Source organism: Bactrocera neohumeralis, chromosome 2 (assembly GCF_024586455.1).
Source record: "Bactrocera neohumeralis isolate Rockhampton chromosome 2, APGP_CSIRO_Bneo_wtdbg2-racon-allhic-juicebox.fasta_v2, whole genome shotgun sequence".
Taxonomy (NCBI): domain Eukaryota; kingdom Metazoa; phylum Arthropoda; class Insecta; order Diptera; family Tephritidae; genus Bactrocera; species Bactrocera neohumeralis.
In genome coordinates this window covers 55,119,501-55,696,216 of record NC_065919.1, presented here as the reverse complement: position 1 = coordinate 55,696,216, position 576,716 = coordinate 55,119,501, and the positions used below count along the sequence as shown (strand labels likewise).

The following is a 576,716-nucleotide window of genomic DNA, read 5'->3' as shown; positions in this document are numbered from 1 at the left end:
AAAGTATTGTTTGAGTGATTAACTATTGACCAGTGTTAATAGTACTAACTTAATACGAATGACGAATATAATTACATTAGGTACTTTTATGGCTAGAGAAACGTGTGAACGAACTTCTAAATTTAGCATCAATTCAAATTACGTCAAATTAAAAGCGCTTACTATACTAAAATATAGATATAGTAAGAGAATTCACTAAGTGGCCGGTTCATTTGTTAAAAAGTCTACAGAAGATCGGAGATAATTGTGTTCAGTATATAGGTCAACTGTCAGTTTCAAAAATTTTTCTTGATACTAAAGTTTTCTATTATACAAATATGTAAGCTGTTGTTATTTCAATATAGCAAATTGGCGTGGCTATATTTCGTTTATAACAGTATTTAAATTGTGGCAATGAAGCAATTGCTACTAATCAACACGGGCATATTAGGTCTACTGAGTTATTCCGCATCGAAATCGAGTATAATGCGGAAAGAATTTTCGATTTCTTTCATACATTATGTATTTTGGTCTGGGAATGAATTGCATCAATTGATCTCATTTCACTGGTACTTTTTGCTGAAATCTTTTTCATGATATTTGTTGCAGTTACTGGTGAACAACCAAGGCTTTGAATGCCTTTCAGTCCTTCAACTGATGTATATATACATAGTATACCGAAGATCTTCTTTTAGCGTGCGCTTGATTGAAGGAACTACTCCCAATCCAAAAATTTTGTGGGTGTGTTTTTGTCAACTTCGTCGACAATTTTATTTTCAATCGATTTCAACGTAATTTTTTCGAACGAAACGTATTCAATGATTAGTTCCATTCACCCCTTATATAATATTCGAACGAATCTACTTGCAGAGATGCAGTAATAAATTTAATAGTTTTTTCTGTCATTTATTTAGTTTAAGACACAACAGTGAAAGATAAGGCGTGCTCTTTAACCGATTTTTTTATTACTGAATACGAGACTAACTAAAATTGTGGCGAATGAGAATACTGTAATATTTTAAGTTGTTAAAGTAAATATGGCCCTTATAACTATAGCTAAACCGGATATAATATCGATGTTCGAATCAATAACCATTGGCCAAATTTTCCTTAGTTGTAGATATCTAAATTGCTTTTGGCAGTAGAAATACTGGAAGAAGTAATCTAAATTATCAAGCTAAGGGGTAACAGATGAATATTTAATAGAAATTGGGAACTGTGAGTAGATTCGTTCAGCATTCTTTCTTTTAACTCCACTTTTCTTTAACTGTCTAATCCCACTAAGAACTACGATGTAACAAATGGGGTTCTTACAGAAAAATCGTGGCTGCTGCTTGATAATAAAGTTTGATGCAAAAGTTATTCCCTGGATTTTATATTCGCATCATTCGTTTACTTAACTACATGCTTTTCGAGCAAAAGAAAGTGGTTTTTAAAGGAGTGCGCTCTTACAAACAAATTAAAGAGTTAAGAGGTTTACCAAACGAGGCATGCTTGAAACCAACTCATATGACACTGCTATTGCTGAAATTCTGAGATGATGGAAAGCCTAACTCAACAAACTATGTCTCAGAATCGAATTCATGCAAAATACATGAGTTCATTACTATCCGTTTACATAACTGATAAGTTTCCTTCCGGAAAAAAACTTTCGAACAAAAGAGTGTCAACAAGTTCAATGTTTCCCCCACCTTTCACCTCAGCCCAAATAGCCATATTAATTAAGCCATAAATTCCACACACACAAAACAAAAAACTAATAACAGCAATTCAGTAAAAGTCAAATAAAAATAGCACAAAGCCGTGCGAAGGTGAGAAACCACAAGCCGCAAACCGCAAGCCGCAAATAACAATTAAATTTGATTGAAACATAAATTTTTGTGAATTTTCACATGAATTCGTTGATTAACATAGAAATTTATGTGAAAAGGAAATGTTGCAGCTCTTAGGCATACGCAAAAGTCAATGCAAATCAAGTGTACATAGCTTTCTTTGCATAAAAGTACACATACAAGCGCACACAAAACCGCAAGAAGGCAAAAAGATTATAATAAAACTTGACTTACCACAAAACTACTTTGACTGACTGCGAGTTGTGCCAATAAAAGTGAACGAATCACAAGAAAACAACAACAACAAAAACTAACAAATACAACAAAAGCAATTAGTGCGACAAAAAGCCGTAAGCAAATAAAGGAAGGCGAAAAGTCAAGCCAACAAGCCAGCCAGTGGTAGCGCGCCAAGGCGTATGAGTAACCGCCGCTGGCATGTGGAAAAAAGCAAGCGAGTGCGTGCAACAAAAACAGTAACATTAACGGTGAGTTGAATGCGAAATGTGCACATGTCACGTGATGCTTGTCATGCACGCATACAACAACAACAACAATTGCGCATAAATGCGTGACTTGCTGCGATGCGAGGTGGCACAAGCGAGGGGGTGCGCCGCGTGTGAGTTTACCGATGCGCGCATTGGAAGAGGCGTTGAAGCGCAATCTTAGCTATAACTCGGCGCAATGCAAGGCGTTTCATAACTCTCCATTTCGACACTTTTTCGGCAACTGCTTTCATGACTGCGCGGCGCACTAAAGCGGCACTAGCTCTTAATTTCACTTATTAGTGCGCTCGCTGGTCGCAGCTGTCACTTGTGTGTGTGCTGGAGACTTGACATTTGTTGACTGACTGTTGTCGCCATCAGCCGTCGCTCGTTTATCACTCATCACTTTGTCGTCATCTCACCCCGCACACACTCGTTCAGCTCCAATTGTGTCTTCAATGGTTTCGGTGCCCGCTCAAGTGGTGGTTTCTCTGACGTTGTAATAAAGAAGGTCTTGGTGTGTTTGTGGTGACAATGGCTTCCCTGTTTTATTGCTTTGTTTATTCTATTTTCGGTTTTTATTTCGGCTAACGGCAAGCATTCAAATGCAACAGTCTAGTCGTTTTGTGCCGTTACAAAATATTCACTTTCGCGTTTATTTCACTCGTGTTAATGACTTATGTTTTATGGCTTTGTTAGTTGTTGTAATTAGCGGTAATTTCTTATAATTGAAATAACTGTTATTTTTGGCTCGCTTTATTGTTTATGGGCGCGTTGTTATGACTTATGCGTTATTGTTTTTGTTGTTGTTGCAAATACATTATGTACTTTCAGGTGCCGCCATTTGTTGGGTGTGACAAGGCCAACTCAATTAAGGCATCGATGGCTAATACATAGTATAGGGAGTGGCTGAGTTGAAGGATGTCAGAGTTTTCCGTCACTCAATTAATTTGAAACATTTCGTCATAAAGTTCTCTGAATGAAATGTTTTCTTTTTTGTCGGTAAACTTATGTATTTTGTACCAAGAATTCATTGAAGCGATTCTTCACATTTCTCTACAGAATAATGTAGCATACACTCATGGGTCAGTAGTAGAATGGTTTTTGTTTACTATTGTAAGCTCATTAATTCTCCCGTTTTTCTACACGCCCTAGTATATTTAAATTCTTTAACCCTAATACTAAAATACTGTCCCACCGCCAAAGTTTCCTTAAATAACTGAACCATAATTTTCATATATCTCTCCAATAGGCGGTTGCTCGAGTTTATGTCTCTTCTAACTTGTGAGAGTCCTGAATCTGCCAACTCCATACATTGAATCTTTAATTATATCATCCGCGTACTCGTCGAATACTATTAGAGCAAAAATCCTTTATTCCTCAACAAACTATCGGCCTCTAAAGACTAAAATTAGCCAGCATTGCCTATCGATTTTGAGATGCTGACAAAAAAAAAAAGGACTTTCCATTAATACTTCCATAATGCGTTCCGATACCTTTTCTGGTATGTTTTTCTAGACGCGTGGTTTTCAAAGAGGCAATGCTTTTTTCGGAGTTAGTTTCTTTCACATTTGTTACTTGATTTAGGCACATCCACTTTACGGAAGATTTTTGCTGAAGATCATGTTTCGTGAACTTACAAACACTTACACTTCATACAACTAACGAAATAATCCATTTATTGAAGAAAACCATTGGGGATCGTATTACCTCGCTTCATGGATCGATACGATTTTCGCCTTGGAAGAGAATATTCTGCACGTTATTGCTGACTGACCACTTACGCGGTTACTGCCGAGTCGTTCCTCCTTTTCACAGTATCGCTGACATACGGTTGCAAAACGTGGTTGAAAATTGGACCTCTCTCTATCTTTCTCTATCTACTGAAAACTATGTTTAGAGGAGCTTACGTTCATATTCGGAATGGGCAATATAAATTCATTAATAACTTACCAAACAGCTCACTTCCTACCTGGACTGGATATATTCCTATCCTTCAAATAATGTTAAGTGAGTCTGCCGACCGTTCCGTTTCGATTTCGTGTACTCGTTCAATGGGAACGGTTATGTCAGATCTCGCAAAAATTTTTCATTCAACGAATTATGTTTGGTTAAGTTAAGAGGCTGAATACTCGTGAGATCACGAATAATCCCACATGGACTGCAAGAGACGCTTGTCCATTGCGATGCCCCTAACTCCTCCACCTATGGATCAAAACGGCTGTCGCATATTTACAAAATGCCTAGAGCCTGACAAAAATTTATTGAGACAGCTAATATTAATTTCAGCCAATTTGCTGGTTTAGTAAGAAGTATGGCACCCGAGATGCTTCAAACATGGTCTGGAAAAAGCTGACAGTTGGGTAAAAAGTGCCTATAAGTCTTCACCACATCTTTCTAACAAGGTGCGCACTCAAAAATCGAATCTTCAGCCTCACAGTCTCCAGTTAGGACTCCTATCATTGCAGCAATGTCAGCCTTGCTTGGAACTAGCAGCTAAGTCGACATTTGAGTTCCACTCTACTCCAGAAAGCTTATGCACACCCACAAGTTTTAGTTACTGATTAACGTTTGTTTTCATCCTGATGAAATTCGGGTACTGGTGCCTTTTCTTGCAAGCTCATCGGCTCTACACTTTCCGACGGTTCACAATTTTGGCTGTGACCGGACACCCAATTTAGTTTAATATGGAAGTTGATGCTGCTACTAGGTCATGCACTCTTTGACTAGTTTTGAGCTCACTATCAGCGATCTCAAGATCGCAAAGCAGCCCTGTATTGGTATGGATGCTTACCTCCCAAGGTGAACCCGCACTACGGAGAAGTACATCCTGAGGGCGACCATTTCTGCATCAAAGACACTGCAGTGGTCTGGCAGTCTGAAACAAGAGCTGATTAAGAGCTCCAGACCGAATCAAATGATTATTTCAATCAAATATTGGAGAAGAAAATTTGAGCAGTGGAAATAACCCCAGCGTAAATTTGCTTCGGAAGGATCAGGACATCGAAACGGGTCTAGTGGTAATGGAATAATCAAAAGTTCTCCGTCAGCGAACGAAAAAAAGACACTTTAAAGTCTGTTATTCAGAATTATATGTAAATAAAATGTTAATTCATCGTATACCATTGAGTCAAGAGCTGTAATGATAATTTTAAATCAACAACAACTAAATTCGTGGTAACAAAACCTAGCGGCTCTACTTGTATACATATTTTATGTCCTCGAAAAAACGTAGGTCAATTAGAATTATGAAGAATATTGAATATTAAGAATGAAATTTAAAGCCTTCCTGGTCTTAGTTTAATTCAATCGCAAAGCAATTAATTATTTCTAATCCTGCTCTTAACTCTCTTTGACAACAATTTCACAAAAACCGTTATATTCTCTTGCATTTAATTGAAAGTTCCATAATAAGCATTAATTGATACAATTACACCGCACACTGCGTCTTCTCTTTGGCGATTATCGTCGGCTAATTCATCTCTAAACAACCGGTATTCGCTTCGCTTTCGAAATAAGCCGCAAGCGCAGTTATTTAAAAAGTATAATTGCAAACTATCAGAGCACTAATGCAAACTTCGGCGTGGCAATCAATTATGCGGCATTTGACAAGTTGTCAACAGTGTGGCTTACGGCACTCAATCGATTTGCCAGCGCACTGACAATATGAACTTTTCTATTCAATTAATTACGAACAGAAACAGTTGACAAGCACCGCTAATCTAGCAAACAGTCGTTGACTATTAATTGGTGTATTAATGGGCAAGCAAATTAAACGCTTAAACGCCGATCGAATCAATAATGCGAAACAACAACTGGAATTAGTTTTTTCTTTTTCAATTAATTATAAAGCAATTGTAAAAGCGCTTAGAAATGGAGCGCAGCGTTGGTTCAAGGGCTTGAAAGCTTTTGAAAACTTAAGTTTGTTTTATGGAGACGAATGAGAAGATTTTTATTTTTAGATTAAAGCAACAAATTGTATAAAATTGGAGAGAACATTTAATTTCGTTGTCGAAAGGTGAGGCCTCAGCGGTTGAGTGGAGTTTGTAGAATTGTGTTCTCTCGCTTTGAGTTTCTACTACCAAATTTGCTAACCGAAAATACATATCTCTTTTTCCCTCCAGAAAGTAATATTTTATTAGTATGCGAAATATCGTTTTATCTATTATTTTTTCATAACAACGAAAGTTTTTTCACTCAAAATTATAAAATTCTCAATAATGAACAAACAGCGCCTTTTAGAGGTCAGGGCTTAATCCAAGTAGCGCCATCTATGAGTCAGGCCGGGGACTATCCAATTTGACATTTGATTTCTCCCAAATATTACACTCTCTATTCGTCTTTCAATCCTACTATCCTTTCAACTATATACATCTATACGTACCATTCGTTCAAGTTTATCTATAACCAGTATGAAAGATTATGATTCTTATAAACATAGAAACGCCAAGTATAGAACAATACTACAAAAAACCAGTATAATGTAACAGTTGTTGCGCTCATTCCACAAATTTCATACCTCATCAACTCATCCATATAACAGTAAAATCCCTGCTTGTCATCTAACAAGCTAATCTATCGCTATCAACCTAATTTATTCTCCCATTACACTCCATCTGCCGTTCAACACATTGAATGATGTCCTGCAGCTTTTGTTATACCGATAATGTTCTCATTCTTCATCAAATCTTCAGCGCTTGTCTGCTGCATGACATTGCTGCTGGCAAGATATTCGTCACTTATTTACTGCTACTTTCGCAACTTCAGCTCAACTTTTTCACTCTTTTATATTCCTAAGAGCTTTAAGCCACTCAAAGTTGGTTTAATTCCCACGAATGCTATGACGAACTGTGCGACAACTGATGAGCGGCAATGAAATGCCACTATTTGAAGGGTAGTTGTTGTAGAAGTTGAGGGCAGTATAGTAACTCACTGGTGGAAAGTAATTTAGGGTTATTCATATACTTGGTTTTATGTTGTTTTATCTGACAAAAGTCGAGGTTGAGCAAATTAAACTGAACATTTTCGTGAGTGCGAAATGCTTGGTCTGTTAGCTACTGACAACGAAGACAGCTCTTAGACTGAGAGGATCGTCCCTATTAGTCGCCTGTACATCCAATGGGGCATTCTATGATACTTAGTAAGTTTCCGTTTCTATTTACTACCACGAGTTTTCGGAAGCCTATGGAACTGAACTTAAATACATCGCGAATATTGCCGACCCTCCCAGAGAAGAGCGGGACAGGACGAAGTGAACAAGCACACAGAGATAAGTATCTATGCGGAGGGGTCTCAAGTATATTCTAGTGGGAGGTGGTGCCTTTTCAGAAAATTAGAGTTCGCATCAATTACAAAGAGCCTTCTCGTTCTGGAAAAGAGTGTGCTCACAACAAATAATATATTTATGAATGCAGATAGCCAAGCGGCTTTAAAATCAGTAAAGCCTCTTTCGGTTTTGTCAAAGATAGTGAAATAATGCTTTGATCTCTTAGTGGTTCTAACAACTTATTTCACTATAAACCAGCAATGGGTTCCAAGACATAGTGTGACCACTGGTAACTAAGAAGCAGATGAGCTAGCCAGAGCAGACACAACGCTACAATAATACTCCGAAAAGATGATTACGGCCTACTTGAAGACGTTTAATCGACAAAAATGTTATAGATATAGCTGAGTCTCGGTGGAGTAAATCTCTGACTTGCTCAACAACCAGATAAACGTGGCGTGAATGGAATATGGGCCGCACATGCCGACTATTAAAATTCAAAAGGAGTGACATAAGAATTCTGTTAGAAGTGCTAACAATTCACTGTTTAATTGACTTCAGAAGCTATGCGGAGGAGAAGGAGATAAGATAAATAACAACAATCGCATCTATAAATTGAGCTTTTCTTGATGACGGCTTGGTGCTTGTACAGCTAAAGCTTTTGGTTCTTATGAATTTTTCTGTTTCAGAAAGTAGTCAATAGAGTGAGGAGTTTTTACTCCCGGTGCTACCACAATGGGCTTCCAAAAGGACTATGGGTCCGCCACTCGAAGTGTAACCAATAAAAAAAAAACATACATTCAGTTTGGAAAATTATTTTTATTTCTTTTTAAGTACAAAGTGTGTGAAAATAATCATAAATTCAGGACCAATTCACTTTTGCTCTATATGCCACCTTTTGCCTTAACTATGGCTTTGGGGCGGTCAAAAAACGATTCGCAAGCTGCCCGAATGTGACTTGCAGGTATTTTGGCTCACTCACGGACAATGGCTTTCCTCAGCATTTCGAGACTGGTGTATTTTTTACTTCGGACCTTGCTCTCCAAAATGCATCTGGTGAATCCGAGAGACATTGTGTGGTCGTAATGATGTTCGGAAAGTTGTTTTTCAGCCATTCTTGGTTCACTCGCGCTTTGTGAGACGATGCTGAGTCTTGTTGAAACGTCCATGTCCAACGTTTGCGACCGAAATGTTTGTTTGCCCACGGCTTCAAAGCAGCCTCCAGAAGACTTTCCCGATAATATGTCGCATTTACTTTGACGCCAGGCTCGATGAAAACAATTGGAGAGCGCCCATCTGCGGTGACAGCGGCCCAAACCATTATTTGTGGCGGGTGCTGCCTCTTGGTGGCCAACCGATGACTTAAATTCTCGTAGGAACGGTCGGTCAAGTAAACCTTATCGTTTTGAGAGTTTACGAATTGCTCAATTGGAACAATTTTTTCGTCAGAAAACACATGTTCGGAACTCGACCGCCGGCCAAGTCTTACTTGTTGCTGCTTCGGTGTGAGATCATGGGCCTTTTGGAACTTGTAAGGCTTGACCTTAAGCTCATTTTGTCAATATGTGTCGGATGCTGCGGTCGGATATTTTCAGTTCTTTAGCCATTTCATCCACTTCGTCGTGGATATCGCTAAAGTCGCTTCTTCACTTTCCGAACCTACTCACGTGACGCTGCAGTCTTTTGATGACCACCTCTATGGCGTTTAGCGAAGCTACCAGTATCATTGTAACGTGTGATGGTACGATAAACAAAAACTTTATTCACATTAAGGTGTTTGAGCTCACGAACAATTGCTGGCTGTGATTTTCCAACTAAATATAAAGCAATCACACTATTACGTTTGAATTCCATCGCTGATCACTTTTTTTGCGTTCACTTTTGGCAAAACGGTTTTGCACACTTGTGAACAATACCCTGATCTGTGATTCAGCAAATTTATAAACAGTTGTGTCCAGTGCGACAGCAGCGCGAATTTTCTGAACTTGGTTACACTTCGAGTTCCGGAAATAATGAAGGTTCTCAACTGAGCTCACTATGTTTAAAATATATTCTAAAGGATGTAATTTATTCTGCTCTATGTTTCAACTCTATTCATTATTCTGCTTCTCCACTCTATTCATTATTCAAGACCTTTCCTGCGATCTGGTTTGTCAAAATTGTACTAGTCTGCTAAAGCCCTAAACCAGCCGGAAACTTGAGAAATAAAATCTAGTGAAGTTCTTAGATACATCTGCTTTGTAGAAATTGTAACAAATATAGAAAACATTTGGCTAAAGCCTTGATCGACAAATGTCTGTTCAGCTGTTTAGAAATATTGTGCAAGCTATGTAGTTTAAAAACTCGAAAATGCACAAGTGAAACGAAAACAGTATTTTAGTATATTTAGGTTCGTTTAGGTTATACTGGTCGGCTATCACGCCATACTTAGAAAAGAGAGTGGAAGATTAATGTGAGATGAAGTATTCGTCATTTAGGACGTCAACGCTTATTGAGAACCTAAAGAGCGACTTGCTATACAAGTATAATCGTGATACTTAATTTAGTCCCTTAAACTGCGAAGCTTCTAGATATTTAAGCCGACTTGAAAATACTACGGCATATAAATATAGGAAGTAGATAAGGGTCTATTTAATGCCTGGTTCCCTGCACTTTATGTAGGTATCGTAGTTACTTTTGCTCATACGGCGCGTAGGTTGTAACCTATCATTAGACCAACAGCCTTCCTGCATTCCTTTCGAGACCGTGTGAGTAAAAAGCATGCCCTTTTTTCTTTCAAAGCTCATGCAAGTGACCTTGGCGATCCTGCTTGTGCTTAGGCCATTAAAATTTTGCCTTGATTTGTCTGTCAGCTCTTTCAGAAATTTCCTTGTACACTGTTTTTAGTGACTTCCGTATTTTAAGTTCTAGTTAGGTAGCCAGATGGATGGCACTTTTGGAAATCTCATTCGCTATTTAATTTCCCGGTATTCCTTCGTGGCTTGGAACCCAGTGTATATGAAGGCGCTTTCCGACAGTAGGGGCTGTCATTCGTTGTGTTGTCTCCTGCGTTGTTGGCTATCTCAGCCGTTTTTCCATTAGCCAATTTAGATCCTTCTGAATGAATCACAATATTTGGTATATCAAATATATTTAAAAGATGTATATTTTACCCATCTCAGTGCCTTATTTCATATTTCAATAGGTTATACCCTGACTTACTTACAAATTATAAAATCAATATCTCAAATAGTTTTGGGTCTCAGCATCCATCAGTGTATCTTTAAATGCGTTTTTCTTAAAACAACCTTTTTCAAATTTGCTTGAGTGATTACGCGGAGGCAATGATCCGATCACTTATTTAGTACTGCATAATGACTAACTAACTTTTTGAACTGATTAAAGAATGAATTTTGGCTAACCGAAAACGAACAAGATTTTATATAAAATTGAATTGGATTTGTTTTGAGTATAGGTCAATATTTTCCAGTGTTTGTTTAGGTTTGATTTACTGCGACAGTGAAGGACCTTTTTTAGCGCCGTCGGAGATCGCATATAACTTGAAAAATATTTAATTTCTTTCTATAGAACTTTTACTATTACACTTCAAAATTTTGAATAATTGATAAAGTTTTTGTTTTTGATTCCCAAAAATAAACTCTCACACTAGATATGCGCCTTAACTCGCAGACTATTGGACAGAAATAAATTACTCTTTGGTGCCTAGTTATCAACCATTCTTAACTTTTGGCGAAATTTCCAAAACTCAGCAATGCGGGAGTAACCTTACTGACAAATTATTTTGACAAACAAATATCCAAGTATGTATCCTTGTGATCTGTCCGTGTTAGTCCAAGGCAGCTTCAAATAACTGCGAGGTATGCTGTGCACATTGTGTCAGTAACTGCGAAATATTGATACATCTGTCGGAAATATTGTGAAGGGTTTGTGATGAGTTGAATGCTCTAAGCATTTCGACACACGCACACAGATGCAAGTATATAAATATGTAAGGTATTTATATAGAGTGCGGGTATGCGCTTGAGGCACGCAGCGAATTTCGACAGTTAATTATTTGCTAGTTACTCTAGTTTAATCACTCATAAATTACGTGAAAAGTAGCGCATTGAAGTGCTCTCCAAGTGCTGCGTCCACTTCAGGTTGTTAAGTAACATAAAGTTGAGTGGCAAGTTTTCAAGTGTCCCATATATACATACTTGTATATTATATATAAAGGCGGAGAAACACACATACCTGAAGATGGACGAAGAATGCTGACAGCATATTTGATATACATATATGTATGTGTATATAGTTTCACGTAAATATAACTGAGTATTTACTAGTTCAAATCCAACTTTAGAACATTTAATAATATGCGGCAATGAATTGTTATGTTGCATGATTATTTCCTTTTATTCTCCGTTAATTGTGGTCCTGTTGTATTTACTTCCAATAATAAATATACATATATAAATATATATTATTTTACACATACTTATGGTATGTGTTATATACATATATGCATGTGTTTATTATTGCTTTTGCTGCCTTAACCACACTGCTTTTGAATATTTAATTAGCACGCTGGGGCATGTGGCACGTGGCATGTACTGTTGTACGGCAAATAGAAATTTAATCTCCTTTCTATTAATAGCAAAATTTAAATTTGCACGTTTATATTTTGGAGTGAAAATTTCCAAATATTTTCGATAAGTAATATATCAGAGTTTTGCAGGCCAATTTGGATTATTGTTGAAGTGTCTGCTGGTGTTTTTAGTAAACTAGAAAAATGTTATATTTTATTATTACTACAGTTAAAGATTTGGTATCAAATTTTCTTCCTGAACATTTCTTTAAATATATTTTGAATATCGGATAATAATTTAATTAAACTAATAATTCTGTTAGAGCATTATTTTAGAAAGAATTTAGCAGAATTGCTTACATGTAAGTTTTACTTCCGGTTATTCACTGATTACCAATATTAATATTTCCGTTTTTTATTAATCGGTAAATAGTAGTTGTTAATATCGGTCAGAAAAATCTGCCTCTTGTGAATATTGCATTACTTGAACTTTGAAGCAAGAATTTGATGTCGAGTGCCGGCGACAATGTTAATGAGAAGGTTAGTTCATAGAGTTGATTTTCGCACCAATGGAAATGCTCCTCTGTGATCCCATAACTACGACTAGATAGAACCACGAGACTGCTTTAGATGGACGAAGCCTTTTTAGCTTATATCAATCTTAACTACTTCGCCAGATTTGCCGAAGGTATGTCTGCTGAGATATTTCAACTATGGTCTAGCAAAAACTGGACAGTTTAAAAGTAAGTGCCCAGATGATTTCACCTCGCTTACCTCCACACAACTTTGTCAATTTTCATCCGACTAGACCCTCACGGCATGTGATCATATTGGAGAGTGGCCAGCCGGGACACCTACCATAGCGGCGTGCTGAACCTTGCTTGGAGTGAGTAATTCAAAATACGTCTGGCGTTAAACTCTGAGCCGAAAGAACTGGGTTAGTGGGTATTTGCAGAATTTTTCTTAGAAGTTTTTTTTATGGAAATTTATTAAATTTTATCTTAAAAATTGCAGGAAAAGTATATCCGCCCCAATATTCCAAGAATTTGTCGAAACATTAAAGTTCGGAAGCCTTTTGCGTAAAAAGTTTTCACAACCGCGAAATTATGTTATTCTCATATGGAAGCAATTTAAAGGACTCTGTTAAACGAAATCAGGACTGAAAATTTTAATATGCGTTATTTTTGTTGATGGTAGGGAAATAATGAGTTATCTTCTGAGTTTAAAATATTTAGATTAAAATAATAATTATAAGAAGTAGTCCAATTCCCTTAAGGGGTTATACCAGTGCAACGCATGAAAAATTATGAAAAATTAGGCGATTTTCGTGATTTTCTTTTAAAGTAAGTGCGCTATTGAATATTTGAAACTTCCTTGAACGTAATAAGGCATATTTTCAGCTTTATTTGGAGATTATTTTTTTTACAAAAATGTTGAAAAATAACGAAGTTATGGGCTGTCTTCGGAGGTGGCAAAAAAAAGTGCCCCAACTGCTGACATGATTCCGGTCGAATGAGTAGCTGAAACAAAATAGTTTAAATGTTTATTAAACTTAAAAATATTTCTTATACAATGCCCTACAATCTTTGAAAAACATCAAATATTAACAAAATGGCGTAATTTGAAAAAAGGTCGTTTTTTTATGTAAACAATGGTCGTTTTTTAATGCCAAATTGACAATTTTCATCAGCCAGATTAAATTCTAAACCACTTATAATTGAGCAGTTTGAGATCTAAATTTTCTGGAAACATTTTTCGTAAAGTCAACCAACATCGATATTATTTTGAAACCCTAAATCCCATAAATATATAAATTATAATGGAAAAATTCTAAAAGGCATTCCAAAGTAAACAGGACTATCTGCTCTGCTATCTTTATCGATTGCTCGGTGAGAATTTTATGACTTTTCATAGATTGGAAGTGAAGTTAATGCGTTTTAAGTGTCAGTATGTTTGAATTATCGGTACGAAATTGAGCCCCGAACAAAGAGCCGACATTAAATTTTGTTTTAAAATTGTTAAAACTTTTGTCTAAACATTTCAATTAATGAAACAAGTTTATGTCGATGACTGCTTATGCATGAGTGGTTTCAACATTTTCAAAGTGGTCGTGAGGACATAAATGACGATTAACATGTGGGCCAATCAAAATCCGTGATCACTGGAAATTCCATCGAAACTGTGTGTGAATTCATCAAAAATCAGCCGAAATCATCATTGAAATTCATGGAAATGGAATTGAACATCTGTAAAACATCAATTTATCACATTTTGACCGAACATTTGGGTCTACGAAAGGTGTGTACACGGTTTGTTCCGTACAATTTGACCGACGACCAAAAATTGCACAGAATCCAACATTCGATTCGACGCTTGTGACCAATTATTTGACCAAAAATCACATTTTAACCATGATATGGCAACGTGCGACTTTTTCCTTCCTTCTTCCTTTTCGGAAAAATGCATTTGCCCATGAAAGGAAAGCGTTATGCAGGCGTAGAGGCCGCTGAGATCATAAAGAGAAACCAGCAAACATATCATCTAAAATCATCACTGCTTGCAGGCTTTGCTTCGTTTTATTGCTTTTCTGCGTATATACTTGTAGTAAGTCAACCAAAAAGGAACGAAACACGTTGTAAAACGTTTAAAAAATCTAAGCTGTGTCAGCACAAGTTTTGTTGCGTCGAGTGCGCAATAAAAATAAACACCTCGAAGTGTATAATAGAGACTAAACGCGACGTAAATACGCAGCATTGTAAAGTCGTTAAGTCACATACGAAGTCGAGGCAGCGGCAATAAAGTTACAAGGATGTGTGTGAAAGCAGGAGGAGAAATATGGCTGGCGTCTGACATGATGGTGTTGAAGTGAAAAATAGAGCGAAGGACATTGGCAGCAACACCAATACATACATATACTCGTACTATATATGTACATACAAATAAGGTTTTGAAAAAAGAAAACAGATATTTATCAAGTTGACAATATCAATCCATTTGAAAGTGAGAAATAGTATTGGCGTCGTTTACTCGAGCATCCGCTATTACTCGTCAATTTACGCACAAGTCTGCGTAATTTACGCTTTGGAGCGAAGTGTAAAAATATTTTCAAAACAAGAGAAAGACTTCATACGGTCATTAACCTTGTTAGTATAGAGTTTTTATGTTAATGGAAATTTGTTTTCGAAATCACGCTATTTCGAATCATAAAGTGAAATTACTTATTCTTAACGTAGCCTATCGAGAAATAGGTCAAACCACGAATACGCCGCTTTGAAAATAGCTTGAAAAACAGCAAAGACTTTGAGTCAGAATTTACTTCCTCTCGGCGCTATATTTCAATTCTTTTACTTAGAGCAAAACGAAGGTTTTATAAATCTTTCTCAGAATATTCCTTTGATATAAGTATATTTTCTTTCAATCTCTGTTTTGAACATCGAGCTGACCTTCTTATAGCTGTTAATGGTTAAAGTCAAGAAAAAATTTATAAATTTTCGTGATTGAGATAGAAAGCTGAGGTCTACTCAATTTTTAATAGCGTGCTTTAACCTTCGGAACAATACGTTAATTCGAACTTCATATTGAGAAGGATGACTTTATATCATCATCTTCTTTTGCTGCTACAGCTTCTTCTGAGCTTTGGCCTGCTACACATGTGACCTTTAGACATCTGGGTCATTTGTCTTTATGTCTTCTTTGAGTTCATTAATTCCTCATGATCGCGGTCTTCTCCTTTCTTTAGTGATGATTGCAGTGGCCTCACCAATTTCCTGACGGCTTGCTAACTACTACACTGTAGGTTAATCTCTCTTATTTATTGATGAATAAAATTAATCTATATAAGAGTTCCAAAATATTTCTAACGACTTCTTTTTGCTTGATTTGAATAGCTTAGTCATCATCTTTGCCATTTCTTAAAGGTAAGTCGTCTCTTTACTGCATAAGTAAGTCTGCTCAATGATCTGATCTGATCTCCTAAATATCAACCGAATTTCAGGAAACTCTCGTGTTTGGGTTTATTATCACGGTTTGTATTTAAACTGTCTCAAAAAGATATGTGGGTGATGCGAAGCCGCTGGAGAAGAGGTGCAGTTGTTTTTTCAGGACCGAAGCTGGGGGAGGTGTTCGGTTGGGAACATTCCATTAACTCTTGCTTTAGGCTACTAGACCACTATAGTGTATTTCAAGCGGAGGTGGCTGCCATCAAGGTAGCTGTAGTTGTACTCCGTAGTGAACCTTTCTTCATAGAGCTGTGCATTTCCTACGACAATATAAATTTTGATCTTCTTGAGAGTTCGCTCATGATTCCTAAAGCAGTGTCTGATTTCTTTTTCAGTAGCGTTACTTTGTTATGCGACTTGTAGGAGTACCTGCTCACTGCAAAATCGCCAGAAGCCGGAAAGCCGATGAGCTTTCTAGAGGGATTATCATAGTCGTAATTTCATTGAATAGGAAAGGTGTTGGTACTCCGTGGTCCTCTTGCTTTGGAACTGTGGTTGTCCGGTAAGCTCGAAAAGCATTATTTAACATCCGTCCTTTGCCTACTTGCTCTTTGAAAAGTTAATCTGCCGACTTAACGTATCTGTGCTAGGCTTCGCCGATCACTAAGGGTCTGGCGTTCCATTTCTAAGGGTTTTGCGACATAAAGAATCAGCGTTCAAAGCTGTCCAAGTGGGATCCGGCGTTACCTTTAGTTTGGTAACCTATCTGGGAATATCTTACTTTGAAAGGTGGTGTATATTTCTGCTTCGGAATTCGTCAAAATTTTTCAGTCCTTCTTTGGTACTATTTAAGTATTTCATTGTGGAATCATAAATTTTCTTCTTTCAATACACAACAAATTTCAGACACCCTTTCAATTTCTTCCAATAATAATATTATGTCTTTAAAATGCATTGTCTTCTCACAAGTGCCGCTCTCGTCTGCCGGTCTCTTATTTTTATGAAAACATTTGCCTTGATTTCGAGCACTTCCTCGACATATTTGAATTTACATTGCACTATTTGCCCACTTTGTTCATAGATCGACGCATACAGTGTCTTCACAAACATGCCGCCCTTGCCATGGATATTGTTTACTATCACAGCAGTCGTCTCAGCAGCAGGATGCTTTCGTCGTTTCCTTATTTTTCCAGGCAGTTTGCTTTCTTTTCGCACAAATGTTGTCTTTGCGATTTTTTGCTGTCTTCATATAAGTTGTCTTTCTCGTTTTTTTTCCTTTTGCACTAACTCAAGCATTTGTGTAAAACAATAGCTGCTACTACTACTCGTACTTCTACTACCACCACTACAAACACATGCCCGTTTCCGCTGTTTTATTTGTTGTAGCTATTTGCACTAGTGCTGGGTGTGTTTGTGTTGTTTTTCCATTGAATTTCCTTATTGTTTTCTTAGTTGGCTGCGAAAACAAAAGTTCAAACTCTGGCAGCATTTTATGCTCACACAGTCGCTGTCTAAATGTTTTTGCAAATGTGAATGTGTGCGTGTGTTTGCAGAAAGTTTAAAACGATGTTATTTTCATTTTATTTATCTGTGCGTGGCTGCAGTGCCAGTGGGCGTGGGCAAGCAATGCGAGGTTAGTTCAGCGCTCCCACTCAAATTTCAAATACATATGTGTACACATGTGTGTGCGCGCTGTGTAAATGAAGTGGCACGTGAAGTGCAACAATGATATTTCCCGCTATGAATGGAGAAGCGAGTTGCCGTGCATCTGCACTCTAAATAAATTTTATTAATTCCGCTAGTTTTTTACTTTTCTACTCATTCCATCTTAATTTTCATTTGATTTGAAAAAATACACGGCGCGTAGAACGAGAGTCACAGCAAAAACATATATTTTTTATACAATAAAAATACGCTACATCAACATTAGAGCTTATTATGATGTTTATGCAATTAAATTGCATTAATTTCGTTTGCTAATAAATCCATTTAAAATGCATTATAAAAATAATTAGAAGTATTTCAGCATCGGTGGCAAAGAAATTATTAAAATTTTATATAAATAACTGTGAATAACTGAAATATTAACTAGTAAGGACGAGCTGAGTTCGCGAGGGAAAAGAAGATAATGCTATACATGGGACTTTGGGTAATTTGTTGATCAATTTCGCATATTATGGCAATAAACTAAATTATATTTCACATATTGACCGATTGCTCTATATAGTATAGTATACGATATAAAGCCAGTCGGAAGTTTCACACTCATATATTAGGTTAATGGGACTGGGAGTAGTACTGACCCGATTTTATTCAATTTCGACTCCACTATACATTATTACCAAGAACCAATTCTCTGTCGCAGGTTGAGCGATATGAATGGTATAAAAAAACTGGAAGTTTTATTAGGTATAAGAGGGACAGCACTGTCATTTCTAAATTAAAATAAATACAAGTAAGGAAGAGCTAAGTACGGGTGCAACCGAACATTGTATACTCTTGCAACATGCAAAAATGAAAGCCGCGAAAATATTTTAAGGTGTAAAACCAAACATATAGAGAAAAGTCACCCGGAAGTTCGAAAATCTTCATATTAGGTATAGGGCTGAGGGACTAACGAAGTATGTTCTAGATTGAACCCAGTATTGGTTCAATCGAACAGACATACCATTATAACAGACAGATTATTTTTACCATTATAGTAATTTAAGTTATATATATCACACACTGACCGACATTTTCGATCAAAAGTCAACTATAGGTAGGGGAGTCCAAATATTAGAACGAATGAGGTGTAATTTAAAGCTGTGCTATATGGGAAGTAGGCGTGATTATTGTCCGATTTCGCTACTTTTTACAAGGTGACATCGAAATATGAAAGAAATACAATATACCAAATTTTGTTGAAATCATTCAGTCGGATCTCGAGATATGGGATTTCATCTAAAGGTTAGCGGTGCCACGCCCGTTATCCAATTTTCGCACCGGCTCTCATAAAGCTCTCCCATACTATCTCGGTGGTAAAATTTAATGTCTTTGTTGTATTTACTTATTGATTTATCGCGTTTTTAATAGTTTTTAACAGTACCGTTATATGTGGAGCGAACGGGGTTGTTAACCGATTTCGTCCATTTTCGCAATATTGCTAGAAGTTCTTATAATATTGGTGCTGAGCGAATTTGTTTGTTGTAGTTTACGTGGTTTAGGAGACATATACATTAAACTTATTAGAGGGCAAGGCCATGCCCACTTTTTAAAAAAATGTCTCCCGAAGGTGGCCCTGGCTACTGCGATACCCTGTGCCAAATATGAGTTTTACATCTTAATTTAGGGCTTAGTTATGGCACTTTATATATATGTTATCGGTTAATGGCGATTTGTGGGCGTGGCAGTGGTCCAATACGCCAATCTACGAACTCGAACTTTTTTGAACTAAGGAACCTGCATTCATTAAGATATCTTAATTTTTACTCAAGTCACAACTTGCACGGATAGACGGACGGACCGGCAGACAGACAGTCAATCGGATTTCAACTTTTCTCTTCACGCGCGTAGTTCTAGTTTTATTTGTCGCATCGGGTCATGCTATACCTTTTTGGAAACGCGCTAACACGTGTTTGATAGATTGTCGTTTCTTTTAAGTCGTTCGTGAGTTATAGCGTCGCAAACATGGAGCAAAATAAAGAGAAAATACGGCATATTTTACAGTACTACAACGGTAAAGGCAAAAATGTATCTCAAGCCGCCAATAAAATTTGTGCAGTTTATGGACCCGATACAGTTTCCATTTCCACCGCACAACGATGGTTTCAATGTTTTCGTTCTGGTGTAGAGGTGGTCGGAGATGCACCACGCTCCGGAAGGCCTGTCGTCGAAAATTGCGATAAAATCACTGAATTGGTCGAAAGAGACCAGCATAGTAGCAGCCTTAGCATCGGTGAAGAGCTGGGCATGAGTCATCAAAAATTCATTTCAATTCAATAAAAAAAAAATTCAATAAAAATACCGCAAGACTTTTTTGACAACCCATTATAACCTTATATCTATCTCGATTAGTTTGAGGTGATACGTACAAACGTTAGGTGAACAAAACTATTATACTCTTTAGCAACTGGTTGCAAGAATATAGAAACCTACTTACCAAGGCTTTATGTGATCACGCCGTATTTCATCGAGTTTTGAACAAGAAAAATGTTGTTCACAACATTACGTTATCTAGACTAACGAGCCTATGTTCTCCTTGTTTAATGCAGAAGAAGCGACCTGATAAATATTATATGATTTTATGATATCATAATGCTGTTTAGATAAATTCGGTTTCAATTTTGAAAGCACTCCTTTGTGACAAACTTTGTCGAACGTTTTTACAACATGGAAATCACAATAGAACAGATATTTTTTCCAAAGGCTTTTTTAATAATTTGTGTAATTCTGTGGATTTCTTTAATTGTAGAATTGTTAGCTCGAAACCCAAATTGATAAGCTGGAAATTTATAAAATGATCTCTTCTTAAATTAACCACATATTCACTTTATTTGTTTTCATCGAGGCAGATGTCAGCTCGCAGACAGTTATTGATTAATTTGAATAAATAGAATAGCCAGGCTAACAGTATGCCGAACTGTGCGGATGATTACTGGTGGTGAAAAGTAATCGGTCGGGTCGAATCGCCGTGAGCCGTCGCAAATACTTGCCAAGACAGGATTGGAGGTCAGGAAAGTTACGTTGCTTTTTTCTTATGATTGGCAGGGCTGATCTTCTATGAGCTACACCTCTACGACCAAACTGTACTCTAAGCATTTAGACCATCGGAACGAGGCAATCCATCACAAGCGGCCAGCTTTGACCAATAGGAGAAGTATTGTCTTCCATGAAGACAATCCTGGGCTACATACATCTATAGTGACACGCTAAAAGCTCCGGGAGCTTGTTTTGCAGCCGCATTATAGTCTGAACCATACGCCAAGTAATTAATCACTATTCCTGTAATGGGAAATGATTTTTAAGCTGGAAAATTTGTCTCAATAAAAACAAGCGGGGACATACTGTCCAAAGTTAGTCATAAGGCAGCCTTTTATGTTGTCGGACCACTGCATTTTATTTCAAGCTGAGTTCTTTGCTATAATATATATAAAGTGTCGTGGGAAGCAGGGCAACAGGGGAAAGTGTTGTCAGAAGAAACTAACTTCACTTTTACTGAGTGCCAGATCATAAACACATCGAGGGAAATGAAATACTGGACGAGATTGCCGAGAATGGTGCACGGCTAACACCCGAAAACGTGATCAACATTGGGAAGTCCATACATGTCTATATGACGACCTGGACCGAAATCCTGTGTGCAAAACTGGAAAAGCCCATATGAAAACATTACATCGGAAGTACTCAAAGCTCCCATTGGAGCTTGATAGATGAGACTGTTGGAATATGATCGGAATACTAACTAGTCACTGTCTAGTGGCGATACACGTCCGCGCGTTGGGCTTTACAGATCATCTCAAGTGCATCGCAAAGAACCACAACTGCTCTATGCCTGACTCATTGGCCTATCAGATTAACCTAACCTTAGCTATATAAATGCAATCAGAATACAGGCTAAAAATATCAAATATTTTGCGTTCTTCAATTCAACCGTTAATGTGTTTCTTTGATATATTACAAAGTTCATTTGAGTCACACCCTCTCCAATAAACGCCCAGTATCTCATCCTCACTTCTGCCTGTCATTCGATTTCATTACTTTGCTATACACAATCCTTGTAGTGTCCTTGTACAACCACACCACGCCACGCAAAAATTTCATACTTTGACAGATATGCATAATACTTTCAAAAGGTTGTATCATGCCACTGAGGCAAGTCCAATTTGTTCCAACATTCATATATGTAACTATATAGTATACCAAATGGGTTTATTGCGAAATGAGTGAGTAAACTGAAGAGGAGGCTCAGAGTGGACTGACAGAGAAACACCGTTATGGCTGATCGCCACCATTCGATTGATGTGGCAATTTAACAACAAATACAGATACGGTGGCAGGGAGTGTTGCAAGCGGCCGCGGCACTTGTAGCACACTTTCGCTTATTGGCTCTGCTCGGCTGGCGATGGGGTGCATAGCATTTTCGCTTGCCTCAAGGCCATGCCTACAACGGGTAACGACTGTTACGCTGTAACTGGAAAATGTAACACAAATACAAAAATACAAAAACAATAATAAATTCATGACAAAATGGAAAATACTGAGAAAGCTAAAGTAAAGAACAACAGTAGGCTGCGAATGATTAAAAACAAGACGAATTTATGTGGAGCAAATAGTTCAAAGAAATTGCGAAAAACAGTAAGGAACACGAAGACAGACATGCACACGCACACACAAATACATACGTACATACATATATATGTTGGTACAAGCAATGAAAGCAAACGAAGAAGAAATTGTACTGAAGACATCAAAGGCCGATTGGATGAAGGCCATTTGAAGGTAAACAACAATCGATGTGCGCATTTATACGCTTTTATATGTATGTGCTGTATATGTATGTGTCTGTGTTTTCCACTGTTGTGTAAATAGAATGCAGCGAACACAATACAAATGTAAACAGCTCGGAAATGTAAACAAACTGATCGATAGTGTCAATACGAAGTGAAATAAAATATACGAAAGATATTTGCAACAACAAAAAAGTTAAGTAAACATACACTGCTCATGGTAAGTTAATAATATTAAATGTGAAACATCATTTAGTGGCTTAAATCAGTCGAAAGTAAGCGTAATTTGGACAAGTTTAATTTAATTTTAGGTTATATTCTAACTTATTTGCCAAACCTTGTAGTAGCGACGAGGAACTTGCTAAACAGATTCATCCTCTCAATAAACGACTGCGTGTGGAGTGATTTAAGGGGTCAGTAGGGTAATCTTTTTTAATTTTTTCGCATTTTCTGTTCCCTTATACCATTAGAATTAATGTAGAAGCCCACTATACCATTGGAAGGTTTCGAAAAAGGCCCAAAAATAGTAATACCGCTCGACGTTCGGAGCGCTCGGAGTGCACACCTCAAATTTTAAACGCGTTTTTCTCAAAACACACTTTTTTAAACTGGCGTACATGATTCCGGGCGAACTACTCAACCGATTTGCTTAATTTTTTTTTAATGTTCAAAAAACGCCTCGCTATCGTCCCTACTACATAGATTCTTAATTTTAGCAATGTTATTTATTCACAATGTTATGACAAAATTTATGTAAAAAAAACTTGAGAAAAAATTATAAAAAAAAAACGTTAATTAGTTTTTTATTTATCAACAATTTTTTCATGATTCTGGTAGGGACGATAAACATTCACGTACTTTTTAAGAAAAAAATAGGGTTTTGTGTTTCAGATAATCCAAACATGAGAAATCGTGTCCGCCAGTGAAAAACGCATTCCATTCACCCAGCCATTTCTTCGAGAGATGTCATCAAAAAATTCCGAAAAAATTTATTTATACACTCCACGATATACCTCATGATATGTGAAAAAAGTTCTATTGTAGAATAAAAATTTCTATGAAAAAAATGTCAAAAAACAGGCCAGATTACCCTACTGACCCCTTAATCCACTCTTCGTAAAGCGATAAGTTTACGAATTATTCCAATTTCGTTAAGCAGAATCACAACAGCTAATTATCAACAATCCACTTTATTTGAAGACAAAGTTGGATAATATTCGACCGAATACATAGTCCAGTACGGAGTAAAGAAAATATGGCAGCCGTAGTTGAGAATATACACGAAGGTTTTGTAGAGCTCAGGCTTTATAGGGAGCAAGTCAGTGAGTGCTGATGAAAGCCTGCGACAGTCTAAGAGAATCAAGAGAGCAGTTGAAACACTCGGAGAACTTGTAAGGGCCAGTGGGATGAAGATAGAGCTAGAGAGAGTAAAAGATAGTCGAGAAGAGCAGCTGTAGAGACGTTTAAGAGTGTTGAAAAGATTATAAGGATATTAGAAGGAAATTTGATTCAGAAAATTATATATTCGCTGCTCAGACTTATCCGCTTTGGCAGACAAAAAGAGTATACGAAGAATCGAAACACTATAACCATCAGTAGTAAAGGCGGAAATATAATGGAAATCTATGAAAACTCAGACACTTGCGACAAAGTAAAAATAAGATTTGATCGTTAGTGGTCTTCTTACTTCCTTGAAGTGTCGGTTTAGTACTATCGACACAAACTCCGATTACAAAGTGAGCGTTTTTTTTGTTACGACAATAAAGTGAATTGTGGCAGACAAAAAGTTATTCTGTAAACATTTTCAGTGTATACTATATATATACAGTATGAGATGTACTACCGGAACAAAGCACCGACAAAGCTGTTTGCTGGCTTTTAGGCAAACTTCCGGATTGTTACCAAAGCTTCCGTTAAAGTTTCGTTCTTTTGTAGCCAAAATAATGTAGATTATTTTTTAATCAAAATTGAGACCAATGACTTCCATTTAAGCTGTAGAGCTTTATTCGAAAAGATGTCTTTATATTCACTGAATATGTTCTTATAAACTCTACCGAACCGAACCAGCTAAGATCTAGCTGTTACGTCTGGTAACAATCAGAAAACGATTAAATTCCTTAGCGAGTCACAACATTGTCATATGGCATATTAAAGGTACGATTAATTTTTTTGTCCGAAAACATTGACCGTTCTGCACCGAGCTCATACTTCTCTTTGGCTAATATACCATTAATAACTCGGAGCTTCGACCTCTCGTTTTAAATTCTTGCCCCTTTTGCGGTTTTCAACCCGACTTGGTCGAATTGAAGTTAAGGCAATTCAACTTCAGATCAACCAAACTCTTTTTCGGTATGGCGAACTTTAACTAAGTTCAGTCGAAGTATGATTGGCGTTGCCAACCTAAGAAAGGGAATTTTGACAGATAGTGAAACAGCTAAAATTTTGTAAACGACATATTTAAACAATTGAATTCAGTTGTCGCTCGCGAAAAAGTGAATAAACATTAAAATAAATAAAAAATGGATATAAGTTTTGATTTATATTACAATGACGAAAATATTGGAGGCAAAATTGATGTGCTACGTATACGAAAAAAGCCTTGTGATCACTCGAATCCATTGGAGCTTCCAAATGCAAAGTAAGCCATAGTTTTTTCACAATTGAGTGGCTTTTTAATAATATTTGTTGCAGATTCATAAGTTATTTTCGATTAAATAACGTGTGCGAGGAACGGCCATACCTCCTATACATATTAAAATTATGCGCCACTCTTCATTTCCTTGCTGACGGTGGTTATTAAAAATGCAGTGGAAATGATTTTAACTTTGGGTTGGCGCAACCTACGATATCTTTAGTAATTAAAGAGGTTCTAAATATTATTGAACAACGTACATATTTGTGCTCAATGGATTAAAATTCAAATGACTGAGGAGAAGCAAAACGCTTCAAAAGTTTCATTTTATTCAAATCGTGCTTTCCCGGGGAGTAGTAGACGGGACTCATGTTCGCATAATTTCAACAAGAAAAGAAGCAACATCTTTATCTTAACAGAAAGGGCTACTACAGTTTAAACGTGATGATTGTATGTATAAAATCTGAATTATATTAGAAACAAAATGGTATAATTTCTTAAAATTTTTAGCTTTGTGATTATAAAATGTCTATTCGGTATGTGAATGCTAGGCATGCAGGCGCAAATCATGACTCTTTTGTTTTCAATGTTAGCGATTTGAAAGTGCATTTACAGAACAACATACAGAATAACACTTGGATCTTGGGTAAGACTTTATCGTATTTATTGCTAAATAAGTGGAGTAATGTAATTTCTTAGGCGACGCTGGCTATCCTCTGCACAAATTTTTAATGACGCCTTATCGCTTGGCGGAAGCTTCTTCACCTGAAGCACGCTACAATACAGTACACTCAAAGGGCTGGAAGATTGTAGAGCGGACAATTGGTGTACTCAAGAGTAGATTTCGATGTCTTTTATTTGTACGAGGTTTACATTACACTCCTGAAAGGGCTACGCAAATTGTGAATGCTTGTTGCGCATTGCACAATATTTGCCAACACTTTCAAGTGGAATCTCCGGAAGAAATACCATCTACTTCAAATACTACAATGACCAATGATGTTTTGGACATAGAAAGAGAAGAAGAGGATACGGCTCGAATAATTCGCAATAATATGTATTATGACTTTCCTCTAAATAATTAAAATATTAAATTTCATTTATTCTTTCTAATGTGCTATTTATTCAGGCATATATTTAAATTTTATTTCAATAAATTCATTAAAAAACAATATCACTTCATTTTTTAAAGTAAATTTAAACTATGGTACAAAAATATAAAATATCACTTCATTCCAGAATAATTAAAAATAAAATACAAAAGAATATTACTTCGTGTGTTAATTAACCAAAAAAAATTAAAATCTTTGCGAAGATTTTAATTTAGCAATTTTGAGGCGCTGCACCTCAATTTTAAGTGCATGGAGTTCATGCGCCTCGTTTGCTTTCCTTTCGTATATCTCCATTTTCCTTCAATGCTTAAATGCTGGCCCACTTGGTGCAACTGCTTCCCTTAATTGAATAATCTGGGCTACGCTCTCTTCCACTGGGCTCAGCGACTGCTCTTGCGAAGGTCCACCACCAGCCGCAAGGTCCTTGTTGGCAAGATTTTTCTTTAGATTTGCCTTATAGTGAACCCACACCTAATAAAAAAATTTTATTTTTAGTTAATATTTTAAATGTCATAACCATAACTTACTCGTCCCCATTCGTAGGCAGTTCTGCTTGGTGGCCCTAAACAATTTAACTGCAGTGCCACACTCTCCCACAATTCTTTGTTATTTTGAATTTATTGCTTCCAAATTGTGGCTTTCCTCTTCCTACTTCTGGAAACTTCTCCATTAACTTAATTGTAACTTTATTTTTTCAAAAAGTTTATAAAAAATATTAATTAAAATTAATTTAACATTAATTAAAATAGTTATTTTACCCGTTCCACTTTTCTTTAATATTTTTTTGTATTTCACTGCACGAATGTTGCTTAATAGCAGTTGAAGTTTATTTATATACTAGTCAACCCCACTTGTACAGAGTTAAAAACCGCAATACCAAAAAAAGTTGAAGTTCCATCATACTTCAACTGCAATTTTTTTTTTGACAGATTGAGTTGATGTCGGCAATACCGAATTTTTAAACTTCGACTAAAAAGCAGTTGGGTTGAAAACCGCAATAGGGGCATCTCTTAAGGGCAGTATAGTAACGATAATATCAGTAAAGTAAGTATGTGGGTCCTTCTGATAAAATGGGGTCGGAATTCGTTATGAAAGTCATAGAAAAGTGAATTATTGAAATACTTTTCTATAAGGCATTCGAAATTTCTGCTTTCTGAAATAAACCAAAAGAGAGAGAGAGAGGCATCAAAATATTTCATCGCTATGATTAATTTTATTTTATTTATTTTTTGCTCTTTGTATTTCTTGGAGCGAAAGTAGCTTTTTAATATACTTGTTCTCATACAATATTGCTTTGGGACATGACAGACTCTAAACTCAACTTCATGTTTATTTTGCAACCCAACAATTGCTACGCCACTTCGCCCTCCCCAAAAACTAAATAAAGACTATATTAGGTGAATAAGAGCAACGGACATTGTTTAATGTCTGCGTTTCGCTTGGTCGGCTGCTTTCTCAAATAATTTTATTTGCCGCACCGTAGGCTATTAAATTTAGAAGCGCTAAGTACTTCAGCGGGTTGATTCCATGGCAAAAATAAGCTTTTTGAAAAATAATATTAATGGCAACTGTATAAATTGTGACAATGTTAGATAAGAAATTGAACAACTTAAAAAATTGAGAAAAACTAAAGACTTGTTCGCATTAATAATGACATGAAAAGAAATAAATATATCTTGATAATTTTTAAAAAAAAAAACGCATAAAATTGCAAAATCTCATCGGTTCTTTATTTGAAACGTTAGATTGGTTCATGACATTTACTTTTTGAAGATAATTTCATTTAAATGTTGACCGCGGCTGCGTCTAGGTGGTCCATTCGGAATAATTTTGGGCAACTTTTTCGAGCATTTGCCGGAATAGCCCGAATTTCTTCGGAAATGTTGTCTTCCAAAGCTGGAATAGTTGCTGGCTTATTTCTGTAGACTTTAGACTTGACGTAGCCCCACAAAAAATAGTCTAAAGGCGTTAAATCGCATGATCTTGGTGGCCAACTGCCCATGCATCCCGAAAAATGCACTGTTTGGTGTGGTTTGTACGCTGGTGGAATCATTGGACTGTATTTTTTCAAAGATGCTGTTGGACGCAACGTTACGGTGAATGGCGATCGCTATCGTTCGATGCTAACAAACTTTTTGTTGCCAAAAATGGAAGAACTGAACTTGGTTGACATGTGGTTTCAACAAGATGGCGCTACATGCCACACAGCTCGCGATTCTATGGCCATTTTGAGGGAAAACTTCGGAGAACAATTCATCTCAAGAAATGGACCCGTAAGTTGGCCACCAAGATCATGCGATTTAACGCCTTTAGACTATTTTTTGTGGGGCTACGTCAAGTCTAAAGTCTACAGAAATAAGCCAGCAACTATTCCAGCTTTGGAAGACAACATTTCCGAAGAAATTCGGGCTATTCCGGCCGAAATGCGGAAAAAGTTGCCCAAAATTGGACTTTCCGAATGGACCACTAAGACGCAGCCGCGGTCAACATTTAAATGAAATTATCTTCAAAAAGTAAATGTCATGAACCAATCTAACGTTTCAAATAAAGAACCGATGAGATTTTGCAAATTTTATGCGTTTTTTTTAAAAAAAAAGTTATCAAGCTCTTAAAAAATCACCCGATATATCAATATTTCGACTATTGTAGGCAGCTAGCCCTAGCCGATGAATTCCTGAAGGAAAGAATTATAGTTCGAACTCTCTAGTTATAATTTATTGATGCGAAACTTCTTCTGATTTTCTGCACTAGTGTATAACGGCTGTGTAAACTGACGTTGAGCAATACCAAAAGCTCCACCAGGATCAGGAAGAAGTTCTCCGAGCGCCGTACTATACCAAACGAGGTTTCAGACAAGGCAAGCCGGGCGGAAAAACAAGTTTGAAGATGAGGAACTAGAAGCATTCGATGAAATTGTTTGATTGTTGACAAATGGTATAAGAAGAGCTCGTAAAACCTTTTGATGTTACTTAAGCAATGCTTTCAAAACGTTTTAGAGTAACTGAATGTATCCATAAGTTTAGAGATTAGGTGTCGTATGAATTGCCATGTTGGTAAACGATCTTGCACATCACAGATGGTTCTAAAACTGGGTGAAATTTTTAATGGGGAACGCAATCTACATACAACTAATCAAATTAAAGCAAACGAGTGCCGAAAAACGATACGAAAAAAATATTTTTCCATCAAGAAAACGCTCTTTCTCATGTTGCAAGACCAGTCAAAAACTATTTAGACAAAAATGCCTGAGAAATTGCGCTCCACCCACCTTATAGCCAAGACCTTGCCGTTCCGACTACTTACTAATACTGTCGAAGTTAACTTGTATATTAAAAGTGGGCATGATTAACCCGATTCCATTCATTCCCGCGATATATAGCCTGAGATGACAGAAGACTATAATTTTCCAGAGTGCAGATTGTGTGCTAACTCAAATTTTTCTAAACTTAATTGACACTTCCAACTAAGATACCCTGTAAGGGGTCAAGATATAAAAATTTTAACTGCATTTCGAACATTTCGATATATATTGTACAAATAACCCTACACTTACCTCCAACAGTTTAGGGTATAAAAAATAACCGTTAGGTCTACATAATCGTAAGAGTATAAAAGATTTGGGAAAAACAAAAATTTCGCTAATATATAATAATGTGTAGAAGAATATACCTATACAGGTATTTTAAAGAACTGAAAATTCTCTCAAGTTTTAAAAATATGTTCTCGCTCTATGCCTCTCACTATTTCTTTTCTATAATAGAAGAAAATCTACGAATTCTTTAAATTGTATGCGTAAATATAGCAATTCTTTAAGTTTAAGTCCTATCACTAAAACTGTTTTTGTTGTTTGTGACAGCTCTTGACCATTACAGGCAGCTAAAGTCGCTCAACTTAACAAAAGACAAAGTTCACTTCAGATAGATTTAAATTTTTCAATTTTTTTTCGAGAAAAGTCAAAAAATATTTAAAGGCAAAATGTGTATGTGAGTGTGCATGCGTGGAAGGGAATTCTTTGCATGTGCACTTTAGATTCTATTGTATGCGCTGTATATGTGTATGTTATCATATGCATACATTTACATTAGAAACGCTGCTTAGTCCCTCAAATCACTGAACTGGTTGAGTGACTGCAGTCAAAGAGCACTGAGTGGCATTCCAAATGCAATTTACTTAGTTTTCAGGCGAATTTCCAGTTTTTTAGTTAGCATGTTGCAAGCTTATTATGTAGCATACAAGCACACGTGACTAAATATTCTACATTAGGATGGTACTTACAGAACTCTAAAGATAAATAATTTTTGGTTTTAGGAATAAATTGTTAAATAAATAGTTGCAGAGGTTATTCGTAGATTTATATTCCGATTGTTGGCAGTTAGGGTGTACCACAAAATTCAGTTAAAAAGTTTTCACTATTGGCATCAACGTTTATTTACTGTTTTTTCAGTTGTTATGTAATAATCTACGAGTATGGCTTGGAAGAATAAGACTGATATATATTTTTACTTTATTATTCTGCATTAAGGAGGCACTTAAAAATTCTGAAGATGGTTAATTTTTGGAATTATGAAATTAATTGATAAACAATTATTTGAAGATGTTATTAAAAAGTTTTATTACGATTGTGAGTGGTTAGAGTGCAACAGACTGGGTAAAAATTAAGGCAAACAATTTTCCTTGTACGAATTAAGGTTTTTTTCTAAAGTTTTTAACTACTAATGATATTTTAGGAGTATTGGTAGAAAAAATAATAATTAAAAATATATATATTATTTTATTAGGGCGGTTCGAAATTTTTACAAAAATTTATCCTCAATCGATATCAAAATAGGAAATGAAAATTTAAAAAAATTGTATATACACAAATTTGCTCGCTACTTTTAAGAACCACCCTTATGTAAGCACTACTAAACTATATTCAAACATCCAAATATGCTCAGCATAGTAGCAAATAACTGTATATAGGAATAGTTGTGCGTGCTGCAATGGAACTACGCAAATTTGGAAAGGAATAAAATTAAAACAAAAAAAAAAAACCAAAAAGGCAAACGAAATATCAACAGCAACGAAATGCAATAGGAATAAAATTCAGAAAAGAAGTCTAGTCTATTATTCACTGACCAATGTCCATTCAGAAATGCAACTGACTAGCATGCACATGTGCGTATATATGTATGTGTATGCGAACTGTTTATGCATACGCTTTGTCTGTGCCTGAGTGTGTGTGTGTGCGTGTGTCAGTGTGTGCGACGGAAGCGTCTTTCACATGCATGTGCGGCATTGCAGTGGCGATTTTGTTGCAAAAGCAAACGACTTCCGCTAACCTACTCGTAACTACGAGCACACATGCCGCATGCCATACGCTACATATTGCATTGTATTTGTGTACACCGCTCGATATTGCTTTGAGCCCAATTGCATTATTGCAACTGTAAAAGTCGGCACACAAAAGCTTCGCTACATCTGATGTCCAACTGCCATTTTTGCACTCCCCTCTTGCTCGGCATATTTCTAATTTCAGCTCTGCTCCGGCGTCATTTTTATGCATGCGACGTGCTGCATTCACAATGCCGCTGGTGCACGAACACATTCGTGTGGCCGAAAACATGCCTCAATTGCTACGAGTTATTACTAATATTCGTGTTTTTTTCCTCCGACTTCTCACTCATTTTTACCAATTTATCGGCAACAGCCGGCATGGTAAGCCATCTAACGGTTTTTTGTGGCTTTATTGCTTTTCTTTCCGTTAGAACGTTACGCAAATGTGTGCGTAATTTCAAGAGGATGTGCATTTAAAGTTAAATTGTAGTAGAAAAGCCAGCTTTAACGGAATTTTTTTTTAAATATTCAACTGTCTTATCTGGTTTAAGAATGCTTACTATCATGATGTTTTGCTGCATTGAGAAGGACCTGCAAGCCGATTCCATACATCTCCGAGAAGAGAAACACATTAGATAAAACCTTTTTTGATGTTTGATGTTTTTGACTTTCAGATAGCCCTAACCGCACCTGTATAATTTTCACAGCTGTCGGATTATTAGATTATAAATTATATAATTCTCAGTGAAGCAACTTTTGCTATCATGAAAAAAATTGATAAAAAGGAATTTCGCGAGCTGATAAAATATTGCCTTTTGAATCAAAAAAATACAGTTGAAGCAAAAATTTGGCTTGATAACGAGCTTCCGGACACCGTCCAAAGAAAATCAACCAACAAAGACTAGTACGCTAAGTTTAGACGTGGTAAATTGAGCACCGAAAACAGTGAATGCAATGGACGCCCAAAAGAGGTTGTTACCGAGGAAAGCATGAAAAAAGTCCATAAAATGATTTTGGATGACCCTAAACTGAAGTAGTTCAAGATAGTAGATACTCAACTAAATTTGTACCTCAAATAATTCACCAATGTTTGGGTATGAAAAAGAGCTGTACAAAGTGAATTCCTCGCGAGCTCACTTTTGACCAAAAATCACGACTAGTTGATGACTCGGAAAGTGCTTGGAGATGCTAAAGAGTGATACACAGGAGTTTTTGCGACAGTAGTGAAAATGAATGAAACATGGCTTCACCATTTTACTCTGAAGACAGTCATCCGAGTGGACTCTACACGATGAACCCGCTCCAAAGCGTGGAAAAACGTAACAACAAACGACAGGCAAGGTTATGTCGCCTGTATTTTGGGATGCGCATAGAACTGGAAAAAGAAAAGACCATCAGAAGCGACTATAACAAAGCTTTATTGGGCGTATGAAGAACGAAATCACCGAAGAACAACTGCATTTGAAGAAAAAGAAGGTGCTGTTTCACCATGATAATGCATAGTATCAAAAGTCAGTGAAAATTGTGACGAAAATCCATGAATTGGGCTTCAAATTGCTTCCAAATTTTATAGACCTAAACCTCAGCAACAATTTTTTGTTTCAGATTTCAAAATGATGCTCGTTGGGAAGAAATTTTCGTCGAATAAAGAGTATGATCGCCCAAACTGAGACCTACAGTTATTTTGAAGCAAAGGACAAATCGTACTACAAAAATGGTATCGAAAAGTTGGGCGCTATAGTCAGTGTATGACCCTTTGGGAAATATGGTGAACAAGAAAAACCTTTTGCAAAAAACTGGGTTTTACTATGATAGGCCGGGGACTTTTCAAATGAACTGTTAAACTCCGTTTGCTTTTCACAAATCTTACTTAATACACTAAAAGGAAGAAAAATGTTGGAACTCATCAAATATTGTTAAGCTTGCAGACATATAGACTGGCAAATATAGGTCAAAGAAAGTAAATATTCTTTAGATAAGGGTGTACTAAAACGAAAATGCTGGTCAGGCCAGGATTAACGGTCAGGAAGGCTTTGCTATGTGTTTTGTAAAGTTGGCAGAAAATTATATAATGGTGCAGCCACACTCTTAACTTTGATCTGCACTATCAACAGCTGGTGAGTTCAAAAGAAGCAACCGCATACAAGTGGCTAACTTCGGCCAATAGGAGGGGAATTGTGTTCCATCAGTCCAAAGCCAGGTCACACACATGGACAGCGACACGCCAGAAGCGCCATTAGCTTGGTTGGCAGGTTATTATACATGCAACTTATAGTCCGGACTGGACACCGAATGATTACTTCTTGTTCCTGTTCCGGTCAAGAGAATTTTGTGGAAATCGACTGTCTCAGTTTTTTTGACAATAGGGACGAGGGATTCTATAAATATGGCATTATGAAATAAGACTCGAAATGCCAACAAATTATCGAACAAAACGATGTATATTAATCGAAAACCAAAACATTTAAACTATGCTACATAAAACGTCCGTTTTAATGCAATAATAACGGATGTCTTTTTACTACTGTGATCAAATTGAAAGGTGAATTTTGTTCATTTCATTTCCTTCAAAGTAATCCCCTCCCGCTGCAATACACTTATGCTAACGAATTTTCCAATCATCATAGCCTTTTTCAAAATGGTGTCTCCGGTGTGGTCATGTGAATTTGCTGAATATCCGAGATGGACAGAATGACAGCAATTCAATTTCAAATTTTGTCGATTGTGTCGAAGTCAGCACTGATGCACAATTTGAACAAAAGCGGACTCAAAGTCTTTGAAATACAACTTTTAGCATCACCTGTCCAATCAAGAGGCTCCGAACTCAATTAGAAAACAATCTGAAAAGAACAGTAATTGAAATGAGGTAGGTTGGTTCCTAATTGGAATATTGCAAGTGTACAACCGCTATATCTGCGGTAATGATTGCGCATCTTCAAGGATAAAAGTATATTTCCCTGGATAGCTAAAAGAGTGGAACCTAGACTCATTTAATTCTGAAGCTAGCAAAGTGAATATGAAAGTATTGATTTGAAGCTATCTCGCCATCTTTCAGACATCGACGTTAGTTAAAAACATTTCTATCGTTACCATGGGTAAATTGGAAAATCTCAGGTCGGAACTTTTATTTCTAGTTTACCAGATCTCTTGTGAGTAATTTTTGGTCAGAAATACTTTCCGACTTCGAAGTAATGTGATTGCCAACTCCTGTGACGTTCATCTACTATTATCTTGAAATTGATGAGTCCTTCCAATATTTTCGAGTTATAAGATAAACTATTTGAAGTTGATGTTGCTTCTTCTACATCTTCATCATATCTCTGACTACTAAATCGGAGATATATTTGCATAAATTGAAAATTAAATTATAGTTTGTATTCTCTTGTGGAAGCTGTTATGTCAATATGTCGATAGACCAGGTAGTGAGTGTCATTTTAAACTTTCGTTAAAGCTTTAAGTTAGTCTGCTAGTACCGTCCAAGGAAAATTGTATGAAAAGTTTTGTGCTTGAAATACCTATCAATTGTTGTAAGTAAGTATTGTCTAGTAATAATCCTGCATCTTAATGAAGAATACTATACAGAATAAGAAAATACTGGAAGAAGAAAATTAAGAGTACGATATAATGATACTAAAGAGGAGAATCTATAAAGTTTGCGCGTAGGTATTCAAAGAGCTTAAAATAACTCCTAAAACTCTCGACTGCCAACAGACTTTGAAGTTCGAACCACAGTCTTAATGTACATTTATCTCGAACGAAAATTGAGGAATTTAGGTGAGATGCCAATATTTGCTTAATTTTGCATAAAAAGTGGATCGGGCAATTGAAAAACCAGTCAAGTTTAATTTGGCGGTTATGTAATAATACTTTTCTATAGTGCCTTGCTAGAAAATACGGATTTCAACACAAGCAGCTGGATTCGAAGCAATCCAGATAAAGAACGAGTTGAAACCCGAAAGGTATTATCTCAATAACGTTAGTAATCTTCCACAAACAATCCTCAATAGCAATAAGGGGCGGAGGTGATAAAATTTGTCAGGTCAGGGTTAAAATTCTTAAATACGCAAGCCAAAGCCAAACAGTTTATTCATAGCAAAGTCCATTTCGTAATAAACGAGCGGCCATTTCTCATGAAGAAGAACGAAAAAAGGGAAACCCTAAACGTTTTAACAAACTTATATGCGCATGTGTGTGTAAGCGCAAGCGGCAGATAAATGTGCACTTTTGCAGTAATGCATAGCTCACAATTTCATATGCAATTCCATTTTCGATAGTTGCAAACATGCGCGTTGTTGTTGCTGTCTTTTATGTGTTTCTCTACTTTGAGACCACTGTCGTTTACGAAAAAGTTACCAAAGCACGTTTCACGTGGAATTAACAAAACTTTATGGAATTTTACTTAGCAGCAGTGCATGGCAAAGTTTCGGTGCATGAAATTTGGCACAAAGCAACAACAACAACACCGACGACGACGAGAACGCCGTTGAAGACGAACACGAAGATAACAAATATCGAAGACTGCACTGAACTTGAAAGACATGACGGCCACAGAGGCATTTTGTGTGCAAGTGACTGCTTTGGACACGCCCTGAAGTGCGCGGGTGGCATGAAGAGGCCGCATGCAGACACATGCAAGTATGTGTGTGTGTGTGCTTAGTACACTTGGTAGTTTGGTCGTTTGCCATCGGCGTGGTCTTCAATTTCGTTCACTTCAGCTGTTGCCTCCATTTAAAAAGACTCACGGTTTGTTTCTGTGCATGTGTGTGCTCATTTGTGCTTGAGGGTCGGAGCACTCGTACTTTTGCTGAATTTGCATAGTTAAATGCACGCACGTAAGTGCTCTCCTGGGGTATTAGACCTTTGCACTGTCATGCGAGGCTACCTCTTTTGGCAATGGCAGTCCATGGCGGATACGCAACTTTTCATTAATTTGCCTGTGTGGGGATGTGCGAGTGTATAATATATTGTAAGATGTGTACTTTGGTGATGTTCGAATAATTTCATTATTTTTTTAAGAATTTTGTTATATAATTATTAAAGTGGATTTTTTGTTGTTTTTCGACTCTCCTACAATCTAGTGTGAAATCAATTGAAAGTCCCCAGCCTAACATAGTAGAACACATTTTTGTGGAGAAATTTGTATTTATTTTTATTCAACACAGTTTCCTTCAAGGTGATACACTGATTATAACCCATCCATAATAGAAACGCCGACTGTTGCTTTTTTTCAACCTTTGGAGCGTGTTAATAGTGTGCAGTCCACTCGATTGACTCTAAAGTCATTTGCACGAATAAGGATGGAGCCGTGTTTCATTTATTGTCAAATATCGTCGCAAAAACTCGGGCTTACTACTCTTGAACTTTTCCAAACACTCCACCAAATCATCACTATTCGTTGTTCTTGGTCAAAAATAAGTTCGCACGCATCCACTTTGCCCAGAGCTTTCTCATACTCAGATATTCGTGAATATTATAATTTATATTTATATTTATACGTCACCCAAAATTATTTTGTAGACTATTTTTCTCCTTCAAAGAAGGAATGATACGAGGATTTGACTCACCCCAATAGAATCCCAGAATAATCCGGTATGAAGGAACTAAATATTGTTATTCACTATATTCTGTCTTATCCAATGGCGTAACATTTTTTTTAACTGATCAAAAACTGAATTTTGACAGGCCAAAACTTTCGAAATTTTGGGTAAATACCACTTTTTAAAAGTCGCCTGTAAAGTAAAGTTTTTTGATATTTTGTCAATCATAAGTCGTCTCACTGGCAAAGTTTTCTTGTGTAGAACTTTCACTTTCAGCAGTGCAGAACTAATTTTTAGTGCCGTGTGAAATCGCGAGTATCTCGAAAAATATTTATGTGCCCCTTATTCAAGCAGAATTGAACTTTTTGGTGTGATCATTTTTTAACCTAAATATTAATATGATTGTAATCAATAGTAAAGGGTGTCTAACGAAACTTCATCAAAGCCCATATTATGCAGACCAATACAAACAACATTTGTGATAAAATATAATCTCTAATAGAAACGCCTTTACGACACAGTGATGTTGAAGTATGTTTAGAAGGCCAGATCGCGTGCTTCAAAGTTTCTGTGCGTTGGTTTTTTGCATGTTGAATTCCTTCATCCCTTCGAAATCATTTGATTAATTGTACTGCTTTTTGAGAAAGTTTCCACTCTTTTAAAGTATGCTCTTTTGTTGTTATTTCAATGCAGAACCTTTTCAGAAAATTTTCCGAACTACATACATACTATATATACATGATTGGTCTGCTCAAAACAAGAAGGCTTAAATTTTCATTTGAAAGAAATCATAACGAAAACCAAGCAAAATAAAAAATTATTCATTCCCGTAACTTAACCAAAATACTGTAAAAATTACCAAGAGGAAGTATAATAAAGCTACTTCGAATATGAAGGCAAATGCCATGTCTGCTGAGGTTTACTGCGCAGACTTGTTCCGTAAGAAACTGGCAGCGAATTCAGCTCTTAGGCTCAGGGAATCCTCCCTATCAGTTGTTTATTGTAAAGAGTATTCTAAAAAATTTAATAAGTTTTCCTACACAACATCACGAATTTTTGAACTTCTATAGAATTAAACCTTAACTAGGTCTTCAGTATGGCCTTCCCATCTCAATAAGAGTTGAACAGTTATAATCATTCATACAGTTGGATCTAAAATATATAATCTAGGGGGAGGTGCTCTCTTTTTAGCAAAATTAGATGCGAAATTCGCCTTCCGACTACCAGACTACTGCAGTCTCTGCTAAATGCAGATTACCGAAAAGTTTTCTTGTTCTGAATGTGCTCAAACTGATTTAGCAGATGCAATATCCTCTCTCTCACGATAAACCTGCAATCGGTTTCAGGACATAGTGATATTCTTAGTTAATGTGAAGCAGAGGAACTAGCCAATGCAGTCACAATCCTTTAATTAGACCCCGATGAAGAGGGAATATATGTGACTCCAACTAATTGTGGATATTCAATCGATAAAAATGTTATAGATATAGCTGAGTCTTGTCGAAGACAATCTCTGACTTTGCTTGATGAGCAGAAAATTTTTGGGATAATATTTTTCTGACAATTGTATGTCAGTATATCCAAAATGGGTAGAATCAGGTCAATACTTTCCCTTAGCTCCTATGTACCTACACCAACGATTTTCCAACTATGAGGTGACTTTATACCGCATGTATCGGCCAACATGTGAGTTATCTCAAAGCAAATGAGAAAGCATGTTTTACTCATAACAGAAACTTAAGGGGTTATATACCTTTTTTAATTTCAAAAAATCAAAATTTTTTTGCTTTGTCTTAAATACTCCTTGAGAACATTTTCTCAAATTTTCATAGAGATTCGAGCAGTAGAAAAAACGTTACAGCTCTACGTCGCGTCCTAAGCCCAAACTAGAAACTTTAAACGCGAATATTTTTTGAAAAATGACTTTGCGGTGACATGGATTGACGGAAAACTACGGAACCGATTTTCTTCAAAATTTTTTTCACGCACAAACTTTTTTTTCACCGAAATGAATTTTTTAGTGAAATTTCAAGTGACCAAAAAGTTAATTTTTTGCATAAAACGTTCCCGTGTGCACAAAAAAAAAAAAATCATAAAACGAAAAATTAATTATATGAAATCGGGTCGATACTACCCTAACTTCCACGTATGACCTTATATCGAATAAGTCGGACAATGTATGATTTTTATTTAGTTTTTTTAACTATATTTATTAATATTAGACATTTTGAGTATCATGACAGTTCAGTAGACAAACCGAAAAATTAAAATCATCAGGCAAAATGTCTGCCAGAAATGGTTCCAGTGAGTAATATGAATCTACTACACTCTAAGCAATACTCTTTATGATAGCTTCAATAAGTTTAATGTGGCTTCTCGCTCTTTAAAGCACGTCAGTTTTATATCTCCCACTCTTTGTTGCCTAACACTAGTGAGAGGAACCTTTAAGCGAATAGATTTGTGCCACTTTACTCAGCGATAAGCTTCCTCATCCCTGGTTCTTCATTTGAAGAAATTATAGGCTCCATTTCGTACAATTAAGGAATTTATAAGCAGCTTTCTTGCTAGATAACTATCTTAGGAAAATAGCTGATGCAACAGATATTAGTAAAAACTGGTTTAATATTGATTGAAAACTGGCGTGGAACCCTGGACCGGAATAACCAATGAGTTGTATACATTCAACCACTGCAGCTGGACAGCCACTGGTAATTACCTTGAAAAATATAAATTATTTCTATTTACTTCACTTTAATTTAAATTCGAATTTAATTTTCACGTCTCTCCCGCACTAAACTTATTATGCTCACTGCTTTCGCTGTTGCACTCCAATGGCGCTCGCTCTTTTTCGAGTGTTTTAATTTTCATTTCAATTGCTTTCACACCGACTTCTTTCTGGCAATTTGTTGCATTACTTTAGCACTACGCTTTTCTACTTTCATTTGCGTTTTAATATTTTCAGCTTGCTTATTGTTGTTGTTAATACTGTTGTCGTTGTTGTTTTGGTAGTAGTTACGAAAGTTTCTTGGGTGTCGGAGCGCAGTTTATTTATGGTCGATTCGTTCGCATGCAAAATACGAAATGGCAAGGCGAAGGGCGCCTTTCAAGAATCTGAAAAGCGAAAAGCGTCTGATATGGCGAGCAAAATTCGGCGCTTTAGCGGGTGCCGACGAATAGAGAGTGCTTGCATTTTATGTGCAACAAATTTAATGTTTATAAATTTAAAAGGAAAGTTGCGCAGAGCGCTGATTGCAGTGTGAATATTTTTAAAGACCTGACAGCTATTGTTGTTGCATTGAATTTAAATTATTTGGCTAGATTTTAAATAAAATGCAGTTGAATATTGACTCTGTGAATGCAAATCTATTTTAATTGAAATTCTCGAGCGATTATCGCCTATTTGCGGCGGTTATAAATATTTGCACGAATTGTTATTGTTGCGGCTTTTCGTTTAGCAATAAAAATATTTTTAAAATGCCATTCAATTAACCGTTGTTTTCGTTGATCCCGACAAAACACGAAATCCGCGACCCAACTCAAAGCAAAAAATGCAAAAAAATTGTATTTATAGACCACAAAAATCCATGTATAAACAAAACACATACATACATACACACACAGACAGCTTACCACCACCACAGGCTGGTTAAAACTGTCAGTTGTTATCCTTTATCCATTTAGGCTCAGCTACGGAAATTTGCTTGCAAGCCGCCGTTGTATCAACAGCATAAATTATGCTAATCTATTAGGTTCAAAAAGGGAAAAGAGAATTTATAAAACAAAACAAAAACAACAAATCAACCGTCAAAGTATTGGCAGAAAACACACAAAGTGGCAACAAGAATCCGAAAATGCAAAAGTCAAAAAGCGGCAAGCGAAAAGCAAGTCTAACAACCAGTTAGTGGAAATATTGTAAGGCTGATATGACCAACAAAGTAACGGCTAGAGTCTTCTATGCACCACAAAATCGATAATGGAGGCAAATTTGAATATGCTTACGCCTTTCGTGTTAGCCTTGTCGACGGGTCTACAATTTTTCCGAAGCGTTGCATCCGCTATTGGGTGAAAAACTCTGTGTGTAAGGTTAGGAGTGTATACGTTGACGTTAACGAAACTCTTTTGCATTTAGATATCCTCCTTCATACTCCACAAAATGAAATTTGATACTGCTACCTTTGGTTACGCATACGCCATGTGTTACTTGAGGTATACACAAGTACAGTGGCGCTCATATGAAGACTGCCATCAGCTAAAGTTAGGGTATTCCAACTTGCACTTTTTTATAATATACTCAGTAGCTAAATATTTGTTGAACCAGTTCCACAGTGCTCTATGAAATTCAATGGAATTTAAAGTTGGATTTTTCCATTTTATAGGATAAATATCATAAAATTTAATGTACACAGGAAGAACCACCGAAAAAGGTTATCTGGTCTTGAGGGAGATTTTTCTGTATTGGGCATGACAAGCGGGTCTGTGGTTGAATCCGGAGAAAACAGATGTGCTTGTGTTCACTAGAAAATACAAAATCCTCCAATGGAGGTTCCCTTCGATAAATGGCACACCACACTTTATCAAGGGGCGCAGCAAGTAATCACCTTCGAGTAGTCTCAGATGTCAAACTGCTGTGGTAGCACAATGTGGAAGAAAAAGTAAGAAAGGCTAGCAATGTCTTATAAGCATGTAAGTAGATTCTTAGCGCTGGGGTTTTCCCTCTCTCATGCACTAATTTTATTGTACCATACAGGATCTGCGAAATTGAGCTTCTTATCAAACATGACACCAAGGTACATCAGTTTTGCGTTGTAACGTTGTATCCGTCGACGTTTAAGGTGATCGTTTCTATTTTTTTTCTACTTGTGATAAGCACCGCTTCGGTCTTTTTTCTGTCTAGCTGCAGCTTAGCTTCCGTGAGCCAATCTTTAATTTTTGCTGTGACCGCATTGCAGAGATTTTGAATTTGGGAAAGTTTTTTCGCGCATATCCAATTAATTGGGCCTCTTTTGACAGCTGTGGACGTACCACCCTATGGCATAGTACATTCCATAGTAGTGGGCAATTTTCTCCTATTGGAAAAGCCACCGAGCTAGTCTCTAATGCATCAGTTGGCAACTCTTGATTCGACATCAATCAATGCAGTAAATTCGTATCGCATTTCGGCCAGATGTGTCTTGGGAAGCAAAGCTGCAGTGGAAAGTGTCAGCAGAAACGAGTGACTTCACTGATGATAATATTTCCAAGATTGTTGTACGACTGTCATCCGATAACAAGATCGATTGGGTAAACCCAAGTCTGTAAGACGTTCTGGACAAGAACAAGGCAAGCAAGGTTAAATGATCTTTCAGGATGCAAAACTATAAAAGTCACGTTCATAGGGTAGCTCAAAAATCAAAAAAATACCTGCTCATGTCGTTAGTCGTAAAATCTATTAAAATTCACGTCAAGCGCTGGCTTGCTTGCTTATGTGTGCTTCACAAGCCTAATACACCAAAAAATTTATTATTCAAATAGATGAAATATATACGCAGGTTTCAAAGGACTTCTCAAAATTTTTTTGTTGACAAATGTGGCGGCTTTCCAAAAATAAAAGTCGTTTTTACTAAAAAAAATTACACCTAAAATTGGAAAAAAATATATTTTTTATCAAAAACTTTATTCCTTTTATCATTGCCTGACAAATATATGACCGAATGTCATGAAAAATTTCAAGTTGTTGGTGTATAGCCCTTTTGGAGAAATTTTCCTCACCGACTCCGAAAACAGCGCTTCGAAAAAACATTTTTAAAAGTTTGGCCACTGAAATTTAACAAAATATCTTACTTATATCTGAAAATTTTCCGGATCAATTTCTGGCGAAAATTTTCAAATATTTGTATATGCAATATAACGGGTTTTCGAAATTCACAAATGAATGTAACCCCTATGAGTAGCATCGACAAAAATGTGAAGACAAAACAAACTAACATTTAATGACCACCCTAATGGTAGGTTGCTCTAAATATTGTTGACCACTAAAAATTGCGTCTTCAAAACTGTGAAGTTAAGCAGAGATTTTCCTCTAAATAAATTTGAATTCTTAAATTTCGCACAATTTCTATGTCCTTACTCTTCAAAATTGCTGTCGCTTATAAGTTACAATAGAAATAACGGACCGCCAACGCCGCCGCATGTGCAATAAATTATGCAAATACAAGTGTTTGAAAAATACAAAACCCATTAGGTTAAAAGGAGTTGAGCATACAAGGAGACGACCTTTCTAATAGCTGACGCCGCCAATCATATATCATGACCGAAATTTATATAGTCATTAGTTTGAATGAAACCCTCGAAACAAATAAAAGCGCCGATTGGCTAAAGTAACGGTAGGGCGCTTTTATAATATTTTTTGTTTGAATAAAAATATGTAAGCCGCCGACTCGCTCCAACTAAGACGCCGAGAGCTTGCTTTTGTTTCAGTAAAGCATATGTTAGGGACATAAACACACACACATGGACATACTCATACTGTCACAAACACACATGCATTGCCTTGCCATAGTTTTATGTTTTACGCATTTCGTGGCGCTCTTTCCGCCAATAAAATTGCCTACGACTCTGTTGATCTTCACTTGGAATCGCATAAACAACAACACAACAAAACAAGAATAACCACACCAAAACAACAACAACAATAAACTATAATGTATGCAGGCAATTTTTAAGCGCCATTCAATGTGTGTTTTTATATGCCAGCCGTTTTCCCCCAATTTATTTACGCCATTTGGACCGTTTTTTATTGGCATATTTCGCATATTTTCGCAAGCAAATTGTATTGTGTTAAATGTTGACGCAATTAGGGTGATTTGTTTTGTTATCTGTGTTTTTGTCCGAGCGTGGAAGGATTTGCGTGCGAAAGCTGGGGTTAGTGATTTAATGGCTTTTCTGCTTTAAATAAATGCTCACGTTAGCTTTACGTGTGTACGTGTGTGTATAAGTGTGTGAGAAATAAATTATAAAATGAAAATAACGAAAATTTAAATAAAGTTTTTTTAAATTTGCCTACTTAAATCTTTATGCTCACGTTATGCATACAAGTATATGTAATATTATTGCAAAGGCTGCCAAATAATTTAGCAAAATTAATATTATTGAAAGTATTGGAATCATTATGGCCAGGTTAACTAAACAAACAGTGGAAAAATATTTTAGTTTTAAATCTAAGTTAATGAAAACAAGAAAATATGGCATCATCGGCTATATCCCCAAACTTATTTTGTCTACTGCCCACTTTGAGAATAAATATTTTTTTAGCGCCCCCATTTTTTCACCTATTTAAAAACCACTATAACTTCAAATTAAATTAATTAATTATTGTGACCTATATATGTATATTAACGGAGAATTCTAAACGAAACTTTTACTATAACCTGCAACTTGAAACCTGAGCGCAGTAGGTAACATACAACGGCGCTAAGTTCAATAAGAATGATTATTGAAACGCAACTTTATAGTATTAAAACAGAGAATATTTTATTAAAAATAAAACTAAAATAATTGATCCTTATATAAAAACTAATGTGAAGGATGAATCTGATGCTGTTTAATAAGTTTGTTAATCTCAGGTTCCAATTTACTCAAGAACAGTCGCAAGTCACCACGTTCGGTAACAAGCAAACGATTTCTATTTTTAGTAAGCAGTGTTGTCACAGCACTAAATCCACGTTCACACAAATATGACGATGGGAATGCTATCAAGAATCGTTGAACGATTGACCACAATCCAGGGTACAATTGCGGGATCGGTTTTTGTAGCCAAAATTCTTGGTAACCATTTTTGAACTTGATTTTTATTTCCTCGTTTGTTGCCAATTCTATAAGTTCTTCTTCCAGCTGAGGTCACATTGCTGTGTTGACATTTGAAAACGGATCCAACACCCAGTCTGGTATTTCCACGTTCAAAATGTCCTGGTATCGTTCGGTGAAGTCAATGTGGAGGTTTTCCAAATGTTGGCAGTAGGCAAACAATTCGTCGTTACTGCGTGATACTGAAAAATTTGGAAAATTGTGAAACTCACGTCTGCCCAGATTCTTTTTGTGTAGAAGCAGTTTGGCTGCGAAAGCAGCAACGACGTTTTTTGTTTAAATTAAATTTAGTGTATCGCCTTGCAGTTGGTGATTCATGTCGTTGAACAATTTATACAGGTCTGTCATGTAAGCTATATCATTCTTTGATGTTATGAGCTTGTCTTGCAATTCTGTATCTTTATTTTCCAAGAACTCTATAACAGAGTCAAACAGGTTGTAGAATCGAGTCAGACAATTGCCTCTTGATAGCCAAAGAACTTCAGTATGAAACAACAAACGATTGAAATCCTTGTCATTAGTAACACAAAGCTGATGAAATAATCTATCATTCAGAGAGCTGTTGCGGATTTTATTGACTGCTTTGATGACATATTGCAGTGATTGAAATACAGTAGTTTTTCACTTAAGTTTCTAGCAACTAAATGTTGTCTATGAATAACGCAATGTACACCAAGGACATCTGGAATTTTATTTCTTAAGTACGCTATGAAGCCTTAATGGCACCCTGTCATAGCCGGAGCGCCATCCGTAGCAACTGAAATAATATTTTTCAAAGGAATCTCTTTCTCATCGCAAGACTTTTCCAATATATTGAATATGGTTTCGCCTCTTGTATCAGTCTTTAAATTTCTAGCAAATAATAGTTCTTCACATATTTTCTCATCTTTAATAAAACTCACGTAACACCACAACAATGCTTCATTAGTTGGTAAAGTGGACTCATCGAACTGAATTGAAAATTGACTTGACCTCAGGTGATCGCACAATGATTCTTCAATGTTTTCAGCCATTTCATCAATTCGGTTTTTCACAGAATTATTACTCAAAGGAATTTTTCGGATAATATCTGCGGCCGGTTTATGAAGCACAGTAGTTATTACTTCATTTATTGCTAGCAATATTAACTTCTTCTTCGATGTTATTGTGGTTTGCCTTTTTGAGCAATTAACAAAGAGATATTGTACGAAGCTCGAAGTCCGTCGTCATCTTGCTTAGCAGCCGCCGAAAATAGTTTTCCTACTGAGTATTATGATTCTTCTCTAGGTCTTGAAAATATGCGACATTCTTGTCTTTCTTATCTGGATGCATTTTATTCAAATGATCTTGCAGTCTTGAAGGCTTCATTGCTTCATTCGAAAATGTTTTTAGACATAGAAGACACAAAGGCGACGATGGGTTCGTGGGATTTTCAATGAATCCGAAATAATGTATTCCGCACAGTATTGCCGTCTCTTCTTTTTTACTTCCGACATTGTTTTGCTTTGAGAAATACGTTCAACTTCGCGAGTAGTGTAAAGGAGGCGAAAGTAGTGCTCATCTATTACGCGCAAAACAGCAAATGAATGTAAAATAAATATTACATTGTTTATATAGGAATGTTTAAACAGCACGCACCGTCAGGAATAAAACAAACATGCATAAACTCGTTTATCTCATTTGACGCTCAATCGTACACAACAAGTCCGAATAAGTATTCAATGAACCAGCCGATTGATACAGGAATGCACAATTTGAGTTATTTAACAAAAACTTGTTAAAACATGATAGATATCTACGAGTACTAATAACTATTAAAATGCGAAAGTGTTAAATAGGACAGATATATGAACTACGCGGAGAGAAATATAGAACCGAGTTTGAGCAATCTTTTAATTCATATTAGTTGATGTTCACAAGTTGTTGTTGAGAGTTGAGAGCTCATGCAGTCGTTGTCTAAGAGGCCTCCTAGCTAAATAAAATTACAAATCACCCTCCAGGCCTCTACAAAACGCCCCCATTTTCTTTCTGGGTCTCTTACCGCCCCCCTTGACACCTGCAGAGCCCACAAGGGGGCGTTATCGCCCACTTTGGGAAAGACTGGGTTATATCGAAGCTAATGAGTGACTCAAGTAGAGATCCTCCTTTCTAACAGATCACGAGTCAGTCGTGTCAACCTGTCATGTCATTTTTGTTAAGTATTGTTTGGTATTTCATCATGGAAGGACCTACAGCTGAACAACATTTACAAATCCTACAACTTTATCACGAAAATTCATGTTCCGTAAGTAATGTGTTTCGCGCGATTGGCTCAACTTATGGTCAACATAATCGGCCTGCTGAGCGTACTATTCGCACCACCATCACTCATCTTGAGACTCAGCATTCATTATTGGAAAATATTTCACCGAATGGACCGCGATCAGCACGCAGTGATGGAAATATAACAGCCGTGGCTGACAGTGTACACGAAGACCGTGGAGAGTCGATTCGGTACCGTTCGCAGCAACTCGGATCGCCGTAGGAAACAACTTTTTATATGGAAATATTAAATTGAAAGGGTACAAAATACAGCCTGTGCCAAATACAGCCGGGGCTCTGGAAAAGTTCCAAGAAGATTCGACGTTTTCGAGTCAAATTTTCTTCTGCGATGAGACCTACTTCTGGCCAAATGGGTATGTAAACAGCAAACTTGCCACATTTGGAACCTGAAGAGATTCCAGTACAGCCATTTTGACAAGAAAAAACAATGGTTTGTTGTGGTTTATAGAACGGTGGAATTATCTACCCATATTTCTTCAAAAATAATGCCGGTGAGAACGTTACCGTCAATGGCGACCGTTAGTGCGACATGATATCCGACTATTCGGTGCCTGAGCTCGGTGACATTTGGTTTCAGCATGCTGGCACCACTTCCTACACAACGGATCAATCAATGGATTTATTGAGTGATTATTTCACTCCAGGATGAAGTGATATAACACAGTTAGTCTTTTTTCTGTGGGGATATATGTACTCGTATAAAGTCTAAAGTCTATGCGGACCATTCCGCATCGATTCATGCATTGAAGCTAAACATCACGCTTGTCAATCGCCAGTTAACAGTCGAAATGCTCGAACGAGTCATCGAAAATTGGACTCAACGGATCGACAATCCGCGAAAATTATTTGAAATAGATAATTTTCAAAAAACAAAATATATTTGAAATTTTTATGTTTTTCCTTTAAAAAAGTGGGTAACCTCGAAATGGATCACTCTCTATTATTACCCATTTCATAAAGAAATTATTTGTGACAAGAGCTTGATTCCGATTGTTTAGTTTGTAACCCAGCTATATATTATAGTCAACCGATCAGAATAATTTCTTCGGAAATTGCATCACTGCTTTAGGCTTAATTTCTTGAAGATATATCGTCAAATAAATCAGTTTTCCAAAAAGAACTTGATTTGGATCGTTCAGTGGGTATGAGAGCGATGTATATGCTATTATCATCCCATCTGGACAATTTCTTCAATTTTTGCACAGTGTGTTTTGGATAATAGTTCCACCCAAATTTCGTGAAGATATCTTGTTAAATGAAACAGTTTTTGACACAAGGATTTTGATCGTTTATTTTGTATCTGAAAAATTTCCTCAGATATTGATTGTTGCTTTGAACAGTAATTGATGCCAAATTTGATGCAGATATGTATCTTGTCAAATAAAAAAGATTTCTTTCTTTTGCGTGCTCACTTTGAATGAGAGCTATATTCTATAGCAGTCCGATATCGGTGCTTCCAAAACATGAGCATTTGGAGCAGTGTTTGGAGATGAACCCGCTCCAAACACGTGGAAAAACTCAATAGTCGTTATGGCGTTCGTAATTTGGGATGCGTTTAGAATAATTTTTATCGATTACCTGGAGAGAGGAAGAAGAGTCAACTGTGACTATAACACAGCTTTATTGGACTGTTTGAAAAACGAAATCGCCGAAAACCCCCGCATTTGAAGAAAACGAAAGTGTTGTATCACCAAGCCAATTCATCGTGCCACAAGTCAGTGAAAATTATGGCAAACATCCATGAATTGGGCTTCGAATAGCTTCTACATCTACCGTATGCTCTAAATCGGACCCCTAGCGACTATTTCCTGTCCTCACTTCTCAAAGGGATACTCGCTGGGATGAAATTTTCGTCGAGTGAAGAGGTTTTCACCGAAACTGAACTGAACTGCCTAGTTTGAAACAGCGGACAAGTCATTCACAAAAATCGTTTCGAAAAAAAATTTGGGTTGCTATGGTAGGTCGGGAAATTGTTAGTTGTTTTGATATATGACATCCCAGTTTTACTGCATAACTAAAAAGTGCCTTTATGGAACATTTTCGTACCTATACCTATAATGAGGCGTTTCAAATAAAATTGAACCGTCAAACGATAGATTAAGCCGTAGTATCGACTCTCGCATCAAAACTAACGTAGAATCGGCAATTAAGGTGAAACCAAAATTTCTGAATATAGACTATCGCTCCCTTATATATGACTCTGGGTCAGAATGAACACACAGCCGCACAAAATTTGGTTGTTAACCAGCCATTGACCCTTGAATTCGAAAGGTAGTCGATATTTTTAGTGATGCAAGAAGTATCGTAAGCATTACTTTTCAACATGATATTTAAAGTGAAATTTTCCAGAAAACACTCCAAAATAAGCTTTCACAAACATCTTAAAGCCTCATTCGCAATAAATATTTATAAACATTGGCGGGTCAAGGCTAAGCAGCGATCACTGTATAATTAGGTCACATAGCTCGAATCAATAGCCTGGACGCAGCTTCGAAACATAATATGAAATGATACCAGCAATCTGATACAGATATTTTAGTTGAGATACTTCTCTTAGCTTATTGTATTTGTTATGGATTGAGCTAAGGGAACAAAAAAAGTATACATATCATAGAAATCTTTATCCAGGAGCAGAGCTTAAATTTTAAACAAAACGATTTATACAGATATAAGTTCTAGTTGCTTTGATCCCAAGTTTTAAATTAATCAGCTGAGTATAAAGAACCAACAAATATTAACAGAGAGTTCCGGAGGGGCATACAATATTTTTAGATGGAATTAAGGACTCAGAAGCCAACAGCTTATGTTGTTTATAAATAGCAATTGAATGTTATTCTAACTAATAAGATAATCAGAAAGTCCAAATTACTTTAAAACGGCTCAACTCTGCCTTCAGTTTACACTATTTTTCACAGATAAAATCTGGAAGTCATCTCTTTCTCTGCTTTGTAAACTAATTTTTATAATCAATAATCTATAAAATTCTCTACTCTTCTCTTTGCCTTTTATGGTGTTTAAATTCTTCCAATAAGTGCATTCTAAACTTTCAATACTTTCAACAGTTCTCTTTTTCGACAATCTCTAGTTTGCTCGGCCATCTTCAAAGTTATTGCAGCGTAAAATTGAATTAATTTCCATCAAACTTTGCGATTCATTTAAATGTGCACAAAATTATAATTGTAAAAGTTTCAGCTCATTTTCGCACGCACTCGGGCATAGTTTGACACTTTTGCATAGAGAATTCGGTGGTCGTTGCCACCGAAGTGCCTTCGGCATATTGGCCATTAATACAATATACTTATTTGCTTAAAAGTATTCGCTGGCTTTTAATTAGCTCATTATTCAGTTGGCCGTGGGTGATCCTATCTTTCACCAACTTTCGCACAATTCATTTTCATTATTTCCATTATTCATATAAGCAATGTACGCCATTCTTCCTTTGTACTCCGCACTGAATTAATTATAAACTTTTATATAAGTCTTGTTTGTTGTTTGTCGCTCTAAATCTCTAAATGGATGGCTAAAATTTGATATCAATATAAATTTGGTTGGTCGATTGTGTTTTTGTTTAAAGTAATGGAGTTTTGATTTAAAATGTGATTTTTAGGAAGTGCAAGCTGTGAAAGCAATAAGTTCATAGTTGTTTTGTTAAATTTTACCTAACAAAAACCAAGATTTTTTAGGTTAGAATATAATTCGTTTTTTTTCAAATCTTCGAGTATTTCTTCAATGGTCTGAGTTTCCAAAATATGAAATTTAACACCAAGAACTTTCTAATTTTATGCCTGAAAAATTCTTGTTCCTTCTAGATTGGTCCCTTGGTGGCAGGGAGTTAGAGATGGCTAATATGGTCAAATATCCGGATCTCACGCTGGATTCCACACTTCAGTATTGTGGATCTGACAATAGTCAAAGCTACAAAAGGTCTCAAGGTGAGCAATGTGTAATAGCCTTCTTGGGATACCCTAGGACTGCAAGCCAAGGATTATCAAGTGGATCTGCGCATTGAGTGCAATGCTTACGTGCCCGACTGCTGCATTAGAAATCATGCTGGAGCTCACATCGCTTGACCTAGCAATCAATCAAACAGCTAAACATACAATGCTTGAAATGAAAACATAACAGTTTAGCAGAGGGAAGGTAATCTCGTCTGACTGGAATTACGGTACGCATTACGAACTGACCGGTTATCAAATTAAGTGGTACACCGACGGCTCGAAAAAGTCAGAAGGAGTTGGTATAGGCGTCGCAGGTTCGCGTACTACACTTTCCATATCTATGGAATGTTTTCCGAGAATCTTCCAAGCAAAAGTATTTGCAAAAAGTCCAACGCAACTATCGCAGTGAAAGTATCCTCATACTCAGCAATAGCCAAGCGATACTTAAAGCGATCGCAGCTTTGAGATAAAATCAATACTGCTGCAGGTGTGCCTAGAACAACTGAATACCCAATCAGGTCGCAGCTAAGTGTAACTAACACAGGTGCCAGGCCACGGGGGTATAGCAGAAAATAAACTGTCTGACGAGCTTGTCCGCTCTGTAGCTGCTAATGTTATGGTGTTATGTAATGCCATAAAAGAGCTGAAAAAAGCTGAAAAGTAACAACCCCAAGGCATCTCACTACTTGTCTCATTTTACACTGGACAATGCAAGCTCAAGAAGAACCCATTTATTATGGATTATAGCCTCTTATGCAAACTGACTACGACATGGTGCCGGAAACAGCAATCTGCAATTGCAGGAAGAGCAGAGGTCGACACTGTTCAGAAAGATAGCGAATGGCACTCCAAAAACGAGCCGAAAAAAACAAGTCAAAGTCTACAAAACACAAGGTGATGCTAATCGGTTTCTTTAATTACTATGGTGTGGTTCTTCATGAATTTGTTTCAATTGAAAAATTATTGCAATGTTTGTATTGGCTCAGAAAGGGCACATTTATAAGGAGATAATAAAGAAGTTTATTAAAATAAGTGAAACAATTTTATTCATGAGACCGGATTAAATTTGAGTGGATGGTATGTCAGCGTAAAACCAGACCAGGAAAACTACAAAGTTTATTAGATGGCATTTCTGGAAGAATTTACTTATCTCTGGTCACTTCAGTGGTAGTCTTTTTAAAGTCATTTCAAGTTTTCAGCATCTATATTTAAAAGCTAACAAAAAAAGTCGGCCTAACTAATATCGCTTTTTGATCGAGTATTACTTTTTGATATTGTCCATCAATTTTTCCAGCGACGAATCTGATATCAATGTTGTAAACTCGATACTGAGAGTTTACTATTCTTCTTCTTTTATTACTATTAAGTTTTATATCAAAAAGCTTCCTAATTTGGTTGACTCGGAGAATACACAGAACCATTCTAGATGTTGTCAAATCTGGGCAGCTATACCAATCAGAAGATTTGGTCCTGCCAACAAAGGTCCTTTGCACAAATTTTCTTAAACAACTTGATGTGGACATATGGTGTCTAAAGCTTGGCTTTGTGTATTTTTATCTTTCGTTGCCACAATGTTTCTTATACTCAAAAAGAAACCTTCTTAATCGATTAGATTATTGCTGTAGGTGTTATCTAAACCCTCTTAGGTGTTGTAATCTAGAGTGTGGACCAGAAAATAAGCAGTTTGGACTGAATCAGACTATAAGAAAAGGGATTTTGGAATTGTTATTTTAAACCGGCTAGTGCCACTAAGGGACTAATTTACTCAATTCAAGGGCTGGTAATTTGACAATCTACCTGAACCTCTTTTTATAATTTCAGAATCCAAACTAGTATAGTTTATAGAGTTTAACGTTGGAAGACGAGATGATTTACGTGTGTCGTAAGGTTCGTGGCTGTCTTAATCATTAGTCTTTCTATAGCTCCCAAAATTCAAAGCTATGAGAGAGGCCGAAATGCGTGAGTAATAAGGGCTTGACAAGCTGTTCAACAGGGGTAACGCTCGAAAATTCTACGAAAATATACGGCGACTAACAGAACGTTGAAGACCGGAGCATACTCTTGTAGAACCACTAAAGGCGATTTAGTGACTGATGCCCAGAGCATACTGAGTGAACATTTCTCCAATTTGATGAATGACAGTGAAAGCGCAACACCGGCAATTGGTGAAACCAATCGATGACGATGGAGCAGAAGTTCTAATAGTAACTACCCGCCTAAAGAACAACAAGGTGGCAGAGGACGACGGATTGCCGACTGAGCTATTCAAATACGGCGGCGAAGAACTGATAAGGAGCATGAATCAGCTTCTTTGTAAAATATGTGCGGACTAAAACATGGCCTTTTAATTTAAGTGTGTTCTGCTCAATCCACAAAAAGGATCCAGACTGCAAAATCTGAGCCAACTACCGTAGGCTAAGCCTTCTCAACATCGCATATTAAACCTTGTATAAACTGACGTTGGGCAATACCAAAAGCTCTGTCATGGTCGGAAAGGACCTCTTCGGGCCGTTCGATACTAAACGATCTTTCAGACAAGGCTACCTTTCGTGCGACTTCTTCAATATACTCTGGCGTACGCGATGACATCGATATCATTGGCCATAACTGCTTTCTCCAGGTTGGACAAAAAAGCGAAGCAAATGGGTTTGTTAGTGAACGACGAAATATCTTCTGTCATCAAACAAAGAGTAATCACATTCGCGACTCGACTGTTGACAGTCATACCTTCGAATTCGTACAGTATTTTGCCTATCTTGGAACCAGCTATAACATCATCAACAAGGTTAGTCTTGAAATCCAATGCAAAATAACTGAAACTAATCGTGATCGTTATCGTCTATAGTCTTCTCGTCTAAGATTTCGATGTTTTTCAGCTTTTACGAGCAGATATTTGGGCATATGATATTCAGCATCGTTAAAACGCCCGAGTTTCTACGCATCTTTAATGATACTCCAGTGAAAAGCACGAAAGCTCTCGTTTTGATGGAGTGGATCAAGCATCTGGAAGCAAATTAAAGTAAGCAAGTGGAGTTGTAGACGTTTGGGTTGAAAAATCCGTATATTACCACAGAGAGTGAAGGAAATTTTTCCATTTGAGAGTTTTCTGCATTGATTACGAAGATATAGGCTATTTTCTTGAAAGAAATAACTTTACATATAAAAAAACAATAAACTCGATAACCTTATGCCTTTGGAGCGTTATCTCTGTACTGCTTTGTAATTTTCTTCGCCCTCCGAATAGTATTCTTCATTCTTAACTTTAGCAGCTACCTCCTCCCTTCGCGCGCACACACTGCCTTGTCTTGCTATTGAAATTCAAATGAGGCTTTACACTTTTTGCTGGTAATTCGAAGAAAGTGCACAACGAAAGTTGCCTGAATGCCATCTGCTGTGCCGTTAATGGGCTAAGACTGGTGAATGGAGGGTGTAAGCTCTTTTTTTTTGTTGAAATTTTCCGCGCAGCAGCCACCGAATTGTATTACAAGCGCTATTTTGCTCTTTCACTTTTACCTGATATTCGCTGTTGCTTAACAATTCCGTTTTGCATTTTCGCAACCGCACTATTGCCAACTATTTTGAATTTCTAATGTTTTGACTATCGTGCTTAACGCCGCAGTATATTCAGCATATTCTATGGCACCAGAGAAATCTTACAAAAATGCGCTTGGCGATTGAGAAATTCTTCGTGTTACTCGTTATTGTTTTTTTTTACTCTCAAATACTTATACAACTTGCATAGAAATGGTATCTTGGAAAATATGCAATTTGATATTAAATTTCCCCCCTCCCCACGCGCTATCATCCTACTTTGTTACGCAGCTTATGCAAGTTTGCATTGAAAAAATAAAGTTCAGCTAAATAAAAGTTTATATCAACGCTTTGTTTGCTCACAACATGCTATTCGACGTGATTTAGAAGCCAACAAAAATAATCACGAAAAAATTTAAAAATAGAAAACCGACATAAAATAATAATAACAAAGGACTTGAAGCTTGCTTGCAGGCGCACAAAAACTCTACGCAGCATTTCTCAACAATGAAAATCCAGGAGTAAAAGAACTGGCATTTTTACCTCGCATATTGTGCAAAAGTTACTCCAATCATCGTCATTGTGCTCGTATTGCTTCTGTTGGTGCTCCTTTGTTTTTGCTTACGGCAGCATGCGAGCCGCTCCAAATGCTCCAGCGCACTCGCCGCGCGCCGCAACGACCCTGACGCGGCAGTGACTCCATTCATTTCCATGTAATTGCTGTCAATTCCCCACATTTATCTCCGCAGTACACACACTTTGCTCCGACTCACCGTTCTCGAAGCTCGCTCTTACCTCCAGCTTTGTCTTGCCACCTTTTTCCAGTTTTTGCTCACCTTGTCTACTTAACGAAGTTGCGAATTGGCATGGCACTGCATTGTTCAGTTTCACCGCAAAGTTTCGTCAATGCGGGAATAACAATAAGGATAATAATCATAACTGTGACACGAAATGGATGCGCACAATAAGTGAAAATAGCATAAAAATTGAAATAAATTAGTATCCTGCGTCTACTTAAATATACACTTCTTTGCTGTAACTTTTTGCCAATTATTTACCTTTCCTCCCCACCGCTGTGTCGCTGCTAGAGTAAACATAGACAAAAAATAAGTGAAGCTAATTAAAATGCAACATTTCAGTTGTTCCAGTCGAATTAAGTGCGCTTGCTGTGGTGGAGCGTGCGGTAACTTTCGTGGGAAAACGAGTTCGGTAATTCTGAGGTATGCAGCTGAGGGGTGGTTACAGATCATAATTTAGGAATTCAGGTTAGCCAAGTTGTACACCACAAATATAAAAGCAGATTAGTGAATATCTTATTAAAGTTCTACATTACATCTACCTAAAACAAATAAGTGACGTGTCGCTTGCTTTTGTTGTTGTTGTTTAGAGATCAAATATTTACTTATTTAGTCAGTCGAGCATAGTGTGAAGTCCACCATCAACAAAATGATTGGAACTTATCAGTGTAGCTTTAGACCTAGAAAATCTACAATCGACTAGATTTTCACCATGCGTCAAGTCTTGGAAAATATCCGTGAAAGAATTATCGACTCATACCTTCTCTTCGTCGATTTGAAAGCGGCCTTCGACAACACGAAAAAGAACCGCGATGTCTGAATTTGGTATCCCCGCAAAACTAATATGACTGTGTCAGCCTCGAAATCCAAAGCAGAATAACTCTTGCCAACAGGTGCTACTTCGGACTGAGTAGGCAATTGAGAAGTAAAGTCCTCTATCGACGAACAAAAACCAACCTCTATTTAAAAGACAGCGGCTACGCTGGCTAGGTCATGTTGACGAAAACACTCCGGCTCTGAAAGTATTCGACGCAGTACCCACCGGGGTAAACAGAGGAACAGACCTCCGTAATTCGGCCAATAGAAAATCAGCGGTGATGACATTTTGAAAAATTCAAGTTTAACAGGACTTTTGACTTTGGCTTTCTTGATTACATTAATTTTTCCATTAGGAACCGTCAGTATATTGAAGTACAAACAGTTGTGCGATATGTAAAAAATCTCAATTCATATTAATCACGATTATCTTTCCTCAAACCTAACAAAAAATAAAAGCCACAGTCTTTTTGTTAAGCCTGTACTGTGAGGAATTAAAATCGCTCACGTTATTCGCGCAAAAGTCGTGTCACATTGTTAACCAACAGTAATTACAAGCTACATAGTATCTGGAACCACCCATTCGTGAACACGCAAGCTGTGCTGCAGTGGCTGGAATGGCTTGTTGTCAAACAGTGTTTCTATTTCAAATATCCCACTCTCATCAACAAAAAAAGGACAGAAATAGCGCCGACCCTAGAAGCCCATTTAAGTGGCTAATAACTGGTTGTAATGCGACGCGTAAATTTTCACTTTTCAAATACAACTACACGACACCATGAAACCATAAATTAAAAAAGTCATCACAATATGTGTAAACGCTTTTGCGCGTGCAGAGAGAACTACCATTGTATTACCGTCACTCGTAGTAGTTATTAATGTTATGCTTGCTGGAGTTAGTAGGTTTGAGAAAACAGTAACTTCGAGAAGGAAGAACTTTTTGTTGGAGAAACGGGCTAATTTTTATGGTAATCTATAAATGTAATAGATTGAAAATTAAAAAAAAATTCCAATTTTTATCTGACTACAATGAAATGTTGTTAATGATATTGAAGATTTCATGATACCCGAAAATATTGACTTTAGACATCAATTTCTTCTTCCTTTAACAGAAGCGAACTGAATTATGGGATTTATTTATATCTTCTGCCTTGAGATGTAAGTTTTTAGGAAGAAGTCCACGTCAGCTAGGTTAGGTAAGGTTGGGTTAAGTTAGGTCGTATCGTTAATCTTCGCTCAAAATGTGGCGCTAAATTCCACTTTATCAATGCAATAAGAGTAGCGCAGTTTGTTAGGATGAAATTGTAGACAAAAATGGTTTCGGAGTTCCTGAGGTATTTTGAGTGATGGACAAACTAACCTTGGCTTCCCTTAATGCAAATTATAGTGGGGTTTTAAACTATTATGAAAATTTCTAATCATTGCAGGTTCTATCATAGATCGTCAGAAATATAGCTATTTTTTAACATTAAGTATTTGGAAATGGCATTAAACTACCGGAACTTTTCTTAAAACATTTGCTTTGCAACATCCTGCACTTTTTTGTTCTACATATATTGGTATGTGCTTCTCCTGGTCTTGGCGGATGACTGGTTCTGGAGCTTTTTGAAAGACTTGTTTGCCGTTTTTTGGAAATTGGTGCCAAGTGCATAGATTCATTGCTGTTACCGCTTTCCGTAGATGAGAATGACTTTAGTGAGACCTTTAATGGTCTAACTTTTAAAATAAATAAGGACGTTTGGTGAATTGGACTTCTATAGTCACTCATAAATTAAAATGCAGCTGATTTTTCTTTGCAACTCGTTTAACAGGCTTTCCTTCCCTCCAGGAAAAAAATATATTTAATAACGAAATTTTCCGTAATTTTCAATGGGAAGGTGATCCAATTCGTGTTTCCCAAAACACAAAACCTTGAAATTTAATGGGGTTTATTATCATTCAAACATCTCAGATGGTTCATCCGTTGAGTCCAGTTTTCGGTAACGGTTCGAGCATGAATGACACACGTGATATTTTGCTCCAAGGCTTGAATCGAAGCTGGAATGTCCGTATAGACTTTAAATTTTACATAACGCCATAGAAAGAAGTCTAAACGTGAAATTAACTGCTCAGCGAAGTGTTTTCTCAATAAATCCATTGATTGATGCGATGTGTGGGAAATGTCATCGTATTGTTGAAACCAAATCTTGTGAATCTCTTGAACCATTTGATTATTCGAAGTAACTTCAGTTCAAGGAAATTAATTGAAACAAATCTGAATCTTTAGAAATATGGATAAACAGAGCTTCCCAAATATTTCTGTTGCATTGTTTTCCACTGTCGATCCAAAGCTCAGCATTTATTCTTTCTCATCCTCCGAAGTCTTAAAAAATGATCAAAAGTCATGAGCTATAAAGCCAACATCGTATTATCTTGAATTCGCAAACACTGACCCTCTTCTCTTTTCACTTAGTCAGCTAAGTCAGTTTACTAAGTCCTCGAATTTATCACAGTCCTTGCAATAATTATTGCGCTTTGTGTGAGGATTATTTAATTTTGAAGTTTTGTTTTGTGCAACTTTCACCCAACTCTACAAATAACGAATGACACACACACCCAGACACATTCGTACACGCCTTCATAGTTTGTGCCAATTTTCATCGCCTGTTTGTGACTCATTTGTCGTAAAAGAGGAAAAGTGCTACACCGTTGGAGGCTTTACATGCTTTTATGCAACACTGGACGTGCATGTAAGTATGTGTGTGTGTTCATGTGCGTGTGTTTGTGGCGAAATTGCATGCGTTGCATTGTGTTGTTGAACAAAGTTCGCTTATCAGGCGAGAACATGAACTGGTGGAATTTCATTAGGCTTAGGTCATGTCAACCTAGTCGAATGGTCATATGTCACGTTTACCCCACGAACTATTGCCCCCTTGCTGTCTTACGAGGAAGTTCAAACTGCAATGAAGCATAGTTGAAGTTTAAATATTTCAAGTGAAAGGACTTTAGTACTTTTCGAAATCATAGTTGGACTGAAAATTTTAATACTAAGGAACTATATGCTTTCAAAATTGAACTCAAACTTTGAGAGATAATACAGTCTAGGTATGTTTTTTGTTGTCGTAGAAAATCGAATCATCTCACGTTATGAGAAAAGAAGTAAGATTTGGCACTCAACTTAATAAAGAAAGAATATTTCATAAATATCCATATCTTCGTTCTAATCGGTTAAATTAGCTGGGGTAGCTATTTGCTATAGTGATCCGTTCTGAAAAGCAACTCGTTGTAGCCTTGGCGTTAACTAATGCTAAAATTCGTGAGAACTCCTGTTAAATAAAAAAATTTCCTTACATGTACTTGATTTTTATCGGCCAATTTGTATGGTCGTTCTGAAGAATTTCTTCAGAGATTGCACCACTGCTTTGGGCAATAACTCATGCCAAATTTCTTGAGGATATCTTCTCATATGAAACGTTTTCCATATAAGCTCTTAATTCCTATCATTCAGTTTGAATGAAAGATATATGCCATAGTGGAGCGATATCGACAAATAAGTAGCTTCTTGAAGAACTATTCGCATATACACAGATGGACCTTGTTCAGGGTTAAACAATGCATAAAAGGATACTTGCTGTGTAATTTCTAAAATGAGAATACAATTTACTAACTACATTAACTTGGCAAGGTACCACACCTGAACGACTTTCATTATTCTTCTGGCACGACACGAAGGAGCGGTATACAGAACTCTAAAAGGATATAAGTAAGCAAGAAAAGATGTTAGGACAAAGAGGAGAGAAAACACACAATTCCATGTCTGCAGGTTTCTACTTTACTTCTGCTACTCCAGAGCAGATAAATTGGATGACACTTATATCCCATATTCTGAAGCAATCTCAACATATCTGCTTGATTGGATTAAGTATCTTTCATATGTTTGCTTCTATGATCCTTCTATGATTAATTCAAATATAGAAGCATTGTGAAAACGATAATGTACTAGATTAAATAAAAACCCAACGTCCTATACTGAAGACGTTTCCATCTCAACCCCCTTGAAATGCCAGACAACCAAATTAAAATCCAGAAGCATTATTAAAACGATATTGTAGTAGCCATAATGAAACACCAACCGCTCAGACTGTTTATGCGACGCAGAAAAGAATGTTTGGCAGAAAAAGGAATGCAAATTTTCGCCTGCAGCCGAACGTATTGAACTGAAAACTTGTTGTGGATCAGTTTATGAATTCAAAACTTCAAAACGACGGGCGAGAATCGCATAAAGTCACAGTGGTTTTAGTACAAATTATTTTTAATATGTTTCGCCATGGCCTTCTTCTCTTCTTCTTGTTATGATTACAACTCTACATATTCCCATATAATTCAAGTTTATTGGTTATACACTCGGTCACAAAACTTTCCGCAAATGCGTGCTAATTTTATGCCCAAATCAGTCTAATAAACAGAGAAACAATGTATAAAGCTCCATCAAAACGAACACAAAAAGAGCAAAAATCCTGAAACTAGTCGCTTTAACTGTACATACCACTTCTGTGGTGCAACTACAAATGAATTTTAGCATAAATTACTCGCAAAGGAATACACGGAAGTTCATTTATTTGTTTGGTTTTGCTTTTTAGTATAAAGGGTGGTTCAATTAGAGCAACGAAGATTACAAAAAACGGGCTGAACCATTGCAACCACGTACGTAAAGGGATACGTAAAATATTTTTAGGTTTTTCATGCAGCATTTCAGATTAGCTTCTTTTTCCGAGAAGTGCGGAATTGACAATCATCTTTTTATGCAAAAGTTGGTTTGGAGATATTGTACTTAAAAATAATCACAAATCGTTAAAAAAAGTTGAAAATAGTTTCAGATAGCTGTTGATTTAGAGATCTTCTTGAAATTTAACAATAATCTCCTCTAGAAAGTGCATGCTCGAGCTACTCTCTTGTTTGACTCAATATAGTTTCGCAAACTTACGAAACGAGCGCCTCTGCCCTATTTTTTTTGTTTTGTGGAGAACTATCAGGCTCAATTAGCGATATTAGCAAAATAATACATATATAAATCAACTATATTAGGCTATGGATCTGGCTGTTTGAGGATATTTCTGGTTAACGATACTCAAACACTCCTAAGTCCAACTCATCAGATGCTGTATGCACCATATAGTAGGACAGGAATGATGAGGTACTTCTAGAGTTTGGTCTTCGTCGATAATGAACTTTACTTTTCAACTGCCTCCTCAGTCCAAAGTAGCACCTGTTGGCAAGAGCGATCTTACTTTGGATTTTAAAGTTGATATTATTGTTGGTGTTGATGCTGGTTCCGATATAGACGAAATTATCTGCGACTTCAAAGCTATGACTATCAACAGAGACGAGCGCGCCAAGTCCCGAATGCGATGACTGTATATTTGATGATAGGAGATATTTCGTCTCGTGCTCGTTCAAAACCAGACCCATTTGCTTCGCTGCCTTATCCATTCTGGAGAAAGCAGAACTAACGGCGCGATTGTTAAGGCCAATGATGTCAATATCATCAGCAGACGCCAGCAGCTGTACACTCTTAAAGAAGATTGTACCTTCTCGATTTAGTTCTGCAGCTCGAACTATTTTCTCCAGAAGAAGGTTCAAGAAGTTACACGAAAGAGAGTCGCCTTGTCTGAAACCTCGTTTGATATCGAATGGATCGGAGAGGTCCTTTCCGATCCTGACTGAGGAGGAAAAAAGCTTTGTGACTGTGTCTCTCGACGTAAGTACATATGTGAGCGTTGTTACCGACGAGAACAACAAAAATTAGATTAGGTTATTTTGGAAAACGGTAAGCTGGGCTGAATCGAGATAACTAACGCTCAAATATATAAAAGCTACCAGTTAGACATATCGCTTCTGCATTGGCCGCGATCTCATTTCCAGCAACAATAGAAACTTAACATTACTGAAGAGGTAATCGCCGAAAATGAGACAAATTTTGGAACAAAAGACCAAGCTTAATTCAGTAATTACTCTCAATGGCAGCGGTGTTAAATGAAAAATTTGTATTTTGGAAACAAAAAAGCTTGCTACGCATTAAAAATTCAATTTAATGGGATACACATTTATCAGACTGCTTCGTTTTTGAGGTTAAGTCAGATCACTTGTCTTTCACTTTCAGACTGTTTTCCTAATTTTTAAAGCGTCGCAAGCGTTCTTAAAAGTTTACAAAAAAACTATAAGCGCAACTCGAGCATATTCATTTAACGAATTACCCATCTCCAATTTAAGCACCCTTTATTAATATCAAAATGTGGAAATAGTTGGTTTTTTAATCCGGCATTGTGTAGATTACATCATTTCTACAAATACACATTTAAATACTTATGTAAGTCGAATGTAATCACTCAAGTTTAAATTAACATTTCCCGCCGGCGATTATTTTAATTGAGGGACAACAAAGTCGGAGCGTAAAACGTCAAAAAAGGGACATGCACATCGTAGGCAACGAATTGCCAAGCATTTTTATTTGTACACACGGGAAGGTATATGCGTGCAACATTTCGAAATATTTAATAAATGCAATTTTTCATACTCGAAATGAGGCAAAGAAACAACAATAAAATAATAAATGAATCGAGCAGGGCACAGCGGTCCTCTGCAAATCCATACCAGAGCGCTGACAGGCTGTTCAGTTGGTGCGCTGTACTCAAGGGCTTTGGAATTCCGAAAATTAGCATTTCATACAAATAACAAAGCATTTCGATTTTTATGCAAACAATTTGTAACGGCAAATAAAAACCGTGTCGTAAATAGGAAAAATGAAGAAAAAGTAAAAAATGAGCGCACGAAAAAACACGACTTTCACGAGTGATTCGCGTGTAACTCGCAGTAAGCTTCTTCTATGTACATATAGTATATACAGTAAGTAGGTATGCTTTGCAAGCGTGTGGCATGCCACATGTAGCGAGTCGAAAAATCAGTCAGCTTTGCTGCCTACAGCCACATGCAACCTGATGTCGCCAAGACACGAGCAACGAAATAATGCACAATTAATCACCGCAGCGCCGCGCCAGCGAACAGCCAGCGGCACGACTGGCAATGCAAAATGGTGGCGCACAGCTGTGTCAGCCGCCCGACTGCGTGAATAATTAAAATTTCAACTGCCGCAAAATAAGTGGATCCGAATTGGCTAATTCGGCCTTGGCGCCCAAAATGCGAAGTCCTTTCGTCTCTGGGGTGCCTTGGCTGGAGCGCGAAGCTGACAGCTTTTGGCTGCTGCTCAGCGACATTAACGAACAGAAGCAACAACAGTAATGTTGGCGTCAACAGGCGACTATTTGCACACTTAGCAGCCACTGACAGGCACTCTCAAGGTGCGCTCGCTGGTAAATAATTAAGTCGGGAAGTGTCCTATATACACGTTTATTCACTTGACAATTTGTCGGTTCGGTGTTCTTCGGTCACAATGCGCTCATCTTATCTAAATTGTGCCCAAATGCGATTTAAATTAACTTTATAACGCTTCACAATGTTGTTATATAACACATGTACGATATGATAGTGATTTGCACAAGGGAGCAAGCAACTGAGTTGGGTAGAAACATTTGTAAAATTTGTACGACTGAGGAAGATAACGGTAAGTTTGTATATGTATAAGTCCAACCATACAAGTGTACATTGATAGTTGAACAGAGTGAGAGAAATGATCCATTTCGAGATTTCCTACTTCTTTAAAGAAAAAACACAGAAACTTTAAATTTAATGGGGAATGTTTATTTTCATTCGAAAGAACATGTTTTCATATTTATTTTTCGAAAATTATCTCTTTCAAATATTGGGCGCGGCTATAACTCAAATGGTCCATCCGTTGAGTTCAATTTTCGATGAATCGTTCTAGAATTTCGAATGCTAACTCGCGAATGACAGGCGTGATGTTCTGCTACAAGGCCTGGATTAAAGTGGGATTGTCCGCATAGACTTTAGACTTTAAATATCCCCCCACAAAAGTCTAACGTACTCAAGCGGCCCACAAACCACCCCATACCGTTGCTTTTCTGGAGAAAATAGCAGCTCTTTAATCTCTTCAGGTTTCTCTCCTTTCCACATGCGGAAATTTTGCTTATTTACAGGTACGTACCCATTGAGCTAGAAATGGGCCTCATGTTTGGAACTTTTCAAGAGCCCATAAAGCGAAGCGATGTCACTTGAGGAGGTCGAGCGACTTCAGTTCTTGTATTTTGCTGTATTTTACGTCAGTCCGAGTTGCTGCGAACGAATCGAATCGACTCTCCACGGTCTTCGTGTACACTCTCAGCTACGGCTGCTAAATTTTCTTCACTACGTGCTGGATGTGGTCTACTCGGTCAAATATTATACAATAATGAAGCTGGCACGTGATCTGCCAAAAAAGAGGCTATTGAAAAAAATACCTTTACTTTGATTATCCGGTACTTCAATCCATATTCAATTGATGGAAAAAGAAGAACAACCACTTGTTCTCGCACTTTAACCATAAAAACTGTTCGCATTCCTTTAGAAAACAGAACAGATCGACTAAATCAGAGTCAGGACTTATTTGAGACAATCTCTTCATAATAGCCTACCAGCGGTCAATTGGTCATCTTCCGCGGCTTCTTCCGTGACACACTGTGAACGGTCATGAAAGTATCCTTTTCACTTTCCTTCTCCTGTAAAGACGTTAAGTCTCTTCACTGTTGTGAAAAGTGGTTAAAACTGCAGAGAAAGTGTACCAACACCCTCTTCGATGGAGAGCTTTGGATCTTCCAGCAATATTTCGCTACAGCATACAAGGCAAAAACCACACAGCAGTGTCTAATACCAATATTTATAGTTTGATAACTGTAGATAATTGGCCCTATTGAAGTCTAGGTTTGAATCTATTATATAACAGTTCGTTGACAGAGTTGGAAACCATGGTCTGTCGAGTACCAAATAAAAATTGTATTTTCATAGAGTATTTGGGTCGAACAGCTCAATATCCTCAATACCAATAGAAACAGTGCGTGCTACCATTGTACTTAAAAATAACCTGCTAACTCAAATCATATATAGAACTTGTGGAAGACTAAGAAGGAAACTGCAGCTTTGTAACTAAATTTCGGAAATAAGATTTGAAATTGAGAAAAACTTAATTATATATATATGGACTAATATATATTTGTTCCCTCTATAAGACCTATACGGTTGTTCCTCATACCATAATGAAGCTGGGAGGAAAAAGTAGGCAGGTAGAGATATTGGTAATAACTTCAAGGAATGCGCCACGCCAAGTTGCTAATGGGTTTAAAAATGTAATCAATCTCCCGAGAAACAAATTTCGGCTTGTAGCATTCTTCACTGGCCATTGTAAGCTTAAGAAGTCCTTATTTAACATGTGTTAAGTCTCTTAAGCAATCTGCCGGTTCTGCGATATTGAGCCGAAAGCTCCAGATTTCCTGTTGATAGACTGCATAACGGTCTACAAATGCAGGATTAAGGCGTCGAGATACATGTTTCGGAAGACGTATCACAACGTCTCAATAGCTCTTAGCAGTATATTGGAATTTATTAATGCGCTGGGGCTATGTGATTTCTTGTGACAGATAAAAGAGCACAATAGAAATTAACTCGGAGGGTAAACCTCATTTATCCATATATTTACCTTTTTTGACCTCGATAATTTAATGAGACAAGCCAATATCCTTAGAGATAGCTTATATTACTATATGGAAACATTTTTTGCCTGACTGACGAGAAAATTTCTTTCATCTTACGAGTTCTGATGTTAACTAGAATACTGACAGTTTAGCGTTTTATGACATTTGAAACGTAATGATGATGGAACGTAAATACCTTCCATGTACACCAGACCTGAGCTGTCATACTAACATTTATGTTAGAAATACTTTTGGTCTTCCAGCGAGTCTTTCAACTACCAACTCATTGAATTGTTCTGGTCAGTGTCACAGTGATACGGAAAACAAGGAACCCATATTAAAACCATGCTCATCTTAAAGTAGACGAAAACCAAAACCACTATGTAATTGAAAAGAGCCACATATATACCATACGTATATACTCACTCACACCCTTACACAAGTAGGGCAACTGCAATTATTCGTTCCAACTTAAAACAAAATAGCAATTTACATATTTTTTGCACAACAAGGAAGCAATAAATTTAGTTTTCGGGTTAAAAAAGCCAACAATTTCACCATAAAGATTAACATGGCATGTCGAGAACAAAGCGAACAAAAGCAAAAGCAAAATGTCCAACCATAAGATAAATGAAAAATTCTAATTATTTTCTTTAACGTACATTTTAGAATTTTTCACTGGCATTTTTGTTGTTTGTTGTAAGTTGTGTGTTGTGTCTTGTTTTTTATTTCGGTGCAACTTTGACTTGGCTGAACCATTGGCTATTTCGAGCTTATTACCAAGCGGCGCAAAAGGCGGAAACATTTTTCAAATTTCACTTAAAAAACAGGAGACGAAAACAAGGAGAATTGTCGTCCGTCAACCTCCCTCCACCTCTACGAAAGCTGAATGAAATTATAAAGACTGGACAGGATGTGTAGGAGAAGCGACTACAAACGACGCAATAGCAACAAGATGGACGTACAACAGAGCAACAAAATGCCAGCAGCCACAACAGGCGGATGCAAAACAAAAGCTGTGAAACACACACACACATATATACACATATTCATTCGAGTATCGCGAGTGTGGACGCCGGCTAGTGACAGCGACAGCGACAACGGCTGGAACAGCAACTTGTCATGTTAAGTGGAAATTATGTGACTAAGCACATGCGAACGCCGCATCGGACAGCGGTTAGGCGTGGTGAAGGACGGTGAAGGGACTGTGGGGCAGATAAGAAGCGGTTTGGTGTCGCTATGACGAGGTCATGGGTAAGCAGCTGCTCTGACTTCAAAGCGGACCAAACAAAGCGTACGAGATTGTACAAAGCACATGGCGGCGAGTGACCCGGTAAATTAAAATTGTAGCAACCGGACACAATGCGCCGAAATGTATACTAGCATTCTTGATAGTACATGTAGTCGCTCCCAAAATAGCAACTACAGCAGAATTGACCTTACTTGTGGTAGGGAGCATGCTGTAGGTAGAAGAAGATGCGCCAGTGCCAAAGCATCATAGACGCAGTTGAAACAGGGTTGTGAAGAAGGATGCTGCATTGCTTTAAGCAAAAAATCTAAGCTCATACGATCTTCATGTTGAATGTTGTGTTTTAACAGACGAAAGCACGACTATACTAATAACGATAAAGTATGTTATGCCGACCAATCGTAGAAACAAAGAATCAAGTTCCAAATTCTAGTTCTATTCAGTTCACCAACTGTTCATAACCTTAAAAACTTGTCGGTATTTGAGGGTCCCTATCAGCGTTATTTACAAAAAAAGTTATTCTGCTGTTCATTTGGGTTAAAAATATTTAATTCCAGTGGCAAGTAGCTCGCAGTAGTTGTGATGCTTCTTCCATATTAAACTTGTCTAAGTGCTAGACCACAGCGAGGACCTCGGAAATTGCAAAACAGGTGAGCTTGCAAGAAAAGGCATCTATCTAAAATTATCCTGTCTTCGTACATTCGGATGCTGGATTTGTAGGATCGCGCGAGTTCAGCAAGTGTTTGTCACTTGCAGGATCGCGAAAGTTGTATGGGTCAGAGTGGAACATAAAAGATCCATTAAATTATTAGCCCTTAGCAAGGCTAACATTGGAGCAATGACAAGCGTCCTAACGGGACATTGTCTCATTGGCAGTCACGTGCTGAGGTCAAACATTGCAGAGTCTGCGACTTGGTAAAGTTGTAATGAGAAAGATGTGCTAGAAACATCTAGACAATTTCTCCCCCACTGTCCAGCTTTCGTCAAAATAAGGTTAAGAAATCTCGGTTATCATACTTTCTACGATGCCGGCGACTTGGCTAGAGTAGATATCAGCCAGCTCGATAATTTATGGCAGGCTCTAGACGCTTTGGAGGTACATATACGACACTCTTAAGATATCAACTGAACATGCATGGCTTTCACGAATATTGTTGTATAAGAAAGATCTGTGCAAAGTGTGTGCCCGCGAGCTCACTTCCGACGAAAAGCAATGATGAGTTCATGATTCGGAGGAGTGTTTGGAGATGATAAATCATAATAAACAAGCTTTTTTGCGTCAATATGTGAAAATAGCTCCATCTTTTCCCTCCGAAGAACAATACACAGACATCCGAGTGAACAGCACACGATGAACCTGCTCCAAAGCGTGGAAAAACGCAACAGCCGGCTGGTAAGGTTATGGAGTCTGTATTTTGGGATGTGAAAGAAGTAATTTTTATTGACTACCTGCGACTATTTCATGTTTTCAGATCTCAAAAGAATGTTCGATAAGAGAAAGAAGAAGAAAGGTCGGCATTTTCTTCTTGAACACTTTCATCGGATATTAAGATCTCACAAGCCCATGCCTGTCATCCATATGGTCTCACACTCATCTCGATTTTATATTAGTGCAATTATATTTTTTTCACCGAAAACTTACAATATTTTATCGATTCCTTACAGAAACCACGAAGAACTCAATGAGCCTTCCCATCATCGACTCACCTAAACTAAAACCAATTGGTGGACCCTGCATATTATGGGCAATTTCACTACAAGCAACGCGTTTTGGCTTTTGGTCCACGAAAACTATGATCCTTTCCCTCACGTGGGTATGGCACACACATCAACATACATATATAGATGGATAAATGAGCAAATGAGCTGGTCAAACAAGCGTTGTCTTAGAAGGAGCGACGCAATACTTAACCGCTGTGAATTAACAGTAGCGCCCAACTCTCGCCCTTCCCCAGCACTCAGCGTCGGAGGCAACGCATTAACGTCTAGCTTTTTACATTTCCCAGGCGAATGCGACCAGCTCGAGAGCCGTGCGGGGCCGCTATGATGATTTGGGCGTTTTCATGCAGATTTATGTGCGCATTTATGCATGTGTGCGTTGGCGCTGTGTTCTACATAAGTACATTTAAATGCGTATTTATGAGATTTTCCGTACCAACGCGTGTGCGTTGGTGTGTGTGTGTGTGGCATATTGTTTGCGGCATTATTGTCCTGCCAGCGCATTGTGGCATAAGTGGCAGCGGCGACAATGACATGAAGCATAATGCTTCAGCGGCGTCAAACAGTAAGCGAATATGACAGTGAAAAATAACCCACGCAATATGTACTATTGGTTGTTGTTGCTGTTACTGTTGTGAGCCTATAAAATCACTTTCAACTCGTCAGCGGTGGCAAGTGGCGCTTTTGCGTGTGTTGCGAAAATGCGGAAATGTAAAGAGCGGGAAATATACAAAAAGGGCGAAATGAAGAAAGGAAAGCTTTACTCGTATATGGCAAACATACAGTACGTTGTAAAACTGATCGCATTCAAACAATGTTCGCCTTTTAAAGGATGATATATTTCTGCCGGGCTTAAACCTTGTTCCATTCGGAGTTATGTACTTGATGGGTTGAAATGGTCTAACTTTTTCAAAAGTTTATATTTTTGGCTTAAAGTACACTTTAGAGTCATATAAAATTTATTTAATGAGTAAAATAGTTAAAGTAAATTTATGAGTGTAATTATACAAGAAAAAAGTTCCATTTTGTGTGCGGAATCAAATTCAAATTATTCAAAAAAAGTCGAGAACCCGTTGACGACGAACCACGTTCTGGACCACGTCAATAAAGTAAAAGAATTGGTGCTTGAGAATCGACGCTTAACAGTCTGAGATCTTACTGGTATCGTTGAAATATCGCAAGGATCAGTGAAAACCATTTTGAAAGATGGGTTCCAAAATCATAATATTTTTTCTAAAAACAGCTGCGCGTTAACGTATGTGAAACAATGCTTTCCGCCTACCAGGATGTCAAGAAAGGTATTATTACTTACGACCCGGGAACAAACGATTAATCGCCCGAATATCGTGGAAATGGTCAGCCGAAGCCTAAAAAAAACACGTCAAAAATCAAGATTATGTTGACAGTTTCCTTCGATTATCGAGTTTCGGTGCACTCCGAATTCCTTCCGACCGGCCAAACTGTCAATAACGATTATTACTTTGAGTGTTATGCGTCGTTTGTGCGAAGCTATTTGTAAAAATAAGCCAGAATTATTGGCCGACAACTTTGTTTTTTTTTCACCACGATAATGCCGCGTCGCATACTGCATTGATTCTTCCTGATTTTTCGTCAAATTTTGAACCAATATCGTGTTGCAACCACCGGATTCGCCTGATTTAGCTCCATGTGACTTCTGACTATGCAGCAAACTCAAATGACCGCTCCGCATATACCGTTTTGAGTCAGTTGAAGACATTAAATGTGAATCGCTTTCGCAATGCATGCTATTCTGGAAATTGACATTAACAGCTGTTTCGAGGATTAGAAAAAACGTTGCCTCAAGTGTATTGGGATCAAGGGGGATTATTATGAGGGGGAAGACGTATATTTTGAAGAATAAATATTTAAGAATTTTAAAATTATGCAGAAAGTCTTACTTTTTTTTCTGTTCTGAATCATTCCTTCGGAGATTTTACCGAATCTTTAAATAATAATTTTCACCAAATTTAATCATTTTATTTCGATCGTTTCGTTTTTATGTCAGCTTTTTGTTATAGTTGTCTGATCTGAACATTTTTTTTGGATATGGTGGCGCTGTCTCAAGTAAAAATCTTTGCCAAACTTTATCTTTTTCATACAAACATCAGGTTTCGATTATTCAATTTGTATGGCGTCTTCTTTATAGAGTATACGATGCTACCTTTTGGGTATTACAAACTGCGTGGCACACTTCGTATACACGTTAGCATTATTTTCCGATTTAGTAAAAAATTTGATCATTTCAGGTCCATCATTTGTAAAAGAACATATAGTATTTTGTGCTTTTGGATAACAGTAATTCTTAGAATTGCCGCCGCCGTGTAGATCCTCTTGAAAAGCGTGATTCCGAAGATTAGTTAAATATCCGGTATTTTGAATTAGAATGTCAATTTCCATTTTTAATGCTCTCAAGTGCATGTGCAATGAAGCCTAAAGTAGGGAAATTCGATTCCTTATTAACCCTAAATGGGCCTAATTCAATGACCTCCAGCCAATGGATTATGGAATTAAATCCACGTCAAACAACGCATTAGATCTATTAGATCCATCAGTTTATAGATTGCTCTTAATGTTATCCAAAAAAGTTTTATTCCAGAAGTTTTAAGCCAATTCACTGCTGCAGATGAGTATATATGCAAATATTTTTGGAGCCAAAACATCATTTTGAATTCAAGAACCTTCAAGAATTTGACTAAACTAGGTTAGCTTAGATTGTAGTATCTCTCGAGAAATCTAACTACAGAACTGGCTGTTTATTATTAAAATTCAAAAGGATAAACTGCAGAATCTCGTATAAGTCTCGGAACTCTGATTTAGTTGGTTTTGGAAGTTCACAATACTACTTTTGATCTCTACTCGATCAGAATGTATTTTGTTTTGCGTTACCATATACTTTTATTAGTCATTGACAGATTACTTCTTCTAGAGCAAGCTGCATATGATCAGACGAACGCCATTTCAAATGATCGAAACTTCATCAAAGGTACCATTACCAATTTACAAAAAAGATTTAGTGCCATACTTTACACAACTCGAAAATATATTAGTCCGAAGAGCTCATGCCGGAAAAGACAAATCCACAACTAGATATGATAATCTGTGTTATATTATGATATTGCCGCTGACTACTGGATATCCATCATTTAACGACTGAGCTTTAGAAGCTTTCGACCAAAGCATTAATCACAAATATAACATACATATATGTACATATATTACTATGAGCTGATTTCTTTCGCCTCTTAATTTAGAATTTTTTTAAACTCTTAATACGACGAAGATAGTTTGTAGTCGAATTTGATCTATAATTTCTATTCTCAGCCAGATCTTGCTAAATTTTTACACATTTTTTCTGCAAAGCACTGTAAATACTACTTATATACCCATGTATTTGTATTGTATGTACTTATGTATATATTTACATTACATACGTATTGCTTTCCTTTACATTCGCCCTCGCATCCTTCCTTCCTTCCCGGCTTACAACTGTTCGGAGTTGCGTCGGAGTCGCGTCGGCGTCTCACAGCTGCCGCTGCCGCAGAATTGTGGGTTAATATGATTTATGAAAATTGTCAGATTAACATATTTAAACATGGAATTACACAAACAACCAACCAACAACAATAATGCTCACATACTATATTGGACGGTGTGATATCAACAGTCTCAGCAGTTGCGCGGAGCATTGGCTCATTTGTCCATCAACGCAATGCGAACGCTTTAACTTGGTTATGTTGAATGGATGAGCCCAGTGTGGGTGGCGTAAAGGCATGTAAAAGCGCTGAGTGATGGCGTACACTATGATTTGTGTTGCGGCTCAAAAGCCACTTAACGTAAATGCGCCTGAGGATGGAGGTGTTACCCACAGTCGCGGGCCGACCAGGTGACACTTTTGTAACCAAATTCAATTTTTTCTTAACCTTTAATGGAGGTCGTCAGTCAACTCGCACTAAAAATATATTCTTTCCGGATTTTTACACTTGCACTTAGATTCTTTTATGTATATAACATATATATATGTATATGCATATATGTATATCCTCGTCCCTTTTTGAGTTTGTTACCGCTTTAATTTTTCGTTCGGGTTTTTTTCTGTTTGTCTCTTTTTTCAAACCTTACCCGCCTACTCGGTGTCCCCACATCAGTTGTGGGTTCAGACGTACACAGAGGTCAGCGGGAGTGCCGACTTGAGGTTACAATGTCACATGTCCTGTATACATTTCATATTATCATTGATGTGACATTTATTGTGGAGTCCCTTTGTGTCACATGAAAAACGACAGTTGTCATTACACTTCTTATTTATCCATAATACACACATACATGCGTACATTCACTGGCTTGTTGGCCTTTTTATGCTCTACTATTTACTGTTATGTAAATAGAGAAAAGTCAACGCAAGCCAAGTTGGAAGTGTCTCATGCGAAATGAATGCAGGTGTTTTTGGCAAACACAAACGTACGCATTTTAAGTACCGTTATTACCACATGCAACTTCACATACACATATTTGAATAGTTTAGATATTCCTATATACACATACAATATACTTAGTATGTACATATATACTCATGTTTATTTAAATAAAATTTACCAAATATTACCACAGTCGTAGTCCACAAACCGCACAAAGGATATCTTGTGTAATGTGTTATTAAATTTGTTTTCATTTGTGTGTTGTTACGCAGTTATGTGTGTAAATATGTTGCTTGGCCGAAATATGTAATTCATCAACTCTGTTGAACTTTTGTAAAAGTGTGATATCGGATTTCCTTTGTGTCAACAGATTTGGGTCAGAGATACTTAAATGCGTTTCATTTCATTTCAAATATGTAGACATAGGCTGTCTTTAGAGTGTCATATTTTGTTAGTATGAAAATGTAATGATGACGCTATTTAGTGAGTAGCGATCAAAATTCACATAAATACTTCAGATATAAGATATATATAGAATAGAATATACGGAATCATTAAACATGTTGCAGAAGTATTATTAAGAGTTTGAGTGGCATACACCTTTCAGTGGAGGTCGTGTGATCATCGAATATTGGTCTCATGCGAGTCGTCAATCTACCTCCATTAATGGCAATAACATCGAAAAAGTTAAAATAACAATCCATAAAAATCGACGCATCATAAAGATAAGATAGGATCTGAACACCTCCTATAGTTGGACTCAGCATATTTTGGTTAATGATTCGGGAATGAAACGTGTCAATGCCACGCTTTTACCAAAAGACCTGAAAATTTTGCAAGCACTATATGGAGTAGAGGTCACAAAAGGTTAATGACAACGTAGCTAAGAACCCTACATGAAAACGCATTATTTGTGTTGAAAAGACCTGAGTTTATAAATATGAAATTTTCGAAACTGTCCAAAAAAATCTAGCTAATGACGCTCCAGAAATTACGTGATCAAATTAAATTAGAATTTGACATGCTTGTATAAGCTCAGAAGTATTTTTTGAAGCAGATAATAAATATGTTTGTTAAAATATGTGAAAATGTAATCAGTCCAGATTTAATTTGACGAGATAGTGTGATTCTCTTTTGACTGTATTAGTTTTATAAAACAACTAATTTTTATAAATATTCTCTTCGGCTCAATAGTAAAATACTTTTCCCGTTATTATCTCGACTAAGACAGTTGCCTTCGAAATATTCGCTCTTAGCAAGGAACATTGATTTCACGTACCTCCGCAAGATATAAGCTAACGCAGTGCAGTTATACGGCCTACTAGAACCAGACATGTAATTTGACATCTTTATCGCTTGTATTTATCTTGACAGTTGGTAAGGCAGTTATTTCTTTACGAAATTATATGCCTCCCTCTAACAGGTAAGTCAGCCTTAAGGCGGCCTTTAATAAATTGTCACAAACTCATAAGATATTTTATTTTTGCCTACAACTTTTATAAAACCCGTTAGATAATACATCAACTCATATTTACTTAGTATCAACAAATGTATTGTGACGCTTCGTTTTGTTGTTATCGTCAGTTGAATGCAGAAATTCAGTGTTAAAGTTCAGTTAATTCCAGCGCCGATTTTAAAATTTTCAAAGTTAAAATAAAAAGTGTTTAATCGAAATATTCATACGGAATAATTTTTTTTTAGAATAAGTAAGTTAATGTACTTTTTAATAAAAAATATAGAGTATTTAGAGTTTTAAGAACGCAAACATGACGAACGCTTCAGGGCGGCCTTGCCTGTTAACGCGAATTTTTATACTCTCGCAACAATGTTGCTAACGAGAGTATTATAGTTTTGTTCACATAACGGTTGTTTGTAAGTCCTAAAACTAAAAGAGTCAGATATAGGGTTATATATACCAAAGTGATCAGGGTGACGAGTAGAGTTGAAATCCGGATGTCTGTCTGTCCGTCCGTCTGTCCGTCCGTCCGTCCGTCCAAGCTGTAACTTGAGTAAAAATTGAGATATCTTGATGAAACTTGGTACACATATTTTTTGGCTCCATAAGAAGGTTAAGTTCGAAGATGGGCAAAATCGGCCCTCTGCCACGCCCACAAAATGGCGGAAACCGAAAGCCTATAAAGTGTCATAACTAAGCCATAAATAAAAATATTAAAGTAAAATTTGGCACAAAGGATCGCATTAGGGAGGGGCATATTTGGACGCAATTTTTTTGGAAAAGCACTAAGTTTTTTGTACATATCTCGGAAACTACTATAGCTATGTCAACCAAACTCTACAGAGTCGTTTTCTTCAGGTATTTCCATATACAGTTCAAAAATGGAAGAAATCGGATAATAACCACGCCCACCTCCCATACAAAGGTTATGTTCAAAATCACTAAAAGTGCGTTAACCGACTAACAAAAAACGTCAGAAACACTAAATTTTACGGAAGAAGTGGCAGAAGGAAGCTGCCCCCAGGCTTTTTTTAAAAATTGAAAATGGGCGTGGCGCCGCCCACTTATGGACCAAAAAGCATATCTCAGGAACTACTCCACCGATTTCAATGAAATTCGGTATATAATATTTTCTTAACACCCTGATGACATGTACAAAATATAGGTGAAATCGGTTCACAACCACGCCTTCTTCCAATATATCGCTATTTTGAATTCCATCTGATGCCTTCTCTGTATAATATATAGTACATTAGGAACCAATGATGATAGCGGAATAAAACTTTACAAAAATACGGTATTTGAAAAATATGTAAATGACGTATAATGAAATCTCGATTATCACTTTATCATGCGAGAGTATAAAATGTTCGGTGACACCCGAACTTAGCCCTTCCTTGTTATTTATATTTTTTTAAGAAATGGAGGACAGGAATGGCAGAAAATTTAATCCAAGTAAACTTAGTGGTGAAGAGTTGTTCCAGTTAATGGAATCAGTTGAAATAGAGGAGGATTTTAATGATTTTAACAGTGACGATGAATTGGACGACCGCGATTATATGCCTGACGAAATCTCTCCGGAAGATAAATATGCTATTTCAGCGTGTATTCGTAAAATGAATGAAGCAAGTGATTCATTTATACAACTCACCTATAAGTTATGTATAAGTTCAATTGATGATATACCTGTAGGATCAACAACGCTTCCTAAAATACCTGAAGCATTTTCCTTTACCGCAGCAAGGTCATTGACAGCAATATATTTCAAAGCAGATAAAACACCTCGATCTCCATTACCAACCCTGGAAACTACTGGTCCGTTAGTCATTCCCTCTTCTGGTAGTTTTAAATACATTGGCGTATGTTTACCGTTATCCGAATTTGGAGAGCTACTGGGGTGAAAATGCTAAAAATGACGGTAAAACAGTTTTTGGCCATAAAAAGATATTTCTCTTTTAGAGATGAAAGCGAGAGGATTGGACAAGGTAAACCGGGATATGATCCATTGTTTCGTATCCGAAAATTATTAGTTGAACTCAACTCGATTCTGTTCCAAAGCCTGCTCGCTTTTGCGTCGATGAGCTAATGTGTAGCACGAAATTAAAACATCATCTTCTCAAGTATATGCCAAATAAGATACACAAGTGGGGAATTTGCGTATCGCTTCGAAGTCTATAGTATAACGGCGCAATCGATAACATCATTTTACCAGGTCAGCCGGATCCTGTGAGAGTGTAAGTGTCGTTGTACAACTATTACAAACAATACCTGATTTTGCTCATCACATTCTCTACTTCGACAATGTCTATACATCGTTACTTTTGTTGGTATATTTACGCGCAAGGTGCTTGGGCATGATACGAGCGAAGCGAATACCAAAATTCAAGCTTCCATAGGAGAAGGATGTAAAAAACGAAGAATGGTGCTACTCGATTGTGGTATGGTGTCGATGTTAACACGGTTTTGTGGAAAGACAACAAGTCAGCCCGATTACCAACAACTTACGTTGGCATTCAGTCATTTAAAAGAGAAAATGAAAACAAGCATTCGGCCAAAATTGCACGCTATGATCGAAAACAAAAGCAACATATTTAAGTGGATTGTCCCCAAAATATACGGAAATATAATATCCATATAGGGGGAGTAGACTTAATGGATGTACTTATGGGTCGTTACCATATCCACGCAAACAATCGAAATCTGCGACAAATACTTATACGTCTGCATTTAGAAAATGGCAAGAACAATCTATCAGCACAAGATGACAAGCTGTTAAAGTTGACTGAGTTTCGTGAAGAAATCGCTGTTGGTCTTGTCGTTTACAAACTCAATCGTTCTGCTGGTCGGCCAAGCTTGACACCATCAACACCCGTAGAAAAGAAACTAAATGTGGGGAAAAGAGCAGAACATCCAGTCGCGGATATCGGATTTGATTGGTTTCCTAAAGATGGTGGAAATCGATCTTCGCTGTTTTTTAATATTTAGAAAATAACTTCCACAAATTTTTTTTACAAAATTTATTATAAAACATAAAGAGTTGTACACTCACAATGAAAAAATCTGAATAACAAAGAAAAATATTAATTTTTACTCGAATACTCTTCAGTCTTTGAATTTGTCTTATATCTTTTGGCTTACATCTTTCATAAAAATAGTCATAGAATTTAAAGATGCACTTTTCTAGCTTTGTCTAGCGACGTGTCACTCTCACAGTTACCCTATGCTTTGAATGTAGCAAATACTTTTATTTCTCCAAATTTTCAAAAATTGTATTTAAAAACTCCGAGCAAAAATTCCTGCAAATTGTGTCAAAAGTGTACAAGATATAGGGCGAAAATGGGTTTTTTCTATGTCTTTTAATAAGATGTCTTGTAAGTTTACTATCAATTTCTTCAAAACCGTATTGTCAGAGTTTTGGAACTTCAGAATTTCCGTGGCTTCTAGTTCCTAAATTTTATATAGTTAATATATAAGATATTTTGTAAAACTTCACTTTTGTTCGAATCACCTCATGAAACTTTCAGGTAAGTAGATAAAGGGGGGCGGCAGAACATCCTTGGCCCCGGGCGCCCGAAGTTGTAGCTACGCCACTGTTTGTAGTAAAGTGATGTAAGCAATTTCTTTTATAAATGGATAAGAATTTCAACACAGCAACTAAGGAATGTTTAGAAAATATGTACTAAACAACGTTGAGTGCTAAAACAATATCTATTTTTGTCCGTCTATGTTTTGTGTCTTTAAATAAGTCCAAGCTACGTTAATTCTTTAGTTTTGTATAATACTTCAGCCTTCTCTACCTTTGACTTACATAACCTCAGTAGAGAGATATTTAAAGCACTAAACGACTCTTTCTACAGTTATTTAGTTGCAAAGTAAAATTGTAAATCAAGTTTCTGGTCACATTTTCGAACCAAGGTGATCAATCAACGCACCTCTCTGGCATGTGTGAGTTGTTCACACAAGAGTGACATATTTCCATCACACAGTGATGTGGCTTGCATAGCAATAACGGTAAAATTGTGCGTGCGGCCACGTGATGTACACTTTGTTAGGAAATCAAATTTAATGAATTTAAATGTGTTAGGTCTCTGTCTCTTGTGTTTCCATGTTATATTGGGTCTATTAAACAAATACAGCACATATTCACAACTAAATGAAAATGCTTGGGAAAATTAGGATCATTTATATACTATATGTGGAAGTAGTGCTGTTTTGGTAAATAGACGTATGAGACAGACACGCTTACGAACTTACGTATGTATGTAAGCTTGTCGGTATTCGGTTAAAAAGAAAAACCATCAGGCAGCTTTTTCGACAATGCTGTTTATACCAATTTCATCTCTCTCAGCATTTATTTTATTTTATTTATCTTAGAACTCTCATAGAGATGTATATATCTTTTCCTAAACTCTGCGACGAGATAAAATATGAGATCTCAGGATGCAATGTAATTAAGACGATTATTTCTAGAATTAAAAGTCAGGCTTCGTTCCTACTGATCGTTTATATATATACTTTATAGGGCCTCCGACGCTTCTTTCTGGATGTTACAAACTTCGTGACATACTTAATATACTCTGTTCAAGGTATAATGAGGCCGGTAAAAGGTAACAGTCAATGGCGACAGTTATCGCTCCATAATAACCGACTATTTGATGACTGAAATTGAAGCTCTTGATCTCAACGAGTTTTCGTTTCAACAAGATGGCGCCACTTCCCACGCATAGGATCAATCGATTGATTTATTGAGAGAACACTTCGGTGAGCAGATATATTCAAGTTTTGGGCTGGTCGATTGGCCACCACTATAGTGTGATATCATATCGTTAGACTATTTTTTTAGTTGAATGGGTATGTTTGTAAACAAAACTGTCGGATTTGAAGTGATGATAATATAAAAGCCTTTGCATTCTCAAAAAGTCATCATTTGGTGTATTATATCGATGACTCCCGGTCTATATTTCTTCAAAAATGAAGACATATTTATTGACTTTTTCATGTCTGAATTGACTGATGTTGATGTTGACGACCATTGGTACCAACAATACGGCGTTACAGGCCACACAATCAATAGAAGGAACAGATAGAATATAGAAGAAAGCTTGTTGTAAGCGCATAATCTTGCATCGTGGGCCTGTGGTCTTCAAGACTGCATAATTTAACACAGCTGGATTATATTTGTGGAGCTTCGTGAAGTCGCTTGGCTACGCATATGTATATCCTCGAGACGATTGACGATTTGAAAAGATATCAGATCATTCTAGCATATTGCTGCCATACTGACTGCCATTCTAACTGTCAAAATTAAGACAAAGATCTTTTTATACCCTTGTACGCTATAAGAAATGTACCTGAGAAGGGTATATTAGCTTTAAAGATACCGAAATTAACATTTTTTCTTATTTCTATTAATATAGCCCCCCTCTTTTTATGCATATAATTATCACGTAAGTTTTCAAAAAAATATGTTCTCATATGTAATTAAAATTCACATTTTCATCCACATATTGACTAAAGCTTCAGCAGTTTTATAAGAAAACGTATAGAAAATTTCTGCAAAATTTTCATCTAACGCAATTATTAGCTCGAACATATTTTCCTTTTATTTGCATTTGTTCACAAAGAGTTTTGTGTTATCTATGAATGCAAATTTGGCAAAAGGGTAGTGAGAAAACTTGAAATTTGAGCGAATAATGGAACAATTCCACGCCCAGAATTTGGAATATTTCTTTGGAAGTATTTCTATTGTTGTCAAGCCAAGGAAAAATTTTAATGATTGCGCTGCCAGTAGCCGATATTATTAGTGCATTCATAATTTTCGATTTCATATTTATCGCAATTTGTGTTTGATAATCGAATTTCAACAAAGATGTTGCTAAAACTAGCAACACTGCTTGATAGCAACAATAAAATAAAGTGAATGCACATTTTACCAAGAGAAAAAGTTAAAATGACTTCTTTTGTCGGCTGTGCTGCGCAACTTTTCAAAGATATACATACATACGTATCTGAGTTTCAAAGTTGAGTTGGCGCGGCCTTTTTACTCATTAGTCATTAATTGCTGTGCTTCGATTACACCTCGTTCGCTCTTTGGCATTGGTGGAGTAATCATTAATCATTACTCTGATGCTCAATATCGGAAAATGAGAGTACTCATATAGAAGCCGATATACTTAGGGCCTATTTGTTGTCTTTTTCCCGTAATATTTTTTATTTCGATTTTCCACATGATTAATTGCTGTGTAATGAGTTGAATTTTTAATAAATATTCATTCTGTTAGACAAATACGCTACATAAACAACCTAACTTTTTTTTATATGTTAGATTTAAATGCATTTTGTATTACATTTGAAAATTATTTTCTTGCAAATAAGTACCATTAGACTAACAAAACATTTGGATTAATCAACCAACGCAGCCATATACCATTTTTTTTTTTATTTATGTGTAGAAATGGATGGCTGGGATGTCATCATAAAATGCCCCTTTCATGTTGGTTTTTAATTTAAGTAATATAAAGTAGTCACATGGTGATAGATCAGGCGAATACGATTATGAGAGAAATGCGTTTTTTTTTTATCAAAAACTCGTTCACTTTTTTGTTCGTAACATAATTCAGGTGGAACAAAACGCACACAGACATTTTTCGTACTCGAATTTTCAGTTAAAATTCTAAAAGCATCGTTTTTACCATTATTTAATTCCTCAGCCAACATTCTCGTGGTAAAATTTGCATATGTACATACCAATGATTTAACGTATGTTTTCCATCATCTCAGCGTGATTATTAATTACTGGACGAGCTGAACTTTGACCACGACAATTTTGAAATCATGTAAACTACGTCCAGTAATTGTCACCAGCATATTTTTTCATCAATTCGTTCAGTTCATCTATTTTATTTTTTTCAAGCTTAACACACAATTTTATATTGGAGGAAAGGGCATATCCACATTTTTGTGCGTAAAAATATGCCGCTTTGAAACTAAAACCCACATTAAGGCTTTATTACTTGGAAACTATCACATTTAGATCACAATTCAAGTCACAAAATTGTGCATATTTGCACTAAGAATAAGACTGCAAACTACTTAGTTAAAAAAAATAATCTCTCTCTTCTTTGTTGGTAGTGTTAGACAGTTACTTATGATTTGATTATGGGGTAGTATCGACCCGAATTCATCTATTAACTATCATCGTGCCACATACTAAAAAAATATTCCCTGGGTTTCATTAAGATACCTCACATACAATCAGCAATCATATGGAGTAAAGGAAGCCAGATGTTCGAGAATTTTTATATTAGTTATATGGGGGCTAGGTCAAGTTTTCGCCCAATTGTATTTATTATAAGCACAAAGATATACTGTTCTGAGCAAAAATTGTCTGCAATTTTCATTGAGATATTGGCCGACACATCCAACATAAAGTCACCTGGAAGTTCAGGAATCTTTATACTACTATGCCAAAAAAAAGGTGACATTTGAATTTAAACTGCGCGCGTCGAAGGATTTGGAGAATTATTTTTTTTAGGTTGGTAGTACTGTCAGTCACATTTATGTCAAATTTCCTGTCAAAATATTAATTAGTGTTTGAGATACGTGTCGTTTTGTGAGCTGCTAAAAGTGAGTTTTTCGTTTTTTGCGATGTCGAAATTTGTTGAGCAAAGAATTTGCATTAAATTTTGTTTACGGAATCAATTTTCTGCTGCGGATCGGATACAGAAAGCCTTTGGTGATGAGGTTATGTCTAAAAAAAATGTTTACAAGTGGTATAGTGAGTTCCAAGCCGGCCGTGAACGTGTCGAAGACGAAGAGCGTCCAGGGCGACCATCAACCTCAACCGACGAAGCTCACGTTCCACAAATCAAAGATTTGGTATTGAAAAACCATCGATTAACAATTAGAGACCTTTCTGATGAAGTTGGCATATCGAAAGGCTCAGCCAATATCATTTTGAAGGATGTTTTGGGCCTCCAGCGCATCAAATCTCGACTGGTACCGAAAACATTGAATTTTTTGGAAAAAAGGCGTCGCGTTGAAGTGTGTGAAACGATGCTTTCCGACTACCAGGGTGTCAAGAAAGGCATTATAACTGGCGATGAGACTTGGATCTATGATTAAGACTCCAAAGCAACCGATCAGTTGAGCAAATATCGTGCCAAAAGAGAGCCGAGACCAAAAAAATCGCGCCAAAGTCGCTCAAAATCAAGGTCATGTTGACTGTTTTCTTCGATTATCGTGGTGTTGTGCATTATGAATTCCTTCCAACCGGTCAAACAGTCAACAAGGAATATTATTTGAACTTTATGCGTCGTTTGCGTAACGCTATTAGCCTAAAAAGACCGGAATTGTAGAAAGACAATTCTTGGTTTTTACACCACGATAATGCACCATCCCATACTGCCCTCGTAATTCGTGATCATTTCGCCAAAAACTCAACCCATATCGTTCCGCAACCACCGTATTCACCTGATCTGGCGCCGTGCGACTTCTGGCTGTTCACCAAGCTCAAAAGACCGCTCCGGGGACACCGCTTTTATACGATAGAGGAGATTCAAACCGCAGCGAAGACGGAACTGAAGGCCATCCCGGAAAGTGACTACAGCCAGTGTTTCGAAGATTGGAAAATCCGTTGGCATAAGTGCATTGCATCGGGAGGCGATTACTTTGAAGGGGATGAAATTGATTTGGAAGAATAAATAAAGAATTTTCAAAATAAATACAATGTCACCTTTATTTTGATACATAGAGAAACTATTGCCAGGAAAGTATTCTCCCTGAATTTTATTAGTATAGCCCATTCATTGACCGACATTTTTGGTCAAAAGTCAACTATAGTTACTAGTATCCACATATTCGGTACCTTCGGGTCTTGAAGAGTTTTTGTTGGATTTGGAAAATTTTTGGTCACAAAGTGGTATATTTTAAAGGAATTATTAGTGCAAAGATTTAGCCTGTTATATCAAATGCTCCCTGGGCGGTGCTACGTCCATTGTCCAATTTTCACACCGGCTCTTACAAAGCCCTCTCATGGCATTTTGGAGATAATATTTAATGTCTCTGGGGTATTTAGTTATTGATTCAACGCGCTTTTAGTAGTTTTTAACGGTACCGTTAAATGGGGAGTGAGCGGGGTTATCTTCCGATTTAATCTATTTTTACACTATCGCTGGAAATTCTGGTAGTATTTGTGCTGGGCGAATTTGGTTGTTGTAGCTTAAGTAGTTTCGGAGATATGTACCTACTTTCAACTTATTAGAGGGCAGAACCACGCACACTTTTAAATCGCCCACAAGTGCCCCTTGTAACTGCGATTCCTTGTGCAAATTACAGTTTTATATCTTAATTTAGTGCTTAGTTATGGCACTTTATAAGTTTTTGGTTAATGGTGTTTTGTGGGCATGGGCATGGCAGGTCCAATTACGCCCATCTACGAAATCTGCCTTACTTTTTTGCCAAAGAGCATGTGTAGTTGTATCAAGATATCTCAGTTTTTAGTCAAGCTACATCTTGCTTGGACGTACGGACACGTTGCAATAGGCAGATAGTATTTGAAAGGGAGAAAAAAATATTTGGCTTTATTGCATGCGCCATAATCTCATTTTATAGCAAAACTTTTGTAAAGGTCATTGTTGCATACTTGTCGGCAATCAAAAAATTCTCTATCAAGAATTTCTTGGAAAATAATCCATGCCAACTTTCGAGAAGATACCACTTCAAATAAAAACCTTTCTCATACAAAGGCTTGATTCCGAACAGACAGTCAGGCATGGCTAAAAGACTCAGCTCATCACGCTGATCGTTTTATATACATAGTTTTGGTTGAATAAAAAAAATTTTCTCATTAAAAAATTGCCAATTCAATTTACTCTGTTCGTACTACATCGAAAAGTCATAAAAAACTTTCGAGTAATCAACAAGCTAACATTGTAAGCCACGATTTCAACAATTTTTTCGAACTTTTCATTATTTATACAAAATATTAAAGTAAATTCGAACATCTACAATGGTTTTAATCACGCCAATGAAGGCATGCGCAAAAAATTAGCAATGTGCTCAGCCCACTGAGGCGTATGCAAATTTCGGAAATAAAATTTATCGTCACATTGATAAGAAATTTTAATTAAACTGCAAACAAAAAAGTGAACATCGGTCGGTGCGAACACATTCAATAGCGAAAATCAAGGCGGTGCTTAAAAGTGATGACACGGCGGCATGGCGCTGCGGCAAGCGGCAGACACGGCGATTAATTGAACAGCAGGCGCATCGCACGGTGTATATGAGTATTTATGTATTGGTGGGCGTGTGTGTGTGTGGGAGAAGTTGCTGGCAGGCGTCACCTTTTGAATTCTCTTGATAGGTTGACGCTACCGCTGATGCAATTCATTGAATGGACTTCAATTTATCGAAAATTTCATATCGGCGCAGAGAAAGCGCAGACAATTACGGAGATTCAAGTCAAAAGCAGTGCACACATTGAGGCAAGCACACTGTTGCATTTAACGGCTGCAGCCTGTGGCAGCATCAGGTGAGTTCTTTGATTTAAATAAATTGGTTTATAGCTTAACGCACTTGTGCCTGTGTAGGTGTGGGTGTGCATGTACGCATGTTGATGTCGGGTTTTTGAAGCTTTAATTTTCTTTAATTAGTCGCTCTGGTACACATTAAGGGGCACACGGAGTGTGACAGCCTAAAAATATGGGACTCTAATACATATAATATTTTAGGAATGTAGAGAAACAATTTTGAAGAAGAAATTACAATTTTTCGATACGCAGGCGTTCTTCAAAGGCGCTAAAAAAGTTCTCTATCGCTGCAGTGATTTTGACTCATTGGTTATGTAAGCATAATTGCAGCATTTGGAACGAAGAGCAACCTGAAGGGATTCAAGAGCTGCCATTTTAACCTTGAAAAAAAACGGTTTGGTTCGGTATAAGTTGGTAGAATCATCGGCCCGTATTTCTTCGAAAATGATACTGGTGAGACAGTAAACGTCAATGGTGGCCCTTATCGCGCCATGATAACCAACTATTTGATGCCTGAAATTGAAGCTAGTGATCTCGGCAACATTTGTCTTCAGCAAGACGGCGCCAATTCCCACACATGGCATCAATCGATGGATTTATTGAGAGAACGTTTTGGGGAGCAGATAATTTAATGTTTTGAACCGGTCGATTGGCCAGCAAGATATCACACCGTTAGACTTTTTCCTGTAGGTTTATGTAAAGCCTAAAGTCTATGCTGACAATTCCGCTTCGATTCAGGCCTTAGAGCAAAACATCACGCGTGTTAGTTACCAGTGGAAATGCTGGAGTGAGTCATCGAAAACTGTACTAAATAGATCGATCATCTGAGATGTACACGCGGCCAACTTTTGAAAGAGACTATCTTCAGAAAATAAATTGCAAAAAATGTTATTTCGAATGATAATAAACCTTCTCCATTAAATTTAAAGTTTTTGTGTTTTTTCTTTAAAAAAACATGGAACCTCTAATTGGATCACCCTTCACGCACTTTTTGAAGTTTTTCAAACTCCTTCTTGATATGATTTTTTTCGTTTAATGGCGTTTTTTGAGCCTGGCACTGGTTCGATTACGTTCATCTACGAACTCGTTCTTACCTACACAAGGAACTTGTGTACCGAGTTTTATCAAGATATCTTATCCTGTACTCAAGCTTGCACGGATAGACGGACGGACCGACAGTCACCCAGATTTCAGCTGACAAGATGAGTTAGATTCGCTGGTATAAATCAAGTATTAATAAAGTTATCAGAATAAAACTTTTCACAAATAGAACCTTTAAGGTAATTTATCTCGTGTCTAAGAATCATCGAAATTGGATCACAGTACCCATATCAGACTTTTTAGCGCTCAATCTGTGAGGCAAACTTATTACTGAAATTCGGAGAGAATATTTTCAATATCAAAATTGTGTAAAATCAGGTCAATACTTCCAATAATCGCCATCTTAAGAATTTCGAAATTCTGATTGACGTTATACTGTCTATGCCGGTCAATAATATAAATGAGGTATCTTAACTAAACACTGAGAGAATCTGTTTCTGTTGAAATGCCAAAAATTTCTCCAAAGATTGTTGCTTTTAGTGTCAGCAATAACGGTAGTTTGTTTTCTAACAAAACGTGAAAGTTTAATGTTTTTGCCAGGAGCCACGTACGTGTCAAAATCATTACCTTGTCACCGATATATTTTTTCGTTTATCAATTTTTTTTCAACGTCTTAATATTGTCATTCGCAATATTAGTTTCCTATTTCATTTGACATTTCCGATTGCAAAATATCAATTGCTCTTTGAGCTCATTCGCCAAAAGGGTTGCCCCAAAGACAAGCGTGTGTGTTACACTCTCTGGTGCCAATAGAAATGAGTATGACCAAATGACATGCCAAGTCGGCGATAATAAAGCTGAAACACTTCAAGTAACTACTTCTTATTCGGACGATAAAAATTGACAGCAAAAAAAGGTATTCTCGATGATATAAGAAATGTCTAGCGAACAACACGAAATATTGACAAAACAAGGAAGAACAAGGCGACAAGACGCGGAAGACGCAAAAGACGAGTCTGTTTTTTGTCGCAAATCGCATGTCTTTCTCACATTTCATTTCAATGTCCTACGCCGGCTTGTGGTGGTGGCAACGGCGACGGCAGTCGGTCGGAGCTGTGAGTAAAATAAAGTGTTTGCAATTTTTGTCGCTCGTTCATTTGCAGCGCATTTCCGTTTGTGCTTGCCACAGTGTCTGACAACATTAAACTGCAATAAAACAAATAGCAATTTTGGCATCGATATCAATAAGAAATGCACTTCGGGATGCGGCGTGTGAGAGTGGAGGCGGAGAGCCGTCGGCTGGCAATGTCGGTGTCCTTTGACAGGTGTTTGTAGAAATTGTTTTCTGTTATTGACAATTTTCCATTTTCATACTCGCTATTGTTGTTGTTGTTGCGAACTCTATTACGCAATTGCTTTGGCTCGTGTGCATACATTTTAAGTGGGAATTCATATTCGTTCATACAGTTTTAGGTGCACTTCGAACTAAATGCGGAATTTGAAATTATGCAACAACTTGTTCGCAAAGGATTAAGATAAGCAGTAATTACAGTATATAACAAAGAGAAAACGTTAACTTCGGCAGCAGCCATCGGTCAATTTGTAAGGCAGGTATATGCTATAGGGGTTTCATCTCGACTCGACTATTTCTGTAGAGATTGCATTATCCCTTTGGATATACACAGTTTCAAATCGGTACTTCAAAAACTGAGGGACTACGAAAAGAACATTGTTTTCCACTTACTTTTTGAAGATTATCTCTTTCAAATATTAGCCGCAGCTTCGTCTTAGATTGTCCCTCCGTTGAGTCCAATTTTCGATTACAGATTCGAATTACCAATCGAACTGGTGAATGACAAGCGTTATGTTTTGCTCCAAAGCCTAAATCGAAGGAGGATTATCCGCATTGACTTTAGACTTTACATATCCCCACAGGAAAAAGTCTGACCGGGTGATGTCTCACGATCTTGGTGTCCAATCGACCGCCCCAAAATGAGAAATTATGTGCTCACCGAAGTGTTTTCTCAATAATCCATCCATTGGTCCGATGTGTGGGAGTTGCCGCCTTCTTGTTGAAACCAAATGTCCCCGAGATCACGAGCTTAAATTTTCGGCGGCAAATAGTCGGTCATCATGGCGCGATAATGGTCGCCATTGACGTTTACGTCCTCACCGGCATCATTTTTGAAGAAGTATCGACCGATGATTCTACCGTCCCACAAACCGCAAAAAACCCTTGTTTTTCTGGATGAAATGGCAGCTCTCTACGTTGCTCTTCGTCCGGGCTAAGGTAGTTTTGCTTGTTTACATACCCATTCAGCCAGAAATGGGCCGTATTGCTGAACAAAATTTGGTTCGAAAACGTCGGATATTCTTGGAACTTTTCAAGAGCCCATAGAGCGAAGTGATGTCGATTGGGAAGGACGAGCGGCTTCAGTTCTTGCACAAGGTATATTTTGTACCCTTTCAATTTAAGATCTTGTCGCAAAATGTGCCAAGTCATTCAATATGTCAGTCCGAGTTGCGAGCGGCGCCGAGTCGACTCTCTAGATTTATTAATTTGACACAAAATTAGTGTTCCACCACTGCGTTCTATTATCCGAGAGAATGAGAGGAAGATAGGTAGGGTGGATGTCTCACGGCGCACCTAGGTCTTTAGGAAGCCCATTGTGAAACCATCGGGACAAAAATCCCCTCAGTCTATTACGTCTTCTCGGACTCTCCCTATACTCCTGATGAAGTTAGTCAACACACAAAGTTTTTCATACATATGAAATTGCTGAGACATCGCCAGGAAACCCCCTATACCGGTAGTTGCGACTATATTCGTATACAAAGCCTAGCATTCACAATACACAAGGGGTCTACAATAGGTATAGTATTTCCAGTCTACTGCTATGCCTGCCATTTAGTCAACATTCTGTTAGGAGTACTAGAGTTCCATTATTATTCCTTTTGAATTTGATTTGAATAGTCGGCATGTGCAGCCCATGCCACGTTTGCCTTCTTGTTGAGCAAGCAAGGGAGACTCATCTATGTCCGAAACATATTTATCGATTAAATATCGACAAGTTCCCAGAGGCATATATGTTGCCTTTTAATCGGAGTCTAATTGTAGGGTGAGACCTGTTCTGGCAGACTCATCTGCTTCACAGATACAAATAGGAAGTTGATTCACTGAGGGATCAAGGCATGTTAACAAATATTCTTCTACTACCCACTGATTAAATTATTCCCAGCTATATTAAAGAGCTTGTTGGCTGATTTAAGATGAAGTGTAACTATGTAACAAATAATATAGTCGTATTTCTCGCATAATCCTCTAAATAACTGCGTCGTAGGACACAAGGAAAGAACTCATCTTTGTATCAAAAAGGAGTTGCTGATAATCCATAAGACCTCTTCTCACTTAGATTCAAAAAATCATGTTTGGAAGAATTAATATTTTTGCCACTTCTGTATTGGAACTAAAAAAAAGTCAGCAGATGAATTCTTATGTATAAAAAAGTTAAAAATGACTGAGATAAAAAAAAAATTTGGGAAAAAAGTAAAATTGCAATAAAAATAAAACTTCAATTTGCAAGTAATTTATTCATTAAATTATACTAACAAAGTTTAATGATTGTATCCGATTTAAATTTATTGCGGCATATCAAATTTATTACCTTGCCAGATTAAGCAAACAAATTTGTGAATTAATTCGATGCAAATTAAGTGGAAAAGAAACAAATTTCCAATAAATAAAATAAAATAAAGCCAACAATTTGTGAAACATAAATTGTTAAAGCCCATACACGGCTGTATTATCCACCTACAAGCTCAATTATGTATAGCCATGCGATTGAATGCAAGTTTATATAATGTATTTGACAAGCAGTTGATTGCAAGTTGATTGCAGCAGAGTGCATATTTTTATTGCATAGAAGTTCGTAATATCACAATGAAATGAAGCGTTTTAGTATCCTGGCTCTATGAGGGAAATAACTTCGACCAGTTCTAACCGACCGTATCTTTTCAAGGACTTTTACGGAGGCAAAAGCATATAAGTGAAATACTCTGAATAACCAAAAAAAAATCTTGAGCTCCGAAATATTCTTGAACAAACCTGGAACAAATTGCGATATCTTGCTGAAACTTGGTACGTGGATTCCTCAGTACAAAAAAGAAATCCGAGTTTGCAGATGGGCTTAATCGAACAACTGCCATACCCACAAAACGCCATGAGACATTAAATTTTACCAGCGAGATGGTATGCTTCTACGGAAGCCGATGTGAAAATTGGATGAAGGGACGGCACCGCCCACTTTTTGGTGAAATCCCATATCTCGAGAATTGGTCGTAAACTTGGCTAGGTTCATATAACTATTACAAAGATTTGCGAACATCCGACTGACTCTGCTCCATATGATTGTATGTAAGGTGCCTTACTGAAACCCACGGAACATTTTTTTAGTATGTGGCATGATAATAGTTAATAGATTAAATCGGGTCGATACTACTCCAACTTCATATACTACTATAATGATTTCCGTTTTCGAATAAACCTTATGCCGAATATATCGGTCAGTGTATAAGTTATATATAGGATATGTCTGTATATATTTGCTTGGATTTCTCAGGTGGACGATTTACACTTCAAGGTATTTCCCTGGCTTTGATTCCTGCAAGCTGCAAGAGTATAAAATCTAAATCACCACAATTTAGCCCTTCCTCACATTTTTTTTGTAATAAACCTTCTTTAGTTATTTTGACTTTTAATCATTATAGATATACTAGTTCTAATTTTGTAAAAAACCATATTCTTCTCATTCTATTATCGCCTGATGTAACTTTAATAGCTCCGCTTGCTGGTGTAGTGCCTTCTTATATGAAAAATCATCAAATAATTTAAAATCATTCCTGAGGTCGTCCGTGCATATTGATCCTAAATTTCATTTTCCTTAAAATGTCTATGGTTATGACTTTCATATGTGAAACGTGCTACTCAAGGACGGTCCGATAACTGAGCCTAACAAAGAAACACAAAATTTTCGAAAAAATGGAGATTTACTTCACCGCATAGTCTTACTTAATTCGATACACTGAAACAGCGATACTTGGGTATCTTAAACTGATCTGAAAAATAAGTTTTATAAAGGTAGAGATGTTCTCCTCATTCGTCTCCTAATTCTCCCCAGCGTTTAACTTCTTTAAGTTTGGCCGAAAAAAAGTATTGTCATGACGCCGAATCTGAAGATTACACCTTATGGATCAGCAGTCTGTAGCCTACACCGATCAATTAATGCTTCTTTAGCTAAAAAAATAAAAAAATACTTCGACTAGTATTGAGTTTTCGGCTTCTTCGCAGCAGGTTCGTAAAGTTCTCCTTTTCGCTAGTTATTTATATTCCGGTGTGTACCTGTTGATCCGACTTACCGAACGCCTCTCGTATCTTTTTATGTACTAATTTTCTAAAGTAGTACTGAGGGAAAGTTTCGGAGAAGAGTAGTCTTTCGTCAAAATTGCAACTATTTAAAATGATTAAAATTTCCAAATTCGTAACTCAACGGGTTATCCAAGTAAAGGAACTTTTTCCAATCGCATGAGTCGTGTCAAGCTGTCATATTTTTTTATACAGTATTGTTGGCATTTCATCGTGGAAAGACTTATGCCTCAACACTATTTACATATCGTTCAACTTTGGTACGAAATTTCACGTTCTGTAAAGAATGTGTTTCGGGCGCTTCTCTCAATTTATGGTCAACATAATCGGCTCACTCTGCGTACCATCACCCATCTCATGACTCCGCATTCAGTTCAGGACACTGTTCGATCGCATAAACTACGTACAGCATGCAGTGAAGAGAATATAGCAGCTGAGAGTGTCCATGAAGACCGTGGAGAGTGGCTTTGCGCATTTTACTTCGAGATCGCAAGCGACATCGTTCTATAAACTTTTGAAAAGTTTGAAGAAGATCCCACGTTTTCGGACAAAATTTTGTTTAGCGATCAGGCCAATTTCTGGTTCAATGAGTGTGTAATTATCGCGCCATGATAGCCGACTATTTGATGCCTAAAATTGAAGCTGATGATCTCAGCGACATTGGGTTTCAACAAGAAGGCGCAAACTCACACACATCGGATCAATCGATGAGTTATTGAGAAAACACTTCGGTGAGCACATAATTTCTCCTTTTGGAGCGGTCAATTGGCTACCAAGATCCTGTGGTATTACACCGTTAAACATCTTTCTGTGGGGATATGTAAAGTCTTAAGTATATGCGGACAATCAAGCTTCGACTCAGGTCTTGGGGCAAAACATTACTCGTGTAATTCGCCAATTACCAGTCAAAATGCTCGAACGAGTTATCGAAAATTGGAGTCAACGGATGGACCAACATTTGAAAGAGACAATATTTAAACAACAAATTCCAAATAATGTTCTTTCGAATGATAATAAACATTTCCCAATAGATTTGATGTTTGTCTGTTTTAAAAAGCAGGGAACCTCAAAGTGGATCACCCTTTATGTAAGCCCTTGTTTTGTACTAATGTGCGCATATTATTCGCCACACAGCCATTTATTGAATACGACGTAGAGTGCTCCACATTATGGTAAACCGTCTCTTTTGAGCCGCAAATCCGTGTCCGGTTGAATTGCAACAGCAATTGTTGTTACACAACAACAAAGGCTTGCAGCTGTCAATGAAATTGGTTTAGAATACACGAGCGAACTCATTTCCTCATTTACATATTTATTAAAAATCTACAATTTTTAATTGCACACACTGCGGTGGCTGCGGCCTGCTCGGCTCCGGGTGCTGTGCTGTTACTGCGGAGCATATGCTGGTAATCAACTCATTTGCATTACATTATGATAATAAAATTGACATTAACAATATATTACGCATAATTTGACGGCAACTAAACAAAATGACTGCCTAAATCTGATGTTTGCCGAAATATTTGATCTATTTTGAATTTCAATTCGATTTAAGCGCGCGAGTGTAGGGTCAGAAATAATGAAATATCATAAATTGTATTTGTCTATATAAACTACGCTGATGTGGTTGGCAGCATAAATTAAATTTCAATTTTATTTTTAATAATGCAAATTGCAGTGTTGGGGAATGTATTTTCATTTTTTTTTTTTCAAATATTATTTAAATGATATTTTATATTATCCTTTTACAAATATTCTTCTTCTTCTAAATTGGCGTAGACACCGCTTACGCGATTATAGCCGAGTTAACAACAGTGCGCCAGTCGTTTCTTCTTTTCGCTACGTGGCGCCAATTGGATATTCCAAGCGAAGCCAGGTCCTTATTATCCTGGTCCTTTCAAAGGAGTGGAGGTCTTCCTTTCTACTTTCAGAGCTGGAGTGTTTTCGTCCATTCGAACAACATGACCTAGCGAGGATAGCCGCTGTCTTCTAATTCGCTGAACTATGTCAATGTCGTTATACATCTCATACAGCTCATCGTTCCATCGAATGCGATATTCGCCGCGGCCAACGCGCAAAGGATCATAAATCATTCGCAGAACTTTTCTCTCGAAAACTCGCAACGTCAACTCATCAGTTGTTGTCATCGTAGAAAACTCAGCACCATATAGCAGGACGGGATTAATGAGGGACTTATAGAGTTTGGTTTTTGTTCGTCGAGAGAGGAATTTACTTCTCAATTGCCTACTCAGTCCGAAGTAGCACCTGTTGACAAGAGTTATCCTGCGTTGGATTCCCGGCGGACATTGTTGGTGGTGTTTACACTGGTTCCTAAATAGACGAAATTATCTACAATTTCAGAGTTATGATATCAATATCACCCGCATACGCCAGCAGTTGTACACTCTTATAAAAGATTATATGCTCGATTAAGTTCTGCAGCTCTAATTATTTTCTCCAGCAGAAGATTGAACAAGTCGCACGATAGGGAGTCGTCTTGTTGGAAACCTCGTTTGGTATCGAACGGCTCGGAGAAGTCCTTCCCGGTACTGACGGAGCTTTTGGTGTTGCTCAACGTCAGTTTACACAGCCGCGCTTTGCGAGAACACCAAATACAGACATCGCGGCATAAAGGCAGCTCGTTTTCATGCTGTCGAAAGCAGCTTTGAAATCGACGAGGAGGTGGTGCGTGTCGAATCTAATTTCACGGGTCTTTCCCAAGATTTGGTGAATACCTGGTCGGTTGTAGATTTGCCAGGTCTAAAACCACACTGATAAGGTTCAACCAGTTTGTTGACGGTGGGCTTAAATCTTTCACACAATACGCTCGATAGAACCTTATACGCGATGTTGAGGAGGCTTATCCCAGGGTAGTTGACGAAGATTGTTGGGCCACCCTTTTTGTGGATTGGGCAGAGCACACTTAAACTCCAATCGTTGGGCATGGTATCGTCTGAAAGTATTTTACAAAGAAGCTGATGCATGCTCCTTATCAGTTCTTCGCCGCCATGTTTGAACAGCTCGGCCGGCAATACATCGGCCCCCGCCGCTTAGTTGTTCTTCAGGCGGGTAGTTGCTATTTGAACTTCTTCATGGTCGGGCAATGGAACGTCTGCTCAACCGCCATCGATTGAGGAATCGGGTCCGCCTTCTTCTGGCGTTGCGCGTTCGCTGCCATTCAGCAGGCTGGAGAAGTGTTCCCTCCGTAATTTTAGTATGCTTTGCTTTACCATTGGTTTCGGTTGTAGCTGTACATAAGTTGTTTGAAATGCCGTAGCACTGTTCCCATATACCGAGTTATTGACGAGTGCTCTCAGAGAGCAGGAGTGCAAGCCGGGTAGAAAATCGTTCTGCTGTCTGTTGTGATTGCAGCTTCTCGACGTCAAGCCTTTCTTCTGATAACTGATACCTTGAAAATTTTATTAATGTCTCAAACTGTAGCTATAGTATATTTTGTCTCGGTATTCAAACTCTCTGGTTATTTTCGACAGAAATGCCTTTTTAGCTTATCTGTTCTCTCTATATGTATGTATATCATTCTCCCATTCTCACTATAAAATTCTCCTACTGACAACGCACTGTACTTTATGAAGTCTCAACACCAATTGATAGTACTATAGTAGTTATTTGTTATACTGTTCTATTAAATATATCTGGGCATTCACATATGTCGGTATGTGATATCTGGTTAAGTTAGTGATTTTTAGCCCTTAATGCATTTAATTAGGTAATTTTCGGTCAAATTTCAATTGGTTAATTTCAAAATTATATATTTATTAATTTAGAAACAAACAGACATACACAAACATATCAAAAATGCCGCCACCATAAGTCCAGGTGCCACGAACTGCGCTTTGTTGGCGCGCCTACAAAGCCTCTACTATAAAAGCAACAACAATTAGCGATTATTCGTTTGCAATTTACTGCGGTTACGCCGACATAATTTGATAATATGCGTACGCTTGGCAAATGCTTCGAATTAGCGTGCAGCTTTATGCAACCAAACACGCACACAGAGACAAATTTATTTAAATGATGGACTGCAGCTACACAAATATAGTTGCGCTAATCAAATTCAGTTAATTACGCGCACAATATTGACCACGAAATACCAAATGCATTCGCTTGTTTATTGGCACGTTTTTATGGAAATCTGCATGCGGTTTCGCTTATCGCGCCGAGCAAGCAAAAATTACGGCATTAAGGTGGGCGTCGACTAAGCGGTTCAGCTTTAAACGATTGTTAACGGAGTGTTGAAAAGAAATTGTTAAATTATTGGAAAATTAGTGATTGTTTTTTAGGATAATGCTTAATTTTTCTACGATAATGTATCCACATGTGTACGTTTGGAATTATATTACGGCATGTCTGCAATGAGGAGTGGTCTCTAAACTGTAATGCCGATAAGATCGCAAAAGAAAGGAACCGTTACACAAATCCCAATCACATGTTAATGAGATGGGGTTTCCTTGCCTTCAATCCTTTAGACGCTGGATCTATGGGCTTCAGCAATCAGCACTTTTGATCCATACTAAGGACAGGCGTTTCTAGTTACTCAAGTTGGAACTATTCATGGCCTCACGAAAAATCAACATATTTAATAAGAGTAGTCATGTGTAGAAGCTCACGCAAGTGAAGAAAGTTCTCTGAGCGCTATTCAGCTAATCACTTCGGAGTGACCAGAACTTTTACATATGGCTTAAGCAGCTCACGACTTCCGGTCTGAGACCAATTATCCTCTGGGTAACAAAAAACCATCCGTTTGAAGACGACCTAAAGTGGCATTTACTGCACTGGCCATTTAAGGTGCGCAAATTTAGTGATGAATTCTTGGTGTTAGAGAACGTTTTATCTATAGTGCCAGATTCCAGCATAAGAAAATTCATCAGGCTACCTGGCTATCTCCGGATCGAAAAGCCACTAACCAGTTCGATCATGTTGTGATAGAAGGAAGGTCCGAGGTCGTAACATCGACTCACTATCTTGTGGCAGCCATAATACGAACCCGAATCTGTGCAGCAAAAAATGCACGTCAACAAGCACAAGGAAGATTCGATGGCGAAAAGCTGCAATCACAACAGACAGCCGAACGATTTTCTACTCGGCTTGCACTCCTGCTCTCTGAGAGCACTCGCCAGCAACTCGGCATAAGGGAACTGTGGGACAGCATTTCTCGCTCCTTACGGACAGCTGCAACGAAACCATATGTTTTCGGAAAAGGCAAAGGAACAGTTGGTACGATGAGGAGTGTCGTGTCGCAGCGGAGAGAAAGCAGACTGCCTACGTTGCAACGTAGCAATCGACCACAACACGTGCGTCATGGCATAGATACCGAGTGTTGAAGAGGGAAGCGAGACGCATTTGCAGACAGAAAAAGGAGAGGCCGAAATGCATGAGTACGAAGAGCTTGACCATCTGACCGACAAGGGTAATACTCGAAAACTCTATGAAAAGATGCGGCGGCTAACAGAAGGTTTCAAGACCGGAGCATACTCTTGTAGAACACCCAGATGTGATCTAGTGACTGATGCCCAGAACCTAGTGAAAGGATAATTACAGGAGATGATGAACCCGATTCCCCAATCGATGGCGATGGACCATACGTTGCATTGCTCGACCAAGAAAAAGTTCGAATACCAATTACCCGTCTGAAAAACAGTAAAGCGGCGGGGCCGATGGATTGCCGGCCGAGCTACTCAAATACGGCGGCGAAGAACTGATAAGGAGCATGTATCGGCTTCTTTGTAGAATATGGTGTGCTCTGTCAATCCTCCAAAAAGGGAGACCCCACAATCGACGCTAAACTACAGTGGGATAATGCTCCTTAACATCGGATAAACAAGGTCTGTCGCAAAAGAAACAGAACTTTTAAATATAACTGTTTCAGGTGACGCCACCTATTGGTGGGTATATGAAATAAAAAATGTGATCTCTTGTTGATATTTCGTAAAAGTTTTAAGACAATTGGATAACTACAATCGATGTTATCGATCAAAAAGAGACAGCAAATTTTGGTCATCGGTCGTAAAATGCAAAGAGCTCTATTAAATTTTGTTTTAAGAGCATTCCGAAAAATGACCTTAAACACTCATTTGAAATGCTAATTGACCGGGCTAAACGCTGTATCGAAGCACAAGGAAACTACTTTGAATAAAAAAATATAACTTTTGAAAAATATTAATTTTTTTTTTTTTTTTTAACAGTCCTGTTTCTTTTGCGACAGACCTTGTATGTAAGGTTCTATCGAGAGTATTGAGTGAAAGGTTAAACTCAACAAACTGATTGGATCTTATCAGTTTGGCTTTTGGTCTGAAAAGAAAGTAGGTGAGAAGTAAAGTCCTCTCCGGACGAACGGAAACCAAATTCTTCAAGTCACTCATCATCCTCGCCCTGTTATGTGGTGCAGAGGCATGGACGATGACAACATCTGATGAGTAGACGTTACGAGTTTGCGAGAGTAAAGTTCTGCCGAAGATTTATGGTCCTTTGCGCATTGCCAATTCGTATAATTTTATTCTCCCAAATCGATGAAGCTATCTAATATTAATTTTGGTATTTAATATATGGCATTCAGAGGAATGCGTGGAGTGATTTTAGTTAAAAAATACATTGTGCTTAAAGCAACGCTAAGGAATATTTGTACCAATATTCTTCAAGATATACAAGTTTTTACTACGGTTAAGGCGTATCCAGAGAGACGATTTAATAAGTGGCCGCAAAAACCGACATCTGAAAATTAATCAATAGTAATTATGCTAGCCATTATAATAATTTTATAGAAATAAACTTAACTATAAGCCTTTCCCAATTTTTATATGGGATACAAACAATTGTATGGTTAGCAAAAAAGAAATCGTTAGAAGTTATCTTGGTGTTTAACCGAATTAAATGATATTGTTAAATATATGTATAAAAGCTTAATTACTTAATTTTTATTACTACATCACAAAATCCACCTTCTTTGCTCATACGCTCGCAGCATTAATCGTCTAATCTCGTCGCAAACTAATGGTCAAGGGTTATCGCGTTGAGCTTCGAGTACAGCTTGAGCTTACAGCTGCTGAAACGTTTTGTCGCCTTCACGGTTTCAGTAGCAAACGAAATATCAGCAAGATTAGTGAGCTAACAAAGTTCTTGAAGAACTGAAAACTACTAAGTTATTTTAACTTATCTACAACAACATCTACCTCAGAAAACAAACAACATGCGTGGTTTATCGCTCTTGCACTTGGCCTTGGGTATTTTACTCTGTCTGCTTGCTGCTGATAAATTCGCTCTTGCATTACGCATCAACGTCCGTACTACTACACCGGCAACAACAACAGCTAATACTGAGGCAACTAGCACACCATCTTATCGACCCATCATTATCAACAACAACATACCAAACATCGATGCCAGCTGCATGGTACGCTATAAGTGTACCGCGAAATTGAAGGGCGTAACAGTGGCGCCCAGACCTTGTACTAAATACTGTGTGAAATTCATTGAATGTCCGAATGCAGCGAAGGTTGCCGGTTCGGCTGGTCAGTGCTTCGAGCTGGATGAGGCCGCACTTCGCCAAAAATATGAGGGCGCAACGAAGCAGGGCAGTACAGTGCCGCTAATGGAGGTGGCTATGATAGATTTTCCTTGCCGTCCTGGTTTTTTGCCAGATGACTTGGGCCGCTGCCGTGAAGTATGGTGAAACGTTTTAACCAGTGTTTGTTTGAATTTTTTAATGTGCCCAAAATAAAGCCTTGATATGTTTTTGTGGTGAAAAAAATATCAGTTCTGTTTTAATTTTAAATCGAAGTGCTTACATACGAACATAACAGATTATTTTCTGCTTCTTGTTGTTCATCAGGAGGTTGGTCGAGTCTTATCGCGTCTGCATGTTCAAAAAAACTCAAAAACAAACTGTTTGTTCGAAAAACCCAAACAAAATTCATGATTCTCATAGAGGAAAAGGGAGGACACAAATTGATTAAGACGAAGAAAAGTGTCTAATAGAGCTTGAAATAATACTTCAGACATTCAAAAATATATATAATTTTTGGAATTTTGAAAGAAAAAATAAAATTTCAATAACTTAGTGCACAGTTTATTAAGTAAAGAAATCTCACTCTGATATTTATGGTACTCAACAGTCAATGATATGAGAAAACCTTTAAAGGAAGGACGTCGAAATAAGCAGATGATAGATACATAAGCTTCACACGATGTACAAGGTTCAAGTCCAACAGACTTGTTAGCCATTAACTTAACAGTTTAAACTAAAGCTTGTTCAGTCCGATTGAAACAATTCTTGAATGCATTCTTTCTAGTGTCGAACTCCTTTTATATCTATGTTGATTCTTGAACAGAAGAAAACATAAATTCACGTTTGCCAAGACATACTGGAGAGCATATTTATACCATATTTAGAGCGAAATAAAGGTAATAAATAATTTTTTGTGTGATAAACTAGGGGTAATGTCTTATTAAATTCAATTTTATAATAAATAAAACAGAAAAATCATCGACTTCGACCACAGCGAAGTTATAATATTCTACACATGTATATTTCTTATAGAAAAAGGCTATGAAAGACACCCTGATTGATTGATCGGCTATATGCTATAGTTGTTCAATCTGAAAAATTTGTTCACAAAAAAAAAATATATTTTTTTTGTACCACAGGACTTGTGGTATTTCTCGAATTCATCGAAAAAATAGTCATAAAGCAATTCAGACAATAAGAACTGAGAAGAAGAAAGAAGAAAACAACAAAATTTTGAATTGGATCCATACAAATATAGTTGATGTTGTAATGGTTGATAACCTCGTTAGGGTGGTAAGGTTCAGTACAACAGCTATGACCTTAATTTGTCAAAATTACAACTAAGCGAAAAACATCAAGATAAGAGCTTACACATCCAACCCCCAGACAATAATCCCAAAAATGTTCCACAGTGTAATTTGTCATCGAGAGCTTCCAACGGTAGGCCCAGGAAACTTGCTGTTTCGACGTGGGGTCGGACCATAGGGAGAGGGGTATCAGATGTGTAGGGTTAGCTGGGCAGGAAAAGAGGTGTTTAGAGCTATTCTGGCACTTGTTACGTGCTGGACATATATTTGGTATGCCGGGGTCGATTCTGTATATAATCACTTTCGATTCTCGCGATCTCGTCGTCTGCAGCGGGTGGCAGTTTGACTCCATGTGCGCAACTCACTAATAACGAGTCTGTGAAAATGTTTATGGCTCCACTGTGAATGATGCATATAGTGATCATTTTTGCGCGATTAGTTTTTACAGATTTCGTTGTGGATTAACTCAGCAAGAGTGAATTAATGAACTAAATTGAATTTTTGGCGATGAAGCTGCATCAAAGACCAGTGTTTATCGATGATATGGAAAGTTTAAAAATGACGACAGCGGTTCTACGAAATATGTCTTTGACATCGGGAAAGTTGATAAATCTTACAGAGGGGATTTAGCCTGCTGATATGGCAGTGAAAGTACAGCGTCAGAGATGGAGTCCCCAGTAGATGACGATGGAGCAGTTCGTTCCATTGTCCGTTCATTTTGGTATGAAGAAGAGGAATAGCAATTACCCGCCTGAAGAACAAAAAGCCGATGAGACCCCACAATCTGCTATATCAACTACAAAATATGGTGGGTTCCAGCGAGATAACTGCCCAATCGCATATAAGGTTCGTATAATCGATTTTGTATTGTGTAGATTAAAGCCCACCGTTAACAAACTGATTGGACCTTGTCAGTGTGGCTTCAGACCTTGAAAATTAACAACTGACCAGATATTCACTATGAGCCAAATCTTGGAAAAGACCCGTGGTAAGAGAATCGATACGCACCACCTCCTCGTCGATTTTAAAGCTGCGTTACCTCTATGCCGCTTTGTCTGAATTTAGTATCCCCGCAAAACTAATGTGGTTGTGTAAGCTGACATTGAGCAATGCCAAAAGCTCTATCAGGATCAGGAAGGACCTTTCTGAAGCGTTCGATACCAAACGAGGTTTCAGGCAAGGCGGCTTCCTTTCGTGCGACTTCTTCAACCTGCTGCTGGAGAAAATAATTCAAGCTGCAGAACTTAATCGAGCAGGTATAATCGGGACTTCTATTTGGCTTTATTGAAGCGTTTGCGTTAGAACATCCATCGGAAATGGCCGGAATTGTGGAAGAACCATTCATGGACTTTAAAAGATGATAGTGCGCCATCGGGTAATTTTTTATCCTTCCCCGAACTGAAATTGCCACTCCGTGGAACCCGTTTTTAGGCGACCGAGGAGATATTACAAAATTCGCTGAAGAAGTTGAAGGTCATCCGAAAAGTGCTTATGAAAAGTGTTTGAGGACTGGAAAAATTGTTGGCATAAGTGTATGACATCTGAGCATCTGAAGGGGATTACTTTGAAGGTGACAAAATAAACATTTGTGAATTATTAAATATTTCTGTGATTTTAAAAACCTGCTATTACCTAAAAGTCTGTGTCTGATAATATACAGCAATCATAGATGATAATGTAATCGTCTGGCATACGCTGTGTGCGACAAAAGCTTTTAATCGCACTAATTTCACCAACTATTAATACACTAACCGAATGATTAATTACCGTAAAGATCTACGTACAACAAATAAATAAAGAAGCCACTTTTCATTTACATCTATTGTGTTCTTTTATTCATGTATTTATTCATCATTTATACATACATATATATTTATATATATATACATATACTGTATATAGTATATAGCTTTAGTTTTTTTTTATCCGTAATCATGCTTACTTACACATACACATACATATTTATGCAATAATAGTATTAATTATAATAATAACACAATAATTTTAATATTTAAATGTAATTACTTGACTCACTTCGTGTTGTTCTTATTAAGTAATTAATTAAATCTCTTTTCATTACATTTAATCAATCATTTCTGTATGTTTGGTTCGTTTGTTTGGTTGCTGGTGCTTCTAATGGCGTCACACATGTATTTATATACATAACTTTATATTTTATATAATGTTGCCATATTTACTTATAAAATGCAGTAATTACGCGCCATATAATTATGCAAATATTAGTGTAATTACATTTCACCGCGTGTGTGTTATTACTCGGCTTTTTTCGGGTGGGGTCTCAGTGTGTATAAAGGGGGAGTGTGCATGTGTGTGTATTTTTAAGATGTATGCGCGTCTATTTCACGGTAAAATTAAGGTTGATAATATAAATAAATGTTATTTACAGTTTGTTCGTTTTTGTTGTACTGTAAGTTAAGTCACTGCTGAGTGTAATAACTGGCAAAAATAAATGCTAAAGAAAAGAGCAGATTATAATTAAAATAATTTCATTTTACTTTATTTCATTAAATTTTATTTTATTCCTTAATTTTATGTTATGTTATTTAATTTTGTTAAATTTAATTTTTCTTTATTTTTTTTAATTTTAATTAGTATTTTCTATATTATTAATTTTATTTTAATTTTATTTCAAAAAATTTTAAAATAATTAATGAATTAAATTAATTTTAATTTTAAATAAAAAATATTAAAATTTTTAAAAATTATATGTAATATTTTATTAATTAATTAGTTGATTAAATATTAATTTTAATTAAAAAAAATTAAAATTAATCTAATTAATTGATTAAATATTTTTTATTAAGTTATGTTAGATTCAATGGCTGATCCAGGGATCGTACTTGTACTAATATATGGAAATCTTTCTGAAGCTACATAAATAGAATCCCTGTATCTGATCTTAAAAGTCAGCTAATCGTCTAGTAGTCAAAACAAATTTGCTCAAGGCTTTAATTTATATTCTCATCAGGTTCGTGGGATGTCTAAAAGCCAGAGCTCCGTAGTTTTTCAGCCTTGTTTTCGTGGTACAATAAGGAAGGTATTCTGAGATGTTTGCACCTTGTCTTCTTCCATACAAATTCTTCACCTGGAATTCAGTAAGATTCTCAATTTTTGGGTATGGTCCACCTCGCGGCCCGTTAGAACTCACACAACTAGGGTGAGGTTAGCAAATAGCACGCACGATCTCTTGCGTTTGATTTTGGGCTAAAGGGATCTTGCTGCAGCGGTTGTGCCGACGGTAGCACAGTGCTGGCCAAACTCCCGTGAAGTTCAGCTACTTAGTAGTAGAACACGCGAGATGAATACAGCATCAAAACGTTTATATTCTACTGCTAGCGGCACTACGACGCCTTCTTTGCAGAATGGCACTAAGTGCCATGGTTTTTGTGGAGCTAAGCGTAACACACATGCTGATAGCGTTCGAGTTTCCTAGCAAATGTAGTTTCTTCCACAGCCACCATTCCACCACACAAAGTTACCATAGAACATAATAGTTTTACTGTGGTGTTGTAGAGCCAAAGGAGTACTTTCGGTGTGTGACTCCACCTTTTGCCAATGACTCCAGCAGTACTACTTGCTCATTCTTCGATATTAGGCTTACACGAAGGCTTCCTATCTAGGACGAGCGCTAAATAGTTCACAGGATCTGCAGTATGAAGGGGGATGTTTACCAAGCATAGAACTGGTGCTTCCAGGATCTCATATCTGCTACTAAAGTTACCTTGCTAGTGGGTTATTGTTGAGTCCACGACGCTGGAATACCCCTGCGATCACTTGTACACAGTGCACAAGCAGTTTCCTTTGACCGCAAGTGCTCATCGTCCTCAATTTTTTCATTTTATTAAATGATTTTTTTAAATTTTTTTTTAATAATTTTTTGTTTTAATTTATTTTTAATTTTATTTTTAAGATGTTTATTTTTTTTAATATTTTTGTATACGATTTTATTTCACTTTATTAATTTTTATTTATTATTTTTAATTAATTAATTTATATTACCAGATTATTTTATTTTAGTCTTGACACATAAAAGAGGCCCACATTTTTTGGCATTTACTTTTTAAATTTTTTTCTATGTAGATTTGTTTTATTTTAACTAATTTATTTTTTCTTAGTCTTATATTTTTTAATTATTTATTTTTCTTTAAAATATTTAATTTTTTTAATTGATTTTATTTTTTTCAAACTTTTTTATTTTAATTTATTTCTTAATTTAATTAAATTTTTATACTTGTTCATTTAATATTACTTATTTTATTTTATTTTTTTATTTTTTTTATTTTTTTAATTTTATTTTATTTTATTTTATTTTTTATTTTATTTTGTTTTATTTTATTTTATTTTATTTTATTTTATTTTATTTTATTTATTTTATTTTTTTATTTTAATTTTATTTTATTTTATTTTATTTATTTTATTTTAATTTTTTTTATTTTATTTTATTTTATTTTATTTTATTTTATTTTATTTTATTTTATTTAATTTTATTTTATTTTATTTTATTTTATTTTATTTTATTTTATTTTATTTTATTTTATTTTATTTAAATTTTTTTTTTATTTTGTTTTATTTTATTTTATTTTATTTTATTTTGTTTTATTTCATTTTATTTTATTTTATTTTAATTTATTTTGTTTTATTTTATTTTATTTTATTTTATTTTATTTTATTATATTTTATTTATTTTGTTTTATTTTATTTATATATTATTTTACGTTAGTTTAATTATTGAAATAAAAATGTATTTACTTTAATTTCTTATTTATTTTTAACTTCATTTCACATAATAAATTTTATCTTATTACATTTAAATTAATTTAATTAAAAGTCAATATAATTCCAAACTAATTTTAAATACATGAAAAGTAACAAAAAAGTGCACGTTAGTTTCAAAACAAAAATCCTAGTAAAATATTCTAACCTAAAATTTCAAAATAACATCGAGGCATATGCTAGCGAATAATTATTTTATTTATATTTACTTATACAGTTTTTAAAAAAATTTATAAACAAATGAAAATTATCTGATATAAATTTTTTGCCATAAAGTTTCATTATTCATGATTTTTTTTAATGAAATATTAACGTCAACTAATTGCTGCTAGAATTTTTGTTCACTTCGGCATTAATTACGTGAAATTACTTTTTCCCACGCGTGTGCTTACATTTATGATTAATTTTTTATACAAATTTGTCTATGTTTAATTAATAATTTTTTCGTCTTTGGTTTCTTTACTTTATCTATGTTCACATTCACTATTCTAATCTGCGTTTATTACAATTTCAATATTTATAATTTCGTGTTGTTGTCTTTGCGAGATTTCTAAAGTGCTTTTTTATCAAAGTGAAATGATTTTTTCTATTTTCACGCATTAATTTAGTCCGTTTTGCATATGCGTTGTCATGGGCCTAAGCAAAAACACACACCACAGTTGCAATATTCGCTTGATTTCATTTGATAAAGCGACTTTGTTTTGCGCTAAACTTTGGTTGTTGTTCGTTTGCTGTTTTTTTTTTTTTGGTCAATAAGTATGTGTCAAAACTCACATAAAAGCGCTGCTTTTTGCGCTTTTCTGATTTTCTGTTTTTGCTTTCTGTTGTTGTAAAGTTGCTTGTGTTTGCTTATAATTACATATTTACCGTTTCTTTTGCATATATGTATGCGTGTGTGTTAATTACTTACAAACTAGCCGCAATATACAATAATACATTAATAATTATGAGCTTTGAATGGCTCCAAATGTGCCGCCATCGCCGTTACTACATACATAAATAAATATAATATTTATTATTTCCATTTAATATTTTTTTGGTTTTTATTATAAAACTATTTTTTTTTTGCTTTTATTTACGCTGACTTAAAATGCTATTTACAGTGTTTATTCAAATAAATTACGAATGTGTTGAGTAAAAACTATTTCAAAGTTCATTAAATTTGCGTCTACAAGCGGAAAATGCTCCTTTTGCTACTTTTATCATTAAAACTCTGTTTGCTGGTGGTACGCTTTTTATCTAACTCCATGCACACACAGGCACACGTCATCATGTATGTGTGTCTTTGGTTGCGTATGCGTCGAGTATTTCGGTTTCATTTCACTAATATTTCTATTTCTATATATGTATACATATGTAAGTGGTGTTCTTTTAATCGTAAAAAGTCGTGTGCATGTGTACGGAAATTGAAATTCCCAATTCTATTTGAATAATCTCAGTGACCTTAGCTCTATGGAATATGTTTTATTTTAAAATTTATTTTATTTACAAGTTTCTACTATCTAATCTTTTTTATTACTTAAATCAACACTCTGTATTTACAATTTACGTTGCATACTTCCAGGCCTTTCAGACCGCTGCTTAATTGAGTCAATTAGCATTTTTCTGTTATGTCTTTTAGTGTAGACAATTTGGTAATTGCCTGAATTAAAAAATTGTCTGAAATGCTTCGTTATCGCATGAGAGAAAAAAATAAGTTAGTTATGTAGAAAATTTATCACTATGGATACTGATCGACATATGGCTTAAATTTGCAGGATTGAGGCAGTTATTGTGAAAGAACATATCTAACTTCGTTACAATTCAAATGAAAGAATTTTGCAAATTTTATTCTCCCGAAATAGTTGCTACAATGCATAAGCCTTGAACTTTGGCCAGAAGTAGGTCTGTAACTTGAATATAGATGATTTCAAGCTATAATCCCGTAGTTTTTTTTAAAAATTACGGAACGTAAAAACGACACATCTGAAGATAGTTATCCAGATTTCATAAATCCTATTGAAGACTACCAATAGGTAAACTGTTTAGTGACCAACATGACTATATCAACAGAACGTCAGTCAACACTGCTTTGCCCGTTGTAGTGTCATGGTTAGAGAGAGCTCTTATCCACAAAGAATTATCTGTAGTCACTTTTCTCGAAATCAAGAGGAATTTCAACAACATGCGACCAGAGGCAGTGGTTAAAGTCTCCAGCAATTCATATATAGTCTTGATTGCGACAGAACGGTTGTAGTGAAGTGGGATAGTGGAAAGACATACCTGAAGGTTAACTGGGGCATCCCAATGGGCTGTACTTTCCCTAATGCTTGGATCTTGGTGAATGGTCTTATGGTTGAAGTGAAATATGTCAATACCATCCAAGAGCGAACTTTTTTCTCAGTGTGATACTCAACTGGGCAAATAGAAGCGGCTTAGCTGTCAGCCCAAGTAAATCTGAAATTACTAAGGGAAATAGCTCTCCCCTTTTTTGGAAGGCCACGTCTTCAAACTATTGATTGCTTATACTGCTGTAGAGGAGCCAAAGAGCAAGGGTGGAAACTCCCACCAATGGTCGTGTTGGCTCTACGAAAGCGTAGTCAAGTAAATGATGTTTTATGGTGAAGAAGCTTGAACTTGTTCAAAACGCGGCTATAGTCCGGCTTCTCTAGTGACCTGCAGACAACAGAAATAATTGATCATTTTACATATGGACCCCCTTAGACATTACCGGCAGTCGATTTTTTTTATCAATCGTAGCTTTAGGCAACCGTCTATAGTGTTTTTCAGGTAGAGGTGACTACTATTAAAGTGGCGATAGACAGAGTGGAACGAAATGCAGCTACATTCAGGGAGGTTAGCATTCGATCCGACAGTAGAACGGCAATACTAGCGTTGTGCGCTCAAAGCCAGTCAAGGAATGTTTTTCCTCACTAGAAGTAGCATCTAACGCCTTAATCGTCAGACTGGTTTCGGTACCCGGTCATTGTGGAATCGTTGCCAGCTGTAAAGCCGCTACCACAGAGCGGGCACCCTTCTACATTGCTCGCATCGGGATTGTTTAAAAAACTCTAAATTGTATCTCAAGGCTTTCTTTGATGATAATAAACTCGCCATTGCATTGAAACTATTTTGTCTGTGTTGTTTATGCTTTGGACGGAACTATCTAAAAATTAGTTTGACTGACTCCTTAAGAAAACGAAAATATATTTTTCAACACCAAATCTTATCTTCTACTGTCATCTTCTGCGACAAATAGAATATAAAGTCATATGTATATGGTATTCCAACTTCTATAGGAATATAAATCTATAAAGGTAGACACAAATATTGTTGATTTCAAATATAAAAAGTTTGCTCTTGATCTCTACCCATTACAGGCAGCATGCCCAATTAAGTCAATTAGCAAATTCTCTACACTGTTGCATTAGTTGGTGATTGACGCAAAAAATCTGTAGTCTGAAATGCCTCATCAATATCATTTTCACTGAAAGTATTTTATACTTGTATTTAAATATATTTTGTTAGTTCAATAATGAAAACCGTAGGCCGATAGTAGTTGCTTGTTAATGAACCCTTTGACATAAATTTCACTTTAGCTCCTGCTGTTGGTTGCCACACCTCTCGCAAAAATAATCATTGAACAAATTAATTAGAGGGCTCTTGACTCGCTACGATAACGTAATTGCGGTTTTAAATTTAATATTTTTTTCTGCTGATACTTTCAATCATTTGCGGTTTTTCTGCTTATCGCAATAAATTTGTTTCCTTACTTTATCTTAATCTACATTTTCCACGTTTTTGGTATCTTTCTGCTTCAACTTTTTGTTGTTTTTTTTTACTTGACCCTTTGCTTATCACTTAAATTGAAAATAAATAATCAACAAAAGCATCGAATTACATTTCTTACGTTAAATTAATTTGCCGCCCACGAAGCTGCACACATTCTCATTAAGACGCGCGCGTGTTCGTTTCGCTCGCTTATCCCACGTTGAGGCAAATTTGTCGCTGATGCCTGCGCTGCAGCAGACAACTCGCCGCAATGGCGAAGAGCGCACACCATGCCATGGTTCGGCTATGCGCGAGCGTTGGCAATTGCGTGCTGCCAGTGGCGGCGGCATTGCTGCGCGACTTGGAGCTGGCCACCACTTCAGCGTCCTCCGGCGGTATGTCCATGGTATTGCTGGCGACGATAAATTGAAAGATATCGCTGACCTGCAATCACAAACGAAAAAAGAGTAATGAAGTAAATGGACCACGCGTGAGTAAGACTGAAATAATTAATCGCTGCTCTATAAGAAAAGTAGTGAAGTGAAGTGTGCCGAGAAGAAGATTTCCACACAGCGCTCGGAAAAGTCCCTCGCTACGCTTTGCGGCATGGCAACTGAGATTTGTTGCGCTGCGAGTCGAAGGCGGTGCTCGTGCTGGCGCTAGTCGAAAGATTGAGATAAAGTATTTGAGTGAAGTTTACGATGTGCGTAAATAAAATTTATGCTTTGTTAGCAGCTGCGTTGCGGTCAGGCAGTCCACGGTAGGGTGGCATCTCTGATGGAGAAGCGCATAGCTTAGTAAAGGAAATGGTGGGCGGGATATAAGGAATATGAGTAGTCTACGGCAGCTGAGTGCTAGTACTTCACTCTTTAGTGCATATACAGTTATTTATTTGCTCTCCATATATACATACATATGTATCGTTATAAAGTACGCATATAGTATGTTTGTATGTGTATTGTGCCTACCTCATTCCAACCGTAGCTATTTTTCGCCTGCACTATCGCTTCGTAGTAAGCGCCCGGATGTAGATTCTTTATGGTATAAGACATGATGTGTGTAAGTGGCTCCGATGCGGGACGATGTTCAGGTGTCAGTATGAAGTCATGCCATCTTCCTGGCTGTTGGAATGTGTCATTCATCTGCAAAGAGTTGAGAGATAAAATGTGAAATCTTATTACATAGATGTATATCTACAAGTGTGTGGAGGTAAAGTTAAAATTTTATTTATTATTCCTAGAAGATGGTATACTTGTATGTACATATATTTCACACATTAGGGTTGTCCGCAAAATTTAATAATTTTCGGACTTCGTAAGATCACAGATTTTCATATAAAATTTTAGCAAGTGAAATGTACATATTTTCTTCCTAGATTAGTAACCACCCTAATGTATATTAATCCAGAAAATACTGAATTTTACTCTACTGTAGCTTGGAATACCCAATGTGTCCAAGCCACAAAAGCTAATAGTACAGTGAAATAAATGAGCTGACTCTGAAGTCCTCGTATGATTTCGCAGAAAAAATGAGATTTTTTCTTGACAAATTGACATTTAGGGACCAAACTGCATTCTTCTGAACATTGTAGTTGATTCTAGTTTTTTTTTCCTTTTTTTCGGAATCTATATGTGAGAAAAATACTACGAATCGCTCGTTTACAATACAAGCTTCTTTTGGATTGGCTCTGTATCTTTTAATATTGTTTTTGAGCGAAAGTTTGTTCGTATTTTTCGAAATAGATACCTTTTGAAGACAATCGGTATAGGTCTGAGGTCTTTCAGAGCTGAAGGTTATTCAGATATTCTAAAGAAACAGCTTAAGTACCTTCTGGGTTGGGCGCAGTTAGGAACACAATTCCTCTAAGCTGGCCTAGAATAGCTTTTTCAAAGACTGTTTGAAGCAATGTACCCTAGAAGAACACCTTAAGCCTTGGAACACTAGCAACACAGGACATATCATAAACTTTTTTTGGGGTTGTTTTGATGGGGGTTTGACTAAAAAACATCTTCTAGACCAAAGAACCCTTATTAGTAATGTCGGGGTCATCACAGGTCAACTAACCTTAAGATACCACCTTTAGATTCTGCGAAAGCACCCCAGCAGGAACTATTTAGAGACGAGTTCATTATGCTCCTTAATTGGGAGCTTACGTGCCTCACTATGCAGCTTTTCGACTGGAGACATCAAGAGGCATCCTGTCGTAGTTCGGAGAAAAGTAATCTGATATGTTTGCATCTTTCTCGTCTGAGTTTCACCGCATTTAAGCGACCATATTGGTGCGGAGTAGTTAAGGACCGGTCGGCCGATTATCTTGTATGTTGCCAACAACGTCTTTTTGTCTTTTCCCCATGTTCTGTCAGTTAGCGACTTCAGGATTTTGGTGCAGCTATGTCCTTTGGCAATAATCGCGGTCGCATGAGGAGTAAGGAAGGACAGGCAGAAGAAATTCACACCTAAAATTTTAGGGTTTTTGATATTCGGATTATTAACGCCATCGACTGAAATATTTGGGTCAATTATGTATTCATTCGTCCAGCTTGTGAATATGATCGCTGTGGACTTAATGTGGGAGACTTACTTAGTACGTTTGAACACATATCATCGTTTCCACTGCGCGACATAATTATCAAACAATCATGATAGAAATTCCCTTAGGTCGTTGCGGGAGTTTCGATATGTAGAAGTTAAACAGTAACTGAGAGAGGACACCATCCTCTTGTTTAACTCTTCTCAGTTTGGAGTTTTTACCTTCGAGTTTTTACCTCGAAAAAGTAGGGATAATTGATGAACGCTCAGTTAGATCACAGTCCACATGTTCAGTCCTAGAGGGAGCGTAGATTTTTCGATGTCCTCAAGTAACGTCGTGTGATTGACTATGTCAAAGACTTTTGACAATTTCAACGCGACGAGGATCGTCCTCTCGCAGGATGGTTTTTGGTTAAGGCCATGAACTATCTGTTCGCTAAGTGCTGTGCACTTTTCGGAAGCCATGCTGGTGGTTTGCTAGTTTGAAGTACAAGCTGAAGGAGTGAGTTTTGAGTCAGAATGCACTGTGAAAGCTTCATGGATCATAAATCCTTCCGAATTACTAGAAACTAATCTTTCTTTAAAAGCAAAAATTTGCGCAATTGCCCAAAGCCGTTTCCAGGTATAAATGTTTTTTTATTTCAGTCTTTAAAGAGTATAATATTCAGTTAATTTTGCTCTCAAAACAAAGGTAGGGCAAATTAAATTTCAGAAAGTAAACAGTATTTGATTTATTTGTATTACTGGCGACCTTAACAGCTATTTGGTAGCCCCATTATTTAAAAAAAATGTAATTAATATTACAGTAGTGAGAAATTTATTTTTAAACAATTTTTTTACTTTGTTCGCTAGCGCGTAAAGTCCTCGGGCAGCTGTCAACGATGGAAAAAATACACACACCGTCACGCTGCCCTGAATAATTGTCGAGCATTAATGAAGTATGTGATTAAAATTGTATTAAAACAGCGCCTGTGAGCTGAAATGCAAACATGCACACACACGCACACTCATGCGAAAATAAATTGCACACGAGTGCAAGCGATTTTGTGCCAGTAATATCTCAGCAACAAAGCAAATGAGATTTTACGCAATCGGCGAAAACTGCAAGCGTTCCTTGCATATACATATGTGTGTGTGTGTGAGTGCCTGAGTGCGAACGAAGCACCTGTGTGTGCGTACACCGGTGAAAATTGCACTTAATTATGGAAAATAAAAAAAATATCAACAACATATATGTATATATATATAGGATATTTTGCCAATGGTGTTGTTTTTTTTTTGCTTTTGCACACGGCAATATGAAAATTAATAACAAAATGTAAAAGAAATTAATGAGATTTTCTTTTCAAAAAGTGTGGCAGCACACATATAATGTTGTTTGCGGCATGTTACACAAACCTACAAACCTATAAAACTGCTTATATATCTATATGCATATAAGAATGTATGTATGTAGGCGCGTGCTGATTGGAAAATCGTAAAAGAGTTGCAGTGTAATTACAAAAACACAAACATGCTCACATTTACATGTATTTTTTATTAAAATTCGCTTTAAATAACCACCGTATCAATAGAAATCACGCACGCACACAATTACAGATACTGCAACAACCTGTAAGTGCGTTGTAAATCTTCCAGCAGCTTCTTAATACTTCAGCTTCTGCTCATTAGTTGGCGGTATTGCTGATTTCTTCAATTAAAAACTTGCCTGTCATCGATGTATTTACCTCAATTAACGGTATTTTAGTAACGTATAAAGCAATTGAAATCTACGACTTCATTAGTTTAAGCAAAATATAACGGTTCAATGTCTGCTTTTTATCGGTAAACTTATTATCAATTTCTTTGCGATTTTGATGAGACTTCATTAACGAATTTCATGCAATGCATTGGCATCAGCTGAATATTGCTTTCAAAGAATCCACTTCGAGTGTGTCAACTTCAATTCTGAGTAAGTACTGTTGCCACAAATATTTAACGGTACTTAAAACGCATAATCGAACTCAAAATTTATGCAACTACTGTGAGGGAGTGGTTTCGGTACTTGTAAATTGTATAATTAATTAATGCTTAATTAATGAGAAATTCTCATATTTCTACTCAATAATTGATTAATCACTATTGCTTGTCAAGTCAAATATAATAGAAATGTGATAGAAATCTTCACTTGACATAATGAAGCTTCGAGAGCATTCGAAATGTATTTTGCAAAAACTTGTATTAAAAGTTTCTGACATAAGCTTGTGTTGAAAGCTTATCTAAAGTAGATTAATGAGAGCTTTTTAGAAGCTTTTCAAAATATATGTATTTGCCAATTAACTTAATTTAAGAGTTCTTTAAAACGTCTGTCCGATCCTCAAGCTGGATAACAGTCAAATGCTGTCTGATCAAATTTTACTCGGACTGGTATATTTTAAAGCTTCGAAAGTATTTCAAGTAAATTTTGGAAAAGCTTGTGTTAAAAGTTGATCTAAAGAAACTTAATGAGAGCTTTTTAGAACCTTTTCAAAATTTATTTGCCATTTCACTAAATTTAAGAATTCTCTAAAACGTCTGTCTTATCCCTAAGCTGGATAATAGTAAAATGCAGTTGATCAAATTTGATTTGGACTTGGAAACTCTCGTTCCTTTTAACAGCGCAAACCAAATGGATACAAAAACTTTAATCACAATTTTCCAATAAGTGCCAAGGTTAGATTAATCTGGCAGGCCAATGAGCCACTCATAGACCAGTTTTGGTTCTTTGTGATATCAGATAGAATTCAATTAATAGTCCATAAGAAGTAGTTATCCTTTAAGATGTCTGCGGTTGACGGAAATATTAACAAAATCTGTGGCCTCACTATCGAAACCTCCTCCACAGTACCCCAGATGTTTCCAGCGTTGTCTTGCCAATGCGGGACAAGTGCACAAGAGATTATCCATTGTTTCTCTGGTGTCTTGAATTGAACATTTTCTGCAGCCTTCTCCATCTGTCAGACCCATTCTGCGGGCGTGTGTCGTCACCAGACCAATCATGGTCCTACAACCTCTTCCACCGAGTGCCAATAGGTATTTCGTGTACTTCCGATCTACCTCTTTGTATATGCCTTTGGCAGTTTTGCATCCAAGTAGCACGTTCCATGGCGTTTTGCTACTGTCCAGATCGGCGTTTAGACAATGCATGGGTTGCCCAATGCTGATCACGTTTTCGGGTGTTAGCCGAACACCATTCTTGAGAATCTCGACTTCTATTTCATTGCCCTCTACGGCTTTGTGATCTGGCACCCATTAGAAGTGAAATTGTTTGCTTCTGTCAACATTTTCCAATGCTGCCCTGCTTCTCAAGACACTTTTGGCTGATATGCCATACGAGGCCTTGATTGCTGTTGGGCTGTCTACGTAGATGTTGACTCTGGAATTGCCTGCAGGTGCATTAGAGGCCATGTCCGCGGCTTTCCCTATATCAAAGACCTCAGCTTAAAATATACTTCAGTAATCCGTCAACTTAAAAGCCTAACATTAGACAGTATATCTCCGCCCAAACTCCATCTTCCATTTTCGAGCTATCAGTATAAATGTTTAAAGTATTGCGCATAGCTAAGCGCCAAGTTCGTTGACGACGCGCAAAGTTTGTCTGACGATTTTTACCACGGAAAATTAAATGATCAACGAATTAGCATAAAATTTTGTGTTTCCAATGGAAACACAGTGTATGAAAATCATCGTATTGGCATCAGAGAGATAGCAGATGATCTCAACATTGCTTATAACGCGTCTGAACACATTTTCGTTAATATTTTGGGTATAAGGCGAGGTAAAAAAAAAAAAAGAGTTGCTAGACATCGTAGCTGAGAGACGTAGCGAATGAGCCGAAATCGAAAAAATCACGTCAAAATCTGTCAGAAATCATCGTTTTCTTGGATTACCGCTGTGTGGTTCATCATGAATTCTGTACACAGAGTCAAAGAGTGGAGAGAGTATGTATACTACTTGGACATTTTGAAACGTTTGCCACCCAAGACCCGATTTGGGGACAAAAAGTTCATGGATTATTTACCTCGTTAGTGCACCGTCACATTCTCTAGTATTATTGCGACTGGCCTTTTGACCAAACACGAAGCAAGAGTCATTGCTCAGCCAACGCTTTCGTCCCACTTGGCTCCCTGTGAGTTTTTTTGTGTTCTCGAAATGGAAAAGCTCGCTGCGGGGAACGCACCTTGAGTCCATTGAAAACATCAAAAGTCATTTGCTGAACTCACTGAAGCCATCCCATCCCAGCCGAGATTTATGGCAACTGTACAGAAAATAGAAATAATCGGTGGTTTGGTCCGAGAGAAACCAATTTTGTTGGCGGTAATAAAGATTTGTATAAAAATATGTGAAAAGTAATTTTTTTTCAGTCCGGGTCAAGTTTGATCAGTTGGTAGATGTAAGAAATGCGAAATACAACATATTATTTACAACAACTTTATTTTGATCATGCAGTTGGTATGTAAGTTATATGCAATAGCGTGCCGTTCTGAAAGCTATGCCCGTCTGTCTGTCGGTATATACGCGAACTAGTCACGCAATTTGTGAGACAACGATCTGAAAATTTTCACATGTGCTTTCTCTCCCAAGGAGCTGTTCATTTGTAGCTACCGTCGATATCAGACCACTATAGCATATAGCTTCCATACAAGTTGAACAATCGGAATCACGTGCTTGAATGAAAAGTTTGAGTTTGTGCAGATATCTTCATATACTTGTATATGTACCATACAAACTCACCGATCAAAATCGAAGTATTCTGAAGAACCTTTTAAGCTTGTGAAGGGTGCAACCGAAGTTAATGTATTTTCTTGTTTTAATTAATTTTTATTTTTTTTTTCGACAGGTGGCAAGGCTTCAACAAAAAAAATTAAAATAAAGCATTCCTAAACATATTGACTAAAATTTCCTTAGATTGGCACTCGTTTTGAAATTGTAGACCGGGAAATATTTTCCTCGGTGGCACCACTATTTTTGTATTTTATATTACTGTGTTTTCAGAAACCGTATTTGTACTTTCTCAAGGATATCTCACAGTAGTAATTAGTACAGTCAGTCTTAAACTTTCCTCACAAGAAAAACGTTGCATAATTTGTCTGTCAATATAAAGAGCCGAATTTTAATTGATATAAAAGTAAATGTTTTATATCTAAATGAAGCATGATTTTTATATACATAGAAAGGCTTCTTAATTCACATGCGTACTTAACCTAAATTTTTACTCCGACAAATATTTTTATCACCCGCAGTTACAGTGCTAATATATTGTATTGGCAAAAAATTACAATTTGCTAAACAAATACTGTTACCCATTTAATTACTAACATAAATCTGCATAATAAATAAACACTCAAAACCAGCTTACGGTTAGGAGAACTACACACTTATACACCACACGGACCAAAACGTGCATATGTTTTAGAGCGGGTCATTTTACAGGGAGCCAAAGGATCGAAAAAATCGAATATGCGCGAAATGTACTACGGATCATTCTGAACAACTTTGCAAAAGGAACTATGGGTCTAATACCGCTTTTGGGCCAGCGAAGATATTTCGGGATCATAAAAATTTGTTTGTAAGTTTTTGAGATAACCGAATAAATTTTAAACTTTAGGTATATTTTGACATTCTATTGATAGTTTGTTGAAACATCAAAGAACTATATCATTTATCTTCTACATAGCCGATTATGTAGATTTTTTAAACTTCGCTTAAAAAATCGCTCGAAACCGATTTTAGACTCATAGTCTCTTAGGAAAAGTTGTTTAGAATTATCCACAGAAGACATATGTGATATTTTCATATTTTTTTTGGAATATTTGTATTTAAAAAACGACCCGCTCTAACGTGCACTTACACACGCATCCATTCATATGCACTTAAGCGCCGTGCCGGCTTGGATCGAGGTAAAACTAAGCTATGCCATAAAATGCTATAAAAATGAAATCGAAAAATAACTGTATTGTGGTTAAGCTCAATATTTGTTTTAACAAAAGCATAACGGAAAAAATTACATAAGGAAAAGACAAAAAGTAATAATGGAAAAAATAAAATTGCGAAAAGCATTTCAAACGTTCGCCATTTTTCGAATTTCCAATATTTCTGTGTGTTTTCGTTTTTACTCGGACAGTTTTCTCTTTACAATTTTTTTGTGTTTTTTATCTTTTTTTGATTTGCTCTTTTTTTTGTCTTTTTTATCGAACCAATAAAATATTGAGAAATAAATGGGTCAACGGTGTCGCTGTCAATGCTTTCGGTTTTTTGGCGAATTGCAGCTGCAATATTTGCAATTTACAGTTACCCATTTAAAATGGCTGTATGAGAGTGTGTTTGTGTATGTGTGCAAAGGCTAGCATACTAGTCGCTTTTCTTTATCTCTACTCGGAATTTATTTATTTGCACTAAAAATTTACACTCACACACACGCACACGCAGGCAAATATTGCAACAATTTCACTTTAGTTGCACTCTTCTATGCTGACCATTTCGCGTTTGTTTACATTTTGTTGGGTGCCTCATGTTTTATTTTTTACATTTTTCACCTTTTTATAATTCGATTTTTAGCTAGTTTCGTTTATTCAACATTCATTTCATATACAAATACACACAAGTACATAGAGATACTCACCAATACACGCCGATAGAGCAGACGCACCTCCTGCAGCGGCGGATAGCTATCTATTTTCCATGTCAGATTGTAGCTGTCCGATGAGCGACCCCATTTCGGTGAGTAGAATTCAGCTGGGCCCGGGCGCCCAGACAGCTCCATGTACTTGCGCGAGCGTCCGAGTGAGTTATCGGCTACACAGCTGCAATGTAATTGGTATTTATTATTTATTTGTTATTTGTTATTGTTGTGAGTGTTGAGTGGATTAAAAGTAAAAAATAAAACGGTGCGCTGAAGCGAGGAATTAAGCACAGCGCATACAATATGTAACTAATGTTAATAAATTTCAAGTACATTCATATATACACACAGATATATACATACTAGGGTGATTCAAAAAAAATTTTTTTTTTGTTTCTCAATTGGTACTCGCAAAAATAGATTCCTAGACACCTCTAAGAAAGCCTCTCCAAATATGAGTTTTTAATTGTAACGGGAAGGTCCTCCGCCTAACGGTTTTCTATTTCTTCTTATTATCAGTTAGAAAAATTTATATCTCGCTTCCAACTACTTGAAAAAATATCTTGTTAATTAGGTTTTGTAGGAAATTGAATGCTCTAAAATATAGTCCTTTATGATTTTTTCGTAAACCCAACCGTTTAAAAGATATTAACAGTTGAAATTTGACTATTTTGGGAAAATTTTTTTATTTCTTATGAATTTTATAACTCAATGAAAAAAAAATATTATGAATAGATTTTTGGAGAGGCTTTCTTAGAGGTGTCTAGGAACCCATTTTTCAGGGTACCAAACGAAAAAAAAAAAAAATTTTTTTTTGAATCACCCTAATATGCATTGATGTTTGACGATGAATATCTCGTAAACGCTTAACTTAATCGAAATACCATAGTAGACCATTTTTGTTTCATCATTCATCTTAATTTTCTTTCATTGAGTTATAAAATTAATAAGAAATAAAGAATTTTTCCAAAAATAGTCAAATTTCAACCGTTAATATCTTTTAAACGGTTGGGTTTACGAAAAAATCATAAAGGACTATATTTTAGAGCATTCAATTTCCTACAAAACCTAATTAACAAGATATTTTTTCAAGTAGTTGGAAGCGAGATATAAATTTTTCTATCTGATAATATGAAAAAATAGAAAACCGTTAGGCGGAGGACCTTCCCGTTACAATTAAAAACTCATATTTGGAGAGGCTTTCTTAGAGGTGTCTAGGAACATATTTTTGCGAGTACCAATTGAAAAAAAAAAAAAAAATTTTTTTGAATCACCCTAATACATACAGATACATATGTATGGCTTCATGAAGCAAAATATTTTGAACCCTGTGGTCTAGTCCTTCAAGTTTCGAGATATCGATCCGAAATCTCGCCCACCTAGTTTTGTTGTCAAAAAGCTGCTCTTTTGTCGATACTACCGTTATTGGACCTCCATAGCATGTAGCTGTCATAAAACTGACCGAACAAAAGCCAGATCTTGTATGGAGAACTTTTTTATTTGACAACATACATATACTCACGAAACTTGGCAAGAATTATTACCTATAACAACAGTACAATCTCCGAAAACATTATTTAGATTCGATCGTTGTTGCATATAGCTAGTTATATAGTGACCGATCACGAATCATGTTCTTATATGGAAACTTCTTTATTTGTGTAGGGTATTACAGCTTCTGTTCAACCGCAGTTAACGTTTTTTCTCTTCTTTTTTAGCTGTCAGCCTTATTAATGTTTTTGGGGCAGTAATGGCGGCGTCAGGTGTGTGTGTAAATATGAAAATGTGCTTTTTATTTCATTTTATTTATTTACACGTGGAAAAAGGTCACCGGTTGCCTTAATAAATTATGGCCGGTAAATTGTTTTTGGCCACATTAAAGTTGTTGGCCTTTACTGGTTAATAATATATTGTATATTTCACAAAAGCAGAGATAAAATAAAATTAATAAGTTTTTCCCAAAGCAAACTACATTTTAAATACTTTTTTTTGTATAAAAAATTTCGTTTAGGCATCTAAAGTGTTCAAAGTGAGTGAAGTTTTAAGGTTATATATTTTTTCGTTCACAACTTTGAGTAGAAAACCAGCAGTGGCTTTATTTCTGAGTATTTCTTAAAATTTTATGACCGCCGTCGCATATTTCTTCGTCGCCATATCTTCGAACAAAGTATGATAAATTTAGCCACCAAAGGGAGAACGGCATTGAGAGAATTGTAATACGACTTTAATAAAGATACATGAATTTTAAGTCTAGCACTTTCGACCTTTAAAGAATATATGTACATATATGTATATTCAAATGTATATTCTATGTCTATCTCATACGGTGGCCTCTATCACAAGGAGATATGTCCATTTATCATCGGGAGATAATTTTTTTATAAGAATAAAAGACGAGATATCTTCAAAAATTTTGCTTAGCTTCTTGTCGAAGAAATTATCACAGAATATATGTAGATACATATATTCGTTCGAATACAAGCTGATCGATCGAAATCAGATGCTTGAATGAAAAAATTTTCAGTTGACGAGATATTTCCACGAACTTTATTGTCCAAAGCCAATGATCAATCTACGAGAAATTGTTTAGATCGATTCACTATAGCGTATAGCGCTCATACAAACTGACGATCAAAATTCTTGAAGGGAATCTTTAGTATTTGTGAATGGTATTATTGCTTCGACGCAGAACAATTTAACTTTTCTGTTATTTTTGTTAAATTTTTTGTAAGAAAAAGCTTAATCTTTCAGGAGTTATAGGTCTGGAGTTATGACTTAATACTATCTTCTGTACTTGGATACTGGTTTTCGTAGTTGAAAGTTCTGACTCATGGCTGTCATGATTTTTATATTATTTAAAGGAGGAGTGGAAGAGTGTTATATGGTCTAAATATTCATGAAATGTTTTGTGTGTGCCATGGTATTTAATTGCAGAGTGAAATTTTTTCTCACTTTAGTATATATTGAACGAAATTAATCTAGGACCTTGGACATAATGCTCCTACATATATTGGCTTTCAAAAATCATTACCGTTAACAGAAAATAATACCACAATCCATCAACTAGAATATACTTTACGTCAGACTTTTGCGAATATCTAAGTGAAATGAAACCCTCTCTTCTTGAAACTGAAAAATTTAAAAAAATAAACATACTTTTACATTCGTATATCACTTTTTAATGAAAAATCAGTTTCGAAAAGCTGGTCACAACACAGCTGGACGTTTGAGTACACTATACAAAATGCTTGGCTGAGCGGCTAGATGGCGCTGCTGGCTGTTCAGTGACTTCATGAGCTTAACTGCTATTCTGTATGCTATGTATATTTGTAATTTGGCAAAAACGGTTAATTGTGAGCCAATATTCACTCACTTCAATATTACTTAAACTTTTCTGTCCGCTTCTAACCTCTGCAGGCGCGCCTATATACACATGTGTTATATGTGGTATATCGATATACTCGTTCACATGTATCAGCGTTCTTATAAACTCTTACAACTTTGATATATTCCAGTTCATATGTGAACATATTTAAGTTCTTAATTAATTTATTGCCTTCCTCATGGACTTATCGACCAGCAGTGGACTGCACTGCTGAGTACTCAGCCAAAGGTTTACACATTCACAACTAAAAACTAATTTCATAGCGAAAATGTAATTTCCTTTTTGATTTGGCACAGACAGTCACAGCAGACGCCATACCCTCCTCCAGCTGCTCAAATGACAGCGCAGTCAAATCACAGACAACAGATAACGAAAAACGCCCGCTCACATGCGCACAGGTACACATATGTGAAGAATTAGGCTTATATATACATATCCATGCATATGTGTTATTATATGTGCATAAATAAGCTAACATACACACCCTGTATACGTCAATCAGCGCATTGGCGTGTCAGAGATTTAACTTGAACTTCACATCACTTCACTAATCTCGATGCCGTCGTTGTAGTCGTCGTGGTCTAACTTTCATGCGAAATGTTCAGCAGCAGCCAATATGGCAACTTCCGTTGGACTTTCAACTTTTTTGCTTTATTGTTCGTACGATTTGTGTGTTTCTTTTCCATTATTTTCAACACTTTTTTCGCCACGATTTTGTCTTTCGTTATTATGCTTCAGAGGCAGACAGTTTGACATTGATGTGAAAAAGTTGCTGCCCACACATGCATGACATGAGCACACACACACACACACTCCAAGAGATGAGTACACATATGGACATATGTACATGCAATTCCATGCTCGTGGTGTCACCTGGCGGCATTGACTTGCGCTGATGTGCGGCAAGTATGAGTGGCAAGTAAATGGAAAGTCAGATGACGGTCTCCATGATTTGGCTGCGAAAACTTTGTCCTCCTGTACGGTGAACAAAGGCGGGCAAGATACACAAAAAACAGAACCCAAAACCACCGCAAGCAAACGCAACAAAAATGTATCGAACAAAACAAAAAAGTACTAACTCGATTGACTAAATCAGCGCCGTAAGCGGTAACAAGCAAATAAGCGGGCGGACCAGAACATGAGCAATGATTTGTTGCAAAGCAGAGAGGCAACGTGGCACTACCAGCGCCAGTGGCTAGTGGCTACAGTTTAGTTGTTTTATTTCCTCCTGTCTGTGTCCGCTTTCGTACTTGCATGTTGAGTCAAAACTGTTATCACAAGTCTGGCTTTGTCTCACTCGCTCTTCGCATCAATTTCGGCTTTTTTTTATTTTCTTGATTTTGTTATTATTTTTCTTGATTTTTTTCTTTATTTTTTTTTCCTCCTGCTTTTTTTTACTTTTCCATTTATTTATACGAGTTTGTCCAACTCATCACTCACCTGTAGTTGCCGAAGTCCTCCTGCTGTATGTGTCGTATGGTGAGCGTATGTCGGTTGCCTCTTGTTGACATAATTCGCCTATCGGTCGTTTGTATCGGAAATGAGTTTTGGTACCAGGACACCTGCAATCGTGCGAAAGAAACAAAAAAGTTAGGTTAGAAGAAATGTTCAAGCACAATTAGTTTATACTTGTATGGTTGTGTAAAAGTTAGGTTAGAAAAGAGAGAGAAAATATATTGAGAGTAAACTTGCGTCTATTATATTAGTATTAGTGATTTACTCATATAATATTAAGGAGCAAAATTAAATTTACTATATCCATTTAAAAAGTTCTACAGCCTCTTAGAGTATATTATGTCTAGCTCAAAAAAGTGAGTACTTTTTAAGTAGCTTCTGAGAAGTCAACAGCCGCAAAGCAAAAAAAAATATGTTGGAGAATTTCGGCCCCAATACCGTCAAGTTACACCCAATCCACTCACACACACTTATACATATGGTGCATATGACTTGGTGTGCTGAAGCAAAACAGACTAATGATATTAAGCTCGTAAAGGTAATTGACGTGTAAGGAAGAAGTTTTAATGGAAAACTGTTGAATATACAAAAACAAAAAAATATAAAATAAAATATGGTTTTCTCGAAAACTTGAACTCTTAGCGAAGATATATGCTCAAATATTTTTGAAAGTGTGTACGCTATATTTGTTTGAACTGAAGCTATACGAAAGAACTTTAATAGAATTTTATTCAGCAGTTAATGAAGTCTGACTACTTTAGAATAAAATATTGGCTATGTATAATATTTTGTTGCTGTTATTGTTTTACGTCTCTAAATTTCTACTAAAGTTGGGAAATTTGGTGATTCTATTGAACTGCATATCCAAAAGTAGCAAGACATTTGGCAAAGATTAGACAGAAGGGATGAGGTTTTGGATAAGGGAAATGTAGGATAAAAGCAATGAAGGAAAATCCACATGTATCTGGATAACTGCTGAATTTTTCACGCTATCAATTGCGGAATGTACCTTTTCCTTTCCGTTATGCATTATTTGGAACAACTTGAATAGAGGATAGGGCACAATAGAGATGAAAACAAATAAATCCATCATGTTTTGTTTAAGCGAATGGTAGGTTAGGTTTGGGGCAGAAAAAATTTGCTTATGTAGTATTTTTAAATTCTTTTCCCACCAGCTCGGTTGGATGTCTAAAAGTGTGAGTTTCAAAATGCTTATGATTATCAAGAAGGAAGTGTTGAAATGCTTTCAACTCGTCAGCATCTCTAGCTGGAAATCAGTACGATTTTCAACTTTACAGCGTGGACGCCGATAGGGCTGTGTCCTATTAGAATCCCCACACTTTAGTGCGACTACGCTTATTGACAATAGAGAGTTCACTGGATCTCTAACACTTTATTTTGGGTCAAAAGGATTTTGTGACCGCGCTTGTACTGATGGTAGCACAGCGCTGGCCAAACTCCTGTGAAGCTCAACTATCTAGTAAAAGAAACACGATAAGAGTGGAGCACCAACGCCGTATCATTCTAATAACAGCCTGGTTAGTGTACCTTCCCTTGCCAGTTCTTCAGCTCTACAGTTATTTGCGATTCCGGTGTAGTCTGGCACCCACACTAGTCGTATGCCATTGATAACGAGATTAGACATTACTTAACCAGCCTGGAATGCAGGGTTAGTGAGTACAAATCTAGTATCCTCACCCTGTTATCAGATCAAAATAGTCACTTCTCTCCAGGAGGCTGCGCTCCGTTGTAGTAACCTATTTTAATGACAGCAGCCGTAGATTGAACAACATTACAATAGTCAGAAAGTCTGAAACTAAAGTGAGAGTTGCTGACAATATAGAACTACACCAAATTAATTTCAAATTATGTTTATTTTCATCCGTAGCATTGACTAAGTTATATGAGTTTGTTTTTATAAGTATAATTAGATTTAAATGAGTCAAATTTTAGTTTATTTTAATACTAGTCATTGACTAACCTAATATGAAATGTGTTTATTTGAGTAATATGATAAAAAAGTACTGAATTTTGTATAATTTAGTATTTAAAAATCTGTTGTTTGAAGTAGAGTTTGCAGTAAGTGCCACATTAAGAAGCGAAAGTGTACTTAAAATTGTACAAAAATCTCAAAAATTTGAAATTTATTTCATTTGTTCGATTTTTCATGTGTATAGTAATTGAATAACACAAAGAATTTAATAAAATATACTTTTCATATCATATAATTTAGTTAATTTTGCATAAGCTATACATAGGTACACCATGTCGTATGCGTAATATTATCGTTAAGGACATAAGCGAATTTTGTGAATAGTAAAGCAAATAAAAATATTCTAAAAATATTTGTACACAAATATTACAGAAAAATATATAATACCCAAACAATATACATATTTATACACAGTTTTCGAAGTGACAATGAAATTGAGAAGTATGCTTACTACGATTGGGCTGTATAAATTCTGCTAGCTAATTTATATAAAACGCGTTTAATTTACCTCACATAACTGTATATAATTTTGAAAAATTATAGATAATTTTTAAAATAATATTATACAATATAAGCCTAATTTGATACTATCATATGTATGCATTAAAAATTGGGTGCCACTGCGTATGAGTAACATTTAATTATTGCATTCTAAATAGTTTTAAATGAGAAAATATGCATAATAATCTAAAAATCCACAAAAATGTAGAGCAATATAGCTTCAAACTCACCGTGGCCACCGGATCAGCGTAAACTATGCACACCAGCTTTGCTTCGAAGCCCTCACCGGAATGTATCCATGACTTCTCCACTTGTATGTCCGGTGGATCTGCAAGAAAAGTCAAAAGTAAACACTTTTAAGTGATTAAATATTAAAACATAAATAACATAATTGGCTACATAATGAAAGAAATGTAATAATTGTAAAATTATCTGCGCATTTTTGCCAAACCAAGCGTCAAGCACGCGCACTATACAACTATATAGCCGTATTACTCGTAAAAAGGGCGCAATAAGAGGACGTAAGAAATCATTTATCTGCACACGAGAGACTCGTTAAGTGTGGAAATTGCAACGTGCGCTTATATAATAGTTTTCATGCAACAAAAAGCAGTAATATTTTCAGCATTTCTTATAATATGAAGCACTGCATGCAATTGCCGTTGTAACCGTGTAAAAAAGCGGTATAAAGAAAGCTACATAGCTGGCGTTATGTAAGAAAATATGTACTGCTCGCATGCGAGAATTCATGAAATTTCCAACTGATTTATCAAATATAAGTTTCCACTTTTCAATTTGAATGAGGCATGCAGCGTAACGAATTGTTCGCCGGAATGCATGAGAGCGAAGCCATGAGCGCGATATGTGGCGTTGAGAGGCAAAGTGAACACACACACATACACGCAGACATTTACATTTCTTGCTTTATGTGTAATATATATTTTTACAAGCCTTTATGCTACGCTTTTATTCCGTTTTTTTTTTGTTGCCCCCGCCAACTCAGCGCGCAAACGACCTGCTGGCTTTTTAGCATTTTCGTTTGCGCTTTGGTGTTTTTGCACTTTACGGAAAGTTATTTGCATATCGCACAATGCTGCCACTTAAAATTTTTTTTTAGCTATTTCGGCACTCGCCCTCAACGGCGGGTCCTTCGCCCACGTTGCAACACATTCTTGGAAGAACATTTTCATGCCACTGAGGTCTTAAGTGTGTTGTGCGTGGGAAAATGTATGAACCTCATACATACATTCAAACCCATATGTGTTTTCTATGCGTCTGCTTCGACTACTTCTTCTCATTCCGCTTCTCGTTTGCATCTTTTAGCGTTGCCTTAAATTATTTGTACATTTATCTTTCGAAGCGCATAATCATTCCCGAAAGTCGCAGTAGTTGTAGCACACAGTGCAAAAAACAACAAAAACAGCAAAAAAAGTGAATTTTGAAAGTCTCAACGCGCTTTTGATGAATGGAAAAATGTCGGTAACGAAATGAAGTGAAGACGGCGAACTTAACTGCGCACAGAACTAAATCGAGTTGCGGCAGTGGATTTGGTTGCTTGCTGCGAGGAGTAGACTTTAATATTTTTCTCTTCTTGGCATATGAAATTTTGTTGCAAATATGCGCAGAAGACAGTTTTCTTGTCTCGAATTCAATGAAGTTGTTTTTGCCTGTTTCTTGTGCTACTTTTAAGATAATTAAGGAATTGAACGTTTTTTTTAAAGAATTTGAGGGAGTTCAGTTAATGTAGCTAGCAAAATCTTGTAATCGTTGTCAAGGTATCGGTTCTTGCAATCGGAATGAATCCGGACTTATACGCAGCTACGGAGAGTCAAGTCATCGGTTTGTATACTTATATACCGTTCGCCGTTCTTTTAAATTTTTTCTATGAAATAGCTGTATAAATGTATGTGACTTTTAACTTTATGGTAAAATATGCCGAATGCTTAGTAATTTTCGAGATCTTGGTTTTAATTTTATCTGACATAATTTGCAGAACTAAATATTATAATCAAAATAATTTATGAATGTCTAGTTTATTTGAACTTGCGGCGTTCATATTTGATTCGTACACTCAATCATTAAAAGTAAGTATTTTAACACATTCCAAATTTCCACTTGAATGCCTCATTTAATCTATGATTGGAAAGCAAATTACTGAAATTCACTTACATAAAACATCCAAGCGCATATCGACTGTAACCGGTTCACCGACTCCATTGTCTGCGGTGCATTGATATACTCCAGCCTGTTGACGCTCGAGTTTCTCCAGTGTCAGAATTGGACCGTCGCCAATGCGAGCTGATGATTTGCCAGCGCCACTCTATGAAAGTGCAAACAAATGAAAAGTGATTTACTTTCGTTGTATAATCAAAGATTTATTATATGTAAAAAAATATATATGTATATTTGCTAAAAAAATATAGTGTTTTCGAGATAAATTTAAACACCCAAGATTATTGGTGTTCATATATTAGTACAAGTTTGTACTGTCACTTTCATTCTTACTACGTATAATGCCAGGAAGGATTATATACTTCATATTTATGAACAAGTTGTACACACGAAGCGCCTATAAGGACCGCTGTGAATTAAGAAATGCAGAAGTAGACCCATGGATGCCGATCTGAACAATTTCTTCCGATATTACATTATTTTTATGAACAATAACTCATACTAAATTTCGTGAATATATCTTGTCAAATGCAAAAGTTTTCCATACAAGAACTTGATTCCGATCGTTCAGTTTGTATGGCAGCTATATGCTATAGTGGTCCGATGTCGGCAGTTCCAAAAAAAGAGCAGCTTCTTAAAGAGAAAATGAGGTTTACAAAATTTCAAAACGATATCTTAAGAACTGAGGGACTAGTTCGTATATATACAGACAGACGGACAGACAGACGGACATGGTTAAATCGACTCAGCTCAACATACTGATCATTTATATATATATATATATATATATACATATATATATATATATATACATATTTATAGCGTCTCCGACGCTTCGTTACAAACTTCGTGACAAACTTAATATACCCTGTTCAGGGTATAAAGGCATGAAAGATCACAGTTCCATGCCTCCATACTTAAAGGAGATCTTTTAGTCTACAAAAATTATTTAAGAATGCTGAAAGGTTTAGTAATTTGATTAAAAAAATATTTTCTATTTTGGATTTTCATCAGACATCAGTCTTCGGTATTTTCGACAATACCCAATTGTTATATCTATAAGCGCAGATATGTTGAAGTATTTTGAATATAGAACAATGTGGACCTTATGATAGAATGTATAGTTAGAACGTATCTCGATAAAACAAAATTTCTGGGTATCCACAGCAGTTGAGTCAATATAACCTGCATGGAGACGGATGCTCATTCGACCGAGGGACAATTTTACGACATTTCTTTAATTAATGGGTAATATGTTTGATGCCTACTAAAACAAAAACAATATTAAGATGTTTATGATTAGGTAAAAATTTTATTTATTTATTTATTTATTTTTATGAACTATAATTATAAATAATTACATTACATTTAGCAAGGCAACTAGTAACTAAGACTATCGGCCTGACTTATTACTAAAAGATTTTATATTTTATTATAAAATGCTTTAGAATGAGATAATATTAAAAATAAGTATCGAAGTGTCAGGAGACCTCTTTTCAGTTAGTAATTAGTCCAATTAAGTTTAGCACACCAATAGTTTATTTAATCTTTTTCAATAGATGGTTTTACAAAGTTTTTTAAAGGATATAGAAATAATAATTACAAAGTAGCGAACAGCGAAACGTGTGTCCGCAGCCGACACCACTCGACGACTCTTCTGTGTAGATGCCACCCCTTGGCTGTTACTATTTAGGACAGAGGTTGCCAGATTGTTGACAGAAGTAAATAAATGATTACACAAGGTGCAAAAGGTTACTTTGGTAAATTAAGTTAAAGATTTTTTTTATGTTTTCAATATCTAAGGCCTTTAACATATTTGTGTGCAATTGATTTCCAAATATATTGACACGCGCATTATTATATTTTATACACTCATCGAGGATATGTTTTATGAACAGTGCGCAGTTGCACGCTGCACAATAAAGTGGCGGTTCCCCTTTTAACAAATATTCGTGCGTTAACTTTGTGTGACCCAGTCGTAATCTGGTGATAATACGAAGTTGATCTGGCGTCGCTGCGACCGGGATTGTTGGCTTGATGCGATCTTGATTGTAAACTTTGTATCCATGTTGATACGTTCGCTAGTTAGTCGCAGCTAGTTTCCTAACGTGGTTGTTTATTTGTCGAATGATGTCTGTTTTTACCAAAGGCTCGAAGTATATACAGGGTGTCTGGTAGACTTCTTTAGCTGAGATATCTGCATATTCGGTTCCGATGATGCCACAATTGCCGGGTACGCACATGATTTTTATTTTTGAAGAGTGTGGGTTTTGCAGCGCAGCGACGGACGACTTGCTGTCAGAGCAGATTATGTATTTTCCCTTAGTTGTTGTAGAGTGCATAATAGCATGGAACGAGTATATGGCGATTAATTCAGCCCCGAAAACCGAGCTGTGCGGGAAAAGCAGTCCCGTCTTGATAACCTTCCCTTTCTCAGATACTACTGCAAAAGACGTCGATTGACTTGTTTTGGAGCCATCCATAAATAAGAATTTCCAGCTTTTTCTCTCTGAGTTGCTTTTCAATTCCAAAAAAGTTTTTTGATATATTGTGGGGCTCGTTGATTTTTTAGGGTAGTCTAAAAGTTTCGAGATAAAAACGGATGGAGGGAGCATCCACTGAGGAAATTTTGTTGATTTAGTAAGCGTAGGATTGTAAAGGATGTTGGCTTCCTTCTCGTTCTGTAATGCATTATATATAGCTGAAGTGTCTTCATCCGACGTCTTCGATTAGGTGAAAATATTATCGTAGATTGCAGTAATCGAGTATACTAGGTATCATTATTATTATAAAAAGATTTTAAATTTCAGAATTCAAGCACGAGGCAGCTTACTTCAGTCTCAGTATGAACCAATTCACCTAAGGGACTATTATCAAATATTTGCCATTTTATGCCCTATCGAATTAGTTTATATATTTCCATTATGAAAATTTTAAGAGTTACTACTGCATTTTGGACAGTATCGAAATATCAATGTTATATTAAATAACAATTTTTAATTCGGTAATAGGAAAAAAAGGTAAGAAAGGGCTGTTCGAGTGCAACCGAACATTTCATATACTTGTAACTTGGCAGGACCAAAGCCTTAAGGTGCAAAACGTCAAACAGAAAATTGGAATACAACAACCTCATACAGTTCTTTTGAATAACGAAAATAATTACTGCTTATAATTTATATGTATATGAGAATTTGAGTAATTTATAGACCAATTTCACATATTTTTGGCACTAAATCGTATCGTATATCCAACATTATACGTGGAGATAATTTTGACGTAAGTTTCAAGATATTATATTAGGTATACAAGTATATATGAGATACTATCGGTACGATTTTATCTATATTTTGCCAAAATCGCATGCAATTTAAAGGCCACAGACTAATAAAATGCTGCAAAGGTTTCATCAAGGTTCCTTACATACAATCACCAATCATATGGGGTAAAGTTAGCCAGATGTTAGATGATCCTGATATTAGTTTTATGTATGCTGGCTAGGTCAAGTTTACGCCCAATTTTATCCAACTTAGGCCCAAAAATTCACTGTTATAAGTAAAACATACTCTCTCAATTGTATGAAGATAAATAACATATTGGCCGAGATATGCGGTTCGAAAATCTTTATTGTAGGCATATGGGAGCTAAGGGAAAAAATTGAACCGATTTAACCCATTTTTGGCACATATACATACTATTATCCGGAGATAATTATCCTGAATTTCAATTATACTATATATCTCACACATCTCCTGTCCAGGGGTATGTGATTTCAGCAAAAAGTGGGCGGTGCCACGTCCATCGTTCAAATTTGACTTAAACACGACGAGTTGGAGATCGCTACTATAAGAGATACTGGACAACGCAGCTTCTATGTTCATCAAACTCATCATTTCTGAAAACGAAAAAATGAAGCGACGACGAAAAGTGATACTAAGGTCATTTCAGCCAAGGCATACAACCAGTGTATTAAAAGTTGAGTTAAGCGTTGGCATGCTCCTATCGGCTCGAGAGTCTATTTCGAAGGCGATAAAAAAGATTTGTTTGAAAATGCGTGAAAATGCATCATTTTTGATAAGTACGGGTCAAATTTGACCCCGTAGATAGCATATAGCCGCCGATGGTGAGGATGACTGGAATAACATATCCTTATAAATGAAAAGAAGACCGGCATATGACTGAATATATTATCTTGTATTTGGAAATATATTAGGGCTGAGTGTAACACTTCGACAAAGACGGTGAAAAATTAATAAGAAATTGGAATATGAAACATTATTAGTTGGGGAAAAAAGAAACTGGAAAAGATCAAAGAGAAAGGAAGGTTGAAAAGGATCATTTATTTTCTTGCGCAGCATTCGATATAAAATTATTTTATCACTAAAAAATCACCCTTTATATGTATACTAAATTATATTATATATAGCCACCTGCGGAAGACGAACACTAAATCCTGTTGAAAGCGCCAGAGAACTGACAATGCACATTCTCGCACACGCTTCCAGCTGCTGAAATGCTAAACTCAGCAAGACTGTCAACCAGTTCACCTTGCCTTTCACCACACACCTGCCAAGCCACGCCACACTACTACACATGTACATTGATAGACATTAGGGGTATATTATATGCAAGTGGACGTGCATGGCGAGGCTCTCGAGCAAGTCTTGAGATGGACGACAGCTTATCGCTGCGTTGACGTGGAATGAATGCAAATAAATCGAAAGGAACTACCGTTGGCGGAAAAGTAAAAATAGCATAGCCTCAAACAACATGTGGCATGCCACAAATGCTGCAGAGACTTAGTGGTGTTGGTGAAGTATAACGCCCCTTACTGGTTGCATGTTTGTTGAAAACTGCTGCTTCGCTTTTGATTGAATGTGTGTGTGTGTGGAAGTATTTGCATAAAGAAATACATATGTGTGTGAGTTTGTGTTTGAGCAAAGCATATTGCAACGCCACGCTGCTGCACTTCATCACCTATCCTCTGTGAAGGCGAAATATAGACGAAAAATTAGAAAATCAGTAATCCACAACAGCTGTCGCTGGCATGTGCTCCACTACACACACAACCAAATGTTCAAATGTGTGTATGTGTGAGTGTGTACGTTCTTTCATTGTTTCCTGCTCCTTGGACTCACATTAATTACAATTTGGCAGCTGCTTTATTTATTGTTGTTGCACAAACTGCTGCTGCCACTGTTAGAGAGCTGTTGCCAGTATTTTTCACTTATTTCTCGCCTCCTCCACAATGCCCTCCTGCACAGCTATTTGTCTTGAGTTTTCAGTCTAGTTGTTTGTCGCTTACTAACCTCAGCTCAGGTGAGTGCAACGTTTTGTCCGGCCACATTGCCGAGCATACATCATTTGCCACAGCCACAAGTCAGCTGATGCTATGACTGTGTTCTCGTGCGTGTTTTTGTGTGTATGTTGTTGCAATATTTGCCTCGACTTCTTTGCTGTCGTTTTGCGAACGTGGCAAAGTGTATGACATATTGACTTCATTGACATTTCTGAACCAGTTTATGCCTGACAGTGATTTAGTGTACTAAGTGCGGCATTATATCGTCGTATTGGTAAACAATATGCTTGTGTGTTAGCCGGTACTTTGCGCTCTTTGTGGTTCTGTAGCAATCTACATACATACGTGTCCACATAGTATGTGTTGGCATGCACACAACTTCTATGTGAGTTTCACTTTGAGTCAGCTGTAATGGAGTTGGCATTTTTCTCTGATAGCTTGACAAAGCAAAACGATGAACTGTGCCAAATTGAAAAATTTCTTAGGCGCATGCAAAGGGCGAAAGCACAAGGTTGCATGTGTGACTACACAGAATATTAAGTATAAACTCAGTTTTGCTGCTGGTTTCAAATAGCTCAAGCTTTATTATTGCGATTTTGGGGTATTACACTATTCAACAAATCTAAAGAAAGAATTCAGGGACTTTAGTGCAAAATTGCCTGTGGAGTGTCTTGATTTCGAATTTGAATTCAAAAATGTTCAATCACGTACAGCTATTTTTGTCATTTTAGTAAATTTTTGTGGTTTGATCCCTACACCTCTTGACAACAACACAAATAATCCTACGGGGACTCTTCTGCTAGTTTGGAAATTTTTATCGGGTGATTTTTTAAGAGCTTGAAAACTTTTTTTTAAAAAAACGCATACAATTTGCAAAATTGTCATTTTTCATGACATTTACTTTTTGGACTCTTCTGCTAGTATAATAATATAAACGATAACTATATTCTTTAGTAGCGATAAACAAAAAATATGTATACTATATGTCTCGAGTTAACATAGTAATGTAGCGCCATCTTGTTGAAACCACATGTCAACCAAGTTTAGTTCTTCCATTTTTGGCAACAAAAAGTTTGTTAGCATCGAACGATAGCGATCGCCATTCACCGTAACGTTGCGTCCAACAGCATCTTTGAAAAAATACGGTCCAATGATTCCACCAGCGTACAAACCACACCAAACAGTGCATTTTTCGGGATGCATGGGCAACTTGAACTGGTTGCTCTTTAACTTATTTACGTAGCCATTCAACCTAATCGCTGAACAAAATTTGTCGGATTTTCTGCCAACTTTTCTAGGGCCCATTCACTGAAAATTCGACGTTTGGCAACGGCTTTAATTTTTACGGTTTTACACCAAGACTTTGCGTAAAATCTTCCATGTGGTCGAATAACACAAACCCAACTGCGAACGGCGACGAATAACTTAACTTAATTCTTAATGTCCAATAAAAGTATACTGAGTGCGAAACTTGGTCACAATCGCATTAATTTTTTGCTCACTTGGTCGATTATGTAGACCATAAATCGGACGTAAAGCGCGAAACACATTTCGAACCGAACACTGATTTTGGTAATAAAATTCAATGATTTGCAAGCGTTGCTCGTTAGTAAGTCTATTCTATTCATTCTCTTTGACACCATGTCTGAAATCCCACGTGATCTGTCAAATACTAATGCATGAAAATGCTAACCTCAAAAAAATCACCCGATATATGTCTCGAGTTAACGTAATGTAACTTAACTTAATTTAGCTTTACTTAACTTAACCAAACTAAAATTAACTTTAATTAACTTATTTTCACTAACTTGACTTAACTTATTTTAACTTAATTTAATTTAACTAGACTTAACTTAACTTAACTTAACTTAGCTTAACTTAACTTAACTTAAGTGAACTGAACTTAACTTAACTTAACTGAACTTAACTGAACTTAACTTAACTTAACTTAACTTAACTTAACTTAACTTAACTTAACTTAACTTAACTTCACTTTAACTTAACTTAACTAACTTAACTTAACTTAACTTAATTTAACTTAACTTAACTTACTGAACTAAACTTAAATTAATTTAACATAATTTGACTTATTTGGACCTAACTTAAATTAACTTAACTCTTAGCTCCAAGTTAGAAAAAATCTTATTTCCAGCTTGTATTCACTAAATTACCAGAGCAACACTCACCACACTACGAGCATGACTACTTGACCTTGTTAATGAACTCGAGCTAAATAGGCAATGCCACCGAAAGAAAGAAGTAAAGAAGATCAAGGGTCTTTGATCAAAACCTCCAACGGCAAAATCACATATACCCTATTCAGGGTACAATTAGCATCCAATAATACATACATCTCCTTTAAACATAGTGGTCATGTCCAATAATTTCCACAAACATTAGTAACATGATTGGTTTTCTCCAACAGCAATCGAATCTTTATTTCAAGAAGTGCAACAAATTTTATACATAAGTATATGAGTAGGAAGGATCATATACTTATGTACACATGTGGCTTTTTTTGGAATGAAGTTTCGATTGAGCAAAGTCAAAACAGCAAAACACAAAAGGCTAATATTGAAATGTACCCAGCCGACCTTTGCTCATTCAAAACGAGAACACAAAATTCTTTGAGTCAATACAATTTCAATGTCGTTGCACATTGCCCAGACGTATAATTTCTCAACAGTCCATAGCTATTCATTGTCCATGGTCCAATTTCCAAGATTCGATTGCATTGCAATAGTTTTATCTACGTTTCATTTGAACGCAATGAATCGTTTGTGTTTTGTGTTGTCGTTTTCAGGTTTGATTTAATTGAAATTACACAGTCAAGTCTTGGGTGGTTTCTGGTAAAAGTGACTGACTTTCCGATTGTTGCACTTCTACAGGAATGAGATGCTTTCTTTACGCCTTTGTGTACTCATTTGCTCAGTGCTTATGAGTGTGCAGCAATATGAGAGCTTATGATTTGTCTATAGGGAGTATTGCGTAGACTTCGTCACTTCTAGCAGAGTTGACACTGAAGTGTTAAAGGAAAGTTTACTTTTAGACTGCCTCGTGAAGTGTTTAAAGCAGAGTCTTACCATAATTGCGGTAATTATGAAAATTTAAATAATATTATATTAAGAAATCTTGTGCAAGTGTAAGGTTGATACTCTTCGTCGATTTCAAACTTGCTTTTGGCAGCATGAAATGAAGCCGTTTTTATGCCGCTATGTCTGAATTTGTTATCCGCTCAAAATTAATATGGCTTACACAGCTACTGACGTTGAGCAATACCAAAAGCTCCGTCAGAATCGGGAACTAGCTCTCCAAGCCGTTCGATACCAAGCGGGGTTTCAGATAAGGAGAATTCTATTGGTGTAGAAAATAATACGAGATGCAAAGGTTAATAGAGAATGTAAAATCTTCTAAAAGAGTGTACAGCTACTAACATCCGCCGTTGATATTGATTACATTGGCTTAAACAACCGCGCCGTTAGTTCTGCTTTCTCCAGACTGGATACGGAAGGAAAGCAAATGGGTCTTGTGGTGAACGAGGGCAAGACGAAATATGTCCAAACAATTGCCGCATTCGCCACTTGGCTCTCACGTCACTGCTGACAGTCATAACTTCGAAGTTGTAGATAATTTCGTCTATCTTGGAACCAGCAACAACAATGTCAGTCTCGAAATCCAACGCAGGATAACTCTTGCCAACAGGTGCTACTTCGGACTGAGTAGGCAATTGAGAAAATCCTTTCTCGACGAACAAAGACCAAACACATAAGTCACTCATTATTCCTGTCCTGCTATATGGTGCAGAAGCATGGACAATGACATCATCTGATAAGTCGAGAGAAAGGTTCTGCGAAAGATTAATGGACCTTTGTGCATTGGCCACGGCGAATATTGCATTCGATGGAACGATGAGCCGTTCGAGATTTACGATGACATTGACGAAAAGATTAGGTGGGGAAGCACCTGGCTTCGCTTGGAATCTCCAATTAGCGCTCTCGTAAACCCCATCGAATAGCTCATCGAAGATTTTATTTTAATAAGTGAAATCTCAGTAGGGCTATGCTGGCTGTTATAGGATTAGTAGGCTTAACTAAAATGAGTATAAGGAATGCAGCCAAGTTGACAATCCTATCCATTTCTGAATATCTGATAATCGATTTTGGTTGTTGAAAATGTATAAATCGAAGATTCATTTATTAAAAAATATTTTCTGAAATTTTAAAGTTTATCCGGGAAATTGTTTCGCGCTTTTCTTAAAATCCTGCTCTCAAAGTCGGTGAGAAAAAGTTCTCCCAAAAGGCTGAACAGATTTGCTCAATATTTACACACAACCTTCTAGATATACATATTTGTCAGGTAATGGTCGAAGTAATAGTTCGATTTTAAGGGGTTATATACAGTTAGAATTTTAAAAGAATCTATTAATTTTATTTTATTTTCTGCACTGTGAAGTGTAAACTTTTTGCCAAAAAGCGACTGTTTTCTTTGGGGAGTCACCTTTTTGTCAAAACTCAAAATTGTGACTCAAAAGGAACTCAAACTTTTCGAAATGAAACACCCATTAATAAAGTACTTTATAGTCAGATCCAGATTAAGTAATTCATATTCTTTCAACTACACATACAACATGTTAGTTTCCAAGCAAGACCACTCTACTTGTATTATGCGACAATGCCTCAAGCAAGTTTCAGAGCAAGGATTGAGAGGAATCCTTAATCCAACACCCATTCTAATCAAAGCAGATTTCTCAAGCTAAACTTCAAACAGAATTACACGTGAACTGAAATTTAGTGCAATTTTAAAAATGCACATTCAACTCCATTTTAGTACAGCGTAAGCCCCTTAAATCCCCAAAGCCCTTGCAGAAAGGACTTGCAAATACATTGTTGTAACAAAAGCGTTCATATGCAATTTACAAGCATTAATGCACAACCATGGAAAACCAAATCGCATAATTATAACGATCTCTCCAACACACTCACGCCACACACACACACGCACTCACGGTCAAAACGCACTCAACCCAAGCCAGCCCACATATGCAAACTTCAATTCAAGCACGCATAAAACCCATCAAGGATTTGCGGTTGTCTTTATTATTGTTTTGCGTGTCTCGACTATAGTGAAGCTTAGGACCTCAGTGGCTTGGACCAAGCACACTCGAAGAGCAACACATGCATACACATATAAGTTTTACGTTATACATGTATGAGTGTCTGTATGTATGAGTGTGTGTATATAGTGAGATGCGGCAAGACCGAGGCGTTTATGTATGCCGACCACATTAATATATGCATAAGCCTGCAAACAGGGACATATAAAACACACATACACACACACACACAACCAGAAGTTTGCACTAATGCATGTAGCATAATATATAGGTGCTCATATCTGGCAGTTGTTGCTTCCAGGAACTGCAATCCCGATAGAAATTACAATATTATTTTGGGCGTGTGTGTCAGACACGCACACACATACCTACACACATATATATATGGCTCAGTGTGTAGCACATGCCTGTGTGTTAGTAATTTCGTATGCCACAATATTGATGTCCTTGTTGTTGCCTCAAGTGCGATAGTTACTAGTAGTGTGCTTTGTTTTTGTATTTGATGTGAGTATATGTGTGTGTGTGTGTGACCGTTTAACTGGCAGTGCACTTGTGTGTTTGTGGTCATTCGACGTTTGCTTACACACGTAAAATGCTTAAGTGATTACGTTATTACATTGTCTTTTGGTTGTGAACTAAGTCAACAGTGTCCTACTTGAGTGTTCATAGCACAGCACATAAGCGCACACACACGTACGCACCTCTATATAAGTAAATGCCCAACAATATATGTTCTTTTGTGGCATTTAGAGCGCAGTAAATTCAATGAAATCATTGAGGTGCATTAGTTCGGGTTGAGTGCGCCATTTAGTAACCGTTATATTTGTTACCTCGTAGTTATTGATACCACTGTCCTTTTTATGGACTTATTTTCGATTTTTTTTAAATAAAAAGTAGCATATAATTTCCGTCTTTTCTGTTTTCTAAATTATAAAGATTAATAAGAAGCACTAAAAACTTGCTATGGGTATAGGGTATGCTCTATTTTATTTTAATACCTTGATTCAATTAGGGTATATTGAGTTTGCCACGGAGCATGTATCAAAACGTAGTATTCGTTTTGAGACCCTATAAAATTCATGTATTTATGATCAGCATGACGAGCTGAATCGATTTAGCTATCTCTCCGTATATGTGAGAACTAGTCACTCAGTTAGATCCTGTTCTGAAGTCTTGCACACGTCTTTTTCTCCCCAAGAAGCTGTCATGTGTCGAACCACTAAAGCATATAGCCACACAAACTGACCGATCAAAGCCAAGAAAGAAGTCTTTTGTATGTTTGAAAGGTATTATATCCTCAGTGCAACCGCAATTCACATTTTTCTTGTTTTATGTGAATATGGAATAATTTGAAACAACAAGTAAGAACGGATGTAATCGAACATTTTATACTCCTGTTGCTTAGAAAGATGTCTTCACAAAGATTATGCTCCCAGAATTTCTATACTAGGCCTAACAGATTGACCGTTATATTCGGTAAAAAATCAGGTTAAGGCACTGGGATCCACATACACATGTACATCTTTGGTGTTTGGTTAATTGAAAATTTATAGTCCGATTTCTACAATTTTCGATTTTAAGATGAAATATCTTGAGTGCTCTATTTTGGAAAAGTTTTAACCTCACAACTTGATATTTGATTTGTATGCTGTATTTAATTTGCTGCCCAAACTCTTTTCATTTACGAGATATATACAAAAAAATGGGAGTTTCGTGGAAAAATCAGGTTTAGAGCCCCGTACTACCTCGCCGGTGTGAGTTTCGACTTTGTCGCAATCAGCACTTTTGTAGAGTGTTCAATTCTGCGGAATATGTGCCTAAGGTCAAAGCGATGCCATAAAATGCCTCTGAGCTATAGAAATTTAAAGATAAAGATGTGCATTTTCAATGGAAAACTTTTACTTGACTTGGTCCAGTCCTTAGTGTTAATATCAAGGGCTCAAATTTTCAGGCAATTTTTTTTAGGGTATTTCCAAGGAAATTTCAGAATGGGATTGAAAAAAATTAATAGTTAAAAAAAAATACCCTAATATATATAGATACATAGTGGATTCGGCAACTTAGAATTATATAGCACGATATTATAAAGCTTGATATAACTTCTTAGAGAATTTAAGCAATTTACATGCAAATATCTAGTTATGTTCTTTGTAACTGGAAAAGATTTTGAGAACTAAAATATTTCACTTACCTTCTTTGTCCAATAAATTGATGGTACGGGATTTCCAGAGCCTTTGCACTCCAAAGTGATTGGGCCACCCTTGCGTGCTTGCAATTGGCCGGAGGTGGGTATAGCGCGTACGCTCGGTGGAACTAAAAAGGATAAATGAACCAAAATTATCTATGCTGTAAGACAAAATATTATGACATATATTAATTTAATTTAGCTAAAAGATTTTTGCCACGTCCACAACGAATTTTTTTATGGTATAACAACCAAATTCGCTCATAACAATATTTAATGGTATCCATAACCACTTTGTGAAAATATAGTGCGTTCAATCTATAAATAAATTCACCATAGATATAAAATTTTACATCCGAGTTGGTAGCAGAGAGCTTTTCAGGAGCTTGTATCAAGTTTGGACTATAGGCATGGCACGGACCGTCGGGATCTACTCGACCGATTTTAACGAAATTCGGTAGTCAATACTTTTCTGACATTCCTACAAGTTCGAAAATAGGCAAGATCATTCAAAAACCACGCCTACCGCCCATAAAACACAACTTTAAATTCCATCTGATTCTTTGACTTACTATTGTACAAATCAAGAAATGGAACAATATAAAACTGTTCACAAAAAATAAGCCTTCACATGCCGAATATGTAGACACCAGTTCTTATGACAAACTTTTCTGAAAAATATCGATAAAATATTGTAGCGATTCGGAGTGAATCCTTTTCTGATAATAGCATGTCTGTACGTTAAAAATGGGTTGAATCGAAGCAATAACTACCTTAGCCCCCATATGGCTTATACAAGGCCTGCCGAAAAAGAAACAGAACTTTTTAAATATAACTGTTTCTGGTGGCGCCACCTATTGATGGGTATATGAAATAAAAAGTTTGATCTCGTAAAAATTTTAAGGCATTTGGATAACCACAATCGATGTTATCAATCAAAAAGTAACAGCATCGGTCGTAAAATGCAAATAGCAAATTTTAAATTTTGTTTTAAACTGGGGAGAACGTTTACTGAAACATTTCAAATGATGAAAAAAGTTTATGGTGATCAGGGCCTATCCCGTAGTAATGTACATGAGTGGCTTAAGCGATTCCAAGAAGAAAAATAAAGACAATGCTGATTTGTTTTTACGATTCCGAGGGTACTGTACACCGAGAGTTCGTCCCACCTGGCCAAACGATTAATGCTGTGTTTTACCTTGGTGTTATGAAGACTCCAATTTAACCATTAATCACTAACCCTACTCACTTTATTTTGCACCCTGTGATTTTTACCTATTTGGAAAACTTCATTTGCCCATGAAAGGGCACTGGTTTCAGGACATTTCAGCTATCCAAAAGGCGACGACCGATATTCTCAAGAGCATTCCGAAAAATGACCTTAAACACTCATTTGAAATGCTAATTGACCGGGCTAAACGCTGTATCGAAGCACAAGGAAACTACTTTCAATAAAAAAATATAACTTTTGAAAAATATTAATTTTTTGTTGTTTTTTTAACAGTCCTGTTTCTTTTGCGACAGACCTTATAAGTTGATTATGGTATGTAAGGTACCTTAATGAAACTCAGAGGGCATCTATTTCTGTTAATAATAAATAGCAATTCAAAATTTTGATAAAATCTGGTCAATAGGGGTAGCATTCTATTATTTTTCGCGTCATTTTACTATCGAAAGGTCAACTTAATTTCAAAAATTATTTAATTAACTTTAAAGAAACTCAACAACAAACAGTTTGCCATTTTCAAATAAATATTCTCATTAATTAATTCTGCTAGAAATTAAATGCGCAAAACAATTTTTTAATACCAGAATCTTCTTCGAAATAAATATTAGCTTGCAGCCTCCAAAGGCAATATTCTTTGTTAAGGTCAAGCCGAGCCACAAAAACGAATTGCTTTTCACTCGCTTGTTTATGTGTGCGATGGCATTAGAGATAGCACTACAGCAACAAGAAATTACTTGAGCACACTACAACAATGGGCAATTGTATGTTGTTGCGACAGATTGCTCACCACACAATTCTCGCATGCGATATAATGGCATTGTTGTTGCTAATATTGCCACAGGGCATAATGTTCACAACCACTACTTCTTTATGTGTGTATTATATATATATGTATATATGTATATTTGTAAGTATGTATGTATGTGTGTAAGTGTTAGTGTTAGTGTGTGGCGCATAAGTAAGTGGCCGGCCATTGTGCGCTGACTTACCCAATATTTCCACAGTGTGCACTTGATCACGATTTATTTTGTCACTGATTTGACATACATAATCCCCAGCATCTTGTGGCTCTAAATCTGATATCTCTAAATTATAACCGTCTATCAGTCTTATGCGCTCATCCCTTGTCACCATTATATTGGAGGCAGTGAGCACGTTGATGCCGCGTCGCCACAACAAAACGAAATTTCCTGTAATGATACGAAAAATAAGAGCAAAAACACACACGAAATTTAGTGAATAAGTAAAGACATTGTTAATAGATATATACATATATTAGGGTTGTACTTAAATGTATGAAGTTAATATTTTATTTTAAATAAAACTTATGTAGTAATACTTATATGAAAATACTTACAGCCTGGTACAAAATAATAATAATAAGCACCATGAATATATAAATAAATAGTTTATTTGAATTAGGGCGGTACTTAAATTTAGTTGAGAATAATTGAAAATATTGCAAACAAAGCAATTGCAGTACATTTTGAATTTCCAACATGAAATGTAAGACTAGGGCCCTGGTCCACAATCATTTCAAATTTATATTTCAAAAATGTAATCTTCGCAAAGCTGACAGAGAAGTAAAGACTTGATAAACGTAAATTCAACTTTGAATTACATACCTAATTAATATTAATGTTGGAAAAAGCGTGCTTTTATTTCACATAAGAGACAAACTAAAGGTCCACCGCGTCGATATTGTCGACCCGCCACTCAACCAAGACGAGGTAAAAACTGCTTTAAGGCGGTTTAAGAACAACAAGGCCCCAAGAGCCATAGAATTGCCGACTAAGCTATTTAAAGTCAGCAGTAAAGAGCTGGAAAGTCGCTTGTTCTAGCTTAAAGCATTATTTCGTCGGATGAATACAGCCACAATGGTTGAAATGCGAATATACTCTGCCCTATTCGCTAATTATGACAGGATCAGCCTTCTAAATAGCACATCTAATGTTCCTTAAACAGTATTATGAGAAAAACTCAAGACAATTGTAAATAAACTGATTGGACCTTATCAGTTTGGCTTTAGACATGGCCAATCCACCAAATACGCCAAGTCCTGGAGAAAACCCTTGAAAAAAAGACAGATCCACTTTTTGTAGATTTCAAAGCCGCTTTCGCCTGCACTGATAGGAGCTGCCTATTTTAACCTTGTCTAAATTTGGTATCTCTGCGAACTCATACGGTTATTCAGAATGACGCCGAGTACAACCAACAACTCCATCAAAATCGGGGAAAGACCTCTCAGAGCCGTTCGATACCATACGAGCTTTCAGACATCGCCCTGCCCTCATGTGCGTCTTTTTCAAAATAATGCTGCAAAAAATGATAGGTACCGCTAACCTGATCCGCATTGACACCGTCTGCGCAGAGACATGGACGGTGGCGACCCGAGACGAGAAAACACTTAGATCAGTTGAGAGAACTGTACTTCGCGAGATATTTAGAACCATGAACTGTATGAGCACTACAGCGATATGGATATAGATAAGTGCATAAAAATCCAACGAATGCAGGATAGATCATATTGTTCGCATGAAAAAAGATGATCCGTTGAAATGCCCGTACGACTCGAAACCCATAGTTGGTCAATGGAAGCAAGGGCATCGTCAAATTCAATGGATGACCACTGGCGTGACCTCGCAAAGGCCATCTATCCTGGGCTAACTGGCTAAGTTTCGTGTTCTCGGCCTAGACCGACCCACGGTTGTAGTGCCAAAGAAGAAGAAAAAGTTTTTATTGCGTAATTTGCATAGTATACTAAACATAACTGTCAAACATTATTTTAACAACCCGTTTCACAGCTGCCCCTCTTGGAAATTGTATACGTCTAATAAAACACCCTATATGAGTATATATACAAGTATCTATACATATTCTTAGAAAAATATGTTTATTTATGTAAATAAGAATCTAAATGATCACAGTCTACAAGTGAGGCTTACTAACCGCTTCGCGTTCATATAAAAAAAAAAATTTGTTGTCGAAGGAAAGGCAAAAAATGTTTTTGTAGAAGTAACAGGCGTCTCTACTCGAGTGCACACCAAAAAGGCCAAAGCAAATTTAAGCAGCCACAAAAGCTCATTCATAAATAAAAAGCGAGCACACACAGTCAAAACGGAAGTATGATAAATTCGCGCATTAGCAGGGGGCGGCAAGGAGGGTGGATAAATGAAATGCTGAAATATGCCCATTGAAAAGTGACGTTGATGAGCGCGCATGGTGTACAAAAGCGCTAAAGAAAAGTTGTTTTCAAATTGTTGCTACATTATGACTTCCTCACCGCAGCAATGTAGCCCTGCCTCGCAGTTCCGCTTCACTCTGCCACCCATCAACATGCCATAAGTAACGGTTTAACTGTCGCTTTGCTGAATTGCACTTGCTTTTAGTTTTCTTCTTTGACAAAAATATGCTTTTGCTCCGACTGCTTGACAAACTAACCGCGATTGTGGTTTGTAAATATGTTTCACACATGTGATTTCAGCGCTATTTGTGTGTATGTGTAAGTGTGCGTATGAGTGTAAATAAAGTTCTCATGTGTGGACGTGGTTTATGAAAGGAAAATTGTCGCATAAACACAAATGTTGATTTGCTGATGTTTATTGGTGTGTGTTTACTTTGCAGAAAGGAGATGATTTATGCAAATTTATGAATGACAAGAGCACCTGTTAGGCTCAAAAAAGTATTTTTCGTTATCATATTCCTTTATACGTTCAACTTTAATGTTTTGCTTTGATTTGTGGTTGCCTCTTGAATAAAATATGCAGATATTTGAGGCTCGCATTAAAGTTGGTGTTTAATGTGCTGCACTTTAGGCTGTATCTTATCAATTTTCTAACTTGCTCACATTTGAATAGAAGAAAAGTGGGTTGATAAGCTGTATATAGTATTATTAAAGGGTGTTTTATTAGATATTTGGCTTTTGAGCAGCAATAAAAAGCATATTTCTCTAAATGATCGTAAAAGATTTGATATTTTATTTGATATACCATTGAGTTTCAACGATGTAATATATTTTGGTTTACAAGAAGAAAGAAAAAGAGACTATCAAAAAGCGTTTTCACTTATTTCTAAAAGGAATAAATGTTATACAAACGTTAACTACTTGGGGCTGTAAGCCAAACATTCTATGATGGTTAATCACCATGTTAGCCAGACCAATCATACAAGTATATGAAATAGCATCATGTCGTATTATACCTTGAGCTGATTCTGGACTTCACTCCATTCCATATCGTTGCGGAGATATTAGCAAAGAGATCTATTTTAGTTCTACTGTCATTAAAACAAATTAAGAACATGATAATAGGCGCTCATAAACAGAGTATGATTTGAGAGAGTTTACCGTTGGCGCTCTTTCCTAGAGAGAAGATTACCAAAATAATTTGAGAAGGGAACCAAAGTCCCACTGGGCAGCAAATGTAAATAACAGGACTCCATCTTCGAAGGGTTTCTTCGTTATTTTTACGTTTTCAAATTGAGGTCTATGGCTGCTCTCCTGAGGTTATGCTAAAGAAAAACTAACAGAAGAAAGAATTGCTATAGTTAAGCGGAACTTCAGACAACTTCAAACATTGAAATCAAGTCAACAATGGTACGGGAGTGCATAAGAATCCTTAACAAGGTTGCCACTGAAAGTAACATCGTACTGGAATGGATCCCTGCGCATAGTGGCATCAATGGAAATGAGCTAGCTGAGTTTCTGGCGAAAGAAGCTGCGGCAACCAGTCCAATAGGATCGGAACCGTTTTTTGCTGTGGAATATGGAGAACGTTAAGAAATACCTATCGCTAGAGTTATGTAGCTTAGACTGAGTATGAAAAAGCGATATAATTTGTCAACTAAACCCTCCAAAACTCTAAAGAAATTGAATGTGAAATTTATAAATATATGAGGAGGTAGTTATATGACCTATTAATAATGACCTGCCTATTAAAAGAGGACTAAGCATTGTTAAAATAATATCTTGACAAAAAAAACATGATTTTACTGGATTTTTTAGACGAATATAAGTTCGAAATATTTATTTCAAACATGGATACGTAATCCACGGACAATAATTTCCTACTGCGTTTTGCCGAACCCTCTGAACCATCTTTAAAAAACTATTAGTAAGCATTAATTTGGATGAAAGTAAAAATTAAGCACTCTATGTTGTATGCATTTTACATAACCTCAATCATTTTCCTGTATTGGACAGGAAGTAATAGATAGATAGATTGATTTTGGATGTTCCCTCTGCTTCCAAATTCTCTAAAATATCTATATGTGAAGCCCAAATATTCGATAACTACACCAATAACTATTCGAATTACACTATTATTGCATATGTGTAACAAAAATCAGTCTAAATTTTGGAAAGGCAGATTAATTATTTATTTAAAAGTATTATAGAAAACACAGCTGCTCTCGAACTTACTACATCGCCTAGGATCAATTAAAGTTTACTGCCAAAAGAAACTAAACCCCCATTATTGCAAGCCATCTTAATCTCCGAATTTTCAAATAAATATTTTATTACCCGAATATGAAATCGTTAGTTTAAGCCGCTTTAAGTGGCAAGTATATAATTTTATTAAGTCGTATTTAGCTTGTGACCGTCGAATAAAGTGCTTAAAGTGTTTAGCAAAGAATAAAGCAACCTTTTTGAATTACCTGCTGGCAAAAAGTCGACAATACGGCATTACAAGTGGAACTCATAAAAAATTATACGCAAAAAATGTGCTGTGACCGCAAAAGGGAGGCACGAACGCACAGAAGAACAACTGGCAGACGCACAACACTTTTACAACAACAGCATATTTCCAGCTCAATGAGCAGCAGAAAAAGATTGGTAGGTGAAGGCAGAGAAACAATGTGGCAGCGCCCAGTTTGGCTTTTCATAATGCCAGCGCACAGGTTATACTGGGCGTATACGTGATCTGCCTGCACGACATGTATTGAAGTACAAGAATATGCATGTGTGGAGTGTGTATTTATGAGTATGTGTGTATGATGCATACATGCGTGTTATGTTGTATGGGGTGTGTACGAAACTACCAATGTTGCATGCCACACCACATACAAGTGTGTTTGTGTACATACGTGCCAATGTGTTTATTTTGTCAGTGTATATTTTTATTGTTTTCGATTATTATTGAATGTTTATCATCGTAAAATAAATTCTTATTTTATTTTTTATTTTTATCTGCGCTTGTTTTGTATTACTCGCGTTGTAAATATTTTCATTCGCGTCGCTCTCCGCTACATACAAGTATATTCATATGTATTTATTATTCTGTCGATGTGGTTGCTGAGTTAAGTGCACTTCATTTCACTTGACTTCTTTTCAATTCATTCGTTTGCCAAGTGCCGATACATACACAAACCCGCACACACTCACACATATATAGTGATATTCATCTCTATTAGCCATAAAAAGCTCAATTTTATTGCTCAATTATTATTTTCTTCACATAACAGCCACTCTTAAGCGAACAGCAGACGGTTAATGCTTAAATTTGCAATTTGGCTGATTTCCGGTTTGATTGCGAATTTTTAATATGCGTTTATTTGTTATTGTTATTAAATGAATTATTTCATTTGAGGTGTCTAAATTGTTTATGAGTAAGACCGGCCAATTATATTATTTGCTTAAGACCTTATAGCTCATATTTTTTGCTTTAAGTATGGTATTATTTCTTGATTCCTATATCAATTAACTTAATAATCCACTTATTTCAATAATCATGTAAATATTTTCATATTTAAATAAATTTTGGGTTTATAACCTATAAACAAATGTTGAAATTATTGATGATTTAATTATTATTAGGCACTGTAAAACGGGAAGCGAAATCATTGATTCAATTTAAGTCCAAATGCTTACATAGAAGTCATTAATCCGATGGAAGTCTAGAGTAACTTGAATTAAGGCTGTTAATTGTCTACTTGGCGAGGGCAGTTTTAATATTAATCGGCGTAACCTGTTAACTTTATTGAAATCTTATATATTCAATGATAATTTTGGAATAGAAATTTTTAAGGGTATTTTAAGCATAAAAGGAAGTATAGCAGCGAAAATGAAAAACATCAAAAGAGTTTCCACTATTGCAATGATTGCGGCCTTCTCCGTTCATGAAAGCAATAAAACCGAACATTGAATTCTGAATATTACACATATGTAAGTATTTATATCTGACTATCCTATATCGGATTCTGTTGAAGACAGCCGCCTTGCCTTTAGTCAGAGGAGAAATTACACTACGATATCAATATTTACCTGGAAAAAAGCCATCCATAGACCTACATGTCAAATAGAGGAACAGGCTAAAAAAGAAATAAATCTCCAAGTTAACTGCGGAAAAGCTCTTTGTATCAGAGCTGCTTTCTGCCCGTCTGTTCTTCTGACACCTCAGTTGACGAAAAGAGATAAAGCGATAAAGACAGATTGTGAAAGAGGAAACAATGGTTTCAGGCTTAAAAGGATCTGTGAAGCAAGTATGCGCTTATCTTATATCGCAAGAAGCTGGAAAAGAGTTACCAAAACCAGGAAGTATAGCATATGAAAATACTAAACAGATCAGACATTATTCTTACAAGGTAAGATTTCAATAGTGACCTCTAGGTGAGAAAAACCTCTAGACGAGAAGAGATCTATTATGGGAGGAGAAAGCTACCTCAATATTTATGGAGGAATAAAAACTGGACTGCGAAGTAGGTACGGAGGTATAGTCCGAGGTTCTTGATATCTCTCCCACCTTCCGAATACCAAACTCAGATAGCTTTGCAATGAAGAAGTACTAGGCACATGAATCGTCATACTTTACTGACGGATACAAAATGGACTGCGATGCAAATTCTCCAAGAAGAAAGTTATGAACAATACTTTGCAAAACTTGTACGAATCATTAGTGGCAACTCTGATCTTAAAGTAGTCGTTATGAGTCTTCCACCTTCACTAGTCCACAAATGCTTATGGTGAGGAAATTCGCTTTTTCAATGGACTTTATGCCGCACATACGACGTGGCAAAAAATAGTAAGCCGTATTAATTTAAATTTCGCGCGAAAACCCATTCGTCGAAATATCTTTTTTCATTTGGTATGACTGTTAGTGATATCTGTGCCAAATGTCATATCAAAGCAATTAGTAGTGTTAAGTATAAGCTAGTCTTTTCGAAGTACCTAAAGTGCGTTGGGCGATTTTTACGATGAGGGAAATTATTCATCAAAGAAGTTCCATAAAATTATATATATATGGAATCCATATGTCGAAACCTTCAGAATATCGGAAAAGGACTTCGGTTATAAGTTTTTTTTGAATGATTGTACAAATCATTCAAAGTGATCGAAATCATTCGGCGACGAAGGTCCAGGAACATCAACATCAACTGGGATCAAATGTCAACAAAATAGGAATTGGTGCTTGAGAATCGACGATTATCAGTCAGGCATCTTACTTTCATCATTGGAATATTGGTAGAATTGGTGAAAACCATTTTGACAGATCATTTGGGCTTAAGAAAAGCATCGTGTTAACGCCTGTAAAGCAATCACTGCTTTGACTACCAGTATGTCATGAAATATAGTATATTATTACTGGCGATGAGTATTGGATCTATGCTTATGACCCGAAAACAGACGATCAACTGGCCGAATATCGTGACATAGATGAGCCGAACTGAAAAAACCACGTCCAAACAGGTTATGTTGACAGTTTACTTCGACTATTAAGGTGTGGGTCCTTCCGACCAGTCAAAAGGTCAACAAGAAATACTATTTGAGTGTTTTGCTCGAAACTATTCGCAAAAAGAGATTGGAATTATCGGCCGACAACTCGTGGTTTTTGCACCACGATAATGCATTGATTTTTCGCCAAATTTTCAACCAATATTGTGCCGCCCGATTTAGCTCCGTATAACTTCTAGCTATTCAGTGAACTCAAACGACCGCTTCAGGGAGACCGTTTTAGGTCAATTGATGCTATTAACCGCGAATGGCTATGCGTATTGAAGGTTAGTTCGGAAATTGTCTTTAACAACTATTTCGAGGGGTATGCCATAGATTTTGAAGACTAAATTAAGAATTTAAAATTGTGAACAAAGTTTTACTATTTTTTGCTCATATCAGTACAAATGCAGAGATTATTATGAGAAATATATTAATCGAATTGAGGTGTAAATCAGCTTTGGAACACAATATGATTAGGGCCATTTTTTTCCTTCATAACTACTTCCGAATCAATTAATCCATGACATCGTATGAATTTCAGCTTAGCATTCCTTACAAAACGAGCACCATGATTTAAATGAGATGAGATTAAGATTAAACCTCAGCAGCTGCATCGCATACCACAGCTCACCCAAGAGCACAACTATTTTTGCTAAGGTTAACTATCTAAGAAGCCCTCCACTAATTACACGATTGGACTCGCTTTGGCATTACTGATTTTGTTTTCAATGCTCATTCGCACAGCAATAGTCACGTAATCCCAGTGACTAAGCAAAAACAAAAAAAAAAAAGAAAAAACGTTAACTTCGGCTGCACCGAAGCTAATATACCCTTCACAGGTGCATTTCTTTTAGTAACTATGTGCTCAGTTTGTATGGAAGCTATATGCTATAGTAATCCGTTCTGAACAATTTTTTCGGAGATTATATTATTATCTTAAGCAGTAATCAATGTCAAATTTCGTGAAGATACCACGTCAAATGCGAAAGTTTTCCATACAAGCCCTTGATTCCGATCGTTCGCTTTGTATGGCAGCTATAAGCTATAGTAAGCCAATCTGAACAATTTTTACCGATGTTACATTATTTCTATGAACAATAACTCATACCAAATTTCGTGAAGATAAACTTAGTGATGAATCCGATCACTAAGTTTATATGGCAGCTATATGCTATAGTTAAGCGATCTAAACAATTTCTTCGGAGATTACATTGTTGCCTTAGAAAATAATCTATACCAAATTTCGTGAATATATCTTGGTCAAATGCAAAAGTGTTCCATACCAACACTAGATTCCGATCGTTCAGTTTGTATGGTAGCTATATGCTATAGTTAACCGATCTGAACAATTTCTTCGGAGATTACAGTGTGGCTTTAGCAAATAATCTATACCAAATTTCGTGAAGATACATTGTCAAATGTGAAAGTTTTCTATACAAGAACTTGATTCCGATCGTTCAGTTTATATGGCAGCTATATGTTATAGTGGTTCGATATCGGCAGTTCCGACAAATGAGCAGCTTCTTGAAGAGAAAATGAAGTTTCCAAATTTTCAAAGCGATATCTTAAAAACTGAGGGACTAGTTCGTATAATTGCAGACGGACCAACAGACAGACGGACATGGCTAAATCGACTCAACTCAACATACTGATCATTTATATATACACTTTATAGGGTCTACGACTTTTCGTTCTGAGTGTTACAAACTTCGAGACGAACTTAATATACCCTGTTCAGGGTATAAAAACAAAACATGAAGAGAAAATAACTTTATTGCAACAAATGCAAGAAAACTACCGTTATAAATTACTAATAGTGAATGCTGGCAGCAAAGCAAACTCGCAACTAAATACAGTTAGCAGCAGCGCCTGAAGAAGCGTGTTAATAAGTGCTACTTTTGTATGTGTGAGTATGTGTGTGCTTTTATGTATTTATTTGTATGTGTGCGCCTGCTTACACCGCCATTAACAACCGGCATGACAAGTGAAACAGCAATAAAATGTAATTAATCTGCAATAATAAATCCCTGCTGCCGGCGGACCAGAAAGTGGAGGGCGAGGTGGAGAACAACGCTGCTTTATCGGGAGCGAACTTAAAGCCGTCAGTTAAGCTGCGGCAAAAAAAAGTAAATTAAAAACTATAAAAAACTCAAAAGTATTTTCCAACAATAAAATATGAAAAGAAAATGTATGTGCGTGAGCGGAATGTGGGGGAATGAGGTGAAAGGTGAAAAGGAAGCCTTGCAGCTGCGCGATTAAATATCATTAAATTCCAATTTGTAAACGGTCAGTGGCAATGTGAGCAACTGAAAGGGTGCCCAGGAGAGTGAGTCCGCAGTAAATAGTGCATTGTTTACTAATTTGCGCTGCTGTTGCAAATGTTGTTGTTTTTCTTTGATTTGTTTTTACATTTCACTGCGCTCCTGCGTTGTTTTTTCGCCCTTTTTGCAGTCTATTTACAAATCGTATCAGCAATCAATCTGCGTGGAGTGTAAATAAAATCACACTCGCACACATGCTTACTTAACACTGGGTCGCTGATTGCGCTCTTCGTTGACTCTTGTGTTGTGAATGGTGGCGTCGCCTGCCGGTGGAAAGTGCAGTTTTTTGCACGTAATTTCATTTATTGGATTAACTGTGTCCGGCAGCAAAGAACAATAGCAAACAATAACACGATTGTTTCTTTCCCTTTATATGAATTTGCGCTTTGATTTGTACGAGTGAGTCTTGATAAGTCCTAGATGTTTTGCTTAAAAGTTGTACTTAAAAAAAATTTACACATTTATCATTTGGTTGCACCGAAGTTATAATACCCTACAAATACAAAAGGTTTCTACCAAAACTTGATTGCGATCGTTCAGTTTGTATGGCAGCTATATGTTATAATGATCCGATCTGTTGAATTTCTTCGGATACTATACAGTTGCCTTAAACAATAACCTGTGCCGAATTTTGTGAAGATATCTCAAATGTCAAATGAAAAAGTTTTCCATACAAGCAATTGATTCCGATCGTTCGGATTGTATGGCAGCTATATATATGCTGTAGTGGTTCGATCTGAAAAATTTTCTACGGAATTGCTCACTGTCTTCGAGATTATAAGTGCCAAGTTTCATAAAGACATCTCATCAAATGAAAAAGCTCTTCATACAAAAGCTTGTATTTGATCGGTCACTTTGTATGACAGCTATGTGATATATTGATCTGATCTGAACAATTTCTGTGGCGATTATACAGATGCTTTATGCAATAATCTGTGCAAAATTTCGTGAAGTTATCTTGTCAAATGAAACAGTTTGCCTTACTGAAAATTGATTCGGATTGTTCAGTTTGTATATCAGCAGCTATATACTACAAGTATGGTGATTTCGACCGTTGCGTCAAATGAGCAGTTGTTTGAAGAGAAAATGAAGGTTGTAAAATTTCAGAAAGGTATTTCAAAAATTGAGGGACTAGTTTGCATACACAAGTATGTATATAGACAAACGAACATGGCTAAATCGACTTGGCTAGCTGATCACTTACTTATATCTCTATATATTTTATTTTATACTATAGTTCATTGATAACTCCTTTTGGATGTTGAAAACATAGTGGCAAACTTAATATACTTTTTTCAGGCCATAGTTTTCTCGCTTTATTAAAATCGTTCCGTTTGAATCTCTGAGTTCCCAAAAAATTATTTTCTCCCTTCATATTACCAGAATTGTTAATATTCTAGAAGACGAATATTTGCGAATTCTAACGTAGAAAAATTTTACAGATTGTGAAGGATACCAAAAGAATCCATAATTGGACAATAATCCTAAACCCTTGCCGAGACGAGGCCATATTGTGGTTTGATAACTTCGACACAAACTCGATAAAATGTCAATCGAAATCTTCGAAACAAAGTCGATAGAATATGTTATAATCTGGGCCGATATCCCCAAAGAAAGTGCGTTAAAATGTGGATCGATACCTTCGAGACACAGTCGATAAAATGTAAATCGATATCTTCCAAAAATAAAAAAGAACAAAAATGGTTAAGTCGCTTTCTTCGAATCAAAGTCGATAGAACGTGGTTCCATAGCTTTAAAACAGAGCTACAATGTGGTTCGATACCTTCGCGGTAAAGACATTACAATGTGATTGGTTAAAAAGTCGATAATTCACCTGAATCAATATATTAAATTTTTGACAATAGCTGCAATTATCGATTTTGTATCAAAACACAATCTATCGACTTTATCTTCCTTACGCTCAACTCATTAGAAGGATGTTTTTTTATTTTCAAGTAATATTGGTGTGGTTTAATGTACATATGTATGTAAATCTAAATCAATAATTCGCCGTGAGGACCAAAACAGTTTAAATTTTTCAAAGACGAACGAAGAGTGCGCCGCTTCCAATTTGTTTGGGTTATATTCCATTCAATACTACAGCTTCCTGTACATTTTTGACTTATAACTTAGAGAAGATAACTTTTAGTTCTCTCTTGGAAACAAATTGTGTTTAAAAGCTGGAAAAGCTTGAAAATAGAAGTACTGCCAAAGAGAGCCTCTTATATGTCTAAAGAGCTATTATAGGGGAAGAGATAGCATACCTAAGTCGAAGGAAAGGACTCCACTTACAACAAGTCACTTGTGACAGGTATCGGCTTAGCGTACTACATAAGTTTTATGAACAAGTTTTGGTATGAAGATCAATCAATCAAAATCAATGTGCACTTTAGTTTAGTGCAGAGTTTCTCTGTTGTGTATGCAAGCAGCAAACTGTCTCAAAAACTAAAAACTCTCAAAAGGCTTTTCGAACTACCCCCGTATGTAAGTATAAATTTTTTTTCGCATAATGATAATAGACCAAATTGCTCACCCAAGAACTAGAAAATTCCTTTCTCCGCTTAAAAGTTGTTTTCTTTTACCGACTAAAAATACTTTACACTTTTTTCCATAAGACATTAAATTATTGGACTAGTTTTTTATCTACTACAAGTATATTAAATCTTTTTGTATTATTGCATATATGCATTGTCCTCTTCTAGTTCCAAATAAACGTGACTCTTATGATTTACGGTTAATTTTCTAATCCGTGCATTTTGTTGGCACTGAATACAAGTATATCTAAGTAGTGTTTTTGAAATGTATACTTGCAATCTCACACGCATACCCATACTTTTATTGCCAGAAACCCACTTTTATTGTATACGCACCTATGTGTGTGTGCGCAGGTAATTAAATTGCTATTTCAGCTCATTCTTCGCTTTTCGAATTTAGCTTTAATTTAATAGAAGAAAAGTGGTGGGGCGTCATAAAAGAGGTCTCTTATTATTTTCGATGAGTGTGTGTGTGTGAGCAGCTTAATAAGCACACAAATACATTAATAGTTATGTGTATGGTATATATATAGTCATATAAGTATATACTCAATGCAAAGCTTTGGGTATGAGCGCTAAGTGCACTTTTATGGCTTTTCATTGAACTCCACAGGATTTACTGGTCAGTTTTAAAAGCTCCAAGGTGAGTGCTAAAACTTAAATTGAAATACGTTTTTTATGGAAAGCAAAAAATTAGGTTTATATTTAATATATGTGCGTAAGTTTGTTTTTCATGACGCACAATAATATTTAAGAGCCTAGTTTTCAAAGACTTAAATGTTCTAACGGGTGATCCACATACTTTTTTCAATAGCCTTTTTTGTCAGATCACGCGTGAGTCGGGTCAAATTGTCCTGTTATTTTTGTTCAGTATTGTTGGCATTTCATCATGAAATGACTTACGTCTGCACAATGTTTACAAATCGTTCAACATTATTATGAAAACTCACGTTCTGTAAAGAATGTGTTTCACGCCTTTCACTCAACTTATGGTCAACATAATCGGCCTGGCGAGCGTACTATTGGCAACACCATCAACCACCTTGAGACTTTAATTTTTGGCTAATACTGGACCGAATATACCACGACCAGCACGCAGTGAGGAAAAAACGTAGAAGCCGTTGCTGAGAGTGTACACGACGACCGTGGAGAGTCGATTTGGCGCCGTTCACAGCAACTCGGACTGATGTCGAGATCTTAAGGGGTTACATGGGTAAAAAGTGGCCTTTGTTCAACAAATTTTCTCATATAAAGAATTAAATTTTTTATTTCAATTTGTTATTGTTACTATTAACAAAGAAATTCTGAAATTAAAAAAAATATTTTCAACTCTGACATTGCGATGCCATTTCCGATGACCCCTCGGAGAAAAGATGCGCGCACGTTAGCAGGATAATTCCTTACAGGATCGTCTGAAGTGAAAAATACGTTTTCAGTTAAAACCTTAACTTAGGACTTGAACGAAGGAAAAACAAACTGAAAATTGGATTTTTGGCAAACATTTTTAGAAAAAAATTAAAATTTCAGTGAAAATTTTCCGACATGTTTTTTCAAATAGTTGTAATCTAAAAAAATAAATCCTTCGTCCAAGACTTTAGAAATTGTATCTGAAAGACCTGTGTAAATTTTCATGAAGACCGGTTGAGTAGCTCTCGAGAAATCTTGCCAAACGACTTCAAAATCACGGTTTCGGGGAAAAGCGCGTTTAAAGATGGCGCACTTAGCTTAGCTAGCCTGGAACGCACATGTTCTCAAGGCTGTATCTTCGAAACTATTCTTTGGATCAACTTGAAAGTGTAGGAAAATATTCTAGAGATATTAGTCTTTTTGAAACCCGTAAACTCATATTATCCCTAAAAATAGTAAAGTTTCATTTTCAAGCCTTTCTTTCTTCCAAATATTCACTAATAAAGAAAAATTGAATTCTTAAATTAATCTACCGCACCGTCATATGTGTCGCAATTGATTTTACTCACTCAAGCATTAACTCGCCTAAGTATTAGTATTTAGTATGAAAACATGTAAAGCGCAAAAAGGAAAACACTTTTACCACAAGCTCAGATTAGGCGGCTTAGAATATTTGATCGCTTACACGAGCTATTACAGTTGGTCAAAGTCAAGCATGCACAAATCTTACGGCAAAATCTACTCAATCTGCTCAATCCGCAAAGTTGTAGCTGATGAATTATTTATATATTTGCATACAATATGACCAGGCTATGACGGCCGGATATGCAGGATTTGCTGCTAATTTCGTATGCTGCTTGCCAGTACGTATGTATGTGTATTCATTATGTGTGTGTGTGTGTGTGTGTGCCCAATGAGCACAAATAAACATTTCGATATGTATATGTAAATGTGTGTGTTTCGGATAGTATTAGAAACACAATAATATTCAATTTCCGTTGAGGCAGGAAAGTTAGCGAAAGAAATACCACAACAACAAAAATAGTAAATGTTTTGACAGCAGATGTTCACAAATATACATATGTATGTGTGTCTATAAACATCCTTCTGTACATATTTATGTTGTCAACTGGAATAGTTGCTGGCAATTTTGGACTTTAGACTTGACGTAGCACACAAAAATAGTCTAAAGGCGCCACCTGCTGAGCTTGAGATGAAAATAATACTGTGTGGCAATAGCGCCATCTTGTTGAAAAATGACATTTATTGGTAGGCAATAAATAAATATATATATAATGTTATATATGAATATATTAGGGTGTTTCAAAAATTTTTTTTTAAATTTTTTTTCAACTCTTACCCCCTCAAATATTAGTGTGACAAACAAAAAATCCTCCCTCAAGCCACGCAATGGAGCTTAACTCTAAGGGGTCGCTATTTTTTTTTTAGGTTCCCATACATTTAACAAAGGAATTTTCGTTTTTTCATTCAAACTAAAATTTAAACAACTAATTCTCGTTTCTCAAAAATAACCATCACATATTCAGAAAGTTCACTTTTCAAACTTTAAAAATTCCTGCGACAAATGACAACCTACTAGTGTACCTTCGAGACCTTATAAAGTGTTTAGTGTATAATGACTGAAAGAGAGCTGAAGGTCGCAGACAATTCCTCCCGGACGCGGAGTTTTCAGGGCGGCTTGGTGCCAGCAACAATTTTTTGCACATTTTTTTCTGCCAAAATTGATGGACCAGGGAAGACATATCTCTGGAAGCCGGTTTTCTCTTTCCGACCCTGTACATAAATGATCAGCGTAACGAGCTGAGTCAACTTAGTCGTGTCTGACTGTCATTCTGTGTGTATATACGCGTACGAGTCCCAAGTCCTTTCCTCCCATGATGCTTATTTGTCGGAACCGCCGATATCAGATCACTATAGCACATAGCAAGGACTAGGCCTGCAGCGAGAGCTACATATTTTCGAAGTTCATTCTCAACAACCGCTACTCCAGCAGCGTTTCTCATCCTCATTATCAATACTTACCGCCAAAAGCAATAACGGAAATACAAGTGAAGCACTACCTGCCACTCCGCTCTGTACCAGCAGCTCTGCAATCGCTCATTTTATTAATTTTCATTCGTAGATTTAACGCAGACTCATGAAGCATCATGTTATCAATATAAATTTTATATGTGTACTTAACACAATTACCAATTAATTGCGAATGGCTTTTCAATAAAGCTCAACTGACTAAGTGGCGTCGTGCCTGACACACAGAAAAAGGATAAATTGTGACCGCCCGTAGCAACAACAACGCTTACAGCCTAAAGAACAGCCGAGGCAATAAAAATGAAATAAGTAAAAATTAAAAAATTAATCAGCAATATGATGACAATATGAGCGCACTCACACACATGAACACACAGCCATATAATGGTATTAAAGTGGCTTGCCGCACTTAATACATACACACATATATACATGTGTGGGAGAGGCAATATCGTTACAGAGGCACTTAATACTTATTGAAAGCCCAATAATGCGCACGTCAATTATGGAAATAAAATTTCGCAGATTTTCTTTCGTCACTCAATGTTGGAGCCAATTTGTTGAAATTGTACTAGCAATAAAATAAAAAAAGGTTTTACAGAGAATCGATTGGTTTGTCCATGAACTGATTGTTTATTTCTGTACTTAATTGACAAGTGACATATGACAGAATTATTACCAAAATTCTGAATCGTGCCTACGGCGAATTACGTGCAATATATTCAGTTCAGCAGAAAAATGTAGTGGTAATGGTAAATTATCCGCTTAAATGTGTTATATTTGCAGTTAGCTCTATATCGGTTAATTGAAAAGAAGCCTTAAATTATTTTGAATACTCTCTCTTCTTTATATATCTAGAGTTTTACAAAATTTATATTATATTATTATAAAGTGAAGAATATCTCCATTTTTGATCCTCAGTAGTGACAGCAGAACCCGCAAATACTCACGCAACGATCGGATTCGCAACATTTCGGTTTAAGCCCCTCATTAAACTTTAGTGTTGGAAGTCTCGCTTTTGTGACGAAACAAATTTTCGACGTTTGAAAAGCATTTTCAAATACTTTAATTGAATATACTGTTCGGCAAAAATTCCTCTTAGCTGTATTCTCCGTGCGACTCTGCAATGGGTGTCGCTGCTTACAATGTCATGATCTCAAGCTGGCTACTGTCAGGGTCATTACATTACAAGCAGATGGCTACTAATGAAGGCTGACGTACTTTTTCCAATCATCCCCTTATGTTGGACTGCTTTATGTGCATCATCAGAAGTACGTGAATGGGTAATACAACGGCCACTGGTAATGAGGTAACTGGCGGTAGGTATTAAACCCTAGGGGTGGAGATCTCCGAATCAAAAACTCAACATGAAGGACATTAAAGGAACGAAACGGACTGGGATATCAGTCCAAACGTCGGTGGGAGACGAGCCTGCTATCAGCGGCGGGCACAGCGATCTTGTGAGCTCTGTCGTTAGCGGCCACACCTTCACAGCAATGGGAATAGGTTGCGATGGTTGTAGAACTACTGCCAAACCAGCTTTACAGTGTAGGAGTGCCACAATCCATGAAGACTCGGGCCAAGAAAGCGCGGTAAGCATTAACACAGAAAAGGAAGAAAAGCTTCTTCACTCTTCTGTGCAGGCGACCGAGGGTTCCTACTCTGGCAATAGGAGAGTCCAGGAGAAGCGAAAGCAAGGAGGGGTTGAAGGCAAAAGCGAGGTACAAGGCGGCGGTTGAAATATCTAACCGTTTCGAGGCAAGTCCAGCTTGAAGGAAGAAGAGGTGAAACGGTTGTTTTTGCTAGAGAGAAGGTGAAGAATGGTCGGGTACATTTTGCCATTTGAAATTGGATCCAGCGTATGCTGTTCGCATTGAGGAGCATATCGCTGAAAAGAGGCAGCGTTCGACGGAGAGCGAACCGAAGGCGGCCCCAAAAGAGAGGAAGTGCAAAGATGAAGCCGGGAAGCTTGACGTCAAGCCCGCGAACAAACCGTCAACGCACAAGGCAGCGGCGATAGCCAATGAGGTTGCGAAACGGTATTTCATCGTCGCGCTCATAGACCGCGGTAATCTGCTGGTTCACAAATATCACAGTAGCGTTGGAAAATAGTGCAAATGAAGCTATTGAAAGCCCTCTTTTCGAGAATGGACGCCCAGCCGAGCGCACCCATGCGGTCATTTGATGGAACAAGACGGCTTAGCGGAGTCAAAAACTTAACGATGGCAAACTTGTGAAAAGGAGCGAAACTGGAGGTGGTGGACCACAACAGTATTCCATCGATGCCCAAAGCGAAGGTGGGCCCGGATCATGAACTGCAGCTGCTACAACGACAGAATCCGGACGTGCCAACTAGCGACTGGAGAGTGTTAAGGTGTGGCAAAATCAATCAACGAAGATGGAAGCCAAAGCCGGATCAATAAGACGGCAGAGGATATTCTGCACGCGACGTTCGGGAAGATGATGTGAATCTTTGGAATCGTGTTCCTTCGCCTCAAGAAGCGCATCCCCGCGGACGTCAACAAAAACACGTTGGACATGGGTGAAGTAGAAAAGTATCACGGCAAATAAGAGATCATGTCTACTTCACTTGTCCTACAAGAGGTGGAGATGGTGAAAGAACCCAGTCAGCAGCATGATGGTCCAAAACCAAGAGCTGAGGGTACTCCAAATGATCGTCCTCAAAAGTAAGAACACTTCTGCCGAGCTTATTCTCAATTTAGAGGAGGTCGACTACGACGAGGCTATAGTCTAGCAACCATGGATTGCATCGGGTAACGTGGTCGCTGGGCTTAAGACACAAAATTACACAACATATACCTCGAGTGTACATAACGGGTAAGATCAGCGATATTGGTGAAGAAAAGTCTTTTTTCGATCGATGGGAATTTGCGAATTTTGTTTAGCGATAAGGCTCAGCTTTGATTGAATGGGTATATTAATAAACAAAACTGACGCATTTGGAGTGATATTAATTCAAAAGTCAAGGTGGGACACCGTCACATTTCTGCAAAACTGAAACCAGGCTTAACGCTCTAGAACCATGATTAATGACTGTTTGAAAGATATTGACGTGGATGACCTTTTGTTCCAACAAGCCGGTGATACATGCGATATAGCCAAAAGAATTGTTGAGCTCATACTTTCCGTCGTGGGTTTGGGCCGCGGCTTCCAATATCGTGCAACTTAACACCGCTGGACAATTTTTTTAAGCGTTATATGAAGTCGTTTGTCTACGTAAATAAGCCCAAGACAACTGACGTTCTGAAAAAGAAAATTCGCTGACGGTATCAGAAGTTCCCCGAAATAATCAGTTTCTTGGAGAGAGAAAAATATCATATCGATAACTCAAAACTCATGGACTAGTTCGGGTATATACAGACGTAGAGATGGCCGATAAATTATTTGAAAAAAAAAAAATTATATAAAATAACCAAACAAATAGCCTTGTATGAATACTAAAAGTGGAACGCTTGTCTCGAGTCAACGCTGCAATGCATTTAAAACGCAAGAAAATTGCGCATTTTACTTTAACAACATTTACATTCACGCTAGCAAACCATCCGCAGTTATTTTCAACTTTTTTTAGTATATAACTGCAAGTGCAGCGGGTAAGTGAGTTGCCCATTAGACTGAACGTTCTGCAAGCGTCCTTGCCGTCCACCGCATTTGTACTCAAATTACACAGCAAACATAACGGTGCAACAGTAATGGCTAGAGCAGAGCCAAAGTGGCCGTCACGGCATAGAGCAGTCAGTCTGTCACTGCCATGCACACACTAGCCTTTTTGTGGTCCTCTTCACAGCGCACTTCGCACATGCAACACTTTTCCATCATTTCATGTGATATGAGCCATGAACTAATGGAGTTACTTATGGCACGAAATATTTATGTGTATGGACGGCTGCAAAGGAAGGTGTGAAAAAATGTCTTTTCGCACATATGTGTGGGTGTTTAGATGTGCAGATGTGTGGTGGTGGTGTGTGGCAAGTTAATGCTGATAGTCTCGAATAAATTGCTTGCACAATGTGTAATTTATACGCTCTATTATCTACTTAGTGAAGCTGTTGCATGCAACAAAATGCATTGCAGCGCGTTGACAAGTGTCCTCCGCCACGCTGGCTGCACCACTTGCTTGCCTCTTGCCTCACACGCTCACTTGTCGCTTTGTCCATTACACTCTAATGCCATTTATGTCTGTTATAACTGTCGTCAACGTCAACGTCGTCGTCGACGTCGCCGGCATCATTGTCTACGTCTTGCATGTTGTTTGCACCTTTTTAGCCTTTTTTGGTTACCTTATACCTGCCACCTCCCATTTGTAGAACTTGCAACACACTTCGCTTATACAACACAACATTTCAACTTGCCACTCCTTTCAGTAAATTTCTTTGCTGTCCACATTTGTTGCAGCTCTTTCGCTCTTGAATGCACATACTCAAATATGCCTTACACATACTTACTGAAACATATATTTATATACTGAATATATATATATATATATATATATATTTGCATTTTTGTATTAACATTTTCATAACTTCTTATGTGCTCGCTTCGTCTGACATGTTAGCACACATTTATTTGACATTCTCTAAGGCTGTCTATCACATGTTGCCACACATATGTGTATATGTAAGTCAGCGTTTGTATATATGCATAGCGCATATATTAGATAAGTGCCCCGTAATGGGCAATTAGTCGTTGTGGCTGTCTCACCTAACACTTCAAGGCACCTCTATACTCACACACACATACGTCTTCCACTATGCACGTATATACATATATGTAAATACTTTTTTCACTCACTTTCTCACAAATTCTTATAATGAAGCCTCAGCTGCTTGCGCTTTCCAAGTGGCAGGTGTGCCAGTCCTTGACTGTCGGCGTGTAGATGACGTTCTGCAAATATTTTTTACCCTGCCAATAGCTAATGGAATGGCGAATAGCGAGTGGCGAGTGGCGAATGGCGGTGAGTGACAGCCAGCTAATTGAGATATATAACACTTGTATGTTTGTATTAGCATTTATTGTTGCAAATGTCCGGTATAGGTAATAACAAAGATATATATGTATTTAATAATAAATCTTCTGGCATGTTTTCTCTATGCAAACCAGTTCAAAAATATTGGGTCTGTAACTGTATTCCCCTAGTTTTCAATATTTAAGAAAACTAAGAATGAATCATGCCAAATTTGGATACCCCGTTCTGTTGTGCATTGTATTCCAGTCGGTTATCAACCGCAATAAATAGTAGTCAGAACGGGCTAAATATGGGCTAGATGAAGAATAATTTCCCAACCGCCATTTTTACAAGGTGCGTTCCAAAGTAAACAGAAAACTTTTTGAATCTAGCGCCCCCTGGTGACGCCATCTATATTTCGACTGGTGCGTTAGAATCTGATCTCTTTATCGATCGTTCAGTGACAATTTCATGATACTTCATTAATTGGAAGTGAAGTTATTGCATTTTAAGTGTCAGTATGTTTGTGTTATCGGTGCGAAAATGAGCTGCGAACAAAGAGCCAACATTAAATGTTATTTTAAAGTTGGTAAAACTTTTAAGATGAAACAAGTTTATGGCGATGATTGTCTATCCCGTAGCAGAGTACACGAGTGGTTTCAACGTTTTCAAAGTGGTCGTAGGGACATAAATGACGATCAACATGTGGGCTAACCAAATCCATGATCACCGGAAATTCCATTGAAACTGTGAGTGAATTCATCAAAAAATCAGCCGAAATCATCATTGAAATTCATGGAAATGAAATTGAACATCTCCAAACCTTGATTTATCGTATTTGGTGCGACGTATTCGACGTGTTCGGCACGAATATCGCGTAGATGAAAGTTGGCGTTTGTTGTACGATAATGCGCCGTCTCATCGATCGACGCTTGTGACCGCTTATTTGACCAAAAATCACATTTAAACCATTAACGACGCCCCGTGTTTACCTGATATGGCACCGTGCGACTTCTTCCATGTCAAAAAAACTAATTTTCCCATGAAAGGAAAGCTTTATGCAGACGTAGAAGCCATGCAAAAGGCTTGCATATTGGCGGCCATACCGGCCAGCCAAAACACTCGTTCGACATGATTTTGGATCGTGCAAAAATAAAAAGTAATAAATCTTACTTTATGAATCCCGATCGCTCAGTATCCATTTCGAACTTCTACCACTACAGAAAGGTGGCCCCTGCAGAGAGCAAATGGTTCTCTAGACCTCTTATGGTTCACCCTCGACCAGGAAAACTTTAGACTGCAGAGCTGCTGCTGGTTGACCAACGCTTGCTGATTTGGCCTGAATCCCAACATTCTAGTAGTGAATAACAAGTAACCAATGGAGATCACACCTGTTCTCATTCGGCAGTTATTGAGATTGAAATACCTGAACCGCTGGAGCTAGGTACTTAAATCATTCTAATTATAAAATAACTAATGCTGAAGATAAGGAGTCTAGACATACTTTCACTAGTCATGAGGGCAATGTTCTCACAGTCAGCTCATCAACCTCAGAGCAAGATTAATATAGCTGTAATTAATAACAATTCTGAAGAAGGCTGCGCTCCAGAGCAGTAGATCTACTGCTACCCTTAATGGCAATCACTTCCACTTTGAAGACGTAGCAATGATCAGGAGGACTAAAACTGGAAGTGATGAACCCTCTCCGCAAGCTTTGATCCATCTGTAAAAATGCTTACCGTTTCTCCTTCTCATACCTTCGAAAATATGTGAGCAGAGAAGCCATACCCACGGCTTTGCTTAGAGACCTAGTAATCCAAGTAATTTGAAATGAAATTACGCGAAAAACTCACGAAGATTCAAGGCAGTATGTGACGCTAAATTATCGTGGTACATAAAACCAAAAGTTCTCGGCCCATAATTAAGGCCTCCTTTTCGAATATCTTCACACTTCGATAACCAAAGAAAATTGTCAACACAACCTTGATTTTTAACCTGCTTTGACATAGTTTTTTCGGCCTCGGCTCACCTTTGCCACGATATTTGGCTGATTGGTTGTCTGTTTTCGGATCGTAAGCATAGATCCAAGACTCATCATCAGTAATAATACTTTGGAATCAATTGAGCTTTCAGTTCTCTTAGGCCTTCTCTTAGTTATAACCGAAGTCCTCTTCCAATATTCTGTAGGTTTCGGCACCAGAAATTTCATTGTACATAAAAAAGTAAATGAAACTTCTGTGTTGCATAATTTCACTCATGGTAGAAATCGCCCAATGCACTTTATGTACTTCAGAAAGACAGGCGTATACTAAACTCAAATGATTATTATGGTGTGATATCTAACACAGATTCCTCTGACAGTCATACCCACCTACAAAACAAATATTTCGACGAATGCGTTTTTGCGCGAAATTTAAATTAAATAGTCTTACTATTTTTTGCTTACAGTAGTATATATCTGGAAGTATTCTTTGTTCAAAGTTGGAATTTAAAAATCGTCCACGAAAGGTAACCTAGGATTTTGTTTATTTTCCCTAAGTTCTTTTAGATCCATATGTCGGTTGGTTTCTACGCAAGCTCGGCAGATTTATGTTTTGCTTAAAACGCTTCGTCGATATGCAAATAGTGTAATACAAATTCATATTTTTTGTTTTGTTTTTGCAATTTGCTTCTTGACATTATTGTATTTTGCCATTGTAATCTGATTGGGAATCCACTACAAAGTCATATCTAAGCAATCAAGTAAGGGCCGAGAAAGAATACTGTTATCTTAAACTTTTGTAAAATGTTATAACTTATTTTAGCTGAAATATATAATTCTAATGCACCTTTAATTCTAAAATTTGAAATTGAAAAGAATTTGATTAGTTATTGGTTTAGCTATTTGCCACAAAAATAAACTAGTTTTTTATGATTAAAAATTAAAAATAAGTTACTCTTAGTAACACAAAGTTCAATAAAAATTTCAACCAGCGATTAAATTTTCATGCACAACAACAAAAACCAAATGAAAACAAAATGCAATGAACAACTCACCCAAATTCTCGACTTGGCACGGCAGCACCAGGGTGTCGCCCACCACGGCGCGATATGTGTGGCCGCGCGAGAGAAAGTGCGGTTGCACACCCGACATGGATGACGTCTGCGAAGTGCTCATGGGGCGTGTGTTGGTGCCTGAAACATGGAAAACATAGGAAAATGTAGACATTTGCCAACAGGCACATACATATATATAGATGTATAAAAATAAATATATATATGTATGTATATATGCATATGAAAATTGGATGTATAGTGGATATAACAGTAATTTATTTTCGTTTGCAAACTTTCTATTCATTTAGTGTTGAATTTTTTATTATCTTGCGGTCCTCGGCGGCAACGTGCAACACCAAATTACGATTATCAAACCGAATGTGATGGCATAAAAAACAGAAAAACGCAGAGCAAATAGAAAACAAAAGGTGTTAAGTGCTTGCATTGGATTTGTTGTTGCGCACGCTCACTAACATCAAGTTTCGGAAAGACCTTTGCCTCTTTTTGCTGGCTAATTTCCACTACACTTTTCTATGCGACGCACACATTTTATTTTGTTGTTGCTAAATTCGTTTTTATTGCTAAAAAAGCGGCTGCTGCGAGCCAATTGTATTATTCCCGGCACGTGTGCGCCATAAAAATCATATTATTCACAGTTCGTGGAGCACACCTGCGATTTCTTAAAATTCCTTCGCAGTTTTTTGTACTGCTTTTTGTACTTCTAAATTTTTTTCTGTATTTTTCGCTTAATATTAAAAGTTTTTTTATTTTTTTAATGTTTCTCTTCGTGTATTAGCTCTCTCGTTTTATTTTGCTTTCGTAAAGCGCCGCTAGTGAAGCAGTTATTTCTGTGAAATTAGCCGATAACCTGCTTCTGTCACTGCCACACAAATAACTTCGCTGCACAACACTGACAGGCGCGCACAAATAGCGAAGGGAGCGGAAGCAGACGCCAGCTGCGAACTGGCAGCCGCTTTAACGTTGCGCTGGCAACGTCGGCACAAATCACACATCCACTTGCCACACACATGGTCATAAAATTTAAAAATATACTCAGAAATATCATATTTAGCCGAGAGCGATGAGCAGCAATGCAATGGGTTTGTTTGCACCAAACTTTCAGCGGAAACGGATGTGTGGAAAGTTTCGGAAAACAATTTTTTCAAATTCATTTTTTTTAGTTTGTATTGCAGCAAGTACGCCCTCAGTGTGCATCAATTTGTGCAGTTCGCTTGCATTTAGTTTTCAATTTGAAAAATTTTGTAGGAGATTTTTCGTTTTGCAAATTTTGAGGTTAGTGTCAATTTCAGCTACAATTTTGTTGCTTAATTTCACTGGAAAATAAATTTTAATCGATTTGGGCAATGATTAAGTCGATCCATCGACCGACACTGAATTTATACAAAAAAGATTTCAAAAACCTGACTTACACGCTTATAGCATTGACAGACGGCAGCGTTAAACCAGATTAATTGCATTTTTCGGGATTAATTCAGGAGTTACCACAGCTAACTCCGTTGCTGAATCCAAAAATAACTCTCAAAATTTTAGGGAGTTTGTGAGATTTTCGTTGGCAACATTGTTAAAAATGGCCAATTTTCATCTATAGTGAATGAAATACAAGCAACCCTGACAGCTGTTTATCAAATTCTCAATATAATATCAATAAAACTTCTATGTTATGATGCAGTTTTAAAAATAATGTGTTGATATGCCTTTGTAATAAAAAATGGTTTGGTAAAAATTGGTCGGCTAACAACCGTAATGTTTATCTTCTATCAATTTCCATTGAAAATATTATAAAAAGGACAATGAGCTGTTTATGAGAGTTTCAAACTCGCATAGCTGCCGTCTGTCACCTACAAATTTGGATCTGATTAAGTGCGCAGTTAATCCGGATTAACGCTGCCGTCTGTCAAGGCTATTACTTTTTTTATGCGTAGGGTTTGCGTTTTCGAGGATTATTAGATTTATTTCTAAAATAATGATTCGGATATTCGGTCGACACAATCGCCTAGTAGAGTTGATAAGTCGGCAACCATAGATCGATTTACGGACGCCATAAAATGCGCTTCTAAGGCGCTATTGCTGTCAAGGAGCAGCGTATTGCAGAACACCCGAATGAATTCGAATATCCTGCGCCCAGCCGCTTAATGGACGATTTTGCGGAAGGATCTTGGTTTAGCGGGATTAAAAAATCCAACTAATCCAAAAAGTGTGCGGTATCGTTGGGAATTGTAGAAGAGGCTTACGGTGATTCAGTTTTATCCAAAACACAATGCCACGAATGGTACAAAGCCAACCAAAGGTCGAGATATTTTCTTCAACTCATGAAAATACTGAAAAAGTGTGGGTTATGCTGCTGGAAAATCTTCAGGCAAGTATTAGAGTTGCCATATCTCACACAACATCTCTCGCGAGTCCATTCGAATAAATTTGGTGGATATTTTGGGTATGAAACACGTTATTGCTCGATTCGTCTCGATAAAGCTGAATTTTTTTCAAAAAGAGTACCATAAACAGGTCTCTTTGGACATGCTTGATCGTGCGAATTCCGATCTCACATTTATGGAGAGCATTATAACTGCCGATGAGACATGGGTTTATGAGTTTGACGTGCAAACCGGTCAACAGTCTTCGGAATGGAGGGAAAAAATTAACCGAAACCGAAAAAACTATGCCAAAGCCGCTCAAAAATCAAGCTAATGCTCATTGCTTTTTTTTTATTTTCGTGGTTTGGTGCAGCATGAATTTGTTCCGGAGGAACAGACGGTCTAAAATTCAATAAAGGACACGATGAAAAAACACCATCTCATCTAGCCACGATTGTGACCGAATTTAAAACCAAAAACGCAATGAATACCATCGATCAACCACCTATTCACCAGAGTTGGCTCCATGTGATTTTTTCTTGCTTCCCAAACTGAAATTGACGCTCCGTGGAACCCGTTTTCAGTCGATCGAAGAGGTAAAACAAAATACGCTGAAGGCCATCACAAATGTGCTTATGAAAGTGTTTCGAGGACTGGAAAAATCCCTATCTTAAGTGTATTACATCTGGTGGAGATAACTTGCAGGCGATAAAATAAATATTGATGAATAATTAAATATTTTGCGTTTTATTTACCATTTCCTGTTACTTTCATAATGTACTTATATCATATAATAGTCAGGAGGATTATCGATTATCCATAAAAGAATCTTGATCTCTCAAAAATTTTATGATTTTACTGAATGTTTCACCTTTAAATTTGAACATCAAATTCATGTATGAATTTCAAACAATATTTACATAACTACATACAATGAAATATATACGCTATTAACAGCATTATTTTCCACAGTTCAATCTACAACCCAAACATTGGCATTCATACGCCTCACTAATTTCCTTATGGCAACATTGAATGGATATGAATTTTATTGCACGAATAGTGGCCAAGCTGAGATCAATGGCAAAGGATAGGGAAACGGAATTACATAAAACGCAGACGAGCAGAGCAAAAGCCTGAATTTTATGGTTTGTAAATACTAACACATTCATAGCTATATATGTATGGGTGTATAAGAGTATGTAAGAGTACATTTGTATGAGAGTACATACATTTGTATGAGTGCATATATGTATGAGTATATATACAGTTATAAGGAAGCTTAAACACAGGCGAGCGTTCAAACAATAGAAGTTTTGCAGAAGAGGTGAAGCGTAAGTTTCTTCAACTGTTTGTTAGTTTGTGTATACAAACTCATTTATGGGCGGTTGGGGAATTGAAGCGATAAGCCCGGGAGCTGAGTGCTGCGAGGAAAATCAATAGATAGGACAATGTAGGCGTCATTCACGCTTGCTATGCGCCAGATATAAAATTATCGGCAGTTGCCAGCAATATATTTGTATATGTGAGTATTGATGTATGTGTGGCTTGTGTGTGTGTGTGCAAGAAAGCACGATTTCTTCGACTCAAAAGCAACAGTCTGCTTTTACACAATATATACATATACACCCACTGTTGTACACATAAATATGTATGCATGTATGTGTGTGTGTGTGTGTATGAAAGTATTTATGTACGTGTATGTGTTTGGGTGCGTCTGCCAAGCATAGCGAATGAATGAGCGACATTTTTATGCTAATTGAAAGCAATTCGTATGGAAACAAATTGCCATCGATATGCCAGTTCGCATACTAATACCGTGACATCGCATGAAAGCACACACACACACACACACAAACACATAGAACAGCACGTATTTGCATACACATAGAAACATGCGTACACACTTATATAAGCGCCACACAGCAAGTGACAAGTGCTCGGCTGTGAAGTGGCTGTGGTCATGTGTACTCGTCAGTTTGCTGCCCTGGTAACGGAAGTGGGTGGAAACGGAAACTCAGCGTTTAGCCATGAAGTGGTTATGCGATAATCATCTTTTTTTCTTCCCTCCTCGGCTAAATTGATACCAAACCGAGCTGTTAGTGACAAGTGCGAGCGCTATAGGTGTGGGTTTGCATTATAACGGTACATGGCCATAAAAGATAATCAAATCGCATACAAATTGCAGAGATTTGTATTGAACTTGATTGTGACATAAAGGACACGCGACGGTCAATGAAAAGCAAATGCATAAACAAACACTTATTAGCGTAAGAGCACACATACAGGCAGCTATTTGCATAAGTTTAAACTTTGCCTATATAATACATATACATATAATCATAGCAATTCATATACCAACATGGTATATACATAACAAGTTCTATGCAAAGTACAGGAGTATAGAAGACGGCACGTTTTAGTGCAAACGCTTAAAACACACACACATATACCCATATATACATTTCAAATATATCGCACATTTTTGTGTAGGCGCTGATAGTATGCAAATCTCTTGTATAAAGAGTTGACCGTAATCAAACGCAAGTTGCTAATAAATGCAAATAGGAATGATTCTGCTCTAAAGATTACAAATTTTTAATACTCCTGCCATTAATGGCATGGAATTCTCGACGTTTGGCGACTTAACGTGGCATTATACAATTTAGCATTTATTTGAAAAGTCTGAATATTATTAAAACGCCAGCGCATTCCTTTCTACTTCCTTTACTTTTCTCTGTTAGCTTCGCAGAACTTTTTTTTCATTTCCAACCAAATGTAGGTGCCAAGATTAAGAAGAAGCGCATCTTAATAGCAAGTAGTTTATTTCATAGCTAATATAAAGGTTGATCCATCCATTGAGTTAAATTTTTTATGACTCGTTCGAGCATTTCGATTGGTAACTGGAGAATAACACGCGCAAAATCTGAATCGAAATCAATAAATCCATTGATTGATGCAATATGTAGCAGATGGCTAAGGAGCTTCAATATCAAGCTCACGCATTAAAAAGTCGGTTATCATGGTGCGATAACGGTCGCCATTGACGGTAATGTTCTCACCGGCATCATTTTTGAAGTAATATCTCTCCAGATTTCTCCTCGTCTCAAATGCGGCAATGTTTCCTTGTTTACAATACCCATTGGGCTAGAAATGGGTCCCATCGATAAACAAAATATCACCGAAAATGTTGGATGTTCTTGGAACTTTTCAACAGATATCGACGTAAAATGCACTAAGTCGTTCCATACGTCTGCTCCAGTTGCTGTGAACGGCGCCGAATCGACTCTTCACGGCCTTCGTGTACATTCTCAGCCACGGCTGTTATATGATCTATTCGGTTCAATATTTTTCAATAATGAATGCTGGGTCTCAGCTTGGGTGATGATGTTGCGAATAGTACGCTCAGTAGGCCGGTTATGTTGACCATGGGGCAAAGCGCGCGAAACCCATTCTTTACGGAAAGTGAAATTTCGTAATAAATTTGAACGATTTTTAAGCGTTGCTCAGGCATAAGTCTCTCCATGATGAAATGCCAAACAGTAATGAACAAAAATAACATGACAGCTTGACATAACTCACGCGTCATCTGTCAAAATTAATGAAAAAATTAACTCTACTTGAATGACCCCTTATATCAATAAAGGGTTTGTCGGGAAAGTAATAGGACTGATTTTCTTCCGCTGTGACTGTACTTCGAAGCGTGCGCGCACCGACTGGATTCGGTAGAGGGCGTTCATAGCTAAGGAACGAGTCCCTGTTCAGTTGTCTCCGAACACCTGGAGACTCAGGACAAAAATTATTGCGCGACGTGTTTCTGTGAGTGGTGTAAACCGAAAATGCAGCGTTCTGAGTGAAACTCGGTAAATCTGCGACAGAAACGTATGACCAAGCAAGTTTACCCAGATGTTGCTTTAGCAAGAAGTGGTGTGTTTCAATGGCACTGGGCCTATTTGGAGTGCCAGGAAGAGGTCGCTGATGACCGTGCTGGGAGACCTGCGACTTCGAAAAACACCGATAATGTGACGCGTGTGCGCAAAGTTTTGAACTCAGGCAGCTTGGAAATCGCGCTGGCAGCGCTGCATCGACGCACAAGGAGCCTATTTTGAAATTTTTTTAAATCGACTCAATCCTATTGCCTTCCGGACAATCCCCGTATATATTAGATATTAAGGAAGTCTTTAATTGCTTACTTAGCCCGTTATCATGGTATGCATGGCACTTCCATAGGACATATTGCCGGCTTTTTACAGGTCTTACTAAGGTTGACACGGTAGCGTAATTCCATGCTCGACAATCGCTCTTTATGTTTGTATTTTTCTAGCTACTTAGTTAGCTTAGCTTAGGTTATGTAAATAAGTTCAGTTTTCGTGAGGCGAGGGATAATTCCACTTGGACATCTTTAGCAGAACTCTTGAATATGGATCCGAAAGACCGTCGCTTATCGACAACACGCCTAACGCCTGCCAGGAAATTATTAAAACTGCCAATATCAATTCCAGCCAATTCGCTGGGTTCGAAAAATATATTGCAGCCGAGACGCTCAACCATAGTCTGGCGAGAGCTGAACAGTTGAGGAACAAGTTTCTAGTTGTTTTCACTTCATTCTGTTCATTGCAACTTTGACAAGTTGCGTTCTGCAAAATCTGAGTGATTGCTAATGGGACAGTCTTTCATTGCGGCCAACTGGACCTCGTTAAGAGCCGTCAGTTTAGTGGATTTTTTACGTTCCAATACTCAAAACCACAAGTCAGTTTAGTGGATTTTTTACGTTCCATTTCTCAAACCCAAAAGTACGGATTGCTGACCAATACTTGCTGAGTTCGCGCGAAGTCTATAGAACTAGCACCGGAATGCACGAAGACAGGAGAAGCACTGCTCGTTGCCATCGTAGTGAAATTTGGTAAGGATGCCATTTCTCGCTTCTCCTTTTAAACTAGTCGGACTTCTAAGTGACTTTGGTTTGAAAATAATACAAATCTTTGAAATTTGTTCTTTTCCTAATGCACAATTGAGAGCTAATTTTAGATTTTCATTGCTGATGAACAATCTCAACATTTTCTCCTTGACTCCTTCGCTTTTGTGAGAAATATTGCGTACTCTTAGATATCTTAGTATCCAGGTTAAGTTGAAAGACACACTTCTAGTCTTTCATGTGTGGAAAACGGAATCGGTATGAGCTGCCCCTAGGAGATATAGGTTTGATATCTGATATATAATTGTCTCAGTGTGATCTATTTTCCAAGCACCTCTGAATAGTGATAGCCAATAACGAGAGGACCACTAAGTCAAAGGCATAACTTTTTTTGAAGAATATTCAGTTTGTGGTTCCAGCCGTTTTTCTGAACTATATATAATTCACCTAATGCGCTGCCATTTCATTCCAATATAAAATTTCATTCCCAAGTTCGAAACGCATCTACGATTGGTTGCACGATCCTTAGAAAACGAATAATCAAGATTCTCTCCATCAAAGCCTATGAATGATTGAAATAAGTAAACAAATATTTACTGCTAATTTCGGTTGAGTGCGATGATGTCTTCACTGTGTCACTTCGGATTTAGGAAAGTGCACTCACAAATTCCATAACTTTCGGATCTTACTTCCCACACTTACTCTGCTCCCCTAACATTTGAATCGTACTCATGCTTTGAGTCCGACAATTTATTAAATTTTCCCTCTCTATCTCTAATATTCATTCTGTACCACTCTCTCTCTCTCTCTCTTTGTACTCTATTGAATTCAGATACTAAATTTTGTTATGGAATTTTTTGAGAATACCAAAAAAGGCCAACAAATTGAAAGCCGAAGCAAGTTTTCGTACAGATAACAATGACATCTTAATGGCAACTGCAGTCAATAGCGAAGTCTTCACAGCTTCAAGGTCCTTTTTTGCCGCAACTTCCAGCCGTTTTCTTATCTTTGCCACGCGAGTATTTTCAATTAAATTACGCATAAATTTTGAATGACAATGTGTTGTTGGAGGAACACAGGAAAGATGCCAACAACCGAAAGCTTTACAGATTTATACGCCAGACAGGAGCGTAACTGTAAATACGTACGACGCAGAGTGGTAATGTCAAGTGAGTTACGTTGTAAGCCTAAATTCGCAAATGGCTGTGGACAGTAAAACAAGATTTCTTGAATAAATAACACTTCAATTTGCGACACAAACCAAAAGAGATCCAAAATAAACACGAAAAGTGCTTTAAAAACGAGAGCCACGACACAAGGACGAAGTGAACACGAGCAGATATAACAATTGCGGTGGGAGTTGAAGTGAAACAAATTAAAGTGAGGCTAAAGTATTAGACAGGCAGCCACTAACGGTATTGCAAGCACGTTAACTAAACCAAATTCACTAAAATGAAAAAAAAAAATAAGGAATGCAAAAAGCAGCAAAAACAATAACAAAATATCACAATGAAATTCATGCAACTTGAACTTGAGCAGAACTGCTTTGATGTGGGCTGAATGAAAAGGAAATGCGATTAGGATAAAAGGATTTGCTTTGATCATCTTAAAACAATATATGAAATTAAAAGATAGCCTTGCGGAGAAGCAAATAATGTACGAATAATGCATTATTCAATAGTTGAATGAATAAATAAGTGGATTTGTGTGCTGGCAAGGCAAAAGGCCTGCAAGGATTGTTGCTTTTCGTTTCATTTTTATATCTTCAATAGGAAAATGCTGTGGATACTGGAAGGTCGAATCGACAACTTTCGACAACATTTGTCGAAATAATTTTATTCTAGTCAAAATAATCCTTCGTGTTTACTAGTTTATCTTTCTTAAGTACATATAAGGGCTTTCGGCGATTTTTACGATGAGTGAAATAATTGACCAAAGAAGCTCTATTAAATTATGTATGTGGAATCAAATTTCTGACAAGTCACTGATAGCGTTGCAGCCACTTTTCATCAGTTATTTGTCTCCTCACACTTATTTTTTAAGCCACCAAATAATTAATGGACTATGTTTGCTATTATATCACTTTTAGAAACCAAGCATAGACATTTTATTAAGGGCTTTTATGTTTTGAAAGTCAGCTCTTCCTAAGAATAAAAATGGATGAGAAAGTCTTGCTATTGCTTGGCACCTGGTTGTTTGAATACGCGTCAAAGATGGATCCTAACAAAGAGAGAAAACCAATTGTCGAAAATATCGATAAAATAATGGAAATCGTTTATACCGATTGTCATCTAAGCAATATTTTCATTGTCTAGGAGCTAAACGTTTTGAACCATTATGTAGTGCTGAATATAACACGAAGCTCGATGGATGGGTGTCACACCAGTTAACGTAAAAAAATACCTTAGGATCGAATTTCCATCTGCAAATTACTACAAATTCGATACGTTTCTGAAACATCTGTTTACTGGTGATGCAAGGTGGGTCATTTATGACAACATCAAGCAAGAAAGGTCGTAGTCGAACCGGTTTGCTATGTATTTGGTGGGATTGGTGGAAAATCATTTAGTGTGAGGTGCTCTTATACGACCACACTCTTAATTCAGGTCTGCACTGTCAACAATTAGACCATCTGAAGCTAGAAATCGCTGAGAAGCAGCCAGCTTTGGTCAAAAGCAGGTAGGTGTGTTCCGTGAGTACAACGTCAGGCCATACACATCGATGCTGACACACCATTAACTTCGAAAGCTTTGAAGAGAGGTCTAATTTGTAGCATAGTTCGGGACCTGGTACCAAGTAATTAGTACTTGTTTCTGTTTATGGTGAATGATATTGTTGCCGAAAGTTATCTTAGTTTACTTTAGCAGTTTTATTTACTCAAAACGTTTATTTAAAAACAAAAGTAGTTAACAGTGCTGAGGAAGAAATTTCTTCGGATCTGGTATCAGGTTCGTTAGGTTCGGTCGTAGGGTTGATACACAATCTAAGGATTTCTTATGTACAAAGGACTATGGTTCTTTATGTCATATCGATTAATTGTTTCGAGCTTACCACAAATTTTAAAAGACGGTTAATCCTAGCTATTTCTCAAAGATTCCCAACAGCTTGTCTACCGTGATATTTCAATCTCAGTCATTCAAAAGCCGGGCAATAGAAAATAAAATGACAAGATGATTATACATTATAATCCTCCATAAAGCTTTGGCAAAGAGCCTGCACCAGATGTGAACCTATTGAACGGATTCCAGTCAGAACACTACAATTGTGGCAATATTGTATTTGTTTAGAGTAATTAGTTCAGAGAACAACTAATTCTGATCGTTGACCAGCATTAGCTGAGCTCACTGGAGGTCCGGAGGCTATCGCTAGAATGCAAGACATCGGAAAGCCGTATCGCTTCCAATCGGATAAAATGGCGAGCTCACCGGCGTTTCAGTTTGCAGCAACCGGTGTAACCAGGCACCCATATAAATAAGTCTAATATGGAAAAACTCGAAGTTTTTGACAATGAGATCACGCACTCCTCAACAAGATTTGAGCGCACAGTCAGCACGCTCAAAGCCAGTCTAACCGCTAGGCTATTAGGTTTTCTGAGCACCCTCCAGCAAATAACGACCCATACAGTAAAATTTCCTTCTAAATTAATGAATTTAGAATTAAACTCACTTGGAATTTGAAAATAAATGAGATACAATACTCGTTAGCGTTTAAAATTTATCACATTCTTACTCCATGAAAAAGGATTTCGAAATTCTTTTCACGCTTTTACACATTTTATCGCCTAAGCGCTGCCGTGTGCTTGCAAACTCAGAATGGAACTGCGCTAAGCCAAATACCTGTAATGGTCGCTATGCGTCATTTTATTACCGCAATGAGATAACGGAAATACTTGAATCGCAGCTTAGAGAAATGCGCAAAACTACATTTCACCGAAGAAACGATATGAAAATAAGAAAATGAAAATAAAATGAGAGAAAGAAAAGAAATGAAAAAAAATTAGTAATAAGAAAAGGCAAAGAAATAAAAGAAAATAAGAAGAAGCAAGTGAGTGAAAATAAGAAATGGAATTAAAATAAAGTAGACTGAAGTTAAGCGAACGAATGACGAGCACACCAAGGCGCACACACGAATGCAAGTAACCCTCTCCGGACTTTAGCATTCAAGCGCCAACAGCTCCGCAGGTGCACAATCTAATTGCACTGTACCTGCTTTCTTATCTTCTACGCCCTGCTTGCCCTCGCCTTCGCCATTCATTGCTGCGCCATTATGGTCATTCGTGTCAAATTCAACGTACAAATGATAAAAATGCATCGGTAATAAAATAAAATATAGGCGAGTGAGTACGAAAGGCAAGTAGGTGAAGGAGCGGCTTCTTGCGGAGAGCTGTCAAAAAAAAAACAACAAAAAAAAAAAAAAACAAAAATAAACGAAGTACAACGAAAGCTACGGAAATAAAAGCAAAACAAACTAATATCAGTTGGAATAAAAATGCGGAAAAAAAAACAACTTTCATTTTACCGTTATAAAATGATGATCTGTGAAAATGTCTTTTCACGCTTGTTGGACATAAAGGAGCTCCAATGAAAATTTATTTAGTTTTTATTTCAGTTTCTTCCACCCCACTGATAAGTAAGCAAAATATAAGGAGAAGCATTGAAGAGGGACAACAACAACAGCAACAATGCAACAGCAGCAGAAATGGTCAAAATGGCGCAAATTCATGAAAGCTGCATGTGCAACTTGTAAGAATTGTCCAAGCGTGCCATGAGCGCTGAGCAGCAAAGGAAGTGCAACGCCAACGCGCCACAACCGAGTACAGCAACAACTAGCATGGCCGTGTGGTGTGGCGCAATAGTTGAAATACAGCAAAACAGCATGAATTACACTGTCAGTGGCAGCGACTTGCGTGAAGTCTATCTTCCGGCGCTGCAGGTACAAGGACTCGCACTAGCAACAACAACAAGTAACTGCTGTTTGTGCGCTATGCTCGGTTGGCTTTGTCATTGTCTTTCCGCCACTTTGTTGTTGTAAACGTGGTTGTTGTTCTTATAAATGTTGTTGTAACTGTTGTTGTTGTTGTTATTGTTAAAACTGTTGTTGTTGCTATTTTTGTCACCGTTGTTCTTCATAGTTTTTGTTGTTGTTGCTATTGTTGTGCTCGTTCTTATAACTATTGTTGTTGTTGTTATTATTACATCATAGTTGCTGACGTTAGCGCTTCAGTTTTTATTGTTGCAACAACACACACACACCAGCGCCATTCTATAACTTGTTTATTTCCCTGTAAAAATTTAAAAGTTAAGTGCCACACTATACATACAAACATACACAGGCTGTATATATGTATGTGTGTGCGTGCGTTAATAAAAATTGTCTTTCTACTGGTCACGCCCAAAGCGGATGCGCCCCGCTGCACTTATTTGCTGCTTCGCCGCATGTGAAAATGCACAAAAGGTCGGTCAGAAATTGCACTGTGTCCGTCCGTCCGTCCGCCTGTTCGTGGTAAACTTTCCACAGGGAAAACTTTTATCAAGCGCATTGTTATTGCCTTGCCGCTGGGCAGTTTGGCCTGCAACAGCGACCCTTGTTGTATTGTATTGTTGCTATGTGTGTTGTTGTTGTTGTTGTGGTGGCGAAGGCGTGGAAATTGCTGTTATAAGTTGTGTTGCTGCAACTGACAATCTTGGCTAATAAGCTATGCCAGGTTGGCCATTTACTAGAGAAATCAAAGTGCCAGAATGCGGAGAAGAAGCAGCAAAAGCAAGAAAACTAGAAGAAGTAGAAGTGAAAGAATCATTATAAACCGTAATCATAAAGTCGCTGTGCAAAAGTTAACTGCGGATGTAGAATTTGCCATCAAATGCAGTTGGAAGCGATAAAAATGTGAAATAATGGGCAATCGTGCACTTTAGCGGGACTTTGGTTCGAGTGATTGCGGCAAATCGGAAATCGATAAGCGCGTTATCAATGAGCTTATTGTGCGTTTAGCACTGCTATTGGTGTTTATAGTGAGCGAGTGGGTAGATTGTTGGTAATTATATTAAAATATAGTATGTTGAGGCTTTCATAAGAAGAATATTTAGAAATTTTCTGACTGAAGATAGAGAAATCACATTAAAAAGAAAGCTGTGGAGTCCACAACCCAATAACTAACATAAAAGGATTTAGAAATTCGGAAATCAGGTTGATTCCGTGGAAATTTTATGAGAGGAAGGTATGAAACCTATTTCTGTAAAGTAGTTATTACGTATTTAGAAGATTGACGAGAGGGACGAACCCGTACTACCGAACTTGTTATTTTGAAAAAAGGCTCTTACAGCGCAGGAGACCAAAGTACGTTTGAATTTCTTCAACGATATGAACTACAAGTTTCTTCAATTAGCTACTTAACTTATATAAGACTATTTCCGCCTCAAAATCCATTGTATTCGTAAAGGGGTAGTTTTCCGAATCGATTAAATGAGACAGCTAAAGCTGTCAGAAGAAACTTACCATTAAAGTAGCCACTAGGCTCGATTCGGAGATTTTAACTTAAACTGCGGGGGAAGAAATTTTGCACTTTGGAGTCTGATACTAGATTAGGTTAGATTAGGTTCGATCGTAGGGTTGATCCAAAATCGATGGATTTCACTTCAACAAAGAACGATGGATCAAAGCCAGTCTAGCCGCTCGGTTACCAAAGTGAACGCACTCCTCTCCGAAGAAAGCTTCAGTTCCTAGCAAAACATCTACCGCTACCATGCTGTTAACCTGAAACTAGAGGTGATGAAGAGCTCCCGACTTTGTATTCTATCGTCCCTCTTAACTTCGATTCATACGTGGTAAAGCTCATTGCACCTATTTTTCAAAGGTTTCGCCTACAAATCGCTCGTGGGTGTGTGAGCAGAGAAGAAACCATCAGGAGAAGGTTCCGTGATGTGGTGATCTAAATAGTCAGGAATGTAATCGAAGTATAGTTAAATTTCAGTGCAGTTTTGGGATCCTCATATGCTCAGCTTTCCTAAGTGTAATAGTAGCCTTCGCCCAAAGTACCTGTCAGCTATGTCTACAAGCCCACGTTTGCACTGCTGTCGATGAGGGCCGCTCTTTGAAAATACTGGTTTTCTGAGTGCCCTCCACCAAATAACGACCGCGTAAAACACTATTTGCTTAACTATAGTTTCATGAAGCCGGATATTTTTGGTGAGAGGAACGATACTAAACATTATAAAAATTTCTAAAGCAAAAAAAATTAGTCGTCGCGATTCGACGAATTTGCTTAGTTTGATTAAAAGGTAGAAAGGAAGCCTCCGAAAGCATTAGAAAAAATCTAAAAAGAGCCTTTGGGTATCAATGACATCAAAAACTAGCCATCTATCGGTTGAATACCGAAAACACTGTAGTTCACTATTAAGTTCGCTATATCTTCGTATAAAAGTATTTTATTTTCCAATTTTCTAATTCTGCTGTTTATCCTCCTTGACACTTCTTGCAAAATTCGCTATTTTCGCAGTTTTCAATGCAACCATCAACACAATCTTCACAGAATGGAAACCAAAATAAAAGTCGATTGTCAAAGTAGCTGTGGCACAGCGCCCATTAATGCAATACTCGCAGCTGAAATTTGCACCTGAAATTGGGGAAAAAAGATAGCGGCAGCCAAATAACCAAACAGCCAGCGAGCAACTAAGTGCAAGGCAAAGCAATTTGGTTAAAATGTGCACAAGAGGCACTCTGATGGGCGGTGAAGCGGAGAACCCCAGCAGGAAGTTCGCGACTAACGAACTGATAGTGAATATTTAGTGTGCTAAAATAAGCAGCTATATGAAGTCAGTGGTATTTGGTCGTTTTAAAGTTCCCTCATAATTTCAACGCCTTCATGTTCTTTTTCAACCTGATGAAATAGTTGATATTACTACTTTCTGTGAGATATTTAATTTTTAAAAATTTGGTATTTGTTACTGCATTAGCTTAAAGTGAAAAATCGTCGAAAACTTCAAATACATCCGAATACTCAAATCACCAGTTTCCCATTTACAAATGGCCCCCAAGTAACTTGTATGAGAAAGACTATGATTTTTGAAGGATCCTCTGTTGTCTTCTTATATGGAATATAGATATTGTGAAAGCTACTGGACTTTTGTTACGTCTCCATCTAGTCGTCGATCAATAGCATCTGCGATAAATTAATGAGCAACTTTTGCCTATGGAAGATTATTTTCAAGTTAATTGAAATATCTGTGTTCGCTGTCTTTTTGGGATATGAAAACCCTTCCTTTTTATAATAAAAACCAGTAAGACTGGAAAGTAGTTGGCTAATATCCACCGTTTAACCATCCTCTAGGGTGCCGACTGATAATAAATACCACAGTATCACGACGAAGACAGAGACGGGCTGGTAACAGTTCGCCCCGGTTGTAGTTGTAGGAGCTAGATACACTCCGCATTGAGTTGGGGTGTCTTATTATGGTTGCAAGTACAGAAAAGGCTGCATCTAGGTATCGTATAACCTGTACTGAGGTTCAACCAAGCTGATAGTCCCAAATAGCCCGAGCTTAGAGATATCTAGCGCCCTCCGTATTGAGATAGCTTTACTTGCGTAGCGGGGATTATGTGCAAGCGGTATTTTTAAAAAGCAGGAGGGAACAAGTTGTTACGGCAAGAGAGCAGCGTTTTGTAACGAAGTCGGAAACAACCAGCACAAAGACACAAGCGTAGTTTAGTCTAGGCGCAAGAGTTGTCACTGACAAGGAGGTTGTATTTAAACCTAACTCTAGAAGACAACAACGACAGCGGTAGTCAAAATCAAACATTGTAGTCAAAGTATACCTATTAGGCAAAGAGGTGAGGGAGATGCCGGAAATGCTGCTGCTAGTAGAGCGTCTGTCACGGAAGGGCCTATTTCAAAAGTCGATGACCTAGTGAAGGCAAGATTAGCAGGGAAGCGTCCTGTTGAGAAGGTTGCAGCTGCAACCGCTAACCAATGAGGAGCTTACAAAAGAGCTATAATGATCCATTGATTGCACTAGAGGCATTCTACCTGATTTGAAGCTTGAACCGTTAAAAGGCAAAGGTCAGCTGTAGAGGCAAAATCATTTGCTATGTGACCTGGCACCGAAATTCAAAATTCAAGATCCTTTCGACAAAAAATTAGTAAGTGGGACCGCCGGAAAAATTTTTAAATATTTCATAATGAATTATGAGTTCGAAATACCCGTATATAGTAATATCTGACGACAACAACAACACAATAGCACTTTTCAATTTCTTCGTGGATATTTAATTTTTGTATCACCGAATCCCTTTTTATGCTGCAACGGAATCAGTTTTGCGCAAAATTAAGAAATTCTTCTTGAGACCATTTGATCTCTTGATCTTCCAATATTCCTACTGCCTTCTTACACGTTAATATGAAATGTGTGTGCATATGTATGTATATTGAGTGTTGTTGTTGCAACTGTTGATGTGCAGCAAAATGGTGCATGGAGATTTGCTATGCAAATAATGATATGCAAATGATATGTGCATAAGAATGCGTCGGTGTGAAAATCCAACAGCCAAAAAGGAAGTGAATGCACTGAAAAACATACACACACGCACACACAGAAACGCACATCCAAGTGCCACACTTGGCAGCTCAGCACAAATTCACACCAAAACGGATGAGCTTGATGGCACAAGAGCCACACAAAACGAACAAAAAACGAGCAAATAATGGCATATGTAGAAATAACGGTGCTTGTAGTGGTAAAAATGCACATGCATGCACACACACAAGCACCTGAGTGCACTGCAATGCTTCAAGTAGCGGCGGCGATGAATAAAACAGTTGGAGAGTGGAAGCAGAGCCGAAGTTGGCGGAGCAGAAGGAGCGAAAAGCAAAAGTGTAAGTGCAAGTGTACTTGGAATATTTCGGTATTTTGGCAAATCCATTGAGGGTTACAGATGAATAGATTGTCTATCGACAGGCAGCAGTGACAGGCGACATAAGCCAAATACATGTCAATGGCAGTGGTGGCACAACGCAATCTGTACAAGCTGCCAAGCGCTCGATATTGAAATGAGCAAAGGAAGCAGCCGAACGCTGAGCGCAACGAAAGCGTTAGCGGATCTTACCAAGCGCTGGAGCGGCGCGGCGGAGTGCGGTGTGGCGTCGAGGTGGCGATTGGCAGGAAATTGCTGATAGCAAGAGCTGATTTTCGAAAGTTTCATAGCAAGGTGCGCATACGTACAGCTATATATGTGAATATATGTGTGTGTGCTTTGAAGAACACACCTTCCGTGTACGGAAAGTAGTTTGTGCATTTATTTGCATATGAACATATTTGAGAATGAAATCTATTGCTGCAAGCGACCGGATATTTGCACGTAAAGAAAAATCTATTTGCATTTTCGGTGTGAAAACTAAAAACTATTTGTACACAGAGTTGCACAGATATGCACACAGACTTGTGCAAAACAAACGAGCGTAGAAAATTTCTGAGTCTAGCATGCTTTTGTGTTTATTAGGGTGGTACTTAAGTCTGGTAGAGAAAATTTTATAACAGAATTCTGCAACTTTCATTGTTGCATAGAGACTGATATAGCAGTGTAGAGAGGCTATGTGTATGTCTCACTTAAGTCGTAGGATTAATAAATTCTAGTAAGCAGTGAAGATCGTTCAGGACGTCTTCTGAATTTTGACCCCTAAAAAGATCTTTATTCTGACTCGGTCAGTTTGTATTGCACCTATAAGCAATAGCAGTCTGATCTGAACAATTTCTTCGGAGTTTATCACGATGTTTCGGGCAATGATTCTTGCGAAATTTCGAGAAGATAACTCGTGAAAGCAAAAAGTTTTCCATACAAGGACTTGATTTCGATCGTTTAGTTTGTATGGCGCTATATGCTAAAGTGATGCGATATCGGGGGTTCCGGCAAATGTGCAGCTTTCAGGTACTTAGTTTCCTCAGAGCTCTCGCATTTCCAAATATTCATAACGATATGTTCAATATTCTTTTTTTTATAGTGTCGGCTATCTTAATCTGTTAAAGTTTACTGTCATCCAGAATTAATTAGCAGGTTTGTCCGTGTGAAAAGCTATATCTAAGTGTATCTTTGAATGGTTTTCTTCTTTTTATTGGCGAATATGAGCTCTCGAGGTTAATCCTCAGAGCTCTCGCATTGGCAAATATTCATAAACGATGTGTTCAATATTTTATTTTTATTGAGTCAGCTATCTTAATCTGTTAAAGTTTACTGTCATCCAGAATTAATGTGTGGGTTTGTCAGTGTTTTCGCTCATAAGAGTATCTCTTGAACGTTCTTCTTCTTCTTTATAGGCGTCGAAAAACGTTTACGCGGTTATAAGGAGGAGTCATGTGTAGAAGTTAAGAGTGAGGGCGAACCCCATTCACGTGGAACCCACAGGGTTGTGCCTTGGGTTTGAGACCCTCCACGTAAAAAACGCCTTCAATGAAAGGAATAAAATAGCCTTGGAGAGAGATCCCCTTTTTGGTTCTCTTAACCGAGGCTGTTGTGTCCTCCTGAGCGTTCACTCAATCGAAAGCCCGTTCATTTGCGTTCGGAACGAAATTTGGCGAAAATTTGCGAGCGAATAGTTTCCAAAAAAGATTAGTAGACATTTGTTTTTTTTTTTAACTTTGTCGCATGATGCTTAATTTTATTATTTTCCTTTCAAAATAACAAAACGTATCTCAGTCAAACAGCTATATTTTCGAACCACTTGCCCGACTCGAGCATTTTTTAGGTTAGGTCTAACTACAAAACATAGAGATCTTATTAAAGTAGCGCCCCTCATGTATGTGATGTCATTTAAATCCTGGTATATTTAATTTCTTATTCATAAAAATACAGTCCTGCTAACTAAAAACTTTGAAAGACTACCCTAATGAGCATACATGTATTTTCCGCGCCCACGTCTCTAGATGTCTTCACCCAAACCCTGGGTGCCGCACAGCCAAGATGAATGTGGCGCAAAGCAAATAAATGGTTTTACGATTGTGCAACTTTCGTCAGTTCGGCCAACTGCAGCTGCGCTCGAAAGTAAATTTTAATAAATGTACTAATACACTCCGTACGAATGCAAGTGGTACGACGTTGGCAGCTGCAGGATAGCTTCCCTACTTCAGTGCATTGCTAACTGTATACACTGACTTGGTATCGGTTGGTCGGCTGTATGGCCTTGAGAATACGTCAGACAAAGGTACATACGAAAATGTGAATTGAGAAATTGTAGAGCATGCAAAACGAGGAACAGATTTGATGAGTGCTGTGTAGATTTTGATGGAAGAACGCTTGCTTACCCCCACACTCCCCACAAAAGATAATAGAAAAGCAGCGATTGTACTTTCAAATACAAACAAACTTCAGTGAAGTGTTTTGTGTATGTGTGAGTGTATATATGTATGTGTAGTAGTAGCGGTTGAGCTGTGGCAGCAGGAAATGCATATGTTACGCTCTCTCTAGTGCGAATATTTAAGGAAAACAAAGGCATGTGTGCTTGAAACTGGGCTCTTTCTACTTTTTGTTACTTTTTATATTTTTGTTTTTGTATTTTGAAGAGGTACACACTTTTGCTGAGGTCTACCGAAGTTATCATTAGTTAAAACAATAGATCAACTGAGAACTGCAAATTTGCATATTATTTTTAAAATTTTCTAGAAAAGCAGATATGGGCACGCAAGTTCTCTTTTTCTAACATTTAAGCTCCACTTACAACTTTTGTTAGTTTTTCGTTGGTTACATTTACTAGTTTCGTGATTTTGCAACGATTTTTATAAAATGCGATATTTTTGTACCATTATGAATGAACTAAAACACATCTTTATATGGAAATGAAACATTGTATGGCAACAATGCACTGGTCTTGTGGAACAATGGTTGCTTCAACACATGAAACTACGAATTCTTGGCCAAAATAAAACGAGAAATGCAACTCGACAGCTAGCTGGAAGTTCTACAACACGTTGATACCTAACGGACATGCCATAAATATACACGACTACGAGATTATTGAATGAATAATTGAAGCGCAAGCAAGGGAAATGTTGTACTGCAACGGAGGCGATGTACCGGAAACAACATGAATATTTCAAATTTTCAACGGATTACAAGGCGTAAAGTGAATACCCACAGTTATGCGCGGTGAGACACGAAGCAGATAGTTGCAGAGAAAACTATGTAAAGTGAGGAAAGCAAGCAGATCGTTAAGTTGCAAGTGAGGACTGCGTGTAAAGTCGCGAAAAAGAAAATCAAAACTGGTTCTTTATGGTAAAAATTGTTCATAAATGAATTATTTTGGAGTAAATTTGACTAAAAACACAAAGTAGAAACAACAGAACATAAAAAAAGAAAAATATTGAAAGAAATCTAAATAAAATTTGCTGATTTTTCAGAAAACAAAAAATCAGGGACTGGATTTTGAACGTACAGTTTGTATGGCAGCTACATGTTATAATGCTACGATGTGAACAAAACTATACAAAATTATACTGTATTGGTAGATAATACACACAAAGTTTCGTGCCTATATCTTGTAAAATAAAAAATATTTCCATACAAGTATTTGATGCCGAATGTTCAGTTTGTATGGCAGCTATAAGCTATAGTAGTCCAATCTGAACAATTTCTTCGGACATTGTATCATTGCTTTGAACAATAATCCAAGCCAAGTTTTGTAAAGATATCTTTTCAAATAAAAAAGTTTTCCTTATAAGCTCTTGACTCCTATCGTACGGTTTGCATGGTAGCTATATGCTATAGTGAATGGATATTAGCAATTTCTTCGAAAATTATAGCTTAGTCTTGCGTAATAATGTTTGCTAAATTTGGTGACGATATCTTATCAAATAAAAAAAGTTTTCGATACAAGAACTTGATTTTGAGCTTTCGGTTTGTAAGGCAGCTGTGTGATATAGTAGTCCGATTTAGAAAATTTCTTCAAACATTGTAGCAAAATTTCAGGTGATGATCCATGAGAAATTTTGTGACGATACATCTCTAAATAAAAAATCGACTCCGCTCGTCATGCATCAAATTTTATACAAAAATATTGTAACAACCGCACAGAATTTTTCAATATCCACTAATATGAGTTGCATGTTGTTGCATCTTCAGCCAAACCGCTTGTGCTGTGGTGTAAATTACAAAAACAATGCGTTGCCACCTGCCACACTAGCATGTGTGCCATTCTCCAATTTATTTGCAAGTTTTGTTTATTGAGCGGATATGAGAAAATGCTCGAAGCGAAAGTGATGGATGCAACCAGATGTGGCATGGTTAATGGCGTGCAGCATGCTCTTTCGTCTCGCTGTATGTAAGTGTGTGAGCGTCAGTGTGGGTGTGAATTAATACCGGCGGCGGCACGTAGCGTCAGCAGGTAAGTGAAAGTGCTGAAAATGCGGACGAAAACAGCAGCATGTGCGACGAAAAAAAGCGTAAACAACTGCAGGAAATTATGTTTTTAGTTACTGCACATTACTGTTGTTGCTGTGAATTGATATTGTGTAGAGTTGTATTTAATATATAGAGAGGTTTGAGGCAATAAACTTGAGGGAATTGCAAGGAAATATAAAGGAAAGGAAACTTAAATATTTACTAGTTTTAACTTGGTTTGAGTTTTAATAAATTTACTGAATTCTTTATAAATGTCCATAAAATCTTTTGTTTTTAAATCTACTTTTGGGCTTATTTTCCATTCAGCAATTTTAAAGTATTAAAACTGCAAAAAAGATTTTCATAAATCTGATTCTTCCCAAATCAAATATATATGATTCTAACTGTAATCATCTAACGAGCAAATACTACATGGACTTCTAAATGTTGCAGCGTGTAGGAAACACAAAGAAACTATTTTGCAGTCAACTGAGAAACAAAGCAGCGCTGCCGTCTGTTTTATTCTACGTCGAAAGGTTCAGCAGAGCATAGTTTTACATTAAACATATAGAGGTTTTCTTAAGCGAACTCACCTGTTGCCCATATTTTGCTGCAATTCATTTAAGAAACGAGCGATTCTTTTGAAACAAACAAATTTCTCTCGCTTTTGTACTCAGAAACGCAGCCGCAAACTTCTCTCTGCCTGCGTGGAACACTCACTTTGGCTATGCAGCATCTCGGAGTAGATGCTGTTCGGATTTAAGCATGTATTTTAAATTAATGTACGCACTGGAGGCAGTAACTAGTGCGTAATATCTAAATTTTGTAAATATTTCTTGCAAATAGAGAAAACAATCACAAATTTTTCACAAAACGTCAAAAACTTTTGGACAAAAATTAAAATGACATCGGTAACTGCAAAAAGGCAAATTGAGTTCTCTTTGCCTCGATAGATGGCGCTATTCTACTTTACTGGAAAGTAGAAGCTAAGGGATGCCAGATTGATGGGAAACGGTTTTTGGATTAAGATTATAGTTTGCATAATTTAATCATTTAGAGTTCAAGCCTTAGTACATCTACATTTTGACTTTTGTTTTGTAATTAAATTCCTTTGATTGATACTATGAATTATTGATTATAAAAATTCTTTAAAAACGTAAATATTGTAGTGTCTAATGAAAAAAATATTTTTTGAAGGTTAGATATTGTTTAAGAGTTATCGCGATATCGTCATTGTCAGCTTCCGCTCTATAATATAACGAACATATTTGTTGGAAAATATTTCCCTTCTGCCTTTTTGTCTTTTGAATTTCGCGGCTATGTATAAAGCGCTACAAAGCTCGTATCTGGCAATACTATACATCTTTAAAAGGTCTTGAAATAACCTACTAAGCAACTCTATGCATATTTCCAACCTAATATAACGGAAACTATAATCGAAACTAAACCTAAAAGAGCTGCCGCTCTCAGATATAACCAATATATAAGCGAAAATAAACCTAAAATGCAAAACAACGTATCATCGAAAAAATCGAAATTGGCATCGCATTACATATACACATAAAGCAATTATATTTTTTTCAGCTGCCGCTCTCTAATACTATATAACCAATATATAACCAAAACTATAAACGAAACTCAAATTTTATTTCAGTATGAATGGTTTCTATTATATCGTTTAAAATAATGTGAAGTTGCATGATGATATTATGATAGATATGTATCCATTGATTTATTTTAGTATTTATAGCATGCCATTATTTAACCAGAAGTCGTAGCAAAAGCTCTGTTTTCCAAAATTAAAAATATTTATTGAATTGATAATTAAACTATTTATCTTTATATTCTTAAAAGTAGTTTTTTACAAACTTATTAATATATCCCTTAACTATTTTTTCTTCTATTAAGTGCAATCTTCCACATTCGACAACTTTGTTTATGTCTCTATATATTTATATAATTTTTTTAGTGAAAAAAAAAAATATTGTAAAATAGTTTTGTGAAAAAAAATATGGAAATACTTAAAATTTTGTAATTTATTCGCCCAGAGGACATGCCATTCATTAGCATCTTGATATTCATGTTCTGCGAGTTGGCTACGAAACCCTATTACTTAAAGTGACTCATAACAAAATTACTGCTTATAGCAATCTACTACTATATGTTATCTTAAACGCATTGGCAACTCTATATTTCTCGCGTATATATCAATAAAAATTTTAAAATTGATTAAATATTAATAGTTTAAAATAATTTTACTAGAAAATCTAGAGAAAGCTTTATTTATTTTACTTATTCGCCCTATTCAATTTTCATGCTCTAATTCTGTAACGAACTTGTCAATATTTTGAAATTTCACGAAGCCAAGATATTGTATTACTTTTGTTAGAAATCTAAGGCATGAGAAGATACTTCTAATATCTCATGTCTTAAGTTTTTGATTAGCTGGCAACTCTGCTTTTCCTATTTTATAATGCTTCCCATCCACCTTAGAACTAAACACCTGAAAACTCAATTATATAGAAATCTACTACTTTTTCTTCTTACTGCTATTTGTTCTTTCTGTAATTTGCCGCGTACTGGCAACTCTGGTTACTCGCTTTATATTTAATTATTAGTTTTAACTATCTGCAAAGCTATATATTGTCAAACAATTTAACTTAAATTGAAAAATCATGAATTTTGTATTTTAACTTCTTAAGACTCTAATACAATATAAATCTTTTACAATTTGTCTTCACATATACATATAGTTTGCGGTTTACTGACAAGCAGCTAAATATTTATATATATTTTTAAATAAATAAATTAATTTAAGATTGAATATTAATACTCTTTATGGTGAAAAATTAATACTTATTTAGAAATATATTCACAGGTAGTCGGAAAATTGCCTCGAAATGAAAACTTGCTTGCAAATATCGTGCTATTAATTTTAATTATATTAATCTATTACGAATTTATCTCGCATATGTTATTTTTCTCATACTGGCAACTCTTTTCGGCCAGCTGTTTATTCCAGTTTCCGCCGCCATTTCAAACGCCGTGCAAACGTTTCCGATTAGCTTATGAGAAATTAGTGTAAAATTAGTGAATGTGTTGAAAGTAAAATGTTTAATCATATCAAAAGTGGTGTTGAGTGCTTTAAGTTTAAAAAATAAGTAAAGTAATTGCCTCAATTAATGTGCTATAGCCAATAATAAGCGTGAGTGGCTCAATGAAACAAGCTAGTGCTTCATAGTCGGGAAGTAAAGTGTTTGTGTAAGTGTTCATATTTGCATGCAAAAGTGTTCCCAAAATTGTGGTTAATGTTAAAGTATGGCGATTTCCAGGATGACACTGCAGTTCCACATTCCAAAGGTATGACTTTTGTTAACTTTTTATAATGTAATGTAATGTTTGTAAATTTTGCGTAGAAGAGTTTAAAGCGGAAGGAGCTTCATGAAATTTTGTGCTGGCATGCTGAATGTTTATGTATGAGAAGGTATTATTTCTATAGCTCCCACAATTTGTGGAACATACTTTTAGACGATCGTTGGAGCGTTTCTTTGGAGAGTTAGTAGAGAATATAAAAGTATGTATAAAAGCGATGTTACATACCAATTGAATTTGGATTTGAACATAATATTATGTCACTTCCGAAATTAGTCAAATAATTTTCCTTAAATTAAATTATTAAGGACTGTAAACTAATAAAGTGCATAATTTACTCTTTTATCTATTGTGGGCAAAAAAAGTAGTATTTTGAATATTAGCCCATTCGTCGAAATATTTTTTTTTAGATTGTTATGACTGGTAGTGACATACATATGTGCCTAATATCGCATTATAATACCTGTAATCCTTAGTTTTTAGTTTACGCCTGGCTTTCTGAAGCACATAAAATGCATTCAGCGATTTTTACGATGTCTGAAATTATTCAACAAATAAGTTCAATTCAAGTTTTTGTGCTGAAGCGTTTAGACTGTGGAAAAAGGCGGTTCTAATTTTTTGTCGCGTACAAGTGTTTCTGATTGGTTCTACTTATTCAAAGATGGTCCAGAACGCATTGATCTCGAACCACGTCCAGGGCGGCCATCAACATCAATTGATGATCAACATGTCAATAAAATAAAAAAATTGGTGCTTGAGAATCGACGACTAACAATCAGAGATCTTACTGGCATCGTTGGAATATCGGAAGGATCAGTGAAAACCATTCTAAAATATCATTTGAGCAATGAAAGCACAAAATCACTAAACTTTTTCGCAAAAAAAAGTCGCCTTAACGTTTGTGAAATAATATTTTCCGACTACCACGATGTCATGTAACGTTTTATTACTGGCGATGAGTCTTGGATCTATGCTTACGACCCGGAAACAGACGATCAATCGGCCGAATATCGTGGCAAAGGTGAGCCGAAGCCGAAAAATCCACGTAAAAACAGGTCAAAAATCAACAATGAGTTGAAAGTTTTTTGATTATCGTGGTGAGGTCCACTCCGAATTCTTACCAATCGGCCAAGCGTCAACAAGGATTACAAGCTGTTCGTAAAAAGACGCTGGAATTATGGGCCGACAACGTTGGCTTTGCACCATGGTAATATACCGTCGCAAACATTGGTTCTTTGTGATTTTTTCACAAAATTTTCAACCAATATCGTGTCACAACCACCGTACTCGCCTAATTTACCTCCGTGTCGCTTCTGCCTATTCAGCAAATTCAAACGACCGCTCCGAGGAAACCGTTTTGAGTCAATTGAAGACATTAAACGTAAATCTCTACGCTCATTGAAAGCTATTCCGAAAATTTACTTTAACAACTGTTTCAAGGATTGGAAAAAACGTTAACACAGAGGTATTGGACCCAAGGGGGATTACTTTGTTGCGGACGACATAGATTTTGAAGAATAAATTAAGAATTTTAAAATGATGCACAAAGTCTTACTATTTTTTGCTCATAGTATTATTATCTACTTGGAAATGTGCATGCATACGAGTCAATAGCGAAATCGCCAGATAATTCACCACAAAGCATGGCTACTCTAAAACATTTCTGCGAATTGCATTTCAGCGCATAAATTACTCGAGTGTACTTCAAGCAACTCATATTACACTTGAATAAAATTTATTGCGCAGCAAAGCAAATGTATATTTCTACAACAACAGCTTGATTTAGATATATGCATACATACATATGTATATAATTATATGCACTAACACTTAGAATGAGTTATTTTTAATTTATTTGAAAAGCACTCGACGCAATCGTCAAGTTGCGCTTAAAGTGCCACGACCAACCGACGAAGTGTGTGTGCATATTTATGTGAGAGAGAGAGCTATCTTCACTGACAAATGGTAAATTTTCACATCGACTTAATGGGCAGCAGAGCTGTAACATTAAATTGCCGCGTTTTGTAATAAAATTGCTGAAAAAGGAAACGGAGTGTGGATTAACACTTTTTGTGCCGCCGACGAAATACAATGCAGACAGACAGACATAAATTTATTATGCTTACACTAGCACATGCGGCGAGAGATATCTACTTATATAAAAATTTATGTTTTTGGGATTCTCAGATGTGATTGTTGCTGCGTTTTTTAATCATGTCGGTTCGAAAGGAGCTCAAGTGTACTTGTTGCTCTGAGTTTAACTGTATGTTTGTCATATATATTGCTTACATTTGATTTACAGGTACAGGTACTAAACAAAAGCAATTTTTGCATCTGTGTGTTTTGTATACTATTTGTTGGAAGAGCTTCGTATACAAACTGAATTTTTGAACAGGGTTTTGAATCGATTTTTTTACTAATTTTTCATGAAAATTGTTGAATTTACAATTGCCTTTACAGAATGTAATATACTTTAATAAACGAAGACTAATCTTCAAAAATTTTGGTTTCCTTTTAATCCATAACTTATCTTCAAGAAGTCTGCCGGAAAAAACTCTCTAAGGGAATGAAGATTTTTCTGCTCTCAAATACAATAAATTTTATTATTACTATAGATAAATTCAGTTAATGATCGAAGGACCAGGCAAAATTTGTAGTTATTGTCTAAAATCGTATTCTTTCGACCATTCCTTGACAAATTTATCTGAGAAGGTCGTGTGAAAATTTCAACTCAACCAATTCAGCCATTCCGTATATGCATTTCAGTGCTCAAATATTTTGATTTTCAAGCGAAAACTTTCCAATATAACAATTTCAGTTTGAGTTTCAGGTTTTTTTTTGCTTTTGTAATTTCGTGTATTTTCACAATTGTTCAACTCCGCTTACTATTTTTCGGAACTATTTCCATTAGGTTCTCAAACATTTTAATTTTCTAGCAAAAATTTACATTGTAACGATTTGAGTTTGAGGTTAAAATTTTTTTTTATTTTTTTTATTTTTCACATTTTTTAGCTCCCTACTGAGCGTTCGGTAAATGAATGAAATCGCCATTTTGTATTATTCTGAAAATATTTACTAATATTTATTCATACATATTCATAAAATTCAAATAACTCGAAAAAATTTGCATTTTGCTGATAACTAAAATCATGAAAGTCAACAAAAACAAATAAAAAATACGCACTGTATGTGCCATAAATATGTGGACAGCATAACTTTAATTTCATTTTACAGTCTAATTTCGCTTAACACATAAATACATAGTCTACTCTGTGCTGTTGTGTCTGTATGTAACACGAACGTATATGAATTATTAAACTTTATGCATTTTATTATCAACGAGTTGCAAGTAAATGTCAAAATAAATATGCGTGTAGATTTTGTGGGTGAATTTGCATGGACCACAAAAAACGCAATGCGCTATTATACAGTATTTACATGCAGTTTTACACGGAAAATTGTGTACAAACATATTTATGGCAAATGGCAAACTATAAATAAAGCAAGTAAGGCGGAGCTGGGTTCGACGAGAAGCGCCACAAAATATAGTCAGAAAATATTTGAAAATATGTAGACTTTTCATTTTTTTGTTAAATTAGTAGCATCCCGTTAAAATAATCATTGCATTCACCTAAATTGACAGTTTAGTGTGGTTTTTGGAATTATCGGTCCGTACTTTTTTCCAAATGAAGCTGGTGGCACCGTTACTGCCAATGGACATCGATGATATCCAACTTTTTACAGCCGCAATTGGAAGAAGTTGATCTTAACAACATTAGGTTCTAACAAGACGGGTTCATTCCTTTATTAACATAATTTCTTAATTAAAATTTCTTTTCGAAATTATTTTCTGGACTTTCAATGTTATCTTATGATAAACAAGTTAGTTTGCGCGTTTTTAAATTTTATATTGATTTTATTAACGTAATTTCTTAAAAAAATTAAACAGGTGGCAACCCTTTTACAAAAATATTTAAAATCTTAATTTTGTATTATGTTAAACAAGTTGAACGACGCATTTTTAAATGTTATATTGATTTAACGTTATTTCTTTAAAAAATTAAACAGGTGGCAACCTTTTTCAAAAATATTTAAAATCTTAATTTTATATTATGTTAAACAAGTTATTATGCGCGTTTTCAAATGTTATATTTTTTATTAACTTAATTGCTTAAAAAAATTAAACAGGTGGCAGCGTTTTTCAAAATTATTTTCTGGACTTTCAAAGTTATCTTATGACAAGCAAGTAATTTAGCGCGTTTTTAAATGTTATATTGATTTTATGAGCGTAATTTCTGAAAAAATTAAACAGGTGGCAACCCTTTTTCAAAAATATTTATTGGTCTCTCAATGTTATCTTACGACAAACAAATTACTAAGCGCGTTTTCAAATATTATATTTGTTTTATTATATTAACGTAATTTCTTGAAAAAATTAAACAGGTGGCCACCTTTGTTTCAAACATATTTTCAATCTCTATTTTATATTATGTTAAACAAGTTGGACGACGCATTTTCAAATGTTATATTGATTTTATTAACGTAATTTAATAAAAAAATGAAACAGGTGGCAACCTTTCTTAAAAAATATTTTAAATCTCAATTGTATATTATGATAAACAAGTTACTAAGCGCGTTTTCAAATGTTACATTGATTTTATTAACGTAATTGTCTAAAAAAATTAGATCAGGTGGCAACGTTTTCTTTGTGGAATGTGCACTCTAAACTATTTGAAACTTATTTAGTCTGTTATACATATTGTTGTCTTGTTAAGCTTCACTTTTTTGCTAATTATTTATATTATTGTACAGTTGGCAACCCTCATCTCTGCTTATTGTCAGCTGCAAGCTTTCGCAAGCCTATATAACTTTACCTTAAAACCTTTTATGTTACTGAAAAATTCCAAAAATAAATACTCAAATCGCCTAATCTGCCATTACAATTACTTCTCACATATTTTCGTTGCAGGAGCACTATTTTACCACCAGGACTTAAGAAATTTCATTTGCAAAATCAAATATTTGGCAGTAAGCTCTTTAACAGATATTATATTCATTAAAATAGCCTAAAATTTTTTTATAATTTAATTGCGCATATTTTCACTGCTGTGCAACTCATTGACCAACAAACATTTTCTCTTTGTTACTTTCATTCACACACACATACGCAATATGTATTTATATACAAATTTGCATGCCCAAAACACTGGCTTCACACAACTGTTCAATGAATGATGAAATTCTAGTTGCTGCTGAAATTCACACGCATATTCACATATATGTATGTGTATATTTACAACAAAATCTAATTTATGACTATACCAAATTTTATGTTTTTCTGTCTTAATAATATTTATTAAGCAAAATATGGGAATTTCATGATTTTACAAATATGTACACACATACATACATATATGTTTAAATATATATTTCATATTTTAATATTTAAAAATATTTTCTTTCACACTTGCGGATGTTGAGCTTGTGTGCTAGAAATAATAAAGTTGCAAACCTTTTTATTTCGAGCGTATTCTTTTTTTTAATTTCATTTCAGGCAAAATAGTGAATTCGAGTGTATCGTGTCGAAAAAAATTCTCTCTACATAAATACAGTTAGGTTTATTTGTATGGCTGTGCATGTGAAGCGCTTATTTTTCTCTCAAATTTATTCATTTGCATTTAAATGCGTGAAATGCTCTGCTAACTATTTGATTGCATAATTGTTTGGCTTGCAGACATATCAAAGCTCACTAATACAGCAATAATTTATGCATTTAAATAAAAATTTATTCATACGCTAGTCGTAATGCCACACCATGACAAACAAATGCATGACAAATAGAAATATGCTATATACATACACTAATACTTTCATAAATGAAACCTACAAATACATATTTACTTGCATGAAACCTTTGAAACTTTCAAAAAAATATTTTTTCAACTGAAAAATGCATTATTTATTTTACTTTTACTGTTAGCTAAAGCGTAATGAATTGTTCAACAGAATATGTATAAATATTTTCTAGTTTGAAATTTGTTTTAAAACCAATGAGCGGAAATTTTCAAAGAATAATTCAAATAAATTCACAAACTACTGAAACCTAAATTTAATTATTGCCCATGGTGGAGTAAATATTTCAATGTTTCATTATTCAATACATTTCTGTTTTAAAAAACATATTTTTGCCAATTTTTCCACTAAAACAATAAAATAAATACGCTCAACTAGAAAAATACCAATTCGTCTCAATTACACCGCATCGATTTTATTAAAATTTCTGCTAGAGAGGGTTACAATTTTTTAATTGTTCAATCAGGCAATTAAAATTTCTACTAAAAAGTGTTAGCAATTGTGAAAAAAATATTTTTAAACGAACTGAAGGCAATGATATTTTTCCGAGCTTACATAATTCTGGCTGGAGGATGTTGAAATGTACAAAATTTTCGCGCTGTCTACTCTCTACTTGTGGAGCGGTGACTGGTTTCAAACCTTGAATGCTTAGAATAAATTTCATAGTTTGTGAGTTTCAGCTTTCATGAAATGCTTAGCGAATACTTTAAATTTAGCGAGTCTCTGGTCGGCTGATATATTGCATAAACATCCGATAAGAGTGCTCGAAGCCTTAGAAACAGCAACAGATCTTTTGTAAATGAAGCAACAACCTATTAGGTGCTAGGAGAATCGTGATAAGAAATTTCAACATTTTTCCTCGAGGCTTTTTCTCGAGGTTTTGAATTATTTTATAAAGTGGTCGCAATCGTATTGTACCAAATACTAATTATAATTTTCAATAATCTAAAGAACCAGCAAAGTGTAGTTAGAGAAGAAGGTAATTGTGCTGCCACCATGGGCTCAATTGGTGCTGGATGCACTATCATTACAGCTTGGCCATATCTGCTTTGTTATCCTACATCTTATTGTTGTGCATTATTCTATTTGTTCAAAATCATAAAAAGCTTTCTTTTACATCGGGAATCGTCTGGCTCCTAGTTCAAAAGAACTGCATAGTTTTGTTATCATGAAATGCTTAGCGAATCTTATTGTTGTGCATAAACATCCGATAAGAGTCTATTCTCTAGGAGAATCTCAACATTTTTTCGAGGCTTTTTCTTCAAAATTGTACCAAAACTAATTATAATTTTCAATAATCTAAAGAACCAGCAAGGTGTAGTTAGAGAAGAAGGTAATTGTGCTGCCACCATGGGCCCAATTGGTGCTGCTGCGGCATTTTGATGCACTATCATTACAGCTTGGCCATAACTGCTTTGTTATCCTACATCTTATTGTTGTGTACCTTCTATTCTCAGCTATTTGTTCAAAATGCATAAAAAGCTCTCTTTTCATCGTTCCTATCGGGAATCGTCTAAAGAGGCTCCTAGCTTTGCCAACTCGTTTGCCTTTTCGTTGTCGAAAATGTTTCTATGAGCGGGAACAAAATTATGGGCAAACAAAGTACAACAACGTTGAAATTAATCTGTGGTGTCGACAAAGCAAGAAGTACCGGCTACCGGACTATATCTCTTTTCCATTCAGGTCTAGAGGGAATCCTGACCCGAAAGCGATTATTGTAATCTAACCTTGGTGGGATATATTCAGATATGAAAAGTTACCTTCGGCTGTACCGAAAGTATAATGCCCTTTACATGTAAATTTTTAATAATATGTGCCAAATTTCATGAAAATACTTAACTATACAAGAACTTGGGTTAGATTGCTTGTTTGTATGGCAGCTAACTCTGATAGCGGCGGTTCTGAAAAATGATGCTTGATCTGATAAAAATACAAGCGACCATCGAGGAATCGTTGTTTTCTTCTTTCTCATACCGTTTTGGATTCGGTTAGGCTTTAGTTCCAGACCGATATACTATCCTCTAGTTATCTTTGCTATTCTTTGCGATAATCTCATAAAGTTTCTTTTGGGATTTTCTTCTAGTGAAGTCAAACAAATCATTCAATATACTCGTACATTGTCAATTAATACCGAAATATTTCGATAAGACTTTGAAGCGGTAATAGGCTGATATACCTTTTGTGGGAAAGGATAATGTGACATTCAGGGTTTTCAGTTCTAAAACAGGGCATGCCTTGATCCAGTTTTGTTCTTCTTTTGAGCAATATATTTCTAATATGTTTCAAAATTCTTTAATACCATTCAATGTACAGAGAGCGAAGCTGCTTAAGAAAATAATAATATTAAATTTGAAGAAATAAAAAAATACGAATGCATAGTTTTATTTTTGAAAAAAGCTATACTACTTTAAGAACACCTTTACGGTGTTAGCTTTCAACTCATTGAAAAAATGCGAATTGTATTCTCAACAGATTCACGCAAATATATGTATGTATATATATTCCCCTAACCCACTTCATCTCATTGTCGTATTCGCAGCTATCGTCAATATTTGCACCGTTAGTCGGAAATAACAGTACGGGTGCAAAAGTCATAAAATCCTTCAACACATGCCAACTTTTGCTTCGACTAATGGCCAATAAATTTACTTTTTTTGACATGTGAAACGTCAGCAGGAAAAGGATTATAAAATAGGAAAATGCGAAAAGTTTCCCGAACCAAATTCGCAAATTCGCAAATAAATAAACAGAATATGGCGCTGGCGTTTAGCGTGCCGCGGTACAGAGTGTCACAGCGCATAAATCACACACGATTTTTGACAGCCAAGCAAAAGTTATGAACACGAGTGTGCGGATGAGCATTTTTTGCAAATAATTGCCAATAACGGTAAACAGCTGTGCGGCAAATACTCGCAATATTAGGCAATAATGATATGGAAACTATGCATTTAAGACGAGTATGTATTTACACACACGTAAATTGGGCATAAATTTTATTGAACCCAAAGGTGCTGATGAAGGATTCACCATTTCCGCCCACGCTTATACTTTCCGAGCAGAACTTTGCGGTTTTCATATTTATTACCTGTCATTTATTTGACATTTAATGGTAGTTTGTTTGGAGTTTTCTGTTTTTTTCCTTTTTTTATATAACGTTCGCTTACTTTCAACACTTTTTCTCACATTTGGAATAAATGGGGGGTGTTTCTGAAACGCACAGTTCCAGGAAAGTTGGATTTAAAACTCTCACAACGACTGGCTTTATGCCTTGTGGAGTTCTGAGCTCGAAAATTTATTTTTTAACTGAAAGACAATGAGAGAGCTTATGTTTCTCAATAGATAATACAAAAGCGTAATAGTACCTGTAGAACAGTTACGTGATTACCAGATAAAAAATGATGACCTTTTAGTTTCATTCAGTTCGGACCAAGTCTTTAATATTTTAATGCCTTCTACGGTTGCTGAAAATGTATTCAACAGTAGTTCGTAGTGTGGATTACTCTTGAGCTTCGAATGATCCGAAAAGATCTTAGAATATCAAAGTCATGGCTTCAAAAATCTATGAGTCAAAATTTTAAGTTATTTCCCGAGGCGCTAACCGTGGACTTTATTAATTGGCTCACTTTGGTTATATGGATTTTTCCTTAAGACGAAAAGACTGTACTTTCTATTTGATTCGGTTCTGATAAAGTCTATATCGATATGACGTATTTTCCGCCGGGCTCACCACTATTTCATAAGCTTGAAGAGAGTGCACATCAATCTTATAGCGTCTAATAAAATCAAGATCAAGAATCTATAATTTATAGAGTCAAAGATTATAAGTTTTAAATTAACTCATGAAAAAACTTCGAAGCTGCGGTGTAAGGTATTTCTACCATCTAGGTTTTTATTTTAGTTTCAAAAATTCGATTTTTCGAGCTATACGGTTGTATTTGGTAATAAAAGGTCAGAATTTTCCGTTCTATTCGGTTCACTCGAAGCTTTCCTTGGTTCTTTCAGTTGTTGAAGAGTAGAAAAAGAGCCGCAAATGGACTCAACAACCTGAAAAGCTTCATTGTTAGGGTTTGAAGAGCTGTCAAAAGAACTCAATTTCAGCGCCTCTGTTAGTCTTTCGGTATCTTCAGGCAAGCGGAACTGTAACTGAACCTGTACGGTATGCTTGAAAATACTTTCTGCTCAGCCCTTCAACTACCTTCTATTGACTCTTATGTGTAGGACACTCAGATAGCAGATATTATGATAAAAAGTATAATATACGAAGCAATAAAGTTGACGGCAAAAAAATACCACATCCGCCTTTAGAATCTACGCCCGCTCTCACTTATATCACTTTCTAAGCCTCTTTGACCATTTTGCTTTATGATTTCATTAAAACTGTGACAACTTAAATGCTTATATCGCGCACGTTTGTACTTTAAGTCACTTACTGATTAAATCTTAATGTGTTTAATGTCCTGTAACCGCATTAAGGCATTAAGGCAAAGGCAACAGCAACAGCAACAGCAAAGCTAAGCGCACATTGCCGACCGCAGAAGTAGATCACACAATGACAATTCCACGGAAGCGACGCGATGTCTACGGAAATGGGAACTTCAACGCACGCGCTGCCATTTAAGCAAGTCACATTAGTTGTGTGTGTGTGAGTGCCAGAACCGCAATGGCTCGTAAATGTCGCACACGAGGAAAAAAAAGTTGAAAATAATTAATTTTTCTAAAATATGTTGAGTGTCAGTGCATGGGCACCCTTGTGCTCAATGGCCGCTGGTCATGAAAGGCGCGCATTTAAATTGCATTATTCACAACAAATGGAGGAAGTTATTTCCACGAAACATTAAGCGCTATTTTTTTAACGGCGAGTATTTTTATAAAGAATGCGCGCGGCATATTTCAATAATATGCTGAAATTTCTCCGCGCATATTTGGCTTCGGAAGCAAAAACTTTTCACGCTTGTTCGAATTAACAGCGCACTAATTATAAGCTTTCCTAGAAAAAAACCGCGTGAAGGGATAGAAAGTAGTACAATGCTTCTACTTCTTAGATTCGATTAGTGTCACTCGCTTTGTGTAAAGTCGCCAGCTCGCTGGCCTCAGCGGTGCTCGCATTCACTGCATAACTAATGCGGCGCGCTAGCCTACCTACTAACTAACCGACCAAGCGCTGGGCTTTGCGCCCAAACTAATCGCCTTGTCCTGCAATTGTCTCCGGCGATTACCCGCGCGCAGCTGGGCATTTACATAGCGCACATATTTGTGGCGCCAAGCGCACGCCTTACGACATTTTCCGCTTGCCTTACACATTGACTTGATCACGCCGCGCGGCCTCTTGCATTATGTATTTATATGTATTTATGTATAATAGCCAACAATTCGCACAACTTTTGCAATTTTATTTGCGGTTAGCGCCATTCTTTGCCAATAACGGGCAAAATGCTTTTTCATGCAACTTTCGCAATCCTTTTGCAGCGCTTTTTTATTTATTTATTTTTTTTCGGTACAACTTCATCTGCCTTGGCAAATTATTCCGTTATACTTTTTATCTCAACAACTGCGCTGCTTTTGGCATTATTGTCTCTGGCTGCAATTGAGTTTTCCACATTGTGGTATTCGTTGCATATCTTCGGGCGCTGGCGCCTTGCTGCGCTGCCAGTTGTGCAGTTCCGCTCGGTTTGGTGGCGCGAAAGTTCGCATAACTCGATATTCAAAGCAAGTTCGAATTGTTGTTTTTGTGTTGCTGACTTTTTTGCCACGACAATGCGCTGGCAATACGCCGCGGCTCAGCACCATTCGCTGCCATCCTAGCCTTGTCAGTGCGCTCCACTTTTTTGTTGTGGCTTGAGTTTTTCTTCATTCCAGCTCAATCTACAATTTATATTATTCATGGCGTCCTTTTGTTTCTGCCTTTGCATTTCAAACGCCATTCAAAGCCAACTACAAACTACCGTCTTTGCCGCGTTGTCATGCCGCGGCGGCGGCTGGCGGTGTACGGTGCGCCACTGGCAAAAATGTCGGCCGCATAGTTTGTTCAATGAACGAATTATTTTCTCTTGAATTGATAAAATAATTATGTGCCATTAGGGATAATGCTGGCGTGATCCTTTTAAGCAGACGCTGTGTCTTGTCCGCATGGAAACCATTCGCTCTGTTCTCAAAATGTGTTATCCATTGCATTCGGTGTGGACATTGATGGTGTTGCTGTCGATGGCTGGCATTAGTTTAGCATAAATTTCTTCGATTCTCTTGTGCGTTGCTTTTTCTGTGTCGAACGTTAGTGTGTTATATGTGTGTGTGGCAGCTCTATGGTTGTGTCAAAACGTGCTTTTTAATTGCTTGACATTTGCTTTTGATAAGTTGGAGTTAACTGCATGTAATTTCCTTGGACAATATAAAAAAATTATTTTTTTTTTAACTAGAGCCTTAATAACTCATCTATAATTTAGAATTTTATCCTGTACAGCCAATTAAAATATGGAATAATGAATTAGCTGAAACAGCGAGCTTTGTATTCTTTGTTATGAGACTGATTACGATCAGTAGATTTGGTCATTTATAGTATATTGCCATTTTATTTATGTCCGCAATTCCGAATCAAGAAAACATCAAAGTATTTTTTATACATTTAATATTTAATTATTCTTCACTACTTGTTTTGTCGTCTTCAAGTGATCCCTCCAGATGTAATACACTTAAGCTAAGTATTTTGCCAGTCTTCGAAACACTTTTCATAAGCACTTTTTGGGATGGCCTTCAGCGAATTTTCTTTTATCTTTTTATTCGACTGGAAACGGATTCCACGGAACGACAATTTCTGTTTGGGGAACAAAAAATCTGGTGTATACGGTGATTGATCCATGGTATTTATTTCGTTTTTGGCTTTAAATTTGGGCACAATCGTGGCTCTATGCGATGGTGCATTATCATCGTGTAAAATCTTTGAATTGTTCTTCCACAATTCAGGCCGCTTTCGATGGATGTTCTCATGTGCAAACGCCTCAAAACGGTCAAATAGAACTCCTTATTGACCGTCTGTCCCTCCGGAATAAATTCATGATGCCCAAAGCACGAATATCGAAAAAACAGTGAGCACCACCTTGGCTTTTAAGAAACTTTGGCAAGGTTTTTTTTGGATTCGGCTCGTTTTTCCCACTCCATTCTGATGACTTTTGACTTGTTTACATTCAAACTCATAAATCGATGTCTCATCGGCAGTTTTAATGCTCTCCATGAATATGGGATCAGAATTCGCACAATCTATCATGTCCAAAAGAAATGTTTTCGGTAATCTTTTTGAAAAAAATTCAGCTATACCGGGAGGAGTCGAGAAAGAACGCCTTTCATTTTCATACACAAAATATCCACCAAAATTTATTCGAACGGACACGCGAGAGATGTTGTTGTTATCTCTCTAAAACTTGCCTGACGATTTTGAAGCAACACACCTTTCACTGTTTTAATATTTTCATTAGTTGAAGATGTTGAAGACCATCTAGAAAGAGACAATGTATTCAACGATTTCCCGACCGTCTTTGAAGGCTTTGCACCACTCATAGGCTTGTGTTTTTGTTAAACCGTAATCCTTTTCCAACATTCCCAACAATTTCTCAAACGAAATTTGGTTAGAAATACAAAATTTGAGACAAATTATTTTTCCAATATTTTTATCCATTGTAAAACTTGCAACCCACTACAGACCTCACTGAACTTTAATAAATTCCACAAAGTAATTTTAAGCAACCGTAAAGTGTAGTTGTTTCAGATAGTAGGTACTCTAAATAAATGAAATGAACTCGTACTTCATATCACTCACGAATATTTGGTGATGTTTCACCAAGCCAATGCACGGCGCCACAAGTCAATTGCGAAAACCCATGAATTGGGCTACGAATTACCTCCGTATTCTCCATATCTCTGACTCTTTTCTGTTCTCAGATCTCAAATAGTGCTCGCAGGGAAGAAATTTTCATCGAATGAAAATGTGATCGCCGAAACAGAGGTCTGTTTTGAAGCAAAGGACAAATTAGACCACAAAAATGATGTGAAGAGTCGCTTTAATCAGTCTACCACCCTTCTTCTTCTTCTCTAAGAGACTTGCAGAGTTTGCTCTTTGTTCGTCGAGAGAGGACTCTACTTCTCAATTACCTATTCAGTCCAAAGTATAACCTGTTGGCAAGAACTATTCTTCGTTGGATTTCGAGGCTAGGTCACCTTCAAACGGATCTTTTTCCCTACCCAGAGGATGCTTAGCCTAGGATCGAAAGTTGTGAGCTGCTTGAGCTGTATGTAAAATAATCGTTTCTGGTCACTTCCAAGTGAATGGCGTTTAGAGAACTTTCCTCACTTGCGTGAACTTCTAAATATGGCTCTTTCCTCATCTAGTGAGTAATCATATTTAGTTGTGACTTCAAAGTTCGTTTTTTTCTTGAACTGCGCGAGATTATCTAATTTGCGCTAAACTTTTGCAGTAGTAAAATAATCGTGATTTTTGTCTAAAAATATCTCTAGTACGAGCAGAAGTGGTTCTAAATAAAACGAAGCATCAATAAATGGAAGGAGAATACTCGAGTATTAAAGAACAACAAATTAAAGTATTTAAATAATGACATAATATCAGTGAAATATAGTTTCCTTTAACAACCCATCATTAAATGTTTGAATTTCAGCATTTCCGTCTTGACCCACATATCAGCAACATTAAGAAAAATTAAAGAAAGCGCCAAGAACACTGAAACAATAAAACATGGGAAAAGGATAAAATTGTGCAAAGCAAAATAAGCGAAGTAGAAAGAGAAAATCATTACGCTCGAACGCGCCAACAAACAAGACATGACATTCATTTATTGTAACTAACCAACAAATAGTGGAGTAAACAAACGCTTGGCAAGTTACGACCATATACTTTTATAACCTTTCTCAACTTTAATGGTGAGTGTGGTAAATGTGTAACAACTCAACAACATAGTAAGCAGCAAATTTAAACGGCTAACCGTTTCATCGCTTCCACACATACACCCAACGAGTCAAACACTCGTTAGCAACATTCATTCATCTTTGAATTGACCTTTGCTGATGCGGACTGACAGAGGCGAAGCGAAGTATTGTATTGTTGCACATACCTATATATTATATAAACATATATTTGGTTTTGTTGTTGTTTATGTGTGGTATATACGGCACAGCTTTTCTTTTTGATATCACAGTTGGCCGCCAAACCTTCGACACCAGCGCCGCCTTGGGCGCTGTCTTGAACAATGTCCAGCCAAGAGAGTTAATCAGTTTAATTAGAAAGGCCACAAGGGTTAGACAGCGGCCAATAAGGTCGTTAAAGGCGTTGATTTGGCAACTGGAAAATTGGATACGGATGTGTAAATATAGATATTTTGTTATATACAGCTACTAGGTACTTATTTCTATATATAGGCACCTATGTGGGTACAGAATTTATAACACGAAGTTTTTGCTACAATTCAGGAAACGTTAAAGTGTGTTATTACTATCAGCAGATGTACTTCTGGGTGCATATAAGTGCGTATACGTGGCTATGCTCGAGTGTGTGGGCTTTAATACTCAGTTTTCTCCTCTTACTTCAATAATTTTGCCATTACTCTACTATAAGCCTGTATCCTTTCAAAGCTGTATAAAACTTAGAGCGCATAGACCTTTAATTAGTGTAAAAGTAAATAATACACTCACACTTGTAAATGATTAACGATAAGTACTACAAAGCGCTTGTGTGTGGGTGTGCGCGAATTACTTTTGTATGCGTAATTAAATTCGCTTTCTCAGGCTACAATTATGTTGCCGCATCACATTAAGCCAACATAATAATAATGCAATGCGCTTAAAATAGCTTTTTTCCTTAACTTCAACAGTTTAATCTACTCTTAGGCGCTTTAGCAGCGCACACTTGCATAATTGCGGCGCGCTTGCGTAAAGAAGCAGCAGCTGCAGGCGCGCTTCAAAACTTAGAAAATAGATGAAATTACTGAAATATTGAAATGCAGCTGAGCGCTGAGCTTTAAGCTGTCGCTACCGCTTATTGGTTATGGCGCCGGAAAGTATGCAAAGCATGCGAACGCACGTGAGCACGTGATTTGGCGAAATGCATGGTGGCGTTGCGTAAAATCACGTGAGCTTAGCTCAACACGAAAATGTGGTTATGCCACGTGATGCCATAAGAAGTGTGCCCTTGTATGCGTGTATGTATGTATGTATGTATTTCAATCGGAGCTACTATATTCAGTAGCTGAGCGGTGTGTGGGCGCCGTAAAGTATGCTTCGTTCTACGTGCATGAAAAGTTTGAGAATTTATTTAATTCCACACGCCTGCATAATCGTCAGCTGCGCAAGCACACACCTGCACAACGACAAACATACAGGTGTATATCCGCACACACACACCCACACATCCACAGCCACAATCACCGAAGACAAATGACAAAAATTTAATACCAAACATTATTTGGCAAGTTTTCCTCGGTTTTCACCCACTTGCTCTATGCACACATATGCAAACTTATGCTGCTGAGCACCACCATACAAATTCCTAGACGCCGCGCACACACCTCTGCACTTGTGCTTTGGCTTTGACGCTGACTTGCAATCACCTTGCCACGCTTTAAGTTGCCTAATTCTTACAGAGTTTGTAACATAACCCCACCATTTCTGCATGGAACTTGACTCCCACCAAACCAACAACAATTCTCTTGTATATGTGTTTTTCGTACTTTTGAATAGAAATGTTATATATGTATATATGTGTGTGTGTCGTTTTGTATGTGTCTACTTTGTGATTTCTTTAGCCAAGTGTTTGTGCATGACTTTTACTCTTTTGCGCTTAAATCCTATTATTTTATTATAATAGAGCGTGCGGTGGGGCGTAGCCGTTATTGTTGGTTGTCTTGGAATCGAAAAAGTTTGGTTAGGTCGGAAAATTTATAAGTAACTTAGACGAGTGCAATCACATGTGGTTTCATATACATATAATCTTGCGTATATTTATACAAATATGTGTGTGAGTATTTGAGAAAGTAGACATTTTGTACAATGGCGGGTTTAGGCCGGGCTTTCACTTCGAGTTTTGTTATATTATCAGTTAACCTGCTAGTCAAGTTTATTCATAACAAGAGAATTGTTGTGTACTATGCCCACCATTAATTTCTTAGAGATTTCAACTTGACATATTTATTTTGCTGCTTTTGGGTTTCGAACTCAGGCTCAATGAATTAGTTGTCACACACTCGCTACACTTTGACTATTGCGGTTGATTAAATAGTTTTTATCACTTCGAATCTCTTATCTCACACACACTCCAAGGCAATTTAATACGCTTTGCCACATATTCTTCTTATTGCCGTCCAAAAACGGTATTTGTGAACTTTGCAGTATGTATAAAGATAATGTTAGTAAGTAATCAAAGTAATGGCGATAGCACAAAAATCTTCGAAAAAAACAAAATGAAAAGCAAGTAAAATACGTAAAAGTTCCTTCTTGAAGTCAATATAATAAAATTGAAAAGTTTTAATTATTTATTTGGTAAAAGGTTTGGGTGAACTAGATTCGGTTCTTGCATAATATTGAATACCGCTTGTGAATTAATAGCACAATAGTTAGGTTAGGTGTTTTCTGAAATTATACAGAAGCTAGCATACTCTTTACAAATAAAAAAGGGTCAAGGATTTCAATTTAATCGGTCGTTTTGTATGGTGGCTATATGATTTAGTGATCCGATGTAGACATGTTTTTCAGGTATTGTAGAAATGCTTTAGATAATAATCCTTGGAAAATTTTGTGAAAATATCTTTCTTAATAAAAAACTTTTCCATACAAAAACTTGACTCAGATCGTTCAGTTTGTATGGTAGCTATGTAATGGTGGATTCGTATTTATTATAAGAAAAGTGTTTATTTTACATAAAATGTTCTTATTTTATTTTACATGAAATGTTCTTAAAAAAGTTTTAGTTTTAATTTCAACTGGCACCGTGCTCGTCCGCGTATCGACTGCCTGTCGTTTTCAAAGTCTTCGTTACTTGTTTCCTCATCGCAACTCGTTGCCTTCGTCGCTACTCGTTGTCTATTGCGATCAGTGTTGCATGTTACTGCCCGTACGTTCGCCCACTTCTAGTCTGTCCTTTATTCGTTCCCACAGCTATATGCTAGAGTAGTCCGATATTGTCGATGTCGACAAACCAGCACCTTCTTGAAGAGAAAAAGACGTGTGCAAAATTTCAGATCGATTTCTCAAGAACTGAGGCACTATTTCGCGTATATGCAGACGAATAAGGCTAAATTTATCGTCATACTGATCATTTATACATAAGCGACAAATATTACTCAACAACAATAGCAGGAATAGATAGTTTTACCGATTTTCAATTCAAGTTCCACAACAAATTGCGTTGATCTCACTCAAAATGCAATGAAATAATCCCAGTAAGGTAGCGAAAGTAGTCTTTGACCTATTAAACTTCATACCGCCGCTGAGAACTTCACACTCTAATTTTATAATTTTGGTTGTAATACTACCACTAGGAATGTAGCCAACCGGTAATCGGTAGAATTGGTGTCTTACCAATCTTAGACAGAAATTAGGTTCGGTTCTGAGGGATGTGGGTCGCTAGATTCAAACAACTTATTTAACTCACCACAACTTAGTGTTAATACAAACTACCTAAAATAGTTCCAACAGCCACATATTACGGAATATGTTACTCGCCACCAAAATTAAGCATTTTCAGACAAATTCTGCCTATCAATGCAAGCTTGTATTATCTTAAGGCTCTGTGCCTAAGCATTTTGTGCACAGGCAAAGTTTTTCGGAAATTCTAATATTGTGGGTGTAATAGATAATTATGGCATTTATAGTGTTATAATGACTGCTGCCGTTATGTGCACCTATACCTACTCATATGTACATACATATATACATATAAACGACTATATACTGTCAGAAGTATATGTCCTTGCTAGCTTTGGTGTGTGCTACGGCAAATACTTTAATAAAAGTTTGACTCAGCTGAGGTCGTTTCAGTGCAAATAGTTTGAATTTTCATGGCTTTTGGTTTCGTCACCTTTTGCTGACTGCTTTTGTGCGATAACGGTAATATGTGGAAATATTTCTAGTTGTTGAAGGCAAACAGCAATCTGCTGTTACATACATATGTGTGCGCTCACACATCACAGTCGCATTTATTAAATATTTTCATAAACTGAAGCATCAAAACTTGGACCTTCTAAGCGGACGATGTTTAAATAATTACTTTTAATTACGGTTAGGACTTTGTTGGAAAATAACAAAAAGGAACTGCTGCCTTATTTACTTTGAGAATGTAGTGCTAAGAGTTGTCGAGCTTTAAATTGCGGTTAGTTTGGTTGCTTTGGTTAGATTAAAAAGATTGAAGATTAAACGAATAAAAAATAAATTACAGGTCAAAAAATTCATATTTCGGATTATGTGTAAATGACCATGAAGAGTTTAGAGTTAGGCAGGGAGGAAGTTGAGAGTATGGTATTCTGGGTATGATTAAAAGGTTACTTTAAAGTTACAGGTATGTTAAGTGATAACATTGAATCAGTATACGTTTATACGGTCAACTAGTTGAGGTTACATACTTTCATATATAAAACTCATATCCATTATCAATCTTTTGACGTTGTATCTCTCTCTGAAATCTGTGCAATATTTTCGCTTGACGAAACTTGTCACATATCACTTTCAATCTTTTCCTCATTGATGGGTTTTGAACTCAATGTATGGATTATGCTTTATACTGGCTATCGACTCTCTTATTAGAAATTTGGTTAGAGTTTGATTAGTTGGCTGGCAGAAAAAGGAGGATAGCCCATTAAGTTTTTTAAGAAATTCTTTGATAAAACGAAGGCGTTGGCTTCTTTGTAATTTAATCAACGGCGAGTTAGGAACAAAATGCTATTATAAAGATATTTTGATACAATTTTGCCAAATAAGAATAGTTAAAAGTCTAATTTTTAAAAGTTCTCAATGTATGCTCGGCACTTGCAATTTTGCCTTTGGTTTTGAAACTTTAGTGCTTCTACCAACTATAAATAGCCACTCCAATATCTAGTCTACGTGGTCTGGACTGACCAGGATTTGTATTTGGTGTTTACCTCAGCAGCACTCCAAAACATTATTCAAAGAAGTAGCATGGTATTTCAGCAGCAACTCAAATCCACTAACAACATGATATTGTTCTTAGTCCCATACTCGAGATCACGTGATCTTATTATATTCCGTTGGAAAGTGCAGTTGCTGTAATTTCTGTAAATTTCCAAATTAGGTGTTGCCATTTGATTGAAGATTTACTTTAAATTCTTCCTTTATGCTAATGATCTGACCACGTAAGCAATGTGTAAGCACTGTTTCGATTTTCTAAGGGGAACTGGACAAAAAACTATTGAAACTTTTTAAATAAGTTTCACCCAAAATTAATATCGATTTTTGGGTATCTCATGAGTTTACGTAAAGAAAAAATAAACAAAAAAAAAATTCATGAACCGAATTTCAATTTGTGAATCACTGGTAAATCATAACAAAATTGATAAATTTCTGAAGCGGATGATGAAAAGGGGCCACTTACGACAACGTAAAATAAAAATAGCAGTGTCGATTGACGGTGACAGCTACGATGTGCCAAGTCTTTAGTGGTTTTGAAAAGGTGTTATCTACCATGAATTGCTTCCCTAAAACCACGTTCTTATTTCGGGGCTATACTGACAACAATTGGACCATTTGAAACAAGCAATCGCCCAAAAGTCCCCAGCTTTGGTCAATAAGAGAGGAATTGTTATCCATTAGAACAACGCCAATTCACACGTAACCACATTGACTCCTCCCTCAATAGCTCCAAATATATGGTTGCGATTTTAGTCCAGATTTGGCACCAAATGATTACATAATTTTGTCTATGACGAATATTTCTACTTTTAAGAAATTGGCCTCAAGAAAAGCTTGTAGAAACCGACTTTGTCAGTTTTTTGACAATAGGGACGGGTTTCTCTGTAAGTGACATTTCAAGCATACCTTCAAAATGGCGTCAAGTGATCGAACAAAACGTTACATATGTCAACTTTGTTAGGTTAGGTTAAGTTAGATGGCTGATCAAAATCGCATGTGAACTACTATATGTAGTTCTTTGTGAAGCCATAGGAAAAAAAAACTCTGTATTCGCGCTTATAAATTAACAAAACGTTTAGTAGCCAATACAAGTTTTCAGAGGCGTTCCATTTCCGGCCGTTCGGTGCGATGTCTGTAGGTATGCGCTCCCACATGTTTAAGTCTGGACCTTCTAAACGCAGGACAGTCAATAAGGAAGTGTTGAGTTGTTTCCACCTCATTTTCTTTCATAGAGCTTCTGCAGATGGCGTCTAGTAGGATTCCCAGTTCTGCTGCGTCAAAGCCAATAACGCAGTGGAATGTTAAAAGCCCCACAACTAGGGAAATGCTTGCCTGACTGAGGGCAAATAGAACACTAGATCTCTTGCGATCGTTCTTGGGATCTTGGGCATGTACCGATGGTAGCCCAGCGCTGGCCAAACTTCCGCGAAGCCAGCTAATAGTAGAACACAAGAGGATACGGAAGCACCGACTCGTTGCCATTCTACCGATAGCGATTCCTGTGCGCCTTTTCTTGGTAGGCCATCAGCTTTGCGATTCCGCTGTCGCCTGGCACCCATACCAGTTTTATCACAAAGACACTCGATGCTATAAATAGCGAGCTTAGGCTCTCTTTGATCAGCCCTAACCGCAATGTGTATAAGTTCAAGGCTAATATTGCTGCTCTGCTATCCGAGTGGATGGTCATTTCTGTTTACTTGAACTTATATTTAGGAGAGTAGGACCGCTAAGTCTTCAATACAGTGTTTTTGCTTAACAATTTGAATGTAACAGTTCTGGGAAAAATAATTTGTCTGCGGGGACATTAAAACATATGTAAATGAAGAAGATGATACAGTTACCAAAGACATTTGTTCGTATCTTTCTATTTTTTTACCTTGTTAATTTTGCAGTGGAAAATATGAAACTCTTAGATAAAGACATGCATAGAAAATAAATCTCTATCTAGATTTTAGCAAAACATTCAGAATTTTCAATTAAATACTTAGATAATTCTCTTTAAAGTAAAGACTTCTATAATTAGATATTTGCCAAGTGCATAATCCAATCATTTTGCCCAGCATGAAATTATTGCCTTTCTTCGACTAAGAGTATACACGTTGTATATATTCGCATATATACTATGTGCATATACTGGTTCCCACAAACAACATAAAACGACCGCATGTCTAGTACATGCTTAGCCAACCGCATGTTCGAGCCAAACCACTTGAATATTACTATTTTCTCCCATTAGACCAGACTGTTGCTATGCAAATGGTTAATTAAGAGCATTTAATCACTTTTGGCACACAACTAGGGTAATGGATGTGAGTCTAGCTGGGGTAAGCTACGAACTACAAGCAGTTTGTTTATTACCAATAGCTCCCCAATGGCTTTGGGCTAGCACTTTTCTGTGTACACATTTTATATTTTGTCGTTTTTATGTTGCCACCAAAGAAAGGTATGGCGACGAGAGCTGCTTTTGTATTTTCGTGTTGAACACACAGAGTGCCACATAAATTCACAAATTTATTTTACATGCCGACACATAATTTTACAACTTAAGTTGCGTATGTGTACGTGTACTATCTTTACGATTTTGGCTTAAACGCCCATAACTATGCAACATAATTTTACAATTGCGCTGCCAAGTAGGTGGCAGCGATAAGTAGAATCAACCATAACTTTGCACTATGATAACGGCAATCTGCATGCATACAATGATAGTTTTTATTTAACTTGCCACATTTAGGGGCGTGCAGAAGTGTGCTTTCTATGTACTATTTAATAGTGAGCGGGTGAGCGGGTTTTGTGTGCGAGACTCTCTCTCTCTCTTTAACTACTTTATTTTCACAATTCGCGAAAAATGCGCACAAAAGAAATGAATTAATGGGAAAATAAAATGGTAGTAGCTTTTAAATTTAATGCGCCCCAAAACAGCCAGCGGCATTGGCGCGGCAACAACGACGACGCTTTTGAACAGCGCTCGGTGCAGAGGGTGCGCAGCAGCCACAAATAGCGAGTTTATGGTCACAGAGATTGATGCGGAGGTGGGTTAGTTGACGGGGGGGAAATTACCGAGTGTTTTTTTTTAGTTTTTGTTTTTGGGGTGCAAGCATATCTAAGAATTTATTTCACAGCATTCGCCGGCTGCCAGCAAAAGCGCACACCATTCCGCCATTATACATTGTGCCACAGTAAAGCTAGCAGCGGCGTCGGCAGCATCGTAACAAATTTGCTCTGGCTTTCGTTGGTGCCTTTCACTTTTTCACCACCCCTTCCTTTTCAACGCTGTGTGTGTTTTTGGGCAAAGTTGGCAGCTAAATAGCGCAGCACAATCGCCACAAATTTGTTGATGAGGGGCGCGTTGTTGGGAGTTAAAGTCTTGCCGAGCGCAAACTACTTTTTAAATAGCCACACTCATTTGTATAGTGTCGAAATGGATTTTTGAGGGGTCGTAAGCTGGCTACAATGGCAGTTGAGTGGTGGAGGCATTGAGGCACTGGTTTATAGCCGTAAATCTTATATATTTCGTCTGTCTGGCCATTAGCAAATACCATATACTATATGTTTCTATATATACTTATATAGTATGTTAGCCTTTATTCATTCGTCCGCACATAGCGTTTATCTGCAAACATTTGGCATAACAAATCAGCTGGAACTCGTAGCGTTCATGGCCTTTTGTAGCTTCATTTGTTTTTACTGTTAATTTGTTTATGGCAACAATTAAAAGTGAACCGAAATTTCTTGCTAAAAGTATTTTCACGTTAAATGATCCACAGCAGAAATAAAAGGCAAAGACTAAGAGCTATAGATAAATTAACTTTTATATAAACTGGTTGAGAACTCTTTGCCGTATTTTAATAGCCAAGCGAAAAACGAACTTCAAATTTGTAAGACAAATACGAGTGTAAATTATTTTGCTTTGAGTTACAGAGTGTGGTATTACATGGCATTACTTTGAGTAGCTGGGCATAGTATCATCTCAAAAGTATATCTCCTCAAATACATATTAAATCGAGTATATTAGAAAATTAAGCATTATGACTGTTCAGATGAATCTATGGTTTTGTATATACCGTGCACGCAGGGAATGTTCAAAATACAGATTATACTCACTTTGAACAAACAGCTCAAAGCAGATGGAAATCAATCATTAATCAACTGAAAGATAATGAGGCATATATGGTCCAAGTATGATAAGATAAGAACTAAAGACTTATAAGATAGGTTCAGAAGTAGTATTTATAGACTTAGAGGGAAATTGGCCTTTGGAAGAGTATGCACTAAAAATGTGTCTACCCTATAAGAATATTTGAAGCAGCTGCAAGCTAAAAGAAAGAGAAAACCATTTTCCAAATTTCTCTGTAAATGCCAAGCTCTATCTCAGATTGTGTGTGAATTAAGTTCGAACAAAGGCGATTATGTGGCTAAAGAAAAATATATTTTAAAATTTAGTGAAAGCTTTGATCAATTGTTACGTCTTAGCCAAATAAAGGTTTAATATTATTGGTTCTAGAAGCAATTTAACTTCGGGAAACTTTGACAAAATCTATATGACAATATTGGGCACATGAGAGTAAAAGCAAATAAGTGGTTCCTCACTTTGTAGTTGAAATTTTGGTACTCAAAAAGTTCTCGAGTTATTCTTTGCATTCCCTTATTCAGATTTGCAGTTTGTTAGCCTCGGAAGTCTAAGTATATTTTAGGTAAAATAATGTATTCATTCTAAATTGCGTTTCTTCCACATAAAACTGAGAACGCCATATCTCATATATTGAAAGGTATTCTTACTCTTATATTTTACCACACAAAATTCAAATATTATAGTTCCAGTAGAATTAATATTATTCGGTCCGCAATAAATATTTCCAAAGTCCTCACATTTATCATCAACAATTCCTCGCACAATTAAATTTACTGCAAGTCTCCTTCCGTTATTTTAATTAAAGCTTCTTCGTTACTACAACTAATGCAATACACATACATCAGTTTAACTTTCAGTACAACAACAAAAATATGCTAACCTTCCCCATTCAATTATCAACTGCTTAAACTAAAATTTATTTGAATTTCACCAGAATTCCTCTGGAAATTCCTCAGCAATCCACGCCAAGCTTTGCTTATTTTTGCGGCAAATGCGAAAATAAAATAAGAATTCCAAAAACACACAAGCCAAAAAGCAAAAAAAGGCATAGAAATGAAACAAGATTTAATGCAAAGCGAAGCGAAATAAAGTACAACAAATGAAATTGCAATGACATGAAAGTTCTCTGCTAACCATGAAATATGTTGTGAAATTTATTTGCGCTACAAATACTTAACCACAACAATAAAAGTAACAACAACAAGCGAGGGCCAACGAGAGAGCGACGCACATTGAGCATGTGACAATAGAAAAACAAAAGCAATACATAATGAAAGCAGTAGTAAACAAGCTTGATATGAAGGCGCACGCTGCAAAAACTTGCACTTGCAACAACAAAAAGTGCTACACATACCCATGCAACCGCATATTTTAATGTAGTTGTACATGTACTCAAATGCATATGTATGTTTGCTGAAATTTACTGCAATTGCAGGAGATTTCATAACTTTTTGCTTGGAAACTGACTTGGGTTGTCACTTGAACCCAGAAGAGAAAAACAAAAGTTTTTGTCAGCTATAAATATAATTTAAAGAAATGTGTATTTAACGGGTGTACCTTTTTTGAGCTGTCGGATTAATAAGTGTTTTAATGCTTAAGAAATGTAATTGTAATTGGAAATGTAATTGGATTGGATATCCTTATCCTTATTTTTATCCTTTTCCTTATCCTTATCCGTATAATTATCCTTATCCATACCCTTATTATTATCCTTATCCTTAGCTTTTCCTTATCCATTTCCATATCCTTATCCTTATCTTTATTCTTATCCTTATCCTTATCCTTATTTTTATCCTTATCTTTATCTTTATCCTTATCCTTATCCTTATCTTTATCTTTATCCTTATCCTTATCTTTATCCTTATCCATATCCTTGTCCTTATCCTTATCCTTATCCTTATCCTTATCCTTATCCTTATCCTTATCCTTATCCTTATCCTTATCCTTATCCTTATCCTTATCCTTATCCTTATCCTTATCCTTATCCTTATCCCTATCCTTATCCTTATCCTTATTGTTATCCTAATCCTTATCCTTATCCTTATCCTTATCCTTATCCTTATCCTTATCCTTATCCTTATCCTTATCCTTATCCTTATCCTTATCCTTATCCTTATCTTTCTCCTTACCATTATAGTTATCCTATTACTTATCCTTATCCTTAGCTTTTCCTTATCCATTCTCTTATATTTATCCGATTTAGAATTTCTTTTGACCTTAATGTACACCCTTTATTACTATTTTCAGCATTTTTCTTCTAATTGTTTGCACAAACAGACAAGGAATACATATAAACGCTTACTAACAGACTGAGCAAATTGAGCAAAACAATTTTTAATTTTATTGCCATCGTTTTCTTTGCTTTTCTGCCAACATGATTTGCACTTGCAAGAGGTAAAATCTGTTAAGACGAATTGCGGTTGTATTTAGTTCTGAGATGAATATTGCAAAATCAAGTAAGAGCTAGCGCAAAACTACAAAAATAAGGTAACTGATTAAGTGAGCTCTGTGTTATTTAGTGAATCTTAGATTTTCTAGATTATTGTGTTTTCCAATGAGGGATTATGGTTCACCCCAAAATAAAATGCAAAGGCGTTGGTTGTCGTAAAGAAAGAGGGTGAGCACAGAAACTTTTTGGGTATTTTAGTATACACTGAATTTTATATTAGATTAATAATAAATTAAAAATATTGTTAAAAAATTCTGCAATCACCTACATGTACTATAATTTGTAGATTTTAAAACTGAATTTTTATATATAAGGTCTTATATAATATAATATTAGGTATTTTCACGCAGAACAGTCTGTAAAATATAAAATCTGAGCTCGAAGATTTTTTTGCATTTTCGTGAATAATTTCCATTTCGTTAAACGTAATCTAGCGAGTCTTCCAATAATCAAGAGATTTTCGTGGTTTAAGTTATATAAACATATTTTCAAAAGGGAAAACGTTTTCATTCTCACATAATTATATAGGCGACTAGAAGACTGTAAATGTTGAAGATAAGCGACTCAGCCAGGAAAGTACATTGAAATCAACTGAATGGTCGAAACGTTACGAGGTTAACATAATTATTTATCTAAAGACCATTCAAAACTTTTCAGACAAAATATCATTAAAGGCTATATATAGAGTGATTTTTTTCTGGTGTTATTCACATTTTTCATTCATTGAATTATCAGACAGGAAAAAATATAAAATCCTTAACTTTTTGGCTTTATATGTTCACAATTTCTACGAAATGTGGTTTTTGAACATACTATCAGGCGTCCCGTCACCCATATTGCGCCCCTTGAAGGCAGCCTGTTGTTTACATACTCGAAACTCTATATTACTTATTTCAAAAAAGCTAAGCTTATATCGCATGCTTGTCTGATGTCTTGATATGACCTTCTCTAAAAGTGGTCTATTACATGACATAGGTCGGCAAATAACATCTACATAGTATCTACCTTTCTTGAGATGATTTCAACCTCAAAAGTTCGTCCCAACAAAATGGCGATCCCACGAAACGAAAAGCTTTTAGTAGTACGATTAATAATGATTAAGGGAACCAAATTAAACTGCCTTTAGGGCTTACACTTGACATTACAGATGGCTTCATCTTTACTTTTAACCAATATAACCTTCGGAATATAAATCCCAGAAGACAGTAACCTGGATACGAAATACTCTGGAGAGTCCATTTAAGATTTTTGTGCAATAAATATCTAATTTTTACTTAGATAGCCTGTTTGACAACGAACCTTCTAGAGAATCTACTGTCCTCGTGCGTCTTTTTCAGTATATGTCATAAATTTGACTTTGTGCTTGCATAAATGTTGTTTGCGTGGAGTATTTCTTCATTTTATTAGTATGAAGAAAACTTCAGCCGAAAGTATGCGTAATTTGTTGGACCGATTTGAAAGACCTGGGCGGCCAAAAAAGATTGAAGATAAAGAACTGGTAGCATTACTCGATGAAGATTATTGTAGAAACCCAAGAAGAGAAGACCAGGTGATGTCATTAATGTGTAACGCTACTCATTAAATTGAAGCAAATCGTTGACAGGAAATAACTTTCAATCATGAAGGCGCTCTCATGTTGCCAGACCGGTTAAAAACTATTTGGTAGACAGCAGCTGTGAAATTTGCTTCACCCGCTTTGTAGCCCAGACTTGGTCCTTTCGACTTCCATTAAATCCGTTCAATGCAGAACGCCGTCACTGGATTTACAACAAATTAAGGATAAGAAAGCGCAACAAATGGTTCTTGTAGTGAATAAAGACAATACGAAATATCTCCTGCTATCAAACAAACAGTCGTCGCACTCGCGACTAGGCTTCCACTTCACTGTTGAGAGTCATAACTTCGAAGTCGTAGATAATTTCGTCTATCTTGGAATCGGTATTAACAACAACAACAATGTCAGCGTCGAAATCCAACGCATAATAGCTTTTGCAAACAAGTGCTACTTCGGACTGAGTAGGCAATTGAGAAGTAGGGTCCTTTCTGGAAGTACCTGCCGGGAGAAGCAAAGAAAGAGCAAATACCAGTTGTGTCGCCAAGCCGGGGCAGTGCGTTTGCGACGGAGTCCACGAATTGTCAGAAAGATGGAATACGTTATAGCTTCAGATGGACAAACTCTCGAATAAAACCACTGTTCAAGTCACCTTGTGCAAATAAATGTAATGTGAAACAGTTTAAAATATTTTAGTCTATTTGCACAAGTTTAAATTACTTAGAATTACTTAGAAATTAATTTTTTTCGTAGCTGCTGCGGTAAGTACATAAGCCTTTCACAGAATTCACGTGGAATTGATTGGAATTTCATTTCAGTCAGTGTCGGAATTTTATTTTTCTTTAATTTTTGTATTTATCGGCGAAAGAGCTTTGATGTTGAAATTCCAGGAATATTTAGCATTTATTCAGTTAGAAAAGTATGCCAATTGGAAAATTTATTTTTGGGCAAACCTAATCGCCGCTACATTTAAATTCTTTTGCTCGGCGAGGCGTTATTTATTTGGAGAATTATTGGCCAATCACTGAAAGTGAGTTTTAAGGCTCTAAGACTACTGAATAGAGTGACATGAGAATATTTCTGTCTAAATAAGAAATATATTTATATATTTTAGTTATGTTTAAATATAGAGCTTCCTTATATGACTTCTTGTATTTTTAAATCAAATTTATTTCATTTGATGTTCATGTGTGTCTCCACAACTTCCGTAGTGTTTGTAAGCATTTATTATAAAAAGAGTGAACTATGCATAGATCATATATAAGTAGATAATATTCTGCTTGTGTATGAATGCCCACACACACACACACACATATCTGCCGGTTTGACACCATGCCTCAGTGGCCAGCTGAGCGTTCTTGTTTTGCATTGCCTTGTTGTTGTTGTCACAATAATTGTTCTTGTTGTTCTTGTTGCTGCTGTTATCCTTGCTGTCCTTGTGCCCATTCATATCTTTAGCATATTTTATTCGCATATGATAATATTGTGCAAAAAAATATTTTTATAGTGTAATGCCGCATAAATTAAGTTGACGCAAACTTAATGGACCTCAAACCGTTAAGCCATGCAAAATTTATCTGACTGCCTGATAAGCATCTAAGTGTCGCACATCCATACACATAAATATTTAGCAGCCACATTGATGTGTGCTTATGTGTGTGAGTTGCTGTGTGTTGTTGCAGCATATTTCGTCAAGCGTGGCGTTGATAGGAAGCGGATGCGGCATGTGGCAAGTGGCATGTGACAAGTTGTTAGTTGCTGTTATGCAAGCTCATAATTTTATGTTCGCCCATTAGGTGTTAGTGCTTATTTATTTATGTTGGTATTTGTTGTTGTTATTTGATATTCATGCCACTTCATTAAATTACCCATTTGATTATTTTTATTTTGGGAACGCATGTGCTTAGCATTTTATTTATCGCTACTTTTATGTAATTGACATACTTCACTGTATCTAAGTGCAATGTCTAACAATTTGAAGAAGGAAAAGGAATATAAATTTTGCATGAGGCATTAAATGTAATAAGAGCTTAAATGACATTTCTCAGAATCTTCATGTTCGATTAAGAAATCAAGAAAGGCAAGAAAGGAAATAGCTTAAGAAGGAAGACCGTGGATTACTCTATTTGTTAGTATATACATATTAGTGCCTCCCTCAGAAGTACAGACGTACAGAGAAAGATTGTTCATTGCGCAACTCTGGGAAAAAAAAAAATATGTCAGATGATCCCTTAATCAGCAATTCTCTTCAAAATATATCGGGTGATTTTTTAAGAGCTTGATAACTTTTTTTTATCATCGGTTCTTTATTTGAAACGTTAGATTGGTTCATGACATTTACTTTTTGAAGATAATTTCATTTAAATGTTGACCGCGGCTGCGTCTTAGGTGGTCCATTCGGAAAATTTTGGGCAACTTTTTCGAGCATTTCGGCCGGAATAGCCCGAATTTCTTCGGAAATGTTGTCTTCCAAAGCTGGAATAGTTGCTGGCTTATTTCTGTAGACTTTGACGTAGCCCCACAAAAAATAGTCTAAAGGCGTTAAATCGCATGATCTTGGTGGCCAACTTACGGGTCCATTTCGTGAGATGAATTGTTCTCCAAAGTTTTCCCTCAAAATGGCCATAGAATCGCGAGCTGTGTGGCATGTAGCGCCATCTTGTTGATGTCAACCAAGTTCAGTTCTTCCATTTTTGGCAACAAAAGTTTGTTAGCATCGAACGATAGCGATCGCCATTCACCGTAACGTTGCGTCCAGCAGCATCTTTGAAAAAATACGGTCCAATGATTCCACCAGCGTACAAACCACACCAAACAGTGCATTTTTCGGGATGCATGGGCAGTTGGCCACCAAGATCATGCGATTTAACGCCTTTAGACTATTTTTTGTGGGGCTACGTCAAGTCTAAAGTCTACAGAAATAAGCCAGCAACTATTCCAGCTTTGGAAGACAACATTCCGAAGAACTTCGGGCTATTCCGGCCGAAATGCTCGAAAAAGTTGCCCAAAATTGGACTTTCCGAATGATCAACATTTAAATGAAATTATCTTCAAAAAGTAAATGTCATGAACCAATCTAACGTTTCAAATAAAGAACCGATGAGATTTTGCAAATTTTATGCGTTTTTTTTTTAAAAAAAGTTATCAAGCTCTTAAAAAAATCACCCGATAGTATGAAGGCCATAATGCATGGAGATCTCATGCTGATGTTATATGGATATGTTTCTTGCAACGATGCTGGGCCTCTATTAAGCACCTAAGGAAGTATTGAGACCATTTATTCTGTTAACAACAATCTGGAAGACCAAGTTCTAGCTTACATAAAATAATACATGCGATAGTTCTATAGACAAGATAATGACCCAAGGCATATCTCAAAAGAACCTGAGCAGTGGTTTCATAGCAAAAGTTTTGATGTAAAGAATTGGTCGAATGCAACACCTCTGTGTGGATTTGATTAGTAGTAACGGAAAAATTATAATATTCTACCTTTTTTATACACAACTTTTTGGGAAGCCGCTGTTGTGCCAAAAACACAAATTTCAACAACTCCTTCGGTCATTAAATCAATCAATTATCATTTTCCGTATCTTTATCTTTATTTTTATCTTTATCTTTATCTTTATCTTCATCTTTATCTTTATCTTTATCTTCATCTTTATCTTCATCTTTATCTTTATCTTTATCTTTATCTTTATCTTTATCTTTATCTTTATCTTTATCTTTATCTTTATCTTTATCTTTATCTTTATCTTTATCTTTATCTTTATCTTTATCTTTATCTTTATCTTTATCTTTATCTTTATCTTTATCTTTATCTTTATCTTTATCTTTATCTTTATCTTTATCTTTATCTTTATCTTTATCTTTATCTTTATCTTTATCTTTATCTTTATCTTTATCTTTATCTTTATCTTTATCTTTATCTTTATCTTTATCTTTATCTTTATCTTTATCTTTATCTTTATCTTTATCTTTATCTTTATATTTATCTTTATCTTCATCTTTATCTTTATCTTCATCTTTATCTTTATCTCTATATTTATTTCTATCTTCATCTTCATCTTTATCTTTTCCTCTTCCTTAGCTTTTTCAAGAACCCATTGATTTCGCACTAAAGTTTAGTGCAAAGCTTTGCTTTTCGCATTATTTTGCTTAAAAATTTGGGTCAAGTATGAAACGTCAACGCACTCCATAGCCTTAATTACATTAGTTAGCCAACGAAATAATAAAATCAAGTCAATGGTTATTAAAGAGTTTTGTGGCAGAAATCGAATTGAATGTCATCAATAGCGGCATCAGTACAAACGCCGACAGCAATAAAAAGCTGATGCAACAGTAACAGCAACAACACTACTTGCAACCACATTCTGCACCTACACACAAACATTCATGCAGAGCAGTCTAACTGGCAACGAGTGAGCAAACTTGCAATAAATTTCAATTTGATTGTAATTTCAAATGAAATTTATAATGTAGGCCAAGAACCTGCACATACTTACTCATACACATCCAAACAGACAGACAGCGTACTACTCTGCAACTCGAAGTGTAGTTGTTGCATACTTACAGGCTGCCGTGGCACTGCCGAGCAGAGAATTGAAATAAATTTGATGTGAAGTCATAGTTGCAGTGACGCGGAAGTGCGTCACAAGTAGCTGCGACAGGGAGAGGCTGCATGAAAGAGAGAGTAAGCGAAGTATGTGACAGCGGGCGACGGGGCTGCCGGTAGTCGCAGACGCAAGTCGCTTATTGATGTGCTCAGCAATGTGTTTTAAGTGAAATGTACAGTTGCAGCTGATGCAGTCGAGCGCAACCCAGCGTGAATGTGCTGTGTGGCAAGTAGCGCTTGCAAGTGTGTATATGTGCATGTATATGTATACTGGCATGATTGCAGCTGGCTTCTGCCTGCGCATAGCTTTCGCTGCAAATCGAAATTGAAGTGGCAGTGCAAGTGTATTTGCAACACACACACATACGAATTTACTTTGGTAATATATAGCTATGACATTATGCTTCGATCTGTCTATTTTGCAAGCAATCTATTTTGCTTTACTTATATGTATGCTACTTTAGACATACATACATATATTTAGATGTACCGTTGTCTTTTGCTATTGATTTCTACGACTTGCAGCATTGCTCCTTTGCCACACATTCTTGCAGCTTTAATTCTCACACTGGTCCTTATGGGTTTGATTCGCTTTTTAACTAGTATTTTGTATTTATATTTGCATTTGTTGTCGTTGTTGTTGTTGTTATTTTGGTTTTGTGTTATTTTCTGCATTTCTACTTCAGTTTCAAGGACCTGCAAGAATTCACTTTGCAACGATATACATATGTATATATATTTTTTCTACTTTAAAGCCACTTGCCGTTTCCCTTTATTGCTAGATACTCTCTTGCTCCCGCTCGCATTTGTGGATTTGCAGTTGAACGTGCAACTGAGGCGAAAGTTGCAAATTATGTCACATACATCGCACAGTGCCTTTGTTAGGTTAACTTTAATTTTTTGCTATTGTTGTTGTATAAGTTTACTTTTATTATTATTGTTGTTGTTGTAAGTTACCGCCGGCCTGCTCTTTGACCAGCACAATGTCTGCCAGCTATGAATGGGGCCACTAAACTTGCTTGCCACATTTAGTTGCATGCTGCATGTTGCATGCCACACCCGCCGCCCACAAAACTATACCTGTTAGCCTACTTTCGCAATGCTTGTGCATTTTATTTCCTTTACACAACTGTGATTCCACGTCGTTATTTACCCGTTCCCTTGTTTTATTTACTGTTAGCTCAGTGCTTAGTTTGCTCGCTCTTCACATGAGCTCACACACCCATGCATTTGTGCACTTGTTTTTGTTTGTTTGTTGGTTTAACAACGCACTGCTGATATTTTATTTAAAAAGGCTGGCTTCTTGCCTTCTCTCCACTCGCCACATGTCCTTGCTCTCCCGCTTTGTCCAGCTGTACTTCAATGGCTCTTCACTACTATTTGTTTTATGAGTATTCAGTTGCGAGTTTTACGTTGGTCCATAACGGCGACGTTCACGTTGCAACATATAACTAAGCTTCCACTTAAATAAATACCGCATATCTACACATGAACCCCCACTTCTCTGTGCATTTGTGTATGTGCGCGTATGTTGTAATACAATATATTATATAATTTTCCGTTGGTATGCTTTCGCATGCGCTTCTCTGTAACTGTTGAGTAAATATGCACAATTTTGTTCGCCCATTTATTTAATCATTCAATGGAGTGATTAAATGTGGCCCTCAAGCGCGCACTCGCACTCAAGCAGTCGTACACTCAGCCGCTTCAACGCTCCGGCGCTCAAGCTGCGCAAACAGTTTAGTATCTAACTCAGTGCAAATGCATACTTAATTGGTATTCTTGTTGAAATGAGTCAATATTGACTCGCATACTCGCATATAATATTAATAAGCGCACACACAATGCCCAATAGATGAACTGTTAATTGTCTAATAATATTTACTCAATCCACGCCATTAGCTGTACTTTTATGTGCGATTAGCGCAACTATTTGTGCGGTTAGAGAGAGAATATATAGATTTTATTGGCGTTCGTAGAACAGTAAAAAATTTATTATAAAAGGGTACGTGGATTGAACTGCTTTCTACAATTAAAGGAAACATATATGTGCATATATACACATATATGTATATGTTTATCGGTCGTACAGAAAAGTATTCTAAGTCAAATTGATCACCCGCTGCCTGTGATGGTTTGACGGAGAGCTACGATGGCACCTCCAAGTCATATTTTCTGAGAAAGCAGTGAAAACAAAGACCAAAGTATATTTACAGTCTTGGAACCCATTGTAAAGCCTCTCAACTAGTAAATTTTTGCCAAGAAGCTGTGAAGTTTCCAGCAATACCCTGCTCCAGCTCACAAGACGAAAATATCGTTCTGGACTTCATATCAACGGTTCAGCCTGTTGGGTTACAAATTGTGATCTGTATTAGCGAGGATGGCTTGCTCTACTCTACACCCAAATATGGAGTTGTTGAAGCGCGTTTTAACCGTGCAAAGAAAAATTTCCTCATGCGGGAAATGCGTCGAGATGGTTGAGTGGTCAGTCCGTTCCGTGCTGGTAAGCAAATGGAAGACATTTGGAATAACTCGTTCTAATATTTGAAGCCAGTGATTAACAAAATAAAAATTAAAATAATAATTTTTCGTTTTATAAAAAGGTTGTAACAAGGGTGTATAAATTAGCTATGTACTCGAAAGCCACTTAAATGATTCTGTTGAAAATTTCAAGACAACCTTATTGTGGTAAACTTACTGCCGTTAGTTGACACTAAGGTCAAGCGTTCAAAAAAAAAAAAAAATCTCGTATTTAAAAAGTTGTTCATAAACGAAATACATATATTTCCAAGAGTATGGGAACTAAATTAAATTCAAACTTCTGGGAAAGTTTAAGCCGGGTTTGATTTGCATTCATAGTGCAAACAGTTCATAACAAGGGCTTTGAAACTTTATTCGCAAAAATCTGCCACTGAGTGACGAGAAACCCGAATTATCAGAACCAAAATATAGTATAGTAGTATAATAGTATTAGTCGAAATAAAATTATTCTTCTTTATTGGAAATAAATGCTGATGCAATAAAAATTGTAGGTTAGTAAGATTCTCGTAGGTTGTACATATAGGTAGTAAATAAAATTATGCTTGAAATTCAAATATTCAACTCATAGGAGATATTGTCGTAGAGAAGTAAACTAAATGTAAAACTTATTTTTAATAAGATGTGACAATCATCGCTTAAAATATTAAAAAAAATGCAACTTTTAATTATAAATAACTTTTTAGTAAAATGAAACATCCAAAGAAACTTATATGTCTTTAGAAATAGTGCTGCTCCAGAAAAGGAAGAATATTAAAAAGCGTTAAGGAAGATTGAAGGAATCGTGTTTTATGAGTATTTCATGATACAGCAACTATCTAAACTAAAACCTCAGCTAAGTTTGGAAAAATATGCAACTTTTTTCTTGGTGCTTTTCTTGAATAAAGCCGAAATATTTATTGGCCAGCAAGTTTCACTAAAAATATACTTATATCTTAAGATTGTTTTATAATTAATTCTTTTTTGTTTTAAATTATTTCAACACAGACATCTTATAGCACAATTATTTGTATTACAGGAATGAAAATATTATGGATGATGTAAGCTTTTAAATTTTTTTCGAAATGTTTTAAAATGCAGAATAACGTAACATAATTTTTCATAAGTTTACAGGAGAAGAAAAGATGGTATAAAACAGAAAGCCTTCTTATCGAAAAAAAATTTTAAATTTGGTAGCAATTTGTTTATATGTAGTATATGATGACAGAAACTGAAAATTTTGTAGATATATGTATGTATATAATATAGTGTCGTGCATCATAATCAATAAGAAAATAAGTTTAGATTTTTTTGATGATACGTTGTCTTGCATTTTAGGTGACGATATGTATACATGGATAATATATGTATTACTCATACGCCATACTGTTTTGGTAACGTATATGTTTGGCAGCTCTCTAACAAAGCAAATCATTGGAAGTCTCTTTGAAAACATTTAGATGAGTAAATGTGATTTGTTTTCTTTTATAATTTGTGAAAAACGTTGATTTAGTTTTTCTATATGGAATAAATGCAAAATGAGCTTATTTGAAAATGTATTAAAAATAAGTTACTCATACGTCATGTACTACTATTTGTGTGCTTTAGTACAAACTTGAGCGCCACTATAACAAATGACTCTTTGTGGGTATAAATGGAAAATAAAATGATATTTTTTAGCAACATTTAAACCTTTCTCGCAAATTTCTAATGAAGCATGTATACAAATTTGAAGCGTTCCTTCGAATGAATGTGTAGTTTTACTAGAATATGTTTACAGTATATTGAAACTGTATTTGGATAAATAGTCGATTTTCATCAAATTCTTTTTAGCAAATTTTGCAAAAAGCATACCTAAAATTAATTTAATTTATTGGTTTCACTTCCTTAACGTGATTGAACTAATTTTTGGACCTTAAAACAACTATTTTAATGATTATTATAACAATGCTAGTCTCTCATATACATATGTCAGAAGATAGTTTTATGAACGATTTTACACCAACAGATGGCGACGGCTAAATACTGCTTTATATAGAATGTGCTCTTCTTCTTCTGCTTCTTTTTCGCTTATTCAATTCAAAAAGGTTGTAATAATTTCCAAATGACATAATTTATGGAGTTTTATTGCAAATAACAGAGACTGCTTTGTGATAATTCACATATCTATGGCATTTTTCGTGGTAAAAAGTTTACTCAAACTATTACTACTCGAATCATAGCTGAAATATTTTTTTTTTTAAGAATTAATTTAATTTTTAGAAGAGAGCGTTAAAAATTAAACCAAAAATAGTATACTATATTATTTAGTCAACCATTTTGTTATCTAATATAACATAGCTTGCAATCTAATTCAATTCTTATCAACATTATGACACATTATATAGCTTTATTTAATAATATAGTTTACAATCTACTTCAGCTCTTATAAGCTTACGTCATTGAATTGCCTTTTTCGCCAAGAGAGATGTGAGATTTAGCAAAAAATATTTAAGATCGTTAAGCAATTTAATATATGTTGTCAAGTGACACATACGCAGACAGCTGAAGAAGATTAATAAGCCAAGCAGACATAAAAGTAGCGCGGGGATGTATATGCGCTTAGACCTCTAAGTGAGTGAACAAATATAAAACACACGAAACATTGACGTATGTAAGCTTAACGAGATTAAAATGCGAAAAATCTCTTAAAACGCTTTTAAATAAACAGAAATATAAAAAATATACAAAATATATTACATAGTCAGAATGCTATGTAAGTATTTGTGTGAGGTTGTGCGTGTCTACAATGAATGTATAAATAAAACACATGCAAATAACAGCATTACGAGAGACAAAGCAACTCATTTAGCGCTAAATGAGACACGTTTTGATATACACGCTCCGTATTTTAGACATAATTTCCCTCTAGAGCACATACATATATAGTATTTGTATGTATGTGTGTATGTACTTATGTGCCACAAATGAATCGCTTTGATAGCCTCGCTAATGCGCAGCGTCATTTGCAGAAGATATAAAATTGAGATCTCAACTGTGGCGCATGTCATTAAACTCCAAGAGTTGGAAAGCCGCGGAATTCAAGCCGCCAAATGCAAATTAACAAGAATTCGCAGAGACATTTGCTTCAATTTGAATTTGCCACACATGCATGCACACTTACATATATATAATAAACATATATACATATGTATATGGACTTCTCTAGAAAGTGTTTCCCAACGGCAGCGATTCCGTTGAAAGCGAAAATTTGCGGTTGAACCGCCGCCACTGGTATCACAGCAACAGCGCGTACTTGCCACAAATGTTTTTACGGCTCTAACGGATGACATGGTACAGACAGTGAATGTCTTCATTCAAACGGCAACAACAACAACAAATGCTAAGCATGCAGTATGAGTACAACAATAAGCACTAGTGACTGTTACCGCAAGAGCCGCAAGATTTCGTGCGAGAAATTTGTTTGTGTTGCGCCTAGGCAAGGCAGCGCCTTTTTGATTCTTTTTGGCTGTCTTTTACACGTCAAGGGTGACAGAATTTGCCGCGAAACCCCAAAACGACGAAGTGTTTATAAATAAAATGCGCTAAAATGTAAATAAAGGAATGATAAGTGTGTGTGTTGGCTTGTAGCAGCGCGATTCATTGACTGACATGCCCTTCGGTTGTGTTGTTGTGCTGCCTAACGTAACCTTAGATAATGTCTTTGACAGTCATGATAAAGACAAGAAGCGTTAGCTGATAAAATATATGCTTGCATACAGGGTGCGCTATTTTAAGTGAAGTTATGAATGTGTGGTGGACGTGGCGGCAATACTTTAACTGTTAAATTTATTTAACGAAACTAAATTTTGGACTTTTATTAAAAGTTTTTTGAGGAGCTAAAGGTAAATCATAGAGCGTTTGATAGTTGTGTGTAGGTATTACAAATAATCTTAGCATTTTTGCAATCGGGTGGTACCGCAAACGATTGTTTTTCCCTATTAGACTAACACTATGTTATATTTTCTATATAAAAAGTTCAAACATCTAGATTAAAAATCACTTTGATAATCCCTCATTTTTCTGTGAAGAGGTGCGAGTCTATGATGACTAGGTTGGGTTAAAAAGTCGATTTATACAAAACAAAACGCTTTGAGCATTTCGCCGAAAGTAAGACTGCCGATATGTTTCCAGCTTGGTCTTGCAAAGGCTGAACAATGCAGGAGATACTGGCTGGACTTACCTTCCTCCATACAACTTAGGCAGTAAGAACTCCTAAAGTTTCAGCAGAAGTTGGCCGTCGCCCAGCGCCTGCTGAGCGAACGCTGTGTCCATGAGTCCGGTGCTATTGCACAAGATGATAACGGAGATCCGCTTTGGCGAGGCAAAGAGTCTTATAATGAAGTTGGCGAGGTCAGCGCTAGTATCGCCGCTCTGTTGTAAGATTGAGTGCTCACCTTCCTGGACTGCTTCCATAATAGCAACCTCTGCTTGACAAAGAGTACAGTGGTACGGTAGCCTAATGCTGAGCTAATTAGGGAAATGTGTATTATCATCTGATCAAATGCGACCCGTACGTGTCCCTTCATACTGCCTTATTTCTTAGTTTAGTAGAACCTCTTCTTATGATCGTGTTATTTGCCAGCTGTTTCTTTCCTACGAATAAAGCTTGTTTGGTGATTTTTACATGGAAAAAAGTTTGAACAATCGAATCATTCCACATATTTTTGTTAACGTCTTGGGTATGAATAATGAAAATACAAAATCCTGAATCCTTTGCAAACCTATATTCCTCAAACGCATCATTTCTAGTGGCGAAACATGGGTTTATAAATCGAATATGTCCAAGAACATATCAGAAACTGCACCAAATTTGAGGAGAAGCCGAAAAAAATAAAACTCTGAATGCAGAGAAGGTCACCCAACAAGTGTAACATTTAGTATGTTTAAATATTTTGGGATAGGGTAAAAGTCTTTTGCAATATTTTCGCAAGGACTTACGTTCGGAAAAGTGTTGCCAGTTTTTGTAAAAGTTATATCCATATATCCTAATTCGTGCTAAATTAAATTTTCAGAAAAATATTTGAGAGAACATTAATTCTTAAAAAGAGTTGCCACCTATAGGAAAAAATAAAACTGTAAAATACTAAATAAATTAAATATTTTAAATATCGGAAGGTTTTTAATTTCAGTTTGAAATTATTTACATAGAGTTGCCACCCGTTGAAAATTAAATTTTTACATAGTTTCTGTCAAAGTCAGTACCTCTCGGAAAAATAAAGTACTAAAGTGTATATGTGCCAAATTAAGTTTTATGAAAAAGCTGCAAAGAAATATATTAAAAATTGTTGCCACCCATTGGAAAAGTGTAATAATGAACTAACCGTAACCCATAAAATTAGTATCAAACGTTTTTGCTTGTCGGAAGTTTTTGGAAAAAAATGTAAAACATTTTAATTTGCTATTTTCTAATATAGGGTTGCCACCCATTGAAAAAATGACGCTCAAATAAGTGTTGCAAAATGTAGAAATGAAACGTTAATAGAAATATCAATGTATATATATGAAATATTTTATGACAAGGTTGCCACCTATTGAGAAAAATAAAGTTGAGCACAATATTATGAAATACAAGCCAAATAAGTATTGCAAAATGTAGAAATGAAAGGTTTATAGAAACCGACAGATTTAAATTTTTACTTATTTTATGACAGAGTTGCCACCTATCGGAAAAAATAAAGTTGAGCACAATATTATGAAATGTATGTAAGCCAAACGCAAGCTTAAAGACATATACATGTAGGAAAATAAAAAAAATCGTATGCTTACTTCTCTAATAAAATTGAGAGAGGAAATATATGCAGACATAAGTCACTCTAACACACCTGTAATTAAATTTTTAGTATACTTTAATTTAATATTTCGCCACGTAATCAGCAAACCATCAGTATTTGCTGTTAAACATTTAAGAGCTGAAATTGATGGCAGCGCTTTTAATATTTTATATTTCCGCTTTTATGAGTTCATTTTTCTATCATTAATTTCAGCTTTTAGACGGCAGCGCCACGCAAATTCCAATCACCGCAGGCCACATACCTTTTACGACTCTACGATTATGGAGGTTCATAAAAAATCACTTGCTTTTTACAATTATTGTAATTTTTTCCAACGATTTCTACTTACAAACACGAGTACATGTAGAAAGGCAGCCAACGAGCACCGGTTGGCGGGACTCCATGTTTGAACTTACCTGCAAAAAAAGTAAAGAAAAAACTTTGAAAATATTTAGCATGAAAGTTAGTGTTGCTTATAGTATTTGAAAGAAGTAAAGTTAATTAGTTTACATTTGGCTAAAGGCGATTTGCACAACCGAACACCTGACAAGCACACACACACATGTACTTCACTGACACCGTGGAGCAAGTGTTGCGCTGCAGACAAAGGTCATTGTACGCGCGCATTCAGGTCAGTTGATTTAATATTGTCATAAAGTAAAGCCAAGCACTTAAATCGTAAAAAGTGCCGAGTAAATTACAGAAAAGGATATTATAAATACACTTTTAATGGCGGCGGTTGCATTAAAACTTTAAACCACAATAAATTCCCATTAAGAAATGAATAATTTAATTCATTACTTTTTTCTTGCTTTTGGTATAATGATGCTGACGCTTTAAGGGTTTGTTTAGAAACTGCTGGTCGGGTACCAGTGTGTTATAAAAGGGTCAAATAGGTACGCCCTACGTAGCGCGCATGTGTGTGTGCTCGCTTGATTAGCGTGTGATTCGCCAACACATCGCATTTGTTAAGTCGATTTATTTTCAAAATATTTCACTTCCTGTGACTACGCGCTTATAGCATGAGCAAAATAGTAGAAAAGTAGCAACAACAACAAACAGCGAAATTAATTTACTTACACTAGTGTTGGTGACACGCACACACGCCACACACACACGCGCGCTATGACTAGGCGCACAGTTGTCCTTTAAAGCAGTCCTTGCACGGCTTGAAGAGTGACGCTCTAAGTGTTGTTCTCATTTGTTGTTGCTCTGTTATAAATTATAAGGCTTAAGCATGCAAAACTAATTTGAAAAATGGAATTTTGCATGTCACCGCACAGCAGCAACAACAAACACGCGGTATAACACCAGTTACAAGAACAAAAACTTTTTATTTATATACGCATGCACTAAAAGCAGGCACGCACAATTGTATTTAACGTACACAAACAAACAAAAAAAAACAACATACATAAACAAACAAGAGCTAGCTAGCTAGCTTCACATAAACATATGTATATACATATATGCATGTGTGTATGCGTGCTTGTTTGCGTATATATGCGTGAGTATAAGCACAAACAACCATCAAAAGCACATCAAGTCAAGCTAGCCAAAGGAAAGAGTAATGTGGGAGCAACAACAACAACTGCGTGGCACGAGGTAACCAACGCACTGCTAGAATGTCATTTATCAAAATTAATCGCCGTAGTTGTGTAAAGAGGAGAGGACGAGTTAGAATGCGTCACAATAAGACGGAAAAAAATCAGAGCAAAAGCTTTCCTCAAGCGCCCGGTGAGCCACGCATGTGTTGGCAGCCAGCGTGGAAGCTACGACAGCGCGGATGGTTGAACGATAGGACAACAACACACTAAACGCAATTACTAACACAATCCACCTTTGAGTGTGGATAGGAATATAACAGCATAGTTGCCATGTCCTTCAGCACCCTGTTCATGCTGCGCGCGGTATTTCAGCATACAAGGCAAGCAAATGACAACGAACTTCGCCAGCGTTTTGCCGCTGTGGCTATGTGTAATTATTATTTTCTGTTAACGCACGCACAGTGAGACAGCCCAATAGTAACCGCGGCAAAAAATGGTTTTTGACGTGTCGTCCAATTTGGATGAAATTTTCACAATATATTAACAGATTTATGAGTAACAATTCCTTGAAATTTCAGCCTCATAACTTCATTACTTTTTGGTCTAGAGCAAGTCAAAGTTGAGGTATGCCAACGCGCTTGAAATATGTTAGTTCAATATGTAATAATCAAAAGCTTATTAAAATAAAAATACATAATAAATGCAACTTTCAAGTATTTTTTTAATTAATTTAGTTATTGTAGAATGAGTAAATGAAAAAATAAATTTAAAAAAAAACACAATTTTTTTTTCTTAACAACAGAACTGTGGTGCAAAAATTGAATATTTTGCATTTTCAATGGCCTAGGAAATATAGAGCAGCCCCTCGCCCTAGGTGCAGACTTATACCAAATGAAAGTTTGAAATCTCAGCTTTAATTTAAAGTAGAGGACATATAGCAAAAGTTTGCAAAAGCACATTAAACATACAAAAAACTACAAAAAGTACGTAACGCGCACATTCTGTCGCTATACGTATGTTAGCATGCAATAGCACGTTTACAACTTTTTACTTTTATTTTTTTAATTGTTTACTATTCTCTTATTGTGCAAGAGAATAGTAATAAATTACATTTGTTTTTTGTTAGTTATTCAGAATTATGCTTTAAAGATCATTTATGTTTTAATAAAAATATTCTTGTTTACATAAATTTACGTTATTAATTTGATAGATAATTTTGTTGAAGGTCATTGACTTAGCGTTAGATAGTTGCATAATTTTTAATTTAAATTGATAGTGCAAGACATTGTTCTTATCTAAGTTGTGTTATGATCACTTCCCAATGTGGTTAGTTTAATTGTTATATTGTAGTGCCGCTTGTCGCCTGGCAGGAAAATAGAAAATAGTCTCTTGCATTATAATTATTTTTGTTGTCCAAAGCTCATAAGCAGCCTAATATTGTGAGCATAATTTTTGGTTGTTGTTGGTTTTTGGGCATTTTTTCCATCCGCTAAGCCAAACCAGTTTTTGTTTTGCTCAAACATATGTACATTTTGTGTACTCGTGTACTTCTTTTTTTGCTACAGCAATGTTATCCGAAGAAGCGCAAGAAGCAATGAATAAGGAGTATAGAAACTGTAGGCTATTCCATTCTCGTAAAAATTCACGTTTTTCTACGAATGAAGATGTAATGCACTATTTGCAAATATAATCAGATCCTTATATTAATTCATTTAGAATGAGAAACAAATTGAAAAATTAGAATACCATGATGATGTTAAAAAATTGATTGAATGAAAAAAAATATTGTTTTATTTTATTGCATTTCAATGGGAGGTGGGCGTATTAGTGAGCGTGTTATTGCAATTTTTGCATGAAACATTTTAAATGATATAAATTACAGTAATATAGAATTTGAAGGTTGTATTTAATATATTTTAGAAAATATGGCACTTTTTATGTTGAGGTAGTATGGGTGATGGGGTTAAAAGTGGGCCAAAGTTCAATTTTTATTTCAAATAATGTTTGTAACTATATAACATTCAAGTATACCAAAATTGAAAGTTATACCTAAAGTATTACGGACAATACGGCATTTTACAAATTTCGACTGTATGACAGGTGGGCGTAAAAGTGGGCGAATTTTCTTAATTTTTTTTTTTTTAAACTGAAATTGTCTCAAAAATAACCTGTGCAAAATTTCAGAGCTCTACAATGACTCCTTGTATTTAATGCCGGCGTTGTCTCACTGTGCGCACGTGGCCCCGCGATGTTTGAGTTTGCTGTGCCTGGGTCCTGCTGTTCTGGCGCTAATGCTGGTTCACAATGCAACTCCTGTGGCTAATAAGTGCTGTATGTCTATTAATTAAATCGCATTGCATTCAGGCGTTCTGTAGGCGTAAAATTTAATAGCAGTTTCCGTTACCCACTACAACAACAATAATACATCACGTTGTGATTTAGAGAACCTCTACTTACGGAAAGCAATTGCACTTTGCTGTATAAATATGCATAAGAGCGGAGTGAGCGAAAGGTGATAAAGTTATGATTTTGTTAATATTAATGTTAGTGTTAATGTTAATGTTAATGTTAATGTTAATGTTAATGTTAATATTAATGTTAATGTTAATGTTAATGTTAATGTTAATGTTAATGTTAATGTTAATGTTAATGTTAATGTTAATGTTAATGTTAATGTTAATGTTAATGTTAATGTTAATGTTAATGTTAATGTTAATGTTAATGTTAATGTTAATGTTAATGTTAATGTTAATGTTAATGTTAATGTTAATGTTAATGTTAATGTTAATGTTAATGTTAATGTTAATGTTAATGTTAATGTTAATGTTAATGTTAATGTTAATGTTAATGTTATGTTAATGTTAATGTTAATGTTAATGTTAATGTTAATGTTAATGTTAATGTTAATGTTAATGTTAATGTTAATGTTAATGTTAATGTTAATGTTAATGTTAATGTTAATGTTAATGTTAATGTTAATGTTAATGTTAATGTTAATGTTAATGTTAATGTTAATGTTAATGTTAATGTTAATGTTAATGTTAATGTTAATGTTAATGTTAATGTTAATGTTAATGTTAATGTTAATGTTAATGTTAATGTTAATGTTAATGTTAATGTTAATGTTAATGTTAATGTTAATGTTAATGTTAATGTTAATGTTAATGTTAATGTTAATGTTAATGTTAATGTTAATGTTAATGTTAATGTTAATGTTAATGTTAATGTTAATGTTAATGTTAATGTTAATGTTAATGTTAATGTTAATGTTAATGTTAATGTTAATATTAATGTTAATGTTAATGTTAATGTTAATGTTAATGTTAATGTTAATGTTAATGTTAATGTTAATGTTAATGTTAATGTTAATGTTAATGTTAATGTTAATGTTAATGTTAATGTTAATGTTAATGTTAATGTTAATGTTAATGTTAATGTTAATGTTAATGTTAATGTTAATGTTAATGTTAATGTTAATGTTAATGTTAATGTTAATGTTAATGTTAATGTTAATGTTAATGTTAATGTTAATGTTAATGTTAATGTTAATAAGGTTAAGGTTAATGTATGTAATATCCGACATTGAATTTGCTGCAATTCTATTCATTCCATCCATTCCCTTGTTGTTTAAGTACAACTCAACTGAGCACGCTACTTTAAAGCAAAATAATAATAATGTATGTAAGCATGAAATATGAGTAGCTAAATAGGTGTGCTGGACAGAAGTAAAACTTGTTACAACATATCAGCAGCAAAGCTTGAAGGATTAGAACCATAACTAAAGTGTTGGCACAACAAATGACGAAGCGATAAGAAACGAGAGGTAAATTTTCGGCAACAATGGCGATGTACAAGCAATTTAACAAGAAATGCTGTAGGACTTTCGAACATGTGCCAGCGGGCACTTGACCATTGGGACTTAACGAATAGTTGAATTGACTGGCTGTCAGATATGAAATAGGAGACATACACATACTAAATAACGATAGCGTTTGAAAGAGTTGTGTATATGCTCGGTATCTGAGTATATACATGTGTGTAAATGAAATGTTTACATTTAATGTCTGTATGTATGTGTGTAATTGCTTGTAAACAGAAGTGTAAGCAGCAAGAGTATTAAGTAGCTTGTAGTGAATGCTCAAAACGTAGAAATGGAAAAATATTATCGAACAACAAACGGTAAATTCCCAAAACGAATGAGTAGACATACGAAAATAAATTATAAATTTGCACAACTGAGCCAACGGAGAGTAAAGCAGAAAAGAAATACGAGAAAATAAAGCTAGCAATCAGTATACAGGCACACATATGGAAACCAACATACATAAATACACATACACAACCACTCACGTATACATCCTTCCATGTAATCATAGTGTATGGCCATTGCTGGCAGTTTATTCGAAGTGCAATCAATGTTACTCATACGCCCCGCAGACCACAAATATGCAATCCTTGAAAGAGTTGAAAGTGCTCGTTGGATTTGAAGTGGGTCGGAAGTGGTATGACAGCTTTACGACGTACACGTGAGCGTGCACACGGTTTACACTGTCGGTTGTTGTTGCGTTTGCTTTTTTCAATTCTGCTCCTAAGTAGAGGAATTACAACAACATTGCCGGCAGGGATAAAAATTGATAGCTCAAACACAAAAAATGACTGAAAACCGCAAACAAATCCTTTGCATGTGCGCTGTTGCACAGGTGCGGCAATAACCTGTCGTGGTACAGTTGCAGGCGGGAAAAAAATCGAAATTGCTGGCTAGCAAAAAATGATGGCAACGCCCGTTTGTTTTGGGAGCTAAATCTTCTGATCAGTACATATGCTACAATGGGTAGTTGTACATTTGTTACAACAATAAAAGAAACATATGTACGTGCAACATAGCTGTTTGCAAGAAATGCAACACAAAACAGTTACTTACATTTTAGTTGAAGCATTAAGCGATGGATAGTGTAGCATGTTGATATGAAATCGGAGTTTCACACACACACATGCGCAGCCAAAATCCTTATAATACATATAATCATAATAACGGGACATCTCAGCTTAAGCACAATACCGCTATGCATTGCGGCACCTCTGCTGCGTTAGCGGAAACGAAAATTGACAAGCTGACAAGTGTGCAACTCCTGGGTGTTTGTCTTCAATTTCGTAAATTGCCACATTTTAGTAATGCTACATTACTCCGCTGTCCACCTGCCACATTGCTCGGTATTTGTCGCTCTCTTCCGCCAGCTTTGTTTTACGTTAATCCTTTTGTTTGGAGAAAAAAATTAAAAACTTCAAATAGAGCAGAATGAGCAGAACACTAGATACTCCTCGATTGGCACGTGGCTGCCGGCTCCGTCCGGCTTTGTATTGCCTTGCAATAGTCTACATTAAGCATGCCTCAGCGCAAAATCGATTCGGCTGGCTGGCCAACTGCTTTTTCGATTATTTATGTGTATTGCTTCATTTCCGATTTTACTTTGGATCATTTCGAATTTATAAATGCTTTGCTTGTGCACAAAAGCTGTCTGTTGTAGCAAAAGCATTTTTTCTCTTTACCTGGGCAAAATTTACTCTATTATTTACAAGAGGAAACAATTTTCTTTCCATTCTTGCTTGTACTTGTGAGGCTTTTGTGGGCACAGTGGACATTGCTAGTTTGTTTTAGCAAAAAAATTAAAACAAATGCCAAGCTATATACTTTAGAAATAGCTATATTTGTGCGTTCGAGCAAATTTTAAAATGTTTCTAAACAAGTTAAAGATTCTTTTGCAACTCTCAAACAATCTTGGTTCAATTGACAACTTTACATGAGGAAAGCTATACAGCCATATTCAAGGCCAGAGAGTATGTGGATTCACAAACAAGTGAATTAGAGACTTACAATTCGATAAATTTCAGATTATACCAGTTGCTTGCATTTATGCAAGTCGTTTGTTCGATTGCGAAATTAAAGTAAAGGAGTATACGAACGCTAAAAAAATTAAGTACATGCGTGCATTCCGATATATTTTAAATTATACCAGTCGCTTGCATTTATGCCTGTTCATTGTTCGATTACCGAATCGAAGTCCAGAGATTATATTAAACCTCAAACAAGTAAGTATATGTATATTTAGAATTCGATATATTTTACATTATACCAGCCGCTTGCATTTATGCCAGTTGTTTGTTCGATTGTAAAATCGAGGTCCAGAGAGTATGTGAATCCTTAAAAAATGAAATATATGCTTAAAATTCGATATATTTTTGTTTATACCAGTCGGTTGCATTTATACCAGTTTTTAATTTGATTATTTGTTTCTTTTTTAAGGTATATGGTATGAAGTTCAGCGAAAACGAATATGTCATTAGACAGTTTTCACTTCGGGCAAAATTGGCTTATTTCGACCAATTTTCGAAAATCTGTAAAAACATATCAGAGCTTCCTTTTATTTTAAAGTTACTTAATATATTTTTTTAGTTTCGTCCAAATTGTGACAAAGTCAATACGACTGGGTAAATTAAACAAAAAACAGCATTGCATTTTAAGTTTCTACATATGGCGATCGCACTTGGACCACTGTCTTATGTGAAGCCAGAAATATGAACTCCTTCGATCAGATCTTAAGAGTCGATAGAGCTACTTGAGGTCATTATAAAGCTGTTCTGAAAGTTTGAGTTTCCATTCTAACTTGCTAAGGTGGCTTAGTTGTCAGCTCTTCGGCTTTGAAATTGCCTGTGAGATTGCAAGTTTACAAAATAACAGTTATTTCAGCCAAAAACATATGTTGGGAAATCAGCAAGAAAAACACATTCTAAATTTGTAGAATATTCCCGTACGTGCCACTGTAGGCCACTAGCAAATAAAATTCTTTCCACTTTTGCATAGCTTAACTCCTTTTAAGATACTTAAAAATTATTACGTTTTTTTCGAGAGAAAAAATTGCCAAATTCGTACATAAGCATAGGTGTATGTGTGCTTGCTCGATTGAATTTTGTTTTTCCATAGACAAATCGAAAACAAGCAAATCCATTTAAGCTGACGCATGCAACTGGTTAGTCCTTGGATTCGCCAAAATCTACAATATCTCCATGAATACTCCTCCATATGCAGTTATGTGTACGTGTGTGTTTATGTGGCAGCAGCTGTTGCACAAAGCCGGCTGTGGCGCACATTTCAAAGCATATTGCAACATCGACAAATATGCATAGACCGACTAAAGTTGCTGGAATGTACACAAAATGGAGCATGGAGCTGATAACTTGCATGGAGCGAACTTTGCGCAATTGAAAACATACAGTATGTCAACTATTTGATCACATACATTTCTAAAAACACTCTATTTTGTTCTTTTTTATTTAAATAAACTTTTGAGTAAAAGAGATAAGTACACTAAGTAGGCCTATGCAAGCACAGTTAGTAAGTGCGGAATTACCCAAAATATGCCGTTACTTTTCAGAGAATATTTACAAATGTAGACAAAGGCATGTGATCAATTAGTTGACTTTGTGAAGTAAATGAGTATTGATCGCCGTAATATTGCTCTGAAATTCAAGTATTTCTTTTGATTATTTAATTAATAGTTATGGAATCATTAGATTCATGTTTTTAGTAAAATGTGAGTATTTTTTATTGTTTTTCTTTGTTTTTTTCTTAAGTTTGGCTTGACTATAGATGAAAAAACCAAGTGCAACAAAAATGGATGAAATCAAAAGGCTTATTCGTTTAAACACAACGCATAGAGAAATTGCAAGACTCGTTGGTGTTTCTGTAGGCGTGATTTCAAAAATAAGACAATCAATGAGCCCTTCATGTGTAAAAAACCCTCCCGGACGAAAGCCAATTTTGAATGCCACCCTGGAAAGGCGCATTGTTAGGCAGATAAAGTTTGGTGTGCATGAGAATGCGGGCCAAATCAGACGTGATCTCTTCCATAGTGATGGAGTAAATGTAACAAGTGAAGCTATAAGGAAGAAATTGCGGAAAAATGGATTCCACGGACGTGTCAAAATAAAAAAACCACTCTTGACAAAACGACACCGTAAATTGAGACTCCAATTTGCAAAAAAATATAAAACCTACACCCAAAATGACTGGATGCGAGTCATATGGTCCGATGAGACAAAAATAAACCGTCTGGGAAAGGATGGGCGTCAATGGATTTGGAGGAAACCCCGAGAACCTTTGACTAGCCGAACCTTTGACAACCAACGGTCAAGTTTGGAGGCGGTAATGTAATGATGTGGGGTTGTATGAGGATGGAGGGGGTAGGAGAGTGCGTAAGGGTTGCAGGACGAATGGATGCCAACCAATATGTCGATATCCTTCAACAAGGTTTGCGCAAGAGTCTGGAAGTGTGGGGCAAGAATGTGTCGGACGTCATCTTTCAGCAAGATAATGATCCGAAACACACTTCTCGTGTAGCCAAAACTTGGCTTCAAAACAATGGCTACTCGACTGGCCCCTCAATCGCCAGACCTCAACCCAATCGAACATGCTTGGGTTGAGGTCAAGCGTGCGATTTCTGATGACCAAGGTGAGTGTCAGAATCTTGACGATTTATGGCAGAAGGCCAAAAATTCCTGCCAAAATATTAGCAGAGATTTCTGTAGGAAGGTGGTCCAGTCCATGCCCAAACGAATTGAGGCAGTAATCAAAGCAAAAGGGGGTCATATTAAATATTAAGTAAAAAAATTGGTTTATGTCAACCAATTGATCAAATGTGCAGCGGAGACATTTTTTAAAATTCTATAATATCTAGCAAGTGTTTGAAAAATAAATGTGTTAATTTTATTATTTTACTTTTAATTGTTTTGTATATAAAATAAAATTGGATTGCCATTACAAATAAAAAAGTTGCAAACAAAAACCTTTTTTTGATACCCAGGTGTGATCAATTAGTTGACATACTGTATGTCGGCTTAAAAACGTCATGTGAGTCGGATGTAAAATGGATTTGTTGCAATGGATTGTGAGTGAATTTTTTGAAGCATAATAACTGTTGAAGTTCATTTGCTTTTCTAAAAGATGTGGCACCGAAGAGACGCGTTAGTATTAGAATTAACTGTCTTGTTAATGATGAATTGTAGAATTATTTGGGACTTTGCTAACAGTGTTTCCACTAAGCTCTTAAATTTACTTTTTTTGTTCCCAAACTACCACATTGTTTGCGGAGTAAGATCTCTAAGGCATGCTATAATTATATTTACTTTAACACCTTTAATCCATTTTTCGATAAATAAATGTATTCATTGTCAAAATTTTTATCTCTTCGAAAGTAGAGTAGGACCTAGTAGAAGATGTAGATATTTTTAAAATTTCTCAATAATTCTTCAAATTACACATACGTGTTATGCTGAAGAATTTGATGTAGATTCATAGTATACATATATAAGAAATAAGGCTTGGGTACAAATACAAAGAATGTTACTACTGCCGGGGAAGTATGGATACAATAAGAACCTTTGCGGAAAATATCACACACTGGATCTATAAATAACATAATCAGAAGTTATACGTAGGTTGCTATATATATTTCTGGCCTAGTAATGTAAATAGGCATATTTATCAACGAAAATGGTTTGTTTTTATTTTTTTTTTATTTTGTTTCGGGCTCATACGCATAGATCCATGATTCGTCACCTGTGACGATCTTATAAACGTCTTTTGAAGCACCGCGATCGTATTTCTTCAGCATTTCTTTACACCAATCCACACGAGCCTTTTTTTGAGCGATTGTCAAATTGTGCGGGATCCAACGAGAACAAACCTTTTTTACGGCCAGGTGTTCATGCAATATCGAATGTATGCTGGTGGGAGAAATGCCTAGGCATGCCTCTATCTGAAGGTATGGTACATGACGGTCTTGCATTATCAGTTCACGTACGGCATCGATGATTTCTGGCACAACGGCTGTTTTTGGACGACCTTCACGGAATTCGTCTTTGAGCGAGCGTCGGCGACGATTGAATTTGTTGTACCAGTTTTTCACAGTGCTATAGGATGGTGCTTCATAGCCATACCAAGATTTTAGTTCATCGATGCACTCTTGTCGTGATAATCCACGTCGAAAGTTGTGAAAAATGATCGCACGAAAATGTTCACGAGTTAATTCCATTTTTTGGCCGAGATGAATTTTTTAATTCCCAGTAAATAAAACAATTCACGATTAAATGACAAAACGTTTTGAGTGATGTTATGCTAAAAAATGTCAAACTTTCCAATGGAAATGTCAGATTGCACCTGGCAACACTTAGTGTTGCCCTAGGCCAGAATATATATAGCAGCCCTCGTATACAAATATAAACGTTAATTTGATGGCGTAAAGATGATCGTATGACATCAGGAATATTAGATTAAGATATGATAAAGTTAGAACACAGAACTTCCATATATATTAAAAAAGAGAAGTCATAATCATGGTACACTATGCGTTCAGGTAGGATGAAAGAAGGGCTATCGGTTAACATATATTATAGGCTGGGTTTACCTTCTTGATTCCGCTGTTTATATACGCAATCTATATTAGGGTAGGTCAAAAAACGAATGCATATTATTCGCTTGGTACTCTGAAAAGTTGGTTCTTAGATATCTTTAAGATATATATATCAATTTGGGTCAAATGTACTCCAATATTGAAATACATTAAATTATAATTAAATAATTATTTAAGTTACATTTACATGCATATTTAATTCCACCTAACATATTATACTTTTCTGATACTTATGCGTGCACTTTAACATTTAATCAGCCTACTTTTCAAGCGAATATGCCTCGAGGGAGTGCTCGTAGTGCTCGTGTGGTGCGTGTCAATTAATTTGCGGAAGTTGTTTGCGCAAAATGAATGAAATAAATATTATTTGTTTGCTAAATTTTTTATAAGGCTAGTATGTCATTGCAAATAAGCAGAAAATTATATAAATATATATAGTATATATACATATATGTATATTATGTTATTTGCAGATCAAGTTATAAACAGCTAAAGTTTATACAAGTATATCAGAGCTTCCGATGAAGTCATTGACAACTGGCAACTTTCCGCTGACATGTCAACTAACTGTCAAGCGATTTGCGCGCTGCTTGCCAGCTGGCAATATTTTCCAATACATTTGAGAATTCAGTGGAGCGTAGATACATAGTTATGCAATGCCACATATACATATATATATATATACATAAGTATACAGTACTAGTAAATAAATATTTTTTGTTGTGAAGTTTCTTATTAATTTGATGCGATACAATAAGTAGCACACATACACACACATATATATTATATGTGAGTATATAAGTGAGTGTTGTTTGTATTTATTGATTCGCCTCATTTCAGCGGTTTTCGTGTACAAATTAGAAAAGTTCTTAGGTCAAACTTTTACTTTGGCCTCAAATATTGACAATGACAACAATTTCGCATCTCTCAACGGGTAAAGTTGCACTGGCGGCGTTGCCACACTTCGGTCTTTGACTTGTGGAAACTTTTGTGGCACAATGCCTTTGCTTGTTTTGAGTTTTTTGTGAGCCGCTTATTTTTGTGTCTGTATTTGTAATTTACTTGTTTTTGTATTTTCAAGTCACTTTTTTTCTTACAATTTTTCGGCACTTTTTTCCTGCTAAGCTCCATATTTTGTTATTCAGTTCTAGGCTGCACTTCATCTTCGCCTACGGGTTGTTTCCGGTGAGATAGTCTCACGCCTGCTTCGGAAGAGTGGCATGTAAGAAGCGACTTTTCGTTTCAATTACATTTTGGCCGCAATTTAAGTTTGATAGATCCCACGCCTAAGACACGTCGCCACGTTACGTGTGTGGCATGACTTTAGCTGTTGTTTTTGTAATACTCAAAATACAATGTTTGTCTGCTGTGGCGCTACTTTCATCACGCTCGTGTTACATTCACCGTTTCGACTTGCTTATTTCATTTCTGCTGATCGAATCAATAAAAGCGGCTAAGAAACACATACAAATACCTGCACACACGCATACACGCAAACAATAACACACCAAAAATGGAAAAATCCGAGCGCCCGCATCCTTTGACGTGCTTCTTCCAATTTATCTGCGCCGTGGATCGCTATTTGATGTGCCTTCGTTTATGTGTCCGTGGTGGCTCCGAGCAAATTTCTTTTAATCAATGTGCATCGCCATAAAAACCATTTCGCAATGGTCATAATCGTATTGAGCGAAGGCTTATTTACGCCAAAGTAAAACTTTTTTATGACTGTAATTCATTGCATTCGTACTTTTTGATGAGACTGTTATGCTTTTTTCATGTTCGCTTGGTTGTTTTCGAACTTCTACTCATTTCGTAGAAGCACAATTCAAGTGAATCAATTTTGGACTCCAAAAGTGCGTTGTGCGTTTACCGAAAAGATGTTTATATACAAGTATATAGTCCCTTTCTCCACAAAAACACTAAATTATAGAATTGCAGTTCACTTTTATGACATTTGTTCCATAAAAAACTTTGCTGTAAATTAGATTTATACGCGGCGGGATTATGACCTCGACTAGACATAACATTTTAGAAAAACTTCTTTTATTTCCACAGCCAACTGCTGTGTGAGTTGTGTTTAAGGCTGCTCTGGTTTGATTTTCTAAAAAATGTTAAGCACGTTGAACATTTTTCAACCTTTTCGACTAACTGTTAGGAGGTGTGTGGCCTGGAAAGTTGATATGCGATTTAGAGAAGTGGAGTGTCTGAATGAACATGTGCCTACAATTTCGGGAAATCTCGCCCGCTGTGACTTCATACCGAATCATTTGCATTATTTAGTTGCCCAATTAAGCTCTCACAGCCTTTTCTTTGCCATCATACCTGCCGCTTCAGCAGAGGGCGGTGCACTTACCGATCGGTCAAGGACAGGGGGGACAACTTTCCCCTTTCCCTTTTATTGTTGGAACTAGTATCTCTCGACACCAGTTGTATGGTTCCTTAAAATTTTAGTGGTTTTCAAGCCGCAAATATTGTCATTAAAGTAGCACTTGATGTACTGCCCCGAAGTGTAACCTGATGTGGTGAAATGACTATGCACATCAGTAGTAGAGCGGTAACAGTAACTCGCTGAGCTTGCGCTGGAACCAGGTTAAGTCTGAATGGCTATCTTTGCTAACAAAGCCTCGCTGCATGGTTCAGAGCTCTACTGTTCTCTTTCGCGTTACTATTCGATAGCTGCAGCTGGCGAGGGCTTGATAAGAACTAGCGAGCCTTTCGTTTTCGGCAAGGTTAGCCTTTCCTCTGTTATTGAGGCTCTAATAGCGTGCGATAAAGTCCAAAATATCTTGGATCTCAAATCTATAGACATCCAGTAGAGATTCCGGACCTTTATTAAAGTTATTTTTTTGGCTTCACAAAGGGCTAATCACAACAGTCCAAATGCGAGAAGGACAACAAATTTTACCAGCTTTGGCCACACATAATTTTGATTATGTAAAGTTCATTGCAGGGCCGAATAATAATAGTTCGCGATATACTTCGCTCTCAAAAGATGGAGAACATTTCATTTCATGAATAAATTTATAAAAACTAAAAAAATATGGAATACCATCTTGTAATATGTCTTTGCATTGATACACTTTGTTCTCGGTGGTGCAAATTAGCATGTGTCACCTGACTATATAAAATTTTGTAAAATTTAGCCCCGTGAGAACAAAATGTACATACATGAATACTTAAAATATAATATGTCAAATCGGATCCTTCATATAGAGTTATTCAACTTGGAATTCCTTCAACCTTCAGCGGTTTATTCTGAGTGAGAAATATGACTCTTAGACGATCTAACGATATTCTTAACAGCAAATATTAACATATGGGGAACATATTGATATCATCATCAATCAATACCTTCAGAGCAGCCAGGCATTGCGAGTAGTTTTTATTAGAGAAAAATTTTCTCATCAACTAGAGAAAGTTCAAACACAAATGAAAAACAGAGATTAAGATGGTAACCGTAGAACGAAAAATATGTGCAGCTGACAGCAGCAACTTTATACCAGCCATTTAACTGTTATTTTACAGGAGCTATCTAACACTGGTCTTATGAAAACGTATATCTGAAAGGAGCCATTTCTCAGTGGACAGCTTACAATAACCATCTAACACCAGCTGCTGTGATTAAACCATTTGTCAGTTTTCTGTCATGAATCATCTAATAATTTGAAAGTGACTATATGTCAGAACTCATTTGGCAAGAGACATTTGGCTCATGAAAATGAGGTGTTTCTAGCTAGGTTTGCACAGTATGTGTAACCAATTCCTATGCTTAAATGTATGAAAATTTGAGTACGTAAATAATTTTAAAGGACTTCCGTTCAAGAACCAATTATAATTGTAGATAATTATTTACTCACAGGCCGTCTAGCGTCTTAAACGAGCTCGAAATAACATCTTGATAAAGATTTATGCCAAAATTAAAATCACTCAATTCTCACTTAATTTTAAATGATGATCATTTCAGGGAAATAGAGAGTATAAGTTTAAAACGAGGGTCTAACAATCTTTTTAATTAGCTTAGCTGTCGCAAAATTCAAAATTCCGCATTCTTAAATTGAGTCTAAATTAAATTATAATGATTTAATTTTTCCTAACAACTGAAATTTAATCGTTGCTACACACCCACATACTCATTTGAACTTATTCTAAGTATTTTTTGTACAAAAGGGTCCTAATTAATGCTTTAAAAGTATATGAAGGCAGCAGCTTAAAAGCTATAAATGGCATTCGGAGCAAAAATGTTGGATTTGAAAATATTTTAGTGCTCATATCAAGGCAAATTCTTCAAATCAAGAGTACAAAACAAAGACTCATGGCTTTAATGCCCATTAATTAGACAAGCAAAAGTGCGTGGGTATGCTTGCGTTAGGTCGCAGCATGATTTCAGGCGCTTTGGCTAACAGATGATGGCATACTAAAGCGGTTAAATGAGAAAAACTGAAAAGAAATATTGTTGTATTAGCATAAAGAGTCTATGCATAAATTTGAAATTCAATACATTGCTGCTGAGAGTGGGTGTACGAAGAATGCAGACTTTGTGAAATTTAAGAAGTTATAGCCGCGCTACATTTTCAATTAGAAGCGGCAAATGAGCGGCGGCGCTCACTTTCGGTATTGTTTCATCAACTAATAACAACATCAGGTGTGTTTTATAGCCGACGACAGACAAAGTCAACAATAGAATTTCAAGATAAGACCCAAAAAGTATTGAAAATAATAACAGAGCAGCAAGAAGAAGCTGTGGCATGAGTGGAAGCTGAAAGTTGGTTTGAGAGCGGTGCGTTGAGACTGTGTGCTACCAGCAAACGTTTAAAAGTAATTGCCTAGAAGCCAAGCACAAATGCTGGACTTGTGTAAACAACAGCTGTAAGCAATATAAAATCAGTGTTGGTGTATATGAGTGAGTGTGAGTGTGTGTTGGACGAAAAGTGACAAGTGCCTGAAATGAATAATGGTTGAATGTGGTAAGTGGCAGAGTGTGTATAGTTAGATATGTAGAATATATACATTTGTTTGTATATATAAATTTACGCAAAGAAATATTTGGCAAGCGTAGAAAGTAACAACAACAGGCAACTTTACAAGAAACTATGGACAGTGCTTGAAATTTAAACTCAAGCAGGCAAAAGTTGGGATTTCATTGGAAATTATTATTGGTGTAGGTGAGTAAATGTAAATTTAAACCGTGAATATGGTTTATGTATTTGTCACGAAGTTCGTAACACCTAGAAAAAACGTCGGAGTCTTTATAAAATGTGTATATAAGCAAGCAACGTGACGAGTTGAGTCAGTTCAGCCATATGTGTCTGTATATACGCGTTTACTCTATTATATTATGAGATACTTCTGTGAAGTTATGCTCGCTATGTTTCTTTCTCTACAAGCTGCCACTCATTTGTAGGAATAATCGTTATTGGATTACTAAAACATATAGCTGCCATGCAAACTGACTGTTCGCATTCAAGTGTTTATATGGAAAACTTTTTCATTTTACCAGAAATCTTCACGAAATTTGGCTTGAATAATTACCAAAGGCAATTATATCATCTCCGAATAAGTTAGTCACATCGGATCACTATAGCATATAGCTGCCATACAAACTGAGCAATCAAAATAATGTCTTTGCAAGGAAAACTTTTTTTTTTGGCAATTATCTTCACCAAATTTAGCCTGAGTTATTTTCTGACAAAACCATACTATATCCAAAAAAATTGTTCATATCAGAATACTATAGCATATAGCTGCCATATAAGCTGCCCAAACAAAATCAAGTTCTTGTATGGAAACTGTTTTTATTTGTGGAGGGTATTATAGCTACGGTGCCACCGATGTTAATGTTCTTTTTTGGTTTTAACTGTAATTGAAGTTATACCGTTATTTTTGTGTATAGCTGCCACATGGCGTGAACTGCCACTGGTATGCGGCATGCTATGCTTTGTTAAATTTCTTGCAGGTGTCATCTTTGACGCCGCACAGTGGGGCAGAATGACCTAAAAGTTGGCATCAACTAAACGGCTTAAGCTAGGAAGTTGGAAATTGGTACTCTGATTCCTCTTACTAAAGTAAGTATGTGTACCAAATTTTAGAATATTGCGCTTACAACCGAGGTTTGTAGACTGAATCAGATTTACCTGAACCGTTCATATAGTGATTGGTGGCGATTGCTTTATATTGCTACTTTCATCACTAGACCCATTTTCGTTTTGTTGACCGTCATCATCGTAAATATCATCATATTCTTCATCGTTATTAGGAATAAGTGGACATATCAATAATTCCAATACTTCAGTTGGTAACTTTTGGTTATTAGTTCTTTTGAATTTTCTCTTTGAACTTATCACCGGATCAGACCTTAGCATAAATGAATTGAATATGTCAATATTAGTTTCCACACATCCGCATTTTCTTGAATGGTAGTAAAGCGTGAGAAATTATTTAGCCATATATTACAAACTTATGCATTGTTGGAGGCATACGATACAAGGGTATTTATCCACAAAGTACCTAGCAGTGTCTTGGCAATACTTCGTGAACTTTTTTTAACATTTATTTCATGTTCGCTGGCTACAGTTATTAATATATTGTGCAAAGTTAAATCCAATTTTGTAATTTCGGCCGAAACCTCTGCCTCCCTAAAGAATAGTCACGCTGTGTTGCCATCATTAGAATTTTAAAAGCTTAAGTTATCTGTATGTATTTCTCGTTTCACCATTTTGTCAATATTGTTAAAATCTTTTGATGTTGCACTACAAATGTAGCACTTTTCAGTGGATGTCGTCTGGGTTATCGCATTACAAACTTTCCCATCCACCATAGTAAAAAGTAAAGCGTACTCAACTTCAATCGATTTTCCATCACATATCGTTTTAGATTTTTTAAGATTTCCAATCTCTTCAGTAACTCTGTTTTTCTCCGCTATTGAAACTTCAGAGGATTCCTTAATAAATTAAATTTTCAAAGGCCTGCAATAACGCGTCGAAGATGGAGCAGGATTTTGCCAAACAACTTTTTCGCCCAACACAATACGAATAGGCACAATACTTGTTATGAAAACAGCAGAATCAGAAGCTTCAATACCATGAAATACTTGCTTATATGAGCTATGGCCTGAGCTACCATCGAATCCCCACTTTGTGTACATACGCAATTTGTGTAAATCCTTTGCGGAAATGGAATCTATTACAGTCCTCTGTGCAATAATCAGACGACATATTGTGTGGTCCAGTAAGGATTGTAAAGTTGCACAGACAAGCGTATTAGTTGCCTTGATGTGTTCTTTGGTAGGATAACATTTCTTTTTTCTTCCTGTATTACTTTATAGGAAGGAAATTTATCCCGAACAGCCAATCTTATTATATTGTACTGCAATCTTCACCTGACAAACAAATACTTTCGTAATGGCCTGATGAAGTTTTTGAACATATATTTGCGCTATCATAATTTGAGGCTTTTCATCAAAAGTTTCGATGCCTTCACCTTACCCAATTCCTTTAATTTCATTTGAGTAGCATAACTCAGGACATCAACTGGCGTAGATTCCCTCAAATCTTTTGTTTTCATTCGTTTGGTACGCTCTGAGTTTTCTTCAAAAGATAGGCCGACCACCTTTTTGACTTGAATTTTTCATAAAACAAATTGAGCAATCCAGCCATGTTTTATTAATTTCATTAAAAACGTCTATTTTTCGGTACGATTTGTTCCAACGAAGTTTAAATTCAGACTTTAGGTGGTTAAATGTTTTATTCAATTATTCTTTAGTCACTTGCTGAAATTTTGTTTGTTTTTCCAATTCATTTTTTAAAAAAATAAACTTTTCATCAGATGTGATTTTTTCACAACAAAATATTATTTGAATGAGCTCCCTATGATTGACAAAAATTGTTTTTGAACTAACACCTGAAATGAAAAGTTAAATCAATCACTAAAAGATTATAAAATTAAGATAGTATGGCAACACTGGATTCTATTTGACGATTTACAACCAAAATAATAAAGATCAATGTAGTTCACATTTGTACTTGTAAACGTTTGACAAACAAATAATCAAAACAAAGTATATATTAGTACATAGGCACATACATAAACGAGCAAATGCCAAAACGCAAAAAATCCGCACAACATAAGTACATAGATATACATATTACAGGATAATTAAAAAATTTCCGGCCGATCATGCCGGGCTCACTAACTTTTCCAATTTTTAAACTGTAGGAAAATAAACTTATTAAGGTAGGTTTCCGAATAAAACGACCAAAATGTGAAAATCACAATTACGCACAAAGTGAATATAAATGAATCTTTATAAATACCCGATGTTGATGGTTCCATAATTAAAGTTGCTAAATTATAGTCAGCGACTGGAAAATATATATTCAAACTGTGAATAGAAAATGCACAAAAATCAAACTGCACTTATTGCGAAAATAAGCTCTGTGTTTGTAAGGCTCTGAAAAGAGAGGTGGTGAAAATGACATTGAAAAACCGTTGATTTATTGTTGCTAGTATATTCATAAATCCAAAGCAATAAACGAAAATTGCTACCGACTATTTTGAAAAAATTAGTTTTTGCCAACTTTTCTGGTCTGCTGCCCCATTGTGCGCCGGTTTCTGAGATACTATACAAACACATATATAGATTATATACGTATACATATACATACATACACATGCGTTACGACCCTCTCCTACCACCCAAAATTATCACAGCTATGACAAATATGCGCGCTGTTCGCTTGCCACAACAACAAAAAGCGTGCGTTTCTCGACAATGAGAGGGGCGCAGCACCCAACTTTTGTTTGCCAGCGCCTTGGCAGGACATAAAACAGCCAAGTTTTACAAAACATATGCGGCAGCAAAAACAACAAGTAGTTAGCCCTAAGCGTCAGCACTTTTCGTGTATTCTCAACTGCCTTTTCATATGTTTACCACCTGAGTCATATCTTCAAGTTGTGACGTTTAATGAATGCCTTCAAGCCCAAAACGTCTGCTTTGTACAAACACACCCACCCACACATACATGTGTCCATGTGAATACGTGCGTGTGTGTGTTTGCGTTGAGAAACAGCAAACACCTTGAGGCGCTAACAAACCGGTGCCTTTGTTTGGCTGGGACAAGCAACAAAGTAAAATGAAAATGAAATAAAATCAAATGAAATGAATGGAAGTAAAGAATGCCAACAATTTTTTGTTGTTGTTCGGTTGCTAAGTATAATATAGTGTGCGTGTGTGTGTGTGTGTGGTGTTGTTACCTAACAAAGCGCCTATTTAAAGTGTTGCGTGGCACAATAAGACATGCCTCATAACAACAATAGCTGCAACAAATACGAAAGTACGAATATGAACATGTGAAACAATTAAAAGTAAACAATTAAACAACAAAGCGCTGGTGGCTCGCACACACACCCACGTGATGTCTCCTCACAGGCATTTCTCGACTTGTTTGTAGAATACCTCAACCGACAGGTAAAAGTTGCCGCAGGCGTTGAATTCGATACAATAAAATAAACACGATAAATATGTAAATGAACTTGCTCAATTGTTGAGACGTTTTGCTTTGTGTTGAATCTTGAAAGCGCTGAAACTTTTGATTTATTTAGCGATGCTGCAAATTTTAGTTTAAAGTGCGACAAATTTTAAACGAGAATCATTAGAAGCGCACTTAATTATCCTTTAGGATTATTTTTTAGTCGAAATGGCTTCAGACAGACTACTTTTCAGTTATTATAAGTCTCAAGGAGTAAAAAGTTAAATGCGGCCAATAGCGCCAACGCTATAACCCTCTTCTGCTTTACTGGCGTAGACAATGTCTACGCGATTATAGCTGAGTTAACAACAGCGCGCCAGTCGTTTTAGGTTGGCGCCAATCCGAACTACTAAGTGCAGAAAGGTCCTTCTACACCTGCTCTTTCCAATGGAGTGAAGGACTTTTTCTTCCTCTGTTTTCCCTACCGAGTACTGCGTCGAATACTTTCAGAGCTGGAGCGTTTTCATTCATTTGAACGACATGACCTAGCCAGCGTAGCTGAAATATGTCAATGTCGTCGCATATCTCATATAGCTCATCGTACAATTGAACGAGATATTCGCCGTTGCCCAAGCACAAAGAACCAATAATCTTCTGCAGAACCTTTTTCTCAAAAACTCGTAACGTCAACTCATCAGATATTGTCATCGTCCATGACTCTGCACCACATAGCAGGACGGGAATAATGAGTGACTTGTAGAGTTTGGTTTTTGTTCATCGAGAGAGAACTTTACTTCACAATTGTCTACTCAGTCCAAAGTAGCACCTGTTGGCAAGAGTTTTCTGCGTTGGATTTCGAAACTGACACTTGTGTTGCTGCTGCCAAGATAGACGATATTATCTACAACTTCGAAGTTATGACTGTCAACAGTGACGTGCAGCTTCAATTATTTTCTCTAGAAGCAGGTTGAAGAAGTCGCACGATAGGGAGTCGCCTGGTCTGAAACCTCGTTTGGTATCGAACGGCACGGAGAGGTCCTTTCCCAATCCTGATGGAGCTTTTTTTGGTGTAGCATAAATGCAGCTTCTTTTGGTACCGCCGAAAGCAGCTTTGAAATCGACGAAGAGGTGGTGTGTGTCGAATCTCTCTTCACGGGTCTTTTCCAAGATTTGGAACATGGTGAATATCAGGTCGGTTGTTGATTTGCTAGGTCTAAAGCCACACTGATAAGGTCCAATCAGTTTGTTGACGGTGGGCATTAATCTTTCACGCAATACGCTCGATAGGACCTTATATGCGATGTTGAGGAGGCTTATCCCACGGTAGTTGGCGCAGATTGTGGGGTCTCCCTTTTTTGTGGATTGGGCAGAGCACACTTAAATTCCAATCGTTGGCCATATCTACATATATTAATTTTCGACATTCAATTAGTCAGAAGCAAGTACCTTTCAGTACAAATATTAACTAAGTGCCAAAGCCAAAGCTCTTTACCCCATATCGTTCTATGACTTGGCTCCAAAACAGTCAACTAAGGCTAAATAATTGTTTCACTGATAGTAGCTAATTAGGTATAACATTTTTACTGTCATAATGATAAGCAACTTTTATGTCGGAGAATGTATGCGGTACAAATCTAATATATCTGCAATTGCTTCGACGGCCACCTGTTTCCCAGCGGGTCTTATATAAATACTTATGTATATTACTACATGACCAGTGATTGATGAGTGTATGTATTCAGTGAATCAATTAACCTTAATTGGATTGCGTGCGCTGTCTGCAAAAGCAATAACAATGTAGTAGATATATATATCGACTTGTTGCTTCTATGAGACTAAAAGAGCAAAAGATTCACTGCTTTTACTAAAAAAACAATATACAATATTTATGTTATATACATTTTTATGTAAATTAAAATATATGCATATACATCTATTTATGTACATAAAATAAATCTATTATAAATGCATTTGCTTCAAAAGACAATGAAAACATAAAATTGTAAAGAGAGTTATGAGATATTTTATTATTTTTTGGTGGGACCAGCTGGGGATGATATATTATGAGCTTCTAAAGCCAAGTGAAACCATTGCAGGAGATCGATACTGAACGCAAATGATGCGTTTGAGCCGAGCACTAAAAGAAAAACGGCCACAGTACGAGGAAAGACACGATAAAGTCATTCTCCAGCATGACAATGCTCGGCCTCACGTCGCAAAGGTGGTCAAGAAATATTTGGAGAAGCTGAAATGGGAGATCTTACCCCACCCGCCTATTCTCCATACGTTGCACCATCTGACTACCACTTGTTCCGATCGATGGCACACGGTCTAACTAACGAGCACTTCAGTTCTTATGAAGAAGTCAAAAATTGGATTGATACTTGGATCGACTCGAAAGATGAGGAGTTCTTTCGTCACGGAATACGCATGCTGCCAGAAAGATGGTCAAAAGTAGTAGCTAGCAACGGCCAATATTTTGAATAACATTTTTGTAACCGTTTTTATACAATAAAGCCTTAAATTTACAAAAAAAAAAAACGGCGGAAGCAAAGTGGTGGACCTAATATAGCTTTGTGCATGCGAGTAATATTCGAATTTTTAAAGCCTTGGGAGATATGGTTATTAACTGTGATCCTACGACAACTTAGATATCAGCATACAACTTATAAGTTTATTGATGCTTAAAATGAGAGAGAGTTGAGAGTTGTCATCGGCGAAGAAGTGAAAATTTTAGAAATCCATTCCAAATACAAAAACTTCAAGAAAGTCTTCCGTTAAATATTCGAGAGGCCATTATTTAAGATATAATTTTTCTCACAAAAAGTGATGTAAATAGAAGGGACATTAAAAGCAAAAGTAGAAGAGACATTTTAAATGTGCGCCAAAAGTAAGGAAGAGAAACCTTTTGAGCAAGGTTTTTGTAGAGACCTTCATTTATGGGGTTATATTCACATGGAACCCAGAGAGAATTGTGATTTTTTTCTTAAATTGCCAACTGTCGACAAAAATACTAAAAATAAAACTTAGCTTAAGTAAAAATTGAGCTATCATGGCAGCCAGGAAAGGCGGGTATTGGAGATACATGTAAGCGGATCATTGCCCCTCACAAAGCTCCAAAATAGTTTATTGTTAACTCAACAGCAACGACTTGCTGAAAGTAGAAATTTTAGCACTTCTACATTTGCTCTGAAAATAGATAAAATTAGGTAATAATCTCGCACACTCCTCATAAAAAGGTTGTCTGGATAACCACTAAACGGGCGCTGAATAAATTCGCTAGTATTGTTAAATTTCACATCCAAGATGGAGAGGAAGAGCTTTTTTAAAATTGGACAATAGGAGTAGTACCGTCCCCCTTAAGCTGAAGCTCGGGAAACTACTTGACCAATCTTAACCAAATTTGGTATGTAGTATTGGTCACTATACAAAGATCCAAACACCAAACATCTGGACGTTAGTGCATTTGGCAGATTTTTTACAAAACATATCGTTTAATCTGTGATATTTAGTAATGAAATTCAGGAAAGCAAGTCAAAAATTAAGGTTATGTTGAGAGTTTTCTTCGCTTATCTAGGTTTGATGCACTCCGAACTCCTGCCGACCGCCCAAAACTCTCAACAAAGAACACTATTTGAGTGTTATGCTTGGTTTTTGCACCACAATAATACACCGCCGCATACTACATTTATGTCTCGTGCGATTTTCGTCAAACTTTCAACTAATATCGCGCCGCACCCACTGTATTCGCCTGATTTAACTTCGCGTGGCTTCTGGTTACTCAACAAACTAAAACAAACGCTCTGGGGAAACCGATTGAGTCAATTGAAGACATCAAACGTGAATCGCTACCCACATTAAAGGCTACTCCGGAAATTGAATTTAAGAACTGTTTCGAGAATTGGAAAAAAACGTTGGCACAAGTGTACTGGTGCCAGAGAAGATTACTTTGAGTGGAGCATCATAGATTTTGAAGAATAGATTAAGAATTTTTAAATTATGAACAGAAGGAGAAGAAGAATAGCAACAAAGTTTTAGTATTTTGTGCTCTTAGCATATATCAGTCAATATGAAAGAAATCTTAATGAAATTCAGAAATACTACTTTTCTAATAATAGTGTGTTTGTAAATAATAATCTTACGAAAGTATAAAATGTTCGCTTAGAGACTAACTGAGCTCCTGTTTACTTGTTTTGAGTAGAGTTGCCAACTATTAGAAAATTATTAAACATGTTAGAAATTTTGAAATTAGACGTACACAATTACTTGTATATACAATTTTTTCCGGCATAGTAAATAGTTTTAAATTTATATATTATGATTTTTTCTAATTTTATTTCTAGGTCATCCAGAGTTGTCTAAGGAATTGTGGAGGTAAGTGTAGCATATAGTATAATAACAGCCAAATAACCCAGTTATTTTACCAAAAATAAACTAGGAATATTTACAATCAAATTGCTTAAATTTCTCCGCATTTCTCTGCAGTCACTTCTGAAATGCTTAAAACGGTGAATAAAATATGCTAGCAGCAATTTAAATTCATTGCCTGTACCCATACACAAATTTTGAAACGAAATTTTGAAATGAATACGCAGAAAATTCCAATAACTTTAACCCACCACGCTCCTTGTCGGACTGTCTAACATGAATATTAATTGGCATTTATGCGCCACTTCCGTCGCCCCCGCACATAAGCCATCCCGTCAGCAGGGCCGTGTAATAACTTTCAATGGCAATCACTACGTTTTTTTCATTATCCGCCAGCTGCCTCGGGCTGTGTAAGCAAGACGCACGTTCCGCCAACCGGAGCTCGCAATAAAAATTGATGTCCAGGCTAGCGTTGCATAAGGTCTTTATGATATCCATAAAACCTTATTGTTGTTTTTGTAGCGCGCGCATATCCAGCAAAGACAGTGCTGTTGAAGCTATTATTTTAAAGACAGCACACAGCAACTACTTCGCTCACTAATCTCGACGCTCATACACGCGCAGTTGCGCTGTCAAGTCGGACGGTCTCCGGTGCTCATTTACAGTTCGCCGGCAAGAAGTATGACAACAAGCCACTATCCTCGCAATGAATGCCGGGCTTTTGTGTTGTGTGGCGACTTCATCATATCACAATTTAAAATCTCTTATTGCGACAAATTTGCGCTTTATCTGCAATCTTCGTATTATGCGCTGATGTCTTCGTTCGTTCGTTCATGCGCTCAGCAAGTCGGCTGACTTGATTACACTCCGCAGGCCGGGAAGTTCGACAGCCAAAGCGAGATGAGCTGAAATGTCTTCATTATTTCCTCGACAGCTTGGTGTATGTATCTATGTGTGTGTGCTGTCAGTCCTATTTACTTTGTTGTTACAACAAACTTTCTGCTGTCTAAGATAGCTATAGTGCGCTGCCTCGCTTCGCCCCACTCACTCTCAGCTTTCTCTACCCACCTTATCAAGCCTACTATCTTCCCAGGCGGCTATCAGTGAGCGGGCGCGTGCTATGCTTCCCCTGTCTCAATGTCATCTGCTTACAGCGGCGCGCCTTGGCGCTTGTCATTCTCTATGCTGGGCTTTTCAGTCCCAGAAAGGTACTTAGCATCTTTGCAACTTAATTTTTCTGAAATTCTACTTTTCCTTTTGTTGTTTTTCATGTTTTCCATGCAATTTCCAGATTCCGCTTTGTTTTTATCTCCCCTCGTGTTGGTTATGTTCCCGCCCGACTATCCTGTTTTGCTGATGCTCGTCGGCACACGCTTCCTGCGCGCCGATAACAAGTAATGTTGATATTCCCTGCGGACAACTTAGATTTACAATGGCTGACGTGCAACAAACTGTGGCAGGATCCTTAATAAAGCATCTAAGGCAGTAAAGTATACTTGCTGAGCGACAAGAGTGGTGCAGTAAAGTATAAGAGTAACATATAGACATCAGCATAACGGTCATTGACAGTTATTCATTTGTGCGCTCCACCTCATTTAATTACAACAACGGCGCCAGCTCATATCTGAGCTTGCTGCTTCGCTGAGTATTCCGCTTGCGACCTCAACCAGTTTACAACATCAATAACTACCCAGGCTTGCCCCAGTTAAAGCGACCTTATTATAATATATACATATATATACACACATCTACATATGTACATATATCCATATACTACACAAACAGTATCTAGTATATAATAAGCAAGTGCATACCCCAAAATATTTGTCAACTCTGCAAGACACGTGCCCATTTTGCATGTCTGTTTATTATATACCCCACTCACCTTAAAAATTTATGTCTAAATTTAAATTTGCTGCAGCTCCTTCAAAGCCAATAATTTTTATTTTTCTCAGTTATGGCTGCCGGGCATTTTATTTACTGCCGATAAATTTTATAACCGAAAATATGGTTATGTGAAATTTTTTTTTGTGACATACTTATAAAGAGACACACATACATATGCAGTTTAGTATTTCTTTCAAACCATTTTAAAAAGTCACGTGTCTGCGTTTGACGCAAATTTAATTTTAGATATTTGTTATTTTTTTGCAGCTGTCAGCCCTGTCACGTGTAACAGATATACATACAAAAGTGATCTGTTAATATTTCTCTCTTTATTTGTTTATCTGTCACCAAAATAAACTTGAAATATTTTCGGGATTTTCAAACTGTCGCTTGGGGCACTTGTTGAACAAATAACTCACGATTGAATCTTAAAAAACTCCTCAGAGTATTTGAGAGAGGAAAATTCAAAAATTTTACATAAAGTGAAAAGCATATTCATTTGTACCATCATTGAAGACTGGTCTTTGGTGGAGCTTCATCGCCAAAAATTGAATTAAGGTCATCGGTACAACGCTGCTCAGTAAATCCACATCGAAAGTTGTAAAAAATATTCACGCGAAAAGTATGTCCGCGATTTAATTCCATTGCTGACGAGATGAATATTTGTAAGTTACTGTAAACCACACAAATAGCGCTCGTATATCAGAACGTTCTGAGTATGTATAACATCAGAAATGTTAAACATACAAGTCAACTTAGTACAAAATCTCGAAATCTATAAGTCATCATTACAAGAAGCTTTAAAATCTGTTAGTCGAAGATTAAGTAGAATTACTATTTAGACATAGAAATCCAGCTAAAAAATGATAAGATGAGTTAGGAATTGATTGCCATATCACATAACCCTTCATTTTTCAATGACTTAGACTTATTTACAATTTTCAATACACTGAAAATCTGTTACTAGTATAAGTATGTTTTTCTGAAAATATTAACTAGATTGAATAAGTGTCATTAAATAAAAAGTTAACTTTAGACGAGACGAAGTTAAAATACTAACGACATATACCGATCGTTATCGCGCCATGATAACTGATAATTTGATAACGAAAATTGAAGTTCGTGATCTCGGCGACATTTGGTTTTTACAAGACGGCGACACTTCCCACACATCGCATCAATCAATGGATTTATTGAGAGATCACTTCGGTGAGCAGATAATTTCACGTTTTGGGCCGGTCGTTTGGTCACCAGAATCGCGTCATATCACACCGTTAGACTTTGTCCGGTGTGGATACGTAAAGTCTTAAGTCTATGCGGACAATCTAACTTCGATTAGGGCCTTGGAGCAAAACGTCACGCTTGTCATTCGCCAGTTACCAGTCGATCATCGAAAATTGGACCCAATGGATAGACCAACTGAGACGTAGCCGTGGCCAACATTTGAAACTGGAAAACTAAATGCCAAAGTGTGTTCTTTTGAATGATAATAAATATTTTGCATTAAATATGAAGCTTCAGTGTTTTTTCTTTAAGTAAAGGGAGGAAATTCAAAGTGGATATTGTTTATATATATTTAATTGAGCAGCACAACGAGCTAAGACGATTTAGTTAAGTTTATTAGTCTGTACATACGCGAGCTAGTTCTTCGGGTTTTGAAATATTGGACTGAAATTATGAACAAGCATTTTTCTCTTCAAGTAGTGGCTCATTTTGTCGGAACCGCCGACATTTGATTACTACGTAGCATAAAGTTGCCAAACAAATTGATCGATTAAAAGCAAATTCTTGTATGAAAGGGGATTTATGATTTATGATTTTTATTTTTTATTTTTTTTTTCGATGATTACTTTTAACATCATAAAAACTTAAGTATTGAATTGAGTGTCTTTAATATATAGCGCCAAATAACTACGTTCAAATAATAAGTACCGCAATTGCTCAATGTCCAAAAATGTTCACAAATTTCTTGGATCTCTATTCAAAATGTCAAAAGTCATGAAAACTTTACACTTTCCACTTTCCACTTTTAACTTTCCGCTTTTAGTTTGCGCATAATGCAAGTTTACGCTTTTCAATGTTTCAATGCAAAAACTTTGCGAATACTTGTGGCGCTCGTGCACATTTGGTCGGGTCGAAATTAATGTTTCATTAAAAAGTGCATTTTCAATAATACCGAAAATGCCATTAGCAATGAATTGCGCTGCCAGCCAATGGCGCGTTAACGCAAACTTTTGCCAAGAATTGACGGCCGAAAAAACAACACAAAAACGACGCTCAAATGAAGCCTGCCTTAGTGTGTGTGTGTGTGAGAGCTGTTGCAGCGTGCGAACAATGCACTGAGCGGCCCGTTGCACTGGAGGTGGCAGGAAAAAAGGCGCAGAACGGATTTCTTGACAGCTGCACTAATTGGTTTGTTTTGCCACTGACACTAATTAAAAAATTCTATTCCACGACGCTTTCGCAGTTTTTATTGTGCGCTTTTTGTCACTTTGCATGTTTTCGGCGCAAACAGACGGCAGTGAAGGGCGCGCGATGGGCCGGTAGAGCCGCTGATTATTTGTGCCCTTAATTGAGGGCGCTGACACACAAGCGTCGCATGCGAAATGAGCGGCATTAGAAATGACAGCGCCGTGATTGGAACGGGTCCCGGGAAATGTCGGCGCATTTATTGTTGTAAGTGAAAATATGGCAAGCATAAAAATGGCGCGAAAAAATTTCACAAATATTTACAGAAAATTTGGCGTAAGCGCGGCCGGAGCGAAGGCGGAATAGGAGAGCGGCAGATAACATTCTAAACACGAGCATGAAAACTAGCGCAAACATGTGTGGGCGGGCAGAAACATGTCTTCCCTAAATTCTTGGTTATAAATTATGATAATAAGCGTCGGAAAAAACTAAATGACATTATTATTTTGCGTCGTTAGGCCACATTTTTTGTGACGAGCAGAAAAAATGCAAATTTCTTAGCGCGCATTTAGGCGCACAAGCATACGGCCACGCTGGTTTCGAAGTAAAAGTGAACGACCTTTTCCAAGCTCGCTTTTGTTGCTTTCATTCCACGAAAAAAATTAACTTCCATAAATCAGTGTAGACAAGTACGAAGCATAAAAGTTTAGAAACTTGCCACGTGCTCCCCGGTGGGTCGGTCAGCTTCGATACTTTGCACGTAATGTCGTTTAAATTTTATGTTGTTTAATTAAAAACGTAAATACGAAAGATTTTTTTTATGAAATGGGGCGAGACACAAAACGATGGCGAGTAAAGCCGCAGGCGATTAGCAGCCACTTTGGCTTTGCAGCGGCCAGTTTAGTGTATCCACAGCCTATATTTTATGCAAAGAAGAAAGGAGCGTAGTTAGAGTAGAACTTTATATAACCCTTGCGCTTGCGGCGCATTCAGCAGTTAACGGTCGCTGCTTTAAAGAAATCGCATTGTTTTTGTGTTTAATTAAAAACAAACGGCCAGCAACTGTGGGCAAAAATTAAAAGAAAATCTGTAAAAAAATGAACTTGCTTTGTATAAGCCATTATGCCACGGGCATAAACAATGAACCCCGCACTAAAGCGTAGCATACAAGCAGGCGCTGCATGCGGTATGAAAAAATAAAGCTGAAAGGAAAGGCAAACAGCCGGGCGGTTGAAATCCTCATTTAATGACGCAAATATTGGCACTGGCGGTCAGCGGCGACAATTTTACTCTCCCCACTACCTCCACACCGTGGCGGCTGAAGTAGAACCAAGCAGCTAAAACTATGCTTGTGGTTAGATTGAGCGCATTTGGCAATCTTTTCGCCAACACGCGCCGTTTATAAAGTCATCAGCAAGCGGGTTGCTTAAAGTAAGCTGTATTTTTTAAAAAGAAAAACACCGAATATTTTAAATATTATTGTACAACCAAAAAAAGAGTGTATTTAGGTGGCCGAAGAATTACCAAAAAAATATTGTCAATTAAGTTTGTAACAGTACTGTCAGTGCACTATAACAGGGAATATTAAAAGGAGTTTTCTTACTAAAAAAAAATCAGCTATAAAAATACTTTTTTTCTTATGAATGCGCTGACTTCTCTTTGCTTTTGACATGTTTTATTATTTTGTCCTCATTCTATCTGCTTCAAAACAAATCGCCTTATTAGCTATTTACTTTATTATTCTATTGTGCCTTGTGCAGCTTTTAGTCTGCGCTATTATTTACCGTTAGCCATGGTTGTTTTCATTTTTTCGGTTTTTATTGCTTGACTAGTCGACTGCGGTAAGCCGATAATCCTCAGTTGTTTGAGAGAGTGATATAATGCTTTAGTTTTGTTAATTGTAGGCATAACATAGAAAGATAAGTTATATAAAAGCTTAATAGCAGAAATATGGAAGAAAAAAACAGGTGATTTTTTATTACTAAATGACATTCGTTCATTAGTATAGTTAGCATACTTTTAGGCGTTGCTTCCCATTCTTTATTATATACTATATAGGGGAAAAACATATACCTTCAAAGAAATGAATTGTCATAGCTTTTAATTATCATACAGTTTATCGAAAAGAGAATATTTTCAGATATCTAATTCAACTCTCCGAAAAAGTATATCCCTTATAACGTGGCCGTTAGTAATATGATTCTTATTTTGTCAATTTTCCCAACTAATTTCATACTTTTTCTGTATGAAAACTTAATCTACGAACTACAGCTACAGCTCATAGATTGCATTCCAAGCCGCATGCGAATGAAAGACAAGGAACTAATTCCACTATCTGCCAGCGCAGTTTCGTGGTGAAGCTTTCAGGCTCTGCAAGGGAGACTAGTTTTCACTCAAACCGAAACGATTGCATTGTTGGCGGCTCTTGCCAGCGAATGGACAACATTTACTACAGAAATGTTCTTTGTTGCCTGCCACTATTTTCCTCGAGCTTACTTTCTCCGAAAGGTTTTTCCATAATGAGTACAATTGAAACTCTCGACGTATGTTTTATTCTTTAAGAGATGAAGACTAATATTGGTTTGAGAGCTTTTGAAATTGAAAAGCTCTGATTTTATAGACAAATGAGCTGGCTACATCTACGTAAAGAGGTTATATCTCATAAGGAGATGAAACCAGCACATTTGTCACCAAATCAGAGCTTTCTATTATCAAAAGTCCTCAAAACAATATTAGCTTTTATCCAGCTAATAGAAAATGTATATAGATTTCTTATTACGCATACGATATTCTTTCTGTTGTAAGATACTACAAATTATCAGAATAAGACAGAATAAAGGCATCATCTAAGAGAATGAAAGTCTAGATTCCATAAATTCTTCCATATACAACCGTTGAACCGATTCAGCATGAAAATGTCCACTCAGGTATCAAAACCCACCTAAAACAATATTTAGTTTTTAGACGTGATGAGATATTAATTGTCTACATTTGGTCTTTTAACAGCTGTTATTTCATTTTTACCCAGGCATACTCATATCCGAACTCGTTTGCAGCGCTAGCAGCGTCCAATATTAGGTTGTCATATTCGCTCAGCAGAGTCGGTAACTCGAGCGACCCGGAATTGGTTTCGAACCACGTTCACTTTGGTATAATGCGCATACTCAGAGACGAGGTACAGTGTTCATCATGGAAGTTACTAGTGCTGTGGAGTGGAGTATCGAAGTAGACCTTAATAACACCACTTTATGGAATATTTTGAAAAAAAAATTTTGGTTTGCGGGCTTACGAAATGCAAATCGTATAAAAATTTAAGCCAAATAGACATGAATCGCGTCACACGTTCGGTGAATAGCCCAAAACGATATGGTCACCAATCCCGATTTTCGTAATAGTTTTTAGTTCAGTGATGAAGCTCACTTTTGGTTGAATGGGCACGCACGTTAATAAACAAAAATATCTCAGTTGAAAAGAAGATAACCTCAAGCCATGATAAATACCTTTTTTGTGCCTGAATCGATCTTTGGTTCCAGCAAGACGATAATAATTATAAGCCATATGGCCAAAGAAACAATCAATTTATTGAAGGAAACATTTGGTGACCACAATACTGCGCGGTTTAACACCGCTGTGCTATTTTTTATTTTTAATTGTGAGGAGTCACTTGTCTACTCAGATAGGCCTGAAACGATTGACGCCTTGGAAGAAAATGTTTGGCGTGTTATTGCTGACATACAGCTGCGAATGCTGAAAAAGTTGTCAAATATTCGGTATCTAGCTGGATTTAAGCCGAGCCCGTCGCGGCAAACATCTTCTAAGGCTAGCAAAATTTCTAAAAATGAACTGTTTTACAAATATTCCAACTAAGTTTCCAACAATGACATTATCAGTTTAGATTAAGTCTAACGCCTTCCGGCTTTCACTTTCCAACCGAACTAACATTGGAAATTTCGCACAAGGCACAAACAAATAGACTAAAGTTTTCCCATCTCCGTATTTGTTAGCAAAACTTACTTCCAAAGCCAACAAAATGAATTACCTTATAAATTATAGCTAAGAAAAAACAACAAAACCAAAAATAGAGCAGCAGCACATGCACTTCAGCTACTCGATAAACTAACTGAAAAAGTGCGCATAGAAATTTGCTTCAAAGTTTAGCCAAACAAAAACGAAGCCAGTTACTTGCTGAGCAACAACAATGCCAGCATTTTTTTTTTTTGTTGCACACAATAGATCAGCGCTAAAGCAGAGATTCTTCGAAAATAAATTGAGCCAGCATTGATTATACTTTAAGTTTACATTTTGGCATTGAAGCGAGAAAAGTTCACTATTTTCTATTTAAACTTTGCGCAAATTTATTTTTCAACAAAAGTGAAATCTTTTTTTTTAATGCAAAAAGTGAGAGTGAAAGAATGGAAGTTATAAATTAGCTTTATTTGTGAGCGGGAATTGCAGCAACGGCGGAATAAAGTGCGAAGAATGCGAAACTGTCAATAACAGTAAGTGAGCGTTTGTGTGGAACTGAGTTGCATATGTGTGTGTGTGTGTGGTAAGTGAGCAGCTAATAAGTACTCTTCTATACCACAACAGTTTGGCTGGACTGCTCAAAATGGCAACAGGGCGATTGCAAATGCGGTTGTGGCAAGAAAAAGGTTACGTCAAGAAAATTACTTGAAGAGTTACTAAGTATATGCAACAACAGCTTCTCTACAACAAGAATTTTTTTGTTACAATAACTGCTTCGCAAGAGCAACTGGTTCACAATTACTGTATTTTTGGAACAAAACCTGTCTTGCAACAATAACTTTTTCCAAGAATTTTTGTACAACAACAAACTTTTAGCAATAACAAATTTTTTACAACAACAAATTTTAAAAAATAAATACAAAAAAACACAATTTACATTAACTATCACTTTACAAGAACAATTCTATTACAACAACAACAAATTTTTCCCCAAAGACAACAACAAAAACAATTTGTTTACACCAAAAAATGCATTACCGACTTCTTTTTGCTAAAAGAACTGCTTTACAACAACAACAATTTTTACAACAACGTCTACCGCGCAACAAAAACACGACGTGTGTGTGGTCATTTTGGTGCCGCGCATTGTGCGGTGACACCACTTTGCCTCCTCTATCTCGAACAGAAACTTTGTGCCAACTTTATTTGGTCTACTCAGACTCTTTCCTTGTTTTTCCGTAACTTTTTGTTTTTGTAAAAGTTCGCCTGACAAATACTCGCCCGATTAAATGCTAATTTCTCTTCGCAGATAAACTGCGTGTCTGTCCGGTTCAATTTATTTCCCACACGCTAGCAAATAATGAAGAGCGCGTAGTTTCTTAAAAACCCGCGTTTCTGGTAAATAATTGGAAAAAGTTGCATGCAACAGCTGTTGGTCCCCTTGAAAGCGCACATTAACCAATTTGGCTGAACGAGCTTCAATCTTATTTACCAAATGACAAGCAAGCGAATGAATATTTTAATTTATTATTTATTTAGGCGCTCACTTACTGCGTGCGGCGTGAGGCGTAGGGGCGTGTGGATAAGATTTATAAATAAACCACCAAAAACTTGCACTTGGCTTCGCCATTTCGTGTTGCGTTATTTAATTTCTTTGCTGCCTCTTTGTCTTTCTAACTTACTGCCCTGTAATTAAGTTAATTCCCTACAATTACTTCAATCATGGTAATGTTTAGTTGCGCGTTCGTATCGTGATTGCGCTGCATGTTTACTCTTTGCTATACCTTTCGTTTAAATTACAGTTACACGCCGATTTTATTTAATGTCCATTTAACTTTCTCTTGCCTCTCGCTCTCTCCTCCCGACCAACGTTCTCATCTCTTATATTGTCTATTGAATTAAATTGTGTTATTTGCTGAGGTTACGTATACGCCCCGTCCCGTACGCTGTGAAATTGTAAAAATAACACTGTGTTCATTTTGCAAATATTTTTAACAAAAAATAAGTATTTACCTATTATAATAAATGAAAGAAATTACATATTTACACAGATTTTTAAAAAAATTGTTTAATAAAAACCTAATTTCTGTTTTCATTATGTTATTAAAATACGAATAGGTGTAAGACGCTGTTAAATAGTTGAACTTAAATGTTCCATAATAATAAAATAACTCAGCTAACATTTAATTTTGATTCAGGGAGGATTGTTTTGCGAATACTAAGAACTATTTGTAAACATTTTTGCTCAATTTTTGACCTAGTTATTTTCGTTGAAATGTAAGCATGTCACTTTTTGCAAAACACCTAGCTGAAACTAAAAAAATGCGTTCAATGAAAGTCATATTCACAAGTAGCTTATAAATATTATTTAATTATTTTGAGTGATTTAATAAGTACAATGGACTAAATTGCAGCTACGTGTGTGTAAAACCAATTAAGCAAGTAGCTAATAGCAAATGTGACCAAAAAAATGCATAGAATTAACTCATAAAAAAACAAGTATTTATCCAAAAAATTGATATGTTTTATTTCAAAAGTCGGTTGCGACTATACAAGATCATTATTCCGCCTTTATCGACTAAAGGCATTTGATTCGATCCGATTGAATTTGAAAGATAATTTAAATTTTCTGTGAGAACCTTTTTCAATTGTTCAATTAATCTTTTTTTATGGGATTAAATTATTACACACTTTCTAAGGGATTAAATGGATTTCTTCGGGTAAAAATTAGTCTTTCTTTACAATTTTTTTGTCATATAAAAAATTAAATATTTTATTGTTATAAGCATGCACTATTAACAAAGGAATTCTGAAATTTTAGGAAACAAATATTTTAAACTCTGACACAGCGACGCCATTTCCGGTGACCCCTCCGAAAAAAGATGCGCCCGCGTTGGCAGGATAACTCCTTACTGGGTCATCTAAAGTGAAAATAATACGTATTTTATTTTAAACCTGAACTTAGAACTTGAACGAAGGAAAATCTGAAAAAAAATCTGAAAATTGGATGTTTGGCAAATATTTTTTCAAAAAAATTAAAATTTTGCGAATTTTTTTTTCTTCAAATAGTTGTGATTGAAAAACAAATCCTTCGTCCAAATCCTTCGGAATTGTATTCCAAAGACCTGCGTAAAATTTCATTAAGATCGGTTGGGTAGTTCTCAGAAAAGTTGCGCACAAGTTCTCAAGGCTATATCTCCGAAACTATTACTCGGATGAATTTCAAAGGAAAAGGCAAAAAAAAAATGTAACCCCTTAAGATCACACAAAGCTGTGATTGCATTTGTGAGATCTTGGCACTTTGCTGCCACTTTATTGCACACATTCTTTGAATGTAGAGAATGTAGACAGCCCTTCACTAGTCCTGAGCAAAAACTCAACTCACACAACTCAAACCTCTGGTCGCGGCCCTAATATCGGAGTGAATAGTCAGCACTCTGAAAGAACCCTCTCCGCAATCTTTGATACATCGAAAAAACAGCTCAGTGCCCCCAACCTCGAATGAGCCCTTTCTTTCTGCATGCCTAGAATTAAAACATTAAATTCAAAATACTTTTGTCCAAACAAAAACTTAAATTCATATACACTAAAATCTCCGCACTTTGCTTATTTCATTTTTATAGCTTTTCTGGGCTAATTAAAGCTGCACAGAAGCCTACAAATCGCAACCGCAAACTTGAACGCAGCCGAGTACGGTTCGCGAATGCAGATTAACGGTAAAAGATGCCGAAATAAAATAAGAAAAAATAAGCGAAGCGACGAACAAACAAAATTGTGTTTTTAAATATTTACAGGGTTCACTTTATTGTGCTTGTGGCAGCACTTTTTATGGCACTGACCCAGTAAGCAAGTGAGCAGTAAAGTACGCTCCAAGAAAAGGTCAGACAGCGGCGCGCAATGGCGGCCGCTAACAACAACAAATTGAGTCTGAAATCAAGATATTTAATATACAAACACGCCTAACGGATTTGTTGCAAGCATTAAACAGTTGTAATTCTGGAAGATTTATACATTTCTGAAACCAGCTCAGCAGGCAGACATTTTCAAGCATTTCGTTAAATTTCCGTTCTACTAGGGTCCACTCACAAGCTTGTGAATTATTATCAATGAAAAAAATACAAAAAACAAAAATGGCTTACGCAAATTCACCGTTATGCAGGCCCTTGAGCAAGGTTGCCATACCATTTTTTCTTCAGCCGCTTACTCTCCAAACAAACGCTTCTAAGAATTTGTAAGATTTAATATTCATTGTCTGCGGTGGTGAGCTATCAACAGCTCACATACACAAATAAGCAAACACTAACATATATTATAGATTAATATATATGTATGTGTGTGTCTAAGAGTTGCTCACATAGCAATAAGCCGCAATCTAGGTAAACATATGTAACCACTGTAAACAAGTCTTCGACCCTTTTCTTCGCATTGATACACACACAAACACACATGGAAATATTTTTTTCTTTCCTCGCACACAGCAAGAACGGCAGTTGCAGCCAGCCAAGGCGCCCAAGGCCAATATGGCGATAATAGTGCTTCAACTTGTTGGCAAAACATATCACGTACGTATACTTTAAAATCCGTCGGCCATCGCTTTTGTACACCGTCTTCGTGTATTGGTGTTTTTGTATTTACCATCGGCCGACCCTTTGCAGTGCCTCAATGTATTCAAAGCGAACGTTTTGTTGAAAAATTTGTTAAAACTTAATTTGTTTATGGCAGATTGGGGCTTATCACAGCACGCTCGAGGCAATCTATTGAATATTGGCTGTGTGAACACATACAGATGTTTGCTTTTGTTGGTTAATGGTGTTCTATTGAATGCATTGAAATGCTGGGAAGAGTTAACATTAGTTAAGTAAGGCGGAATTATTGGTTTGAGCGCTTTTAAATATTTTATTTATTTCTTTAAATATCTTAACCTTACCTACTACCTTAAAATTCGCGTCAAGAGCAGGCATCCTAAAGGATGTCTACTCCTCATGGACCAAGTAACTGAACTCCAATTGGTACCGCAAAAGACCAAAACTGGTCTATACGTTGCTCGTTGGCCTACCAGACTCACCTATCCTAACCGAACCTATCATTACCAACTTTACACACAAGAGATTTGACAAAAGTTATATCATATCCGACATAACCTACTCACTGAAAAATCCAACATTTCCCCGGATGGAGACAAGAAATTGGTATTCCAAAAATAAAATAAAATTTTAAAACTGAATAAATTCATATGTAGTTGCAAACAAAAACGGTTTATTGAATATTCAATTGCGCCCAAGTTGGGCTGCAAGCCAATATAAGAAAAAGCACACACTAAATTGTGTGTATGGCATGCGCATAAGGTTACTCATACGCCGTGGCATTACAGAAATTCTTTTCTACTCAAAGGGTGTTTACTTTGGGAGTTCAAAAAGCAAAAACTATATCGAAGAGTAAGCGAACACTTCTACAGACATTTAAAATTTTATTAAAATACAGTTTTTATATTCTTAGCTTGCTTTAGCACAGGCTCACATACAAATATTATATAAATATTCTAAATATATACCACTAAACTACTAGACCTTTAAGTTTTTTATATACTCAACCATTTTTATACCTCTTTGTAGTACTTAAAAATGCATAATAGTCTCAATTTTGATGTTATGAAGCGAAATAGTAACTCACAATTCACACAAAAGGCACACGCCATATATTAAAGCGCTCTGCATTTGTCGATATATGAACTAATATTTACTTTTGGGCTCTTCTCAGAAGCAAATATTGAGCCTTATTAATGCAGTAGAAATACCGAAAATAAAAGGCGCAATCGTTTAGTCCGAAAAAGCTGTAGAAAATCACAAGAATCACAACAACCAATAAAGAAGACTAGCTTGGCATATGAAAGCAGCCATTAAGCTGCTTACAAAACATTTAAGAACGACATGAAACACAATAAAAACATCGATGAACTTGTAAGCGTGTACTGATACACAAAAACACTCTACTAAGCTGATGCGTGTGTTGTCTAACCCAGTGAGCAAAATTGTGGGGTTTGCTAGAAGGACTGTATTTTATGGAAGTGTTCAAAGATTCAAAATTTTTTTAATTTTTTGCTAAATTTGTAATTTTTTGCAAATTTTGCTAATTTTGTAAATGACATATTAGATTTTTTTGTTAATTTGTGTTTTTGTGTTGTGTTTTTGTTAATCATGTGTACACAGTACTCCTTTATAGACATATTGGCTTCTTAAGGTTTAAGTTGGCTGGGACTAGTACTTTTACAGACTATCTTATATATAATATTTTTTTCTGGCTAACACTTAAAAATATTTCTAGAAGGTCCAAGTAAATAGTAGAAATCAGGAGCTTTCTGAACACATATCAAAGTATATATCAAATATCATAATATATATAAAGATATATATGATATTCTAAGTAATACTGCACCATATCTGTCTGACAGCATATGTGTGTCCACTCGTCCAACAGCTGATTAGCAGTTTGATAACAATTACAACAAAAGGACAATTACTAAAGAAACGAAGTCAATGTATTACATAAATACATAAATCGATATAGACACTAAATCGGTATGCCATTCAATTCTAGAACAATCAGCTGCCTTCCACAGTCGATTTTCGGATAATCAAACCATGCGTTATTACCACATAATTACATACGAAATTTCCATGTTGTTAAGTTAAATATTTCATCAGTACAACAACATGTGTACTAGCTGGTGTTTAGCTGATAAGTGCTTATGTAATAGTAATAAGGTATTATTTAGCAGCTGACAAGCATATTTTGGGTTTATTTATATAACAGGAAGCAGTACACGCAATCGAAATTAAATGAAATGTGCTATAGTTTGTGATTCTAGTGATTGTTAATGATTGTATGGGCATAATTTATGTTGGATTGCAATGAATGAAAACTTTTAGTTATGTATTATGAATGTACATATTTTGAGCGAAAATTTCAAATAATGACTTATTTGTAGTTCATTAGAAGACTAAATCTGTTTGGATTACCGGTTAGGCGCCATTTCGGAGGCATGAATTCACCCATATTTCCATATATTTACGTATCTAGATCGCACTGTTCCTAATTAAAAGAGATAGCATTTATGAAAAGAAGACTTCTTAATTGATATATGACTTAAAGTTAATCAACGTAGTGAGTTCTTAATAGTTTTTTTGAATAAATCTTGCACACAGCTTTCTCATAAAACCCTTAAACCACGAAAATTTTCTTCTTTTGTCAGAAAAAAACCCTTCAGCTTCAATCTTTTATATAGAAAACAAAATTAATAATATAAATTCCAACAAAAAAAATCTTAAAATGCTTTAATAACAGGTATTTGAACAAAAGATAGCCGTGCAAGTCTAAAAATAGCCATATGAAACATAATTAAATAGTATATTGCATATTTCAAGGCGCTTCATAAATTTATATTAACACAGCAATCACAATTTAGCATACTTAAAGGCGCTCCCCAAGTGAAGTATCTATCCAAAGCATTAGACTTATGTGTAGCATGCTTTACGGCGCTTCAAAAATTAAAAAATTTAAATAAAGCAAAAAATCTATGTGAAGTATACTTCCAGGCGCTATGAGAAACCACACTAACCTTAAAGCTGCCTTGCGGTGGACAGCTTTTGTACGTCGTAAGCTTGACTAATATTCATATTATATTTCTGTCTTGCGGTATTTCAATTAATTTTATAATGAAAAACAACCCACACACACCATTCTATACAAATTTGTTGAGTAAGTAACTGACATTAATATCTGATGAAACGCTATATTTTATTTTCTATTTTCATTTGACGAGCACATAATCACTGAACAAATCACAACGATGAACACAAAAATTTCATAAAATATTACATAAAATTTACAAAGCATTAATCAAAGCCATTGAAGTGTGCAACGAGTGAAAAGGGAAATGGACGAGTACTTTGTGCGTTTGGCGCGCCACATGCGGCATAAAAGTAATATCCCGGCTGTCGAAAGTTAAATGGAGCTCATTAAATGCTTAAAGTAATATATGAGTTATAGTACACACATGCATATGTACATACATATGTATGTACATACATATAAATATACATATATACACATAAGATTTTACAATTGATATATCTAACACACATATGCCAAGCGTGGCTATTGGGTTAGTGGGAAATATGCGTGGCAGTTTTGGCGCTGCACAGTGAAGCAAAAGAGAGCATATATTAGTTATAAGTAAAAAAAAAGTAGGAAACATGCATTTTTTTTGTTTAGTATAGTTCTAGCGAAAATTTTCCAGAATTATAAAAACCCTTTCGTTTATTGGCAATATTTTTTTTAATATCAAATGGTAGAAAAATCAAGCTTTAATATACTTAGCGAAATATCCACCACTTTATAATATACAATTTGAAAATAACAGCTTGCTTGGAATTTTTCCAAAATTTTGAATGCATACATTTGGGCGCTATATTGGTGACCTTGGAAAAAGCTTTTTGAAAAAATGGTGATATAACATAAAACGCAAGTCAAATGTTTATTTTCAAAAGATGTTAAGCTTTTTTCTTGTAAAATATGAAAAGTTTCAAAAGGCTTGAAAGCTTTTAAATAGTAAATTGCTTTTATAGACTATAAAATATATTAGGTTTCACATAGAATTGAGATTTTGTCTGAAATATTTCCATATATTGCAAAAAGTTCAAAAGCTGTTAAAAGCACAACATAGAATATTGTAAAATAAATAGAATGTATAGTTTGAAGCAGCAGCTACTTATAAAGAGTAAAAACAAATGTTTCGTAATGAAAAATATCAAGAATATTCCAAAAACCTCAAAAGCTCTTAAAGGAAAAAGTCAGAATTTTTTTAAAAAAAGTCAATTCATTTAGAAATACTTATACAGAAAGCAAACAATTGTTTCAATTTATGTGAAGCTAAAATCTTTTCAGAAAAATATCAAGAAAGCTTTTAAAAGCTAAAGAGCTATGAAGAGCAAAAGCTAGAACACTATGAAATAAAATATATTGGTTACAGTTACTTATATACATATGTAGAATATAAACAAATATTTCACAATATCAAATATACTTCAGAAAACTCAAAAGCTCTTACATAAAAGAGTTAGAAATTTTTGAAAAGAAAAATTCACTTAACTACTAATTTACTTATTCATGACACAGAATATAAAAAAATATTTCATTTTTATATACAGCTAAATTTTTTTGGAGAATATCAAAAAAAAAATCGAAAGCTAGCAAGGGCAAATGTTATAATATTTTGGAATAAAAATATTCAGTTGCTTTCATAGAATACACACAAATATTTCAAAATTAAAAAATTTTAAGTAAATTTCAGCAAGCCCAAAAGCTCTTAAAGAAAAAACTTTGAATCAAAAATCAAAGAGGTTAAAATTAATTACATAGAATACACGCAAATGTTTTATTTTATAAATAGCCACTATTTATTGTGAATAATATCAAAAAGTTTCAAAAAGCACAAAAGCTACAAAAAGCAAAATTAAATATTATAAATTAAAATTTTACTTTTCACAGCATTTAAAATTGATAAAATATTTTTTTTGAATAAACGCAAGAATGTTCTGTGCCGTTATCAGCAAATCTTAGAAGCTTTCAATACCATTGCGCAGTTCAAAAGCACAGCTGATTTGTTGAATTCAAACAGTAACTTTATGACCTGACTTCTTTACTTTTTCATATTCGCTGCTGCTTCGTGACCTCTGGCAGCAACCACTGTGCGCTTGTGGCACATTAAAACTTTTCTAATATCAAACTTTCAAAAACCGAGGCGGCCACCGCACGCCAGACTACGCCAAACAACAGTTAGCTGCTGCCAGAAAAGTGGCAACCAAGGCGCTGCGCAACAAAACTTTAAGAATTGTTGGGAGAGGAACAACAAAAACTGGGAAAATAAAAAACTATGTTTTTCTTACATGCATTCTTGCTTTTGCTGCTATTGTTGTTGTTGTTGTTGTTGTTGCAAAGTGTGAGTAAGATAAACAATGTGTTGGCCCGCTTGCGAGCGATAGTATTTAACGGCACGCCAAACTTGGTCAACTTTAAACTCAGTCAAATAGCAACATCAACAACAAAAAACTAAAACATCTGCAACATAACAATAACAAAAATGCGCCCGAAACGCTAACCAGCCATTGCAGTAATGAGACATTGCCACAAACAAGGCCACAAGGCGTTACTTACAGCCAGCCGCAAGCACAAACTATGTACATGCCGGGCTAGTCTAGCCCGAAAATATGCCAATACACACTCAAACACACACACAACATTTTTCTAGCAAAAATAAAATAACAACTGACAGCCACTTGCTTGCCTCCGCTGCGGCCGCACGTTCATTACATTGACGATTACTTTTATGCTGCCGATGAGCCCAATAATGACGACGATAATGTTGTTGTTAATGAAGGTTTATATTTTTAGATTTGGCTGTTATTAAATACGCCTGATGGGTTAAGTAAACAGAACTCAATGAAAAATGATACACAAATTGGTTGGCTGTAGAGTGTATGTGGGAGTTAAGCCAAAGGGTTCCTGGCTCAATAATAATATGTGTATGCCAACAACAAACAAACAAGTGGTAGTTGTCCATCAAACTGAGTATTCAGTTATGTTTGACTGGAATTATAAGTGTACATAAGTACGAACATAGATACATATGTACAGAGAATATAAATTCAGAATCCCAACAAGATAGTAAGTCCTCAAAATGATGTATTTCCATGAGCGTAATTTGTTACAGAGTTCATAAATACTAAAGTGTCTATTAATAGCGATTTGTGGCCAGCAATCTAATATACGTTTTCAACAAACCGCCCGAAACCAAATGTTAGATTACTTAAGATATTCGGTTTAAGTACTTGAGGTCCTTCTTAAGGTCCTATTGCAATTTCTGGTTAGGTTTTCAGTTGAAGAAGCTTCTCATAGAACCTTTTAACTACAAATAAGCAATTTTAAAATCCACTACTCCTTAAATAACATCAAGGTGCCACGAAAAATATGGAGAGAAGCTGTAGCTGAGTACCTTTCCTAATGATTCTGGAAGATTTCGCTTCTACAAACATTGATTAAGTTTATATGCAATTAAATTTCATCTCAAACTTTCTTAAAGCCAAACAATTCAGATCTTAAATGCGAGCTATCAGAAATCCAGAATAAATAAAGAACTTAAAACAAAAACAACAATTTAATTCGGTACAGATAAGAACTTGATGTAGACTGCCTAACTTGTATTGGACATACACCGGCACTAAAGTGGTCTCACTGTATTATCTGCTCTCGGTACCACCATGCGACATTGTAAAGAAGACATGGACGGATTGCTGAGATTATTTGCATATACAAAGCCTTGTTTTCACACAGAAGATACACAGATTCTATACTCTCTGCTTTAGAGAGGAGAGGAACCAAAGAATCTAATTTTAATATTACGTTAGTAGTTCAAGCATACTAGACAATTTCATGTCTATGCTTTTAAGCCGAGAATGTAAAGTTCGATAATGTTAAGTTAGCTATAGTCACTAAGTAGAAATTGCATGGCCCAAATAATTCCTACAGGGCAAGCGCTTGTGTAATATATATAGCAAATCATCCAAATATGTACTTTAATGCCCCAGTGCGCGTCATACATCAAGTTTAACAGCATGTTAAGTATGCAACTAAGCTGTACACATGGCGTATACGTAACGCGATACTCCCAGGCACCGAGCACCGCTTCACTGATTAAGAAAGTGCTACACACACATTTACACACGTAATGTATATATATATATATATGTATATATATATATATGTATATATACATATATGTACATATATGTTATATAAAGGTGTGTGCGTGTGTGTGAGTGAATTTTACAAAATTTCAACGTCAAATTGAAGTGAAGGCGGCGTCAGACGTGCATAAAACATTAAAATACTGAAATGTATAAAATCATAAAATACAAGAGCAATAACAACAACAATGAAAATAAAAGCAACAACCGCCAAACAGTTAAGACGGCAACGAAGGTTGACATGCATAGACGCGCGCTGGGCAGCAACCCTAATACGAGTATCTATGGCAAATATAAACTTTATTGTATCTATCATACTCTTAAGTTGTTTTTGGTATGAGTTTGTGTGACACATATGTTTCCATCTATTTTTTCGTTTTTCGAATATTATATTTGACTTGCAGCGCGTCTTTCGCTGCTTTTTCACACTAATTTGCTTTCTCTTTGTTGTTGTTGTTGACTTTTGTGTATATTTGTAAAAAGTTTAGAGCTCGGGGATTTACTTAACTTTATTATAGCGACTTTAAAGCCAATTTAGGCCAACTCATGTCACTTTCACTCAGCCACAGGCGTGTGCAAGCAGGCAAGCGAGCAAATGCTGTTGACTTATAACCGTTATATACGGTGTATTAAATGTGCGTAAAATTTAAACTTGCATGAAATGGCTAAGTGTTGCATGAAAGTGTCTGCCACCCATACATTTACAGTTATTAAATCTTATTTTTGATGGGTTGTTAAAGGTCTAATAAACTTAGCCGACACAAAAAAAAATTCAATTTATTGATTTAGAGGCAAGCAAGTAGGCTTAAATATCTATTAAGAGCTGTTAGAAGTTCAATAACTTATAGCGAGTGGTGGTGGCAGGTTCTCTGTTTAAAGGAAAGCCATAAATTCGTTATTAATTTTATATTTTTAGTGTTGAGATTACAAGCTCATAATAAGGTGGAAAAGGTATATGATATTGTTTATTATATAAAAGTTATTAATTTGACATAATCTGAAGAAAAAAATAAGAAGTCGATAGGTTTTTCATAAACAGACCAGTTTAAAATCTGTAGTAAACGTCGGCGGCAATATAAGGTTATGCCAATAACTTACACTGTTATTATGAGATGAATGAGGGGTTTGTTTTATGAAGCATTTGGGTTATAGCGAGACAGAAAATACCTTCATAAAAGGAAGATACAAAGTTTCTATCTATTTTTCAAATTACTATATTATTTAGCACTAAACTTTAGTAGAAACTCCTTTCTAATAAAAGCATTATGAGTAATGAAAGGTAAAAATTTAATTCAAAGCGAACGTTTTGAATAATCTAAGTTACACAATCAGCTGATTTACAGAAATTAAGAATATAATTTGAATTGTCATTATTATTCATATTATATCCTGAAACCTAGGAAGGTGGCATTATAGAAAAATTGCATAGATTGTATAATATATCTCATGTCTATCAAAAGTCCTGATCAAAGGGTCAGTGAACTCCTTATCTTGTGTTATTATCCAAGAATCTTTAAACCAAATTAATAAAGAACCTTGATTTCAACACCTTATCAAACTGTAGTTGAATTGTAGAAATAGAATTGACCAAAAGCACTGACAAATTACTATTGCGCTTTCACGATGCTATGTCTCTGGGCCAAGCCGTGAACACCATTAACCTAACCCTAGACGTAGAAAATGTACCTACTTCTTCTGACTATATTCTTTTCGATGTAATTTAGATACTGTTATCCAAAACTATTCCAACTATTATCGTAATATTAAGCTGTGCATCGATGATTCTATACCTAGCCTCAATATCAACAGAAATTTGTTCAAATATACGTTTTTTTATTAGATCGTAGGATTATAATTTGTTTCTGTGAGTAAAAAAAAATGACTTGAACTATCCAAAATCTGAAACTGAAACTCATTCATAATACTCTCTGACTACCACTAAACTTCACCAAAAGTTCTGAAATTATCGTCCAAACGGTTATGTAAAAATTGTTGCAGGCTTCGAAAAGTGGTTTTAGAAACAACCAAAAATTTGGTCAACAGCTCAAATTTCAAATTAATATTATGTATAATTGTTCCAGAAAATCTATCTTAAAGAACTAATTTTGGCTTAAAATTTTTATCGAGAGGATGAAAAATGAAAATAGAAGTTATTTCATTTTAACAGATCAAATGATAATAAGTCCCCGACCTGACACATAGTTGGTGCTACTAGAACTGATTTTAAGTTGGCCCTACTCTTCGAAAGACGCGTCTATAAATTTATCAGCTTTCGGATCAAAATAGATATATAAAAGGGCTAAGTTGTGTCACCGAACAACGAGATTTTATTATCCGTCATTTACATATTTTTCAAATACCGTTGTTTTATTCACAATTGTATGCATTTCGCAAGTACAGCGTTATATTCGCAAGCACAATTGTGAAGCAACTTTTGCTATTTTGAAAAAAAAAATAGACAAAAAAGAAATTTCGCGCGTTATTAAATGTTTGCTTTTTGAAGAGAACAAATACAGTTGAAGCAAACCCTTCGCTTGATGACGATTGCCAGGCACCACCCCAGGAAAATGTACCATCAAAAAGTAATATGCTAAGTTAAGACCTGGTGAAATGAGCACTGAAGACGGTGAACACAGTGGCCGCCCAAAAGAAGTTGTTAACCATGAAAATATCAAAAAAGTCCACAAATTAATTTTGCATGACCATAAAGAGAGGTTTTTCAAGATAGCAGCACTCCAAAGACATCAACTTTACGTGTACTACTGTGATCAAATTGAAAGGTGAATTTTGGCCATTTCAGCTCCTTGAAAGTAATCCCTTCCCGTTACAATACACTTATGCCAATGAAGCTCTGTGCAATGTGTGTGCCACGCGAGCTCACTTTTGACCAAATACAACGAAGAGTTGATGATTCGGAGCAGTGTTTGAAGATGTTCAAACGTAATAAACCCAATTTTTTGCGTCGAAATGTGACAATGTATGAAATATGGCTTCATTATTTCACTACGAAATCCGATCGACAGTCATTTGAGTGGACAACACACAATGAACCCGTTCCAAAACGTGGAAACGCGAAAATGTATTTTGGGATGCACATGGTGTAATTTTTAAAGACTATGAAGAAGGAAGTATAATCAACAGCGACTATTACATAGCGTTTTCGGATCGCTTAAAGAACGAAATCGCCGAAGTCCGGTTAAATTTGAATATAAGGAAAATGCTCTTTCACAAAGGCAACGCACAGTGTCACAAATCAGTGAAAACTTTGCCAAAAATTCATGAATTGGGCTTCGAATTGCTACCGTGTTCTCCATATCTGGCCCCCAGCGACTATTTCCTGTTCTCAGATATCAAAATAATGTTCGCTGTAATGAAGTTTTCGTCAAATGAAGAGGTAATGGCCGAAACTGAGACCTATTTTTAAGCAAAGGACAAATCGTACAACAAAAATGGTATCGAAAAGTTGGAGGGTCGCTTTAACCAGTGTATCAACCTTGAAGGGAACTATGTTCAATAGAAAAACGAATTTTGCCAAAAAATGTTTTTTACTATGGTAGGCCGAGGACTTTGCAATTGACTTTTTACTGCATGTGAATAACAGATACCTGAAATCTCAGAAATACGTCTGCCTCTAATTTAAGTTTCCTTATATCAAACATACGCTCACGCGTATATATTCACACTCATACATCTACATATCTACCTTGCTCCAACTTCATCCACTCAATTAATTCAAATTTCTTCTGCTTTCCTTGTGGCAAAACGAAGCCTGTGATTTATTTTGCATACTCCCATTGCATTTGGTATTTGCTTTGAGGCAACAACATATCACCCGTATAGCAGGTAAGCTGAAATTACTTTGCAAATATTTTCCCATATTCTGCTCTGTCGACAAGCGAAATTCATACAATTTCGAAACTATTACCATATCGATAGCAAATACTGCCTGCAAGCAACAACTGTCATCCATTTGCCCCACAGCGGTGGCAAGCAAGCTTTGTGCAAACACAGCAGTGCTGTATGGGTGCTTGAGTACTCACATATACACACACAAAGGTGCTTGGTTGTGGCATATACGACCTCTTCGAGGTAATTCGTTGCACTCAGTGGTGCAATCTTTATTGACCCGCAGCGGGCAGCAAAATGCAAAAAAAAGGAAATAGACACAGTCAGCAGGATGTACATGCATACACACATATACATGCATAAGCTCATGTATTCGTAGTTATGCTCATGCCTGTGTGTGTGTTCAACCGTATGTGTGTGTAGAAGTTATTTGCAATTCATGCACTTTCAGCCGCCATTTGCTATTTGCCAGCCAATTCTCTTTCCAACCGGTCGCTGTTTTTTTTGCTGCTCCACCTCTCTTCACACTCCTACCTCGTATATAACCTATGAATGTGGGCAGCAAGCTTGGCTTATAAATTGCGCTGCTGGAGCGAAAGCCACCCAACAACACATAGCAGCACACACACACACATACACACCGATTCTTATATCTACACGCCCTCCCTTGCCATGCAAATAGCCTTTCGGCCAGCTTTGAAGGCGAGGCCACTTTCTGTTGTTTGCCTGTCTGGTGCACTGGATCCAGCCTAAGTGCTGCTCTATTTCTGTTATTTATTTATTTCATTTTTGCACTTTTTCTGCATTTCTGACACAGTTTTGCAGACAATTCTATTCTACTGGAATTTCTTGTCTTTTTTCCTAAGTTGCTTTGTGAGCGTTTACAAGCCAGTGATTTGACCGAAATTCCCTTAAAGATTCAAATTACTTATTATTCGAAAGTTTCTTCAATTATCTAAGCATTGCAATTGATTTGTGTAGCTTGCAGGTATTGTCGATAATTAAGGAGCGTAGGTAAAACAGAGTTAGCTGTAATTGGATTTTTTTAAGCCTTTTGTATTTTAATTGGTTAAGAATACTTGGGATTGCGAATCTTTTTGTATTATTTGGATACCTGTGTCATTCTTTCAGTCTAGAAGATAGCGATTAATATGATCAGTTGTAAAATTTGATGTGAAATCAGTGATTATATACTTATAAGCTGTGCCCTTTATGCTGAAAATGTCGTATGTCGTACAACTTAAAAATGATGCGGATTTTCATCGAAAAAACATCTCCAGGCATGACGCTTATTTCTGGCGAAGCCATTCTCACCAATAAGCAAAATATGCGTTATTGGTCAGGCAGAAATCTACACGTACTCCAAAGCCACCATTGCATCCCGAAAAAATTACGGTTTGATGCGGTGTATGAGCTGGCGGCATCATTGGGCCGCACTTCTTCCGTGATGATCAAGACTGGCACGTCACTGTGAATAGGAGTAGCTGCTGCTCAGTGATAACCGAATATTAATGGCTCCAACTGGATGATATGGACTTGGACAATATGTGAATTCAGCTGGACGGCGCCAAAGACAGCGAATGTCACAATCGACTCATTGGAAACCAAGCAAGCTTGCCCGTCGTAGCCATGCAAAATAAATTGAGTTCCATACATAATGGCATCGAGTGTACTTTCACAGGAATAAAGACTTTAATTGATATCCCAAACCGTTTTTACTTTGTTCTATTTGCAAAAATATTTTATGAAGTCGAAATCATTGGATAAAGGGTATGAATATGATAGTACCCCTGCAGGCATTTAATGAGCTATAGCAAACACTTTGCACTGTCTGGCAGGCTTATACGCCAACTCGCCGCATTTGGAGTGCAGATAATTATTTCGAAAAAATTACGGTTAAAATCAGCATTAGGACATACTCGTTCAGACTACATAAATAGTGAACGGAAAGTGAAATCTTGACTGAATATCTCACTGAGTATCAGACTATTTCGTATCCACTACAAACATTTACTATACTTCGCTTGACATCTTTTTGTGGAGTTCCTTCGAAAAAGTGAAGGCTAGTGAACCTAATGTAACTTGGCTATCTGCATATCTAATTGTATTTATTGTTAAAAGCTGATTCTTCAACAAAATAAGAATATTTCTCTATTTGTTGTGCTCTCCGCTTGGAGAATACCGCAGTGGTCTGGTAGACGGAGGGCGATTCTGGTCTCTAATTTTGCTGAAAATACATCACCTCCGAATGGGTTATTTAGCTCGGGCCCGTCAGTATAGATACTTAGCAATGTGACTTTGTCGACCTCACCGATTTTCCGTTCTTCACTGGAAGGGAAGGCAATAATGGGAACCGAATTTAAGATTCATTCTATAGGTTTCAAAAACCCGTGGTTTTGGGTAGAAACCGGAACTTACTATAACTAATTATAATTATATATATATAATGTATATAATATTATTACTATCTAACATATCAACATTTCATAAAGCAGTCCGCATATAACCTAGCTCAAGAGCTTGGTAATAACTTCAAATTATTTTATTATCGTCCATTTTTGGATGTGCTCTCTATATATTTAAGACAAATTTGACTCGGACTGATCCATTTAAACTGCGCGCAAAAACCGAGTAGATAAAATTTTTTTTGGTAAATTCTGTGTGTTTATGTATGAGGCCAATTTTTGAGTTGCGGAACCAGAAAAATATCACATTGGGCTAAATCTGGCGAATACGATGTCTGAACGTTGATTGCACTCAGCTAAGAAAAGAACTTTTTATCGACGCGGTTTATGCGCGCAGTTTAAATGAACCAGTACGGGTCAATTTTGATCTTCAGTGTAAATAAGCAACAATTTTAGAGAATATTATATAATTATTATTCTCGTAAGTAATATATGCAATTTCAATATTAATTTAATATTTATGGCACCACACACCACCTTCAACCGTTACTTAGAAATTCTGCCAAATAATGCCTTAAATAAAACTAATTCTTGAACTACTCAAAAGCATGCCTTCGCAAATAAAATTTTATAACTAAATGCTGACAGTGTCTGCAACAGCATAACAATAACAAAAATGCCGAGCAAAGCATAAAACTTCTTTAAGATGAAGACAACTTGCAACACTCACACATGCGAGTATATTTTATCTAAGTTGCCGACAGCAAAGTAATGTTGTAGTTGTTGACAAAGACGTGCGAATTTCAGCTTTGTCGTGAACCAGAAACAAATGCGAGAGCATATGTTGGTGAACGCCATGCACCCGTGTAGCCGGCAGTGCATGCAACATGCAGTATGCAACACTTGAGACGCGCGCATGTAACGCAAGTGTGAGTGTGTGAGTGCAGGCACACAAACCCATACATATATGCGCACACACATACTCACGTATATGCTGATATGAGCGCCCGCCAAAGCTTTCTTGCCGCTCCATTAAGCTATGTTGAGGGTGTGTGACTAAACTTGTATGCGCGCGTTGTTGTTGTTGTTGCTGCTTTTGTAGTGGCAGCAAACTTTTATGACAATAAAATTGAATATAAAATGGGAAGTGCACACTGTGTACATGTAGCAGCGCTAGTTCTTTAACTTTAGCGCAGAGTTTATATGAAGAGTTATGGTTGCACATAAATATGAGTGTGTGTATGTGTGTGTGTGTCGGAAGCAACGAAATGCTAAACTAAAATTTGAAATTTATTATAAAGTGCATATGCGGCATGTGCAACACAAGTAGCGGCGATGGCAGTGGCAGTGCCAGTAGCATGTTGCAAGTATAAGTTGCAACAGTGAACTTGTGGCATTATGAGCACGCTTTTCAATTGCTAGCAAGTTCATATTAACACTAGCATCTTGCCACTTTTCTTTATACTTGTAAGTACTTGCAACACTGCGCTTAACGTATGTACATATGTGTGTGAGTAAATTTTTGACTAAAGGTCAGTGGTTGCAACGCGCTTTACGTTTTCAAATTTACTTTCTCAAAAATTTTCCGCCATTTTGGCTTTATTCCGTTTTCGGTTTACTGGTACTCGCATTATCTGCAAGAGCCTAACCGAAAACTTGGATGCTGCTGCACATAACGGAATTTGTCTTTTCCATACTTTTCCTTCTCAGCTTGTTGTTTATTCTTTTGCCAAAGTTTTGCTAACGAATTTTCTCCTCCACTGCGTCCATATGCCACATTGGCCTACACTGGTGACCTTTCACACGCCCGCGTATTTAACTTTGGCCACAAATACTACTCTTCGGCGCTGTTACTTTCTGCTGCCGGCTGTGGCTGCGGCCTGCGCTTAAGTATGCGGGCACTGTACGAAGCTTATAAGCTTGTATGCTGGCATGAGTTCGCGCTGAAAAGTTTTGGTAAAATATTTTTCAGGATTAAATTTAGAAGTTTCATATTCTCTCCTCTTCTTTTTGCTGGCCAGAAAGTCATATGGTTGCATTTAAGGCATGACCACTAGTCATATGACTCTACTGGAGAGCCTTTAAAACTCAAATGCTCACTTAGAAGTTAACTGTTACCAGAGGGTACTAAACTCTAATTGAAATTGCTTTATAAATGCGAAGTTATGTTAAGTTTTAGTGAGAAGCTTACTTACAAATGAAGGTTTCCGATAGGATAATATTATAACGTACCTGAAAATAAAGATAAGTTGATTACTCATTTGTTACCTCGTATTTTAGAAATATAGCCTAGTAAAAGTTTGGAAAGTATAGTATACAATTTTTTAAATAATGCCTAGGTTAGGTTATAGTATATATCAAGAATTCGAAGATTTTTTTTTTCAAACACTTAGAATCAATTTCACTTAATATTTCTGCTCGCTCTACCTTACGCAATAAAACTCCACTTCCAGCAAACTCGCTAGGTGTCGCTAGTGTTGAAATATTTAAATCGGGCGTATTTATAAGTGTTTTTAGTGGAAATTTCGCTTTATATTTATTTGCTTCTTTATACAGACGTTAACCACAAGTTGGTATTAGCAATAAGTTAAGTAAATTCTAGGAAGAGAGATACTTTAAGGCAGAGTAACATTTCTTAATACGAGTATCTACCAGCAGTGGTTGCTGGTTTTTTCCTCGAAAAGCTGCCAACCTCCCTCCTTATTTAACAGACATTTGGCACGTTGAACAAATAAGGCTAATTTGATGGAATTTGACTTTTCCTGCAACTCTACTGCCTCTTTCCAATGGAGTACGGTAAGGTTCCAGAAATTTTCTTGAAAAAATCTGCCCATCCCGCTCTCCCCTTCTAAAAAACTTGACAGCAATTTTCAGGTAAATGTCCTATAATTCAAAAGTGCTTTTCAGGTACTAACGAGCAACCGTTAGTGAATATGGAAAGCTATCGTTTACTCGGATAAGTAGTCAATAGTCATGTTAAGTTTCCGCATCGCTCATAACTACAAAATTGCATTAAGTTCTTTAACCCCTTAATTCCACAACTTCATCATTTTGCTTTCCGACCAAACCAATATACATTTTTAGAGGCCGAAAATGCTGATGAATCTTAGCTACTAAGCAAATAATACAAAGAAACAGCAGGAAAAGACTTCACATAAGCAATTGGCTCAAAAATAAGATATAAAAGACTTAAATATATTAATCGAGAACACCGAAGCCGTTGAAGAGAGGTCCTTTCCAGCGTTTATCATTTCCGATGACATTTTCTGGTGCAAATTCATGGAGAAATTAAAACCGATGTTTCACCAATGCCCCATGATATTTTGCTTTTTATTTGCCTCAAAGATTTGATCATATAAATGTGTTTCGCACTCTTCGCTCAACTTATGGTCAATGTAATCGGCTATTCGCCACACCATCACCCATCTTGAGACTCAGGATTCATTATTGGATAATTTTCGACCGAACAAACCCTGTCCACCACTCAGTGAAGAAGATATAGCAGCCGTTGCTGAGAGTGTACACGATGACAGTGGAGTATCGATTCAGCGCCGTTCGCTGCAACTCGGATTGACATATGAACGGCTTGGCGCATTTTACGAGCGAGTCAAGATCTTAAATTGAAAGCGTACAAAACACAACTTGTTCAAGAACTGAAACCGCTCGACCTACCCTACCGACATCGCGTTGCTCTATGGGCTGTTGAAAATTTCCAAGATGATCCGACGTTTTCGAGCCAAATTTTGTTTAGCGATGAGGCCCATTTTTGGCACAATGGGTAGGTAAATAAGCAATATGCTGCATTTGGGACGAAGAGCAACCTGAAGGGATTCAATAGCTGCGATTTCATCCAGAAAAGCCAACAGTTTGATGGCTGTGATATGTAAACCGGTAGATCATCGGTTCATATTTCATTCAAAAATTATGCCGGTGACGGTTACACAACCGTCAATGGCGACTGTTATCGCGTCCTGATACTATAGACTATTTGATGCCTTAAATTGAAGCCCGTGATATCGGCGACATTTGGTATCAACAAGACAGCAGAACTCCCCTCACATCGCCTCAATTATTGATTTATTAAGAAAACACGTCAGTGAGAAGATAATTTCACATTTTAGTCTGGTCGATAGGTACCAAGATCGTTTGATATCACACCGTTAGACTATATCCTGTGGGGATATGTAAAGTTTAAAGTCTAAAGTCTATGCCGGCAATACCGCTTCGACTCGGGCATTGGAGCAAAATATATATTACGCGTGTCATTCGCCAGTTACCAGCCGAAATGCTTCAACGTGTCATCGAAATTTAAACTCAACAGATGGCCTCAGTCAACATTTGATAGAGATAACAACAAAACAAATTTCAAAGAATGTTCTTTGGAACGATAATAAACATTTCCCATTTGAAATTTCTATGTTTTTTCTCTAGAAAAGTAGAGAGTAGAGAAATGCATCATTCTTTACAAGCATATCGCCTATAACCAAATTCATATTATAATCCATCATATATCGAATTTCTTAAAAACTACGAAAAGTGGCAGAAATCAATGACTAAATATGCCAGAAACATAAAATTTTACATCTGAGATGGCACGGTAGTCTTCTATTACATCCGCACTTAGCCCTTTCTTACTTGTTTTTTACTTTTATTCAATTGTGAAAAGTGAAAAATATTCACGAAAATCAATTTTCCAATTCTAGCTTAAATATGTTATAAAAGTATTAGCAACTTGGTATTTAATTTTTTCCATTATTTTTTATCGACTTTATTTCAGCAGCCTTAATGCGTAGGCAGGCAATTTTTCATTATTTCCGCGTCATTGCAGTCGGTTAACCAAAGGAGCTTCACTCAGTCGTCAGAGCTTAGTAACACAAGAGCCCCCTCCCTACCAACGCCAACCGAGTTGATGTACTGCTAAGCGACGATACGCCCCTTCCACGTTCGCCAAGTTGCCACTTGCTCGCATGAAAATCCTTCCTACGCGTGCTTCCTGGCACAAAGTATGGTAGTCGCGTTACCTACAAATTTCTTGTTTGCAAACTTTTCCATCAATTGGCTGGCATTTGTTGCAGGCCTATCAAATTATACAAATATGTAGGAACACGTGTAAATATGTATGTATGTATGTATATGTGTTTGAGGAGAAAAAAGCGACAGCCGTGACTTTTCACTGCGTGTGTTGACACGAGAATGTGTATAACTGTAAATATTGGTGAATTTTTGGCTTAAAGTAGAACGTGTGCTTGGCTTTCTCTTTTACGAACAGTCTTCACTTTTAAGTTCTTCGTATCTAGGGGCTTGTCATGTGACGCTTCTTTTAAACCGCTTCGGCTTGGCAGCAATATTTATTTGGAATTTATTGAAATGAGTTTTTACAATTTGACAGTTGTGCTTTATGCAAATAGCATGCGCTGTTGTTGTGTACGAGGGAAAACGTTACACTACAAATGAATTCATGACAATTTAACTGTAATTCTAATGCAAATACTCGCACTCGTTCGTTTTGTGTTTGTATGACTTGAGTTTACTAAAATTTACGCCGAAATTTTTCACGGCCTTAGAGTGTGCCGGAAAATGTCTTATCTGCTTAAGGGCTTAATTTCCGCTTTATTTCGAAAAATTTCTGAAAATGTATTTTTAATAAAAGAAATGTTTAGTTTGTCACATTTGTATATTCTTAAAATGTACCAAGCGGTAGAGATTGTGTCAGAGTTTTCGGAAAAATTAGAAATGTTTTAATTAAGTTAAGATGCGAAGTATTAATTTCTCTCTGCATTTGAAAATTCTAAAAGATTGTTAAAAACCGCTTCTAAGATTTTTTAATGATATTTTTAAATTTAATTAGTGGCTTCTTTTGAAATAAATTACTTTGGTTATAAGTTATGAAATCTTACTTTACTCAGGCTGGTTATTTAATTTTCAATCGTGATTAACTATCAATTTTGTTTCCAACAATTACATTTCTCATATTATAAATCTAGAATTAGGAGTAATGTCCAACAATAATAGGAAGTAAAGAAAAGTGTCGAAATCTTGATACGATTTGCTCTCAGAAAGCTTATGCGTATAAAGTGATGGCTGCAAATGTTATAAGGCTTGATATCGACTCTGGCTCTTAGGCTATTTGTCGAAACTTTGGCTTTTAGACTATTGGCATAAACCTCGAAGACTAAAAAATAACGAAAAAGTTGTTTTGTTTTCAGATCGGTTAAGTCTATTGAATTCGGGAACAACCCACGCTTATCAAAAACTTTTTCTGGCTGCAAGAGCGTTTGCAGGATTTATTCGAAAGTCTTAGTTTTACATATGTATGTATGATCGGTTAGCTGTGTTTTGAAAATGTATCAGAGCCTTTGAAATAAAGTTTCAATATTTTCAAGAAATTTTCCGTTGCACCATATCTTATTTCCAACTGGTTTTTCTCCCGCTTTCGCTCGCTTTGAATCCCTGGAATAAATATAGAAGGTTAATTACAATATCAAATAACTAAAAACATAGTCGAACGCCGAAAAGACAGACGACTGCTACCTCATTGATAACGCAGACGTCATCACCAACTCAAACTAACTCAAGTCATGCTACGAATACAGACATGGCTGGACTCCCACGGCCTTAGCCTGGCCGCGGAAAAACTGAGCGGATCATACTTACTAAGAAACACATACCGCTGGAGGTGAACATGCAAGTTGATACCTAGATATAAGAACGGATAACAAACTGACGTACTGGCCTCAAGTGTACTCATGCTGTTAAAAAGTCAGCAAATGTAACCAAATACAGGCGGTCCGCTTGCAAGTAGAAGGAAACTGCTCATGGACTCAAATATATAATAGTACGATAGCAAAATATATGCCGATACATTAAACGTGAAACGTAGATGGAAAGTACTTGCTAAGATGCAGAGGACAGCAGCTCAGAGTTGCCTCCTCGTACTGTATACGAATCCGCCGTGCTGGTGCTATTTTGTGAATATCTGGTTATGGAAGAAGGATGGAATAAAAATACACAAGCCCACAAAACAACAGGCGTGGAAGCAAACAATTGAACTATGGCAAGACTAGTGGATAAAGGATCATAAAGCAAGATGGACCGCATAACTAATCAAAGACTTAGAGATTTATCACAGTAGCAAATACGGTGAGATAAACGACTACTTAACACATACTCGTTGATTTCTCTCCGGGACGAGTAGTTCCGAAAATACCTGTGCAACATCGGAAAAACAGAAAGTCACGCATATATTTACGGACACAATTATATGTTTTTTAAGGTCCTCCGATAGGGAGAATCCTTCCAGCAACGGTTTTCTTTTTTCAGGCCTCAAAAAAAGGCGTTCTGAAAATAAATCTCCGACACTAAAGCTTATTTTGAAGCAAAGCACTTTTCACGCTACAAATTAAAACGAAAGTTTTGGAAGTTCGCTATAATTGGTGTAACTGTTTTGAAGAATAAGAAAAGGCATGTAAGGAGAACTAAGTTCGGCTGTGACCGAATATTTTTTACATAAACTTGCAAGATTTAAAGCCCTGAAAATCCTTTAGATGCTGACAAAACTTATTATTTTTATAAAAAAAAATTGTTCAGAAGAAATTCAACATTCCTAATTGAAATTGAAGGTCAACGACCCACTTAGTTTTATAACAACATTTTCCATCCCGTCAACAAAAATTATATCAAAATTGATAAAAAGTTTGCAATTGAAACTGGATTCCTCAGTTTAGTAGCTGTCCGATTGAACTGTTCCTTTCGATTTGGATAATTTTTAATCATTAGATGGCATATTTGAAGCACCATTGGTGCAAAGTTTCATCGATATATGTATGTCTATTGGTGCTTGATTTGTATACTGGAAAGTGAAACATTGTTATGAAATTTAAAATTGTGTTGTATAGGAAGTAGGCGTGGCTGTGATCAGATTTCGTTCATTTTTAAATTTCAATTGGCTTTTAAATAAAAACTCTAAACATCGCCTTAGACAACAGAGTGCTTTTTTTATAATGCGGTCACAAAGCTGATTTGGATGTATGGCATTCAACTGTGGGGTACGACCTGTGGAACTAGTATTGATATAATACAAAGGTTCCAATCGAAAATGCTTCGAAAAATTCCATGTTCACCATGGTTCATGTATATTCCTGCGATCAAACACGCCGTAAAAGAAGAGATATGCCTGCGTATTAAAGAGCAACGTATCACCAAAACTCATGCTTGAGCGTTTTTTAATAGATTTAAGATTTTATAACTTATTGTTAGGCTTTAAAACAAAGCAGATTCAATAAATAAAATAATATTGGAAAACAAATTTACATTGTGGTATAGGACTATCAAAATAATATTATGTGCGCGTGGGCAATAGGTCATATACGCTTATCAGCAACACCAATCTTCTCATGTTGCGAAAAACCATATGTACGAACTTTCATTAAGAATCTTAATTTTAAGTCAAGTTACGGCTGCACTGACAGGTTGCCACTCGGATTCCATATCATCTCGTCATCCTGATCAGTTATATATAGGTAACCTATATATAGGTATATATAACTGCATATCAATATCTAATAGTTTTGTGATACAAACAACCGTTAGATAATGAATAAAGCGATATTTTAGAAATATATTTTTGAATCAACCATGAAACAACTATGCGCCTTAAATCGGAATTTCAATGTATCAATCAAAATTACGAATTAAATAAGCTTTATATTTCACAAAAAAATAAAAATAAAATTTTCTAACATAAAACTTTAAGCTCATTAACTTTAATTAATAAATATTCCATATTAAAGTTAATTTCAAATTTTTTATTAATAATTTTGTTTTTGTCTCCCGAAGCATGAAAGATAAACAAAAATCAAGTGCGCTGTCTTTTTTGCACAGAAAATATATTAATATAAACAACACACATGTTTTTCTCAATTTAAGCGTTGTAAATAAAAAAAACGCTGGCGCAACAACAATAACCCGTGGCACGGCACTTCAATGAAATATAAAATTATAATGATAATAATAATTTTTACGCCACAACGCTTTTATTATTCTGCTGTTTTCGTAACATTACGCGTTTGTTGTTGTGTTGGTGGCGGTGTTTTTCAGCATTCACGTTGCCGCTTAATATACTTGTTTGTATGTGTGTTGGTGTGTGTGGTTTCACAACACCGCCAAATGCCGTCGAGGTTAAGTATACGCCAGGGAGCCGCGCTATTTCGCTGACTGGCGCAAATATGCAAATAGGGAAATGTACAATAACTGCAACAACAACAAGTGAAACACAAATAATTTACAGGTATTACTTATGCAGCAATATCAGTCAAGGCTAACGTGTGGCGGTTCATGATATTTGCGGCACTTTGCGTGCAAATGTGTTGAAACCCCGCATTTCCCCCAACACTGCCACCGTCACGAACTCAGCACATCCGAGCACATGCCGCCCATTGTGAGATTCTCGCTTTATTGTTGCTGCTGGTTGCTTCTTTTGCAACAATTCTCATCCGCGCATGTTGTTGTTGTTGTAGCAGTGTCGTTGTTTGGAGCGTTGAATGAAATTGAATTTTTAAATGAGCCGCAAAAGGAAAATATGACAAAGTAGCAATACAAGTGACACCAAAAACACAAAAAAAAACAAAATAACGAGAAAAAAGAACAATATTGAGCAGCAAGCGGAAACAAAGCGAAAAGTAATGTGAAAAAACGCAAAAAAAGAAACAAAAACAATAAGCGCAAATGTGAGGACAGCGCTGCTGGCGTGTAGCATGCCACACACCAACCAGCGAATGAATGGAGAATGGCAAAAACAGCAATTGAAATGTAAAATGGTTTGTACTTGCGGTGAACACACACACACACATACAAATATTCTTACGCACACACACATATTTATACATATACTTATAGCCAGTCATACATATTATCATATATATACCTCCTCGTATTGTGGCAGATTACTTTCATAATGGCGGCGCTGCTTGCAAACTGAAATGTAATGAAATTCAACGGGATTTTATAAAAACGCCAGCTAGCGCAAGCAAAAAGCATCTTGGGAAAATTATCGCAAGAATATGTGTTGATAAGCGCGCATTTGCAATTCTATGTGCATATAAATATGTATGTCTATATAAATATGTATATGTGTATATATAGTTAAGTATGTGCACGTTTGTGCTGAATATAATCATTTTTTAATGAATCCAAAGCAGCAAGTCTTGTGGGCAAAAATTAAGTCGAAAAGCCAAAACAATGAAGCGCTCTTAATGGCAGTCAGGAGGCAAGCGCCGCAAACAACCGTTGTTTCTTATAAAATATACATTTGCTGCAAAAAATGTGGTTGCGAAAGGAAAGGAAAGTCTGGTTGCCGTGCCGCGTACAACGGTATAATGGAAACCGAAAACGCCTTCTATTGTTCGCCGGTAAAATGCGCCAGCATTGTCAGTCGCTAATGACCGCGTTAATATTTGGTGTGTGTTTGGCCAGCAGCTACTTTCCTCGCGTAACAGTAAAAGCAATATTTTCTTTATAATATGTTTTCTTTAAATTCTGGTAATTTCCATGGCTTATGTCGATCTTTTTACCAAAGCAGAACAATGAGGTGATATACTTGTGTATGTAAAAATATTTAATTAAATCTTTCATATTTATGAGAATTTTGTATACCTTTCGAATGCAATTTTTATAACTTTTCGAATGATTCGCTCATCTCTGCATACTGCTCGATGGTAAATAAGAAGAGACATTGGTATACGACTATTATAAAAGCGGGAGAACTCGAATAAAATTGAAGTATTGGTGCTCAGTTTGGTATAAATTATTTGAAAATTTTCAGTAAATAAAACTGAATATTAAATTATGGCTTTAATATAAAGATGTATAATGGCTCATCACATATACTTCTAGAATTGTTAAGCTATTTTTCTCATCCTGTAAAGCTAATTTTGTGAGAACTTCTAAAACTACTAAATCTTTAGATCAATACAGCATTTAAACGTTCAACTAAAATTATATTCGATAGAACCTCAGTCAGTTTTATAAGGTTTAAGTAGAATATGCCATGAAAACATTTTAAAAATTACAACAATTTCCCTTAATAACTATATAAACTATATTTTCATGATTTCATTTCGATGGGACTAAGTTGTTGTTCTTCTATATGGCCTTTTGATAATCTTCAATAATAATTCATTGATATAAGACCAAAATAACTTACAAGCAGTGGTATTTAAATGACATTGAACTTTGTACTCATATGCCTATGAATGGAAAGGTGATCACTGACTTAGGTTGGGTGGAGTTAGGAGTTAGATATAGGTTAATAGAAAGGCAGGTCATTACATCCATAAAAATGGACAAAGCGCTTTGAGCATATCACAAATATTTTAAGAAGGCTAATGTCAATTTCGGCTTTGTCTTCTGATTCGCTGAAAGTAAAACTGCCGTGATGTTTCAACCTCAGTCTTATATAGGCTGTACAATGGAGGAGAAGTGGCTTGATGGTTAGGCCTTCTTGATATAATTTAGACAATTTGCGTATGCTAATATTTCGACGCTTATCGCATGAATGTCTATTGAACAATGTCCGATAGGGATGCCTACGATTACGCCAAAGAGTTCAGTGATCCAAGTTTTCAGGAATACAGTTGAAGGTGGAAAAAATTTTGGCTATTCCTTGTTCGAAGGCCTTCATGGGTCCAGCTGTTTTGTGTGTTAGAACGCACTTCGTAGCAATGCACCTTCGTGCAATGTCCACACTAATGCCATATGTAAATACGTTCAAGCTTTTTAGCAATTGCAGCCTTTTAGAGCGTCCTCCTCTAGACGAAAACAACCTAGAACATTATTGGCTTGACAACAGCTTTGTTGAGTCAAAATAGCAAATTTGGTAAGAGTTATGGCGGCAAAGAGCAATATAGGTAAGTCAACCGATGCTTACTAAGCTTACTGACAACGATACTGATATCATATTTACCAAACAAACATTACTCTTTGCCAGCATTTACCATAACCCAGAACACGATTATCGGGGTGTGCATCAGTGAAAGAGCAAGCATTTTACTATTTTTTTTTTTCAAAAAAAGTCATGCAGATTTATTGCTAAATAGGTCTATGGCTGTCTCCAAGATGGAGGCTTGGTGTGCTCAATTCAAAACTTTGCGAAGTCAGAAAGCAAAGTTCTTGTAAAAGATCCTATCAGAAATCAGATTACGCTCACATGAACGAAAAATAGTGTGAGTTGCTAGGTATTTTCAACTCAATCTTGAGTAACTGGGGCAATGAATGAGCAAATGTTTCGTTGTTTTAACCTGATATCTTCCAATTCGCTTCTAGAATATGGCTCTCCGTAGGATTTTAAACCTAAACAGAGCACACCAAGACTCTAATGAACAGTTAGAATCAATGTAATTAGGAAGGCACAGAGCGAACTCTTTAGCTTTATAGACTCCGTTGTGGACTGGTACCGAGCCTAGTCTTAACCAGAGGTAGCTCGATATCGTTGATAGTTAGGTTCGGCATTTTTTAAGTAGCCTTGAGCCAACTTACCTGTATAACCTTAGTGTATAATAGTCATATCGGCTAAAGTAACTAAAAAGATAAATATTGTTTTCTGTATTTTATTATTCTACTAAACAACTGCATGCTAAAATATCGATTTCCCTTTGCCTATCTAATCTTACTCTCTAGTACATTATGGATTCGAGTATAACCTGTAGTTAGCTCTTCATGATTTTTCCAAACATATTGCAGATGTTATAATACTTAGATTACGTAGATCTTATTGTGTTTCTTTTGAAAAGTACGGCACTGTGAAGCTCAAACTCTGCTAAGAACTCACCCATAAAATATTGAGCATGAATACCGAACAAAGCCTATATATCACAATTATATTTTAAGCACTTTACTATTATAAAGAATTTAAGCTTTCTGTAGATTCTTAAAGCACATCCTAGGTGCGCATTTGCCGCGCGAAATACGTTAATCTTCTTCGCTGAGCTAATGCAAATCTACAAAGAAGTCTACGACATTTATGCACCCACTTACTTACACATATGCACGAACCGCGATCGTACATTGTAGCGATTGACTTTTGTTACAACAAATACGGGTTTTATTGCCCCCTCCATACTTCGTCTTGACTATAAATAGCATGTGCATGTGCCCCATAGTAAAGGATTGCTATAAAAAGTTATTGTCAGTGTGCACATTTGACTTCAATGCGAAGTAGATATTCTGCACAGACACTGCCAGGGTTGCTATTGTTTTTTTTTTTTCTTTGGAATTATAGAGTAGTGATGGCAATAAAATGAAATAAGCCGCAATAAATATTTATGTTGGAGTTCATTTTCTTTTGCTTTTGCGGCAGGTAGCGAGTTTGCGTTGCTTTATCCTTTTTTAGAACAAACAAAATGGCGTTCAATAAAAAGTCCATGACATTTTTACGGGTTTCCGTTTAAACAGAAATGTGTATTGGCAACGAATAGTATAATTCTGTTATTCCAGCTGCATAATCCGCGAGAATTTCGTATTTTTAAGACGATAAAATCTTCTTCTAAGAATATGCAAAATAAATGGTAAAATTATAGCATAAGCTGTACTCTATGGCATTGATGCCAGTTAAGCTGGATAGTTTTGAAACTTGCTCTGGTGTTTTTATAATATCGCCACTTATTGCAATTTCTTGCAAGGTGTAAGATAACTTGTAAACCACTTTAACAATTCTATTTAAATTTGGTTCTCGAAAAACGATTTCTATTACATAGATACTTGATGTGCCATTTTTATACATATTTTCCAATAACACATTATTTTTTAATTATCCGGTATATATGTGTGATAGGGTACAAAATATCTTAATAAAACACATATGAATTTATCTCTAGACTAATGTGGTTCTTTAGCAAAATTGAATGATATTAGGCCATGTCTTTCTATGGCATGAATATGACGGATATCGTGATTCTGCTAGTCATATTGATACATGTGGGGTCAACTAACAAGAACGGCGTGAATTTAAAATGAAATAAAATTCTATCAAAATGTCGGCCAGTTGTATAACTCCAGCCGTTTGCGCCAATTTTCGATGTCGCGGTGCAGTACATATTTCCTGCCGAGCGCTGCTGGTTGGTTGGCGTAAGCCCTTTATTTAACATACCCTTAGAGAAGATAACATAAAGACTTTAAAAGGCATGATCTTGACGGCCATTTGACTAGATCACTTCTCGAAATAAACGGATTGCCAAACTTAACATCTGTCTTAAAAAAAAATAGGGAACCCTCTTTATATTTACTTTATAGGGTTTTCAAATTACAGGTGTTAAAATGTTGTCTTCTGTTGCTTTTAAAGTGAATTGAAGTATTAGTTGGCCTAATAGAAAGGAGATTCTGGGTATGAAGAAATTGGCATAAGCTTTGCTAAACGTTGAATGTGGATTGATTAGTAATCGCGGTAGCACTATTCATACAAAAACTATGTTTAACGTAATCATTCGTTCAGATTTCATCAGAAGTTCTTAGCTTTAAGTAAATATGGCCGCAAATACGCTTTGAAGAGTAAACATCGAAAATGCATTTTCTATACTGGAAAGCATTTGTCAAAGTGTAATTCGAAGTTGACTGTACTCCAAAGAAATAAACTTCTTCCTTTATCCATTTTCCAAGTAATTATACTATATAATACCATTTTTGAAACATGCTTTATAGGCTCTCGGTTTAAACTGTCTACTTTAGGAGTACAAAGAATGTGAAAAGTAATTAATGGAAACCGTTATGGGAGAATCACGTGACGCCTGTTATGTGATATATAAACATTTTTGAAAAAAGGCTCTCAGTTTTCCTCATTGAGGAACGCCTGTTACACTTTTCAGTGATTTTCGATTTTCGACATTCTTGCATTAAATCAAAATACAGTCCATTGGATAGAATCAAATATCAAATTCCTCTCCAAGCATATTTCATGTAGGCTTTATTACGATACTCCAAATTAGTTTGGTATAATGTGTAAACCAGAGTTGCTAATAGCAATGTGAATATTAACTTGAAGAGCCCACATATTTCTCTAGTAAAACCGACTCCATCGCAAGCTTTTAACTGCAGCTTTTACACTGTAAATAATATTTTGGTACCAAATACAAGAGTTCACATATTTCGTTTTATCAAAAAAATTAAAATTATATACCGTTATTAAATTTTACTTCCGTTAACGCCATGATTGACACGCTCATACATTATGTCAAAAGTCGAGTATGGTTCTTCATATCCATTTTTAAACAGAAATTAGAAGTCAATATATGCTTTACGCTCCACCGTAAAAATGTAAACAAAGTTGGGTGTTGAGTGTTTGCTTACAAGAATCAGTTTGGGTCGAGAGTGTATGGGTGTGTGCCGATTTTGCGCTCATTCATATTGCTTTACAAAATGCAACTCCATTCGATTTTCAATAATCATCTAACCAACACCAACAACAACAGCAATGGATTGCTTTCACTCTATTTGCGCTCATTTAGCAACATCCGCAACAACAACAATAACAAAGTAAAATTCATAATACAAGCGCTTACATACCGACACACACGTAAATATGTAGATGTGTCTCACATACACTTGTAACTGAACTCTTCATGTTGTTGCGTTGCCGCAAAGGATTGCCAGAGTTTTGTGCAAAGTCATGAATTTAAATGCGCTCGCTGGTGTTGACCCCAAAGCGAACTCGGTTGAAATGAGCGAATCAACAAATGAGGCGAACCGTTATACTAACTGTACTTAGGAGTATATATAGTACTACCACACGCATAGACACACACACACATGACAAATTAGTGTTGCCAGCAAAGTTTTGGTGTGCATGTGAGTGTGTTAAAATGTTGTATGTATGTGTGTGTGTTTGTTGCTTTGGTAATGGTTTTAACTTTTCTAATTACAAGTGTACTTGTGCTACTTTTATCACTTTTTTCTATTTAAAAATAGCATACATATTCACAGATTGTGGCAAGTAATAAATGCTTTCAGCGAGCGCTTTTATTATTGCCAAATGCTGTTCCATTTTTCGATTTTCGAGTGTTAGTTTTTCGCTTTTTGCCACTTCAACTCGTGTGAGCTAAATAAAGTGCCACTAGAGTGATGCCACACTGGCAGCAATTGACACCAAACAGAATTGTTAGTTGCTCATATTTTGCGTTAATTTACACAGGTATTTATTTCTGATATATGGCGCAAACAGCTGCACTTATATGAAACGGCAAAAGCCAACATTTTGTGTCAGAGGATGAAAAATTAGGTTATAATTAAGTTTGGCATGACAACAAGCTGTTGCACGACAATGGAAACGGATACTGAAACGAGCTGCTGAACTGATAAAATCAAACGAGCTTCTGAAAGGAAGGAAAAATTCCATTCAAATCAAGCAATACCGAAACAGAGATCACATACAAGGTTCTATCGAGCGTACTGTGCGCGGTTAGTTCTGCTTTCTCCAGGTTCGACAAAGAAGCGAGAGAAATGGGTTTGGTAATGAACGAGGGCAAGACGAAATACCTCCTGTCTTCAAACAAACACGTATTCACGACTTGGCCCCCATGTCACTATTTACAGGCATAACTTCGATGTCGTTGATAATTTCATCTATATTGAAACCAGCATTACCACCAAAAACAACGTCAGCCTCGAAGTCCAACGCAGAATACTTCTTACCAACATATGTATGTAACTTCGGACTGAGTAGGGAATTGAGAAGTAACGCCCTCTCTAAACTAACAAAAACGAAACTCTTTAAGTCACTCATTATTCCCGTCCTGCTATATGGTGCAGAGGCATGGACGATGACAAGAGCTGATTAGTCGACGTTACGAGTTTTCGAGAGAAAGGTTCTGCGAAAGATTTATGGTGCTTTGCGCTTTGGAAACAGCGAATACCGCAGTCAGCGGTAGGATAAGCTGCATGACGTATACGACGACATTGACATAGTTCAGCGAATTAAGAGACAACGGTTACGCTGGCTAGGTCAAGTCGTTCGGATGGCTCAAGCTCTGAGAGTATTTAATGCAGTACCAGCCGGAGGAAGCAGAGGAAGAGCAAGACCTTCACTCCCATGGAAAGACCAGATAGAGAAAGACCTGGCTATGCTTGGAATCTCTCATTGACGCCAAACAGCGAAACGGAGAACGACTGGCGTGCTTTTGTAAAATCGGTCATAACAGTGTAAGCAGTGTCTACGCTAGTAAAGAAAAAGAAAAGGGTTCATAGTTTCTTGAACGTACTCCAACACAAATACTTGTCCTTCCAGCCTATGGCAATAATACTGCAGAGATTATTCCAATTCATGATCTTAACGGGAACTTCACAGATTTCAGAATCAATTCTGTTCCTCCCTTCTTAAAAGGTGGATGAAATTTGTAAGTCAAGGATAGTGTTTTTAGATTTAAGAATCAATTTGAATACCACTGTGAGGCATCTTGAGTGCGGAATTTAAACAATATTCACAGAACTCTCGGTATAATTCCGAACACTCTCCGTTTTATTTCATGGTAGAGCCCCTTCATAGGGTGGTGCGCTGGGTTTGGGACCCGCCACGTAAAAAAACACCCCTAATGAATAGTAACAACCAGCCTCGGATGAGAGACCATGCTCCTGGAATGTCCGGTCCCTTAATTGGAACCCAGCCCAGCTGGTTGATGTCCTCGTGAAAATAAAGGCTGACATCACCGCCGTCCAAGAAATGCGATGGACGGGACAAGGACAAAGACGAGTAGGTCCGTGTGGCATTTACTACAGTGGCCATATAAAGGAGCGCAAGTTTGGTGTGGGATTCGTGGTGGGAAAGAGACTCCGCCACCGAGTACTATCAGTCACTCCGGTGAATAAACGTCTATCCACAATCCGCATCAAAGCGAGGTTCTTCAACATATCGCTGATTTGCGCCCACGTCCCGACGGAAGAGAAGGACGATGTGACCAAAGATGTCTTTTATGAGTGCTTGGAGCGCACTTTTGAGAGCTGCCCCCGCCACGAAGTCAAAATCGTGCTTGGCGATTTTAACGACAGGGTGGGCAAAGAAGGTATCTTTGGCACTACGGTCGGTAAATTCAGCCTCCACGACGAAACATCCCCAAATGGGTTGAGGCTGATCGACTTCGCCGGGGCCTGAAATATGGTTATCTTTAGTACTAGATTCCAGCATAAGAAGATTCATCAAGCTACCTGGCAGTCTCCGGATCGAAAAACTAACAACAAGATCGATCATGTTTTGATAGACGGAAGACACGTCTCGAGTATTTTAGATGTGCGTGCGCTCCGAGGTCCTAACATCGACTCGGACCACTATCTTGTTGAAGTTAAGATTCGCACCCGCCTCTGTGCAGCAAAAAACGCGCGCCACCAAACACAAGGAAGGTTCGACGTCGAGAAGCTGCAATCACAACAGACAGCCGAACGATTTTCTACTCGGCTTGCACTCCTGCTCTCTGAGAGCACTCGTCAACAACTCGGTATAAGGGAACTGTGGGACGGCATTTCAAACTCCTTACGTACAGCTGCAACCGAAACCATTGGTTTTCGGAAAGTGCAAAAGAACAGCTGGTACGACGAGGAGTGCCGTCTCGCAGCGGAGAGAAAACAGACTGCCTACCTCGCAACGTTACGATCGATCACAACACGTGCGGGATGGGATAGATACCGAGAGTTGAAGAGGGAAGCGAGACGCATTTGCAGACAGAAAAATAAGGAGGCCGAAATGCGTGAGTACGAAGAGCTTGATAAGCTGGCCGACAGGAGTAATGCTCGAAAATTTCATGCGGCGGCTTACAGAAGGTTTCAAGACCGGAGCATACTCTTGTAGAACCCCAAAGGTGATCTAGTCACCGATGCCCAGATCATATTTAGATTATGGAGGGAAGACTTCTCCAGCCTGCTGAATGGCAGTGAACGCACAACGCCAGGAAGGCGAACCCGATTCCCCAATTGATGACGATGGAGCAGACGTTCCATTACCCGACCATGAAGAAGTACGAAGAGCAATTGCCCGCCTGAAGAACAACAAAGCGGCAGGAGCCGACGGATTGCCGGCCGAGCTATTCAAACACGGCGGCGAAGAACTAATAAGGAGCATGCATCAGCTTCTTTGTAAAATATGGTCGGACGAAAGCATGCCCAACGATTGGAATTTAAGTGTGCTATGCCCAATCCATAAAAAGGAGACCCCACAATCTGCGCCAACTACCGTGGGATTAGCCTCCTCAACAACGCATATAAGGTTCTATCGAGCGTATTCTGTGAAAGATTAAAGTCCACCGTCAACAAACTGATTGGACCTTATCAGTGTGGCTTCTTCCTCTTCTTCTTAATTGGCGTAGACACCGCTTACGCGATTATAGCCGAGTTAACAACAGCGCTCCAGTCATTTCTTCTTTTCGCTACGTGGCGCCAATTGGATATTTCAAGCGTAGCCAGGTCCTTATCCACTTGGTCCTTCCAACGGAGTGGAGGTCTTCCTCTCCCTCTGCTTCCCCCGGCGGGTACAGCGTCGAATCTTTCAGAGCTGGAGTGTTTTCGACCATTCGGGCAACTTGACCTAGCCAGCGTAATCGATGTCTCTTAATTCGCTGAACTATGTCAATGTCATCGTATATCTCGTACAGCTCATCGTTCCATCGAATGCGATATTCGCCGTGGCCAACTCGCAAAGGACCATAAATCTTTCGCAGAACTTTTCTCTTGAAAACTCGCAACGTCGACTCATCAGTTGTTGACATCGTCTAAGCCTCTGCAACATATAGCAGGACGGGAATTATGAGTGACTTATAGAGTTTGGTTTTTGTTTGTCGAGAGAGAACTTTGCTTCTCAATTGCCTACTCAGTCCGAAGTAGCACCTGTTGGAAAGAGTTATCCTGGGTTGGATTTCTAAGCTGACATTGTTGGTGGTGCTTACGCTGGTTCCAAGATAGACGAAATTATCTACAACTTCAAAGTTATGACTGTAAACAGTGACGTGAGTGCCAAGTCGCGAGTGCGACTACTGTTTGTTTCAGTGTGGCTTTAGACCTGGAAAATCAACAACCGACCAGATATTCACCATTCGCCAAATCTTGGAAAAGAAAATAGTTCGAGCTGCAGAACTAAATAGAGAAGGTACCATCTTTTATAAGAGTGTACAGCTGCTGTTTAAGGTCATTTTTCGGAATGCTCTTGAGAATATCGGTCGTCGATTTTTGGATAGCTGAAATGTCCTGAAACCAGTGTCCTTTCATGGGCAAATGAAGTTTTCCAAATAGGTAAAAATCGCAGAGTGCCAGATCAGGTGAGTAGGGTGAGTGATTAATGGTTAATATGGAGTTTTTTGTCAAAGTGTCGAAGGATGACACGGCGTTTTATCGTGCAACAAGCGCCAGGACCCTTCCTCACGGTATTGTGGTCGAGCACGACGAATGCGTGACAAAAGACGCTTCATAACACCAAGGTAAAACACAGCATTAATCGTTTGGCCAGGTGGGACGAACTCTCGGTGTACAATCCCTCGGAATCGTAAAAACAAATCAGCATTGTTTTATTTTTGACTTCTGATCGTCACAGGGGTCCTCACGACCTTCTTGGAATCGCTTAAAGCACTTATGCACATTACTACGGGATAAACTGTTTTCATTATTTGAAATGTTTCAGTAAACGTTTTCCCAAGTTTTAAACAAAATTTAATATTTTCTCTTTGTTCAAAATGCATTTTACGACCGATGACCAAAAGCTGCTGTCACTTTTTGAATTGAAGCCAAAGTCAGGTGTCGCTAGAACGCCATAAAAAAGTCATGTTTTGGTTGGCCAAGTTCGCAAACATCGGCAAACCTAAATATCTGTAACGCAGGGTAATGCTCTGTATTTGGTGAGATCAGAATTGGTTGCTGTATTATGAGTTTCTGAAACCACATGAAGCCATCAAAGTAGAACGGTGTCGCCAACAACTTATCAATTTAAAACTACCGATTGCGACTAAGCACAAGGCAATAAATTTTCATCAACATAACGCTCGGCTTTAATCTGCATGACGGATTAAAAAAACTATTTCGAAAATAACGGTTGAGAAGTTTTGCATCACCCGTCTTATAGCCCAGATCGTGCGCCCTCTAACTGCCATTCGTTCCGGTCGACGCAGAGTACTCGCACCAGAACACTGTTTTTTCCACAAAACCTCAAGGACTCAAATAAAACTACGTCAGGATTCACACATTGGACACATGTTTCCATTTGGTCTTCAGGTGCTGTTCAAATTTGTTTACTGATTTTGGTTATTGACATGTGAACGAATACGAATTTGATTCTAATAAATTCCAAAATAATGCTATTATAGTGTGGTTTAAGGACCTTGCCAAAAATTTCAAGCATTTAAAGTGTCAAAAGTGGCAAGCTGAAAATGAATCTTACTCACAAAGGATTCTAATATCTTCCTCTATCAAAGGCTTGTAAACCTTTCTCAATAAAAATATATCTAATATTAAGAGTCTACATGCGAGTCCCATGTAGACGTTAAGCGTTCTACTTCGGATCTAAGCGACTGTAGTAAATTTTATTGGCAACTTAAGTGCATCCTCTGCTAATACCGATAAGTCTCCATAAACACGCACACACTAAGAAGCTGCGTAGCGAATCGATGATGCTCAAAGTGCTTAAAATTGCTTGCGCAGCTTACGTAAGCAAACGACAACAATAAATATTGAAGAACAAAAACATTTAACAAGTAACTAACTAAAATCACTGGAGCTTACAAAGCAGCCATTACAACAAATACGCAACTAAACAATAGCAGAACCGGCGCTTAAGATACAAGTACAATGTATGTATGTGTGCAGACATGTAGCGACAAATATCCGTAGTTAATGAATAACCGTTAGCTGCCACAAGCAGAGCGCATAAAATTGCTTTTCTTTGTTTGTTGTCAGAGCAACTTTTCAAAAACATTTCCACTCAATTAAATCGCTGAAAACCGAAATTTATTAATTACGCGCCACTAAAAGCGAAAGCAAAACAGCGCTGGCAACGGCGAAGTGGTTGCCACATGTACATAATATATGTACATGTGTATATATAGTGCGCCATGGCAGAAGGTATTAAATATTTAGACGGTTATAACTGTAAAATTTCATAGTAGAACAATGAAAATCAATTTTGACTGACTTTTGTAGAATTCTCTGGCGCAACGTTAAGTGGCAAGTAGCAATTTGCGAATTCCAAGGGAAAATACTATGCTTACTCAAACAACAATTTCTGCAACAACAACAAAAAAGGTAAATAGCTGGTTTGTAAATATGGAACAGGGCATAATTAAAACATTCACGATGACTGTGCGACCGAGCATCAACTTCGGCAATTAGAAATGATTAGAAGTTGAAAGAATAATTAGAAAATCACCTCACTCAACTCAAAGCGCCAGGCGGAGAAACAAGGATTAAAGGCAAAAATCCGTTTGCGTATATGTGTGTGTGTGTGTAGAGACAGCTGACACAAATGACACACCAGACAATTCCCACGAAAGTAATTGGCAAATCTCTGCGAGCGCCACCGACCCACTTACACATCCGTGCCCCGGCCGCAAGCCGGTAAAACGCCGCCACTGCCGCCAAATGTAGCTGCTAATTTATATTTCCCGAAAGCGCACACAAATTCGGCTTTTCTGCATCAGCTGTCACAGCGGCGAAAATCACCGCTGCAAATATTACATTGTTGCGGATTTAAATACACGCTTTTTGTTGCTATTTATTCGGCATATTAATCTGTTGTATGTATGTGTGCGTGGATTTTATTTGCGCGTGCACTATTCGCTGGAGGGGGAGTTGGGAGGAGGCTAGTTGTTGGGCGGCGGCCCTAAAGAACTTTCGGCTCGTTTGCGCCAAATCAATTGCGTACTCAAAGGGAAATGAAATATTCGCTTGTTAAGAGTTTCGTTTTGGTAATTATGTTTGACAGCGAGTCGAGCGTAATTCATCCGGGCTTTGTAAGTAAATACGTGTGCACTGAGTCTGTTTGGCTATTAAGAAGTGTTTTCTTTTTTTGTTTTTTGTTGCAGTTATTGTATGTAGAGAACATTTTTAATGATTTGTAGAATTATAACTGTCTTGAAAACTGCTTCAGCTACTCCTCAAATTGTTTTCGCCCACCATAGCGACCGTGAGCCAAACTGAAATAATAATTAATTATAATAATGGCGTACGTACCGCCGCAAAAGTCCTTGATATATACTTTGTACACATAGGTTTCAAATCAATTTCGCACCTAAGTCTGAAAATTTACGTAACTATTTCTTAAATAACTTTCGCCCATCAGAAGGCAGTTTGATACTACTTCCGAAAGCATTTTGTTTGAAGAAACTTCGCTTGAAACTTTATTAACTCTTGGGTATGGTGCTTGTCAAATAAAATTATGAAATACTACGTGAAAAAGCTAAAAAAAATATCGAAGTATGAAAATATACAAAAATATACGGATATAATTCACTTTTTTACAGTCTAACATGCTTTTAAACATTTCTTCGTAGCATTCTAAAGACTATATAGTTGACCATGATCAAATGGATTTATATTGTTGCAGCATTAGAAAATATTACCTAAATAATTTGCAAGATTGCTGTAGAGTTGATAGTCCTTGGGCTTATACAATCGGGTTGGTTTCGATTACGTGGTCATGACTGCCAAGGGAATAGATATAACCCTTCTACACTGGGTTTATTTTATATAAGCTTTAAAAATCTGTATCTCGTATTTTGCACCAAAGAATTTCATATACAGTTTGGCTTTGTATTATTAGAGCACGCGTTAAATATGAATAACAGCAAAAAAATATGCCATATTTTACAGCTTCTCTGCTATAAGTAGGAATAATCCAGCCAAGTTGATGAAAATATGAAGAGTTTTTGTGGTCCTGATACTGTCGCAATGAATCGCAGGCAATTTTGGATATCGTGCGAACTATTACATGTGCCCATAATTCTAGTGGGGTTCGTCATCAATTGAGGAATTGTGCGGTATGAAGGCTAGGCCTCCACCATTATCTCGATCGTGATCCTAACGTATAACGTTAACACCTGTGCAACTTAGAAGATCTGAGTGGCTGTTTACTTGGTTTCTTGGACCGCAGCTATCGATTCACATTCTCGGCTCAGAAATGCAACTAACTCTGAGCCTGATCACAATGGGAATCATGCTGCCTTTTTGAGCTTCTATGTATCGTAATAGTCTTCTTTTGGCCACTCGGGTGTGGAGTGGCGGCACGGTACGCAAACTTGGTGCAAATTGCACAGCAGCAGAGACTAATATCGCAGTAGTGCGTTGGCAGCATGTGGCTAAGTAACTCGAGGCCCACTACCGGTGTGTTTTAAGGCCTGAGCAGGTCTTAAGTTGTCTCCATCCATTGCATGTATTGGTCCTAACCGAGGTCCAAACGAGGTTAGATCTCCGAAAGTACACCCCTTGGCCGAAAAAGCAAGCAGATTTTCTAACAGAAATGTTTCCAGCAGCATTATTAAGGTTGCAAGATCTTATATAATTCATTTTCAAAACGAGAAAATAGTATGTATTCGAACAAAAGTCCTCATAACAACATTTTTCAAGACATCAAGAAATATGTTTTTTTGTTGCACCAACCGGTAGGGCCTTTTTACTTAGAATTATCTCGAAAAAAATACTATACTACTTTAGATGAAAACCGGTTTAAGGGCTAGTCAAAATTTGAAAGAAAGTTGTTTTTTGTAGAAAATTTTACAGTTCCGAGACTTAAAAATCCAAATAATAATCAAAAATCATATTTCTTCAATCAATTTGAAAAACATATCTAAATAAGTCGTGTGACAATTTCAAGCAGGAAAACAGAGTTTTAAAAATTCTTACAAATACGCTCATATCTGCAAAACTATAATCAAATCATTTTCAAATATTCCAACAATATTCTTATCATTGGATATATAAGGGTTAGGTTAGGTTGATATGTCGATCCGAAAAGGGATCTTACTTGAACAGCTTAAAACTCCAGTCCCTTGTGGTACCCAAGAAGCTCCTATATAATAGATATAAGACCCTTACAAATCGACAAAGCACGTTGAGATTATCATAAATTTGTTGATACGGCTAATATCAGTCTAGGTTTTGTTCTTCTGGTTCGCCGAAGGTTGGATTACTGGGATGTTTCAGCCTCAGATTTGAAAAAGATGGTGGAGAAAGCATCTAGCTTCCTTGCTTAGCCTTTCATCGATATACAAGGTGCGTTCCAAAGTAAACAGGATTTTGAAAAAAAAAACAACAAATGGTTTTTCGGCAAAGTCAATTTTTTTTATTCAAAATAGTCTTCTTCGGCTTCATTACAGCTTTTTGCACGGTCTAAAAGTATGTCGAATGAGTGTTTTAGCTTGTTGGCCGGTATGGCTGCCAGGATGCCCGTGCAAGCCTTTTGAATGGCCTCTACGTCTGCATTCGCAGCTCATTTTCGCACCGATAACACAAACATACTGACACTTAAAACGCAATAACTTTACTTCCAATTAATGAAATGTCATGAAATTCTCACTGGACGATCGATAAAGATAGCAGATTCTAACGCAATAGTCGAAATATAGATAGCGCTACCAAGGGGCGCTAGATTCAAAAAGTCCGGTTTACTTTGGAATACTCTTTGTACATACAAAACAAAAAATCGATTTTTTGAAACTCACAAGTGATAAATAGATAAATAAGTTCTTATCTTATTTCATTGTTTTTTTCTGCAAAAAAATATTTTTCTTATGGAGAATTGAAGTACAATATTCTGGACTTGGCAATATTTACTGCCCTCTCACAATTAATTTACTATCGAAGGCATAGCAAATGTTGCCAATTGTGTATGCGGATTTTTATCTTAGTACATGCAGGTGCATGTATGAAGGCACATAATACTCCGGCACATATTTTCCTATAAAAATATTAAATTAGAACAAAGCAACGCAGATGTTAAATTCATTAAATTTGTGGTTATGTTTCTCTATTTCTTTGCAAATATATTTTGCATTTGAAAACTATGAAAACTTTTCCATTATCTTTTCTGTTTAGAGCTTGCAGTCTTTGTGTGTGATATAAACGTTTGCTAGAAGGAACATAGTTTAACGGTACTTCTAATCTACACTTAAATTTTAGTTTAAAATATATTCAGTTAATTGGATGCCCGAAAACTTTCATTAGCAGCAGGTCTCTGGCTGAGGCAGCCGGCATACAATCAGCTTACATACATATGTACCTTCACAACTATAAGAGATCAGTTACAACAATTGTATTACTTGCTGAACATGGACACAAATATATATACACATTCGAAAAAGAAGCCGCTCTTCCGCATGTTTCTAGATTTTATATGAGACTTTCCATTCAGCAGCTGTAACGGTGTAGTTGAACTTAATTAAATTTGCAACTCTTGCCAAGCGCTTATGCAAGCGCCACAAACTGGGGCAGTGTTACACATATATGTATGTGCCTTAGTGCCAAAATCTGAGTATATACGTACGTACGTGCTATTGAAAACTCTTGCGAAATCAAAAGAAATAAACGTTTGCCTTTAACCGGAATTTCAAGATGTTGCTATCGCGTAGCTTTCGGCATTTTGTGTGCTCTTTTTGGAATGGCGAAGTTTCGAGTTTGCTTTGAACTGACAGTGGCATTCATATGCGTTGTCGGTGTAGAAAGGATTGGCTTTGTTTGAGCTGAACCTTGTACTCGTATTTGTGTTTGCGTCTATATTGTAGGATATGTGTATACTTTTGAAAATTAGAGCAAGAAGGCGCGTCTCTATAGAATATGAGTTTTGGCAAATGCTTTGCGATATATGAATGGCATCAATTCCAAGCAAAATAATTTTTGAAAAAGGGTGAGCTACTCTGGAAATAGCTGTGTTTTGGTATTCGTTTAGTAGAAAAGCTTTCACAATGCTTGTGGCTTTCAAATATTACTTGAAAGCGTTCAATATTCCACTTGTTCATAAAAAGTATACCACAATTTGACTCATGCAGAGGACACCACAAAACAGCCAATAATTTATGAGACCTACTGATGCTTCAGTTTTATCCTCTTTTAGGTAATTATCGCATTTAGAAAAATCATAAATTCCACTGCTTGTGCTCAAAAGTTCAGAGAAGTAAACCTTTGGGTGGAATAAGGCATGCGATTCGGAAAGTATATCCGTATACGTATATATTCTAAGTGGGTTACTCGCCTTGTGATGGCGCAATGTAATGTCGCCTTTCATTTCAAATTTGTCTTAAAAGCCTTATTTGCTAGTATAAAAAGGTTTGATTTGAAATTCTGTTGTATATACAAAACTGACAAATCTTCAGGATATTTCACAAAAATTTAGCAAATGAATGCCGACATTTTTCGAAAGCGTATAAAGTTCTCGCCTAGATCACCCGGACACATTTCAGGCAATAGTTTGAGCATTTACTCTACCAGTCTTTATTTTACCTTATACTTGTTAGTTTATGATGAGAAATTCCCTCCGAATGGATACTCCTGTAGAACCTCTAGTCTAGTGACTGAAATTATAAAAGGAATTCTTCTCCAACCGGCACTTGGTGAACCTGATCCGCCAATCAATTACGATGGAGCGGACGTTCCATTGTCCGACCATGAGAATGTTCGAATAGTAATTACCAGACTTACCAGACTGAAAACCAGACTGCCGACTGAAAACCAACAAAGCGGCGGGAAACTAATTGATCGGGAAGGATCTCTCCGAGTCATTCGATACCAAACGAGGTTTCAGACAAGGCGACTTCCTATCGTGCGACTTCTTCAATCTGCTTCTGGAGAAAATAATTCGAGCTGCAGAACTTAATCGAGTAGGTACAATCTTTTATAAGAGTGTACAGCTGCTGGCATACGCCGATGATATTGATATCATTGGCCTCGACGTCCGCGCCTATAGTTCTGCTTTCTCCAGACTGGATAAGGAAACAAATCAAATGAGTCTGGTAGTGAACGAACCAAGACGACATATCTCCTGTCATGAAGCAAACAGTCGTGGGACTCGGGATTGTGAGAACCAAATCGCAAATCGCAATTGTTCACAGCCATAACTTCGAAGTCGTAGATAATTTCGTCTATCTTGGAATCAGTATAAACACACATCAACAATGTTAGCCCCGATATTCAACGCAGAATAACACTTGCCAACAGGTGCTACTTCGGACTGAGTAGGCAACTGAGAAGTAAAGTCATCTTTTGATGTACAAAGATCAAACTCTAAGTAGTCTGTAATAAGTTACTCATTATTCCCGTTGTGCTATATGGTGCAGAGGCATATATTATGACAACATCTGATGAGTCGATATTACGAGTTTTTGAGAGTTTTTGCGCAATGGCAACGACGAATATCGCAGTCGATGGAACGATGAGCTGCACAAGTTATACGACGACATTGACATACAAGGTGCGTTCAAAACTAAACAGGACTTTGTGAATCTAGCGACTCCTGGTGGCACTATCTATATGTCGACTGATGCGTTAGAATCTGCTATCTTTATCGATTGTCCAGTGAGAATTTCATGACATTTCATTAATTGGAAGTGAAGTTATTGCGTTTTAAGTGTCAGTCTGTTTGTGTTATCGGTGCGAAAATGAGCTTCGAACAAAGAGCCAACATTAAATTTTCTTTTAAAATGGGAAAACTTTTACCGAAACGTTTCAATTGATAAAACAAGTTTATGGCGATGATTGCCTATCCCGTAGCAGAGTGCAGGAGTGTTTTCAACGTTTTCAAAGTGTTCATCAACATGTGGGCCAATCAAAATCCGTGATCACCGGAATATCCATCGAAAATGTGAGTGAATTCAAGAAAGAAAAATACTATTTTGAATAAAATAATTTGATTTTGCTGAAAAATCCATTTATTCCATTTTTTTTAAGTCCTCTTTACTTTGGAACGCTCCTTGTAGTTCAGCGAATCAAGTGACAGTGGCTACGTCAGAGTAAGATCACTTCGTTGGAAAGACTTGGTGGAGAAGGAGCTGGCTACACTTGAAATCTCTATTGGCGGCAAAGACCAAAACGGAAGGAGACTGCCGCGTTGTCGTACAGTCGGCTATAACCGCTTAAGTGGTATCTACGCCAATGATGAATCTATCTTTTCTGATGGATTTCATCATACTATGATTTTTTGTTTACAAAAGTTATCTACTCTGGTCTACAAAAAAGTTTACGTAAGAATATGTGGTGCCATAGGGTGTAAGGTGGAATATTTGAAATTTTTAAAAATTTTTTGCAGGTAAGTGTTCTATGGAGACAAGCACAGATGTACATATTGACACAATTATTTCAGGAAAACGTTTAAACTAATGCGAAATAATTAAGTCGAATGTTTAGTAGATCAACGTAGAACTTCCTGCACTTCGGCAAAAGCATGTGAGTAATCTAAAAAACGAAAACAACGACAATAAAAGTAAAGCGGCTACAATAAAAAGACACGCACACACACACAATTTTCTTTTCGCAAGAATTTAAGTATTTTTCCACGCGTTGCCACACAGATAACTTTTTAATTGTACCCTGCTTGTTGTAGTTGTTTTTATATTTACTTTCTTGGGTCTTCGAGCACACGAATAAGTTCGTGCGGTGCTTGCACATATTCGTGTCAAGTTAAAAGTTAAACAACAGCCAGCCACCGCACGTAGTCCAACACACTTATTCCTGCAGGGCGTGATGCGGGGAGGAAAACAGGAATGAGAACGCAAACTACTTTTAAGAAAATAGAGAAAAGAAAGGAAAAAGCCGAGAGCCGACATAATATGCGTAATGCATAAAAAATAAAGCCGCACAGATGCAGCGCTTACGTGCCGTAGGAAGTGAGTAAGCTGCGTATGCGCACAGGAGCTGGCGCATTCCGAGGCGCAGCAAACTACCGTAACAAATATGTACATACGTACAGCTTTTAATGTAGTTGTGGTTGGTATAAATGCAAGCTTTGGAAAATTGTTGCTGTTGAAAGTGAATGCACAACAAAACGAAATGTGAAAATAGACTGCTTCAAAATGTGGCGGTATTAAGCTCATTTCCGCAATGTAATTTACCTGTGGGGTAAAAAGTATTTACTTTGCAACATGGCGCACGCCTTTCGCTCGGTTTTAGTAAACGAGTATACATAAATACGGAGGGGGGTTCTGCAAGAGCAAATATTTAAGCAAATATTGCACAGTGCCACCAAGTTGGGCATAGCGTTGTACTTTCATAGCATGAGATTGCTCGCAACATTTTTTTAAGTGTGAATCAAAGCTTTGCGGAAGGGTTAGTGGAAGAGCTCATTGTCGAGAACTCTTCATCATCTCCAGCTTTAGGCTTCTTCACCATTGCAGCGCCCTTCCAGCGGCGGTGAAATGCCATAAAGGTAGCAGTAGAAATTTTGATCCGGAGCATAGTTTTTTCAGAGCAGAGACTGGCCCCTCCGGTAGTAGGGCAGTGATATTGGCCTTGAGTTCGCTGACTCAAGACGCGTGAAGGCTTGTCTGGCTGGACTCCTTATCTCTAGAATCGAGTTACTTAACGTTTGCAGGAAACCGTAAGACTGATGTGGTTGCCAGGGCAGATAATTTAGTGTCAAAACCTGTTGAATTGGAACGATTGGGAGATTCGTTGGGTTCTTGTGGTTTGATACAGGACTGTTGTGCCTCGGACTCAGCTAGCATTGGTTAACTAGCAACAGCAGTGCTGTCGCAAGATCCTGCTTGCCCAGGCTAATCCGTAAGAGGCCTCGAGAACTCTTCGTTTTCAGCAAGTTCCACCTTTCAGTGGTTGACGTTAAAGAAGTTTTTCGTTTAGCTTCATAAAGACTGCGCATAACTCTCATAAGTGTGAGCCCCTCCACCTTTTTAAGGTCAGCCACCTAACCTAATTTAACTTAACTGCTCAACACAACTTAGCAGATCGTAGCAGGTGATAGCCTAGTATATAGCACCGCAGAGCACAGCACAGCATAACATGGCACAGCAGCAAAGCTTAGTCTTAGTATCCTTTTACTAGTAACAATTAGCAGCCGCCTGTGTACGCCCCGCAGGTTCAAACCACCTTCAATTCAAAAACATACTTGCAACGAAGTCTTTAGTTACTGTCTAAAATTTGTTGCTGTGTGCGTTGCGGTGGCGCGTTGAGTTAATGTAGCACGTTTAATTGTTGCCATTTGCAGCTCGCGCTTGCTGCGGTGCTTTGGTCGCGGCTTAGCTCCATGAAACTGCGAGTGAGACATATTTGGAGTGCAACTGCACCTGGAGAAATGTTACTCGGATTACCGAGGAAGAACATTTAATCATTTTAAATTCTTAATAATAGTTTTAGCGTAAGCGAGTACGATTGGTAAGCAACGTAGCCCTTATTGCAATTTTGGAACTTTTAGTAGTACACTCTTATCTATGCTAGTCAAGTAATTTTTTATTAAAATGATTCCTCTTTAAATGTCATTGAATTTGTCTGAATTGATTATCATTTGTCATATAAAATCTCCGACCTGTTCCAGTTAAGTAGCCTCGTCTGTCGGGGAAGTCCGTTGAGCGGGAATTCGAAGGAGAATGTCTAAACTTCGTAACGTTTAAACAAAAGTCTGCTAAAGTCTACTGCAGGGTCCCCGAAAGCCTTAACGAATTTCTTTCGGGATCTCTATTACCATTATTCGCTGTGGGTTTAGCCTCTTTGCCGACCTCTGCAATTTATTTCCCGCTACAGGCGGTACAAACTTAAAATTATGCAGAAGCCTCCTGGAGCCGCTAACCTCGTCATTTGTAGGCGGTCGCAGCTGTATCCTTCTGAACAGGTAGGCAATAGGACACTTTTCCGCATACCTTGCTATAGCTTGGTTATGGACCCTAAAAATATGTCATTCTTTGGCATATCCACTCATCAGCTTCTGTTTACATAAACTATCCCTCCTTGCTTTGTTACCATACTTAGTCTACGTGGAGGTAAGCTTAGCTTCAACTCCAGAGTTATTGCCAGCCTTTTCGGGTAGATCAAGATTAGCTTTTGTCTTCTTGCCGGCTGCTTTCGAGCTCGTTGAAACACTGCCATCTTTACGAAACACCTAGCTCCTTCCGACTTTTTTCCAGAAGAACCGGACTCCTTCAATTTTATATTTTTGTTGTTCTGGTTCATAATCTGGACCCCAGCCAGGTTTGTTCTCGGCACGGGCCGCATCACACCCAGCTTTCTTTTATTTGTTGTGCTATTGAACTGGCCATCGTGATACTGAGGACTCCATTACCAGTTGACACACTCTGGAGAGTTCAGCAGAGAATTTCTACCAGTTGAAGGGTGAGAAGCTTTTTCTGCGGCGGAATTATGCCAAAAATTTAAATTGAATATGACCCTTCCCAAAAAATTTTAGTTTGCTATTTGCATCTCGGCATCCATGCCTTGCCATCACTGCATTTGAAGTGTCAAAGTGTGTATAATTCTATTATAATTTGAGATTTATCGAATGTACAATATTAACACTTTTTATGATTGGCAACGAAAAATTATATAATAACTAGTCAAGGCTAGGAGTAATAAGATTTATTTGGTGATTATAAAGCAACCCTCTCACTTCTCTTCGAAATTTGCTTTCTATAATCTGAGGTATAAGACGGTAAAGCTTCGCCCATTGCTTTTTTTATCCATAATACCATTTTTAACTTAGAAATACTCCTTTAGAAACTGCTACTAAGAAAGTAGTGCTACATTTAAGAGCAATTGAGCTGCTTTTGCGAACATAGTCATTGCTATCATTAGCAAGATCGATTTTTGGAGCTCATATAACCAAAATTATAACCAATACCCAAATATATACCCAATATTCAAAATTATAACCAATTATGTAAGTTATGAGTTGAAAACCAGTAAAAGTATACCGTATTTAGAATTTTCCATTTTTTTCTCTAAAATTTAATATCTTATCTAGTATATTTTATGAATAATTTTCAAGTGTATGCGCCACACAGCAGCTTCAAAGCGGGATTTGAACTTTCAAGTGGTTTTTGGTGTTTTCCACGCGCATTGTGGTTGCGCGTGTAACTCTGTGCCTGTGTGTGTGTGCATAGCGTGGTATTTGTGTAAATGCGTTTTAGAAGTAAGCAGCCGCGACTTGCAGCTACTTGGTATGCCGAGCGGATGTGCGGCGAAGCGAACCGGCGGCGTGGCAACCAGCTTACGCAACCTATTTCGACGACTAGGATTTAAGCATTTACGAGTGTAAACAAAGGAAAATGCAAAAGCAGAGCTAGAGGAGAATAAAAATGCGAAAAATATTTGACGAAGTGTGTGTGTAATTGTAGGGATACGAAGCAGTGGCAACGCTGAAGGTTGCGCAAAGACGAAAGTCAGTAGAGATAAAGTAAGGCAGGAAGTAAAAGGAAAAACGTGGAAGCTGACGCTTAAATGGAGCGGATTTAAGCGGTATATGTAAATATATATATATTTTTTTATTTTATTTGTAGCGTATGTAGTATATTTCTTATATGCTGAGTGCTCACACTAGTCTAAATATATGATATAGTGGCATTGTAGTGAATTATTTACAGGTGCGCACACATTTCAACATACTTTTTAGCACTTTTGTTTAAGCGTTTTCGCTTTTCTTGCTTTATTTTGCGGTTTCATAAATGAAGACACTTACGAGCGTATTGAAAAGCGTGTTTTATGCGACTTTAACAACTGACTGATTTCATTTCGCACTCTTTTCAGACGCAAAGTAAACATAGCAAAGGGTGTGTATGTGTTAAGTAAAAGCGAAAAATTGCAAAAAGTAAAGTTTCCTTTAAAAAGAGAGAACAGTGCTACAACTAATGTGCTGAATTTGCATGGAAATTGCAGCAATTGCGCGCGTACGCACAGAAATCCGCATAAACAGTGGCAATTTTGTGAGTGAATACAAATGCGTTGCATATCTCAAGGCGCTGACTGAGAATTGCACGTTTACTTTTTCCTCTTAGTTTTTTCTGCTCACTTTTATTTATTTTTCCTTATTTTACTTTTTACTTTTTATTTACTTTCATTTATTATTTTATTTTTTCTTTTATATATTTTTTTGTAATTTTTTCCTCTTCTTGTTATTTTCTAATTATAACTTGATATACCCTAGGTTTGCCACGAAGTTTATAGTCCTCAATAATTAGATATTAATCTGAGATTTTACACAAGTGTTTTCTCAAAAAGAGGGTACTCCATTGTGATTATTGTGAACTGGTGATATCGGACGATTATAGCATAGCTGCCATACAAACTGAACGATCGTAATCAAATATTTTTATGATAAGATGGTTAATTGCTTGAGTTATCTGCCTGAAAATTAATACAGATTATTGCCTAACACAGATATGCAACCTCCGAAAAACTTGTTCAGATTGAACTTATATAACATATAGGTGCCATACAAACTGACCGATAAAATGCAAGTTCTTATATGGAAAGCTTCTTCTTATGACGAGATATCTTTATGACATTCGGCACGTATAATCCTCTAAGCAAGTGAAGCAATAACCTGGAAAATTGTTTAGATTGAACTACTATAGCATATAGCTGTCATACAAAATGAACAATCAGAATCAAGGGCTTGTATGGAAAACTTTTTCATTTGATGAGATATCTCCAAGAAATGTGGCATGGTCTATTCTTCAATATAACGGTATATTATGCGAAGAAATTATTCAGATCGGTTGACTAAAGCATATAGCTGCCACACAAACTGAACAATCGAAATCAAATGCTTGTATGGAAAACTTTTTTATTTGACGAGATATCTTCATGAAGTTTCGCATGATCTATTGTCTAATATAACGGCACAATATCAAATGAAATTGTTCAGATCGGTTGACTAAAGCATATAGCTGCCATACAAATTGACTGTTCCAATGCAAGTTCTTGAACGAACACTTCTGTGTATGAGATGTCTAAAATAGCTGCTGTGCAACCTAAGTTGCCGTTTTTTCTTGTTGTTTTTTTAATTATAATTCTTTTATCTTCTTCCTTTCACTTCCTTATTTTTATTTTTAATTAAATTCTTTTAACATACGCGCGCCATCAGCGGCACAAGTATTCGGCACTTACCTCGATTTGAAATTGCTGCACTTGCGCCATGCCACAGCAGACCGGCATGCAGGATACAAGCGAGGCTAATTACAATTAAAATGGGGCAATTCATTCTGAATTGTGCAGCGTAGGAGCGACGTAGCATTGCTGTAGCTGATAGCGAGTTTTGCGACTGCGACACCGACTGCGTTTGCGATTGGCGTGTGGCTGTTGACGTTACTGTTGGCGCAGCGGCTGCCTGCAGTGTGGTGGCGCTGGCCAATTGTGGCACAGCTAACGGTGACGCGTCAACAAACAATGCGCTGGCGTTACGTTGCTGCTGTGGCGCAGCGTTTGCAAAGATTTTGGTGGCTTGAGTCGATGTCTGTTTCGTAACGATGGTAGTGGTAGCGGTGATGGCGGTGGCAGTGTTGGTGGGTAGTGTAGCAGTGCTTTTGTTAATTGTATGCGCCGCGTTGGCGGCATAAGCTTGCGCGCCGTAACGTATGCTATGCGAAATTATGCGCATTGTTACGAAAATGGGCACACTTGAGCCCGCGTGGCTATAAGCAAATGCTGTGATTGTTGTTGGTTTCTGTTAATTATTTTTTGTTTGTGTTTTATTAAGGTACGACTCCTTTGTTTTAGCAGTTTTTTTTATGCCAGTTTCTTTTATGTATGTGAAAGAGCACTTTTTTAACGTCAATTTTATACTTGTTTTAAACTCGCATTGTGTTGTCACTTCCGCGCTGGCACAGCCGCCTTTGCATGCGAAGCAAAAACCAAGCAGCTTAAGCTAAGTGGCTTTGTTATTTAATTTTACGCTTTTATAAATTATTGTTTCTGTACTCTCTAAGCGCTTGCTGTGCTTTTGTTGTGTATTTTTATGAGCGGCGCTTCCTCGAATTTCCTGTCTTTTCTTATTCACTTTATAATTTTCTTTCTTTCCGCCACTCAGTTTGCCTTAAATGCGCTTATTGTTGCGCCTCCTCACTGCTTAAGCACATTTACGGTACTTGGCAGTCACAAGTCGTTGCATATGCACAGGCGCCGCAGCCAGTTTTTCCTATACGCCACTGTCACACACACATAGACACACTTGTATGCACTTATTTGTGCGGATGTGTATTTGTTAATTTGTCACCGCTATTAATCAATTACTCGTTGCAGTTTGCTTTTTTAAATTATTTTTCCGCAATTTTTTTTTCGTTAAACACAAATAAATAAATAAATGCATAAATTTCGCATTAAGTATGCGCTGAAAGTTGCAATTTTCAACAAATGTGTCGCGCTATAATTTATTGCACGATTTTTGGCGTTGCCACCTGCATATGCTGGCAAATATTTACTCTGTCAACACGAAATATTTGCTATTTATGCAAATTAATTTTTAACACGTTCACGCCACAAAATGACACATATCCACGCGCCGGCACGCACACAAGCGCACTAATGCCCCAAACAGTGCGGCAGGTGAGCCCGCATTCGTGCTGTTGTCGTTCGTTGCCGCCGAACACTCGGGAGAATCGCTGACAAGCTTTGATTTATTGCAATTGTTTACTGACACACTGGCGCGCGCGCTGCTTAACGAGGATTGATGCTGCCGCCTGCAAATTAAATTCGAAAAATAAAAAATTAATATTAATATTTTGCACAAGCGCTACACATATGTTTGTGTATGTGTGTGTGTGTGTGAAAATATGTTATTTAAATATTTATACGCAATAGTTGCGTCTAAAAAATAGTTTTGATATTATTTCGTTTGGCTAGGCGCGTAAATATCATGCAAATTGCTTATTTTGATTATTTACTACTTGTTTATGCGGCCAAATTAAAGTAATAAATTAATGATACATAAATCTAGTTTTAATGCAAAGTGAAACTTTAGCGCTCAGGTGTAAACTACTGTACTTTTTATGCTTGCATTTTTCACACAAAGCTTTGATTTCGCTGTGATATGAAACACTATAATATAAAACAATACAAAGGCGTTTTTAAAAATTTAAAATCTCTTTATTAAAAAAATGTTACTTCTTTTTATCATGCAATTTGGTTTTGCGATTTTTTTGTGAAAAAAATAACACAAAAGAATGTCTAGATAATTATTAATATTTTTCTTGTTAATCGTTCGACTGTAAAAACATAAATTTTATTTATATAATTTAAATTTTTGAGCCTTTGCTCAACCATAAGAGCCCACCTGAACACAAATCTGCTCATAGACGTATTTTAAAAAGATATTAATAGATAATTAAAGCTTAATTTTTCAATTGATGGCAATCCCATTGGAAAATTTTTAATATCAAATACTATTAGAAATTTATTGGCAGGTTAGCTTCAACGCCTTGCACTTGGTACCCATTATTTATATTTTATAATATTTTGCTTAGTTCAAACATTTTTCGAAACGTGGCAACTCTAGTGCATGCAGTTGTAAGAGGCTGCAAACTCTTTTAAATTTCTAAATTTGACATGCTTTGAAATTTTCTCCTTCTCCTTCTTTACTGGTGTGTACAGCGCTTTTTGGCGCCAATTTGCGATACCTAATGCAGTCAGGACCTTCTCCACCTGATCTCTCCAGCGGAGAGGTCTTTTTTACTCCTGCTTCCACCGGCAGGTGCTGTATCGAAAACATTCAAAGCTGAAATATTCTCTTCCATCTAGAAACAGGACCTAGCCATCCCAGCCGCTGTCTCTACATTCTATGAATTATATCAATGTCGCCATGTACTTTGTACAGCTCATCATAAGGGACCATAATCTTCTACAACCTTTCCCTCGAACACTTCTAAGGCTGACTCATCAGATGATGACCATATAGTAGGACGTGAATAACGACGTGAATAACGAGTGTCTTAGAGAGTTTGGTCTTTGTTGGACCAGAGAGCAATTTACTTTTTAGTAGCACCTGTTGACAAAAGCCCTCGTTTTCAACCAAATCCATACGCCTCGCTTCCTCATCCAGTCTTGAAAAAGAAGAAAAAACGGCGCAGTTGTTGAAGCCAATGATATCAAGTTGAAGAACTCACACGTTAAACAGCCTCTTACACCGGCATATTAGCTTTGCGGGGATACCAAGTTCAGACAGAGCGGCATAGATGCAGTTCCTTTTCATACTGTAGAAGGCGGATTTAAAATCGACGAAGGTCATATTTTCCAAATTTTGGCACACGGTGAAAATTTGGTTGATTTTAGATATTCCAAATCTAAAGCCACACTAATAAGATCCAATCAGTTTATTGACGGTGGGCATCAGTCTTTTACACATTACTATCGATAAGACCTTATGTATACGCAATATTAGGGAGACTTATTGTACGGAAGCTGGCACATATTAGGGAGGGGGGATCCCATTTTGGATTTGCAAGAGCAAACTCTTAAGTTCATTGGGCATGTTAACCACATCTCGCAAAAAAGGTGATGATGCTAGGTATGCTAGGTACACAGTGGGGTTATGAACCACAAATGTTAGCAAGAAAGCTAAGTAAATGAGGCTTTTAACGTCTGGAAATATATTAAACTATGTTTCCCCAGAACACAGTTTGGATTCCTGATCTCTGTACTAGAATGTAAACCTCTTTCAACTGGCTTACGATATCACACAGGTGGCTTGCCAAATAATATATAAGACAACTGAAAAGACCTGTTCCAAGGACGAGAATGCCAGCCCATTACAGTTACTGTGTAGATTAAAGAGGGTTATATATATACTATCACAACCCTAAGCATTAAACATTGGTCAACCTATATCATTGTATTCCTTTAAAATAGTTTAGTGTTTACTATTTTGTTCCCATATACATTTGGAGTATATGCCATCCAATTGTATAAGCCTCCTCAACTCTAACAACATTTTTTTCTGGACAAACCTAAAACATTGCATTTTTTGATATTTTGTTCTTATTACATATTATTATTACTATAGTGACGCTAAAGTGCACAAATTTAATTTTGCAACCAGAAATGAGACCACGAAGTGCAATTACCAAATATTCAATTACCAAACTTTCGAAACTACTTTCCATTTTATAGATGTAATATGTGAGAGCACACACACTCGTTCCGCTGGAAGCTGCATGACCACAAAGGCAATGGAGAAATATGCATATATATAAAAAAGTGAGAGGGGAACATCATATCTATATATTTCAACAGTTTGCTACAAGCAAAACCAAAAAAAAAAAAAAATATTATTTGAAAACCCCACTTGGAGTATGAAAATGTTGTTGGCACAAAGCCTACAAACAAAAACTGAAATTATTTCATTATCACATGCCGTAAAATTACAGTAACAACAACAATTTACGAAAACAACATGACCAAATCTGGGTTAGGTGGCCTTACCAGAGCATTATATGCAGTTAAACAAGTTGAGCGCGTACATTTTAACTCCGGCAGACGGACCGCCGAAGGGCAGGCGACGCTCGACATTCAATGGCGAAAAAATGAAGTTATAAATTTAGATTAACCGCAAAGTTGCGACAGCAGACAAGGCAACACACACGAACACATGCATTTCGAGCGAACAAAGGCACTACACATGTAAGCATACTCACACACACACATACATATACAGATATATGCAGATAAAGGCAACTTGGCAGCCATCGTTGGGCAGTCAACAAGCCAGCAAGCCATTAAAAGTCGCTACAAAAGTCGCCCGATGCTAATAATTATCGTTTGCATTATGAGCACATACACAAAAAACATACATACACACACACAGACGAGAAGATGCAAGCACTCAGGCAACGGCCATGAGATACTAATAGCTCCTGTGTTAGTAATTTTGCGGATCAGCGCTAACGGTGGGGTGATTTTACTTTCGCTTTGCCCACAACAAACGCGCCACCATATCCTGAAGGTGCAATAAAATGTTGTTGTACAACACTACGTTTTTGATTTTTTTGTTTGGTTTCAAAACAACGCACAGTGGCATCTTCGTGGCGTAAAATTAAATGGTTTATCAGAAAGATTTTGCCTTTCACAGCGTTCTTGATAACCTGGAGCTCCGCGATAAAATCTTACCACTGATAAAAGTTCCTCCGCACATATACCTTTGAGTGATATGTGAGTGGAGCGGAGTCGCTGGAAAGAAACACAGTGAACTCTTTCACTGATGGATCGTAGTTAAATGGGTAAATTGAGGGAGTAATCTTCTGTCGGGGGCTTTTAACTTGACTTAACATTTGCATCAGCCTACCGAAAGGTCTCTATAAATACTTGCTCTTAGCAAAATGCATCTCATCGGAATGAGTTCTATTGGCACACATGCGGTGAGGATAAATACTTTGGAGGATGTAACTTATCTTACTAGCATGGATCACTGGGTATAGAGGCTTCAATGGAAATGAGCCAGCCGATCTGCTGAAGATAGAAGCAGTGGCAACCAGCCGAATAGGACCGCAATCGTTCTGCACTGTGAGCAACCACACTTCACAAGAGGGGCTATCGAAAGAGGAAAGGCCATTAGAAAACACTACTGGTGACAAGTGAGTGCGTTTCGAAAAGCGAGGCTGTTTCTGTCAGAGTTCATTATAAAACGATTCAAGAAACTAAACGCTACTAAGATAGAAACATTTAGATTATCACTCCTTCTACCAACCAAGTGATCAGGCTGGAATTGATTTAAGACGCCTCAATAAATTTGCAAATTGACGGTATACAGCGGCTCATCTTAGTTCATACTTGGCACTGGTGGTGACACACGGCCTTATAATTGGGCTGACAGATCGAGAATACTGCAGGAAATGTGTAGAAAAGGTAAACAATGGAGCATCTCTTGTGTACTTGCCCCCATTGGCAAAACTTTGCTGTAAGCATCTGGGATCCTCACGGTATGATACACAGGAAGAGGTATCGATAGTGAGGCCACAGAGCCTGCTAAAATTTGCGTCTAGCGCAGGCATCCTAAAGATTGGCTAGACCTCATGAACCTAGTAACTGAACTCCGTCTGGTATCACAAAGGACCAAAACTGGTCTATGCGTGACTCATTGGTCAACCAGACTAACCTAACCTAACCTGACGATCATTTTAATCCATTCTTAGGTAGTCTAGGCAGACACAACGGCAGGCGGGCCTAGCACTACAATGAATGATTCGTATTTCACTATTTACCTAAACGAACCTATACGGATCTAAGTAATTTTAAATTGACATTTTCAATAAAATTCAATGAAAATTTCATAAGTAGGGATGTTTTGAATTCCCAACCCGTCTAAAAATTACTGACTGATTTTTTTTTTGAGAGAATTACTTTCATTATATTATTCCATATTTTTGTTTTTTTTTTTTGAACAACATATATCTAGAAGTTCATTCTAATGTTTTAAAGGAGGAACTAATTCAATAAAACTCATTTTGGTATTACCGTTATACTAGTTGTCACTGTCAGTGTTGATTAATTTACAGAAATCTTTGAACTGTGGATCCTTTTAATCTGGTGAGTTATAAAACGAGTTTTGATATGATTGATTCGATATTATGCTTAATGTATATTTTAACATGTTTTTAAATATTTTTATAAAAAGTTTTTAAAAAATATTTTTATTAAAAAATTCTAAAAAATATTTTTATTAAAAAATGTTAAAAAATAGTTTTATTAAAAAATGTTAAAAAATATTTTTATTACAAAATGTTAAAAAATATTTTTATTAAAAATTTTTAAAATTTGTCCCTTTATATGTTGTATGTATACCTATTATAAAATTTTTTACGAAACGTCCAAAAATTAAAGACTAAGAAGTGAAGAGTTGACAATATTTTACCGCAAATTAAACATTTTTTCAATTCGCGCAGTTTTTAATTTATTTATTTTAAAATCAAATCACACCACTGTGCAGCCGCAATATAAATAGTTGCTGGCTGCTCGGCCCGTTAGCACACAAATCCGCTGCAAAAGTAATTACTCAAAAAGTTACTTCCCAATGGAGTGCTTTATGGCCAAGATAGCAGCGAAATATCTAAGCGAGCATGCGCCAAAGCGTGTAAATCAGCGCGGGTTTAGATATGCACATTTGTCTCAATATGTATGCATTACACATGTAAATATTACCTAACAGGTAAGCGCCGGTCCTTGCACAGGATAACACAAGCGGAGAACAGGATAACAGCAGCTGAATTAGTCAGCGCAAATGGCGGCTCACTTCAGCCCGCTCCACGAGTGGCGCAATCAAAGAGAAGCATAAATATTTTAAAATTTATCTGCATGCCCCTTCCTACACATACCCAACATATGCATACGCGCCAGCAGTGAGTCCACTTAGCCAGCACCCAGCTACCGAGGCGCGCAAGCAGCCACTCTCTCACACACACTCGCACATACAAATGCATGGACGTGGTTACTTTTCGGTTATCAGTAAGGTTATCGCCTTTTATGTGCTTTTACGGATTTTTATGTTTACACTCGCCACCTTTGAGGCGCTCGGTCAATATCTTTTTAACGACTCTGCACCCACACACACGCACACATGCAGGAGCTGGTGCGTTCGAACAATGTCCCTGCGTGTTTATTCGTATTTAAGCGCCGTGGCATGTTTTAGTACTTAGAGATATGAGCTCGCTTCGCTTGGCGAAACGGTTTCACCTTTTCCACACCAATTTGTTTCGCGTTGTTATTGTTTTTTTTCGTTTTGTTGTTTTTTTTTTTTTGCTGTTGTGGTTTTTTGTTGCTATCGCTTTTTTGTCGCTCTGCGATTTTTGATTATTTTTATGGCCCCTCAGCCGGTCATTTGATAACCTTCGCTCGCCGGCAAATGGCAGAATTATGTTTTTACTCGCTTATGCTTGGCATAAAAATTACCGTTACTGCGTTTTAAATGACATTTTATAATTTTAACGCCGCTCAAATTTAAAATTCTTTCCTGAATGACCGTTAAGCGGTGCTTGGCTTGGGTGGGTGCTAACGCGTCAGGATTTAGATAAAAATTTAAATGTGTTGACGTGGGAACAATAAAGGGTCATATACATGATTATACGATTAGAAGTCGCGTTTTTTACGATATTGTTGGTGAACATATTTTTATGTTGGTGACGAGTGAAACAAATGCAATTTGGTTGACATGCAAGCCAAAGAGCTTGGCTTTATTAGGGTTTATAAGGGTTGAGCTTGGTCTTCTAGAAAATAATTCGCTTTTTTTTTAATACAAGTGCTAACCAGTTTATCAGCTCAAATGGAGGTCTATAAGACGAAAAAATCTAGCGTATGCATTACGGATTTAGAAGCTATATACTCAGGGACTTCTTATTTATTTTATACCTTGAACATGATATTTAAGTTTATAGCACAGAGTAAAATATAAACATAACGGTTCAGAATGTTGAGCTGTGCCAATTTAACCATATCGGTGTGCCCCTTTATAGTCTCTCAGTTTTAGAGATATCCAATAGATGTAAATATGTATACATACTATATATCACGTATATCTGCCACACAAGGAGTGATTGATCAATATCTAGTCCCTGTATTGGCAACTTTTTGATGACGATTATTATCTGAGGTAACGGTACAATCTCGGAAGAAATTGTTCAGTTTCGAGTACTAAAGCATATATCTGTCTTACAAATTGATCAAAATCAAGTTAAAGATATTTTTATAACTTTTATATGCTTTAAGAAATTCACTTGTGAAGGTTTTTTTACGAACTGCTGCGCTTGTACTGCTCGATCCTGTGCTCTAATCAGCTTATCTTAAGTTCTCTTTGAAATGATCTGCTGCTAGAGATTACTCCACAAAAACATCAAAATATTGTCCGTATACTTCTCAAGTAAGCCCAATCTCGAACGTTCATGAGATTACTGGCATCGTTCTTAATTTATTCTTAAGTTAAAAGAAACTTTTAAAACTAATTAAAATTATTAAAATTAAACCAAATAGAACAGATACCCTTTTCTTCTGTTTTATCCTGTTTTCTTCTTACTTTATCTTTCTATCTACAGCTCGTTGAAAACGAGTATCTTCCATCTCGTAGTAGAACTAATCACCGCAAACGCTGACCGTTTGTTCAAACATTGAAACTGAATACCTTAAATTATTAAATTTTAGGTTTTACCCAATAAACAGAGCTTACAGGTAGTAGAACACACAAAAGCTCAGGGAAAAATCAGTAATGCTGTTGAAACAGCAGCAATATCTTCTAAAGAGGTTTTGATTTCTGAATATGTTAAAGTGACCCTTCTTTGAGAGGTGTACATTATCTATAAATAATATTTTACAGAGTCGATTCTGTGAGAGAACTATAGTACATACATGTTTATGGTATTCAGTCGCATGGTATGTTGAGTTCTTTATAGTTGCCATATATTTTTAATTCCAAAGAAAATATTTCGAACCAAAATATGTTCTGTCTTTTAAAAGGTCCATTAATCAGGTTTATTTTGCAATCAAAGAGAGATATCCATCTTCCTTCCCTTCCCGTTCAGGAGCCATAATAATACCAGTAAAGTACGAACCACTTAGTTTTATACAGAAATCGCTTTTAGCAGCGAAAGGCATTAGCATCAACATCAATCATATCTCTTTATACATAAGTAATTAACACATAATTAACAATAATAACAGACGGGATGACATCCAGACACTCATTACAAAGTGAAGGCGCTAATTGGCAGCGCTGTAAGCATAAAATTATTAATATTTATTTTTAATGAAACCCAATTCTTTCGTTTGAACCTCAATGCAGCAAGGGCAGCATTTTAATGCTTCCTTTCATTTTTACATAGCATCAACTGTTTGTCAAAATGTTAAAGTGACAGCTGAGAGGATGCTCTCAGAGACAATTAATCTGTTTGTCTGACATAAGCTGGAAACGAACCGAGGCAATAAAAGTGGATAAATGAAAAATTTCTTAATTAATTAAAAATGTGTAATAAAAAAACAATGTTTAATTAATTTTATTCAATTTTTTTGTGGAGAACATAAGTATATTAAAAGTAGAAGTGTTATTTGTAAAACTAGGATTATTTTTCACCACATTTTGGACTAACTTCAGTTTAGTTAAAACTTCAACGAAGACAGTCGGATATCGAGCAACTGCAATTATACGAAGTCTTACGAAAATTGCACTATTTTTTAACGAAATGGTTGCGATTTTTTTTTTGTTATTTGGCCCGATAATATAGCATGTAGATGTAGTGTATGTGACACTTTTGACAGTCAGTCACACCTTGTGAATCCCAACAAATGTTAATCAACCCTTTTCTGGCAGACGGGACAGGCTTCACCTTTTTCGGAGAATGTTTGCTGTGTAAAAAATCGATTGCTTCGATTTCTCATGATTTCTGGAGTATACCAGTGAATCAGTGTTAAGTCACTGTTATCACATGTGCGTATCGACAGTTTTTCCTTCTAATATTTCATGCAGGATATAAACTACAAGACTTCTTGAGATATCTACTGTCTCTATCTCGCACACCTTTCAACAGAAGTCCGTCAATATGAGATTGCGAACTTTTGTCACAAAACCGGAGCAACCTAGCGTGGCGTTTAAAATGCCGACATATGACCATATTGAAAATCTTTAAAGCAATTTTTGACGATCACCAACGAAGCTGAAGACTCACAATATTTAAGAGCTCTTTAAGTTAACTATAAGATTGCTCTACCAGAAATAATAATCGTATCACCAGAGCATATTATCGAACCATCAGCTTTGACTAGTAACTATATCATCTTCTAGCCCGGATCTCTTCATAAGTACTTAACTATATATGGAAAATATGCTGGTAAAATCATCACATTTATGAAGTTTAGCGCCTAGTTAACTACATAAGCTTCCAGTTCCCTTTTTTCGACCAGATAAAACTCAAACACAATAAATTGTGGTGATTACAATTATCTTTCACAGTAGCAGGAATGAGTTGAGCGAGATTTTGGGTGAAACCTGTTTTAAAAAAAGTAAATGCTATAATTATATACAACCTCGATATAGTGATTTGCAATACTTCCACATACTTTCGACACTCAAAGCCGGTGGATGTTGAAAGAAATTTGCATTCAAATGATATAAGTTGCTTTATTTCGAACTCAGCATTTATATTTTCAATTCTTAAGTCATGTTCAGAGAAAAATGTGCGCTTATGCTTGAAAGCACGATTTGATCTCAGTTAAGACTTCCTTATAATCAGATTTCCCTGCATTTAAATGCACTTGCGTTTGAAAGAACTTAATAATCCTTTACTTCTATTCTCCACACTGCTGTGCCACTTTGTTTCTATTGAAAACTTTCTTCCTTCCGCGCTAAGATCACGTGCGCCAACACGCGTTGCCGTCGTTGAAGGGTTACGCATAAACCATATATGTGTACGTGTGTGTGTGTGGTTTTATACACTTGCGAATGCATGCTAGCTTTCTTTGTTCGAAATATTACAAATAACTGCGTGAGCAACGCAAGACTTGTTGCATATGCCAACAACTTAAACTTATGAACTTCACCCCATCGTCTTCAATTGTGCCACATATACTTGCAACAATGTGGCAATGCAATTCTGCGTGGCTCTTGCTTGCGATCTTTGTTGTCATCCATTTGTTTTGTAGAAGTTCGTTATCGCTTGGTTTGCTCGTCGAGTTGTTGACAATAGAAGCAAATTTACGGAAAATTGCAGAGAGTTGCGTGGCATGGCCTTGCAGAGCTGCGAATGTTGGACTTTCTTGCCAAATGCAAGATGTTTGCTTTACATTTCGAATGGAGAGAAAGTTTAAGCTGTTTTTGATTAAAATGCGCAAGAAAGTGAAGTAAGAGTTGTTTTGAGAAGTACTATATGGTGGTTAAGAACTCGTCCCGGAACAATTAACTGCCTTCATTACTAGAAAAAATATTTATGTGTTGGCTGTTAGTGCCACTATCATACTGAAAATATATAGTAATTTAAGGTATATGACTAAAAAATATTACGTTGCAATCTGCCTTGGGATCTATATTCATTAAAGTCCTTTTGAAGATTACCTTTACATTTAGCCAATCCTGGTAGAAAATATCGAAAATATTTTATGTTCGGGGAATAAGTATTCGTGTTATTGTTCGCTAAGAAATGTAACTCATCAGAAGTTATTCTATAGACATACACTAATGAATGAAATATGCTTCGAACTAAGCTACAAAAAAGGAATCATATTTGAGACTGTTCAGTAATGGAAACATATTCAGAGACTTGAGGTGGCTCGGTTAAGTTTTTGAGCCAAAGACAATTTCACTCGGATCTTTTTGAGAAAAAACTTTAGTGAGCAATACTTATACTTAATAATCGTCATTTAAAATCTAAATATCGGTGGTGATGTCCTGATCTCATCATGTAATCACGACTTCTTTTAAAAAAAAACTGCACTATAAATTTCAGACACAACTTTGTGAAATTTAGAGAAAATTTAGAGAAAACCTCTCTTACAACAGGTACTATTGCAGCTTTCCTTTCTCTAGTTCAAAACTGCTGGATATTTAGATCGACTTGATAAGCATCTCGATTAATTTAATGACTTCGCGAAAATATTTCCGAAGAGGTATTATATAATGATAAAAAATAAATTTTTAAACTTCGGCATAGGTCAAGATTATATTTTTGCATAGAGCTTAAAAGAGATTGAGATTATTACCGTATGTAAATTTAACATATATAAAATCAAAATATGTAATTTGAAAATATACCCAATGCAGAAATCATATACAGACCAAATGAAGTTAATCTCCCTAAAGCTTTTCACATAAAAACTCAATAATCATAAAGAAAACGGAAAACAAAAAACATTTTGCTTTAATTGCTACAAACATTGTCTCATAACCCTGTTATACAAGTTGTTAAGTAAGATTTGCGTCAATCTGACATTTGCTTCATTTCCCCCCTTCAGTTGAAAGAATGTTGCTAGCCTGAAGCAACAACCCAATGTATATTTTCGCTTTTGTTTATGACAACTAAATGCCTTTGCTGGAATACAATTACCAACCGATTTGTCTACGACTCTTCTTTGCATAGTTTGAGGCGCATGGGTTGCATAGAGTTTTTATAGGCATATATGCAGATAAAATGCTTTAAGGAAGCACAGTGAAGAAGGAAATCAATGAAATTGAAGCAAAGAATGAGTAATATAAGTAGCTTTAAAAATAAAAAATGAGTGAAGAGCCTTAAGAAGATTTTAAATATATTATATTACATTAAATTAATTTGAATTAAATACAATGGACAAGAATAAAATGAAATTTTTGATTAAAATTGTAGTTATCACTAAATTTCAAATATATTTCAAAGTTAAATATTAAATAAAAGTTAAATTTAAAATTATATTAAACGATATAATTAAAATTAAAATTAATGTTAAAGTTAAATTAAATTTAAATTTAAAATTAAAGTTAAAATTAAAACTAAAACTAAAATTAAATTAAAATTAAAAGTATACTTAAAATTAAAATTAATATTAAAATTAAAATTAAATTAAAATTAAAATTAAAAATAAAACTAAGGTTTAAATTAAATTAAAATTAAATTAAAATTAATGCTAAAACTAAAATTAAAATCAAATCAAAATTAAAAGTAAACTTAAAATTCTAATTAAAATTGATGTTAAAATTAAAATTAAATTAAATTTAAAATTAAATTTAAAATTAAAATTAAATTTAAAACTGAATTAAAGTTTAAATTATAATTAAAACTAAAATTAAAGTTAAAATTAAAATTAAAACTAAAACTAAAATCAAATCAAAATTAAAAGTAAACTCAAAATTCAAATTAACATTAATGTTAAATTAAAATTAAAACTAAAATTAAAATTAAAATTTAAATTAAAACTAAAATCAAGTCAAAATTAAAAGTAAACTTAAAATGCAAATTAAAATTGATGTTAAAATTAAAATTAAAATTAATATTAAAATTAAAATTAAAACTAAAACTAAAACTAAAACTAAAACTAAAACTAAAACTAAAAATAAAACTAAAATTAAAAATAAAAATAAAACTAAAACTAAATTAGAATTAAAAGTAAACTTAAAATTAAAATTAATGTTAAAATTAAAATTAAAACAAAAATAAAATTAAAAGTAAAATTAAAATTAAAACTAGAATTAAATTAAAATTAGGACTAAAACTAAAATTAAAGTTAAAATTAGAAATAAAATTAAAACTAAAATTGAAACTAAAATCGTAATTATTATAACCATTACAATAATTATTCAAATTTTAATTTAAGGGGTCAGTAAGGTAATCTGGCCTGTTTTTTGACATTTTTTTTCAGAGAAATTTTTATTCCACAATAGAGCTTTCTTCACATAACAGAAAATGCAAACACAAAATTTTGAAAAAAGATTACCCTACTGACCCCTTAAGTAAAACTCAAAAAAAAAAATCAAACTCAAATCCAGTTAATATCGTTTAATACCTTTCGGAAGTCTAATTACTCCGAAGAAACATATGATATTATAATACTAAACTTGGCCACTGTATACTTCCAATTTAGGCATACAAATGCAAGGCAAAAAAGTATGTGTGATTATGCGTTTTTGTACATCCGCCAATGCACTCGAACGCTTGCCTGTATTGCATCTTACATATTTCTACACAGAAAACAGAAAACACTTTATGAGATCCCATAAACATCCGTTTTTCCCCAATTACTGCTTTACGTGCCAACACAGAAGGCACGTATGTATTGAGTAAACACGCACGCACACACATACATATTTGCATATTTTTTTTTATTATGCTGTAATGGATAATCTCTTTTATAATGTAAGCTCTGTGGCTGGTTGACTGCCTGGACGTATGTGGATATGTATTGGTTTGTCTGAGTAAGGGATACCGTTATGAATTGCTGATGGCGCTGCTATTTTTGTGTGCAAAAATTTTCTATAGCACTTGTTTGCTTGCTTACATGCATACTTGCTGGCTGGCTTGTTTATCAACAGCAGCTCACAACCACAACAGTAACAATAAATACATAAAAGGATATACATATTAATTTGTTGATACCTCTGGGTGCTTTTGAGAGCGAGCAGTGGAAGTTGCAAGCAAGTGCTCATCATTATTATCAATCGAGTTGTAAAGAGACTCAAATACACACAAATATATGCTATATACATACACATAACCAAACGTATGTATATATATGCATAAATTTAGTACTCCATTACATACATATATATGTAACGATACATATATGTCTATACAACATCTGCAGCTCATCTACCCCGTTTTTGATCTGGCACTTAAGCACTGTTGGCAACATGTCTACTATTGCCTGCTGCTCCAAGTTGACTATGCTCTCATAAGCATCATATTCTGTACGAATAGAATGGATTTTGTATGCTATGTATATACTTTAAGCACTGCATGCAGCTGCAGCTTACCGCACACACACACAAGCGAGCATTCATGTATATTCGAAGAGCTGATTTTCTATGCGCTTTCAATACTATCAACAGATCTTGTATAACCGAGCACCAGCTATTACTTGAAAAAAATCACACACATATACACACACAAGCACGTTGTTGCAGCAACCAGCTCTCCGATTTAGACTGCCTTCCTTACAACATAGCGCAGCTAACGATTTCTTTACTTCCGTGGCATAGGCTTGACTTGCTTGCATATTCCACTTCATATTTATATGCCGACCCGCCCCTGCTCCCCTGTTCTGGTGCAACTTCGGCAAATATGCAGCAGAAATCTGATTTGCTCTGCCGTTGCGCCCGGATACATTATTATTATGAATTGTAATTGATATGGAAATTCTTTTATGCATATTTTGCCTGGGGAAAATGCATAGAAAATTGCGCCAGCTTACAGTATTTAGTGCAAACACAACGCTTACACTGCACTCGGCTGTCGGTGCGCTAGCCGGCGGCGGCAGCTGTACTACTGTGTGTCTAGGCGCCTGCAAGTATGCTTGCCTACACAGCACTTGCCGGTATTTAGACATGTATGTGAGTTTATAGGTATATATATGTATGTATGTTTGTGTGTGTGTGCCACCTCAGGTCGCATGTAAATCTGTGTACGCAAACACTTTGGCAGAAAAAATGTCTTGCTGCATATTTTCTTTTGCTGCGTACGTGCCTCTCGACACAGCTATGCAACAGCAGCAGCAACAACAGCAGCAGCACTGTTGTTATTATTGCTATTATATTGAAGTGTTATGCATGTAAATACGCATGTATGTGTGTATCAAGTCGCACATTGCTTTTGTTTGCATTTTTGCATAGAAGTGCTTTTAATTTTTTTTACATTTTTTTCTCACATTTTTTTACTTTTTGCGTTTGCTCCGCATGCCTGTGCCGCATGTGGATGCAACGTGCATTGTCGTGCAAAATATTTGCGCATCCTTTATGCTCTTCTATGCAATATTATATTTCTGCCGAAATTTCTTTCACATTCCTCAAATATAATTGAAATGGGGGCGAGTTGCGCCGGTGCGCCTGCGACTAGGCAATGCTTGCAGTTTGTAGCCGCATGTTGCATTGGACATTTGGGTAATAAATTATAATGGTAGCATGAATGGTGCTTTAGTTAGTCTCAAAATTTTCCCCAACAAATACTAACAAGTGGCATAAGCAAATATTAACAAGTAAATATTGTATTATAAAGTATTTGCACATGCACACACACATGTATTAGGTTACTATACAAGCGTCTCTGTACTATTTACTCAAAAAAGCATCCCATATAACGTAATTTTAATATTTTTCGAAGTAACGGCATGCATTCGTTGCAGTGCCACTTGAGTTAGCTGCAGCTCTAAGTGCTTGCAACAAAAATATCCAGCACATGAAGCCCAAATTGTGTATTGAAAATGTGTGGCAAGAGTATTTTGGGCAATTACTTACTTAAGGGATTTGGTTTTCCGTGCAATTACGGTGCTTTATTAAGTGTCCCTCCTTTTGGAAAACAAATCTTGATGTTTTATATGTGGCAACTGAACCTTTGCTAGTTGAAAGCACATAAATCTGTTAATTAAGCGTATCAAGCCAGCATACGAAATTCTGTTATATTTAAAAGAAAATGATATTTATATAGAAAAAGAGGGAAATAGTGGGAATGAGTTGAACGTGGAGACTCATAAATCAAGCATTAACAAAATTGAGATTTATTTTTGAATAAGTCATTTGCGGGAATTAAAAAAAAAACCATACTCGAATATATTGAACCGCATAGAAGAAGGAAAAAGGGTGACTTTAAGCTAAATATTGATAAATATTGCTATCGAGTTCATTCATTTTGAATCTAACAAATGAAGTCGCTTGTCTGCCGAGACTTTGCTTTTGAAAATATTTTGGCTCTGAGATGCAAATATGCTTAAATCTATGTCTGTGAAATTTTTAATTAGTAAGTTCTCGTTTCTATCCAATATCATGGAATTTTCGAAGCTTTGCTTCCACATATTGCGTTTACTTCCACAGAATAGTGGAACAGGGGTGAGGCGAACAGGAATAGTGTTTACTCGGATGTGTTCAAACCAGATAATCGAGTGGCAGGTGGTGTTCTTCAGCAAAATTAGAAACCAGAATAGTCTTTCATCTACCACACTAATACAGTGTCATGCATTGGGAGACCACATCAGTTAAAAAAATCCTTTTTCTTTCAGCAAAGAGTGTGCTCACAACACAAAATATGCTCATTTATACAGATAGCTAAGCGGCTTTGGAATCACTAAAGACTTTGGGGGTTTCAACAAAGAGAGTCAAATAGTGATTTGAACTATTAATATATCTAACACCCTATGTCATAATAAATTTTCCAATAGGTTCCCGCACATAATGATTTTTCTAATAACTGTGAAGCGGATGTACTTGACAAAGCAGGTACCAAACTGCAATTGTAATCGACGAAAAATGAAATTTTTATGTCTCTGACTATTTGCAGATATTTAAGCGACAAACATGTTATAGATATAGCTACGTCTCTGTCGAGTCCACCCCTGACTTGCTGAACAAGCAGGCAAACGTGGCATTAATGGAACATGGAACTCATATTCTGACTACTTATATTAAAATTTAAAATAAATATTATAAGAACTCGATTAGGTGTGCCAACCGGTAACTGTTTTATTTGCATACATGCCAGTAGACTGGCTATACCATATGATGACTATTGTAGAAGCTGTTTAGAAGAGGAAACTAAAGAGCACCTTCTATGCAACTTTAAGGCTCTATATAGGAAAAAAAATCGAAGCTATCGGCCGAGGCTATCCTGATGTTGTTTCGGAGGTTACACAGCACAAATTTTAAGATCTTCATAAGCAGCACAAGGTGGTTCAGAAAAAACATAATGCGATGACTGGACCTAAGTCCCAATTGTATCATAATGGACCTCCATAAGCTTTAGGCAGGTCGTCAAATCTGCTTTACTAACTTACCTAGTTTCTATGTTGTCAGATGCGGCAAAAAACTACTGAGAAGATTGAATCACATTTTAAAGAAAATTAGGAAAAACAAAAATTGTCTAATATTTTTGAGATAAATACATAAAAGAGGATTCTGAGAGAAAATTGAAACATTTTTGAAAGTGAACAAAGTAAAAAAGAGTGGAATGAAAAAAATTGCTATTCACCAAATTTTGGTCAAATTTTTTTCATTTTCAAAATTCAGATTTTAATCTCTCTATAAACTTAAACTTTAGGTAGATTTCAATTTATCGAATAATGTTATATTTAATCCTTTAAGCTTTTGATGAAAAGTTAGATAAAAAATTATGATTTTATGTCATCGAAAGCTGTTTTAGCGAAGAAAAGAAAATCTGAAATACAAGGTGCGTTCCAAAGTAAGCAGGACATTCTGACTCCTGCGCCCCCTGGCGCCACCATCTATATGTCGACTGGTGCGTTAAAATCTGCTATCATTATCAATTATCCAGTGACATTTTCGTGACATTTCAAAGATTGGAAGTGAAGTTATTGCGTTTTAAGTGTCAGTATGTTTGTGTTATCGATGCGAAAATGAGCTTCGAACAAAGTGCCAATTCTTCCTTTTCGAAATGCATTTGCCCAAAGGAAAGCTTTATGCAGACGTAGAGGCCATTCAAAAAGCTTGCACCGGCATACTGACGGCCATACCGGCCAACGAGCTAAAACACTCGTTCGAAATGCTTTTGGACCGTGCAAAAAGCTGTATTGAAGCTGAAGCAGACTCTTTTGAATAAAATAAATTTATTTTGCCGAAAAGACCATTTGTCCAGTTGTTGTTTTTTAAGTCCTGTATACTTTGGAATGCACCTTGTAGATTTCACATCTTTCATTACTCCGTGTGAACACTTTAATATCTTTTGGGAATATCATATTTAATTTGACATCACTGATGCCTGTTAAGAACTGAGCTGTCTTCGATATAATCCAGTTTTGCTTTAATTGACAGCTAGGGCAATATTTTTTCTTTGATATTCTAATACTCTTCTTTGGCGACTTACTTACTTAATGCTTGCTAGAAGCGTAAAAGACGCTTATATAAATTCATAAACGAAACGTCATAAAGTGAAGAGCAGAAATATGGAAATAAAAATATATTGTTAATATATACACGTACTACTTTAGAAGTATAAATATGGTTTCGATATCTGCAATCAAACGCTGATTTTCGCACTAACAAATCACTTGTTAGAAAGTTGAACTTTGAGAAAAACTATTTTCTGCAGCATTCCAACCCCCACCACCATTGCGACGCCGTTGGCTACCGAAAAACTTATTAAATATTAATTCTCCATAAATCTTCATGCATCTGTGCACGCATATCCATAAATCACATTTAATAAAAACGATATAGAAAATGTCATTGCGGTGTGGACAAAAAAAACAAAAAACAAAAAGGAAAGAAAAGCAGAACCAGAAAAAAGTTCGCCGAAAGGAGGTTACCAGTGGCGCAGGTTTCGCTGAAGCTGAACGACATATTGACGTCGGAATGCGAGCGAATATACGAACAGTCAAAAACTGAACGCAGCAAATAAAATGCCAACGAAACAGTGAAATGTACAATCGGAATGCTTTGCATTTTCATTGGAATGGAACGACAAAAATGGCGACGAAAGAATGTTATGCATAAAAAATCGCACGAAATTTGCAGGCGAAAAAAAGAAAAGAGCGCAAAAGAGTGCAAAACAGCAAAAGCAATCAACGACGAATGTGACATGGGCAAATGCGTTGCTTTTGTTGTTAACAACAAACGAAGAAGAACCTTCAAATGTTTGTTGGAATGCATTTCGTATATGCTTTATGAATTTATTGAACTTCAAAAGTAGCAAATGGACGCTTTAAAAGCGCTTGATTTAATGTCAGAAGTGCGAATGGCGGAGAGCAAATACTTTAGCGCCTATTTGTAGGCTACATAATTTATGTAATTCAAATAAATTTGTTAAAGGATGAACGGCAGCTGAGGTGAAAGAAAATTAAAAAAAAATACAAAAAAATATTTATGAAAACTTAAGTTGATCTTTGAACTACGAAAAACAAAATATTTTTTTTTATAAATTGGAATTAAGGGTGGATCAAAAGAACGATTTTTTCTGTTTCTCTGCTCAAACGATGTTGCTTTTAGTAAAAATATACTAATAAATTAGATATAAATTGTATTTTTAACTCAAATGAGGTCGTCGACTCTAACTATTCGTAATAACGGAGCACCCTAACGTGACTGCTAAGTAAAAAAGAAAGCAAAAACATGTTCAAGTGTTCACAAATGCTTACCAGAAAGAATCAGTCGTATTGAAATAAATGTCTGTAGAAAAAAAAAATACCCTCAAAACATAAAACAAAGGAAAAAGCGACAAAAACAGAAAGTTGGAATAAGAAAAAATATATAAAAAATAAATAAATAATATGCTGCGCTCAGGAAAGCTTACCGCACACATGAGCACGCATTCAATCACACTTTACATCCTCAGCACCCTTTACACACACTACACCCCGTACTCCCTTCGCACTGCAAACAATTGAAAAAGGTTGGCAGTTCGGTTATATTATATTAGCCACCTATAGATATCAATAAATAAAATTATATGCATACACATGTATACGCAGCTTTACTGCCAACAATCAATTCAGCGTGGCATATCGTAAGGCGCTCACGCTTGGTAAGCGACAGAGTAAAGGAAAAATCCGCTAAAGAGTGAGAAGCAGAAAGCTGCTTAAGATGTGAGTGAGGAAAAAGGGGAATAAAAACGTATAGCAACAAAAACAACAATAATAAAGCTAAACGACGACAAGCAACCGCAGCCAATACAAACAGGGTTTCACTTAACGAAACAATAGCACCAGCAGCTGCAGCGCATTCATTGCGGCTTTGGCTGTCGATATACAATATATGTATATATAGATATACACATATGTTTTTCACATATACTCGTATAACGCGACATATCAGTAGCCTACTTTTCAATATAATAACAAGCTTTGTTGTTGTGGCGCTCATGCCGCCGTCGCCAGGATATTTCTTGCGGCGCGTTGCCACAATGGGAAATGACAAAGTGTGATAAATGCGGCTGATCGCATAAGCAGATAGTTGACAGAGCGCGACGAGGCACCTCACATGGTAGCGAAGACGATTTTTAATGAACGTTGCTGTGGAAAAGGAAAGCGGACGTGGAGATGAGCGGAAACTGGAAGACTTATGCTGGGTTAAACTTTTTCCAATATTCTCATGTAGTAGATATCATATAATTTACTAGAGCTTTCAAATTTTTACCTTTTTAAGGCTTTAAGCACAACGATATTCACAAAAACATGGAAGATTTAAAATACAGGCAAAGTGCTGATACAAATATATTAAGGTATATAACTTTTTCTACTTCACATATATTTTCAGAAAATAAACAAATTTAAGTTATCCAAGCTCCATAAAGTTTGTTTTGGGACAAAAAACCTTCAAAGATTTGGTTTGGTTTCTGAACAGCGATATAATTTTCGGAAAAGGCAACTGCAAAAGAACTGTATAAATGTAATAATAAAATAAAAAGGTGAGAGTCTGCATGAGAATGCCCCTTAATTGGCGTTGACAATGATTCTTAGTCAGTTTTTTCTGTTTTCTTTTGTCTTTCAAAATTACATATTGTATTACAATTACATACTGATTACTCAAAATGTAGTCTATCGGACAGTTCAGTTCTTCTTCAGTACACATTTCATTTTACTGTTAACTTTGATTTTTGACCTGCATGGACGTGTTTTCGTTTGGCTTTGACTCAACTTTTCAACTATATTCAGCCGACTGATTGTCTTTCTCTGGATCTTAGGCATAGATCCAACACTCATCGCCAGTAATAACACAGTACAACAGTTAATCTGGGGGTGAGAAATTCCAAGTCAGGGTGATGGTACTAGATCAGTATAGTAAAACCCTCAAAGGGTTTGGTGTTCCTATGTTTCAGTTTGTTTTATGACCTTTATGAGAAAATTTTTTTTCCTTATCCTTTTTTTCAACCTTCTCCTTAATAATTTGTCGGATTGTGACCTGGTCCGCCAGTGTTTCCAAGTCATTGGGATCATATACTTTCACGTTATTTTTCCAATCCATTAGACGGTTGTAGCAGCTTTTATACACTATATTTGGTATCCAATTTTCGTTCACTATAACATTTTGGTTAAAGTACATCTCGTATGTTTGAACAAAATCAGTACTGAAATTTCCCCTTTTTTTTATGTGTTGAGACATATCGAGTTATGTTAAACTATGTTTTTGCCAAAATGTTACAACTAAGCGAAAAAACATCAAGATAAGGAAAAAATTTAAAAGGTCATAAAAAAAACTGACACATACGAACGCCAAACCCTTTGAGGGTTTTACTGTACTGACCTAGTACCATCACCCTGACTTGGAATTTCTCACCCCCCAGACAATAATCCCAAAAATGTTCCACAGTGTAATATGTTCTGTGATATGCTGTTTGTCGGAAACCATTGTTTCATAGACGTTGACTGTGTGCGACGCTGTGTTTCAAAATATTTTGTGATTTTGGAGTCAATCGTGCTTTGAATTTTCTTAGGCCCAAATGATCTTTCAAAATGGTTTTCACTAATCCTTTCGCCATTCCAAAGATGACAGTAAGATCTCTGACTGTTAATCGTCACTTCTCAAGTATCAATTCCTTTATTTTATTGACGATTTATTAGCACCATGAACGTGGACGTGATGCCTCGTCAACGCGTTATCGACTCTCTTTGAATAATTTGAGCCGCATTTAAGCGCCAAACAATTATCACCGAAAACCTTTTGCAACATTCTGAACGTTTCGATTTGATTCCGCAAACAAAATTTATGGAACTTCTTTGTGTACTTCAGAAAGTCAAGTGTGTACTAAACACTAATGATTATTTTGATGTGACATTTGACAGAGATATCACTGACAGTCATAGCAACCTAGAAAAAAACGTTTCGACGAATAGGTTTTCGCGCGAAATTTAAATTAAAAAATCTTACTACTTTTTGCTCACAGAGCTGTACTCGCATTAATTTACAACTTTCGTCGTGTGTTTAGGGTTTGAATACATTCCCTCAATTTCGAAACGTTTTAAAATTTTTTTAAGTGTGACTGAGCTTTTAGGCTTTTAATTGAATTTCAACCTCAGGTAAAATTGCCTCATAAATATGGATACTTGAATATACTGAAGTTATTCCCTTGCTGACGTTTTGTTTTTCGCTGTTGAGCGATTGCTTATTTATTCACTCATCTACCCAAACTTTTTCATTTCCATTAGCGGAGTGATAATTTTTTTGTTTGTTATAAATATGTATTCTGTGCACAATTCAATGACAATTCTTGCAAAGCCACAACAATAATGGGGAGCTACCAGCAGCTGTCAAGCAGCTGTCATTGTTATGTCAACATAAGCGCAGAGTATTAACTAATCCAATTCAAAGTTAGCGGATCAGCCCTGTTTGGCGGTGGGAGCGGTAGGCGTGCGCGCCGAGTGAAGAAGCCTAACGACAATGAATCAATTGTGACATTTCAATGACAGTCAGCTCTTCAGGCAGCAGACGGCCAAAGCGCTCATTAATTTCGTTGACAACGTCAATGCGCCGAGTCGAGGACGAGTGAGTGACAAGTTCGCTCGGCAATTGCGTGAATTAAGTGCCTCAGCGCTACGTCCAATTGTCGCACACACACACACTCACACATACATATTTAGATATATACTTGTGGAGGATAAGAGAGCAAAAAGTAGACGGCGGCGCATTAATAAAGCTATAACGGAAATAAATAAATGAAAGCATGAAAATTACGGGGAAAATGTCTGCGGTTGATGACAGAAGCAACAAGCCAACAAAATCCACAAAATTGGCTGGCTAAGCAAATTAGCTGCGTAAATAAGGCGTGTAGGTAAAGAGAGAGCCATTAATGACTTGCCGGCGACGACGGCTAAATAACTGAAAGTTGACAAATTGTTTAAACAAATAAACGCCGCATTTTGTGTGTCAACAACAAGAGACCAATAAATGAAATAAATTACTTAGAATTGCAGCAGTTCGATGAAGAACGAAAGAAAGAAAGAGTACAGGAGAGAACAGATGAAACTAAAGGTGAACACTGAACGCGCAAATGAAAAATAATTATCCATATTTACTAACTTTTGCTGCGCATTAAACCACATTTTGTTAAACAATATGCCGCACACAATGAAGATCTATACATAATTTTAGGCGCATACGAAAGTTCCTCACGCAATTGTAAGCATGCATACGGAGAGTGCAACATTACACGCCTTGCTGGCACGTGATTGCGTATCTAGTGTGTTGTTCGGTTCATGCGTGCGTATCCGTTTCCGTTTGTTTAGTGGCCGCCTACATGTGTACTCCCGCGTCGCGTTAAAGAGCAATATAAAAGCAGCGCTACAAGTGTACCGCCCTATAATCGAAACACAATCAATTATATTTGTTTATATCTATATAAATATATATTTCAGTTCGATTGAAATGCCCAAAATCTTGCTGCAGGCCGCACTTGCGTCGAATTCGCGTCACTACGCCTGCTGGTATGCTTTTATAAAGTTGTTTTGCGTTTTAAATGAAATTGTTATGCAACTCGCGTTAGCTTTAAAGCACTTTCGGCACATACTTCATGCAATATCAGTTCAAGGAAGCCAGCTCGGTAGCATACTAGTAGCTGTCCTTCAAATGAAGGAACTTGATGATTCTCAAAAGATAGCTATTTGTTGTACTCTTAAAAATGAAAGAGCTTGCACTAGCTCTTTTCTGTAAATGAAAGATTTTTTAAGATTAAGGTTGCATTCAAAAGCTGATTCTGATGTAGTTATCCGCTTCAAGTTTAAGCTATAGAAAGCTTTCGCCTTCTATATTATATTACAATAGCTTTTGCCTGCCATTTAAATAAAGAAAAATTTGCATTATTTTGGTGTATCGGTATAAAAAATAAGAAAATACCTTAAATTTGACTATACGGAAGCTATGATACCCTTCACAGGTGCATTTATTATAACAAAAAAGGTTATAAAAATACATTTATTGTGATTTTAAACGGTCAGTTTGTTTGGCAGCTACATGATATAATAGTCTGATCTGACAAATTTCTTCGGTGATTATGGCGCTGCTCTGGGCAATAACTTGTGCTGAGTTTCGTAAAGTTATCTCCTCAAATAAAAAAGTTTCCCCCACAAGAACTTGATTTTGATCGTTTAGTTTATATGGCGGATATATGTATGCTATAGTGATCCGTTCTCAAAATTTTTAGGAATATTGTAGCGATGCCTCGGAAAATAATCCATGCCAAATTTTGTGAAGATACCTTAACATTTATACGACTGCAACGACATCTATTGGCAAAATACGAGAAGACTTTTCGACTACCCAATAAATGCAGAGACTGGTTTTTGAGCGAACAATTTGTATGGCAGATATAAGCTATTATCATTCATTACCAGCAGTTCTGACAAATGAGCACCTTCTTATGAAGCAAACGACGTGTACCAAATTTTAGACCGATATCTTAAGAACAGAGAGACCAGAGGCGATGGACACGATTATATCGACGAAGCTAATCACTCTGAAGATTTATATATACTCTTTGTAAGGTCTCCAACATTTCCTACTGTATTTTAAAGACTTCGTAGCATGTTCAGGATATAACAAAGTCGGGTATATACATATATAGTACATATGTATATATAAACAACGTATCATCAAAAAAGCGAAATTTAGTTTTTTTATTCACATCATTATACAATATTATCTATATATACTTGTAGAATATCGTAGAATTTCAAGTTTCCGCTCTCAGGTATAACCATTTTATAACCAAAACCCAAAATTTGTCTCAATATGAATGGTTTCTATTCTATCGTTTTTCCTTCGCCTCTAAACTTATGAAAAGTGATTTTGCGTTATTTTGCATTTTAAGTGACGATATGTAAATGACCGAAGTACCGTTGTAAAATATATAGTTAGTAAAAAATTTAGTTATTGAACATTTATCCTTATACTGACTAGTTCAAACGATGGACTTAGTAAATAAAGTCATTATTGTTATCCATAAAATACCAGAGAAACGTCGAAACTGTAAGGTCAAAGCAGTCCGCAATCACTATAGCTGGGTTAGTGCTAATATTTTGGACAAAAAGATATTATCTACAATACAAATATTCAAGATTTCTGAGCAACACTTGCAGTTTATTACTTCTTTGGAAAAAGTTTTAGGGAATTTTGGAACCGAAAACTGGCACCGATTTTTATGTAGACCAGACTTTGTTTTACTTTCTTCAAGTTTATCTTCCCTCCCTTTTTCCTTCCCTCTTCACCATATATGATTTACTAAACTTTTGATTATTTCGCTTTGCTTTCAGATTAATTTATTTCGTCCAGCAAAAAGCAAAAATTACAAACCGAAAATCCATGTAAGTTTGAAAAACTTTGAATTTTTAGTAGCGAAAATATAAAATAATTGAAAAATCACTTTCCCTAACTAAACATGGATTATTGAATTTCAGTCAAAGCTCCCATTCTGGTCACCCGCATACACCTACGCAAGTACAAGTAAATTATAGTAAAATGTATTTAACTGCAAGCAATAAAAAGTTACTTTTGCTTTCAATTGCTTCAATTACCTAACCTAACTTTCCAGCAAACGAACAGGCAACTTAACCTTTATTCCGCAAACTTTGTTGTATTGGCAGGGGTAGCGGAAGAAATAACAGTAAAAGTGTCCCAATATTCAATTAAAACTTTTTTTGGTAATTTTGCTCACTACGTGTTTGGTTGTTTTCTTTTATTATTATTATTTCTTTTTTGGCACTGTCGTTTTAGAAATATACACATATATAAATAAATATATTAATGTTATTGGTTTTCAATGGGCTTATATAGTAGGGTATATGAGGCCTTCCTTAACCTATAATAAAATAAAATGCGACGTAATACTGTATATACACTGTTATAAAAATTTTATATGCCATTGTTCCAATGCTTCTTTGTTATCTATGGATTCTGATTGTACACTCCAATTTTAATGTGATTTTTGAAAACACCGAAAATTTAATTAGTATTTATGCATTTTTGTAGTGAAATCCCGAGTGAAGCAAATATAATTGTCGCATTGTCACTAAAAATAATAATGGAGAGTTGTTACCTTTGACCTCTGTGGTTGATTGAATTCATTATTCATCAAAGCATTTGAGCGAGCAATTCGTTGACTCCAGATTTTTAAATTGGAGCGAGTATCATACTACATTATTATGAATGTAAATTATATCAGTGGATGAGGCTGTAGTCAAAACATTTGAAAATTAATGCATGCTAAATGCTTGACATTTTAACTAAAGCCAGCAGCTTGCTAATGGAAGGACTTTTTACTTGATTTCTGAATAGCTATTTCTTGTCTCGGTCATCTAGAGTAAAGCTTTCGACTTTAATCTTGATTATCGCACTTGTTTATAGGTCTTTATTGATAAAATCGTAATATTATCTTATATCTTAATAAAAACGTCTATGTCGTTTTCTTCGCTAATCACACCTTTGAGGACCTCTTTCGTTAGAAATAATTGTAACATTAAAGTAACTTTGTGGCATACTCCATGTTGCTAGTGTTCCAAGACATAAGTTGTTCTTCAAGGATCCGTTGCTTCAAACAATCCTTGAAGGAGCTAAATGGTCTAGGACAACTTAGTTGATTAGTGTTTCCCCAGCTGCCCCCAACTGGTTTAGATTAGATTATATGTACCGAGTTACTTTAGTTTTACCAACAAAACCCTTGATTCGAATATACTTTTTCGTCGTGGCAGTGTTAAAAATATTCAAAAGCAAGCCAAAAAGCTCCATAAGTTGGTTCCAAGTATTGTCACCGAACCGCATGATAAAGTGATAATCGAGATTTCATTATACGTCATTTACATATTTTTCAAATACCGTATTTTTGTAAAGTTTTATTCCGCTATCATCATTGATTCCTAATGTATATATTATACAGAGAAGGCATCAGATGGAATTCAAAATAGCGTTATATTGGAAGAAGGCGTGGTTGTGAACCGATTTCACCCATATTTCGAACATGTCATCAGAGTGTTAAGAAAATATTGTATACCGAATTTCATTGAAATCGGTGGAGTAGTTCCTGAGATATGGTTTTGGTCTATAAGTGGGCGACGCCATGCCCATTTTCAATTTAAAAAAAAGCCTGGGTGCAGCTTCCTTCTGCCATTTCTTCCGTAAAATTTAGTGTTTCTGACGTTTTTTGTTAGTCGGTTAACGTACTTTTAGTGATTTTCAACATAACCTTTGTATAGGAGGTGGGCGTGGTTATTTTCCGATTTCTTCCATTTTTGAACTGTATATGGAAATGCCTGAAGGAAATGATTCTATAGAGTTTGGTTGACACAGCTATAGTAGCTTCCGAGATATGTACAAAAACTTAGTAGGGGGCGGTGCCACGCCCACTTTTCCAAAAAAATTACGTCCAAATATGCCCCTCCCTAATGCGATCCTTCTTGCCAAATTTCACTTTAATATCTTTATTTATGGCTTAGTTATGACACTTTATACGTTTTCGGTTTTCGCCATTTTGTGGGCGTGGCAGTGGGCTGATTTTGCCCATCTTCGAACTTGGCTCTTATGGAGCCAAGAAATACGTGTACCAAGTTTCATCATGATATCTCAATTTTTACTCAAGTTACAGCTTGCACGGACGGAGACAGACATCCGGATTTCAACTTTACTCGTCACCCTGATCACTTTGGTATATAAAACCCTATATCTGACTCTTTTAGTTTTAGGACTTACAAACAACCGTTATGTGAACAGAACTATAATACTCTCCTTAGCAACTTTGTTGCGAGAGTATAAAAAGGAGGGCATAACAGATAGTCGTGTAAACCTCAATTTATTTCTATCTCTAGATCGATTTCAGCTACAATAGATGTGTGATTTTGATCAATTTTGTACACAGTGCCATTTGTTGACTAATATTATTAGCCAATTTTTTTAAATTTTACCACAGTCGCCGTATTGTACACATAAATAAAGCAAAATTCAGCTGTAAAACGAGCGTAATTATAAAGAGAACTTTTCAAGGACTACCTGCATGCATACATACTGTGCAATAAAATTTTGATTGAAAGCTCATACGAGCACACGCTCACTTCAGCGCCTAGCAGAGAGCTACAAAACTACCCACCCATGCCTATAATGCCTTCTTATCGTATGCAATAGTGTATGGTACAAGTATGCGACCCGATTATCTGGCAGCCGCAAACCGCGTTCGTGCCAAACTTACATTGGCAGCTAATCGATTTCACCGTAACTCATTAAATTTAATTGAAACTCTCTAAACACGTAAAATTCGCGCCATAAGTATGAAATTTTAATTTCGCAATTATATGTACATATATGCATGTGTGTGTGTATCTGTGCTGCGAAATATATGGGGGCAAATACGCATATATACTTCGAAGATTGACAGTGTGCCACATACACATGTGCATTTCTATTATATGTGAGTATAGTATGAGTATATATATAACTGAAGGTTTGAGGTTTTGTTTGGGTGTGTGTATGTATGTCCTTCTTACATACATGGCTTGACAAGCCAAGAAGGCAGCAATATTTAGCAACTGCTGCCGCCTGCTTAACTGCTGATTACGACAGTATATTATATACAATAAAGCGCCGTTACAAGCAGGGCGTGGCATGACACATGTACATATGAATTTCATATATAAGCATGTTTGCGCTTAGTTATAAGAGTGCTCATTTGAGCTGCCTCTACATATGCATACTTATAAAACACCTAAGCTCGCATACCAACGTTACAAGAAGCCACCAGTCGCCGACTAAAGCTCGGCAAAGCGACAGAAATTAATTTCCATGCGCGCCGCGTTCACTTGAAACTAAAGTTATGTCTTAAATAAATACAAACATAGGCAAACATGCACACGCTAATTTCTTGCACACACAAACATGTGTATATACAGTTTAATATATATAATATGTAACTACACATATGTGGCCGTGGCACACACGTCTTTGCCGTTGCTTACAAATTGCGCGCCGTAAATGTAACCCTTTCGCGCTGCGTGCAGATTCTTCGGCGAGATTACGCAACGGCATTGAGCTTTGAAAAAGCGCCAAAAACGCGCGCTTTTGTCAGCAGTAACACCTTATACAACGCGCCTTTCTGCGCGTGTGTGTACGCGCGCAAACACCGGGCAATTTGGTGCCTCAACTAATTATAGTAATTACCGTTCTACTCAAATTAAATATAAGTACAATAAATAGCGCAGCGTGCAAATGAAAGGCGCGTACACTCAGCCAAACATACACAAGCGCGCCCGCACTCACACGCACACCTATACATAAAAGCTCGATACCAACACACCTGCACGGCGCAGCGCCTCGTTTGCACTTTCACTTTAGCTGTTGGCGCTTTCACTCTCACTAACCATTTCACCGCGCGCGTCGAATTTAGTGTTTAACGGAGTTCTTGTATATGTATGTACGCGTTTGTGTGTTCGTTTGGCCATGTTGTAATCCGCAGCTGTGCTACAATTTTAATGAGAACAGAGACAAATTCAAGCACTTTAAATGGTAATGCAAACAATTGAGCAAAAGAGCGCGCGCACACACTCACACATACCGACGCACTCACTCAACCAACTACAAATAAGTTGACATGCCGCGCTAGTGACACACATACTTAGCAAAGCGCTCATACATATGCGCGTGTGTGTGTGCGCGCGTGTATCCCCCACAAAACGCTCGTTTTTCGACTGCTGTTTGCAAACGAAAGCAAAATGCGCACACTTTGTGTAAATGAATACACTAATACAGGCAACTAATGGCATGCGGCATCGTGCGCGCCTAACGGTATTCCACTAATACGCGTCTAATACTGGCTAATACTTTTTAATTTGGCTGCGTATAGTAGTGCGGTGTGTGTTGTTGTTGTTTTCTGCTTGTTTGTTGTTGGTTACTATGTTGGCGTTTGTAATAGTAGCCTACTTTTAGGCTGTTGTTGCTTATTTTTCTCCAATTTCACGCGCAGCAGCACCGTTACAATGCTGCTGTGCCAAATATTTCCTAACACAACCTGTTTTTGTTGTTGTTGTGTTATTTATCTACTCTCCTTTCACTATACCTGCGTGTTTCTGCGCGCTCAAAGTTGGCATTAATTTCGCTTTGGAATCGTGCTTGGATGCGGTGATTTCTGTGCGACTATTTTAATTTTGTTGGTGGGTAGTACAACTACCTAATTAGTGTTTCAGTTTTCAAGGTGAAATGAGGTGAGGCTTCAAATATTTAGATACTACTATTGAGGCGACTCTGTAATGACAGGACAACTACTTTGAATTTATTTGCTAATGTTTAAAGGGGAAAGAGCTAAGAAAATGATGCAGAAGCTGAAAAAGAACAAAAAAAAGTTTCACACAATCTATTAAGATGCAGCGAGTTGTTTCTGAAGTTCTTCCAGATAACATCAGAAATCATTGGATTGAAAGCTGACAGAAAATTGGGATGAACTCCCTTTGGGAACCTGTCCAGCTTTCTGCATATACGCAATCTAGTCCCTCAATTTTTCAGATATCATTCTGAAATTTTGCACAGGTTGTTTTCACCTTCAGAAGCTGCTCATCTGTCGGCAACCTCGACATCGGAACAATATAGAGTATAGCTGCAATACAAACCGAACGATCAAAGTGAAGTTCTTGTCGGAAACCTTTTTTATTTTGCTTGATATTTTCTTGAAATTTGGCAGAGATTACACTAGTTTACAGTCATTTTGCCACTGTGATGAAAGAGGCTGTTTCTTGCTAGTTTTGGGTTGCTCAAACTGAAAATGATAATAAATATTTCCTAACACGTAGGGTTTTTTGTTTTGTAGTCAAGGATTGTAGGGGTTAAGTCACCAAAATTTACTAAAATGGCAGAAATAACTGTACGCGTTGTAAAATTCTTGAACTGAAATTCGTAATCAAGACATCTCAACTACCTCGCAGACCTCTTAGCACATTAGTCGCAAATTACACGTTCCAATTTTTTTAGGAGTGTTGTTTTCTAAGTTAACCCTAAAATAAAAGTAGAAATTTCCTGTATTCAGATCACTATATCCCTTCTTTTTTTGTGAAGGTTATTCAAGTTTCATTACAACCAAAGTTAATGACCTTACCTTTCCTTTCAGCCCTGTTAATATTCTTTAAAAGTAGTGTCCAGTAAGAAGACATACTAAAACTTATAGCCGTGTTATCTTCAGAAGATTATAGAATTATAAGAACATCTAATCTTACCTCGGCCAAAACGCAACTTGCAAAATAATTCCATGATTAAGCCTTCGCTCTAGCCTTACTTACGATTAAACTATAATTTGTTCTGCTCTCCAACTCGCCGAGCTCTATATCAAGCGTTCAACATTAGTGTTCGAGAAACTTTTGTGATGGACTATCTAAAAACTCTTCCTCTCAAATCAGTCAAATTTTCAATCTATTCTTAAGCTGTCAGTAACTGACTGATCCTGATTACAGCCCGATTGCCTGAGTAAATGCTTGTTATGTTCCTGGAGGTTCTTTTCACTACAGTGAACTCTACAACAACAAAAGCTAAGATATTTACAGGTACAACGTATTTGTAATTTCCAGAAATACATGAGCAATATGTAATAGTTATCGTTATAGCTTGAATAGGATGAATGGTTTGTTAGAAAAAAAAAAAATATACTATTATGACTACAGGTGGACTGCATTACTATACCGACTTAAACAAACTGTTTTTTCAAAAGACTGTTTATAATAATAATTTTTGGAACATATTTATGCTATAGGTTCATAACGTAAAAGGAGAAAATCGAGGCAAGCGACATAAATACCAAGAGACGCCATCTAGCGAATAAATCAGGTGAACAAAAATTGTATTCGAAATTGTATTTTGTATAGCCATATCTACCTATATTGTATATACAATGAAGATGGCTATAATATTCCTTCTGAATTTGAATCAATATTCTCTCAGAAAAACAGCGAAAAATGCAAAACTAACTCAAGAATATTACCGATCTTATTACAATATACTTAATATTATAAAAATAAAGGGTGACCTATTTTAAGGTTCACTACTTTTTTAAAGAAAAAACATAGAAACATCAAACTTAATGGGAAATGTACATATATTATCATTTGAAACAATATTTTTTGGAATTCATTTTTTGAAGATTATCTCTTTCAAATGTTGGCCGTGGCTACGTTTCAGATAGTCCATGCATTGCGTCCAAGCCTCGATGACTCGTTCGAGCATCTTGACTGGTAACTAGCGAAAGACACGCGTTATGTTTTCTTACAAAATCCAGGTACAGACGCACAAGTTTACACATTACCACAGGAAAAAGTCTAACGATGTGATATTGCACGGTCTTGGTGGCCAATCTACCAGCCCAAAACGTAAAATTATCTGCTCACCAAAGTCTTCTCTCAATAAATCCAATGATTGATGCGGTGTGTGGGAAGGGGTGCCCTCTTGTAGAAACCAAATGTCGCCGAGATCATGAGCTTCAACTTCAGACACCAAATAGTCAGTTATCATGGCGCGATAACGGTCGCCCTTTTCCGGTTATGTTCTCACCGGCTTCATTTTTCAAGAAAAATGTATGGATAATTCCACCTGCTCACAAACCCGTTATTTTTTTCTTCAAGTTGCTCATAATGTATGCTGTCTAGCTCAAATAGCAGTTTTTCCAACAATTTTGGAGTCCATTTCTAAAAAAATATTTTCCCCAATTGCAGTTAAATCAAAAATTATTCCACCTAATTGCTTTCCATGCTCCACAACCACACTCTAGCTCAACTAGCTTACCTTCCCCTTCAACAAAATTGCATGCGTGGGTGTGCGCATTTATAATTCAACACGCCGTTTAATGTCGGTTTGTGTTAGTCAAATATAATGTTTTTAGTTACGTAATTGGGTTTGAGTTACATACGCACTACACGAACTATCGTAAGAGTACCCTTAACCCCAAATTGTTAGCTACACATGCATGCACTCACACACACACGTGTACTCTTGTTTTGGAAACGCTCCCAATACACATGTTTTGAAATAACACTCGAAAATTGTTTTTCTGTGTGAGGGTGTGCGTGTGCAAAACCAACTCGGGCACACATTTCGCAAATCAAACATGCGGTTTCGGCGTACTGAAACTGAATATTAGCGCAATAAGCCGCCACAACCGCGAACTCATTTGCTAATTTGGCGCATAATTTTTTGGAAATATCTGTATTAGCAGAATATCGAATTGAAATCGACAAATTTGCTTTGAAATATAATCGCATTTTGCGTTTTCAATATCACTGACTACTAAGCGCTTTTGCTTCAATTTCAATCGGTTCAAGTAGTGCACTGTGATAATGTTCGCGCCATAATAACAGCGCTCCTGTTACCCTTCCAGGTATGCTTATTGCGCTTTTGTTCTAGGTTAACTGGAATGTTAATCTCTGCAAAGACTGTTGTCTGGGTTTGTATACCTTTTGTTGATATATTCAATGGTTTCCTCTCAGTTTATTGCTTTAAGTTTAATGAGATTAACATTCAGCCAACTGAAGATATCACGTACAAAGAGTTTATGGTTTACTAGGAAATATAAGCAACTGAAATTTTATTATTTATATGTTAGCGAACATTTCAAGTTGCCAGAGAAGTGTTACCAGATTTTCAAATTGCGCGTTGTGAGAGTGAGTCAAAGAATAGATAGATAGAGTTTAATATTGATTTTGATCAACCCAGAAGTCACACAATGCTAAAACAGGCAAATACGTGGTTGTTTCGAGATATTGGTTGAAAATTTGGCGAAAAACTCACGGACAATCAATGCAATATGCGACGGTGCATCATCGTGGTGCAAAAACCAGAAGTTATCGACCCTGAATTCCGAACTCTTTTTACTATAGCTTCGTGCAAATGACGCATAAGATATTCCTTGTTGCGAGTTTGGCCGGTCGAAGAGAATTCGCTTACATTTCACCCCGATAATCGAAGAAACCTATCAACATAACCTTGATTTTTGACCACCTTTGACGGAGTTGTTTAGTTTCAGCTCACCTTCGCCACGATATTCCGCCATTTCCAGATCGTAAGCATAGATCCAAGACTGAGAATTCACAGAAAGTTTCATTCTCCTACACTTCTTCAAGAAATAGGAGCCCATATCTAGAAGCTTGAGGACCAATATTTAATTATTTCAGAATAATGAAATAAAAAGTTGGTCTGGGTGGGTGCTTAAAGAAGAAAATCCCCATAGCATATGTATCTGGCGTATCTATAGCTTTGGAAAAAATGGCTGCAAATGAGGTAGAGAACGGGTTTGGTTTTTGATAACGAAAGGATACTGCTATTTTTGTATCACTGGTGGGCACCGTTTTTGCCAAACGGTTTTTGTTTATTCCGGTGTACCGTCATTAACAGTAAGTAATACTTTCGTTTTTAAAAACTTCCCCAAAAGTTTTTATTATACATACAGATGAAGTGTAACGTGTGTGAGTCTGCTATTAGGTTGGACTAAGCAGGAATAAATACCTTAGGCTATCTTAATCGCCACTGAATCACATAACTCATGAGACAGACTCAATTACTTCATCCCGAGCATAGAAAATAAAAAAGTAAATAGAAATATGTATATATGTATATACTTATTTACTACTTAATTGTCTCTTTCTGCTACATGAAACAACACAAAGAAAATTAATTTTTAAAATATAACTTTGATGTTCTCTGAGATATGATTTCAGCAAACTTTCCTTAGATAAGTTCAAAAATTTTGCAGATTTTATTGTAGGAAAATTTACTCAAAGCGTGGTCGCAAGCGCTCTCAATTAGGCAGCGAAGATACATAGGTATGGATTCCGTTTTTTATTTTTCATATTTTTTCTAGTAAAACTAATTGATGAAAAACATCGAAAAGGCACCCTATAGTATTATTGGAAGAGTCCTGACGTATTCCAAAGCCAACCCAAGACCTTCTTCCCTTCAGCCAGTTTATAAAATTCGGAAAATTATATCAATTTTAAAGTTAATTTGACTTCAAGAAACTATTTTTGATACTACCAAGTGAATTCCTTTCAAATTAATCACTTATATTCTATAAAAGAAAACGCAAAAGTTAATGTCTTCAAACATATCAAATATAAACTCAAATACAACAAAAGTCACAACTAACCTATTAATCGATTACGATCATTAGAATATGCCTACTCAAATTTAAAATTTCCACCTTGTAATGAGCGGTGATAAGCGAAAAAATACCGTATGCTCCCTTTCTTTACTAATATACAACGATTCATTTCCGCACGCATTCATCCCTTTCTCACCAACCGCGTATTTACCTTCCAAATCATTTATTTAATTTATCACACGCCAAATCAACACAAGCCATTAACTTATCAAAACTCACAAAAGGACTTGCAGACGAGCCAAAGTAGACTAACTAACATCGCTTTAAGTCAGTAATAGAATAGAAGCCTTTTAAGCTGATAAAAGTTGCAACAACACAAAAGCGACGATTTGCCTCGACATAAAAAAATGATTTAAAGCATTTGAAAATTTGCATCAAAACCATTTACATTTTCTTAGCTCGAAGAACAAATCTCACAAACACGATTAGAAGTTATAAGGAAAAGCTTAACCACGAAAACAAGCACGCTTGGCTGCCACAAAAAGGACATTCAATCATTTTTACAAACACTCAAATATGGCGTGCCGTATCTGTATGTGCGTCTGTTTGCATGATGAACGCTTGCTATGTTTATGTTAAGCAGGCGTTTTTACCTGGCGGATATAGCCAAATAAAGCAATATAAAGCACTTTTTTGTAATAAGAAACTAAAGAAATACAAAAGATGTTGCCTACATTTAGGGGCAGTTGATTTTTCAGCACAAGCAATACATATACGCGCTTTGTATGCTAGTATCGCTGTGTGCGTGCAACTCTTTTCTTTTATGCTTTGATTATGTAACCTTTTCGCTTGCTATCTTTCCTCGTGCGCCCGACTTGTGTGCCGAAATAAATTGTTTTTGCGTGATTGAGGTTTTCCGGTAGGCCTTTCAGCCTTGCGTTTTATCTACTTTTTCACATTTTTCACTCTTTTATTTCCCACACGCTAGCCAAATTCCGCTTTGTGTGTTATTTTTAATGTTGCCATTTTTTATTCATTTCTTACTTGATTCTTATTTTTTACCTACTTCCCACTCACTTTTTCCCTTTGTGGTTGCTCATTTAAGGTAAGCTTTTATTTATGACTTAACAATCAATGTGGTTTAATGCGGCTAAGTGGGAGGAGTCTAAAGAGCAGGTGAAAAGCAGGAATGCTTATCCCTTAGGCTATAGAAAGGCGTGTGGGAGTAAGAAAGTTACAACTTTTTTCATTGAGGGCACGTGTGACACACGGCGAATGAGTGAGGATGTGGGCTCCTTATTTCCTTATATAATAGATTTTTGGTTAGCGTTTTGATGTCAAAGTTTCTTAGAATTGATATATATGTATATGTTTGTTTAAGATCAGCAATCTGTTTTTATTTTTTATTGTTTAAGTTTACCTTAAGTTATAATGAGTTTCAATTTTACTCTCCTTTGTCAATTGAAGTAATACGTTCAGCTTCACTTCTCTTCTAGAAAATAACTTTTTTTCTCTACTGTGTAATCCAAACAAGCAGTGAAGCGACTGCAACTTTCCCGGTTTATAAACTCGATAGCAATTAAAATCGGTCCATTTCCCAAAAGTTGAAAGCCTTTATCATTACTGATCCTTCTTTTTTAATATTCTATGTCTATAAGATGACACAAATATTTCTCCTTTTTTTTTAATTTTTACCGGAAATGTTACACTTCATGTACAATTATGCTAGTTTTCCAAAATTTGGCAACTCTTCTCAGAATTTTTTTCAACAAAAATTCATTTGAACCTTTTTAGTTTGATGTCATATTGTAATATTAAATTTTTTTAGCAAATTTGAAAACAGGTGGCAACCCAGTTTGTTATAGACAATTTTTCTATAAATTATCTTGAATAACACTATTTTATGAGTAATATTTAAGTAAATCGTTTGAGCTATGAGTTTAATTATGTCATAATTTTCAAACATATGGCAACTTTCCAAAAAAATAAATTATCAGTTAGTCAGCGCGTTACATACATATATTAATTTGAGTAAATCAGTTACCACATAAAATTATTGAAATATATTTTCTGGCAGGTGGCAACACTCTTTACTTACATATACATATGTTAATTGAAAATCTTCTCAAAATTTTGAAGTTTCGTACCCATATTTTATTAAATTGCTCAAAATGCTAATTTTTTAATGTATGTAACATACCAATTTTTAAAAAGGTGGCAGCCCTTTTAGATATACTTTTAATTCTAAATCATGTAATTTTTTTTTCAATTTTATACCTATGCAAACTATACTCATTCATCGTCTATGTCTTTATAAAACATTATTTTTTACAGGTGGCAACCCTTATAGATATTTAAAAAAAATAATAGATTTTTCTAAATATAAGCCATCTTAAAGTGTGAAGGTTTTATACCAATATATTTTTTTAAGTAAAATTTTTAAACAGGTGGCAACCTCTTCAGATATATTTTTAAATAAAAACCATCTTGAGCTTCTCATATACTATTAAATCGTTCATCATGTAAGTTTGTTTTAAATATAATTTTTATACAGCTAGCAACCTCTTTGTATGGCGTCTTACAAAACTGCTTTAATTTCATACCCATTCGTTAGTATTTATTTTGGCATATTACATTTATAATAGTACATTTTCTAAAGAAGTGGGAAATTTCTCAGAACATATTGTCATAAGTTAATATTTAAAGTCTCTCAGATCTTTAACAACTACAATTTATATACATATACATAAATATTCCGAACTTCAAATGCTTAAAGGAATTCAAAACATAAATTTTCCGATCAAAAACTGTACATTTTGCATTGCTTTTAATATTCCCCAACATCTGTCTGATAACTTACAATGCCGAATTTCCAAACTTCTGATTTTCTACCTTTTGTATATAATTGTATGTATATGTATACTTATATAATATATATAAATATATACCAAATATCCACTTTAAATAATTTCGTGTCTGCATCGCCTTCCCAAATGGAAGGCATATCAATCAAAGGAGCAAATGTCAAAGGATTTCACACTTTTTCAATGTACAGTTATTTTTCACTTTCTTAGCCACAACATTCTGTCTTGTTTTTTTTTTCTCCGCAAAATTTGATTAACCGAATTTTTAAGTGTATCTTGGGGTTTCATCTCATGGATTTCCAAACATTTCATAAACTTTGTTGTTGCGGTTTGATTTGCTTTCATATTTCATTTATATTATAATTTGATTAGGTGTGTGTTTGGATAGGATTGTCTGTCCGTTTGATGTTGTTGCACAGAATTTTACAAGTTTTCTCGTACGTACTTTCTTTCCATATATTCATATGGTCCGTAATGGTTGCTTGCACTTGCTCGCACTTGATAGTTTACTCACACACACATGGTAATATTTATGCTATGCATGTATGTGTAGATCTCTCCTTGCCTTGCTTTGTGGTTTACAATTGTTGACTTTTCAAATTGAAATGGAAAGTTAGAAAAATGGAAAAAAGGGTTCAAGCGTAGATGAGACCATGGAGCGCTGTTATGCTGCTACACACACACACACGTGTTGGTTTATCATTCTCTAAATAAATAGTAAAACCTCGACCACGCAGCTGGGCGTGGGAAATTTGTTTTTTATTAGGATTTGATTTTCTGTCTAGATGTCTTCTTTCTTTAAAATATTTAACCTCAGTTAGTGGCTCATGTGGGCTTAAACTTTACTTTCAGTTGCTCGTATTATGTGGCAATCATGTTTTTAAGTTGCTACATAGAGGTTAATTTCAAACATTATTAGGAGGAGTATTGCTTAGAGACTTCTCATATTCTTAAAACTTTTTAAAATATAAAATGGAAAACAAAAGAATAACGTATTGCGTTGTTTGCCTTATAGGTTATATAGGTTAAAGAGCGGAAGTGATATTTAAGAGCTTCTCAAAAAAATTAATCTTTCGGGAATGTTAGCACACTATTGTTCGATTTTTCCAAAAGTCTGCAGTCGATGACGGATAGAGAAGTCGCAAAATATAGAAAATTGTGTCAAAGAAAATGGATAGATCAATGATTAATCAAGATTTATTCAAGAAGGTTTCCAGATGAAAGCCCAGCGTCAGTAAACTGGTCATACTCTACCAATGCGCTTGAAAAAAAAATAGTTTAAACAGATACAAGCGGCGCTTTTAGCAGTAGGCGGTCACTGGCCATCAAAGTATTATTTTTATAAAAGAAAAATTGTTCGCTTGTATGAAACAAAAGAAAAAAATCTTCAATAAAACGTTCAAAGATGAAAAAATTTTATTCCAAAGGTTCAACATGTTTTTCAATGTCCACCAAATGATTAGTGTCGTTACAGCTCATCATTTCTATGAAAAGGAGTTAAAACTGCATGATATAAACAGAATGTTTGAAAAATGTTGGAACACAGTTGAAAAATTTTTCGATAGAGTAATGGATCTTCCAGCTAAATTCTGTCCCAGCACATGAGGCAAAAAAATGGAAAATATTCTAAAAGTATTGGATCAGATATTACTTATGATTTACACTGATGTGAAAGTAGTGTTTATATAACACTTCCACAGACTCGATTTTAATGCCGGAGGTATCACTTTCATTCGTTAAATTTATGTTGGAACCTAGTCACTTCGAAATGTAGATGCTTGTTCAAGGAAAATCAGAAATCCAAAGGGTTCAAATAGATGAATAACCAAGATTATAGGTTATTTATTTTTTCATATTAGATACGGATATCAGACAAAACATGTGCCTGTGGCAACATAATATTTTTAAAAAGCTATTCCGGCCTTCTTCAGGGATGAAACTTAAATCAAAAAAGTACAAAGCAGGTGATGTTGTCCTTCAAATAATGTTTAAAAAAAAGTTGACTTTTACTTAATACTTTGGTCATTTTTGGTCAGCCAAAATTCGAATCTTATCAGTGCAAAAAATAGTTAGGTTATTATAGGAAGGACTATACAGAACACCCAGAAAACATTGACAATGAATATGTCTCAAGGTAGTTCGAAAAATTTTAGTTAAAAAAAAAACGAGATTAAAGTTGAACTGATCGAAATAAAAACTTAATAATAATAATAACTCAACGATTACCCTCACTTCCGCCTAACCGACGCTAGAAGCGCATCCGCATACGTGCGGAATAAGCTGTCATGAAAGCCAAGAGAATTTTTTAAGCATCGAGATCTATTAAAACTTGCTCAGCTACAAAAAAAAAATCAGCAATAAAGATTTAAAATACCTACAATCAATTATTACGATTTTAATAATTGAGAGAAAGGAATATAGTATTCTTACTTTCGAAAAGTGAGCCAGATAATTCATATGCGAAGGAATGGTTGTTTAGTACACATTTTTATCTTCAAGATTTCAACAGTAAAGGTGTAAACTGCTTCGAAAAGTGAACCGAGATATTGAATTTAACTTCAGACAGGAGAAGAAAGACTGGCAAACCATTTCATTTAGGAGTTTTTTCCGTTCAAGACCATTGATAACATGGAGGCTAAAATTAAGCTTAAGGTAACTACCAAATCAACAAAGTTATAAGCGCCAGTGTATGGTCTTTTATTACATAACGAGTAATAATTTCAGCCACACCAAGCAACCCAATTGCTTAAGTATATTTGCAAAAAACACATTTCTCCAGTTGAGGTATGTATGGTTTAATAAGCTTTACGTCGTCGGCGGAACACTTGAAGAGACATTAACTGATTCTGATAGCATTTTGATTCTGAAAGAGTATACTATCGCTCTATGTGTTCTATTATAAAGATACCCATTGAAGAAATCTTGACTGAAAGACCAGAATATCAAGTTTATGTACGAAAGTTGAGACATTTACTTTATCGAAAGATTTGCTAAAGTCAGCGTGTATAAAGCCCGAATGCTTATGTACCCCAAAATCTAATGATACATGGTCTAAAAATTCAAGTCAATTTGTTAGAGTAGATTTCGCTTGCAAGCTTCTGACTTGAAAATATTTCAAATATTTATTTAGACTTTGAGTATGTTATTTTTTCTAAGGTACATCCTAGCAAAATATGAAATTAAAGATATATCTAACAGAGAAAGAGCCTACATACCACTTACTACATGGTACACCATGTATAAATGAACTTGTTCAAAGCTCCCAGAGATTGGGTTATTAGAGCTTTCGTTGAAAATTTTTCTAAAAAAAATTTTAGCTTTCGTTTTCGTTTTTTCTCGTGTCAATTTCGACACGAATTTTCATTCAAAATTTATTTATAGATTTTAATAATTTTTTCTTATTTTTATTGCTCTTGATAGAATGTACAATATATGTATTAATATTTTGAAATAATTTAATTGCATTTTCGCTGAGAAATTAAAAAAAATTGAGTTGGTAAAAAATATTTGATTACGATTTGTTGTATCTCAAAACGAACTGAAGCGTGGCACGTTATTATTTAATAACATTGGCCTAGAATTTATGAAAGCTCTCTAATGTAAAATACGCATTTCCCGGAATATATTTAATGGTCTTGTTGGCAACCTTTTTGTCATATGTATTACTGCATTTATTTTGCAAAAAAATAAATAAATATCTCCTACATGTGATAGGCCACGCTTAGCGAAAGCAACAATATGTTTATAAATTAATAAAATATTTACTCATTTGACACACATGTACATAATTTATTTTAGCACAATACACACTATTATATAATTAAATATTTAAATAAATATAATGGCGAAAAAACTGCAAAGCGCAGCATTATTTTTCGCTTAATGCACAGCGGAAGTGATTTTATTATGCTGATGAATTGGTTTATATGCAATTACCGTTACAATAAATAGCATACATTTGGGCGAAAAACAAATTAAATCAATGAATTAAATAAAATTGATCAATGCCGGGTGAATTTTTGCGGTTGCCAATGAAATAAATATGACACCTAGCGTTAGATGTAATTTATTAATTATGCTTAAATTCAATAAGTTTCAACTTAATTACAGTTTTTGTGGTCGCACACTTTTCAACGCAACAAAATACTTGCAAACAAATGCGGAAACGAAAATGTGACAAAATAACTTATGTGTAATTAAAAAAAAATAAATATGTTTTGCGCTCGGAAAACTAATTAGAAGTGTTTTATTGACCTTTCGGTTTTTTATTTTAAGCAATTATTTTTTATTTTTACTTTTTCATTTTATTATTAATATTTTTTGTTTTAAAAATTATATATATTTTATGTAAACAATTGCCTGCATTTTTAATTTTATATATATATTTATGTAAGCATAAAACTGTAATCGTATTACCTCATGCGCAAATTATTTGTGCAAACTAATTTCAAATTCGGCGTCACTTGAAACGAGATTTTAAATATTTATCATATTTCGTTACCTCGGCATTCAAATTGCCATTACTGCAATTAGTGTGCTAATTACTTAATTTTTTAATTGCAAATGCAACCCTGCATTTATTTGAGTTTTTTGCGCCCTAACAGTTTATCGCTTTATTTATATGACACGCGCATTCTTACAAATAATCAAATAATTACATAAAATATTTGTTATTTTCTATTCGATACTTTTTTATTTTTGTTAATGTTTGTTGTTTCTTTTTCCTTTGTTTTAATGTTAGTTTTGCTGTTTAAATTTTTTTGTTTTTTTGCTTTATGGGTTTTTATGGTTTTTGTTGCATTACTATCGCATTATTTTATGGCTGCTGCACAGTAAATGACTCGCAATGTAATTAACTGCTGTTGCGGAAGGAAAGAAGCAAAACAAATAGATTTAACTGCAATTGAAACCACAATAACGGTACGTGCAAGAGATGCATTGAATGCTTGATTTATTTTCCATTGCGTGGTGTTAATGAAAATTGCGCAAAAATTTTTGTTTTTGATTTTAATTCGAACTTTAATTACATAAGCATATCACGTTTGTAGATAACAGTGTGATATCGTAAAAATTAATTTAATTCGAGTTTAGTCAAAGCTTACAGTGAGTTAAATTTTAATTTTTTAACGTTTCAAAAAAAACATGTCGCTAACAACATGTACACAAATGCAAAAGTTTCCTTACAAGAACTTGATATTACTCTTTTTACGATATTAGACCGATTGATCATCGGTTTTCAGGTCGTAAGCATAGATCCAAAACTCATCGTCAGTACTAATACGAGTCATGATATCCTGATAGTCGGAAAGCATTGTTTACTGACGTTTATGCGATCCCATTTTTCGAAAAAAATTAGTGATTTTGAAAACAATCGTGCTTTCACTTCCAAATGATCTTTCAAAATGGTTTTCACAGATCCTTCCTACATTCCAACAATGTCAGTAAGTTCTCTGGCTGTTGGTTGTCGATTCTCAATTCCCAATTCGTTTATTTTAATGACGTGTTGATTATCTGTGGATGTTGATGGCAGTCCTGGACGCGGTTCATCGTCAACGCGTTCTCGACCCTCTTTGAATAATTTGTTTCGGCACCAGAAATTTGATTCCGCACACGAAATTTAATGGAACTTCTTTGCTAAATAATGAAATTATTTATTTGATGTGACATTTGGCAAATGTCACTAACAATCATACCAACATTTACAAAAAAATATCGACGAATGGCTTTTCACGCGAAATTTAAAATAAAAAGTATTTCTATTTTTACACCACAGTAGTATACACTTTATAGAGACTCTCACGTTTGCCTTGGGTGTTACATCTATATGTCAATCTACATTAATCCCGAAGTATAATTAATATTTGCATGTTAAAGTGCTGTATGTTTAAAAATGTCGTGTGAAAATCGTCATAAATTTAGAAAAAAATGATGCGCAAATATGCAGTACATTTTTTTTATTTCTTCGGCACAGCACAGTGCTGCCAATGCTATCTCTAAAATCATTTAACTTTTTCTGCCGTCACCGAAATGAACTCAAGTTAGCTGTTCTTCAAGTCAAGTTGATCATCAATGAATCCAGCAAACCACTGGTGCAGGCACTGTTGCCGTTAAGAAGGAGGAAGCGAAAGAGAAGAACTCGAAGTCAAATGAATGAAATGGGTTTCGGTCTCTTCGACCAAACAGCACTACACTACTTAAGTGTAACCCCTTTGTCTTTAATAACTAAAAGTATTAAAATCAATCAAATCAATTTGGATATTCTAATTATTATAATTAAATTGAAATCAGCGTTTATTTTTTTAAATATAAATATTAGTATTTATATGGGTCATCTCCTGAAACTCTATATTTCGTATAAAACTCTATTATTATATTACATTACAAAACAATTATATAAATGGTACACTCGTGGCCACGCAAAAGTTACCACTCAAAATTTTTAAGTATTGTGCGTATTTGACTACACTTTATAGCGGTACTTTTTGCGGTATAGAAATTTTTTACTTAGAAATAAATTAATGACATGTTATTAATCAAAAATATTAAAAATTAAAAACAAAGCACATTCAGCTATAGATAAATCGATTGAAAGATAGTGAACTTTACAAAACTAGCTCGAAATGTAAGAGACTGACATGTGGTGAAAAAATAATATTTTTTATTTTTTTAATTTAATTTCATTTACAATACGAGTACAATTGAAATTAATATTTTATTTTATTTTTTTTTAATTGAAACATGAAATTTAGTTGGTGCAACACTTTAAAAACAATAAAATCGGCCGTAATAAATTAAAAACTATATTTATAATTAGATAATATAATTTACTTTACATATGCTTACTAAAAACATAAAATAAAACAAAATTGAAAAAAATTCCGAAGGAACGAAAAAGTCCGAAAAAAAATTAAGAAAGTATAGTGGTAATGTTTGCGTGGCCACGAGTGTAGATGAAGAAGATGGATATGTTACGTTGCTCAAGGAGATACGGAACATTACCACAGCGGCTCTCTGAAAAATATTTCGGAAAGGTCGAGATAAACTCCGGTAAAAATAATAAATTAAAAACACGATTAAATTGCGTGTTGAAGTTGATATGTTTATTTCTAGTTTTAACTGCAAATTAAACGAAATTTTTACTATAAATAGTTTGAGAACGAAAATTACAATGTTCTTAAGGTAAAATAAGAAGTAAACTTGCGCCTCCAATTATGAAGAGCTTGTAACCTGGAAATGGAAGACATTTAGCTACGATAAAAATACTAGCTACGAAAGAACACTTGTTCTCCATATTCGACCCTTAGTTTGAGAAATGCTGACGGAAGGATTCAAGAGATTAAAGGTTTGAAAAAATATTTTTCCATGCCATTTCACGGAGATGAATTATAATGAGCTTCCACTTCTACATGGGTTTCGAAAAAAATATTAGCTGTATTTGATTCGACAAATGTTGACGAGTAGTGAATCGAAAAAAACATTAGATCTAGAACAAAACCAGGTATCAATATAGCGATTATAGCACTTTAATGAAATAACCGCTTACTTTTTTGTATAAATTCAACTCGATGATACTGTTATTACTTTCACATGTAATTTTGTTAGAATTTCAAGTGCTGTGAGCAGTGAAATGGCGAAACGAACACATCTATTGGACAGCTATAGTTTAGCGAAACTTGATTTTCAAAAACTCTGTTCAGATGCCAAAAAACACTTTTGAACTTAACTGGCAACTATACTGTTAATTTTAATGAATTTTTCAATAAAATTGATAGCGCTAAAAGCTTTATGAGACTGACGAGAAATCAGCCAGATAGGAGCAAGCAATAAGTGTCTCAAATAGTAACTTTTCCACTCCTCCTTTTGCGCTTTCAACTATTGAAATTAACTTTAACGACTTCCAAGCAATAATACTGTCTACAATAACAACAGCACCAACACCCACTAAATCAACAACGCCAGCGAAAAGTCAGCATATATTAATAAATAAACGAGTCGATATAGAATTTAATTAAAAACTTGAAACCTACAACAAGGAACACAACCGCAACGAGACCAACACGACCGAAAGCGCCAACAACACTGCGTTGACTTGGCGAAACTCCTTTCAGGGAGGAGTGGCTTGAAATAAATAAATGGAAAGATGTCGGTCTCGCCCAAATATGTTGTCTACTTCGACGCTGGTTTCGCTACTGTTTTTGCTGTTGTTTGTGGTACGAGTATTTCGGTTGCTTGCCTGCGCCACAGTCGGTGCTTGTGAGTTCAAGTGTTCTGCATGAGCGAAGACTTGGATATGTGTGCCAGCGAGTAGACGTGGTTTAACGTTACCAAAATACAGTTATATGTCATGATGACTACATGTAAATAACGGTACGTTTTAAATACGTACAAAATAATATGAGACATTAAAACCGCCTCAGCAATGCCATGGCAAAGCTCGAAATAAAGTCGCTAACCTTGAAGAAATTGCAGTATTTCGAATAAGGCAACAACATTCGCACAACAACTTGCATAAGTAAGCGTACAAAACATTACAGTTTGGTAAACACAAACGGCAAAATGGAGCATGGTCTTTAAAATTCAAAAATATTCGCTCGCCAACAGAAAACTAATTACAAATTCAAATGAGTCATTCTTCCAGCGCCGTGACTTTCAACACGCCGTCCAAGTCCAGCCGGCAGGTTGAGTATTTACAAACACACTTTCACTCATACACTCGCACTCTGCTGTGTAATTTTTATGTAGATTTTCATGTACTTATGCCTACAAGCACTAGCAACGGGCTGTCATTAACGTACCCTTTCGGGAGATGGACAAATGACTTTTCTAATGATTTCTGTAGCTCAGACATGCTTACATATACTTGCTGTGGCGTGCAATTGTTTGCACTAAACGGCTCTATTTGAGTGTCTTTTGTTTCAAGTTTGAATATTTGCGCTAAGTAAGGACGCTTACAAGTGCCGACGAAATATTAGAAAGGCTTTTCTTGCAACAAATATTATGCCTGGGAAATTGTTATGAGAAAGTAGTATTAATGCTTAGTAGCTTTCAGTTATAAGCTGGTGTTTGTCTTGCGCAGGTATTTCTTTTGGAATAAATACCTAACGTTAATAATTATTTTCAGCAAAGTTTAAATAAATGAAATATTAATTAATCCTGTAGAAGTAGGCCTTTGAACTACCTTTTATATTAATATATAAACTGCTTTCAAGTTTTGCAAGACTGTTGACGAAGTGTCAATGTTGCCGCCAAGTGATATTTGCAAGCTTTACGTAAAAAACGAACGGAGGTGAAAAAAACGATATAGCAATAACACTGTATAATAAAATCGGTACAATATTTTGAAAAAGTTACGCAGTATTTTTGGAAAAATAGTATATTTTTTCGAAGATTTGACTTTGGTCGCTAAGAGCAACCGTCAAGCCTAAGAGAAGTATATTATACACCATTGAAATACGAAGAAAACATGATGATATGCATTAGAGTGGATCAATTTACAGGGAGCCAAAAAATCGCGTGTGCAGAAAATGTTCTACGTATCATTCTGAACAACTTTGCACAATAGACTATGGATCTATACAGCCGGTGTTGGGCCAGCGATTTTTAACACGAAGTTTAAAAAGTCAGAATACCCGGTTGTATGAGAGGTATGTGATAGCATGTCGAATGCGAATGCGCTAATGCTTTTCTTGCGGCACAGATGTCGGGAGCTAATGAGCGCACGGCGCAACGATGGATGTGCCATACGTTTTAAGAGCGGCAGGGAGGCAAAAAATTCAATATCTTTGGAATGGTATGAATGAACAAACATTTTTTTGCAGATTATTAAAAGTGAATATTTTTTGCGTTGCATGACATACTTTTCGATTTTTTTTAGCATGAAGAACATTTTAAAAATTACAATTGTTTAGCAAAAAATTATGTAAAATATTATTATTTAAATAAATGGATCGTGAAAAAATATCTATAATATAGCACTACCATTTTTCTTTGACTTCACAAAATTTCATCGATTTATCTCCAGTGGTTTATGAGTAAAAAATTTTACAATTTTATCATGCTCCAAATTTCAACCTTCAATAACTTTAACAAAAAAAAATAATTTTGACGAAATATTTATATCACTACGTATGCGTCTGGTCCCCTTCCTAATGAACTGCTAATTTTCAAAATCGGAGATTTTTCGAAATTTTCGTGGATCACTTGACGTGGTTTGATCCAGCTGCTAAAAATAGAAAAATGGTTGCCAAAGGGCTCATGTCTTAAAATATCGAGGCGTTTTCTGAGTTAGCAACCGTTTGAATGTCAAAAAGCATTTAGTAAAGTTCGTGAAATCTTGCCTAATGCATCACCTTTTTTGGTACCGATAACATCGAAAAAGTTAATGAAGCAATACTTGAAAAACGTCATGTTGGCATCAGAGAGTTACTAGCGAATATCAGCATCTCTGTTAATAAAATATAAAAATAAAATACATTTTGGAGACTGTCCAACAATTTAACGAATGGCGCTCCATAAATGAGCCGAAACAATAAAAAGAAATCACTGAAGGCACTGAAAGCATTGAATTCCATCCCACCCGAGGCTTATAATAAGTGAATGGTTATTTGGATTAAGCCTTGATATGCTTGTATTGTAACAAGAGATATTAAATTTTTTTTTTTTATTTCAAATTTTGTTTTTTTAATTCCTTTTTTAAAAAAAATATATATTTTTTTATCTGCTTAAAGTATAATATCTTCGAAAAAAATTATACAAATATTTATTTTTTTCAATATAATAACTTAAAAATAAATCCGACAAAACGTTCACCGGCGCTCTGGAACGTACGTGTCAAGCTTGACAAGTATTTGGTTTAAAACTGTGTTTTTTGAAGCGGTGATCACTGCAGCTCGATGGTGGATTTCACTGAAATTTATATGCCTGATAGAAGAATTTTTTTTATATACACTTCTTATAAGCACTTAACTATTGGTTTTCTCCCCAAAATTCTGGAAAAAATTTTCCTGAGGTTGCCATTTGGTTAATTTAAAACAAGCTTTGATCAGGTACGAGATTTTCCATTATGAAACTATATTTTTTCGATTGAACAATTGTCTGAATCGCCAAGGATTAGTGATGGCACCGCAAGAAGCTACAGTTGGAACTCGATCAACACAAATAGCTGCACTTTTAAAATTATAATTTTTTTTTCGTCAAATTTCTGTCAAGTCAAGTTGAAAGCGTCTTTAATCATGCAATGGTTTCACTTTTATAAAATGAAAAATTTGCTTGCAAAAAATGCTGAACACTGTAATTTTTAAATGTTTTTTTTTAACAATTTTTTTTTAATAATCCGGTTCAAATTTGATCAGTTAAATTTCAATTACTAAAGAAGAAAGAATAAAAATGTAAACAGTAGCAATCGATTAACAGATGATGTGCTCTTTTAATTTATCAAAAACAATGACATTTATACCCTGAAGAACCTATGAAACAAGTCTCCTTGTATGATGGATAACTATAGTGTGGCAGTTAACGCTTTCCTCTTGCGAGTTTGTTTATTAGCTGCCTTTCAATGCATGTGCCACCAAATTATCACACAATAAATATTTGATTAGTATTTTATGTTGTAGGAAAAACAAATAATTTTGACCTTGAATTGAATTGAATTACTCAGCAATGCAACGCTTTCTAAAGCACACTCGACGCGGTTGAGCGATGAGCATGAGTGTCGGGCAAAAACAATAGCAATATAAATGTTTATTGTGTTATACATAATAAATAAGCGCATATTTATAGATGAATAAACACATAACCACACATAAAATAATTATATATGTACACATATACATACATATATACACACAAGTGTTTTAAATAACTATGCCTAACCTGCTTAACTGTAATTACGTGGTTATGCGGTAAGCTCGAGTGGAATGTCTCTAAACAATATTAATGACAACCAATATGTACTTGTTTAACTATAAGAACGCATCAGTTATCGATATACATGTGTGTATATGTGTTCAAGTACGTTGCCACCAATGAATTCAATTACGGAACAGATACTATCGGCCCACACGTGCTCTCGTTATATCAATACAATTCAATTTAGTTAGCTCAATACATTTGTTGCTTAAAATAAGCACACATACAAGTATCTGTGTATGTGTGACTTTATTTGAATGTGTTGTGTGTGGTCACACATGCTCATTTGTAAACTACAGTGCTAATGCCGCTGATGGGCTGGCGTACATTTCACTTTCCTTTCTGCACGGTGTGATACATTCAGCACACACGACGAAAGTATCAATCAATCTTAATTTAATCCAATTACAACAAATAATAACATTAGTGTTGCACCAGCAACAATGGCGAAGCGGAAACAAAGTCGCACCAAAACAAAGCAAAGAAGGCATATCGAAGGTTCAATGTGCTGTTGAAGAAGAAGCAGAAATAAATAAAAAAAGTAAATTGAAGGAAAAAAATGGAAATAAAAAATAGGAAAACACTCAATCCAAAAATAAAAACCGTTACGAAATTTACTTAACCATTTTAATGTGGCAGCGGCACTTGTGGCATCAACATGACGGCATGCTTCAGCAATGTGAGCGACAACAAGCTTGTAAAACGCTAGATAAATATGAAAAATATATATATACAAATAGCAAAAACAACAAACACGTTAACAAAAAAAGCAAGAAAAAATTTAAGACAACAAAAACAACCATTAACAAGGCCAAGTGAAGAGCCAGCGATTTCGACAATCGTCATTGATGCTTGGATAGTCAGCGTAAATGGCATCATATGCCACTAATCTGACCGCAAAAACAAAACAACAACAAGCTTAACACATACACTCGCAGCGAAGTTGACCGAAATCCCATCAATTGATTATCAATCAAGTGGGAAAAGTGCTGCCAATACTGTCGCTGCTGTTGTTTTTGTTTTTGTTAATCTTATTGTTGTTGTTGTTAGTGATACAACCGCCATTAGCCTTTGGTTGGCAGCGGCAGTGACGCGCTATACCTTACTTCAAGTGGCGTTGTCCCAGCCACACACACACACATTCACGCCACTTTTCTCATAGCATACATTTGGGCGCACACATCCTACGAAAGCCCGCATTCTGCGAGGGATAAGTGAATGAGTGAGCGAATGGCAAGCAAAGAAAAGCATCCTAATGGAATTTAAGCTGTCAATTTCTGGCGAAATGGTTGACAACATTAAACCAGCACAAAATGGAATGCCCACGAAAAGCACGACAAAAAGCAAACAAAAAAACAAAAAAACGAAACGAAAGCGAAGAAAAATTTAAGTGAAAACAAGCATTGGGCGTCACTAAAATAAATTGAAATGGCATAAACAAAGATGGGGACTAGCGGCGAGGCATATAATATTAAAGACAGTTAAACTGCTGGCTTCCGAATTGTGGATGGAGCCAGCCAAGTATGGGTCAGCTGCTAGAAAGGCAGCGAACTGTGGGCGAAGGCAGGCGTGCCGAATGTGAAGATTTGATAATGTCGATTTTCGCTGAAGTTGGTGGCCGAGAAGAGATTTTTTTTTGGGGAGAAAGACGCATGAATAGAGAAGTTAAGAAATAGAAGCATTAGAAACGCCGTTTTCAGCTGAAGACGTAATTCTTTTTTTGCGGTTAACCATCACTGTTTAAATAATATATTTTCAATACTCTTAAAAATATAGAAAAACGTTTTAGAAACACTCAGCTTACAAATTTGTTGTTGTTGTTTTATAAAAATAGAGATCATTCTTGTGAGCTTAAGAATCTGGATTTTGTGGACAGTACTCTGCATTCCAAGTCAATGCTATCTCTTAACTCTGAAGCTCGCTTTAAAAGGTTTATATATGATATGTGATTTATAATTTCGAAGATTTCATAAATGCCTAGAAATGAAAAATGTAACTAAAAATTCTTATAAGCAATAAAAAAGTCAATTTCGTTTTTTTTATGATACGTTGTGTCACATCTTTCTTAGGTGACGATATAAATATTCAATATCGGCAAGATGGATTTAGAATCTCCCGAGAACTTAAATTAAAAGCGACAAGATTTAAAAAAATTTCAGAATATGAGTTTTCAATAATACAAAATTTCTTAAAACGCAAAAAAAAAAAAATACCTAGTTTGGCCAACTGCATTTAGATAAAAAATTTATTTAGAATGTCTTAAAAAGTACAAACAAATCTTTAGTTGGACCAACACCCTTCAAATTTAATGTTGTCTTAGAACAAAAGTAGGCCATCCCAAACCAAAGCGAACATTTCCAAATAAACGACAAACTTTTCCCGACAACTACTTGCTACACTTAATTAAAGCATATTTATTGAAAGAAATAAATGAGTTTTTCTTTGCACTCCTAAAGGTATGCTATATTTTATATTATCCAGCCATTATGGCTTGTTGTCCTTACACAACTTCTTATTTACTTACTTTTATAGCAGCGGCCAAAAATGCAGAAACTTTTCACTGTTGTTTCACTTCCAGCTTCTTGCCCCAAATTTTACTACACACCGTGGCATATACTTTTGGGCGCAAAAGCACAATACAGCGGAGGTGCTAGCCTGTTTATTTGTAGCGCACACACAATGTTACGGTTTTAGAGTGCAGAGTGAGGTTTCTTATAAATGAGCGAGGTGCACGACACTCCCGGGTGTACTAGACGGGAAAGAAAGTACACAATGCTATGTTGCTGGCTGTGAGATGAAGTGTGCCTTCCTTTTTGCAAATGTAAATTAGCCTGATTTGATTCCTGACTCATCAATTATTCACTTAAAGTGCAATCCACTTTGTTATTATAGACACACTTTCACAAATGAGATTCGATTTTCAATTTGAGTTTGCCACACGCACATGCCATTGGTGGCAGTTATTAGGCATCTGTTGCAACAAATTTATTGATTGTTTGCTTGTATACGCTTTGCAATTATTTCAACTGCTGTCTTACTGATCTTCTGCTACACTCTGCTTAATCCCGCTTGAGCTGCGACGTTTAAGCTCGAGGGCGTTTTCGCGTTTACATACAGACAAATGAAATGAGTGAGTAAGTACAAATGATGGAAATAAGCCAAAAGCTTCACTAAGCGAGAAGTAGTTATATTAATTGTCAAATAAAAGCCGTTAAACGTTAGGTATGCTTGTTAATGAAGCTAAACACTCCCGCGCCTGAATGTATGCTAGTTATAAATAGGCGCGTAATTTCGAAAATCAAATGCAAGTTTGATTACTGCGTGAATTGTTTGCTACAAACCCGCTCTTTGATTGCAACAAAAATGCTTGCCACAAAAATATCAGGAAGTTTTATTTGTTAACACTCACACGTCTATGCGCCCAAAAGCATGCATCAATTATTCTATATGTGCTCAAAATAGAGCACTACAATTATCCAACACGTGTTTATGATCGCACAACAATACTTTTAGCACAAACTGTTCGTTTTATTTATTTTTTATATTTTTATTAAAATAAGTTTCACTTCGGTTGAGCACTTCGGTTATTTATAAAAATTATCAATTAAAATTTTCTTTGTTATATATCAATATTTTTCACAACAAACTCTCCTACAACAACTTGCTGCTGCTGCTTCAAATCAAAATCTGTCTATATACCGTTACAGCGTTAACGCGCTCAACATGTCAACATTGCCGAATAGTTCACTTCAAACTAAACGTTTTTGCTTTTACTCCTTCAAACCAACTGAAATTCCAACTAGACGAGCAGACTTCGTCAAATCCGCCGTATACACACTTCGTGTATGCACTCGCTTCTTTAGCATAGCGGTATATGCCTCGTTACCAACGTTGCCCATGTCGTTATTATTATAAGGCGGTTCGTTTACCGGGCTATCGCTGAGGTTCGTTGTTGTACTCGTGAATTCGCCGAAATGCACTGTGCTGGCGCTCTTTGCTGTGAAGCCAGTTGTCTGAGCGCTTTCATATTGTGAAAGGGGTCGTTCGCACCAGTAGTGAACCAGTAATTTGCTAAGTAGAACGCGCTCAATAGACAATGTTACGAATTGTTGCTCTCCGAATGCGGCGAATTCGTTCAGTATTTTTAGAGAAGTGTTTCAAGTAAGAGAATAACGGTTCGGGCAGTTAAGAGTTGCTTGAGTTGTTCAAATGTGTGGGTGACTTGAAGTACGAAAGCAGGTCTATGTGCTATATAGAACATTTACTAATAAAAGAATGAATTGGAAAATGTAAACAAGTGGTATTTAAGGTCATATTTAAAAGTGTTTTTGAGGTTAAGTTAGATTAGGTTCGATGACAGATCTAAGGATCGCACTTCAACTACTATATACAGTCCTTTGTGAAGCCCTCGCGAATAGAACTCATGTATACGATTTCATAGCTCGGTAAAGCGCTTTTTGGTCAGTACAAATTTGCTTAAGCTTTTAATCTGTATTGCCACCAGCTCGATGGAACATCCGAATGTCGAAGCCTTTATCTTACGAACACGAGAAAACCAAAAAGAAAATGTTTCCACATCACTTTCTTCCATACAGCTTCTGCAGCTGGCATCCATAAGCCAACGACGTGCCAGAACCCCAACAGCTACGGAGAGACTAGCCCTAAGGGCAAAGAGTTTACTGGTTATCTAATGGCCAATCTATGGACAAAAGGTTTCTGTAACCGATGACAGGCCAGCTTTGGTCAAGCTCTTGCGAAACTTAGCTATCCAGAAGTAGAACAAACGAGGAGAGTGAAGACCGGCCCACTCTCATTCGACTCATAGCGAAGCAAGGTAGCCTTTCTTTTCCATCTTATAGGCTTTACAGTTAACTACGGTTCCGATGTAGCTTGGCGCGCACACTAGTCTTATCACAAATTGACCTTATATCATAAATAACGAGTTTTTTTTATCGCCGCCCAGCTATCAGAGTGGAGCAGTAAGTCTATCGTTGCCTACAATGGCATCAAAAAAACATTACAATAGTCATAATGTCCGAAACGGAAGTTGAAAGGTAATTCCTGAAGTCAAAGCGAATGAGGATTTAGGTATGGTCTGACACATGTTCAGTTAGAAACCCAGATTCACTGAATCCGTGAGCACATTTTACCGCCATATACCTAACGCCGATATCTGTAGGCCGATGACTTGGGCTGGCTGAAGAGCGCCGCCCGTTGAACGCTCTCGAGCTTCTTTACAAATGTGTTATTTTCTAGGCCTATCAATGATCCACGAGGTTTTGGTACCCTCTTAGTTATTTCCCCAAAACATTCAGTTGAAAGTGTTGATTTTAACATTAAGACCAGTAATATGTAATAAGTATATTGTGTAAATAATGAGAGAATAAAAAAAATATGGGTCATTTACCAAAAAAATCGAGTCCATCTAACAGTGATGGAGCTAAACTTTAGTAACCTGCTAAAATGTCGATTGTATGCAATATCTAATATTATATCCCGCCATTTAGAAGAACCTTGAAATGTTTGATTTAGGCAGCTGTCTTAAAGACCATAAGGACTTGAAGTGCTCTCAACTTCTAAATTCGGGACTTTGTTTCTGCACTATTTATCTATATTTATTTTTAAACTCTTGGAATACTATACTTGAAAATGAGAGCTTTTGGCTTAAAAGGAAAATAATTTATAAAAATTATTTATTAAATATTTTAAAGCAAGTAATCTGTCCTTAATAAATAAATTAATAAATTTGAAAATCCAATAAGAAGCGCGAAAATTCAAAACCTCATACACACATATTAATTCACAATCACTATCCGTTCCGAATACCAGTCGTATTCACCTTTACTACTCTCTATAGTTAGTAAGCCAACCGACTCTCTATCATATGCTCTCTTTCGCTCTGCATTGCTCGGCTCAGCTGCTCATAAACTCATGCGAATGCGTGCGCAAGCGCCAACTACCCCTAAAGTTCGCCTCAAATGCCCCTTAGCTGCATACCGGATTTATTCCTAAAAAAGTGGTGAGTTACTCGCATAACAACAAACAGTTATTTCGCTTCGCCCAAATGTTGCAGCAACATTGTGGCCAGTCTGTTGCTCAACACTTAACATCCATTGAGGCGTAAAACGCGTACACATGTGCTCGAGCCCTCAAATACCTTTGTATGTACATGAAGGTTTACAGTTACGAAAATTTATTTTCTGTGTCATTCGCTGTTTGATAGCGAAAGTGAACGCTACTTGCGGCGAATTGCGCGAGGCCGAGGGTAAGCCTCCATATTTTTGGCTAGCCCTTTTCGTGCAGCCTGTTGGCTGAATTACCATCTAGGCTTCTGTGTTACTGATGCGTGGATGTTCGTATATCTGTATATGTGCTCGTATTTTTGGTGTTTTGCCAAATATATTTAGATTTCGTTAAATGCACTGAATTATCGAGAGTCATATGGTTTGTACTCGATTAAATTTTACTCAGTCGGAATAAAATTATAGAAGTCATGCATTTATTAATTTCTTCACTACCATTTGTTTTATAAAATTTTAGTAGCCTTAAAAAGTATATAACTGTATAAGTATGCCTGTTGCTATAAATAGAAATGTAACATGCCGGGTTGATATGATTTCTAAAAGTCGTTTTGTCCATTTTTAATATGTCATGATCTGTAATTCTTTTTCATTGTATTCGGCAATGATTACAATTGCAATTGCAACTTTTCGTGCGTATTTGCCATTTAATGGTCGTAATAATTGTCCACCTCTGCTCGCTAATCGTGGAATTGTTGAAAATTGTCTACGTTTTCTTGACATAATGTTCAAGTGCCAAAAAGAAAAAGAACCGCACGAAGTAATGAAAATATTGCTGCGTTCAGGCAAGTGCTGCTGAAGATGGGAATTTGTCGATTCCAAGACGTTCTCAAGAATTAGGACTGTCTCACAATACAACCTGGCAGGTTTTGAAAACGATTTCGGTCTGCATTTATATAAATCTGTTCTCACTGAAGAGCTGAAGTTACTGAACGAACGTAAATGTCGCTAAATTCTTGATTTTGCCTTGGAACATCTGGAAAACGATGAGGCTTACTTTCATCTGAGTGGTGCGGTAAATATTAAAACTGTCGATTCCGGTGCGAATAAAATACTCAAATTATTCATGAACAACCATCACATTCAACTATATTGACAGTTTGTCTGGTGGAGTCATCGGTCCGCACTTCTTTCGAAATAAAACTGGTGACAAAGGTACTGTCAATGGAGAGCGGTATAAAACGTTGATAACCAACTTTTTACAGTGGTAATTGGAAGAAATTAATCTACAACAAACGAATTATTGCGAAATAATTTGGAGTTTCGATAATTTTAAGAAATTTGGACATTGAATGGCCCCAAGAAGTTGTGATTTAAAACCATTAAACTATCTTTTGTGAAGTTATCTGAAGTCATTGTTCTTTAGCCATAAACCAGACTCTCTGAAGCTTTAGAAGTCAATATTGAAAGCGCTATTCAGGACATACGACTGGATTTAGTGGAAAAAACACTCGAAAATAGGTTTCATCGAATCCGTTCATGCAACAGAAGTCGTGAGGCCATTTGAATGATGTTATATTCAAAACTTAATTGTATCGATGGTACTTCACATTAAATGAAAAACATTTGAATTTATTAAACAATGAGTGTGTTCAGAAATCATATCGCTCTTCTAGGAAAACCCTGTATTTGTTTGAGAAAGACTTTTGGATAAAATGTGTTATAGGAAAAGGTTTGGGCAAGAAGACTCTTTAATAATTTTTATACTCTTACACTTGCTACATAGTAATATAGTTTTGCTCACCTAACGGTTTTACGTATCACCTAAAATTAATCGAGATAGATATAGGGTTATGTATATATTATATAAATGATCAGGATGACGAGAAAAGTGGAACTTACTTTACTCACAACAGTGTATTTTCGTACTTAAAATAAATAAAATTTGGCAAAAACTTGAAAAAGCCCCAAAATAATTAATATCAGGATTTTAGAACATCCGTCTGACTGTAGTCTATATAATAAGTTTTTTTGTATGTGTCATGTTATTATTATTATGTGGTATTGAGAAAAATGAAAATGGGTCCCAACTCCCATTTACTATACATAATGATTTTCGATTTGCTAACAAACCTTATTTGTCTGTCAGTATAAGATTTACATATATGTGGTATATATATGTATATATAAAATTGCTTGAATTTCGATCTTCTGGTTGACACTTCTTCGTTCGTTTGATTGCTTCAAGTTACAAGAGCATAAAATGTTTGGGCGAAACCGAACTTAGCCCTTCTTTACTTGCTCTTCTTGATGCCGTTCAAGTAGTTCGATGACGATAGAAATAGTCCGGGCTATCGGGTTATCCCCCTCACTACTTCTCTCTGAAACTATATATAGAAATTAATTGAGGAAATGATAAAATGATCCAGAAAAACTGGTTCTTGGTTAAATCTTCTCTTAAATAGAAACCTAGAGTTGGTTACATGTATACTGTATACCATAAATAAATTCTTTATATAACCCAGCATTGATACCTGCGTAGACGAGTTTTTAAGCGGTCTGCGCTTATGGGTTAACGCTACGGTTAGCATGTGGTCAGTCAGCACATAAATATGTCTGTGAACTGCATTCCCAGGTATTTTCCCCATTTGGGAACGAAGGTTATATGCATTAGGCTAGATTCCCTTTTAGAGGCCGGCGAAATTAACTTAAATAGAAGGAACATAATTTCTATTGAAGGAACCTAACTATACAAAATATTTTGAGCAACAAATCAGCATTGACATCCAAGGTGATAATTTTCGGACCCCCATTTCACAATGTTGGAAAATATTCCAAGGAAATTAAAAAAAAAAAAATCTTTTTCGCTTTATTCAACCACAGTGATGATTTAGAACGTTGTTACTGAAGGTTTTTCGATTTACTAAAGTAAAGACATATTAAATTTGTCGATAGCTCAGAAATTTCCACATTTTAAAGACCTAACCCAACGTTTCGTCATACTGTCTTGTGCTCTTTATTCTAATTGCCTTAGAAGCACACAATTTATATAATAAAAATATTTCACAAATGTTGAACATAACCTGAAAAGTATATTTATGCTAAACATTAATGCGCACTGCAAATAAAGAAGCTGCCGTGGCTAGACAGCTGGTGAGTGAAAAGAAATGTCAAAATATTAAGTCATAAGCCATGTCAGACAAAGGCACAGCCGAACATGCCGACCAAGCCAAACACGAAGAGTCCTGCCGGGGGGTAGAAGAATTAATTGTAAGCCGACAAAAAATTGGTCGGAGTCAAATTAGTTTTTATCACGTGGACGCCGCGGCGCCAAGCAGGAGGTCATGCGGGTCGCGTATTCTAATCATTTGAAAAATTATGCGTCAGAAAATTATACGAAAAGCAAACGCGCCAAAGGTGTACAAATGTTCGCTCGAAAAGCAGAACTAATCAGAAAGTCAGTTGGAAAATTAGCAGACAGCAGACAGGAAATGCAACGTCATCACGAATGCATACGAAATTATTTATGTGGAACTGTGTGTTAGTGGTGGAGAAAGGACTTCATACTTTGTGCCTGTTTCGGTGTTTTTTTGCTTTGTGGGGTGTGTTTTATGATTTATTAATGTGCAAGTTTAATTTCGAAAACATAATCAGATTAGAGCGACCAGCATGACAGCATACACACTCAGCCATATACATATGTATATACAAACGAATATGCTTAGATGTAAGGATAACAAAAACGACAAAAAAAAGTTGAACGAGCGTGTCGAAGCAGTGGAATTAAACTGGACTAAATAGTTAATAAATGGTAAAAGATAATTTCTTTGTCTGCTTTTGTTGTTGCCAAGTGTGAAAATGTGTGTAAAATAGGTGAATGGGATATTTATAAAACAAGAAACTAACGCGACGGTTATGGCAGAATGTGACTACAAAAATATTAATTAAACTGAAATGACAACAAAGCTAAACATTAAATTTTCGAATAAAAAATTAGGGGGAAAATAAACCTTCACAATAAATAACCTAAATTTAAGCGAAATATTTTACAGATAAGTGGTGGAATGAAATATGTTGGGAAACATAATAACTGGAACTGATTGTCACGAGGGACTTGGACTTTAGCCGAACACTGCGTAGTGAAAAGTTTTAAACTCTTTAACATAATGGGTTGTCAAAAAAGTCTTGCGGTATTTTTATTGAATTTTTTTTTTATTGAAATTGAATTGAATTTTTGATGACTCATGCCCAGCTCTTGACCGATGCTACGGCTGCTACTATGCTGGTCTCTTTCGACCGATTCAGCGATTTTATCGCAATTTTCGACGACAGGCCTTCTGGAGCGTGGCGCATCTTCGACCATCTCTACACCAGAACGAAAACGTTGAAGCCATCGTTGTGCGGTGGAAATGGAAACTGTATCGGGTCCATAAACTGCACAAATTTTATTGGCGGCTTGAGATGCATTTTTGCCTTTATCGTAGTAGTACTGTAAAATATGCCGTATTTTCTCTTTATTTTGCTCCATGTTTGCGACGCTATAACTCACGAACGACTTAAAAAAACGACAATCAATCAAACACGTGTTAGTACGTGAAATGAGCTTTTCAAAAAGGTATAGCATGACCCGATGCGATGAATAAAACTAGAACTAAGCGCTTTCAGCGCCAAAAGACTTTTTTGACAACCCATTATTTAGAAATAAAATTTTTAAATTGAATCTTCAGTTAAAATTATAATATTTCGTTTACAATTTTCTTTTAATTTTAAAAGTTAACTTTGAAATTCGATAGAAGGAGCACTTCAGGCAGAAGGGGTACTCACAATCTACCGAGTGGTATAAATCCACTTAACCAACTTTTTTGCAGCCTTAAGAATGTTTATCTATTTTCGCAGCACAGCCTTACCTTTGATATACAATTTAAGGCATTTTTCGAACAAAAAGAGCGTCGCACAGTGAATAGATCCCAAACGAGATGAGCGATCCTGATTTGCTCATTATGCTACCGGGTAGTAACCAAATTGAGTCTTATCCAGTAACTCTTTTGATTTGGTCCAGACGGAAAGTTTTTCCATATTATTTCCACATTTTAGACAAATGTACAAGTATATCCTCTCGAACGATTGACCAGTCTAAGAAGAATGCAAATTTTCACTCTCCCTAACATTTTTTAATGTCTAACGTGGTTCACAGCTACTCATTCAACAATTATTATTCAAAACGACAGTCCAAGAAAGAGAACCAATTTAGAATACAATATCGATATGTAATATCAACAAGTCTTAGATATATACAGAAGCTTTACCTGAATTGGTTAAGTTCGCCAAATCATATACTTGGCTTAAGTTATATCGTACTAAAAAGATTATCGGACAAATTTTTGTACCAAATATAATAAGGGACTTTCAAATCAAATTGCAAAAACATCTAACAAACTCAAATCGTGCTTATGAGGAGTACCACTGGCACCGTCAGAAGGATAAATAATATTTTTTATTGAACTTAGGGTGCAAGCAATCGATTAGAGTTAGATAAAAGAGAGCGCCAAAGTGAGATCAGAGTCATGTATTCCCTACATGAATGGTATTTAAATTGACCATTGACGTTTAGGCTTACAAACAGTATTTCAGAGATTAAAAAATTCGTTAAATTGCCTATATTTTGGTTTTGGGAGTTTGTAAATTTTTTATTGCACGTATTGTTCGAACAGAGTTTTGCGCATTTATTCATACTTCTCAGTTCTTAGTTCATTTTTACAACGAATTGTCACTGGTAATGAAAAATTGATTTATTTTAAGAATCGCAAACGGAAAAAATCAGGGCTTAATCCGAGACAACCACCAACATCGACTGCAAAAACAGATCGATTCGGTAAGAAGGTAAATGTTTTTTGTTTGATGTGATCAGAAAGGTGTAGTACGTATATATCATGAGCTACTTTAAGCTAGTGAAACTATTAGAGCTAAACACAACAGGCAACAAATGTTCAATTTGAACCATGCATTGATTGAAAAATGACCAGAATGCGCCAGAAGACACGGCAAAGTCGCGTTTTTACGCCATAATGCAAATGTTTCCTAAGCAGAAGTCGAAAATTTATTGTCTGGTTGGGTTGCTTGAAAATAAGAATATTTTTATTTACATGGTATCCACAAATTTTTAGAAAGATGGTCAAAATGTGTAAGAAGCAATGGTCACTTTCATATAGAAAAATTGCTTTTATATGAGATTGGCAGTAATTAATTTATACAAGGAAACCTGGAAAATCAACTTAGATATATAATTTATATCATGAACGATTAAGTTTGCCAGGAAGTTTGATTTTCCCGAAGAAAGATGGAAGACAGAGAAGTGACGGTTGTATACGAACTAGCCCTGAATTTTTGATATATCTCTCTGAAATGAAATTTCGCAAACGTCCTTTCCTACCCAAGAAGATAGTCATGTAACGGAAATGTCTTTATCGGATCACTATAGAATATAGCTTCCATAGAGATTGACCGATCAAATCAAGTCCTTTAGTTTTTTAATTTCTAGAGAAATCTTCAAGAAATTCAGCATTTTTTATTGTCCAAGATGATGCTTTAATTTTCTAAGATGTCGTTGAGATCTTACAATTATAGCATATAGCTGTCATATAAACTAACCAATCAAAATCAAGGTATACCCTTGAGAGCTATAAAAAATGCAGCTGTGAGGAGTATTATAGCTATAGCGCAGCCGAAGTCAAGGTTTGTCTTATTTTAACGCTGTTTCAGCATAAGTCTTGGCAGAGTAACTTGAAAAGTTTATTGTGAATATATGTTATACACATGTGATCACTTTGACAACTGTTTTGACAGTGTTCAGCTATCCCTTATGGAAATTAATTAGACTAAAATAATTATCTAGTATATGCTAAAAAAGTAATTTCCACTAAAAACGCTAACCTCCACTCTGTCTAAAATAAAATGTGTCTACTAAGCGACCCCATCAGGTTTTGAAACAAATTAACAACTACGAGACTTAATTACAGACAATCGATGTAGATCTCAGCCTTTATGTATATGAGCGCAGTTCATGGCCAACCCAAGGTGCAAACAAGCTCTTACTACACAAAGACCTGCTCAAGTGGTGAAATGGCATTCAAATTGTCACAAACACGCACAAACATACACAAAAAGTGTCAGCATCCTGGCAGCAATCTGGAGCAACTGTCCATACACAGAGCTCGGACTTAACTTAACAACGCAAAAACAAGTGTGTCTGAACCGCTTGAATGTGGCATGCAACATCGAAATGCGGCACTGGCATTTAACATTAACATGCGAATAAATAATTGAAAGAAATTTTGCTGAACACAGCAGCCAGCAGCAATCAGGCAACACCGGGCACATGCACATATAAAAAAAAAGGACGAAGGATGTGAAATGGCATAGTGAGTGAGTGAGCGAAATTCCGTAATGGAATACAAGAGCAAGCGACGAATGCTGACTGAATACGAAGGCAATAATAATAACAACAGCAGGAAGCAGCACAAACGTGCAGGCGGTGAGTGTTTGTGAGTGACAGGCAGAGGTCGACACACACACACACACTTATATGTATGTATATATAGATGCATAAACCCATGCGCTGGTAGCAAGTAATCAGACAGCGAAGCGTCTGCTGACTGTCAACACGGACCAGCGAGACTGTCATTAACTGGGTGTCGGCGCTTCAAACAGGCGATGGATTGCCCACGCTCATGTGTGTGTGTTTGTGTAAACGCTTGTGCACCTTGTGCCGAGGTATGCGCACTCACCAGCGGCGGGAGCAAATAATCACTGAGCCATCCGCAGTGTGCAATTTAAAATCCAAAGTTAAAACTCAAAAGTATGCTGGTGACTCGGTCGCCATTCGCTATGCCAGCACTTCAGCGCTTTACCTTTTGTAGTTATTCACCCACAGCTATGCTGTGCGGCGCGGCGCGGCACGCTGCAATCCTGCTGGCCATTTAAATCGGATATAAATGCCACAAATCATGTTTTACGTTGATGGCTTTCAAACTTGTGGTGGCCGCTGGCATTAATGGTACTGTTGTTGTTGCTTCAGCTGTCAATGCTGCTGTCTGCTGCCTTACTAACTCTACATATTTACATTTACAGTTGTACATACATATATGTGTACTGTATTGGTTTTTGCTGTTGTTGTTGCTTCATTTGTTCGCCGCTTGTTGGCAGTTATTTTTGATGTTCGGCATTCAATCATTTTGCACTGCTTGTTCAGCAGTTGTGTGGGCGAGTTGCTCGAACTTCTCGTACTGATTGATTTTCGTTGTTTTTGTTGCGTTATATTTAATCTTAACTTTTGATAAAATGTGCTTGGTCCAAGTTGAAGTTGAAGTTGAAGTTTTACTTTGTGTGGTATGTTTGATAAAATGTGGCAATATCACGCTGCAATCGTAACGTTAAACTAGCATGCCATTAGATTTAGTCGCGTACTGACTTGGGGCCTTCATTCTTTGTATTGTCGGTCTAATGTTTCTATGTTGTTGTATCAAATTGTGGGTTTGGTCAGCTCTCTCTCGAATTGAAGAGTTTCGTACGATGTTATTTTTGGAGCTAGCAGCAGATGAAGCGGCAGAGAAAGCATTCGATAATGATGCAGATCTCTCATTTCAATTCGTTAAGTTCTACGAACGAGGATTTTTGATCACCATATCTTCTTTTTTATTGGCGTAGACACCACTTACGCGATTATAGCCGAGTTAACAACAGCGCGCCAGTCGTTTTTTCTTTTCGCTACGTGGCGCCAATTGGATATTCCAAGCAAAGTCAGGTCCTTCTCCACTTGGTCCTTCCAACGGAGTGGAGGTCTTCCTCTTCCTCTGCTTCCCCCGGCGGGTACTGATCGAATACTTTCAGAGCTGGTGTGTTTTCGTCCATTCGGACAACATGACCTAGTGAGCGTAGTTGCTGTCTTTTAATTCGCTGAACTATATCAATGTCGTCATATATCTCATACAGCTCATCGTTCCATCGAATACGATATTCGCCGTGACCAACGTGCAAAGGACTATAAATATTTCATAGAACTTTTCCCTCAAAAACTCGCAACGTCGACTCATCAGTTGTTGTAATCGTCCAAGCCTCTGCACCATATAGAAGAACGGGAATTATGAGCGACTTATAGAGCTTTGGGTTTTGTTCGTCGAGAGAGGACTTTACTTCTCAATTGCCTACTCAGTCCGAAGTAGCACCTGTTGGCAAGAGTTATCCTGCGTTGGATTTCCAGGCTAACATTGTTGGTGGTGTTTATGCTGGCGAAATTATCTACAACTTCAAAGTTATGACTGTCAACAGTGACGTGAGAGCCAAGTCGTGAGTGCGACGACCGTTTGTTTGATGACAGGAGATATTTCGTTTTGCCCTCGTTCACTGCCAGACCCATTTGCTTTGCTTCCTTGTCCAGTTTGGAGAAAGCAGAACTAACGGCGCGGGTGTTGAGGCCGATGATATCAATATCATCGGCATACGCCAGCAGCTGTACACTCTTATAGAAGATGGTACCTTCTCAATTCAGTTCTGCGGCTCGAACTATTTTCTCCAAAAGCAGGTTGAAAAAGTCGCACGATAGGGAATCGCCTTGTCTGAAACCTCGTTTGGTATCGAACGGCTTGGAGAGGTCCTTGTCCTGACGGAGCTTTTGGTGTGGTAACGTCAGTTTACACAGCCGTATTAGTTTTGCGGGGATACCAAATTCAGACATCGCGGCATAAAGGCAGCTCCTTTTCGTGCTGTCGAAAGCAGCTTTGAAATCGACGAAAAGGTGGTGTGTGTCGATTCTCCTTTCACGGGTCTTTTCCAAAATTTGGCGGATGGTGAATATCTGGTCGGTTGTAGAATTGTCAGTTTTAAAGTCACACTGATAAGGTCCAATCAGTTGGTTGACGGTAGTTGGCGCAGATTGTGAGGTCTCCCTTTTTGTGGATTGAGCAGAGCACACTTAAATTCCAATCGTTGGACATGCTTTTGTCCTACCATATTTTACAAAGAAGCTGATGCATGCTCCTTTTCAGTTCTTCACTACCGTGTTTGAATAGCTCGGCCGGCAATCTATCGGCCCCCGCTGCTTTGTTGTTCTTCAGGCGCGTAATTTATATTCGAACTTCTTCATGTTCGGGCAATGGAACGTCTGCTCCATCCTCATCGATTGAGAAATCGGGTTCGCCTTCTCCTGGCGTTGTACTTTCACTGCCATTCAGCAGGCTGGAGAAGTGTTCCCTCCATAATTTTAGAATGCTTTGGGCATCGGTTGCTAGATCACCTTTGGGGGTTCTACAAGAGTATGCTCCGGTCTTGAAACCTAGTGATAGCCGCCGCATTTTTTCATAGAATTTCCGAGCATTCAACTCTTCAACTCTCGGTATCTATCCCATCCCACTCGTGTTGGTATCTATCCCATCCCGCAAGTGTCGATCATCATATAGTTGTTGGATTAATGAGAGCGCCTTCGAATATTCACTTCCCACAAAATTTGGCTCGAAAACGTTGATTCTTATTGAAACTTTTCAAGTGTCAATAGAGCGAAACGATGTCGTTTGGGAAGGTCGAGAAGCTTCAGTTCTTGCACAAGCTGTACTTTGTACGCTTTCAATTTGAAATCTCGGCGAAAAATAAGCCAAGTCGTTCCAGACTTCAGTCCGACTTGCTGCTAACGGCGCCGAATCGTCTCTCCACGGTCTTCGTGTACACTCTCAGCTACGGCTGCTGTATGTTCTTCACTGCGGGCTGGACGTTATGAATGCTGGGTCTTAAGAGAGCGTGAATTTTAGTATAAATTGGTGGTGGTGGCGGAGTGCTCGGAAATGCTAAGAACTCATCGTGGTTAGGTCGAAGCACTAATAAAAGAAGTGGTGCAAGCTTACTTTCTTTTAACATACTTTCTGGAACATAGCGGTCACTGACCAACTTGCTTATTTAGTTCGACTGGTGTCTTAAGGAATTTGTGTTTTTTTTGTATGGCTGTAATATTGCTGCTTGTAGCTAGTAACTATGAGACTGAGTATCATTTATGTGTTAACATAACCTAAAATTTCGAAATGTAGGGGTAATGAAGAGTGCTTCAATGCAATTTAACCCGTGTTTATATAGCAGGCCCAGCAATATTTGTGAAATATAAATGGAGTTGACACACATTTGTATGTTGCAACAGGAAAACTTATGAAAATATGAAAACAACAACTCGCATAATTCAAGATTCAGCAATTAAAAAAGGTGAATTAAAGGGAGAGATACTATATATACCTAGCTATGTATATATGTATGGGAATAGAAGCGGCAAATATTAGTATTGTGTGTATTTGTAAATATAGTATAGTAATTTATGTATGTATATGTGGATGTGTGTGTGTGCATTTTGTTAAGAGCCAATTTGTTGTGGTAATTTGCCTACGATGCGGCTTGCATGCAAACAACAATGGCGCACGCTGCTCATGGCTCTTGCTGTTGTTGTCGTTATTGCTGCTAATATCAATATGACCGACTGGCTTGTAGTTGTTGTTATTACACGCTCTATGTGTGCGCGCAGCAGCGGCGCATTGGGATCAAAATGCATTTGCAAATAAATAAGCAAACAACAGTCGCTGCTGTTGTTGCTATAGCCGCTATACTTGTTGTTGTTGTGGGTAGTTTTACAAGAGCTACTGCTTTTGTTGTTGTTGCTGCTGTTGTTTGAACAATTGTGCAAATATGTGCAAAAGTGCACACGTGTGGCATGCAAACACTCATTGCCATGCCGGCCACAATCATTGTCCAACACTGTCATCGTCATTACAATTGTCAATTGCCAATACACTCGTACTCGAACCGTGTAACTGCGCATACATGCATACATTCTATCAAGGTGTGTGTGCGTGTGTTTGCGAAGAGCGCGCCATTCGTGGTTGCAGCGGTTTTCCAGGTGCACAAGCACAACGGCGGTTAATCCACACAAAAGCGCCAACACGGGCACACACACACACACACACATAGACATAAATAGCATGCACACATGCATACATAGAAGAATTTGTAGGTGTGTGGTCACAATAAGCGCACTTGCCCAGTGTAGCTTAGTCAATTGGCTCGGCTCACCAAGTGAGGGTCAGATTGCAGCAGGTGTTCGGGGAGGAGGAGGCAGCAATGGTGCGGACACACTACGGTACTTTGCAGCAGCTAACAGTAACAACACTATATATGCATATATATGTATATGTATATATATAGTAAATATAAGCTTGTAAGTGTCTTTGTTGGCTTTAGTGGCCGCAGTGGCAAGTAGTTATCGACCGATTGCCCGCAGTGTTTATGGTGTTGGTGACATAATAACAACTACCACTGCCAGCACGCCCACCTTTATTTACTCTACGCTCGCTCATTTCGCTTTTTAATGGCGCCAACGCTACCGACCACCGTCGACCGATTGCTGACTGCTGAGTCAAGTCCAACTGATTTGCCAACCAAAACTGCCAACGCTGTTGCAGCATGCTGTTGCAAGCTATGTTACATTGTTTTTAATACATTTCGATACCCTGGACAGGTTATATGAAGTTTACCACGATGTTTTTGAAACAGAGAAGGAAACGTTGGGCATCCTCTATAATTAGCCTGATGAGATGAGTTAGCCATGTCTCTCTCTACTTCTGTCTGTATATGCGCGAAGTAGTAGCTCAGTTTTTGAGATATCATTCTGAGATTTTTCACACGTCCTTCTCTTCCCAAGCAGCTGCTTACTTACTTGTTGGAATCGCTGTACCACTGTCATACAAACTGAATGATCGAAATCTAGTGCTTGTATGGAGAGAGTTTTTATTTCAAGAGATATCTTCTCAAAATTTACAGTGGAGTACGCTATAAAGTATATCTATAATATCTGAACAAATTTTTTAGATCGGATGACTATATCATATTGCTGCCATACAAACTGAACGATCGGAATCAAGTGCCTGTATGAAAAACTTTCTTATTTAACAAGCTATAATCACGAAATTTACCACAGATTGTCGTCTGAAGCAACGCTACAATATTTGAGAAAAAATTTTCAGATCGAATAACTCAATAATATAGCTGCCATACAAACTGAACGAACAAAACTAAGTCCTTATATGGAAACTTCTTTATTTGTGAAGGGTATACTAGCTTCGGTTTTTATTTAATTTTGGCTTGGGTTTTTGTTGTTATGCCACCATTGTTGTTGTCACCAACACCGCAGCCACCGCGATCAACTGTAGTCCGGTTTAACCGATGCTGTGCTGCTGTGATTGTTGACTATGAAAATTGCAGTGCAAATGTGGCACGTACAAATAAAGTCAGAAATAACTGTGCCACGCAACCGATGACAAAGCCAACAATAACAATTCCGAGTAAAAAAGAAATAAACAACAAAGCTAATGGCGGCGCAACACTCACGATGCCACACCGTCGTTTGTTGTTGTTGTTTTTTCTCTACCCAAAACATAAGTCGCCGTTGTTTTTCTTCGTCGCATTCAAAATGTTTTGATTTCATTTATTTAATGTCAACAACAACAACATAAATTACGAAGCTTCTTTTGCATTTTGTGGCATGCATTTCCTTGCATTGCGCTAATAACGGTGAATTTGGGCATTAAGTGCGCACTGCACACCACCCCGCGGTGTTTATCGTTTGTTTTTGTCGTTTTTGTTTTTTTTTGTTGCACGTCCCGCCTGCTCATCGCGCGCTGCGTATCCTCATAAGCCGCTTTGCGCCCTGCAACCAAATGTGTCCGCGCCACATACACTCACATACACACACGCACACACACAACAATGGGATGACATGCGCTCGCTATCATTTATGGTTTTATTATTTTGATTGCATTTCCGTGGCTCTTTTGATGTTTCCTCCGCTGTCATCATTATTGTATTAGCATTTTGCGCACACTAACACACTCACATAAACATTCGCATATACATAAACATGCTTGCTGACAATGCATTGATGGCACTTTACCGTTACTATTGTTAAGTTCGCTGACAATGTGCTAAAAGCCTATAAATTATGACCTAACGGTACGCTTCCGTTATGTTGCTGTGTAATTTTATTGGATTTTCTTTAATGTGTGGCCACATTTTAGTTGCATTTTGTATAAACAGATGGTTTGGTTTGCTGCGTGGTGGGGCGAAGCTTTGAGGGTTACCATTAGAAAAGAGAAAATCCTAAAAATTCGCAGTAGTAATGATATATGCGTTATTCGATTAAGATCTGACCATCTGCGCAGACATGAGCTGCAATTATATCTAATGGATATTAAAGATTATGCAAAACAAGAAAAAATTTTAGTTTCGGCAAAGAATATCCTTCAAAAACAAAAAGTTTCCATATAAGAACTTGTTTATAAACGTTCGCATGTATGGCAGCTATATACTGTAGTGGTAAGGTCAAGAAAATAATGTGAACAAAACCTTATGAATGTATCTGGTCAAATAAAAAAGTAGTCCATACAAGAACCTGACTTTCAGTTTCTATATCAGCTATATGCTATAATCAGCCGATCTGGAAAATCTCTTCAAATAGTGTAGAACTGCTTTGAAAATAATCCATACCGAATTTCGTAAAGATATCTGGTCAAACAAAAAAGTTTTCCAAACACGAATTTAATATTGATCGTTCCGTTTGTAGGGTAGCTATATGCTATAGACGTCCGATATCGACGATTCCGAAAAATAAAAAGTTTCTTGGCAAGAAAAGAGTGTCTGCAAGATTTGAGTTCGATATCTCAAAAAATGATGGACTAGTGCACGCATATACAACCAGACCGACCAGCCAAAATCAACTCAGCTCATCAAACTGGTTGCCAAAACTCATTTACCCTGCTCAGAGTATAATTATGCAAACTTTTTTTAAATTATTCAAAGCTGTAAGCAATTAAGTGAAGGTAGATGTCTTTACTTGATGCAAAAGAACACCAGTATCTTAGTAACGCGAATCGAACCTGACGCTTGCCAACTGCAACCAACTTACCGTGTATACTATCAGAGCAGGAACACTTAAAGTATTCTATTTCACTTGGATTTCTTCAAGAAATGTACTGAACTCATTCGTAAATAACTTTACGTTTCTTTTCATCATGAGTCTCTCAATACGGCTTTGAGCACAATCGAGAAGGAGCTCTCCGAGCCGTTCGATACCAAAAGAGGTTTTAGGCAGGGTGATACTGTCTCATGGAACTTTTTCCATATAATGCTGGTAAAAGTAATACCTTCCGCTAATCTGAATCCCAGTGGCACTGTTTATTCTAAAATTATAATGCTACTGTGATACGCCTATGTAGAGCCATCAGCGCAGCCTTTTCAAGCCTGGAAAAAGAACCAAAAGAAATTGGTCTAGTGCTGAACGAGGGTAAGACAAAGTATCTGGAGGCCACACGTAAATATTCCTCGCGCCTTGGGAACTACGTCACTGTTGACAGCTATAAATTTGTAAAAGTTAAGGACTTTGCATATCCTGGAATCAGCATAAATTCCACTTATAATCTAAGCCTGGAGGTCAAGCGCAGAATAACTCCTGCCACCAGGAGCTATTTTAGGATCAGTAGGCAATTGAGAGGCAGATCACTCTCTCGATGAACAGAAACTGTTTTCAGACCCTCATTATTCCCGTCTAATTATGCGGTGCAAAAACATGGACAATGACGGCCTGAGATGAGAAAGTTCTTTGAGCATTTGAGAAAAAGATAACTGTTCTTCGCAAGATTTTTGGAGCCGTCCGCGTGAGCGATGAGTATCGAAGAAGATGGAACCATGAACTGTATGAGCTATATGGCGACATGAATATAATTAAGCGCATAAAATTCAACGAGTACGCTGGTTAGGACATCTTGTTCGCATAGTAGATGATGTTTCTGTGAAAAGCTCCTTCGAGCCCATGGATAGACAACGGAAGCAAGGGTGCCAACGCATCCAATGGAAGGACCAAGTGCGTAGCGACCTTTCAGCACTTAGGATATACAACTGCAGTGAACTCGCAAAGTATAAAGGCAACTGGCGAAGTTTCGTGATCTCGGCGCATACCGACTACCATAACATTTTCCTTACCATGTTCTTTTCAAAATAGTCGTAAAGATAATGCATGAATTGATCAATGTCGGTGTTTTCGAATGACTGCCGTACACCAGTCTTGGTAGTCTGGCACTATACACTTTTCATTGATGCTTGTTCTTGGTGACACTGTCCACTGCTGCCCTACCCTTCAAGACACTGCTGCCAGATATTGGAAACGAGCTTATTTGGGGATCTTAATTCCCGAGTTATTCCCTGATGCATTACAGACTAGCTCCGCGGCTTTCCGAATAGCAAGCACCTTTGCTTGAAATACTATATACTACAGTGATCCGGCAGTTTGAAACTCTGCCTTATGTAGAACTCTAGATTGTATATCTCCGCACTAAATACTTCCTCCTCTTTCGAGTTTTCCGTCATTGCTATTGTCGCGTAGTTTTGCAAGGTTGCAAGTTTATCACTCGTTCTAGAGCCGCTGTTGAAGTGGTTCTTGAAACTTCCGGTACACACAGCTCAGCGCGCCGCTGAACTCTTTCAGTCGGCTTCCAGTATGTAGGTTTTCGTATGCCGGTTCATCATTCAGAACAGTAAAGCCGAATTGATTTAGGATCTGGTTCAAATAGGTAACGAAACATTATAATGATCACTAAGTCGATCCCACACACAAACGACCGAGCCATAATTGAAATAAGAGAATTAAAAAGTGGCAGTTATGTAACAATCTTAGGCCATTAGCAAATATCATTTTGACAGCGTCAGGAAAATACCTAATGTGCATTGGAAAGCAATTAAGTGAAATATCAGAAAGTAACTGAAATAATTCTCAAAGGAAATTGCGGAAATTACAATAATTAAAATCCAAATGTCTCAATACACATAGTTCAAGGGGAAACTTTTGCTTTCTGCCACAAAAATCGAACGCATGCAACTTGGCTGCTTGATGCGCAATCACTTCCTGCCAAACATTTGCACAGCCAACATTCCATTAAGAAGCAAATCCATAAATAATTACAAAGTAATTCTGCGAAATTCATTTGATTTGCACCGAAATTGCAAACAATTGCGCATGTGTGCGAACACACGCACACATACGCTTAGAGACAGCAGAGCATATGCTAATAGGAAAATTGCAAATTACGCATTAACAAATTCCTTAAGCAAATATTTATTAATAATAATGAATTTTCTGTTGTCTCTTACCAACACGCTCGGGAGAGAAAGACGGGTGAGGGCAAGAGAGGCGTTATCTATAATAGGGTAACAAATAAATTAATTGCTTTAATATTGCATGGAGTGACATTGCAGGAAAAGCAATTGCATGCGAATTGATGGTGTCGCTTGCAGGTAGTAGGGTGGTACTTAATTGTGCAAAATTTACAAATGAAGATTGGTTAAACTTAAGCTTCGAGAGTACTAGCATATAGAATAATTTCATGCTTTCAGTTCTCAAAAAAATGTGCATAGCCTCGTGTTGTTTATTAGGGTAGTTCTAAAATGTGAACATATTACTTAATCTAGAACCATACAAAAGCACCATTTTATTCGAAAATATTATATTTAAACATTTTTAAAAAATATGTTACATTAGGGTGATCTGTATAAATCTTATTTTTTTAAATAAATTTAATTTTTATAATTTTATTCGTAACTGTTTTTGAAGTTTTAAGCTGTCGTTATGAAATTTTGAACCTGAAAAACTAGTCGAAAATCGTAATAAATTTGAATTAAGAACCACCCTAGTTTGTACGTTTAAATTTCGGAAATATTAGTTTGCTGATACAGACCTTCTCAATCGGTAATCCCATAGTAGAAAATATCAGATGAAAGCGTTGATCCCGTCCAGAGAGACTAGTTTCCTGTACGCCCAAATAGGCGTAAAATTAGACTATGTCATGAGGTCTCACGAATTTGATACTTTTTCTATTTAATATACAAATTTGATAACGTTTTTGTCGAAAATAACTAATATACCTTATAGTATCCACACCAGACTCTCTGCGACCCACCCTAGTAATCTAAAATCGAAAAAGAACTGTTCGCTATATTTCGCATCATTTTACTACAAATCCGTATAAAAAGTTAATGAAAATGTGAAATCAGCTGTGAAATTATTTTTAAAAATTTAAGTACCACCCTAATAATATTTGCGATATTAACGTTAATTGTGCTACAAACTCTTATAAACTAGTAATGGAATTTAGAAAAATGTTGTAATATTATTTTTTCAACATTTAAGTACCACCCTAATACTACATGCATTGCTAATCGCATACTTATGAATCACACTATCGGAAGATTTGCCAAAACAAAATGCATAAATTTCAAATATTTCCGAGAACTGCCAGGCAATTGGCAAACCAACTGAGAATTCATAAAGCAAAGCGATATGTGCACGCAATTAGCAATAACGGTAAAATTAATTAAAAGTTAATGCAGAAATATATCAAGCAACTACACTTTCTAGCCTACGCCGGCGTTTGCTTGCATAAATTTTGTATTAATTTCGAAAACAACAAAGAAGTGGCAAAAATTACGTAACGGTGTCACAACGACAACTCGTGCCACACATTACAATACATGGATGAGTGTGTGTGTCTATGCTTTAATATCTATATGAGCGTTTGTTGGCAAAGATTCGTTGAATTGAGGTCGCCAGCATCGAGAGGCTAGAAAATCGCACAACTATTGCCACCACACACACATATACATACATACATATGCATGTAAATAGCTATCTATATATGTACATAGATGCATGCCTCACTTTCAACACATATGGATAGTGTAATTTAGGGACACACACCGGAGTATCTCCACAGCATCGGCAAGCAACAATTTGACACCCTCGTCGGTGGAAAACCACAACCAGCACCTGAGACTTACAAGTATGTATAAGTGTGCGTGTGTGCGTGCAGGCAATCAGGGTGTGCGAAATTACTCTTACTTTGCGCGCGTAGCATGCTTTCAGGCGCACATGCATGCTGCTATGTATGTTAGGTAAGCAAAAGCAAATTCTGGTAAGTGTTGTTGTTGTTATTGTTAATGTATGTTGTTTTATTATTTATGATAATGTTGTGCCATTCGTTTGGTTTATTGTGCTAATGTGCCGCAATTAAGATTAAGAAGATGATTTTCCTGCCGCTTGCCGAGCACATACCTACATATACCTTCATGTAAATGTAAATGTATCATATACATACATATATGTGTGAGCATAAACTATTAAATACCCATACGCAACACCCTGGTGCTTTCAGCTGCAGATACTAGTCGCACAGCTAAGAAAATTTGTTGCTCGGACGTAAATACATATATATGTAAGTGTGCGTTGGTGTTATTGGTGTGTCCGGCGGAAATGGACAAATGAATATATCTAGAGGGACATAAAAATATTATTAGCAACATTTGACCACCAATAACATTTAGGTTCGAAAGAAATGGTAATGAAATTAAGGTTAGCATATAAGGTGTCATATCAAAAGTTAAAAGTTTTAAAGTGGTTTGTACTTAAACTAAATACATTCAACTACCATTAGAGACATATTATTTTATTAAAAATTACTTGTCTGGTCTCAAACAGGCATTTCGAACGAGAAAAAAGCTCAAGGAAGTTACTCAATTTCAATTCGATTTCTGACGCGATAAAAAAACTGGCAGATTATTGTATGGGGAGCTTAAGAAGTTAGCGAAAAAAAGTAAGACTTTCTAATTTAACTTTCGCACGAAAACCCATTCGTCGAAATAAAAATATCTCATCAAAGTAATCATTCGTGTTTAGCATACACTTGTCATTCTGAAGTACATAAAGCGCATTAAGCGATTTTTACGATAAGTGAAAGCATTCAACAAAGAAGTTCCACTAAATTTTGTGTGCGGTTTGTCACGAGCTAGTGGTTTTGATTGATACAAATTATTCAAAGAGGGTCGAGAACGCGATGACGACGAACCACGTCCAGGACAGCCAACAACATCAACTGATGATCAACACGTCAATAATAATAATAATAAAGGAATTGGTGCTTGGGAAGTGACGACTAACAGTTCGAGATCTAACTGGTATCGTTGAAATATAGGAAGGATCACTGAAAACCATTTCAAAAGATCGGTTGGACCTAAGAAAAGTGAAAGAACGATTGCTTTCAAAATTACTCAGTTTTTTCTAAAGAATTTTTTCGCGTTAACCTCTGTGGAACAATGCTTTCCGACTAAAAAAACTATCAATGCAGGTCAAAAATCAAGGCTATGTTGACAGTTTTCTTCGAATATCTAAATGTGACTTTTGATTGTACAGCAAAACCAAACGACCACTCCAGGGAAACTGTTTTGAGCCTTTTGAAGACATTAAGCGTGAATCGCTGCGCGTATTGAAGGCTATTCCGGAAATTGACTTTAACAACTCTGTCGAGGATTGGAAAAAACGTTAGCACAAATATATTGTGTTCAAGGCGGATTACTTTCAGAGGACGACATAGATTTTGAAGGATAAATTAAGAATTTTAAAATTATGAACAAAGTCTAACTGTCTGTTTTGTCGTTCGATAAGAGAAGTCGTTGCTGCTAGCCCAATTTTTATTTTTTTTTTTTTGTTTTCTTGGTACACTCTTCATATCATATCGTAAATTAATTCTATGTTTACAAGCCATTTAGTGCCGTCGTGTCACAGTATTTTTTACAATAGAAGAAATTAAATATCGTGCAGTGATAAAATATAATTTTTTGAAGGTGAAGCAAAAGAAGACAAAAGAAATTCACGAACGAATGTTAAAAATGAATAACGATTGCTCGCCTACAATTAGAACAGTAGAAAGATGGGTTGCGGAATTTAAATCTGGTCGTACAAGCCTTGAAGACGATCCATGTGAAGGCCGTCTAAACAGAGCATCAACACCAGAAATCAAGACCAAAATACAGAATATGGTTTTAGAAGATCGTTGATTGCCTGAGAGGGATTTAGTAGAGGCTATACATATCTCATTAGGCAGTGTGGCCATATTTTAAGTGAAATTTTGGGTTTTAGAAAGCTGTGTGCACAACGGGTGCCGCAGTCGCTAACAATGGAACAAAAACACATTCGCATGCGACTTTTCAGCAATATTTGTAGCGTTTTAAGAAAGGATAAAGTAGATTTTGTGCGTTGATTCATCACTATGGATGAGACTGGGGTCTATCACCATGATTCTGAATCAAACCCTGTTTGTTCGACTTCGAAACGAGTTCGTGTCCAGAAATCAGCCAAGAAGGTTATGGCATCAGTTTTTTGGGATGCGAGAGGAGTTTTTTTTTGTGAATTACTTGCAAACTGGTAGAACAATAAATTCTGAATATTATTGCAATTTTTTGGACCAGTTGAAGGAAAAAATTCGTGAAAAGAGACCCGTTTTTTAGAAGAAAAAATTTAATTTTTCATCTGGACAATGCACCGTGTCACAAGAGCAATGGCTAAAATCCATGAATTAAATTTCGAATGGCTGGAGTATGCACCGTATTAACCTGATTTGGCCCCCAGCGACTTCTATTTGTTTCCAAGACTCAAAAAATGTATGCGTGGCAAGCGTTTTTCTTCAAATGAAGAGGTCATAATGGCTGGTGAAGCGTATTTTGCAGACCTTCCGGATTCTCATTTCAGGGATGGGATCCACAGATTGGAGGATCTTTGGAGCAAGTTTATTAAAGTTTAGGGATATTATATTGATAGTAAAGTGTTGAATCATAAAATTGTGTTTTTCTGATTAAATGACAAAAATGATTGAACAACAACAAATTATTGTTAAAAAAAAAAACGCGCTTAAAGAGACACTGATGGAACTGTTCAAACCGAGCGGCTACCACTTAGAAAGCTTTGACTCAAAAGCTATTCAAAATATCCACTTAAAGTTTGTCTTAGAATGTTATTTATGGGTGTGCCCCATGCAATTCTATGAGATCTATATTATCCTGAAAAATTTCAAAGTCTGGATAAAATAAAGAAATATTGTTGGCTGAAAGTATAATAACTTTCAAAAGTTATATTAATTAAATTCGTCATTCGTCAAATCATGAGAATAGCGGAGTAACTAATAGAAAACCCAAGCTTTAGTTGGTTAGCGGCTTCCATGCTATATGGCCCCATAATTTTGATTACTTCCGATGATTTCACAGTTTAAAAGCAAAAAAATTAAAAATTTTAAAAAATTATGCTCTACCGAAACGAGTCGAGGGCTAATTTTTTGAACGAAATTCCCTCTTTCAATAAGCAGGAAGTTTTTTCTGCCTCAAAAGGCAATCACCTATACAAATAGGGAGACACGCTCTTTCAATAGTTTGACTAGTCTAGTATTTTTAAATAACCGATTAACTTTCACTGTTTTAAAATATACTTTAGTGGCCTTAGAGCATACTCTTTTGATAGTGAAACACTAATTCAATTTTAGTTCGAAAAGACTTACTTTTGAAGAACAAAAGAAGATAAAATTCTACATTGCCATTTAAATAAAAAGTTTCTATACCACCTGATCAAAATTGATCCGTACTAACAAAAGAAATCAATTTTCAAGTACTTTAATATAGGCCTTTATTACCTTTCAAACTAGACCATACACACGTAATAAGCTTTGTTTGGGATGACCTTCAATGCTTTCAGGGGTTGTATGCAGTTAGAAGGCCGAAAAAAGCGAATTTTTCAGAATTTTTTGTGAAAAAACTTTTCAATTTATTGAACAAGAAATAATTTATAATATATACCGTACTATACATAATATATATATTTAAAGACTTAGTAATAGTAAAAGTATTTATTTGGAAAGAACCACAGCTGATCTCCGTGAGCTCCTCTTAAAAAAGACGTTTTGCTGTGATCACTATATCTCTGAACTGAATTCTCCGATACCAACACGATGACTTTCAAGCGCTGATTCTTTAACTTTTTCGATGTTACCTAGCTTAACAGAATTAGATGAGCTGCTTCCATGAGGCAATTTTTCGCAGACTTCACGATCTTCACTAATATGGCTTTATGCCACTCAAATACCTGCGTTCGCGATAAAGTAGGCTCCTCATAATATGAAATACTTCTACAAAAATTTTTATCTATTCCATCGCCTGGATTCATTTAGAATCGAGAAGCACAAAATTTAGCCAAACTCGATGTTCTATTTTTTCCCATGATAAGCTTTTCGCGTCGTAAATGTCTGGTTGTCTCGACTGACGAGAGAACAAAAATATTTTGGTGTGCGAGAAAGATTTTTACTTATTTCCATGTCACTGAAAGAAAAAAGGAACTCATTTTAATTAAAGCAACAACAACGCAACAACAACGCTCGAAAACAATAGAACACATAATTGCATTTGTAATTTAATTTTTCCAAAAAACCACACAGCATATTGTCCTCATAAAAAAGTCTCACACGCGCATCTAACGGCATTTTGCGGCTGCTCTCGATTTTACTTCGTTTTGTTATATTATTTTATGATTTTTCGGCTTTTATGCGCGTCTATATTATCTTGTTTTGCGCTTTTATTTGCACGCCTTTGCATTTGTGGGCTTTTACCGTTATTCCGTGTGTGCTAAATCGTGAAATTATAGCATTAACACTTCGTTGCTGCGATGCTGTGGCGCTTAGCACTTTCGGTGATAGCTAACACAAACACACACGCCTGACAGCAGTACATACTTATGTGTTTGGCTGTGTTGCTACATTAATATTATTGTACCTTTAATAGGCAGAAGATGAAAGTTAAGTAAAACCGCATGCACACAAATGCAGACAAACAACATTTCATCAGGCCATTTACAGCGACGGTTACTGAAATGGAGTCGGTATAATTTTTTTTATTAAAAATTTTATTTTTCTAACTTTTCTGCTTCTATTTCTCTTCAAGTTGTGGTCATGAATAACGGAATAGTTTAAATCATCGATCACGTCTGCAGTTTTGGTGGAAACCTTTGCGTATATAATTTACTAATAGACAGTGTTCGTCGTTTTTCAATGTGATAATCTTATTCTTTCAGATTTGAAATAAAATGTCACACACTACTCGGGCACAAAAGCCCGTAACTCGCAATACATTGCTCAACTTTTTTTCTAGGCGTCCACTAAAGCATTTTACATGTGCGAATAAGATGGATAAAATGCTTCTTTCTCTACCTGGGAAAACGTACATTAACTTTGCACTAGGTTTATACGATACAGAAACAAAATTAGGAGACGATATATAGTAAAAAAAAAATAGTTTGGTAAGCTTAGAAAATTAACCAAGGTCCATCCCACAGTTTCGGAGATATTGATCAGAAAATTTGCACGCATCCTTTCCTTCCCAAAAATCAGCTCACTTCCAAATTAAATTAAAATTTTCTTAAGTTCACAATGGCCTGTATATATCTTATATTATCTGTTGCCAATAATAAGTGAACCCTATTGCGTGCCACTAGCCTGTGAGGAGTTTCTACAAGTTTTTCTGGATCATTAACGATATATCTTTTCATGGCATTATTGACTTGAATCGTTTAGTATATTGACAAGTTATTTGCGATAGTTTTGCAGAATATTGTTCTCCGCAGATAGACTAGTTGGGAGTACTTTCGTTAACTAACGCTCGAAAAATCTATTCATGGCTCGCAGGTGTAAGCTCTTGGATCAAACGATATCCGTACCAACGACTTTGGGTGTTTTGTAGCGTCCCTTTGCTACTACTTAAATATTCCTTTCTCTGAGATAATATGTTGGAGTGAAGCTGTTTCACTCGTTGCTGCTTCCTTTAACGAATGAACGCATTAATGTATCAAGGTAACAGACCCCAGTCGCATTAACTTTAATATATAACGTATTTCCAAAACTTTGGAAACTGAAGCCCCTGCTTCATATACAAACATTTTCTGTTTTTTTTGTTTCCGAAGTGGAAATCTTCCAAATATACAGCCAATATGAATTATCATATTGCGCGCTAAAGTTACCACGCCCAGACAGTATCATCTAACTTTGCTGACTTTACGAAACAGTACGTTTAAGTATTAAACCAATAACTTCGGCTGTTTTAACGTGAATGGGGCCTGCGGTAATGCTGTTAAACCGTACTTCGCAGCTTTGCAGGACCAACCTGGGCCTGCTTCTTTATACACTGTCTGCATGTCGCTCTTTCATGCTGAGGTCTTTGATTGCCTTTGAAGCTAATTCTTTTTATTTTAGCCACACCAACTTTAATTGCTTGAAGTGACTCACAATGATGTCAGGCGATATTCTTTCGTTGATTATCCGCTCTATGGTAGTGCTCTCCGCTGCATTTCGCAAGCTATAGCAAAATATACTTATGTGTGCTATGCGTTTTCTTCGGCTCTTCTGTAGAATGAATCGTTAATTAGGGTGAATCTAAAGAGATATTCTCTGAATCAGCCATGGTTTGACAAGAACTGCTTCAGATAGAAGTCTGTGTCTCCGCGTTGTCTCTCAATAAAGGCTGTCATTCAGCCATTGCTCAGATTGAGTGCGAACTTTGATGATGAAACGTATCCATTTCAATGAATACATGTGTACTCTTGCGTATGTGTGCATTTCAGCTCATTACAACAAAGCCAAATAAAGGCACCTAAACATATCGCCACTGTTGATGGTCAATTCTATGGAAAAAGGGCAATGCTTGGGCATATCACCAACATAATGATGATAAATGGGAATATATGTATATGTGTTGCTGTACAAACCCATACACACACACACACAATCACATACTTGCATATATGTGTGTTTGTATGTACGTCTGTATACAAAGTAAATAGACTAATAAATGTGTTTTTGTGTTAAGTGCATGTGTGTACAGTTATTTACTCATTTCACATGTGCCCAACATAAATACCGTTAACGTTAACTTACGCCTCTCCACTTGTATTTGCTTGACTCAACAGCCGCCCCACCCAAACCACTGGTAGCCACTTCAGCAAACCACACCCCGCAGGGCCTTTTAATAATACTCCGCTTTCACTACACTTACACTTACATAGTATACTATGTATGTAGGTAACCGTTAAGCAAAAGAAATGAATGAGCAAGTAAATTGCAAATAAACTGAAACAAGAAAAAAAGCAAAACAACATTGCTCCAACGAAATGACAAAAACAACATGCTCATTTAGCAATTACAAGGCGAAATGTGTCCTACTGCGATTCATCAAAATTATGCGGCAAGCGCGTGCACGCACACACGCAAACACTCGCACAAAACGAGCACACATACACACGTGTAGATTTACTTTTATTTGCGTGGGCTTATTACATGCATGACGAGTACAACAACAATAAGTGCACATACATTTGTATTTAAGTTATGCTTCATGTATATTATCCACATACATACACATATATGCATATTTAGGTGAATATGTGTTATATTTAGCACATTTACACACACTCGCATATGTTTGCTTATTTCTGAAATATTGTAATTGTGACATTGGCTGTGTGGTAATGCCGGTATGACAGCAGGTTTTTAAAGCTTTGATTTGTTGCTCGGCATATTTTGATTTGTTGTGCGGTTTTTGATGGAAGGCAGGCACGCAATGCCTGGCTTATTCTATGCGCCTACAATCCGGCCATCAATATTGTGATTTAATAACAGGTTTAAGCAGTCTTATGATCGTGTGTGTTGAGGTGAAGGATTTGAAAAAATTTATTCAAGAAACAATGCCCACAAAGGAAATAGAATTATACTTACTTAGGTGTTACATGGGTTTCTCGAGCAAAACCCGTTTATTTTCAACATTTTTTTTTAAATACTAAATGAAATATTTAAACATTCCAAAGACATATTTTTTATAAAGATTCTGTCCAATTTTAAAGGAAAATATTCAAATCTCGGATATTAAGACGTCATTTCTGGAAGTTCTTCGGAAAAAGAATGCTTCAAAGTTGATAAGAGAATTTCTGACAGGACCAATCATGGCCAAAAAAACTTGGCAAATACAAAAAAATGAAAATTGTATTTTTGCCAGAAGTTTAAAAAAAAAATGCAAATTTTGGTAAAAACTTCTAGGGTCGCTGGATTGTCGGCCGAGCTATTTAAATCCGGGGCTAAGAAATGGCAAGTAGCATGCATCAGCTTCTTTGTAGAACATACTTGAACGAAAGCATGCCCGATAATAAAAATTTAAGTGCGCTTTGACCAATCCAAAAAAGGGAGGGGACCGTAAACAAACTAATTGGACCTTATCAGTGTGGCTTTAGGCGTGGAAGGCAACAACTGACCAGATATTCACTACGCGCCACATCTTGGAAAAGACCTGTGAAAGGCAGATCTATACATTGAACAATACCAAAAGCTCCATCAGGATCAGATAGAATCTCACCGAGTCCTATCTCGAGGAACAAATATTAAACTCTATTAGTCACTCATTATTCACCTTCTGTAATATGTTATAGAGTGATGGTCGATGATAACATCAGATGAGTGGACGATGTGAGATTTATGGTCAATTGCGCTATAACGAAGTCAATGGAACAATGTGCAGCACGTGATTTACGACGACATTGGCATAGTTCAGCGAATTAAGAATGGATAAAAACTCCAGCTATTGGAGTTATCAATAAAATAGTTAGAAAGAAATCGATTTTTAAAGCCGTGAAACCCATGTAACCCCTTAAGATTGTTGTTGAGATTGGTTTCTTAAATCAAATATATGAGGTCTCATATTTATATTTAGTATAATTATTAATATATATGTGCTATATGTATATAAACTGATCGAAATTATTGCAGTCAAATGTAGACATGCAAACTTTCAGACCTCAAAACTTTCACTATTTACACGCTTTAATCTTAACCCAGCAGGGACGATAACTATTTTTTTTAGTAGGAAGATGAAATTTTGATGGCTTGTTAATGTTGTTGAATGTATTAAAAAAATTAATTTTTGTGGTCATACTTTATCAGATAACGGTACAATGACCTGTGATCATATGGTAGCGCTAGGACCTACAGGGTACAGGTTTACATTTATCTTAAAAATGTAATGTGCTATAAGAAAATAAATTAATTAAGCCAAGTAATGTGAATAAAATAATTAACTTTATTGAAATAGTTAAAAAAACATATTTATTTTTGGTTTTCGTTGTCAATATGGTACTGAGCGAAGCCCTTGACGGATAAACCTTCATTGCATTTAATGCATCGAGTTCTCACAACACTTTTACAAGTTTCACCTAAGCAGCGACGTCTATTTATGATTGGTTCAATAAAATGATCAGTGTGATCAAAGCGAATGTTTCTATATACGCCATCGTGCAGCCGGGGTCGTTTCGGGCCAGGTTGAACTGGCGGTTCGCCGTAATGTTTGCAATAAAATACTACAATACACGTCTAAACTCTAATTGCGAAAGCTTCTTCGAACTCTGTTGAAGGCGCCAAGCATTGGATACTGCAACGTCAATAAGCCAAGTAAATATTGAAGACCACCATATCTTTCCCCGGTATGCTATTCGGTACATATTTAAGTTTTGATCGAGCCTATAAACACCGCACATGTATTTATTAAAGCTTTTTTGCAGTATCGCGAAGCTGATGAAATTGGCGAGCTACCGTAACCACTTAGTCAGCTTTATTCCAATATTTTCTATTGTAGCAGTTTCGAATGAACCTCTATTAAACTTTTTCATTACCACTTTTGTTTTCAAAGGGCAGCTGGAAGGAATACGATTTTCTCTTACCGTTCCTGTTCCATTGTACCCCATCGTCTTCAGATAAGTCAGTAATGGAAAACTTGTAAAAAGGTTGTCGAAATAAAAAGAAAATGGTAAACTCCTTGTGTTTTTGTCAAAATCATTTATCATGTTTATGAGAGGTGCTGCACACCTTCCAAAGCACTGTTCGTATTCCGTGTTTGAACGTGGATTTCTTCCTTGGTATATGTCGAAATTGACTAGGTATCCGGACGGAGTGCATAAAGACCAAACTTCGTAGCCGAAACGGATAGGTTTGACTTTAAGAAACTGCTTGCATCCGTGGCGACTGTAGTACGTAGAAGTGCTTCAACATATTGACTTTTAAATGGTCTGTCATAGGTCTCAACTTCCAAAATTTGTCTTCATTATCATTAGGCGCAACTAGGTTAGGTTCAAAATGTAAGCACCTACAAATTTCTTTAAAACGGTCTCGACGCATGGCTTGTACAATTAGTTCGTTGCGTAAGTCCTCTGAGCTGTTCCAATACATCTTCACATTAGCAGCGGTGTTGTAACCGGTTATTAAAAGTGTACCAATGAATGTACGCAATTCTGTAAAAATGTAAATATGTATTCAAAGTCAAGAGGAAAAAGTGTATAAAGTTACTAACTCACCACGAATATTGATATTCAACACAGGTTTTTCAAATTTCTTTGTGGCATACAATGATGAACATTGCACGATATGCTCTAATAAAGCGTCATCAAAAAAAAAAATTCAAACAACTCGTGAGGCTGCAAGCCACGACAATCATTGTAGTTTGCTTCCGGAAATAAAGGCATTGGATCATTTCTACAATCCTTCGACCAATTAAACACAGTGTCCTTATTTGCTAACGGAATAGGTTTTCAGACGGGGTACCTTCTCTTCTTCTTAACCTGCTGGATACAGGCGCTATGGAAATATTTTAATCTGATAGCTGTCGTTGTTTTCCTTCTGTACTTTCCTTGGTGGTCTGTGCGCTTATGGACTGTGGGCAGGTTGATTTCACATACTCGTAAAACTGCTGTTCTACATTATAAGATCCATCACCTAATAGATCCGCTAGAGCTGCTTCAATATTTCCCTCTACGTCACATGAGTCCACCATTGAAGCAGAATCTACATGCGCACCATTTTTAAGCACAAGTTCACACCCTTCGTTCAATTGATTTCGACACACATTGTTAATAATTCCACCGTCATCTTCGTTAGCATCGTCTTCGCCACTTAGTTCTCCATCTTCATTAGGTGGCTCAATATAAATTCCGTATATTTGTCGGCCAAATGATGTGTCATCGTCGTCTAACTCATCCAAATAGTCTGCAATATCTTTTAGCGTGAATTTTCTACAACAAAATGGCGAGTTATTCAAAATTTTTCTCAAAATTAATATCGAATCAGTAGCACACTTGATTTGAAACTCATTTGCAAACCTGTACCCTGTAGGTCCTGACATGACCATATGGTAACACATTTATTAAACCACCAAAAAATAAGACAAAAAGTGCATAAATCTTTAAAACTAATTACTGAGAGTGAAATGTGGTAATTTGACTTCAGATTTTTGTGATTATTTATGGAATATATTTACAAATAAATACATAGCAATGAAACTTACTTTCTCCCAGATGCCATTTTGTAACTTTTTGCTCCGTAAATAAAAATGCACTTCTGAACGACCTCTCACAACAAATTGCGTTTAACAACTGAACAGCAATCGTTGCGAATTTCAAATTTGGAGCTTTAAGCATCTAATAAAAGCTTTGGTTTCTACTGGGAAAACTTGAATGCCACAAACAGACGGTTTTTTTTTCAAATTCATGTTCTGTGTTACACGGTAATGTCAGTCCCTCCTGGGTTAATTGTCTTCAATTATCTAAGATTTTGAGAATAGTGAATCGAACAAATTTTACCAGTAGCTCAAACAACCTGACAGCACTTACTTTTTCACACATGGATCAAAGCTAAGAGCGAGGTTAGGAAGCGGAGTCTTCTGCACTTTCTTTCGATTCCGCTGTGACCGGAACCTCGAACAAATATGATATGAAAGAAGCTCGATGCTATTGCCAATGAGGCCATGCAAGAATAACTACACTTGAACGCAGTGTAGTGGTCTGGTAGCTTGAAACTAGAGTTAATGAGGTGCTCCCTGGAGTCGTAAAGCCGATGAGTGCGCAAAGAAGAGTACCATTACCTAAAATGTCATCACATTGGAAGCGAGTTGGTACTCCATTGTCCTCTATCACTCTATTCGCCGAATCTATGGTTCTCCCGTGAGCTTGGCAAGTGTTCCCCAAAAACATTCACATTCACATTCAAACAGTAAATCTCATCTAAGCTCTGCAAGGCAAAACTTGAAGACGCTGAAGGAAGCAGGAAAGTAGGAATACAGTACAATGTTTTATAATGATTTTGGTTAAAATCGATCGGGTGGATTTCGAGATATGTGATTTTACTCAAAATTGGGCGGTACCACGATCATCGTCTAGTTTTGACTCCGACTCCTATAAGGCCTAGCATATAGTCAGAGGGTGAAAGTTATTATTTCTGAAGCATTTATTTGTTGATTTATCGCGGTTTTAGTATTTTTTAACAGTACCGTTATATGGAGTGTGGGCGCGGTTATCACACGATATCATTAATTTATGCTGTGTACGTAGAGGTGTTTAAGGAATTTGCGCTGAGCAAATTTGGTTATTTTAACTGGGGAGATAGTATGTACATGAAACTTCTTAGAGGGCAGAACCATGCTCATATTTTCAAAAGTTTGAACCCTTCCCCTTGTTACTGCGATTTAAATAATTTGGCACTTAGTTATGGCACTTTATAGGTTTTCAGTTAATGGCGATTTGTGAGCGTGGCAGTGGTCCGATTACGCCCATCTATGAACTCGTTAAGTTTTTTTTGTATTAAGGAGCCCGCATACCAATTTTCAGCGAGATATCTCAATTTTTTCTCAAGTTACCAATTGCACGGACGGACGGACAGATAGACAGTCAACCAGATTTCAACTTTTCTGATCAACCTGATCATTTCTAGTATATAGATCTATCTCGATTAGTTTTAGTAAATACATACAACCGTTAAGTGAACAAAAGTATTATACTCTTTAGCGAATTGTTGCAGGAGTAAAATATACATACCAGTTAATGAAATAAGCCGTCTTCAAGTTTCTCTTTATCGGATACTAACCAATCGCTTTGGTGAGAACTTTTTGATGCAATTAAAAATGACGAACTCGTGATACTCATTCTTCTTTTTAATTCCTATTTCAATTTATCTGTTACTTACACTTTGCCTTTCTGGCAGTTTACAAATTGCTTAGCGCGACTGAATTGATTAGGAGCGACTAAAAATGTATGCTTTTGTCTTACATTTGATGATCAATGCAAGATTTCGAAAACCCAGTGATACCAGGAAAACTGAAAATTGAAATGTATGCTTTCGGTTTGAGATAACCACTCAATAAGTTACTTGGACAAAATTCTTAAGAGTCAATAAAAATCCAAACTTATTCCAAAGTCTTGGAAAATTTGATAAACAAATGAGTGCGTAGACTGGTATCCAAATACAAACGTGTATACATGACTACAGTATGTAAATACTTCTTTATCTGTATCACATTTTTTATATGCAGCTGAACTGAAGTGCCTTTTGCCACACATTTTCGTATGACTGCCAGACTTTTTAACTGAAACACGCGAACAACTGAACTATAACCGCGTAATGGATTGAGATAACGGGGGATGTAGGGCAAAAATAAAAGTGAAATATAACAAAATCCAATAAATAAATAATAGCAAAAGACAAGACACAATAAAACAATTCGCAAAAAAAATTGCTGGCTGAAAGAATATTGATTTTATGGGCAACGAGCATTCTACAACACAGGAATTGCTCTATTGGAACAGTCGAACAGAGGTGTGTACATATGTATGTACGTTGATGGGTAACAATCAACGCCACCGGCAACAGCAAGTGGAACAACAACTGTTGAACAATGTCAACTGGCTAACGCGTTTCACGAAATTCGCGGAGTGGACATCCCGCCTTCAGCCATCAGGCAACACGAGCCGGCGCTGTCACAAATGAATGACGAATGAAACGTTTCGCATTTAAAGTATGCCACTTTATGGACAGGAAACGTGCAACGGCGAACGCAATGAAAAGAGGGTCGCGCTGGTAGCAATGGATGGACCATTGAAAGCTTGAGAAAATTTAACTTTTTCGTCAACCAATGAATTTCTTTTTATTAGTTCTTGGAGAGCCCGAGTTCCAAATAGTATATAGTAATTCAAATTTGAGCTTTTATGAGCTAGACACTCTTACCTGTAGTATAGAAGGCATCTTTTTCTCAAACGCTTAAAGTTCCCTTTTATCAAAGAGATTTGAGTAGAAGAAAATCATGTATATATATATATATGGTATATATATATATATATATATATATGTAAAGAATTCGGCTTATTTCGATTGGTTTCAAGGCATTTAGTTTCCGAAGTCAAAAGCAGTCGACGACCAGGCCTCCGAGCCCAGAACGGTCTTGAATTTGCATTTGGTCAAAGACCACATTCATCTCAGTAGCCTTCCTCGAAATTATACAGCGAAAGTTTTTTTGGAAAATACAGTCTAAAAAGTGCTTCCAGCATGGCTAACTGTACATATTAACTGTTTGTCTAACGGTTTTTAATAATCAACAAATGTTGTATACGTGTAGTTATTATCTAAATAGTAAAATACTAATGCATATTCAGTTATTCAGTTGCCGTTCATTGATATTCAATGTCTCGAAATAAGGCGTTATTCGATTTAAAAAAACCTTATTGAACCAATCGTTATGACTATTCTGAAAAAATGTTTCAAAATAGGTTTCCTTCTAGGCTGTGTCGATTTAAAAAAATTTATTGAACAAATCGTTACAATTCGTTTCAGCTCCTTTGCGTCATCAGCATGCCAGCGAAGACGTCACGACAGGCATTCTCCGAAATAGCCTTGATAGCCGAGGTACATGCTGCTTAGATCCCCTTTGACGGCATGTGCCACTTGGAAGATTTGCTCTTTGTGTCGGGATCATACTCAAAGATCCATAACTCATCGTCTTTGTTGCTGAAGAAACATGACAATGACATGACAACGACCCGAAACGCACTGCTATTTGTGCGAAACAGTAGTATATTGTTTGAAGTTTTGAAGGGGCCGCCAGATCTCAATCCCATAGAGAACCTATTGGAAATTGTAGATCGAAAAATCAGGCGTGAGAGTTTAAATAAATTAATTGAGTTCATGCCGCGCCGAAGTGCAGCAGGACAGAAAAATAAAGGATACGCAACCAAATGCCGTCCCAGATTTCTGGAGTTTTTCATATTTTTATGCTCGTTCCGAGATAGACAAAGTCCGTCACCTTTTCAAATTCAAAGCTGACATAACTACCATTACTATTGTCACAAAAATCTTTTGAAACGTTTGATTATATTAAGTTGTAGGACTGAAGTATGGAATATGTTATCCTTAATCCTATGTGATATCAAACACTCATGAAGTTAGCTCTCAACATTGACTTATCTAACTAATATTGCAAGCAAAATCCGGTAAATTTTGGCTGATGTTTCAAGTTGCCTTTTTTCAGTGCACTCTTAAGTTAAGTTAATTATAACTCATTTCCTCATTTGTACGGCATTGTGACCATACAACTAAAAAATCATCTTGAAAGAGGCTTATTAACAAAGTTTTACATATTACTCTTCTATGGAAATAATGGAGTAACCTAGCCTATAATATGATAAAAATATTAACTTGTATTTTCTTTAATATTCCCCGAGTGCTTTAAAGTCAGCTGGGCTCGACAAACGCTTCGCAATTGTATTTGTATTTGTGTACGTTTCTCTTTTGTCTCTTTATTACTACTCACGTTTGCCATCAGACGCAACTCATATTGAGCACATGCAGTGAACGCATATTGTGATTGACAGATGACCGTTGCCATTGAGTTCGATTTGACAGGACTTAAGTACTGGTGTACACTTCATTTTTGTTGTGAAATTACCTTAAGCAACAACAGCAGCAAATATCGTTAACAAAATAAAATCAATACGCGAATTGGAAATCTTCAAAAGCGTGAAACGTAAGCGAATACATATTTCTCACCGTTTCTCCTTTTAGCTTTCGAGAGTATTTTTTTTATACCGTTACAGAAAAAAATACGCAGAAATCTGAAAAGCGGATATCAGCAAGGATATGCGTAATCTCTGCTTCTGTCCATAACTTTTGCGCTCTCATACGCACACACAAATTTTCGACTTTTTCAGTGGTGATTGATGTAGTAAATCGAAGTGGTTTCGGTTGAGTTCGGAACCAGTTTCTTTTGAGTTCCTTTTAGGCGGATGCCAGTCCATATAAAACTGCAAAATTCGACGCTTAGTTGGAGCGGCGAAAATTTAGGATGTCACCAACTTTTCAGCACTTTTTTCGAGGTGAATTTGTTCTGAACACTTACAACATTAGAGATCCAACCGTGAGTCCACGGTACGTGGAAGTGTTAATATCGCTTAGAACGAGTGTCTTATTGACTTCACCATTGTGTTGCCCACAATCAGCATGTGCTCCATGGTGGCAGTAAACATTATTCTCCTACTCGTTGTCTCAGGAGACTGTATCGCAATTCACTTCTTTTCAGAAAAACAGCTCAATCACTTAGCCACTGAGTTTCTCGCACTCGCACTCGTTTGGCAGCGTGATAAATGATTGTCATAAATAAAACGATACGACTTTGCGCCGTCAAGGATAAGTACGCATATTTGTACCTATGCACTCACATATCTATACGTGTATTCATGTATGTTTACCCATAAGCACGCACACGGTATGTACGCATGGCCTTCAAAATGTACAATCGTGTGAAAAAATTTACATAAAAAATCCGGGTGTGGTCAGTAAATGATGAGTATGTACTATGTATATGGCAAGCAGGATGCTCTTCCTCGAACTCCAAATATTGCTTTCAGAAAACTGGCTGTTTTAATAGTAAAATGCATAAATTGGAGAAGAAATTTTAAAGAAAATTGTGTACAATTTAAGTGATTTACGAATTGTTGTTCATGATAACCTTATGGCATTTGGGGGTTATTTCTTAATGCCACTTTGGTAGAAGCCCTCGGCTTCGTATTGGCAAAAACCTGGAACAGTCAATTTTCACTAACTTCTCTTGATGCGACAAAAACAGGTGATAAACACTAGATTCCAGGTCCAAATGCATAGAAACATTTCAGCAAAGCTATATTTCCTCTCCTATTGCACAAAGCTGGTCACTTTTGAGCGATCCAACTGTTGGGCACCTTTTGCGCAGTTCCACAGACTAGTCCACGATCTTTTCCGCTTAACGCTATCGTATGCTATCCCACCTTTCATCACCAGAAACCATTCGCTTGAGAAGTGGAGGGATTTTATTGCGATTCAGTATTGACATCTTGACATCAAAAATCCAGGGAATGATTCAACGAAAGAAAGCTACTATCACTCCTGCTCTCTGAGAGCACTCATCAGCAACTCGTTATAAGGAACTATGAGGCAGCATTTCAGGTACCTTACGTACAGCTGCAAGCAAAACTACTGATTTTCGTAAAGTTCGAAAGAACAGCTGGTATGATGAAAGCTGTCATGTCCCAGTGGATAAAAAGCAGACAGCCTACCTCGCAATGCTCGAACACAGCAAGAGTGGCCCTCGTATGAAGAGCTTACGAAGCTGGCCTACAGAGGTAATGCTCGAAAGTTCTACGAAAAAATGCACTGACTAACGGAAGGTTTCAAGACCGGAGCATGCTCTTGTAGGACCCAAAATGGTGAATTAGTGGCTGCTGCTCAGAGCATACTATCGAGGGAACACTTCTCCAGCCTGCTGGACGGCAGTGAAAGTGTAACAACTGGAGATGACGAACCCGATTTCCCAATCGATGACGATGAAATAGACGTTCCATTGCCCGACCATGAAGAAGTTCGAATAGCAGATACCCGCCTGACGAACACCGAAGTGGCTGGGATCGATGGTTTATCGGCCGAGTTATCCAAATACGGCGGCGGAGAACTGACAAGTTGCATGCATCAGCTTCTTTGCAAAATATGGTCGTATGAAAGCATATCCGATGATGATTAGAACCAAAGTGTGCTCTGCTCAATTCATAAAAAAGGGGGACCCCGGAATCTGCGCCAAAAATCCTGTGATAAGCCTCCTTAATATCGTACATAAGGTATTTTCCAGCGTAGTGTATGAAAAACTTAAGCCCTTCCTCATAAAACTGATTGAACCTTATCATTGGGGCTTTACACGAAGAAAATCTACAATCGAGCTGATTTTCACCATGCGCCAAATCTTGGAAAAGACCCATGAAACGAGAACCGACACGGACCACCTCTTCGTCGATTTTAAAGCCATCGTCGATTTTTATTCGTTGGCAACCAACATTTTTCCCAACACTGTAGCATGCACGCACATTTATTTGCACGTTATCATCCTTCGGAAAACTTACACATGTGCATTCCGAGTTGCTTTCATGAACCCGCCCACGAACTTACAGTCGTCGTTGGCGTTGGCGTAAGGCAAAGGAAAATCCTTTTATCGCTGATTTTAAAAAATCATTAATCAAAATTCGATCTTACGCTTTCACAGTGCTCGACAGCGACAGACGCCAGCGAGCCAGCGAGAAGTCTTTGCAAAGCGCCAGCAATCCGTTTGATGCGAAAGAGTTACCGTAAATTCACTAAAGTTGTACGATTGGTTGTAAACTTCTTGACTTTTACTGTTTCTATGACTCGAAATCCTTTTACACACTTTGCTCTCTGCTTTCTGCCGTAAACTTTTCCTGTTATTAAATTTATGCTTCCTCCATTCATACCTTCCAATGATGGCTGGCAATATTTTTGTATTTGTCTGAATGAGAATGAGAGAAATTGATGCCGCGCCAGTACAGTTGGAAATTTATTGTTGTCAGTTATTCACAGGACACCAGAATTTATAACGCGCTGAATTGGTGGAGCAAAATAAGATCTTCCAGACATTATTTTATGCGCTTGTCCACGATATTATAATACGTTGAATTGCGTGTAACGAACTTAAAAGGTGCAAATATTTGCTGATATCTATTTTTAGAAAGCGCGACGGACTAGGTAGGTAGGAATGGCAAAATTTATAGTTCGAAAAAGCAACAGTTTAGATTAGGTAGGTCGAGCAAGTAATAACTCCTCAGAAAATCATCGAGCAGTTTTAAAGGTTATAGTCCAATGTATTGTTCCAAAGAATGGCGCCAATTTTTCGAGGATTAATACTCCTTAGTAATATTTCCTGTTCTATTAATTTCTGCAGGTTTTAAAAGTGAATGAAACACTTCACCCTCAACATAATAATTGAAAGATTGAACACAGATTTTAATTAGGAATATCCAACTTCGGATTTCCAGTGTGCTCACTAACTTTTTAAAATCCCAAAGTGTTGCGACCTATGAAAGAATGGACGTAAAATATGGCAACGAGCATAAATTGAATTTTTCCGTAGATCGTTGGAGGCCGAATGGAAAAACCTGAGACTCCTGAAACTCTTATTTCGATTTCATTTACGGATAACTGAGAGAACTTGTTTTGCTGAGAGACTTGCCAGATGCCGCACCTTCGAAACAAATTAATCCAGTACAAAGAACTTTCCATATTTTTAGTTTGATGAATGAAGAGATAGGGAGACATCAGGCCTTGAAAATAAAATGTATAGAAAGATTTGAGCATTCGTTAGGCAACTCATTTGTTTTGGCTGGTAAAATTAGTTTTTTCCACCACTGATCACTAAGAGGAGGTCTCGGATACTTCCAAATTTGAGATGTCGCGTAAATCCAAGATCCCACACCTCTACGGAAAACGGCTTTAAGGAAATTTGTAAGCGAAAATACGATTATATTGCAAAGAATATATTTCTGAACTCAATGATTACCAAATAAATCACTTTGGTAATAGCACTTAAAGCTCTTTTATAAGGTCAATTTATAAAGCTTATTAATGTTTTTGTTTTTAAGACTTTCTTAAGAATCGTTTCTCGTCATGACAAATGTTTGATTATCTTTATTTAGTACATCTCTAATAATTCGAACTACTCTTTTTAGGTACTGTCTTGCACAACTTGTGTAAAGGACCTTAAGAAAGTTACACCCATATAGTAATTGGATAAGCTAGTAAATCTTACGCTTAGATCTACAGTTTCTCCGGAGTAAGACAAACTCTTTCTAAGCACTAATAAGTGATGATATTGAGAGAAGAAGTTTCCGTTCTGAAAAAAATATTTATCTGGGGAAAATTTATCTGGGAAAGCACTCAAGAGGCCTGTTTTCTGCAAGGTTTTTGAAGTTGAGTATCGAAGAAGATGGTACCAAGAACTGTATGAGCTCTACGGCAACATAGCTTTTGTTAAGCGCATAAAAATCCAACGAATGCGCTGTTTAGACCAAGTCATAGGGATGGTAGACAATGCTCTAGCGAAAAGTTACTTCTATTCGAAACCCATGGGTTAACAATGGAAGCAAAGGCGTTCATCTTATGGAGCGACCTGTCTGCACTTGGTATGTACAACTGCCGAAGTTTTATATTCTTCAATCAGACCGACGCACTGTCGTATTGCCAAAGGAGAAGAAAAATTTTGCTTTCGTCGTCACTCACTATATTTAAGCGAAACTTAGATATTGGCTGGCTTCAGCGAAGTCCAAAAAAAAGAATGGAGAACATTGTTGCCAAAAAATAAGTATCATTTTAATTCAGAAAATATTTCGAATGTTTGTTGGTGCTAAAATTGAAGTCATGTACCTCCAAGGGCTAGAAAATGTACAATTTGTGAACTAAATGGTTACCAGACTGGCTTTAAAGCACTTACAAGTACATTTGAAATAAATTCGAAAGTAAATGTTCTTTTTTTGTTTTGTAATTCTGTAGTCTCCTCCAATCATTTATCCGGCGCCACCCTCAGCGCGCATATTTAAAACTTGCTTCTTCTTTTATTTTCTGCTTTGGACGAAAATTCCAAGCACATGAGTATTTTACTAATGTTCGGCACGTGAATTGCATGAAGAAGAACATTGGCAATTGCCATAACGACAACAATATGTGTCTGTATGTTCATATGTACAGCTGCAGTAAAGCACAAAGTTACTCGCAAAATCCACATGTTTATGCATGCAGATGGAAAATAAGAGTGCAACATGCAGAAATGCACACAAACATTTCGGAAGACACATACCAACATAGCTTAATTTACATATAGAAACGCTCGTTCGTATGAGTAACGGACTTTCAAGTGCTTAAAAGAGAAAAATAAAAGCAGCCAAATGCCCCAGACAAAAGCCGAGCGGCAAAACGGCATGCGGCATCGTCCTATGCGAGGCGCTTGCTTAACAATACAGCGACATCTAAATATCCGTTTTAAAATTGAGATTTAAAATGCAGAAAGTCCGAAATAAGTCTGAAATAAAATGCTCAGTGAAATGCGCGCTGCGGTCACTGCGTGTGCAGAGCTTGACTGCTGGTGGCCTTAGCAGGCAAATCAGTTCGGGACAATGTTGAAACAGAGTCAGAGAGAAAAAAAAGAAATCGAAAACGTGGATATAGAATTTTGTTGCTGGCTGCCTTTAGAAACACAACTCAAAGGCGCACATGTCACATGGAAAATTCGTGTGTGAAAATGGGAAAAATACAAGGCAAGTTCGATAACTCTGATTTTTCATCAAAACTTTAAATTGCTTCGGGTTAGAGCCCTGTCATTACCCCTAAAATATTATTAGGTTACCGTTTGCCTAGAAGAAGAAGCTTTGTGGTCTGTCCGCCACCCACACGGCTCCAAAGTTACTTTGTGGTACTTTGTGTTGCTATTATTCCAAGACCTGAGGTGTTGCTTTAGGATCCATTACTATAAATAACCTTTCAAGCTAAATGGTCATTAGATTATGCAAACTGGGCTCTTAGTAGGTATATGCGTTAATATTATCGGAGGACTCAATTCCCTTTTAGTTTCCTTCTATTCCTATATGACCTGTTACCCAGATAATATTATCTGTGTTTCTTGATAAAAGTCTATTGATTACCCTCTTGCATAACCTAATGCAATGAGACTTTGTATTAGCGCAACTGATAGCCTTAATTGGCTTTCTGTTTAAAGCCAAAGCCCACTTGGCATCTCCAATTATGATAGCAGTTTTGGTCTGACGTAATTGAATATATTCATTTAATAATAAGCCTGCTCTTGTTCATATTTCACCCTTTGATCCGTCGGCAATACGTACATTCTTCTCTACCAGTGAACGAAAACGATTACATTTTTCGGTCGCATTGCCAATTAAGCTCAAGTTCGTTAACAAGATGGGATATGATATCATGCCCGGAGTAATGCCAAGCCTGAATTCAATGGTCTAAAAATAGAAGAGCGTTTTTTGATATCCGCTTGCATTGCAGATATTCTAGAGGCTTTATGCGGCAATTTTTCCATAATACCATCCACCACACCACCGCACCATAAGTTAATATAGAACGGATGACACGTGTGAAGAGCCAATACCTCACCAGTTTCGTTTTTTTCTGGGTTAATTCAGAGATAATATATATGACAGAGCTCGAGAGTACAGTAAAACACTCCTTAAAGAGGAGAGATTGAATTACGAATCTGTTTTGCTTCTTGTGAAAAGACATTAATTTCTTTTTTCCTTGAATATTTAGTTCGGCCGTGATCATCCGCTCAGTTCGCGGAGATGTCAACGGTGGTTAAGGTTCAATCCTTAACAAAGGACAGCGAAGTGTTCCAGGTGACAGACGACCTAAAAGTTTTAATTCAAAATGTATCATTCTCAACTCCATGGGTTGGCAATTATTGTTAAAAGTAGAGGGTGTTACTTGGCATCTAAGGATTTTTTTGCCCACGAAAACAAAACCAAGAGCGAACTCTTATCCTCTTATCAGATCATCGATTTTTTTGGCCTTGATAACGGGAAACTCTTCTTCTTCTTTACTGGCTCGCTGTTGTTAACTCGTCTATAACCGTTTCTTCTTTTCGTAAGGTACGCCAATTGGAGATTTCTAGCGAAGTCAGGTCCTTCTCCACCTGGTCCTTCTAACGGAGTGGAGGTCTTCCTCTTCCTCTGCTTCCCCCGGCGGGTACTGCCTCGATTATTTACAGAGCTGGAGTGATTTCGTCAATTCGGACGAATTTAATACGCTGAACTATGTCAATGTCGTCGTATATCGTACGGCTCATCGTTCCATTGAATGCGATATTCGCCGTGGCCAACGCGCAAATTACCATAAAACTTTCACAGAACTTTTCTCTCGAAAACTCGTAATGTCGACTCAGCAGATGTGGTCATCCTCCATGCCTCTGCTCCATATAGCAGGACGGAAATAATGAGTGACTTATAGAGTTTTGTTTTTGTTCGTAGGGAGAGGACTTTACTTCTCAGAGTATCTACAACTTCGAAGTTATGACTGTCAACAATTCCTAGTTCCTAGTCCCGAGTGCGATGACTGTTTGTTTGATAACAGGCGATATATAGCAATATCATCGGCATACGCCAGCACCTGTACACTCTTATAAAAAATTGTACCTGTTCGATTAAGTTCTGCAGCTCGAATTATTTTCTCCAGCAGCGGGTTGAAGAAGTCGCACGCTAAGGAATCGCCTTGTCTGAAACCTCATTTGGTATTGAACGGCTTTGAGAGATCTTTTCCGAACCTGATGGAGCTTTTGGTATTGCTAAACATCAGTTTACACAGCCGTATTAGTTTTGCGGGGATACCAAATTCAGACATCGCGGCATAAAGGCAGCTCCTTTTCGTGCTGTTATAGGCAGCTTTGAAATCGACGAAGAGGTGGTAAGTGTCGATTATTCTTTCACGAGTCTTTTCCAATATTTGGCGCATGGTGAATATCTGGACAGTTGTTAATTTGCCGGGTCTAAAGCTACATAGATAAGGTCCAATCAGTTTGTTGACGGTTTTTAATCTTTCACACAATACGCTATGAGATGTTGAGGAGACTTATTCCACGGTAGTTGGCGCAGAATGTGGGGTCTCCCTTATTGTGGAGTAAGCAGAGCACACTTAAATTCCATACTCTACAAAAAAGCTGGTGCATGCTCCTTATAAGTTCTACGCCGACATGTTTGTTTGTCCACAACAAACAATTTGAGAATATGTGTATGAGAGTTAAGAAGAAAATTGTTGACGAGAGACAACAGCCTGAAACCAGACTTGATAATTTTTAAAATCAATAAAAACCATAGTCGATTGAAATTTATTGTAAACGAAATATAAAAACAAAAAGAGAGGAAAAACAATTTGCGGACGATCTGATATCGGGAAAAGGTACAGTAGTAAGGTGATGGAATTACTGTTTAAAAACGGCTTACTACTAAATAACAAGTGGCTGTAACACTTTCCTATCTAACTGAACTAAAAAAATTAACTAGGATCATCAAGTTTAATTTATTATATATGAAATTACGATCGAAGCACTTCTGCAGAACAGCAAGGCTTCAGAAAAGCAATCGTCTTTTCCAACAATCCTGTTTCAACTTTCAAAAAATTTTCATCGCTAGCTCGTGGCAGAAACGAAATTACTCGCGAATGCAAAGACATGTAACCAAAAGTTAGTGGAAAGTTAAAGCGCATGAAATAAAGTGACTAATTTCAAGTAAAATGGAGGAGCATCAAGTTAGCGCAAAATGAGGAGAGTACGAGTACTTTAGCTCTTCATCCTGCTACTTTTCCCTACTCTGAACGCCCACATGGCTCAGGTACGTGTAAGTACTTGTGCTCTTCAACGTAGACACTTTATATAATTAATGGGCGCAGACAGTGTCATTACCGTAAATGTTGCATATTCGCTGCCAAAGCAGCCGCACAAAATAAACGTTTACAAGTCTGTTTGGGACGTGCATTTTTATACCCTGAATGTAAATACTATGTACTTCATATGCATACATATGGAGATATATAACACTATCATACATTTTGCATTAAAATAACCCACATTTTGAGTTGAGATTAAAGAGAAATGAAACAGAGACTCCGTTGGAGGGTAAACTATTCCAGGACCAGGAACTAAAAAATGTTTGGACCGGATTCAATCGTTGCTAATTAAGAGTAGCCACATGCCGACAAAACTATTTGATTCAAGTTTGGTATCATTCTTCTCATTGATGCTTAAAATTGCTATTGTCTGTACATCCCTATAAGTTAATCTCAACTTCACACGAAGCGACTTTCAACTTTGGCTGAGATGATGTAATGTTTTTACAGTTTTACATAATGAACATCTCTGAGATATTGACCTTGCCTTTCCCCACTATCAAAAAAGTATTTTTCTATAACCTTCGATATTGCAACTGTCAGTCTAGTTGTTAGAACGACATTGCTCCTCTTACTAGTCACACACACATTTTTTATTTTCTTCAATATTTTCAAAGATATGAACTCCAGTTTTAATTAAAATCATGAGCTACTTCGAAAGCACTAACCATAACTGAAATCATCTTGTCAGCCAAACAACAGCTCTGTTATCTGCTGTTAGCTATCCTTTGTCTCTTCTATGCGCTCTCTTTATTGCAGCCTAGGATTTCGAAGTTTAAATTCACCATAATTAATAAACATCACAGCTGGGGCATATTCAGCACACCAAAAATTTACTGCTAAGTATTAAAATTCACTTTTCTCAATTTTGCTGGGCGCAATAAACGGAAACAGCAAAATATGTACGTGTAATCATAGCACACACCGGGGCGCCCTCAAAGACAGTTCACAAGCAATGACTAGAGTGCAATATTTGCTGTTAAATACAGTGAGAGGGCATTGAATTAAGACCGATAATATGTTTGTAAATTGCCTGGATATTTGATTTTAAGTAACCAAATGCATTGAAGGCAACTTCCGGTCGATAGAAAATATATGTTACTATCATATCATTCTTATTTGGTAGTGGTGTTCTTTAGAAGCTAATGTTCTGCCTCGTAAGTATTTGAGCTTGTTCTCTTAAGAGAGGATCAAACAATAACAGTAGGTTATTGAAGATCCATTTTGTCTCCATTTAATAATTATAATTACGACTTCATGTCGGAAGTCTCATTATAGAAAATTTTCTGACAAAAGTAAGACTTGCACTGGGTCCAAGAAGACCACCCATGATAAGTAGGTAGTTACTTGGCACCTAAAAATTATGTTTTAAGAAAATATTCGCTTTCTCATTTTAATTTATTATCGTTAGATTTTAGACTCGCTTCACTTTTTTGTGAGATATCTAGCAAAAGAGCTATATTGGAAATCTAATCTTTTGCCGAAAAACATCTGCATAGATAAGGTGGAACCATACCAGCTTAGCAACTGGAGCGTGTTCGCAGAGCGACATCTATAGTACACTAAGAATGCGTTCTGGCACTAAGCTTTGAACCTCCGGTTAGTTTAGCAAGCACTGATTATAAACCATGTGCGACTGCGAGATCCTCATGGCCCAGCGTAAAGAGCTAAAGGTTCTCTGAACTACTGCCTCTTAGCAGAGCCAATATCGCCACAATTCTAGGTCTAACTTGTCGGACGTTCTAGCCAACGCTGTGAATGAAGGCGAGATGGAATCATCACGTTACTTCCTCCTCTACTGCCCGCATTTAGACAGACTGAGATTGAAATATCACATGCTTCATTAAACGACATATCCTAACCTTCTATTCTATTCTACCTTATTCTGTCCAAAGTCACGATACACCAGTTTGAAAGATTTATGCTCGTGGCTTGTTCGATTCGACACCTTTCACAAGGCGCATTCCAAAGTAAAAAGGACTTTAAAAAAAAAAAACAGAACAAATGGTTTTTTTCGCAAAATATATTTATTTTATTCAACAGAGTCTCCTTCTGCTTCAATATAGCTTTTGCTTTGGCCGCCGGTAAGCCAGTCCAAGCCTTTTGAATGGCGTCTACATAAGGCCTTCCTTTCATGGGCAAATACATTTTTCTGAAAAAGAAGAAGTCGTACGGTGCCATATCAGGTGAATACGGGAAGTGGTTAATGGTTAAAATGTGATTTTTGGTCAAATAATCGTCTTTCGAATGTTGGATTCTGAGCAATTTTTGGTCGTCAGTCAATTTGTGCGGAACAAACCGTGCACTCACCTTTCCTAAGCCGAAATGTTCGGTCAAAATGCGATAAATCGATGTTTTAGAGATGTTCAATTCCATTTCCATGAATTTCAATGATGATTTCGGCAGATTTTTGATTAATCCATCGATCAATTTCGATGGAATTTCCGGTGATCACGGATTTTGATTGCCGCACACGTTGATCGTCATTTATGTCCTCACTAGCACTTTGAAAACGTTTAAACCACTCCTGCACTCTGCTACGGGATTAGCGATCATCGCCATAAATTTTTTTCATCAATTGAAACGTTTCTGTAAAAGTTTTACCAATTTTAAAACAAAATTTAATGTTGGCTCTTTGTTCGAAGCTCATTTTCGCACCGATAACACAAACAGACTGAACGCAATAACTTCACTTTGAATGCATGAAATGTCATGAAATTCTCACTGGACGATCTATCGGATAGCAGATTCTAACGCACCGGTCGACATATAGATAGCGCCACCAGGGGCGCTAGATTCAAAAAGTCCTGTTTACTTTGGAACGCACCTCGTATTGAAGCAGAAGGGTATTTTTTTTGAATAAAATAAATTGATTTTGACGAAAAAACTATTTATTCTGTTTTTTTTTAAGTCTTGCTTTCTTTGGAACGCACCTTGTAATAAGGCTTTAAATGATTTCTAACTTTTGAGGGCTCAGGAGACAACGTTTGGTGTTGCTTACTTTTGTCCGGAAAGTAGTTGTATTGATTTTCGTCCGCGCGAATGTACTTTGGAGCGTGAGCGCGGATTCGGTAGAGGGCGTTCCTAGCTAACGAACGAGTGACTTGTCAGTTGTCTCCGCGTCCCTGGAAAGTCAAGACAAAATTTTCGCGCGATGTCTTTCTGTGTGTGGTGCAAGCCGAAAATGTAGCGTTTAATATGATCAAGCTGACTTACTCAGATTACTGGACCTTTTTGGAGGACCGGGAAGACGCCGCTGATGAATGAGCAAATTCAAAGTGAAAACGATGCTCATTGTCTGTTTTGACATCAAAGGCATCGCCCACTATGAATTTGTTCCTACTGGACAAACCGTTAAAGACAAGTTTTACGTAGAAGTCCTCAAGAGACTGAAACGAAGGGTCAATCTGGTCCGACAAGACCTTGCTGCCGATTGGAAGTTGCACCACGACAACGCCCCGGCTCATACCGCCTTTCTTGTGAACAGCTTCCTAACCCAGGCTGGCATCCCAACGTTTCGGCAGCTGCCCAGATGTGAAGTTTTTTTTGTTTCGTTGCCTGAAAAGGCCGATGAAAGGGGATCCAAGAATTAAGATAAGCTTTTTTTGATGTTTTTTTATAAAAGCTTAGGGAATAGTTTTCAATTTAGAAGTTTTGAAAAACACATTAATGTTGTGCTAAAAGTCAAACGAATTAGTACAGCAGTCACTTAAGAAATGATAAATTATTTTAGTCAAAAGTTATGTTAGGATTTCTCTTGTGTTATTGATTATTTGACCAACAGCTGTATAAATCGATGTGCTTTGGCGGGTGTATGTGAATTTATTGTAATTGCTGACACTGTGCTGCACTTGTTTGCGCACAACCAGAAATATAGTTGTTGTTGTTTTACAATGTAGCTGTTGTTGCTGCAGCCGCCTTCATGCAGTGTTCCTTAAACCGTCTGTGAGCAAAAGGCAGAATGTTTAAGCAAGCACTTGCAGTGAGCAGGTAGTGTCAACGCGAAACAATACGGCCAACACAAGCATGAAAAATCAACAACAATCACCACTATGGCAACAGCAACAGCAGCAGCAACAGCAATTAGAGTAGCTGCAGTCAGTGGCAGGGTAAATAATAATAACATAAGCGATTACAATGATGACAAGCTTTGCAGCGATAGTGGCAGGAGCAAGGCAAAGGCAAGCAACGGCAACAATAACATCATACAAACCACATCAAAGGCGTTTGCAGGCGCTGCAGTGGATGCCGCGTTATTACCGTGGTTATTAATGTTCATACTCTTTGCACTTGTTGTTTTTATTTATGTTTTTTGGTTTTTTTTTTTTTGCTTTTTTCACTTGCTATTCATTTTGTCCACTGCTGTGCCGCTTATTATAATCATTATTGTTAATGCTTTTGTTATTTTATTGGGCGTCACTGGCGACTGCATGAACGCTTTGTCGTTGCCAGCCTTCGCTGGCGGAAAAAAAATATGAAAAACAACGAAAATATTAAAGGAAAATAAGTGAGCGAATAAATATAAATAAAAATGGCACGATAATGTGCAACGTTGTGAAATGTCATTGCCGGATATGAAATGAATTTTCACGGATTTACGGGTAATAAAATAAAAATCAGCTTACTTACGTAAATACTCCGCGCTCACGCGCGCCAAGCGCTTTCACTTCATTCTTATCCTTCGACTTAATTTTGCGCTGACCGCGCCGCGCCTCGCCGCGCTACGACTCCTTAATGGCGGCTTGCTTTTCTTCATTGTTTGCGCTCGCATTGTTTTTCGCCAATTTTGTTTTGCTATAAAAATTTAACTTTTTACTGTTGGTTTAAGAGCAGTGTGCACACATCAACCTGCACACTCACAAATGAGCGCCGCGCCTGCTTGCTCCGAAGGTCCTTTATGCATATGTGAGTGCATTTGTGTCAGCGCGCACACACATACATGTATGAGTAGGTGACTCTTTATTTAGTATGTATATATATGTATAAATGCGCATACGAATTTATAAGTATGTGTGTCAGCGCGCGCTTTCGTCCAACTGGGCAACGAGCCAACGCAACCGATGCGGTCAGAGATGAACCATGAATTAATTTACGGTTAAAAATGAAATCCATGCGCGTCAACAAACACAAGCGCTTTCCTCTGCATGTATTTACGCACACACACACACACTCAGAAGCCACACACTCGCAGTTCTGTGTGCGTGCGGTGCTTGCAATGCTTAAGTGGGGCGTCTGGTCGTCGTATAAGTACAAACTCGCGCGCGGCGGAGCGCGTCAATCGATACGGACTATTTGGCGTACTGTTGTTGACTTTCTGTTCATTAAATCTTTAACGGCAATTTTTATTTACCGCCCATTTTGCTGCCTTTACTCCAGCGCGCTGAAAGGCTTGAGAGAAATGTTTAATTTTTGCTATATTTGCATGTGAAAAACAATTTGCACAAATATTTACATGTTTAACGGTAAAAATAAATACCGATTGAAGTTTTACGAGTTCTTGGAAGGCAATAACACTGATTTGCTCATTCAATCGCAATAAATTCAGAATCGAAGAGATTGTTCATTTCGTTGAAAAAAGTTCTTCGTCAGATTTTAGTTACATAACTTCAATTATCTTAATAAATATTGCGCTGAGAGGACTTAAAAACGCATTATAACCTCTTTTTTGTAAGTTGGTGCCCAATATAAAACATGAGGTCATATTTGTGATGGCATCAATAGCTTTCAACGGCCAGCCCTACGCCCAACGCCAATTTCTTTTAACAGTCGGGTTGAAAAGTTTGATGAAACAAAATGCTGTTCACACCTTAAAGCAACTTTTCCAAGTGCTGTCCGGATTGTAGACCAGACGTGGCAATTATTCTCAAATTGTTTTTAAAATTGCGTACAGACCTTATAAGCACCGCAGGCATTGAAGCCAGATAATAAGCTAAAACATGACTTGGTTAGCCGTAGAATGAGCTTGAATGCGATAGTTGATGTCAAAGGAACGTTTTCGACCTATTATTAGTGAGAGTATGTCAGGGAGTGGGTACTGCTGAAGCTCACAAGCGACTTACCATTTCTCCAGATCTAGCCCGCAGGCACTTTCCTTCTCCCAGGTCTTAAAAGAAGGCTAACTTAAGAGACACCTCCGACACTGAAGTCCATTTTGAAGCAAAGCAACAATCCAACCAAAAATTTTATCGAAAAATTGGAAGTTCGCTATAATTAGTGTTTGTGTGTTGTGTGGGCAAAAAACAGTAAGACTTTTTAATTTAAAATCCATTCGCCGATATATGTTTCCCTAGATTGGTATAACTATCAGTGACATATGTACATATGTAGTCACCGCAAAATAATCATTAGTGTTTAGCATACGCTTGTGCTTCTGAAGTATATAAAGTGCAATTATTCAAGAAAGAAGTTCCATTACATTTTATGTGCGGAATCAAATTTCTGATAACGAAACGTTCACAATGTTGGAAAATGCCTACGATGATAATTGTTTGTTGTATTTGTATGGGGAACAGTAACGACAACAGCTCTTCAAAATTTATCGAGCGAAGGTAATAATCTACCTTCAAAACGACGTTCGCCTTCATGTTGAAAAACCATTTAAACACTAAAGAAAAACAGCGGCTGCGAACCTTATAGTCTAGTGAATGCAGAACACCCTCACTGGAAAACAGTTTACGTTAGAGCACGGTTTCAAAAATTGGCATGATTGGCTTTAGCCGCCAAGCCAGCTCAGTTTTAGTGAAATGGAGTTTATAAATTGCCATAAAGATGGGAAAATCTTTTATATAGGTTCTGAAATAAACGTTCAAATATTGCAATAAAAACGCATTAATATAGTTAAAAGCCCTTAGTTTCAAGAAAACTTCGAAGCTCAGAGTCTAAAAATCTGGTTCCGCTACGGTTTGGCTGCTGCGACAACTTTCAAATTTCTTCTCTTATCGCTTTCCATCTTGGCGATTGCTGGTGATGACATCCGGTTTTCAAATGTTCAAGCAAATATTCCTTTTTTATATAACGCTGTCCTCAAATCGTTGGCTGCACACAAAATTTGAATAGGTATATTTCAACCGAAACACGTTTTTATGAATGTCGGAGAGAGAAGACCTCAAACCGTGGAAGTTTGGTGCTCTTCTTATGTGACGACTTGGAGCGTATTCAGTTAAAGCCGCAGTTTTTTTTACAATACCTGGAGTCCCTAACTTATATTTTAGCTTCAAATATTCTATCCGCAAAAGCCGTAAAAAATTACAAACAGCGTTGCCACTCGCAAAAAAATATGCGCCCAAAGTTTTTATCAACATTTATCAGCGTTTATAAATTTTTCACAAATCCATTAAAAATATATTCAGTACTTTTCCCATTACGGTGATGGCTCAAAATAACTCCAAAGCGCATTTAGTAGTTCGGGAAACAATTATAATCGAAATCCGAATAAAAGAAGAATGCTTAGGCATAAACCAACAGTACAGTAAGGAAGGGCTAAGTTCGGGTGTCACCGAACATTTTATACTCTCGCATGATAAAGTGATAATCCAGATTTCATTATCCGTCATTTACATATTTTTCAAAACCGTATTTGTGTAAAGTTTTATTCCGCTATCATCATTGGTTCCTAATGTTTATACTCGTATTATACAAAGAAGGCATCAGATGGAATTCAAAATAGCTTTATATTGGAAGAAGGCGTGGTTGTGAACCGATTTCGTACATGTCATCAGGGTGTTAAGAAAACATTATATACCGAATTTCATTGAAATCGGTCTAGTAGCTCCTGAGATATGCTTCTACTTTTTCCATAAGTGGGCGGCGCCACGCCCATTTTCAATTTTTAAAAAAAGCCTGGGGGCAGCTTCCTTCTGCCACTTCTTCCGTAAAATTTAGTGTTTCTGACGTTTTTTGTTAGTCGGTTAACGCACGGAGGTGGGCGTGGTTATTATCCGATTTCTTCCATTTTTGAACTGTATGTGGAAATACCTGAAGAAAACGACTCTGTAGAGTTTGGTTGACATAGCTATAATAGTTTCCGAGATATGTACAAAAAACTTAGTAAATAAACAAATATGTCCCTCCCTAATGCGATCCTTTGTGCCAAATTTCACTTTAATATCTTTATTTATGGCTTAGTTATGACACTTTATAGGTTTTCGGTTTCCGCCATTTTGTGGGCGTGGTAGTGGGCCGATTTTGCCCATCTTCGAAACCTTCTTATGGAGCCTGCATGATATTTAGTTAGTTAAACGGAATTACGACTCGTCGCCCTGATCACTTTGGTATATATAACCCTATATCTTACTCTTTTAGTTTTAGGACTTACAAACAACCGTTATGTGAACAAAACTATAATACTCTCGTTAGCAACGAGAGTATAAAAAGAGAGGGGAAAGTGAGCAAATGGAATTCCATGAAATATGAACAAATCGTTAGGCAAACAAAATGTGCATAACTATTTATGTAATAAATCGAAAAACTTGTAACGGTTAAAATAAAAATGTTCAGAGTGTTGCTTTCGTTTCGTAATAGAAAACAAATTTGATTGCATGGAAAAATAATATATATATACATATGTATAAAAGAAGAATGCTTAGGCATAAACCAACAGTACAGTACAAAAGGAGAGGGGAAAGTGAGCAAATGGAATTCCATGAAATATGAACAAATCGTTAGGCAAACAAAATGTGCATAACTATTTATGTAATAAGTCGAAAAACTTGTAACGGTTAAAATAAAAATGTTCAGAGTGTTGCTTTCGTTTCGTAATAGAAAACAGTTCTTCGTCAGATTTACATATGTGTGTGTGTGTATTGTACATGTGTTCAATATATTGTTAATTGCTCGACTACAACTTGTTTAACAATGAAAAGGCTTCGAAGAACAGTGGTGTGAAATAAAATAGCATTCACTCATATTTACACGATGGGTTAGTATAATTATTGTACTTTGCTCAGGAACACAAATTATTAATTTTAATGCAATAATACTTTAGTAATAATACAAGTATAAAGCTAATTTATAGGAAAACGATCTTGAGATTGTCCTTTTTAATTGGTAATCAGAACATAACAGAACCAAGAACAGCGCTTTGCTGAAATACATCAGTACATGAAAGGTAATTACTCGTAAATTTAAACGATTGAAATAACTGCAACTTCTTTAGTCAAAACTAAATAAAATTAACTCAACTTATGCTTCATATTTTCACAGCGGAATCGCTGGAAACTGCACAGTCGATGAGCTAACTAGTACTCTTACTCCTATTTCAACAGTCCTGATTCCATATTCCATCAAAGTGGCAACGAGTCGGTACTGCACTGTTCTCTTACGCTCTAGCGTTGGTCCTATGAACATGCTGTCAGCCTGGCAAGCGCTGATCAAAAATAAAAATGTATGCGGCTGCAAGATGCTTCTGGCTCAAAGTGCAACGCAAGAGATTGTCACGTAGGTGTTCTGACTGGACACTGCCCAATAAGCCCGCATACTATGAGGTTACAAATCTTGTCAGACCCAAGTTGATAAAGCTGGATGGAAGACGGCAAGGTTTTATCACAACTGTCCGGCTTTTGCTTGACTGATGTTCAAAGATCTCGAAGACAAACTTTTGGCGAACCTGGTGAAATTTGAAGGGTTAATGTTAGCAGCCTTTACAAATTTTTGGTAGGTCCAAAGCGCTAACGTCGATCTATGAGATCCATACCTAGAATATTTTGGGTATAACAAGTGGCTACTGTTTACAGCTGTAAGTAGAATCCTTCGTTTGATGCCAGGATCAGCCGTATTACCTAACCTAACCTTGCTATACTTTACATTTGAGCTTAAAGGGACATCGGTATCACCTCAAGTTAGTTGGTTAGTTAGTTATCTCGCCCCTAACTAAGGTTTAGGGAGGTTTATATAACATAAATTATGTTTGCTTCAGAAAAACGGTATGATTGAACATATGTAAAATTAGAAATTAAAGACGATGGCGCGATATGAGAACTGATACAAGAATTTCATAAAATTATTTAGAATTAAAGAAGAAAAGGTTCATAACCTAGACAACAAGAGATAAAAACCTCACAACACATTCACTTTTGGTGAAGCAAAGAAAAGATTGTTAATTATGAAATCGAGTTCGTCGACCGCATCTGCTAGCTCGGAACTGAAAAAGGAACAGAATCGGATGCCAACTGTGGAATGAGCAAAGCAAGAACGGCGTTTGCATAGCTGTAATCGATGCGCACAAATCTTTAGAAACACTAAGATCAGATTAATCTCCGTATACGTGAAGTCGACGCTCTTGTAGGGCATGTCATGACTAGCCTCGGACTCTATCACTTAGAGATTTCAAGCACATTCCAATAAGTGCCTACGAATAATCTGCAGAATATTCTAGCCTAAGAAGATAAGTATGTGGTTCAAGAAAAGAGGAATCCGTACTAAATAAATGAATTCGCAGAAAATGGAAATGACCATCTTCTGATTAAACTCCAGAAAGGATTATAGGATGACGCCTGACTGGAATATAATATCGCTCTAAAATTTTTTCATGACTGCTCATTTATCGGAATCGCTGATATTGGACGACTATACAAAAATAGACTACTATGAAGAAGAAATAGTAAGACTTTGTTCATCATTTTAAACTTCTTAATTTATTCGCTGCACTTTTCCTCAGCACAAGCGCGCTTATATGCTCTCCGTACAAAATAACTGCTTACATAAAACGTTTCAGCATTCGCAATCGATTGCCGCAATCACTTCAGTAGCCATAATTGCTTACGAAATCTCCAAAGTATTACAACGCTGATTAGAAACATAAACTAAATGAATATCAGCAATTTTCAAAATCCAATTCAATACAACCAATTTAATAGTCAACTGAGAAAAAGGCAAGGCGAGGCAAGGCGAGGCAAGAAGTGAGCGAGTGCGAACCTACCGTTGCCACTTGTTCTTTGCATAAACTATTAAACCGTATGATTGTGTGGTTGTAGGTGTGTGTGAGTGTATGAAAAAAGTACCTACACGTAGAAAATATATTGCTCTTCGTCCGCTGCTTGTGGGATTGCATTGAAAGGCATCAAATCGAACTGAAATGTGCTTGGCATCGAGTACGGAGGCGAGCGAAATTGCAGCAAGTGACGGCGAGTAATCGAAGTGAGTGGGCAAAGACGAAGTCGAAAACAATTCCCATAACTCAATTCTAATGCAAAACGTACAAGCAGGCCAACAAACTCTTTCTGCTACGCTGTGTGAAGGTAATAACGGTTATACGAAGTAAATTTGCAAAGAGACGTTGTGCCAACATTGTACTGTTTACAGTGGTGAGGAAAAGTTTGCTTTAGACCGCACATTTACTCATTTTCAGATTATTAGTTGTTTAAGTTTTTTTATATAATTTAGAAAGAATTAAGCTAAAAAATATAATAAGGTATATTAAATGAAAATATATTTAATATTTTAAAGCATAGACTTCTCTTTCAAAAGGCATACAACAACGCAGTGATCGCATATACCTATAGTTTTCTTAATTATAAAAATTTGAAATATCTTCAAAGTTGCTAAAAAACATATCAGATACTATATTTTTAGTATTTTTTAATAGTAGTATTAATTTTTGAAAATATTATGTTTATATAAAAAAATTGTTTTTATTATTATTTTACATTGTTCTTAGTATATTAAAATAAAATACTAACAACAATTCTAGTCTAATTAATTAGGAGAGACACTTAAAAGCTAAATGTTAAGAAATATATTTGCTGCTACTGTTGTCTTACTAGGTCGGAAGGCTTCTTGCGTTTCAACCGGGTTTCTCGCCCAGCAGTCTTGATGAGTCTGGAGGCTTCCTCATTAACGTGCTGTCTAAGCCTCAGTTCGTGAGACCTTGCTATTTTTGAGATTTCATTTACTACTGAATAAGTTTATAAAAATATCTGTCACAGTTTATCGAATCGTTCAACAACCCGAGCACTTTTTTATTCTTCCCTATCTTTTTTCATGTTTTTAGACATTTTGGGGTTACTTAGTATATCTCTTAGCTGTTACTATATACTTACTTTCTTTCACCGTAATTAAGTGTATTTTTTTTTCAACGCACTCGAATTTATTACCGTCCACTTACTATTTACCGTGTGGTACCTCCATATTTAACAAAAATGCATGTCATTACAACAATGACTTTAGCAGCCTCACTGAATCGCGGTTGGCAAATGTTCTTCTCATTTAATCTACTTTTAGTCCATGCAGTCTGGAAACCAATTTCTCTCTATCCATCAGACTATTTTGGCAAACCGATATAGATGATGGATATCAGTGAAAATGAAAAGTCAAACATTTAAGTTCCAACCAGAAAGGCTATCAATGCTTTGACGCCATATCCTCATGGTGAAATCCAGCAATCTACTTACACGTATATCTAGATCTAAAAGTCTTTTTTTCAGAACTGATGTTTTGAGGGGCCTTCATATAGGTATCGACCTGTTTTTCTGCGTCTTATTACCATAAGTCCTCCATCACTAATTATACGCTCCAAATAAGTAAAGATTCCATGTTTTAAGTTTTTAATAGTTTCTAAATAACAGTTTCTCAGTAAACAAGATCCTGTAATAAAACGATGGTCACATTTGGGCACGGACAAACTTTTATTGAGTCTCAAAGAGAGTAAAACGATATTCTTATTCGACCGCATGAATGAACGACGACAACATTACATTAAACATTGGAAAGCCTTTTGAAAGATCTTTCTGTCCAGTAGGCGTCAACCCGATAGTAATGTTTTTTTACATGCAAACTTGAATAAAAACCGGGTCATGTTAAAGAAACTTGTTACTTTAATTTATAGTACAACTTGCATAATACATGAATATACAATTATGGCTATGTGAAGTTAATAGTGGCTTCAGACCTGGAAAATCAACAACCGACCAGATATTCACCATGCGCCAAATCTTGGAAAAGACCCGTGAAAGGAGAATCGACACACACCACCTCTTCGTCGATTTCAAAGCTGCTTTCGACAGCACGAAAAGGAGCTGCCTTTATGCCGCGATGTCTGAATTTGGTATCCCCGCAAAACTAATACGGCTGTGTAAACTGACGTTGAACAACACGAAAAGCTCCGTCAGGATCGGGAAGGACCTCTCCGAGCCGTTCGATACCAAACGAGGTTTCAGACAAGGCGACTCCCTATCGTGCGACTTCTTCAACCTGCTCCTGGAGAAAATAGTTCGAGCTGCAGAACTAAACAGAGAAGGTACCATCTTCTATAAGAGTGTACAGCTGTTGGCGTATGCCGACGATATTGATATCATCGGCCTCAACACCCGCGCCATTAGTTCTGCTTTCTCTAGGCTCGACAAGGAAGCACAGAAAATAAGTCTGGTAGTGAACGAGGGCAAAACGAAATATCTCCTGTCATCAAACAAACAGTCGTCGCACTCGCGACTTGGCTCTCACGTCACTGTTGACAGTCATAACTTTGAAGTTGTAGATAATTTCGTCTATTTAGGAACCAGCATTAACACCACTAATAATGTCAGCCTGGAAATCCAACGCAGGATTGCTCTTGCCAACAGGTGCTACTTCGGACTGAGTAGGCAATTGAAAAGTAAAGTCCTCTCTCGACGAACAAAAGCAAAACTCTATAAGTCGCTCATAATTCCCGTCCTGCTATATGGTGCAGAGGCTTGGGCGATGACAGCAACCGATGAGTCGACGTTACGAGTTTTCGAGAGAAAAATTCTGCGAAAGATTTATGGTCCTTTGCGCATTGGCCACGGCGAATATCGCATCCGATGGAACGATGAGCTGTACGAGATATATGACGACATTGACATAGTTCAGCGAATTAAAAGACAGCGGCTACGCTGGCCAGGTCATGTTGTCCGGATGGATGAAAACACTCCAGCTCTGAAAGTATTCGACGCAGTACCCGCCGGGGGAAGCAGAGGAAGAGGAAGACCTCCACTCCGTTGGAAGGACCAAGTGGAGAAGGACCTGGCTTCGCTTGGAATATCCAATTGGCGCCACGCAGCGAAAAGAAGAAACGACTGGCGCGCTGTTGTTAACTCGGCTATAATCGCGTAAGCGGTGTCTACGCCAATTAAGAAGAAGAAGAAGAAGTTAATATTTTCACGCAACTTGATACCGATTGCTAAATGTGCATATACTAGAAAATCGATTTTACCCCTAAATATAAGAATGTGGAATTTTTCCAATAGAGAATAATATATGGTGACATTATTTTTAGTAAAAATTCATAGTGTGCTAACTATGCCGTTAATATATGTACATATGTCTTAAAGAAATACGTAATTCCTGAGAAAGGATAAGAAAACTCTCGAAGATTTTAATAGATTCTAACTAATTAATTTTGTCGAATTTTTCTCGAAGCTTGTAAATAGGAAAGATTAATATTAATATATAATATATAATATAAAATTCATTAATAATCATAAAATCTGACCAACCTCGGTTAATAGTTTCACCTATTTACTACTTATGCTTATTTAATGACGATATTTTTAATATTAACCATTAACGTAACAATAGATGTTGATAGTAAAAATTTATAAAAACCTCGATTGTCGAAGTTTTATGCAAAAATCCGAAATATCTATAATCATATCGAAACTTTCTTAGGGACATTCTTTTTTTTTTTTAATCAAAAAGATTAAAGCACTTTGAATATCGTAACTGTAAAAATTTTGCGAACTGGTTAGAATCTAATTTCACCGCCTTAACACATTTTGAATGATCTAAGAATAATTTGTTGATATTTGAAAGTCTGTATATATATTCATTTTGAAATGCCTTAGTATCACAGAGGACCGTTTTACAATTTTTCAAGTGTGATTTTTGACTAAAAGTTCAGCCTTAACAAGTACCTAATAACTGCTAATTATTGTTGTCTCTAACAGCAAGCGAAACACATAAGAAAACTTAGATGAATATTTACATAACAGCGAAAGTTTAAGTGAATTAGATATTTTAAATTTGAACATTTTCTGTGGTTGCTTTGTTGGTTGTGAGATTTTCAGGGAATGAAAGCGGTCACGCTTAATCCATCATTGTGCTCCTAAGTGTGTCCTGATTAAGCACCATTCAGCCGCTCTCTGGATCAGATAAAATTTCTTTTTTTACCTAGCTGCCCAATTTTTTTTAGATGGAACTACAGGGAGAGCTATTTTTATCAACTGGCTGCAGTCCGGAAATTCACAGAAGTAATACTCTAACATTTCAATATCCTCAGCGTATGCTCTTAACTCCGCCGACTCTACCTTAGTTAGTTTCTGAAGATTGAAATTTGCGAATTTAGAATTTTTTATTTGAGTGAGATCTTCAAGAAATTTGGTAAGGGTTATTGTCTAAGATAGTGGTGAAATATGTTAAGAAATTGCTTAGATTGCTTAGAAAGTTTGTATTTGTTAAGGATATTCTAGCTTCGGTACATCAAAATTAATGTTTTTCTTGTTAAATCAGGCTTCACATAAAAATCACTATGCTTTAGCAGAATTCCAGTGAGTTTAAAAAATAAAAAAATACATACAAATTAAATATACCGCCAGTATTTGCGTAAACAAACACTTTTCGAATCGACTGTTACGTAATTAAATTGAATAGTTTTAACTTCTAAATCCGTTGATTTGCAGCAAAGACAGCTACAACACTGCCACCGCACGAAAAAAGTCGCACATTGAATTGATACAATTGAATTTGTAGACAAATCTCGAATTCCATGCGCAAGTCTTAGTAAATAGTGCGCACCACTAGCACACTAATACTACCACAAAACTGGCGAGATACATAAAATGACATTAGAATGCATGCAACACGCGTCGTGTGAGCACAGCAAAGTGCCACACACACGTCGCAGCTGTAAAAACCACATGTACTCACACCTATACACCCATATGTATAGATACATAAATATATACGAGTATGTCTGTGTGAGTGTGTGCGCGCGAGAGAATATTTGCGAAAGCTTAAAGGCACACAAACAAATGATGGACAAGCAGCCATAATCCCTTTACAATCTGCAGCAAATTCTGGTCCATTAACCGAACGTGCTTAAATGCCAAACATTGACATTTTGGTCAACCGAACGTGCCAGCGCACATGCACGCACACACACAAGCGCATAGGGAGCATCCTTCCAAACACAGCCATTTAAGGGCGCTCAACACACGGTGGCGCTGGCGTCGGTGCAAATCGCTCGGTTTAGAATTTGCATACGCAAATACCTGAACAAAAACACAGTGCGGCCCTAAACCAATACAAGCGCGCACTCGCATACACATCCAACATTCACACACATGCAACATTTACACACACATCTACAAATACATGAGTACTTCTGAGTACATTGTTGGCTCCGGGTGTTTCCGAGGCGCTACCTGAAAGCTATTTAAAGCGCTAAGCCACACACACAAGCGCATGGAAGTCAGCACTCTCACTCTCACTCATATACCAAAACACATATTCATACACACACGCGTTCGAGTTCGCAGCAAATCAGTAAAAAGGATTGCAGTTCGTATATTGCCACATTTGCAACAACAACAACAACCAAACTTGCTCGTGCGAGTTCATCTATTGCCACATTTGCAACAACAACAACAAAATTTGTCTATTGATTTGCCACTGCCGTTGCAACATGAAACAAATGAAGTAGCAGTATATATACATATATATATGGTGTAGAGTAATGGTGTTGCAACAACTGCAATTCACCTGCAAAGCGCATGCAATCAGCAAGTCAGCGGGTCTCATGCCGTGTCCACATGTTTGGCACCGCTTAAATGCGCCTATGTAAACCAACAACCAACAGAGCGGCGGTGCATGCAACATGGCAGAGATGAGAGCGATGTTGCCACTTGATTACGCACGCGACTGACATGTGAGTATGCATGCCACATTGGCAGTACTACATGATTTTATGCCGCCACAAACGCACGCCCGCCCACCGACAGAGGCGCACGCACACAGTTAGAGCACACTCATACCTGCCACACATGCTTGCCACTCCAAGCATGCACCATTCGCTAGGCCTGCGGTGCTTTCGGCGCTAAGCAATCGCAACTGGAGTGCCGCTCCTACATAGAATATGGTTATACTCCGTTACCAATGCTGCCACATGCCAATAAGCACACATACAAATATTCTAACTATATTTCAATGCGTTCCATCTGTGTGTGTGTGTGTGTTTGTGCGCTCTTGTAGTCATTAAAAATTGCAGCGGCGTTAATTATACACATTCGCTGCACTCAGATGTCCAGCAAATCATTAATTATTAATGATGCCTGTCTGTGGGATTGAGTGACCTATAAACTTTGTGTTCGTTGCTTTGAATTATTGTATTTCTCGAAAGCAATTAGGTGAGTGCACACTAAAAATATCGAAAATTATTTACCAACTCATTAGTGCTTTCGTAGAATTGCTTGTAATTTTCTGGCTCTTCTTCGTCTGTATTGGTGCAGCCAGTTATCGATTGTGGGCGAGTGCACAGCTGCGCGCCAGAAGCAGAGGCCTCTATGCTGCTTTATCGCTTAGCACCGTTTTAGAGCTATGTCATTTAAATCCAATCGTTAGCGAGGACTCAGCCGGTTAAAAAATCTTTTAACTCCGAGAAATTCCCAACCATAATCTTTAAGCTATCGAAATTGCACTTCATCACATGAAGTTATTTATAAAGGGTGACTTGTTGTTTTCAAAAAGCAATAATTAAAATGAACAACGTTTTTTGTGAAAATCGTTATCGGTGGCCATATCATTGTTGGCCCACTCACCGAACGTGTAACGCACTTACTGTCGTTCGAACTCAATTCTTTAACGAATTGGATTTTGTAAGACCACAAATTAAGATCCATTCGCGAAATCTTCCATAAAATGAATGAACACAGCTCTAATTGTTACATGCGATGGCGAATGGACTCAATCGGGCCTTCCTCGGTACTCTGCTCCACAGCACACACGGTGCGCAATGTACGGCATTTCCACCATGCGCATAGCCGATTCATAGTTTCGAATACCGGCGATACCTTTGCAGCAATTAACGCTATTGCAAATAACGTTACATAAGACGACCGAACACTTTATACAACAACAATTTGAAAGAATTAAAGCCAAGGAAATATCTTAAGATGTAAAACGTTAATCATACGATCGGAATCTAAGCAATTTTATATACCGACATAGTCGGCATAAGATTTGTAAGAAAAACGAAAATCATTATATGTAGTATATGGGAGTTAAGGTAGTATCGATCCGATTTTATCTGTAAAATATCTGTAAAATGTTAGTGCGAAGTCACCCAAAAGTTCAAAAACTCCATTAGGTTTATGGGGCTCAGCATGGAGCTAATACAACCCACTTTTATACTCTTGCAACCAGTTGCTACAGAGTATTATAGTTTTATTCACACGTATCACATAAAACTATATAGACATACCTCTATAAGAGAAGGTTTGGCCCTTAAATCCAGTTATATATATCACATATTTACCTATATTTTCGGTTAAGAGTCAACTATGGATACTGGGATCTACATATTCGGTACCTAGTGGCTTGAACAGTTTTGGTTGCATTCGGACAATTTTTGATCATAGGGTGGCATACTTTAATGGAATTACAAATTTAGTTATTGATTTATTGCGTTTTTAGTAATTTTGAACAGTACCGTTTTATGGGAAGTGAGCGGGGTCTTCTTCCGTATCTATCTTTTCGCATTATAAATTTATCATTTATTCTAAATGGTTTATACTCACTGTCCTGTTTTCCAAAGAATTCTACTTTTTTAAATTCGTAAGTTTGTTTGGTCGACCCATATCTCAAAAATAATACTTATATTTTGCTCTGTTCGCCATTTCATACATCCAGAAGGAAATGCGACTCGATAGTTTACTATAAACTAAAGTGAGTCACATTAACTGGCTGTGTTCAAAAACAAAAAAACCTCCTCCGTGTAAAAGCTGTATTTACAATGCGTGAATATTTCAGAGAGATAGTGGCAAAAATCATTGGTTCTTGCAAAGGGTCACCGGTTATTGTAAGTATTTTTGATACCACACTACCTTAACTCCTTTTTTTCTAGCAACAATGCGTAAATAAAGGAGATGTCTTAAAACATTGGATAAAATCATCGAGATCAATGACGATTAATCCAAGAATTTCTCCAAAGAAAATGATCATATTCGAAAATAAAACTATAAGTGAAATTACAACCTTTGTTGAAAGTAAATGGATATTCAGATAGGGAGGGGAAGAATTTATTTATAGTCCATCGGAGTAAGAAAATGAGTTTTTTACAAGCTTTCAGTCTGACTTTGGGAACGAGGGAAAATTAACATAAAATTTTCTTCCTCTGCTATTTTTATATTATAATAAACGAAGTTCTGTCTGGACGCCGTTCCCAGAAGGCACTTGTAAAACTAATAAAAGAAATTTTCTTTAACAGCAGTCAACAGCCAATAAGCTGTTCAAACTTTCTAGTGTATTCCTGACCCCAAAAGATATCTCGCAACAAACGAATGAACTTATTTTTGCCTATTTGCTTTATACCGCCAATATATAAACAATTTGAAGGAAATCAAAATAAAATTTCTTCTAGGCAATTAATAAAAATGTTCTTCCATATATTTACATAAATTATTTTATTATTTCGAGAACGGAGATTCAATAGAAATATGTACTATTTTTAAAACGAAAAATTTACAAATTATTTTATTTAAAAAATGCGTTTTCTTCAGTTGGCAACCAATAACCGACGACTTGTAACCATTTGTGCGCAAACAGGAAGCAATATTCGGCAAGCGCAGTGAATGTCAAATGGATTCAAAACTGGAAGCTTGTTGCTACAACGAAGCTCATATTGATGAGATTCCTACAAAATTTTATCTGACTTATTTAATTATTTAAAATAGGCTGCTTTGTGTTATATATATATAAAGTGGCACTGGAGGCGGTAGAAGCACACCTAATGTAACGCCCTATAAAAGTGGTTTTTGTATTTTTTTTTTAAATCGATGTCAAATTTTCCAAAACGGCTTCCCATGATCCCGTAGCCAATTCCAGGAGGACTTCCGAAACAATGGCCCGCAGTGAGGAAGGTTTTTAACTTCTCAAAACCAAAACTCAAAACATTAATTGTTGGACTAGATAAAAAAAGTTAATGATCCAAGAACTAGTCAGAGGTTCCTAAATAAAGTTAGTTTTATGAAAAAATTTACACTCCATAATAGCTTAAAAAGTCTCTTTAATAGATTTTGGTCGTCAACGACCTGCTGAAAAACCCGAGGATCGTGGCTATCGAGATCCTTGCAGATGTTGTAGCACTCATGGTCGAAGGAAAGTTCTTGAGTGCCGTGTATCAAGGTGTCGTAACTAATTGGGCGGCTGGTATACAAACAAAACTGAGACGGCTTTATTTACTAGGATATACAAGATCGTGGCATTGATTGCCTAGTACTATTGTAGAGGAGTCATTGGCAAAAGGCGGTGTCTCTGAACATTCGGAAGTATTCGCACGCTTTGACATTATAACGGAGTTTTTGTATCATTGAGTCGCTGGTGGCTTTTTCTCTTCCCACATTCCAGCGATTGGGTTGAGGCTTCTATACAAATGGATCAAAGCTTAGGAGCAAAGGTTAGAGGATGGGTATATAGTCAAGAGCTCACCATCAACTTTAGTTTCACATTTTTGGACTATTGTAGTGTTTTTAAAACATAGGTTGCTGTCATTAACGGAGTGGTAGATTTACTTTTCCGGAGTGCAGTATCCTTTAGAGAAGTGAATATCCACTCTGATAGCAGAGGGCCGATACTAGCCTTGAGCTGGGTAATGATATCGAGCCACTTTGTAATAACAATAAACAACAACAAATAAATGATAATCGGAATAAATCGAAAATATGGTGAATCGGCCCAAGATCAAAGAGATCTAATTTGCTATTTTCCTCTTGCGTTGTGGGGCTCCTAACAGACTACTGCTCTATTGGTGTTCATGCTGCTTGGTTGAGAATCTTACTGAACGCCAATTGCAGAAGAATCTTACTGGACGCCAGGTTCAGGAGCTGCAGGAAGAAGACGAGGTGGAAGCAACTGAACTCTTCACTCTTGATTGTCCGCGCTTGCGAGATCAAGGCTAAAAGACCACGAAGCTCAAGTTTTTACACATCTCACAGAGCTGAAACTAAACGCCGAAGGAAGCTCGCATTGGCTACCAAGCTCTTTGCCAGTAGTTATATTTATCGGTTTTCCGAAAATACAGCATTGTCCAAGTACGATTCCTGAACTAGCCATCGAACCTAACCTTCTTCTTCTTATTATCGTCGATACCGCTAAGGCGGTTATAACCGAGTTCACAACAGGGCGCCAGTGGTTTTCCTTTTCGCTGTTTGGCGTCAATCGGAGATTCCAAAGGAACCCAGGTCCTTCTACATCTGGTCTTAATAATGCAGTGGAGAGGAAGACCTCCACAGGTCTGGAGAAAGCAAAACCAACGGGGTGGATGTTGAGGCCAATAGGGAGTCGCCTTTTCTGAAACCTCGTTTGATATCTAATGCAACCTTCAAAAACGAAATCACAACAAGATCTAAGAAGCTTCAGCCATTTCGGAGAAGTTTACCTCACCGACGCTGAAACCAGCGTTTCGAGAACTAAAACCATTTTACGGACCTGCTTCAAATTTTCGAAGCATCTTCTCAAATAAATGATACGAATTAAAAAAGTTCGACTTTTTTTGAAATTTGCAAGTGCATATACTCATACATAGTGCTAGATTAATTCAGACTACTCGCATGGTGTACCGTTATTAAAAAGATGCGAACATTTCAACGCTGTCTTCAAAACACATGTCTTCGTTGTACATTCGTACAAATTAATTAAACAATTAACCGAAAACTAATTAAAGTGACAGCATGCGAATATGTCCAAGTAGTATTTGTATGTGTGTGTTGTGCGTCGATGAGAGTGTTAACGACAACTGATTCAATTATCCCGAAAACATGTGTCTACAAAATCCAAAACATGCCAGCACTCACACTAACATATATGCGTACAAGAGCTTACCTTTGCTGAAATACATAATCAGATTAACGAAACCTTTATCCACCCACCTTAGAGCTAACACACACTCACACATATATGTACATATGTATATAAATGACTGCTGATAGTCATATGTATGTGCTAAAACCAAACCGCTCTTGACTCATCGGGCACTAATTCACTGATTTAATCATCGAATAGTTTAGGGAAACAAACACACACACACACCTCTGATATATAACAACAATTACAACAACATATCCACCCTCCACATAGCCAATCGCTAACGATCGCATAAACAAACTAACAAACAGCCAGAACTATAAGTATCATTAAGACAGCGTCAACAGCATAACAACAATAATAACAGCATTAACAACAACAACGACAATAATAAACAACAAACAGCAAGCATGAAACATCGATGGATAATCTCGACGCCTCAACAACACTATCAGCGGCAATTAATTCAAATGAATGTGAAGGAATGACGAAAGGGACAACGCAGCGCCAACGCTGGCCGGTGGCAGGATGGCTGACTGGTTGAAGCCACACAAGCAAGTACTACAAACAGGTATATTATGTGTGTGTGTATGTGTGCAGCAGATGCAAATGGTTTAATTTAGAAGTTTGCTCATCAACATGTGGCTGTGTGTGTGAATGTGTTTCGGCTGGTCATGGAGTTGGGACAACAAATCAAGCTCGACAAAGCACACACACACACACACAGAGAGACTTACAAACACATACACTTGCCATTAACATACGCTTACGAGCTGCTGTTGGTATGCTGAATGGTTGAAGGGATGGGCGCGGGCGTGATGGTGGCGGTGGCGGTAGGTGCGTTGATTTGGGGATACAAATAATTATGTGTTTAACAACAATAACATCAAATGCCACTAAGTGATTAATAATGCGTCACACACACGCAGATGCGAAGTGTACAACAACACTATAATCTTTATTGACGGCGAATTCAACGCTGTAACGGTAACAACGACTAACTGATTAATATCACCGCACACAACGGCAATTTCACGCCCATTCATTAAGCCAAGTTTTCGGAATTGATTGATAGCGGTGTAAATGGCGAACCGACACACATGCCACACACACCGAGATTTATTTACTCCCACACACACACAGACACACATACGCCTGAGCTGAGCTGTGTTGGCTTTATAAATAATGTGCATAAGATATTGCCAAATTAGGCGTTCGGCTCATTTGTAACGGATGCCGCTATTCGATATGCAAATTCACCGTTAATGTCGTCAAAGACAAACGAAGCCGTAGCCAGCGTTGCCATATGTCATATGTATAGTGAGTACAAATAACGTAAATAGGCATGGAATTATATAAGCCAGTAAATACCTGTGTTTAAATTTGCATTTATTTGACTCAGAGCGGAGATTTACGGTTTGCACAGTTTGCTGGCGACGACAGTGATTAGTAGACCCTAAATTGCAAGCACACGCTCGTATGCCTATATACAGTTATATCTACCTCATTATAAATGAGGCCGTGGTAGATATAAGAAAACTTTCATATTCACACACACACTTACATACTCAACTGTCATGCCTTAGTCATCCATTCATAGATCAATTGGTAATTTGCATTGAATCGGCTTAACCTTGCTTGTGCGCCTAAAAGCACACACGCTGGTGCAATTCTATTTCGGGATTTAACTGTGTTTCGATTTGCATGCTGATTGTATTTTTTTTTTTAAGAAAACAAGCATAAGGATATGAAAACTGACATTTTTGGTGAACGGAGTTTAGAATGTTTCGTATTAGTTATTTTTATACCCTTAACAGGGTAAACTAAATTTCCCTCGATGTTTGTAACACCCAAACGGAAATGTTAACCTTCAAAAAATATATATTTTCATTATCATTATTAAAATCCATTAAGTGTTCATCTACAATTACATCCATTTTTGACGGATGTTCCAACGCAAACGCCTCAATACGGCCAAATGGAACTCCTTATTGACCTTCTGTTCCTCCGGAACAAATTCATGATACACCAAACCACGAATATCGAAAACAACAATGGAGTGTCTTTTTTCGTTTTGTGTCGTTTTCTCTGTCTATTTCGATGATTGTTGACTTGTATGCATGTAATAAATCCATATCTCATCAGCAGTTATAATGCTCTTCTTGAATGTGGGATCGTAATTCGCACGATCAATAATATCGAAAGGTCGTGTTTACAGTACTCTTTTTGAAAAACTTCGGCTCTATCGAGACAGATCGAGGAAGAATGTGATTCACACACAAAATATCTACCATTTTATTCAAATGGACTCGCGACAGATGTCGAACTCTCTTGCCAACTCTCTTACACTTGCCTGACGATTTTCAAGCACTATATCTTTCACTTTTTAATATTTTCGTCAGTTGAAGAGTTTGTAGGTCATCCGGAAAGATGTATGTCTTCAACGATTTTTCGACCGTCTTTGAAAGCTTTGTACCACTCGTAGGCTCAAGTTTCTCTGTAATCTGGATCTTCGTAAGCCTATTTCAACAATCGCAACGAGTTCACCAGTCAAAATAGTAATCATTCATGTGATATAAAAAGTAAAGTAAATTACAATACCTTTCAGAAATAAAACAGTTTCCATACAATAACTTGATTTTGATCGGATCGATTTGAGCAATTTGCTCGAATATTTTGACAAATGCTTTCATTCAAGCTGAAATTTACGTAGTGCCGGATGTCAACGCTACTTTGGGAAGTTTAATAGAGACTTGATATGTAATTCTATTATTTCGTCCAGTTGCTTGAACTCTTATGCCTAGTTTTCTGCACTCATGTGTCATCGTTAATAATGCCCATATGGCACGACAATCCATCTCAGACTGATCCGTCTGTGAGCTCTGCCCACAATTTAACATGTTAAAAACACGGTTATTTTCCTGAAGTATATTTATTTGGGTCACATTGGTCCAAATTGATTTCGTTCTTCATTTATTATAATTATATTTTCTATGAAAGCCTGAACCCCATCTAGGTGTGAAACTCTAAACCGAACTTTTGTCAGGTAGCAATCCTACCTTACCATCTACAAGTATTTTGTCGAGAGGATATTTGAACAATGCTCCTACGTTTGTAAGAGTCTGATATCATTCAGTGACAAATTGCATTTACTTAACTCTACCTCTATTGGTATCTGATCTCGTCCGGTGAAATGTTTGACATCAAACCCTTCGCATCTGCTGTAGTCAATTTAATATGTCTTGGTCCGCGCTCTAGTGGGCCAAACAAACTAGATTTTTCTTCTCCGCTGCTGTTCTCATACTCTTCGGGTTTTCATGATTTTGGGGCTATTGGGGCTATTTTGCGCCATTTGCCGCATTCCTCTTGTTCTTTGAATTAACGATTTGGTATACGAAGGTTTCAACGGTTGGAGCTATACCGAATACACTCTCTGCCTGAGGCAAGAATTGAGCATATGTTGCTCCACTGTCCGTAATGTCTTTCTTGTTGGTATTGCGGACAGTGGAGCAACGTATGTTCAATTCATGCCTCAGCCAGTGTCGCGTATGTCAACATTTTCGTGTTTGAATCATTTCAAAGTTAAAATCTAACGCGAATTTAATTTCAATTTAGTTTGACGCCGAGAAATAACCGCATTTAGTCGTCAGCTTTGAAAGCATAACTAGAGCATAAGCGGTCGTAAGTACTATACTTTGAATTTAAGGTTCGAGTTTCACTTCAATGGTTCAAGGAACTTAATGATGTGATAGTGCGTGAAGATTAATATGCGGTGTGTCTATGAAATGCTCGTAAATTCTGTGAACTTAGTATTGATTTTCAAGCAATGAGTTTTAATTAAAAAGCTATAGAGAAACTATTTAGTATTTTTTTTTTCAAGTTGGAATAGTGAAAACAGCCATTCAAATGTGGAGGCTGAATCTGTGGAGTTTGTGTAAGATAAGAACAAACAGTTCTTTGTATTTCCAACTTTTATTTTCCAAAATCAAACATTTTCGCGAACATGGATCGGTATGCGAACAAGCCCATACACGATAAACCGCAAGCGCACACATACCGATCGAATGCACTTGTGTGCTCATGTATGGGCACTTTGAGTCAGCACGGCACTGTGACAGCGTACGCACGTTTGGCATCAGACTACGCAGTGAGTTTATCCTCTGGCTAGTCTTGGTACCCGGACTTGTGAACGCCGTCTGTTAAGGGTGAGCTTGGTAGTGAGTTTATCAACCTTTAACATCGCGGTCGCTAACGCAGTCTTCCGTGATCCGGGATAAAAGGACCTCTCCAGCGTAGCAGAGGAGCGTAAACGCGTATACCAGTTTAGTAGTCGTCGCAGGTTAATATATATATGTATATATATATAAATGATCAAGCATGATGAGCTGAAACGCCAAAGGATAGTGTCAGCGAATATTCAGAAACTGTTTGTCGTACAGAGCAGAAAGTGTTTCTGTATATAACCATACTGACAGTTCGGGCGACGACTCAGCAATTTTGAACATAGATTAATATATTATATATTAATATAAGTTGAATGAATTTTGCATAAGAGCCCCAATATTTACAAATTTATTGTAACGAACCCTGGACACGGCGAGTATACCTCAGCAATAAGAAGCAGGGGCAGAAACAAGCTTCGTTACAAGCTACCCAGTTGACGGTACCGTCGACAACGGACCACTATAGCATATAGCTCTCGTGCAAATTAAACGATCGGATTCCATTGTGAATAATGGAAAACTTGGCGTGAGTTATTGCCTAAAGCAGCGGTACAATCTTCGAATAAATAGTTCGAATAATACCTTTATAGCTGCCGTACTTCTATAGAATCCTTTGTATTTGTAAATTGTTGTATGGCTTTCGATTTTTCTTGTTTCAATAAAATATGGGAAAACCTGAAAGAAATCTAAACTGACAATTTTTTCGCGAATATAAATTAAATTCTACGTGCTTTGTACTAGGATGAACTGATAGTATTTCAATTCGAAAGTCGACAGTCCCAAAAATACATTTAGTTGACCATATGGACTTGACCAAGGAGTCTGCGCATCATTTAGACATCAGCGCTGAATGACTACTTCAATTAGTGCCATTGAATAAATATACAAACATATGTACATATGTATGACTGTGGGCGCAAAAGCTAATTGTTTGTTTTCCAATTGCACTCAGCGTGCATATTTCTTGCTCGGCCGGTGAACACTGCAAATAGGCAAATAGACAAACAAACGCATTTTTGCATAACCACATTTTGTGCTGATTTGCATTTGCACAACACCAACAACAACAAAAACAAAGTAAATATACCCTACTATAATATATATGCAAATCACTTTGACTCTGCTGCTCTGCGAGTGTTTGCCGCTTGATTTTATGCTAAATTAGTTTGGCCAATTCAATTCAATACTTAATTACATGTATTCCGATAAATGGTCATTCATCTAATTATATGATTGCATTGTGGCATGTTTTGTATCTATTTAATTAAATTGCACCCATTTACATTGTGTATGTACGCGTGAGTATGATTCATAACTTATATGTACATATGCATGTGTTTACTGTGCAGTCGAAAGGTCTGCTAACTGCCCTGCTTGGCTGCGTTCCCTGAGGACCTGCTTTAATTTGCATTAATCATTTGATGAATGTCCATTTACAGTTATGTCCACTAAACCCAGAATAACAGGAAAAATCATTGATTTCTGGTATATTGTAGCTGTCTTTGATCGATATATGAGTACATGTGTGGCATAAGACGTTCGGATTGCAAATTGCCATTAATATAATTAGTTGCAACTTATTGCCGATATTCATTGCTACAAGTAGGTTTACGAAGGTGGTTAAATAAGTGGCCGAATATATGAAAGTAATGATTGTCAAGGCATGATGACAAATTTTTTAATGTTTCATCAATGACAGAAAGCTCGAAATACGATTTTGTCAGACGAAAAATAGAATTAAACGAACGAAGGGGTTGGAAATTAAAAGATATGTGACTTTATTACTTGTCCAAATTTTTACTCCCTTTGAAGAAGTAATATTGTAAAACGAGACTTATGATTCATGCGACAGCATTCAAAGTGGGATCTTCTACGCTACTGTATATATTATTCTTCTTCTTTTGGAGTTTAGTTTTTCTTCTATTTCGCTGTTTGGCACGATTTGGAAATTTTAGTGTAGCCAGATCCTTCTCCACCTAGCCTTTCCAACGGAGTGAAGGTCTTCCTCTTCTTCTGCTTCCATCGCCGGGTACGGCGTCTAATACCCTCAGAGCTGGAGTTGAACTATGTCAATGTCGTCTATATCTCGTACAGCTCTTCGTTTCATCGTCTCTGATATTCGCCGTTGCCAATATGCAAAGGAGCAAAAATCTTCCGCAGAACCTTTCTATTGTAAACTCGTGACAATGACTCATCAGATGTAATCCTTTCCTCTGCACCATATAGCAGGACGGGGACTGTGTTCATGGAAAGAGGACTTTACTTCTCATTTGCCAACTCAGTCCGAAGTAGCAGCTGGTCGCAAGAGTTATTCTGCGTTGAATTTCGAGTCGATATTGATGTTGGTGTTAACACTGGTTTAAAAAGGACGAAATTATCTAAAAATTCGAAGTTAGAGCTGTCAACAGTGACGTGGGCAAATGCGATGGCTGTTTGTTTGATTACAGGAGATATTTTGTCTTGCCCTCGTTCACTACCGGACCCATTTGCTTCGCTTCCTTATCCAGTCTGGAGAAAGCGGGACTAATCGAGAAGATTATACCTACTCGATTAAGCTCTGCAGCTCGAATAATATTCTCCAGCAACAGATAGAAGAAGTCGCACGAAAGGGAGTCGCCTTATGTGAAAACTAGTATGGTATCGAACGGCTCGGAGAGGTCCTTCCCGAACCCTACGGAGCTTTGGCATTGATCAATGTCAATCAACACAGCCGTAATAGTTTTGCGGGTATACCAAGTTCAGACATAGTGGTTTAGAGGCAGTTTCTTTTCTTGCCGTCAAAAACAGCTTTAACACCGACAAAGAGATGGTGTGTGTCGATCCTCTTTTCGCAGGTATTTTCTAAGATTTGGCGCAAGGTGAATATATGGTCAGTTGTAGATTTACCAGGCCTGGAGCCACACTGTTACTGTCTATGAAATATATTTAAAAATTATTTCGGAATATTCGTCTTAGCTCGTATATTCATACATAAATTAAGAAAGATCCGAATGGCCCTGAGGCCCAAGATCAAAAAGCAATGCAGGTGGCCACAACCTAAATCGGTAGTGATGCGCTAATCGTCTAACTAGAGGTAGACCATCCCAGAAAAGTATTTATATAAAAATATATATTTCAGAACATAATCGTATAGACCATCATCTAACCTGTCAGACAACGCTACGAGACTATAGAGAGGACTTCGAATAACAAAGAGTATCGTTACACGATGGGGAATTTCGTTCCAATAACAAAATTATAAATCGGGTCTTCAATGGAATGATGACTATAATTCCTTCAGAATATTTAAATTTCGTTTTAAATATGAACTCGTAAAACAACAATAGCGTACAATACTAAAATTGCTGAAAGAGGCAAAGTAAAAGATAAAGCAACATGGTAATTGTTGTAGAAGGTAGAGGAATCCGCAGATAGCTGGGTTCGTGCGTTAAAACCAACAAACGTGATGAATCAGGTAAGCGCTTGTTAATGCCTTAATGTGATGCACGGGATAGGTAGTAGTTAGCTGTTAAACAAATTTTGTTTCTAAGACTTATCTGAACCACCCTCGCATATTTCTTAAAGCTATTTTCATGCCATAAATAGATATAGTTATATGTATGTACATCAATATTACGAACAAAATTGAACGCAGCTTCTTCCAATAAAGTCGTTTTTATCATTAACATGCATATAAATAGTGTGCAGTAGTGCCTAAAGCATTCGGAAGGTGTAAAGCGTGATATAAAGGGATTTAATTAAATAACGACAATAACTCTTATGAACTTTGAAGCTCACAGCCAATGCATCAATAATATGAACAGAAATTATATACAATTGATTTATGATGCTTTTTCACTCTTTAGTGCAACGTTCCAACGCTGCGGTTCCCCAGATTCACGTATCGAATATGAGGATAGGCATCATTCAATTAAATGTGCAGCAATTGATCAAATTTAACTTAAACTGGTCCATTTAAAATGCTGCCAAACCGACTCGATAATTTATTAATTAATTTATGTTTTTGATTTTTCGATAAGTGCACCTTTGCTAGTAATGCGACCTGGGTTAATGAATAAAAACGAGCCGAAAAGGAATAGTCTACGCCAAAATCGATCAAATCTTAATATTTTCTTTGATTACTGAGATGTGGTTCACAATAAATTCATTCCGTAGGGTCAAACTGTGAAAAAAGAAAACCAATCGGTCATTTTGAGGACAATTGCCATTCATCGTAAGCGAACGGATTTGTATGTTAAAAATGCAAAGATTTCACCACAACACTGTGCCCGTCATATTTTAGCACGACTGTTATTGAATTTTGAAAAAAAAAAAATAATGAATCACACACCGACGTAGTCATCAGATTTGGTTTAGGAAACTGAAAAATCCGCTTCGGGGAAAGGCCTTCGTACCAACCGTAAAAATTACGTACCATCTATAAAAATTTTATATAGTCCTACTTAAAAAGCCGAATGTCTTGAGAAGTATTAATGATAGCTTTTTAACCTCGAACCTTTTTTATAGCAATTAAAGTTTCCTACAAATTTGCCATGTACATTTTTTCTATAGCTCCTGTCATTTAGGAGTGACAAATTTTTTAAAGTGCGGTTTTTGTTGACAGTTTTTATATGATTAATTGGAAAAATCAGGTTTAGAGCCTCCACTACCTCGCCGGTGGGTAATTCGAACAACCAAGGATCAGTTCCGCACCACGTTCTAGTGAATAATACGCACCTTCAGAGAGTCTGTACACTGCGCACAGAAGACACTATTGCTGCATTAGAGCAGGTTATCGCAGAGGACCCGACAGTCCAGCCGCCACCGTGCGCAGCAATTGGAATTGTGCTCATTAAAATAATTGGCGTAGAAACCGTCTAAGCCGAGTCAAAGCGCGATGCCTATAAAATCCAGGTCCTTCTCCACTTGATCTGTGCGTCGAATATTTTAAAGATCCAAAAACTAGCCAGCGATTGTAGTGTATTTTCGATGTCGTCGTATAAAATCGTTCCATTTATTTGCCGTGGCTAACGCGCAAAGGCCTTTGCAGTCCAACGTCGTTCTTGAATGTCTAATATTAAGTGACTTATAATTTTCGAGAGAGGACTTTGCTTCTCAATTGCCTACTTCCGAAGTAGCACCTGTTGGCAAGAGTTAAATTTCGTGACATTGTTGGTGGGACTCCAAGATAGAAAAATCTACGACTTCAAAGTTATGACTGTCAAAAAAACAAGTCGCGAATAATATACATATATATTTTTTTTCGCTTCCTTGTCCAGCAGAATCGTTGAGGCCGATGATATCAATATCAATGTTGTACACTCTTATAGAAGATGGTACCTTCTTTCTTTAGTTCTGCAGCTCGAACTTTTTTCTCCAGGAGCAGGTTGAAGAAGTCGCACGATAGGGAGTCGCCTTGTCTGAAACCTCGTTTGGTATCGAACGGCTCGGAGAGGTCCTTCCCGATCCTGACGGAGCTTTTCGTGTTGTTCAACGAGTTTACACAGATCGGGGATTTAGGACATGCCTTTTCGTTCTGGACAAGGTGGTGTGTGTCGATTCTCCTTTCACGGGTCTTTTCCAAGACTGATGAATATCTGGTCGGTTGTTGATTTAAGTCTAAAGTGATAAGAATCAGTTTGTTGACGGTGGGCTTTAATCCTTCACACAATACGCTCGATAGAACCTTATATGCGATGTTGAGGAGGCTAATCCCACGGTAGTTGGCGCAGATTGTGGGGTCTCCTTTTTATGGATTTGCATAGCACACTTAAATTCCAGTCGTTGGGCATGCTTTCGTCCGACCATATTTTACAAAGAAGCTGATGCATGCTCCTTATCAGTTCTTCGCCGCCGTGTTTGTAGCTCGGCCGGTAGTCCGTCGGCCCCTGCCGCTTTGTTGTTTTTGAGGCGGGCAATTGCTATTCGAACTTCTTCATGGTCGGGTAATGGAACGTCTGCTCCATCGTCATCGATTGGGGAATCGGGTTCTTCTTCTCCTGGTGTTGTGCGTTCACTGCCATTCAGCAGGCTGGAGAAGTGTTCCCTCCATAATTTAAGTATGTTCTGGGCATCAGTGACTAGATCACCTTTGGGGGTTCTACAGGAAAGCTCCGGTCTTGAAACCTTCCGTAAGCCGCCGCACGTAGAAGTTTCGAGCATTTTCGGCCAGCTTACAAGCTTCGACTCATGTCGAACTTCTGATCCCATCCCGCACGTGTAGTGTTCGTCATGCGAGGAGCATTATAATTCTTTCCGAAAACCAATGCGCAGCATAAGGAGTTTGAAATGCCGTCCCACAGTTCCTGCCAGTTGCGCTGCAGACAGCAACGAGGTAACATAGGTAGTCGGTATGTTGATGTTTTTTTATGCCCTGGTATATTTTTGCCCCATTTAAAATGTATAACATAAATAAAATGTTATAATTTCAGATACCTTTGGTGGGATAAATTGGGAGTTGACTACTAGCAAACTAGTTAGCGGAAATTTCAAGATAAAGTTGAAATTATGAAGTTCTCGAGAAAATCTTAAAAATAACGGCATCGGAAATCACAAAGCAATATTTGTCATTCATTTTGAACAAACACATATAGGTACGCGCATAAATAGTATCATAAAAAATCAGCGGCGCACGTGTTGCTTCGCTGTTGTTTGTTAATCAACTGACTATGTCGTGCCACTTTTGGTTACCAATACATGAACTTATATCTCTGTTGAGGCAAGTATTGCAGAGAAGACGGACATCCAATAAGGAGTTTTGAATTTTCTTCAAAAACAGTTCCGTAAACAGGTCTCTTAGGGCGTGATTGAGATTCCACATTTGAGAGCATTAAATCCCAATCCGTCGCAAACAAGTCAACAATCAGAATGGAGGAATAAAACGAGCCGAGACCAAAAAACCACGACTAAGCCGCTCAAAAATCAAGGCGTTGCTTATTGTCTTTTCTATATTCAATGATGGCATTTTGAATTTATTCCGGAGGGACAATGGTGATCAACATCGGTAAAAGCCGGAAAAAATTCATAGATTTTGAATAATGCTCTTCCGCATCGCGCCACGATTGTGATCAAACTAAGGGCCAAAAACGCAATGAATACCATCGATTAACCACCATATTAACCACTTTTGGTTTTGGTTTGGGGATTTTGTCATTTTCCCCAAGCTGAAATTGCCGCTTCGTGGAACCCGTTGTCAGTCGATTGAAGAGATAAAATAAAATTTCCTGAAGGTGCTGAAGGCCATCTGAAAAGGTGCTTATGAAAAGTGTTTCGAGGACTGGAAAATACGTTGGCATAAGTATATTACATCTGATGGGGATTACTTTGAAGGCGAGAAAATTAATATTGATGAATAATTAAATATTTTTAATTACAATATATATATACGCTCTTAAGCATAATACTTTTTTTTGTTTGTTAATGGGATGAAAACGTAACAGATCTCATCCGGGTTCCTCAACGTGGATTGATCGGTTATTCATTTGGATGTTGATAACTGGCACATAGTTTATAATATTTAATTCACAAGCCTTTTGAAGGTTAGATACAACTAAAAATTTTATGGACTTAATTCTTGTATCGCCATCTTTGTGTCAGACTGGGGTCTTTACAATTGACCTGTTTGCTTGAATTATCACAAAATTGTTGGTTTTATACTAACTATAGCTTAAAGCGGTAAATTCATAGTAATAAATAAGGAAAGCAGAGCGAAACCAACGAGTCATATCAATGTGTGAAAAACATGTAGAGTCCTTCATGCAGTCACGTGCACAGAAATGTAGCAGTACGTCTGTATATTACACAACTCATGAAAAAGTAGAGTAATTTATGCACATACATACATATTTGTATATATTTTAATATCTAAATTTATGCAACTCATCTCGTTGCAGCAAAGTCGTGAACGAAATGAGGGCTGAGACCCAGAACCTCCACTGCGGTTGGAACACCTGAGGGGTGAGTTACAGTAAAGTTGCTATGTTGTTGCTGATAAATCCACATTAATGCATGAAAACTAACACAACTAACGTTGCTGCTAAGCAGCGAGATTAGAGTAGTGGGAAATTAAAGCAAAAAGCGCACGACTGCGCTGAAATAACAAAAATGAGTCGACACTTTTTCCAAAAGCCTGATGACAATACAAAAAACAATATAACGGTGAAATATCATTGCAAAATAGTGAATGTGCTAGGCGAAGTATATTTAACCGACTAACAAAATGGCGAATGGAAAGCGTGTGTGTGGTGAGAGGTTAGACAGCAAAAACTAAAAAAATAGAAATTGATGACAGTCACGTGAGAGAAGGAGAGGGAGAACAAGCAACCCTTTGGTAGTCTCAAATTTTTTTTAGATATTTATGTATTGCATATATTTATTTCCTTTTTGCTTCAGCAATAAAACCACAGAGATGCTGCCAGACAGCAGATGAACTTTGGCTTTGAATATTAAAAGCGAACTTTTACAGGAAAAACTGAAATTTTTCATAGTTCTATTTATAAGTATAACTACCAGACGTAGAACAGTTCAAGCAGCGAATGACAGGCATAAAATCACCCAACGCAATTCAATGGTTGGGATTTTATAAAAAATAAATGAGGAGATTTGTTGGGTGCAGCTTAGGAGTGAGAAGAATTTTGTATTACAAAAAAGGTTATCATAAATATCAAATTTGAGTTAGTCGCAAAAATACATTTTAAGCATTACAGCAATACCGAATACAGTGGGATATTTACTTCGATCCAAGGATCAAGTTTTGAAAAAAAAATAAAAAAGAAAACATTAAATCAGTTAGACTGAAGCTATCATATCCAACACAAATAGAAAAGTGAAGACTTTGATGCCGACCGGGCAATTTGTATGGCAGCTCTATGCTATAGTGGTCCGATCTGATAAATTTGTTCGCAGATTTACCGTTGTCTTGTACAATATTTTGTTAAAGTATCTTGTCAATAAAAAAGTTTTACAAACAGAGACTTTGTTTTAGTCGCTCAATTTATATGGAAGCTATATGTTATAGTGATCCGATATCAGCTGTTTGGAGACAGACAGACGGATATGGCTAAATTAACTCAGCTCTTCACCCAGATCATATATATATATTTATTTTTATTACTTGGATTAGATAAAATACTCCATTGGTAAGTCGAGATAATGCATTTTGGAGATGGAGAACTATTTAAACTATTAGATTACTCTAGTAAGCTCGTAAGTCATGCACATAACAGTTTTGGACCTTAGCTATGCTAGATAGCCAGCCGTTACGTAGTTCATGAGAAGCAGTCATCCTTCAGGGTGCCAGCGCTTGACGCCAATTTCGTTATGTTCTGCGGCCTTACTATAGATATCTCTTCCAGTATCTCAAACCATGAGCCCCGCAAATGGTTTAAGCATCACCTTGCTAGTGCGAGACAAGTACACAGGAGTTGTTCAATTTTTCGTTAGTGACTTGCTCTTGACATTTCCTGCAGTCATCTCTATCTGTTGGTCCCATTCTTCAGGCATGCGCTGCCGCCAGACTGTGACCGGTGAGAATTCCAATCATGTCTTTTTTCATCAAAAGTGAGTAGAAACTTGGCGCATTTTTTATCTGCCACTTTGCACATGAGCAATAGGCCATTCCATCAAATTTTAATCTTCCTTGCCATACTCTTGTGCAGATCGTTTACCAATGTCGGTCACGTTATCCGATGACCGTACACCACTCTTGGCAATACCGTCCACTATCTCATTGAACTGAAGATTCTTTCCCAATTGAAAAGTGGAATAATATGGTCTGTGCTTGCCAAACCGACATTACTTGTTGCACATCGAGGAATACATCTGAACAATATTCTTTTTGCTCTAAAGCTGACCTTATTTTATTAAATACTCTATGGCACTGTTCAGGTGTCAGGTGAATTTATCCTTCGATTTGGGTTTCAAACTTTTTATAGCGAGAGAAATACAGTACAAATTATGAAACAAAAATTATCAATTCCAATTTTTAGGTAAACAAAGTGGTTATAATCGAAAAGTCGGGGGGGTGCGATAAGGCCATGCGAGATAAGACCATAATGGCCTCATCTCATCCAAATGAGAGATAAGGCCATACGGTCTGATTTCCATTAAATTTGTGATATGAAACCATATATTTTTTTGATCAGATGGGACATAAAGCCATATTTTTTTATTTGCAAATGAGAGGTAATGCCATATTTTTTTCTTTTGAAGTAAATGGAAATAAGGCTTTATTGCACTTTTGAAAATGGTTTTCTAGAAAAACTAAGAAAACTTTTCGCATGGGGGAGGGGGCGGGCCGGCGCGCGAACGGCGCGGCGGTACGCGAAGGAGAGTAATTACAGAACCGCCAAACCATCCTGATATATATACTTACATTTTTTCTTTTCAATATATCGAATAAATTAGCAAATGTTAAACAACCATGTTTTATTATTGTATTAGCAATTTTGCAGTTCTTTAACAGGAAAAAAAGACAACAAAAAAATTTAATTCTTTAACAAAAAAAAAAAACAAAAAAGTTATATTATCTATGTTAACCAAAAATTGGTTGAGCATCTATAATAATCGCTCTGCAAATTAGACATAATGTCTTTATGCCTAACGAATCATTTCTATTTTTCATATGATTATAACAATCTTGACAAACTTTGTAATGTTTGCACGGGTTGAAAAGAAGCTGCCTTTCCCTTTCGCAACATATTATACATAAGAGGCTTTGTTGTGTTTGCGCATAATTATTTAAGCTTCCTTCTCCCCTTGCTTCATCGTTGGATTCATCATCGTCAGAAATGTGAAGCTCATTTATGAAATCTTCTGCAACCAAGCAGTTTTTCATATGTGAAAACTGTGTGAGAATTTCCATTATTGTTATTTTTTTTGTTTCAATAAACCGAGTTTTTGCTTTATATAACAGTCACGTCAATAATATATTGATCAAATATGATTTTTCTTTAAAATGCATTTGAGATAGAAGGCCATATTGAATTATGTGCTATTGTGAGATAAGGACATGATGGCTTTATCTCAAATTCAAAAACGAGATAAAGCCATATCGTTTTTTCAAAATAATATGGCTTAATCTCCCAATCAGATGTGAGTTAATGCCATCATGACCTTAACTCACATGGCCTTATCGTAACCCCCCGAAAAGTCAACCATATGCATGCATTACATAGTGGCTCATTTTATTAAAAATTCAAACAGAAAAATCCTTTTACATTGCGTGTTTCATAACGCAAAACAATGACTGCCAAGTTTTGCGACTCTTTCGATGACTTCTTCGGCGGTGATTTCGATGTCATGATGCGTATGAAGCAACGCTAATCCAACTAGTCTTCCTTGAAGCATGGTCGTCCTAAGCCGTGTTTTGATGCGGCGAAGATAAGAGAAATAATGTTCAGAGCTCGCGTTTGTTACGGGAAGTGTACAGAATACTCGGAGATAGGTGTGGATTGTTGGGAATATGTCGACATCATATTTTCTTAATGTTAATGCAGAAGTTGGAATTTCGCTGCCTTCAATTTTTTGTTGCTGCTGCCATGATATTGCCTCTTAATCACCTTTGAAAAGTTTTTTTGTAAGCTTTTTCATCATCCAGAAGATGAATCTTTCTATCAAGCATCCGATTAGATCATCGATTTCGTTTTCTTTTAAAAGACTTGATTTTCTGGGAGCAACACACTCAATTGGTAACCATCCAAAACTTCTTGTGAAGAACGAGCTTCCAAATCTTCTTTCATGGTATCCAGCAGAGTTATGTAGACAGAGACCCTGTAGTAATCTTCGCAAGTTTTCACGTCGTAATATTCACGTTTCGTTTGTCGGCCACATGTTCTCGGTTTCGCTTCGTCAATATCGAGTTTTTCCGCCATTTTCTTGGCTTCTGAATAAATCAACCGGAATATTTCATCAACTTTTTGCCTCTTTTTTTCCAACGTGGTAAGCAACGTCCCAATCATTTTTGATGCCTTCACCAAATCAATTGCCTTCTTTTGAAGAACTACGCTGAGCGAATGGGTGAGCGATAGAATGTCGCTGAGACAGAAGACACGATAAATTATGCACAAAGCCGATATGAGAAGTTCTTCCACTCACTGATTTTTTTCGATGATTTCGCAACAAATTGAAGGACAGCATCGTGCCTCTCTACCCATCTTGTTTCACACAACTGGACAATTTTTTCACCAAGTATCTTTGCTAATACAGTCACACGTTTTGGAAATGAGTTCTTGAAGATTTTGTCGACTTCTCGTACGGCATTGGCAACGTTTTCGATTAATCGTACTTTCACTGACTTTGAAATACTGTTGTTGAGTTTGTGCGAGAAACACGGAGTCATGACAGCATTTTTTGCTTCTTTCCGAATTTCTTCCCAGCGACAGCATGACCGCAATCCATCAGTCCCTATCGAAGTGCATTTCTCCATTCGGAGATTCATTTTCTTCATTGTCTGTCAAACCGGTTTAACAGCTTAGCGAAGGTCTATCATATTTGAGATCTACATTTCAAAGTCGCCCGTGGCTAAGTGGTTAAGCTGGCCAAATCGAATATTTTTTTTTCTACAAAATGTGAATAAAAATCGGGAACATTTCCCGACAGAGCCGGGAAAATTTCCGTGCCTGATTTTCAGGCGTTTTTGGACCCGCTGCTATCGTCGGGAATAGTCGGGAATCGCCGGGTTCCGAGGACGAGGGCAAGTTAAAACTCGGGTTCTATATGCAAAATTGGTTACTACTATTGTTGAATAAACAAACCCAACCTCAATTTTTATGTAAACACTCGTTTGAATGTCAGTGAAATTTCACCACGCACAAAAATGGACAGTAAAATCGAAACAACATCGATACTTACCATTTTAGATATTCAAAATTGGGCACTTTATTTTCCAGAATAAGGTATAACTTCACAGAAATTGACGAAAATGAAATGGGTAACTTGGGCAACTTATAGTTACTATATAGATGATTCTCAGCTGGACATAGCGTGATTCTATTGCACAGTCAAGTTGAGGCGTTTTTGGCGAGATAAACGGATTTAAATGAAACGTCACCATGCGTCGAGTGTTTTTATACTCAATAGTACCAATTGTACAGTATGAGGCATATATGCCCGCAGAGATATCGAACCTATGGGGCATTCGATAGTCCCAAGCGGCAACATGTCTATATGTGTTTTGTGGTTAATGGTGTCAACTGACGCTAGGTGATACCACGAACTACGAAAAACATATAGACACGATTCCGCTTGCGACTATCGAACGCCTCATTAATTCTATATATTTTTGGGGCATATATGTCTCATACTGTACTCAAGACTTCGACTCTCTTTTCGACTTCCGCTGTGAGTCGCCCAGAAAAGGGTTAAATAAGTTTAGACAGGTCATATAATGCAATTTATGATAGTATCTTGTTGTGATTTCCATAGTGTATTTGGTAAAAAGAGTGTCACTGTTGTATTTTCATTTTTTTATTGCAGAGAATATTTTTCTAGCAAACAAGTGAAATTTTCAGGTTCTGCGGTTCCAAGGAGGGGAAATTTCCCTAAATCGATGATTGTATGTTGAACTCGGAGGGAATGACGGAGCCATGTTTCATTGACGCAAAAACTCATCTTTATTACGCTTAAACATCTCCAAATACTGTTTCGAATCACACCCTTTACACAGAACATTTTCATACCCAAATATTGGTGAATGATATGAGTTACATACATGTTCAGTTAATATGTTAGAGGGACTGCTATCTCGAACAAATTCACTTTACAGTCATCCAAAATTATTTTGTGAACATTTTTGATATTTTTGTCAGTACCAACCTCTTTTGGGCGTCCGCTGCGTTCACCATCTTCTGTGTTCATTTCACCACGTGTAAGCCTAGAATACTAAACCATCATGGAAGATTTTCCTAGTAAATACTCGACTTAAACCATCATGTTTAAGGAGAGTATTATAGTTTTGTTCACATAACGGTTGTTTGTAAGTTAAAACTAAAAGAGTCAGATATAGGGTTATATATACTAAAGTGATCAGGGTGACGAGTAGAGTCGAAATCCGGATGTCTGTCTGTCCGTCCGTCCGTCCGTCTGTCCGTCCGTCCATCCGTGCAAGCTGTAACTTGAGTAAAAATTGAGATATCATGATGAAACTTGGTACACGTATTTCTTGGCTCCATAAGAAGGCTAAGTTCGAAGATGGGCAAAATCGGCCCACTGCCACGCCCACTGAAAACCTATAAAGTGTCATAACTAAGCCATAAATAAAGATATTAAAGTGAAATGGCCCCGCCCCCTACTAAGTTGTTTGTACATATCTCGGAAACTACTATAGCTATGTCAACCAAACTCTATAGAGTCGTTTTCTTCAGGCATTTCCATATACAGTTCAAAAATGGAAGAAATTGGATAATAACCACGCCCACCACCCATACAAAAGTTATGTTGAAAATCACTAAAAGTGCGTTAACGTCAGAAACACTAAACTTTACAAAAATACGGTATTTGAAAAATATGTAAATGACGTATAATGAAATCTCGATTATCACTTTATCATGCGAGAGTATAAAAGTTCGGTGACACCCGAACTTAGCCCTCCTTATTTGTTTTCTCTTAAATTAAAATGAAATTATTTTCAAAAATTTCTTTATTTTGTCCCACTGTGCGTCATCAATACCAACAAAAGTTCTCATTTCCAATGCGTTATTGTTATTTTTGTGCATTGCTTCCTTTTTGTTTGGCATTTCAATCAAAGTGGTTGCGTTTTTGCTCGTCAATATTTGATTTACTCCTCAGTTGTTGTATATTCTTGCAACTTCTTCTTTAACGGACTGTTTCACAACTACAATCATTGACAGTAAACTGAAGTAGACGGTCAGTAAATAAATACGAAATCATATAATAATATCAAATGTACAAGTGCAAGTGTATTGAACAATCGACCCCAAGTCCACAAGTGGCTCTACACTGCTATGCTTATGCAAATCCCGGCAAAATGAAATAACAATGAAGGAAGAAAACTTACAAGTGGATATGTGTACGTGGGTGTGTGTGTGTCTGCTGGAGACGAGCACGGAAGCAAGCTAACAAGAAAATCTGCTCTCCGGAGACTCATTACGCTGTGGATTGGATATGCGGACTAACAATTGCAGACGATTGTCAACTACAGCTATAAGCTGGCCACGTCCCTTCCCCAACGCTTGCGCTGGTTAGTAAGCATTGTTACTTTTATGTCGACTTTTTTGTTGTTATTTATTTCGCTATTTATATCGATAGAGTCTCTTACATCTAGCATTGTCGACTAGCTTTCCCGCTCATTAAATGTCGACTGTTGGTTTGCGTGAGCTCTGTGCAACACAAGTGCCCTGTTCGACCCCTAGCTGCATCGATGTGAGCATTAAGTGTTGAGTGTTGACTTCCCCCCTTTTTGTTGCGGTTTCATTTGATTCCATTTTGCGAGTTTAAGCGCTGACCCGGCGTTTTTATGCAAACTCACACTTTTAATTTCGTGTTTGGGTTTTTAAATAAACTTAAAACTCTGGGGTTTACTAGCCAAATGGGGTCGCTATTTGTATGTAGTATATTTTACTTCAATATAAGGAAATGCCTTCCAAATGCTGGACTCCATTTAAACGGGTTTCAAGTGATTAGAGCTCCTTGCTCTATTGCTTCAATAATATTGATGTGCTGTTTGTTGCATCTGATATTGTTGTTGGGGTGAAATATAACGTCACAAAAACTCCGCCTCTATTTTCAGAACTTACAGGTGCTACTTCGGACTGAGTATGCAATTGAGAAGTCATTTCATCTCTTGGCGAACAAGGACCCAATGCTACAAGTCACTTATCATCCCCGTCCTGCTATATGCGGCAGAGGCATGGATAATGACAACTGTCGGCGTTACGAATTTTCGAGAGAAATACTCTGGGGAAGATTCATGATCTTTTGCGCATTGGCAACGGCGAATACCGAATGGCGAATGGAACAGTAAGCTGCACGAGATATACGACGACAGATTAGGTCATATCATCCGAATGACCCGCCGGGGGAAGTTGAGGAAGAGCCCCACTGCATTGGAAAGATCAGGTGGAGAAGAACCTTTCAACATTGTCATTATTAGTGAGCACTAGAAATAAATTATTCCCGACATATTCATTCTCACTTCAGATCAAACGTATCAATGCTAATAAGCTCTGTAGAAATGGCGTAACAAACCTTATCTGGCATGTAGTCATCACTTTAATGTAAGGAATTTTTTAATCAAATCAGTTCAAGAAAGAATCTTTCAATCAGGACTAGGTCCTTTTTAGAAGAATCTTTAAAGCAACTTAGTAACACCTAATCTCACTGAATTTAAAATTTCTATAGCAGAATTGGCCTTATTCTACTTTTTCTTCTCATTTTCTACCAGCGGTTACCAATTGAGCATTAATCAGCGGATCTGGTTACCAAATCCATTCAAATTATTTTTTGAGAGGCCATTTCGCTTTAGCTCCACATATGAGGGTCTACTTAACTGAAATGTTCCCGCTTTATAACCAAAAATTGCCATCTCTATAGCATTCCTCAAAACCATTTAGAGAAGCTAGTTTTTTATAAATATTCTTCGGTTATCTAAATTGTCTGTTGACGTGGCTGCAATCAAGGCAGCAATAGTCACTGGTCAAAAGTACAGCATTCACACGGATAGCCGAGGGGCTGCCACTTCTGTTCCTCATTTGCACACTTAGTGAGCGCAGCAAGCGCTGGCCAACAACGAGTCCTTCTGGCCCACATTGAACTCCAAAGGACCCTCCTTGCTCTTAGCAAAGTCAATTTTGTCAGAATTATAGGTGTTCCAATAGGTTCACACGTAATGTGGCCAAGCTGTTGGAGAAAGGCGAGGTGGAATCATCTCTCACTTCTGTATTTATTGCTCACCTTTGGCGAACCTATGGAAGTTGCTAACATTAATATTAACTTCCTTAATAAAATTATTGTAAGCAGAAAACGCTTTGTCAATCAATGCGGATCTGGTGATCCACCTTTAGTTTAAGGTTAACACAAATCAGTACGACCGAACTTGTTTTTATATATTATGTAACTTGAGAAATCCGGAAACTTTTCTTCAAGATTTTTTCATTTGAAAAATTTTATCCCGAAGAAAATATCAAAAAATTAGCTTAATACTTCAATATATATATATGTATATATTTTTACGTCCTGTTATATGTCTAAGGAACCATAACCCAAACTCTATAAAAGCTGGTCGTTCTTACCAAAAATAACGAAGGTCTCGCCGTCGTGGACTCTTGCTCTTGTGGAAGAAGTATAGTATACTTTCTTAAAGAAAAAAACAGAAACTTCAAATTTAGTGGGGAATGTTTAAAATCATTCGAATATTATTTGGTATTTATTTTTTAAAAATTATCGCGGCTACGTCTCGGATGGTTTATCCGTTGAATCCAATTTTTGATGACCCTCTAATTGGATCACGCTTTCTCATTACAACTTCCCGCAATCGTTTAAAAAACGATTTTACATCAACAACTTCTTGATATTAAATAAATAGCACACATCAAATAGTCTTGGTAATAGAGTATAAGAGAGACTTCGGGTCCAAGACCGGGTCCCATGCTTCTTCGTGCCAGCATTGTTAAGCTTTTTATGATTCTTCTTCTTAATTGGCGTAGAAACCGCTTAAGCGATTATAGCCGAGTTAACAACAGCGCGCCAGTCGTTTCTTCTTTTCGCTACTTGGCGCCAATTGGATATTCCAAGCGAAGCCAGGTCCTTCTCCACTTTGTCCTTCCAACGGAGTGGAGGTCTTCCTCTTCCTCTGCTTCCCCCGGCGGGTACTGCGTCGAATATTTTCAGAGCTGGAGTGTTTTCGTCCATCCGGACAACATGACATAGCCAGCGTAGCCGCTGTCTTTTAATTCGCTGAACTATGTCGATGTCGTCGTATATCTCGTACAGCTCATCGTTCCATCGAATGCGGTATTCGCCGTGGCTAACGCGCAAAGGACCATAAATCTTTCGCAGAACTTTTCTCTCGAAAACTCGCAACGTCGACTCATCCGTTGTTGACATCGTCCAAGACTCTGCACCATACAGCAGGACGGGAATTATGAGTGACTTATAGAGTTTGGTTTTTGTTTGTCGAGAGAGGACTTTGCTTCTCAATTGCCTACTCAGTCCGAAGTAGCACCTGTTGGCAAGAGTTATCCTGCGTTGGATTTCTAGGCTGACATTGTTGGTGGTGTTTAAGCTGGTTCCAAGATAGACGAAATTATCTACGACTTCAAAGTTATGACTGTCAACAGTGACGTGAGAGCCAAGTCGCGAATGCGACGACTGTTTGTTTGATGACAGGAGATATTTCGTCTTGCCCTCGTTCACTGCCAGACCCATTTTCTGTGCTTCCTTGTCCAGCCTGGAGAAAGCAGAACTAACGGCGCGGGTGTTGAGGCCGATGATATCAATATCATCGGCATACGCCAACAGCTGTACACTCTTATAGAAGATGATACCTTCTCTATTTAGTTCTGCGGCTCGAACTATTTTCTCCAAAAGCAGGTTGAAAAAGTCGCACGATAGGGAATCGCCTTGTCTGAAACCTCGTTTGGTATCGAACGGCTTGGAGAGGTCCTTTCCCAATCCTGACGGAGCTTTTGGTGTGGTAACGTCAGTTTACACAGCCGTATTAGTTTTGCGGGGATACCAAATTCAGACATCGCGGCATAAAGGCAGCTCCTTTTCGTGTTGTCGAAAGCAGCTTTGAAATCGAGGAAGAGGTGGTGTGTGTCGATTCTTCTTTCACGGGTCTTTTCCAAGATTTGGCGCATGATGAATATCTGGTCGGTTGTTGATTTGCCAGGTCTAAAGCCACACTGATAAGGTCCAATCAGTTTGTTGACGGTAGGCTTTAATCTTTCACACAATGCGCTCGATAGAACCTTATATGCGATGTTGAGGAGGCTAATCCCACGGTAGTTGGCGCAGATTGTGGGGTCTCCTTTTTTATGGATTGGGCATAGCACAATTAAATTCCAATCGTTGGCCATGCTTTCGTCCGACCATATTTTACAAAGAAGCTGATGCATGCTCCTTATCAGTTCTTCGCCGCCGTGTTTGAATAGCTCGGCCGGCAATCCTTCGGCCCCTGCCGCTTTGTTGTTCCTCAGGCGGGCAATTGCTATTCGAACTTCTTCATGGTCGGGTAATGGAACGTCTGCTCCATCGTCATCGATTGGGGAATCGGGTTCTCCTTCTCCTGGTGTTGTGCGTTCACTGTCATTCAGCAGGCTGGAGAAGTGTTCCCTCCATAATTTAAGTATGCTCTGGGCATCAGTGACTAGATCACCTTTGGGGGTTCTACAGGAATACGCTCCGGTCTTGAAACCTTCCGTAAGCCGCCGCATTTTTTCGTAGAATTTTCGAGCATTACCCCTGTCGGCCAGCTTATCAAGCTCTTCGTACTCACGCATTTCGGCCTCCTTCTTTTTCTGTCTGCAAATGCGTCTCGCTTCCCTATTCAACTCTCGGTATCTATCCCATCCCGCACGTGTAGTGGTCGATCGTTACGTTGCGAGGTAAGCAGCCTGTTTTCTCTCCGCTGCGACACGGCACTCCTCGTCGTACCAGCTGTTCTTTTGCACTTTCCGAAAACCAATGGTTTCGGTTGCAGCTGTACGTAAGGAGTTTGAAATGCCGTCCCACAGTTCCCTTATACCGAGTCTTTGACGAGTGCTCTCAGAGAGCAGGAGTGCAAGCCGAGTAGAAAATCGTTCGGCTGTCTGTTGTGATTGCAGCTTCTCGACGTCGAACCTTCCTTGTGTTTGGTGGCGCGCGTTTTTTGCTGCACAGAGGCGGGTGCGAATCTTAGCTGCAACAAGATAGTGGGCCGAGTCGATGTTAGGACCTCGGAGCGCACGCACATCTAAAACACTGGAGACGTGTCTTCCGTCTATCACAACATGATCGATCTGGTTGGTAGTTTTTCGATCCGGAGACAGCCAGGTAGCTTGATGAATCTTCTTATGCTGGAATCTAGTACTACAGATAACCATATTTCGGGCCCCGGCGAAGTCAATCAGCCTCAACCCATTTGGGGATGTTTCGTCGTGGAGGCTGAATTTACCGACCGTAGTGCCAAATATACCTTCTTTGCCCACCCTGGCGTTAAAGTCGCCAAGCACGAGTTTGACATCGTGGCGGGGGCAGCTCTCATAAGCGCGCTCCAAGCGCTCATAGAAGGCATCTTTGGTCACATCGTCCTTCTCTTCCGTCGGGGCGTGGGCGCAAATCAGCGATATGTTGAAGAACCTCGCTTTGATGCGGATTGTGGCTAAACGTTCATTCACCGCAGTGAATGATAGTACTCGGCGACGGAGTCTCTCTCCCACCACGAATCCTACACCAAACTTGCGCTCCTTTATATGGCCACTGTAGTAAATGTAGTAGTAAATGTCACAAGGACCTACTCGTCTCTGTCCTTGTCCCGTCCATCGCATTTCTTGGACGGCGGTGATGTCAGCCTTTGTGTTTACGAGGACATCAACCAGCTGGTCTGCGGCACCTTCCCAATTAAGGGACCGGACATTCCAGGTGCATGCCCTCAATTCGTAGTCCTTATTTCGTTTGCCATGGTCGTCATCAAAAGGGGGGTCTCTCATCCGAGGCTGGTTGTAGCTCTTCACTGGGGGTGTTTTTTACGTGGCGGGTCCCAAACCCAGCGCACAACCCTTGTAGGGAATGTTTCGCCTTCTCACTTTAGCTCACCTTCGAACGGATGTTCTTAGGCTACCCAGAGGATACTTGGTCAAAGACCGGAAGTAGTGAGCTGCTTGAGCCATGTGTAAAAGAATCGTTTCTGGCCACTCCCAAGTGAATGGCGATCAGAGAACTTTCCTCACTTGCGTGAACTTCTACACATGACTCCATCCTCCAATGATTAGTTTTGTATAAAACTACAGAAAATATTTGTCCTACAATTTCGATATTTCACATAGAAAATATGAGTAATTTTTTTATGCAACCAAATAATTGAAGTTCTTCACATACAGTTTCCCCCCTCTTTAGCAAAACTTGCTCCCTCTCTAAATTAATATGTGCTTATACATACTTGACCGAGTTAAGCTGTGAAATTTACTTTTTCGATTCAAGGGTGTCCGAAAGGGATTACGTAGTGTGCAAAACTCGATTAACACAACACTTCCCCGAAAAACGAAAACATAAACTATGGAATTACGCAAACAAAAAAACAACGCACAAATAACAATAACAATATTAATAACAATAAATTTGCTTGAAGGAGACCGCAAATAAAAATGCTCTTCAGATTATTTTCCGGCAAAAAGTGAAAACAAGTATTTTCTCCCAGCAACACGCTTGTGTGGCTGTGTGGAGGAGTTTTGCAACTACCTTTCCCCCTACCACATGTGGGCGATTTTATTTGCAACCCGGCGCTTATCGCCGGACACCGAAATGTACACACGTACAATTTTAATAATAAAGCACATAAGTAGTGGAGAAGGCCAAGAAAGTTATGCTAAGGCTCTTGGTTAGATGAGCACTAGCCGATTAGAAGCCGTGATGATCCGCATTGAAATGAAGCTTAACACAATAAAAGTGCAAGTGAAAGGAATTTATTTATATACATATACGTATACATAATTATGTATAAGCAAATCATAAACACACACGTGCACCTGAGGATAGTTCTTCTAGCTCGCTAAAGGTTATGTTGTTAGACAGACAGATGGTGCTGTTAACTTGTTTTGATAAAAATTGTCGTACTATTTAAGACGCTCTACTGTAAACACCTAAGTACTACACCATAATCACACATTATCAGACATCATAATGGTAATAAAGGGTTTTTAAAGAAAAAACACCGAAACTTCAAATTTAATGAAGATTATTTAGTATTATCATCCGAGCTTCAATTTCAGGCATCATATAGTCGCCATAACGGTCGCCATTGACGGTGACATTCTCACCACATCATTTTTGAAGAAATATGGACTGACGATTCCATCGGCCCACAAACCACACCAAACCGTTGTTTTTTCTGGATAAAATGACAGCTCTTGCATATCTTCAGGTTTCTCTTCGCCCCAAATCCGGCAATTTTGCCCATTTAGCCAGAAATGACCCTCATCGCTGAACAAAACTTGGCTCGAAAACGTCAGATCTTCTTGGAACTTGGAAAGGTCGATTGGTTTCAGCTCTTGCACTAGCTGTATTTTATATGTTTTCCAATTAAGATCTCAAAGTCAAATGCGCTAAGTCGTTTAAACGCCGGTCCGAATTGCTGCGAATGGCGCCGACTCGACTCTCCATGGTCATCGTGTACACCCTCAGCTATGGCTGCTATATTTTCTTAACTGCGTGCGGGAAAAGATCTATTCCATTCATTATTATATGAAGGAGGATGATGTGGAAACTTTGATTGTCTAGCCATTGCAAGCCTGAGGTTGAAACACCGCGGTAGTCTTACCATCCGCCAAACAGAAAACATAACCGAAATCGACATTAGCCATCTCAACAAATTTGTGTAAGGTTCAAAAAACCATTCTGTTGATATGTAGGGATCTTATGATCTATTATATCGGAGTTTTAGGTACCACAACGGACCTCCGCCTTAAACTGTCCAAGTGAGTTTTCTATTAGGATTGACCTTTTAAACAAACCTTCATAGATCTTCAGCCTTACTGTTGACTTTGCATCCAATTAGACAGTCTATGCTGATACAGCAAAAGCCTCAACGGATTCAAATAAATTTTTAATCACTAAATGAAAAAAAACATGCTAAGGAATAATAGAGTCCCTTGTGTATAACGTGGGTACCTTAGGCTGCTCAAAACTTCAGCGGATCAATTAATTATATCGAATTAGTACCAAGTGGCAGAGATGGTGGTACCAATAATCTTCCAAATCTTCACTATAGAGAAGGGAATTTGGATAATAATGTCTTATTATATTAAATATTTGAATTAGATATGCTTCGATACACCGTCTGTTAGTAACCGCTTTTCTAATTTTTCCCATTGTTGTCAAGCTTTAAAAATCAAATATCTAACTCCGAGATTATTGAAAATTTCCACGTACAGATATCCACAATTAAAATGAAAAAAAGCTTTTATTTATGTCCTTGCAAATAGAGATATATATTTGAGCCTGAACCGTAAGTCACTTTCGTCTTTTCAATTTCTGTGCACTAGCAGAATAGCTGCCAGTTTAGTCTTGACATTGGTCATACATATCTACTTTAATAATATCTATAATATCTAAAAGCACTATTCGGTAATAAATTTGTGCCATACAATTACTTTGTCTACACTTACAACCTTTGCGGCTATGAAACCAAACCGAAAGCATTCGTAATCGAAAATTCACCTTTTCATTATTTCCACAATTCCTAACGATTTCTATTGGCTGGTTAAATTATAGTTGATAATAATTTTTAGTTAACCTCAATGTGGCCTCACATAAAAGTAGACAAATGAATTACTTTTGAACGGGAGAGGAAAAATAATTGAATGCGTTGATAACAAAGAATGGACGCAGACTAGATAAAGTGGAAACTTTATATGATGCTGATTGAAATTAATGGCATTAATTCGAAAAAAACGTAGATTGTCTTTTATATTTCGAGATTTGGCGACCCTAGTGCTCTAATCTGACAATTCACAACTGTATCGTAAAGTTCGACATTTTTGATGTTATACATATTCAAAACGTTTTGACATCCGAGAGCTATTTGCTTTGTTTACTTAAAGTATTCATCTCGGCCAAAAAATGGAATAAAATCGCGCACTTTTTAGCGTGATTATTTTTTGAACTCAACATATTTCATCAACAGCTCATCGACGAACTTAATTCAATTTCTAGCAATTAAGCTCCATCAAAGACCAGCGGTCATCCATGGTGGTAATGCTCCTATCAGAAGATGCTATAAGTTTTGCAATTGGCATCTAATGTCAGTTCTGTTTTGACATTTGTGTAGTAAACACATGCGAAACCACGTAAATAACCAATGGTACGCTACACTGCTCGAGAACGTGGCTTATTGGTGACTATTTATTTTACCAATAATCGGTCGGTGACTTTTGCACAGCGTGAATTTCGTCGCAGATTTTCTGGCCGTACGACGCCTACTGGTGAAACACTGCGACGTTTAGCTGCTCGCCTCGAAGAGACTGACACAACACGAGATGTTGCCAGGCGTGGTAGACCCCGGAGTAGCCGTTCCGCAGAGAATATTGCTGCTGTTGCCGAGGATGTCATGGAAGCGCCGTCGACATCGACCAGACGACGTGCCACGCAAATGGGTATCAGTCGATGGTGTTTACAGCGAATTTTGGTACATGATTTGAAGATGTTTCCGTACAAAGACTAGACGGTGCATCAGCTGTTAGCTGCTGACCGCCAATTGCGTCTAATATACGCTCAATCCATCCTTAATCACCACCAAGAGGAAGATGATTTTTCATCAAAAATAATCATGAGTGATGGGGCCCTGGGGCACTGAAAATCCGTGTGTAACTCACGAAGAGCCATTACACCAGCTCAAAGTCACTGTATAGTGTGCTGTTTTCGCTGGAGGAGTCAACGGACCTTCTTTCTTCGAAGACGTCGCGGGCCAAACGGTTACTGTGAGTGGTGAGCGCTACAGAGCAATGATCAACGAGTTCTTTTTGCCACAACTTGATGAATTGAATCTCCCGTTTTGGCGGTTTGCACTGGCCAGCAAGATCGCCTGATTTGACCGCTCTAGACTTCTTTTTGTGGGGCTTTTTGAAGTCGCGGGTTTATGTCAACAAGCCTCAGATTCTTGCAGCTCTCAAAGACAATATCCGTCAAGAATGTGAGGACCTATCGCCGGAAGTTCTGGCCAAAGTGGTGGAAAATGCCATAAAAAGGGCTCAAATGTCAAAAGTTTTCCAAAAACCAAAAAACATCGGAAGGTTATTTTTGCGCCACTCTGTATATATGAGAATGATGGGATCTCACACAATTTGTTGCTAAAAAAAAGCTCGAAGCTCGAATTTAAACAGAAATCGACTGTACGGATGTTTCAAGATGGGCAGAATCCAACAAAAGCTGCTCGGACACGGAGCATTTACAAACAAATGATGGCTCGTTTTTTGGAACAACTGAATATGTCGCTACTATACCACTAGAACGGTAAGTTCTAAGTGATATGCAACCATTTGCTTGCCAGTTGTCTTTCTAGAAATCAGGCAAACCAAAGAAAGAAGACGGATCTCTCTTTATCATTACAATGCGAGCTCTCATACATCGCTTGCATTAGCTGCATTTTTAAGCGCTTAAAACATCGATTTGTTGTGCAGAGCTCTTGACTTGGCATCAAACGACTTCTTTTTATTTCCTTAAAAATAAAATAAACTCACAGGTCAAAATTTTGCGATACCTGAAGAGGCGGTTGATGCCTTTAGAACGCATGTTTTGAAGATACCTCAATCAGAGAGGCAAAATTGCTTCGACAATTGGTTCAAGCGCATCAGAAAGTTAATTGAGAATATGTTGAAATACAGTTAAATGATTTTCGACGATAAAAATTTGTTTTTTTCTCTAGTCTTGAAATAAAAAGGCAACCTACATATGTATGTTTTCTTTTAAATGCTTGACTGTTTCATTTGATTTTGGCTTACAGAGTTTGCCCATAAAATGTGAAAGTGCCCTCGAAGCATTCGATGCAGAACTTCCAAAACAAAATCTATCTCTATCTCTTTTGAAACTCAGCATCTAACAACTATAAAATCTTAGATGCTTCTTAAAAAACCTTCAGCAGCCTAGTACTTAGACCTTTCCTTTGGGTCTTTAACTGCATTCAAAGGCTGAAAGCCCACCGTAAAGGTTAGGTTAGTTTTACTGTGGAAGATGAAATGGATATATCCAGGCGCTTTTTTCTTCATTGCTCAGCTTTTGACCGACTTACTATAGGTTGAAAAATCTGAACAGTCAATTCTTCAGCGAATTAGGCAATATTGTTGGAATTATAATCAACAAATTTGTGACACGCTCATAGCTCTTTTCTTGAGAGGCTTTTCGATTAATACATTTAAAGCTTAGTTGTATTTAGTTATCCCAAAAGACCGGCGGCTGTCCAAGTGCGATCTGTTTTTGAAACGACCTTTTAACCTAACCGTAAAAGACAATGAAGGTAAATATTTAAATGAAATATTTCGGACCGCTATATATTTAAATAGTAAATTTAAATCTTAAGAATACCACACTCCTAGCAGCAGGAAAACAAACCGCTTACACTCACTCTGCTTTTGTTTTCACATCATAACGAAACTTGAGAGTACTTGCTTATGTCTTTACACTTCCGTTTGAGTCATCTAGACTTCCTAATTTTATAAATGGCATAACTAAAAATTGAAAGTATTTCGAAATGCCGTTAGCTTTGCGTATGACATTGGTAAATCATAAGTCTACAAAACGAAACGAGATGGAAAATATGGCATACAGGCTTATATTCTTATTAATTTAGTCTACTCTTCTCAAAATGTGCCAAAACGAGCAATTTTCTCCAAAAAACGGAATTTTTGAGTTACCACATACTTTGCGTATGCTAAGAGCAACGATTGCACTTGCAAATTTTGTCAAGTAATGCCTTTTATTTTTGAACTGTTGTCACTTCCGCAGTTGTTATTCATATTTTTCTAACTTTTCTTGCTTCCGCCACCAATGGCCTTTTTCATATTTTCAAAAACTTTCGTCCACAAAAGCAGTAAGTAAATGAGGTAACCTTAAAGAAGTTTTCGAGTGTTTCATGTTTAATTTCAGTGATGTGCTTTTCTTCAGTGGTCTACGGTGAAAAGTTTTCATGTTCAGACGCTGAGTTGCAGTTTTGAGGTTTTCAGAGATGTACGTAAATGCTTCTTTTTATAATTCTTATACCCGAGTATGATGTGCGGAACAGCTCAAAGAGTTTTACGGAAGAGGGAAGCTTAAGAAAAGTTTATGAACGTTTAAAGATCATTAGAATGAGAGGCAGAAATTCGACTGTGTTGTCGAATCCAATCAGACTCAATGCTGACTTTAATATCAGACTCAATAAAAGAGAAAACAAGAAAAAACGTTAACTTCGGTTGCACCGAAGCTAAATACCCTTCACAGGTGCATTTCTGTTAGTAATTATGTGTTCAGTTTGTGTGGAAGCTATATGCTATAGTCAACCGATCTGAACATTTTCTTCGGAGATTACATTGTTGCTTTAGGAAATAATATATACCAAAATGAATATATCTTGTCAAATTGAAAGTTGTCCTACAAGAACTTGACATGGACACGACATGGCTAAATCGACACCATGACCATTTATATATATACTTTATAGGTCTCCGACGATTCCTTTCTTTGGGGTGTTACTCAGGGTATAAAAATTAAGCAAAATGCAAAGCTTAATCTCACCTGAATTCCACCATGCCTTACTTGCTCTCTGTAGAGATTTTTTTGAGTGCCACTTCACTGCTCTCTTGATTTGTGTATGAAGTTTCTAAGCACAATTAAATACATTAGTATAGCCAAACTCTTGTTGTTTTGTTGTTTTCAAAGCCACTTTCACACATATTCGCACGCACACAGAAGCACTTACATTATTGCAAAATTTTCACTTGGCCTCTTCGAATGACATGCAAAACTTTGCAAGTTCGCATTGCTAACGGTGTAAATGGTCAAAGTTTCGTGTTTCTTCCATTGTTTGCTGGTGTCCTCGTGTCCTTGCGTCCTTGTGCTAATTTTGCTTAATTTTTTGGCAATAAATTACTGCAAATAAATTGTCGTAAGAAATATGTAGCCATACTTTAATGGCGTTTGGTTGACCAAGCTCTCATATATCACAGCAAATAAGTATAATTTAGACCATACAGACTTGAAGCTTGTTATTTATGTGTGATGCATGGAGACCTATAGAATGCACTATACAATTTTCTGGGTGGTGTGCACAAAGTATTTTGAAGTAATGTAAAAAGTGGACTAAAGTTTTTCTATTTATATCACAAACAGAATTTCTTTAGCATACTCTTAAGTCAGAATAGTATTACATGAAGTTTGGAGTAGTGTTGGTAACTAGAGAGCTTGAAAGTTATTAGCTGACTTCGATAGCTTTAATTTAGTATCGGAATTTTCCAAAAATCAGCAAACTAGGCCGAGATAATTTAAAAAGTTGAGCTCAAATAAAAATAAAAATGCAATAGAAGCATCTGAATTAGGACAGAGCTTCTGGGCTATGTAAACAAGAAAAATTGCAGCATTTGGGACGAAGAGTAACCTGAAAAGATTCAAGAGCTGCCATTTTAACCAGAAAATCAACGGTTTGGTGTGGTTTGTGAGCTGGTGGATCAACGGTCCATATTTTCAAAAATGCTGCCGTTGAAAACGTTATCGTCAATGGCGACCATTATCGCTCCATGATAACCGACTATTTGATCCCTGAAATTGAAGCTTGTGATCTTGGTGACGTTTGGTTTGAACAAGACGGCGCCACTTCCTACAGATCGCATCAGTCATTGGATTTATTGAGAGAACACTAAAACACTAAGAACACTTGGATTCGCCACCAAGATCGTGGATCTACTTTTTTTCTAAAGTCTATGCGTACAATCTCGCTTCGATTCAGGCCTTGGAGCAAAACATAAGCAACATTCGTCAGTTATCAGTCGAAATGTTAGAACGAGTCATCTAAAAATGGACTCAACGGACGGACCATCTGAGTCGTAAACGCGGCCAACATTTGAAAGAGATAGTCTTCAATAAAGGAAGCGCAAATAATGTTCTTTCTAATGATAATAAACATTTCCCTTTAATATTAAAGTTTCGGTGTTTTTTCTTTAAACAAGTAGGGCACCTCGAAATGGATCAACAATTATCGGCGAGAATATATCCGAACATAAATCAATATTAACATACCTTTTCTTTTGCGTAGTAAAAACTTCATGATATTTTACATTGCAATACATTATTGTAGGCAAGAAGAGCTTGGTTTTCGCTTGAAGAGAGATTTATTAGACATTATTTTCAGATAGTTAAAGAATCCTAAACTTAATTCTCTAGTAAATAGATCTACAAATAAATAATCAAAATTCGGTTTTGAAAAAAATTTTCGACAACACTGAAATGATCTTTATATTAGTTAGTCTGCACTGGTATTCTCCGCACAAATAGTAAAAAGCTATCTTAACTTAGTTTGCTTCTCAAATGGATAGTTTTAGTTTAGCCAGTCGTTCAATGTGGGTTAGTCTTATTGATTTCAGTATTCTAGTATTTTCAGAAAAATTTATGGTTTCCTAGTTCGTTAGCGGGCCGCTACCTTGGAACCTGCCGTAAAAATGTACACGTTTACAACGGGAGCCGCTTGCTCTAAGCCAGACTCCCGCTGTAGTCGTCACTATCATATGAATACACGATGCCACCTCCCACGCAGGAGGATTGCATTATGTAGATTTTTTTAGCTTTGATACTACCCTTCGACCTTACCGACTTGTGGGACCCTGCCAGTAGCTAAGCTACCGCTGTCAGCGCTCTCAACATCTTTGTACTTACAGAGCCCCTAATCGCGACAAGATAATAATCCTCGGAGTTAAAGGTAATACTACATATATACATATATTGTAAAATAGTCATAAATTCTCTACTGTTAATGGGAAGTGAGCGGGATTATCCTCCGATTTCGTCCATTTTCACACCGTCGGTAGAAGTTCTTATAGATTTTGTGCTTAGCAAATTTGATTCTTGTAGCTTAAGTGCTTTAAGAGATATGTGCAGTTAACTTGTTTGAGGGCGGGGCAACGCCCACTTTTTCAAAAAAATTTACCTACTGGCATAGCCAAATTATAGATTTACTATATATCTTACTTTAGTGCTTAGTTATGACACATTATGTGTTTTCGGTTAATGGCGATTTGTGGGCGTGGCAGTGGTCCGATTACGCCCATCTACGAACCCGATTTTTTTCTGTATCAAGTTTCATCCACATTAATTTTTACTCAAGTTATAGCTTATATATAGGAACGAACGCAAGAACGGACAGACATACAGCTAACCGGATTTCAACTTTTCCCGTCATCCTGCTCATTTATATATGTATGTACTATATCCCTATATCTATCTCGATTAGTTTTAGGTGATACGTACAACCGATAGGTGCACAAAACTGTAATATTCTGTAGCAACTGGTTGGTTGGTCGTATCGGAAAGTGGAAGGATCGCTAAAATCAGTGTATCATCCTTAAAGGGAACTATATTGAATAAAAATAAAAGAACTTATACCAAACAAAAAAGTACTTTTCAATTGACTAGCTATTTCTTTAGAAGTTATATGATATTGTGAACTTTAAATATGTTTGGAGAATTATAGCGTTGTTTTTTGACATAAATTCTGCCAAGTGTCGTGTTATAAGTTATAACGATTCGTCTAGCATTGAGAATTGTTTTCATGAAACAACAACATTTTTTTAAGCAAGCATAAAAATCTATAATTTTACGATTTGACGATACTTTACGACGGGTTGTGAGTAACACAAATATATAGTACAGTAGCAACTTTTACAATAGTTGTCTGATAAGGATGGTGCGGACAAACGAGTAGTTATTTCATGCTGAGAAAATGGTGTGTGCAGAATTTCAGAGCGATGTCTCAAAAACTGAGGAATCAGTTCATATATATACAGACAGACGAACAAACAGATGGATATGGCTAAATCAACTCAGCTCATTATGCTGATCTTTCACATATATATATTTGATAGTGTCTCCGACGCTTCCTTTAGGTTGTTACTAGCTTAATACGCCCGCTCTAATACTAATAAATTACACACCCTAATACATACATATGTTTGTATCGACCTTATTGTGGTAAAAGTGGCTATATACCCAGATGACCTCCGGAGCAAATGCAATGAGTGCATAAACGGTCTGCGCCAATGATTCTTCTCAATGAGTTCAGAACTGGCTAAGTAAAAGACTTGCTCATATGTAATAGAAATATGGAGGAAGTTTATCTCTCACCATAGGGGAGTGTCAGATTCATTCACAGCTACAATTAAGGTATTTGGGAGTAAGAACAGACTCAAGGCTCACATTTAAATATCACCTGGAAATATACTATAGGTAAAGCGAATAAAATACTAAACGCCTTATCAAGAGTGATGGCTGCGTGCATTCCAGTCGGCGATTTTTACTCGCAAAGGTAATATGATCGGTTGTATTATATGCTGCTCCAATATGGATCCAGGCTTTTTGCCAGACAAATAATTACAGTGTACAGGTTGTCGGTACTAAGAGTTATGCTGCTGAAGTAATGCATTTGCCACTTGACAGCCGCAAATACAAATACAAGTTATATCTATAGAGAGAATCAAAAGGCTTACGTCAGTCCATGTCTTGATGCTGATTTTCTGAAAGTACTAGATTGAATAGTTCTATGGACGTAATAAAGTATATTTTTAGCTATATTAAAAAAAAAAAAATTTTATGTGCTGTCTGCGGAAGTGCCAAAAAAAATGCCACTGCTGACAGCCAGGGAAACAAAAAAATTCAAAATGTTTATTAAACTTAAATATATTTTCTATACAATGGACTACGATCTTTGAAAAATATCAAAAATTAAGAAAATGGCGCCATTTTGAAAAAAAAATCGTTTTTTTACGAAAAAAAATTGTCGTTTTTTTAATGCCAAATTGACAATTTTCAGAATCTATTGTATAAAATGCTATATCCAGTTTTAATTTGAAGTCGATCGGTTAATTTCTTGTTGAGTTATGATGTCAGTTTCAAGTTACTCGTTTCGAGAAAAACGCATTTAAATTTTCACTTATATATGTTTGCACCTCTGAGCGGTCGCTATTTAGAACGCTGCCATTCAAAAACTATTTAAAATACGACCTCGCCGATTTCACAGGATATTTTTGAATATATAAGCTATCGAAAAAAGCAAAAAAAAAAAAATTTTTTTTTTGAAAGTGTCACACTGGTATAGCCCCTTAAAGAGGACTTTAATGTCTTATTATTCCCACGAAGTAATCCTTAATCTGGTGGTTGCGTGGAAAAGTCTAGAGTTAGGAGTAGATTAGGTTTAGTGGTTTGAGGCTCCACACTAAGGCTTTTAATGTTTCCCCGTAAAACCTGCAATTGTATGTACGTGGATGAAAAATTATTGCCGTAAACAAAATATCAATCAACATGTTTATGTTAAAAATTAATAGATAAGTACATACAAGTATTCAGACAAACAAATTTACCGTTAGTTAGCAATAATGAAAAATGTGCGCACTTTAGCTGAAAACCCGCGCGCATTTATCAAACGTCAAACATTATACATTTATGCAAAACGCAAAGGCAAACAGGCGACCCAACCACACACACACAAACAAACAAATGCGCCGGTAGTAGTGGGAAGGACGAAGGACGAAATGGTAGAAAGTAAAAAAAACAGCAAAATTAATTAATTAGAAGCCGGCAGTGAAATGACTTTTATGAGCACACCACCGCAATGCAACGGTAAATGCGAGTGTGGCACACATTAGACACCACAACCACCACCATCACAGTGGCCACCCGCCGCCGAATATCCAGCTGGCAGTGGTGAAGCGGTGACATGGATTTTCGGAATGCATGTCAAAAACACCGAAAACAAATATAAAACTTAATGAAAACAAATTACGATTTACATGCGCCACACCGCAACAACAACAAACACACCGTGTGCCCTCAAACACACCCACACAGACTGGCATGCACGTAACGGTGCTTCCGAAATAGTTAACAGTTAACACACAAATGTCGGTATGCACGAACACATTAATATAAAGTCGCACTCAGCGCTGTGAACTCGGTGCTCCAATAAACCGCAATCGACAGCGCGCGAACGTCATGTGTGCCAATCAGCGGACCAACGTCAAATGGACGGCGCGTCATGAAGGGAAGCGGACTGAACGAATATGACGGACGCGTGACACGTGTCGTGGATTCAAGTTTTCAACGGAACACAAATACACACACACACAGGTACACGTGCATGTAAACACATGAACTGTGCACTTTCCCGTTAATTTGGAGCGCAAATGTGAAACGAAAGTGACAGTTTAAAAAATGAACTTAAAAAATGTGTTCAACAGTCGATTGCAGCTGACTCCATTAGTTGTTGGGTTGCTCTGTGTTGGCTTGGTTTGGAGTGTGTGTGTGTATGTTGTGGTCGTTCGTCATCGGTCACCGTTGGCAATCGCATGACTGTGACTTTAATTAATCTGTTAACGAATCAACATTTGGCATTAAAAGTGGTAATCGATGAAAATCAAATGTCATTGTCAGACTCAGGGGAAGGAGGAACAGCGCAGATGAAGGGTCACCATTTTCGATTTGAAGAACAAATATTGTGATGACTAGATACATGCGGAATATGAGAAAGTATTGTTGCTGACAAAAAACATATTGCGGTGATGATTGTCTTGTGTTCACTCTGAAACGTGCTTTAAATCAGGAATACAGGGGCAACCACTGACACCAACAAATGTAGAGGCGTTTTTGGTGTATTTTAGAAAATGCCAATATCATCACTAATTGTTGTAAGGAAGCTTACATTTTTTAAGTTCCTTCTTTCACTTTTCTGCTTTTCGGAAGGACTTTATAGGAGCCGGTCAGAATTAAACAATGGACGTGGAATCATCCTCTCTTAGATGAAGTAATATATCTGCGGATCTACTATACCAATTTCAACCAAATCCGGTAGGTGTTATTAACATCACATTGTTATCATACAGTGCGAAAATAGGCGTAATCGCAAATCAATAATTATCAAAATCGGACCAAAACTGTTCAAGCCGCCAGGGTACCGAATATTTGAATCTCAGCTCTTGTGGCTTTCTTTTTACTGAGCAACCTGAAAAGATTCATGAGCTGCCACTTTATTCAGAAAAATAACGGTTTGGTGTGGTTTGTGGACCGGTGGAACCATTGGATCAATCAATTAATTTATTGAAAAAACATTTCGGTGAGCAGTCGATAAGCCACCAAGATCGTATGATATGAAATTCGAAAGTTTAAGCGGACAATCCCACTTCGATTCAGGCCTTGGAGCAAAACAGTACGCATATCATTCGCCAGAAACCAGACGAAATGCTCGAAGGAGTAATCGAAAATTGGACTCAACGGATGGACCAGATGAGACGTAGCCGCGGCCAACATTTGCAAGAGATAATCCTGAAAATATAAATGCCATGGAATGTTCTTTCGAATGATAATAAACATTTCATATTAAATTTGAAGTTACTGTGATTTTTCTTTAAAATAACCTCCAAATGGTTCACACCAGAGTTCCGAGTTTAATTGGTGCCAATCAAAACTTTCGTTTGTGTATGTATGTACATAATAAGCTTTATTTTGAAAACAGATCGTAAATTATTGTATGTTTGTTAGATGAGACCTCTCGAAGTGTTCATTTGATAGATGTTGTTGCTTCCGAATGGTGGAAGAATGTTTCAAATCCGTCAAGTATTTTCGGAAACTATTGAATTCAAACGAACAAACACTAAAATCATTTCTCTTTATAAGTTTACAATAGATATAAATCGCCAAAACACTGAACATTGAACATTTAGATGAAAAAGCATTAACGAACCAAAAAAAGATTCAAGCCGGGAACCGGTATTTGTTACCATATATGCTGGCTAAGATAATGCTTAGTGGCATCAACATTTTATCTTCCTGCAATAAAACTCATTTTGAAATCCTATATCAGAGAAGAATAGATAGATATGTAAATAACTGAAGATTGCACCGCGACCTAAAGTCTATTGTGTTCTCAGAGAAGAATAATACTGGCTGTTCAGATCATCAAATTTTACTGCTTTTTGTTTTATTTTTTCAGCAATCATTTTAAAAGCAAAACTACTATAGTTAGATTTTTGACATGATAAAGCCTAACATTCCAATCCTAATTATTGTTTTTCTGTCCGAGATCCTCGAAAAAATAATAAAAGGACAAAAAAAAATTAATTTTGTTATGTCGAATAAAGGCGTGCTTTTGATTGATATTGTAGAGAAAAGCTATTCCTAATAACTCCGAAAGATCTGAATGCTTTCATACTGAGGTAAAATAAAGCGTAACTTCTATCTACCGTCACGAATAGCTGTGATGAAAGTTTTTAAATAAAACATACATTTTCTACGACTACTCGCCAGAAAAAAAAACATAAAATGAGAAATACAGCTCAACTCTATGTTTGATTTCGCAAGTTCCCACACAGAGGACTTATTACCCTCAACATTAACCGAAATGTCATGAGAGAGTAGTCCTATTGGGCTCCTATTGCTTACACAGAAATCATTCTACGACAGAATGCAATTGAAAAACGTACACATAATGCATACTTGTAAATGAACATTTGAGCAAAACATCAATATACGGCTGGTTAAAATTTGAAAGCTTGATTACTGCATACTTTGACGGTGGAAATGTTTCGACGTTGCTCTTGGATCGGTATTGGAATGAATGGGTATTTACACAGAGTCTTGAAATTGAGTTAAATTCCAGCCGATCCTTCTAGCTGAACTTCAAACAGCGGCCGATTTTCTGGTAGGAATATCGAAACTACGAACATATTCCGAAGATAGTATTTGGTATTATTCAAAGGAGCAGAAAATAAGGCAAACATTGATAATCAGTGCAAAGACTACCAACGTCTTCGCTGCCACCTTTTAAGCATAATTTTTCAATTATTTCTTGTAACGATGACTTTGAAGTATCTAGCGAAGTACTCCAACGCAAATATACGGGCTAATTTTATTTTAGGAGAAACGGCGTACTGTTATTTTGCCTAAACTAATCTCATGACTAAGTCCTGGATTAAAGGCATAGTCTGAAACGGAGTTTTTTTTTATAAATTATATATATTAGGTTGTCAAAAAAGTCTTGCGGTATTTTCGCTAGTTGGCGCTATACCTTTTTGGAAAGCTCATTTCACGCGCTAACACGTGTTTGATTGATTGTCGTTTCTTTTAAGTCGTTCGTGAGTTATAGCGTCGCAAACATGGAGCAAAATAAAGAGAAAATACGGCATATTTTACAGTACTACTACGATAAAGGCAAAAATGCATCTCAAGCCGCCAATAAAAATTGGTGCCGTTTATCGACCCGATACAGTTTCCATTTCCACCGCACAGCGATGGTTTCAACGTTTTCGTTCTGGTGTAGAGGTGGTCGAAGATGCGCCACGCTTCGGAAGGCCTGTCGTCGAAAATTGCGATAAAATCGCTGAATTGGTCGAAAGAGACCGGCGTAGTAGCAGCCGTAGCATCGGTCAAGAGCTGGGCATGAGTCATCAAAAATTTATTTCAATTTCAATAAAAAAAATTCAATAAAAATACCGCAAGGCTTTTTTGACAACCCATTATAACATGTCAAAGGAATTCATAGATAAAAAGCATTTATGGTCTTAAAAATGTGGAGAAATTCTCTAACTTTATGTGTCTCCAATGGATTTGGGACTCAAAAGAGAGTAGTGCCATCGGTAGTTTTAATGAGAAAATAGTTTTCTCTCATTGATATTTATTACTACAGATATTTTTGCTCTTAAAATCAAGCTTATGGCCTAGACAGTCCGAGAAACGCACATTTCTTAAACGATTGTTATGGTAACGGTTTTTCATATATATTAGTAACCGAAAAAGTCTTTTCGTGTAAAAAAAAAGAAGAATATTACGCAAGCCACCAATGAAACTTGTGAAGTTTACGAAGACGATGCTGTATCAGTTCGTGTAGCACAACAATGGTTCGCTCGCTCCTGTTCTGTAAATTTCGTAATTTCGATTTACACTGGTGGACTAATGTCTCTAGCGGAAAAATTAAAAAAAGTGGTCGACCAATATGGCACACATTTGTTTATTTATTTATTATTATAAATATAAAAAAAAATAAGTTTAAATTTTATTAGAAATACGAAAAGACTTTTTCGACTATCCAATATTTCTAAGCCGACGATACACTCAACGGCTTTCACCTCATACACAATAATTCAGCTGCTCTAAACTCCTAAGCAAAGGCTTCTTGATGCCACATTCACAAGTCTAACATTTTAATACGGCGGCTTTGCTTCGCTCTCATTCTGAGGATTTGTCTGCCAAATGCCAACTTGAATGAAATTTATTTATTAACGCAGAATGAACGAAAGTGCTTGTAAATAACAGCATATGCCATGCATTTAAAGCTGGTTGTGTGTGTATTTGTTGGCTGTACAATTTGCGCTGAACTACACTAAGTGTCGCTAAATTAATCCTTGCATCCTTCAAGTTGCCACAGCAGCGCGAAGCTGCCGTCACAGCTGACTTACTGGAAAAGACACAGTGACAAACGGGAAAAAAGACAAGAAAAAATAGAAATACACACATGTATTTAACAGCTCAAGTGTAGCTAAGTACTGGCTAATATTAGGGTGGTACTTAAAAGTACGAGAAAGTAAAAATGCAGCTATCGGCAGAAGTAATTTTGCAACAACGAAGACACAGACGAGCGTGATGCCTATAATTTTGTTGCAATTTCAAAAGGTTAGGGTGTGCGATAGAGGGGTTGATAATCATATAATTCCTTGGCGACTCAAACAAAAGGTGCTTATTATTTTTATTTATCGACTGTAGTCGTGTCCGCTCATAAAGTGAGTGTAAACGATTTAATTTAGAATTTTTATTGAACCCTAATGTAGATACGTGCCTATATAGCGGCATGTGCGCTTTAAATCCACTCGGCGCGCCCACATACACACACACCACCCTGCAGTCATGCAGCCGGCATATGTGCACGCGCATTTGTATGTGTGAGTTGATTCAATTTCAGCCGAGTTTGCGAACGTGTGTTTACGTCGTGTTTGCTGGGAATTAGCTGCATGCGCTAAATTTTCTTCTTTGTCGCGGCTGAATTAGATAATACTTACTGCTAACAGATACGCCATGTTAACACATGCTTGCACTCAATGCGCTCACACACACGCACGCTGGCATGCAGGCGCGCGCGAGGAGGCGGTCCTGCAGTCGCCGTCCGTTTCCGCTTGCCGTTTCTCATTTCACGCTTTCGCAAGTTTTTCGCGCGCTTCAACTCGACTTGCAGTTACGCCAATTCCAAATAACACAAACACACACACGCACATTGCCACAGCGCTCAGTACACACTCAGCGCTTCGCCCGCCAATTCAGCGCGCCACAAAACGCGCTTGTCGGAGCCGTAAGTAAGCCGGCGTTTTAATGTCAGACGTCAGCCAAATGCTGGCAGTCCCTGGAGCATCGCAAATAAATTAACATAATGCGCGTGTATATGTGACAGCCGACTTCCGGTTTTTATTTCGTCGCAATTTATGTTCGTGCCAACAAACAGTAGCGCGACTTCGCACGCACGCACACACACACGTACGTTGAAGGCACATGCGAGTAAGCGAATGCATTCAAATGTAATTGAGTTGACACACATGCGATTCAGGCTCCGCTTTTTCAGGCTGCGCCTCGTGTGCATAGCCCGCTGCTGGTGCGCTGGTTCAGCTGTCGCCTAAATGTATGCTTGATTACTTGCACATAAGCAACATGATTTGGCGTGAATGGTGCCATCAAGTGGCGTGCCACACTGGAAGGAAGTGCAAAATTTTCTTAGCGCTTCTGGAATTTAATTGTGTATTCGCTACACTTGCTTTCATTTGGGACGCGCTTTGTTTTTTTTTCAACTTCTATTCACCGTCTGTTAATTGCTCCCAAGCACACCATATTGCACAAGGGCACTTTTCCCGGTAACTGCCGGTTTTCTAACTGTATGAAATAACCGCATTTACGTCCGTTGTAAGTGTGATTTTAAACAGTGTCCGTAATTAAGTCAAAATTAGGTGAAAACTTTGACAGCAATTTAATACATGAGGATTTAGATGGCATTTTATGTTATTGAGGTATTATCTGAAATATAATTTATAACAAGTTTGTTCAGTAAGTTACTCTGTCTATATTTCTACAAATTATGTCAAATTTATTTTGGAAGTTTTATCCACTTTCTAAGTTTTTTTTTTGCCGACGCATTTTATTTCATAATTCAAAAACCTACTTCTACGAAATTTAATATAAGTTGTCACAAAAAATAAATATTTTAAATTCCTCGGGTAAATGTTATTTCAAAAAAAAAATATTTTGCAAAGTTGGTAGGACTGTCCTTAATTTCTGAGCCAAATATGAGCGCAATCTGTCAACCAGTTTGTGTACAGCAGCTGCTTAAGTCGGTGCACTTCAGTAGTGTGTTGCGGCTGTTACGATGGACAAAAATATCGTGCGAAGAGTTTGTATCCAATCTAAACAAATTTCGTGTGCAGAATTGTTGCGAATATTGGAGAATGCTTACGGTGATTCAGTCTTATTAAAAATATAAGCTTACGAGTGGTACAAAGCGATCGACAGATCGTTCAAGACTCGTTCTGAACGACTTTCGACCACTTCAACTCATGAAAATATTGAAAAGTGAAGGATATGATGCTTGAAGACAGTCATTCAAATGTTAACAAGATTGCAAAAGAGTTTGGTGGATATTTTGGCTATGAAACGAGTTCTTATTCGACTCGTCCCGATAACGCTGAACTTCTTTCAACAAGTGCTACCGATTGTGACCGAATTTGACAGTCAACAAGTGGGTGTTTTCGTCCAGGGCTAGCCAGCGTAGCCGCTGTCTTTAATTCGCTGAACTATGTCAATGTCACGTATATCTCGTACAGCTCATCGTTTCGAATGCGAATCAAAACCAGGAAATACCGTTCCCGATAACGTGAAAACCATTTATTTTAACACGCCTCAAACACTTTCAAGAAAAAAAAATTTCATTTATTCATTTTACTAAAAAATACTCATTCATGTTATATTAATATGAGCAGAATGCCACATACTATATTTTGTCGAAATCGGTTAGTCGGGTCCATGGTCACGCCCATGGTCGAATTGTAACACCGGATCCGATAAAGCCGTTCCATACCATCTCGGAGGTAAAATTTAATTCATCTCGGAGGTAAAATTTAATGTCTCTGACGTCTTTACTAATTGCGCTTTTAGTAGTTTTAAACGTACCGTTATATGGGGAGTGAGCAAATCTTCCGATTTCATTCATTTTCACACTATTACTAGGAGTATTTTCGGTATTTATGCTGGGTGAATATCGTTGTCGTAGCCTTATTGGCCTAAGATATATGTACATTATACTTATTAGGGGGCGTGGTCACGCCCACTTTTTTTTCAAAATGTCCATTGCTACTACAATCCCCTTACAAAATTAGAGTTTCATATCCTAATTATGTCCTCAGAAAACCTATAGAGTGCTATAACTATAGGTTTTCTGTAAAAGGCGGTTTGTGTTCGTGGCAGTGGTCCGATTACACTCATCTTCGAACTCGTAATTTTTTTTTGTGCTAAAGAACCCGCATACCAAGTTTCATCAAGAAATCTCAAGTTTTACTCAAGTTACAGCTGGCCCGGGCGGACGGACGGGTTGTTCACCAAACTGAAATTACACCCGTTTTCAGTCGATTGAAGAGATAAACAAATATTCGGAGAAGAAGCTGAAGGTCATCCCAAAAAGTGCTTTTGAAAAATGTTTCGAAGACTGGAAAAATCGACGAAATAAATATTTTGCATTTTATTTACAATTTCCGGGTATATTTTTGATTTATATGATTTTTTTTATCCTTGATTTTGATTTATAATTTCAAACAAAACCGTTATTACTATTTTTTGCATCGTTTAGTGGGGTCTTGCATTTCTTGAGAAGATTGGTGATGGTAATATATGTACTTATATTCTTTTGCCATCAGAAAGTAGATATTTCAGCAAACTTGCTTGCTTTTAAATTATTACGTGAGATTTCTTGATTAAGAATTAAGGTTTTTTCTTGATTTTAAGTCGAAATAAAGGTTCCTCCTTCATATTTTAAATTAAGGAAAATGCCGTTTTTGTCAAATTTGGTTTAAGAGTTCAAATAAGATTAAAATAAAGAACCCCAAAAACTTGGTTATTTAACACAAGTTTTTATATTTTGTGAAAAGTTATTTGTATAAAAGTTATAGCTATTTTTATTACCTACAATATTGCCTCTTATGACTTGTAGTTTTGCCGAGAATCGAGATAAACCATTTTTAAGTTTTAAAAATTCAACCACACCCCTTTCTTTTCCTGACCTTAAAACACGCGTAAATTACTTTTCTTTTAAAACATGCTATTTTATCACTGTTATTATTTCCGGTGAGTTTCGCCTTATAATGATTCTATTTTAGTTTCAAAATTTGTCTACCTTGGTCAAAAAGACTGCTTTTTCTAAATAAATAACCCGGCGGTTTTATTAAAACTAATTGAAATGTAAAGGAACTCAAAATTTACTTGAAATCCATGAAAAGTGATTGCAGGTTCTAAAATTTACTGTTTGGGCCGCTCTCTCCCAGCGGCACGTGACTCAAGTACGATGTGCACTATATCTGTTACTTGGCTTACTCCTTGTCAGAAATAGTAATACTCAGCTTGAAGTGATATTATAGACTTTGAATGAGATGTCTTTTAATGAAAATGCATTTGAAGTTCAAGTGACAAATGTCGCCAGTAATTGAGTTTGTTGGGTGTTCAACTGATAGTTGCAAAGGTCTGACGGGAGACCGAAATCTTTTATCACGGGGAGCAGTTAGCCCTTGGTATTCGTTGCAATCTTCTCATTGGGTTTGGCCCTTTGTGTTAGTCGTGAATATTATAAATTCAGTTCAGTGTGGAGTTGCACTGCGGCACTGCAAAGGTTTTAGGTCAGCCTCGAACCCGACCAAGGTGGAAAAGGTGGCCCCTCCACCTGACCGATTGGAACCAAACAATACTTGCAAAAAGCAAGATCAAAGCATTCTTTTGATCTATGTGCTTTTAGGCACTGTGAGGTTAAGCCATCAACGCCAGGTACTCACGTAAAACACAAAGATTTTTGTTCCGGTCACCCATCACGTTATTTTAGCTCGAGACGACGGACCTAAATCGACATAGCTAAATATTTGCCCATTACGACGGCTTGGAAATGCATGAGTTACGTGTCCGCGCATACTCTTTTTACAAACTATTCAAACTATGTGATATCAAGAAGTTTAAGTCCCCCCGTCCGTGGTGGAGGTGAAGGTTTGGACGACTGTTTTTAAGGTTATTTCAAAAGCAAGAAATGTGGAGGTGAAGGCTTGACAAGCCGTCCAAAAGGCTAAATTTAGTTGGACAGGCATAAAATAATGTACAGATTTAAGAAAATCCGCTTGAAATTTGTGATATTTTAATAAATGAATAGCGATTGCAAACGACAAAATTATTAGTCCAAAACTTTTCACAGTGTGGGATTTCAATATTACTTTTCCAACCAGGAAGGCCGACCAAACAGCAGAACTTAAATTACTTAACATAAATATTTTTGTCTTTAAAAGTTGGCCTCAAGATAATTTGTCAGAAGGCCGAGTAAGAGGATATCAAACCATGTTTTCAAATACGTCAATAAGTCCACCACAAATAGACGTTTGAGGGAATATTATTATATGCACAGCTACTATATACAAAATAGCTTCATACAACAGAATTATATTTAGTCTTTAAGTTACCAAAATTCTACCCACATAAATTTCCCACGAGGCTGAATGATTAAAGAGTCAATCATTGAACCACAAGAACCGCGAGGATTACGAAATTATTAGCCAAATCGATGGCGCATAAATCATTTATGCGAAGACTACAGATACCCACACCACAACGAACAGCAGCAAAGAAAGTCAAACACACATGCCAGCGCCTAAACTGTGTGCATTGCAAATACACACACAAACACATTTACACGCGCAGAAACTGTTACACAAAAGGCTCGTTTGTGCAAGCACTTTCGTATGCAGTCTGTGTGCCCAGGTGCCAATCTATACCGAGCTTGCGCCGAACTTCGCCAATCATTTCCGCCAGTGCTGTGCGACTTTAGTGTTTGCACCCCACTTGCAACATAACGGTGCTCAATTGTTGCAGCAGTGCTTTTAATATTCAGCGCTCCACACAGACAATTTGTGTTTTCGCAGTGTCCGAAGACTGCCCGCCACCATCAGCCACAATATTTGCGCTGCCTATTAAGGCCAACAGCGCATTGGCGGCGCGGCAGTGGACAACGTGGCAAGCGTAGCAACAATGATTATGGTAGATAAGCGCGCAGTGAGCCGACAAACATATCAGCGCCACCGCTCAACACCTTCGCGTGGCTGGCACTTAACTAAAAGCGAGGGGAAAATGAAGAATGCACGAAAGCAGAAGAGATAAAGGAGGCGCAAAAGTTCAGCGCAATGTCTGCATACATTTCATAAGTTTTGTTGTTGTTACCGCTTCTTTATCTGTTATTCTTATTCAATTTATTACTTTTATTTATTTCTTTTCGCTCTTCATAAATTGGCGCCGTTTTGTTTTTCTTCTTTGCGGCTTTGGTGTCTGCGCCGCTTTGCATTTGCACACGCTTAGCAAATACAGTTAAGTTCATATATGCAAATACAATAAAATACCGCTAAGCACACACATACTAATGTAGTAATCATTGCTGTTACACACACGCACACTTGCATTTGCGCGCGTTGCTGATACGTCGCTTCCGTCCGTCTCACCTTTGACTTTGCGTTTGCTTGCTCTCGCTTTGTGATTAACATAAATTTATACACTTCCGTTTCCGCTGTACTTTGTTGGCCTCGACTTTACGCTTGTCTGCAGACGATTTGCATTGCGTATGCGTTTAGCGTGCGGCATTCACCTCAGGCCATCACAAGCCCACACACACTCTCGCAAACACTCCTCAGGCACTCAATTCTTGCAGTGTACGCGCGCAAATCCACCGTTATTACGAGTCAGAAATTTTTATTAAAATTGATCCCCGCAGTTGCTCTCTTGCGGCTCAGGCCGTCATCAACTGCCAATTGCGTCTGGCTTGCGCGCCTACCACCTGCGTGCGCCGTGCCATCAGCCGCCAATGGCTTTATTGCCGCCAGTCATGAGCGCCACCTATGGCAGCTGCCTCGCTGCTGCTTTCATAAGATGTCTGTGTTCGCTATTTATGCGAGTGGATTACGCCTAGTAATAGGCGAGCATATGATTGCTGCTGTGCGCCTATGTTTATAAATCATCATTTTAATCTACAGATCGTGAAATGTATTCGAAATGAACTTATATTATTCATACCTATTATTCATGTGTATTTATGTGCTTGCATTTGTATCTGGTCGTGTGTCATTCAAAGTGGCATTTGCGTACATATTAAAGAAGGTTATACTTTGTCCATTGTTGCTTTTATTTCTTCTTTACCCTTCTGCTCTTTGCTTCATTTTTTATAGTAAAAATTAAGCTCTAAGATCTTATAAGCAAAGCTTCCGCAGTGAAGAAACTTTGACACTAGAAGTAAAGCTGTCAAACTAACTGTCAAAATAATCAGTCTTATACAGTTATGTTTGCTATATGTTTATGTAGATTACAACTGTGTAACAATTTGTACTGGAAACGTTTCAAATATCATGCATTCATCGCGGCCAGTTTACATTTCTATTTATATATAATGTGGGTCAAGCCACGTCAAGTGGGCCCGTCAACAGTGACGTCCTGTTTGTTTGATGACAGGAGATATTTCGTCTTACCGTCGTTCACTACCAGACCCATTTACTTCGCTTCCCTATCCAGTCTGGAGATAGTAGATATTAATATCATCGTCGTACGCTAACAGCTACACTCTTATAGAGGATTGTACCTTCTCGATTAAGCTCTGCAGCTCCTTATATGGGAAGTTGAGGAGGCTTATCTCACGGTAGCTGGCGCAGATTGCAGGGTCTTCTTTTTTGTGGATGGTACAGAGCACACTTAAATTCCAATCCTCGAGCTTCTTTTCGTATTGTATAAAGCAGCTGATGCACGTTGCTTATCAGCTCCTAGCTGCCGTATTTGAATAGCTCGGCGGGCAATCCATCTGTCCGAGCCGATTTGTTGTTCTTCAGACGGTTAATTGCTATGCCAACATCTTCATGTTCAGACAATGGGACGTTCGCTCCATCGTCATCGTTTGGGAAATCTGGTTCACCGTCTGCTGCTGTTATGCTTTCACTGCCATTCAGTAGTCTCCATATTTTTGGTATGTATAGTATATTACTTGAATTGTTTTATACTTCTTAATGTGTTAAAGTGTTTGTAATTTAATAATAACCAAACCCATTAAATTATAATGATTTCTGATCTTGTGCCATGTACAGGACGACATGGGTTTTTGCTCTAGTTTCTTTTTTAAACTTTGGCTTAAGGTTGGCGTTTACGTTGAAATTTACAATTAGGTATATCGTTCAATAGTTTTATTTCAATGCCAGACCGCGGGCGCCCTTGAAGAAGCTGAAGGGTCTGTGACAGGTAGGTAGGTGCAAAGGTAGAGTGGCTGTCTAACGACGCACCTCGGCATTTAGAAGGCTCATTGTTATACCACCGGTCCTCTCACTCTATTGTCTTCTCTCTGAACCAACCCATGCTTCTGGTGAAGTTCATCTCTAAGATGTCGTCAAGAAACCTTCGACCGACAGTTGCGATTCTCATAGAAGATTTTTTGTAGTCCCCTAGTCTACTGGTGTGCTTGCCAATTAGACCGTAACAGTATACGTTCACATACATATTTACATATGTATATACTACCGAAGAAGCTCACACCTGTTCCTGTTTTACAACTTGATTCGTCGGTGCATAAGTAGATTCCGGCATTAGAACTGTTGATCTTGAAACCATTCGTGCATTTTTCTCTACGGGTAATGAAAACGCTGTGTTTAATTCATCATGAATATCCTACCTCGGCTGCATTGACAATTTATTCGGACAATAGTAAAAGTATAGGATTGATTCAGTCACAGTATTACTAATTTATTGAAACCACTGCGTAGTCACAACGTCCGGTGTGTTTAACGTGGGTACCTGCTGACGACAGCCTTACTCCATGGCGCTCAAAAGTACAGCGGATCAAACTAATGCGTTGATCAGCGCCCTGACAATGCTAAGCATTTTCAGCACCAATTGGCAGTGTGGAATGAACACACTAACCACCCTGGTCGGGTTCGAGGCCCACCTAAAGTCTTTGCGTGCCTTTGGACCGGCACGCGGTTGTAATGCAACTCCACATTCAACTGACAAGGTCAGTTCTTCCCGCATTTGGCTCTTAATCACAAGCACCACGATACTCCCTGCGGGGCCAGTTCGCATGAGCAGGTTGGAGTTACCTCCAAGGGCTCCTGCTCCCCGTGGTACCAGAATTAAGTCTCTGGTCTGACCTCGTAGCCGAAGCTACTACCAGTTGAGCTCTCATACTCGGTTTCCCCCCCGAATCCAAAATGGGGTCCCCGCTACCCGCAGGGGGAACTGCATAGTCACAGTCTAAATGGTTTCAAAATGACCCTCTAGCATTCTAAGTCAACAAGCTAAGCTTCAATTTCACCTCTTAATTCACTATGAATCAAGCCAACATTTTTAAGTCTCACTTTCGGATACGACTTAAAGTCTCGCTTCTAATAATTTCTCATATTTTCAAATTCAAGTAGTGGCATATCCGTTGTTGGAGCGCCATTATCGCTGACGATTATGCATGTAAGGTAATGTAGTGCTATAAAAATAACACATCAAATAAATTTTAATTTCATTTGAATATCACCCGCGGTGTTGAGATATGAGCGCATATAAAATTTATATAACGCAGCGGGTGGCAACTCTCTGATGTGCCAAAGGCAAACGTCAGAAACAAAAGCAAAGCGCACCACAGCCATAAATCTCAGCGAGTGAAGCGAAATAACCAACAACACAACGAACGAAAGGAACCTCAAAGTAAGAGGAACAACAAAACCAACAACAACACATATGCGAAAAACAATGGAATTGTAACCGGAAGTGTAGCAGCCGACCGGAGAAAGCGAGCAATCGCAAGGCACTGGTGAGATGAATATCGAAGTAACGAAATCTAGGTGAGCAAGCGAGCACAGAAACAATAATAACAACACGAGCCACGCGTGCAACACGCATTCGAAAATCCCACACACGCTTATGGCGCATAACTGTCGCGCCGTGGACGTGTGGCGGGCGTGTTTAAGAAAAAAAAACGCTGCAAATTAAAGAAAACAAATTCAACAACTGTTAAAAATCAGATTTTTGAACTTGTGTGTCATCAACACTTAACCACAGAATGCATAACTACTTATACATGGTAAATGTGTTGACAACCTCACGCACACGTTTGAAAAGAAGCGACTAACAAGCCCTCCAACCCTCTTTTGTATTTATGTATACGATCATTCGATTCTCACTTAGCGTTTTGCAGCTCATGATTGAAATGTACCGGGATCTAATCCGATGATTTCATAACGCCTGACGGCCATCTGCATTGAGTCATACGCTGATGAGTAGACAGCGAAGTTAATAAATGGTTTCGGACAAAGCCAAACGAAAGTGCGTGTGTGTGTGTTGGCTGCGCACGATTGACAGAATATAATCCGTTTAAGAGCATCTTTCTTTGGTGTGACAGTGAAATTTGCATACGCACACCGAGTGGTTCGGCATAATGGAATTACCGCTATCAGAATTTATGTTCCAGCGGCAGACGTCTAAATTGTTAAATAATCTCGGCTAAACAATGAGCGTTTGAGAAGAAGATGGCAGAGTGTGAGAAAAGGTTCACATATGTTTGGGCTTACAAATAATTTATTGAAAAAATTTACGGTCCAAATATGTACTTCATGAGAACGGTAAAGATTAGGAGATTGAATTGTTGAAATTTAAAAATTAAATATAAAAATATCTCAAGTGAAATAAAAAGAAACGATTTTATTTGTTTTTGGACAATAATAGCACAGAGGATGGATCCATTCACTTTCGAGTGGCTCAAGCAGTTCACGACTTCCAGTCTTAGACCAAGTATCCTCTGGGTTTGGAACTCGCCAAGTAAAAAATACCCACTATGGAAAAGACGCAACAGCCTCGAATGAGAGACCCCCCTTTTGATGACGACCAAAAGTATTACCAGTGAAAAGAGGATCGACACATAACACCTCATCGTCTACTTTAAAGCACCCGTCGAAAGCAGGAAAAGGAACTGCATCTCTGCCGTTATGTCTAAACTTAGTATCTAGCTGACGGTGACTTATACCAAAAGCTCCGTCAGATTCGGAAAGGACCTCTCTGAATCATTCGATACGAGTACCAAACGAGGTTTCAGACAAGGTACTCCTTATCGTGCGACTTCTTTAATCTACTGCTAGAGAAAATATTTCGAGCTGCTGTGCTGAAAAGAGAAGGTACAATCTTATCTAAGAGTTGACAGCTGCAGCTTCAGCTTTCAGTTATTAACTAGCAGTTAATCGAAAGTTGTTCGATTTGAAGACTAACTTTAATTTCTTGATTCTTACTGGCCCCAAGATCAATAAAGTAGACGCCAACTATCAGCAGTGACAGCAAAATCTAGAAGGTTGTGTTTATATCAATATCCTCCATACATGATAATAATACCTATTTTATTTGCTATATTACTCATATTATAGAGTATACGTCGCTGGCTTTGATTATAAAAGAAAACTATAAGACTGTTAGTTCTGATGATTTTGGTAATGTAAGCAAATAATAGCGTTCCCTAATGTTTTCTCAAGTCTTAATGAGTATCTCATTAATTGTAGATTTATTAGGTATAGAATTACAGTAAAATAAACAACATAATTTGTTGATGGAGAAATATTTCTTAAACATGATGAAGGATGACGATGGATTAAGCAGAATACACTTAAGTTCCCATCGAAGGAATTCATCCGATCATGTTGTACATAAGGTTTGTTGCGAGCCCTACCAGTCCAAACGTGTATTTTTTTTCTGTTTGTTTATAATAATCGGATAATTGATTATCCGCCAATTCATGAAATCCTATTCCTAACTTCATATTTCAATTTTACATTACCACCAAAAATATAAAAATTTTAATTTTGTTGCCATAAATTAAGAATAAATGACATGAAAAAGAACTAAATCGCATGCATACTCAGAACAGGTTATGATAAGTTTGCAACGAAGTTTCTAACATCAAGAAGAAAATGGCGGGAATCCTATAAATTATATACATATGTATAGTAAATAAACGATGAGAGGGAGAAATTGGCCGATATGTCTCCGGCCATTTTCGGATATCAGATATACGAAATTTTACGGCCTTTTCTCTCAGCAATTTTGTCTAAGATATGGGCAACTAAGGATATTGCTGTCATATAAACTGGCCTATCAATGTAACCATCTGATACAGAAACTTAAATATTTGATGAAGTTTCTTTAAAAATGGTTTATAGGTTTTGATTATCATCCCCCATAGCACCACAATCTTCGAACAAACTGCTGCTTTAGCATATAGCTATTATTCAAACTATACGATCAAAAATGAGATCATAATCAATGTTATTTATCAAAATACTTGGATAGCGAGAACTACAAAAATGGGTTTTCCAGATTGCTATAAGATATAATCCTGTTAAGGGTTTTATAGCTAAGGTGCAGCTGTGGTCATCGTAATTTCTTATTTTTTTTTTGTATCAGTTAATACTATACTAGTTCGCAATACTCCTATATTATATAGTGCTCACACTTTTTCAGTAAAAAATTACGGTTTACTCCTTTGTAGCTTATGATTATTTATTTTGATAAATATATACATATATATATAACCACTTCTTACAAATACCTAAGCCCAGGAATTTCATAAAAACTCAAACTCCTTTCACCAGCTTTTTTCACCAACCTCATTTGATGACTGGTGTTGCAATTAAATTTGGAATGCTTCCAACAATACAACACTGCGCAGTAACAACCGCAATCCACACCCAAGTGATACAATAATGGACATAAATCATCGTCGCTTTTATTGAAATTTATATTTATTATGTGTTCGCGCCACTGAGCACAAATATTTTATACAAGCAAAGATATATGTACCTATAGTTGATATATATATTCTCACATACACACACACACATGCATATGCACGTATAACTTCGAAGCATTGTAATCCACATTTACATAACTGCAAACATAGCTGAAGAACATTTGAGCGGAAGACATAAGCGCTCTTGTTATCTTTGAGCTTTCATCGCATTTTATTGAATTACACTTTCATAAACAAGTATTCGCGGAAATATGTTTGTTTAGATGTTGAGCTATATATATATGTATATCTAACAAAAAAGTTGTAGGAAAAGTTGGCTCACAAGTCTACACTTTTGTTTTGTCTGCATCTTCAAGACTTCCGCTTACTCACTTCCGCAAATACGCACACATTTCCCACACCTACCGTCTGTCGCACATTTGCTTTTTGTTGCTGCAAATTTGACTTACGACTGTAACTCTTTTCGAATTATTTACGCCGTCAGCATTCTCTTTAGGTTGATTTCATGTACACATGCACAGTGGATTCGAGTTCATGGAAATTCGGTTAAGATGACTAAGGACTATTAGGGGATATTATGGTTCAACTTTAAACTGTAAAGTCTTATACTATGTTGTTCACAAGGTAGGAGCCGGTTTCCAGCCACTTTCGAAAGCATATCGAAGACAGATATATATATTCTAAAGTTTGTAAGTGGTGAAAAGTTTGTAGTTCAACAATATTCGAGATTATGATCTTATACCATTCATATCACACATTTCATAGCATTACATTAAGCAAAATTTGTACAGACTGTTTCCTGTCTGGACAAACTCAGAACGTGTCAAAAGAAGTCACAACAGGAGTCGATAAATATCTTATGAGACTTGTTTAAAGATGTGTGTGTAGCTACCTAATCCAATTGTTAAGGGTCGTCGAAAAGTCAGTACTGAATCGGACAAAAATCAGATCAGTGCCATTGTATCGATATACATATATCGAAAAGTTTTTTTGTGGATCTTATGTGGAAATATCTCTTTGTACTGACAGGAGACAAAATATTTTCTTTTTCCAAAAAGAAACAGTAAAAAACTGGACTAAACATGAAGTTTAACTTTCTGAGAGCTCTTGTTTCTAAATCAGCAGAAAAGCAGCTGACTGACATTTGTGTAAATTTAAGAAAAAAATATATATATGTATATCAATATATAATGGAGATAGAATTGGCCGATCGTTTGATCATACTTTTTCAATCCAATGTTCGCAATTATCCAACAAACGGCGGAATTTTCATTTCAGCGAATCAGGAGTACAGAAATATACTCCGTTCCGCGGCAATCGGGCGTGCGTAACCGGTACGGAGACATACTTTTATTCGGCCAAATAACAAATTACTTCAGGCATGTTTTCTGTCACTAAAACCACAACAATAGTACTATATGAAGTCTTAGTTTGTCAAAATATCTACTTTAATGTTATTTCCAACGAAGAGGAAGTTTTCCTCTGCTTCCCCTGGTGCCTATTACGTCGAATACCCTCAGAGCTTGAATGTTTCCAACCATTCGGACGGCATGACCTAACTAGCGTAGCCTTAATCCCTTAATTCGCTGAACTGTGCCAATGTCGTCGTATATCTTGTACAACTCATCGTTCCATCGAATGCGATATTCGTAGCGGCCAATGCGAAAAGAACCATAAATCTTTCGCAGAACGTTTCTTTCGAAGACAGGGATGATGCGTGACTTATGAAATTTGGTCTTTAATCGTAAAGAGTGGATTTTTGACTACTCAGAAGTAGCAGCTCTGCGTTTTATTTCGAGACTGACGAGACTATTAGCAGAACCAACGACGCTGTTGTTATGACCAATTATATCGAAGTCATTGTACCTTTTCTTATTTTTTCTAGGATTAGACTGAAGAAGGCTGTCTCGAATCGGATCGAAAAACAACCAACCAGATCGATCATGTTGTGATAAACGGAAGACACGTCTCCAGTGTTTTAGATGTGCGTGCGCTCCGAGGTCCTAACATCGACTCGGACCACTATCTTGTTGCAGATAAGATTCGCACCCGCCTCTGTGCAGCAAAAAACGCACGCGAACAAACACAAGGAAGGTTCGACGTCGAGAAGCTGCAATCACAACAGATAGCCGAACGATTCTCTACTCGGCTTGCACTCCTGCTCTCTGAGAGCACTCGTCAACAACTCGGTATAAGGGAACTGTGGGACGGCATTTCAAACTCCTTACGTACAGCTGCAACCGAAACTATTGGTTTTCAGAAAGTGCAAAAGAACAGCTGGTACGACGAGGAGTGCCGTGTCGCAGCGGAGAGAAAACAGGCTGCCTACCTCGCAATGTTACGTTCGACCACAACACGTGCGGGATGGGATAGATACCGAGAGTTGAAGAGGGAAGCGAGACGCATTTGTAGACAGAAAAAGAAGGAGGCCGAAATGCGTGAGTACGAAGAGCTTGATAAGCTGGCCGACAGGGGGAAATGCTCGAAAATTCTACGAAAAAATGCGGCGGCTTACAGGAGGTTTCAAGACCGGAGCATACTCTTGTAGAACCCCCAAAGGTGATCTAGTGACCGATGCCCAGAGCATACTTAAATTATGGAGGGAACACTTCTCCAACCTGCTGAATGGTAGTGAATGCACAACACCAGGAGAAGGCGAACCCGATTCCCCAATCGATGACGATGGAGCAGACGTTCCATTACCCGACCATGAAGAAGTTCGAATAGCAATTGCCCGCCTGAAAAACAACAAAGCGGCACAAGAGCTATTCAAACACGGCGGCGAAGAACTGATAGAGAGCATGCATCAGCTTCTTTGTAAAATATGGTCGGACGAAAGCATGCCCAACGATAGGAATTTAAGTGTGCTATGCCCAATCCATAAAAAAGGAGACCCCACAATCTGCGCCAACTACCGTGGGATTAGCCTCCTCAACATCGCATATAAGGTTCTATCGAGCGTATTGTGTGAAAGATTAAAGCCCACCGTCAACAAGCTGATTGGACCTTATCTGTGTGGCTTTAGACCTGTAAAATCAACAACCGACCAGATATTTACCATGCGCCAAATCTTGGAAAAGACCCGTAAAAGAAGAATCGACACACACCACCTCTTCGTCGATTTCAAAGCTGCTTTCGACAGCACGAAAAGTGGCTGCCTTTATGCCGCGATGTCTGAATTTGGTATCCCCGCAAAACTAATACGGCTGTGTAAAATCACGTTGAGTAACACGAAAAGCTCCGTCAGGATCGGGAAGGACCTCTCCGAGCCGTTCGATACCAAACGAGGTTTTAGACAAGGCGACTCCCTATCGTGCGATTTCTTCAACCTCCTTCTGGAGAAAATAGTTCGAGCTGCAGAACTAAATAGAGAAGGTACCATCTTTTATAAGAGTGTACAGCTGCTGGCGTAAGCCGATGATATTGATATCATCGGCCTCAACACCCGCGCCGTTAGTTCTGCTTTCTCCAGACTGGACAAGGAAGCAAAAGAAATGGGTCTGGCAGTGAACGAGGGCAAGACGAAATATCTCCTGTCATCAAACAAACAGTCGTCGCGACTCGCGACTTGGCACTCACGTCACTGTTGACAGTCATAACTTTGAAGTTGTAGATAATTTCGTCTATTTAGGAACCAGCATTAACACCACCAACAATGTCAGCCTGGAAATCCAATGAGAAGCAAAGTCCTCTCTCGACAAACAAAAACCAAACTCTATAAGTCACTCATAATTCCCGTCCTGCTATATGGTGCAGAGGCTTGGACGATGTCAACAACTGATGAGTCGACGTTGCGAGTTTTTGAGAGAAAAGTTCTGCGAAAGACTTATGGTCCTTTGCGCGTTGGCCACGGCGAATATCGCATTCGATGGAACGATGAGCTGTACGAGATATACGATGACATTGACATAGTTCAGCGAATTAAAAGACAGCGGCTACGCTGGCTAGGTCATGTTGTCCGGATGGTTGAAAACACTCCAGCTCAGAAAGTATTCGACGCTGTACCCGCCGGGGGAAGCAGAGGAAGAGAAAGACCTCCACTCCGTTGGAAGGACCAGGTGGAGAAGGACCTGGCTACGCTTGGAATATCCAATTGGCGCCACGTAGCGAAAAGAAGAAACGACTGGCGCGCTGTTGTTAACTCGGCTATAATCGCGTAATCGGTGTCTACGCCAATTAAGAAGAAGAAGAAGATTGAAGAAGTCGCATGATAGGGAGTAGCATTGTCTGGTAGCATTGTCATTGATGTCGAACGGCTTGGAGAAGTCCTCTACGTCAGCTTACACAGCCAATTAGTTTTGCGGGCATAACTCCCTTTCGTTCTGTCAAAGCAGCTTTGAAATATAATTGAAAAGAAATCTTACGATAAGCAGTCTACTTGTCTAAAACGTCGTAGATTTTTCAGGCCTAAAGCCCCCCGGATAAATTCCAATCAGATTGTTGACGGTGGGGGTTAATCTTTCACACAATACGCTCGATAGAACATTATATGCGATGTTGTCGAGGGTTATCCCACGGTAGTTGGCGCAGATTGTGAGATCTCCCGTTTTGAGGATTGTCTACCAATCCTGAATTAAGTTCAACTTGCTTTAACAAACAAAATATATAGGAGGGAAATACCGAAAATAGTGAAAGTCAAGAGAGCACGTTAACTTCGGTGGCACCGAAGCTATAATACCCTTCACAAGAGCATTTTCAACGCATAAAAAGGTATAAAAAGATATTTTTAATTTATCACAGCTGCATGCTACAGTTGTCCGATATCGACGGTTCCGACGAATCAGAAGCTTCTTGGGGAAATCTCAAAATATCTATCTGAGAGACTAATTAGAGTATATACAGACGGATGGACGAACAGAAGGACAGACAAACGGACACTGCTAAATAGACCCAGTTTTTTTTTGTCAAACTTATTTACCTTGTTCAGGGTATAAAAAGAATTGATGTGTCGAAAGCGGCTTATACAATATTACACAAATATTTATTAAATTACGCCTGCCCTAATTGATCATTGACAATTTTTCTTGATTTCCTTACTCATTTTCATCACTGTGCCCAAAATCAAGATTTTCACTGCCATCTCCGCGGCCATATTATGCTTCCACCTTCAAAAAGTTAGATGGCAAAGAAAACTTTCGCCAAATTGCACAGTAGCATAGACAAATAAATCTCGACTCGACAGAAATTATTGATTAAAATTTATGAGAAACTGATTATTGTCTCAGCAGTGGATAGATAGTAACGGTAGAGGCACACACACACACAGAAATACAAGAAGCCACTCACATAAATTTTAGCGAACTCACACCCGCGCGCCAATGCGTTTCTAACTGTAAACGCTTATCCACGCCTTTCAAGCGTATGCCGCGCGGCGGGCAATGGCGCGTCAAAATTCGGCATTACGCGAGCCAACATATACATATATATTACATATATTTGTAGGTATATATTGGAGTATGTACGCACACACAAGCAGATAATGATGCCGACTGCGGCAACTGCGCCGCGCACACACGTGGCTGTCGTGTGGCAACGCTTGAGATTACACCAACACTCAACTGCCTGAACGTAAATAATGTATATGGATGCCGATAAATTTGGCTCCCACGTACTTCGGCGATAGACACACAAACAAAGTAGAAACAATAAAAGTGTATATGGACTCGCTCATAGTCTCATAGAGTGGGCGGCCCAAGCCGGCGTCGGAGTTTATTGAAAGGTCAAACAAATTATCGTGACCTCGGCGCACAAATGTATGCAACAATTCAGGCGGCCACAAGATATACGCGATATTTGAATACAATATTTTTGGCTGCTGCGGCTGTAATTGCAATTTGTTATTGTTTTTGTTGGCGCTCTCGTCGTTGCTATTGTTTCTGTTGATAATTTTCTGTATTTTGCTTGAAAAGCACTCAGAGTCGTTGTGGCACGCTGCTCGTCCATACATTAGACGCGTGGCCAAGAGAACAACCAGCAAACGAATGTATGTACAATAATATATACAACAACAGCAAAGTGATGTGGCAAAGGCAAGAAAAACATTTATGCGAAATAGCCGCATGCGGCATACCAAGTGCGCACTCACACCGCGTACCTTCCCGAAATTTGTGCGTATGAGCGACAATTGAATGCAACCCTTTGTAGCCGGTCGCAGCAGCATTTTTTTTGTGCGCAGCGGTTGGTTGCAAATTTGAAATTGATATTGTGCACGCCGGGGAACCGAGCTCTCCCAGCTTGTGCGCGTCGTTGCTTGCTTCCGGCACAGCGGCAGGCAATGGCATCGATGAGCAGCGCCATTCGCCAAATTTGCTGGCAACATTATCGCCTTCTCAGCGCCACAACACTAATGCTTATGTTTTTACATGGAAGCATAAGGGTGATCCTTAAAGAAAGATAGTGAACATTTTTAGCGATATTTCGTTTATAGGGGCCACACTCTATCTCGATTCCATTTCTGGTAAAAAACATTAGTACTTGCTTACGCATAAATATTGGGGTGGTCCTAAAAGGTAGGGAAACAGTTTTCTCATCAGCTTTTCGAACCAGCACTTTCTCTAACCTTGTCATAACTACTCGTTCTGCCAAAAAACATTAGTATTTGCTTGATGCCGAACATTAGGGTAGTCGTAATGTGTAAAAACAATTTTATATCTGCCCACGAACATTAGGGTAGTCCTAATATGCAGTAAACAGTTTTTATACTTGCTTGCTAATGAACATTAGGGTAGTCTTATAAGCAGAAGACCAGTGTTTTTACTCACTTGCTTATGAGTATTAGGGTAGTCCTAATATCAAGTATTACAAATTAGGTACTTGCTTGCTAATGTACATTAGGGTTAGCATAATACGCAGAATAGAAAATATATACAATTTCACATTTTTTTGAAAGTTAAGTTTCACATTTGCATGTTTTTGGGTTACCTTAATTAAATAAATTTAATACCACTATGCTCACGCGGCTTTAAGGGCCATCTTATTGTACCTTCTCTAGCTTATATTTTCGTTTTTGAGACGATATCTCCACCTAGAGTAATATTCCAACCAAAAATAACGCTCGTTCTTAAGAACCACCCTAAAGTGCATATCCAAGTACTTCATTTATTTTTATTATGGCTTGCCATCAAACGACACAAAGCCCGGCAGTTGGGTGCCCTGCTGCGCTTAGCAACTATAAGTCGTCGACCCCCCAGAAAACGCTTTTTGACGCCAAAACAAGAAACGCACGTCGGCCCGGCCGTTCGATCCGAACCGCACCGCCTTTTATGGTCGTGATTTATTGAATTACATAAATAAGAATGGCAATGCAATCATTTGGCTGAAAACATCGACTAGTCGCCCTCTTACCAAGTGACCACACTGGTTGCCCCCCCGCTACCTCTGTGCACTTTGCGGTTAGACGAAGCATACAATATTTTCGACTCCATTTCGTTAGAAAGTCATTAGAGTTTTTTTTTCCTTTGAATCCCATTGTTTTGCAGCAGTTCGCTTTTCTTTTAGCTCATTTCAGCACCCCAAATTCCGTAATGCGTATGGCTCCACTCACTCCGCCCGTTGGAGTTGCGGAAATGGATATCGCTCTTCAGCGCGCCTTTTTGGTTGTTGCACGTCGACTGTAAATGTCCTGTAAAATTATTTTACGCTTACACGAACTCCCTTTGCGTAGATAAATCAAAAATGGCATTTTGCCACTTCCGACCTCATGCGCTCAACTCAACACAACAACTCCACCGCATTCACATATTGACTCCGTTGGCGCTGGCCAGCTCCCAAATGGCGACTGGCATTTGTTTTCGCATTTCTTTACACCATTTCCTCCGTATTGTCTTCAACCAAGCGAAGTGCCTTTCATGTTCTTTCAATTTTCCTCTGACTTACAGCTTCTCATATGCTTATTGCTGATTATGACTGCTCCTTTTCTTTTCTCCTTTGCCCTTTCGCAGTTGTTGCGCTTGAATGACGCCGCCTAAGCGTCGCACCATTTGTAGTATTCTCCAACAAAAAATGGTCGTACATGCGTTTTCTTTATGAAAATTATCTCGCACTCCAAATATCCCTTAACGCTTAGCGCACTAACCTTTTATTCACCTCCAAATACTTTTCGATTCTCTTCATATTTGCGCCATTCGACTAAAAGGACATCAGCGACATTGTCCACAGTAAATGAAAAAACGGTTGTCTCCTAAAAAAGACAATCGGAAAAGGTTAAAACGAGAGCCAGCGTATAGCGAGCGGCGCTTGTTGTAAACATAAACGGTTCACAGCTTTCGAAAGATCCCCCACACGCTGTCATGTATCCCCCAGCGGCGGCTTGTGACTTTTGGGTTGTTTCACTTTGTCCAAGTTCGCGTTGTTGCCGCCACAAGTTATGCATCTTCGGAGACTTTGGGACTGACTGTGCTCATTGGCTCATTCGCCATTCGGTCTTTTGACTCGCCCTCGTTGTCATTTCGCCTGTTGTTGCTGTTGACTTTTTACAACTTGCGGTTCTTGTTTGTGATATCGATAGTGCAAAGTTGCAAAAGTTTTTGGGTTTAATGTTGCGGAATGTCTTCCTGCAAGCCATTAAAGTGCGACTGCAGGTTTTCTCAAGCAGAAGTTCTCGTTTTGCTTAACCTTTGCAGTAAATAAACTTGTTTATGTATTTATCAGTCAATTATTTATATTTTAGAGAAGACTTGCAAAGAAATTCCAAGAAAACAAAATGTTGTGTAACCTCAAAAACTTCCGTTCGACGTATTTGAATACATAGAGAGTCCCTACTGCTTTGAAAAGTAAGAGAACGTGCCTTCTACTCAATAATTTTTTCTTTCATCTTCATTGGGATGCTTCAGAACTCTTTTAAATTTGGATGGGAAATCGTGTCAATTCTTCTCGGTTAAAAGCAAACTTATTTCGAAGTTAATTACGTTCAATCAATATTTCCATTTTCTCATTTTTACAGTTCTATATTCGATATTAGTAAGGTGGAATTCGTTAGGAACTCTTCTACTAAGTAGCAATATTGTATGATATTCCCGTCAGATCCATGAAAATCTTAATACCGCTTGGAGGATATTATGATTTTGTATGTCTCTAGACTGATTTATAACTGCAACATTAAATAATTTCCCTTTCCTTTTTGTAAAAATTCGATTTCTTACTTTTCTTTTATTGTATTACTTCATTATTTGAAATGTTTTCGTGTAAAAAAATTTTATAAGAACCGTAAAACGTACCTGGAAGAATAGATTTTTACAAGGTTATCTTGAAGTGAACTTTCCACCAGAAAAAGGTATTAATCACTTGATGTCAGGTCCGGCTATATGATGAACCAAGGTTCTAACTTCCAACCTCCCAACCAAGCTCCCAGTGTTTCCATGCGCATCACTGTATGTGGTCTGGCGTTCTTTCGATGCAACGCACATCCTCTTCTATTAGCCAAACCTTACGACTTCTGAGCGATGTGTTCATTCAGAAGTTCCTAATGTTGAAAATAAAGATCCGAATTAAGAGTTTGGCCTTAGAGGGGCAGCATATAGTAAATGATTCCCTGCCTATTCCACAAACACATAGCAAAACCTTTCTGACCGTCAATCTTGGCTTGGCCAAAATTTGTGCCTGCTAGTCGCGATTTGGTCACAATCTTGTTCGCTTGACCTCTACGTACGTGACCTGCTTTGCATCACCAGCAATAAAGTGCTTCAGAAATGATTCGATTTTGTTGCGATTCAGCAGCGATGCGAAACTCGGTGTATGAAGTGTTTTGTGCTAATATTTCCGTACCCTATCTAAATGATTCCAAACGGGTTAAAGGGTGAACCGTTTAGCTCCTAGGCAATCGAAAGAGTGCTAACATGGCGAACGGACCAGACGGATCTTTAATTTAATTTTAATTTTTTCCATATCGTGCAATTAAAAATTTTAAATAAACAAATTTTTATCTTAGTAGCTCTGAAATAAATGCCAAAAAATGTTATGCATCCGTTAGAGTCAATAGAAATGTATTTAACGCGAAAATGGCAAGCGAATTGGAAGTGCGCGAAAAAGTTATTAAATTTTTTCAAAAGAAACCGCAGTGGTCGTTTAAGAAAATTGCCAAAAAGGTAGGGGTTAACCCTAAAACCATTTCTCGCGTTATTAAACGCTTTAAGGAAGATGTGTGTATTGACTGGAAGAAAGGTTCTAGTAAAAAGACGGGCCACATGATCGGGAGAAGGCAAAGAACATTGTTACCATTCTCAAGAAAGACCCAAGCATTTCGGGCAGGAAATTGGCGAGGATGGCCGGCTGCTCAGAATCTTTCGTTCGCAGGAGGAAGAAAGAAGCTGGGCCGAAGACGTACAAGGTACAGAAAGTTCCGGATAGAAACGCCGTCAAGAACGAAACCGCAAAACAACTACATAGCTGAAGATTTTGTCAATAAATTCGAATGCTGCATAATGTATGACGAAACCTACGTTTTAGCGGACTTTTCTCAGCTACCTGGACAGGAATTTTATACAGCCGATTTTCGAGGAAATGTTGCTGAAAAATTCAAAACCAAAAAGGTAACAAAATTTCCAAAGAAATTTCTTGTGTGGAAGACAATTTGCAGTTGTGGCAAAAGGAGCAGCTCATTCGTTACATCGGGTACAATCAACACCGAAATATGTGTGAAGGAATGTTTACAAAAGAGATTGCTCCCATTCTTAAGCCAACATGAAGTGTCCACGTTTTTTTGGCCTGACCTCGCTTCATGTCACTATAGCAAAACAGCCTAAGAGTGGTTCCAACGGAATGGAGTGATTTATGTACCAAGAGAAGCAAATCCACCTAACTGTCCAGAAATAAGGCCGATTGAGAGATACTGGGCTTTAGTAAAAAGGGAGATGAAGGCAACAAAAAAAGTGACCAAAGACAGCAGCTATGAGAGTATCGGACACTACCATAAAAGCCCTAATGACCGGGGTTCCGGAAAAAATAAAAATATTTATTAATAACACATAATTCTTGGTTTATTCTTCAGTTTTTCAAATTTAAAATAAATGTTTTTAATAAAATATTTTAGTTTATAAAAATCGAACAACTGGTTTAAAAGATTTTTTTTTTATTTTTGTTACGGACAATTTTATTCGACGCAGTCCTTATTACTGATAATTGGCCTTACACTTTATAAATGTTTTCGGCCGTTCTTTTTCGTCCATATGCTCTCGACACTCTGAGCATATTTTGTACCAAGATAGTTTCACAATATGGTATATTCAACATTCGGACTACGTTCGCGCGTTTAATTTTGATTTCCTCACAAAATTGTATACGGATGCTTTGATCCATTTTATGATATAAACAAGAATCGAAAACAAAAACCGAATTGACTCCAAGCAAAACAGCTGTGAAAAGTTTTATCAAGAACACAAGCCTACGAGTGGTACAAAGCATTCACGGCCGAAATATCGTTGAAGACATGTTTCGTTCTGGACGACCTTTGACTTCTTCAACTGATGAAAATACATTCTTTCTGGACTCGTCTCGATAAAGCTGTTTTTTTTTTTGCCTGAGAACATCCGTTCGAAAATGGCCGGAATTGTGGAAGAAGAAGTCATGGATTTTACACAATGATAATGCACGATCGCATTGAGCCCATATTGTGACCGAATTTAAAGCCAAAAACATAATAAATACCATCAATGAACCACTGCATTCATCACATTTGGCTCCGTGTGATTTTTTCTGGTTCACCAAACTGAAATTGTTGCTCCGTGGAACCCACGATCGATTAAAGAGATTAAGGGGTCCCGGTGGTCTAGAACGCTCAAATTAAGGGTGTTTTCTGGATTTTTTTAAGGTTTAAAAAAAGAGCAATCGATTTAAAATTTTTACAGTTTATTTATACACTTATACAATACAAAAATATTTTTTTGTTAAATAAAAAAAATTTTAACAATATTACAAACGGCGTCCAAAAAAAGCTATCTTAAAAAATGACTCCCGGTGCCGTTGTTGATTTTGACTCTTCAGAACATCTGAAACATAAAAACCAAATAAGTTATTAATCAGTAGGAGTGCAGCTATCGCTGGAACTACAAGCAAAAATAAATTGAAAATTAAAAAAATTGCACGCTTTTGAAGTTCTGATTCTGAAAACAGCTATTTTTGGACCAGTTTAAGATCGAAAACAAATCGAAGTTCTTAAAATTAAAATTTAATTGTAGTCCCAGCGATAGATATTGATCCTATAAATACCATATTAAATCATCAACGGCACGCCGAAAAAAGTAGTTTTGAGATAAATGACGTATAAAGCATCCATTCATTGAGCCCCTCGACTGCGCGCTACCTGCTAAAACGGCTGTAGAAGCTAAAATAATGTGAATATCCTTCCAAAAATTTTATAATATATTCTTAAAAGACCATACTTTCGAACTATCAAACAAAAAAAAATCGATTTTTTGAAAATTCTAGACCTCCGGGACCCCTTAAACATAATACGCTGAAGGAGCTGAAGGCTGGAAAAATCGTTGGCATAAGTGTATTACTTTTGGTGGAGATTACTTTGAAGGCGAAAAAATATATAACAATGATGAATAATTAAATAATTTATGTTTTATTTATAATTTTCGGGTACTTTTTCGCAACGAATATTTGTACAAAGCTCGTAACCTAAGAGCTCTTTTCAATAATTATAATAGTAAATGTTTGCTAAACTTATCGAGTATTTTATTACGGCCTAACTGTTGTTATTTCTATGAAACAGCAAAATATACTAAATTGTTGCACCACCTACCAGCTCCAAGGCGTATGCAGTTTCCCACCGCTAAAAACCGCTAAGCTGTTGCATTCGTTAAAATTAATGAGCACCGTGTATTGATTTCATGAAGAATTTCTTAAAAGGAACGCACACCCTGACATCACGAGCAACTTAATCAGCTGCAGCAAACGTGATTTTAAAAACCAACGAAGACTACACTACACGATCGCATGCACACACACACTAAGCAACAATTATTTGCATACAGCGGCGCACGAGCTGGTTGAGAAAGACGGAATAGGTAGCTGGGAAGAAAGGTGCACAGATACCCTGGCATTGTTGTGAGTTTTTGAAACTTATCAAATTTCAATTGTAGTGAGCATCACGTGCCACTCATTAACCACATCACTTGAAATTGAAAAATCAGCGCAACAGCAAAAGGCGCATAAAAATAAAAGTGTGTGTGTATGTGTGTGCAATAAATGCCTGGGAAAATGGCGAGCAGCTGCTGAGCACAGCAACGCACAATAGCTATTAAAAGTGCAGACATAATAACTAACAACATTACAACAATGTGACTATATGCCTGTATGTACATATGTATGTGTGTGTGTGTGCGTTAGGCAAGCAAGCGCGCTCGCATTTCGCTACGCGGTTTTGCCGCACAGAGCACAAATTTGCTACAAAAACCACTCAAGCCCATTAGTATCATGTATGTATGTATGTGTGGGTGTACGTGTGTTTGTGGCGAGTCGTTTAGAAAAAAGTGCCGTCGCAGCGCCGAGCGAGCTGAGAGACGTGTGCGGCAACTCCGTGCGCAATCTTGAAAAGCGTTGAGCATAAATTAATTAGTCCAATTAAGGAGCGTAATTAAGTTGTTGCGTGTCTGCCTGACTGACTGCCAGCCAGAAAGCGAACCAGCCAGCCAGCAGGTCGTTTGCTACAACAACAACAGCTTCACTGTCAAAACAACCCGCTTGCTGATGGCGCTGCAAGAACTGTGTGCCGGTTGCACCCGCTTTTTCAAGTCAATTCTTTTTACTGCTGACTTACCTTTTGCCCATGCCACTTGCCACACTCGCCACTTGGTGTTGCCAACTTTTTTGCTGTCCATCTTTCTGGTTATGTATTTTTCGTTATTTTTTTCTGTCTTAACGTTTTCTTGATTTACTTCGTTGGTGTTAGAGAATGCTGCGCACTTTTCTATTGAAGGATTTGCGAGTTTTTGTGCTCACGCAACATGCGGCTGTGAGTATAAATGCTTTTGTTCATAGACTGTTATACAAAAAACTATGGCTTATACAAATACAGGGTCCGGCACTCCAAGAGTAACCAATTAAACACGCCATAAATTCGGTGTGGAAAATTATTTTTATTTATTTTAAAGCACAAAATGTGTGAAAATAATCATAAATTCAAAACCAATTCACTTCTGCTCAATATGACCACCTTTTGCCTTAACTATGGCCTGAGACTGTCAAAAAACGAATCGCAAGCTGCCCGAATGTGACTTGTCGGTATTTTGGCCCACTCACGGACAATGGCTTTCTTCAGCATCTCGAGGCGGGTGTATTCTTTACTTCGGACCTCTCCAAAATGGCTCAGAGAGAATAATCCATTGGATTCGCAGCTGGTGAATTCGAAAGCCATTATGTGGTCGTAATGAAGTTCGGAACGTTGTTTTCACTCGCGCTTTGTGAGACGGTGCTGAGTCTCGTTGAAACGTTCATGGTTTGCGACCGAAATGTTTGTTTGCCCACGGCTTCAAAGCAGCCTCCAGAACACTTTCCCGATAATATGTCGCATTTACTTTGACACCAGGCTCGATGAAAAAATTGGAGAGCGCCCATCTACGGTGACAGTGGCCCACCCCATTATTTGTGGCGGGTGCTGCCTCCTGGTGGCCAACCGATGACTTAGATTCTCGTATGAACGGTCTGTCAAGTAAACCCTATCGTTTTGAGAGTTTACGAATTGCTCAATTGGAAAAATTTTTTCGTCAGAAAACACAATGTTCGGAATTTGTCCGCTTTCGGCCAAGCGAAGCAACTCATGGGTCTTTTAGAACTTGTAAGGCTTGACCTTGAGCTCATTTTTCAATATGCGTCGGATGTTGCGGTCGGATATTTTCAGTTCTTTAGTCATTTGATTGGCACTTCGTCGGGGATTTTGCTCAAGTCGCTTTCTCACTTTCCGAACCATCTCACGTGACGTTGCAGTCTTTTGATGACCACCTCCATGGCGGTTTGCGATGCTACCAGTATCATTGTAACGAGTGACGGTGCGATAATCAAAAACTTTATTCACATTAAAGTGTTTGAGCTCATGAACAATTGCTGGGTGTGATTTTCCAGCTAAATATAAAGCAATCACACCATTACGTTTGAGTTCCACCGCTTTTTGTTTTCACTTTTGGCAAAACGCTTTTGTACACTTGTGAAAAATACTCCGAACTGTCATTCAGCAAATTTATAAACAGCTGATTCCAGTGCGACAGCTGCGCGAACGGTCTGAAGTTGGTACACTTCGTGACACTTCGAGTGCCGGACCCTGTATAGTGAAGATTTTGACACATCGTTTTGAACTTTAGTGAAGGTTGGTGTTATAGACGGGCGGTATCCGTTCACTGCCACACTCAAAGACTGGTTTTATTCCAAAAAAGGACCAAACGTTGTAAACCAATTATTATGCGAAAGATCATAATAATTTAGGTTACAGAAAAAATAGATGAAAACTTTAAGAAAAGAAAAATTCCTTTATATTGGTCCATTCAAACACTGAGTAATGAACGAAGCTGAAGCAAGTTCCCCACCGAATTGAACAAATTGGATACAAAACATTTTCAGCAAACACCATACAACAATAGCTGAGAAACCCTTAACATAGCTGTCTCCTATTACCATGGAGAATGGCTGAAATAGCGATTTGCTTTCGAAATGAGAATACAAACATTTTTTGTTTTGGTTTTTAAGATTTAAGATTTAAAATCAATTAGAATTGCTTATAGAATAAGTAAAGCTCGAAACGAAGAGGTTACTAAAATACAATTTGTTACGGAAATAACTGATCTATTTAAGAAAGAACCACAACACTGTTACTGCTCACCGCAGTGCTGCTAGACAACTGATATAGTTTGTTCGATTCACTACTCTCATATGCCTGCCAACTTGAAGGCAGCTAAGGAATCACAAACACGCCTAGTTTCCAATTACTAACACCTTGAGTCCATGAGCTTACTCGGCTTAAAAACCGATAGGAAAATTCTAAAGAATAGTTCTTAATATCAGGTCACGTTGCCCCCAGCTCTCATACGCCGAAATTAAGAATTTCCTTGATTCCCATTCAATTATCTTTATGAAGTATACGTGATCCAACGATAGTAAGACTTTTTAGAATTCGAAGTGCATCACACCTCGATAATCGAAGAAAACGGTCAACATAACCTTGATTTTTCGCCTGTTTTGGTTTTTTCGGCCCTGGCTCAATTCTGTCTGGGTCAAAAGCATAGATTTAAAAGCCATCTCCAGTAGTAATACATTTCATGACATCCTGGAAGTCGGAAAGCATTATTACTTCTACTGTTTTTCGAAAATAATTGAGTGATTTTGGAACCAATCGTGCTTTCAATTTGCTTAGGCCCAAATAATCTTTAAAAATTGTTTTCAATAAGCCTCCAACATTTCAACGATGCCAATAAATTCTCTAACTGTTAGTCGTCGATTGTCAAGCATCAATTTCTTTATCGACGTGTTGATAATCAGCTGATGTTTGTGGCCGTTCTGTACGTGGTTCGTTGCCAACGTGTTATCGACCCTCTTTGAATATTTTCTACCAATCAAACACACTTGCTTGCGATAAACAATTATCACCGAAGGCATTTTCTAACATCCTGAATGTCTCGGCACCAAAAATTTGATTCCGCACACGAAATTTAATGGAACTTCTTCGATGAATAATTTCACTCATCGCAAAAAACACCGAATTAAAGTTCACAAAGACAAGCGTAGCTGAATACTAAACATTGACGATTATTTTAATGTGGTACCAAGCACAAATGTCACTGGCGGTCACAATAACATAGAAAGAAAGTATTTCGAGGAAAGCGTTATGGCGCGGAACAGTATGAGTTATTTTGATTTTATTAGTGCTGTTCATTTGGTTACTCTTATGCCATGAAACATGAGTTATCCTAACGGGTTCCGAGTCACATCGTTATCGAACTCAGCAGGATTTTGGATTCAGAGCAAACCCTTAAGCTCGATTTTGAAGAAATGGACTTAAAGTTTTGTACGCATATTCTCCTTATCAAAAAGAACTTATTTCTTGGAACCGCCGGTATGAGCCAACTATGGCGTATAGCTGTCATACACACTGACCGATCTAACTCAAGCCCTTGTATGGGAAAATTTTTTATTTGAAAAGGTTTCTTCATGAATTTGACACAGATTATTGTCCAAAGAATCACTCCGTAACACTATAACATATAGCAGTCATTCAATCTGCCCGATCAAAATCAAGATAAAGATCTTTTATGCCCTTTCATCATATCAGAAATGCAGCTGTGAAGGGTATCATAGCTTCGGTGCAGCCGGAGTTACAGTTTTGTTTCAGAAGTCACAAATCCCGCTTAATCCCCGTACCACCTTACTTGTTTTTGCCTTTCTACTACTCCCTTTCCATTCTTCGTTATTGATAAGATTTTTTCTTCCTGTTTTTGTTTTTGTTCTTGTGCTTCGCGTTCGCTTTGATTTTATTGCTTTCGCTTTTTTGCTTTGGCGTTTCCAGTCATTTTCCAAATTATTTGCTCACAATCAATTTTGTGTTGCTCTGCAATTTACCAAGCCATTTCCACAGCTACTTGACTCCTTGAGCTTATGTGTGTATGTATGTATATCCCGCACTGAGTTTGATGCATGGCTTGGCACGCTTCAGCATAAATAGTCGTATCTGCAATTGTAGCACGTCGCACGTCTTTTCGCTTTATTTCGCGCCATTTCCAGGACGCTTTGAACCGATTTTATTGTAATCAACGCGCACGCATGCAGTCCGTGTCCCTTTGCCTTTTGTATTTTTTCTTTTTCTTTGTTTGGTTGCTGCCCGCCCACAGACCTTCAGCATGCCGAAGAAAATCCTTTCGCTTTCCACCATTGTGTTCGCATTCTATGAGCTGTCTTCCGCGTTGTTCTAATAACCGCATCAACGCCTCGACAAAGGGTTTCAAATCTCGAGCCGCGTTCACTCCTTTTGCTGTGCCCCAAGTGGAATTCGGTTGGTGTGAGGCTTTGTGGCACCTTTTGGCCGCTGCTTTCTACGTTGTTGTTGCAGTTGTCTGCATTTGGCTAATTGCTACGAATTTGTTTCGCATCGTTGCGTACGCTTTTGACTTTGACTGCGCCGATTTGTTTCAACGGTACTACCTACTCGCTACGCTGCAGCTGAGAATGCTTTCGATTGCTCCCTATACAGGTTGATGGGTATGTGTGTAGGTATTCATGTTCTAGTTGTATATTTTTATTGTTATTGTTACTCTTTTGAGCACAACAAAAGTCAGTCTTAATTAAGGGATCTCAAGCGTTTTCAGCCGTGTCCCATAAACAGGTGTTAGAAATACTAAGGCAATAAAAGTCTTGATAAAGTCCATTATTATGATGAAAATTTCGATGTAAAACGAAAAAAAATATAATAGAAGCTAATTGAAATCATAGAAAAACGGTCTAAAACGTTGATATATTATATAAACTATTTACTAACTATGTTGTTATTGAGGCTTGTACTCGAATTTAGTCAAAATTCTTCTTATTTATTGGCGTAGACAAAGCTTACGCGGTTATAACAGAGTCTATGACCAATGGCGCGCCAGCCGTTCGTCCTTTTGGCTGGAGATTCCAAGTGTAGGCAGGTTCTCCTCCACCAGGTTTTTACAACGCAGTGTAGGTCTTACTCTTCCTCTGCTTCCCCGGCGAGTACTGCCTGCGCCGAATACTCTCAGAGCTGGAATGCCTGCGGAGCCGCTGTTTTTTAATTCGCTGAACTATGTTGATGTCATCGTAATTATCGTATAGCGGGGATGATGAGTGACTTGTGAAGTTTGGTCTTTGTTCGTGGAGAGAGGACTTTGCTTCTTCATGGAAAGACTTACCACCAAACAACGTTTACAAATCGTACACGAAGACAGTGGAAAGTCGATTCGGCGCCGTTCGTAGCAGCTCGGACTGAGTATGGAACGAATGGCGACCATTATCGCGCCATGATAACCGACTATTTGATGCCTGTAATTGAAGACTAAGATACCGGCGAAATTTGGTTTCAACAAGACGGCGCCACTTCCCACACATCTCATCAATCATGAAATTTACTGAGAGCGATCTCGGCAAGCGCTGGACAGATACTAGCAATTAAGCATCTTAAGGTAAATCTGGCTCATATTAAAACGTAATACAAGTAAGTCTTTTGAGTTCCTTACCCTTAGCTAAGTTTAGCTTTCAATAGTTATAGTTGTAACTTTATATCTACTAACCGATTGGAATTCATGCGGCAAGTTTGAAAATTTTACTGGATGTTAGTTGCGAAACCTGCTTGAAAGATGATGAGGTGAAAACATTTCAATACATTCCTCTCGCTTGTACCGCTTTTGCCAGGTCTTGGCTAAAGTAACTCGAATTTAATCCTTTTAGACATCCAGGTCAAGTATCTCAACAGATTTGTAATAGTTTAAAGACGTTTTGTAGAATGGTAGTATCGAAATAAAAGTGTTTTTTTTTCTGGCTTCCTTTTCTTTGGATACTTAGTCTAAAACCGGAAGTCGTGAGTTGCTTGAGCCATATGTATAACAATTGTTTCCGGACACCCCAAGTGAATGGCGCTCAAAGAACTTTCCGCACTTGCATGAACTCCTACACATTACTTTATCCTAACATGATTCCATCCATCTACACCAATAAAGAAGAAGAAGAAAAACCAAGAATCTATAGCAAAAAGATTATCTCCACAGTGAGACCGACTTTTTCGTTACAATCTAATTTAAATTGAGATTGCGCTCTTACGAGAACTTAACGCTGTGAAAGTTTTATGACAGAAATCGTAGAAATTGCCAAATAATTTTGAATAGAATTGCACTTAAGCCAATAAGTGTGATTGCCTGGGCAAAGCTGGTCGCCACACACAAGTGTAGGTTTGTATGTATGCGAAACATCAAACAACTAGCCAATTGGTAATTCGATATTTTTTGCGTAATGTATAGATGCCAATTTTTACCGTTAGATGCAATTTGCCAATGCGGACACAAAACATTTCAATAAATTTGCAACAAACTGAGGCAAGAGTCTATCGAGCGACGCGCGCGCCCCCTTTCAATCAGGGCAATTGCAACAAACATGAATTTTTATGCAAGCAAATTGAGCAAAATGACTTAGTCAAAGGTAGCGGTAACTTAAGACTTTGCAGGCGCAGTTACAAGACACAGAAGGGTTGAGTGTGGACGCGAGCGAAGTCACGTGTCTATTTGTGTGTGAGTGTGTACGTATGCTGGAAGAGTTTGCGAGTTTTGCAAAAGTTTCATCACATTAAGTGATTGGCGAAGTTCAATAACCATCAACACACACACCAGCAAACAAATGTACATGTATATGTTGCATGTGTTCCTGTGTAGGTGAGTCAGCCTCAATGATGATGATCAGGAGCAAAGTAGCGGTCCAAATTTATAGAATATAAATCAAAGCCTAGACTATAACCGGAATTGCGAAGAGCAGCAGCAAATAGCGGAGGACCTTCACTCACCCCCCCTCTCATTTTGAAATTGCATTGGTTTGCATTTGCAATTGCGCTCCGCCTTTGCCCGACTCTACATTGCTGTATTTCGCTCACTGCTTTGTTTTATTTGCGTCCCTTTGCCAGGCAATAATTTTCCACACACTCAAGTGCACAATTTCTGGCGCTTAAATGGTGAAACGCCAAAATGGCGGCGGCAGACGTGAGGTCGAAATGCTCGCATTTCATTTGCTTTATTATGTTGAAGTAAAATGTGGGCCCGTTTCTAGGGCGAGTGCGGTTGGCGTCGTATAAGACGCTGCGCTGGGGTTAGTACTCAACGAAAGAAGCGAAAACAACAACACGTGTGCGGTGTGGGCAGGATACGGAAGTCAAGAAACCACTGCGAATAATGCGAATAATGTAAGAAAAACAATTTCCATAAACTTGAAATTATTAGCGAATGTCTAAAAAACAAAAAACAAAACAGAGTCCTATATATTTGAAGGCAAATTAGGGTGGTTCCGAAAGACGCATAGCTTATTAAGATGTATTGTTTAAACAGTGAAAACACTCGACTCGACTCCGACGACGGGACCAAAAATACTGCAGTTATGACGACGTCGGAATACTGAATAAGTTAGGTTGGGTTTTACTGTCCAGCTGTCAGGTCATACATTGACCCACTTAGTAATGCCAGATAGAGATTCAGTTTAATTGAGTTTGAAGTGTTCCTCATACAGCACGTCAACGCTTTTTCCCAACTGTAAGAGATCTTGAATTTGTCTTTGAAATCTAGGAATCGAGATATCTAGAAGCCTCGCAGTTCAAGTGACTGGATAAAGCGCCAAAACGTAATAGCTTGGACTTGGAGGCGATGCTGCATGTTCTTAAGGCATTCCATCTCACCCTGATCCCTCTGCCAACCTATTCAGTAATTTCACTGTGTCACTTTTAGTGACTGGCACTTTTGTCAATATCCGCTGCTATTTAGTTTCCGGAATTCATTTCTGGCCTGGAACCTAGTACAAGGTGCGTTCCAAAGTAAACTGGACTTTAGAAAAAAAAAAACAAATCGATTTTTCGGTAAAATCTGTTTATTTTATTCAAAATAGTCTCCTGCTTCAATATAGCTTTTTGCACGGTTCAAAAGCATGTCGAACGAGTTTTTTAGCGCGTTGACCGGTATGGTCGCCAGGATGCCGGTGCAAGCCTTTTGAATGGCCTCTACGTCTGCATAACGCTTTCCTTTCATGGGAAAATGCATTTTTTCGAAAAAGAAGAAGTCGCACGGTGCCATATCAGGTGAATACGGGAGTGGTTAAAATGTGATTTTTGGTCAAATAATCGGTCGCAAACGTCGAGCGATGAGACGGCGCATTATCGTGCAACAAACGCCAACATTTTTTCGCGATATTTGGGCCGAACACGTCGAATACTGCGCACCAAATGCTCCAAAACTCCAACGTAGAATACCGCATTAACGTTTTTGCCGAGTGGAATTAATTCTTTTTGGACAATACCCTTGGAATCATAAAAACAAATCGGCATTGTCCTCACTTTTAACTTCTGCATACGCGATTTTTTGGGTTTCGGTTCGCCCGGTGCCTTCCATTCAGCCATCTGGCGTTTCGTTTCGGGATCATATTGGAAACACCATGTTTCGTCACCACTCACAAAATTGTAAAGGAAGTTTTTGTCTTTTTTGACCTCTTTAATGATGGCCTTCGAATGTTGGATTCTTGAGCAACCGTGTACATACCTTTCGTAAGCCCAAATGTTCGGTCAAAATGCGATAAATCGATGTTTTGGAGATCTTCAATTCCATTTCCATGGATTTCCATAATGATTTTGGCTGATATTTGATGAATTCACGCACAATTTTGATGGAATTTCCGGTGATCACGGTTTTTGATTGGCCCACATGTTGATCGTCATTTATGTCCTCGCGACCACTTTGAAAACGTTGAAACCACTCCTGCACTCTGCTACGGGATAGGCAATCATCGCCATAAACTTGTTTCATCAATTGAAACGTTTCGGTAGAAGTTTTACCAATTTTAAAACAAAATTTAATGTTGACTCTTTGTTCGAAGCTCATTTCGGCACCGATAACACAAACATACTAACATTTAAAACGCAATAACTTCACTTCCATTCAATGAGATGTCATGAACTTCAATCACTGGACAATCGATAGAGAAAGCAGATTCAATGGCATATAGATGGCTACACCAGGGGGCGCTAGATTCAAAAGTCCTGTTTACTTTGAAACACTACTTGTGTATATGAAGACGCTTTCCCGCTAAATCTATTGCTGTCTGCTTCTAAGTGCATTATCTGACGTAATGTGATTATTGGTGCCTGGATATCGACATATTGATACTGTTTCCTGCGTTTCTAGCTATTTCAGACGCTTTCCTGACCTCAAATAATTCCGCCTGGAAAATACTGCAGTATTCCGAAAGCTTGAAGGGTCGCTTGAGATTCAACTCCGAGCAATAGATCCGGCGATCATTCTATTAGCCACTTTCGATCCGATAGTATATATTGAAATTTAAAAATTTATGTACAATATTTAGGGTGAGTAGGCGTTATAAGTATTATAATTTCAATTCACACCCCGAAATAAAAATTTTTATTCACCAGTTTCTCCTGAAGGAGGGTAGACATAAGGGTTAAGTTTTAAAAATCGGATAGATTTTTTATGCATTTAAGAACCACAATTAAATTTTATTTTAGGAAAATGCAGGGTGGTCTATTATCATAGATTTGTAGGTGAATATGAACTTTGAAATCAGAGCAAAAATTAATATTTGATATATTCGACTCAAACAGTATGATAGTAGAAGTTTAAAAATCACATCTGAAGCTTTGCTTTTCTCACTTAATGATGTTATGAAAATTAAGGTTTCATAATTGGGCCTAATTCACAGTAAGGATATTTTCGTGTGAGTTATTGGAAAATATCGGTCCAAAAGTGTTCTTTTCACCTTTTAGTGCCTTCTTAATTGAATAACCCAAATTCTCTCGATTTTTCACCTCAGAGTATACATAATCCAAGTTTTGAATAAAAGTTTATTTTTGAAAGGATTAAAGCTTTAAAGCCCGTATACAAAAACCTTATGACATATTTTAGAACCACCCTTATGCATATGCATAATTATAACTAAATAAATAAAAAGGCAGGCAAGCGAGCTGGAAAAATATTATGTTGGAACAGAAAGTGATGATTTAGAGGCGGCAAAAGGGACGCTGGCTGGTATGCGTCTACTTTCGCGCAGAAGCTAAGCAGGCACGGACGCCCAACCACACATACATATGTACATATAAATAAGTTGCAACAACAACATGTGAAAACATTAAAGCCTACTCGTTATAAAAAATATTATTTATATATATTTACATGTATATAAATTTATAAAAGTGTTTGCCCATAAAGACTCATATGTGTGTACATATGTGCGTGCATGTTTTCATTTGTGTGTGTGTGTGCAAAATAAAAAACAAGCGAATATTTTGCGTTGTTGCTAAATAAAAGGGGGCCACGCACACATGCATATGTTTTTCACTCTTCATTTGAGTTGGCCTCGCGCTCATAACGGTACATTTGCGAGTGCATGTGTGTGTATATGTGTATATCCATATGTGTGTGTGCCCTGCTCACAAATTATTAAACATATTCGTATTTCCCGTTGCCATATTATTTCATACTTTTCAGAGCCATTCTAGACCGCTTAGCCAACACACACGCGCTCCCTTCGCTTCCATTCAGCACTCTGTTTGGACCGAAGTTGGCAACTTTCCACTACCCACTTGTTATTTTCGGCGCTTTGTTTATGTTTGTTTGTGCGCGTTTTGTATTTTATTTGTTCGCCCTCCTACAAATCGTCTCACATGCGAGCACACACATTATTCGCAGGCACTTTTCAGGCAATTCAATTCAACGATGCGGCAAGTCTAAGAGCCTCTTAAGATATGCGAGGAGGAACATATCATCTTCACTCATGCGAGTACGTGGGCAAAAGTCTTGCTTAAATGTGTGTGTGTAAGCCGAGTTGCTTGGTGGGGTGCCGCTGGCTGGGTGGCGCGTTAGAAAATTTAGACTACATAAATAATGCAAGAAAATAGCGTAAATTATGTAGCATATTTTCTGGCGCATAATCTGGTGCACTGTGGAAAATGCTCCAAATTTTTGCAGATTTATTTACGTTCCTTTATTGAATTAATTGTAGCTAAGAAAACCAAATCCATTCTAATAAATGACGCTGCACTCAATTTGTTATTCGAGAGCTATTTAGTTCACCAGCGCTAGCTGGGCCACCATCGATATATGCCCTGTCGCAAAAGTCTCTTGACCCAAGATCGATTGCAAGAAACCTAGTGATCTCTTTGCCCTCAGTAAAACTAGCCTTTCGCTAGTTGTGGGGCTTTTAACAGGTCATTGCCCTATTAACGTTCATGCAGTAAGGTTGGAAATCTTACCAGATGCCATCTGCCATGAATCTGTTTGGAAGAAGATGAGGTGGAAACAAGTCAACTTTTTCTTCTTGACTGACTCTCTTTTGTGAAATGAAGACTTAAACATTTGGGAGCGCATCTTCAGACATGCCTCAGAACTGGCGGGAATGGAAATTAAACGTCTGTGCAAATATGTCTATGGCTTCACAAAGGGCTACATATAGCAATCCACGTTCAATCTCTCTAGATCAGACATCTAACCTAACCTATCTCTTTGCGAACGCAGATTTAGGTCATCACTTAGATTTTTCCCAGTACTAAAACTTTTTTCTTCTTAGCATTTATGTTCTAATTTGGGCGATAACCTACTTGCACTTTGAAAAAGACTCGTCTTCGGCAGCTTTCGTTTTTTAAGTACTAAAAGAAGTTTTAGTAGGCCAAGGCTGTATAGAGTTGGCTGAGCTGGTAACGCGAAAGAAGTGTAGTAGCCTTCCAGCACATCCTTCTTGACTGTTCCGCATTTGGGAGGTCAAGACTTAGACAGTTAAGAGCGCATACCTGCAGACACCCACCGAACTGGCGGGTGTTGAAATTAAGCGCCTTTGCAAATTTGCATTGGCTACCTGGCGTTTTGCCAATCTGTAAGTCCGAACACAGCAGTTCTAATTTTTCAATGGCTTTACAAAGGACTACATTTATCAGTCCACGGGCGATCTTTGAGCAGCCATCTAACCTAACCTAACTTAGAGTAGCCAATGATCAACATAAGATCCTTATTCACTGTGTTTGTGTAATCATACAAGTCGTACCCCAGGATAATATATTTGATGCTTTTGTTTTCTATTTTGCCTTTTTTTTTTGGAATTTTTAAGATTCTTCGCTATTTTTTCACTAGATAAATTTTCCTCTTGAATCCAATCCAGAAAAGAGAACTAACACAGAATCTGTATGTAAACTTAGCCTTATTGACCCGTTAATTGATGTTGGCAGCCAAGTTCTGACTTTTGACTGTTTCCAAGGAATAAGCTTTCGCTCAATAAAGCTCAACAACACGAGTGTGAAAGCTAACCCAGCGACATAACCTAGATCCGTCAACCAAGGTTCACGAGGCACGGGTTGCTTTTTAAGCAAGCCAAAAAATATTCGCCAAAAATATTACCCGAAGAACTTAGACCCGTGCTACTGCGGTTCCAAATCTGCTAAACTAAATGAAGTTTTCTCAAAAAAATTAAAATCTTCTCTCCATTTTTCTTTTCTCAATGCAATTTCCAGCAATACTCCGTGTTGGCAGCTCTTTGTTGGATCTAAATCAGAGTTAGTTCTAATTATTTAGACCGGACTGTCTTCGGAAAGGGAATGCTTTTTCTAAGCGACTTAGTTTTGTTCGCAGGCCTCAAGAGAAAGTTTTCTGGAAAGAAATAACAGAGACTTAAACCTTTTCAGAAATCAAAGACCAATCGTACTACAAAAACGATAAGAAACTATATTTTTAGCAAAAACTACTCGATGTAAACTTTTCAGTCTGCCTGAAGACCTATAAAAACGACATTCGCCTAAATTGAATTACATCCCAGATATGTTCAAATTTCGAAGTAAATATCTTCATTACCAAATACTCTCATAAAGAGGATTGGTGCAGCTTTCTGCAATTTGCAGTGTGAATTTTAGTACCATCAATTATGGACGGAATCATTTTATTGTTGCCACATGGCGAACGAATTTTAATGACCAACTTTTTTATGCTACAAAAAACCCCTCTCTCAAGTTAGTCATAACAGCTCTCAGAAAAAAAAGTAATATTTCTATAATTTCAGCGTATCCGCGACAAGAATTTCAATTCACGCCCCTCCAACTAAAAGTCACACACGCCACCCACGCGATCATGCCGGTCAAAATCATAATTTATTACAAATTTAATTGAATTCTGCGACTTTTCCCAATTCACCATGCCGTGCTACACACACCAGCACTCGCCGAGAATTTTTTACGGTGTCTCGTTTCGTAATGTCTAACCCTTTTTAAATCCGGCAACCACATATTTCAATATTCACATTGTCTCTATGCGCGGCTAACCCTTTATGAATATGAATAAATGACAAGCTTTCGGCTGCACGGCTGCTCAAATGTGTGTGTAAATATGTGCATATGTGTATGTATGTGGCTGTGCCGCAACGTCTGGTATCAGTGGACGTTACAACGATTTTAATAAAATTATACAAATCCACGGACGCTGGCACGCGTTGCTATTCGCCGACTCGTCACTGAAGGTCTACGCAATTTTCTATTCAATTTGCATTGCTTTGGTGGAATTTTAAAACATTTTAAAATTGAATAAAATTCACTCACAGCCAGCTCAACTCAACTTAGATAACTACACATACACACACAACCAACTTTTTATGTGCGCATATCTTTAACTGCGATTGCGAAGGGGTGGTTGCCCCTTTGCATATACATATATGCGTGTGTGCCCCCATACTTGAGGAAGGCTGATGAGCGCAGGAAGACACGAGAATTATGGTTAAAGGCACACTTGTCGGCTTACAGCGCTTTGATCTTGGCAATGGTGCTGAAAATTGTTTTCAAAACATCAACACGTTTCTGTTCAAATAGTTGAGCCGGTAAAATATGCCAAGCTGGGCGGTAGCTGTTGGCTGGTTTGAAGTGTCAATCGGATGGATATAAAGATTTGCTTGATTTTGGAGTAGGAATACGACTGAGTTAAAAGGGGTAAAGCGGTAAAATGGGGGATTTAAAAAAAGGCGTCTGTTTGCTTTAAAATTGAGATTTGAACAGATGATCCCACTGATTATATCCCTTGGGCACTTGCAAATATTATTCGAAAAGCTTTAAAGGAATGATAGCTAACTCAAAGCTGGACCATGAGAGACAGTCTACTTTTTAAGTACACAAAAATCATATAACTTTAAAGGGTGAGAAAAAATTCTCTATCTGATTAGGAGATATAGTCTGATTACAATTTAACTAATAGTTTCTCCGAAATAACTTTTAGGAGAAACACAGGTATCGATAAATCGAATATCATAATATTTTAAGCACCCATACTTGCTTTTAACTTCGAAGGCATAAATAATTTCGTCTATCTTGGAATCAGCATTGACACCAACAAAAATGTCAGCTTGGAAACCCAATGCAGAATAACTCTTGTCAACTGAGAAGCAAAGTCCTCTCTGGGCGAACAAAGACCAAAGTCTACAAGTCACTCATGGCCCTGACCTGCTATCCAGCGCAGAGGCATGGACGATGACAACTTCTAATGAGTCGGCATTACGAGTTTTCGAGAGAAAGATTCTGCCGGCTGAGGGAAGAAGAAGATGAAGAAAACCTCAATTGCGTTGGAAAGATTGATAGAGAAGAACCTGCCTTCGCTTGGAATCTCTAATTGGCGCCACCTTGCGAAAAGAAGAAACGATTGGCTTATGTAGCCGAGCTCTGCGGTCCCAGTTTCTACGGTTCCAACTTCTTTGTCATTTCTTAAAGCATAATACCTAGAAAGACATTAAGAAGAAGTCTGTTGAAAGAACTAACATTAAGTAATGTAATAGTAAGGTATTAATTACCTTTCATTATACTTCAAAGTCTTCAAATCTAAAAAGTCAGAATCAAAACTTCCTATAATGACAAAGCGCTTGAAACTCATTACAAAACTGCTTAAGCATTTATTTTTCATTTCCGCTAGTTCATCTGGACGTCTGATGGAGTGATATTCGAAAAGTTTTAGCCTTGATCTCGAAAGGCGGACAACCAAGAAGAAAGTATGTGATGCTTTTGCCTCGTCTTCTTCTAAGAAATACCTTCAAATAGTATTTGGTAATATTTAAAAACTCATCGTGGATACAGATTTGGCGGTAGGCAAAGAGCTCACAAGATCTTCAAAACTTTTTTTCCGGTCAAAAGCTTTCTCAAGCTGAAGCATATACAGCACTAACACTCAATCAGACCGCAAGGCTCTCGACGGAATATCCTTTCCCATTCTACATTTCTTTCCTGAGACTTAGAGATCTTTACTATAGTTCCGCATGACACTAGCATTCATACTTATCTTATCAAGATGTAATTCCATTAAACTGATATTCAACTAATCCCGAGTATTTGAGTCAATCATCATTGAGTTCAAGGCTAGTCCTACTATCGGAGTAGAAGATCTACTGCCACTTTAATGGAAGCAACATCTGCTTGAAAATTTCGTGATGCCCATCCATCCACCAGTAAAACTCCAGCTTACAGTGGAGCAGCCGAAGTGCCATCCGTTCCCTTCCTACTTTTCTCTACTAAAACCTAAAGACCTTTACTCTGGTTACTCAGGGGAATAGGATAAATTATTTCTTAGTTAGAAGTAACTCCATTGATAATGAGGCTAAGCACTCTTTCACTCATCTCGAGCATGCGACCAGTAAGTATAAAGCTAGAAGCGCCGTTCTAGTATTAGACTAGCGCTGTTGTTACTAGGAATAATATCTTATATTAGGTTGTCAAATAACTCTCTACCGTCTTTTTGTCTTTTGAAATTCGCGGCTATGTATAAAGCGCTACAGAGCTCGTATCTGGCAATACTATACATCTTTGAAAGGTCTTGACATAACCTACAAAACGACGCTACGCATGATTAGTTTGGATATTGCGTTCAACCATTATAGACGTGTAAACATGGAGTTCACTAACGCCGAAAATCACGCTATTTTAAAGGTTTCCTTCGTTAAAAGAAAATCCGCCAGAGAAACGTTCCATGACGTTAATGGTGTTTTAGGGGTACGTAGTCTATCACTTCGAACTGCGGAGGAATGGTTTCGACGATTCAGAGTGGGTGAAGACGACACCATGGATAAGCCAGCCGGCGGAAGACCTGTGACAACGAATACCGATCAAATCATGGAAAACATCGAGTTAGACCGGCATGTGACATCATCGCCAAGAAGATGGGATTTAGTCATCAAGCCATTTTAAACAATCTGTAGAGGGCTAGAGACACAAAAAAGCTTGATGTTTGGGTGCCGCATGATTTGACGCAAAAAACCTTCTGGCCAAATCAACGCCTGCGATATGCTGCTGAAACGGAACGAACTCGACCCATTTTTGAAGCGGATGGTGAAAAATGGATCACGTACGACAATATCAAGTGAAACCGGTCGTGGCCGAAGACGGCCAGGAAGATTTTGGTGCGTGTTTGGTGAAATTTGAAGGGAGTCATCCACTATGAGCTGCTCCCATATGGCCAGACGCTTAATTCTACCATCTACTGTGAACAACTGGATCGCTTAAGCAGGCGATCGACCAGAAGCGTCCAGAATTGGCCAGCAGAAAGAGTGTAGTGTTCCACCAGGGCAACGCCAGACACACACTTCGTTGATGGGAGGTTTTATCCCATCCACCATATAATCCGGACATAGCGCCAAGTGATTACCACCTGTTCTTGTCCATGGCGAACGCCCTTGTTGGTGTAAAGTTGAACTTAAAAGAGACTTGTGTAAAGTGGCTAAGCGAAATCGGCTCTATTTAACCAGGAAATGTTATTCCAACTTCACTTATATTTTACACTTTCATTTTACATTCATATTAACTCAGCTTATTGAACTCGCAACTACATGCAAACTAATAAAACAAATAATACATTTAACCACGTACATTTATCAAGTTAGCCCTTCATATTTTCACAATTCCCCTAATTCAAGCAATTTGTAATAAAAATACCACGGAAAACTCACTGCAAGGCCTGCCACATTTCATTTCTTTTTTTTTTTTGTAAGCTTTTGACTTCTTGACCGCTGCAGTATGCCCAGCATTTAGCCACAGCAAGTGAGCTGGCGAGCATGTGTTTTTCGAAATTATTAAAATCCTTAATAGGAACATAAATAAAACTTAAACCGGGCGACCCCTCGTTGTATTAACCGAACCACGAAGCAAGACACAGTCTCACACATACATCCACACTTATATAATAGAAGAGAGATAGCCAGTGATACCCACTGATACCCGCTGATATTAGCAGTGTCATTAGCGTGTATATCCCTCGGAGTTTTCTCACTTCACTTCACTGCAGTGAGGGGCCACAAATGCCACAAAGAGTTACACACATACACACAACACACACACACACAAAAACACTCACATTTAATCTCACGCTTTGCAAATACACTCACATCCGTTTTCCCGGTCTAAGCCGACTATCCCTAAATATTTCATCCCCTACGCGACCGAGTGGCACCAAAAGGATAATAGACGCTCAACGGCAGAAGACAAAAGTCAGACAAGTAACCGGTGACTCTATGATTTCCAACGCGCACACTTTTCCTGTACTTTTGCGTGTGTCTGCGTTGGTGCTTGTGTGCGTGTGTGAATTTCATTGCCGCCTGCTGTGAGATAAATATCGCATGCGTACATTTGTTTATCGTCTGCTGGTCATCTCTATGCCACTCCAAACAGAGAGGGGACAATTTACACACGGCGCTTTCTATTTTTATTGTCCTTCAACTAATTTTTCTGCTGTTTTATTTGGCGTTAATGTCGTGCGTACAGCACATCTATTAAAATTACGTAGAAGCAACAACAATAACAATATCTATATCAGTATTATTGAGTTGAAAGCAGTGAAAGTCCTTGATGGCACACACACACTCCCAAAAATATGTTTGCCTCAATAGAAAATAAAATTGCATAACCAACTACTCGTGACCCCTCATGTGTGCGTTCGCCTCAAATATCCTTTTTGCGCTGCATTTATCATTGTTGCATTGCATCAGCTTGCCAGCGTCGCATGCCCTCGCTGTTTAACGGTAAATTATTTCAATATTTTGACAGTCCACCCTCCGCAGCGATTTCACAACATTTAAGCGTGCACTTTAGAGCATTTAGGACTCTCTCCGTCGGTCGTCCTTTAGCATCCTTTAATTTGAGCGATTTTCTCCAGTTTTACACAGCGTTGTTTTGCTTTGCTTTCCACACAATTCGCCTTCACTTGTGCGGTCGTCGACTGGTCGGCACTGGCGGCGTCGCAACTATTTTGAGGGTTGAAATTAATTCCAAGTAGGTGGACAGCCTTTGGCCGCAATAATTCTTAGCGCGGGAATTTTTGGGCGAAAATTTATGGCGCATGCCACCCCTCATGTTGGAGTTGATAATGAATTTTTATTATGCAGCGGAAGCGCATGATGCAAAGTGATATACACCAACACACATAAACACACACATAGATATATACACAGAATTAATGTTGCAACCCCGTTAACTGGCTGTTGCAATGCATTATATGAACTTACAACAACATTAATGCGTACGCTTGTGTGAATATATATGTGTGGAAGTATATGTGTGTGTGACTTATTTGTTTTGTTGTATAGTACAACAAGCGCTTGCAATATATTTTGCAGCAAAAATTAAAACTTAAAACTTAAAATTTATCGCATAAAGTTAAAATTTGAATACAGTTGAAATAAATATTATTTTCGCAAAGCTTAAACTTCGAGTTCGAAAAAATTATTGCTCCAGAAGCTTTTTATCAGTGAAAGTTTAAGTTTTAAGGACAGTATTTCACATGTTTACGAGTAGAAAAATACGCCCTCGGAACGTTCTTTGATATATCTAGAAAGCCGCTTTCAGTAATACCCAGTCCAAGTTCGTACTGATCACGCTTAAAGATCTGGGTATCTTTGAGCCTCTCCTGAAATTTATTGAACTGATTGTGACCTAAGCTGAGGTAAATTCCCAAATACCTTCGCTAATGTTTTATGCAAACAATATTAAACGTCATAAATTGATAGGCCCTGTTGTGCAGAATAAACTTAAGGGGGTATTCTGGTCTAGGATTTTGAAAAAAAAAACGATTTTTTAGAAAGTTGGTATATAGTACATTCTTTATACAATGCTCTATCGTGTCTGCCTTGGATTTCCAAAAATTTTGATTTGAAGTATTTTTAAAAAATTCGAGAAGGTCGAAAAAAACGGGTCACAAAATTTTTTTTTCAAGTCGACGCCATTTTGTTATTTTTTTTTGAAAATGGTCAACACGATAACGACATCCTTACTAATGAAGAATCTTCTTGTTTTTTGTGTTTTAGATCTCTACAAGGGTTGAAATCACGTCAACCAGGACGCACCGTTTTTTTTTAAAGCCCCCACTCCACCGGCCCGTATCTCGACGAATTTTTTTTTTTTCTTGTCAATTTTTTTATATTAAAAAATGTCAATAAAAACATAAAAAATGGATAGTAAAAATCTTTTTCATTTTTTTATCTTAGTTTAAAAAATGCCTAAAATTCAAGCGTCCTGACCAGAATACCCCCTTAAATGCTAGAAAGACAGAGCTAGTATTGTTTACTAGAAAACACAGAATTCCACAATTTATGCTGCCACCAATAAATGGTACCAGAATAACAATAGGAGAAAAATCAAGCTGCTTGAGACTAGTTTTAGTTAGGGAGCTCTCATGGAAACCAAACTTGGACGCAAGGACCTTTAAAAGGTGGGGGTTTACGAAAGGGGAGTAATACCTCCCGTAGATCATCGGCTCTACACATCAGTTGTAAAAGCGATTATGACATCCGGTATAATAGTTTGGTGGCTAATAATGAAAAAGAAAGGCATATGGAAAGCATAAAAAGAAGAGCTAGTACAGGCATCAGTGGAGCTTTTAGAACAACGCAAAGTCAGATACTAAACAATATTTTACATTTAAGTATTACCCACTAACTTGTTGTGTAAGCAACTGGCAGCAAGTCAGCTCTTAGACTGAATCGTGCCTATTAGTCGCCTGTTATAAGTGGTATCCTAAGATACTTAGTAAGTTCCCGTTTCCACCCAATACGACGGATTTTCGGAGACCTATAGAATTAAACTTAAGTTCGATGTCCAATATTACCTTCGCATCCAGGAAAGAAGTGAGATTGACAGAGATAAAGAGATAAGTGTTTACGCGAATGGGTCCAAATTAGATAATCGAGGTGGAGGTGGTGTATTTTCAGCAAAAGTGGAGATAACTGCAATTAAAGAAAGTCATCTTATTCTTTCAAGGAGTGAGTCCATAACAGAAATTTATGTATATAAACAAAATTCATCAAAGTTTGTGAAAGAATAACATGATCCCTTAGAGCAGGGTCAAACAACGTCAAGTGGTCCATGAAAATTTCGCAAAATGACCGATTTTGAAAATTAGCAGTTCATTAGGAAGGGGACCAGATGCATACCAAGTGATATAAATATTTCGTCAAAATTATTTTTATACCCTGAACAGGGTTTGCCACAAGTTTGACACGAAGTATGTAACATCCATAAAGAAGCGTCGGAGATCCTATGAAAATGTATATATTTATAATGATCAGTATCGTTGAGTTGAGTCAAGAAGATTTACTGCCGATATGACCACTATCCGATAGCTGTCTGTCTGTATATATACGAACTAGTCCCTCAGTTTTTAAGATATCGTTTTGAAATTTTGCTAACGTCATTTTCTCTTCAAAGCTGCTCATTTGTCGGAACTGCCGATATCGGACCACTACAACATATAGCTGCCATACAAACTGAACTATCGGAATCAAGTTCTTGTATGGAAAACTTTCACATTTGACAAAGTATCTTCACAAAAGTTGGCACAGGTTATTTTCTAAGATATTAATGTAATATACGATGAAATTATTCAGATCGGCTTACTATAGCATATAGCTTCCATACAAACCGAACGATCGGAATCAAGTGCTTGTATGGAAAACTTTTGCATTTGAAGTGGTATCTTCACAAAATTTGACATGGATTACTGCTTAAGGTAATAACATAATCTCCGAAAAAATTGTTCAGATCGGATTACTATAGCATATAGCTTCCATACAAATTGAACACATAGTTACTAAAAGAAATGCACCTATTAAGGGTATATTAGCTTCGGTGCAGCTGAAGTTACGTTTTTTCTTGTTTTATGTGTCAGTAGTAATTCAGATTTTAACAACAGCACATAGTGCTGAAGAAATAATTTATATAATAAAAGCTTAACTTGGATTTAATAATAAACAAAACGTAAACCACAGTACATAGTGCTGAGAAGTAATTTGTATTCGTCGGTAAAATCGTACGACAATTTAATTTGGCAGATGTTTTTTCCTACTAGGCTGATTGAGTATTGAGTGATAAGCAGAAAACTGATTTCTGTGCATGTTGTTTTTGAGTGATTAACAACAAAGAACCAATTTTAATGGAATTCGCAGAATTCGTTCGTTGAAATTTCACATGAAATTCACATTCATTGTTCTGTAAGTGCAAAACTGCAACAATCGTTCGAATAATAACCCGAACCCGAACTTTGTGCCCTAAAAAAAACGCCAACAGCAAAATTTGCAAAAAATTTAACACAATAAGCAACTGATTTCATATCAATTGTATAACTTGATAAGATTATCGGTGCTAGACTTTATTTTTCGACGATGAATGACATATAAAAAGCCTTGTTATGACCAAACATAAATCAGTTATTATTCTTCATCGCTCCAGCTAAGATGAAAGCAACTACTTTAACAGTTTTGGGGTCAATCCTTGTATTGTCATTATTAAAAAATGTAGTAAGTAAAAATTACGTTTATATTTTTTTAGACAAAAAAAAGTTGTTTCACATATAACATTACATAAATTTTTCGCGTATTTTTGTGATGTACAGTTTATAAGCCGTTCAAGTGCGAAGCTCTCAAGTTTTCATAATTTTTCATATTTTATTGTACAAATGTTTCATTCTTCTTTTTGTACAGACATATGCACATACAGTGAGTTTGAACTTTCCGTCAAAGCCCGATTTCCCATCACAGGGTACATTGAATTGTAATAAGGGTTATCATATCGTGGTTAGAAAGGCTATTTTATTTCATAACCGTAACATGAGGAACGAAAAAGCATCTTATCGGCCAAAGATGGCGTGTGATTTGGAACAAACATGCAACTTTGAACTTGTACGAGAACAATATAATTATCTGGTACCAGCGCCGGCAGGAGATTTAGAACTTACTATTAATTACGATTGTAAACGAGATAACTTTCAAGGTAATCCAAGAAGAATAACAGATTATGGAAAAACCGAAATGTGTCCCCAAGACTCTTTTGTTCAGAAACACGTTGCTTATTTTAACGATGATAGAATCGCCTCTGATTCACAACAGGCAAAAACGGAAAGGGAATTGATTGCCATGAGCGTATGTGCTCAAGTCAGACGTTTTAGGGAACGCAATCCAAATGCGCCAATCGATCCATATCTTGGCACAGTGTTTTTGATACATGAAAAAAATTCACGTAACCCTAATTTCATGCCGAGTCCAGGTGATATCCGAAAATGTCAACTTACGGCAAATGCTCTTGCCCGTTCATTTAGGTATGATTGTCGGAGAGACGCCAATAAATGGACATGTAATTCCAGTGGCAAGGGGATGGATGTGGCTAAACATGACAAATATAATAGCCATTTAGGCTAGGAGCCCAGGCTCGAACCAAAACCGTAACCGTAATCGAAACCGGACTCCTTGATTGGAAAGTGAACACATCACGAAACACAACACATTACTATAGTATGGATAATTTTTTTTATTAAAAACAAGCTCACAATTCAATATTACATATATACCAAGATTATTACAATTCTTAAATAGACAAGTAATCAATTTTTTCCACTTTATATAGTATCTCAATAAATGTTTAAAAATCATTCAACCACATCTATACTTGTGATTTTGGATTCTCTTAAACACTTTGTTGCATTTCTATACATAAATATTTCCTTTCTTTCCTCTCTTATCTGACATGTCTTAAGATGTTGAGACACTTCTGCTTTATCGACCCCATCCCCACAATATCTATATTTTTTGATGTAGAAATAAGGTACTCTCGGGGCTAATGAATTACGGAGGTAGTTGAAAGTACTGAGGTAGTTGAAATTTCACTACAATCAGAAATTTGAAATGAAAAACACTCATTTCAGCATGCCAAAATTTCGTCGTAATATTCATATTTACTGATATCGTAGACAATTGAGCTTTTTCGTAAGTCTTGATTGATAAATTCATATACATGTTTTGTTTTTGGGAAACCTTATCTCTGTGCAATAAGTAGAAAACTAACTGTCAATTGCATATATATATTTTTGTAATATCCACGTTACCTTGCACCAAGCATTATGAGAGAATTCCATAACCATAAGGAGATGAAACTACAAGGTGCGTTCCAAAGTAAACAGGACTTTTTTAATCTAGCGCCCCCGATGGCGTCATCTATATGTCGATTGGTGCGTTAGAATCTGCTATCTTTATCGATATTCCAGTGATTGAACCTCATGACATTTCGTTGATTGAAAGTGAAGTTATTGCGTTTTAAGTGTCAGTATGGTTGTGTTATAGGGGCGAAAATGAGCTTCGAATAAAGAGTCAGCATTAAACTTTGTTTTAAAATTGGTAAAACTTTTACCGAAACGTTACAATTGATGAAACAAGTTTATGGCGATGATTGCCTTCCCGAAGCAGAGTTCACGAGTGGTTTCAACGTTTTCAAAGTGGTAGTGAGGGCATAAATGACGATCAACATGCGGGCCAATCAAAATCCGTGATCACCGGAAATTCCATCGAAACTGTGCGTGAATTCATCAAAAATCAGCCGAAATCATAATTGAAATTCATGGAAATGGAATTGAACATCTCCAAAACAACGATTTATCGCATTTTGACCGAACATTTGGGCTTACGAAAGGTGTGTGCACGGTTTGTTCCGCACAAATAAACTGACGACCAAAAATTGCTTAGAATTCAACATCCGAAGGACATCATTAAAGAAATCAATTTGACCAAAAACCCCATTTTAACCATTAACGACTCCCCATATTCACCTGATATGGCACCGTGTGACTTCTTCGTTTTCGGAAATATGCACTTGTCCATGAAAGGAAAGCGTTATGCAGACGTAGAGGCCATTCAAAAGGCTTGCACCAGCATACTGGCGGCCATATCGGCCAACGAGCTAAAACACTCGTTCGACATGCATTTGGACCGCGCAAAAAGCTGTATTGAAGCAGAAGGAGACTATTTTGAATAAAGTAAATTGGTTTTGCCGAAAAAACCATTTGTTCTGCTTTTTTTTAAAGTCCTGTTCACTTTGAACACGCCTTGTATATATGGCATAATATAATCCCAAATATGTTTCCATAAAGTGATTTTTGCGAAATATACTATTTCAAAGTAAGGTGATTATTTTCCTCCTTCGACACTATATTTTTCGGCTGCAACTTTAGCCAAAGACTAGCCATTTCCTGATCTGATATTCAATCGTTTCAATAAGCGACATTGATTCGTATTCTAATCTTCTCTAACCTAAGCTTAGCAGAAAGGGTAAACAATAACGGAAAGACCAATTCGAAGTATGAAAAGTCATACTTTAATCTGTTTTAAGTCGGTCTTAAGGGACATATATTTATTCCTTTTTCTAAAAAATGGATTATTTAACAAGTTGTCAAACAACTACAACACGCTAAGCCGCTCATCCGACAAGCCATCTTTCGGCATCGAAATCCACAAGTGCTGCGAAGTGATGAAAATACAAATCCGCTTGCATACTTCACGGCGCTTATTGGCACATAGCCTGCACCCTAACTGCTAGCCGACTTCAAACACGCAATTCAGCACGACTGCCATGACAGATAAATCACCGATACGTGGCAAATTAAAAAATCGAAAACCCATCGAAACAATTTTTGAGTGGCAGCGAGTGCAATCGAATGCCGGCTGGCACTGTAGATTCGTCAGAGATTAGCGCATGGCTTGCAGACAGCCAGCGGCGTCGGTAATAGGCAGCGTGCAACTTGCAACACATGTAGCACATTAGGGACACCAAGATAGGATGAGATGCAAGCGCATATTTTAACTTATGTGAGATAAATATATATAAACACACGCACACTAACATGCATTTGTGTGAGCCATTGAGATGCAGCTTCGCGATAAACTTAGCTCTTAGCTGACACTGACATTTGCGAGTTTATCAACGATCAAAAATTGATACATCCAAATTATGCCTGGCACTTTTCTACTTTTCACATTATTAATGCAAGCACTTTTAGTGAGAGCGCCTCTGTGTGTGGGTGTGTGTGTGTGGGTGCGGTAAGAGTTGCATTGAAATTGCGCGCACGGCGACTGGGGACCCAAGCCGAAGTGAAGTTATGAGATTGCAATTTTACAGATTGTTGCTGACACGACATGTGTTGTCATTTTGCAAGCGAGCAGGAGAGGGAGGAAGAGTTTGGAAATTACCCAACAACAACCCTTGAGTTGGCTGATGGCACTGATTGTATTGCAATAAATACTTTATCGACTGTTGTTTGGGGAGTTGAATGCTTGCATGGATTTGCTTCACTTTGCCACATGCAACTCTGCGCACAAATGTCGCGCATAAGTGCCTGTTTTGTATGTGTGTGTGTGTGTGTGTTGCTTTGAGGCGTTGTGCAAATCGCTTTGCCACGGCTTATCAACATCTTGTAAAGAAATTGAAACAATTTACGGATTAAATTTCCAATGCACACTCAAGCGTGTTCAATATTTAATATACCGTTACCACTGTTGCGCTAGCGGTGGCGGCGATGCAGTCAAGCGTTTGCAAAATTGTAGAAAAAAAAAATTTAATAAATAAAAGAAGGGGAATAATAATGCAAAGTGGTTAAGTGCAAACATATTTGTAATTTGATGAAAACGGAGGGGAGATTTCGGATTTTTTTTTATTTTTTTTTTTAATATTAAATATTCCTAGGCGGTTGCTGCAGCTTAACTCGGATTTTTGTTAATTTCGAAATTCGAAAACTTGTTTTTCTTTTATAGCTTTCTCTAAATAAGATTTCTTGAAGAAATTGAATAAAATTTATTTCAAATTAGTAAGAGATCCTCAAGTGCGTCATTCGCTGAGCACTTGCTTATGGTTTAAAAAAAAAGTCGGGCTGCCATTCCAGCACTCGAATTTCATTTTTTTTTTTTGGCACAACCAAATAAACTGCCAAAATATTTAGTTCTATTTTTTTGTTTTGAAACAAGCATCGCTAGAGACAAAGTGATGATGCTCGCTGACCTCGGACGCAGAGACGGTCGTAACAACGCTAACCAATCGGCTTCTATGCAGCTTCCTTTTGGAAAAGGCGAAACGATCAGCTCAAGTGACTTTCGTAAAATGTAGCTTAGCAACAGTAAAGCGGTTATTGCTGCAGTTATCATTTAAGTGGAAAGTTTTTCAAAATCGTTTATCGCTGTTTACACGCTCAATTATAATAAGACGGATCGAGACCGAGTTTCCACTATCTCAAATAACTGATTGTTTACACAAAAGTGTGAAGTCAAAAAGAGTTCTCCATTAGATTATGTACTAGTTTCAAAAGATATGAAATACCAACGACCAACGTATTATAATATATTAACAGTATCTAGGTAACTTGCGAAGATAGTGCTACATCAAAAAATGTACTTACTTTCTTTAAAAGCGTTCTAAATTTCAACTTTCCGAGTAGGTAATAGCTGGTAAAATAAGTTACAAGGGGAGTATATTTCTCCATTCTTCTAACTATGACGTTTTTTTATCTTTCTAACTCTCAGAAATTGAGGGGTTGATAGTCTCTTCTTGGGTTTTCTGTCCATATTTAACTATATTGAAGACTGTTCTTTTGCTATTCATAAAAGTTGTACCATTGAGGTCAAGTACTGTACTTTAAGTATCTTCAATGGTTTTGTCAATCACGTTAATACCACCATCTCAGTAATTTACCTTTATTTCATATGATGATGTCGGATGTCCCATAGAACAGACAAACAAACCAGCAACTGAGATAAAAAAGTTTTCGGAATGCATTTGCATGCTCTTTGAAACAATTGCTAGAAAAACTACATACATATTTGCTACTGTGGGCAAAAAGAAGTAAGACTTCTTAGTTTAAATTTCGCGTGAAATCCATTCGTCAAAATGTTTTTTGTTTTTCTAGGTTGATATGACTGGTTTATGGTGCCGAAACGTTGAGAATGTTGAAAAGGTCTTGGGTGATAATTGTTTGCCGCGAGCAAGTGTTTTTGATTGATACAAATTATTCAAAGAGGGTAGAGAACTCGTTGACGACGAATCACGTCCAGGGCGACCATCAACGCCAACTAATGACCAACAAGTTAATAAATAGAATTGGTGTTTGAGAATCGACGATTAACAGTCTGTGATCTTATTGGCATCGGTGGAATTATTTCACTGGAATATCGGAAGGATCAGTCCAAACCATTTTGAAAGATCATTTGGGCCTAAGAAAAGTTCGAAAACCAATAAATTTTTTCGAAAAAAAGCGACGCGTTAACGTCTGAGAAACATAATAACTGACGATGAGTTTTGAATATATGCTTACGACCCTGAAACATACGATCAATCGCCCGAATATCGTGACAAAGATGAGCCGAAGTCGGAAAAACCACGTCAAAGTAGGTCAAAAGTTAAGGTTATGTTGCCAATTTTATCGAGTTTTGGTGCACTCGAGATCCTTTCGTCTGGCCAAACTGTAAACAAGGAATACTGCTTGGGTGACTTGCATCATTTGTAACAACTCCTGATTTATGCACCACGATCACGTTGCATACTGCATTGAGTCTTCTTCAGTTTTTCGCTAAATTTTCGTACCGCAACCTCTGTTTTCGGAAATTGACTTTAACAACTCTTTCGAGGTTTGGAAAAAACGTTGGCACAAGTGTATTGGGTTCAAAGGGGATTACTTTAAGGGGAATGACAAAAAATTTGAAAAATAAATTTGGAATTTTAAAATTATGAACAAAATCTAACTATCTTTTGCTCATACTTGTAGTATTATATATCACTTTATCACAATCGAAATGATTCTTATAAGTTTTCAATGGTTTTTCTAGACATGTGCTTTTCAATGTGCCAATACCATTTATACTCATAATAAGCAGATTTACTTCGGAACAACGTTTGCAAATCGCTCAAATTTCTTAGCCAAAAAAGTAGCTCGGATCGCGAAGAGTGCGTCCACATAATCGCCAAGCAGGGTCGATAGGATCGACTTCACACCAGGTTTACTCTAGTGGATAATGCGAGTTCCCAGAGGCTCTATACACTCCGCACCGAACACGCTTTTGCTGCTGTGGAGCAGAGTATCGAAGAAGACCCGAATGAGACCACCCGCCATCGCGCGAGTTAAGTTCCGCACCCTAATAAATTATGTCATAATCTAAACACACTATAATGACAAATTCACACACTCCTAATTCCACACTCCAAAACTTTCCATGTTCCATAAAGCGACTGACTGTGATCAGTCTTAAGGCCAAATTCAAGTAAAGAGATTGATTTTGTAAGAGTTTCATTAAAACAAACTTTAGTTGAGGTTTTATTATTTTGGAGCTGTTCCCTTCCACTTTATGGAAAAAAGGATCTTGGATATCACAAATATCAATGCGTGCAAGAATTAAAGCCGAACGACCAACAAGCGCGTCACACGTTCCGTGAATAAGTTCAAAACGAGATGGCCACCTACCACGACTTTTACATGAAAATTTTGTTCAGCGATGAAATTAACTTTTGGAGCGTTAATAAATAAAATTGTCATGGCATTGTTGAGATGTCAATACATCTGCAAAACGTCACACCTTGATGGGCTTTATTGGCAGAGAGAAACGTATTTAATCAATAATTTAAAATAAAGCCAACCATAAAGTTGCAGTCAATTGGAAATGCAGTAGAACCACGATTCAATGATGTTTCGAACCTCGTTTGAAGAATCTTGATCTGGATGACCTTTGATCGTGCGATTTAACACCGCTGAAATATTCTTTGCGGGGTTATGTGAAGTGGCTTATCTAAACAGATAAGAGTGAGGCGATTGGTGTATTGAAAGCTAATATCGGCGAGTTAAGTAAGTGTTCGCAAATTGACTTTCGGCTGGAATTTATACGAACCAGCCACAGTGGTCACTTGACCGAAATCATGTTTAAAATGTAATGGTAAGCTCATATTGCATTAATAATAAAGTTGAATTATTGGTCATTGTATGCTTCCTTTCTTTTTGAACACCAAATCCATAAAACAAACCTCCTTTATTAAATCCAAAAAGAATATCGAAAAAAATGGTAGTTGCGTGCTTGCTTGTGTTTTTAAATCAAGTCAGAGACATTTTCCAACAACCTATTGAATTTTTGATGTGATGAAACACTTATAGAACTCATAAGTCATTCGAGGATACAAAATATGATAAGCTCGGGTAAACATCCAGCAAGATATGAGATAGCTCTTTCCTCAAGCTATAATTAATCAAAAGAAAGAAAAAAGATAGCGTGTAGAGGCATCTTATCTCTGAGATAAATTAACTTTCCATATTTATATGCTTGAAAGACTGGATACTGCTTTACCGTAGATATTCTAAAATTTCAGCTTGCTTTTGAATGACCTGTTATTTATTTAAAAAACGTTGTCTGTTTCCTGATCATTTTACACTTCACTGTGGCACTTGCTATACAAATATGCTTATTACTCTTGACTAGACAGTCAATATGCGGGCAAATAGGTAGACAGACAGTTGGAGCTTTGGCAAAAAGAAAACAAACACACACACACAGCTGTGGATGATATGCTCGCAAGTGTGCAGACTGTCAGCGAAGGCATTCGCAACGAAATATTGTTTGCGGATATTTATGTGTGGGTGTTTTTTGTCTGTGTGCGTGTGGGAATTTTCATGCTATTTGTTATGGTTTGGCTCGCAGCGATGCAACCGATTGGAAAATCCGAAGTCGTAAGCGATACATTCACTGTAATATGTACTGCATATTGCCGCAATTTATTTACATATTTATGAGCACGAATCGATGTTGCTTGCAGTAACCGATTTGATGCTGTTGTCGGTGGGAGTTTTTTTCTCAGTTTTGATTTCTTTTTTATACTTTTTTCGATTTTTTTATATTTGTTGTTGTTGTTTATATGTCTTTTATGCATTTACATACGCTCGCCTGCGTATTGAATAAAAATTGCGAAAGAAAAATTGCATCCACACATCCATATTAAGCAGCCGCAACTGCGCTGCCCCTTGAAATATGCTACAATTTTTAAATGCTCACTTCGCTTGCTGTTTGTCTTTTATCTTTTGTTGTTTTTGGTTTTTGTTTTTATTTGTCAGCTGCTATTAAAGACAACAAAACTGCAATAAAAATGTTGCATTGTAAACGTTTTTTTGTGTTGTTGTTTCGCTAGCCTTGCCATACTTGTCGCTTTTTCAGGGTTGTCCGCCAAACTTGCCGCCTCTTTGTTGTTGCTGAACGCCTCCACTGTGCTGCTCATTCGACTTTTATACACACAGTTACATAAGAATTTATTACATGTATTGTTGTTGTTATTACGGCGTTCGCTACAGTTAGTTTTATTATTATTGTTGTAGCTGTCATGTTTACCCTTCAAATAAAATGCGAATCGATGCGCTTTCACCGACAAAGAGGGGCGACCGCTAGCAATGCATGTGGTGTATAGACACACATACACACCCACACTCTTATGCATAAGACTCACTCACATACACTTATACTATCACATACATATATGTTCGTGTGCTTGCAGTTGAAGCGTGGGTGCGTCTACTTAAGCGCAGCGAGCAAGTTGCATTTTTTCCTCACACATGCACATGCACACATACATAAGCATGTTTGCATAAGCATGTGTGTGTAACTGTAAAAGTTGCTGACATAATTCACTTCGTTATGCTTTTAAAGTGGCAGTCGGTAATTTGTAGCATTTATTTTTATATCCGCTTCAATTTTGTACATACAAACAACAACAAGAACAAAATTATCCACACGCCCCAATACAAACACAGCTGTTGTTGTCTTCTTTTTTGGTGGTCATTTCATGCACAAGACACACACTTACACAGCTCTTTAAAAGTATAGCAACAACTCAGGCGAGGGTGCGCCCCAAATGCAATTCTTCTTGTGCAACTATTTAATTAATTATTTTCGAAAAAAAATAAAGATAAATGATGCGCACTTTTTTCTGCTCTTAAATTGTGATTAAACTTAATTGTGATTGGGTGTTTTAATTGTGGAGCAAACTCTTTCAAACTAATTTCGAAGAATTATGATAAATAGTCACATACTTTCAAATGAATTTGTGTGATTAAATTTTGCATGCTTCATATTAGACATTCTCAATCAATAATGAGAGGGGAATGAAGCAAAAAAATTTTGAAGAAAAGTAGTATCGAAGCTAAGAGTGCGTGTCTACCGGGCGTTTGATGGTGTGCTTGAATTCTAAGGAATTCGAAATGTGCAATTGAAACTAGAATACCAAACTCCAACTTAACTGCTTAGTACTGCCTTAAATTATATTATGTTAAAAAATTAAGGTTATAATGAAAATGAAACGGAGATTTCTGAAAGGTTGATTTCTTTTAATAATGCGTATATTAAATAAGCGATGCACTAAACCTTTATACAAAGTGGTTACCTTCTGCTTTCACACAGCCCTCAAACGGTCATGGATCACTGGCAGCACTCATAGTTCATTTTTTTATTGACAATGCTGCTTGAAACAAATATTTTTTTTAGATCTCCAAACTTTTTGTCCAATGGATTCAAGTCTGGTCTTCCAAGCGGCAAAACATTTGCAGGTACGAGTATGAATATTGCTTTTAAGCCACGACAAAAATCTTGCCATGCCTTGTGTGCTGGTAAACTTTTGCCCCAGTTGTAACCTATTTTTCACAGAAGTAAGGAGGTGTAACCACCACCAACAATGTCAACCTGGAAATCCAACGCAGGATTGCTCTTGGCAACAGGAGCTACTTCGGACTGAGTAGGCAATTGAAAAGTAAAGTCCTCTCTCGACAAACAAAAGCTAAACTCTATAAGTCGATCATAATTCCCGTCCTGCTATATGGTGCAGAGGCTTGGGCGATGACAGTAACCGATGGGTCGACGTTACGAGTTTTCGAGAGAAAAATTCTGCGAAAGATTTATGGTCCTTTGCGCATTGGCCACGGCGAATATCGCATCCGATGGAACGATGAGCTGTACGAGATATGCGACGACATTAACATAGTTCAGCGAATTAAAAGACAGCGGCTCCGCTGGCTAGGTCATGTTGTCCGGATGGACGAAAACACTCCAGCTCTGAAAGCATTCGACGCAGTATCCGCCGGGGGAAGCAGAGGAAGAGGAAGACCTCCACTCCATTGGAAGGACCAAGTGGAGAAGGACCTGGCTTCGCTTGGAATATCCAATTGGCGCCACGTAGCGAAAAGAAGAAACGACTGGCGCGCTGTTGTTAACTCGGCTATAATCGCGTAAGCGGTATCTACGCCAATTAAGAAGAAGAAGAAGAAGGAGGTGTAACGTATTTACATTAGACAGCCCATCAAGCCATTACAGCAACAGCATGGATGGATTTGGAAGTTTTGTAGGACCAGTCAAAATAGATCTTGAGTGTATAGTAGAAGGTCTTAGAATGATATAAAACTGAACGGTAATAACGCCTTTTCAGTACGACAATAAAAAGTACGTTTAATCTTCTCAATAGTGGTAGTACAACTACAATTTTCAAAATAACTTCATAGCCTTGTAATACTGTATTGTATTATTTTTTGCGACACTTTGTACCTGTCAAAAAGTTTACAAACCTATAATTTGAAACAAAAAATATGAAAAGTTAGGAAGGGCTAAGTTCGGGTGTAATCGAAAAATGTTTCACAATGCCTTGTAATCATTGAGATAACTCAAATATTGGGCGATATATACGGTATAAAAACATCCGGTAGTTCGAATATCCTAATATACGGATACGATATATGTCGTCTAAGAAATGTATTGACCCGTTTCAAATCATTTTTAACACACAGACGCAATTATCAGGAATTGTTTCCAAATTCTAATCATATGTCTCACATACTGGGCGCTATTTTCGGTTAAAAGTAAAATATGAGTACCGGAGTCCACATATTCGGCACCTAGAGTTTTCAACAGGTTTTGTTTGATTTGGACATTTTTTCATTATAGGGTGGCATACTTCATAGGCACTATTCTTAGAAAGTGAAAGAGTCAAGCGATATTTACAATTGTGCTTTATAAAAAGTAGGCGGAATGTGAGAAGAATAGCACCTACTATGTCGAGATTGAGATTTCATCTAAAAGTGGGCGGTGCCACGCCCTCCGTTCAGTTTTGACATGGCTCCAATAAAGCTCTCTCATACCATTTTTGATATAAAATACTATGTCTCTATCATATTTAGTTAATTATTTGAATAGTTTTTAACAGTACCGTTATATGAGGAATAGACAGGGTTATATTCCGCTTTCATCAATTTTTCCACTGTCGGTAGGCGTTCTTATAGTATTTGCTCTAGGCGAGTTTGATTGTTGTAGCTTTAGTAGTTTAGGGTATATGTACATTAACCTTATTAAAGGCGGGGTTCCGCTCACTTTTTAATGATTTATAAACCACAGGGGCTTCTCCTTAATGTGATTCATAGTGCTAAATTTCAGTTATTTACCCCGCAGGTGCTCCTTGCTACAGCGATCCCCTGTGTTAAATTACAATCCTATACCATATCTAGAGTGCTTAGTGACTCATCTTGAAGTCGTTTCATTACGATATCTTCATTTTTACACGGACGGCCATACATAAGAAATTCAACTCGTATCGTCATCCAGATCATTTATGAATATAGTTTATAGCCGTATATACTTACTTGTATGTATATCTGAAATAGTTTTTGTGGCAACGTGTTGCAAGAGTATACAAATAATCGCGCTTCGCAGTATGCGTGCAATATTCACCCAGCCATAATCACCCAGCAGAGTTGATAATTCGATTATCATGAATCATGAACCAGATCGGCACCACGTTTACTCTAATTCGCATCCTCAGAGACATACATACATATGTACATAGCGCACCGAAGTCGCTGTTAATGCTGTGGATCAGATTATCGAAGAAGACCCGAGTGTGCATTGTAGACGAACGACCATCAAGAGCGTGAATGGGCCCAAAACGAGATGATCACCGATGCTGATTTTCACAGGATAATTTTGTTCAGCGATAAAGCTCACTTTGGGTGCGTTAATAAACAGAAGTATCACATTTGGAGTGATGATATTATACACGTCATTGTTGAGATCCCGATACATTCTCCAAAAGTCAATGCTTGGTGTTCTCTGTGCGCAGAGGGAATCTCTGGTTCATATTCCTTCAAAAATGAAACGGGCTATAATGTTACAGTCACGGTGGAACCATAGAATAATAAATTTAAGGGCGTATTCTGATCTAGAAGCATGAATTTCAGGTAATTTTTAAAGTGTCTTAAAAAAAAGGCAATTAATATTTTTACTATCCATTTTTTTTTATTATTATTATTTTTAGTTATTTGTTAATTTTAGTAAAAAATTTCAAAAATTATGAGCTGACCAAGTGGGGGGTCTCTAAAAATTTCCACTTGACCATACCCATGATTTCAACCCTCCTAGTTATATGAAACCAAAAAAAAAAAAAAGATTATTAATCTAGAATAACGTCACAATGGCCGGAACTACGGAAAAGTGGGAAAGAATTTTTTTCACAAAATGGCGACTGCCTGAAAAAAAAATAAAAATAAAATTAAAAATAATAGAAATAAAAATTTGGGGATGGTGCTAGCTCCAACCATAGACATATAAAGAAGACTCTATAAAAATGTCAAGTAAATCGTCAGATTTGAGAAAAACGCGCTTAAAGTTTAGGAGACAATTCTAGTGAACACGGACGCCACGTCACAAAATCGGCTGTATCTCCGAAAATAAGTCGAATTTTGAAAAATCCTTCCAAGGTCATATTTTTGAAAGTCTAAACCTTCAAGATGTGCAAAAAAAAATCGATTTTTTCAAAATCCTAGACAAGTATACCCCCTTAAGGATTGATCTGAGCGATGTTTGGTTCCAAAAAAAAAGCATTTTATACAGCCAACAAAACAATCATTTGTTTCAAGGAAACATTTTTTTAGCCCATTACCTCGACTCCATGGACTGTGGCGTAGCTTCCAGGACAGTGCGGTTTAACACTGTTGCACTATTTTTTGGGGGGTATGTGAAGTCGCTTGTCTACGCAGATAAGCCAAAGATGATTGACGAAAAATAATATTCCGAACGTTATTGCTGCTCCATTTACTATAACAATTAGTCAAACCTGTGGCCTCTCGTTTTGAAGTCATTCGATCCAGCCGTGGTGATCACGTGCCCGAAATAATTTTTAAAACATAATGGCAAACCCTTGTCTCTATGATAAAGCTAAATTCTTATAGACATTTTATTTCTTCTTAAGACAACCTGTCTGAGAAACAAAGAACAGTAATGGGTTGTTAAAAAAGCTCTAGTTTTATTCGTCGCATCGGGTCATGCTATACCTTTTGGGAAAGCTCATTTCACGCGCTAACACATGTTTGATTGATTGTCGTTTCTTTTAAGTCGTTCGTGAGTTATAGCGTCGCAAACATGGAGCAAAATAAGAGAAAATACGGCATATTTTACAGTACTACTACGATAAAGGCAAAAATGCATCTCAAGCCGCCAATAAAATTTGTGCAGCTTATGGACCCGATACAGTTTCCATTTCCACGCACAACGATGGTTTCAACGTTTTCGTTCTGGTGTAGAGGTGGTCGAAGATGCGCCACGCTCCGGAAGGCCTGTCGTCGAAAATTGCGTAAAATCGCTGAATTGGTCGAAAGAGACCTGGCATAGTAGCAGCCGTAGCATCGGTCAAGAGCTGGGCATGAGTCATCAAAAATTCATTTCTATTTCAATAAAAAAAAAAAATTCAATTAAAATACCGCAAGACTTTTTTGACAACCCATTATGAATCGTAGTTATAAATACTATAAATTTGAGCAAGCTGTAAGTAAAACAGAAAGTTTCTTTTATATTTTTCAAAATATATGTACAATATTTGTGAGAAACACAGTGTCTTCTAGAGAGCTTCCTCCTCTTTAATCTTCCTACCTAAGTATATTTATTGAAAAACATGATATTATTGACAACTTTGGCCACAATTATTATAAAGGGTGATGCTCTATACATACATATATGTATGTACACTAAAACTGAACGAAGAGTCGTGGACTGCTATAGGGTTCATATTCTGAATTATTTGCCAGAACAGTAAATTGCGGGCACTGACGCTTCTAAGTCACAAAAAAAAAGTTAAATTGATGAAAGTGTTTTAGAAGTTACTTAAATTGGGCATGATTAACCTCGAACCTCGCCTACCTGTCCAGACCATCCAGTGTTATTAATTTTCTAAAAAAAAAACTTAAATGGAGTCCTTTACTTAATTTTTTTTACTGGAAGCTATAAAATAGATGATGGTAGGCAAATTATGTACTGTTAGTCATATCCCTTTAGGTACGCTGTAAATTACCGCTAACTAGTAGAAGATGTATGCTACTATTTTCCACACAGGGATGGTACAAACAAATATATTATTACTAATACTTACTAATACATGCAAATGGCATAATTTCTGGATTACATTATCAAGAAAGAACTGGATTAAGCATAAAATGCAGCAAATATGCAAAACGAGCGACATCAATACTCCTAATACGCGGCAGATAAAAGTCATTAATTTGACAAAAGAGAAAATGCGTTGATTTAAGAGGCGACATTATTTAATTGAAATCCACAAGCTTTGAAGGAATTACAGCGCTGACTGATAATTGATGAAAACAAATAAACGATTCAGCGCTGACAGACTATTTGTGGGATAGAATATGAGGGGAGAGTGATAAGAGAGTGATATGAGAGCTGTAGGAGATTGATAGGCGAGTGAAAATTGAGGCAAAGCAGACGACTTTGAAACGGATTAGAGCTTGGAATATGCAAATTACGCGTATCGAATTCAAGTTATTTACACTAAATAACTGTAAATATACCGTTATGTGTACTTTGTATTACTTGCTAGCGCATTTGGTGGAATTAATAACAACTGTAAAGCACAAAAACATAAAGTAAATGGGCAAAACACTACATAACCACGCGCAAACAAAAGAGAGTGACTTAACGCGGCGCGGAAAAAAGTTTCGAAAAATTTCCAGAGCGTGCAAAGCATGCGTCGCTGAGCGCTGGCAAATAATAGCGGAAAAAATTGATAAGTTCTTTTGTGCTGCCAATACAATTTTTTCCTTCCTCCCACATACATAGTTGTATTTGTGCTTGCGAATGGATAAAAAATTATGCACAAACAGCGCTTGCATATTATGCTGAACGAAATGGAAAAGAATGAAATGAAAAAAAGAGAATAAACGAATTTGAATTTGAAGTGGAGTAAAAACGAAAGTCACGTGCCAGCGATTTTGAGTAATTTTACAATTTGCATATGTTTTTGCAGTGAAACCGTAAAAACGCAACAACAACAAGCACAATATGCAATGCAAAATATTGCACGCGGCAGGAAAAACAGAATCAACCCACACACACATGCATACGCATGTGAGTTGTATAATTGTATTTTAAATTAAATTATAACTAGTGCAAATAACGCACAATGAACACACACAACGCGCTGTGGTTATATAAAAAGTGTGTCAATAATAACGCAAAATAGCCAAATGCTTATGTAAAAGCGAGGGTAGTTGGATATGTCAGTAGAATGAGTGAAGCTACTAATCCAATGCAACACTTCGGAGATTAGCCGAAAGTAACCGCACAAATTTTAACGTAGAATCGTCAGAAAACAACATTTATACCAACATTCCGAATATATTCCTAAGAGCCTCAATGACATGATCCCAGTTCGAGTTATTGTTATCGAAGCCATGACACACTAATTCAATGATTCTAGAGCCGTGATTCCATAGGTCAATATTCAGTGAAAGGTCGTGCATAATGGTGGACGTCCAAAAAATACGTTGTTATCGACGAAAACATCAAAAAGTTCACAAAACAACTTTGGATGACCGTAAAGTGAAGTTGTTTGAGAGAGCAGGTACTCTAAAGATATCAGCCGAAGATATACATCATGTAATTTACGTATATTTGGGTATGAGAAAGCTCTGTGTAAAGTGGGTACAGCGTGAGCTCACTTTTGATCAAGAACAATGAAAAAACGATAACACAATTAAATGAGTTGAGCCTCGAATTTCTTTATCATCCACCGCGTTCTCTAGATTTAGCCCCCAGCGACCATTTCTTGTTTTCAGGTCTCAAAATAATACTCGCTACGAAGAAATTTTCGTCGAATTAAGAGGTTATGGCTGCAACTGAAGCAAAGGACAGAATGCTAACGAAAAGTTGGAGGGTCGCGATAATCTGACACATACGAACGCCAAACCCTTTGAGGGTTTTACTATACTGACCTAGTACCATCACCCTGATTTGGAATTTCCCACCTCCCAGATTAGTTGTTGTACTGTGTTATGATTGAGCGTCGATAACAAGTTCAGATGTGTTATAATCGAGCCAGATCGGTCATTGTTAATTTTATTAAGGAAAGTACATATCGCTATTGATAATATATATATATTCCATAGTTAAATTTTGGTTACTTTGATTGGTAACTTTTGGTTATGCTGCTGTAACTAGTGGCGTGCTTACTCTGCTACACCCGGTAGTACTCTTTATCGTCTCCTGATTGAAAGCGGCGAAGTTGTGCTTATCGGATTCCGTTATTTCGATACGATAAGTCATAATGTTTGTCGTTCTCACTGTAGTCGAAGCGTTAGTCATCGCAGTGTCGATGACTTTTTCTTGTTTTGCTTTTATTGTTTACGTTTAGGTTTGGTTCTCACGAACCATCCGGAGGTGGTTGGTCACTCGTGCAGAGAGGTGGTATTCGTAGAGAAGGCATTTGTAACCACTAAAATCGCCTAATTATGGGAGTGGACCGTTCGCGATCAACAAATCGCTTACCTTCCACTAACCATTAAGCCATCAGTGCGGACAACTCTACTTCTTGGCTTAAACTGGTGTTAGTGCGGGTATACTAAGACCTCATATCGAATTGTGTGAGTTATGAGGTACGACAAGGACCCAGAAGGATTTATACGAGTATACAACTAACTATATGATTTATTTTTGATTTCTGTCTCAAAGAAAAGCGATGCGAAAAATCCTATGATGTTCACCTCGGTTTTTTTGTAGAGCAAAGTGTCCAGAAAGAGAACATTTTTTCGTCACCGGCGGACATGTTATTATATATGTACGTTAGTGTTTTTCATAGAAATACGGAGAACTTGAGCAAAGTTCATATTAAAACTATTACCGAGAATATGAATTTAACTAGGCATCTATGAATCAGCCCAGATGGTAGTTTTAAGTAAGCTTTCTATACAATTATAGATCTTCATCTTCGTGAATAAAACTTTCACCGAAAAGTCAAGTGAAGTTAAGCCTTTGAACCTATAGTATAAGCTTCCAGTACAAAAAGGCCTTCATCCCGCCATCGTCATATAAATTTCAAAGTATTTTATTTTAGGTTTGGTTGGTCGACAGAAAGCATAGCAAATTGCTCTTTTCTCTAACAAAAAGTATATTTCACTAAAATAAGTACTGACTTATCCAATGGCTCTCGTATTTCCATACATAGTATCCGCTTATTCATTTGAAAGCGTTTATATTTTCAACTCACACAGATTTGTGTTTATTTAACCACACAAATAAGCAAATCCCCGCTTAAAGTCCAAATCATTACTGATGAATCGACAAGAGTTTATTGACAATTTGTTGAGTGAAGGCGTTGCGCCAGCGAAATATCTCAATGAAAATTTATAAACACTTACACCAGCTTATTTATGCACACACATATGTAAATTCCATTTCCCGCAACTGTGGAGCATCCTATGTGGGCAAAATGTCTACCAACGCCGCTGAATGGGTGCGCTTGTGCCGATTTGCAAAATGAAAAATTACCTTACAGTGACGAGAATATGTCAACGGCAGTAGGCAATTTGCTGGTGGTTTAGGAAATCGCATAACAAAAGCGAACAACAAATTCGCGAGCATCTATTATGAAGCGACTGTGTGACATTGACAGCTGCAGGCTACTGACGATGACATGGAAGTCATACATATCGAGTAACTGCTAGAATTTTTTGAGATTCACCAGAAGTTATGCATAGAAACTTGTCAATATTTAAAAGGATGATTAACTTAATACTTAAAACATCATTTAATTTGAATCAGCTTTCTTGACACTTGAGTGGTCCAAGATATTTCGAAGATGGAAATCTCTTCACCAACCAAAAAGCAACATCATATTTTGATAACTACAACAATGTACCAGATCTCCGAAGCAGATTTGTTTTGTACATATCTATAACTTAACCGTAGCTGGTCATAAATTAATGTATAGTATTCTCCATCACCTGATATACATATGTATCTTTGCTCACAAAAAATTTAAAAAAAAAATTAACTCAAATTTCAGGTATTTGAAATTTCGATTCGAAGAAGGTTTCGAATAGATTTTGTTTTAATTATTATAATAATAGGAGGATGGAGTTATGTGTAGAAGTTCACACAAATGATGAAAGTTCTGTGAGCGCCATTCCCTTGGGAGTAGTCAGAAATAATTCTTTTAAATAAGGCTCAAGCAGCTCACGACTTCCGAACTTAGACCAAATGTCCACTGGTTAGCCAAAAACTTCCATTTGAAGGCGAGCTAAAATGAGAAGGCGAACCATCCCCAGGTGTGTGCTCTGGGTTACAGACCCGACGCGTAAATAACGCCCCCAATGGAAACTAAACATAAACCTCGGAAGAGAAACCCCTCTTTTGATGACGACCATGGCAAACGTATTAAGGATTACGATTTTAAGGCATGCGCCTGGAATGTCAAGTGCCTTAATTGAAAAGGAGCCGCTGCCCAGCTGGTTGATATTCTCGTAAAAGTAAAGGCTGGCATCACCGCTGTCCAAGAAATGCGATGGACGTAAGAAGGACTGAGGCGAGTAGGTCTTTGTGACATTTACTACAGTGGCCATATAAAGGAGCGCAAATTCGGTGGGGGATTTGTTGTGGGAGAGAGACTCCGTCGCCCAGTCCTGGCATTCACGCCGGTGGATAAACGTCTAGCCACAATACGCATCAAAGCGAAGTTCTTCGACATATCACTGATTTACGCTTACGCCGCGATGGTAGAGAAGGACAATGTACCCAAAAATGCTTTCTATGAACGCTTGGAGCGCATTTATGAGAGCTACCGCCGCCACGATGTCAAAATCTTGATTAGGTATCTGCCCGAAATATGGTTATCTGTTCATACTGCCTCCCTCGCAACGCTACAATCGACCACAACACATGCGGGATGGGATAGATACCGAGAGTTGAAGAGGGAAGACAGGGGTAATGTTTGAAAAAGATGCGGCGACGAACAGAAGTTTTAAGAACCGGAGCATACTCTTAGAGCCCCCAGAGGTAATCTAGTCGTTGGAAAAATTGATATATTGACAAACAAAATATTTTGTTTGTTGATAGCATTGGGACGCTTTTGAAGGAATATCACGATCTCGAGTAAATACGAACCAGACCGAAAAAATGAGGTCCACACGAGGTTCCCTAAGTAAACATTAATTAAATGGCTAAACATTTTATTTGTTACCCTTTTAGAGAAAAGCAAAAACCAAAGATTAAGATTTTTAGTAAAATGCGGAAAGACTGATAATAATTTTGTGGTTCAAACATACAGATTTCATTCATAAACAAGTAAGGAAGGGCTAAGTTCGCGTGTCACCGAACATTTTATACTCTCGCATGATAAAGTGATAATCGAGATTTCATTATACGTCATTTACATATTTTTCAAATACCGTATTTTTGTAAAGTTTTATTCCGCTATCATCATTGGTTCCTAATGTATATATATATTATACAGAAAAGGCATCAGATGGAATTCAAAATAGCGTTATATTGGAAGAAGGCGTGGTTGTGAACCGATTTCACCCATATTTCGTACATGTCATCAGGATGTTAAGAAAATATTAAATACCGAATTTTATTGAAATCGGTCTAGTAGTTCCTGAGATATGGTTTTTGGTCCATAAGTGGGCGAGGCCACGCCCATTTTCAATTTTTAAAAAAGCCTGGGTGCAGCTTCCTTCTGCAATTTCTTCCGTAAAATGTAGTGTTTCTGACGTTTTTTGTTAGTCGGTTAACGCACTTTTAGTGATTTTCAACATAACCTTTGTATGGGAGGTGGGCGTGGTTATTATCCGATTTCTTCCATTTTTGAACAGTATATGGAAATGTCTGAAGGAAACGACTCTGTAGAGTTTGGTTGACATAGCTATAGTAGTTTCTGAGATATGTACAAAAAACTTAGTAGGGGGCGGGGCCACGCCCACTTTTCCAAAAAAATTGCGTCCACATATGCCCCTCCCTAATGCGATCCTTTGTGCCAAATTTCACTTTAATATATTTATTTATGGCTTAGTTATGACACTTTATATGTTTTCGGTTTCCGCCATTTTGTGGGCGTGACAGTGGGCCGATTTTGCCCATCTTCGAACTTAACCTTCTTATGAAGCCAAGGATTACGTGTACCAAGTTTCATCATGATATCTCAATTTTTACTCAAGTTACAGCTTGCACGGACGGACGGACGGACAGACAGACATCCGGATTTCAACTCTACTCGTCACCCTGATCACTTTGGTATATATAACCCTATATCTGACTCTTTTAGTTTTAGGACTTACAAACAACCGTTATGTGAACAAAACTATAATACTCTCCTTAGCAACATTGTTGCGAGAGTGTAAAAAGACGGTGGTTCAGATTTATCAAATAGACAAGCGTAAGAGGGGTACAAGGCTTTCAAAGATGGTCGAGTCCGTTCGAATGATTTTGGTAAATAATTTGGATATGAAACACGTTCTTGCTCGACTCGTTCCGATAAAGCTGATTTTTTTTTAAAGAGTTCCGTAAACAGGTCTCTTTGAACATGATTGATCGTGCAAATTCCGATCCCATATCATAGAGCATTACAACTTCCAATAAGACATGGGTTTATGAGTTTGACATACAAACAAGTTAATAATCATCGAAATGGAGGGAAAAACGAGCCAAAAAAACACGCCAAAGCCGCTCAAAAATCAGGGTAATACTTCTTTTCCATATTCGTGGTTTGTTACATCATTAATTTGTTCCGGAGGGACAGACGGTCTATAAAGAATTCTATTTGCCCGTATTGAGGCATTTATGAAGAACATCTGTCGAAAACGGTCGGAATCGTGGAATAACAATTCATGCATTTTACACGATGACAATGCACTATCGCATCGAGCTACGACTGTGACTGAATTTAAAGCCAAAAACATAATTAATTCCATTGATCAACCACATTATTTACCTGATTTGGCTCCGTGTGATTTTTTCTTGTTACCCAAACTGAAGTTGCTGCTCCTGGAATCCGTTTTTAGTCGATCGAAGAGAGAAAACAAAGTTCGCTGAATGAGCTAAAGACCATCCCAAAAAGTGCTTATGGAAAGTGTTTCGAGAACAGGAAAAATCGTTGGCATAAGTTCATTACATTTTTATTCACAATTTCCTGGTACATTATTGTCACAATATATATAACTGAACTTTTTGAAATATCAGTCTGAAATTTTTCACACGTGCGTTTCTACAAAAGAAGCTGTTCATTTGTCCAAACCGCAGATATCGGACGCCTATAGAATATAGCTGTCATACAAAATAATCGTTGAAAATCAAGTTCTTGTACTGAAAAGTTATTTATTTGAGAAGTGGCAATCTGCGAAGAAGTTGTTGGGATCGGACTACTATAGCATATATGTAGGTGAACGAAAATTGGCATGAAATATTGCCAAAAGCAACTATGCTACATCCGAAGGCATCATTCAGATCGAACAACTATAGCATATAGCTGTCAAGCAAGCTGTTCGATTAAAATCAAGTTTAGAAACACCATAAAAGATTTTTTTTCTTGTTTTATGAAAATTTATCATCTGAAGACTGAGATAACTTCATTGAAACCACACAACCAGCAAATTTTCATTTACGTTAAGCATCCAGTTGTCGAAGCTGATGAACTTAAGCATCTAAAAATTGAATTAAATTTCATCTTTATGCATAGAATTTTCCCGTTATTTAAATGAAATAGAAATACACTGCAATTTACTTGCAAATGCTTGCAATTTACGCTCAGGTAACTTTTGTGCTGTGCAGCATTCCTAATAAACATTAATTAAATGTCCTTCAACGCAGTGGGAAGCCTCCAAGTTTGTGTATGTGTATGCGTGTAGAGGCAAGTATCCTGTGGTGTAGAATGACAAAAAACAGCACGAGCACACAAACAATGCCGAATTCCGCTCGCTTATCAAGTGGTTTGTTTGCATCGTCCATTCATGTCTGTCTGTGAATTACAACAACTTCGCAATAGCAATTTCGCGCAAACAAACAGCAAAGATAATAGAAATTTTAATTGTTTGTTTGTGCGTAATTTGCATACAAATTTGTAAATTTGGCATATGCCAAAGAATTATGGAGATTAAAAGTCTATGAAATTGTCGGAATGTGCTGGCGCCGAGCGTGCTCGTTCTTTCGTGTTTGTGTGTGTACGAGTATGTGTGGCAGTCATTTTTGTGGCAGCTAGACATTGGCTTTTGAGTTAAGCAGCAGGCAGAAAAAAGTTAATGAAAATGAAAATGAAAATAACAAAACAAACAACAACAAATATTAAATCAACATACTTATATACAAGCGTATTAAATTTGACAGCAAATTGAGACGAGAAGCTGAAACCGAACAATAAGCGCGGTAGAGATGATGGCGGACCGGAAAGTTTTGGATTTGTTTGAGTTGAGATTCCGTGAACGTAATATTTGCTTAAATATTACAAGTAAAGCACAGTAACATTTTTAACGTTGAACTCCTGAATTTATTGCTTTGAACTTTTAACAAAAAAGTGAATTATATTGCTCTGGAACTGGTGCAGGAGAGAGGAGTGGATTATATTCGAGTATAAAATAGTAAAGAAATTAATCTGGAAATATCTGTGTTTATCGCAAATAAGAGCGCTCTGGAACATCCCGAAGCTTAGAAACTTATTCATATACTTTTTTTTACTTGGAAGAGTAACTCTATTTGAAGTTAGAAATCCCAAAATTTATGACTTTTATACCAGCTGGCTAATAAAATCGAATGACCTATCTGAAAAGAAACTATTTATCTTGGCGAAAATTTTCCTGTTACACATACATTATTGACTTATGCTTCGAATAATAGGAGAGACTCAATAAGTAAAGCTTTCGAATGCCGAAGATGTCAACAAATACCAAGAATAGCCAAGAATTTCGAGCCTCAAGAAACAGAGAGAAGCGGAGTTGAAATCGTATCAAATACGACTATCTATATAAAGATGACAGTGACTAGCGAACCAAATTTCTATACATATTTAACTGCACTTCCAACCTTTTGTGGTGTCGTTTAATGAGTAGAGTCTACGAAAGGCGGCTATTGACGAAACCGTTAGCCACGCTCGAATCTGAAGCATCCCAGAGATCTTGCAAAGAATAGCTCCCACGAATGCTCTAAATCCTTTCTCATCACGGGACTTCATTGTCCATGTTTCTGCGTATATTAGGACGGTAATAATTAGATTCTTATTGAGGGTAAATTTGCTTCCGATTCCGGAATAGCACCTGTTAACAAGAATTATTCTGCAGTTGTCCGCAGGCTTAGATTATGAGTGGAATTTATTTATACAAAGACCTTAACCTTTTTAAATTTAAAGCTGCTAACAGTGGGCGATAATCCATCCATCATCCTAGGACTTTGTTTTTCTTAAGTTATTTTGTTAGTGCAGCTTTGACATTTTTTTTCATAGGAATTTTTATTCTACAATAGAACTTTTTTCACATATCATAAGGTATATCGTGGAGTATATAAACAAATTTTTTCGGAATTTTTTGATGACATCTGTCGGTAAAATGGCTGGGTGAATGAGATGCGTTTTTTCACTGGCGGATTCGATTTATCAAGTTTTGAAACACAAAAAATCAATTCATTCTTAAAAGAGCGGCATTATTATTTTTGGGCCTTTTCGAAACCTTCCAATGGTAAAGTGGGTTTCTACATTAATTCTAAGGGTATAAGGGAACAGAAAAGGCAAAAAAAAATTTTTTTTTTAAATTACTGACCCCTTAAGTCGTTTAACAGGTTCGAGAAGTGTTCCCTCCACATTTGGAGTATACTCTGTGTGGTCATTTCTGTCTTTACAGAAGCCGTTCGGATTTGAAACCATTTGTTTGCTGTCTTAGCTTCTTCATATTCACGTCTTTTTGCTTCTTTATTAATTAATTTTTTTTTTTTTGTTCCATATTCCTCGATCGTGTTCCTTTATGATTTTGCTATGATTATCAACCTTTTAGGCAGTCAATATCTGCGGCTTTCGTATTCCTTTCATTGGAATTATATTTTTAGGTGGCAGATCCCAAACTCAGTGGCACAATCCCAGCTGGAAAGAAAACTTCGTTGATCACGTTTATATAGCGAGTTTATAGCTTGCTCTAAGATATGTAGAAGATCGCATGCCTTGTTGTGCCTTTAAATCGATTACCTCGGAGAGGCCCCATCAAGGCTCATCGTTCTTAGCCGCGACTCTAAGATTAATACGGTTTGGTTACCGCATCTGACTCAAAGTTGTTCAGATTGCCCGCGGTATTCGACGCGGACGCAGGCGTAAGGATTGAGTATGGTAACTCAAATTTTGGCTGGATACCCAGAGTAGCTACCACACCCAGTTAACATCCGTCGAAGTGTCACAATCTCAAATTCTTATACACATAATAACTACCTAATATTTCTCGTTATACACCCTTTCTAAAATAATAAAAAATAGATGATAAAATTCATATCTCCGAACACATAAAGTAAGTACAAATAACCAGTTTGGGCTAAAAAAAATGCTTCGTATGAAGATAGTCTGACATTCCACGAAATGTCTTCATCATATATAAAGTGGAAAGTGGTAAATTCTAAGGCTTATGACAGATAGAGGCTTTTAACACTTCTGTTTTAATATTTACATAATATTTACTTGAATTACTAAACGTCGTTCTATGGGAATTTGGGACGTTATAGTTTAACTATTTCCATGTAAAGCGAGAAGTAACGAAACGAATAGGTTTCCGCCTACTGGAAACAAAGTTACATTTTTCCTATGACCGACAAAGCAATCCTCAGTTCTAGTGCGCCTTATGAGGGTTATGACTTTTGTCGACGACACTCAAAAAACAAACCATGATCAAACAGATCTGAGAATAAAAAGGTATGTGATTTATATAATTCTAATGAAAAACAAGAAAACATATTTTGAAAATGGAAATAATGAATGGGATTATGATAGTTTATTCGAATAAAATTTTCTACTAAAAGTCATGGCAACAAAATTTTCCTTTTTAATATTAATTTTAAATTTAATTTTTAATATTTTCGGTGTTTAAACATGAGTTGACTTTTTAAAATAAGAAGCTACTTTAAGGCAGACGTTTGATATATTTTTAAAGATAAATCCAGAAATTGGTTTATATTAACACATCGACTATCGAATATTTATGCATTTAGGTACTGGAAAATCTTTTTTTAAATTTTAAATTGCCGAAATTTTATTTTACATATCTCATCTTAAACTACGCACCTAAATTTCATAAAAATGTAAAAAAAAATCTGACTTACGTACGTGCTATTACGTAATAAACGAAGGCGTTTTTGGCGCTTAAGCTGGTCAACAAAGTGGAAAAGTGGAAAATGAAAACATAATTGAAATATGGTAATGATTTATTTATCTACGGCAAACAGCGAACCAGCGCCACGTCCACGGAGTCACAACACACTCTCACGAGCCCGCAAGCACAAAACAAAAAAAAAAAACAACAACTTCTACACGACGAATATTGTAAAAGCCGCCCCAGAAGCAATCGTCGGGCTTTCCCTTGTCCACTGTCTGCGAAGTTCGGATTTTTTAACGGTGGTGGCTTGCCATGTTTGCTTACATGTCGCTGAAAGCTTATACGCGCACGCTGGTATTGTTGTTGAAGCTGTGGCATGCCACACATCCCATGTGCCACACAAAACATTTTTAAGCATATTAAACACCATTCCCCCCACCGGATGATGAGGGCTGTGATTTCAAGTTGATTATGTTTGGAAATCTGCTGTGATTGCACAGACGCACTCAACCCCTCTCCATCTCCCTTCACCACTCAATCACTCAAACTACTCATTTGGCTATTTTTGGCTGTGTTGACAAATAAACAAAATAAAACCCCCGCCACACATGTATAGTTTTGTATGTGTGCTTGTGTGTTGTTGTGTTTACATGTTGCATGCAACATAAGGAAGCGCTGAAGTGCTCTTCAAAATCTGTGCGCTACTTTCACCATTTCTTGTGGCTGCCGGCAATTCGGTTGTTCGGCTAGTTAGTTGTTGCTACCCTTGACAAGCGCTTTTGGCGCCCGCCTGCCACTACTTCGGTGATTTCTGCTGCTGTCATTTTTGACGTTTTAATTTGTCCTATGAAAATATTTGCGCACGTCCATATTGAGATGTGTAATTGAATTAGAATGAGCTGACAAACGTGAGGGCATATTCTTTTATAAATATGCACATTAGTATATGTACGGGTATATGTATGTATGTTAACCAACACATTAGTGAGTTTATTGCTAAAGTGACTGGTAAGTAGGCAAACATATTCAGTGCATATAAAATAGTATATGATTAAATGATAGCAAATGGCTAAAAATACTTGTAACCACCTTTAAAGTGTTCGGGACAAACTCCATTGATTTAAAGAGAAATTTTTGTCATTTTTCCATATGTTTGATAATACCAGACGGTAGAAAATCGTGCACATAAAATATTTTGTTTCACATACCATAAACATATTTTTATCTGTCAGCTATAACCTATAGTGATCCCATATCCGCAGTTCCCACAAATGAGCAGCAAAATGTATATACAGACAATTGGTCAGACGAACATGGCTAAATCGACTCAGCTCGTCATCGTCCTCACTTATTTATAACGGATGATCCAAGTAAAGGTACTTTCTTCAATAGCCTTTTTTTGACGGATCATGCTTGGCACGTGTCATGCTGTCATGTTATTTTGTTCAGTATTGTTTGGCATTTCATCATGGAAAGACTTAAGAAGACGCCTTAACAACGTTTAAATATTTTTTAACTTTTTCACTCACATTCTGTAAAGAATGGGTTTCGCTCGCTTCGTTCAACTTATGGTCAACATAATTGGCCTACTGGGCATACTATTCGCAACACCATCCCCCATCTTGAGACCCAATATTCATTATTAGATGATATTTTACCGAATAGACTACGTCTAGCACGCACAATGGGTATGCAGCCAAGCAAAATTGTCGAATTTAGGACAAAGAGCAACCTGAATAGATTCAAGAGTTTCAATTTCATCCAAATTGTTTTGAGGATTGTTTAATTCGTCTTAGAAAGAAACATATATAATAAATCGGTGCCAAAACCGTACCACAATGTGGATAAATAATAACTTAAGACTCGGAGCATCTGACGAGTTAATGTAGATGTATGCGGGCTGGCGTTGCTCAGAAGAACATAATTCTTTATTTATTGGCCAAAGCTGGCCGCTTCTGGGTGATAGCTCCCTTTAGTCGGTCTAATTGTGTAGTATAGCAGCCCATAGTAGATAATTCACTGCCAATCTCACCAAACACTTCCTAATAGTGGCCGTCAATCCTCGCTTGTGCAGGCTCACTGCGATTCGATCACGACTATTCTTCTTTCACGTTGTCGTAAGTGACCAACTTCATCCGCTTATCATATGTTTCAATTTGGCACCAATTGGAGATGCCAAACGTAATCAGATCCTTCCCCTCCTAGTCTTTCCAAGGAAGTATAGGTCTTCCTCTTCCTCTGCTTCTGGAGCTAGATTGTTTCATCCATTCGGGCGATATGACCAAGCCAGCGTAGCCGCTGTATCTTAATTCGCTGGACTATGTCAATGTCGTCGTTTATCTCGTACATCGCATCGTCCATGCCTTTGCCCCATGTAACAGGGCGGGGATGATGAGTGACTTGTAAAATTTGGTCTTTGTTCGTCGAGAGAGGACTTTACTTCCCAATTACCTACTCAGTCCGAAGTAGCACCTTGGCAAGAATGACGAGGCTGACGCGTGCTCAAACTATACTGAGTCAAGTAGTCACGAAACCGTCTGAGAGTTCTATTTAGTACTGAATCTTTACTTCTAACACCATTTAGCGTAAGTCAATTGCGCTTCTACAGCCCGTGATACACTTTACTAAACCCACTTATTGAAGAATTAATGGACAAATGGCTTTAATAGACCTCAAACTAAAATAAGCGACAAAAGAAATTTCGAAACTTTTTAAAAGAAATAAAGTTCAAGATGAGTGCCGTATCGTCTAAGTTGAGTTATCTTTAAGCCATGCGCATGTATTCACATTTTGTGGAAAATAAATTTAATTTTCATTATTCACTTGGCATTCGATTTTCTAACTGTCTCGACAGTCTTTCGGCTTTGCACATACATTTGTCTGAAAATAGGCATTTCCCGCAAATATCAATTCACATAAAATATTTGCCGCCTTAACTTAAGCAACGCCATAAAATACACAGCACAATCCTAGGCTCACCTCCACGCCCACACCCTTCCATAAATACTTCCTACATTTTCCACTTCTAACGCCTAGGCAAGGCAAAAGCTTTGCTTGGAAAATGCTTTCCTCTTCGGTTTTTTATGATTTTCTCTTTGCTTCCGTTTGTTATTGTATGTGTGATTTTCGATTGTTGCAAATTTCCCTGGGGGATTTTGCAGCTCAAACGTTTGCTGATTACATTTAATTCCGTAATCGAGTGCTCACAGCCGTTGCATGTTGGCCTTGTAAATGCCGTTAAAAGTGGAAATCTTCTTGTTACCACTATTAATATGATTGCTATTGATGTGGTTGTTGTTGTTGTTATTATTGCTTGCCGGCGGAGTTGTTAAATGTTTGCTCTGTTTGATGACTCTAGGCGTGCAACAACAACGGTAGCAATAGCAGAGTTTAATTTCTTCTTAGGGGTTTCTACGCCAGCATCCAGAGTATCCCCTATGCAATTGTTATTATATTTGTAAACTAACGGGCGGCCAGTATAGTCATGCCACTGGCTATAAGTGCTAGTGTGTCTATATATAGCAGAGATATGTCTGTATGTCCGTTATTCTTTCGGATGATGAATGTTGCTCTGAGATTACTTTGCTTCGAATAAAAAGTTATGGTCACTGTTGCTGCATTAATCTCTATGAACTGGGAAATATACTAGCGCATTTGTTGTACAAAAACATACACACAAGAGGCATAAATGTGAATGAGGAAAAGTTAGTATATTACTTACTAGATTTCTTTTTAAGGCAGCAGTTAAGTGGAGTTTTTGAGGCAATCATTCGGAGGGTTATCAATGAAAATGAAAGCGGGTAGACGAGCAAAGAAGGTGAGTGAAAGAAAAAAGTTAAAATGAAAAACAAAAAATAAATAAGTTTTAGATATAAAAATATATTCGAGCGAAAAAAAAATATAAAAAGTAAAAGCAAGGTCGAAGAAATTCGGTTATATCTAAAATACGTACATATCCAAGTATAAAAGCTATTTCGGTCAAATTTACTTATCTTATAGGAATTCCAATAGATCATGACAAATTCGAATCGGATTATTTTTCGAAACCGTATACAATACAGATTTCGCCCAGATCGATTTAGCTGATATACTGTGGACTAAAAGTAGTAAGACATTTTAGTTTAAATTTTGCGCGAAAACCCATTTGTCAAAATATTTTCCATGTTGGTTTGACTGTCAGTGACATCTGTGCCAAATGTGACATCAAAATATTCATTAATGTTAAGTATACGTATAGCCTTTCTAAATTATTCAATAAAGAAGTTCCATTAAATTTTGTGTGCGAAACAAATTTCTGGTGCCGAAACATTCAGATTGTTGGACAAGGCCTTTGGTGATAATAGTTTGTCGCGAGCAACCGTTTTTGATTGGTACAAATTATTGAAAGAGGATTAAAAACGCGTTGGCGACGAACCACGTCCAGCACGGCCATCAACATCAACTGTTGATCAACGCGTCAATAAAATAAAGGAATTGGTGCTTGGGGAAGTACGATTAACAGATCTCAGAGATCTAACTGGCATCGTTGAAATATCGGAATGTTCAGTGAAAACCATTGTGAAAGATTGTTTCTAAAATCACTCAATTTTTCGAAAAACAGGGTCGCGTTAATGTCTGTTAAACAATGTTTTCCGAGTACCAGGATGAAAATGAGCTTGAAACGTATTATTACTGTCGATGAGTCTTGGATCTATACTTACGACCTAGAAACAGACTGTCAATCGGCCGAATATCGTGACAAAGGTGAGCCGGATCCGAAAAAACCACGTCAAAGCAAGTCAAAAATCAAGGTTATATTGACAATTTTCTTCGACTATCAAGATGTGGTGCACTCCGGCCGACCAAACTGGCAAGTGTTATGCGTCGTTTACGCGGAGCTATTCGTTAAAAGAAACCAGAATAGACCTAGAGATTCTGTGGAAAAAATACTCACTTCAAATTTTTTTTCGAGAAAGATTTCATCAAAGAACATAATATTAATTTGGGTACAGGGAATCGAAGTTTCAGTAGCAGCATAGGTGGCAAATGTGAATGAAAGGACTTTATCTTCGTGAAATAGCTTCGGAGGAGCGTAATGCAATGATTAACAGAACGAAACGACGGGACCACATACCAAACTGTTAGTCACCATGACCAAGTCTCCAAGCATTTTTAGTTGAGGTCTATGGTAAGAGCAGATATGCGGAGATTATTGTGGAGAAAAATGGAAAACAAATTGTCTTTCTCAGTGATAGTCCAGCGACACTTCAGGCAATTCGTTCGTTGAAATCAAATCAATAATGATACTGGCGTGCACAAGAATGCTTAACAGGGATAACACTAAAAGGGCCAGTAGAAAACGCCACTGAAGGAGTCAGAATATCTGAAAATATATCCAGCGAGAGAGGATATTACAACCATTAACCCAGGACTTTACTAAGCCTCTTCCATTTGATTGGGTTGAATGATGTGCTGTGATAACAGTAGAGAACACAACAGACCACAGGTCACAGTACTTTCCTCAAATTTCAATATATTTGAAGAAGAAATAATAGAGCAGAATTGCTCTATATCGATAAGGGAAGAAAGGATTGGAAAAACCTGTTTTATGTACGTGAAAAAATTTTAACAATGAGTGCACTTGAAATTTCTGCTTACAGTAGGGCTGCGGAAACGTTGAAATGTTGCATAAGTGTTTTGGGGAGTCTAAGCACACTTAAATTCCTATCGTCAGACAGGCTTTCATCCAACCATTTCTTTCAAAGAAGCTGATGCATGAACCTTGTCAGTTCTTCGCCGTCGTTTTTGAATAGCTCGACCGCCAATCCATCGGATCCTCGCCGCTTTGTTGTTCTTAAGATGACTCTTCGAACTTCTTCCTGGTCGTGCAATGGAACGTCTGCTCCATCATCATGATTGGGGAATCGGGTTCACTATCTTCTCGTTTTATGCTTTCACTGCCATTCAGCAGGCTGGAGAAGTGTTACCTGCATAATTTCAGCATACGCTGGGTATCGGTCACTAGACCACCTCAGAGGGTTCTACAAGAGTATGCTTCGGTCTTGAAACCTGCTGTTAGTCGCCGCATCTTCTAGTAGAAATAGGATTTTCCCTGTTTTTCAGCTTGTCAAGCTCTTCGTACTCACGCATTTTGGAATCTCTCATTTTTTATATACTACTTTTTGGGTCTCGCTTTTATCTTCTACTCTCCGGATGATGGAGACGTATATAAAAATTCACGCTTGTGAGGAAAGTTGTCCGGATGGATGAAAACACTCCAGCTCTGAAAGTATTCGACGCAGTACCCGCCGGGGGAAGCAGAGGAAGAGGAAGACCTCCACTCCGTTGGAAGGACCAAGTGGAGAAAGACCTGGCTTCGCTTGGAATATCCATAATCGCGTAAGCGGTGTCTACGCCAATTAAGAAGAAGAAGAGGAAAGTTCTCTCAGCGCCGTTTACTTGGGTATCGTCAGGCTCGATTCTTTTACATATTGCTCAAGATGCTCACGACATTCTGTCTTAAACCAAGTATTCTCCATTTGAAAGCGGGCTAAATTAAGAAGGCAAATCGTCCCTCCCCAGGGTTGTGGGAGTTCAGGATCCGCCCCCGTCCGAATGAAAACTACGCAACATAAGCCGAAACCGAGAAACAAACAAAATTCGCTGAAGATATTGAAAGCCATTGCAAATGAGACTTACAACAGGCGTATGGAAAATTGGTTTGTAAAATTAATACAAGAATTGAGGATAATATTTGCCTTTCTTTTTTCAAGAAAAACATCACGGTGATGTTAACTTTACTCCCCCCAGATTTTTCTCCAATATATTCAGCATAAAAGACTTTTCATTTCTAACGATTTATAGGGAAACACAATAAAGAGAACATTTGGAATTGAACGCTACTTTAGTATGAAGTAGAAGTAAACAATAAGTCTTGAAAACATATGCGACTTGGATCATAATATATAAACTTCCAGGTGCAGCTATCGTGCATCAACTACCGAACAATCGTCAATTGGTAAAACCGAAATCCTTGTACGAACAGTGGCTGAATTAATCTTAGCAAAGAAAATGATATCTGTTAAGCCACCAAGGCAATTATGATCGCCGACGTTTGAACCTCTCAACCAACGCGCGACCCTCAAGAGGGCTAATCGTAAATCGTCTAAAGAAGAAGTTCATAAGAGACCTTTACTTTGTATATTTAATAACCATAATCTTAAATTATTTTTGTTTCTTTTAAATATCAAAGTTACTAAGAAAATTAAGCATTCCAAATCATTGAAAAATTATTTAAAAAGTTAAAATTCCAGCTTGAAAAGAAAAACTTTCCCAGCACTTTGGAAAAGATATAAAAGAAATCGAATGAAAACGAAGCGTAACAACAAAAGAAGCCAATTACAATGACCATTGAAGCAATCGACAAGCGTTGCGACATTGTGTCCAGTGCGAGAGTGTGCTCCCGCACTCAGCCGAAAGATAAAAAGGACCGCGACTTTGTTGGCTATGAGGAGGCGGGAATAGCGGAAGCCACAGACTAAACTGCGTACACAATTGCCGCTTCAATGAACAGCTACAACAACTAACAGAGAGAACAGCAACATAATAATAGTCCTCGGTTAACAACTGGTCAAGGGGCAACTGTCCGTATACACACACACACATCTATACTTACAATACATACGTACGTATTTCTATCTATATTTCCAATGGTATTGAACGAGGAAGTTGCCAGTCATTCGAGTAGCCATTGTGTCGCAATCTTCCATATGTTCGCACAATAAAAAATTATGCTTATGTGGTAGTGCGTGTGTGTGTGGCTATTTTGTGTGGAAGTGTCTGTACGGAAATGATAAAAAACGCAATTGATCTCTATCACCGGATTTCTTTTGTATTCGGCGCATGTCGACGAATTCATAGTAGGCGTATTACCTTTTCAATGGACCTAGAAATAGTTGAGTACTTATGGGGCATGGCCTATTAAGTTGCTTAGGATTACACACATTGACTGGCTTATACAAATAACCTTTTTTGCTAAGTTATGTTTAATAGAAAAATATTGTTTTTTATCATTTTTCCAATGGACGCGTGTATATTTATATACAGGCATATCACAGAAAGTTCATTTAAATATCTGAAATTTCTTATTAAGATATCACTTTCTTTTCGTGTCTTATCAAGCCATAATTTTTACTTACGCAATGTCCAGAAACTGATTGAAAGCAAGACGACTTTAGATAAAATTAAAAGAAGGTTGTGAGTCGATATCATATATTTTTCAACGAAGCCCAAAGAACATTCTGAAAACCCCACACCGACAGTCCATGCATAAACCAGGGGATTTGAGAGCTGTGACTATTAGTACTAACTAAGTTTACTTGTAGTTCGGCAATGTCTACGCCAGTAAAGAAGAAAAAGTAAAGATTATTAGTACTTAAATAGAAGATCGAGACATAGATTAGGTTAGATTAGATAAATAGGCTGAATTTCGTGAAGACTCGACCAACTGAACAGCGAAATATGAAAGTACATATATGTTTTCATGCAATATTCCTCCCTGTAACTTTGACAAGTTTCGTCCTCCAAAATCTTTATCCTCACCGCGTGAGTGCCAATGAGACAGTGTTCAATTAGGACACCGATCATTGAGACCAAGTGAACTATGCTAAGAGCTAGTTGTTTGATGAACCTTTTATGTTTCACTCTAGACCAGAAAGCTTTTGCAGCACCACAAGTACTGGTTGCTGACCAATCCTTACAAAGCTCTCGCGAGGCCCTTGAGCTTCGATCCATCCATGAAAAAGTTTACTGCACCTTTTCCCCAGCGACTCAGGTCGTCACATATTATTTTAATATTACTCGGTGGTATTATATGTGCGCGGAGAAGATGCAGCTAGAAGTAGGCTCCGCGGCGTAGTGGTCCAAGTTATTAATGGTGCAATCGAAGTACAAGAGTATTTCAGAATGTCCCGCTCTGGGACCTTCAACGTATCCAGCTTCTCGGAATCTGATATTAATTTTCGATGCTTTTTGTTGAACGATGAATGGCATTAAGTGCCTAATTTTCAATCTTAGGTGGATATACATATATTGTTACATTATCCTTAAGTAAGTTTTCGGTTAACTTTGTGCTTATTCATTTGTTTATTTAAATTATACATATAAATCGATTTAAGACTCTTACAGTTAACGTGGCACTGCCTACTCGCCTATCGTAAAGTTCGGCCGATTTTCTTCGCCATTTTCTGAATGCTCTTTATGTACTGGCGGAAAATTGTGAAGACTATACGACAACTGAGTCTTCTAGCCTTATAACTGCGTTTCGAGCCCCATCAGTTCATTTGACTTTGAGTTACATAACTTAAAATTCAAAAAAGATATCGATATCAAATATGCCCAATCGGTCAATACCTTCCTTTAGATCTCATGCTTCGAATACGTAGACATTTTAGGTCGGATTGTTTCGGTTAGCACAGGTTATTGGGAGCCGAAAATGGATTTTATCTAACCATACATTTCTGTAATCTATAGGCGCCAAACCTTGAGATCCATTCCTCTCCTTATTGAGCTTTGTAAATCGGTATCTACAAGAGAAATCACAGGCAAATTAACGGGGGTTGTCTAATAAGTTTTGTCGTTTGATATAATTTTATGATTTAAAATACACTTTATTATTCAGTATAATCTCCCTGAACATTAATACACTTGCTCCAACGATCCTCCAATCCTTGGATCCCATCCCTGAAGTGAGAATCCGAAAGCTCTGCAAAATACTCTACAACAGCCGTTATGATCTCTTCATTTGATAAAAATGCTTGCCACGCATATATTTTTTGAGTTCTGCAAACAAATGGAAGCCGCTGTGGGCCAAATCTGGTGAATACGGTGGGTTCATTGCCCTGATGAAAAAGGATTTTTTTCTTCTGCAAACCTTTAACTGGTCCGAAAGGTTGCAATAAGATTCAGAATTAGTTGCTTTACCAGTTTGAAGGTAAACCACAAACAAAATTCCTCTCGCATCAAAAAAACTGATGCCAGATTTCCGGACGCGAACTCGTTTCGAAGCCGTACAACCAGGTTCATACCACTCCTTAGCCTATTGTTTTGATTCAGGATCATGGTAGTAGACCCAAGTCTCATCCATAGTGATAAATGGATGCACAAAATCCACTTTATGCTTTTTTAAATGCCTCAAATTTTGCTGAGAAAGTCGCATTCGAATGTGTTTTTGTTCCATTCTGAATGCGGCACCCATTGTGCTCACAGCTTTCTAAAACCCAAAACTTCACTTGAAATATGGCTCACACTGCCTTCTAAATCATTCTTAATCAATCGACGATCCTTCACGTGGATCGTCATCAGGGCTTGTACGACCACATTTAAATTCAGGAACCCATCTTTCTACTGTTCTATAATTGTAGGTGAGCAATAATTAGACACTTTTAACATTCGTTCGTGAATTTCTTTTGGTGCTACACCTTTCAAAAATAAGAATTTTATCACTGCACGATATTAAATTTTTTCCATTGTAAAAAATACTATGACGCGGCGACACCAAATGGCTTGTAAACAAAGAATGAATTTACGATATGATATGAAGAGTGTACCAAAAAAAACGAAACAATTTTGGACTAGTATTTAGCAGCTCCCTCTCTTAATGAACGACAAAACTTATTGAACAACCTGGTATACAAGTAGTTGGCTATTATTTCTTGCAAAAACAACTAATGATCGACTAAGCCCGAGCTCCACCCTTACATCCTTCTACAAAATTCCTTCCGTTTTACTCTGTTCATCAATATAAAAACTTCATTCGCAATTAAAATACTCATTACTAAAAGTCTTGTAATAGGATACGTTTCCGCTCTATCACAAGACCAATCCATTTCTAATCCCAACTCTAGCAAATAATGCAAATGATTTATAGATTTCTCATTGGATTTGCTTGATTTGTTAACGCCCAATGACGAATGACTGATGTAATTCCACTTTGCCTCCAGCAAAAAGCGTAACCCTTCAAAACTCACATACACACGCTTTCATCTAAGTGGATATGCTAAAATTTCGGATTAATAACAACACCAATTAATCAAAATTCTCCCTCAAAGAGACTAAAAAATCACAAAATGTTACAAATGATTTTTGTAAATAAACAGCCTAAGGCCATAAAGCCGATAAAAAATCCAAAACAAAAACAAAAAAGGTTAAGCTTGAATAAATAGGGTTGGACTTAAGTTGGGTGCGATTGAGTGACATACATCTACTGTGACAGCGGAACATAGAATAACAGTTTTGAACTATTTTAAAGGGTGGTTATGTAAAGCACCCACAGTTCGGTATGCCCTCGAGCTATTTAAAGTAAAATAAGAAAGACAAAACAATTTGCAATGAATGCGTCAATAACGAAGCGTTGAAAATTTTAAAATGCTAAATGGCAATAATGGCAGGGGTGCGAATGAATGTGGGTGGGAACAAGTTAAGGGTCGTAAGATGAGCTAAATATCAAAATTCAAACATCACTAGAGAACGCTAAGGGGCGGAAGAAGTGACGGGTTTACAGCAACCGGCAAGGGAGCAAAAGAGTAGAACAAAAAGTAAGGACACTAATGTCACGAGCGGAAATGGGACCCAAATGCTGGTTGATGTTGGAAACAGTGTACAAGTATTTGTTATTAATTGGAAATTATACCCTTAAAGTGGAGACTAAAAACATACGGAGTTCCTTTGGTCTCGTCTACAGTGCAGTACAAGACGCTAAGAATCCCTTAAAAGCGAGGTTTCAGATATGTCGGGGTGTTCTTCTTCGAATCCTTCATCGAACAGAATAAGTTAACACAACTCATTCTCTCATTCAATACCTTTAAAATATACATATCGTTAGAAACCAGAGCTGCTATTCCCTGTCACCTAATTAAAGATAACAGTGGATTAAACAAAGCCTCTCAGGTACCGTCAATAACTCATTCCTGGGTAGAATGATCATGAATAAATTTCCCCATATTGACGTATAACTAACAGAGTTTTCAATAGGGACGCTACAAAAGTAGACCGACAGGAACAGAAATTTCCCGCTCTTTCGACATTTCGCTTCAGTAAGGTTTGCCATTTCATCATGGAAAGATATACGATCCAATAATGACCTGAAATTATTAAAATTTGCTATCAAAATTTGTTCCCGTACCAGTGAGACAAAGATGTGCCCGTGGTGTCGAGAATATTCCCGCCGTTAGCACATGAATTGAGGAAGATCCAAATCAGTCTCTCACACGTCGTTCTCAAGCGTTGGGCATCTCTGTGAGGACGTTGTGACGAATTTGCGAAAAGCTCTTTTCCAACATCTTTACAATATCGAATTGACGCAAGAACTGAAGCTGCTTTTCCACCAGAATCGTTGTAAGTTCGTGAATTGTACAGAGCAACAACTTGAAAATAATCCGGACTTGCATCGAATCATCATCTACTGCGATGTGGCTCATTTCTGGCTGAATGGCTTCGATAATAAGCAAAACATACGTTATTAGTTAGGCAGCAATCCACAGATACTCCATGAATCAACATTGTATGCCGAAAAAATTACGGATTGGTGCGGTTTGTGGGCCAGCGGCGTCATTGGGCCATACTTCTTCCGTGATGATCAAGACTGGCACGTTACTGTGAATGGTAACCAAAAATTTTGGCCGAAATTGCATGATCTTAGACAATGTATTCAGACAGACTGTACCAAGCCACACACTAAAGGTCACAATTGATTTATTGAAAACCAAGTTTGACCAATTTCTGTGGGGCTACATCAAATCTATGGTCTATGCCAACAAGCCAGAGACGATTGATGAACTTCGTCCGAATATCGAATGTATAATTTCAGAATTAAAAGCCAATTTATGCTTTAAAGTCGTCGAAAATTGGATCCCGCGTCTGGACTTCTGAAACCGAAATGTTATACATATAAGCATCGAATGTACTTTCACAATAAAACTTTTGTAGCGCTCGTGTGTACCAGACTTTTCAAGCATATTGAGGAGAGTAACAACAGGATACTACAATGCTCAAGTCCGGCCTATGACCTGCAAGAGTCGGTAAAATTATCTCGGACTAGAATTAGCATCGCTTTAAAATGTGTTTCTACAAATTGAGAGCAGGAAAAGATAATTTAGAAGAGATAGCCGTAAATATTAATTTTTAATATACATTATGTTATAATGCAGGGTCCTTAGCATGCTTCTTTAAAATTGTTGTTACAGCGTATATTAGTTTGCAACCCGGAAAAACTTAGAAGATTCTAAAAGATATATTTACAAATTATCGGCGTTATGAGCTTAGTTGACCGTCCCTAAACTTTTGAAATATTGATCTGAAATTTTGCACCCGTCCTTTTCTCCCCAAGAAGCTGCTCATTTATCGAAACCGCCGACATCCGGCTACTGTAGAATATAGCTGACTTACGAACTTATTGATGAAACTCAAGTCCTTGTTGAGAAAACTTTTTTACCCAACACGAAATTCGGCATAAGTATTGTATAAGCCAGAGTTGCAATCTTCGAACAAATTGTTGAAGTCAGACCAATATAGCATGTCGTTATCAAACAAACTGTTCGATAAAATCGAAATAAAGACTTTTGTATACCCTTTTATGTTATAAAAAATGCCACTGTGAAGGGTAATATGGATTCGATGTAGCCGAAGTTAAGGTTTTCTTGGTTTTTTATTCACACAATTTTTATACCCTTCAGATCTGTGAACCCCAGTTTGAAATACTTCACTGTCATTGAGAATGATGAAGGTTATATGCTGCAGTTTTTATATTGTTATTGTTGCTATTATCGCAGTAAAAACACCCTTCAGGATGCACATGTTAGAATAGCTATGAAAACTCTTTGTTTTTTACTTGGCAACACATCCCCCACCTGCCACACACACCCATTCATCCATTCATGCACTCACTTATTACATTTCAGCGCGCTTCAAAGTGTTTTGCTTTGGAAATTCCATAAGCATGACCTAATCTATTTGCACTTAATCGCCGTATTTATCACGCAACAGTGCAATTAGAGTTTAAAGTATTGAGAACTCAGAACGGAGGGGAAAGCGTAATGAACTGCAACCTGGGGTTTCTGGCACACTTGTGTGCTTGTCTAATTCAGTTTCAGCTGCCGAAATTTCGAATTGTTGCATCATCACTATTGGTGTTGACTTATGTGCACCTCATGCAAATGAGGCAGTCATGAGCTGTTTACATAACATTTACAGGCACACAAGGGGCACGCACACATGCAGCACGCGAGTTATGCTGTGAGCCACTGTGAGACGACGCCTCGGTGCAGTTGCGTCAAAATTCATAGTTTGACAGCTGCAATAATGATTGATGACAAGCAAATCAGCAACAAAACAAGCATATATGACGTGTATGAGTACAAATAAACGCCCCCAAAAGGGCAATAGTGTGTTTATAACACGAGGGTGCTACACCGTTATGTACAGTTAGAGGGGAATTCAATATAGCAGACAGTTGAACACACAGGTTTCTATATATTTGTATATTTAATGACAGGTGGAGGGTTGCAAAAGCCGGTGCAATCAATTTGCCGGAATTTATAACTTCGTTTTAAAATATTTTGGAAATTAATGAAAATGAGTTCAAATTGTGAACATTTGCTCTAGACTTTTTGTAATTTTGAATCATCCACACCGTAACTCTGTAAAGTCTACTTCAGAACCCTTTAGAAGGCGTATTTCGGCTACATATAGACATATGTATAATCAAAGAGTGAATAGCAGATAATCAAGACAGATCTTTACACTTCTATGAGAGCCACAAAGTATATTGGGCTATAGAGCTATTTGAAACTGCGACGTCGTATCATTCAAAGAAGGTGTAGCTATTAGTTATACGAAATTCTGAATTGAACCAGAATCATTTATTGAAACCTTTTAAACGAATAAAATCTATACTAAACCATTAATAGATTTCTTAATAAATATATATTTTTCTTAAATGGAAACAGATCGCATCATTAATGAAAAACAATCGAGTGTTGGAGAGTAAGGCCATTCAGCTACTTTTATTATGGTTTCAGTAATCAGATTTTGTTGAAAAACTACGAGATTAGATCAGATTTCTTAGTTCAATAGTATGCATGTTATCTTTTCTGTTCAGGCATATGAAAATGCCGATGAAATCACGTTTATATAGCGAGCCGCATTACTGCAAGAAAGACGCCTATTGTAGCCGCCAGTAACCTGTAGTCAGACTCTAAAACCTAGAAAAACCAGAAATTTGTTAAAAGGACCGTTTTTTGCTTCGGTGCTATTCTTAGAAACTCGTGGCTTACCTCTATCGGTAACTAGGTCAACGCTGGCATCACGCTCAGCACCGTTGCACCTATCAGACCTCTTTATCGCGACAAGATAACAATCCTAAAGAAGGGAATAATAATCCTATTGGAAGATTACTTTTACAAAAAGGGTTATAAGTCAACGTTTTTCTGGTTACTTTTAGTAGAACATTTTATATCTAAACAAACTTTTGGGCTTTCAGACCAATCGAAAGAACTTGGTTGGAGCTAAAGCCAAAGTTAGTATATCTGTAATGATTGTTCTCCCAATTAAATTATAATCAGCTCCAATTTATACTTTAATGTAACAGATAATATTTGGATCCGTCATCTTGTGAATCATAAATACCTGACACCTTCAGTACTCCTAATTCCGCTCCGTTTTGGTATAAATTATATGAGCTAAGAAGATCTCCACACAGAAAGAATGTCAACTTAAGACCCAGAAAATTGAGGTCATGTTTTTAGTTATTATATTATTATATTTTTAATAAATGAAAAGATGCGGCGACTAACAGAAGGTCTCAAGACCGGAGCATTCTCTTATAGACTCCCCAATGATCTAGTGACTGATGCCCAGAGCATACTAAAATTATGGAGAGAACACTTCTCCAGCCTGCTGAACAACAGTGAAAGCATAACACCCAGAGATTTCGAACACGAATCGCCAAACGATGACGATGGAGCAGACGTATCACTGCTCGACTATGAAGAAGTTCGAAAACAATTACCCGTCTGAAGACAAACAAATCGGTGGGGGCTGATGGATTGCCGGCCGAGCCGACGGCAAAGAACTGATAAGGAGCATGCATCAGCTTCTTTATATTTAGAATATGGTCAGACAAAAGCATGCCTGATGATTGGAATTAAAATGTGTTCTGCCCAATTTCCAAAAAGGGAGACCCTACAATCTGCCCCAACCTCCGTGGTATAAACCTCTTCAACATCGCACATACGGTTCTATCGAGCGTGCTCGATCGGAGCTGCCTTTACTCCGCGATCTCTGAATAGGTATCCCCGCAAAACTAATACGGCTGTGTAAACTTTCAAAAGCTCCGTCAGGACCGAGAATGACCTCTGCGATCCGTTCGATACCAAACGAGGTTTCAGACAAGGCGACTCCCTTTTGTGCGGCTTATGTAATCTAATCCTCTAGAAAATAACACGAGCTGCAGAGCTTAATCGAGAAGCTACAATCTTATATATGAGTGTACAGCTGCTGGCGTACGCTGATGATATTAATATCAGTCTTTATTCAGACTGGATAAGGAAGCGAAACAAATGGAGCTGGTAGTGAACGAGGGCAAGACGAAATATCTCTTCTCATCAAACAAACAGTAGTCGCAGTACCGACTTGGCTTTCACGTCACTGTTGACAGTCTTAACTTTGAAGTCGTAGATAATTTCGTCTATCTTGAAACAGCATTAACACCAACAACAACATCAGCTTCTAAATCCAACGCAGCATAACTATTGCCAACAGGTGCTACTTCGGATTCAATAGGCAATTGAGAAGTGAAATCCTCCCTCGACGAACAAAGACCAAACTCCACAAGTCAATCATCATCCCCGTCCTGCTATATGGTGCAGAGGAATGGGTGATGACAACAACTGATGAGTCGGCGTTACGAGTTTTCGAGAGAAAGGTTCAGCGGAAGAGTTATGGTTGATGGAACGGTGAGCTGTACGAGATATACGGCGACATTGACATAGTTCATGTCGTCCGAATGAATGAAAACACTGCAGCTCTTAGAATATTCGACGCAGTACTCGACAGAGGAAGTAGAAGAAGAGGAAAGATAAGATGGAGAAGGACTTGGTTAAACTTGGAATCTCCAATTGGCGCCAAACAGCGAAAAGGAAAAACAATTCGGCTACAACTGCGTAAGCGTTGTCTACGCAAATAAAGATGACAAAAAACCCAAAATTTTAAAGTTCTTAGTCGCTTTCATTCCAATTATCTGTTGAACATCTTGTTCCTGTTTAGATATTCCTAGCTCATAGCTTTGTTGCATAACTTTCGCAAGCGTCAAAATGACAATGTGCCCAGATGGAATTGATGAGATGCTGTGAGAGTCGCTTTGCAGCCGCTTATTAAAAGCCTCAGCAGCAAGAGAAAAAGCGGCCAAGGCAGGGGCGTAGTTAGGAAGGCAAGTGGGTACAGTTCCAATAAAACTGTAAGCAAAGACGGCAAATACAACACTGCGACGCTTTAAAGCTGAAGACTGCCGGTTCCCCAACCACGAGAATGTCCCGCTATATGCATATGCAACGTACTTATATGCCTGGGAAGTCACAGGCTTTGTTTTTGTGCATTTCGTTAAAACAAATAAAGACAAAAACACAAGTGTACAACAAACAACGTAAGACGACACTCGGCGGTGAACATTAACCGCAAGTGTGTTGCGCTTGAAATGCGTATTTGTGCAACAGACAGTCAAAGCGCGGCTCGAGAAGCAGCAGAAGAAAGACTAAATGCACAAAGTGCGGGCAAAGTACGAAAGTGTTGCAGACAGTAATTTGCACATTTATGGCACGTGCCCGCTCCTCATGGGTTCTTCGCAGCTTTCTTGAGGTTCTTTGCCACCAAACGATGCTGCATAAATGCATACTTTTACTTGCCGCGTGTTCTTGCACTTGAACGTCAAGGCATTACGTCGTTTCTCCACATTTCTATGTGTGTGGGGTCCCCATTGTACTTTGCCGCAACCCTGAAGTTGTTTGTTGGTTAAACATTGTATATTATGGGACCAAAAATGCAGATGAAGGACATAAAGCGTCAGGCTTATGAG

At 37.0% G+C, this 576,716-nt stretch overlaps 3 protein-coding genes across 3 annotated transcripts; 2 read left to right on the top strand and 1 right to left on the bottom strand.

Annotated features, from left to right (window-relative positions):
- Window positions 1-98,924: 98,924 nt before the first annotated feature.
- LOC126754248 (uncharacterized) lies at window positions 98,925-99,610 on the top strand. Its single transcript, XM_050466249.1, has one exon. The coding sequence runs from the start codon at window positions 99,048-99,050 to the stop codon at window positions 99,528-99,530; it is 483 nt and encodes a 160-aa protein (XP_050322206.1). The 5' UTR covers window positions 98,925-99,047; the 3' UTR covers window positions 99,531-99,610.
- A 6,532-nt stretch (window positions 99,611-106,142) lies between these two features.
- Window positions 106,143-375,044, bottom strand: LOC126751672 (hemicentin-2). The gene is made up of 11 exons (XM_050462126.1): window positions 373,809-375,044; window positions 320,005-321,572; window positions 166,734-166,871; window positions 142,703-142,903; window positions 140,492-140,613; window positions 127,889-128,039; window positions 125,950-126,047; window positions 123,211-123,332; window positions 118,386-118,566; window positions 110,185-110,358; window positions 106,143-109,660 (listed from the first exon to the last, which is right to left on the bottom strand). Exons 2-11 carry the CDS (start codon window positions 320,492-320,494, stop codon window positions 109,427-109,429), a joined length of 1,911 nt encoding a protein of 636 aa, XP_050318083.1. The 5' UTR covers window positions 320,495-321,572; window positions 373,809-375,044; the 3' UTR covers window positions 106,143-109,426.
- A 157,366-nt stretch (window positions 375,045-532,410) lies between these two features.
- On the top strand, window positions 532,411-533,629 carry LOC126751673 (uncharacterized). The gene is made up of 2 exons (XM_050462127.1): window positions 532,411-532,490; window positions 532,674-533,629. The coding sequence occupies exons 1-2, from the start codon at window positions 532,428-532,430 to the stop codon at window positions 533,385-533,387; spliced, it is 777 nt and encodes a 258-aa protein (XP_050318084.1). The 5' UTR covers window positions 532,411-532,427; the 3' UTR covers window positions 533,388-533,629.
- The last annotated feature ends 43,087 nt before the right edge of the window (window positions 533,630-576,716 follow it).

Bases quoted from the DNA above. Each gene is read 5' to 3' on its own strand.
- LOC126754248 (XM_050466249.1), top strand. From the start codon at position 99,048: ATGCGTGGTTTATCGCTCTTGCACTTGGCCTTGGGTATTTTACTCTGT.
- LOC126751672 (XM_050462126.1), bottom strand. From the start codon at position 320,494: ATGCGCATAATTTCGCATAGCATACGTTACGGCGCGCAAGCTTATGCC. The intron at 118,567-123,210 runs GTGAGTGATGAG...ATTACATTGCAG, and splicing joins GAGGACTTCGGCAACTACAG to CTGTGTAGCCGATAACTCAC. The intron at 109,661-110,184 runs GTAGGCACAATA...TTGTGATTGCAG, and splicing joins ATAGCTACGGTTGGAATGAG to GTCAGCGATATCTTTCAATT.
- LOC126751673 (XM_050462127.1), top strand. From the start codon at position 532,428: ATGAAAGCAACTACTTTAACAGTTTTGGGGTCAATCCTTGTATTGTCA. The intron at 532,491-532,673 runs GTAAGTAAAAAT...CTTTTTGTACAG, and splicing joins TGTCATTATTAAAAAATGTA to ACATATGCACATACAGTGAG.